The sequence below is a fragment of the Bos javanicus genome, chromosome 9, assembly GCF_032452875.1.
Source record: "Bos javanicus breed banteng chromosome 9, ARS-OSU_banteng_1.0, whole genome shotgun sequence".
Taxonomy (NCBI): domain Eukaryota; kingdom Metazoa; phylum Chordata; class Mammalia; order Artiodactyla; family Bovidae; genus Bos; species Bos javanicus.
Window position 1 is genome coordinate 93,932,389 of NC_083876.1, and position 511,753 is coordinate 94,444,141.

General features: G+C 45.9%; 3 protein-coding genes across 6 annotated transcripts; 1 reads left to right on the forward strand and 2 right to left on the reverse strand.

Moving 5' to 3' along the window:
- Positions 1 to 14,345: 14,345 nt before the first annotated feature.
- TMEM242 (transmembrane protein 242) lies at positions 14,346 to 54,862 on the reverse strand. The gene is made up of 4 exons (XM_061428412.1): positions 54,729 to 54,862; positions 54,137 to 54,237; positions 46,464 to 46,601; positions 14,346 to 15,409 (listed from the first exon to the last, which is right to left on the reverse strand). Exons 1-4 carry the CDS (start codon positions 54,814 to 54,816, stop codon positions 15,311 to 15,313), a joined length of 426 nt encoding a protein of 141 aa, XP_061284396.1. The 5' UTR covers positions 54,817 to 54,862; the 3' UTR covers positions 14,346 to 15,310.
- Positions 26,947 to 33,683, reverse strand: LDHAL6B (lactate dehydrogenase A like 6B). The gene has a single exon (XM_061428411.1). The coding sequence runs from the start codon at positions 28,559 to 28,561 to the stop codon at positions 27,416 to 27,418; it is 1,146 nt and encodes a 381-aa protein (XP_061284395.1). The 5' UTR covers positions 28,562 to 33,683; the 3' UTR covers positions 26,947 to 27,415.
- A 45,568-nt stretch (positions 54,863 to 100,430) lies between the features above and the next one.
- On the forward strand, positions 100,431 to 392,477 carry ZDHHC14 (zinc finger DHHC-type palmitoyltransferase 14). Of its 4 annotated transcripts, none has more exons than XM_061428413.1 (9): positions 100,431 to 100,768; positions 270,354 to 270,526; positions 313,694 to 313,852; positions 349,610 to 349,747; positions 353,179 to 353,227; positions 368,928 to 369,030; positions 370,275 to 370,384; positions 376,965 to 377,067; positions 391,198 to 392,477. In XM_061428413.1, the coding sequence occupies exons 1-9, from the start codon at positions 100,524 to 100,526 to the stop codon at positions 391,594 to 391,596; spliced, it is 1,479 nt and encodes a 492-aa protein (XP_061284397.1). In that variant the 5' UTR covers positions 100,431 to 100,523; the 3' UTR covers positions 391,597 to 392,477. The 4 variants fall into 4 exon arrangements, with proteins under 4 accessions (XP_061284397.1, XP_061284399.1, XP_061284398.1 ...); XM_061428415.1 differs by having other exon boundaries at positions 391,243 to 392,477; XM_061428414.1 differs by having other exon boundaries at positions 270,354 to 270,514.
- Positions 392,478 to 511,753: the final 119,276 nt, after the last annotated feature.

Below are 511,753 nucleotides of genomic sequence, written 5' to 3' on the forward strand. Positions count from 1 at the left end.
CCCCAGCAGCTCAGGAAACATCTGAATCCCTGACTGAGAAAAACGGGGCCTGCCAGCTACCAAGTTAGCCCCCGCAGCCCACCCCACCCCCGCCTCTGCCCCATCACTCAGCAGACTTGCCGTTCAGCCTTTCTTTGTCACCAGCCCTTTCATGTCCTGGCTGAACAGACAGGCCGAGCAGTGACCAGTCACGGCCATGGCCTCTCAGGTGGGACTTCAGGCCAATCAAGGCCGCCAGGCTCTTGGGCCCCGAGGAGGGTGTTGAGGACCACCTGGAGCAGGAGTCCAGGGCTTAGTCCTGTTGGCCTTTGGGTGGCTAAGCCTCCACGCCTCGGTCTGTCCTGCGCATGCGGGCTGTTCAGTAGCATCTCTGGCCTCTGTCCACTAGGTGCCAGTAGCAGCCCCCGAGTCAGGATAGAGGTGTCTGCAGACATCGCAAAAGGTCCCTGGGGCCAGAATCGCCTCCGCCCACCCCTCCCCAAGTGGAGAACCACTGTTGTAGAGGCCCATCCTTCCAGACTGGATGCAGAAAGGAGAATGGTGTTTTTTTCGTGTGTGGATACCAATTCATTTTGTTTCTCAAACTTAGTCACAGGAGAGAGAAGGGCAGAAGTGTTTCTACCCAAAGATAGGCAGGGCCAAAGAAAAGGGGGCAGGCATGGGAGGTCCTTCAAAAGGTGGAATCAAACCCTAGGCAGCTGCAGCCTAGTAGAAACTTTACCCACCTAGGGCATGGGCTGTGCCAGCCTGGGGGATAGGTGCCCTGGGCCACTCCTGCTCCCCGGAGGTTCCCGGAAGGAGCCCTCGCTGGCCTGGGGGCTCCCGGCTGCGTTTTCAGCTGCAGCCTCGGTGGTGAGATGCTATGAAGGTCATCGAGTGGAAGAGCAGGTTATAGTGGTCCCAAGAGGGTGTGATCCGTTTGGGAAAAAGAATACGTGTACACACACAGGGCACAGTGGCGGCACCAAACCGAGATGTTAACACTGACGGAGGCTGGGATTTCAGGCGTTCACTTACTTGCTTCTCTCTTTTCTGCCTTGAACATTGTAGTTACTGGCAGCAAGGGGGAAAAAAGTCGCTCAAAAAAGTAGAGAAAAGCCAAACACTTGGGCAAAGTTACATCAAACCCAAACTGCCAGACACACTGCTGGGATCTCAAAGAGGCAGTGGCTGGGCAGGTGTGCCCACCTCCAGCTGTGACTCCGACGATGGGGTGGGGAGGGCAGTTGTTGTCCAGTCACTCAGTTGTGTCTGACTCTTTGCGACCCCGTGGACTGAAACACACCAAGCTTCCCTGTCCTTCACTATCTCCCGGAGTTTGCTCTAACTCACATTCATTGAGTCAGTGATGTCATCCAACCTTGTCCCCTTCTCCTCCTGCCCTCAATCCTTCCAAGCATCAGGGTCTTTTCCAGTGAGTCAGTTCTTTGCATCAGGTGGCCAAAGTATTGGAGTTTCAGTTTCAGCATCAGTCCTTCCAATGAACATTCAGGAATAGTCCTTCCAATCCTTTAAAATTGACTGGTTTGATCTCCTTGCTGTCCAAGGGACTCAGAAGAGTCTTCTCAAGCACCACAGTTCTAAAGCATCAGTTCTTCAGTGCTCAGCCTTCTTTACGGTCCAACTCTCACAACCATACACAAATACGGGAAAAACCATAGCTTTGATTAGAAGGACCTTTGTCAGCAAAGTGATGTCTCTGCTTTTTAATATGCCATCTAGGTTTGTCATAGTTTTTCTTTCAAAGAGCAGGTGTCTTAATTTCATGGCTGCAGTCATCACCCACAGTGATTTTGGAGCCCAAGAAAATAAAATCCGTCACTGTTTCCATTTTTTCCCCATCTATTTGCCATGAAGTGATGGGACCGGATGCCATGATCTTCATTTTTGAATGCTGAGTTTTAAATGGACTTTTTCACTCTCCTCTTTCACTTTCATCAAGAGGCTGTTTAGTTCCTCTTCACCTTCTGCCATAGGGGTGGTGTCATCTGCATATCTGAGGTTATTGATATTTCTCCCAGCAATCTTGATTTCAGCTTGTGCTTCATCCAGCCTGGCGTTTCTCATGATGTACTCTGCATATAAGTTAAATAAGCAGGGTGACAATATACAGCCTTGATGTATTCCTTTCCCAGTTTTGTTCCATGTCAGGTTCTAACTATTGCTTCTTGACCTGCATACAGGTTTTGCAGGAGGCAGGTAAGGTGGTCTGGTATTCCCATCTCTTTAAGAATTTTCCATTGTTTGTCGTGATCCACATAATCAAAGACTTTAATGTAGTCAGTGAAGCAGAAGTATATGTTTTTCTGGAATTCCCTTGCTTTTTCTATGATCCAACAGATGTTGGTGATTTGATCCGTGGTTCCTCTGCCTTTTCTAAATTCAGCTTGTACAACTGGAATTTCTTGGTTCATGTGCTGTTGAAGCCTAGCTTGAAGGGTTTTGAGCATTACCTTACTAGCATGTGAAACGAGCTCAATTGTGCAGTAGTTTGAACATTCTTTGGCATTACGTTTCTTTGGGATTGGAATGAAAATTGACATTTTCCAGTCCTGTGGCCACTGCTGAGTTTTCTGAATTTGCTGGCATACTGAGTGCTGCACTTTCACAAGATCATCTTTTAAGATTTGAAATAGCTCAGCTGGAATTCCATCACCTCCACTAGCTTTGTTCATAGTGATGCTTCCTAAGGCCCACTTGACTTCACACCCCAGGATGTCTGGTTCTAGGAGAGTGATCACAGCATCATGGTTATCCGGGTCATTAAGACTTTTTTTTGAGGGGGGAGGGTAGGGGCACCCACAGTGGGGATGAGGGGGTGCCCTGGGGGCTTGGGGGGCAGAGGGAGCCTGCAGATAAGGAATGGGAGCACGCCGGGGTGCACGGGTTCTAGATGCAGCTGGAGGCCTGGTCCTGGGGACGAAGACCCTACCCGACTTTGAGGACCATGCCTTCGGGGACTGTCAGCCGCCTGGGATGGGGTGGGGGTGGGGGCGCGCGTGTGACCATGTGGCTCTGGCCACGCGTCTAGGACGCGGGTCTGAGCCGGGCCGCCTGGGTCCCGGAGCCCCAGTGGCCCAGGGTCAGGGAGTGGACGCAGAAGGGGAGGAGGAAGCAGCAGTCGGGGACCGAGCAAGCGAGGGAGGCCCGGGGACACGAGGTGGGCTGGTGCCCGTCCTCCAGGTAGAACGAGCCCGAGTCCTGGTCACCGTGTCCCGAGATGAGAGTCTCAGCTCCGCCGCCCCACCCTGCGCGGGCCGGGCCCCCCGACAGCTCCGGGGTGTCCCCGCGGCGGGTCCCGGCGCCCGCAGACCTCGACGCGCGCGGCGGCGGCGGCGGGGCCGGAGCTCGGCCGCCCTCTGCTGGGAGAAGTGTGAAGTACAGCCTCAGGTCGGGAGGGCCCCTCCCCACGGTGCCATCCAGCCTGCAATCTGCGTTCCGCGGAGTCACTGAAAACGCAAACGCGGCAAGACTGGGAAAGGGGGTGTAGGCGGGTCTTCGGAGGAATGGCCCTCGTGGGAGAGCGGGAGAGGCTGAGATATCCTGAGACGGGGACGTTTGTCCAGTATGTGCAGCGTGCTGGGTGCAGGGAGGGCGTGGGAGGCAGAGGAGCAGACGTGGGCCCGGCTCCCCTGGGAGCCGACGCATCCTGAGATGCCACCAGGGAGGCCGCAAGCCTGGGGTGGGAGCAGCCCGGTGGGATGGGGACGGTAGCGCATGGGGCTTCAGGCTATGGGACGCATGTCAGTGCGGAGCATACAGGCCTTGTATCCGTTTCCGGCGTCAGCTTCGAATGAAAGAAATTTATTCTCTCAGAGGAAATTTATTCTGGAGGCCAGAAGTTCAAAATCCAGGTGTCCGGAGTGTCACTAGGCTCCCTCTGAAGGCTTCGGGGGAGAATCTGCCTCCTAGGCTCTGGGGTTCCCTGAAATCTTTGGCGTCTTGACTTGCAGAGGCATGGCTCCAATCTCTGCCCCCACCCCCCACCCCCCGCAAATCTGGTCACATGGCCATCTTCCCCACATCTGTGTCCCTTCTCCTAGTCTTATAAGGACACAAGTCATATTTGATTATATCTACAAAGTTGCTGTTTCCAAATAAAGTCACCTTCATGGGTACTGGGGTTAGGACTGGATTTACCTTGGGGGCAGGGGTTGTACCTGATTCATCCACATGGGGCATACCAGGCAGGCAGGAGGGAGCCTGGGCTGCACTGCAGAGGCAGAGAGGATGTGGGGAGATCTAATCTAATCTTAGAGGTGCCGGGCAGGCAGGAGCCAGGCTTGAAGACAGGCTTTGGGAGGTGGGGGCTCTGATTCTAGAAAGGGCATCAGGGCATTTCTGCTTCCCCTCCTGGGAACTGGACTGGAGAACTTTCGGGGGGTTTGATCAACCTATTTATTTTTAATTGATTGATTGCTTTACAATATTCATTTCTGCCAGACATCAACATGAATTAGCCGTAGGTGTATATATGTCCCCTCCCTCCCACCTCCCGCCCGTTCCCACGCCTCTGGGTTGTTGCAGAGCCCTGGTTTAAGTTCCCAGAGTCATACAGCAAATCCCCACTGGCTGTCTGTTTTCCGTGTGGTAGTGTACATGCTTCCACGCTCCTTCTCCATTCATCTCACCGCCTCCTTCCTCGCCCCCACCCTAGTCTGTTCTCTGGGTCTGCGTCTCCAGTGCTGCCCTGCGAATAGGTTCACAGGGCAACGTTTTTTTATTCTCAGTACTTTTTTTTTTTTTTAAAGCTCCACTTTTGATCTAGTTAGAAGAGTAATTCACGGTCACTGGGGAAAAAAAAAATCAGTGCTGTATAGGGTAAAAAAGATTTTCAAAATCACAGGAACCTCAGCACCCAGTAAGAACTGCACGTAAATAGATGCATATGTTTGTATGTAAATACTTGTGATGACGTTGTTTATGGTGAGACTCATGCCACATAGCCGACCTTTCTGCAGCTGAGACTTCTGCCAGCACTTTATAAATTTTAGTGCTATAGATTCTTTTTAAGAAGGCTATTCCTAGCTCAAACTTTGATCCACAGTTAGGATCAGTGTTGCCCCTGCAAGTGGCAGGTGCTTTGCTTACGTGCCCCCGAAGATGAGGAAGGTCCCATCTCACCAGGGGAGCCCAGGTGGGTGTTGGGGGAGGCCACAGAGAGGAGACCCAACGAGGCCAAATAAGGAGAACCATTCCTGGAAGGAACCTGTGGCTCAGGGAGGGGGTGATATTAATACTTCAAGTGCAATGTGCCTAGAGAAGACAGGGATATTCAGGCTAGCTAAGAATAATCCCCCAATTTCAGATTTGGGTGAGGTGCTGCACGCAGTCAATACAGGAAGTAATGATGCTTACAAACCAGTTTCTCTTGAAAAGTTCCCAGTTGTGAGTCCAGGATTATAGCAGCCCAGGGTCTTTCACAGAAATAGAAATTTTAGAACTTGTCGGTGCACCAGACATCTTGCGTTGAATTTATCACAGACTCCAAGTCAGGCCTTCAGATAGTCCAGAAATAAGAAAGCAACAATGGGAAGATTTCAGCAGTGTTAATTTTTACAACTTACACCCTATCGGCTTCTGAAAAGGGTTTGAGGCTGCTCCCAATAAAAGACATGGAAGCACAATAAGGTCGCTAAGATGGAAATAGAAAGCTGGAAACTCATGCAGGAGGAAGAAGGTGATAACATTGCTATGACTCAAGGTTGAACTTGGTGCCAAGCATCCGGGCAGCTAAAGCAAAGATGGAAACACACAGCCTGGCGGAAGTTTCATTGTCTGGGTGGAGAAAATAAAGTCGCAGTCGGTATATTAGTTCTCAAAGGGACACAAGAGCACCTCCAGTCCTGTGTTCATTTGGTGACAGCGACAAGGGCCTCTGCAGCCTGAGGGCAGAGGGTGACTTCAGCGCTCGGCTCCAGGAGGGCCTGGCTTGGAGGGGGGCCCACCTGGCCCTGGGTCTTTCTCTGGGTCTTCCCAGAGAAGCCTGCCCCACAGGTATTCATGCCCCTGGGGCTAGTAGGGTGCCGGGTGTCGTCTGGTTGTCCACACACGTGTGCAAGCAAGGCCCTGGCAGTGCAAGGTGAGGCCAGGGCTGAGTGGAGAGCAGGAGCCGCCCTGGGTCAGGCCAAGGTCTCTTCCTCCGTCCATCCTCCATGGTCGAAAGAGCCATCTCCTCCACCACCACCCGCCCCCCAAGTAAACCGGCGGTACTCAAAGGCGGGGCTCTTTATTTAATCACCATCGTGTCCCCCGGGACCTACCAGGCACTTAGTGATTGTGCTTCATGTGAACGAACGATTGAAAGGAAATGCCAGTTTCAGAACGTCCCAAACTCCGAAAACCCCACAGACACCCCATTGCTTAGAGGTGGTATCCCAGCTTCTCAGGGGTCAGCCAAGGCCTTTTATAAGCAGACTCACTTCCCTCTCGGCCAGGCCTTCCCCAAGTCCGCCTTCCTGGGTCCTCCTTACCCAGCTTACAGCACCCCCCACCCCTTCCAGGCTGTTCTCCCAGGTCTGTGGGGGAAGGAGTCAGGTCAGGCTGACATTACTGTGACCTTGTCTCCCTCCCCAGGAAACAGCTTGGGGGCTGAGATGGGTCAGACATGTCCAGGTGCCCACTGTCCACTTCTGAAGGACTCCCTTGCATTTGTGGGGGTCTGTGTCCCCCAGGGGCAGGGAGCGGAGGTGCCCGTCCCACGCCTGCTGCCTGGGCGAGAGCCAAGGTCCTGCCTGGGAAGTGAATCGGTGGTGACGAGAGAGGCGGGGAGACACAGGGTGGGCCTCGGATGGTGACTGCCCAGGTGACGGGTTTTTCTCAGTTGGGTGAAAGCTGAGTCAGGGGTGCCCGAGAAGGTTGTTTAGCAAAGATGCTCTCCTGTGACAGACACCTTTTGTCCCCAGAGCCATCCTCAGAGGTAGACACTAACAGGGCCATGGTTCTCAGGTGGTGGTCCCCGAACCAGTGGGGTCAGCGACCCCGGGAACTTGTTAGAAAAGGCAGATTCTCGGCCCACCCCGCACCAGCCATGGACACCCAACCTGTGGTTTCTCAGTGATCGGGTGCTTCTCGTGCGGGGCTGATGGAGGTTTGAGAACCAGGGTGCCCGCAGAGCTCTGAGGGGCAGGAGCCCTCCTTTCCGCAGGGTCCCTGGGGTGAACCTGGGGTGTCGCGTCTCCTCTGTCCCCCGCTTAGAGGCCTGGTGGTCTGAGCGCTCAGGGATGCGCCGGGGTGAAGGGGACCATCCCCTGCAGTGTCTGGCTCACCAGCAGGTGTGGCCTCCAAAGGCCAGGCCCGAGGGGCCCCACGAGGTGCGAAGGGTCAGGAGGCCCAGGGCTCGGGAGCAGCCTGCATATGGTGGGGTGCAGAGGGGTGCGTGGGGAGCGGGGAGGCGGAGCTCACGACTGACACAGATCTTCTGGCTGCCTCCACAGCATGGGTGGGGTGCTCCGGGCCGGATCGCCGCCTCAAGCATTTAACCCTCCCAACATGGACGGGGGAGTTTCTCTACCCGCTTTAGAGGTGGAGACAGCGGGCTCGGCATGTCATTTGCTTACAGTCATCCCAGCTGTCAGTGGAGGGCCTGGGTTTGGGGTTAAGGCCAGGGAGGCTAGGGGAGCCTGGGAGGGTGAGGAGGAGAAGGAAGGGACTCAGACCTCCCCTTCCCGCTCCGAGTGCGATGTGAAGACATCTATAAAGGTTTATAATGAGGTTTGCTGCAGAGATGTTCGCTGGCCCGTCACGGTACTGCAGACACGCTCCCTAACTGACCCTGCACAGGGACTCGGGTTGGGAACTGATCCCCCAGGCCAGGAAGGCCGCTCGCAGCTGGGGAAAGAGCGCTGGGCTGAGCTCATGGCCTTGCCAGGGTCAAGGGCACAGGCCTTAGGAGAGCAGGCCGCTGAGGACAAATCAAGCCCTCTTCAGACAGAAGAGAAGGTGCTGGCAGACTGTTACAGGCGCCACTTGAGAAGAGGTGACAACCGAGCAGATCCCTGGGCCACAGGTCCTTGTTCAGGGAGAGGAAAGGGCTAGGGCTGGGGCTGGCGTGAGGCGCCTGGGAAGCTCGCCGAGTCTCCCCGAGAGAACCTGGCTGCTCCCGGGCTGAAGCACCCAGAGAAACTTCCTCGGAACCCCCAGAACTAGGGACACCCACCCCCAGCCTTGACCTTCTGCCAGCCACGAGGTCAGGAGGACTCCCCCGGTTGGAGTGAGTGCTCCTCCAGTTTTGGGGAGGAGGACCTGGAAGGCCAGGAGCTGGAGAAGGTGTTGGGGCATCAGAAGACGGAGGCCAAGAGGGACTGGGGGAGGAGAAGGGCGGCTTGGGTGCTGCTGCGGAGCTGGAGGCGCTTCGTCTTTATCGGGAGCACCTCACATTACCAGGTGCTGTTTAGGAACGTCTCCCTCGGCAGACCACACACACGGGCGCTCAGAGCTCCCTGCCTCCTCCTCCTGTTTGTTCGCTTTCGGCTGCACTGGGCCTGCGTTGCTTGGCTCAGGCTTTCTCTAGTGGTATATTTGAACAAATGAATATATGACCAAGATGTGCTGGTCATATATTGTGCTGGTGAATGCTTTTCTCTCGTGAAAAAGTGCCCTGTTCTGTAGTGCTGACTGATACTTGTGATATTAATACTCTCAGCATGGCTGATTTCAGCTACCAGTCTGATGGTAATTAAACTTTGGAGTTAGAGAGACATACCCACCAGCCTCACTTTGCAGGCCAGCTCCAGCAGAGCACTGATGGGTAATTTCACAACCCAGTTCGTTAAATTTATTGGTTATTAGGTGATTGTATGCAGTATTTGAAGAGCCTTTGTGTTGTTAACTTAGCATTTGAACACTAGTTTACTTAGGGCTTCCCTGGTGGCTCAGACAGTAAAGAAGCCACCTGCAATGCGGGAGACCTGGGTTCAATCCCTGGGTGGGGAAGATCCCCTGGAGAAGGGCATGGCAACCCACTCCAGCACTCTTGCCTAGAGAATCCCGTAGCCAGGGGAACCTGGCCATCTACAGTCCATGGGGTCACAAAGAGTCGGACACGACTGAACGACTAAACGTAATCTCTAGTTGCAGGGAGCGGGAGCTGCTCTCTAGTTCCTGCGTGCGGGCTTTTCACTGCAGTGACTTCTTTTGTTTCGGGGCATGAGCTCTGGGTGAGTGGGCTCAGTAGTTGTGGCACACAGGCTTAGTTACTCCGAGGCATGTGGGATCTTCCCGGACCAGGGATCGAACCTATGTTGCCGGCGTTGGCAGGCGGGTTCTTAACCACTGGACCACCAGGGAAACCTTGCCTCCACTTAGCTCAGGGATGCTGCCACCCAGCCCTGGGCCTGCCCTGTCACTGATCACCACTGGATGTGACCGATGACCAAAGCGGGTGGCATAGTTCCTGGGGTACTAAGAGCAGGTGATTTAGAAGTTTGGAACCACAGAGAATAATGTCATTGCATGCGGCCAGAACAGTTCAGGGCCCGTAATACTGTCAGCCTGTGGTGGATTTGAGAGAATGGTTTTTAATCTCAGTCCTTAAAGCCCAGGCACGGAGTGCGGCATGACACGCTGATGCCGGAAGGGCTGATATTAACCTGCCAGCCTGAACCTGTCTAACACGCCCCGCACCTCTGTCACACACAACCCAGGGAAACCAGCTGACCCGCGGGCTTGTCATGCTGGCTAATTAGCGTGTGATGGCCCACGGCTCAGAACGATTTAGCGACAAGTGTAAAAGTCAGGTGAACTGCCGAAGCTTACATCAGAGGCGCAAGTTGGGTGGATTAGGGAGAATTACTGGACCCCTTTCCAGGGCACACCAGGCTCACAGGGAGATGGGCGGTGGGCTGGTTTCTGCCCAACTGCTTCAGTGGGCAAAGCTGCGCTTGTGTCCAAGCCCACGTTGCTCTGTGCCCTTCCTGCTCTCAGGACTCTCAGAACTTGCCCTCGGGCTCTGGCTGCAAAATAAAATTCTCTGCCCCAGACAGGAGGAAGGCGCCTTGTCTCTAGATGACGTTGCCAGCGAACGGGAAGAGTGAGGCTTCTAAAGTGAAGTGAGAAGTCGCAGGGATCTTTTTGCTTTTGAGATGGTTTGTCTTCAGGGAGAATGCTCCCCAGTCACACCTCTGGGAGCCTAACCAGGTGCTACCCAGCCAGACTGGACATGAGGTCACCCCGAGTGACACTTGGGCTTCCAGGCCTTTCTTCCTCTGTCCCTTCCTGCAATTCAGAGCTGGTGAAGACATTAGTATCTTGCTTTTTAATTTTTCATCTCTGGACTGTCTCGTCCTAGGACTGGGAGTTGGAAACCCCAGCAAGGGCCCAGGATCTGCTTCAGAAACTGGTTGGTTGTCAGTTTCTGAGGTGCTCGTCTTTTCTCATGTTGGTGGCTGAGTAAATGTGGATGAGAAGGCAGGTGTCCGCTACTTCGGGAGCTGGACGTGTAGGCCCTGGACTCGTGGGCCCCCTTCCGGGCGAGGAAGGCCTCCTCCTCCCCGCCTCTCTCTCTGCTTCATCCCGGCCTCCGTCTTTCCCCTACTTCCTTCCTCTTTGCTTCCTGCCTTTGCTTCCTTTCTCCCACTTCCTCCTTCCCTCACATCCTATATTCACTAAGGGCTTAAGAAACTCCACAAGGATGAATACATGCCTTGCTGTCAGGGATATAAATGTCTCTCCAGCGTCCCCTGACCCTGTGTTTTTTAACTAGCCTTTCCCTCCCTGCTCCTTCGGTCATAACCTGGACCGTTGAGAAGTTGAAGCAGATGCTCCCCTGCAAAGATTCTGGACGCTACCCACAACTCATTATCAGTAGACGTATCAGAGACATCACACCTGGACAGGTCCCATTCTCTGCACAAGGTATGTGTGGAGGCACAGGGGAACCTGGGCTCTGTTGAGTTAGAGCCCGACCTGCAGGGCGACGTGCCACCCGCCTCCAACTCGAGATGAGCCCGGATAAAACTTGTGGGGTGCTTCCTTCTAGATTCACAAAAACATGGCCTTTGGTAATTAATCCTGGTGACGCCAACACAGGGATCCCACCTGCCCTGCATTCTTAGCCCCCACGGTGGAGCCTGTCTCATCCTTTAGTGTCGAAGAAAAGTCTCCCTTTAAACAGGGAGTTGGAAGACTTGCTAAAGTGCTGTTTCTACAGATATTTTACTACCATCATGCATAGTGAGACTATGAAAAAGAGAATCACGGCTGGCGTAAGAGAAGCTCAGAGTGCAGGGTTTCCTCACTTATTTTTTGACAAGGTCTGATTTTACCTTTGTATGAGATTTACTACTAGAATTTGGGCTTCCCTAGTGGCTCAGATGGCAGAGAATCTGCTTGCAAGGCAGGAGGTCCGGGTTTGACCCCTGATCAGGAAGATCCCCTGGAGAAGGAAATGGCAACCCACTCCAGTATTCTTACCTGGAGAATTCCATGGATAGAGGAGCCTGGTGGACTACAGTCCATAGGGTTATAATTCTTATTTTTGTGACAAGGTCTTATTTTTCCCTTTGCATGAGATTTACTACTAGAATTTAGTTTTTTAACCTCTATCCCAGCCGAAGGATCTCTAATTAGCTGTGGCCACTGCGACTGAAGGGCAATGAAAGGATACAGGCAAAGGTGGTGGCGGTGATGGCGGCGGTGATGGCCTGTCACTGCTCAGTAGTGTCCCGGTGGTCCAAGTGAGGCTGTCCACCCTTCGGGTTTCCCTCAGCGTAGCAAGCAGAGGCAAACAGACCCGACAAGGACAGCTGGAGAAGGCAACGGTAGGAATAGAAGGAAACACCTCCCATCACCCAGGTTGGCAGAGCCAAGGGGACTCTGCAGAGTTTGGCAGAGCACGTTAAACCCAAGCTTTCACTCTAGCTTTGTCCACTTGTTCTTCTCACGCGGTGGGCCCTCGTGCCGGAGCTCCCGGCAGCGCCCCGGCTGTGTCCTCTGGCGTTGTGTTCTCTGTCAGGCTGCAGACCTATATTCCCCCTCAGCCCCAGTGTCGGGCGGCGTGAAGGTGAATTTGGAGGGTTTTCAGGTAAGCGGGTAGAAGGTGTTCTACAAACATGTTAAGCTTCCTCAGTCTGCCTGATGTAGGTTCTTAGAGGAGTCTTATTGAAAATGGCTTTTACCCTTCTGTCAAAGAACATTTATATAGAATTTTTTTTTTTTTTTTACTATGGTTTTCTTTTTTAGTGAAGTGATCTTGCCTCACCAAAGGCAAAAGGTGTCACCTAGCTTATGTAAAAATAGAAATTAAGGTCCTGAATCACTCCGATACTTGGGCAGAAAAGTTGAACTCTGTGTGCGTCCTGGTAACTGTACTATTATAATTTTCTCCAAAACTGAGTTATCTGCCCGCAGATGAAATCTGCCATCAGCCTCACTCGCTGTTACAGATTAATGTCACTGCTTGTGGGAGACGCTGCCTTCCCTTCCAGACTCACAGAAGCACAGCTTTGATAATTAATCCTGATAACACCAACACAGAGACCGACATACCTGACATCGTACTCAAGTGACTCGCAGAAAGGAAAAACGTCTCACTTGAACATGGTAAAATACTATGAAAATGTATATTTTGCTAGCTTTCATGGGAGAAAATTTGTATTTTCCCTGGCTGATTTTCATTTGGACTTAAGTGTTTGTTTTGAAGGCCATACAGAAGTGAACCTGGGAGAGATTAAATTTTGCCCCCAGTGAAGTCACTAAATTCAGTGGATTTTAATTACTTCTGTCCCCCTGGGCTTTCCCCACCCCACTTCATTTCTCAGACGTTCCCTGTAGGTTGCAAGGATTAATTTGCAAGCCGGGTCCCACACTATCCATGAGACGAAGCAGAATGTACGACAGGCGAGGTGATCGGGGGCCGCCCTTTGAGCGGCTGAGGTAGGTTTTTCCCCGTGCCAGCCTGTGTCGGCGCAGATGGAGTGGGGTCACCCGCGGCCACGCCTCAGCTCCGCGGGGCCCAGGCGGCGGCGGCTCACTCGCTCTGCTGTTTCTTATAGGACCCAGCCGCTGGGCAGCCTGTGAGGCAGGGCCTGTGACCCATTTTTCATTCCCAGTTTGTTCACAAACCACATTTTCTTGACTCTGAAAACAACCCATGGATATGTCTTTACAAGGCAGCTAGAACTTACCAGAATACGTGTTTTTTTTATCCTGGCACGAATCCCGAGGTCTTGGAAGCCGCCCCTCCCTGCCCGTCGCGTTTTCCTCTGTATGTTCTGCACTGCTTTCTCTAATAGCTCTTTTGGCGCGCAGGGTCTAAATGTAAAGCTTAACGCTCAAGCAGGGTGCGCAGCACTCTTAACGGGAGCCGCCTTAACGCTGGCTTGCACGTGAAATGGAAATGGCTGGTGTTACCCACCCTTTACAGAGTTTCTAGTGCTCAGCCTCCATGAAATGGATTGCTTATGGGGAGATAATGTCTGTTCTATTCCTTTTTAAGTCTGTGAAAAATGTCATCCTGGTTAATAGGGTGATTAAAACTCTTTATGCTCTGGGAGATAAATGTGATTATGTTTGTCATACTCTACCCGAGACACAGACAGCAGAGGAGGCACACTTGAAATTCCATAACATTTCCTCTCTTCCATATCCAGGAACATTCAGAACTCAGTACACAGATGGTACTTCACATAAAGAATAACATTATCTGTTAAACATTTTTCCTTTCCATTAACCAATTTAACAATATGCCTCTGGTATAAATGGAATAGACAAATGACTACATCTTCTGATATCTGAGTTCTGACTGCAGGAGAAAACCACTTTACTCATACTGCTTCCTTTTAACTTTCGTCTCTGTTACTTTATTTTTGCTTTGAAGATGCAGCTGGAGCCTCTTGGTGCCTGTCCCCATCAGCCTCTCTGCAGCAGGTGATTCACCATCACCTATGCGAGTCCCCCGATACCCCTCAAGGACAAGAGACGCGTATGGGAAGGGCTTTGTAAACGCAGGCATGTAAATGTTGGTTCTTTTAGGCCTCCGCGCGCGCCCACCAGCCACCCAGGCTGAGACTCTCAAAAGGGACAAAACCTGCTCAGTTTTCCTCCCGTCTTTGCTTCCTTCATTTCATTCAAAGACTAGAGGTATTTTGTTGCAGAGATTTAGTTAAAAATGGAAGGTGGGTGAAGAGTTTTTGCTACTTTACATACCCTGATAAATTTCACAATCCTTTTTAAAAAAGTCTTGGATTTTAAACAGGTTACATATGAATCCCAGACGCTGATTACACCTGTTTAATTAACAATACCGCAATTTTAACAGGGTAAGATAGTCCAGAGAAAAATGTTAATTATGTACTTGACATTTCATTTAAACTTTTTCTTAAAACTAAAGGTTTCATTATAAGAGATAAATTTCAAATGTACTTTATTAAACTGATTGCTAATTAGAGCCTAAGCAATTATAAAGAAAATACACAATGATATTCAACCAGAGGTTATTTTTCTGGACATACTGACATAGTAAACGTTTCTTTAAAAAATTTTAATTCACCTGGAGACTCAATACTCAGGCAGGTACATTTCTGGTTAAAAATAGTTGTTAAGATAGGTGATAATTGGTCTATTTTAATATTGACAACTGAGATAAAACTACAAACTGCCAGGCAGTGTTTAGGGGCCCAGAATCAACTTGTCAAAAAAGGACATTTTATACGCAGAGTATCATTGTTTTTGCATGATTATCCTTTCAGGTTATCACAATCTGTTACTGGCAGCTTATCTAAGAAGGTACAGGTTTACAGGGCCTTAAAGTGATACCTAGCGCACACACCACAGCGCGCGTTCAGGGCAGCAGCGCCACGCCACTGCCTGAAGGGCGGGACTCTTCCAGGAGCGAGTCCTCCGCGCTCTGACAGCCACATGCTGACAAGCAAGGCTGCTAAAACTTATTTAACTAGACACACTGAGGTACCACTTTCTGTTTATAAAGATTTTCCATCATACATAATTATTTTCTTCAGGTAGAAAACGTGGCTTTCAACTTTTACAGGCATGGAAGTATTTCCCCTGGGATTTCCTTCACCTAGAGAAGGTACCCATGTGTTTATTTTTAAAGAGTCTTCCTAACTTTTCAAACTTTGCTAACCCTAACCCCCTCCCCCTCCTGTGAACATAACCAGATCAGCTGTAAAGAAGCAGCACCCAGTCATGACGGCAGGCTTCTGTGAGGATGCTGAACGCCGTCCATCCCAGAGGCTCAGTCAGCAACTGCGTGTTCCTGAGGAGAGCTGACTCGAGTCCCTTCGGGGCTGCGGCAGCTCCAAAGCCAGCCTTCCCCGCAGCACTCGTCCAGACTTCATCCACCATGCTCCTCTCATTTGGATCTCAGTGCTTCCTCCCACTCAACGGCCGACTCAGAGTTCTTGGGAATTGCTGGAAATATCGACTGCATTTTATTTCGAAAGTCTTTCATCTGAAAGATGAAAAAAAATCAGTCATCAAATGTTAAAAGATGGGGAAAAGAGCAAAAATTAGAGATGGACCCCGTTGCTGACTGACTGATACGCCGTTGCTGTGGGTACCAAGCAAAAGAAGACCAACAAAAGGAAAGACTGTCCTTGCTACCTTGGAAGACAGCGAGACAGACCTCATTTCTTCCTAGTATAAGTCTGCTGCTGCTGCTAAGTCACTTCAGTCGTGTCTGACTCTGTGTGACCCCATCCAGGCTCCCCCGTCCCTGGGATTCTCCAGGCAAGAACACTGGAGCGGGTTGCCATTTCCTCCTCCAGTGCATGAAAGTGAAAACTCAAAGTGAAGGCACTCAGTCGTGTCGGACTCTTAGCGACCCCATGGACTGCAGCCTACCAGGCTCCTCCATCCACGGGATTTTCCAGGTGAGAGTACTGGAGTGGGGTGCCAAGTCTACTGGGACTTAAATAACAAAACTCTAAGTCTGAAAGGTAACATGCTCTCTATCATCAACCCTCAATGACATTTACTTCCTACCAGAAGACAGCCTATGTTGTTGACCTTCATATGTAAAGATGCACTTGAGAATGGGATGTCCATCTAAATACATGAATCTACTGAGGCTATGCAAACCTAGAAGAATTTGGGGGTCAGAAGGAAGGAGTGGGGAGAAGAAACTTCAGTCGCTCAGTCATTTCTGACTTTGCAACCCCATGAATCGCAGCATGCCAGGCCTCCCTGTCCATCACCAACTCCCGGAGTTCACCCAAACTCACGTCTGTCGAGTCAGTGATGCCATCCAGCCATCTCATCCTCTGTCGTCTCCTTCTCCTCCTGCCCCCAATCCCTCCCAGCATCAGGGTCTTTTCCAATGAATCAACGCTTCGCATGAGGTGGCCAAAGTATAGGAGTTTCAGCTTTAGCATCAGTCCTTCCAGTGAACACCCAGGACTGATCTCCTTTAGGATGGACTGGTTGGATCTCCTTGCAGTCCAAGGGACTCTCAAGAGTCTTCTCCAATACCACAGTTCAAAAGCATCAATTCTTCGGTGCTCAGCTTTCTTCACAGTCGAACTCTCACATCCATACATGACCACTGGAAAAAGCATAGCCTTGACTAGACTTGACTAGATGGACCTTTGTTGGCAAAGTAACGTCTCTGCTTTTGAATATGCTATCTAGGTTGGTCATAACTTTCCTTCCAAGGAGTAAGCGTCTTTTAATTTCATGGCTGCAGTCACCATTTGCAGTGATTTTGGAGCCCCCCAAAATAAAGTCTGACACTGTTTCCACTGTTTCCCCATCTATTTCCCATGAAGTGGTGGGACCAGATGCCATGATCTTAGTTTTCTGAATGTTGAGCTTTAAGCCTTTTTCACTCTTTCTTCAAGAGGCTCCTTAGTTCCTCTTCATTTTCTGCCATAAGGGTTAAGGAGGAATCAATGAATGGCAGATACAGTAGAATGTTCTTATGCACCGACAGTGTTGAGGAATCTACGTAAAGGTGTTCCCGGCAGACAGTAACCTGGAATCGCGCACCTGGAGCAGGAGTTTGGGGGATCCTGACATGCAGGGTCAAGTCCACCTCTGCACACAGCCCGAGGGCAGGGACACTAATTTACAGGAGGTGGGTAGTCTTTACCATAGGTGACGCTAGCTCCACACCTATTCATTCTTCACACCTAGCTGGTTCTGTTCTGAAGACACTACTCCAGAAGCACGGGAGCACAGAGCTGCAGTCTTCCTGTCAGCCACACCCCAACTGGGCTTCCCCAGTGGCTAGGCGGCAAAGATCCTGTTTGCAATGCAAGAGACTCTAGTTCGATCCCTGGGTCAGGAAGATCCCCTGGAGAAGAAAACGGCTATCCACTCCAGTATTCTTGCCTGGAGGACCCCATGGACAGAGGAGCCTGGCGTGCTACAGTCCATGGGGTCACAAAGAGTCAGACACGGCTGAGCAACTGAACAACAACTCAACCATTATTTCTCGAGGATACAGATCTCCTCAAACTGAAGCAGCCTGGATTCACAGCAACATGTGAGTCATTTCTTGGAGTGACTGTTTGAGAGTCAGCTAGTATTTTTTTCCGTTAATGTTGATGCTTACTTAATTTCAATCAGAAGCTGAACCCTTGTGCTGTTTCCCAATTCAGGAGGTGCATCCCCTTCGGGACTTGTCAATTCCAAGGCATTTACTCCAGTCATGGTAGCACCGCCATTAGCACAGACCCTGGTATCAAGTAGACCTCTCTGTTCAAAGCCCAACTCACCTGCTTGGGGAGCCTGCTTACTCTTGCTAAGGGGCAGATTTCATGTGTGCAGGATGGAGATACTCGCCGGCTTACAGAGTTGAGAGGACTGAGGTAACGCACAGAAAGGCACAGCTGGTGGTGCTCAGTGTACCTTAGCTGTTGTCACTGCAGCAGCTTCAAAATACGGTGTTCCAGGAACAGAGCTCATGTGGATGTAAGTATTATGGTATGTTTGTCAAAAGCATTAATTTACAGTCACATCATTTTGGTTTAAGTATTCTGATACCTGAAGACACATAAGGTTATCTATCATAAGAGGTCTGTAGGTCCAGGACCGCCCTCTCCACGTCTGGGTCCCAGACACCAGTCTTGACACACACACCCCATGGTATTTATGTCTCCCCCCAACCCCCTCTTCCATGCAGCTCTCTAGTTTGTACTGTGATGAACCCTGCATGAAAGGTTTCCAGCTAAAGGCAGTACTCTGTCCCTGGGCGTCGGGGGGACGACTGGAAGAAGTTCTCTAAATAGACAGTCCTGACAGTCGGGCCGTCAGAGTCACAGGGGATCACCGTTGGGCTGGGGGCAGGGATGCTAAATGTCTAGGGTGGCCCACAAAAAGAGCTGCTTTGTCCAAAATGCCCAAGAGTGCCCCCTTGAAGGGCCTTGCAGACTTTCTCGGTGGAAAGGCGCCTCTGGCCAGGGTTTGCAATGTGCTGCTTGGTTCTTTCCTGTCGCCTCTCTCGTGGAACATCTGTTACAGCCAAGCCTAATGACAGGGTTTTCTGGTGGGGTATCAGCCACCAAGACATGAACAGAATCATCTACCGTCCCGCCTTCTCGGGGAGATGGAAGGAGGTCAGTCGCTGCGAAGGCGGAGGCAGGAATGTGGTTAGGGTTAGGTTGTGCTCCCATTTCCTCTTCTTGGCCCATTCTTTTTTCTTTGATCTGATTTCCCAAGGATGATTTACTTGTTCCCAGGATCGTGAGTGAGTAACTGAACCATTAGAAGGAATCATATCTGAAAAACAGCCAACTAGGAACAGACAGGCTTCTGAGCCCAGTGAAGGGAGGGAGACAAGTGGGATACAGAGCACCATGTGGCCCTGTATTTACAGCCGTGGAGGAGTCCAGCCAACACAGCGGAGCAGAAAGACCTGAGCACACCTCCCAGGAGCACACCAGCGTCACAACTACCTGCAGAACCACCACCGATGAAAAGACTAGAACTGCCAGAGAAGACCTGTTACCACAAACGACGTGAAGAAGGGCCCACAACAGGACGCGGGGCAATGGTGGACCGGTAATACGGTTAAGCCTCACATCCCCAGGTGGGTGACCCACAGAACCAATACTCTGCACAGGCTCTCCCAGAGAAGCGGGAGTTCTGGCCCCATGCCAGGTTCTGTAGCCTGGGGGTCCTTCACCAGAAGGCAAGTCCCCAGGGAATCTGGCTTTGAAGGCCAGTGGGGCTTCATTTCAGGCATCCCAGAGGACTGGGGAAATAGAGACTTCATTCCTAAAGGATGTACACAGCATCTCACAGACTCCAGGATCCAGGACAAAAGCAGTCATTTGACAGGAGCCTGGTCAGCCTAGCTGCTGGTCTTGGAGCATCCCCTGGAGAGCTAGGAGGCCACTGCGGCTCACAGTGGGGCACAGACATGGGGCAGCCGTTCTTGGGAGCTCCCTCTACCACTAGACACTGGTGCTGGTGGCGCCAGCGTGGGACCCTCCCTGTAGCTCCTCAGCGCCAAGACCTGACCCACTGCTGGGATACCTCAGGCCAGGCGAGCCCCAACCCCCGGCAGGCAGGCTGCCTTAAGACCTCCGGAGCCCAGTCGCCTCATTTAGACACAGCCCTGTCCACCAGAGGGTCCAGGACCCCGCTCCACCCATCAGTGGGCAGGCACCGGCCCCTGAGTCCCCTGGACCCGGCCCTGCCGTCCAGGAAGCCTGATCTCGCCTCCAGACCAGCCGCCTCCACCAGGGGCAGGCACCAGATGCAGGAACACTACAGTCGCGCAGCCTGTGGAGCCCGTCTCCCCAGCACTAGGCCAGCCCAACTGAGTCAGGAACCGTCTCCCCTGCCTCCCCAACCCGCCCAGGGACCCAACAGCAGCCCTGAGACGCATAATCAGACCTGGGGCCAGTTCTGCCTGCCAGCAGAGCAAGCACTGAGTCAGGAACCGTCTCCCCTGCCTCCCCCACCCCACCAGGGGTCTGACAGCAGCCCTGAGACCCTCGGCCCTGTAACCAGACTCCAGGGCCGGCTCCGCCTGCCAGCAGAGCGAGCACTGAGTCAGGAACCGTCTCCCCTGCCTCCCCAACCCCACCAGGGGTCTGACAGCAGCCCTGAGACCCCCGCCTGCCGGCAGAGCAAGCACTGAGTCCAGGACCTGGTTTCACCCTGCAATGGGCAGACAGCAGCCCCAGAATCTTCTAGACTCTGACTCCACACGCCAGTACTAGCCCCAGGGCCCCCTGAGGTTCTGCAGTCAGCTGCCTCGTGACCCGGCCCAGCAGCTGGCAGCTTCCACACAAGGGTCTGGCAACCAACTGGACCGGAGGCCAACCAAAACAGTACAGTACTGACACAAAAACAGACACGCAGATACTGGGACAGAAGAGCCTAGAGAGACACCCATGCAACGGTCACTCAATCTGCAACACAGGAGGCGAAAACAGAATGGAGAAAAGACAGCCTCTTCAGTAAGTGCTGCTGGGAAAAACCGGACAAGTGAAAGAATGAAATTAGAACATTCTCTAACACCATACACAAAAACTTAAAAATGGGTTAAAGACCTAAATGTAAGATTGGAAACTATAAAACTCCTAGAGGAAAACATAAGCAGAACATTCTTTGACATAAATCACAGCAATACATTTTTAAACCTGTCTCCTAAAGCAAAGGAAATGAAAGCAAAAATAAATGAGACCTAATTAAACTTAAAAGGTTTTGTACAACAAAGGAAACAATCAACAAATAAAAAGACAACCTACTGAATGGGAGAAATGATATGACTGACGCAGGGTTAATATCCAACAAATACAAACAGCTCATACAGCTCATAATTTACAAAATCAAACAACCCAATTAAACATGGGCAGACGACATGAATAGACATTTTTTCAGAGAGGACATGCAGATAGCCAACAGGCTCATGAAAAGACGCTCAAGACCCCTGATCATCAGGGAAATGCAGATCAAAACTACACTGAGGTAACAACTCAGACCTGTCAGAATGGCTGTCTTCAAAAAGAACAGACATAACCAATGTTGGCGAGAATGTGGAGGAAAGGGAACAGCTGTACACTGCTGGTGTAATCCGGCAAACTGGGGTAGGCACTGGGGTAGGCACTGTGGGACACAGTATGGAGGCTTCTCAGAAAACTGAGAACAGAACTACTGTCGACCCAGCAACTCCACTCCTGGGAATGTATCCAAAAAGCACTAATTCAAACATACAGACAGCCCAGTGCTCGTTTAGCAGCATTATTTAACGATTGCCAAGATACGGAAGCAACCTAAGTCTCCATCAACAGATGATCGGATGAAGACAATGTGGTATGTATACACTGTGATCAGCCGTAAAAAGGAATGAAAGTTTGCCACTTGCAACAACGTGGACGGACTTGGGGGGTCTTATGCTAAGTGAAATAAATCCAACGGGGAAAGACAAATACTGTACAATCTCACTTACATGTGGAATCTAAAAATATACAACAGACTAGTGAATATAACAACAACAAAAGAAAACAGACCCAAAGATACAGAGAACAAACCAGCGGTTACCACTGGGATAAGGGAAGGGGGAGGGGCAATATAAGGGGGAGGGGCAATATAAGGGTAAGGGATTAAGACATACAAACTACTGGTGTAAAATAAGCTACAAGGATATACTGTACAACACAGTATTTGGTCAGTATTTTATAACTATAAATGGAGTATAACCTTTCAAATTATGAACCACTATTTTGTATTCCTGTTACTTATATAATATGGTGTATCACCTACACTTCACTGAAAAAGCCTTTTAAATTTTAACAGCTGTGGAAATGGAAACCCAGCATCTCCTTATAATCAGGGCCTCAAGTCACTTTCAGCTGAAAGGCTCACAGAAAGTTTCTAAGCTTGTACTATTCATAGTACATGGATAGTTAAATGAAGACCTTTAGTTTTTTCCGCCTGTTTCAATTTCTGATATGCAGATCAGAGGTGTCGGTCCTCTCTGTGATACTCTATCACAGGTCAACAGAACATTCCTCTGCTTAAAAATGTGCTTGACAAAAGACTTAGGGACTGAGTACATTTAAGCAAATTATAAAGTAAATATACTGAGTTCCAAGATAATAATTACAGCTATTGCCACAAAACCATCTCCTACCCTAACACCAGAGAAGTCTGGCGAAGACAGGGCATGTTGGGGACCTGCGTGTCCATCCAGCAACTCAGTCTCACTCTGAAGCATTTTCTAGACTCGGATTCTTCCTGCAGTCCTCCTTATCCCTCTTCCTCTCTGACCAAGAATAATTTCTCTCTGGTTACAGACCACAAGCCTACCCTTCTAAACAGGGCCACACTGCATACTGCCCAACTCCAGGATGCTCTCCTCAAAGACTGGGACACGAACGGCACTGCTGGGCAGTGAGCCCACTCCTCCAAGAACCTCATCCTTGAATCCCAGTGTTTGTGTCCAACAGTGCTAGGCTGTAATATCATCAGAAAGTAGCAATCTCTTCAACAGTACGTGAACTGTGAACTTCTAGATGTTCAAGCTAGATTTAGAAAAGGCAGAGGAACCAGAGATCAAATTGCCAACACTGACTCAATGGACATGAGTTTAAGTAAACTCCAGAAGTTGGTGATGGACAGGGAGGCCTGGCGTGCTGCAGTCCATGGGGTTGCAAAGACTCGGACATGACTAAGCGACTGAACTGAGTAGTCTCTAAGGCAGCAGTTCTCAGAGTATTATGACAATAGGAAAATGATTACAAGGAATTTGTCACTAATATGGATTTTCTGATTGATATTCTAGGTTTAGAATAGATTCAAGATTATGCCTCCAATAATGTTACTACTCACACTCACACACTGCAACAGCTTTTTGGAAGGGCGATGTAGCCAGTATGCCAGGAGTGAACCATGGGATATTACTACACATTCACCGTGTCTGTCTTGGCAAGGAAAAGAACAACATGAAAACTTTTGGTGTTACATATAGTGTGCTGAAAAATTACTTAAAAGCTGAGGCTATGTCCCCAATTTAATGAATCTGAGAAAACCCTTACAGCATCTAATAAATAGACAGCTAGTGGAATTAAGCGCTCCAAGTTCTAAAATGTCTTTGCCATTGTATAGCTCATTTAGCTTCAATTTTCTCACTTGCAGGTACAGGATGGCTGCCAGCCTCGGTGCTAAGGTTAGAATAATGAAGCTTTATAGGACCAACTGATGAGAAAGCCTTTGGATATATCAATAATTACAGTGCCAACAGGAATTCTGAAGAACCTGGAAATTCAGCTTCTTCATAAAACCGAGTAAGACTATAAATGTTGCCTGAACAACAATAATGTCTGCCATTCAAGATCACCTATGTGCCAGACTCACCAAGCAGGAGGCTTTTATGTAGCCTTCACAATTCTGGCAGAAATGAAGACCACCACTTTATATATGAGAAACCAGAGGTCAAAGAGGTTAACCCACCCATGGTGATCTGATTTGTAAGTACAACTGCCTCACTGACATCCAGGCTCTTTCCCCATACCACTCTAGTTCTGCGACCTGGAAAGACCTCTACAACTTCTACTCATGTGCCCGCTTTCCCTAAAAATGACTTAGCTTGAAATATGTACTTCTTGCAGTGGTGACCATGTTATACAGAATGCTAAGATGATGCTGTGAAAGTGCTGCACTCGATATGCCAGCAAATTGGGAAAACTCAGCACTGGTCACAGGACTGGAAAAGGTCAGTTTTTATTCCAATCCCAAAGAAGGGCAATACCAAAGAATGCTCAAACTACCACACAATTGCATTCATTTTACATGCTAGCAAGGTAATGCTCAAAATCCGTCAAACTAGGCTTCAGCAGTACATGGACTAAGAACTTCAAGATGTACAAGCTGGATTTAAAAGTGCAGAGAACTGGATGGGAGGGGAGTATGGGGGAAACTGGATACATGTGTATGTATGGCTAAGTCCCTTCACTGTTCACCTGAAATTATCACAACATTGTTAATTGGCTATACCCCAATACATAATGTTTTTGGTGTTAATAAAAATTCCCGTGGCATTTTTCAAAAAAGAAAAAAAGAGCAGAGGAACCAGAGATCAAATTGCCAACATCCGCTGGATCATAGAAAAAACAAAGGAATTCCAGAAAAACATTTACTTCTGCTTCATTGATTACACTAAAGCCTTTGACTCTGTTGGATCACAACAAACTGTGGAAAATTCTTAAAGAGATGGGAATACCAGATCGCCTTACCTACCTCGTGAAAAACCTGTATGCAGGTCAAGAACCAACAGTCAGAACCAGACATGAACAATGGACTGGTTCAAAATTGGGAAAGGAGTATATCAAGGCTGTATATTGTCACCCTGCTTGTTTAACTTACACGTAGAGTACATCATTCGAAATGCTGGGATGGATGAATCACAAGCTGAAAGGAATCAAGATTGCTGGGAGAAATATTAGTAACCTCAGATATGCAGATGATATCACCCTAATGACAGAATATGAAGAGGAACTAAAGAGCCTCATGATGGAAGTGAAGGAGGAGAGTGAAAAAGCTGGCTTAAAACTCAACATTCAAAACACTAAGATCATGCGTGGCATCTGGTCCCATCACTTCATGGCAAATAGGTGAGGAAACGGTGGCAGACTTTTTTTGGGGGAGGCTCCAACATCCCTGCAGGTGGTCACTGCAGCCGTGAAATTAAAAGACGCTTGCTCCTTGGAAAAAAAGGCTATGATAAACCTAGACACCATATTAAAAAGCAGAGACATCACTTTGCTGACAAAGGTCTGTCGCCAAAGCTATGGTTTTTCCAGTAGTCATGTATGGATGTGAGAGTAGGGCCATAAAGAAAGCTGAGCACTGAAGAATTGATGCTTTTGAACTGTGGTGCTGCAGAAGACTCTTGAGAGTCCCTTGGACAGCAAGGAGATCAAACCAGTCAATCCTAAAGGAAATCAATCCTGAATATTCATTGGAAGGACTGAAGCTGAAGCTCCAATACTGTGACCACTTGATGTGAAGAGCCAACTCACTGGAAAAGACCCTGATGCTGGGAAAGGTTGAGGGCAGGAAAAGAGGTCAACAGAGGATGAGAATGGCTAGACGGCATCACCAACTCAATGGACATAAGTTTGAGCAAATTTTGGGAGATAGTGAAGGACAGGGAAGCCTGGCGTGCTGCAGTCTCTGCAGTCTCAAAGAGTCAGACATGACTGAGTGAGTGAATAATACTTCTCTACCCTCTTGAAGTTAGGCAACTATGTGACTCATTCTGGCTAATGAAATATGAGTAAAAGAAATCTGTGCCACTTCCAAGGTGAAGCATATTATTTCAAGTGTTCCAGCCTCCCGGCCTCTCTTCCTTTTCCATAGCAATCAGGGAACCTGTGTGCTGCAGTGGTGCCTCAAGATGAAAGAAACTTGAGGTATGAAGCCATCCTGTGGAGGACAGGTTCCCTAGAGAGTTGCATAAACCCAGTGAATTTTAGGAAAGAAATAAACCTTGAAGCCACACAGTTGGGGATTATTCTTTTACTGTAGTATAACCCAGCCTATCCTGACTGACATAGCTGGTGAAGAGAAATCACAGAACAGACCTAAGGCAGGCTCTGATATCCTTCACTATTATGTTAAATTTGGCTTAAACATGGGAGAATAAAAACTTAAGGGTTGGACAAAGGGAAAGAGAAACCTGGTGTTAATTAAGCTTAAATAGGTTTTACAATCACCTGGAAAAACCAAACCACCACTCTTCCCTTCAGAGAGCTCAGCACATTGGTTAATCCCATTATATGACACAGCTTCTGAGGAAATCAGAACATTTTGATATTTTCAATGAACTAGTGTGGGAGTTCTGATCAGCTTGGTTAAGTGAAGAGTTAGTTTTTTTGGGGTGGATTATAGTCCTATGTCTACTTAATAAAACTGGACTAAGCAGGACTAGGCTTAATTTAGAGAGTAGCTGCTGGTATATTTCAATTTTTGATTAGGCCTGTTGATACCCATATAAATCTGAGAATGTCTGAACATACCATGTAAAATTACATGGTATGTTCAATATTCAAAATGAATTCAATATTCATTTGCATTAGGAAGGCTAAGATTCTCGTTTTCTAAGTTATTAGTCCCATTATTTAGGTAAAGGTCAGACAAGCATCTTTCTCCTAAACCTTCACCGTATCACATCCATATAGTCTAAAATTTGTAGTAAAGTCAATTGATTTAGGAATAAAAAGTGAACATGTAACTTTCTGAGCAATACAATCCCTGAAGTACTCATTAAAAAATGGTCAATTATTATGACAATGATTAACAACAGGGCACAATTCAAAAGCAAAAGCTTTCTGTTAATGTGCAGTAAACTGAGCAACAGGGATGACCCTAGAGTGTCTTAGGGCCAGGGCATACTCTGCAGCTAAGACTCAGCCCAATAAGAACAATTTATAACATGCTTGATTTAAGGTGCTAACAGGTCAGGTTCTCAGCAGCAGTTCTAAAACTATTTCAATCAGGCTTTATTTTTAGTAACTGAACCACCTTTGACTGTCAGGCCTCTTCCTAAAAGCTTTATATTTTACTGCACTAAATAATAAAGAAATTATGACATTTTGACTCCACTTGTTTGACTTCATATGACTAGAATGCTAGATTTCTAATTTTAAAAGATATGCAGCAAGCAACAAAGATTTATTGTATAGTACAGGGAACTATAGTATCTTGTAATAACCTATAACAGAAAATCTGAAAAATAACATATATATATATATATAAAAAACTGAATGACCTTGCTGTATACCTGAAACACTGTCAACTATACTTCAATTATATATATATATATATTAAGAAATAGTTTATAATAGTTACCAACCAAATCACTATCATTTTCACATTTTACCTAATGATCCTGCTTCACTGGCACACATAGATGAGCATGCACAAACACAGAACACATAGGACCTGCTTGCACTCCCACTTTATGATGCTTTTTTTTAAAGCCTGGGTGATAGATTGTCACAGGGGAATGAAGATACTGATGGCTCAATAACAGAGCTTCCATGTATACGTTTATTTTCACACTGCATAGGAAGTTACTTATAAGTGAACATAGGTATAAGGCACTCAGAACAAAAGAATGAACATGTACTTAATGAAAAGAATCAGAATTTCTGTAACACAACAAACACCTGCATCCCACATTTTTTTTTTTTTTAACAATTGGCAACTCTACATGCACACACACACATAAAGCAAGGACTGGTAAATCACTGGTATAATGACTGGTACAGTTGGTACAATCATTGGCACCTTATTTGATGCTGTCACTTAGGAACTGTTAAGTATAACCTAGCATCTGGATGCTAAATAAAAGTGGGGGCGGGGGGAGGCTAAATAGGGGAGTCACTCTACCCGTTTCCAAATTTTAGGAATTCAAGTTTATTCAAAAACTAGAATACACAAGACCATAACCACTATCTTTCTTCAGTAACTTCAGAATGGTAGGTAGTTTTAAACAACTTTAAAACTTAAGCTCCTTTTGAATATCCCAAAGTGTTTTTGCACTCTTCTGCAGACGAGCCTCTTCTTCAGGGGCCAACTTTACTTTTATAAGGTCAGTAATACCACTCTCCCCCAGGATACAAGGAACACTGAGGAATACTTCTTCATTTATTCCATAGAGACCCTTAATTCTGGTGGAAACTGGATGCACTCTCCTAAGATTCTTCAAAATACTTTCTGTTAGGTCAGCTACAGACAGGCCAATGGCCCAAGAAGTATAACCTTTCATTTTAATAATCTCATAGGCACTAGCAACCACATCTTTGTGAACATTTTTCCACTGCTCCGGATCTTTATCAGTTCCTATATCTAAGTTCAGTTCCTTCAGAGGGACACCTGCGATGTTCACTCCACTCCACACAGGAACACTCGAGTCTCCGTGCTCTCCAAGGATCCACCCATGACAGCTTTCAGAATGGATACTAAGCCTTTGCCCAATCAAGAAACGGAAACGGGCAGTGTCCAGATTACAACCACTTCCAATAACACGGTTTTGGGGAAAGGCACTCAACTTCCAGGCTACGTACGTCAAGATATCCACCGGATTGGAAACCACAATCAGTTTGCAGCGCGGACTGTACTGAACAATACTGGACATCATTAATTTAAAGATGGCCACATTTCGCTGGACTAAATTAAGGCGTGTTTCTCCTTTTTCCTGGCGTGCACCTGCCGTGATAATCACGAGGTTGGAGTTTGCAGTGACAACGTAATCTCTGCTGGAAACAATGTTTGGCATTTTCACGAAAAGGCTGCCATGCTGAAGATCCATTGTCTCACCCTTCAGTCGGCCTTCATCAACATCCACCAGGGCGAGTTCATCGCTCAAGCCTTTTAACAGGATGCTGATGGCACAGGCCATGCCAACCGATCCGGTTCCTACGATAGAGATCTTACTGTTGCGAACAGGCTCCTCTGAGGTGAAATTCTTCATCAGCTCACACTTGACCGTCGCCATCTTGGACGCGGGGGCCACGGCCCAGGCGCCCCCGAGGGGGGTGGCTGCCGGCGGGCAGGGGCTTGGGGCCATTCCCAGGCACAGGAAATTCGCCCTCACAGTGCCCGCTCTCTGGCTGGCCCGCAGGATTCCCACAGTCCAGCTCATGGCTATTCACTTGAGAAGTGAAGGCAGAAAGCAGCAGGCGCCCTTAGAAGCTCCAAAGGAGAGAGCTGTGACCGTTGGCCAGTTCTCAGCCCGCTATGCGGCTGCGCAAAGCCGAGGCCTCGCGACAGCCCCTCCAGCTCGCTACTGCGGCTGCGCAAGGCGGGCTCAGCGCGCGTGGCCTCTAAAGGGCCTCTATAAAATATCAAGAGGGGAGGCTACTTCTAGCAAATGAATTCTGGAGTTAGAAGTTTTAGAAACCCATCAATTCTCTAATGCATTGGAGATAGAATTACACATACTTAGTATGTGTAATGAGCCAACCCAGATCCTTGGGATTACTTTTCTGTTTTTACGACATATTCCAATAAAAATATTTCCATTAAATACACATGAAAATACAGTTAAATGTTCTTAACGATATTCCTGCCAAGGATCAACCAGGTGCGAATCCTTTGTCTCCCAATGGCCTCCTGCACCATTTTCCTGCATCTGCGGGAAAAGCAGGCCTTCTGTTTCCCGTTGTACCCATTTCAAGAACCTTCTACTTGGAAAGACTTCCGCTGCCCTTATGCCTATTAGGACCATAACTGTGGGGGAGTCACAAGATCCTGACGACAGAGGGAAGGAGCCCACTGTGAGCCAAACAGTAAGAACTCGGAGGGTTACTTATCTCTCATGAAAAGGAAAGCTCCTGGTCAAGAGTCCTGATGACAAATGACTTCTCAAGTAAAAAGATGATGCTGCAGCTGCTAAGTCGCTTCAGTCATGTCTGACTCTGTGTGACCCCATAGATGGCAGCCCACCAGGCTCCCCTGTCCCTGGGCTTCTCCAGGCAAGAACACTGGAGTGGGTTGCCATTTCCTTCTCCAATGCATGAAAGTGAAAAGTGAAAGTGAAGTCGCCCAGTCGTGTCAGACTCTTAGCGACCCCATGGACTGCAGCCTACCAGGCTCCTCCACCCATGGGATTTTCCAGGCAAGAGTACTGGAGTGGGGTGCCAAAGATGATGATAATATATCTTAAATGTCTTTAAAATGGCAAATTTTGACCCAGGCACAAATCAAATTGTGGATTAAAGTAGTTAGTGCAACATGGCATCAGTATATCTTACATTCCTCTGCATATCTCTGGTCAGTCTTATGAACTTCCTTTCAAATTTCTAACAAAATAAAAAATTTACATTTGATGAAACAGTGTACATATATTTGTATACATATACACACACACACACCCTTAAGCCCAATAAACTATGTAAATCCAAACAAAAATAATGGTACTTTCTCCTCACTTATATAAACAAAAGTCTGACCATGTAATGATTTCTCAAAGCTTTCCTGTCATATAAGAAAGTGGTATGCTCTCCCCTAATGGAGCTCTTGGGCTTCCCTGGTAGCTCAGTGGTAAAGAATCCACCTGCCAAGCAGGAGATGTGGGTTCAGTCCCTAGGTCGGGAAGACTCTCTCTCGAGGAAATGGCAACCCCCTCAAGTATTCTTTGCCTGGGAAATCCCATGGACAGAGGAGCCTGGCGGGTTGCTGTCCACGGGGTCACAGAAGAGTTGGACACATGGAGCAACTAAAGAGCAACGACAAATGGAGCTCTTGGATATGCAGGCTCCTCACAGGGGAGAAAAACCACCTGTGTATATGTACAGAAAAATACCGTGTTTGATGACATGGCTCGATGGCATCACCGACTCGATGGACATGAGTTTGAGTGAACTCCGGGAGTTGGTGATGGACAGGGAGGCCTGGCGTGCTGCGATTCATGGGGTTGCAAAGAGTCGGACACGACTGAACAACTGAACTAAACTGATACATACATACATTCCATTTTAGAATACTAAATCTTGAAAAAATGAGTATTTTATATTCAGACTTGAAAACCTATTCTCACTCTTCCTGCCACTGAGCTGCAGTCCAGGAAGAGAGGAACAACAAGCAAAGGAGTTGCTGCTGCTGCTGCTAAGTCGCTTCAGTCACGTCCGACTCTGCGCGACCCCACAGACGGCAGCCCACCAGGCTCCCCCGGCCCTGGGAGTTGGTGAGGGGTGAGAAAAGTGTGGTAATTAGCAGAGCTCCTGCATCATATTTCAGGATGACTTGCTGGCACCCTGTTTAGACAGTACAGCATAAGCTTCATGATACACAAAATGGTAACAGCACCACATATATGAATTCTCTTCACCCTGGTGGTCAGATATATGGTAACCATTTGTCAAATTAAAAAGCGGAATCCTTTAAATGATCTTCATTTAACGGTGGCTGACATCTTAAAGGAATCCTCTTAAAACACCAACTTCTGATACCTACTGTTTCTTTTATCTGAGTCATAGCTTAAAATGTTTTAATCTGATGCCTGCTCCCACCTTCTCCCTACAATGACTCCTTTCACCAGTCATTTTCCTTATAAGTGTTCTTGAGGATGAAATTCAAGGACATAAAGACTTAGTTAGATGGCTTCTTCTATATTAATTTTCTTCCTAGAATTTGAACCTGTGTAGAAATACAATCACTATGACAGCTGCCTCTTCAGTTTTTCCCCTTAGCCACAACTAAATCAATTTTGAAAAAAAATAACACTCTATAAAAGTATCTCAAATGCAGCCATTTATAATAAGTCTTGAGATAAGAAGGAAAGAACTAAAAAAGATGAGATGACTTCAGTTCAGTCACTCAGTCGTGTCCGACTCTTTGCAACCCCATGAATTGCAGCATGCCAGGCCTCCCTGTCCACCACCAACTCCCGGAGTTCACTCAAACTCATGTCCATCAAGTTGGTGATGCCATCCAGCCATCTCATCCTCTGTCGTCCCCTTCTCCTCCGGCCCCCAATCCCTCCCAGCATCAGAGTCTTTTCCAATGAGTCAACTCTTAGCATGAGGTGGCCGAAGTATTGGAGTTTCAGCTTTAGCATCAGTCCTTCCAATGAACACCCAGGACTGATTTCCTTTAGAATGGACTGGCTGGATCTCCTTGCAGTCCAAGGGACGGACTCCCCAAAAATGGAGAAAGTCAGCTACAGTTAACCAGCTCCCTAATGACCTTCTATCTTAGGTGGCTCATTATTCCTTTTGAATGGAAAATCTAACTCAAATTATCTATTCCAAATTCACTTTAATATTACAGCTGATGGCAGGATTATGCCATAATACTATTGGTTACAGCACTTAGGAGGGAGGAAGCAGGAAATAAAGATGACCAGCGAGCAGCTGAACCAAGAATGGTTGTAAACTAAGTCACCTGGACTTTCATCCCTAGCTCTCGATGCCCTTTTTCTCTCTAGGAATCCAGTTCAAATATTCTACCCTCTCCTAAGTCTTTTACAGTCTCCCAGGAAGTAACTTTTTAAAAATCTGCCACCACTGTGTACCTCTCTCCATTACAGGATTTATCACACACAAACGTAATTACTTATGAAATTGTCACTCGTCAAAGGGAACACCTTTTATTTAACAGCATATCTTTATCCTCTAGCACAGAGCTTGGTACATGAACAGGGATTCAGTCACTGTTCATGGTAGAAAAGAATGAGGAAATAACTACAGAACTGAGGCAAGTAAGGCTCTGGGGGCTAACAGGTGAGAATAAGATGGAAAGGCAGGGCTGGAGAATCCACCTGGTGTGGAGTTTTGAATAAAGGGGTAAGGAAAATGGTGCCTATTTGGGGTTTTTTAGCAAGGTTGATACAATAAGTTTCAGATAAAGCTATGAGTAAACTAAAAGATTTCTTAATCCCTTTCAAAACTAGTATCTACCTTTACCAAATTAGAACATAAAATTAAAAAAGAGTCTACAGTGCTAGAAACACAGTAAAATAAATATGCAATGGCAGAAGGAATATTTTTATCCTTTGAAGTTATTTAAAATATTCTGTTCTGTGGAAAGTTTTAAAAAAATAATCCATGTGCAAATGGATTTGAAAAAGAAAAAAAAGATGCAACGAGGGTTGTGTTAATTTTACAAGCTACAAACTCACCAGCATGCAAGCGGAGCGTTATATAAACACAATTATTTTTTAAAATCTTGTGATTTAAAAATCCTAACAGGCAAATTGTAGTTTTTAAAAAATTAGTGGGCTGTGATTCTATTGCTCATAAATAACTTTGTAATCCTCATGTGGGGGTCTTTACAAACCACAGAACCTGAAAGTGTTTTCTTTCATCAGCAATAGTGGGACGGCTCGGGGAAGGACAAAAGCAGGGCCACAAAGCTCTGTCCCATGAATAGAACAAAGGTAGAATGTCAATTCAAAAAAACCCAGGGACCAACTTCCTACTTATGGTATTCAAATACCGTAATATCAACTGGCAAGCTGCTCGTATTAATCATTAAAAAGGACAACATGAAAACATGGCACAAAGAAACTAAAATTCATTAATGTGTGTTTAAACACACTAAATCATATCTAAAAAGTGAGAAAGAGCCCATGGTCAAAAAATTAAACTGCATAGGTGCTGTTTACTAAGTCAGCTCATTTATTCTCTGCAATTGGACTAACAATACACATAATACTGTAGTCCTCAGTAACAATAGCTTTACCCATCCAAAAAAAAAAAAAAGACAGACACAAGAATGTTTGTGTATGGAAGTTACTTTCAATTTGAGGTAGAAACTTAAGTTATCTTTATAAAAAAACTCCAAACTGCCAAAACAAATTTAATTTCATGTTGTAAAGGTTAAAGCTTAATTTGCCTCCATCAAGGCCATGAACAGGGTCAAAAGCACCTGGGAACAGTAAAGAGGGGAAGGGGTGTTCCAGGTGGGCAATTAGCAAGGACAAGGCTCAAGGAAAGAACATGACCTTTCAGCAGGCGTAGACCTCTGACCATGACAAAGGATAAGAGGAACAGCTAGACTCTCAACTGTGGCACTCCTGACATTTCGGACTAGACTATTCTTTGTGGCCTGTCCTATGCACTGTGGGATGTTTAGCAGCAGCCTGCAACGCAGGAAATGGGGGTTCGATCCCCGGGTCGGGGAGATCCCCTGGAAGAGGAAATGGCACCCCACTCCGGTATTCTTGTCTGAGAAATCCCATGGACAGAGGAGCCTGGCAGGTACAGTCCATGGGGTCCCAAGAGTCGGACAGGACTTGCAACTAAACCACCACTGACCTCCATCCATTAGATGCTCCCCTGCAGTTATGATGGCCGAAAGGACCTCCAGACACTGCCAGCTCTCTCTCATGGCTGGGGGGTGGGACCCAGCAAAACTGCCACCCACACCTCCCCCACCCCAGCTGAGACTCAACGGGTTAAAGCATAAGCTGGGGCCGGGTCAGGGAGGGACTCATAAACCATATCAGGGAACCTGGAACGTACTCTCAAGGGAAGAGGGAGCCACTGAAACAACACGGCGGCGTGGTCAGATTACCCCCCGCGGGGCACCTCCTCCACGAGAGGCTCTGGTGGGTGCCGAGGACACAGCAGGGAACAAGGGAAATGAGGGTGCCACCCTCTTAGAATTTAGGGGTTTTTTTGCAAAGACAGAAACAGTTTTTAAGTGGTTAGTGTTACTTCATTTTGCAACAAGCATTATGAGGAAAAGAAAATCGGGCAACACCAGAGAGGAACTGAGTGGAGGGAGTGAAGAGGCTCTTGCATTTGGACAATTAATTAGATAGTCTGGGGAAGCATCTCTGAGGAGGGGAAATAAATCTGGGTTGAAACCCTGGATGGCCACGTGGAACCAGCCGTGCAGACCCAGGGAAGGAGTGTCCTGGGCAAAGCTAGAAAGGCTCTGTGCAGAAATAGGCTGCTGTGCTGAAGGAACAAGAAGGTCCAGGGCCAGGTGAGTGTAGGGGATGGGAGGGGTCCTTGTGGGGGCTCAGGTGAGGTCAGCGAGGTTGGTGGGGCTACATCCTATAAGATTTCCTCAACAGGAGATGCTGAAGGGTTTCTAGATAAACGAGTGACATGATTCAACTTACATGCGGGAAAAATTCTAGGGAAAGTGAAGCTGAGATACGAGATAAGAAACCATTTCAATATACCAGGCAAAAATGGAGGTGGAGAGAGATGAAAGAGCTGGGCTATGTTTAGCAGCAGAGCTAACAAACACTCATGGTTTAGATGAAGGGAAAAGATGGGAAATGAGAAAATCTAAGATGATTCTCTGCTGGGTTTTTGGCTTGAACTACTGGGGAGATGGGAGTGGCACTCACTGAAATGGAAGAGACTGAGGGAGGAGCAAGTTGGGGAGAAGGTGAGGAAACCCAAGAGTTCTGGTTAGGACCTGGGGCTTTGACATGCCGTGAGACACAAGAGATGGACCACGTGTGGTTTCAAGGCAAATCTGAAGGTCAGGCTGAACTGTATACGTGGACACTGTCAGACTGTAGATTGCTTTTAATCACCAGCACCAAGGGCTGAGTTCAGATGGAGAACAGGGGCCCAAGTACGAAGCCACCGGACACGCCAACACTTCAGGGTCTGCAGGGGAGGAGCCGGCAAAGGAGACACACACAGGGCGAAGTGAAAGGCGCAGAAGCCGAGAGACAGCGTCCACGGAGGGGAGAAGGCTCACTTGTGTCAAATGTTGCTGAGAGATCAAGTAACAGAAGAGTAAAGACAAGACCTGGACCCGGCAACACGCAGGGCACCAGAGCCCTGACACCAGCAGTTTCAGGGGTGCCAGGAAGGAAACTGGACTGAGGATAAACGGGGCAGGAAGTGGAGACAGGGATCACAGGCAACTCTTTCAGGAAATCTCTTCTATGACAGGAAGCAGGCAAATGGGCTGGTAGCCAGAGAAGAGAAGAGTTTTAGATGGGAGAGACTAGAACACGTCTCTACACACTGCAGCAGAGAGAAAGCCGTTGATCAGCAAAGGCTGGGGATAATTACGGGAGCGAGATCCTTGGGCAGAGGCAGGTGGGAGGAGGTCGAATGCCCTCGTGGGGGTGGGGCTTTGCAGCAGCATCTCTTGGGTCTCACAGGCATGTCAAAAGGCCCACCACACCCATGGAGAGAGATGAAAGAGCTGGGCTATGTTTAGCAGCAGAGCTAACAAGCACTCATGGTTTAGATGAAGGGCAAGATGGGAAATGAGAGAATCTAAAATGATTCTCTGCTGGGTTTACATCCAGGTCTTGTCTTTACTCTTCTGTCACTTGATCTCTCAGCAACATTTGACACAAGTGAGCCTTCTCCCCTCCGTGGACGCTGTCTCGGCTTCTGTGCCTTTCATGGTACGGCTATAGGCGGAGGTGACTGGTGCAGCCTACCTCAGCTGCAGGCAGGTGTGGGGAAGATGAAGCCCAGCATGTCCTAGCCGCGTGTGGAGAAACACCATGGCAGGGCCAGTTGGGAGGCAGGCAGAACCACCGTTAGCTATAAGACGTGTAGGGCAGGAAGGTGCCCCCAACCCCAGGGCTGTGGGGGTGGAGTAGCAGCAAGACTTGGTGACACATCAGACTGAGGGGGGAGAAAGAGTGTGGTCATGAATGAAATCCAGCTTTTCAGTCTAGGCAGCACTGCTGGATGATGGACGCTGCTGCCATTCACCAGGAGTGATGCTGGGAGTAGGCTGGAGGGTGAAATGGGAAGTAAAGGACAGTTCGAGGGGAACCACACCTGACCCCAGCGGACGTCCAAGATCAGTGTCCAGTCAAATGCGCCCACAAGCTAGGAGTTCAGGGCTCTGGCTGGAGATGCGGTCCTGGCAGCTGTCTGCATGTGGAGGAAGCCACTGGGATGAACAGAACCATGGAGAAAATACAAGGGCAAAGGAGGAAACAACAGTAAACAGGATGGTGGGAAGTGGAAAACAACAGCCCAAGCAGGACCATGAACAAGTACAAAAAGAACAAGAGCTTTGAAAGCCCCAAGAGTCTTGTCACAGCTAACACTGGTTAAAATTGTTAGAAGTATTTCAGTCAGGAAAACTAGAGAGAATATTTCATATTCTGATCGATGAACTGAAAGTCAAAGTGTTAGTTGCTCAGTCGTGTCCAACTCTTTGTGACCCCATGGACGACAGCCCGCCAGCCTCCTCTATCCATGGCATTTTCCAGGCAAGGATACTGGAGCAGGTTGCCATTTCCTTCTCCAGGGGATCTCCCCAACCCAGGGATCAAACTCGGGTCTCCTGCATTGCAGGCAGATTCTTTACTGTCCGAGTCACCAGTGAAGCCCAATTGATATATTTTTTTTCATAGTTTTAGATATTTGTAAGTGACTAACCAATAATAGGTTGGAGTAGGAAACGGCAACCCACTCCAGTATTCCTGCCTGGAGAATCCCATGGACAGAGCAGCCTGGTGGGCTACAGCCCATGGGGTCGCCGAGAGTCAAAGGTGACTGAACACAGCACAGCAGTCAGGAGTAGGTACCTCTGAAAAGAAAGCTTAAGGGGCAAGCGTGCGCTCTCAGGTCTTCACTCCACAGGCTCTGGCTAGAGACCAGCTCACGTGAGCCCAGTTTTCCACGCTCAGTGTAAGAAGTAAGGACAAAGGAAAAGACAACATGTGACATCAAGGCTGCCAGACCTCCAGTGGCATTAAGACTGAGAATGTTCTTGAGATAATTAGGCCTGATTTGTGTCAGGCGTGGAACAAGAAGGCTTCTAAGGCAGGGCTTATCTTCCCTGGTAACTGTTGCACATTCTTACTGTATAAAATGCTGGGGGCCCTATTTTACTTATAAAAGGAAACTGATGGGTTTTTAAAAGAAGAATCTTGGCAATATGCCAAAACAGCTGAATCCCTTCTTCCCTCCTCCCTTGGTTTTAAAAAAGAAAAAGAAAAAAGAAAGTACATCAGTCATTATCTCCCATTTTAAGCTGAGCAAGCCCCTTTGACTCGGTCTCCCTGTCACCAAACTGCTTCTCCACGTTCACAGAGTGCTTCTCACCACCAGGAGGCCAAGCCCATTAGAGCTGCACTGGGGATGGAAAGTAAGGTGTACAGAGATGTTCTTGTCACCTCAGACCGGAGCTTAACCCGTGCCAGTGCCACTTCCAATTAATTTAAAAATGATTCCAGGAAAAACATTCCTCAATACTTAAGCTGTTTGAAGGCCCGAGAGCGTGACAGATGGAGTCATTTCTGCAAGGTCATGATGACGTGTTCTGAGTGGTCAAGGAGGTACCATCAGGAAGAGGAAGCCATGATGGGGCTGCTGACAGGTGGTAAGCAGAATAAGAAACTGAAGCTCTCTTCCTGGAGGCAGAAGCTGGTAGAAATCTCTGGAAGCACTGAAACTAGATCAGGCGAGGACGTAGAAAAATGTTTTAGCCTCTTTTCAGACTTCCGCTGCAGACCACTCAGAAGTGGCTACCAAGAAACCATTTGCCAGAAGACTCCGATTTGTTTTTAATCTTTGACCTAAACCAATGAATAGTATAGAGCATGAAGGCTGCTTCCTTCTTAGATATCTTAGAAGTGGAAAACCCTAAAGCTTTCCCTTAGTTTTATTTTACGTATGGCAGTGGAGCATTCACCCTACAATGCTGCTTTCATCTGAAATGAGTGAACATAGTGCAAGAACAAATGCGCTTAATACGAGATACACCAGAATGCTGGTAAAAACTGAAATTACCAGAGTCGAGAGATTTGACTGTAATTAGCAAAAGCCCTCAAGTTGGTCATAAGGTAATTAAGAAGTGGGCCTAAATATTAATATAAAAGTATTCCTAGCAACAGCTACCAAAAAGAGACTGGAGAAAATAAGTTTTATTTGCGTACACCCAATATTGTCCCAGAGATGAGGTGTTGTAGTCCTTCCTGTAAAAGATCTTTCTTAGAATACATTCAGATGGCCAACAGGCACATGAAAAGATGCTCACCACCACTCATTACTAAAGAAATACAAATTAAAACTACAATGAGGTACTACCTCACACCAGTCAGAAAGGCCATCATCAAAAAGTCTACAAATAACAAATGCTGGAAAGGGTGTGGAGAAAAGGGAACTCTCCCACAATGCTGGTGGCAATGTAAATTGGTCCAGCCACTATGGAGAACAGTATGGAGGGTCCTCAGAAAAGTAAAAAACAGAGTTGCCATTACAATCCAGTAATCCCACTCCTGGGAATATATTAACAGAAAACTGTAGTTCAGAAAGAGACACGCACCCCTGTATTCACAACAGCACTATTTACAACAACCAAGACATGGAGACAACCTAAACACCCAGCAACAGATGAGTGCATAAAGATACGGTACACACGTACACAACAGAATATTACTCAGCCAGAAAAAAGGACAAAACAGTGCCACTGGCAGCAACACGGACAGACCTCAGGTCAGTTCAGTCGCTCAGTCGTGTCCGACTCTTTGCAACCCCATGAATCGCAGCACGCCAGGCCTCCCTGTCCATCACCAACTCCCGGAGTTCACCCAAACTCACGTCCATCGAGTCGGTGATGCCATTCAGCCATCTCATCCTCTGTCGTCCCCTTCTCCTCCTGCCCCCAATCCCTCCCAGCATCAGAGTCTTTTCCAATGAGTCAACTCTTCATATCAGGTGGCCAAAGTACTGGAGTTTCAGCTTTAGCATCATTCCTTCCAAAGAAATCCCAGGGCTGATCTCCTACAGAATGGACTGGTTGGATCTCCTTGCAGTCCAAGGGACTCTCAAGAGTCTTCTCCAACACCACAGCTCAAAAGCATCAATTCTTCGGCGCTCAGCTTTCTTCATAGTCTAACTTTCACATCCATATGTGATCACTGGAAAAACCATAGCCTTGACTAGATGGACCTTTGTTGGCAAAGTAATGTCTCTGCTTTTGAATATGCTATCTACGTTGGTCATAACTTTCCTTCCAAGGAGTAAGCATTTTAGACATAGAGGTTATCATATTAATACTAAGTGAAGGAAGTCAGAAAGACAAATACCAAAGGATATCGCTTATATGTGGAATCTAAACTATGACACACATGAACTTATCTACAAATTAGACAAAGGGAGCCGACTTGCAGTTGCAGGGGGCAGGGAGGGCTGGCTTGGGAATCTGGGACTAGCAGGTGCAAACTAATATACAGAGAATGGATAGACAAGGTCCTACTGTAGAGCACAGGGAACTACATTCAATATCCTGTAATAAGCCATAATGGAAAAGAACTTTTAAATAAGATCTTCCTTAGAACAGGAAAGGGCTGCCCTGATAGCTCAGTTGGTAAAGAATCCGTCTGCAATGCAGGAGACCCTGGTTCGATTCCTGGGTCGGGAAGATCCCCTGGAGAAGAGATAGGCTACCCACTCCAGTATTCCTGGGCTTTCCTGGTGGCTCAGCTGATAAAGAACCCACCCGCAATGCGGGAGACCTGGGTTCAATCCCTGGATTGGAAAGATCCCCTGCCGAAGAGAAAGGCAACCCTCTCCAGTATTCTGGCCTGGAGAATCCTATGGACTATAATAATCCATGGGATCGCAAAGAGTTGGACACGACTGAGCGATTTTCACTTTCACTTAGAACAGGAAAAATCAAATGACAACTTTTAGAGAGATGTTTAAAATATGTTTGTTTTAACATGTTTAACTTTTAGTTTTTTACAGAAAAAGAGGTCTGGGCTTTTGAGAAAAAAGCAACCTATATTAAATGAGGAGGAAGACTGGGGCTGTAGAGTATGCACGACCCCAATCACAGATTATTCCCATAAAGGCCTGTACAGCAGCAGGGTCTTCAGAGAGACAGGTAAAGGAAGACATTTTCCATATGTCAGACTGGCAAAAATTTCAGAGTAACAAAAGCTACTAATGGCAAGGATGCTAGGAAACTTGTATACATTGTTGATATCTTCTAAATTTTATATATTTTCCTGGGGGGACATTTAACAACAGATATCAAAAGCATTTTTAAAAAAATACACTTCGATTCAACAATAACATCTTGTCTTTAGAACACATTTCTTGACGAAACACAGTACAAAAAGATGTATGCCTACAGAGGTTTACCATGGTGTCTGACAGTAAAAAATTACAGTCTAAATGCTGCTGCTGATTAAGTAAATTATAACTTACAATTGAGCCCCACATAGCCATTAAAGTAATGGAGAGTCACATACTCTACTACGCAAAGATGTTCCTATGACTATTCAGTGAAAAAAAGTTCTAGAGTAGTACAACAGAAAAATATTTTACAATTATATGAACATGCCTATACAAGGTCTAAATGGATGTTTCTACTATAACAAGTGATTACAACTCAGAGATTTCTGGTGATTTTTTTTTTTTAACTTTTCTACAATGACTTTTTAAGCAATGTGTACATATTTTTTTTACAAAACACAAAACCATCTTTGTTTAAAAAAAGATAGGTCCTAAATATTTTTCTTTAAAAATAAATACCAATATATATAAATAAAAACAAATACTTCTTATTCCATGGTTAATAAAAAACTCCATTTATAAGTTGATTTTTAAAATAAAATCTTGGGACAACTTAAAGTATTTCACAATAAATGAAAATGTTTCCATTCATGGTTTTATTACTATCAAGGTTTTAGCTCCTGTGAAGACAACTGCAATTGACTTGTAAATTTTAACTATACCAAGTACCATGAATATATTCTATACAAACTACAATAAATGTTAGCAGTGGGCGATTCTGACCAGTATTTTGAGATAACCTCACCTCAAATAAATGTAGAACACAGGTCCATTAGGCATGAAAAGCTATAACGATTTCGATCATATTAATCTGGAATTTTTTATACACCTAATGCTTTTCCTTCAAAGGGAAGAAAAAAAAAAACCAAGACAGTCTAACCACAAATATGCTCAACATCTCAGTCTATACCGACTATAAACAATAAAGGTAAAAAAGTTAACATTTAAATAACTGCAGGTGGCATGGTTTTTCTTTTGACAATTGAGGGGTCACCAGTTAGTATCACTAATGCCCTTATTTACTGCCTGAAAAGCATTTAATCTCCACAAGTCTCTAAACTTAACATGAACCCATACTAAATGTTCATTCTTTTCACAGTTCAGATGCTGTGATAAAATAATCACATGATAAAATACCATAATTCAAAGTAAATGATGAGCCCATTCTGAGCAATGAGGCCATGCCCACAGCTGGTGAGCAGGGTGGAATTGGTGTGGTGATGCCAGGCTGGACCTGCACTGATTCTGACTTGAAGGTAGGCAGGGGCCCCACTTTAAACCCTGGACACCCTGATCTGCTTCAGCTGGCTGACAAGATAGCTTCCACTAGCTCTCTCCTTTTTTAGAATCTCTTCTTAAATGATCTACCACTGTGTAAATTAAAATTTTTTCTTTATATCTGATACATTAAACATGTTCCTCGTGAAATGAACTTCTACACTAACTCTGAATAAACAACGAGTAAATCCAAAATATTTCTAAGAAACTGAAGAGCTTTGCTTTAGGGCTTCCCTGGCCACTCAGTGGTAAAGAATCACATGCCAATGCAGGAGACACCGGGTTCGACCCCAGACCCAGGAAGATCCCACAGGCCGTGGAGTAATTAAGCCCGTGGGCCACAACTATTGAGCCCACCTGCCCAAACCACCGAGTCCATGTGCCGCAACTACTGAGGTTTTCATGTCCTAGAGGCCGAGCTCCCCACTAGAGAAGCCACCACAATGAGAAGCCTCTGTGCCGGGAAGGCAGTGCACCACAGAGAGTAGCACCCGCTCACCGAAACCAGAGAAAGGCCCACGCAGCAACCAAGACCAGCACAGCCAAAAATAAAAATCAGTAAATAAAAATTTTTAAAAAGCTTTACTTTAAGCATTTTCAACATGGTCCCTTTAAGGCCAGCAGATGGAGCTGTGAATTAAAACAGGGAACGCGAGCTGCTCTAGGTCAGCCACTAGAGGGCACCCTTTTTTATGGAACTGGTTTATACCAGAGATTTATTTACAATTTAACTATCTGAAGCAGGAATTGATTCTGATTTATATGTGTTTATCTAGAATGACCATCTCAATACTAAGTAAAATGCAAAGGCTGGGACCATTTTTGCTCAACATTTTTTGACTAAAACTTTTCCTTCCTCACAGAAGAATGATATTTCCTAGTTCAGTTCAATCACTCAGTCGTGTCCAACTCTTTGTGACCCCATGAATTGCAACACCCCAGGCCTCCCTGTCCATAACCAACTCCTGGAGTTCACCCAAACTCATGTCCATCAAGTCGGTGATGCCATCCAGCCATCTCATCCTCTGTCGTCCCCTTCTCCTCTTGCCCCCAATCCCTCCCAGCATCAGGGTCTTTTCCAATGAGTCAACTCTTCACATCAGGTGGCCAAAGTACTGGAGTTTCAGCCTCAGCATCATTCCTTCCAAAGAAATCCCAGGGCTGATCTCCTTTAGAATGGACTGGTTGAATCTCCTTGCAGTCCGAGGGACTCTCAAGAGTCTTCTCCAACACCACAGTTCAAAAGCATTGATTCTTCGGTGCTCAGCTTTCTTCACAGTCCAACTCTCACATCCATACATGACCACTGGAAAAGCCATAGCCTTGACTAGACGGACCTTTGTTGGCAAAGTAATGTCTCTGCTTTTTAATATGCTATCTAGGTTGGTCATAATTTCCTAGTAAGAGGCAGTAAATAGTAATAAAAGTTCATCCCTGGAATCAGGGCAACCTCACAGTTATCATCAAAACTCTCTAAATGCAGAACTGAAATATACCATACTGCTCTCCGTAAGCCTCAGAGCAGAGCCATCCAACAAGAATTTCCTTGGAAAATCACCCATACTGTCTACAGGGGAGCTCTGTCTTAGCTCAGTGCCAGGCTGAGGGAAGGCCCACATTTGTCTTTTGAATAAACAAATTAATAAACACCGTGGCTTTTAAGAGATGTATCCTAAAAAATTACCAGTGGGTTCACTTTTCTGTGAGACTTCTCAGACACGGCAAAAGTGCCCATCTAAAGAATCAATAGTGCCAATCAGAAAAGAATTCTGCCCCTCAGATATTTTATTTGGGTAATAATCTCTCATCAGTGCCATAAAACAAAGTTCACATTCTAGACACTAAATAGCACAGCTGGGGGACACGTGTGCCCCTGCGGCTGAGTCATGTCAATGTATGGCAAAGCAACACAATACTGTAATTAGCCTCCAATTAAAATAAGTAAATAAATTTTTAAAAATAGCACAGTCTAGCCCATAAAGCCCAAGTTCTCAAGCATATAATGTAGAGCCTAATTTTGTTGGTCTATGAAAATCTGGATTGATTCTTTATGACTCTTCTAAACCAGACTGTTCATATTTTTAAATACCTTAAAACTTCACTACTTGATTTATGACCTACGCTGCACTCTAGAAACATTATCAGTTCCATGCACTCAATGTGATGGCTAACAGACTGCCATTTTCGTAGAAATCAAAAACTTAATAACGACTCTTATTTGCATCCCCCCCGCCACACACACAGAGTTCATGTGTGGTCAAGGAGGCTTTGTGAACTCCCCAGCAGTTGTGCTTTATAGTCAGCATAAATTAATAAAAATAAAACCTAGGACTATTTTTTAAAAGCAGTATTACTGTTAAAGCAATACATATTTAAGAGTTACAAAGAAAAGTAAAATAAGAAATTGACCCACACACCCATAATTCATTCACATATTATCACCAGACATATTTCCTCCCAATCTTTTCCATTTGTTTTCAAATAACGGCTCTCATATTATAGGAGGAAAGAACGGCCCGTCCTATACCAGACTGAGGTCAATTATAATGTTAGGAGATGAGGTTCACATTGAAGATACCCAGTAAAATCTGTCAAGTTATCAAGACTGTGGATCACGCCACAATCAAAAACCAAATTCACTCCCTCCGTCCCCTGCCCTGGCCCCTCTGACCTCCTCCTTTATTGTCCATCTTAGCTAAGGGAGGTAAAACTGGAAATGGGCTAGGTTCTGCAGACCATCGGATATGCCTTCAAATCTTGACTCTGCCAATTACAAGCTGTGTAATCTTGGGCAAGTGACTGACCTGAGTCCTCATTTCCTAATTTATAACATGGGAGATATTAATACCTGCTTCATAGTTACTGAGAGGATTAAATAATCTGCTATGTCTGAAATGTCTGGTACAATGCCTGAAATGAAGAGATTTTATATTGATCAAAAGGAAAACTGAGGTGTCTACAAATCATCAAAAAATCTTCCATCACAAGTTCTCTAACTTTTTCAATCAATCCCTATTTTATTGGTATAATGACTACTGATTGGGCAGTTACTTTAAATATAAAGATTAGCCTAGGAAAAAAGCAACGTCTATTTGCTAACGTCTATTTGTCTATCAGTATATTTTAAGTCAAAAGTACACTAATGCCTATGTAGTTATGATTAAACCAAATGTGAACAATTTAACAATAACACCTGTTACTCCAACAACTCCCCCACAACCCTTGCATTAATTTCTCCATGCCTATCAGCACACACTATTGTCAACCCGCAATCCGGGAGACCTGGGTTCGATCCCTGGGTCGGAAAGATCCCCTGGAGAAGGAAATGGCAACCCACTCCAGTACTCTTGCCTAGAAAATTCCATGGATGGAGGAGCCTGGTAGGCTACAGTCCATGGGGTCACAGAGAGTCAGACACGACTGAGTGACTTCACTTTATCAGCACACACACATGCTGTTAATTCAACCAATTTAAAAAACAAACACTCTCTTGATCCCATCCCCCCTTATAGCTACGACTCCATTTCTTCCTTTCCCTTTAGAGCCAAACTCAAGACTTGCCCATACTTGGCCTCCACTCTCTCTCCTCCATTCTCCTTCACATCCACTCCACTCAGGTTTATCCACCAACGACGCCACATCGCCAACTCAGCAAATGATCAGTTCTCATCTAATGTGATGTGTAACCGGCATCCACCTTTTTTCACCTGGATCCAGGTCGCCATTCTCCTGGGTTTCTCTACCTCTTTGGTAGGGAAACCTCCTCAATATTCCTCAACCGCTAAACCTTAGAAACGCCCAGGAGCTCCTTCCTCAGACCTTTTCTCTTTCTGCTCTGCATTCACTGCCTTTGTGAGCTTATCTGATCTCTTGTTACAGAAAAATCCCAACGGACTTTTTGGCCAACTCAATACTAGCCACATACTGATGAGTCTTTAATTTATACCTTCACCTTGACCTCTCCCCTGAATTCCACCCTTCTATATCTAACTGCTTACTTGACTCTCCACCTGGCTCCTGGCTATCTAAAAGCTCTCCCAAACTCACAAGCTCCAGACTGGGCTCCTCACATGATCCTCTAGCATCTGTTCCACTCACACTGGTCCCGTCCATTTCCTAGTTGCTCAGACCAAACCTGGAGACATCCTTGACTTGACTTTCACCTCCAACATTCAATTTATAACAAATCCTTATTGCCCCTGCCTTTGAAACACTGATATATCTGGAACTTCTTTTCATTAACTCTGCTGCAGGCACCCATTCTAAACCACAACCAACTCTCATCTGTCACAAAGAGCCTGGTCCATAGAACTTCCCATTATTCTGAATGTACAGCTCTTTAGCTTGGAGTATAAATCACACACACACAGGCACTAAGTCTTTTTCCAATAATGTGTAAACACATTAATAATTGAAATAACAATTTTAAAATGCTTTAACTATTCTACAATGATGTTTATAAATATGGATGTCAAACAGCATAGAAAGTTATTCCAAATTAAATAATTTTCCTGAACAAGTAGCTCTCGCCAATTTATACAGAACGACCATTTGCTATGAATTAGTCATTACTTTAATTATATTTGAAGCTTTACCACCTTCAAATATTTAAATTATTTATATGATTTACTAGTAATGACAAGCTGCCTAGTTATTAGCAAGAATTGAGGCAATTCTGTCATCACTTCCCAAGACAGTAAATAAACTATAAATTTGAAAATCTGGATGATTTAGGCAGGACAAAATAGAATCAACATTCCAGATACCAACTATAAGATTGTAGTTACTTACACTGTGCACTCCTAAAGCCTTCCAGACTGCGAAGCTGATCACACCGACCCCACACCAGGCATAAAGTGAGCCCCATCCCAGGGCTCGCAAGGCCAGGGAAGACCCGCTCTCTGGTAAGGCAGCTGTGGCCATACTTCCCTGCAATGAAGACAGAAAGGTTGAGGTAAAAATCATCACTTTGAAAGAATAAATATTTGGAGTGTGTTTGAAATTAATGACTCTCTGGTAAGCACCATGATCACTGGGACATTGGACCAATCCAAGTTCAAATTCCAGCTCTGCTACTTAATAACTGCATAACTTAAATCACAATTTCTCTGACAAACATCTGAGTGTGCAAGGCACTGTGCCAGAAGTCAAGCTAGGTACACAGAGCAACTTCTCTCTGACGAAACACTTCGGTCCCGGGTGGGGCTGGGGGAGCAGCCACCTAGAAGTTATGACCGAAACGGAGAGGGCAACAGCAGCACTGCGTGTACGAGCAGGGCGCTACGGATCCAGAGGCGGCGGCCACCAATCCACCTGTGGGAAAGGGAAGTCCTACTGAGTGTGGTTAGCTACTCCCAGATCTCCTGTCTTATGAATAAGCTGCACAAGTGGTATTCATACACTAAACGTTTCTTTTCACTACTGATACCAATGATTAAATCAGACTGATCAGAAGGACCAAAGCCACATTTTTCCTTATAGCATTAAATGACCGTGAATCCTATTTCTAAATGAGATTAATTTTTTATAAGATTGCAGGACTGCAATCTCCCAGGGATCCTGTATTTCCAAATACTACATAACAGTTAACAATTATATATGAAAAGAAAAGTGAAAAGTGTTAGTTGCTCAGTTGTCTCTGACTCTTTGCAACTTCATGGACTATAGCCCGCCACAGTCCTGTCCATGGAATTCTCCAGGCAAGAATGTTGGAATGGGTTGCCATTCCCTTCTCCAGGGGATCTTGCTGACTCAGGGATCGAACCCAGGTCTCTTGCACTGCATCAGATTCTTTGCCATCTGAGCCACCAGGAAAGCCCCAACAATTATATATAGCTTTATATATATATATATAGACAGGTAGATATATGTATATATGGCTTATATTGCTCTCTTACTATATGACAAGCACTGTTTAAAGCATTTTGCATGTATTAATTCACTCAGCCTCACTTACTATGATCCTCATTTCACTAAAGACCAAACTAAGGCAGAGAGAGATTACATAACTTGTTCAAGGTTTCACAGCTTATAAAAGCTAGAGCACTTCAGCAGTCTGGCTTTATAGACTAACAGGAATTTGCCATTCAGTCATTTCTCACTTCTGATTCTAAATACAACACAACACAAAATGTAAATGAAAGTATCTTTTTAAGTGGAAACAAATCCACAGTGTAAATTAGAATAAAAACTATCATTACTTAGGGTAATTTAAATATTCACACTGCTGAAATAGACAAAGATGTGATGATACTTATGGGTCTACTTGAAACCAACTATGGGACATTCCCACAGTTTGAACTGAAGATGAAATACAATTTATCCTTTGAAAAAATCTTAAAGGAAACGGTAGAATTTAGGAAATATTAAGAATTTATTATTTTTCTCCATGCGCCTGTCTGCTAAAACACATTAAACGTCAACAAACAAAAATAAAAATTTTAACTTCCTCAAAAGCTGAATCTTACTTTTTTCTGATTGTATAATCACTGAGGAAAATTTGGTATGTATAAAAAATAGGATGAATAAAAAAAACTTCCATCTTATTATCCAGTAAACTATGGTAAATATTTTGACATTTTAAAAACAACTTAACACCACTAAAATGTTTTTAATCTTCAACTTTCATCTTCTCATAGTGTCAAGAACTCAAATATTTTTAAAGATTACACCGCACTGACACCATAATTTACTTAGCCATCAATTATTAATATATACTAGTTTCAGGTTTTTATATTAATTTTTTTGTATTAAAAACTTCCTTGTGCCTAAACACTTATCTACATTTCTGATAAAGTCCTTGGGGAAAATTCCTCAAAACAGAATTACTAAGTGGGGGAAGCATGAATATTTTATAAGCTGATAGACATACAAAGTATTTTTCAAAAGGTTGTACTAAGTTACAATGCTGTTTCACGAGGACCATTTCAAGCTAGCCAGCATCAGATGGTCTCAGGAAGACTAAAAACACAAAAAAGAAAGACTATTTATATTTCTATTGTTACTGAGAATGAGTATTTGTCCAAGTTATGAGCCAACGTTTATGCCTTATGAATTGTATATTCATGTTATATACTTAAAGTCTTCTAATTTGTATATCCTTTCTATATTAATGTACTCAGAAGCCCTATCATATGTGCTGTAATATTTCCCTAGTTTGTTTTTTTTAATGATGGGCTCTTACTTTTTTGACCAAGGATGGAACCCACACCCCCTGCAGTGGAAGCGCAGTCTTAACCACTGGACTATCAGGGAAGTCCCGGGTTAGTTTAATCTTTTTATTTTGCTTGTTTGTTTTTGGTCAAAGATGCATTCTAAAGATTTTAAGCTAACTGGCCTCATCCAAGTCACAGTCATTTCTCTTTCCTTCTAGCTATACTTTTGTTTAAAAAACTTCTTTACCCCCAGCTTTTTCGTTCATCTGATATTTACTTTAGTCCTGTTGGAAGCTGGTAACTAAAGGGAGTTCACTTCCCCAACAGTTTAGCAACTACCCCAGCACCATTCTATGAATTAATCCTTCTCCTCTTAAACTTTTTTGAGAAAATTACATACAGAGGTTTGTTTCTAAGCTATTTTCATACTATGAATTTTATACCAGAATCACACAGATGTAATTACAGAATCAGAAAAAGTCTGAATATTCAGAAAGTGTTTACATCATGCACATTACTTTTTGTCAAGTATTTCTTAAGTTTTTACCTATTCATTCTTCCAGAAAAACCCTAGAACATTTTGTCAAGAGTCCTTCCAACTCCCACTCACCTCATTCACTGACATTTTCATTAGAATGACATCAAACATTAGCTAACTGGTAAGAGAAAATCTGTAACATCCTTTCATCTGGAAATATATTTTCATTTATTCAAGTCTTTTTTTTTTTTAGAAAATTGTCTTTATATTGCTCAACCCATTTATTTTTTATTCAATCCATTCTTAAAGGTTTTGTATTTTTTTTAGGCATCTATTTATGATTGAGAATGCTATTCACAGTACATAGAAACATTTTGTTTATCTGTATCCCTATGCCTAAAACCTAACAGATTCTATCTAAAGACATACTTTTTGCAGAAATAGCCTTGTCCCAACCAGATTCTCAAGAGATTTTCCTTAGCCATTTTCTATGATGAAAACAATATACTCTCTTATCTTATTCCTTTTCTCAGGCTGCTATAATTTCAGTGGTTCCCTAGACACTACAGACCTCACATAAATACACCAACTTCTAACTGGCTTATTTCCATCCAGAAGCAATATCATTAACCAAATATTATTACACCAGGCTCAGTTTAGGTGCTCTGGCTTAAGTTTTATTTTTGAAACTTAAATTAAAAATTTTGTATTTCCCTGAGGACAAAAACTATATATGTTATAGATATACATAAATCTTTTTTAAAGTCTACATAAATCCACATGTTTTGCTAAGTATAAAAGGTAACGATGGGTTATAAACACAACCCTTAATAACACAGCAATACTTCCAACAAAATCTTAGGTTTGCTAAACTTTCAGATTTTTTAAAAGGTACATGCTCTATTTGTCTGTCAGTCTCAGAAACTGACTGTGAGGGAAGTGAATTATTATCAGCTACTGTCTATATACTCTAAAACTAATTTTAGTCGAAGTGATGTTAAAAATTGATTTGTTCTTAAGTTTTTAAAGCTCTAGTCACCAAGCTTTACCCACTGGAGTTACATGTCACATGGCCTTCATACAGCCTGCTCAGAGTTTTAAAAATGATCACTGACTGGCAGCAGCAAAGACTGACTTGCCAAAAAATAATGTTGCTCTTTAGATATAACTACATGCGCTAGTCACATATGTATAAATCAAAGCTGTATTTTTCTTCAGTGCCACATTGTTTATTCTTTTCATTTAAATTAAAATGAAGGCGTGTGCGCATGGAAGTTGATTTTAGCAAATCACAATGCAGTTATGATCCTTAAAACCTAAAATAGAAGAACTGTTTTCTATTATTTTGTATATTTATAATACCTCTTATGCTTAAATGCACGGTGCCTTTTATATTCTATGTATTCTTAGGAAGATTTAATCTATTATTCACAGGTACAGAAACTATCAAGAACAAATCGTTCAGTTGGTCAGAAAGTCAACTGCTTCCCTAAGAATAAGGTTCATGTTTTTGGTTTTTTTCTTTTTCAGTTTAATCTTGGGATGAATCTGATATAAATCAAATTCTGATATTTAAAAAGAATGTTCAATCTAGCTATTTCTCCCCCAGAGCATTCTTAGCTGATATATTTTGCTATATTCTTTACATCATAGAAAGAGCTGTGTTGCATTATACCAAAGTAAACATTTGTTCTTACAATTTCTCAGAAGTTATAGCTGTATCAGAAAGATGATGACTCACCCTTTCTGTCTGTTCATTACCTAAATGGGTCTTGAAATAACTCAGTTATTTGAAGAATATTTAACTTCCAAAAGAGGATGTGCTCAAATTTCCTGATCTCAGGATCCATTTATACTTGGATTCCAAAGATTTCTGATTATGTGAATTAAAATAACCATCCTACAAAACATTTAGCACAAAAAGAGGCAATGTTTGACATTTTTGCTAATCTTTTAAATGTCTGGTTTAACAAAAGAGCTTTATTTTCACACATGCATCTATCTATATTCAATCTGTTGAAATGTTTTTTGGTTGAAGTACACAAATACTCAAGATGGTAAAGAATCCGCCTGCAATCTAGGAGACCCAGGTTCAATCCTCAGGTTGGGAAGATTCCCTGGAGAAGGGAATGGCTACCCCCTCCAATCTTCTTGCCTGGAGAATTCCACGGACAGAGGAGCTTGGTTGGGTACAGTCCATGGGGTCACAAAGAGTTGGACACAACTGAGCGACTAACACTTTCACTTTTTTTTTATACAAATAAAATCTATCCTCACACAAGTATGTGGTCGGAAAAAGGAGTATCTTAATAGCCTTTCTTTGATATATACCCAAACTTGACAAATAGTTTCTTAAAAATGATCTGCAATATGGAATAAAAAATCGTATCAATAAATTGTTGTACTTTGTTACATTAAAATCCATTGGTCTATTTTGCATTTTGAATGGAACTTTCATTCACGCATCATGATCACTGAGAAAATAACTGACTTGCCAGAAGAAGTTATCTTTCAAACTCCTGACATCATTTATTAAATATTAAAATCACATCATTAATATCACTACCAATCTCAGAAAAAAGCTTCAAGTGTTTAAGCAGCTGGCAAGTTCACAATGGCAGATATAAGTTTTCTAAATACAATTTTTACCTATAAAGGGTAGAATTTTATTAGTGGTGATACATACTAACAATTGCTCGCCTGAAGAGAAGGTTCATCTTGAAAAATTTCTACCTACTTCTGAATAACTACAGTTTGTCAGTTGCTCTTTCAAGTGAAAACAATGTATCATGAAAAAAAGTGGCTAGTTCAGACTGTAACTCAATCACACAAGTGCTTTATCTTGAGAAAAACATATTACTTTGGTATAATGCAAAGTGCTTTATGTGTACTTCCCATTTCTTCACACAGACCTTACAAAGAGGTTATGTTCAAGGGTCAAGATAGTAAAAATAATTTTACTGCTTCAACAAGGATATTCTTCTGCAAAGATGGCATTAACCACAGGTGCGAAAAAGGAAGACCACACTGCCTGCCAGTACACCTGGGGCCACTGCCTCAACTACAGCACGGCACAGCACTTCTATCCTTTACTGCTTCTGTACCATTGGCGCAAGTGTCTTAACAGGACCACAACAGTAACTGACTTTACAGACCCCCCAAAGGGTCTCAAGAATCCCCAGGGTGCTGTGGGCCTCAGTTTGAAAATCACTGTGTTAGATCATAAAGGCCATATCAAGATATTTGATATCAAAGGTATTAAATCTTAGAACTGCAAAACAGAATGCAAAGTTGTGAACATGTGTTGTTTTTTTTGGTTTTTTTTTTTGAGAGAGAGAATTGCTAGCTTTCATCAGATTCTCAAAAGATCTGTGAACCAAAGGTTATCATGTTAACTTGGATTTAGAAATCAACCAAAACTCCACTATTAAAGCATCATTATGACTCAGGTTTCACTGATTTCTGCCTCAAGATACATATTTCTGCTCGGAAAATATTCTGTAACATAGGGAGGAAATGACCATGAAGTTCCTAACAGTGATTTGGAAAACTCCCTATGAACCCTGAGAATATTCAGAGGAGAAACCAAATGCACTTATAATGTGGTCTCCCACCATTCTTAGGGCTTAAATATAAGATTATTAAAGATAAATACAAGTCAAAAAGGAATTCAACTGGTTTATGATTTTTCACATAGCACTTTTTCCAAAGAAAATATCAAATTGTAATTATATTGTTACTTGTGTGATTATTTATATAACATCTGTCTCCCACACCAGACCTAGCTTCCTGAGGGGTACATGTTCTGTTCATTTTTGAATCTCTTATACCTAGCTAGCACAGTGCCTGCACATAAAAGATCCCAAATAAACATTTATTTTATTTATTAAACATTTAAATTTATTGAAGAAATAAGTTAATGGATAAATAAACCATAAGATGTAGGTAGGGTAGAGACAGGACAATGCAGAAAAACAACCACAATGGGAAGAAGATTACTCAACTTGTCCATGACAGGTGACTGCTCAAATTCGCTCATGGAATTAGGGTCTTCTGCCCTCAGTTGGTTATACTCATTCAACCAAAATTTATTGAACACATACTACGGGCTAAGGGCTTCCCTGGTGGCTCAGTGGTAAAGAATCCACCTGCCAACGCAGAAGTGGGTTCGATCCCTGGGCGGGGCAGATCTGTGAAGGAAGAAATGGCAATGCACTCTAGTATTCTTGCCTGGGAAATCCAATGGATAGAGGAGCCTGATGGGCTACAGTCCACGGGGTGGCAAAAGAGCTGCACACAACTTAAGTGACTAAGCAACAACTACACAACAGACAACTTTCTAGGGAGCGGGGCTGCTGTACTGCACAAACGTGCATGGTGTCCAGGTTCAAAGAGCCAGCCTGTTTCTCACCTATACCAAGATGCACTGTATTCCAACATTTTAACATCTCTGAGCCAGAAATGGCTACTGTAGTGCTGTCTCAAGAATAATATTGGCGCTTTTTTGGGTGTGTGTGCTACATACAATATGGGGCCTCTTACAACCGAGAACAATTTACCTAGATTTAGCTTTAAGGTCATGTTGTGAATAGGAAATGTATTGGACGAGCTTTCAAAGTCTTGTTCTGCTAACAGTTTAAAAAGCACATAATTACTTCTTTTAAATGAAAATAAAGACAGTTGATTAATCTGTACCCTTCTTGAATCTACGAAGTCCACACTGGTTTACTTCTTAGAGTAATACGAAAGGCCATCAACACTTTCTATTCAAAACAGCTGCCACTGATTTGTAAACAGTAATTGTGCTACCAACGGATTTTTATGTCACAAACCTTATTGAACCACTCAGGACTTTTCTTTTTAGCCAAAGACAATGTTGTGGCAAATCCAGCTAGCATTCCTGCTGCAGCAACAGAACCAAGGAAAATTCCACCTGTCAAGAGTTTTGGCGGCAGGAAGAAAAAACAAAAAACCTGAAGTTAAAAAGATGGACACAAATAAGTTTCAGATACTATTTAAAAATCAATTTCGAAATTCGAGAAACGATAGCTAAGAAACTCCTGGCAAAGGTAAATGATAGCGGCTGTGAAACCTGCGTGGCCGCACGACCCCTGGTTCCTGAGGTCATTCTAGTGTAAGTGTCCCAAGAGTACAGAATAGGCACAGGGTCTCTTACCCTCTTTCTCCCGAGGACGAAAAAAGAGACATTGGGAGTTAGAAAGGGGAGGTGCTGTGGGCGGGGGGGAGACATGAGAGAAACTACAGAGGGAACGGGGTAAATGCAGCCTATACAGAACAGCCACTAAACTCAGGGCACTCAAACCAAGGTCTCCCCCGGCAGCGTGTGCGTGGGAACGCCCGCTCCAGCGCAGGCTAGCGCCCCGGGTGAGCCTGACCTGACACCCGCACCTCGCCACACCACACCTTTAACCAGGAAAAGCCGGTCATCTGCAGACACCGAGGCCTCCGGCTGAGAGGACGGTTCAGCCGGCCCCGCGTCCCCCGCCTCCATGTCTCTGAGCTTTCGCTACTGCGTCCGCCGCCAACTGGACCCGGGTAGAAACGAGCGCGAGATCGAAAAGAAAGGTTCCGCTGCCACCTCCCTCTGTGCAACCCGAATACCGGTCCGGAGAACGACCTCTGCACGCAAACCTTCTCTGCTGCCCTCGGGGCCCGGGCGAAGATGCTGTAGCTTGCACCCTGGGGGGCAGTGTCTTCCACGACTGTCTAACCCGGGAGGATCATTTGCCCGCTCCAAGGTGATGATCGCTGCGCTTCAATACCGTACCTACTTGAAACACTGCTCGGCTCTGACTCTAGGAGGCAGTGAGGGGTCGCAGATTGCGCCAGGAGCCTAGTCTCAGCCTGGTTAGAGACCCCGCAGCTCGGTTTCCCGATCGGCTTCACACTGTATCCAGGGAGTTGGCTCAGTCTTTCCTCCGTACTTTGCTGGGAAATTTCATAACCGTAAAGCTGTCACTTTAGATGTAAGTGACAGGGTGAATATATGCTTTCATTTCTTTGGGGGAAATACCTAGAGGTGGAATTGCTGAGTCAGAGAACAGACATATACTTAGTTTTATAAGAACCGACTCATTTGAAAAGACCCTGATGCTGGGAAAGGTTGAGGGCAGAAGGAGAAGGGGACGACAGAGGATGAGATGGCTGGATGGCATCAACGACTCAATGGACATGAGTTTGAATAAACTCCGGAAGTTGGTGATGGACAGGGAGGCCTGGCGTGCTGCAGTCCATGGGGTCGCAAAGAGTCGGACATGGCTGAGCAACTGAACTGATAGGTTTTATGCTTGTAAGACTGCCAGCCAGCCCGGTAGAGATGCGCTTCCTACCCCCAAGGTTTGATTGATCGGCCATCCGAGGGGATTGGATGCTAACTGAAGTGAATGGCATAACCCCCGCGGGGAGAGCAAAGGACCACCCTAAGGAGTTGCTAACTCGGAACTTCAAGGCAGCCCTAGAACGCTCACCATCTGCGGCCAGCAGACAGACCTGATCTTCAGACTCCGGGGCTCGTTTGCAGACACTGGTGGATTCATTAAATGGCCACTGAGAGGAGGAAGCTGGTAGCCATGGAAAATCTTTTCAACCTCTCAAACACAGACACCTGACGTCATCCTTGGAAAATGAGGCAATCTGTCATTCTTGTTAGTTCTGAGCAACAACAAAAGCCATGAACTTCTTGAGGATGGGAATGGAGATCTCTGTTCATTTTTACATGCCCCGGGTCTTAGGGTATTACCTGGTCACGTAAAATAAATTTGGGGTGAATGAGTAAGGGAATGCATCAGTTAAAATGCAACTAATAGCCCAAACCTGGGTTTAGGTCCTCAATTGCTTCTAAGCTCTGTGAACTTGATTGAGTCTCAGGTACCTCAGTTTCCCCACCTGCAAAATACAGAAACCGATAGTACCCACCTCACAGTATTGCTGTAAGAATTAGATGAAGCAAGGTAAGTAAAGTGCCTGGCCCAGACACTCAGCATAACTCAGGTCTAATTATTATCCCCCTCAATTCCAGTAGCTGTTTGCAGCATTGATGCCCAAGTCCTATCACTGAAGATGGCAGCTCTGAAGGTCCAAGCAGGACAGATTACAAGCTCAACAGGGCTTCTGACAATGAGCCAGGTTGAGCACTCCTGCTCTGTTTAAGTTTCTGACTGGGAGAAATCTCAAAGAATTTAAACTTTGGATTCTTTGGAAGCACAGCGTCAGCATCTGAAAGAGCTCTTTAAGTTGGCAAATGCTAAGCTAATTTGTTTAAGGTCAAAAACTCTGGGATTGGGGACTAGCAATTGGCTGTCAACAAACCCACACAGAAGAAGGGCTTCCCCTTATACACAGTGACCATAGCAGCTACTAATAACATTTATTTAGTGTTTTCTGTGCCTCTGACATTGCCCTAAGTGCCTCAAATGAATTATCTCATTTGATCTTCTCCATTGTGGACCCCCCAAAAAATATTGCCTGGTGTTTCAGTAAACAAAGAATATTGCCCTCCATCCAGCCATCAGCCACTGCAACTGCCCCAACGGTGCACCCTGAGGTGAATTCGGATGGAGAAAAACAGGATACTAGCCAGAGATAGTTAAGGTGCATATCAAAGGAATGATTTCAATGAGCCAGTCTCTTGTGTCTTCTCATACAAAGAAAAGCACTAAAATCAACTTGAGATGTCTTGTTTTTTTGTGATTACCAGTAATCTTTTGATGTTCCACTACTTATTTGTTTTTCAGCAAAAGCTCCTCAATATCCTGGCTCCTCCCTTACTTCTTTTGTAACAGTTCCTCAGAGCTATCTAAAAGGCTGACTTCCAGGCTATTTAGTCCTTAGTAAGGTCCTTAAGAGAAGGCAATGGCAACCCACTCCAGTACTCTTGCCTGGAAAATCCAATGGACAGAGGAGCCTGGTAGGCTGCAGTCCATGTGGTCACTAAGAGTCGGACACGACTGAGCGACTTCACTTTCACTTTTCACTTTAATGCATTGGAGGAGGAAATGGCAACCCACTCCAGTGTTCTTGCCTGGAGAATCCCAGGGACAGCGGGGCCTGGTGGGCTGCCGTCTATGGGGTCGCACAGAGTCGAACACGACTGAAGCGACTTAGTAGCAGCAGTAGCAGCAAGGTCCTTAAGACATAATTCAACTTTTCAGTTATGTGTTTTCAGTCAACACCATAAACTTTGAAAAACTAACTTGCTCAACACATAGCTGTTAAGCAGCAGAGCCAGGATTTTAAAGCAGCCCCATCAAGTCTTTATCCACTGCCGAGGGGCCCTCAAGCTTGGGGTTGATAACTGGAAGCACCTGGAAGGGCTTGCTGGGCTGTACTCAGTCGCTCAGTTGCATTGGACTCTTTGCGACCCCATGGAATGTAGCCCACCAGGTTCCTCTGTCCATGGAATTTTCCAGGCAAGAATACTGGAATAGGCTGTCATTTCCTGCATTAGGGGATCTTCCTAATCTAGGGATTTTCAAACCTGCGTCTCTTTCATCTCTTGCATTGGCAGGTGGATTCTTCACCACTGGCCTCACCTAGGAAGCCCTATCTCTGCCTTACTTACAGTTCACATCTTTAAAATCCATATGAACAGACCATTGAACAGTACTGAAATTGATTCAGAAATTTTAAAACTCCCAACAAACAAAAATGCAGGACTGCTTTAACACTTGAAATTCTCTTCTCGCAAGACTAGAGAGGAAAAATGCTGGTTCCTCAACTCTCCCCATTCTTTGATGTCCCCTGACCAAAAGCATAGACATTTTTTTATTTTAAGGATTATATTACTATTTACCATAAGAAACAGAAGAGAGGTAAAACATCTTTAAAAGTTACAGTGTCCGGGGCTCTGGAGCCTGTGTCTATTTTGAGATGGCAACCTCAGACCCTGTGGGCATCTGTCTGTCCTGATTCCTAAGGACGAGGTTCACAAACTCCTCCCTTCTTTCTAACTCCTAAACGTAAAGGACAACTTTCCTCCTTCCTACATGAAAGCTCGTTTTCCTGGTAAAGAGAAGGCGGAGGGGCAATTCAAGCAAACAGCCAGATACTCTGCCTTAGAGAGCAATTTGCATTTTGAGGATTCTTGTCAGACACACGCTTTGGAGAGGAGGGACCGAGACCTACTTGGACAAGGCGAGCTTTCGAGGAATTACAACCCCATTCCTCACTGGCCCCAGCTTCCTGTGCCTTGTTCTCTCCCAGGCCTGGCAAACATGCCTGATACAAGGGTGAAGAGTCCCTGGCCCGGAGATTAGGCATCCCAGGCACCACAAGTTAGAAAGCTTAAAGACTGTTACCCAAGGTCTCATATTTCTACAGGGCCCACAATTGGGTATTTCAGGTGCAATCTGAATAATTGAATCAGTTCTGAATCTGTTCTAGGATCCCTGAAATCTCATCTAGACTGGTTTCTATGGAAATGCTGGATACAAGCTCCAAACAGGAGACTTGCAAACATCTGGAGCATAGTGTGTTTATAAGACAGGGACTCTAGTTCTAAAAGAGCCAGACAGAGCATTTCCAAGTGGAAACCAGTGATCAGAAAGTTCCTAAATGGTGCACCATGCAATTCAAGCGGGGCTGCCTTTTCAACGGAAGTATGAGTCCCTTTCAGAAAAATGTAATAGAATGGTCTGGCAAGCAAAAGAGGCTGCTGGGAAAACAAGTTCATCCAAGACAGACTCTGTTGCTATTTTGGTGTTAGTTTTTAGTCAGCTCAGAGTCCATACCAGTGATGCCTCTCATCACATTCTTATTTCAAACCTCTTGGCCCCTGTAGGTTCTATTTCAAATTTTGACATCTAGGAACCTGTTAGCATTGCAGTTCCCAGAATTTGGGTAGCCCTAGCTCCAGCTAGTTCCAAACACTGATGGGCTTTCCCCTCCAGCTATTTTAAAAAAATATTTCTTGAGAACTTCAGTTTCGCCCTATTTAAAGTATGAGGTTGAATTCTTTTTAAAATCTGATAAGGATCACATATTGGCCATGCTTCTTGCTGCTTCTTGATTTAAGGTAGCTGTCAAAAATGTAGTGCAGAGATCTTTAAAAATTATTGCCTAAGTAAGTGTCTGCATTCCCAGGTGGCACAGTGGTAAAGAACCTGCCTGCCAATGCAGAAGATACAAGAGATGCAGGTTTAATTCCTGCATGGGGAAGATCCCCTGAAGTAGGAAATGGCCATCTACTCCAGTATTCTTGCCTGGAAAATTTCATGGTCAGAGCAGTCTGGTAGACTACAGTCTATGGGGTCACAAAGTCACTCAGGCACAACTGAGTGACTGAACACAGCACACAGAAGAAAAGATCCATTGGATCTTACACAAATCTATTAATGGAGGTCACCTTGAGGAAAGGGCGGGGTGAAAATTTTTTAATTGTATGTCTTTTACTTTCTACCTTAATAAGTAAAATGATTAAAGTAAAAGTGAAAGTCGCTCAGTCATGTTCGATTCTTTGCAACCCCAAGCACTATAGCCTGCCAGGCTTTTCTATCCATGGAATTCTCTGGGCAAGAATGCTGGAGTAGGAAGCCATTCTCTTCTCCAGGGGATCTTCCCAACCCAGGGATTGAACCCAGGTCTCCCGCCTTGCAGGCGGATTCTTTACCGTCTGAGCCACCAGGGAAGCCCCAGGGAATCAACATTTTTACGTATTTCTATAATGTTAAATCATTTTCAACAAGGGACTTGTTACTTTTATGTAAAGGGGGAAAAAGGAAAGAAAACAGTAAAAATGTTTTAAAACAGATCACCTATTTAAAAGACGAATTTTCTATTTAAGTAGAAATATTATGTAGGTTTCCAGAATAACTCACCAGACTCTGCAGTGGGCTATCAAGTGACAACTCTTGGAAATCATGGAAGCAAGAGTGAGAAGCATGTGTCAGAAGGAGACTCTAGGCTAGTTGGGAACCCTGCCTAGAATCTGCATCCTACAATAAACTACCAGGGCCTCTTAAACTCTTCCCAGTACCTGCTCTGGATTCCCAAAGTTACAGCTATTTGGAAGGGCACGGCAATCAATATCATGCAATCTAAATGATAAGTATGGTAATAATTCCTCTTCAGTGAGCTGAAACTAGACTTCCAAAGTTTGAGTCTCATTACTCACTTTGGGCATCTCATTCCTTCGTCTCAGAATTGTAGTCTATAACCACAGTTCGTAACTGTTGAATAATATGTCTGTCTTCATCAGGATAAATGAAAGTTGCCATTATAGGTTCTTTCCTTTCATTGTTTCTTTATTACAGAGAGTATCCTATCTATCTTTTCTCTATGCTATCAGTTGAGTTGTTATTGTTAATGATAGACCAGAAATCTTTTTGAAAGCTCTTATATTTCACTCTCCACTAGATATTTTCCTATGAAAGAGTCATGCGCATGATGTCTTTAACTATGTTCCTCGACTTCCTTGTGAGGATCAAATATGATCACATTTGTTCAAGCATTTTGTAAATTGTCAAGTAGTCTGGCAACATGAAGCAGGATTATTTTTAGTCCCGTGTGTGTATCCCAGTCATAGAAAACCCTCTAACATTGCCAAAAGTAAAATAGCTTTCCATTTATGCCAGCATTATTCACTGCTTCACAACCCATTTTGAACTAGAATAAGAAAAACGCTCAAATTTGCTTTTTGTCTAACATCATTTCCATAGTTGAAGACAAATGTAAACAGCAAGTAACATCATTAGCAAAAAAATAAATAAATAAAGTGAGAAATGTGCAGCAGAATGTGTTCCAGTATCAAACGCAAAGTTCAGCAATGCCAAACGGCAATTACTTTTGCACCAACCTAATATTTCACATACGGCCCCATGTTTCCTTCATGTTTACTAAGATCCATGATATCAACCACTGGTGTCATTGTAAGGTCCTCAAATAAGACAGAATTCAACTTTTAGGTTAGGCGTTTTTTCAGTTGACACCATAAACACTGAGAAACTAAGTTTCTCAACGCACACAGCTGTTAAGTGACAGAGCCAGGATTTTAAAGCAGCTTCATCAAGTCCTTATCCACTGCAGAGGGATCCTCAAGCTTGAGGCTGATAACTGGAATCACCTGGAAGGGCTTGTTGACAACCAATTGCTGTGCTGTGCTCAGTCCCTGCAGAGAAGGCGATGGCACCCCACTCCAGTACTCTTGCCTGGAAAATCCCACGCACGGAGGAGCCTGGTGGGCTGCAGTCCATGGGGTCCTTAAGAGTCAGACACAACTGAGTGACTTCACTTTCACTTTTCACTTTCATACATTGGAGAAGGAAATGGCAACCCACTCCAGTATTCTTGCCTGGAGAATCCCAGGGATGGGGGAGCCTGGTAGGCTGCTGTCTATGGGGTCGCACAGAGTTGGACATGACTGAAGCGACTTAGCAGCAGCAGCAGCTCAGTCACTCAGTGGTCTCTGACTCTTTGCAACCCCATGGACTATAGCCCCCCAGGCTCCTATGTCCATGGAATTTTCCAGGCAAGAATACTGGAGTGGGTTTCCACTTCCTCCTCCAGGGGAACTTTGTGACCCAAGGATCCGACCTGCGTTTCCTGCATTGGTAGATGGATTCTTTACCACGGAGCCACCTGGGCAGCCCAACTAGTATCATTTGTGCTTATTATGTGTATTGTGTTTATTTTTATTAACTATTCCTCTTATTCTGATGTATTAAAGATAATTAACTACAAAATGACTGAAAAACAAGTTCTTACATGTATGATAAAAGAGTGACTATATGAACTAGAACAAGAAAACTTTCTGGACTAAGTGAGATGTTTAGATTGATTTTAGTTTTCACTCATTCAGCAAGTATTAACTGAGCACCTATTATGGTCTTGGCCCTGGCTTTACTGTGGTGGAGTCAAAAGGCACAACCTTTGGTTCATTGGAGCTTGTAGTTCCCTGGCCCTCACTTTTCTAAGTGAGAATTTCATCAAAGCACTTTTTTGCTTCAACCTTTGTGATTGATTTTCTTTCTAGCTGTATTTTTTCTATGTTATGCCTCAAAAAGTAAAATATGGACTGAAGGGAAATTTTTATTTCTTGCTTTTGAAATCCACACTGCTCGAAATCACCCCTCTAAATAGTAACTATCATTGCACACGTGGTTATAGAGAGCCTAGAAGATCGGTCACCATCTGTCCTGGACTGTGCGAGCGTGCATCCTAAGTCACTTCAGTCGTGTCCAGCTCTTTGTGACCCTGTGAACTGTAGCCCGCCAGGCTCCTCTGTCCATGGGATTCTCCAGGCAAGAATACTGGATTAAATACTGGTTGCATGCTCTCCTCCAGGGTATCTTCCCTACTCAGGGACTGAACCTGTGTCTCTTATGTCTTCCGCATTGGCAGGCAGGTTTTGCTACTAAGCCTGTGCTGGGATCTTGGAATTCAGAGCAGGGCTTGTGGAGAATGGGCTGCCTCCTAGAAATATGCTCAGCAACTAAGACCCCAACAAATGATTCAGTAGCAAGCAGGCTTGTTCTGGGGGACAAAGCACATGCCTAAGGAGTCATAGGAAGAAAGGCCTTCACTCCAGGTGGTCTAGTTGTGACATGAAGCAGGAGGAATTCTAAGTCATTAGTATGGCATCATGAGATGCAGGGCAGGGGAGAGAGTCAGAAGTTCAGACAGCAAGGTTGGCATCAACAAGACACCTGCTCATGGAGAAGTCCTGACCTTGGGCAGAACGAAAGACCCAGAGATGGTGACTGATCATTGCAAGGCACAGATCCAGTTAAAAGAGCAAGGGCATTTTTAAAAAGAGCCCGTGGTCAGGAGCCCTGTTGTCAGATCCTGAGCCCTGAGCATCAGCAGGACTCTGTAAGTCACAGGATGAGTTGAGAGGCCCATAGTGTGTAGACAGAACCTGATCAGGTCAGGGTGAAGGCCTGGGTGGTCAGGTCAGGTCAGATCAGGCGTGGAGGGCTGGAGGAGAGGAAGGGAAGCAGAAAAGACCTTTGCTTTGCTCAACTTGTTCATTTTCAGGAGGGCCTCCATCCAGGGGTCAGGTGAGACTGGAGTTCAGTCTGCAGTTCACTCACCAAGACTGGTGCCCTCGTGCAGGGGCACAGTTGCTCTAGGGAATGGGCGCTTTCTCTGGTTCATGAAACAGTATCACAGGAGTCAGGACTGGCTTTGGAAACATATTTGAAAACTTGATTTTCAGAAGCTAGGAACCAATTTAAAATATCCCTCCTGATTGGGGTATATCCCTTACCTGAAGTGTGTGTGTGCGAGGTAAGTCATTTCAGTCGTGTCAGACTCTTTGCAACCCCATGCACTGTAGCCTTCCAGGCTTCTCTGTCCATGGGATTTCCCAAACAAGAATACTGGAGTGGGTTGCCATTTACTTCTCTAGTGGATCTTCCTGACCCAGGGATGGAATCTGTGTCTCTGCATTGGCAGGTGTGTTCTTTACCACTAGTGCCACTTGGGAAGCTCTACCTTAAGTGTCAGTTCAGTCGCTCAGTCGTGTCTGACTCTTTTGACCCCATGGACTGCAGCACGCCAGGCCTCCCTGTCCATCACCAACTCCCAGAGCTTACTCAAACTCACGTCCATCGAGTCGGTAATGCCATCCAACCATCTCATCCTCTGTCATCCCCTTCTGCCTTCAATCTTTCCCAGCATCAGGGTCTTTTCCAATGAGTCAGTTCTTTGCATCAGGTGGCCAAAGTATTGGAGTTTCAGCTTTAGCATCAGCCCTTTCAATGAATATTCAGGACTGATCTCCTTTAGAATGGACTGGTTGGATCTCCTTGCAGTCCAAGGGACTCTCAAGAGTCTTCTCCAACACTACAGTTCAAAAGTATCAGTTCTTCGGTGCTCAGCTTTCTTTATAGTCCAGCTCTCACATCCATACATGACTACTGGAAAAACCATAGCTTTGACTAGATCGACTTTTGTTGGTAAAGAAGAGAAGCCTGGTGGGCTACACTCCATGGGGTCCCAAAGAGTTGGACATGACTAAGTGACTAACATGCATGCCAGAAATGACAAATGCCTTAAATGTATTTAGGCAGAATAAAAAAAAAAATCTTAAGAAAGATTTCAAAGTATCTAGAACTAGATCGCATAAATAATTGCATGACTCGAGAATTGCTAAAATGCATATAGATTCACAAAATGTCCAGAGGTGAAGTCTGGGGGGGGTGTTGTTCTTGTTTTTCAAAACTTCCCAGATAACTCTGATCAACCTGGTTTGGAGACCATTGCTGGAGAATGAGGTGAAGATGCAGAGACCCATTCCTTCCCTATGAAACAATTCTGGGCTTCTGTCATCTCTGTTAGTTCTCCAGATGATTTTGACAAACACCAAACTTTGAAAACCACTGTCTTAAGAGAGATCAGAAGCCAAATATCAGAACCTTCAGTGGGTTGTTTGATTTTAATGAGGATTGCTATCGATTTTGCACGATCTTTTGAGACCTTCGAGTTCTCTTTTGTATTACTCTTGCCAGGTAAGGTTTTCATCACAATGATTCTGAAAATAATAGTAGAATATCAAGTTCTCTGTGAAAAGAAAACTGATTTTTATTCACTGGTTTGAACCCCTGCAAAAATCACAAATAAATAGGAAATAAGTATTGTAAAAAAAAATGCATATAAATTCAAAATGCATTTTCAGAAAGTAAGTCAGAAAAATGTTGCTTCCAAAGAATGCTCAAACTACTTGAATTTGCACAATTTGAAAAAATATACATGTGACCTTTGGACAACTTTTTATAATTTTGGTTCACCAACTATTGCACTCTGTATTTAAAAGAACAGTCTATGATTACTTCTCACTGGGCCATATGTTTTCATTTTCGTGACATATTTTATTGAGATGTCTTTCTGATTTACTCTTTTATTTAAATTAATAACCTTCTAGAATGGGATTATATAGCATGATAAAATATTTCACTATATAGTAAATTATATGCAATTTAAAAGAGAATGTTTTATCCAGGTCAGCTGTACAAGGCCCAATGCCCTTTTAGAAACATTCAGCACATTTGATGGATTCATTGCTGAGTGCACTATAAATAAATACCGCCTCAAATTCCAGACAATGAAAATGTACTAGGGGATACAGCAAAGCTACCACCATTAATGACACCTCTTTCAAGGTGAGAGAAAGAGCCTGGACTAGTTGTCTGGAAGCCAGGTCAATTTCCCATCCCTGCCAGGCATGGGGGATGACTGTCTCTATGTCTCTTCATTCGGGCCTCATTGTCCTCTGTAAAATGAGGAAAGGAGTGAATAGATCAGCACTATTTAAAGTGTGTTCCATGTCATGTCAGTTCCCAAAGCTGTTACTTTCTATCTAGACAAAAAGGGGGAATGTGTTCAGATAAGACTGGCAAACAAAATGTAACCGATTGCTTTGCTTTAGGGATTCCCAGAGTCTCCAAGTCTTCAAGAATTGATGCTTTTGAACTGTGGTGTTGGTACTCTTGCCTGGAAAATCCACGGACGGGGGAACCTGGTAGGCTGCAGTCCATGGGGTTGCTAAGAGTCGGACACGACTGAGCGACTTCACTTTCACTTTTTACTTTCATGCATTGGAGAAGGAAATGGCAACCCACTCCAGTGTTCTTGCCTGGAGAATCCCAGGGACAGAGGAGCCTAATGGGCTGCTGTCTATGGGGTCTAACAGAGTCGGACACGACTGGAGCGACTTAGCAGCAGCAGCAGCAACTGTGGTGTTGGAGAAGACTCTTGAGAGTCCCTTGGACTGCAAGGAGATCCAACCAGTCCATTCTAAAGGAAATCAGTCCTGGGTGTTCATTGGAAGCACTGATGCTAAAGCTGCAACTCCAATACTTTGGCCACCTCATGCGAAGAGTTGGCTCATTGGAAAAGACTCTGATGCTGGGAGGGATTGGGGGCTGGAGGAGAAAGGGATGACAGAGGATGAGATGGCTGGATGGTATCACTGACTCGATGGACATGAGTCTGAATGAACTCTGGGAGTTGGTGATGGACAGGAAGGCCTGGCATGCTGCAATTCATGGGATCGCAAAGAGTCAGATACAACTGAGCGACTGATCTGATCTGAACTGAGAGTCTCCAAGTAGAGAAGGCAGTAGGCAGACATTGTGTAGGGAGCCTGACCACAGAACCCTTTGTTTGGGAGCATCATGTACACTATAGTTTGAGAAACTGTGAACTAATTGATCACTAGGATTGTTTCTGCTGTCTCCCTCCGAACTTTATGATTGTAGTAAGGTTTGGAGACATGAGGCTATTCCATTTAGGGAGCAGAGAGCAATGCTTCCCCTTCTTACAGCTCAAGGTCAGATCTAAAATGTAATGTGTCCACCCTTCAATTAGTCTGAACCCAAAGGGTGGTTGGGTTAGTAAAGACCAGATTTCACTCAGGAGTGGAAGTTTTAATTCTACTTGAGCCAAAAATAATATCTCACTTTCCCATGTCAAGTTTAGAGCTATGCTTCACATTCTAAGAGAGAAGAAATAGAACTGTTTGTTGGAGGGGTCAGGGGAAGGGGAAATCCAAAAAGGTCATGAATAATCTATCATTCCAATCAATTAGGAAGAAAAATGCAGTCCCCAAAGCACATTCTGAATTCGTACAGTTGAGAAACCAAAATAGACTGACTTACAGTAGAATTAGATTTACTATTTCAAGCCCTGCTATATATTTATCCTTATTTGGTTGCATTTCATGGAGTTTCATGACTATGAAAATAAGAGTGACCTTATGAGATCATGGGGTGGACTATCTTATATCCAGGAAGGATTTTACTGAAATTCTCCTAATTACAGCTGCAGGTCCATCTTGACTCCTGGTTGTAGAGCAACCAGTTGGCTCAGACCCATTCTACATTCTACATAATTTCTCTTAAAGGATTACCATGTGCTGCAGTTATAGGAGTGGCACATACTGGAAAAATCCAATGGTGTGTTGTTATAGGCTGATCACAGCCTCAGCTTCTGGGGGACACTTGCAGAGGTTTATAGGTTTCCTGTCGCACAATCATGTGACCCAGTTGCCCTGGCCAAAGCAAACTGGGCCAGGATCACCACCAGACCCAAAGACCACGTCATCTGTAGGCCAGCAACTCTGCCCCACAGGAGCCCCGTTTATTGCATGGTTCCCTGGATCTGCAACACATACGAAAGCCGTGATCCGACTACTCCCCACTCCTGAGACCCTGCGGGTCTCTGTCCTCAAGTCCTGAAGCTGTCCCCCAAGGTCTCCTATTCAGCTCCTCTTCCTCTGGCATCCACCATGTGCTGGCATGCTTATGTGTGATGCTGTCCCTAGCCCTTATGGCCTCGTGGCTAAAATTGGGAAAACTAACTCCTCTCTAACATAAAATTCTTTTGCATCAGTAGATCATTGAAGAGCTGCACACCTGTGCCCCACACTTCCCCACTCAACACACCCTCTGGAAGCCAGGGCCCACACAGCTGCCAGGAGCTGAGCGGCTTGCTGTGTTTCCGATTATTACCAGCAGTGGGTTCTCGTACCCCACACTCCACCTTCAGTCCATCATGCGTGTCCCTCCAGGAGTCACATCTTATTCCAGGCGCTGGCTTTCTCCTCGTGTGCTGTGTTCCACTGAAGCACATCACGGATGGGTCAAAGGGGATCATTAATCACTGTGGATTACTAGTATACTGTTTTATTTCTGTAGACTTTTGACAAAGTCCTTTCTTTCATAACTCTATCAATAAGATGGCTTGTATTTTTAAATTTTTTTGTGTTTGTATTTTACTTGGCTGCGTTGATCTCAATTATGCCACTTAGGACCTTCGGGCTTCGTTGCAGCATGTGGGATCTTCAGTTGCGGCAGGTGGGATCTAGTTCCCTGACCAGGGGTCGAACCTGGGGCCCCCTGCATTGGGAGCATGGAGTCTTAGCCACTGACCACTAGGGAAGTCCCAGTCAGGTTGATCATATTTGAAGCTGGTGAGCACCGATTCCCAGAGAGTACTGATTTATGTCCCACTTGGAAGGAAACAGGGCTTCCCTAGTAGCTCAGTTGGTAAAGAATCTGCCTACAATGCAGGAGACCTGGGTTTGTTTCCTGGGTCAGGAAGATCCCCTGGAGAAGGGAATGGCAACCCACTGCAGTACTCTTGCTTGGAGAATTCCATGGACAGAGGACTTGGTGTGCTACAGTCCATGGGATCACAAAGAGTCAGACACTATGCGACTAACTTTCCTTTCCTTTCCTTTTCCTGGAAGGAAACACCTGAAGCCATGCTGTGGATCTCTCTCCTCAGCTCTGGCTGTTTCAATGTATTTGTAGATAACTTGAGCCTAGACCTAAAGGGCATGCTTGTTACATTTTACAGAAGGCACACAACAGGGGTGCACCTGCTTGCGAGGGGTCTGCCAGCCAGCTCTGGCATCTCTGATCCATCTCTATGGGAACATCCTCAGAGAGTAGGGCAGATGCAGGGGATGTAACTGGGATGAGGGAAAGCTTAACCATGTCATCTAAGAAAAGAGTTCAGGGAAAGTGCTAAAGGAGGAAGGGGACTATCCCAGAAAACACGGGGAAAAGGGTGAGCACGTAGATTAGGTTTCATCACTGTAAGTAAGAACCTTCTGAAAATGTGAAACGTCCCCTAAATGGATTTAAGAGCCTTGAATTATACTGTTTCCTTGTCCCTAGGGCTTTCTGAGCAGAAGTAGGATTAATATCTGATGGCAACGAGCTAGAAGAAATTCTTGCCCTCGTGACAGGTTAGAATATCCCAGAAGGCTTATGTCACAGGACACGGGCCAGCTCAGCTCTGCTCGTCTCTGCAACTTGGTTTTGTCAGCAGAGCAAGAACAGATTTGTCTCTCAGGGAAGAATCACATTAATCAGGCTCATGAGTCCAAATGCCAACTTAATACTGTATAATGAGAAATATAGTAAGAACCATAACAGGAAGGCAGATAACAATCAGAAGCTTGTGTTGACACCGCCGCCCGCCCCCCGCCACCCCGCCGACTTTTTCAGGCTGTGGCAGATCAAGGAGCCAAAAAACAAGGTAAGGAAAACTTTTAGAAAGAAATGAGGGTTCAGTAAGGTGGACGGCTGTAAAACCAATCTTAGAAAAATCTTTCATCTTTCCTATATATTAGGTACAGCTGATTAAAATACAAGCCAGAGAAAAAAGATCCCACTCTGTGTTGATCACAAAACTTTACTAACACACGAGAAACTTGGAATATACCATAGCTCTGGTTCAAAAAACTTAACCTGTAATGAGCTGTCAATTCTTAAAACTTGACAAAATGATTCAAAATTCATCTCAATAATAAACATTCAAGAAGGGCCAAGAAATTTTTGAAAAAGCAATATCACCAGGGAACTTTCCCTGAAATGTTAGAATGCATGGTAATAAATTTAAACTACCAAAAATACAGGGGTGACTAACTAGATCTGTGGAACTAAATAGAGTGTATTAATAGCTTACTAAACAATGAAGATATTTCACATCAGTGGAGAAAGTCCAAAAAATGGTTTTGGGACAACTGTCTGATTATCTGGGGGAAAAAAAAAGTTTAATTTCTATTGCATGTTACAATGAAACTATAAAAGTAAGGAAAGAAAATATAGATGACTTATCTACTGGAATGCAGCTTTGAGTTGGAGAAGAACTTTCTAAGTGTGAAACCAAAGAAATAGATATAGACCAATTTGACTATTTGTGTCTTAAAACTGCTCTATAGTAGAGAGTGCAAACGTGCCTGCTTAATCCCATCTCCCCTTTGTTTTTGCTGCTGGCAGTACCCATGGGACCACTTCTGTCCAACGGGCATAAGTAAGAGTCAGCTGGTATTGTCTCTTCCTCTACTCTTTTTCCTCTGCTTGAAACAGAAACTTGACGACAATGACACCCCACTCCAGTACTCTTGCCTGGAAAATCCCATGCACGGAGGAGCCTGGAAGGCTGCAGTCCATGGGGTCGCTAAGAGTCAGACAGGACTGAGCAACTTCACTTTCACTTTTCACTTTCATGCATAGGAGAAGGAAATGGCAACCCACTCCAGTGTTCTTGCCTGGAGAATCCCAGGGACAGGGGAGCCTGGTGGGCTGCTGTCTATGGTATCGCACAGAGTCGGACACAACTGAAGCAACTCAGCAGCAGCAGCAGCAGCTGCAGCAGCCATTTAGTGACCATAAGATGACAAGCAGGAGGAGGCCAAAAGAGGGCAAAGATGTGAGCCGTCACATTGTCAACCCTTTGAACCAGTTCCAACAGCTTGCTGTCTATACGGTGCTTGTTGTGTGAGAGAATAAGTCTTTGTTTAAGCCAGTGGAGTTGGTTTCTTTGCTACTTAAAATTCATTCCTGAGTCTGAGCTTAAGGCAAAATATCATATTTCAGTAAAAGTCAAATAACAAACTGGGAAAAGTATCTGTAATATATGTCTAAAAGTTAATATTCCTATTGCTATAAAGAGCTCTATAATAAATGAGATAAATGAAAAATGGGAAAGAATATGAAAAGGGGCATTAAAAAGTTCAAATGTCTAATAAATGAATGAAAAATTCAACTTCGCTAGTAATCAGAAAAATATGTTAAAATAGTAACCTAATCTATAAAAATTGGTGAACACTGGAACAATTATAATATTTTTTGGAAAGCAATCTGGCAAAATATATCAAATGTCTTGGAGTGTCCATGCCCTTTGGGAAACTGCAGAGAAATGGCTCAAGAGGCCCAAAGATGTGCTGTGTTTGCTGCGGTTCTGTTGCTAATTGCAAAATGATGGAAATGGCAAAACTGTGCAATAACACAGCTCTGGATAAGTAAATTATAGAATTGCCCATCTTAAAAATTATGTATCCATATAATCTGCTGTATTAGAGGTATATTTGTTGACACACAAAAATGTTCACTATTCATTATTAAGTGAAGAGCAAGATGAAAACCACCTCAATAAGGATGAAAGATTTCTAAGTTTATCAATATGTATGTTTGTGTATTTATGTGTGTGAAAACGGCATGGAGGAAAATGTATTGAGACATTAACATTATCCCTGGGCTTGGCCCACATTTTCAGATTATTTCCCTAATAAACATGTATTGCTTTTGAAATAAGAAAATCATTACTGTAAGAATATTTCTTGGTGAGTGCAGAGTTGAAACACAGGGAATTAGGATTGATTATTTAATGGTATCTGGCTGAGATTAACTGGGGTGTTTGTCTCATTATAAGGCTGTCAGAACATTTTGAGTTATTCAAGCTTTTTCCCCTGCAAAGTAATTCGTTGGACACAGCTGAAGCTTTTGAACTGTGGTGTTGGAGAAGACTCTTGAAAGTCCCTTGAACTGTAAGGAGATCCAACTAGTCCATCCTAAAGGAGATCAGTCCTGGGTGTTCATTGGAAAGACTGATGTTGAGGCTGAAACTCCAATACTTTGGCCACCTGATGCGAAGAGCTGACTCAATGGAAAAGATCCTGATGCTGGGGAAGATTGAGGGCAGGAGGAGAAGGGGACGACAGAGGATGAGATGGTTGGATGGCATCACCAACTCGATGCACGAGTTTAGATAAACTCCGGGAGTTGGTGATGGACAGGGAGGCCTGAAAAGCTGCGATTCATGGGGTCGCAAAGAGTCGAACACGACTGAGTGACTGAACTGAACTGATGTTTGTTTCTGTGATTCTCCTTTGACCATATGCTGGCTTTAGATCGTTTAATGTTTCCAGGCCAGCTAAGCTAAGCCGTATAGGTCTAAGGGTCCTTCTGCTTTTATTTTTTTATTTTTTATTTTTCTCTCATTATCACTCTGCACCAGGATGTTTCTCCCTACTCTGGGGACCCCTCACCTTTAGTGTGGGAGTTATATTTAATTGCTATTAAAGCAGCTACCTATATATCTTAGTAGCTAATATGTTGTTCACCATGTCACATAAGCAAAATGAATTTGTGGGGCTTCTCTGGTGGCTCAGTGGAGAAAGAATCTGCCTGCCAATGCAGGAGACTTGGGTTTGATCCCTGGTCCAGGCAGATCCCACAGGCCACAGAACAACTAAGCCCATGCACCATAACTATTGGAGCCACAATTACTGAGCCCACGTGCTGTAACTACTGAAGCCCGTGGACACTACAGCCTGTGCTCCTCAACAGCAGAAGCCACTGCGATGAGAAGCCCACGCACCACAACTAGAGAGGAGCTCCCCGCTCACCGCAATAGAGAGGAGCTCCTGCTCACCACAATAGAGAGGAGCTCCCGCTCACCGAAATAGAGAGGAGCTCCTGCTCACCACAATAGAGAGGAGCTCCCGCTCACCGCAAAAGAGAGGAGCTCCTGCTCACCGTAATAGAGAAAAGCCCGTGCATCAGCGAAGACCCAGAGCAGCCAAAAGCAAATAACTGAAAAAAAAAGTATTTGTGAAAGAAGAGCCTAAGGGTCTTTCTGCTTTTAAAGGAACTTCATTTCTCTGTTCTGACCCAATCCAAGGGAGTTAAAGTTGAATTCTTTGATATGCAGAGTCTAAAAAGAAATGATACAAATGAACTTATTTACAAAACAGAAACAGACTTAGAGAGTGAACTTGTGGTTGTCTTGGGGGAAGGTTGGAGGTTAGATAGGGAGTTTTGTATCAACACGTACACACTGCTATATTTAAAATGGATAACCAACAAGGACCTACTGTGTAGCACACGGAACTCTGCTCAGTGTTATGTGGCAGCCTGGACGGGAGGGTGGATACATGTATGTTTATGACTGAGTCCCTTTGTTCTCCATCTGAAACTATCACCACATTGTTAATCAGCTGTACCCCAATATAAAATTAAACTTTTTTTTTTTTAATTGAACTCTCTGAAAGTAATCTTATTTCCCTGGTTTTCAAGATTTGGGGGAAGGGAAATGAGGGTAAGCTTCATGGGGTAGCCCCTAAATATTATCTGAGGGGCAGATATTGGAATCCTATACAAAGATAATTAGTACTTTGCCTTAAAGTGGGAACGCAAATAAGAAATGATCAAATGATCTTTTGATAACTCAATTCTGTGAATTCCTGTTCCGACATCTAATTTCCCATTTATCACATTTCTTAAGACATCAAGCCATGAGCATAGATGGTATTTCCTTGACTGTATTTCTCAATCTCGTTTCCAAGCAATACTAAAAATGACTATTTCCCTTAAGGCAATTATTATTATGACCTTGCAAAAGCTGCATGTGCCAGTTGGAGATTCTCCAGAATTTCTTTTTTAATGATGGAAAATATTTTATTAAACTAAGAGCATGACTGATAGGGAAGTAGGTTGCATGGGAAAATATTGAAATGTATTATAATTGCATATATCAACCAGGGTCCCAGAGGAGATAGAAAACTTCTCAGGTGGTTCAACAGAAGATTCCTTAACGAAGGGACTGGACAGTGGAGTGGGCAGGGTAAGAGAGTTCGGAGCACCAGAAATGAAAACAGCGGGAAGCTGTGATAGACGCTGGCCTGGTAGGAAGTGGGGGGCCCGGTGAGAGCTGGACTCAGACAGGAGGTGCTCGCGCTGGCAGAAGGTGTGTCACGGGGACACGTTGCCACTTGCTGAGCCAGACAATGAAGCGTGAAGGGAACAGGGGAACACTGCCTGCTTCCTGCCTCCATTGCCCTCTGCTGCCAGATCCTATCAGTTCAGTTCAGTTCAGTCGATCACTCGTGTCCGAATCTTTGCAACCCCATGAACCACAGCACGCCAGGCCTCCCTGTCCATCACTAACTCCCGGAGTCTACCCAAATTCATGTCCATCGAGTCGGTGAAGCCATCCTGTCAGAAACCCACCAAAAGGGATCCCATGAGAGCTCCTCGGAGCATGGAGAAAGGCAGGGAGGGTGAGGAAGGGATCAGAGGGCACAAGTAGAGAAGGACCCTCTCCCACCTTAAAGGACATTCTGTTCTTTGCAGGAGATAACGCTTCAAGGACAACTTTGGCCATGCTCAGCTATGCTTCCTCAAGTTTTATCTAGGTATGTTTTAAAAAATGTGTCATTTGCAAGAGATTCTTAAAAAATAATCCAGCCCACCAGAGTCTCAGACAAATACACTGTTATGGACTGTAAGTTTGTATCCCCCTTCCCTCCCCACCGCTCAAATTCATAGCTTGGAATCCTAACCTCCTGCGTGAGGCTACTTAGAGGTGAAGCTTCTGGGAGGTCATTAGGTTTGGAAGAGATCATGAGAACGGGACTCATGGGACTAATGTCCTTGTAAGAAGAGGTGGAGACCTAAACTCACTCTCTCTCTCTCTCCACGTGGGGAGAGGGTGGCTGTCTGCAAGCCAGGGAGAGAGTCCACATCAGAACCCAACCAGGCTGGCACTTTGATCTGAGACCTCCAGATCCCCAGAACCATGAGAGTTAAGTTTCTGATGTTAAACCATGGCATTCTATCATAGCAACCTGAGCTAAGGAAGACACATATCTAAAATGAAAAACACAACTATTGAAGATGGTGGTTGCTTGTTCAATCGTGTTGAACTCTTTTGTGACCCCATGGACTGCCCCCACCAGACAAACTCCTCTGTCCTTGGGGTTTCCTAGCAAGAATACCAGAGTGAGTTGCCATTTCCTCCTCCACGGGATCTTCCCAACCCGGGGACTGAACCCACGTCTCTTACATTGGCAGGCAGATTCTTTACTGCTGAGCCACCAGGCAAGCACTGAAGATAGTGATAGCTATCGTTTATCAAGCACATGCTCAGTGCCAGGCACTGCCAAGTGCTTTGCCTGAATGAGCTCCTTTAATCCCCATTTGACATAGGAGGAAACTGTTGTCTAAGGAATTTCTCCTCTCTTGCTCCAGATCACGCAGCTAGCCAGAGTGGAAGCTTCTATCACTGGAGGGCAGACTTGTTGGAACCAGAGCAGGTGCTGCCAAAAAACAGCAGACAGGAGGTGCCAAAGTGCCCAGGGTGCAGGGATGGGTGTAGTGGTTCTCAGCCACAGGAAGCTGTGTGCGTCTGAGGGACCACTGGGGAGTTCTGGTAGGGTCGGTCCATCACCAGCTGCACGCTCCCCAGCACACCGTGGTGGGTGGTTTAGTCGCTCAGTGGTGTCCGACTCCTTTCGACCCCATGGACTGTAGCCCACCAGACTCCTCTGCCCATGGGATTTCCCAAGCAAGAATACTGGAGTGGGTTGGCATTTCCGTCTCCAGGGGATCTTCCTGACCCAGGGAATGAACCTGGGTCTCCTTCCTTACAGACAGATTCTTTACCGACTGAGCCACCAGGGAAGCCCTCGAGCACACAATAGCTGCTCTAATGAATTTAATACATGACCAGCACCTGAATGAATCGTGACATTCTTTCACTCAGTCACCTCGTGGTCCCTTTAATCAACAGGAAGTCTACCTAAATGTTTTTAGATCAGTGGTTTGGAGGTGTGTCTGAACACAGAGAAAGGTTGCCACTTTGGGTCTGGATTACTCAGGTCAGTAGCCCACTAGATGGCCCCACCAAAACAAGGTGCAGCTGGGCCAGTATCGTTAGCCTGATAACAGAGTCAGGTGACGGCAGGACTTCAGCAAAACCAACCAGACGTAATTTCAATGTCTGGAAGAGGTGTGGCCTGGCCACAGCGGGGAATCAAAAGAATTCAAATTCCAACAGGCAGTGAGGAGTTAGAGAAGGTTAACTGAAACTTTAACGCAGACGCAGGTTTCCATCACCCCATCAGGCAGTCGTGCTGAACGAAGATTTGGAAGATTAGGTCATGCTACCCCTCAAGCCCAGGCTGGCCAGATCTTCAAGATCAACATCCCCTGTGAATAAAGGACTTGAAGTCCCTCAGTGTCTGACTACAAAAGCTCACAGGTCCACCATGGCTGCAGGTATGATTGTCTCGGGCAAATGCAGGTTCTGACAAATGTAGGCTCCTCTGGGACTCGCTGACAGGACAATAGCTGCTGTGTAGTTACTTGCTCAGTCGTATCTGACTCTTTGTGACCCTATGGACTGTAGCCCAACAGGCTCCTCTGTTCATGGAATTCTCCAGGCAAGAGTACTGGAATGAGTTGCCGTTTCCTTCTCCAGTGGATCTTCCTGACCCAGGGATTGAACCCACGTCTCCTGCATTGGCAGGTGAATTTTTTTTTTTTTTTTTTTTTACTGCTGAGCCACCAGGAAAGAGAATAAGTGATTTCAACACCTTGAGAAGACAACCCAGGTTTTGAGGAATGATGAAATTGTTCCCTCAATGGGTAAACTGTATTTCTAGTCCTAGGAAAGTTTAGAATTAAGCATGGAGTTGTTAAAGTCAATCAAAACATCATATTCATACTTTTTTTGTAGTTTAGGAATACATTTAAAATCCCTGAGGAACTCTCCTTGTGCCTGGCTTTGACTGTAATGAGGGGATTGGATGTGTGAGCACAAAGACAGGCTAGCCTTGTGACTTCAATTTTAAATGTGTAATTAAGTAATTGACTTTAGACTTGTGATTTAAATTAAGTACAAAAATTTGATTAAATTTATAAACAGTATTGGAATGTTTAAGTGAACTGAGAATCACACTATTTATAGGTTTAATTTATTAGATTTATTACAGTTGCTTTAAGTACTTGGAAAGGCTTTGCTGTTTAGGATAGGCATTTGAAGCAGTTCAAAAGAAAATGGAATACATTAAATTTATAACTGCAGTTTTACATATTTGAAGGAATTTAATTAACCAAGATGTAGATGAGAGTGATTTCTAAAAGTTTAGTCTCTTTAACTTAATATAATTGGTCGTCAGTGAAAGAAAAAGTGAAATTAATTATTCTTGTTTTACCAGATGTATAAATAGCCCAAGAGTTGTAATTTGAACTTGGAGGTGCAAGGAAAACTCAGTGTGAAATTCGGGCATGGCTTCCTCCTTTCCAAGCCCCTTACATCTTTGTCCAAGAGGCTCGGGGTCCCTGTGGCTTTATGAGGCTTTATGAGATTAGTGGAGAGGCTGCCCAGGCAGGGAGATGTGCAGTCACCTCTCCTGAAGGGACCGGGGACTTAAACTGCTTACAACGTCAGAAGGAGATCTGGCTTTTTCTCTGGGGAAAGCCCAGTTACTGTTCCTAAAAGAAATCTCAGAGACAGGGGCCAGCACGGGATACAGCCAGACTACCCCTGAGAGAGCTCAGGACACCTCACCCACCCAACACGTACCCACTTTACACTTTTAAAAAATATATATTTATTTGACTGTGGCGGGTCTTAGCTGCAGCATGTGGGATCTAGTTCCCTAACCAGGGATCGAACCCAGGCTCCCTGCATTGGGAGCCTGGAGCCTTAGTCACTGGTCCACCAGGGAAGTCCATACTTTACACTTTTGCCTAGATGAGAACTCTAGTCCTCGAGAAATATTAGCTACTACTATTTGTCCAGACACTGTCGCCGCTTACCTCTGCCTCAAGTTCATTTGGTAGCTGGTCTAAAGGAATTATAATTTGTATTTTAAAAACAATGAATACTACTCAGCTTTTAATAAGGCATGGATCTGTGGCCTGACACGATATAGCAGAAGGTACACTCATCTAACTGGCGCTAATTAGAAATGGAGTGACGTATTTTGAGCCAAGAAATTAAACAGCCCCCAAAGGAAAGAGTTGGTACTGTAAGACTGACACACCAGTTATATCTGAGTCATTCACTGGAATCTCCAGCTAACACTCACACCTGGGTGCATAAATATACAGCATCATCCCCAAATATACACCATGAGTCACAGAAGGACAAGGATGACGTCAATGTGACGGGTACCAGATAAACACCTATTGACAAGGCTGGACACACAGGGGTTACATCTAGGGTCTCATAGCTGGTTATGATAAAGCAAGTTTCAGTTAAGATAAAATCTAAATTATGTGGATTCCAGTTAAATGGGACAGGGACTTAGTAAAAGATATGTTTCTCCACCAACAGTAAAGGTACTTTTCTCCTCCAACACTGACAGTTTATTTTAGACCCAAAATTGAAGTGGTATAATTGATATGCATCTGCATAGACTTACTAAGACATGCTAACATCCTTTAGAAGCACCACCTTGCTGTAATTGATACAGAACATATCTGTAATTTTCCAAGGCAATCAAAGGATTTCCAGTTGTTAGCTTACTTTCTTAAAAATGTACTGACAGTAAAAAAAAAAAAAAAGAATCTATTGGTAAGACCAGCTTTTCCATCTATCAGTTAGATGCATTTTCCTTGATCAGAAAGTGAAATGGGGGCCATCTCTTCCATGTTGGCTGTTGCTGCTGGCAAACAAAGTTATGCATAGATTTAGTTTATTCTGAAATGTCCAGTCACTAGTGTTACAAGTTTTGAGTGTTTTTGTGAGATGGCTGGCTGGCTTCCGGATATCTGGATTGCCACTGTGATGGGATATTTCTGAACTCAGCACTTTCTTGATGGCCTCCTGCAGCCTACTTGCCTGATCGTGGCTGAAGTAGAACTCTCTAGGAGACCCACTTTGTTGGTCTTGCTGTGGGGAGGGTCATTCCTGGAGGTCAGCCTGAAGAAAGCTCCTCCATCCTTTCAATAATTCTTTTGTTTTTTAAAATTATTTGGCCACACCGTGGGGCATGTGGGATCTTAGTTCCCTGACCAGGGATCGAACCCATATCTCCTGCATTGAAAGTGTAGAGTTTTAAGCACTGCACCACCAAGGAAGCCTTACCTCTCAACAACTCTTTAAGTCTGAGTTCCTTGTATCGCATCCTTTTCTGCCGAAGATAACTGGAGTGGTTTCTGTCTCCTGGCTCTGAACTCCGACACAGTGGAAAGGAGAAAAGGAGACAATTGGAGGAAAATCCAAAGAAATTATTGATGGGACTTGACGAGAAGTGGAGACAAGGCAAAGAGAGGTGCCTGAGAAGGTACTTGGAAATGAGGAGCACTGTGAACCCACATATATGGGGGAGGTGAGGCTCGTTCCATCTTAGACTCTGCATTTGTCACGTTAATGGACCAGGAAGGACAGATGGCTACAGAAGGACTGGAGAGTGACAGGCCCTGGGGACAGAGATTTAAGTTATCAGCAAAAATCCAGTAACTGAAAGTGTGTAACGAAACTCTTTGCAGAAAACATTGTAGAGAAAAGAACCAAGAATAATTCTTTATAGTTTTATATTTTCATACTTTTAAAATAGGGCATCCCCTGGTGGTCTAGTGAGCAGGACTTGACGCTTTCACTGCTACAGCACAGGTTCGATCCTTAGTTCAATCTTTGGTCAGGGAACTAAGACCCTGCACGGTGTGTGGCATTGTCAAAAAAAAAAGTTTGCTTAACACAGAAGTATAACAAAAAAGCACACATCTTGGGTACTCAATTCAAGGAATTTTCACAGAGTAAACAAAATTGAGCAAATAAAGATATAAACCATTACTGTCACCCAGAAACCTCCCTTGTGCTTCCTGCCAGCCCAAAATCCTTCCAAAGGTAATCGTTATTCTGATTGCTATCACTGCATATTTTTTCCTAGCTTCTGAGTTTTATAAATGAAATCATGCAGTATGTAGCTTCCCTGGTGGCTCAGGCAGTAAAGAATCTTCCTGCAAACCAGGAGACCGGATTCGATCTCTGGGTTGGGAAGATCCCTTGGAGAAGGAAATAGCAACCCACTTCAGTATTCTTGCCTGGAAAAATCCCAAGGAGATGGAGGAGCCTGGTGGACTACAGTCCATGGGGTCGATTGCAAGGAGTCGAACATGACTGTGACTAACACTTTCATATAGTGTGTATTCTCTTGTATCTGCATTTGGTTTTGTTTTTTTTTTTAACTCAACATAATACTTGTGGGATTCATCCATGCTGAACATTTACCAATAGTCTGTTAATTTTTGTTGCCATGTTGTATTCCATTGCATGCCTATCCCATAATATAGTTATGCATTCTACTCTTGCTGGATGTTTGTGTTATTTTCAGTTTGGGCTATTGTGAATAGTGTTACAAAAAACATTCTTCTTGTACACGTCTTTTGATGCATTTCTGTTGGGTATGTAACTAGGAGTGGAAATGTTGAGGAGCAGGGTATTCTGCCAAACGATTTTCCAATATGGCTTTTTTAGTTAACTTTTGCTGCATCACAGACCACCTGGAAATGTAATGACTTAATAGCTCATTGTTCTTTTGCATCAGTGTAATGGAATGAACTCATCCGAGATGGCTTGTTCTGTGTGTGTCTTCTGGACACGGTACTGCATTAGCAGTCAGCTGGTGGCCTCAGACCCCTCTCTGGCAGTTGGCTGGTTGTCTGTGGGAGGGGCGGAGCTAACTGGACAGCGAGTCACCCGTCATACAGCAAGCCACCCTGGGCTCATTCATTGGCGGGTGGTAGCAGAGTTGCCGGAGAAGGCAATGGCACCCCACTCCAGTACTCCTGCCTGGAAAATCCCATGGACGGAGGAGCCTAGTAGGCTGTAGTCCATGGGGTTGCTGCGAGTCGGATACGACTGAGCAACTTCACTTTCACTTTTCACTTTCCTGCATTGGAGAAGGAAATGGCAACCCACTCTAGTGTTCTTGCCTGGAGAATCCCAGGGACGGGGGAGCCTGGTGGGCTGCCGTCTATGGGGTCACACAGAGTCGGACACGACTGAAGTGACTTAGCAGCAGCAGCAGCAGTAGCAGAGTTGCCAAGCGCAGCAGAAGAGAGCAAACTCCAACACACTAGCTCTTTTCAAGCCTCTCCAGGTATCACATTTGGTAATGTCCCATCAGCCAAAGCATGTCCCACAGCCAGGCCCCATTTCAAGGAACCTTCATAGACCTTTTGGAGGCATAAACAGCAAAGTCAGTTGCAAATTGTATGTGTCGATTGCAAATGCACACACAGATGGGAAGGATTTGTGGCCATTTAAAAATCTGTGAAAGGATTTGTTCCAATTTACACCCCTAACCAGCAGTGATGAGAGGTCAATTACCCATGTCCTCACCAATCCTGGGTTTTACCAATCTTTTTCATTTTAGCCATTCTGCTGGGTGGGTGGTAGCACCTTATTGTGTTTTTAATTTCCACTTTCCTGGTGACAAAGGCTATCAAACACTTTTCATGTGCTGATTATCTACTTGAATATACTTTTTTGGGAAGAGCCTATTCAAGTCTTTGGTCCATTTTTAATGGAATTATCTGTCTTCTCAACTATTTATAGGACTCACACATATACAGACATATATATTCATGATTTATGTATTCTCACAGCTTGTTGCTTGCCTTTTCATTATTTTAATGGTACTTCTGATAAATAGTTCTTTCCAATTTTCATCTCCTACTTTACATTTAGTGTTTGGGATTCCTATTTAAGAACTCTTTGCCTAACCAAGCGATGAGGATATTGTTATTTTCTAGAAGCTGTATTGTTTTGCCTTTCCCAGTTAGATCTATGATCCATCTGGAATTGATTTGGGGGTACATGCAGAGGATTAGGGTTAATCTTTTTCCATATTGATCCACCACCATTTGTTGAAAAGACTACCTTATTTTTTTCTGAGCTCTCTGGTTTATTCCAGTGACCTATTTTATTTCCTTTCACCAATACCACAGTTATTGAATTCAGCTTTCTAATAAATCTTGATGTCTGGTAGTGGAAGGCTTCCAAGTTTTCTTTCTTCATCAACATTGTTTCCACTTTTCTTGGTCCTTTGAATTTCCACATAAATTTTAAAATCAGTTTGTCAATTTCCAACTTCTCAGTCACCTACAGGCATTTTTTTGGGTGGGGCGGGGAGGGGGTTGCAATGATTGATTGCAATACTGATTGCTTTGGATAGAATTAACCCTTAAAAATGAGTCTTCTAATCTTTGAATTTGGTATATTCTTTCATTTATTTAGGTCTATTTACAATTCTCTTAGGAATGTTTTGTAGTGTTCAGTGAAGAAACCTTGTGCATTTGATTTATTTCTATCAATTTGATGATTTTGCTGTTAAAAGGGCATTGTTTGTTAAAGTCCTTTTTTTTTTCTGTCATAAAGAAATAGTGTTTCCTCAAAGCTGTTTTATTGCTGCTTCTTTGTATTTTTTCCCTCTATTTTCTCTATTTAGGATTTTTTCTCTTTCAACTCCAGCAATCTTACTATGACATGCCTAAGTGTGGTTTGCTTTTGTATTTTCTGGCTTAGAGGTCACAGAACTTCTTGAATCTGTGGCTTGATGTCTTTTGTCGGTTAAGGGAAATAGTTTCTGCCCCATTCCTTCCCCTCTCCTGGAATTTTAATTACATGTATGTCAGAATTTTCCACCATGTCCCATGCATCTCTCACACTCTATTCACTATTTTCCTGTCTTTTTTTCCCTTCTCTGTGCTTCAGTCTGGATTTTTGAACTGACCTATCTGCCAGTTTGTGAATTCTTTCTTCTGCTTTTAATCTATAATTAAATCTAATTTTTGAATTCTCAATTAAGTTACTGTATTTTTCAATTCTAGAACTGCCATTTAATACTTTTTTAATAGACTCCAGTTCTTGGTGAAACTCTGTATTTTTAATAGGTTTCCATGACTATTTCAATCATAGTTATTTTCAAGCCTGGGTCTGAGAACCTCAATGTCTGGATCACACGTGATTCTCTATCGTTTTTTTCTTTTTTCTCTTGAATTTTGCTTATTCATCATATTTTCTGGCATGCCTGGTCATTTGGATTGAATGATGAACATTTTGTATAAACAACATAGAGACTCAAGATGCGGATTACCTTCCCACAGAGAAGATTTACTTTAAGTTGACAAGCACATCACCTTGGTCTGGTCTGAGCTGACCAGAGGTGAGTTTTAGGTTTTGTAAGAGCTGTTTTTATCTCTGAGTTACCATACCCTTCCTCTCCGGGTAGGACTCTTCAGGGGTCTGAACTGAAAGTTTATAGAGTATGTGCCTTCATTTTTGGAAGGTTCTGAACTGCAAGTCTTGTCTTCCTAGCACCAGCAAACCACTTAGACCATGATGATTCTTTTAGCCTGAGAAGCTGCCTGTTGGGTGGTTGCTTGGGTTTTTCTTCTTGGACTGTGCCTGCTTTGTTTGGGAATAGGGAATAGGGAATAGCCTGAGGGAAAATGCAAAGGGAAGGAGGAGAGCATTTCTCTAGAATGCTGTCTCCTCAGATCCTTTCAGTTTGATAGCCCTGACTTTCACTTTTTGTCTCCCCAGCCCAGTGAGGCTCCTGCAGCACGAGATTATCTATCTATTCTCTGCTGCTGCTGCTGCTAAGTCACTTCAGTTGTGTCCGACTCTGTGCGACCCCATAGACGGCAGCCCACCAGGCTCCCCCGTCCCTGGGATTCTCCAGGCAAGAACACTGGAGTGGGTTGCCATTTCCTTCTCCAGTGCATGAAAGTGAAAAGTGAAAGTGAAGTCGCTCGGTCGTGTCCGACTCTTAGCGACCCCATGGACTGCAGCCTACCAGGCTCCTCCATCCATGGGATTTTCCAGGCAAGAGTACTGGAGTGGTGTGCCATTGCCTTTTCCACACCTCAGCAAATTCCCTGAGGAAAAGCATAGTGACAACCATCTGACTCACCACAATGTTCTTTTTTTTTCTCTCTCCAAGATGACGCTTATTCCTTGGAAGGAACGTTATGACCAACCTAGACAGCATATTAAAAAGCAGAGACATTACTTTGCCAACAAAGGTCCGTCTAGTCAAAGCTATGGTTTTTCCAGTGGTCATGTATGGATGTGAGAGTTGGACCATAAAGAAAGCTGCTGCTGCCGCTGCTAAGTCACTTGATGCTTTTGAACTGTGGGGTTGGAGAAGACTCTAGAGAGTCCCTTGGACTGCAAGGAGATCAAACCAGTCAATCCGAAAGGAGTCAATCCTGAATATTTATTGGAAGGACTGATGCTGAAGCTGAAGCTCCAATGCTTTGGCTACCTGATGGGAAGAGCTGACTCACTGGAAAAGACCCTGATGCTGGGAAAGATTGAGGGCAGGAGAAGGGGATGACAGAGGATGAGATGGTTGGATGGCATCACTGATTCAATGAAAATGAGTTTGAGTAGGCTCCAGGAGTTGGTGATGGACAGAGAGGGCTGGCATGCTGTGGTCCATGGGATTGGGAAGAGTTGGACACGACTGAGCGACTGAACTGAACTGAAGATATTGACCTCTTCAGTTCTGGCAAGCTTTGGTTATTCTCTGTTGTTTTAAGTTTGTTTTTATTTGGAGGGTGTGTTTTTTATAGCTGCTTTAATGAGAGAGTTGGACTTTCCAGGGGGCACAGTGGTAAAGAATCTACCTGCCAGTGCAGAAGACGTGGGTTCGATTTCTGGACTAGGAAGATCCCCTGCAGAAGGAAATGGCAATCCACTCCAGTATTCTTGTTGGAAGATCCCATGCACAGAGAGCCTATCGGGCTACAGGCCATGGGGTCGCAAGAGTTGGATAGGACTGAGCTACTGAGCAAGCGTGTGTGCGTACACACACACACACACACACACACACACACACAATGGAGAGCTAGCTTGTTACAAGCTACTCGTTTATAGATGTGATAAGCTTCTCATTTCTTAATGTTTAAAAAAGAGTATTATGCAAAGGGAAACTTATGTTGCCCTTGTGCAAACATCACTCAGTTCTTTCGCTCCCGTGTGAGCCTTCTTGAGATGCTTCTGTGTCTTCTGAGCCTGATTGCATTATTTGACATTTGGCCTCAAGCAGATCTGGAAGAGTTCTGACAATTTGGTCACAGCTTTTGTAAATTTCCATTAGCCGCTGGGGACCTGAAGTTCCCCAAACTGATCTCCAGGGAACAGACTGGCTTCCGTGGCTGGGAGAGTGACTCTGGAGAGTTAGACGTTTCTTCAAGAGTGGGTAGGGGTGGTCCTTGCAAAATCTATGGGGATAAAATATGGGTTCATGTCACCCAAAATTTAACAAGGGCAACTGGCTTAAATAAATAATTCCCTATTAAGATATGGCTGTTGCTGTGTTGAGGGAAACGGTTTCCATAGGAAACAATAATAAAAATAGCATTATTTTTAAACTGAGAAGAAATGACACTTTGGCATTCAGATTTTAAAATAACACAGAAAAACAGAGGAAATGTTTGAAGATTAAGCTATTTTGGTTTTACAGCATCCTTGCTGTACTCTTTAGATTACATTACCTGGAACCACAAATTGGATGGTAATCCAGGATTCATGTAATGAATTCTGGGGATGCTGGAAATGAGGGTTGTGAGGGGGTGGTGGTCTACCCCACTCTTAGGGACAATTAAAGTTGCAATCATTTTAATGTCTTATTTTATAATCATAATTTAGAAATAAGGATTTTTTTCAAATTATGTAATCTTCACTGTTTTCAAAATTAAATTCCTCTGAAGAGATGGAGAAGAGGTCATCCTTATAACAAGGAATATGCTTGAAAGAGGTATTGAAACATCTTCAGCCTTTCCTGCAGGTCAAAAATATAAAACTGACCCTAGAATTAAGGGGTCAGGGAACTAAGATCCTGCACGCCCTGCAGCTTGGCCAGAAAAAAAAGAAATCTTCGTGCACTCTTTGAGACTTCCTTGATAGTCCAGCGGCTAAGACTCTGTGCTCCTAGTACATGGAGCTCGGGTTCAGTTCCTGATTGGGGAACTAGATCCCACATGCCGCCACTAAGAGTTAGCATGCAACTGAAGAAAGATCCTGTATGCTGCAACTGGGATGTGGTGCAGCCAAATAAAATTTAATTAAATTAAAAAAAAAAATAAATGAGCTCACTTTGTGCCCTTTGGAGATCCAGAAATGACCTTAAATCAAGTAATCTGTGTAATCTCAAGCAAATAACATAGCTTTTCTTCATCTCAGTTTTCTCTGATATTAGTTATCCCTAATAAAAAGGGAAATTAAGTACTCACCCGACTGAAATTTGGGGATTGCATAAAAATTAAATAAAAAATTAAGTAATGTGTGTAATATGCTTCTTGGTGCATGATTCTCAGATACATGTATTGTTTTATATGTATTATGTTATATATGTAATCAAACATATATGGTTGCCATGCATTGATGATATGCCATTCCAGGGCCATCTGGAATGAAAGGAGAAAGAGCCGTGCCTCGCACACTTTCTAAACACATACCCTCTCCCTCTATCTCTCTCTTTCTCTTTTAGTCTATTTAGCTATTTTTTTAATTAATAAGCTTTACTTTAAAAAATAATTTTATTTCTATATTTATTAGTTTTGGCTGTGCTGGGCCTTCACCGCCGTAAGGATTTTTCTCTAGTTGCAGCGAGCAGGGGCCTCTCTCGAGCTGTGGTGCTCGGGCTTCTCATTGTAGTGGCTTCTCTTGTTGCAGAGCATGGGCTCTAGGACTTCAGCAGTTGCGGTATGTGGGCTCCAGGCACAGGCCCAATAGTTGTGGTTCAAGGGCTTAGTGGCTCCAGGGCATGTAGGATCTTCCCAGAACACGGATCAAACCTGTGTCTCCTGCACCGGCAGGTGGATTCTTCACCACTGAGCCATCAGGGAAACCCCGGTCTATTGAGTTTAATTGTGTCTTCATCCCAAGGGAACCGGGCTAATAGGTAGGGAAACTAGACAAGAAAGCATGTCCCTTGGTGGTCACGTAAGCTTGTAAACACTTTCCTGTGACATCATGGAGCCTTTCTAATAACAGACCTTGCTGCTTGCTGTCAGCCCCTGTGCCGTTCTAGAGAGGCTACAAAGTGATCTCATTGTCAAGGCCTTTGGGTTATAGAAACACCTTTCCCATTCATCAGAGAGTACAGGCTACCTGACAATACACACGAGAATGGGTCCCTAAACATCTCAGGTGCCATGCAGGAGAGAGAGGTTTGGTACATGTTGCTAAGGTACTCTTCTCTGGGTTTCTAGGGTAACAGGCATCTCAACATCCCCAGGTTTGGATTCAGGCTGTTCCTAGTATGATGATGACGACAGTCTGCTGCAGTACCTGAAGATCTGTCATTTTTAATACCTCTTCACGACTTTGCTGTGTTCCTTCCTCACTGCCCATTCTTTCCACAAACTGGCCCCACCACTTCTTCAAAGCGTTCTCAGAAGCCAGAGTGACGTCCTAATTTCCACGTGCAACATCCTCCTGCTAGACTGGGCATCCTTTCTCTGTGACATTTCACACGGGGTAGTGCCCTGTTCCTTCTAGAAGTCTGCCCTTCATTGGCTTCTTCAGAATTATCCTCCAAGACTTTTTCCTCTCTGGACAAGCCTTCTTTGTTGCCTTGCTCGCTCTCATCTTCTGTCCCTTAAATATCAGCATTCCCCAAGGTTCTGCCCTGTGCTACATTCTCTCCTTGCTCTATATATTTATTCCCACATGAATCCATCACTCACATGCTTATTAAAATAATGAACCAGTGCAGAAAAGCCTAATGGAGAAAGTAAAAAAAAAAAAAATCACACAAAACTTTAGAGACAACATTTGTCACCTGTCAAACTATATTTAAGCATTATAGTGCAGTATTTTTATCAGAATTGGATCACTCTATGCATGTGTTCCATAGCCTGCTTTTTCAAACTAGATACTGTGGTTTGATATCATTGGTCAACACAGGATTTTTGCCATAATTTTAAGTGTACCATATTGTATCAGTTGTTTGGTAGGGCGGACATGACAAAGTATCACAGACCAGGGGACTTAAACAATAGACATTTACTTCCCCACAAACCTGGAAGCTAGAAGCCTGAGGTCAAGGTGTCAGCAGGGTTGGTTTCTTAGAAGCCTGAGGTCAAGGTGTCAGCAGGGTTGGTTTCTTCTGAGGGCTCTCTCCTTGGCTTGCAGATGCATCTTCTCTCTGTGCCATCCCGTGATCCTCCTCTGTGTGTGTTTCTGAAGAAGGATCAGGGTCCAGCATCTTTAAAGTCTGCATCTCCAAATACAGTCATGTTTTGAGGAACTGCTGAGGAGGGTTTCAACTATGAATTTGGGTGGGAGGGGACACACTTCAGACCAGAGCACATAACAGTTTTTTGAAAATAATTCTTCATTCATACCATTTTTTTCCCCAAGTATTTAAACAATGAGAGTTGTCTCTTTTTTGTCATTGCTATTCAGTTGCTAAGTATGTTGACTCTTTGCAACCCCACGGGCTGCAGCACGGCAGGCTCCTTTGTCCACCCCTACTCCAAGAGTTTGCTCAAATTTGTGTCATTTGGCTGAGCTGGTGAATCTATCTAACCATCTTATCCTCTGCTGCCCACTTCTCCTCTTGCCTTCAATTTTTGCCAGCATCAGGGTCTTTTCCAATGAGCTGGCTCTTCGCATCAGGTGGCCAAAATATTGGATCTTCAGCTTCAACATCAGTCCTTCCAATGAATATTCAGGGTTGGTTTCCTTTAGGATTGACTGGTTGAAACTCCTTGCAGTCCAAGGGACTCTCAAGAGTCTTCCCCAGCACCGAAGTTCAAGAACATCAATTCTTTGGCGCTCAGTCTTCCTTATGGTTCACATCCATACATGACCACTGGAAAAACCATAGCTTTGACTATATGCACCTTTGTCAGCAAAGTGATATCCCTGCTTTTTAATACACTGTCTAGTTTCTTCATATTAATAGCTTTCCTTCCATGGAGCAAGTGTCTTGGAATTCTGTGGCTACAGCCACTGTCTGCAGTGATCTTGAAGCACAAGAAAGTGAAATATGTCACTGCTTCCACTTTTTTATTTTATTGATAAATAAAATTGCATATATTTAAAGTGAACAATGTGATGATTTGATAAATGTATACACTGTAAGATGATTACCAAAACCAACCTAATTAAACCATCCATGACTTCATATACTTGCCATTTTAGGGTTGATAATGATCTCTGAGTAAATTTCAATTAACACAGTATTGTTAGCTTATAGTATAATCATAGTGGTGTGGAAGAGATCTCCAGAATTTACATCTTAATTGAAGATGTACACCTGATACCTCTTCACAAACAGGAAATGCTGGTTTTAATCTCAGAGCCAGTCCTTTTCCCCAGCCAGGAAGGGAAGAGTCCTGGATTCTGGGTCCCCCTGCCCAACTTCAGTACCTCCCGAGCTCCCTGTGACTGAGCTCTTTCTGCAAGTGGTGCAGCTGTGCCTTTCCTGTGCCCTTCACAGCATTAATTTAAGGGCACCTGAGGTCACGCAGGAGAAGGTGGGTTTGTGGTGACGGCACGTGTAGCGCAAGGAGAGTTGTCTTTCTTCCTTGATTTTGGAATTTTCTTTTCTTGCCTTTGATTCAGGGTGAGTACAGGTCCAGATCGAATGTCAGATCCCGTGTGAGTCACGGTATCCACCTGTGGCCCCTCGCTCCATTGTGTGCACCATCACTGTTGAGAGTGTCCTGAGTTGCCTTCCGGATGCGACATTTAATGCCAGAAACTTGTTCTCACCTGTCTCTGCAGTCCCATAGTCTGCAGCACATGCTTGGGACTCTGATGGGTAAGACACAGTTCAACAACATCACTCAAATTTATCTTGGGAACCCAAAGTTTTTAAAGTTCAGGCCTTAAATTGTTCATATCAGTTAGACTCCTCTTGTCTCCTTTTTCTTCTCCATTCTCCTCTTCTATAGTCTTTTTTTCTTTTTTTAGCCTACAAGAGATTTTTCAAAGCATTGCTATAAGCTCACTGAACATCTGCGAGATATCAAAGCTTAACAAAATGGAACTTTTGTTACCTACTTTCCCATTTGCCAGAAGGATGATAAATGTTTATCAGACAAAAGCTTGTTGAGATCATGGTAAGCTTTTCTTGTGCTGATGGATTTACACGTGGACAGAGTTATCATGGGGGCTTGACAATATTCACGTTCAACTTAGCACTTTAACCTATTTCCATTTTTCTACTAAACTAAACATATCTGGAAAAGACTCTGATGCTGGGAGGGATTGGGGGCAAGAGGAGAAGGGGACAACAGAGGATGAGATGGCTGGATGGCATCACTGACTCGATGGACGTGAGTCTCAGTGAACTCCGGGAGTTGGTGATGGACAGAGAGGCCTGGCGTGCTGCGATTCATGGGGTCGCAAAGAGTCGGACACGACTGAGTGACTGATCTGATCTGAAACATATCTTTCTTCTGTTTCAGGTATTCCTTCTTACAAAACGCCCATATTTTGCCTAAACATCAACAATCAACCTTGCTAATAAAGCGTTGCTCTGTATCTGAGTATCTGGATGTCCCTCATCAGTAGAGGACAAAGCCAGAAAGAGACTCACTAATAACAGAATAGGAAATGTCAAAAGAGAAAGTCCCTTACCTTTGGTGGTTTCTGGAGGATAGATTTTTAACTGAAAAACATATTGTTTGCAAATTCTTGTATTCATTGCAAAACAAATTGGGGTATAGAAATACAAAGGTAATCTCTGTTCTTCCAAAAAATATTAAGAAATAGTGCAGGAACACAAAAAGGTTAGATAATAATATATTAAAGATATAAAAACTCCCTCTTATAATCATACAGGTTTCCTAGGTGGCTCAGTGGAAAAGAATCCACATACAATGCAGGAGACGTGGGTTCTATCGATGCGTTGGGAAGATTCCCTGAAGGAGGAAATGGCAACCCTTTCCGGTATTCTTGCCGGGGAAATTCCATGGACAGAGGAGCCTGGGGGGCTACAGTCCATGGGGTTGCAAGGAGTCAGACAGGACTGAGCAACGAACACTTTGACTTTCCACTAGTGGACATACAGTTCTTCTAAGTTTTAATTTTTTTTTTACTATTAACAGCAACAACAACGTTTCAGTGAAACAGGACAATGCTGGTGAGGAAATAAAAGGTGAAAAACAATCCTAGTTTATTAAAACACACACACACACAAACACAAAAACCTTGGAACCTATGTCATTCCAGAGAGGATGTAAGATAAACTTAACAGTTTGAAATAATTTTAAACCCAGAAATAAGCCTGTACTAGAATAAATTAAACTGTTTCTGAAGGTGAAATATAACTATAGGAACAATATAAAGTTATAAAAATGAAAACTTCCTGAAAATATATTAGAACAGCTATAAGTAAGAATTGGAGAAGGAAATGGCAACCCACTCCAGTGTTCTTGCCTGGAGAATCCCAGGGACTGGGGAGCCTGGTGGGCTGCCGTCTCTGGGGTCACACAGAGTCGGACACGACTGAAGCGACTTAGCATAAGTAAGAATATTCTGGATATTTTATACCCAAAGCAGGTATAACCTTTAGATTTCATTAGTGTACAGTTATGCACGTGTCTGTAGAAGAATAAGGACCCACTGGTTTTCTGAATTAGCAATCAGGTTAATGACCCCCCAAAGAAATCCTTCCGAGTGAGCGGACATGTGTATATAATTCTCAACTTCCTTTTGAAAGAAAATGATAGACATAGTGAAAACTAATGAGAGAAGGAAAAATAATAAGAATACAAGTAATACCTGCTTGTGAACTCACTATTGATGAGCACTTTCACATGTTTGTTTGATCTCACAACCAACACTTGAGGTGGGCTGAATTCAGTTATTCATTCCGATGAGGTTTTTATTTCCCACAAATGCCAAGGATGCCAAGAAAAGTTTGTTCTTGGACTTGGTTTCCATGTATTCAGAAAATAAATAGAAGTCAAACAAGCCGTTTTACTGACTAGCTTTAGTTCAGAAATAGCATTAAACATTTCTCAAAAGCCATTCTTTACAGAGGAGACAAGACATTTTTGAAATCCACTTTGGATTCTTTTGAAATTCTTTCTAAGTAGCATTTCTAGTTAAGAGAGTGTTTCTTTGTTCTGCTCACATCCTTTGAGGAGCAAATGGGTATCGACTGTCCAGATGTAGGTGTTTTGAAAACCAGGCTGTGCTCTCACCATTGTAACCAGAGTTGCAGAACTCAAGAGCTTTAGTCATCCGTGTCTTCCTGCGAGGGTTAAATCTGAGGCGTGGTAGAACTGTTTCTCATTGCCCTGAGGAAGCTTCTTTTTTCCCCATTTTATTACTGGTTACTGTTCTTTTGCATATTTTATAAGTAACCAACAAACTTGTTTTGGAACCTTTGTACTTCATAATTTTTTGCTTCTTTAAAATGCTGAGTCCATACATTTTTGCTTCTCAGTTCATAAGTGCCTGTACTTTGGGGTGTCAGTTTAGCCTTGGGCTGGAGGCACATCTGGCTTTATCCTGCACCTGCAGCTGAAAGCAGCATGAACATATTTCTTTGAAATTCTGTGAGGAACTGCAGGCCCAGAAGCAGCAGCAGGTGTCACCCAGACAGATATCTTGTAGTTTCTGCAACATCACCTTCATGCCCATGGCTGAAATCTGATGAGAGCCCCGACGTGGATTATACTGTGAAGAAACACCAGACAAACCCCAAATGGACTGACATCGTACAAAATTAGTGGTCTGGTTGTGGTTTAGTTGCTAAGTCATGTCTGACTCTTTTCGATCCTATGGACTGTAGCCCACCAGGCTCCTACGTCCATGGTATTTCTCAGGCAAGAATACTGGAGTGGGTTGCCATTTACTTCTCCAGGGGAGCTTCCCGACCCAGGAATTGAACCCAGGTCTGCCTACATTGCAGGCAAATTCTTTACCGACTGAGCTACGAGGGAATCCCAAAACGTCAAGATCAAGAAATTAAAAGGAGGTGAAATTGTTTCATATTGAAGGAGTAACTGCTAGATATGAACCTGGGCTGGATCTCGAACTAGGTAGATCAACTATAAAGAGCATCATTCAGACATTTGATGAAATTGGATTATGGTCTGCATATACATGTGCATGCACGTGTGCATGCTATGTCGCTTCGGTCGTGTCCAACTCTGTGAGACTCTATGGACTGCAGCCCGCCAGGCTCCTCTGTCCGTGGGATTCTCCAGGCAAGATTACAGGAGTGGGTTGCCATGCCCTCCTCCAGATCTTCCTGACCCAGGGATTGAACCCACATCTCTTAACGCCTACCTGCATTGGCAGGCAGGTTCTTTACCACTAGAGCCACCTGGGAAGCCCCATATATGTTTGCCTATAATTATATGAACCTCAGGAAAGATATATACTAAGTTGTTAACATTGGTTACTTGGGAAAGAGTGGGGATTGAGGATGAAAGGGAAAAATACCACACTTCAAAAAAGCAGAAAGGATGAATAGCATGCGTGACTTGATTCCATTTTTGTTAAGTAATAGATATATGTATGTGTGTGCATAAAATGAATTTCATGAGGATGGTCAACAAAGCCTTAATGACTGTTATCTTAAGGTGATCAGAATTTGAGCAACTTTTACATTTTTCATATTTATGTGTAAGATAATGTTTTTTAACACAATGGTTTCCAATGCATGTTTATTGCTTTTATTAAAATCCGAAAAAGTAATTTTTTTAGCATTCGAAGAGCCAAGAAACAGTCACTGGGGAAATTATAAGAACATTTTGGATTAAATTTTTTCTGCCTCATCCAATTTTCTCTTGCAGTGCTGAGTTTATTACTTTAAACATCTTACATGTTTTGACATAAGATGTTCCCAGATGTGTGGAGTACATGTAAAAATCCGAGCAAACTCTCTGGCTTGGAAGGACATAGGTTGCCTGATTGATGTTCTGAGGAGTTTTGTTTGGTACAGGAGCTTCAGCAATCACTTCCTAAGCTAAATACCAGTTGCTCAGTTGTGTCTGACTCTTTGGGACCCCATGGACTGTAGCCTGCCAGGCTCCTCTGTCCATGGGATTCTCCAGGCAAGAATGTTGGAATGGGTTGCTATTTTCTTCTCCAGGGGATCTTCCTGACCCAGGGGAGAGATCTTCTCGAACCCAGATCTCCTGCACTGCAGGCAGATTCTTTACCATCTGAGCCACCAATTACTTCCTGCCATCCCTGAACTCTCGGAAGAAATCCTCTGGCATTCTCAAAGTTCTTCAAGGACCTGGTCCCTTTGACTTGGGCACTTTCACCACCCAGGTGCACTCCTCCTGTCCTCCAAAGGTATACAAATCATTGCTGGGGGATCCCAATGTCCTCCCTCTTCACTGTGGAGACCACACCTTCTCCTGACTGGAGGGATTCTAAGAATGACTGACGTGGGTTTGTGGACTGCTTTGAGCAGGACTGGCCACCCACTCCAGTATGCTTGCCTGGAAAGTTCCACGAATAGAGGAGCTGGGCAGGCTACAGTGCATGGGGTTGCCAAGAGCCGGACACGACTGAGCAACTAACACACTTTGAGCTGCTCAGATGAAAGTAACAAAGCTCTAATTTTGTGAGTAACATAACCTGTGTTGTCAGTAGACTCACTGAGGCAGATGAGACAAGGGAAAGACCTGCCGGAATTAAAGATGCACCAGCATTCCAGGGAGGGCCAGCTTGGAGCTCTCGGGGCTCAGGGTGGTGATGGCCATGGTAGCTCTAGGAGGGCGGTCCCGTGTAACCAAGATGAAGAGTGAATGTCCCCGGGAGTTCTCAGCTAATAACAAAGCTCAGCTTCCTCTCCCCTCAGGAGGGGAAACAGGGAGGCAGGTTCTGTGCCACTTCCCACAGTGGCTTGGAGGGTCTGAGCTCCAGCTGCCCACAGTGGGAGCTTCTCGGGGCGAGCCTCACAGGCTCCTCCTTCCCTAGCTCACTTCCCGATTATCTCAGCAGTGTTATCTGGAATCTTCTCCCAAGAAAACTACTTGCCCTTGAATCCTTGTCGATTTCACTCTAATTGGAAACATCCTGTGTTTTCCCACCCTTTCCATTTCCTTGAGAGCCTAACCCCTTTCAGATCAGACTCTTTGTGACCCCATGAATCGCAGCACACCAGGCTTCCCTGTCCATCACCAACTCCCGGAGTTCACTGAGACTCACGTCCATCAAGTCAGTGATGCCATCCAGCCATCTCATCCTTTGTCGTCCCCTTTTCCTCTTGCCCCCAATCCCTCCCAGCATCAGAGTCTTTTCCAATGAGTCAACTCTTCGAATGAGGTGGCCAAAGTACTGGAGTTTCAGCTTCAGCATCATTCCTTCCAAAGAAATCCCAGGGCTGATCTCCTTCAGAATGGACTGGTTGGATCTCCTTGCAGTCCAAGGGACTGTCAAGAGTCTTCTCCAACACCACAGTTCAAAAGCATCAATTCTTCGGTGCTCAGCCTTCTTCACAGTCCAACTCTCACATCCATACATGACCACAGGAAAAACCATAGCCTTGACTGGACGAAACTTTGTTGGCAAAGTAATGTCTCTGCTTTTGAATATGCTCTCTAGGTTGGTCATAACTTTCCTTCCAAGGAGTAAGCGTCTTTTAATTTCATGGCTGCAGTCACCATCTGCAGTGATTTTGGAGCCCAGAAAAATAAAGTCTGACACTGTTTCCCCATCTATTTCTCCTAACCCCTTTAGTCCTATCAAATTCTGAGTCCCGGAGTCCCACTTTGCTACAGTCTAGGTCTCAGAGATCTCTCTTTTGGCTGAAATCAAGATATTCTTCCCTCCTCAGTTGGCAGTCAGCCACGTATACTCTTCCATTGTGCAGTGGAATCAGACATGCAAACCTAGCCACCAATCCTGACTCTGTTACTTACCAGCTGTGAAACCTTGGACCAATGACCTAACTTCTCTGATCTTTGGTATTATCCTCCGGGAAAGAAGATAATAATCCTTACCTCATCAGGTTGAAAGTGAAACTCGCTCAGTCGTGTCCGACTCTTTGCGACCCTATGGATTATACTTTCCATGGAATTATCCAGGCCAGAATACTGGAGAGGGTAGCCTTTCCCTTCTCCAGAGGATCTTCCCAATCCAGGGATCGAACCCAGGTCTGCCACATTGTGGGCAGATTCTTTACCAGCTGAACCACCAGGGAAGCCCAAGAACCCTGGAGTGGGTAGCCTATCCCTTCTCCAGCAGGTCTTCCTGACCCAGAAATCAAACCGGGGTCTCCTGCATTGCAGGCGGATTCTTTACCAACTGAGCTGAGGGAATTGCCTCTTGATTTGATAAGCTAAATGTATAGCGAACCAGGACACTGCCTAATACAAGAAGGTATTCCAGAAATAATAGTGATTTTATTATGTAATTTTCTTTCATTATTTACTTTCTCATGTGTCTCCATCTTGTTTTCCCAACCAGACTATAGCTTCTCTGCCCTATTCAGCTTCTTTTATCATACTGCTTGCAAGTGACAGGCACTAAATAATCACTAGTTATCAGTTTTCTAAAGCTTTAAATCAAATAACGCACTCTTTCAATTCAAGGTTCGTTTATAAATTGCTATTCTGAGGCATTTTCAAGGAATTTTTTGCAGGTAACACCTTTTCTGGACCTCAATCTTCTCACACACAAAACAAATGTTTGGTCTCTAATTCCAGACGTACTGGGTCTTTATAGCATTAAAATATGGAATCTATATTTTTTAAAATTTATTATATTGAAGCATAGTTGATTTAGCCTTCAGAACCGTAAGATGTTACATTTGTGTGTGGGTGCTAAGCAGCTTCAGTCATGTTGGACTCTTTCTGACCCTATGGACTGTAGCTCATCAGGCTCCTTTGTCCATGGGATTCTCCAGGCAAGAGTATTGGAAGGGGTTGCCATGCCCTTCTCCAGGGAATCTTCCTGACCCAGGGATGGAACCCTCTTTTCTGTGTCTCCTGCATTGGCAGGAGTTCTTTACCACTAGCGCCACCTGGGAAGATAATTGATATACAATGCTGTAGTAATTTCTACTGTACAGCAAAGTGATTCAGTTATACATTCTTTTTCATATTTTTTATTTATTAATTGGGGGAAAACTGCTTTACAATGTTGTGTTGGTTTCTGCCATACAACAATGCAAATTAACCATAATTATACATACATCACCTACTTTTTGAGCCTCCCTCCCCTTCCCCAAACCCACCTTAGTAGCTAGGCTCCTGGACAGGGGCCTCTCCACGTGCCTGCCTACCTCCCTGCCCCACCCTCAGCCCCGACCCTGACCTGGCTTTGCAGCAAAGGTGGGGAATTTGGGGTCCCCCATCACGTGAAAGGAAAGGGTGTGCTGTGAGTGTTAGGTTGCTTCAGTCATGTCCAATTCTTTGTGACCCCACAGACTGTATGCAGCCTGCCAGGCTCTTCTGTCCATGGGATTCTCCAGGCAAGACTACTGGAGTGGACTGTCATGCCCTCCTCCAGGGATGGAACCCAAGGCTCCTGTCACCTGCATTGGCAGGAGGGTTCGTTAGCACCAATGCCACCTGGGAAGACCAGTTAATAGCCATGGTGGTGGTTTAGCCGCCATTGTTGTTATTCAGTCACTCAGTTGTGTCTGATTCTTTGCGACCCCATGGACTGCAGCACACAAGGCTTCTCTATCCTTTACTGTCTCCTGGAGTTTGCTCAAACTCATGTCCATTGAAACCCTGATACCATCCAACCATCTCATCCTCTGGGTCCCCTTCTTTTCCTGCCTTCAATCTATCCCGTAAGTTTGAGCAAATATGGAATAGGAAGAAGCAAGGAATTCCTAGGAAGACAACTGCAAACAATCATATCAACTTATCTAGAAACTTGCTTGCAATGGGAAATTTAGAGATAATTTTTAAAGAGAGAGTTTGTTATCCTCCAACTAAAAAATAACTAAAATAAAAAATAAAAGTATAACCAAGACTCCAAAAAAAATTAGATCTTAATTGAGAACAAGAATAGTCATCTTTTTTTAAAGCCACAAAGTCAATGGATTTAGTATATTAACTGGACACCTGGAGAAAATGTGTTTGCAATAAGTCAAATAACATCCCATTGATCCCATGAGCTAAAGGAAAGGAAAGCATGGGAGAGTTTTCATTTGAAATGTCTGAGGCTTGCCATGTTTCTCTAAAATAGTACAGCCACAGAGTACTTCTCTCTTTAATGTGCTCATTGGTCAAACCAGTCGAACCTATTTCTAACCAAGATCCTACCCATCCTCCAATATGCTTCAGAATGGACCCTTGTAAATATTTTTTATTCATGACTCCTAATTTCATTTCATATTCTAATTGCCATTCCCGCCACTTTTTCCCCATTACAGGAAGCTCTTCCAACTGGCCCCAGTTCTTTTTCTCTCTTGATTAAACCAAATCTCATCTCCCTTTGAAAACTGCTCACCTAGGCAGTGTTTAAGGGAAATTCTCTGGGCTCTGGGTTCGATCCCATCTCTGCCACCCGGCGCTTCGAGACTTCTGGCAAGTAGCTGCGCGTTCTCTTAAGCCGGATACAACAGTGTCTCGCAGGGTTGTCGTGAAGATTAGATAAAGAACGTGTGTCATGCGGAAAGCGCCCCAGCACAGGAAAGGGGCAGCCATCCACACCGTTCCCTTTGTTGGTTTCCATCTCCAACGGAGAGCACCGGCACGCTCTGTACCGCGCCTCTCCCGCCCTCGTTGCGGAGCATGCAGGGATTTGTAGTTTTTTGGTCCCCTAGTTGCGGTTTCTCTCGGAGCAGCGGCGCGAGAGGAAGAACTACACATCCCACTGGGCCGTGAAAGCAAAGTGGGGCGCGGAAAACCGAGCGTCCCCGCCCGGCAGGCTTCGCTCCTGCGGCCCACCGGCTGTGCCTGCGGCGGGAGGGCTCAGACCCCGCGGCAAACCTGGGGCCGAGCGCCGGCGCCGATCCACGGGGACCGCCCGGCTGGGGCGGGAGACCAGAACTGGCCCTGCCACCGTGGGAGCGCGCGGGGGTCAGGGGGAGAGAAATAAAGCGAGCAAATTGTGGGCGCCCATGGGGGAGAAGAAGTGAGAAAGGGCAGGGGAGGCAGCAACCCACGCAGAACCGGCTGCCACCGGGGGCTCGTCCTCCGGAAGGGAGTCGAGGGCCGGAGGGGGACCGAGACCGATTTCGCTGCCCCCTCCTCCCCGTGGAAACCTGGAAACCCGGCTTGGAAGCCGGCGGGGAGGCGGAGATCCCCCCGCCCTCAGCTCCCATCCTGGATTCTGGCCCGCCTTGGCACGCCCCTACCCACCCTGTCGCCCGGGCGCCCCCATCGCCTTCCCGGGCAGCATTAGAGACCCCCCCCCGCTTCCCAACACCGCGACCGGACCACGCGCCCCGCCGGGGAGGGTCACGCCTCCGCGCCGGTTCCTCGGGCCCCCGGGACTCGCAAGAATGGGTTTGCGTGTTGCTGCGTAAATGTGTGTCCCCGAGGCGGCTGCGACCGCGGGAATAAACCGGGAGGAGAAGCGGGGAAGCGGACAGAAATCTGTGGGAGAGCGATCAGCGGGTATCCGGCTGGAGCGGCCCTGGGGCGATGGTGGAGGGAGCCCAGTGCCCACCCCTGCCCCGACACTGGCCTCGCCGGGCCCGCTGGTGGGGACCGGGGCGGGGGCGCGGCAGTGCCCGTGCGGACTTCGCGGGGCGAGAAGGAGGGGCCGGAGGAGGAGCCCGGCGGGCGAGGCGCGGGCCACCGCCCACCGGGCGGGGAGGAGAAGGCGGACCCGTTCGGAGCTCGGCGCGCGCGCCGGGGCTCAGCCTTGCAAACAAGTGTCTGTGGCGCTCGCCCCGCGGCCCGGACACAAGCGCTTCGCCGCCCCCCGGCGGCCCTCCTTGTGCCGGGCCTGGCTCCTATGGGGCAGGACCGATCCAGCCAGCCCCTGGGCGCGCAGTCCTCCACCCGCCGCCGCCGCCGCGACCCTCGGGCCGGGCGGCCCCGGCAGCTTCAAGCGGGGGCCGCGGACTCCGCTCGGCTGCCAGGCGCGCCGGCGCGGGGTCGCCGCGCGATCAGCGGCGCCCAGGCTGTCGCCGAGCCCGCTCCCGACAGAATAACGTGCTTGGTTTCCCCACCCACCCCTGGGAGGGGTTGCTGGGGCCGCGAGCGGCCTCCCAGTTTCCATCGCTCTCTCCTGGGGAGGATCCGCCGCCGGGAGGAAGGATTAGAATAAACCTGAACCGCGGCGCAGAAGTGGCTCCCGGGGAAGCCGGCGCCGGGGCCGCCGCCTCGTGTCCCCTCGGGGCGCAGCGCTCGGGGGTCGGCGGGCCGGAGCCCAGGCGCGGCCCGCGGGCCGGGGGCAGCGGGACCGAGCGAGCGGCCGCGCGAGGGGGCGGGCGCGCGGCCCACCGGGGGCGGCCGGGCAGCCCCCTGCACCCCGCGGGGGCCCCGAGCCCCGGCACGCGGGCTGGACGCGAGCGAGGACCGCCGCCGCGGGCTGCGGGCGAGCCCCGTCCCTCTCGGCAGGGGATCGGGCTATGACAGCTGGGCGCCCCAAAGGGTTAACCTGGGTGTCCTCGGCAAAGTTGTCGCCGAGCCGGGAGCCCGCGTAGGGGCCGCGGCACCAAGGCTCGGGGGGCGGCCGGGCGGCCGGCGGCGGTCGTGGCTCGGCGGGGCCCGCGCGGCCGGGGGGCTGCTGGGGGTGTGCGCCCCCAGCCGGCTGCCCTCGTGGATGCCTCCCGGCGGCGGCGGGCCCATGAAAGACTGCGAGTACAGTCAGATCAGCACCCACAGCTCCTCCCCCATGGAGTCGCCCCACAAGAAGAAGAAAATCGCGGCCCGGAGGAAATGGGAGGTTTTCCCGGGAAGAAACAAGTTCTTCTGCAACGGGAGGATCATGATGGCCCGGCAGACGGGCGTCTTCTACCTGACCCTCGTCCTCATCCTGGTCACTAGCGGACTCTTCTTCGCCTTCGAGTAAGTGGCAGCGAACGCTTCCCCGACGCCTGCACCCCCTCGATCCCTGACCCTCCCCTCGATACTTTCGTTTTCTAGAAGCCTTATCTGTTGTATATCGTTATATAATACAGACAACCCCCCCCCACCACCTTTTTTTTTTTTTTTCTTTTCTTTCAAAGGTCTGTTTGCTGGTCCGTCCCCAGAGATAATGTAGCTCTGGCTCGGGCTCTAGAAGTGGAGGACAGGGCAGAGGGGGACACTTGGAAGGTGTATCTGCCTTGTTGCTCCCGAGGGTTGAGTGGCACTTTGGCAGGTGGCTGATTCTTGGCGCTAGCCCGATTCCTGGAGTTTGGGGAATAGCAGTCCAGCCCAGATGTAGCCTTCTGTAGGAAGCGGGAAGGAGGTAGATCCATAGAGGGGATCCACAGAGTTGGCTTCCGTTCCTATTCAAGAGCTGTAAGGGCATCATGTTAAACTCGGCTTCCTAAATCTTCTAAACGTCTTTGCTGAATATCGAGAAATCTTGGTTGGTTGAGGTCTCAGAGTGTAGGCCACCCCATGTTTCATTTTTCATTCCCCTTTAGATGTTCACTCTTGGTCAACAGTTTCTGATTTACTATCAGGTTTCTAAACGCTTCACTGTTTTTAAAAAAGTTTCAATAAAAAAATGTTCCAAGCAAACACTTTTCCCACCCCTTCCTGATATTTGCAAACAGGTTAAAAAGGAGACTGTAGGCCTGTTTTCAGGAAGAGTATGACACTGCATGGTAACTTCTGACTCCAGAAACAATACTTGGGGACTTTAGAGCTTTAACTGGAAAAAAAAAAAAAAAAAGTACATGCATGTCTTCTCTGTTTTCAGGAAAATCAGATTGGCTGGTAGCAACTATCCTCCTGCCAACTAATGAGGGATCTTCTTACTTATTAATAGTATTAGATAAAGTAGTTTAACCACATTCCAGAATCAATTTCAGTTGCTCTTATTGGGTCCAACATTTGCAATGCAACTTCTTATGTAATTCTTGGTATCTGATGTTCAATGAAACTTGTAGCTACTACTCCCCACCACCATTTAAAAAAAAGCAATATATTTATTGGGGGTTCTTTGCTTTTGCTGTATCCTGGTTATTATGGGGCATGATAATGCTTCCTGCTTCTGTTGGGTAGGGTTCATTAAAACTTTCTGTGTGTATTTACTTTTGTCTCTGATAAGTATTAATAGGCTCTGATTTTTTGCCTGATGTTTGATATTCCAAATGCTGTCTCAGTCAGAAATGGATGACAGTGTAATACTATTCACTTAAAGCCCTCTGACTCTGAGGGGAAGCATTTTGCATCTGAACATTGAGCCACGATGAACAATTTTAACAGGATTGAGTTAGAACAGGTGAGGAGAGAGAGCTCAGATGTAAGCCTCCGCCTCCCCCAGCCTTTCTTTCAGACAGCCCCTCCATTTCTGACTATGCAAAATGCTTAGGTCTCTCCCAGAGGTTTTAACTTTGGTGCACCTTTGAGACTAGCTGGTGGAGTCTGTCGAGGGGACAGAGGGCTGGAGGGTCAGGGTGTGGAGAGGCTTTCCGAATGACCCGAGAATTGCCCTGTTGTTGCTGCTTCTGTTCTCCTTGCCTTCATCCAGAGTCATCCTCTGGTCCTTACAGACCTGGGCAACTGGAGCGAGGGGCCATAGTTTGCAGCAGAGTCGTAACACATTTCGGCACTGACTTGATGATTCCATATGGCTGAACAGAAACGCCATTCTTCTAATGGCGGCTTTCATTACAGGGGGTCCCCTAGACAGTGTTCACTGTGTTCCTAATGTTAACAAAGTTTTCAGTGGATCTGTATTGCCATCTTTGCTCTTTTTAGTAAGGTTAAGAGTGGAGAAAGTGGATGAACTTTGTGATTGCATTGCACAGCTTCAGCCACAAGTGTGTTACATGTAGAATCATGAATATTTCATCTTCTCTAACACAAATCCCCACAGGATGGTTAGGGGTCCCCTCCAGTTATTACTCACCATCTTTTATTTTCTTCTTTTCACACACTGCTTTTTACTAAACCATCATAAATTCATTTCTACTTCTTCATCTCTCTGTGTGTTTCTTCCAAGAGTTCCCCAAAGTCCTCACTAGCAGGTTGTTGGGGATTTTTTTTTCTGCGTCAGTGTTAATGGATGGCTGTAGGAATAAACATGTGCACTGGGATTTTGTTAGCTACTGTCAGCAGCTTCATTTTTAGATCGGCTCTACGTGTATGTGTATCTTTGGTGTCCATGAGCGTCACTTCAATTAGGTGATTTCAGATTTCAAGGAAAGAAGGCTCATCGCAGCGCGAAACCTCGGTTGCGAAAAATCATAGGGCCATTCAAACTATAGAATATTATGCTTTGGCAAGAATATTTGTCCCTGTATTGCTTTTAAGTTCATTACCGTTGGTAATGCCAGAGTGAAATTAATTTGACAGAGTCTCAGAGAACCAATTAGTCACATGCTTGGGAAATGAAATGCCAGTAGACTAACAGAGATCAAGACAGAATGCCAGTTTTGTTTTGCTCATTGTCTGCCCTCCTTCTGCCGTTCCTCAGTTATTTATTGAGCATATACTATGTGGTTGCCTGTTTTGGTGAATTTCATGTCTGGATAACTTTAATATTAGCAGAGTTCCATTTTTAAACATTAGACTCTGTGCTTCTCCATTCTGTCACACGAAGGCAAATATGAAATTTGAAAATAAGACATATAACTTCTAAACTCAGTTTTAGACCTCCTTTTCCTGCAACTCTTCTCCACCCCACCTCTCCTTTCTAACCGTTAGCAGATGGACAGGGAAGTGGACTTCCTGGAATGCAGCAATAGGTATTGATACTGTCTTCAACCCTGGAAGAAAGGCCGGGTAGAATGTTATTCCCAACTTGAAGATGAAGTGACAGAGGCTTGGAAAGCAACTGCCTAAGGTCACACACTAATTAGTGGTGGGGCTTCAGGCAGCAAAGCCTGTGACCCTTCTGATGGTCTGGGCTGCTCCTCTTCCATGTGTAGAATAGTGGTTACAGGTGTGTGTGCATATTGGCCAGACAGATCCCAAGATTCTGCCCAGAAGTATGACCCTAGACACATAATTTGACTCTCCTAAGCCTTAGTTTCCCAGTCTGTTAAATGGGATTAATAATATCGACCGTTAAATGTTGTGAAGATTAAAAGAAGTATATTTAGTACAGCATCTGATATGTACCATCTACTCATTAGATGGTACCTATTATTAGAGAAGGGCTTCCCAGGTGACATTAGTGGTAAAGAACCCACCTGCCAATTCAGGAGACGTAAGAGATGTTGGTTTGATCCCTGGGGAAGATCCCCTGGAGGAAGACATGGCAATCCACTCCAGTATTCTTGCCTGGAGAATCCCATGGACAGAGGATCCTGGTGGGCTATAGTCCATAGATTCAGAAAGAGTCTGACATGACTGAAGCAACTTAGCATGCATTATTAGAGCAATAGCCTCCCAGGGACACTGGTCCCCCTTTCTGAGAACCTGTGAAGGAAGAAGTATGGGGGTTATGAAGCAAGCATGACAGGGATAGCATATTAGGGCTGAAAAAATGTGGAACCATGCAGCCTGCGGTTGAAACAGAGGAGCAGCTTTGCCCCCGCCCCTTTTATCCAGACCCTGAGCAAGAACAGGGGAAACCTCCAAGAAGCAGGGACCGGATTTCATTTCCATTTTTGGAGCTACCATCTCAGAATGGAGAAGACAGAAAGAAAGCAACTAGAAGTCCACCTAAAGCAGCTCTCCAGTCTTTGCCAGTTAGGGCAGGGCTGTTTACCTTTGGGCATCTTTTATCTGACTTATAGAGGGCTGGTCCAAAGTGACAGCATTCCATGGGTGTTTAAGAGGGAAGGGAGGAGGTTGGTTGCAGTGCTATTGAGATGTCTCTCTATTCCTTGCACTTATTGAGGGCTGGCTCATCAGAGACTCTCTGCAGCGTCCTCAGACTCACACCCCCAGAATAGTCATTTGAAAAGATCAGTGAACATTATCAATTTCTTTCTCTCTGACATACACACACACAGCCCACTTTAGAGTTGAAAATTTGAAGGGAAAAAAAGCAAAAGTCTTTGGTCCTAAAGTATTGACCTTTCATAGTCTCTTGATCACCAGGGCAGAAAGGAGGAGATGAACTGGGGTGCACATGATGTTCTTGTTTCCAGGAGCACCCCTTGAGGCCAGGGGAGCAATGCTCAGATCTTGGAGTTGACCGTCCCCTGCTCCTGTGCTGTCACCACGGACAGTTTGGAGATGTTACTAGAGCTGAAGCTGAGATTGCGTTAGCGTTCTTAAATTTCTCCTCACTGAGAAGTCCGTTGGTGATTCTTTAAAAAAAAGTCATGTTTTCTTCTCTCTTGTCGTCCCCTTGCCTTCCTTCCCTTCGTTACTTCCTCTTCCTCCTTCTCCTCCTTTTTTTCCTTTCTTTGGCTCCTCCCCTCTGAAATAACTGGTAAATAATTGGTAGTCACTGGAACTGGAGTCCTGTTTGCCTTGAAGATGGAACAAGAGACTGTCCCCCATAAACAAAAGTGTGATTTCCAATAATAATGTCTCCCTTTTAGATTGGAAATCCTTTATTATCTAGTAGAGGGTACTGCCTTATAATATCTAAAGATAACCCATTCATTATGCGTGATTAACACGTGGAGAAGGAAATGGCAACGCGCTCCAGTACTGTTGCCTGGAGAATCCCATGGACGGAGGAGCCTGGCGGGCCATGGTCCGTGGGGTCGCAGAGAGTCGGACACGACTGAAGTGACTGAGCACGCACGAGACACATAAATTCCGTGGGGATAGGGACTCTGTCTTGTTCACTCGTACTCCCCCAGAATTTATAGTAGCACCTTGTGCATAGCAGGCTCTCAGTAAATATTTATCATTTAATGAAATAATGGTAAAATTGAAACACACTGAAAAACAACTTCTGTGTGCTTTGGTTTTTCATTTTGTAAAGTTGGGAACTTTAATAAAATGTAGAATTAATAATATCTTATAGAACATTTGCCTCAGAAACATTGATTATAATGTAATTCAGAATCAAATATCATCCTTTTTCAAATGCATCAGTTGAAACAGAAGAAATCAAAGATTTTCTTGGTTACTTAGAAACTAATGACAGAGTTGGGATGTTCTCTTCACTAACCAAGATTTCTATTTTTTTTTTCTGTAGGTTTTAACTAAACGCTTTAAACAAACAAAGCACTCTGTGATATATATGAAGGTTACCCAACAACCAGCAGCACCTAGAATAATTTTACGTTTTACAGGGTCTTGACTTTGGATACTTGAATTTATATAATAGGATTCTTAAGAATTCTATCACCTCTTATATTTCACTGTTTTCTCTTAGCTAGTGACACCACGTTATGCAAAAAGGACTCCTGTAGGTTCCTATGATAGGGTGATGATCGTCAGTTATTTAATGGGCTGTATCTACATGCATGCTTGCTTGCTCAGTTGTGAACGATTCCTGTGACCCCGTGGATGGTAGCCCACCAGGCTCCTCTGTCCATGGGATTCTCCAGGCAAGAATACTGGAGTGGGTTGTTGTTTTCCTCCTTCAGGAGATCTTCCCAACCCAGGGATCAAACCCACGGCATCTCCTGTGTCTCCTGCATTGCAAGTGGATCCTTTACTCCGCTGAGTCATCAGGGAAGCCTGTGTCTACATAACCTGGAGACTTTTCTTTTGCAGTACAATGCTGCTCATAATTTATTCAAAGCAGAGTTATTATTTCTTAGCAAGGGAACTTAAATTCAGGGTTTCAAGGAAATGTGCTCCTTGTTTTGTAGATGAGGTTGTTAGGAAAGGGAAAATGGTGGTGGTCAATAGATGCTTATGGTCTTCCCAGTGACTCAGTGGTAAAGAATCCACCTGGCAATGCAGGAGACACAGGAGGTTCGGGTTCGATCCCTGGGTCAGGAAGATGCACTGGAGGAAGAAATGGCAACCCATTCCAGAATTCTTGCCTGGAAAATCCTATGGACAGAGGAGCCTCGTGGGTTATAGTTCATCGCATTACAAAGGGTTGGACATGACTGAGCCCCAAATCAATAGATGCTTTAATTAGATACACCCAGAAATTTGAATCTGATAAAATGTCAGTTGGTTCAAGTAAGAGCTGGGGACCTTCTTAATGCTTTTATTTAGTTCTTCACTAAATATAAAAGTTGGTCCCAATTCAAACTAATTTTTATAAACTGGATGATCTTTCTTCTGTTTACCCCCTGTTTAAAAAATGTAGTATTAGATTGATACAGAAGATTGTATGTAACACACCTGCAAATTTGAAATAAAATATTATAAAGAGCACCCATGAAACTGCCACTCACTCAAGAACCACATTAATATCAGGGCTTCTGAGTATTACATCCTCTGGGTTTCAGCCCAGGGCCATAAATTCCCTGAGGTCATCAGTACCTGAGCTAGTCATTATTAATGCCTTGCCTTTTTACCCTCAAGCTTGTTGAATGTATGCATTCCCCAATAATAGATTGTTTCAGTTCAGTTCAGTTCAGTTCAGTCGCTCAGTCGTGTCCGACTCTTTGTGACCCCATGAATTGCAGCACGCCAGGCCTCCCTGTCCATCACCAACTCCCGGAGTTCACCCAGACCCACGTCCATCGAGTCAGTGATGCCATCCAGCCATCTCATCCTCTGTCGTCCCCTTCTCCTCCTGCCCCCAATCCCTCCCAGCATCAGAGTCTTTTCCAATGAGTCAACTCTTTACATGAAGTGGCCAAAGTACTGGAGTTTCAGCTTTAGCATCATTCCTTCCAAATAACACTGAGGACTGATTTCCTTTAGGATGGACTGGTTGGATCTCCTTGCAGTCCAAGGGACTCTCAAGAGTCTTCTCCAACACCACAGGTCAAAAGCATCAATTCTTCGGTGCTCAGCTTTCTTCACAGTCCAACTCTCACATCCATACATGACTACTGGAAAAACCATAGCCTTGACTAGACGGACCTTTGTTGGCAAAGTAATGTCTCTGCTTTTGAATATGCTCTCTAGGTTGGTCATAACTTTCCTTCCAAGGAGTAAGCGTCTTTTAATTTCATGGCTGCAGTCACCATCTGCAGTGATTTTGGAGCCCCCCAAAATAAAGTCTGACTGTTTCCACTGTTTCCCCATTTATTTCCCATGAAGTGATGGGACCAGATGCCATGATCTTCATTTTCTGAATGTTGAGCTTTAAGCCATCTTTTTCACTCTCCTCTTTCACCTTCATCAAGAGGCTTTTTAGTTCCTCTTCACTTTCTGCCATAAGGGTGGTGTCATCTGCATATCTGAGGTTATTGATATTTCTCCCGGCAATCTTGATTCCAGCTTGTGCTTCTTCCAGCCCAGCATTTCTCATGATGTACTCTGCATATAAGTTAAATAAGCAGGGTGACAATATACAGTCATGACGTACTCCTTTTCCTATTTGGAACCAGTCTGTTGTTGCATGTCCAGTTCTAACTGTTGCTTCCTGACCTGCATTTAGTTTGGCTTATTTTTCTATATAAAAATTTTGAAGGGACTCCCCTGGTGGTCTGGTGGCTAAGGCTCCATGGTCCCAATGCAGGGGGCTCAGGTTCAGTCTCTGAATAGGGAACTAGATTTGCATGTTGCAACTTAGAGTTAGCCTGCTACAACTAAAGATCCTGAATGCTGCAACTAAGACCTGGCACAGCCAAATAAATAAACATAAATATTTAAAAAATGCATATAAATAAAATTTTCTTATATATAGAAAAGTAATGAAAATCTTTTATTTAAAAAAACTCTCCCTCCCTCCTCTCTCCTTCCCTTTTCTGACCTGTTGAAGAGTAAGTTTCAGATGTCATGCTCTTTATATCCATATTTTTCTGCATGTAATTCTTACAAGAAAGGATATTCTCTTATACACACACAGTATTAGTATCCATTTCAGGAAATTTAATATGGGTACGATAGTCTACATTCAAACTTTGCCTCTATCCTAGAACCAGTGGTTAAAGTTTATCATCGTGATATTTGTTTTCTGTTTATCTGTTTTTTTCTCTTTTCTTCCTTCTTGCCTCCTTTTAGATGAATTGCCTATTTTTAGCATTCTATTTTATTTCCTTTAAAAAATGTGGGCTATATTTCTTTGTATTTTTTTTTAGTCGTTGTTTGAGAAATTAGAATATGCATCTTTACTCTTTAATAGTCTGCCTCCAAATAGTAATGTTGAACTTCAAAACTAATATGAGAAACTTATTATAGTTCCACTTCTTTCACCCTTTGACTCTTATTCTCATATAGTTTATATCTGTGTATGATACAAACCCAATAATGTGATTATTTAAAAGCGGTCAGTAGTATTTAAAAGAAACATAAATGTAAATAAATATATATATATAAAATGAATAGACCTTAAAACAAAACCTGTACACGTATATAAAATCTAAAAGACACATACACTTGTACATATATGAAAAAGCGATAACTTTAAGTAGAATTTTGTATTTATTCTCACATATGTACCATTTCTGGTACTGTTTATTTCTTTAAATGCATTATTTCTCTTGGGCCAAAGCGCGTTTTAGCAGTTCTTGTGTGCAGGTCTGCTGGTGACAAGTTCTCTTAGTTTTTGTTTTGACGGTGGTTCTGCCTTCATTTTGAAAGGATGTTTTCACTGTATATAGAATTCTAGTTTGACAGTTTCTTTTTTTCCTACCAGGACTTTGAAGATGTTAGCCCATTGTCTTCTGGCCTCTTTAATTTCTAAGATAAGTTAGTTTTTATATTTTCTATTTCCCCCTGTATGTAATGGGTGATTTTTTTTTTTCCAGCTGACTTTCTTTTTTCTTTTTTCAACAGTTGAATGAAGACATACTGAGGTGTGGTTTTTCTTATAGGGATCCTGCTTTAGATTTACTAAAGTTTCTTGGATCTGTAGATTGATATCTTGAAGTTTTGGTAACTTTCCGTCCACTGTTTCTTCAAAAATTTTTTGTCCTATTCTCTCTCCTTGCCTGGATCTTCGTTAATTTATGCATGATACCATATTATATAGTCCCATACATCTTGGATTTTTATAATTGTTTTACTTTTTTTTTCTCTTTGTGTTTCAGTTTGAATAATTCCTGCTGGTCTGTCTTCAAGTTTACTGATGTTTTTCTCTGCTGTGTCCTGTCTATGATGAGCCCTCTTTGATACCTTACTTTTTGTTCTGAGCATTCCTGTGTTTGAAAAACTAGTTTTTAAACACGAGTTAAGAAGAACAGTTTCCATTCTTCTGCTAAAAATTTCTGTTTGTGTCCATAATTTCTACTGGATCCTTTAACACATTTTTTGTTTTTTGGTAGTTATTTTAGAGTCCTTGCCTTACGATGCAGTATATCATCTCTGGATCCACTTCTTTTGGCTGTTTCTTCTCTTGACTGGGGCTTACAGTTTCTCCCTTCTTTGTGTTCCTCATAATTTTTGATTGCATGCTAGATATTGTGTGTAAAAGAATTGCAGAGGCTTCAGTAACTTAAAAGGGCATGGACTTCTTTCAGGCCAGCAGTGTGTGGGCTGAGTCAGTCTCATTTGTAATTGAAATGGGTGTGACCTTTGGTGAAGCTTTAGTTACATTCATGTAATCACTGACTTCAGATATTTTGAGGGAAGAATAAGAACTTTCCCTTTAGCAGGGACTGGGATCTGAATCCTGATAAAAACTCTTAATGCTCCACAGCTCAGCACCAGCTTACTGAGCTGTGGGAGATTTGTTTTTCAGGCAAAATGCCAGCTTTTTGGGTTACTGGAGAGCTTTCTTTGTAGTCCTGTCCCTGCGTCTGTACCTAGGACATCTCTTTCTGCCCAGCTGTTTGCTCTCAGCTTTTGAGTGGCTGCTACAGTGCCCTGGGTAAAGGCGTGAAGTGCCTGAGAGAAATTCTTCTCATTTTTCTACGCTCTGACCCCTGCCCTATCCTTGGGAAAGGTCCCATAAGTGTCAGGGCAGATCTTTCTTAAGTGTCCTGCCCCATCCCAAGCTTTTGGTGTAGTCTTGCCTGTATTCGGTGATGATCCACAGGGAAGAGTTGGCTGGTGGTACAGACCTACTCTGTGGCTGAGTCTCCTTGGAATTCGAATCCATATAGCAGTCCACATGTGGCCATTAGCCTGGTTAAAATTTTGCTGGTTTTTCCTTAACTCCTGTTTATGGTGGATTCGTGTTCTCCCTGCCATTTGGTAGGAATGAAAGCTACTCTTGGCCTTTTTTTTCTTTGGGGATGGGCTTGACACATTTATACTTCTTTGCATCCTCAGCTCCCTGATATATTTTAAAAACTGTGCTTTTGTAGCTAATCTGGCTTACTCTCATTGACAGAGTGGGAGTGATTGCTCTTACAACTTTCAACTTGTGATTTTTTTTTTAACGTAATGTTGTGTTTCTCAGATTCATTTATGTTGTTGTACATCTATGTAATTAGTTTTTATTGCTTAAATATTTGGTTTGTATACATATGCTCAATTTATTCATCATACTCTTTCTAATATTTCTTTGACTTCTCACTGGTTCTTGGCATTTACTTTCACTTTATAGAATATGCAAGACTGCCTCCGCATAGGCTTTGATTTCTTCTGAAGGGTGTCCTGGCACTGCCTGTGATATCTAGACCCAAATGTTTAGGTCTGGGTAACAGAGAGTTTAGCATGGGATGCATTCTGTTATGCTTCTACATGATGATATTAATAAAATATTTATAAAAGTGATAAATCATGACTATCAATTAACCATTGAAGTTGTATACAATTAAGAGCAAGGTTTAAAGAAATAGACATCCTTACTATTTGACCTAAGTAGTGCAGTGGTAAAGAATCTGCCTGCTAATGCAGGAGACATGAAAGAGGTGGGTTCAATCCCTGGGCTGGGAAGATCCCCTATTGTAGGAGATGGCTACCCAGTATTTTTGCCTGGAAAATTCCATGGACAGAGGAGCCTGGTGGGCTGCAGTCCATGGGGTTGCAAAGAGTCAGATATGATTGAGTATACAGGTATATGATGAGTGAGGTACTTTATCACAGATTTTATCTTCATCATCATAGTTTGATGCTAGTTTTTAATAGATTTCAAGAGAAAGCTTTAGGTTTTCCCCCCTCATTTACAACACTCTAGGTTTGGAAGCTCTTCCCTGATCTCATGCCTGACTTAGACACAGCCCCTCAGAGGACTTGTAGTTAAGATTCTGTTATTGACCTCTTCTCATGTAGCTGCTTTTCTTTGACAGTCCTGATAGAAGGATTTCTGACTGAACCTGCCAGCCCTCCCTGCTCTTATAGACTCTTTGGTCTCCCTGCTCTACTTGAAAGAGAAAAGTCTTTTCCCCTTTCGTGATCGGCCCAGAATGAAGGGAAACGTGATGGCTGTGTGTGTGTGTGTGTGTGTGTCTCCTTTTCTCTGGACTCCATTTCTCCAGGCGGTAGAGGTTGTCCTCTCCTTCATTTAGGCTTGTTTTGATCCCTTCCTCCTTTACCCTTCCTCTGAGAGCTGTCCTGCCATTCAAATGGACTTCCCCGTGGCCCCTAGAGAGTTTGGAAGTCCACTTGCTTTCAAGGGAGACTGTTTTATTTTAGAACATTTTAAACATGTTTGACCAGAACCAACTATTAAGAAATGTGAATTTCCATACATCTTCAAACTGGGCTTTCAGAACTTCTGACTTCAGAGGCCAACTGCCTGGTCTTTCTTCTGAGAACCATCAGAAGGTGACCAGGCTGGGCAGGGTGGCTGATAGAGGAGGGTGTAGCCAACGGTCTCGGGGGCTGGATGTGGTCTGCCTGGAGATAGTCTTATCAGTGGGGGAGTGGCTGGCTGTCCCTCTCATTTGGGAAAGAGCTTAAGCTTTAGAGTCTGCTCTCTTTTGGTAGCTTTCAGGTGCTTCTGATGAAAACAGAGGAATAGCTTATTTTAACACAAAACACTGGAGTCTGTGAGAGGCGTTAGTTCCACTTGCTGTGATGGAAAATTACTGCGTCTCCTTGTACAGATAGCAGAAATAGGTTGGGTCCCCACAGTGTGTGTTCCTGGCTATTTCCTTGACAAAATCCAGTGTCCTTCCTCCCCACGCCACCCTCCCCCCTCCCCCGCTGGCCAGTTTTTCTTTTTCTCTCAGTGATATAAGAGTGTGTGACTATTTTTTTTTTCTCTCTCTCCTTTTTTTTTAAAAAAAACTTTTATTTATTTATTTTTGGCTGGGCTGGGTCTGCATGCTGCGTGGGCTTTGCTCTAACTGCGGTACGTGGGTTTCCCATCGCAGCAGTTCTCTTACTGTGAAGCACAGGCGTGTCTCGGGCGTGCAGGCTTCAGCAGTTGCAGCTCCTGGACTCTGGAGAACAGCCTCAATAGTTATGGCGTGAGGGCTCCGTTGGCATGTGGCATCTTCCCGGATCAGGTATTGAATCCGTGTCTCCCGCATTGGCAGGCGAATTCTTTACCACTGAGCCACCAGGGAAGCCCAGTGATCTGATCTTTCAGCTTATATAATCAATGGCACTTGTTGTCTTGAATGGTACTGTTTTGGGGTTTTTAATGCTGTGAATTTCCCATCCATCCCTTCTTGATGGCAGATAAGGGCATACTTGAACATATAAGCCAAAGTGAGGTTACATTCTGCAGCTCTATATAGTCTGTTGGTCTTTCTACCCAGGGAGAAGAATTCTGTACTCAGGTTGTCTCACACCTATCAACTTGATATAAATTTCCCTGCTCCTTTTTAAGATAGTGAGCCATGCAAATTAAACTCCAGAATGGTCCCAACACACACATTCAAATGATGATTTCTACTCTGTTCAGGAGAGCTGCTGAGTTCATGTTTATGTACCTATTCCATTAGCTTTAAGCATATTTTGCATAGAATATTTCAAAAGGTATGCTCTTGTCTTTTAAAAAATAAATAGATACTGAAAGACAACTCTGTCACAAAATTATTATTTAGTCAGGATTAACACTGAATAACATTGTGTAACAAGAACCTCTTTGGCTCAAAATAAAAAATGGTAAAAACTATTACTTAGAATTATTAATTATGCCTTTATGGAAATAGGAAGCTATTATATTATATATTTATATATATATTTTTTAATGTGGGCCATTTTTAAAGTTTTTATTGAATTTGTCACAATATTGCTTCTGTTGTTTATGTTCTGGTTTTTTGACCTTGAAGCATGTGGGACCTTACCTCCTCCACCAAGCGACTGAAAACACCCCCCCTGCATTCTATTTTCATTTAGAAGTTGAAGTGACAGCCAAACAGAGTCCCACTCATTTATAACTAAACTCTTCCGCCTCTTGGCTGTGGATAGTTAGGATTGATCGATCGGGCTAATGTCGTCTCCTAGAACGTGAGAATAATATTCTCCTTTCTAAAGAAGGTGTGAAGTTGTTGATTTTAGACTGTTGTATGGGTTTGTTCCTGCCACCCAGTGTTGACCCTAGTTATTTTCAAGAAAAATACGAAACGTTCCTGAGTGGGAGCCTGAATCAGCACACAGGGGAGAGCTGCAGCTTGGAAACAAGTGAAGACGCCTTTTCCTTTCTCCTGAGTCTCTCTTTCTCCCGTATGAGTTTTCTCTTGCTGTCGCAGCAAATCACCAGACACTCAGTGGCTTAAAATGACCCAGATTTATTATCCAACAATTTTGTAGGTTAGAAGTCCAACACGGGTCCCCCTGGACTTAAGCCTAAGTGTCCGCAGGGCATTCTCTTCTGGAAGTCCTTGGGTGGTGTCCACGCTGGCGCCTTTTCCAGCTTCTGAAGCTAATGTGCAAGCCCCTCTCTGCCTGTAGAGCCATCAGTGTCCCCTCTCTGGCTGCTTTCCTTCTGTAATCACACCTGCCTCTGACCACAGCCAGGAAAGGCCCTCCACTCTTACGAGCAGACTTCCCTGGTGGTCCGGTGGCTGAGTCTCCGTGCGCCCAATGCAGGAGACCTGGCTTTGATCCCTGGTCCGGTAACTAGATCTCACGTGCTGCAACTAAAAGATCCCCCATACCACAGTAAAGATCTGATACAGCCAATTAATTAATTAATTAATAATAAAAAGAAGAACTCATGTGATTAGGTTGGGCCCATACCCAGTATAATGCCCCAACTCAAAGCCTTTAATCACAGCAGCAGTCTCTTTGGTGATGTTAGGTAACACATTCACAAGTACCAGGGTTAAGACTTGAAGGTCTTTGCTGATGCTGCTGCCAGGTCGCTTCAGTCGTGTCCGACTCTGTGTGACCCCACGGACTGCAGCCTACCAGGCTTCTCCGTCCATGGGATTCTCTAGGCAAGGTCTTTGGGTGGCTGTAATTCTGTCTGCTACACCCCCAACCCTTATCATTTCCATATTAAACTGGGCTTGAAATGCTGAAGACTTTTATACAGCCTCAAAGAAGGGCTTGTTAATTAGACATCATAAAATGGGTACACAAAGTGGGCCCCTTGATTATTTGCAGAATTCCACAGAATTCCAAATGAGATGAGGCAGAGTATCTCAGGGACGGACTGAAATTGACTCACCTGGTTAACATCACAGGTAGGGTCCCCAGGGAAGCCGACTCTAGGACAGATTTGCCTGTAGAGCATTTAGCAGGGAGCACTCTCGGATCAGCACCTGTAAGGGGGCAAAGGGAGCTGCACCGGGTAGACAAAGTCACTGTCAAGTCTGTGGCCCATCTTTCTGGCCGAGGGAACAGACTTTTATACCCCTGCATTGAAGGCAGGAGGAGAAGGGGACGGCAGAGGATGAGATGGTGGGATGGCATCACTGACTCAATGGACATGAGTTTGAGCAAACTATGGGAGATAGTGAAGGACAGGGAAGCCTGGCCTGCTGCAGTCCATGGGGTCTCAAAGAGTTGGACACGACTGAGTGACTGAACGACAACAATTAACCAGTGTTAGATGTTGACTGCCCCAGGAAGGGGACACGACCTCTGGGGGTTTCTGAGATAGACTGTCTTGAAGCTGGCATATGCCAACATCCCCAGCAGCTGGGGGCATGTGTGCTTCTTTCCTGAAAGAATAGGTGGTGGGGTGGGAGCGGGAGGGGAGGACGATTATCTGTCTGCCTGATGACAGCATCCACTACAGTTAGGCACAACTGAGTCCTGCAGGTAGCTCAGCCGCCCGGAGGGATGACCCAGGCTTTGTGGACAAACCAGCCGCAGGGAGAAAGAGGGAATCCAGCCTAACAGGCGGAGAAGGCGATGGCAACCCGCTCCAGTACTCTTGCCTGGAAAATCCCATGGACAGAGGAGCCTGGTAGGCTGCAGTCCATGGGGTCACTAAGAGTTGGACACAACTGAGCGACTTCACTTTCGCTTTTCACTTTCATGCACTGGGGAAGGAAATGGCAATCCACTCCAGTGTTCTTGCCTGGAGAATCCCAGGGACGGGGAGCCTGGTGGGCTGCCGTCTATTGGGTTGCACAGAGTCGGACAGAACTGAAGCGACTTAGCAGCAGCAGCAGCCCAACAGGCAGCAGGCAGGATCAGGGTGGCCCAGAGATTCAATCTTGTTTGGAGACAGAGAGATGTGTCAGTGGAGGGCAGGGTCTTAGGCTCAAAGGCTGAGGTTCAGTGAGAAGTTTGATGCCCGGGGGGCTGGATGGGGCTCTAAGTGCCAGGAGAGGCTCTTGTTCTTGAGGATTCGAGAACAGAGAACCTGACAAGACCAAGGTGGGGATGTGTTTCCAGGACTGGACATGGTGTCAGAGTAGAGTCGCAGCCTCCTGGCAGAGGGAAGCGCCCCCAAAGGCGGGGCTTCTCTGGGTTTGCGTCTAAGGGCCAGCCTGGGTTTGGGGATAGAAAAGAGTAATGATGCTAGAAACCAGGCTGAACTTATAACTCAGTTTCTTTCTGAGTGCATCAAAGACCTGTCTCCCCCAAAGAAGATTTTTAAATATTCCATTGTTTTCCTCCCCTCGATCTACCTAAGACAGGATAATGGAAGTAATTAGTGATGCTCTAGAAAAAGACTGGGAAGTACTGTCTGTTCTGAGTCAGGAAGACTGGAATTATTTTATAGGAACACAGTACATTGTATCCAGTGAAACTATTTCTTCTTTAGAACAAATATCGCCATTCTTACTTATTTTCCATTTTTTTTCTATTTGTTTAGAGAAAGGCATTTTGTAGTTAGAGTGATTCCATTGTCAATAAGGCCGCTGTTTGCATCTCCATGGACCAGCACAAGGGAAGAGAGGCAGAGCTTTGCCTGTGTATCTGTGTGATTAACATAAAGTTTGACAAATAGCCTGCTCACTTTCTCAGGATCCACAGGTTAATTCAGGCTCCAGAGAAAAAAATGGCTTTACTTGAAGTGTCTGGTCTAATACACTGATCAACATAATGACACTTAAGGAACCTGTATGATTTTCTGGAGAGAGCCTTGTCCTGGAGAGTGGTGGGGCGGAGCCCGACACAGCACAGCCCTGCAGGCCTCCCTGGGCTCCCCAGCTCCTTGTCTTCTGTTCTGCTGCCCCCCGCCGTGCGCCCACCCACCGCGGTGGTGGGGGTGGGGGCCTGAGTGTTCCCTCTGCACCCAACATTCCAAACTGCGGCTTTTTCAGTCTTTAGGAGGGTGACCTACACCGAACACTACATCCCTGATATCCAGGACACAGTCCCAAGAAGAGATGAAAATTGTACAAAGCTGCCCTTCTCTAACCGTGCGCAGGGAGCCTTATTCTATTCTACCCTATTGTTTTATTCTAGGATATTTCACATAAAAATGCCTCTTGACCCACTGAATAGATTTCATGACCCATAGCCTAGCACCCTCCACATGCTGTCCCCAGGCCTCCTGTCTTCACCCCCCACTGTACTCTCCATCTGACCTCCTCCCACTTGCAACCTTGCCCGGGTGAGGCCACCCGCAACCCATCTTTCCTGCTCTTACTCCTGCCCACGTGCCTCCCCAGGCCTTCCCGACGCCCCGGATGGTGATTCTTCCCACGTGTCTGGCAGGCAAGGTGCTCCCTTCCTCTCCGAGGACCGTGGGCTGGATGAGCACTCAACCTGGCCCGATGGCAGTCCCTCTGTTCCCGTGCCTCTGGACTGCTGGGAGGCACAGGCAGGCACCAAGTCAGTGCCTCCGGAGCTGCATGAAAACGATAATGTCCTTGGGTGACGGGCCAGCTGAAACCTGCCTTTCCAAGGTTCTGACATCTGTTTCCAGGTTCCCATCCAGGCGTGGAGTGTTGGCGTCAACCGCCTTCATTATTGATGTGTCAGACGCTGAAGACTTTCTGCAAGAGGCACTGCAGGAACACCAATAACCCAGCATTTAGACGTAGAGGTCAAAGATAGAAAGCTGATGTTTCAAGTAATGGACTTCTAAAAACTATTTTTAGAAGCACAGAAATATGTAAACACAAGTAGTTATCAAAATAATGCTTTTCCCATGATTCATGTTGACTCTGGTCAATCTCTTGGCAAACCGTGTTCTAGAATTTTACTCGCTGCATCTGGGAATCCTTTTCTTTTACTTCTGATTTTGTAATAGTAGAACTGTTTTTTTTTTTTTTTTTTAACCTCCCCATTTTGCAGATGAGAAAACTAAGGCCTGGGAGACTAGATGACTCATTCAAGGTAACACAGAGGCCTAACAGCAGAGGCAGGGTGAGAATGTATGTCTTCTGATTGCCAACCTAGGCCTCCCCTGCCCATCATCCCTTCTTGAGGTAAGGGAGGTAGTGAGAGGAAGTGTGATTTTTCTCCATCCTTGTAACTGTCAACAGATCTTGTCTTCAAGATGAAATCCTTTTGAAAATTAAAAAAAACAATTTTTTTCATGTGGACCATTTTTTAAAGTCTTTATTTAATTTATTACAATATCGCTGGTGTTTTTGGCTATGAGGCATGTGGGAATCTTAGCTCCCTGACTGGGGTGCGAACCCGCACTCCCTGCATTGGAAGGAGAAGTCTTAACCACTGGATCGCCAGTGAAGTCCTGAAAATTTCTTGCTTTAAGCTTGTATTTCTTCCTTGGGAAAAGTGATGAGTGAGCCGCTATTTCATCCCTCATTCTCAGACCGGTACATACTATTGCATTCTGAACTGTATCTGTTGCATTTCACGATAAAGAATTACGTTCATCTTCACCTGAGTTCATAGAGTTGGCTGTATTTTATAGCACCTGCTTTCATTAAAGTCTAAGCACATGCAAGAAAATGCAAATACAGTTCCTAATAAGCGCTCTTGGATGGGAGAGGGGTTTTTAACAAAATTTCTTTGTCTTGTCCCTTCCAGCAAATACCATTTTGCTGTTTCACCATCTATGATGAAAGTAAATAACCTTCTAGGTAATGAACAAAAGACTACATTTTGTGAAACTTGTGGTCATTTAATTGGATTAGAATGAAATAGTCACCGGTGTTCCTTTATTTTTTTCTCCCATTTTTTAAAACCTTATCAGCCTGTGAAGGAAATGGCAACCCACTCCAGTATTCTTGCCTGGAGAATCCTGTGGACAGAGGAACTGTAGGGTCGCACAGAGTCGGACACGACTGAGCGACTTCACTTTCACTTTTCACTTTCATGCACTGGAGAAAGAAATGGCAACCCACTCCAGTATTCTTGCCTGGAGAATCCCAGGGACAGAGGAGCCTGGTGGGCTGCCATCTGTGGGGTCGCACAGAGTCAGACACCACTGAAGCGACTTAGCAGCAGCAGCCTATGAAGGGGCCTTCCCAGGTGGCACTAGTGGTAAAGAACCCGCCTGCCAGTGCAGGAGACCCAGGAAACGTGGGTGCGATCCCTGGGTCAGGAAGATCCCCTGGAGCAGGGCATGGCAGCCCACTCCAGTATTCTTGCCTGGAGAATTCCCATGGACAGAGGAGCCTGGCGAGCTACACTCTAGGGTCTCAAAGAGTCGGACGTGACTGAAGCCATGTGGCACACACGCAGCCTGTGAAGAAGCCAGTTTCTTTCTTCCCTGACCCACGGACTCAAGGCTTCTAGGACCCAAAACTCCTGCACTATTGCTCCCTTAAGCATTCCAAAGGGCTGGCCCGAGAACCCTGCCTTCATTTATCATGTTATTTCTCTGGGAGAACACATTCCCACTTTCAAACTCCCGACGTAGGAATTAGCTTTGGGTGCTGCCTATTCACCAGAAAAGAAAGCTCATTTCTCAGGAGCTGATTAGCTAAGCAGAGCTCATTAGCTTAGCTTAGTTTAGCAAGTATGATCTCATTAGCTAACGTGATATCATAACACACATGCTCGCAGTGGGTCGGGGAGAAGGCGAGGCGGCCAAGGGAGGCAGCTGGCCCGCTGCGGGGCTGTGGGCCCCGGGGCTCCTGCTAGACCAGTGGCAACCTGCGCCCAGACGGTGCCTGGTGCAGGGGGCACTGCCAGGTGCACAGCCCGAGACTGGTACCCAGTGTGGCACGGGGGCGCTGCCTGTCAGTGCCAGGTGCCTGTGAAGGGCTTTCGTGCTTTATCTTGCTTGATCCTCACACGACCCGGACGCTCGCTGCTGTTATCAGTCCTATTTTACAGATGAGAAAACAGATTGAGTCACCGGTCATTGGAGCCTGTTGTCCATAAAACAGCGTTTGCTAAAAGTGGCAGATGCCTGTTTTGGGCCGAGGTGTAGGGCCGGGGAGTTTGTGTCCTACTCTGCTTTAGTCCAGCAATGATTCAATATTCTTTGCTCTCTAGAGACATCCTGCTACTGACAGAAGTAGACTGTGAGTAGATACTGTGAGTTGCTTTATGGAGAGTCTCTCTCTGCATTTCTCTCCAAAGTGCAGCTATGTGGGACTTCCCTGGTGGTTCAGTGGTTAAGACTCTGCACTGTCAGCACAGGGGATGAGGGTTCAATCCCTGGTGGTGGAACTAAGATCCCACAGGTGCTGCCCAACGATGAAAAAAAAAAGGCACAGCTGTCTGAAACCTCAGGTTTTTCCTCTAAACGTGATATAGTAATAGCCTCTGGCGGTGATTGGCGGAGAAAACATTTCTGGAGCTTTTAAGCACTGTGCTTAACTCACTGCCACAGATGACTTGTTTTAAAATAAACTTTTAATTTTAGTGTGTTTTTAGACCTACAGAAAAATTGTGAAAATAGGTAGCTTTTTAATTTGCTTGTTCATATTTCGCCTCTTCCTCGTATGCTCTTTAGCCATTGATAGATTTTTTCTCCTTGGGTGTTAAGAGCTCATGAGTAAATTCTTTATGCACTACTGGCATCTCAGGAAAAAAGATATACACAAGTACATTAGAAACAGTGGGTGAAAAAAACAATTCTCCCAAGTCAGCCTGTGCTGTACATTCTTCCCCGCATGCCTTCAGAGGTGGTGGAGTTCAACTTTGGTGTGTGAAGAGCAGCAAAGCTTTCTCTCCTCTGTTTCCTTTATTTTCCTGGTTAATTAAAAAAATATATATATATTCCAAGTAGCTCAGGAACATTTTATCTCAAGGTCTGACTCCAGAAATGTGAAACAAGGAGAGACACCCATCTGGGAACATTTTTGTATCTCCAAGATCCTGTGCGACACCTAAGTAGGTTCAAAAAAGGTTTTTAGTATTCTTTCCTCATCAGTTCAGTTCAGTTCAATCGCTCAGTCGTGTCCGACTCTTTGCGACCCCATGAATCACAGCATGCCAGGCCTCCCTGTCCATCACCAACTCCCGGAGTTCACTCGGACTCATGTCCATCAAGTCGGTGATGCCATCCAGCCATCTCATCCTCTGTCATCCCCTTCTCCTCCTGCCCCCAGTCCTTCCCAGCATCAGACTCTTTTCCAAGGAGTCAACTCTTCACATGAGGTGGCCAAAGTACTGGAGTTTAAGCTTCATCATCAGTCCTTCCAAAGAAATCCCAGGGCTGATCTCCTTCAGAATGGACTGATTGGATCTCCTTGCAGTCCAAGGGACTCTCAAGAGTCTTCTCCAACACCACACTTCAAAAGCATCAATTCTTCGGTGCTCAGCTTTCTTCACAGTCCAACTCTCACATCCATACATGACCACAGGAAAAACCATAGCCTTGACTAGACGGACCTTTGTTGGCAAAGTAATGTTTCTGCTTTTGAATATGCTATCTAGGTTGGTCATAACTTTCCTTCCAAGGAGTAAGCGTCTTTTAATTTCATGGCAGCAGTCACCATCTGCAGTGATTTTGGAGCCTAAAAAAATAAAGTCTGACTGTTTCCACTGTTTCCCCATCTATTTCCCATGAAGTGATGGGACCAGATGCCATGATCTTCGTTTTCTGAGTGTTGAGCTTTAAGCCATCTTTTTCACTCTCCACTTCCACTTTCATCAAGAGGCTTTTTAGTTCCTCTTCACTTTCTGCCATAAGGGTGGTGTCATCTGCATATCTGAGGTTATTGATATTTCTCCCGGCAATCTTGATTCCAGCTTGTGCTTCTTCCAGCCCAATAAATTTGACCAATAAACCTGACCAAGTGTATGTATGATGATGATTTAGAAAGTATGTTGTGTTTCTAATAACTCCACTACATATTTGCATAAGTAACTGAATTTGGAGCAACGATTTACTCAAATAGAAATATTTTTTTTTATCATAACAGCCTAGCAATGGTTTCACTTTACAAGTGAGGCTGTGGTTCAGTGTTTAGACATACTGATTGATCTGAAAAAAAAATAAAGCATTATTAAAAGAAACTTTGTCATGATTTTGTAATAATTCAGTATGGGGTATCAGCTGAGAATTCTGGGTAATTATTCCCCAGCCCCACCCCGCTGTGACCTGTCTTTTCCTCTTTGTTCCCTTTTCTATTTGGAATATGCCACCCTTGGCATCATTTGTTGAATTAAGTCTTGTCCTTTTGAAGGAACACTCTTTTAAATATTAATTCCCAAGGGGAGAGGTAATACGTTAAGTTTGTATTATGCCACCTCCAGAGTGTGTGTTCACTTGTCTCTTTCTTACCAGGCCTGGGGCTGTGAATAGGAAGCTACTTTGGGGGATGGTAGGGATGGTGTGGTTTGACTCAGAAGGGAGGGGCCCTGAGAAGCACAAAGGAAGAGGAAGTAGGTTGAAAGGATTCCAGCCAGAGTCACAGGGTCCCGTGTGTCTGGCCATTCTGACCCTGTGATGGGTTCACAGGTTTTGCTGTAAGTGGGGTCATGATTATTATGTTGAGTTTATGATGCTGATAGACCAGGACATTGAATTGATATGCCTTTGGTTGAGTATGATTTCAGAAAAGTTTAGCTCCAGAAATTGGATGGAATTTGGCTTGTTGAGTTAGTAGAGGACATAGTCCTAGACTCAGAAGGAATATCTGTTTAAGCCAGAGGTTTCCCAAAGAGCATCCTGATTGCTCCGTCACTTATATGGTACCTTTGTGTAAATTGGAGAAAGTCATTCCTTCAAGGTGGTTTGTTTCCACCTGTCAGTAAATTATCACTATGTAAATATTTTTTATTAAAACAAAGACATTTCTATGCTGGAAAATTATTAAAGCTATAACTCTGTGATGTCTACAGTGTGAATGCTGCTGCTGCTGCTAAGTTGCTTCAGTCGTGTCTGACTCTGTGCGACCCCATGGACTGCAGCCTACCAGGCTTCTCTGTCCATGGGATTCTCCAGGCAAGAACATTGGAGTGGGTTGCCATTTCCTTCTCCAATGCATGAAAGTGGAAAGTGAAAGTGGAAAGTGAAAGTGAAGTTGCTCAGTCGTGTCTGCCTCTTAGCAACCCCATGGACTGCAGCCTACCAGGCTCCTCCATCCATGGGATTTTCCGGGCAACAGTATTGGAGTGGGGTGCCATTGCCTTCTCCACAGTGTAAATAGTGCCCCTTAATTGTAATGCTTTTGTTTAGTGCCCAAGCTGTACAACTGAACAGGCAGCCCTCCTTCTTTTTCTCTAGTCTTCCTCTTCTTCCATTTCTTCGGCAATGATGAGTCCTCACTGACCTACCAGCCTGAAGTGCAGAAAAGCCTGTGCCTATCTGCAGGTCAGAAAAGGAGGCAGGGAAAAGGAAGATAGAGTCCTGCTTGTCGAACATCCAGGTATCCGCCATTAGTGTATGCATTGGCTTTTCATTTAAGCAGCACCATTTTCAAACCTTGGATTGGGAATGCCCTGGATATATAATAATATTTCCATAAATATAAGGGGTACCCATGATGGGCCAGGAATTTGGATGTGTGCACGCTCAGTCGCTAAGTCGAGTACAAGCAGCATCCCAGAGGTGACGTCTGGATGGGGAGCCCTCCACCCCACGGTACGGTTGTCATTTGGGTGAAGGTCCTAGGCATGTCATATTCTCCCAAGGTTTTGCTGGCCTGATTTCCCTTTGTTCAGCAAAAATTTATTGGCTGCAAGAAAACTTCCCATCTATCCCTTAGAAGGAAAACACACTCTTAATGTTCTTCCCATTATGAAATTAAATTCTCCAAATAATTGTCTTAGACTGCTTAGACCAAGCTATTTTTCACTGGAGAGGACACAGAAGCTATCTCAGGCTCAAAGTAAAAGCAAAAAAAAAAAAAAAAAATGAACTCGGGTGCTTTGGCCACATGATTATAATAAAATTGGTGTACTTTCAAAAAGGGCAGACCTGGGTGCCTATGTGTTCATTTAATTAGTCTGATGGGACAAGCACTTCTTGTTTGCCTGGCTCCATGTTCTGTATTTATTTCGAGTTGATTAGGATGGCATGTGAACTTGGAAGTAAATAAATTTTGATTGGGTGGATTGCTTGGCTAAGTAAACTCACCATCTACTTCTCAGAAATCAAATAATCAGGAAGCAGGTTGTTTTTCTGTGAGTGCTCTGTGCTCTTGTAAGTACTGTTGTCATGTGGCTAGGAAATATGAGAGTCTTTCCTCAAGAAATGATAAAGGTCAAAGGTAGAACTGGGCCCAAGAAGGAGCCAGATATATTAATGATGATAAATCTTTAAGGGGTCATTTTGTTGGCTGGATCTGATATGAAGGGGATATGTCTGTTTTATACATCCATTTTCAGCTAGGATTAGGCTTGTTGTGGATAATAAAAAAAAACACCCCCCAAGTAACTGACTTGAGATAAACGTTTATTTTTCTCCCATATAAAATGTTAGAGGTCAGCAGTGCAGGCCAGGCAGCTCTGTCCCACAAGGTCTGCGGAGACCCAGGCTCCTCCCTCTTATCCTTTCCTTATTTCCTGGGATGTCACCTTTGTTCCTGTGATCAAGATGGCAGCCAGGGCTCCAGCAATTGCATCTGAGTTCCAAGCACCAGGATGGAAAAGAGAAGCAGAAGAAGGGGCCAAGAGGGACCCCAACTGACTCCTTTAGAGCTGCTGCATGGCCTCCCCCCTTGCATTCCATCTGCCATGTCTTGATCATCAGGTCCTACCTACCTGCAAAGGCGATTGGGAAATGAGTCAGATCTGAGCTTCTGAGTGCCTGCTTGACCTTCTATGACAGAGGAAGAAGGGGCAAACTGTTCTTCCTGCCTCTGTGTCTGGGGAAGTGGCTGTGTTGAATTCACAGGGTGGCAGTGGATGGCACCTTCTGAGGCCAGACTGGGTGGGACAGGAGGCGGGCCTTCCGGGGCACTGATGCCGGGGCTCCTCATCCTTCTGGTTTTGGAAGCTCTGATTGGATGCTGCCTCCTGGGAGCCAGGTCACCCTCCCCTGTGGCTGCCCTCCGCTCTTCCCAGCATGGACAGTGCAGGTCCTGTGCTCCCAGGTGACCTTCTCTCTTCCGTCGAGGAGTTCGTGGGGGGCCCGGCCACTCTTTTAGTAAATGCCTTCCTCCATGGATGCTAATGGAGCAGCTACACAAGCCCAGCGCTAGAACATAGCAGGTGACAGAAAACACCATGCCTCTGGCTAGTGGGGAGACTCCAGAATCCACGGAAGTGGTCAAACAAGTGAATTACCCTCAGCCTGCTTGTTTCTTCTTTCTCTTCACTGCCACCATCATCCTAGGAGAGTGTTCTGTGGTTCCTGATGCCTCCACGGGTGTGGTGGCCTCCCGGTGGACAGGTTTTCTCCTCCTTGCTTGGCCGCTGTCCTAAGAGGTGGCCAGTGCCTCCTGGGAGCAGGCCTGGTTTGTCAGCATGTCCCCAGCGGCTTCTGTTTGTGGCTGGGAGCCTGCCCAGCCCTATGGCATCTGGTTTTCATTTCTAGTTTGGGATCCTCTGGGTCCCAAAGGTCAGCCAAGCTGCAGTCAGGAAATATGTTGTGCTTACGATGTAATCACTTCCCACTGAAGGTGGGAAAACTCTAAGGGTAGAGTGTACCACGTCATTTTAGTGTTATTCGGGCGTGGGGAATACTTGTCTAGGGAAACCGGCTGGTTTTGTTACAGCGTATTAAAAAAAAAATGATTTCTGAGTAAAAAAGTAAGAATTTATGTATTAAAGTTTGCAGACTTTGGAGCTAAAAATAATTTAAAAAATCTCATCGCAAACTCAATTATGAGACACCTTAGAAAGGCTTCCCTGGTGGCTCAGATGGTAAAGAATCTGCCTTCAGTGTGGAAGACCCAGGTTCGATGCCTGTGTCAGGACGATCCCCTGGAGAAGGAAATGGCAACCCACTCCAGTATTCTAGCCTGGAGAATTCCGTGGACAGAGGAGCCTGGCGGGCAACAGTCCATGGGGTCGAAGAGTCAGACACTTTCACTTTCAACAGTCCATGGGGTCGAAGAGTCAGACACTTTCACTTTCACTTCACTTTACAAAGAACAGGCTCTGAAGAAACAGTTAAGGAAGTAGTCCATCAGACGAGTCCAGTTCTCTTGGAAGCGCTGTGTGGTGTGACAGGTGAAGGAAGCCATAGTGAAGGAAGCGATGGATGAAATGTTACCTGCCTTAGCAGGATACTTGACTCCTTCTTTAACACTATGAGCAGCGAGAAATAGCCCAGGCCTGTGGCTCATGGAACCACAGTTGATAAAAATTCCTGGGAAACTTTTTTTTCTTCTGTATTTTCCACTTATATTTTTGACCACGCCTTTTCAGCTTTCTTCAGAGATAGTCTTTATCCAGGAGAAACTTAAATGTTTATTTTCTCTTAGATTTTGACTTGGCAATCCTGGTGAATTTCATTTTTATCTACTAAAAATCTGTTTTCCCTCCTGGGAGAGGATTGTATTTTGTGACACCTCCGAAGTCAGAACTTAAGACTTGTTTTGACCATGGGAATGTGAGCAGTGTTTGTTCTTTTTTAGAAATTAATTTTTATTGGAGTATAGTTGATTTACAGTGTTATGTTAGTTTCAGGCGTACAACAAAGTGATTTAGTTATATGTAGGAGAGAGGAGACTGGTGGGCTACAGTCCACAGAGTCAAACTCGATTGAAGTGACTTAGGACGCATGCTCATACATAGATATGCTCTTTTTTAGATTCTTTTCCCATGTAGATCATTACAGAGTATTGAATGGAGTTCCCTGTGCCATACAGCAGGTCTTTATTAGTTGTCTATTTTATATTTGTGTGTTAGTTACTCAGGCGTGTCCAACTCTTTGTGACCCCATGGACTGTGGCCCACTAGGCTCTTCTGTCCATGGGATTCTCCAGGCAAGACTACTGGAGTGGGTTGCCATTTCCTCCTCTAATTTTATATGTAGTATTGTGTATATGGGAAGCTTTTAAAATGCCAACTTTTGCCTCTTGTCTTAGACCTAGTGAATCAGTGTCCTAGGGCTTGGGTTGATGTAGTGAGAGCAGTGATAAAACTCGGGAGATGTTATTTATTCAAAGCTATCAGTAGGTAGAAGAATTATTTCCAAAGTCTCAAGAGGTTGTTTATAGTGTAAGATGCCATTTCCATAACATTCTTGAAATGACAGCATGTAGAGATGGGGGTTAGGGACGGGGTGGGAGGCAGTGACTGAGACAGGCCATAGCAGGGGTTTCCTTGTGTTGCCAGGACACTTCTGTATCTTGGTATATTATACATGTGATAAAATGTCATAAAATTATATGCAAAGACACACCAAATAAATGAGTACATGCAAAAATGGTGCAGTCTGAGTAGAGCTTGTACTCCAGTTCACGGTGCTGTGCCCACCACCCTCCTTCAGCCCTGTAAGATGTCACTAACGGGGCAGGTGGGGTGATGGGTACTTTCTTACATAGAAAACATGATCTGAGAGAAGCAGCTTAGGAGAACAAGAAGAGGAAGGAGAGAAATGAAGAGGTTGAGTACTCTGCACTATTTTTACAACCTCTTGTGAGTCTATAACTATTTCAAAATCAGAAGTTAAGAACTTTCCAGGTGCCTCTGATGTGCAACCGCTGGTTGAGGGCCCACAGTCATTGGATGTGCATGCCCTTGTTGGCTGTGGGTGGATTCGGGTGAAAGTGACGGGGGCAGGAAGATCAGCCTTGGAGCTGAAGTTTGTTGACTGTGTTGTCAATGGCTGCTTGATGGGATACACTTTGCAGTGGGAATTGTCTTAGCTTGAAGTGATCATTGCGTTCGAAATTCAGGTGAAAGTGATGATACAACTAAGTGATTTTGGTCAACTAGAGAATGAAGGGTCATAAGAACAAGATCACCTGTGAGGGGAAAGAGTCCAGTGCATAACACAGGTTGGAATCTAAACAGAATCATGAAGCTCTAGGAGTCAGTTTGAAGGAGAGCAGCAGTGAGCATAAAGACTTGGAAAGGAAGGTCTTGGAAAAAAGGTACCAAAATGAGATTTTTTTTTTTTTTTTTTTTGCCCCAGAGGTTACAGATACGACAGCTTCTAGATCTATGTGCTTTAGAGCGCCAGCGGGTTAGCTGTTTGGGATTGTCAGTAAAGTGAAAAGGTTAGTTGACACTTCTGAGCGGCAGATTGAAGTGTGGCTTCAGGAATAAAGTCTTGGAAGTGAGGGAGAGAGTGCGTGAGGGAGGGAGAGAACCCCCTTCTGTGAAAACGTTTAAATGCCAAGGGTGGCATCCAGCATAGAGTGAGACTCAGTAAGGCTTTGTAGAAGTGATGGCTATGGGATCCCACTGGGAGGGGAGAGGCAGCCAGGTAACTGCCCGTCAGGTCAGGACTTTGTCCTCACGACATCTAACACCTGGGAGACACCTCTCTAAAATACAGAGATGAGAAGCTGCCAAAGATGTATGTGCAGAGAGAGCATGGATGGACACCCTTCCCTTCATATCCCATCACCTGTGTCTCATGGGTGCTTTGTTGCTATTGTTAAGTCGCTCAGTCGTGTCTGACTCTTTGCAACCCCGTGGACTGCAGCACGCCAGGCTTCCCTGTCCTTCACTGTCTCCTGGAGCTTGCTCACAGTCATGTCCATTGAGTCAGTGATGCCAGCCAACCATCTCAACCTCTGTCACTCCCTTCTCCTGCCCTCAGTCTTTCCCAGCATTAGGGTCTTTTCCAGTGAGTCAGCTCTTCACATAAGGTGGCCAAATTATTGGAGCTCCAGCTTCAGCATCAGTCCTTTCAATTAATATTCAAGTTCCTTTAGGATTGACGTGGGTGCTTGCAGTTACAGTTTCTCTAATTCAATGTTATCAGTAACGGCACCCCACTCCAGTACTTTTGCCTGGAAAATCCCATGGTTGGAGGAGCTTGGTAGGCTGCAGTCCATGGGGTCGCTAAGAGTCGGACATGACTGAGCGACTTCACTTTCACTTTTCACGCTCATGCATTGGAGAAGGAAATGGCAACCCACTCCAGTGTTCTTGCCAGGAGAATCCCAGGGACGGGGGAGCCTGGTAGGCTGCCGTCTATGGGGTCGCACAGAGTCGGACACGACTGAAGTGACTTAGCAGCAGCAGCAGTACTCACTGGTGTGAAGTCACTGCCTTAGACACTTGGCCTGAGGAGGGAGAGTTCTTATTTCATAGCTTTAAAATTACCTGAAATGGGCAATGTTCTTTCAGAATGATGTTTTTAAAAAAATTCTTCTTAAGGTATCTCTCTTTTGGAGCATTTCTTTAAAGTCAGAAGACAGCCAAAAAACTTCTCACATTCAGATACTTAGTGGGAAGGATGTGTGGGTGATGGAGCGCCTTCTACACCACATTTTCTAAAATGTCCTTTTCTGGCTAAAGCACGTCTCCATGGAACCTCAGAACTCTTCTCTACCCAGAAATCATTCTTTTCTTTCTCCAGAAATGTGCCTGAATCCTGGGTGCCACCAGTGGTGGCTTCTTATGGACAGTCCACTCACTCTGGGTTATAAGTTTTCTGTCTATTAGATGCCATTGTATGCCTTGCCCTCAGGAAAGGCAAAGGGGTGCCAGAGCGTGGAAGACACTGTGGAGGTTTCCCAATGCATTTCTTTCTGCGCTTCTCTACTGTTGGTAGAGATTCATGCACCACTCCCATTGCCATGAGACAGATGGACTGGGTTCCATTCCAGGTGATGTGGGAACTTGCCCTGCCCCAGTGACTGCCTTGCAGATTTATTCAGTGTTTTATGTAGATACATGTGGCACTAAGTCAAGGGAATACAGTCAACAAGTGGTTTTGGATGCTTGTGTTCTAGGAACCCCCACATATATGTGTTTTACGCATGCAGTATGTATTATGGCATGTGTTAGTTGCTCAGTCGTGTCCGACTCTTTGCAACCCCACGGACTCCTCTGTCCACAGGATTCTCAAGGCAAGAACGCTGGAGTGGGTTGCCGTTTCCTTCTCCAGTTATTACATGAGGCATTGGAAATTAACTAGCAACTGAGACAGGCAAGGTTCTTATACTCGTGGGGCTTGCAGTTCGATATTGTGTTAGTCTGCGTCCTTGGAGAAGTGGAGGCAAAGGGATCACCGGTGCCTGATTTTATTAGGAGAAATGCCCTAATTGGGGGCAGGGGCGGGAAACAGGGAAGAAGCCAGAAATGTGGGAGAGTCTTTGGACCTGCAGGTCTGACCCCAGTGAAGGCGACAAGGAGAGAAACTTGTGTAGAAGCATCCTGTGTGGTCTAGAGAGCTTTGGCAAAGCTGCTGGAGAGTCTTTGAGTCAAAATCAGAAGACAGGGGATCTCAGGTCTCCCAGGAAATGGTGTGTCTTAGTATTTCCTCTGCTGTCAGTCACTGATTGGGGCGGTCCCTGGGAGCCGTGGCCCCAGCATGCGCACCCCGCAATGGATGTCCAAGGGCAGCAGCTGAGGCTCTCCTTAGTCCATGACACTCCTTCTCAAGGCTGCCGTGGAAAGGGCAAAGATATTAGCAAAAACACACAAAAAAATGTAACATTAGAGCCGTAATGAACTCTGACAAAAGCCAAGCATACAGTGTCAGGAGAGTGTCATGGGGCTGTCTAACCTGTTGGGAAGGGGGGCTAGGGAAAGGGAACCAGGCCAGGGCAGGCTTCCTCAGGGAGCTGAGGTCTGAAGAATCTGGAGGAGTTAACTAGGAAAGTTGGGGAGGAGGCAGCTCTTCTTGGGGCACTTTGCAATGATGGCTCTGGTCTAAGTGTGGGAGTTGCTGAGAGGAGCAGGGGTGGGCGAGGGAGAGTGTTAGAAGGCTGTCAAGGAAAACCTGGTGGGGCGTGAACCAGGTGGGGCAGAGAAGATGGCAAGGGGTGAGGACCCCTTGGAGAAGGGAGAGTGGGCTGTGCTTAGATTGGATGTGGGGGTGGGGGTCATGAATGATTCCCAGGTTCCTGCTTTGCAGCATTGGGTGCATAGGGAGGGGTCGGGGGGCCGGGCGAGAGATGGAGAGGGAGTGTTTGGACTTGTTGAGCTTGGGATGCTCTTCTCTAACCTGTGAGTCACCTGTGTCTCTCAGGTAGTGATGTATCTAGGGAGAAAGTTTAAAATGAGGGCGAGGCCCCCTAGGATTTGAGAGGTCGAGCTGGGGAGGATGTCACAGTTACTGAGAAGTGGCAGAGAGGGAGGCGGAGGATGGGAGGGGCTGGCGTGGGACAGGAGTCGGGGAGGAGAGTGTTTTGAAGAAGGGGTGGTCAGCAGAATTGAATGCCGTGCTGAGAAGGATCGCCACCTTGGGTAGTACGGAGGTGACCTTCACAAGGACTGCTGTGATGGACAGATGGTCCAGACTGGAGTGGGCTGAGGAATTAGTAGGAGGCAGGGAGCAACCATCTCTTTAAAAGTTTGGCCATGAAGGGAAGACCAGCAGTAGATCGGCAGCTTCCTTGGGAAATGGGCTTCCCTGGTGGCTCAGTGGTAGAGAACCCACCTGCCAATGCAGGAGACAGAGGTTCCATCCCTGGGTCGGGAAGATCCCCTGGAGAAGGAAGTGGCCACCCACACCAATATTCTTGCCAGAGAAACCCCACGTTCAGAAGAACCTGGCAAGCTACAGTCCACGAGGTTGCAATAAGAGTTGGATGCGACTGAGCAACTAAACAACAAAAACAAGAGCAGCTGAAAGAGGGATGAGGCTGAGAGGCTTTTTCTCCTTTTTTAAACAGTAGAGACTGAAGTTCATTTACAAGAACCCAATTAAGTCTCAGAGGAAGGGTCGGTTTACTTGGCAGTGCGGGGTTTCCCGAGAGGGCAGGACAGGCGGGGTCAAAGCCCAGGTGGAGGGCTTGGTCTTGGGAAGAGGGACACTTCTCTCTGTAGTCAGAGAGAGGAGACTCGGAGGAAGACAGATTCTAAATATGGAGCTGGCAGTGGCCAAAGGTTTACTTTAAAAACCCCATGATGTTCTCATGTGCGTCCCTGACCCGGCACATTTGCCTTGGACTTTAGCCTGAATGATGATAACAGTGTTTCATATTTAGTACCTAGACCCAACTACATATGAGGAAGTTGTCCTGCGCTTTTTGCGGCAGTATTTCCTGTAGCTTTTAACATTGGCGATGATGTGGTGGACAAAATTAAACTCTACAGCTATACCTTTAGTACTAAATGCTAATAGTGCTTACCAAGGAAGGGGCGGGGGGGTAAGAAAAAAAAAGAATGTGGTGGACCATTTCAGACTGAGCAGAGCAGAGAGCAGAAACATGCTAAACACGTCCGTTTTCACTCAATGGATTTTTTAACTCAGTTGCCCACCAGCCCGGTTTAGGTGGTAGGGGTCGGGGTGAGGGTCACTTTAAATGAACCTGGGGCCGTAGCTGAATGGCCCTCACACCTGCTGGAAGCTTCTGTGGTGACTGAATTCCCTGCAGGTTCTGCAGAGAGGCAGCTAGCCAACCCTAAATGCTTTGGGCAAGGGTCTTCTTAGTGGAACCTGAGCCAATTCTCTTGTTTGCATGGGCTGACTTGGCCAGGTAAGGAAAAGTCATCACCTGGGATAGAAACTTCCAGCCGCCTTGATCAGCCCATCCATTTCCAGGAACCGAGGACCTGGGCTCCTTAACGTGACGGAAGTTCGAGCTGTGCTTCTTGTTCTTCTTTCAAAAGGGAGGGTGATCATCTCTAGTTGCACCCGTGTTGCTGCAGAAACAGACTCAGGCGCAAAACAGACTTGTGGGTGCCAGGAGTGGGGAGGGAAGGGAGGGATGGAGCCGGAGTTGGGGGTTAGTAGATGCAGACTATTCCATTTAGAAAGGATAAGCACAAGGTCCTACTGAAGAGCACAGGGAACCATATTCAGTCTTCCGAGATGAACCATAACGGGAAGGAATATGAAAAAGAATATACATGTAGGTGTGTAACTGAGTCACTGCCGTACAGCAGAAAATTAGCATGACGTTGTAAATCAACTATACTTTAATAAGAAGATAAAGGAAAAGGCCTAGAGATTGCTTCATAAGTTGGGATGTCAGGTGCTGGCAGGGAACGTTGTGTTGAGCTTGTTTCTCTAAGAATACAATCTAAAGCGACCTTAGACACTCGATGGTATGAAACCATAAGAGGTTCACAGAGACAGTGCTGGGTTCCAGCTGTGTGCCCATGGCCAGCTCCCTTCCCCTCTCTGGGCTTTGCCTTCTTCCTCTGGAAAAATGACTGAATGGCCTCCACTGTTGTCTAGACAAATTATTGATATTGTCTTTATTGCCAGTTTATCAAAGAACCTTGCAAGAGATAGGAAAGTATTAAAAAAAACCACCACTCAGATGAATTTATAGAGGCGGGAAGGGAAGGAGAGTGGTAAATAAAGAATGAACAGATTCCTGCAATGAATACCGGAGTGGGTAGCCTATCCCTTCTCCAGGGGATCATCCTGACCCAAGAATCGAACCAGGGTCTCCTGCATTGCAGGCGGATTCTTTACCAACTGAGCTATCAGGAAAGCCCTGCTTATGGAATAAAGAGTGGTAACTGGGTCATATTAGGGCTTTTATAGAACAGGTAGGATGGGCTTCATGGGAGAAAAGCTTATCAGAAAAGAACTTGTCAGAAATCTGACATCCATTTTGTAAAATCCTGAAAGACTTTAGAAAGATGGATTAGAGGTTGGTGGTCAAAAGACCTCCACGGGAGGTATAATTTTCTAACCTGAAAAAATACCAAAGACAACATGTCAGTCCCTTGGTGATTCTGATGATGAGCCAGGACAGTTGGCAGCCCTGGGTCTCAGGAGATGGAGCCTTGAGTGCAGGGCTCCTAAAAGCAGATGACATGAAGTTTTAAAAAAACTACATTTTGCTATTTCTTTTCACTCTGCAATTCCTCTTCCCGTCTGAAACATTCAAACGAGGCTTGTTTCCTTGGGAGATTTTTTTTTTTTCCTTTGCATATAATCAGGCACACATTTTCAGTGTTTCCAAACTGTTTATTTTTCTTGGATCCTTCAAAGGTACAGCAAGGAGGCAGGTCAGCTCTTTGTACGGTGAACCTATATAAAGCCGTAAAGTAGGTCACACTTGCATATCGGGTATGGCTCTGCCTGCCTCTTCTCCTCTGTGGGAATAATTGATCTGGAAGCACCCGGGTGGAGTTCTCAAGGACTGTTTCTTCTATTCCTAAGATCCTATGTAACATGTGCGCTTCAGTCGCTTCAGTATGTCTGACTCTTTGGGACCCTATGGACTGTAGCCCTCCAGGCTCCTCTGTCCATGAGATTCTCTAGGCAAGAATACTGGAGTGGATTGCCATGCCCTCCTCCAGGGGATCTTCCCAACCCAGGGATGGAACCTGCGTCTCCTGTGTCTCCTGCATTGCAGGAGGACATTAAATAATTTCACTTGGGTGGAAGGTGATGTGATAGGAAAAGGGAGGGGTTCGCGGGAAAGATGTCCTTCAGCTTTTGAATGAGTTTCTTCAAGGCTGGAGCACAATTCTTCGATGAAGGCTAGAGAAAAGTTCTTGCCAGCCAGGATTTTAAGTGTAAAACTGATGAAAGAGAAGCCAAACACTGTTGAAAACACACTGCTCTAGTCTGCTGAGACTAGAGCTCTGCACACATCCACGTGTTTGGCATTCAGTGCGGATGGACAGTGAGTCCGAGTTACCTTCACGTGGCCAGGACTGTCTAAGAAATCTTCAGCCTGAACTTCGAGTTGATGTGATGGAACCGCTGGCTGAGGTGGGATAGTTGAGCCCAGCTGTGCAAGATAACAAGGCCCTTCAGACCAGTTTATTCGCTGGGCAGCTGTTTTTATCTTCGTGATTGCCTTTAGCACTGCTGCCACCACCCTGGGGACCAACTGTGAATAATACATAATGACTTCCCTTTGGCATGTAGGCCACCCTAGCTCAGAGTCACCAAGGAGCTCCTGCAAAGTCATCTGGGGGGCTTCCCTGGCAGCTCAGTGGTAAATAAGTAGATAAAATTATCTTTAAAAAAAAACACTTGGTTTTGTGGGGGCTGGGCTCAGAATCTCATCACGGATTTGTGTCTGCAAAATGCCGGGCTCAAGTGGGGTTCTGGGGACACCCCAGGGAACAGAAGGAGGCCCGGCCCCCAGTGGAGCGGTGTTGGGGGGTAGGGTGGGTGGGGGCGGGGGCACAGTGGAGGAGGGGTGTGGCGGTGAAGACACAGGAACAGTGAGAGCTCAGCTGGGGGTGGGTGGGGGAGGGGCTCCTGGGAGACGGTAAGGCCCCAGGAAAGGCATCAGAGAGAGTCAGAGGAGAGAGGGGAATTCTCCTGGGGTTGATGAGAAAGCTCCCTGCAAAGTGGGGACCACAGCCCTCCTGAATGTTACTATGTGTTGGGACAGGGCCAGTCTTTTTGGTGGGGAGGTAAACCTCTGTGTTTCTTTTTAATAACCCCACTGGAGCATGATTCAAAATTGGTATCTGTGCCGAGTGAAGGTAGTTTATAAATGCCCAGTAGATAAGCTGGGCCCTAAGAATGAATCTTTTTTTTTTTTGAAGGGGGGTGTTAGTTCTAAAAGGTCTTGTAGGTCTTCACAGAACCGTTCAACTTCAGCTTCTTCAGCATTACTGGTCAGGGCATAGACTTGGATTCCCGTGATATTGAATGGTTTGCTTTGGAAATGAACAGAGATCATGTCACCCTGCTTAGTTAACTTATATGCAGAGTACATCATGAGAAACGCTGGGCTGGAGGAAGCACAAGCTAGAATCAAGATTGCCAGAAGAAATATCAGTAACCTCAGATATGCAGATGACACCACCCTTATGGCAGAAAGTGAAGAAGAACTAAAGAGCCTCTTGATGAAAGTGAAGGAGTAGAGTGAAAAAGTTGGCTTAAAGCTCAACATTCAGAAAACGAAGATCCCGTCCCATCACTTCATGGGAAATAGATGGGGAAACATGGAAACAGTGTCAGACTTTATTTTTTGGGCTCCAAAATCACTGCAGATGGTGACTGCAGCCATGAAATTAAAAGATGCTTACTCCTTGGAAAGAAAGTTATAACCAACCTAGATAGCATATTCAAAAGCAGAGACATTACTTTGCCAACAAAGGCCCGTCTAGTCAAAGCTATGGTTTTTCCAGTAGTCATGCATGGATGTGAGAGTTGGACTGTGAAGAAAGCTGAGCGCCGAAGAATTGATGCTTTTGAAGTGTGGTGTTGGAGAAGACTCTTGAGAGTCCCTTGGACTGCAAGGAGATACAACCAGTCCATCCTAAAAGAGAGCAGTCCTGGGTGTTCACTGGAAGGACTGATTCAATAATTTGGCCACCTGATGTGAAGAGCTGACTTATTGGAAAAGACCCTGATGCTGGGAAAGATTGAGGGCAGGAGGAGAAGGGGACAACAGAGGATGAGATGGTTGGATGCCATCACCGACTCAATGGACATGAGTTTGGGTAAACTCCGGGAGTTGGTGATGGACAGGGAGGCCTAGTGTGCTGCGGTTCATGGGTCGCAAAGAGACACAACTGAGCAACTGAACTGAAGAGTGAATCTGGAAAACTACATAAAACCTGGATTATCTTAAAATTATTCTTAAAGTATTATTGGCAGCTCTAGTTTCTCAGAGGGTAACAGTGGTGTGGATCATTGGTAAAAGTTTTGTTTGATTTTGGACTTTGTGTGCATTTGGACTGTGTCTTTTAAGTTTTGTTCTGGGTAGGCAAGGTGAAAATTAGCTTGTTCCCCGATTCACACTGACAGCAGGTAGCTAGAAAGATGATAAGGTATTTGAGGACAGGGAGTGAAAAGAACTAAAAAAAAATGAACACTTTCTTGTGGCTAACCTTAGAACGTGTACATAAAGTCTCACGTGGATGAACTTCTAGGCACTGTTTTTTTGTATGTATATTTTCCATGTGAGTTTCTGTGGATTGCTGAAATCCTTTGGCCTTAATGAAGGCACTTTTCATCTTGATTTAAGAAATTGTTATAAGTACTTCCTACATTAAAAAAGTCAGATAGTCCAGAGGCTATCAAATGAAAGCTAGTTCACCTCCTCTTTGGTGCTTCTCCTCTATTTGTAACTCCTAGCAGTTTTATAGTGTCCTTCCAGAAATGCACATGGAAGTGTGTGTATGTGTGTGCATGTGTATAAAAGCATATATGTGTATGTGTATATATGTATGGGGATTTCCCTGGTGGCTCAGATGGTAAAGAATCTGCCTGCAATGCGGGAGACCTGGATTTGATCCCTAGCTCAGGAAGATCCCCTGGAGAAGGGAATGACTACCCACTCCAGTATTCTTGCCTGGAATAGTCTATGGACAGAGTATATGCATATACTATGCAAATGGTTTTTGTCAGCTAATCACATATCTTGGGTATCTTTCCCTATCACCATATATAGAGCCTCTATCTCTTTTTAGGGTCTGCATAGCATCCTATAGTAGAGATGGACCACAATTTACTTAGCCAGAAAGGATTTCTAGGTTTTCAAGTTTTTAAGGCTATTGTTAAGTAGGCTGCAGTAAACATTCCTGTACATACACAATGGCACATACATGTGACTTTATCTATGGGACTGAATAAAAGGATGTTAACTGTTACAGAAAATGATGACTTGAACTGATGTAAAGTGGTGAGACCACTGCTTCCAGTGTGTCCTTCCCAGGATGAGGAAGCCTTTCCTAGAAGACCACTCAGTCATGTCTGACTCTTTGCAACCCCATGGATTGTAGCCTGGCAGACTCCTCTGTCCTTGGAATTTCCCAGGCAAGACTACTGGAGCCGGTATTGCCATTTCCTACTCCAGGGGGTCTTCTGAACCCAGGGATCGAACCTGCCTCTCTTGCATCTCCTCCTGTGGCAAGCGGATTCTTTACCACTGCACCCCCTGGGAAGCCCCAGCTGGTCCCATTATCCAATCTTATACCTCTCACCAACTTCTGAGGGAAATGCATGTTGAGAAGTCAACTTTTATTCTCGTTAAAAAGATAAAGTCCCACAAGTGGGATTACCGGGTTAGCAATTTTAATGCTAAATTTAAACATTTCCTAGACTGCTTTAGGAAGATGTGGCCCCAATTTATACTTCTGTAGGCATAAATCAGGGCTAGGCAGTTGTGCAGGAAGCGATCTATGGAGCTGAGATTGTTGAACTTTGCTTTTGGAGCCTGTCTAGGAAACGTGACATGTTTTTATTTAACTGTTCATTGTCAGGTGTGCGCCCTTTAGAAAGGATGGCAAAAGCATGGGGGAAAATGACGCGTTAAAAACTGTAGGATTGGACACGCGGGTGGACAAGACCTGTTCGTACTTCAAGGCCAGAAAGAGGCCTTTAAATTATTGATAGATGAAATACCCCACGGCTTTGAGTCCCTTTGTAATGCACAATGAAAAACAGACTCCTCCACCCGTCCTGCTCTCCTCCCCTCGATCCAACTCCACTCAGTATTCCAGAAACACAGTAGTGGGGTCTTCAAAGATAGACGTTTTGAATAATTCATCAAGCGTTTGTTGCCCTGTCAATCGGAGCCCCACATGTGTGCTCTGAGATAAGAGCACTGAATTGAGTAGGGAGTGTGGTGGGGGGGCGGTGCGGAGGGGCTAGTGAGGGCACTTTAGTGATTAGATCACTGCACTGGACTGTTGAAGAGTCAGAGTGATTGAACTCTGAAATTCTAGAATGCCATCCTTGTACTCAATTTAAAATGCTCTCAAGGGCTGGGAGCCCATCTTGTGGGACTTGAAATAGGGCTGGCAGTTCATGAGGCGTGGGCTCCACAGATGGGCAAAAATGAGCTTAAATTTTCTGGCTTCTTCCTCTTGGGTTGTCCCTCCAGTCTGGTCTATGACGATGATAGTGCAGTACATTTATTACGATGAATCACCTGATCAACCTATACTGATACATTAACTGAAGTCCATAGTTTATATTAGGGTTCTTCTTTGTGTTGAAGTGTGGTATGGGTTTTGATAAATGTATAATGTTCAAGCACCTTCAGTTCTAGTATCAATCTATTATCAGTGTTGCTGGTATTGTGGAGCCTGGAAGAGAAGTTAAGAAGACTTTTTATAAAGAACTTGGAGTCTAGAAGTTTTCTATAAACCAAGGTACCAGCACATTGCCTGCTCAGTAGATTGTGGATTATTGGAATATTATGAGCTTTGAGAGCTTGATAGAAAAGTGTTAAAAAAGAAAAATGACAACTCACATTTGGGTTGTATTTTGCATAATTATCTCACCCGAAAACTCATGCATTCATGCAGCATTTCCTGAAGCCCTTCTAGGTTTCAGGAGAGCCTTTTAGCAGCTCCCCAGATGGGGGGTAATTTATTTCCACTGTGCAGGTGAGAAAATGGATGAGGTGGAGGAGTAACTTGAACCCAGGCATCTGGTTCTCAGTACAGAGCCCTTTTCACCGGGCCACACTGCAGCCTGGTGGGAAAAGCCGTTTTTCAGGCAGCTGGAGACATTTCTCAGGATGCTCTTAGCTCAGCGATCTTAATTAAGGGGATCGAAGTAGCAGAGGAGAGTGGGTTGAGGGCAGAATGTCAGAAAACTCCCCATGTCGTTAAGATGAACATGGACATCTGTCCAAGTGTTACTGTTGGAGAAGCAACGCCAACTCTTTTTTCTTTAGACATTTCCCATACCTGTCTAGTGCATGTTCCAGGATTTATTTAAAAAAAAGAAAAAAACAAACCTGCATCTCCACTTCTGGATTTTGCACCTCCATCCCACCCTTCCCAGATTTAAGTGAATAGCAGGAGACCAGTTCACTCCTGTGAACTCAGCCTCTGGCGTGGTGTTACCAAGGGAAGCAATTAGCTCTGATTATATGGTGGGAAGGTGTTCAGTGGAAGGTTACTAGTCTTAATAAAACCCAACTTAATTAAAAGCTTCTCATGGGTCATTATTATTTGAGCATACTGTGTGGTCTATTTTTATTTAATGATTTGTAGAGGGGTCTCATGTTTTTAAGCACTACTCCCCCCGCCCCCTTTATCAGAGCAGGTACGGTAAACCGTGATGACCAGGAGGAAGAAGAGCTAGTATGTGTGAGGCATTTGCATAGACCTATTCTGTGCTTTTTTTTGAGTTTGGATTTTTATATTTTGTACCTTTTTATTCTTTTGCACATTTCTTTGTGAAATAGAGTGACTCTTTCATAATCTGACTACCCTGGTGGCCTTTTGTCTGCAGGAGTAAGGATCTGTGTAGTTTTCAGAAAAAAGCAAAACAGCTTAAATGTATGCATTTCAGTTACTTCACTTCCCTCTTTTTAAAAAGCAGTTGATTTACTTTCTTAGGCATTCCCCTTTTCGGTTGATAAGGAAATGTTTCTGTTTCTCAAGGCCAGACAACTAGACTGTGAGATTGTTTGTCAAGAGACACACATACCTTCCCTCAAGACAGCTGGTACTTGAGTGGGTAGAATTTAATGCCATTGGCATTTGTTAGCTTAATAAGGTCCTGAAAATAGTATTGACCTTGGATTCTAGTCATCTCTCCTGTGACAATAGGCCTTAGTTTTTCCACCTCAAAAACGGGTAAAATGAAGCCAATGGACAGGTTTCTAATGAAGGAACTGACACTGATATTTATGTGTTAGAGTCTTTTTATTTATATGCAGGAGCACTTTTGAAATTCTATTTCCTTTTATTTAGAATTTGTGATAATTCATGCAACACCTGGAAAGGCTATTTTACTTTTTTGTAGATTGTAAATGAAATAGGACAAACATCCAGAGGGAGATATATGAAATATTTAAAAGAGCAAACTGTTTTTCCAACTCCTGAAATTTGTTTACCCCTTGAAATTGAAAGTAAGAAGTCTGACTGTATTTTTAAAATACTAAATTGAAGCCTCTCTTTAATTCAAGTGGGTGAGGCTTTGCTGAGTATTGCAGGATTTCCTGAATATGATTCTTTTTAGCAAATATAACATCTAGGTTAGATTGGGATTGAGTATTCTGACTTGTAGATATTGGTGGAAGTCTGAAGAGACTTTAAAGTATTCACTTGTTATATCTGAGGTTCTTTGACATAGGAGAGTGGTAAAGTCTCCATTATGTAAATTGGGAGAATGACTTCCAATCAGCAGGTTAACTTTTTTTCCTTACAGTTAAAAAAAAAAAATTTTTTTTTTGGCCTCACAGCATTTGGGATCCTAGTTCTCTGACCAAGGATCTAACCTGCGCCCCCTGTGTTATAAGCTCGGAATCTTAACCACTGACTGCCAGGGGAGTCCTCGAGGTTAACTTTTGAGAAATACAGCTTCTAAGTTGCTGAATTGGGTTTCAGAGTGCTGGCCTAGACACCCCATCAGTGCCCTATGTCTACTCGGAAGCAAGCTGACCTGCTGACCTTCGAGGTCAGCTGGGTTTAAACTTGTCTTTTCCAAGGCACAAGCTGCTTTCACCTGCATTTTAACAGACACATGCCTTGTGCTGAAAACAAATACAATCCTCCTTCCTATCAAGCAACACATTCACTGAAATGATTTCCGTAGGTGCCTGAGAGGCAACCACTGTGTGATATATTTAAACTCACTTTGTTCTGTTTGAAAATGTGTTGGAGAGTTATGAACAGGGGGAAAAAGCAAACCTTCAAGGCAGACTGCTGCTGACAGAATGACAGACAGTGGAAATGAGGACTTTTGTTGAAGATTAAGGATTTATTGTTTATTAAGCAGAAAGAGTAGAGATCTCGTGGTGATGGTGTACAGCCCCAGCAAAAGTAAACATTGAGTCTGATGAGGTCAAACTCGAGCATAATCACTGCCCTATTTTTTTTTTTTTTCCTAGCACAATTTTGAATTACAAGGGGAAAAAGGCAGACAGAGAACAAACAAGATCAGCAGGTTTTCTGAGGCTGAAACCATTCTGTCCACTCATGATCGACGCCGAATGCCTAATTAACAGAGTCAGAAAACAAAATTAGTGCTTCACTTTACTGTGGACAAACAACCAGTTACAAAGCCTTTCTTCGGGGCCTTGTTAAGTCTGTTCTAGGCCCGAGGCCCAGAAATACTGCCACAGTGATTTTAGTGAAGAGGTGGCACATTTGTGAGAGATTTGGTTAATTATTAAATATACAAACCCCAAATCAGGAGTCATCATTGGCCATCTCTCTTGTACCTCCCATGTCTAATCGATCACCATGTCCTGTGAATTTCACCAAGTACTGATAAATATCTCCCAGATACATGCCTTCTTTGCATTCCGTGGGCCCAGGCCCAGCTCTCTGCAGCTCTCACTGGGACCACTACAAGGTCGAGCTCACCCCCATCCACCCCACCCACACCCTCCACCCCACTCTTTAAGGTCCAGCCATGCTAGCCAGAAGCTTCCCAGGTGGTGCAGTGGTAAAGAATCTGCCTGAGATTCTCCTGCACGAGATGCAGGAGACGTGGGTTTGATCCCTGGGTTGGGAAGATCCCCTGGAGGAGGAAATGGCAACCCACTCCAGTATTCTTGCCTGGAGAATCCCATGGACAGAGGAGCCTAGTGGGCTACAGTCCAACGGATCATAAAGACTTGGATACAAGTGAGCAACTGAGCACATGTGCACACACACTAGCCAGAGGGATCTTTTCATATAAACTCCAAAATCACATTGTTCTAATTTTAAAAAAAGAAAGCATTATTTTTATTGGGATTGCATTTTACATTTCTAGATTAATTTAGGAAGAATCAACATAGCTATGTTACTGAATCTTTCGGTCTAGGAATAGACTTTTTGTCTTCTTTTGTGTCTTCCAGGTTAATTTAAATTTATAGATCTTGTCCAATCTTGTTACATTTATTCTTAAGAATTTCCCTCTTTTGTTCCTATTATAAACGGAGGCCTGTGATTTCAATACCTCTTCAAACTGGTCATTGTTTGTATACAAAGTTTTGCTCTTTCTGAACTCTCTCGTGGTTAGCATAGTTACTTGGTGGATTCTTTTGGGGTTTTTAGCTATACCAGAATATCACACGCACATAGTGATAATCTTAGCTCTTTTTTCTCAATCTTTAAATCTCTGATTTCTTTCACTCAGGTGTGTTGGCCAGCTCCTCAGAGACCAATGATAGAGGACATTCTGCCTTATTCCTGAGTAGTGAAATGCTGTTAGTGTTCCCATGCTAGCTGCTGACTTTCAGACCAAGATAGCTGAATTTTATCATGTTAGGGAATTAGCCATCATTTCTTCATTACCGATGCTGGGAAAGACTGAAGGCAGGAGGAGAAGGGAACGACAGAGGATGAGATGGTCGGATGGCATCACTGACTCAATGGACATGCTGCTGCTGCTGCTGCTGCTAAGTCGCTTCAGTCGTGTCCGACTCTGTGCAACCCCATAGACAGCAGCCCACCAGGCTCCACCGTCCCTGGGATTCTCCAGGCAAAAATACTGGAGTGGGTTGCCATTTCCTTCTCCAATGCATGAAAGTGAAAAGTGAAAGTGAAGTCGCTCGGTCGTGTCCGACTCCTAGCAACCCCATGGACTGCAGCCTACCAGGCTCCTCCGACCATGGGATTTTCCAGGCAAGAGTACTGGAGTGGGGTGCCATTGCCTTCTCCGAAATGGACATGAGTTTGAGTAAACTCCAGGAGTTGGTGATGGACAGGGAGGCCTGGCATGCTGCAGTCCATGGGGTTGCAAAGAGTTGAAAGTGACCGAGCTACTGAACTGAACCTTCTTTACTGAAGCATTTTTACTGAGCGATTTAAAAACTTCTGACCTGATTGCCTCACTCTGGTGCCTTTCGTGGCTCTGCAGAGGAAGCTTTCTCACCTGTGTTCAGCGCCTGGTCCTCCCGAGCCTCATCCGATGCTTCTAGGGAATGCTGGGCCTCTTCTAAAGTTAGGACCCTTGGACACCTGTTTCCTCTGCTGTAAGGGTTACCACTCTGCCTCCCACCCCAGGGTCTTTGCTTGAACAGCTCCCACCATCTTTCTGAGCTTGTCTCAGACTGGATTCCCACCTAGTAGAGAGCCAGAGTCAGGTCACGAGGGGCCTGGTGCGGTGAGTCCCAGGTGGCCAGACCAGGGGCTGGGAGGTCGGGAGAAGGCCCTCAAGCTGGTTCAAGTTCTGATGACGAGAGCGGAGCATCAAGCAGTGGTCCTGGGCTGGGAAGGAGGGACCGACATGGGAGGTATTTTGGAGATAAATCCTCTACAGCTTGTCCACTGAATTCAGGCAGAGATGGGGGACAGGAAAGGGACATCTAGGGTGCCCTGAGGTCACCTCTCATGTGATTTGATGATGCCATGCGCTGAGATGGGGATTTCACAAAGAGGAGCAGGTTTGAGAGAAAAGGGGGTGAATTCGGTTTGGACAGTCATCCAGCGATCATGGACGGTCTGGCTTTGGTGTGCTGGGCGCTGCACCAGGCTCTCTGTTTTCTAAGTGTGACGTGACCCACAGACACAGAGCTGTGGGCCTGCTGGGTTGGAGGGGCCTGGAGGGCACCCAAGGGGAGGAGAACGCCGGGTCCCGGGATCTGTGGGTCTGGAGCTGAGGGAGGGGCAGGACTGGGGACTCGTCTGCGGTGGATTAGGATGGGGACTGCTCCCACTCTCTGCAGTGCAGGGCCTGGCCAGTTCTTCTGTTATGGGAATCTACCCAGGAGAGAGGGCTGGCTTTGCAGAGCAGGGTAGTGTTTTCTAAACCAATGATCTGTGAACTGGTATCCATCTAAAATTAGCCTGCGAAAAGATAAGCTTTAGCATGTGTCATTAGGTGAAATGACAAGTAATTGAGGGTGAAATTTTCCACTAAAAAAAAAAAAAAATCTCTATGCATATCAGGCCCGCTTACGTAAAAGAAGAGTGGGGGGACTTTCCCAGCTGCTCTTTCCAGCAGGCGCCCTGAAGCTGCAGGCTGGCGGGCACCCAGTGGGGGAGCACCAGGGAGGGGGCCCTTGTTTCTCCTGCCACCTTCAGCTCAGGCCTGGGAGGATGTGGACGGAGAGTGGACCTGTGGCGTGTTCATTGGTGCCTTCCCGCCAGTGCTGGGAGCTTCCAGAAGTTAACCATAGCACGCCTTTCGTCATTCGGGGTTCTGGCAAACATGCCATGTTTCTCCCTGCATCACGTCCCATCCCCTGGCCTTGATGGGCCTTGATGGGCCTTGGCACCCTTGGGTCGCGGCAGCCTGAGGTCTCCATGCCCAGCGCTGGCGCTGTTTGTCATTGTTCCTGCCCCTCGCTTCGATCGCGCTTGAGTGATGTTCATGGTCGTGTCCCTGGGTGACAGGAACAGTGAGTCACGGTTTCCCACACCCAGTACCTTTACTTCCTCCCCTTCAGGGGTGACGAGATTGTGTGTGCGGGCGGGGAGAGGTGGGTGACGGCCCCAGTCCAGTGACTGGGATCCAGGCGGGGGTCTGAGTCATCCCGCCCAGGGTGGGCGGTGGTGGGCAGGGAGGGGAGTGGGCTGGGGTGGAGGCCTGGAGGAGCTTTCTGAGGCTGCCTTGCCTGCGTCTGGATACAGGGCACCTGGATACTGGTATCAAGACTTCTGGGTCACGCTCTTCCAGCTGAGAGGTGGAATCCCAAACTGGGTCATGAAATCAATTTAATAGGTTGCTGGTCAGAATTAAGAGTGGAATAGAACAGAACAGAAGATGGTACAGATGACCCTATTCGCAGGGCAGGAATAGAGATGCAGACGTAGAGAAGAGATGTGCGGACACGGGTGTGAAGAGGGGGTGGGGTGAACTGGGAGATTGGGATTGTCATATATACACGACCGTATGTAAAAAAGATACCTAGTGGGAAGCTACTGGATAGCACAGGGAGCTTAGCTCGGTGCTCTGTGATGACCTAGAGGGGTGGGATGGGGAGTGGGGGGGAGGCTCAAGAGGGAGGGGATGTATTTATGCATATAGCTGATCCACTGGAGAAGGCGATGGCAGCCCACTCCAGTACTCTTACCTGGAAAATCCCATGGACGGAGGAGCCTGGTAGGCTGCAGTCTTTGGGGTCGCTAGGAGTCAGACATGACTGAACGACTTCACTTTCACTTTTCACTTTCATGCATTAGAGAAGGAAATGGCAACCCACTCCAGTGTTCTTGCCTGGAGAATCCCAGGGACGGGGGAGCCTGGTGGGCTGCCGTCTATGGGGTCGCACAGAGTTGGACACGACTGAAGCGACTTAGCAGAAGCAGCAGCAGCAGCAGCAGCAGCTGATCCACTTCGTTGTATGCCAGAAGCTAACACAACACTGTAAAGCAGCTATATCCCAATTTTTGTTTAAAAAAGAATAGAAAATAGATTACATCTCCTTTGGTAAGGGTAAGAATTATTTCGTAAAATTTTATTTCAGTTTGTATGTGTATGTGTTTTAGACTATGATATAAAAATGCGTTTATTGCTATGGGTAATGGGCCCTAAAGTGTAAAAGGCACTGCTCTGGATGGATGGTTGTCTTTAATGAGCTCTTTGGATAAGGATTGAGGATTATTTCTTCATTTTTGTATTCCCTTGCCTCTAGCTACATGTAGCATATATTAGGTACATCTGTAGATAGCTACTTGTGAGTGAAAGAAAGGGAGGAAAGAAGGGAAGAGAAGAAAAAGGAAGAAAGGAAGACAGGAAGAACAATGAGGAGAGGAGAGAAAGCTCTGACTTCATAGCCCCGAAGGGCTGGAATAAGGGGTGGGCCTGTGGGTCAGACTTTCATTCTTCAAGCTTCTACCGGGATCTCAGCAACCAGCTCTTTTCCTTTTTCAAAACAACTTCCTGGGTGATCTGAAAGGTGACTCAGGGAAGGCTCTCATAAGGATGGGTAGGGAGAACCAGCTCCAAACCAAACAGCCGAAGGTCAGGATCATCAGGGACCAAGGAAATGTCTCAGAAAAAGTTCCTGGAGTTCGTGTAATCTCTGCTCAAGGGACCTTGATTGGGTAAACGGTCCTTTAAGTTTCTATTGCTGCTGGAACAAACTTCCACAAATTTAGTGACTTAAAACAGCACACATTTATCATCTTATAGTTCTAGAGGTTGGAAGTCCATAGAGGTCGGAAGTCCAAAGTGGGTCTTACTGGGCTACAGTCAAGGTGTCAGCAGACTGCGTGCCTCCTGAATGTCTGAGACAGAATCGCTGTTTCTCTGCTTTTTCCAGGGTCTGCAGGCCACCACATTCCTTGGCTCGTGGCTCCTGCCTCTCAGACTGAATTCTTCTCATGCTGCCTCCTCTGCTGTGTTCTGTCCCAATTTTCTCTTCCACTTTTAAAGACCCCGAGTTTATATCTACAATGGAACTAGACACGCTTATCTCCCTATCTTAATATCAGCTGATTGGCAGCCTTCATTCCACCTGCAGCCTTAATTGCGCTATGCCTTGTAATCTAATATATTCACACGTTTCTGGCATTAGCACGGAGACATCTTGTAGGGGCCATCATTGTGCCTGCTGCGTGTGGTCCATTCTAAGATTGCCAATCAGTGGTGGCCCCTGCCAAAGCCTTTGTGTTTATGTGGCGCACAGTCAGGCTGGGCATATGTGCCATGAGCATGTCATGAACGTGATAAATAGCTCCATTCATACAGAGCAGGGTAGCTGTCCCAGAGGAAAGGCTGATCTGACAGCTGGCTGTGTTAATCGTACAGCCAGGTTTTGGGATGCTCTCGTGTGGTACTTTTACAGAGCTGTTGTATTGCTGATCCACTTGGTGAGGCTGACTGTAAATAGCAACCGTGTTCATCTGGCTCACCTACTCCCATCTGCCAGATTGTGTGTGGAACACATGGTGAAAGGGGTGTGAGTACGGGTAGTAGTGGCTGAGTGCCCATGACAGGCTCTGGGCAGTGTTACTTGACTTCAGAACAGCTGTCTTGGGGTTGGTGCATTACTCTGCCTATCTAGACAAGAGGCAGGCAGGGCTCAGGAGGATGAGTAGTTCATCCAGTAGGTGACTCAGCTGGTTTAAGTGGCAGGGCTGGATTCCAACTCTAACATTCTCCTCTTGGGAACCATCAAGAGGGCAGATGAGTGCCTGGCTCCTGGCCCTGGACAGGAATGTTTCTTTGTTGGGTCAGCTGTGTACGGAGGTCTCCCCCTCTAGAGAGAGCATGACAGTACCAGCATCCATATCCAGTACAAGGTGATGTCAATGATGGGAAAGCTGCTGTGGATGAGAATTCTGCTTCGATGACTAAGGATTAGTGACCTTAGTATATCTGATGAGGGTTAAGGAGCAAGTTTCTACATCAGTACTAGTATGGCTGATGTTGAAATCTCTTAACTGTTGAGAGTATCCAGGGTTACTTCACCTCCTTAGGAAATTTAATCTGAACTGGGGGTCACAACAAACCAAACAAGTTACCTGACATTCCCCTTTGGCTTTTTAAAGAAATGGTCCTTTAGGGACTTCTCTAGCAGCATTTAAAGCTCCATGCTTACAATGCAGGGAGTGCAGGTTCGATCCCTGGTTGGGGAACTAAGATCTGGCATGCTGCACGGTGTGACCAAAACAGAAGGGGGAAAAATGAAACGTTCCTTTAGTTTTCCCCCCTTGAAAATGCCCAGCCAATCACAGTCTACCGAAGGGGCTCACTGGTTGGCCTCGCAGGAAGCCACGGGAAGAAGCAGAGTTCACTTGCAGTTTCTGTTTGTGGCGAAATTTGTGTTAAGGTGCAGTTTGAGACTTCTTGTGCTTGTATATATTTGATTTTTTTAAATAAACAAAAAACAGTTCAGGCAAACAAAAGAACTTTGGCTTACTCATCTCTGTACCTCCAGTACTTGTCAGAATGGATGCTTGATAACTGTGTTGAATGAATGGTCATATTATTCATTGCTTTCTTGATAAAATATCATGTGAATAAGAGGCTGTGGGGGACAAAGGAGAACAGGGTGGAGGCCTCACTTCAAGGTGCTTCCTGTCTCACAGATGCGTGTGCCCAGTGCTTTTTCTAGGGACCTTAGTTGTATAGAAGGTGGAAAGCTTATGATGGCAGAGTTCATAAGTCAACTGAGTTTGTATGCACTGCTGCTTTCCTGAACAATTTATTTTCTTTGTTGGGTAGCCTTCCAAAAGGAGGTGGTTTCTTGGATAATTTCCATTATAATTTAACTTAAAATTTGACTTTCTTTGCGATAGAATAAATGGGTTTCCCAGGTGGCGCAGTGGTAAAAAATCCAGGAGACCCAAGAGATGTGGGTTCGATCCCTGGGTCTGGAAGATCCCCTGGAGGAGGGCAACCCACTCCAGTATTCTTGCCTGGAAAATCCCATGAACAGAGAGGAGCCCGATGGGCTACTGTCCATGGGGTCACAAAGAGTCGGACATGACTGAGCACGCACATCATGTCATGTCATGTCAAATCACAAGGTAGGAAAAAAAAAGGTTTAAAATTGCATGGAGGCAGACCTGTTTTGTACTAGAAATCTAACTAAAGCTGTTTCTGCATAATTTGTGAGTGGCAAAATGGCTTTCATGCCACTTAAGCCACTGACATGAGCCAAGTGTTTCCATCTATGGTGGCTGCTAAATTAATGTAGAAAATGTAATAGGAAAAGCATCTTTTCCATGCTTCTTAATGTTGCCACATACTCTTGACATTTAAGCATGTGCAATTTTCTGGGACCATTTTTGTGTTTCTGAATCCAGATGGTTGTTCCAAAAGGAGCACTGTCCCTGCTGATCAAGTGGGAAGCAAAGAAAAAAGTTTCCTTGTGCATGAAAATCTACTTGGAGGGCAGTCCTGCTGTTGTCAAGGGACTGCAGCGCCTCACCTCCCAACATGCAGTGGGTCTGTTTCTAATGAAGATTTTCAATGGCCTACGGTCACTTTTCTTTGAAAACCTTGTCCTGTGCCTCAGCAGATGGCAAGTTTGCATTCGGGCTTGAAATCAAGCACATTGCTGGCACGGTCGCTCTATTTCTTGAGACTTATTTGGGTAATAAGAATTTAGAATTGAATTAAGTTGGCCCTTATACCTAATTATTTTAATTTCATGTGGGCACACGTTTGCAAGCTAAATGCCAAATGCCACTGTGTGGCTTTCCTGATCATGAAAAGAGGGTACTTTCCTTTGAGTAATTATAGCCTCTTCTTGAATAATGATTTTTATTTGCCTGAATGTAGAAACTCATAAATATTCTCTAAATAATGGAAGAAAAAAATTGCAAAAGTCGTGACTAAGACAAAACCAGAGACTTAGGGCACTCTGAGGCTGGCCTGGGGGGAGATATTCAAGAACAGGTGTCTAACTACAGCTAACTTCCTTTTAAAAAAAAAAATTGTTTATTTTTAATTGGAGGATAAATGCTTTACAATGTGTTGGTTTCTGCCATGCATCAACATGAATCAGCCATAGGTTTATACGTGTCCCCTCCCTGTGAACCTCCCCCTCACCTCCCACTGTATCCCACCCCTCTAGTTGTCACAGAGTACCAGGTTGAGCTCCCCATGTTGAACAGCAACTTCCCATCACCTTTCTCTTTTACATATGGTAATATGTATATTTCAATGCTACTCTCTCAATTCATCCCACCCTCTCCTGCCCCTGCTGTGTGCATAAGTCTGTTCTCTGCGTCTGAGTCTCAATTCCTGCCCTGCAAACAGGTTCATCAGCACCACTTTGCTGGACAAACCACTTAGCCTCCATGGCACTGTTTTGCCCGGCTTAACAGTGGCGGTGGGGTAGACACAGGGTCTCTTATGGTTCTGATGACTCTCAGGTTGTATAACTGGGCTGCTGCGAAGGGTGGCTTTTGGTACCAACAGCAGGACGGAGTGGCATGTGCAAACACGTGCACAGATGCACCCGCTCGTGATTCAGTGGCCTTGACCAGTGTCCTTTTGGATGGAGACATTAATGAGCCGTGACATGACATGTGCCATAAAAATGGAGGATGCTTTGATGTCTTCCAGTTGGCTGGCTTGCATCTTTCCTGAGGGAACACTGGACTTGTGGGGAAAGGAAATAGCAGCGACCAGGAGGGGAAAAAAACAGAAAAGAAGAAGTCCATTCCCTCCACACTCTTACTCGGTTCCCGGTTATCCTATCAGTGTGTGACTGCACCAGGTGAACACATCATCAACAGTGTCAAGCCCGCGTGATGCCGGAGACGGAGCCTCAGGATAGGATTTTTGACACTGTCTAGAGATGTGCTAAAGGATTTTGGAAAAATCCACCTCCAAGATTAGAGAACCTCCAACAACAAAAAGAAGCTAAGAAAGGAAAGCATAATTGCATGCCGATCATTTCAATGTTAAGAGAAGCTAGCTTTTAAAATGTATGCTTATATCTGATAGCTCTGTTATATTTTGAGTTCAGGTCATGAACTATTCCAATGCTCTGAAAAGACTGATGTTGGGGGAGTACAGAGTCTTTTTCCTACCCACCCAGGTGAGGACCCCGCCGGAAGCTGAGGCCCACTTACACTGGGCCAGTTCTAATCAGCCCAAACCATGGCCAGAGGAGAAGAAAGTATTCTTCTTTCTTCTGCTCCGTAAGTCCGCAAGAGGACTCTACCTGATTAAATGATTTCAGCTTGGTGGCCACTTCCCGTCCACTCATCTGGTGATGACCCATCATACGTGGGTCTCTGAAAGTACACTTCTGTGAATCATCCAGGCCACCACAATAGCTGCCACAGGGCCTTCTTTTCCTATCCCCTGGGTACTTTCCAGTGGATCTTTCACCAAGCTTTATTCAGTTCCTCAAATTTTGGTCCCTGTGGGTCAAGCCTCATGAAGATGCATGTTCAACAAGCTTACCAAAAAAAAAAAAAAATGAAAGAAAAAAAAGGCAGATCTGGCCTTTTCCCTTCATTTATAGTCCCGTGGAGCCATTTGCTTAATGAAACTGGACCCGTTCCACAACGGAGAGAACCCTTGTGCCACGCAGGGCTGGCTGCAGTCTCGGGAGAGGGCGCCTGCTCGGGGTTTCCATTCCTGTCTGCCCGCAGAGCTCTCAGAGCGTGAGCTGCCTGGGTCTCTCCTGTGGCTTATTTGTACTGACCTTGGCTCAAGGACATGATGCAGTTGTTCTGCCATCACTGAACCAAGGCTGTCTGCCCTGGTGCTTGTAGAAGTTGGTGCATTGCCCTGTTAGGTCCTCCAGGTGGTACATACGTTCATCCCTCTTCATTCTCATACCAACGGTAAGAGCCTCACAGATGGGGAAACTGAGGATCCATGATGGCGCCAGGTGGTAAGGTCTAGCGTGTGACCTGGTCTCCAGGGAGATTATGTACATATGTAAATCGATGAAAAAAATGCTAGCACGTGTGAAGATGTGAGAGAGTGTGAGAGGGGGTGTTCTGGAAAGCTCTCACGGTGTCGGTGACATTGGGATGAAACATGAGGAAAGGCAGGCATGTAGACAGGTCTGTGCTTTCTTGGCCAGCGTGTGTGTCTCTGGCATTAGACTATGAGCTCAGTAGGGACCTCCCCCCCAATTCTTTTTTTTCTCTGTGTTGTATCTCAAGGCCTGGCAGAGTTGGGGAGAGCCCAGCACACGGGGGTGTGTGTGGTCCATGTGCAACTGAGCAGTTGGAATGGATGTGAATGTGGAGGGTGTCTTGGGGAGAAGAGCATGGGTGTGAAGAACTGGACACGGTCTGGTTTGTTTTTCTTGATCTTCTGGGCAAGGAGAGGGTGCGAGGAGTTGCTGATGAGATAGGCCAAGTGGGTGGACGTCACACTGGGGGAGGCCTTTGGAAGTCTGGTTAAGGGCTCTTTCGAGGCTGGTCCCCAGAGTCCTGCCAGGGGTCAGCTGTGAAAGAAGTCCTCTGCTTCTTCCTTAGTCGTAAAATGGAGACACTGAAGGTGGAACCTCTTGAGATTGAAAGATTAGTCATGTAAGTTCTGGCAAGTGTTTAGCACATACTGACCCATGATAAGTACCTGCTTGACAGCAGTGGGCTATGACTGCTATTCTTCACTCACAAGCCATCAGGGAAGTGTTGCTTTCTTGGAGGAAGAGATGTGATTGGGCTTTTGCTGCTGCTGCTGTTGCTGCTAAGTCGCTTCAGTCATGTCCAACTCTGTGCGACCCAATGGACGGCAGCCCACCAGGCTCCCCCGTCCCTGGGATTCTCCAGGCAAGAACACTGGAGTGGGTTGCCATTTCCTTCTCCAGTGCATGAAAGTGAAAAGTGAAAGTGAAGTCGCTCAGTCGTGTCCGACTCTTCGCGACCCCACGGACTACAGCCTACCAGGCTCCTCTGTCCATGGGATTTTCTAGGCAAGAGTACTGGAGTGGGGTGCCATTGCCTTCTCCGGATTGGGCTTTTAGGTAGATTAATCTGGCAGCAATCGAGGTAGGAGACACGGGTTTGATCCCTGGGTTGGAGAGATCCCATGAGAAGGAAATGGCAACCCACTCCAGTATTCTTGCCTGGAAAATCCCATGAACCTAGGAGCCTGGCAGGCTACAGTCCACAGGGTCACAAAGACTCGGATGCCACTGAGTGACTGAGCACGAGCGCGCCATCTGGCAGCAGCAGTAGGAAGGTCTGGAGTGGAGGCAGAGACCTCACAGGAGTCAAAGATGAGTAGTAGGCGTTTGAGTAGCAGGTCCCTGTGAGGAGTCACAAGAACTTGAATTGGAGGTTCTGGGAAGAATGTAGTGGTGGGTGCAGGGGCCAGAGATCTCACGGAGGCTGAGTCTGTAGGACCTGGTGACTCACTCAAAGGAAGGTGAAGGTTGGACCCTGAGTCCCCAGGGGAGTAACGATCCTGTTCATGACAAGAAGAGCTCCAAGCGGGTGCACTTTGGAAAGCTGATGTGCTGTTTGGGTTGTGTTGGCTCCATGGTACCCATGGGATTCCCAGATCTAGAGGTTCTGGTGAGTTAAGAGATCCTTTCTAGAACTCTGGAGCAAGGTCGGGTAAGTGAGTCCATGGGGAGGTCATCTGTACAGACCACCGGATAGAGGAGCTGAGGACAGGCCTGAGCTACTGAGAAGGGGCTGGAGAGGCAGATGGCAGGGTATCCGAAGAAGCTGAAAAGGGGTGGAGGGGTGTGGTCCTGTGTGTGACATGATGACAACAATGAGCCCTGCTTACCTGGCCCTAACCTATGTCCACCAGTCTCTGCAACACACCTCAGGCCTCTCCCATAATCCATGTGGCCTAAACGAGGGCTGGGGGCCTGGGGTGCTGCATCGGGGACCCCCCAGTTGCCTTTTGCCGCAAGGTCATTATTTTCTGGTCATATGAGGCTTCACACTGGACAGCACATTTTCACATTCGCATGGCACCCACATCGGCCATGCGGGACACCAAACTAGGTTAATGGATGTGTCCTTCTTCCTTAAGGAGGCCGTGTCCCCCAAGAGGATACCCAGATTCCCTTTATAGAGGCGTTGCGTGTACTGAGCAACGCTCGTGGGCCTCCTTACCCCAGGCTGGAATGGGTTTGTTTTGCAGTGAGATTCAGGTTCTTAATATTTTTTAAAAGGAAGTAATGAGCCCCCTCCTGCCCTGAAAAATTCCTGTTTGTGCCTCTGTACAGCACTTGGGTCAATCCAGGGTCTCACGGATCCCCTGGAGACCCCAGTTTAAGAATCGTTCCCCGGGCTTCCCTGGTGACTCAGGGATAAAAAATCTGTCTGCCAGTGCAAGAGACACAGGTTCAATCCCTGGTCCAGAAAGATCCCACATGTCATGGAGCAGCTAAGTCCATGTGCTGCAACTACTGGGCTTGTGCTCTAGAGCCCAGGAGCTGAAACTACCGAAGCCCAACGCTCTAGAGCCTGTGTTCTGCAACAAGAGAAGCCATCACGAGAAGCCTGAACACTGCATCCAGAGAGTAGCCCTGCTCTCTGCACCTAGAGAAAAGTCCATGCATCAGTGAAGACCCAGCACAGCCAAATAAATAAATTTAAAAAAAAAATCTTTCCCTTAAAGACCCCGTCTCAGCATTTCCTTGTTGCTACTAAAGACCTTCTATGTCAGGACATGTGTCTGTGTGCTTTGTCCCTCAGTCGTGTCCGACTCTTTGAGCCCGCCAGGCTCCTCTGTCCATGGGATTCTCCAGCAAGAGTACTGGAGTGGGTTGCCAAGCCCTCCTTCAGAGGATCTTCCCAACCCAGGGATCCAACCCAGGTCTCCCACATTGCAGGGAGATTCTTTATCAGCTGATCCACCAGGGAAGCCCAAGAATACTGGAGTGGGTAGCCTGTCCCTTCTCCAGTGGATCTTCCCAACCCAGGGATCCAACCCAGGTCTCCCACATTGCAGGGAGATTCTTTATCAGCTGATCCACCAGGGAAGCCCAAGAATACTGGAGTGGGTAGCCTGTCCCTTCTCCAGTGGATCTTCCCAACCCAGGGATCCAACCCAGGTCTCCCACATTGCAGGGGGATTCTTTATCAGCTGATCCACCAGGGAAGCCTGAGAATACTGGAGTGGGTAGCCTATCCCTTCTCCAGCGGATCTTCCCGACCCAGGAATTGAACCGGGGTCTCCTGCATTGCAGACGGATCCTTTACCAGCTGAGCCATCAGGGAAGCCCGTGATAGGTTAAGATGCACTCAGATATGCATTATTGAAGGCTACTGGCTCTTCCAGACATCTGTATTGTTGACTTGTGCTCGGTTGTGCCCCACTCTGCGTCTCCATGGACTGCACCCCAGTAGGCTGTGCTCTCCATGGAATTTCTCAGGCAAGAATAGGGGAGTGGGTTGCTATTGCCTTCTCTAAGGGATCTTCCTGACCCAGGAATCTAACCCCAGTCTCCTGCGTCCCCTGCTTTGGCAGGCGGATTCTTTACCAGTGAATCCCACCTGGGAATCCCATATTGTTGACTATAGTAGGATAATAAATTTGCATATTGAAAACTGGGAAAAATAGTCCTGTGAATGCTATGATTCATCCTTCCTCATGTGAAATTATGGGGTCGTGAAGGCCAGATTTCTGCAGAACAAAGAAAGAGCAAGTTGGCCAAATTAATAGACCTCAGTGTTTCTATGGAATGGTGGGGTAAAAAATACAGCCAGGTTGACTTTCTCTTTATTTTATAAATTATTTGATTTTCTGAATATGGATTAAGCTACTTAGAAGTTATATGTACTGAACTATTGTGTAATTTTTTATTGAAGTAGAATATATATAACATAAAATTGACCATTTTAGCCATTTTAAAGTATACAGTTCAGAAGGGTCATGTACAATTATAATTAATTTCTAAATCTCTGAAAAGGTATGAAAAAGTGGAAAAGAGTGTAGGAAAATATTTGCCCAGAAAAATATATTTTTTCCTGTTAAATGTATTTGGCTGCACCGGGTCTCAGTAGCAGTATACAAGATCTAGTTCCCTGAGCAGGGTTTGAACCCCCAGGTCCCCTGCACTGGGAGCACGGAGTCTTAACCACTGCACCACCAGGGAAGTCTTGGAAAAATATGCTTCCTGAACTGAATGCTAAGGTGTCACAAGTTTAGGCTTCCCTGAGCAAAAAGAAAGCAAACAATTAAGATAAAAAAATGCTTAATGAGACTTCTCAGATTCCTGAGGTTGGATTTTTTTATATGTAATGATTATTTTTATTTTGCAAGTGGAGTAAGGAAATCTCTAAGGTGTCCAAATGAAGAGAATTTTAGAGATTATAAAATTAAAGTCTGGACTTTGAGTTGCTTTTGGAAGTATGGAAGATCAGTGAGACTCTTGAAAACAAATGTCAACTATAGAGAAATATCTGTATTTTTCATCAGCTGAAGTTAACAAGTTATCTTCACATTTTTCCACAGTACAGCACAATGCTAAAATCCCATGTAGATTTGCAAATGTGAGGATCACCATAGTAACATCTATATTAAACTTTACATTTTAACGTTGTTAGTAAAAGATGCTGTGCCTTTATGAAAGGGCTTTCTCAGGGAATAAAATAATATTTTCCCTTTGACCCTACCTCAGGATAGTTTCCCTTCTCCCAGGCTTGGTTTTTGAAATCCCAAAGTCTGAATGTCATGTTAGAAGCAACCAAAAGATTGGTGTTGGTATCCAGAAGCTGGGATCTTATTTCCAATAGCAGTTCGAGCCAAAATTATGGAATTTGTGGATGTGTTTGGCCAAGGCGGAGAGTAGGGAAAGCTTTGGACAAATGTGTTTTCTGTGATAAATTCAAGATATTGTCCAGTCTGTGGTGAGTTCCAGGAGCTGAATTCATCTAGAACTGGGCATTCATGCTGAGTAAGCTGCTTTACCGCTCAAAGAATTGTATTGCCAACAGAGAGTCTTCATTGCAGTAAATTGTGAGGGTCATGGAATGACTTTTCCTTAACACCCTGTCGCGTTGGGTTGGCACAGTTCCCCATCTAAAGAAATTGTCATTTCCCCCCATTTTAGTGTAGGCATTTACATTCTTAGTTTCCTATTTTTCCTTTCTTCATTCAAAAAACATCTTAGAGCTCTTAAGAAAATGGCAACTACAGTCGCAGAGTACTAGAAATTATTTTTAAGAAATTGTAGGAGATACGTGAAGTTTTGTAAAGATTGGAGAAGGACAGATTCTAAGTATCTCTTTCTAACAAGAAAAGAACTCTTCATGGGGCTTGATTTATGGTTTAACTTTACTGGTTGTTGCTGTTGTTGTTTAGTCACTAAATCATGTCCAATACTGTGACCCTATGGACCGTAGCCCTCCAGGATCCTCTGTCCATGGGATTTTCCAGGCAAGAATACTAGAGTGGGATGCCATTTGCTTCTCCAGGGGAACTTCCTGACCCAGGGATGGAACCTGGGTCTCCTGTATTGGCAGGCAGGTTATTTACCACTGAGCCACCTGGGAAGCCCCTAACTTTACATACGTGTACAAATTAGATGTGTAAGCCATCTGCAAACAGGTGCTGAGAAGTCCCAGGGTCCTGAGACTCACCACCTGGACTCCAGGAAGAGGAGAGGGTGCCAGCCTAACCCACTGTCTCTGTAGGAGAGACATGGGGAGGTTCCCCACTCTGAAAGTGCTCCTCACTGGACTAAGACCTGTGGAAGGGACAGGGAAAGCAGGAGACTTTCCTAGTCCACACATAGAGAAGTTTTAGAAGACAAGGTAATTGTGCATGAACAATAGAATTATTGTTGTAGTTCAGTCGATCATTCAGTTCAGTTCAGTTGCTCAGTCGTGTCCGACTCTTTGCGACCCATGAATCGCAGCACGCCAGGCCTCCCTGTCCATCACCAACTCCCGGAGTTCACCCAGACTCACGTCCATCGAGTCAGTGATGCCATCCAGCCATCTCATCCTCTGTCGTCCCCTTCTCCTCCTGCCCCCAATCCCTCCCAGCATCAGAGTCTTTTCCAATGAGTCAACACTTCGCATGAGGTGGCCAAAGTACTGGAGTTTCAGCTTCAGCATCATTCCCTCCAAAGAAATCCCAGGGCTGATCTCCTTCAAAATGGACTGCTTGGATCTCCTTGCAGTCCAAGGGACTCTCAAGAGTCTTCTCCAACACCACAGTTCAAAAGCATCAATTCTTTGGCGCTCAGCCTTCTTCACAGTCCAACTCTTACATCCATACATGACCACAGGAAAAACCATAGCCTTGACTAGACGGACCTTTGTTGGCAAAGTAATGTCTCTGCTTTTGAATATGCTATCTAGGTTAGTCAGCAAGAGAGTTCCAGAAAAACATCTATTTCTGCTTTATTGACTATGCCAAAGCCTTTGACTGTGTGGATCACAATAAACTATGGAAAATTCTTCAAGAGATGGGAATACCAGACCACCTGATCTGCCTCTTGAGAAATCTGTATGCAGGTCAGGAAGCAACAGTTAGAACTAGACATGGAACAACAGACTGGTTCCAAATGGAAAAAAGGAGTTCCTCAAGGCTATATATTGTCACCCTGTTTATTTAACTTATATGCAGAGTACATCATGAGAAATGCTGGACTGGAAGAAGCACAAGCTGGAATCAAGATTGCTGGGAGAAATATCAAGAACCTCAGATATGCAGATGACACCACCCTTATGGCAGAAAGTGAAGAGGAACTCAAAAGCCTCTTGATGAAAGTGAAAGTGGAGAGTGAAAAAGTTGGCTTAAAGCTCAACATTCAGAAAACGAAGATCATGGCATCCGGTCCCACCACTACATGGGAAATAGATGGGGAAACAGTGGAAACAGTGTCAGACTTTATTTTTCTGGGCTCCAAAATCACTACAGATGGTGACTGCAGCCATGAAATTAAAAGACGCTTACTCCTTGGAAGGAAAGTTATGACCAACCTAGATAGCATATTCAAAAGCAGAAACATTACTTTGCCAACAAAGGCCCATCTAGTCAAGGCTATGGTTTTTCCTGTGGTCATGTATGGATGTAAGAGTTGGACTGTGAAGAAGGCTAAGCGCCAAAGAATTGATGCTTTTGAAGTGTGGTGTTGGAGAAGACTCTTGAGAGTCCCTTGGACTGCAAGGAAATCCAACCAGTTGTGCTGCAATTCATGGGGTCGCAAAGAGTCAGACACGACTGAGCGACTGATCTGATCTGATCTAGGTTAGTCATAACTTTCCTTCCAAGGAGTAAGCGTCTTTTAATTTCATGGCTGCAGTCACCATCTGCAGTGATTTTGGAGCCCAGAAAAATAAAGTCTGACACTGTTTCCACTGTTTCCCCATCTATTTCCCATGAAGTGGTGGGACCGGATGCCATGATCTTCGTTTTCTGGATGTTGAGCTTTAAGCCAACTTTTTCACTCTCTTCTTTCACTTTCATCAAGAGGCTTTTGAGTTCCTCTTCACTTTCTGCCATAAGGGTGGTGTCATCTGCATATCTGAGGTTATTGATATTTCTCCCAGCAATCTTGATTCCAGCTTGTGCTTCTTCCAGTCCAGCGTTTCTCATGATGTACTCTGCATATAAGTTAAATAAACAGGGTGACAATATACAGCCTTGACGAACTCCTTTTCCTGTTTGGAACCAGTCTGTTGTTCCATGTCCAGTTCTAACTGTTGCTTCCTGACCTGCATACAGATTTCTCAAGAGGCAGATCAGGTGGTCTGGTATTCCCATCTCTTGAAGAATTTTCCATAGTTTATTGTGATCCACACAGTCAAAGGCTTTGGCATAGTCAATAAAGCAGAAATAGATGTTTTTCTGGAACTCTCTTGTTTTTTTGATGATCCAGCGGATGTTGGCAATTTGATCTCTGGTTCCTCTGCCTTTTCTAAAACCAGCTTGAACATCAGCAAGTTCACGGTTCACGTATTGCTGAAGCCTGGCTTGTAGAATTTAGCATTACTTTACTAGCATGTGAGATGAGTACAATTGTGCGGTAGTTTGAGCATTCTTTGGCATTGCCTTTCTTTGGGATTGGAATGAAAACTGACCTTTTCCAGTCCTGTGGCCACTGCTGAGTTTTCCAAATTTGCTGGCATATTGAGTGCAGCGCTTTCACAGCATCATCTTTCAGGATTTGGAATAGCTCAACTGGAATTCCATCAATTCCACTAGCTTTGTTCATGGTGATGCTTTCTAAGGCCCACTTGACTTCACATTCCAGGATGTCTGGCTCTAGGTCAGTGATCACACCATCGTGATTATCTGGGTCGTGAAGATCTTTTTTGTACAGTTCTTCTGTGTATTTTTGCCACCTCTTATTAATATCTTCTGCTTCTGTTAGGTCCATACCATTTCTGTCCTTTATTGAGCCCATCTTTACATGAAATGTTCCCTTGGTATCTCTAATTTTTTGAAAAGATCTCTAGTCTTTCCCATTCTGTTGTTTTCCTCTATTTCTTTGCATTGATCGCCGAGGAAGGCTTTCTTATCTCGTCTTGCTGTTCTTTGGAACTCTGCATTCAGATGCTTATATCTTCCCTTTTCTCCTTTGCTTTTCGCTTCTCTTCTTTTCACACCTATTTGTAAAGCCTCCCCAGACAGCCATTTTGCTTTTTTGCATTTCTTTTCCATGGGGATGGTCTTGATCCCTGTCTCCTGTACAATGTCATGAACCTCATTCCATAGTTCATCAGGTACTCTATCTATCAGATCTAGGCTCTTAAATCTATTTCTCACTTCCACTGTATAATCATAAGGGATTTGATTTAGGTCATACCTGAACGGTAGTGGTTTTCCCTACTTTCTTCAATTTAAGTCTGAATTTGGCAATAAGGAGTTCATGATCTGAGCCACAGTCAGCTCCTGGTCTTGTTTTTGTTGACTGTATAGAGCTTCTCCATCTTTGGCTGCAAAGAATATAATCAATCTGATTTTGGTGTTGACCATCTGGTGATGTCCATGTGTAGAGTCTTCTCGTGTGTTGTTGGAAGAAGGTGTTTGCTATGACCAGTGCATTTTCTTGGCAAAACTCTGTTAATCTTTTCCCTGCTTCATTCTGTATTCCAAGGCCAAATTTGCCCATTACTCCAGGTGTTTCTTGACTTCCTACTTTTGCATTCCAGTCCCCTATAATGAAAAGGACATCTTTTTTGGGTGTTAGTTCTAAAAGGTCTTGTAGGTCTTCATAGAACCGTTCAACTTCAGCTTCTTTAGTGTTACTGGTTGGGGCGTAGACTTGGATTACTGTGATATTGAATGGTTTGCCTTGGAAACAGAGATCATTTTGTCGTTTTTGAGATTGCATCCAAGTACTGCATTTCGGACTCTTTTGTTGACCATGATGGTTACTCCATTTCTTCTGAGGGATTCCTGCCCGCAGTAGTAGATATAATGGTCATCTGAGTTTAATTCACCCATTCCAGTCCATTTCAGTTCACTGTTTCTTAGAATGTCGACATTCACTCTTGCCATCTCTTGTTTGACCACTTCCAATTTGCCTTGATTCTTGGACCTGACATTCCAGGTTCCTATGCAATATTGCTCTTTACAGCGTCGGACCTTGCTTCTATCACCAGTCACATCCACAGCTGGGTATTGTTTTTGCTTTGGCTCCATCCCTTCATTCTTTCTGGAGTTATTTCTCCACTGATCTCCAGTAGCATATTGGGCACCTAGTGACCTGGGGAGTTCCTCTTTCAGTATCCTATCATTTTGCCTTTTCATACTGTTCATGGGGTTCTCAAGGCAAGAATACTGAAGTGGTTTGCCATTCCCTTCTCCGTGGACCACATTCTGTCAGATCTCTCCACCATGACCCGCCCATCTTGGGTTGCCCCACGGCCATGGCTTAGTTTCATTGAGTTAGACAAGGCTGTGGTCTTAGTGTGATTAGATTGACTAATTTTCTGTGAGTATGGTTTCAGTGTGTCTGCCCTCTGATGCCCAATTGCAAGACCTACCATCTTACTTGAGTTTCTCTTACCTTGGGCGTGGGGTATCTCTTCATGGCTGCTCCAGCAAGCGCAGCCGCTGCTCCTTACCTTGGAGGGTAAATGTAAAGTGTCTGGTTTACAGAATGTGGTATGTAAATATTTGCTATGTTATAGTTACTCTGTAACCTCATTGTGTTCTTCATGAAAGCCTGATCCTGCCTAGGGCCCCTATTGCTAGGGGTGGGTTTAGCTTGATCTGTGGCGTGTGGGTGCTTCTCCCAAGGAACCTCTGCAAAGCTTGTGCCAAGTAGAACGAAGGGCCCTAAGAGAATGGTGACCGCTCTGAGGGTTCTGAAATTTCAACATGAGTATTTACAGAGGATTCACCCTCCTCAAATGGTGCATTTGCCAAATCTTGATTATTTTATTTCCTGAGGGATAGCTCCCCATGCCTCATATTTGCACGAAGGAGGAGCTTGTCTGAGCAGTTAGTCAGGGAGACGGGCTCCATCCCTTCCTCACCCACAGGCCATGTGATGTGCTGCGTGGGTCAGCCTTGTTTCTAGCATTTTCCTGATTAACAGCTGTGTGACCCAGGGCACGTTATCTGACTTCCCTAAGCCTTGGTTTCCTTATCTGCGAAGGGGGCTGATAATGATGTTTACCTCATAAAAGTTGAGAAAACCTTCCGTAAGATGTTACCTTTGGGGGAAGCTGGGTAAAGAGGACCTGGGACCTCGGTGGACTGTTTGTGCAACTTCCTAGGAATCTGTTTCGAAATAAAAACAAAAAATAGAAAAGCATGCGAAGCATCGCTCTTGGTCCACAAGTGCAAAGAAATTTATTGCATATACATATTAATTTACTGAGCTCAGATGTACTCTGCTAAATATTCTGTATGTATTCACTTATTTCATCCTCTGATCACCCCAATATGTAGGTCCTGGGGTTACCCCCATTTTGCACAGAGGGAATCTGAGTCAAGGGAAGAGTGGGTCACTTCCCTTGGACCACTTCCTAGGTCCCCTTGAAATGAGTGGCAGAGCTGGTGGTTGGCTGGGAGCCTGGCTTATGCTCCCATGCTGCATGCCTCTCCCGTCTTCTGTTGGTGGTGGAGCCCTGGGAGCCCTCTGTCTCAGAAGCTATGGGCACCTCTTTTGTCTGTGATTCATGCAAGGGAAGAGAGTCCTCGGATTTGAAAGTGCACTCATGGCTAGTGTTACTTAATATATTTTTGGTAACCTGGATAAAGTGAAGGTGAACATGTTTATGGATTAGTCACTCAGTCATGTCGCCTCTTTTGTGACCCCATTGACCATAGCCCACCAGGCTCCTCTGTCTGTGGGATTCTCCAGGCAAGAGTACTGGAGTGGGTTGCCATTTCCTTCTCCAGGGGATCTTCCCAACTCAGGGATCGAACCTGGCTCTCATGCATTGCAGGCAGATTCTTTACCAACCGAGCCATCAGGGAAGCTTGAGCAAGTTTATAACACTTACATATACCACCATGGTGGATTTGTTAGCATCATGAAAGATGAGAATAGAGTTCACAGCAGCCTTGAAAACAATGTATTAGGAAATAGCCATCAAAATAGCAGAGGCTTGACCGAGACCAGTTGAAATACAATTGCTCCATGGGAAGAGAGAGACTGGCACGGTCATAGATACGCTCCAAGAGGGTTGGCCATCTCCCTGGATGCCACTGGGGCGCTGCGGGGTTTCCTTGAAACAAACGTCCTCAGTATATTAACAGCAGCACGACAAGGCCAGCTCTGGGAGTTATCTTCCCTCCGGCATTAACAGTCTCTTATCAGAATACGATGTTCAGTTTCGTTGCTCAGTTTCAAGGGTAGCATGAAATTGTCTGGAGAAGAGCAGTAAAAGCCACTGGGGTCGCCATGGCAACGGGGAAACTAAGAGACAGTGACCCAGGGGCCTGCTCCTATTCAGGGTGTGTGAGGGTGTCTTCTTTTCAGGTTAGCGGCTCCAGCTTTACTTTAAAGAGCATCTTACTGCTGAGTCACAATCACCTTGAAGTTTGTACTAGAAAGAGCCCGCTCGATTCTCAGCTGTTCAGCAGGCTTCCCTGTGTGTGGGCTACGTGGGTCGTCTTAGGGAGTCTTCTCTAGTGGCCTCCCTGGTGTTCATCACTGTCTACAGTCATCATCGGATCTGATCACTGTTGTTCTGCCCATGTTCTATATTATAAATGTGGATACGGGATCTCAGGCACTCTCCAGGCAGACTCCCCTTCTCCACGCAGTAATTAAACACTGAGACACCCCCCATTCCCGACCCAGGGCATGATGACCCTCGGCAGTCCCCCCATGGCTTTCATGCTCCTTCATCCTGTGTTGGAGAAGGTGCAGGTGACGCAACTGTGCGTCATCACCGCCTCCACTGCTGCCTTGCACCCAGCACCGCCCACCCCCGCGCCCCCACCCCACATCCTTACGTCCTGAAGGTCTCCCCAATCTCTCAACATCAACTCCAACCCTGTTCTCAACACAGCGACAGGAGTGGTCTTAAACAGAAGTCTGATCCTGCCTCGCCTCTGCTCAGAACTGCCAGAGCCCTTCCGTGGCCGGGAAGTCTCCGCGAGCTTGCCTGTTTGAATTGCCCTGGGCAGCCTCACCCCCACGGGCTCCAGCCACCTGGCTTCCAGGCTGCCCCCCGCCTCCCCCGCCCCCATCACCCCTCCCCTGTCTCTCCGGGTCCACAGCCTTGCTATTTCTTCCTTTGGGAAGTCTTTCCCCTCAGATGCACACATGGCTTACTCCCTGTCTTCCTTCAGGGGTTCAGTCAACCTCCTCTTGCCTACCTGCTTTTACTTCAATTTTTTTTCCCAAAGAGATCAGATAGGGTGCACCTCCTATTGCACCCCCCACCCCTTAGCTGCCCTACCTGGAGTGGGAAACCCCCCTATACTTCTTAGCTCCCTTCCTTACTTATTTTGATTCCTTTGTTCTGATTGCTAATATAATATATGCCTTACTTTTTTTTTTAATCTTGTTTATGACCTCTTCCATTAAAATGTATGCTTCTCGAGGGCAGTTTTAAAAATCTCTTTTAGTCTCTACTGAATTTTCAGTATCAAGAATAGGGCCCCGATACTGTAGATGCTCAATAGATATTTGTTGAAGAAATAGTGAGTAATATGGTTCATAATCAGTGTAAGTCCCCTGAAAGCAGCTTCATGGGTAATTAATGATATGCACCCATTTTTGTATCCCCTTCAGGACTTGACATGATTCCTGGCACGTGGTATGCCCTCAGTAAGTATTAGGTACCTTCAACCTGCCTGGTGGGGTACAGTCCATGGGGTCACAAAGAGTCAGACACGACTGAGCAACTAACACTTTCCCCTTCAACCTGCAAACAGGGCAGAGAGTCTCCAGGTTGGAAAGCTGACCTGTTTGCAGGGAGAGAATTGGGCCATCGACTTATGGGAGTCTTATCTTGTTCCAGGGTCTTTGACCATTTCAGTGCCAGCCCAGAGTGAACCTATCAGCCCCCTGTTTCTGGCCCTTTTTTGTGTCTGTAATAATTCTGTGTCTTTAAATAAGTTTTTAGGGGAAGCTGGAAAGAGGGGTCTAGTGACCTTTTAGGAGATGGAGACCATGGCAGAGGTGGAAAAATAGATGTAACGTTTTGTCTGAAAAGATCGCTTGTGGCTCGAATCTTTCTGGGCTTTGCAAATCCCGTATTCAGTCCCAGCAGGTTTCTGATCTTTGAGAAGAGAGCTCTTCAGCTGGAAGTTTCCAGGCAGATACCAAATACTTGTTCTTATTTCCAAATCTCGGTTAATTTGGTTATTATTTGTTCTCTGAGGCTGTAGCCTCCCCATCGCTTACTGCTTCTTGCAAGTGTTAGATTGGCAGATGTGCCGTGTGGGAGGAAGGAAGGAAAATTTCCTATGTTAATTTCTCTTCGACAAACACGTGTGCAAATCTAGACACAGCCTCTGGTATAAAAAAGTAAAGAAGAAAAGAAGAAAAAAAGAGAAAAGTTTCCAGTCTTGTATCTGTTATTTCCATACAGAAAAGATCCCATATTTTATGGAAACCTATGTTCAAAACATGTATGCACTTCTTTCTCATATGCAGGATTTAACCAGGAGAAAAAGTCCCTCAATATCTCAGCTACAGTGGTTTATTAATGGAGAACACTGGGAGAAGTAAAATTGTTAAGCGAAAAATAATAAGAAAAAGCAGCTCTACTTGAGGACCATTGGTACAGAATTAGTCAGTATTATGTGTTGAATTCTTATTCAGTGCCAGGATCCCTGCCTGGCAATTTATATGCTTTTCTTATTTATTCCTCGCAAAAAGCCAGTGAGGTAGATGCTCTTACAAATGTGGAAAGTGAGGCTTGGAGAGGTTTTTGTTCAAGATCATTCAGCCCCTGAGTAGCAGCCCCACAAGTTCAAAGCTGGTCTCTGACTTCAGAGCCTGTGTTTGTACTTCTTGCCCTACTCTGCTTCCCTGGAACCCAGGGAAAGGGACATGGTGATGTGAAAAGTATTCTGCACTTAACACCTCTGGCATACAATGGTGCCTAGTAAATACTTACGGGATGAATCTTGGCATGAACAAGCTTCAGTAATGGTGAACACCAGAAGGTCGAGATTGAACAAGAAAGGCAGTTTAGATAATTCAGTTCTCCTTAGTGCAAACTGGCCCAAGCAGTCCAGCATCGCACCTGTAAGGAATTTTTCAAATCTAGCTGTTTAATACTCAGTGCCATCAGTTACTGATGATCATTTGTTCTGGTGACCATGCAGTTTTCTGTGTGACTGAAGATAGTTCAAGCATATCACTGTTGGTTCCCCGGGCTCTTCTAGTGAGCCAAAGCAGGATACGAGCGAGGTAGATGAAGATCAAACTCACGAGTCGTGTGGCTCTGATGACTTAGGCCAACGTATGTATGTATGTATGTATGTTTTATTTTGGCTGTGCTGGGTATTTGTTGCTGCACGTGGGCTTTCTCTAGTTGCAGTATGCAGGCTTTTCATTGCGGTGGCTTCTCTTGTTTCGGCACAAGCTCTAGAGTGTGGGGACTTTCCTTGTAGCTCAGTTGGTGAAGACTCTGCCTGCAGTGCAGGAGACCTGGGTTCGGTTCTTGGGTCAGGAACATCCCCTGGAGTAGGAAATGGCAACCCACTCCAGTATTCTTGCCTGGCGAATCCCATGGACAGAGGAGCCTGGAGGGCTGCAGTCCATGGGGTTGCAAGAGTTGGACACAACTTAGCAACTAGCCACGCCTCCCCACAACCAGAGTGTGGACTCTGTATTAACTGTTGTGCACACGGGCTTACTTGCTTGCACGGCATGTGGAATCTTCCCGGACCAGGGATCATACCTGCGTCCCCTTCACTGGCAGGCGGATTCCCAACCATTGGACCACCAGGAAGTCTGGGCCAATGTATTAGTCAGCTTTGCTACTGTAACACACGGTTCCAAAAGGTCACTGACTTTCAGGAGCGAATGTTTATTTCTTGTTCATGTCACACATGGCTGCCCTTCAGACTGCAGGTTCCTGCATGGGTTTTCTCATTCCAGGAGCAGCATTTGTCTGGATAGACTGTTTTTATGGCCTAGGCAGAAGCAGGGTGCTGCAAGGACCCCTGGCATTGACTTTAAAGCTTTTCCTCTAAGGTGGCTGGTGTCACGTTTGCATTCAGTCTGCTGCAACAAGTTCCATGGCTAGTCTGGAGAGTGGAGCTGGAGGTATAGTCTGGCAATGAGGATGCATTGCAGGTCATGTGACACAGGCTTGTGGTGTGCAGTCTTCTTGGGGATGGAGACAGTGGGAGACATGGTCTATGCTGGAGAAGCTGGCAGTCGGCACCTTGTCTCTGCCCGTGTCAGGGGGAAGTCTGTGTGCCGTCACCATTGTGGTTTAGGTAATCAATCTTGATTTATAAATATGCTCAGGGCAACTAAGTTCACAGTTCATTGCTCTCACTTCCAGTATCTGAACTCTTTTTGGGAACTGCTTTGGGAATGGTATGAAAGAGCAGGGTGATGGATTCTCCAGTCTCTGGTATAAGAAGCTCGGTCTTGAGACGTGTGACCATGGCTTTCAGAATACTTGCGGCCCAAGCTTCGGTTTTGTTTTTTGTTTGTTTGTTTTTTGGCTGCTCGACACAGCATGCAGGATCTGAGCTCCCTGCCTAGGGATTGAACCCGCGCCCCCTGGCAGTGGAAGCACAGAGTCTTAACTGCTGTACTGCCATGGAAGTCCCAGGATCCAAGTGTTTGGATAAGTGTGTGCTCACAAAATGCTGAGGCATCACGTGGCCCTGGACTAAGAGAGCCAGTGCCTGGGAAAGGAGGCGGCGGTGGGTCAGTGGGACTCTGGGTGCTGGCCTGGAGGGCGGCTGGTGGCTGCAGAGCCCGTGACAGGTCACAGTCAGGGTACTGGGGTTAATAAGGTTAATAAGGTCAAGTAGTAGCCTGAGGGTTCAGTAGGGAGGGTGGAAAGTGAACTCGTGCTGGAAATTGCAGCTTTGGTGTATGGATCTGGGATGCAGACTTCTTTGGGAATAAAGCCATAAAGCACATTCCTGTTTAACCTCAGATAAATTTTTCAGAGCTTTCTGGAGTCAACTTCTTATTTTAAAAAATAAATAGCATTATTAATTCATTTATTCACAATGTTCAGAAATCAAAAATGGACAAAAGAATTTTCCTTGTAAAGTCTCTCCCTGTCTCCCAACTTCCTTCAGTTCCACTCATTCGTGAAGCCATTATTGGTTTCTTATGTATCTGTCCTTCCCAGAGGCCCTTTGTGTGTGTACATAAGACATATTCTTTGTTGCGAAGAAAACTTCCTACAGAACAAAAATTACATTAGAAATGAATTGTGCTACATATATGATGTTGGATCTTTCAACAGGTGTTACCTCTGAACCTGATTGTTTCTCAGTATAAAGATTTTATTACTCAATATACTATAGGAAGGCCTTCCCAGGTGGCACTAGTGGTAAGAAACCTGCCTGCCAGTGCAGGAGACATAAGAGACTTGAGTTTGATCTCTGGGTCAGGAAGATCCCCTGGAGGAGGACATGGCAACCCACTCTGGTATTCTTGCCTGGGGAATCCCATGGACAGAGGAGCCTGGCGGGCTGCAGTCCATGGGGTCACAAAGAGTCGGAGACGACGGAAGTGACTTAGCATGCACGCACGCACTATAGGAAAAGTATTTTGTGCCAATATAAGCCTTTGCTCTCCAGTTAAATAATGTAAGAAAACAACGTTTATAAAAAGAGATAACACCTGTCCCAGCCCCGAGGATGCTTGAGTTTAGCATCAGCATTACAGTTAACTCGGGACACAAATCCTTTATCCTCTGGGTGCCTTGGCTTTGATTGTTATCGTTCAGTTTCCCAGTCATGTCCGACTCTCTGCGACCCCATGGACTGCAGTGCCCTAGGCCTCCCTGTCCCTTACCATCTCCTGGAGTTCACCCAAGTTCATGTCCATTGAGTCGGGGATGCCATTCAACCTAAAGCCTCAGCTTTAGTAACTACAGAATTGATGGAGTAATACTTTTTATCCAGCCTCAGAAGACTAGAAGCCATGCTGTGTTGAAGGCACACATAATATGCATGAAGTTACTGGAAAAACGTCCCCATGCTACATTCATTACTGTAGGAACTATGGCTGTTATCAGAGAATTCGTTTGGTAGAAGGAAGATGAGTAGATAGAAATGGAACATAACAGCCCTCTTTCCCCTGCCTTCAAAGCTCTTCACAGGACCCTAAGCCTATTTCTCCAGCTTGCCTGTTTGTCGATGGCCAAGTAAATATTATTTCCATTAACTAAAAAGAAAACAAAGAATGTTTGCAATACATCATTTCCCTGGCATTTTGCCCAGGGCTCTTTTATGCAGATGTAGAAAGCGTTCCCTGACAGGCACCAAGTAATACACCTTTGCTGCCCCTGCAGAGACGCCTGCAGTCGCCCAGCCCCAGCTCTCTGGTCAGGTGCAGTCGGGGGGGAGACCTTCGCTCCCCCTCTGGCTGGTCCTCAGCAGCTGCTCTCTTAGAGGCATCCACCGCCCCTGGCAAGGCTTGTTGGTTTTTTTTTTTTAAAGCAACAATTCTAAGACTTTTTCAAGGAGGATTGACCCAGAACTTGGTCAAAAAACATCATTGGGCAAACGTGAAGGAGTCATTTACCCTATTACTAGTTTGAGGCCAACTTAGGTAACTGTCTACAGGTCAGATGGGTTAGGGTACCCCTGCGGAGTGAGGGGGAGCCCTGTGGAGCCTGTGCCTCACCCCCCACCGCTCCCCGGCTCCTCTCCTGCCCCTCCAGTCTCAACCTCGGCATTTATGTGAGGGAGAGGGACACGGACTTAAAAGAAACCAGGCTGTGGGACTTCCCTGGTAGTCCAGTGGCTAAGACTCCACACTCCTGATACGGGGGGGTCCCGGGGTTCCATCCCTGGTCAGGGAACTAGATCCCACACACTGCAATGAAGACCCAGCGCAGCCCAATAAATAAATATTTAAACAAAAAGAAATCAGGTTGTGGACTTTGAGCAAGATCAGAACAGCAGCAAGGGAACCTCTGGGACTGTTAACTGACCCGCAATGGCTGCTCCCAGTGATGGTGAAACCATCCATGTGGAGAGGAGCCACCCACACCCAGCTTTTCCATGAATGATTGACTTTTCCAGCCCAACCAGGCAGGTGAATGAGCTGCTTGTGGTTATTTATGGCTCCTGATGATCTCATAACACTCTGCCCAGATGGCTAGTGTTAGAAACCAAGTTCTCTTCTTACTGGCTATGTGACTGACTGGGTAACACCCTGACCTTTCTGGGTCTCAAGTTTTTCTTCTAATCAATATAAAGTGCAGATATCTGCCTTTTTGGGTTATGTTAGAAATTAAATGTCTTAACACAGGTAAAACTTTCAGAACAGTGCCTGGCATATTAGACACACCGAGTGAACCCATGCATGCATGAATAAATAAATATTATTTTATTATGTTTTGGAGTCAGCTAACATTGATGAACGTCTTCTGTGTGCCAGGCTTTGTGCAGTCTTTACATATTACGTTATTCCTCCCAATGATCTCATGAACTTAATTTTTTTATATAAGTGAAGAAAATGAGAATCAGGAGATCAAGGAACTGGCCCAAAGTCAAACAGTGAATAAGTGGCAGAGGGAAAGTTTTAATTTGTCTTTCTGACTCCACATTCCATGCTGGAATTCCAGAATATGATTTTATGGGCAGTCTCTACATCCACAGTGAAACGCTTAGCGAGCACGACCTGGCTGCCAGCAGCGTCTCAGGATGTGAGTCTCCATATCCATATTTGTAATGGGATGGGCTTCCCAGGTACCACGAGTGGTAAAGAAGCCACCTGCCAGTTCAGGAGATGTAAGAGACACAGGTTCGATCTCTGGGTCGGGAAGATGCCCTGGTGGAGGAAATGGAAACCCACTCCAGTATTCTTGCCTGGAGAATCCCATGGACAGGGAAGCCTGGTGGGCTACGGTCCGTGGGGTTGCACACGAGTCAGACACAACTGAAACGACTTAGCACACACGCACACAATGGGATGGGAGATTTGGTATGGCCACTGGGAACCAGTGTCGAGTCGAGCAGTTCTGAGGATGAAAAAGGCTCTGAGATAAATAACACTACAGTTAGAGGACATGCTGCTTGCCAAATCCAGGAGAGTCAGTGAGTATTTTCCCACCTCAATTGCAGAAGACATTTTGGGGGCAGCCTTTGGTAAAAAGGCCTTCGTGGGCCAGCATTTCCCCACTGAGGGTTTTCCTCCAGCATCTGGAAGGTCCTACAAGGATGGGACCAAACAGGTGGAGGAGGGGCCGGTGGTCAGGGATGGGCCGGTGGTCAGGGATGGGCCGGGCAGGAGGACCAGTGCAACGACCTAGGCAAATATGAAGGGAACAGGGAGCCGGAAGTCGGAGTCAACACTTGTCAGGAGCAAGGAGCCCAGTGGGAAGGGTCCCTGTGGAAGCGGGAGTTGGGGGCAGTGATTCTGAGCAGATTGACAGAGGTTGGGCCTGGGGCAGGGACCAGGGAATACCCCCAGCGACTCCTAGCAAAGGGAGCACACGTGTGCATACACACAGAGCTTATATATATATAGTTTGTGTGTGTTAGTCACTCAGTCGTGTCCAGCTCTTTGCAATCACATGGACCATAGCCCTCCAGGCTACTCTGCCCATGGGATTTTCCGGGCAAGAATTCTGGAGTGGGTTGCGATTTCCTTCTCCAGCAGATCTTCCCAACCCAGGGATGGAACCCAGGTCTCCTGCACTATAGGCAGATTCTTTACTGTCTGAGCCACCAGGAAAGCCCCTATGTATCATTTATATACACCTAAAACCATTGAAAACAATGGCTCTGAATTACTGGAGAGAAATTGCCCAGAGGGATGAGAGATTCTGAGTTACTTTAGCCTCTGCCAGCTTCTTGCAGCATTTTTGATTAGACAAGGCCATCACAGTTTATTAAAAATAAACAAAATCAAGTTGGGCTAGAAATAGACAAAACCTTGGTTCCTTCATCTTGCCCCGTCTTCTTCCTGTGACATCTCCACTTCATGCGGTTGTCTGGCCAGAACAGTTTCTATTTTTAAAGCAGCAGAGGATGCTTTGGGGCTTGGGTTGGAGAGGCCAGCGTGGCTGTGCTTGGGGTACAGCGTCTGGCTTTGGGCCAGTGTCCTTTCTCAGATTCTGCCACCTTGGGGTAAACAGGCCACACGAGCGCAAGGCACCAGGTGTGGGGTGGAGGCGAGTTCTTTTAAGCCTGACGTCCTAGAGAAATTATTTGGGAAGTCTATTAAAAAGAGTCTGGTCTGAAAGTGAAACATCCCTCTTCTACTTTTTGATCCCAACCCTTTAATTTTTTTTTTAAACTGTATTTAGATGCAGAAAAAACAATTAACTGAGGCAAGATGGTTTTAGTTTGGAAAAAGCCTGGTTAAGAGGGGTTGGGGGTGGGGTTAGGGTGTAAGACTAAAAGCTTCCAAATGCCTAGAGTTAAGTAGTTATGAAAGTAAGACGTCAAACTTAATCTCCTTCTCCCAGCAATTACTCCAGCACGAAGCCATCTGCGGGGCCCATGCCCCTTCCCCAGCTCCACTGGCTCCATATACAGTGCTGACCCAAAAAGACTGAGTCAGTGGGTGGCGTGGAATTCATGAGGACCATTGCATGTCTTAGCGATTACCTTTCAACTTGATCATACATCTCTGTTTATAACCTTACTCCAAAAACAATTTGGAGTGGCCATACTTCTTCCCTTTGATTTCCTGAAACCAAGTCTGAATGTGGTCATATCCATCATGTTAGGAATACTTGGCACCCATCTGAGCCCTTATCAGGATCCAGGTACTGGGTCATCTAGATTCCAACTCCAGAAAGCTATCCTTTATTCCCTAATGCACACGCTGTGTTCACACTCAGCTTTGCAGTTACCACTGACACACTCCAGCCTGTCCACAGCCACATTCTCTCCATTCCTAAAACTCAGTTCAGGCCCTCTGCTATGCTACGCTGAGTCACTTCTGTTGTGTCCAACTCTTTATGGCTATGGACTGCAGCCTTCCAGGTTCCTCTGTCCGTGGGATTCTCTAGGCAAGAATACTGGAGTGGGTTGCCGTGCCCTCCTCCAGGGGATCTTCCCAACCCAGGGATCGAACCCGCAGCTCCTGTACCTCCTGCATTTTAGGGAGATTCTTTACCACTGAGCCACCTGGGCAGAGAAGGCAATGGCACCCCACTCCAGTACTCTTGCCTGGAAAATCCCATGGATGGAGGAGCCTGGTAGGCTGCAGTCCATGGGGTCGTTAAGAGTCAGATGCGACTGAGCGACTTCACTTTCACTTTTCACTTTCATGCATTGGAGAAGGAAATGGCAACCCACTCCAATGTTCTTGCCTGGAGAATCTCAGGGATGGAGGAGCCTGGTGGGCTGCTGTCTATGGGGTTGCACAGAGTTGGACACTACTGAAGTGACTTAGTGGCTTAGCAGAGCCACCTGGGAAGCCAGTTCAATCCCTCAGCTCAGCTCAGTTCAGTTCAATCACTTAGTCGTGTCCAACTCTTTGCGACCCCATGAGCTGCATCACGCCAGGCCTCCCTGTCCAACGCTAACTCCCGGAGTCCACCCAAACTCATGTCCATTGAATCAATGATGCCATCCAACTATCTCATCCTCTGTCGTCCCCTTCTCCTCCTGCCCTCAATCTTTCAGCATCAGGGTCTTTTCCAATGAGTCAGCTCTTCTCATGAAGTGGCCAAAGTATTGGAGTTTCAGCTTCAACATCAGACGTTTCAATGAACACCCAAGACTGATCTCCTTTATAATGGACTGGTTGGATCTCCTTGCAGTCCAAGGGACTCTCAAGAGTCTTCTCCAACACCACAGTTCAAAAGCATCAATTCTTCGGCTCTCAGCTTTCTTTATAGTCCAACTCTCACATCCATACATGACCACAGGAAAAACCATCACCTTGACTAGATGGACCTTTGTTGGCAAAGTAATGTCTCTGCTTTTTAATATGCTGTCTAGGTTGGTCATAACTTTCCTTCCAAGGAGTAAGCGTCTTTTAATTTCATGGCTGCAATCACTATCTGCAGTGATTTTGGAGGCCAAAAATAAAATCTCTCACTGTTTCCACTGTTTCCCTATCTCATCCCAAATGTTTTTCTTGACCCTTCAGTTGACACACAGCTCTTCCTTTTCTAACTCCCTGATGTATTGTCTGCATCACGTGACTTGCTTTATCAGAATTATATACTGATATAATTATGTGTGTGTAGGCTTCCCTGGTGGCTCAGTGGTAAAGAATCTACCTGTCAAGTAGGAGACATGGGTTTGATCTCAGTTGTAAAGATCCCCTGGAGGAGGAAATGGCAACTTGATACAGTGTCTTTGCCTGCGAAATCCCATGAACAAAAGAGCCTGGTATGCTACAGTCCATGGGGTCATAAAGAGTCAGACACAGCAACTAAACAACAACAATATATTAATAATACACACATATAGAGCATATAGATACATAGATATAGACATATATAAATATATAGTCTGAATTAATACTGTTTTATCTGCTGAAGGTTTTATTTGTGTATTAAGTCTCCAGAAGCCTCTGTTCTGGGATGAGGGGGTCTCCACTCAGGTCTTTCTGTTGCTGTGTGTCTCTCCATGGGGTCAGGAGCCCCAGGGCCAGATGGATACCCCTCCCGCTACTTATAGACCATGCTCTGGGTACTCAGGACCTGGAATTCCTTATCCAAGTGACCTTGAACCCACTTTCAGAGGCCAAGCAGGCTCTTCTCCATGCTCAGGACTGTCACTGTGGAACCAGGGGGTGCAGGGTAGCTCTGGGGGAGGGTGGGAGGGTCAGTGGCGCTTGGACATGTAGGTGGGCTGTCGCCATGCAAGGGACAGGGAACGGGGGCATGGGGTGGGCTGGGGTAGGAAGGCCAGGCTGGGAGCTGGGCCAGGAACGCTCAGGAGTCGAAGCATCGTGAACCAGAACTCGGCCTTCCGGGTTCACGTGGAGGATGTTTGTCACGAAAGGAGGATGCTCCCATTTCATTCGTGTTTTTACCTTGATTCGTAACGTTTGCATATTAGGTACAGGGCGAATGGGTCCCGTGTACTTATCTCTGACACCACAGATGTTGGGGCTTTCCTCCACTAAGCCACACTTAGAAGCTCCTTCCAGCAATGCTGAAAAATATTTTTATCTTATTTTTTTTAATTGTGGTGCTTAGTTCTGACTTGAAGTATCTGGAAGGCAATATTTGGGATAATTGCAGAGGGAAACTTTGACCTACCATGAAGCTTATCTTTCTACCAACTGAGGGTTCTTTCCTGTCTGGAGTAAATGTGGTGAGGAGATAAAATTTACTGTCTATTCAAATGACTGTGTTGAATATAGCAACTTCACAAATAATCATAAAAAATCATTTTGCTCAATATATAATATATCTATACTTCAACAAACACTGTTTTTTCCATCTCTGTTGCATTCACCTCTACTGACATATACTGATCCTATCCTTCCCCCTCCTATTATCATCCTTTATTGTTAATTGCACAGGAAATGATGAAGCTGAAACTCCAGTACTTTGGCTACCTCATGCGAAGAGTTGACTCATTGGAAAAGACTCTGATGGTGGGAGGGATTGGGGGCAGGAGGGGAAGGGAACGCCAGAGGATGAGATGGCTGGATGGCATCACTGACTTGATGGACGTTGAGTCTGAGTGAACTCCAGGAGTTGATGATGGACAGGGAGGCCTGGCGTGCTGTGATTCATGGGGTCGCAAAGAGTCGGACACGACTGAGTGACTGAACTGAACTGAATACAGGAATTGTGACCTGAATACAGGCTAGTGAACAATACACAGGGTCCCTCTCAGATTCTAGTCCTGTGCTTGGAACAGTGAAAGATAAGAAATTTAATAAAACTTTAGATTTTTGTGGCTTCCAACTGTTGGCACTGTCGTGGAGTGTCAGTTTCTTAAAGAGATTACCTTCCTATTTTTTTTAATGTAAGAACTGATTTACATATTAAAATAGTAAAAATGAAAGGGCTTTTATTTATAATTAGCTGATTGCATTCTCATAAACCCTTAAAGGGAGACACTGTTACCTCCATTTTATAAAAGAGAAAATTTAGGCACCGAGAAGTTGGGTGACTTGACCAAGGTCACACAGCTATGAGTCAAGAGTGAAAGTCATCTGACTTTGAGTGCAGGCTTCTTTGCAAGTACTTGGCATCTCCCAGGCACCCAGGATTGCAATCTTATAAACAAGCACAAACGTGTCAGAGAAAGATAAATTTCCTGTGGGGTGGTTAGGTTCATAAAGAAATGGAAGCTTCAAACCCTGAAAGACTTCAGTTCTTCAAATGTATTCAAGACTTTCCTACCAAACGTAGGTTTAATTGAAGATTAGATTTAAAAGGGATAATATATATATATAGTATATTATGTGAATATTATTCAATTTCCTTTTAGGCCTGCTTTAAAATAATCAGATTTGAGGTATCATTTACATAAAATAAAATTCACACATTTAAGTGTACTGTTAGATGAGTTGGACAAATAGGTTCAGTCGTGAAAGCATCCCACATAATAATGGAGGTTCATCCATCTGGCGTCTCCGGTGCTGTTTTGAAGTCAGTCCCTCCCCTGGCCCCTGGCAACCACAGATTCACTACAGCTTTCCTTTTCTAGAATGTCCTGTAAATGGAATCATACCAGATGTAGTCTTTTGCGTCTGGCTTCTTTTACTTTCTTTGGGCCCACTTTTCATTGTTTATACTTTTACTCTTCATCCTTGGGGCACATGACCTATGCTTTACTCTCCTGAGGAATCGAAAAGCCCCTAGATGCCTTCTGATTTCTTATTGATGGGAAAATTAATTCTGAAGCTTCAGGGACCCCGGGCAAACCTCTGCTCTGAATTTTCTCATGTACACTGACGGACTTTGTCGTCAGGCAGATTTATGGTTCGAACTGCAGCTTTTCCACTTTGTAACCATGGTATCTTGAGCAGGTTTAATTTCTCTGGGCCGTGGTGTTTTCACCTCTAAAGTGGGGATAATAACAGTATATACTGCAGAGGATTGTTTTGAGAACACAATGAGATTCCATGTGTAAAACACTTAGCAGAATGTGGCACATCATAAGAATTAACACATAACAATGAGCATTTGGACAGAGCCTTTACATCTGCTTTTTGTCTCATCAGAGGCCTCTGATGAGGTGAGGTTAAGGAAATGACCCGTTTACAGTATTTCTCAAGCCAAACGAATTTGCAGACTTTTCCATAACTGATCGTGAGCCTTATCTGATGATGTTTTCAAGATACATGGTAACAACTTCAATAAATATTTATAAATGTTAGCAAATAAAATCATTTGAAGAGTAATAGTTCTGAGTCCATGAAGTGCACTGAGTTCAGAACGAAAGGAAGAAGTAAATCACCAACTTGTTTCATGAACTTCAGGAATTCCTGAACTCTCCATAGTCTCCTCCTTTCATTTTTTTGTAGACAGTTTTCTTTGTAAACTGAAGGGCCTGAAACTAACCAGCCCATGAATGGACCAACTTTATTACTTCAAGAGATAAATTAAAAAACCAAACCAGTTTCTTAAGAAGTCATATATTTACTGCAAATCTGTTTGTGCCTCTTGATCAATTGGATTTCAACACCCCCTCCTCGCGTCTGACTCAGGTCAGCTAATGCAGGTGTGCAGATAGCAATATAGTAGAAGGCAGCTGTGCTCCCATAAATATTATCCATGAAGATTCTTGAGTCACGTTTCCTCAAGGCACGTGTCTGTGATCAGCACTTAATTTTACCCAGATTTTGACTTCTTACAATATTATGGATCTCTACATGCCCAAACCTGCTAGTGTTTTTATTTCATAATTATTGTCAACTGTAGGAGGGACTTTGATGTCAAAAATCTTGTCTTCCATTTTGCGTGTCTCCGGAAGCTGATCCTGCCCTTCTTTCCCGTGTGATCTGACCTCCCATCAGGATGGAATTTTGAGATGATGAACTGCAATGCCTACGCTTATGATTTCCAAAGAAACCAATTAACCTTTGCTGTGATCTTGACCTTCATCAGAGCTTGCAAATGCTAATCCTTGGAGCATCTTCCTTTGATAAATTTAGCACAAATCAATATCAGAAATAACAATTTCTGAGGTATTTGGAGAAGTAGCCAATGGAAGAACAATGACCTTGTCCATTTCCCCTGTCACGTGTTGTCTGGATGAAGAAAGCTGAAGTTCACACCTGCTCCTGAGCAGAAAGCAGAGTCATTCTATAAGCTGGACTGTGAGTGCCACAAGGGCAGTGTATCTGTAAGTCCCCACACCATGCCTGGCACATAGTAGGCTCTCTATTCCATAAACATTGTTCTGATAAATATGTCTTCCTTCGGTGAGCATTTACTAATAAAGGAATGCATGGAACAGTGAACTAATAAATTTATCTATTGCTGTACTGGGCTTCTCCGCTCAGCAGCATGGAATCTGCCTGCCATGCAGGAGACACAGGTTCAATCCCTGGGTAGGTAAGATAACCTGGAGAAGGAAATGGCAACCTACTCCAGTGTTCTTACCTGAAGAATCCCATGGACAGAGGAGCCTGGAGGGCTACAGTCCATGGGGTTGTAAGAGTCAGACAGGACTTAGCGACTAAACCACCACCACCATGTTGCTGGACTACAGTTAAAAAAAATATGTAAGAGAGCATTTGGTTCAGGTTAAACCAAGATCATTTCTTTATTGTAATGGAAGAAGCATTTCAGAGAAATTAAACAAAGAATTCTGATACTCAGATTATTTTCTGGAAGCCTTGGTTCTTGGCTCTATGTTATTGAAGATGGCATATACTTTTGAAGAGAAGTGAGAAAGCAGAATAAGGGAACAGAAGGTGTCTGCTGGAGTCCCCAGGGGTGAATGGGGTCTCCAGAACCATGGGGGCCACAGAGGATCTGACGGTTCTTGGGTCCTGGGAACTCTTGTAAGTGGTCCAGAAAGTTGGATGCCCTTGGTGGTGCTGGCTAAGTCAGCGCTATAATGATCCCTGGTCATTGTGTTGTGAGGCTGCGGTCATGGCCCTCCATGAGCCCCTCCCTGCACCCGCATCTGACCTTGGACTGGACAGATTACCAGCCTCTGACTTATGTTTTACTGATATTTCTAAACTGCCTACCTACCACCTGTGCTACTAATTTCCTAATGCTCTTAGTATTTTCCTATAAATGGACTCACTGGAAAGGACTTAAGTTTGTCCAAGAATCACTTAAACCATCTGCTTTATGAGTCACCCTTTGGGAAACACTGGCTTACTCAGCCTCAACCTGAAATACACCACCTTTGCTGAAACTCCTTTGTCTCTAAGCAATATCTCTGATGTAGGATTCTTTTGTGTGTGTGTATGTTGCATATGCTCTCATATGCTGCTGCTGCTGCTAAGTTGCTTCAGTCGTGTCCATCTCTGCGACCCCATAAATGGCAGCCCACCAAGCTCCTCCATCCATGGGATTCTCCAGGCAAGAGTACTGGAGTCGCTTGCCATTTCCTTCTCCAATGATCTCCTATGGAACTTGCCTAACACAATTATGGATTTTATTTTTTTAAGATTCAGGGTCTTATGCTCATTTTAAAATACAGTACCCCCATGCTCTAAACGCTATAATTTCAGTCTTTGCTTTTCATAGAGCTTATGATTTCTTAATTTTATGTACTGTCAAGGAAATAGACTTAGATTTTATAACCTAAGTTAGAAAGATGTTTAACAAATCTCGTGAAAAATTGCTAAAACATAGGAAGTGTTCTTTTGAATACAGAAATTGCAGTTGATCCTTAGAGGAGGGTAAGAAACTCAGTATCCTTGTTCTCCTTGCCCCTGCCCTGTTACCTATTATAATTAGCTTTTTTATGGGATAGAAATCTTCCGTTCTATGGAGTTTCTCGTATAAGCTGGCTTTATTTAGGATAACAGCAGATGTTGTTGATCTTGGTTATCTCCAGCTTCTGAGGGGCATTTTCTTGAGGCAAGAATTCCAAAGGGATCTGTGCTTCTCATCTGTGTTCTTGAGATTCAGACAGACACTGTCTGAGTGTTGATCCTTTATTTCTAAGCTTTATGAAAACAGAATCACAGTGTATCCATACACAGAAACCCTGACGATTCTGGATTTACTATTCTCAGATCCCTCAGAATAAAGCTGTAAATTCTTACTACCTGTTAACTTTATTTTCTCTTGACACTCTGTGGTGACTCTTGAACCATTGAAGGGCTTTGATTCTAAGGCACATTTTTACACAAAATTGAGAGTTTGATGTTTTATTATTTTGTTCTGTACTGAAAGGGATATTCTAACAATTGGCCCCCTGAGCTTAGATTTTGGATCGACTAACTATCCTTGGTTTCAGCTTCATTCTTTCAGTAGGTATTTATCGAGCACCTACTGTGTCCCAGACATAGTGTTAGATTGTAGAGGTGCAGCGTCTTTCCTTCAAAGATCAGATGGGAGACTGGCCAGCCCACCTGAACTTCTACTAGATTTCATTCAAAGGCCTCTGTGTTTTTCCGTTTGTTTGCTTTATTTTGGTTTCGAACAGTTGTTGATCCACATATTTGCCATTTACTTCTGGTGGCCAATGTGTTCTTTTCAATTCTGGCTCAGGAAATAACCTTCCTTATTAGTTGACAGTTGTTGTTCCAAACTTTATGCTTATCTCAAGGGTTTTAAGTATGGGATGTATAACTTAGGTTGAGAGTTGTGAACAGTAGGAAAAATGTCATTTGCTTTGCAAAGTCCTCAAGGCCACAGATTCCTTGTTGCTAGCTGTATCTGGCTTTCATTTCCAAGATTCCCTCCTAGTGCAAGATAGTTACTTCAGCTCCAGTCAATACGTCTGCATTTTAGCCACCCAAAAGGTGAAGAGTCAAAGAAATAAGGTTAAAATGTATGCATCAGCCATATTCCCTGCCACATTCTCAATCTTTGCTACTTGTGAATGTACTTTTCTTCTAATATCAAAGTCATCTCTCTAAATCCTGTAACAGGTCACACTCTTTAACACCAGAAGATCCTTGGATATGAGATATGTTTATCCAAAGAAGAAAGAAAAATGCAACATAATATTATTAATTTTTAAATGTTTCTAATGTATCTTTAAACAGGAGCTAACAAAACTGAAAGTAAATACTAGAAATGACTGCTCCCATTTTTCTTCCAGCATATTAAAATGTCTCCAAAAGTTTTGATAGTTTTCTCCATATTATTCAAAGAGTTATTTGATGGCAACTGCAGGCCAAGCTGGTGTTTTCTTTTGCTAATGCTGTATTTGATACTGACATCAGGTTTAAATGCTCTCTAAACCACAGCATAAGCACAGTATTGATTTCAGTCGGATCAGAAAGCATCCTTTCGTGAGTGTCTTTGACAGCCCTGGAAACAAGGCCGTCGGGCTGAAAACAACCCTCAGTTTCGGTGTCACCCATCTCAACAGTCTCATTTATCGCAAATTGAAGAGCTTTGCCCAGGCCGTCTTTCTTACTACACCTCTGTTGCCTAATGTTTCCTGGGAGACGATGCCAGGCCACTCTGAAAGGCAGCGGAAAGCTTTTAGAAGCGAAGTGAGCTGGGTATTCACCACAGTATCACTTTCTTCCGAAGTTCTCGAAGGCTTTCACAGTCTGAGCTGGCAGGTTGCAGGAGGGCTGCAGGAGTTCTGATGCCCCTTGATGCAGACGCTGTGGATCTATTTGAAGATGCACCATCTACGCGGGCAGCGGAGGCGTGCCGGAGACATTGTAGACAGGGCAGGGTGACCCGTGCCTATGTCTAAGGGGAGGATCACTCAGGAACAAAAAGGAACGAAGGCAAGGAAGCAGGCATCTGGGCCTTGGGGGGTTGTGGGGGCAAGAGAGGTTCATGTTGAGCTGTCGTCCCTTTTTATCACCGCCCTGCACCCCTAAATGAAGCAGAAGAATCACGTGGAATCCCTACGAAGCTTCTTGTAGAGACTGGTTTTCCTCAAAGGCTGCTTCTCAATCCAGAGGCCCCCGTGATTCTGGCTTTTGTTTGTTTTGGGTTTGTTTTTTCAGCAGGTAGGATGGTGGCGTCCTGGGCAGGGGACCCTGCCCCTGGCTGCCCCGCTGGCCGGCTGTGCTCATCTTCAGGACTTGGGCCACCACGTACCGACCATTGTGATTTTCTTCGTGAGGAACAGAATGTAATCTTTCTTATAGTCAGCTGGGGATACAAGCAGCTCTTGTTAGAAGGAAAATGACTGTGGAACACAGCCTTTTCGCTCAGATAAAGCAGTTAGTTTTAGACGGGGAATCAGAGAAACATGCTGGCCCGTTATGCGTCTGAGCGGAGCTCTCCCCGGCGCTTAGCTCAGTGTCAGATGACATTCTTTGATAGCTACTGGGTACCAGTCCCCATCCCCTTAATCTGACTCTGCGAGGAGGGTGGGGGAGGGCTGAGAAGAGAATTAACTGCAGGCCTGAGAGAAGAAACAGAGGAAATGGGAGTTTTGCTGTCTTGGCGATGCCTGGGTTTCACGAGGGCTCATTGATGTTTGCAGATTGCTGCCGCTGTTGTGAAATCACATTCTCTTCTGCTTCAGGAGGGGGCCTGCTGCTGCTGGCGGGCAGCTTTTCCTGCTTTCTGCGTCCCGAGGAAGCCTCGCAGGCCTGTAGCCCTAGATTCTGAATGGAGGTGCCAGGTTAGGGCTCGAGCAAAGACCGGTCCAGTCATGTGCTGATGCTGGTAGACTTTTGAGTTTGCAATCTATCTCGAGGGCCTAAAAGTACTCTATTGATGTTCTCAGCTGATTCGCTTTAATGCAGGTGCCGTGTTTGCAGTTTGTGGTCCAGGCGGCCCCTCTGCTCGCTCATTGTTGTAGTTGAAAGCACTGGGTGGGGCAGTGAGACCTGGCCAGAGGCCTGGGCTCTCTGAGTTGGGGCCGGGTAACTGTGGGTGAGTCCCCTAACCCATGGAAGTTGGTTTCTGCAAAGTGGGAAGGATGACGGGTGCCTAGTGCAGCACCTGGTGTTGCTGGGGGCATGACGTAACTTGTCTGAGAGAACTTTTGAAATCGTCAAGAATTAAAGAGAGGGAAAGCATGGTCATCCCCACCTCGACCATGTGCGCTTCTTTGGAGTGCAGGCGTGGAGAGAGGAAGGAACGCGTCCAGTCCTCCTGCTCTTTAATCACTTGCAGAAATTTATTTAGTTTTGATGTGGACCATTTTTAAAGACTTCATTGAATTTGTTAAAATATAGCCTCTATGTTTTTGTTTTTTTGGCCACAAGGCATGTGGGAGTCTTAGGTCCCCAACCAGGGATTGAACCCAGGACATCCTGCATTGGAAGGTGAGATCTTAACAACTGGACTGCCAGGGAAGCCCCTCACTTTTTTTTTAAGTTTGAAAATGTGCCAAGGAAGAAGGAGGGTTAGGAAGAGTTGCTTTTTTTTTTTTTTTTTACCATTATTTGGAGAATTCATTTAACCCTTTTGGTTCTGTCCACCTCTGCTTAAAGTTACTGTGAAATGTTGTGACATTGTTGTGAGTAATCTGTTACACATGCTGGTAAAAAAACAAAAAACAAAACCAACTGAGTTGTCATCGTGGTTTGGTTGGCAGCTGAGTTGGCCACCTGAGTGGTCACGGTGTCCAGTGGTGGAGGGGCTAGCCCCAGGCTTCTTGGACCACATGGAACATAAAGGGAATTCAGGCCGTTCTTGGAGCTCAGAGCAGGAATATTAGTTGGTGTCATAAAATCTGTTTTGTAGTTTGGGTTGGTCAAGGTCATTTGGGAAGGATATTTCTATAATCAGAATATGACCTTAGCAATTTGCTTTAAGATTCTAGAGGAGAACTTTGTCCTATAATGTTTTAAACCAGAAATAAAATTTGCACTGTTCTCTCTTTAGCCTTTGCCTTTGTCAGCAGGCAAGAATACGAGGAATCAAGTAAAGATAGCACAGTATTCAGCCGGAATCCTTACCAATCCTTGACATGCTATGTCTTGCTTTTTTAAAAAATAAACCTGAAATTATAGAAATGCGATTTTTCTAGAAACTGCTAGTAGGTGATAGTCACATCAAGGATTGTCCTGGAAATGAATCACCCATGGCCCTGGGATCCCTTTGGGGTCTGATCCATGTAGGTTCTGTGCTCTCCATTTTAGTTGCTTTGAGGGGGTCTCATCCAGGGTCCCCGCTACCTGGCCCCACCTGCACCCTCCCAGCCAAATGCACCATTGAGGAAGGGACCCAGTGACAGAGCTTGAACCTCCATGTGGAGGTTTTACAGTTGGGGACTTGGGGTTGTCTCTGTCATGCAGACAGAGAAGGGCAAATTTGAACACGTTAAAACACAAGACCAAAGAAACCAAGTCACAGAACACTCACGAGCACATCTGCTTAGACTGGCTCTGCAGGAAGGATGAAGAAACAGCTGGTGTCTGTCTCCCCGCCGCCCCCCATCACCTGGGGCTGTTTCTCCTCTTTCCATAGTCAGTGTGTATGAGAGTCTGGTTATTGACATTTATTTATGTTTAAGCCTAGGAGTGTTTTTGTAGGGGATAGAAGGAAGGAGTGATATTCAGGGTAATTCTGTGAGATTGCTAACAAAAGTCTTTTTTCCTCATAGTTCCCATGGTGATTTTTTTTGTTCAGTGCAGCATTGATCTTCTGGGTTTTAATTAGATTTTAATAGTCCCTAGGAGCAGAGTGTTGTGATTCGTTAGTATCTTATTTTATTTAATATTTGTTGGCAGTTACATAAAATGGTAGGAAATCTATTCTGTTGATATCTGTTATGTTGCTTAATATCATAACAAAAATAGGAGGGTGCCATGAAAGGGAAAAAAATTAATAGTAAATGATTTTGCTTCTTTTCCTCTTGAAAATGTCAATCCAGAATTCCTTTAGGATCAGCTAGTAAAATTCTGGGTTTTGGAATTCATAAAAATAGATAGGTCACAGAGGTTCTCAGTCTATAGCTCTTAGCTGGGCGAGGCTTGGAACAGTGGGGTTACTGCAAGGAGAAAAGATCCCGTGTTGGCTGTAAGCAATACTTAGATACCATATGTATGGATGTGTGCTATTATATATTTTCAAGTGCATGTAGAGCCTATTGTGACTAAGAAAGCAAATTCAAGTTAAAAGCATTAATAGATTGAAGACAGCCCTCTATAATCATGTATTTTCTTAATAATAAAAAAATATAAAATACAACTGCTACCATATGGAGGTACATAATTTTTTAACATTAAAAAACAGTCCCTATCCTTGAAATGGTCAGGAACCCCTATTCTGAGCTATTTACCAGAGTAGCATAAATCCATATGTGAACTTAGAGATATATAGGATAAAGATATTTCTCCAAAAGTGTCTATGGAAAGAACTTTCTGGAAAATAAATAGTTGCCATTCATTATAATGTAGAAAGAGGAGGGCATGGTAACCCAGTCCAGTATTCTTGCCTGGAGAATCCCATGGACCGAGGAGCCTCCTGGTGGGCTGCAGTCCAAAAGGTGGAAGAGACTCGGACACGACTGAAGCAGCTTAGCACCCACGCACGCTTAATGCAGAGAAGGTGCTGTACAGCCCCTGCCATTCTGGCAGCACTCTGCGTTAGCGCCTGATGGCGGCCCGAGCCTTAGAAACAGATTGAGTTGGTCCCTCCTTGGCTTCTCCCTGTTTCCCCTTCCCTACAGGCTTTAAGGTTTTCCCAAGTGTTAGGAGGGAGACAGGTCTTCGTTTCCACTTCACTGAAGGGGCAGTGGGGATTACAGGAGAATAAGAAGCATGGACTATGTTTACATACAGATCCAGTTTAAGTCACGTTATTTTCTGCCTCTGTGTGACTCACGTGTGCGAGTAACAACTGGCACTGTTGATTCCAGTTGATCTACAGCTCAAGATTCCAGAGCTCTAGGAAGGTTCCAGGCTTCTAGGAAGCAACTTAGCACCCATGCTTGACCAGGCTTCCGCCATGTCTGGGAGTCACTTGCTAAGGAACACTGCCCATGATATGGGAGGGGTTGACGTTTGTGGGGAGACTGAGGCAGAGGTAACTGGAGGGAAGCTTGGTGTGGGAATCTCCAGAATGAGCACACCTGAGAGTCTTGCAGGGAGGGTGGCCCGTGTGCCCCTAAATGCGGTGCCCCTAAATGGTGGCCAGGAGTGGGGTACAGTTAATGGGCGAGGCCCCCACTTCGTCATTCCTCTGCGTCAATCCGTCAACGCAGAGCTGTGATGTCTTTTAAAAAGACATCTTCTGGTGTCTGCTTCTCCAAAGGTCACTGTCAACACCCACGCAGCTATTCGCAAATTCCTATGATGAAGCTTGCTGCTTGAGGAATAGAAAAAAAAACTCTGAATCGGGAAGGCATCAACATCATTCGATCTAATTTCCCTCCCTGTGCAGAAATGCTTCTATACCAAGGCTTCCTAGAAGCCTGGAACCTTCCTAGAGGTCTGGAATCTTGAGTTCTGGATCAACTGGAATCAAGAGTGCCAGTTGTTACTTGCACATTTGAGTCACACAAAGGCAGAAAAAAACGTGACTTACACTGGATCTGTATGTAAACATATTCCACTTGCTTATGACTGGAGAGGCGTCAGAAAAGCTGAGTGGGCAAGGGTTTTAAAGAAGAGTGACCCGTGTACACGGTATCGCAGAAAAGTGGCCATGTGCCTTCAGACCATGGTTTTCTGCTCAGTTTTGTTTCTGTGTTAGCCAGAGATTGGTAACAACAGGAGGTAGGCGAGTATTTCCTGTATCTATTTTTTCCTGTTTGGACAATGAATAAAATGTGCATGTGCTCAAGAAAGCTACTTTTCCTGATTACCAGCCACAGCGATTGGCTTAGCAAGGAGCCAAGTTAAGGGCCAGCTAAAAGGCACATGCAGTTTGAAGTGGAGAATGTGATGTCATGGCTGTGCACTTTTGTTTTTGGAGTCTGAAATAACACACTCATTCCAGGGCCTGGGAAATTCCCAGGTGGCCACCGCCCTAAACACTCTCCCATTGAATCTCATTAGGCTGTGGTAGTGGGTCCAGCTTCTCACCTACATGGGGACTATCTGGGGAAAGATGCCAGCAGTGGACAGAGTCTTCTGGGCCTCTGTGAATACATTTGATATGAATTTCTCTTCCTCCTTGTTGAATAATGACTGTTACTAAAAATATCCTTAAAAGTGACCTCAGGGTACATCAGCAAAACGGGAATCAGGTAGATCACTGCAGGTCTTGAAACTTTGCTTCCCTGAACTCAAGGTACATACATTTTATTACCAGCCGCCAGTCTCATGGCTCACAGCATCCCCAAAGGCAGAGGCATTTGAATTGATAAAAACATGTTCCCTAGTCATGCTTCCTGCGTGCGTGCTAAGTCACTTCAGTCATGTCTGACTCTGTGATGCTACGGTCGCCAGGCTCCTCTGTCCATGGGATTCTCCAGGCAAGAATACTGGAGTGGGTTGCCATTCCCTTTTCCAGGGGATCTTCCCAAATCAGGGATCTTTTTACATCTCCTGCAAGTGGATTCTTTACTGTTAGCACCACCTGGGAAGCCCCAGTCATGCCTCCTGATTTCCAGTTATTAAGCAGCTATATTTTGGCTAAGGATCTTCAAATCAGAAGCCCCCTTCCTCACCCTTACAGAGACATTTTCCTTCTGTATGAAATAAGAATACAGAGTTATCTGTTGTAGTTTGGGAATGTGAGTACCGATGGCCATGCTTTCCCAAGATCTGACAGCAGAGCATGGAGATACTGACCACAGCTGGACACCTCCCTGGTGGATAAGGAGAGAAGAGGGAGAAGAATAATTTGGGGTAATTTAGGATAATTAGGATAATTTTCATGCTTTAGAAAAAAATTTAAAAGCCCTGTTGTGTTAGATCCTGGTCTAGCAGATGACATGGCACCAAGGGCAGTTTTGGGGGTGGGGTGGCCCGTGGGCGGCCCACTTTCCCTTGGTATAACACCCACCTTCATCACAGCACTGCTTACAGTTGCTGAGACCTGGACACAACCTAAATGCACACCGATGGATGAAGGAATTTTTAAATGTGGTATATACACACGATGGAATATTATTCAGCCTTAAAGAAGGAACTCCTGCCACATGCAACACCATGGATGAACCTGGAAGACATTTATGCTAAGTGAAATAAGCCAGACACAGAAGGAGAAACATCGCAGGATTCCAACTATATGAGAAATAACTTATAGAAGCAGTGGTTGCCAGGAGCTGGGAGGAGGTGGAAATGGGCATAAAACTTTATATGCATTGCTGTGAAGTTTCAGTTACGTAAGATGAATAAATTGTGGAGCTCTACTGGACAACATTGTGCTGTATTATACTCTGAATCATACATTTAAAATGTGTTAAGAGAATAGGTCTCATGTTAGTGTTCTTGCCACAATTTAAAAAAAATAACAAAAGCAAAAACACAAACCAGTTAAAAAGATACAACTTATTGTAAACCCATGGATTTTTTTTTTTTTTTTTTGGTTGTACTAGACAGCTTGTATGGTCTTAGTTTTCTGACCAGGGGTTTAAACTGTGCCATGACCGTGAAAGTGCCAAGTCCCGACCACTGGGTCACCCGGGAATTCCTGATCCATGATTTTAAATCTTCTCTGAGCAAAGAGTTGACTCATTGGAAAAGACTGATGCTGGGAGGGATTGGGGGCAAGAGGAGAAGGGGATGACAGAGGATGAGATGGCTGGATGGCATCACCGACTCCATGGACATGAGTCTGAGTGAACTCTGGGAGTTGGTGATGGACAGGGAGGCCTGGCGTGCTGGGATTCATGGGGTCGCAAAGAGTCAGACACGACTGAGAGAGTAACACTTTGACTTTCAGCCACTGTGAGATGCCAGATGTGTGCTGTGCATTACAGATTTGGTTGTTTAATTGTGACCCTCACACAATTACTAAGAAGAAAAGGTTCAATTTCCTTCCTAATAAAATTTCCTGAAATCCTGTGACAACAGTTGGTGCCAAGTAGCAGTGTCTTTTTCAGAGCAAGTCATGTGGAAGCTAAGTTCTAGTAGTTGGATGCACACAACACAGAGAACATCATTGTATTAGTCATTAGATATGCAGACACACAGGAGCATGTGGAATCGCTGGAAACTAGGTCCTTCGGTGGGAAATGCTCAATTTGGCATTGGATACCTGAGATGAGAATAAAATAGAAAATGTCACAGTATTTTGTTGTCTCTTTGGTGTTTGGAATATGGCGTTAAGTAGGAATGTCAACCACTGAAAATTGTTTGTCAAGCCCACAACCTTGATCTTATACTGCTAAATGTTAGTAGTGTGTATATGTGTGTGTGTTAGTCACTCAATTGTGTTCAACTCTTTGTGACCCTTTGGACTGTAGCCCACCAGGCTCCTCTGTCCATGGAAATCTCAGGCACGAATTGGGTTGGAGTGCCATTCCCTTCTCCAGGGGATCTTCCCGACCCAGGGATTGAACCCAGACTTCCTGCATTGTGGGCAGATTCTTTACGTCTGAGGCACCAGGGGATACTGATAGTGATGTTTTACTAAATTGTCCTCCTAACTCCTACCTAACATCTCACCAGGAGACATAGTTATTGAACCTAGAGGGAGAATCATTCAAAAAGAAAATAACCCAATGGATCCATCAGTCTTCCAGCTCTAGATTCTTCCAGATGAAGACAGCTATTTGGATCGATAGACTCTTAGATGTAAAATAATTCTCAAGCCGAGCAGACATTGCTGGAGCTTTGTCTTCTCCCCCAACTCACTATTGATCGGATCAAAAAAAAAAATTACACTGAAGATAAAATGTTAAAAATCACAGTAAACAAAGATTTTTTTTCAAAGCAGTAATAGAAATTCAGTCCATGCTTAAATATTTCATCATTACAGCCACACACATATGTTGAAAATCTTTCCTTCTTCTGGAAGTTCTGAACTTTTTAGAGGTTGATTGGAATCATTCCCAGCTCTTGAGAAGACTGTACAGGCATGCATGCTCAGTCGTGTCTGACTCTTTTGTGACCCCATGGTCTGCAGCCCGCCAGGCTACTCTGTCCTTGGGATTTTCCAGGCAAGAATACTGTGGTTGCCATTTCCACCTCCAGGGGATCTTCCCAACCCAGGGACTGAACCGAGGTCTCCTGTGTTGCAGGCAGATCGTTTACTATCTGAGCCACCAGGGAATTCACTTATAGGTGTATACATATTTTCAAACTTACCAAATTGTTTATGCTAAATATGTACAGCTTTGTGTATGTCAATCATACCTCAATAAATTGATTTTTTTTTTTTAAAGAAAAAAGTAACATACTGAGATATTCTATCCCCGAGGGCAGGCCAGCTTCTGTTCCTCAGTATTTCTCCAAAAGTCTGAGTTGGGCACGCAGGCTTGTTCTGCCCTAACGTGGTCCATAGCCACCTCTGAGCCCACTCACAGCTCTCTGAGGGAGATCTGGGAAGGGCCTTCTGCAGCCTCTGGGCTGCCGGCTCCCGTCTACCTACGGGAACGTGTCTGCCAGCGATTGTTGTTTAGTTGCTCAGTCTTTGCGGACATGTGTCCGACTTCGTGTCCAACTCTTTCCCATCCGCCTACAGGAATGTGTCTACCAGTGATACTGGTTCTCATGACAACCCAGGGCCTCAGTTTGCCAGGCATCTGTTCCATGGTAGCATTGTCCCCATACACAGAGAACCCATTCCTTAAGGTCCCAGCCCGGGTACATTCCTGGCCCTGTGCCTGGCACACGTTAGCCATCCAGGCAGCATTTGCTTAATAAGCAGCAAAAGGCAGAAGTCACATCTGTGGCTTTTAAAAATATTGAATTAGTTACAAAAATCAAAATACAAAAAATTTCAACTAAAACTCAAGATTGGCTTTTTCTGAAAAAAACCTGAAAACCTGGCCACACTGGGCCTGTTGGGCAATAATTGGTGAGAGCGGTGCAGTGGCTATTACAGACAGAAAAACTTTGGGAAAGCATCCTAAATACATTTATTGAGCCACTGGGAAATTATTAAGAGAATTTAAATTGAAAGTAAGATACGCTGATACCACAAGTAGACTGGTGCTACATAGGTCATCACCTGTTAATGAGCCCAGGGAAGAAAGTAGGCCAGAAATAAAAGAAAATGCTTCGGGAAGCAAAAACAACAGAGCTCTGTGTGTGCACAGATTATGATGGCTTCCAAATGTGAGTAGGGCTAGTGAAGTCTTGCTACCTGAAACATTCTTTAGGAGGAAAGCTTTTCAGACCTTGCCTGGGGAGCTGGGTTAGCAGGCATCACTCAGTTCAGTTCAGTTCAGTTGCTCAGTCGTGTCCAGCTCTTTGCGACCCCATGGACTGCAGCACGCCAGGCCTCCCTGTCTATCACCAACTCCTGGACTTCACTCAAACTCATGTCCATTGAGTCTGTGATGCCATCCAGCCATCTCATCCTCCGTTGTCCCCTTCTCTTCCTGCCTTCAATCTTTTCCAGCATCAGAGTTTTTTTCATATGAGTCAGCTCTTCGCATCAGGTGGCCAAAGTATTGGAGTCTCAGCTTCAACATCAGTCCTTCCAATGAATATTCAGGACTGATTTCCTTTAGGATGGACTGGTTGGATCTCCTTGCAGTCCAAGGGACTCTCAAGAGTCTTCTCCAACACCACAGTTCAAAAGCATCAATTCTTCAGTGCTCAGCTTTCTTTATATTCCAACTCTCACATCCATACATGATTGCTGGAAAAACCATAGTCTTGACTAGACAACCAAAGGCATCACTCGCCTTTGGTAATTATCATTGAGTCATCATGTGGGTCTCCCCCAGAGACATGAAAGCCTCATGTGTGTGAGAAATGTGTCCTTTTCATTTCTGTGCTTCTCGGGTCTGTTCTGGCCCCTGCCACAGGCTAGCTCTATAGTCCTCACAGGCTCCCAGGATCTAATTTAAAGCTTAGATCTGTGTGTCCCCACACCCAGAATTCTGACTTGGAAAGTCTGCAGTGGGGTCTGGGAACCTGATTCTGTGCTTTCTGTAGCTTATATACAGCAGGAAGTCCTCTATGATGTGTTGCTAAGATGAGCAAACTAATAAGACTTGTGAGGAATTTAGCTTTTTTTTTTCTGGGTTGCACTGAGTCTTCCTTGCAGGGTACAGTCTTGTCTTGTAGTAGCTCGTGGGCTTTCTCTAGTAGCAGCTCATGGGCTTAGCTGCTCCATGGCATGTAGGGATCTTAGTTCCCCGACCAGGGATCGAACCCAAGTCCCCTGCTCTGGAAGGCGGATGCTTAACCTCGACCACCAGGGAAGTCCCAGGAATTTAGCTTTTAAATACAGTCTGCGGGTCTATGGTTCTTGCATTTTCCTGGTGATTTCTGTGTCTGCTGGGCCACTGGCCTCCAAGCCCCCTCCTCCTGCGGAAGCCCCTCCAAGCACACCTGCTTCTCCCCTGGGGATCCCAGGGGACACAGGGTTTATTTACACTGTGCAACCGGCCCCCACAGAGGGATTCCAGCAGATGCACAGAGGTGGGTTTGTGCTGGTTAAAACCGTCTCATATGAGAAGGGAGAGATTATCCCAGGAGGGAGCTATTCAAAATTAAGAGTTTGAGGACTTGAAATAGCTGGGAAAATGGCTGCTTTTGTGCAGGAAGCTGAACCTGTTTTGTTGAGCCCAGTGGTTATAAAGCACCTGGGGGGAGCCGATGGTCTTGGAAGTCGTAGGACAGGGAAGGAAACAAAAGTTTAACCATTTCAGCCTTGGAAACTAGCCCTCAGAGCCAGCGCCATGCCCATTTGCTGGTCAGACACAGAAGAGCTATCTCAGAGGTGCTCAGAGGTCATGTGTGTCTGTTTCCTCATCTGTAAAATGGACCTTGGGCTTCCCAGGTGGCTCAGTGGCAAAGAATCCACCTGTAGTGCAGGATACATTGGGTCAGGAAGATCCCCTGCAGAAGGAATGGCAGCCCACCCCAGTCTTCTTGCCTGGAGAATCCCATGGACAGAGGAGCCTGGTGGGCTACAGTCTATGGGGACACAAAGAGTTGGACATGACTGAGCGACTAAACAACAACAAAACAAAAATGGGCCTTTCTGGGGCCTTCCTCCTGGGTCAATGAAAGGCTATGGCACCACCATGCTATTTCACCACCGTTTCCTGGTGACGAAGGCCACCACGCTGCTGTTATTTTTCTGATTGGAGGACACAAGTGGGATTCCTGCAGGTGCAGACCGTCTGGTGAAGGGGCTAATGGGAGAGGCACTTCCGTGGTCCTTACAGGTGTATAAAAGGGCAGCTTTGCTCCTAGGGACTGCTCAAGTTTTCCAGCATTTATTGAACCAGGTGCAGACAAACAAGTGCCAGGTTTACAGTAGCGTTGATCAGAGGCGCTGTGCTGGACCGTGGCATATGGAGTTGCTTTTCTGAATTAAAATGAACATTTTGTGCTTTGAAAAGCAAAGACAATGAGACCATTCGTGGCTTTTGAAAATCTGTGGCTCATCTTAAGGTTTGTATTCATTTTTGATTTCTCAATATATCTCAAGAACTCATAAATAGAGGCACTCCCCCAGGCTATGTGTTTTCTTTTCTTTGGCCTCCACTGGGGAAATTTCTTATAGTTTTTCAATACAAATGTTTTTTTCTTTCGAATTTGTAAGAAAACACTCGTTTGGCTCACTGGTCCATGTTAGGCAGATGCTGGCAAAGATGGATTAGAGTCAAGATAAAATTCCAAATAATTTGTTTGACTTTTTTCCCTCTATTTTTAGCCCGTCTGAACCATGGCATAGCTCTGGATCGCAAAGCCGCATTGTTTATTTACTTTTAGAAAGTTGTGACACTGTCTTGCGGCTCTGGGATCTTTGTCATTTCTTTATGTTGCTCTTACAAAATGAGAAGAAGAAGGGCTTTTCCCACTCTCTTCATTAATGTGTTAGGGGTTTTATTAAATTGTTCTACAAATGATGTTAAATTTCCTTTGACACAGGGAAAATAATTAGCAGTTCCTATTGTGTTTTAATGCTGTGACTTTTATCCTCCTAGACTTTAATTAAATACCCTTTGCTGTTCAGTTAATATATCTGTCTATTTACATCAATTTGACTGTAACACAGAGCACCTAGGTAATTAAATCAGTTCAGTGCCACATCCTGGATTAATGAAAGGGTCCTAGTTTAGGAGCACATCATCGGACTTTGGATAGAATTTGGAGAACTTTGCTTCAGATCAGATCAGATCAGATCAGTTGCTCAGTTGTGTCCGACTCTTTGCGACCCCATGAATCGCAGCACGCCAGGCCTCCCTGTCCCTCACCAACTCCCAGAGTTCACTCAGATTCACGTCCATCGAGTCAGTGATGCCATCCAGCCATCTCATCCTCTGTCGTCCCCTTCTCCTCTTGCCCCCAATCCCTCCCAGCATCAGAGTCTTTTCCAATGAGTCAACTCTTCACATGAGGTGGCCAAAGTACTGGAGTTTCAGCTTTAGCATCATTCCTTCCAAAGAAATCCCAGGGCTGGTCTCCTTCAGAATGGACTGGTTGGATCTCCTTGCAGTCCAAGGGACTCTCAAGAGTCTTCTCCAACACCACACTTCAAAAGCATCAATTCTTCGGCACTCAGCCTTCTTCACAGTCCAACTCTCACATCCATACATGACCACAGGAAAAACCATAGCCTTGACTAGACGAACGTTTGTTGGCAAAGTAATGTCTCTGCTTTTGAATATGCTATCTAGGTTGGTCATAACTTTCCTTCCAAGGAGTAAGCGTCTTTTAATTTCATGGCTGCAGTCACCATCTGCAGTGATTTTGGAGCCCAGAAAAATAAAGTCTGACACTGTTTCCACTGTTTCCCCATCTATTTCCCATGAAGTGGTGGGACCAGATGCCATGATCTTCGTTTTCTGAATGTTGAGCTTTAAGCCAACTTTTTCACTCTCCACTTTCACTTTCATCAAGAGGTTTTTGAGTTCCTCTTCACTTTCTGCTATAAGGGTGGTGTCATCTGCTTGCAATATATTAAGTCTTTGTAGCAAGCATGATTCAAATCACAGAGGTTTTTTAAAATTATTATTATGTATCATTTGATAGCATATATGTAAGTTATGAAGCCAAGAAATAAAATGAACACTCACAAGTCCATCATCTGGTCTACCACCATGCTGTGCTTCTCTTAAAACAATCTCACAACCTTAGATTCTTAACTTTGCCCAGAGGTTAACACAAGGCTAATTTTATCTTATTTTTTTAAAAGAAGGAAATTGTAGATTCAAATTTGAGACCTGTTTTCACTTCTCCTTCTGAATCATTTTACTGAAGGTGACTTTCCATGAAGTGGATGATACACACCTTGATCATGGGTTTTTACTATCCTTGTACACACATGAGATGGACAAAGAATGGTACCCTAACTATTTCTAGAGAGTTTCCATGAAGCACACTATTTGTCCAGATTGGAGTGAAGTTCCTATTTCTTAAATCTGCTGTTAGTAACTCTCTGAGTATCAGAAGCACTAGAAAATTTATCTTTGTATCCCTAACACTTAGAATAGTGTCTGGGACTTAGTAAAGACTCAGCAAATGTCCATTGTATTTGATAATTTAATAAATGGTCATAGAAAAAATTTAGGTAGAAGACTGTTTCAATACCATTTCATGTAAGATCAGTTTGGGCATGTGAAGTCAAATGCATATAACTGTTGTCACTGCTGTTAGTCGCTGAGTTATGTCTGACTCTTTGCAATCTCATGGACCATAGCCCACCAAGCTCCTCTGTCCATAGGATTTCCCAGGCAAGAATACTGGAGTGGGTTGCCGTTTCCTTCTCCAAGGGATCTTCCTGACCCAGGGATGGAACCTGTATCTCCTGATTGGCAGGTGGATTCTTTACCACTGAGCCACCAAGGAAGCCCATATATACTGTATATATGTGTTGTTTTTTTTTTAAACGGGCTTCCCTGTGGCTCAGCTGATAAAGAATCCGCCTGCAATGCAGGAGACCTGGGTTCGATCCCTGGGTTGGGAAGATCCCCTGGAGAAGGGAAAGGCTGCCCACTCCAGTATTCTGGCCTGGAGAATTCCATGGACTATGCAGTCCACGGAGTCACAAAGAGTCCGACAGGACTGAGCGCCTTGCACTTTCACGCGTTTTTATAAACTGTGGATTGTGAAGGGTCCACAAGTGAGTCAAGCCCATCCCTCTTTAACCCAGTGGCACCAGGGAGTGGTCCGTGGCAAGACTGCCTTGAGGTGACGGGATTAGAACCCTGGAGTCCAGATTCCTGAGTTCAGGGTCCTAGCTCAGTCGCTCATCAGCTGTGACCGTGGGTAAGTTACTTAACTTCTCTGTGCCTCCATTTTCCTCTATGGGAGACGGGGCTATAGTACTGACCTCATAGGGATGTTTGGGGATTAAATGAGTACAGTTTCATACAGCTCTTAGAACTGCGATGGATACATCATAAGTGCAGTGTAAGGATTTGCTATTACTTTCTGGGCCTAAAGATGTCTATGGTGTTCAAAGTGTTCGCTGGCCATCACCTGTCTTTGGGAAGTTGGTTCCTCACAGCAGGGGGAGTGGAGGGGTTCTTCCTCTTGGGTACCCCTAGTGGCCTTGCTCAGGGACCCAGGAGGGCCCTCCCGCTGGACTCCAGGCCTTGGCATTTGCCTGTCTCTTCCCCTGCCCTTTCAAAGTGTCCCTCAGGCCCTTTCACAGAAGAGTCTCTCAGAGCTTAAATAGATTTTTAGCCACTGCCTTTGCCTGAGGCTTCTGAGATCACAGGAGTTTGGTTTTCTTTCTTGAAGGTGTAAACAGAAGTGGCTGGGAGATGTTTACCTTTGAACCTGAGCATGTTATTATGAGGACAGATACGTCTAGGAGAGACCACTCAGTCCCAAACGTGTGTTAAGTGGGGTTACACTCGTGTGTTCTTGCTCGTGCTCAGTCGCTCAGTCGTGTCCGACTCTTTGCGACCCCCTGGACTGCAGGCCACCAGCCTCCTCTGTCCATGGGATCTTCCAGGCAAGAATACTGGAGTGAGTTGCCGTGTTCCCAACCCAGGGATTAAACCTGCATCTCTTGCGTTGCAGATGGTTTCTTTACCCACTGCATCGGGGTTGCACTGGGCAGCCTCATGAGACACTTTCCTGTCCCCTCCCTATCACAGAGGGGCCCTGCAATCTCAAGGAGTAGTTTCTGTGATTTCAACATGAATCTGATAAAGCACAGGCTTTCTACCTCTAGGAGTCGAAGTAGACAGACCCTTATCAAGTTAGACGGTGCTCACAAAAGGAGAAGCAGCCAGTATATTCTCCAGGGGCCGAGGAGGGGGCTTGGTTCGCTGACAGCTGCAGAGGGCCAGGTGCACAGGAGCAGCGTGAATCCTGGGGGCAGGGAGCAGTGGCAGGGGGAAGGCCGCCCAGAGTGGGCACTGACTCTGCTGGTCCCCTTGCTCCTGGGAGCATGGCTGCACTTGACCTCAGAAAGGTCAAGTGCACTTTCAGCACCGAGGCGTGAAAAGTCAGGGCAGGAGCCTCCTACACTCACTTTGGAATCTGGAGGAAGCATTCTGTAGCTGATGCTTCCCAGGTGGCGCAGTGGTAAAAAAAAAAAGTCTGCCTGCCAATGCAGGAAGACTCAAGAAATGCAGGTTGGATTCCTGGGTTGGCAAGATCCCCTGGAGGAGGAAATGGCAACCCACTCCAGTATTCTTGCCTGGAGGATCCCATGGACAGAGGAGCCTGGCGGTCTACGGTCCATGCGACTGCACGGAGTCGGACTCGACTGAGCATGCATGCAGGCCCAGACAGAGACAGACGCTTCATCAACAGGAGGTTCATCTGATGATTCCTTTTCTGCCTCTGGCACAGGCGCTGCTGGAATAGCAGATGAACTATTTTAAGAGCAATGGGCTGTTGGGTTCCGTGTGTCGCAGCTGTGGGCTTGGAGCGGTCCTGAGGCTGGGGAGAATTTTGTCACTGATGCTCTTTCAAATCATCTGCCTGTGGCGGCGCCAGGCAGCAGAGATTGACCTTGGATTCCTCGTTGATGGTGAGCCTGCTAAGGCTACGCCAGGCTCACTGCTTCTACTCTGCTACCCGAAGTTTCTCTGGATCAGATGCTCTTGAAGGGCAGACTCAGATGGTAAAGAATCTGCCTGCGGTAGAGGAGACCCGAGTTGGATCCCTAGATCAGGAAGATCCCCTGGAGAAGGGATTGGCTACTCACTCCAGAATTCTTGCCTGGAGTATTCCATGGACAGAGGAGTCTGGCAACCCACTGATCATGGGGTCGCAAAGAGTCAGACCCAACTGAGCAACTAATACTGCAACTTCCTGAGGAAAATGGTTTTAAGAAAAACCCTCTCTGGGGCTTCCCTTATAGCTCAGTTGGTAAAGAATCTGCCTGCAATGCAAGAGACCTGGGTTCGATTCCTGGGTCAGGACGATCCCCTGGAGAAGGAAATGGCAACCCACTCCAGTATTCTTGCCTGGAGAATCCCATGGGCAGAGGAGCCTGGCAGGCTACAGTCTGTGGGGTCACAAGAGTTGGACACGATTTAGCGGCTGCACCACCACCACCCTCTCGGAGGGTAGTTGTACTGTCACTGGGCACATTAGACCTCTTCACTGTGTTGTAGTTGTTCAGTAGCCAAGTCCTGTCCGTCTCTTTGCGACCCCATGGACTGCAGCACACTAGGCTTCCCTGTCCTTTACCATCTCCCTGAGTTTGCTCAAATTCATGTCCATTGAGTCAGCGATGCCATCCAGCCATCTCATCCTCTGTTGCCCCCTTCTTCTCTTGCCGTAAATCTTTCTGAGCATCAGGATCTTTCCCAATGAGTTGGCTCTTTGCAGCAGGTGGCCAAAGAATTGAGCTTCAGCTTCAGCATCAGTCTTTCCAATGAATATTTGGGGTTGATTTCCTTTAGGATTGACTAGTTTGATCTCCTTGCAGACCAAGGGACTCTCAAAAGTCTTCTCCAGTACCGCACTTCAAAAGCACCAATTCTTCAGCGCTCAGCCTCTTCAGCCTTCTTCAGAGTGTAAATAGCACTCGCTTGCTGTTCCTAACTCTATGTTAGATGCTCAGGTGCAGATGTCACATGTTTGAACAGGCTTCCATCGTTTTTATATGATAAAATAGACAATTTTCATATTACAAGCAGAAAGGTGTAAGTATTATTACATACTCCTTATTCTCCAACCTTGAAATAATTTTATAGGAGTTTGAAATAAAATTTGCTTTGCAGTGTTTATTTTTATGTTATTTTGTTATGAGGGAGTCATAAGATTGTCTATGTAGGCTGAAACAGGCTGGTGAAAACCTCTGACAGCTGACTATTCAATTGAAAGCTTGGTTTTCTGTTCTAGCCTGGAGCTAACCTCTGTCAGCTACAGAGTCCTCTCAGCGCTAAGATTTTGTGTATACGTTTCAACACTCCCACCAATTTTTCCCATGTGAAATGCGGAATGGAGAGAGAGTTGATGTTTTATTGTATTTCATCTCAATAATCTCTAGAAATGTGAGGTAATACTTTCTGTAGATGAGCAACTTGGTAGTGTTTTTATCTTATTCTTTTCTTCCTTTTCTCTAAAAGTCTACACAGAAAATGGACAACTAACTAAGGAGAGGTTGAGGAGTCATGAGAATGCAGATTGCTGCCACATGCAGGAACCAGCTGTACAGTGAAGTGCTGTCAACAGCAGGTCTCCTGCCCATCATCCTGGCCTCGCCTCCCACACCCCACAGACCCTCTGCTTGGAGGAGCTGCTCTAGTCACCAAGCAGTGGACACTGGCACCTTCCCTCGTAGTTAGCATTGTTCCTGTACCTAGAATCATTTCCCCTTTCAATTTCCTTTCCTCTTCTGCCCAAACCCCACCACAGGCACTTGTAGAAATTTCCCTCTAGTAATTATACCTAACACAAAAATGTCACTTCCTCCACGAAGTCTTCCCTTCTTACTCCAAAGGGAATTGAGTATTAATTCTCGATACTCCTTCATTACCTGTTTTTGGCACCATTCCTAGTGTTGATGGTACCCATGCTTGGAATTGCTGTAATCAATCTATCGTCTGTCTACATCTATCAATTAGCTATCTATCGATCAAACCTCAACTATCTATCATTTATCTAACATACTATCTATCTATCTATCTATCATTACTCTCTTTCTTGTTAGATCTTAAGCAACTCAAGGTACACAGCGTGGTCCTAAAGACAGATGTCCTTGATTCAAGAGTAGAGCTGAGGTCAGAAGGTGGGGCTGAGACTGGGCTGTGGCCAGAGGTAGGCGTGCAGTCTGGATGTCTGGAGGCAGTTGCTTTGGCTTATAGTCCTCGGTAAAAGCATCGGAGTCTGTAGCTACCCTGGAGACAGGCAGGCAGAGCCCACAGTCCACAGGGAGGGGGGCTAGCCGGGCTGTGTTGGGAGCTGCACTCAGGGGGAGGAAGGAGCCAGGTTGAGTGGTGTGTTCCCAGCCACTATCACCCTCAGTAGCTTTTCAGCTGGGGCAGGTCAGGTTGCAGATTCCTCTGCACGCCAGCCAGGGCCCTCCTCCACCCACAGGCCTGTCTCTCAGCTACCAGGGGGCTGCTTCTGCTGTGGGCAAGGGGATGGGCTCCTGGCCTTGGCCTCCAGCTCTTTGCTCTCCAGAGTGGCTGGGCTTTCCAGAGCTCAGGAGCATGGTTCCTGGTGACTGCCAGGATCCCAGCTGGTCTCAGCTCCACTGTTACATGTGTTCAGCTGGACAGGCATGTTCATTTCTGAGATATGTCTTAGGTTCCCATGACTATGACTCATCATCACCAGGATACCTGACTAGTCCTCAGGTTGTAGATACAGCCCTGAGTCACCTTGTCAAGGAAGAAACAGATTTTTTTTTTTTAGTTTCTAATGATTTTTATTTTTTCAGCTTTATTTTAGGCATATATCAACATATCCATATATGCATTTATAGATGAGTCAGTCAGTCAGTTCAGTCTCTCAGTTGTGTCTGACTCTTTGCGACCCCATGGACTGCAGCATGCCAGGCCTCCCTGTCCATCACAATTCCCAGAGCTTGCTCAAACTCATGTTCATTGAGTCAGTGATGCCATCCAACCATCTCATCCTCTGTCGTCCCCTTCTCCTCCTGCCTTCAATCTTTCCCAGCATCAGGGTCTTTTCAAATGAGTTAGTTCATTGTATCAGGTGGCCAAAGTATTGGAGTTTCAGCTTCAGCATCAGTCCTTCGAATGAATATTCAGGACTGATTTCCTTTAGCATTGACTGGTTTGATCTTGCAGTCCAAGGGACTCTCAAGAGTCTTCTCCAATACCACAGTTCAAAAGGATCAGTTCTTCGGTGCTCAGCTTTCTTTATGGTCCAACTCTCACATCCATACATGACTACTGGAAAAACCATAGCTATGACTAGATGGGCCTTTGTTGGCAGAGTAATGTCTCTGCTTTTTAATATGCTGTCTAGGTTGGTCATAGCTTTTCTTCCAAGGAGCAAGCATCTTTTAATCTCATGGCTGCAGTCACCATCTGCAGTGATTTTGGGCACAAGGAAATAGTCTGTTACTATTTCCATTGTTTCCTTACCTATTTGCCATAAAGTGACAGGACTGAATACCATGATCTTAGTTTTTTTGAATGTTGAGGTTTAAGCCAACTTTTGCACTCTCCTCTTTCACTTTCATCAAGAGGCTCTTTAGTTCTTCTTCATTTTCTGCCACAAGGGTGGTGTCATCAGCACATCTGAGGTTGTTGATATTTCTCCCAGCAATCTTGATTCCAGCTTATGTTTCATCCAGCCCAACATTTTGCATGATGTACTCTGCATATAAGTTAAATAAACAAGGTGATGATATACAGTCTTGACGTACTCCTTTCCCAATTTGGAACCAGTCCATTGTTTTATGTCCGGCTCTAACTGTTGCTTCTTGACCTGCATACACATTTCTCAGGAGGCAGGTAAGGTGGTCTGGTATTCCCAACTCTTTAAGAATGTTCCACAATTTGTTGTGATCCACACAGTCAAAGGCTTTGGCATAGTCCATGAAGCAGAAGTAGATGTTTTTCTGGAATTCCCTTGCTTTTTCTATGATCCAACAGATGTTGGCAATTTGACCTCTGGTTCCTCTGCCTTTTCTAAATCCAGCTTGAACATTTGGAAATTCCCGGTTCACGTACTGTTGAAGCCTAGCTTGAAGAATTTTGAGCATTACTTTGCTGGCGTGTGAGATGACTGCAATTGTGTGGTAGTCTGAACATTCTTTGGCATTGCCCTTCTTTGGGATTGGGATGAAAACGGACCTTTTTCAGCCCTGTGGACCTTTTTCAGTCCACTGCTGAGTTTTCCAAATTTGCTGGCATATTGAGTGCAGCACTTTCACAGAATCATCTTTTAGGATTTGAAATAGCTCAACTGGAATCCCATCACCTCCACTAGCTTTGTTCATAGTGATGCTTCCTAAGGCCCACTTGACTTCACATTCCAGGATGTCTGGCTCTAGGTGAGTGATCACACCATCGTAGTTATCTGGGTCATGAATATCTTTTGTATAGTTCTTCTGTGTATTTTTGCCACCTCTTCTTGATATTTTCTGCTTCTGTTAAGTCCATACCGTTTCTGTCCTTTATTGTGCCCATCTTTGCATGAAATGTTCCCTTGGTATCTCTAATTTTCTTGAAGAGATCTCTAGTCTTTCCCATTCTATTGTTTTCCTCTATTTCTTTGCATTGATCACTGGGGAAGGCTATCTTATCTCTCCTTGCTATTTGTTGGAATCTGCATTCATATAGGTTTATCTTTCCTTTTCTCTTTTGCCTTTAGCTTCTGTTCTTTTCTCAGCTATTTGTAAGGCCTCCTCAGACACACATTTTGATTTTTTGCATTTCTTTTTCTTGAGGATGGTTTTGATCGTGGCCTCCTGTACACTGTCACAAACCTCCATCCATAGTTCTCATAAAAGTCACCACGGGGATTTCCCTGGTGGTCCAGTGGTTAAGACTCCACTTTCCCAATGCAGGGAGCTCAAGTTCGATCTCGGGTCCAAGAACTAAGATCCCGAATGTCAAGTGGAGTGGCCAAGAGAAGAAGAAGAAATAGTCACTGAGAAGTGTAATAAGATGCTATAAGAGAATGTCTTGGGTGACAGGGCCCTACAGTCTCTGAAGCCCTCCTGGAGAGGTGACGTCCTTTAACCTGGGCTGTGAAGGAGGAGAGGAGCTGAGAGTGTGGAGGCAGGGGGTGTTTCAGGCAAGGGGTGGCTGCACGTGCCCTGGACAGGCGGGGATGAGAGGGACCGTGGCTGGAGCACAGAGCCCTGGGGTGGCCCCGGGAGAAGGTGCCCACAGGGAAGGCCTCGTGGGCTGTGCTGGGGAGCGTGGATTTTATCTTAAGAAGGATGAAAAGCCACCTGATGTTCTGAGAGGACCATTATGGCTCCTGTGGGGAACAAATCCACAGGCGGGTGTGCTGGCCATTTTCTGTCTGTCTCTCCAGAGTTGCACTGACTCTGGTCCACTGTGCTGGCCTCTGTGACTATGTCACCAGGCCTATCAGTCCTTTTAGGGGAGGATGGGCTGTGGGAAGCACCGCTAGTCCACTGGACACGGGAAGAAAGAGAACCCGGGGCCGTTATTTCTGTGTCCCGTCCTGTGGGCAGCAGCTGGGTGGTGGTTGAGCATCTGCCACGGTCCCAGCCTGACAGGTGGCCCTTCGTGGGTCTGCTTTCCTTCCAGCCCAGGGCTGGGAATGACTGCTTCTTATTGTCAGCCCTGGGACCCCTCACCTTCTCTAGCTGGTTCCCTAATTCTGCCGACACGCTGGTTAAGAGCCCCTTTGTTAAACTGTCCCCAGAACCCCTTTCTGAGTGCCAGATGCTTCCTCTTGGGACCCTGAGCCATGGACAAGGACAGGAGAGGTGGAAAGGAAATCAGGTTTCGAAATCCCAGGTGGGAGATGTTGGCAGTTTGGGGCAGGGTAGGGACAGTGGAGATGCAGTGAGAGAAGCTGGGTTTGGGGTACATTCTGAAGCCTGATTGTGACTTGTTGTGGAATGACAGTGGCCACCAGCACAGAGGTGACTGTGTCTCCAGGACAGGCAGTGGGACTTTGGGACTTTGTATAGTTTCCTGATCTTGAGTTCCAGCCGAGCCACCTCCTTTTATGCTGTATCACGGCACATGTCTCTCCATTTTGGGAGTTCTCTGCCCTTGAGCTTGGTGCCAGGGTTCCCTAGAGGACCACACACCTCTGAAGGCCCCGAAGCTCTTTGTTATGTTGATGTGTCTTTCAGCATGGTATTGTCTTGATGGAGCCATTCAAGCTGCTTTAAATTTATCTCATTGTTTAGGAATCAGAGGGAAAAGAATTATGTTTATGGTTCTGCCTCAGGTATGTGTGACTTGTACAAGTTAGAATGGCCATGTCAAGGTGCTGTCTTCCTGCTTTTAAATTTCACCTTGCAGACATTAGTTATCCTCAATAATTCCCATCTTTATAATTGAAATAATCCAATGACTCTAGGTTCATTGCTTATTTCTCAGAGCCTGTGAGGGCAAAGACCTTTTCTGTCATTGCTTCAATGCCAGCTCTTAGAACTGTGCCCGACACGTTGTTGGGGCTCAATCAACACTAACAGATTAAATGTACACGTGTTGGCTGCGAGCATTTTCCTAATGGGAGTCTGTCTTCTTTCCTGTCATGCTCGCACCGTCAGACTGTGGTGAAGGTTTCGTCCGGTGGGGGTGCTGGCCGTGGAGGGCATCAGGGAAACTGCATTTGGTAGTGACTCCTACATTTCCACCACACCGTCACCAGTGCCCCTTGATCAGGTATTAGGATGTGTATGGGCAGAGAAGATGAGTTCAGAGAATGAACTGATGAAGCGAGGCCTTTTGTGTTTCGTAGCTTAATCAGTTCTTGGCAGGTGACCTTCCCACGGATACTATTTCACATAGAGAACACTCACCCAAAAAAGTAATTTCACCATCTTTGTATTCTGGGAGTTGAAGCTTTCTGGGAAATAATGCCAAAATATAAACTTGGCTTCTGATTGTGGCTGGTTGGAAATGTTTGGCTCGAACGCCTGAAGCAGGGTGAGGGCACTTCACAAGCCTGTAGAACATTCTAATGTCCACGTTTCACGTGCTGTTTACCCTCTCCCCCCAGATACTCTACCTGCGTTCAAGCTAATCAACGCTCTCTTCACAGCCCATCGGCACCCGGACTTAATTGGCCTGAATTGTTGCTCTCAGTGTGAATGGTGTGCTCCATTCTCAAGTCTGGATTTGATGACATCTAATGGTCCTCAAAGCTCATCCAGGCAGGATGGAGCAGAGTGTGAGTGAACGGCTGCTGTCAGCGTGCTGATTGCATTTGCAGTCACATTCTTTGCTCCAGCAGCCCTTCCAGCCGCATCCTCTCGCAGGGCATCCAGACTGTCCCGAAACTGTGTTTTTTGCACAGAAGCAAAGGCAAACCCCACCATCCCAGCCCTTCCTTAATCAACTCCATTTTAGAAATTTGGGTTTCCTACCTGCTGACGCTCGGTAAGCATTTCAGTACTAGCCTTGTTCTTTGCAGGGGGTTATGCCTAACAAAACAGCAGTTCTGGTACAAGGAGTCTGACTGGGAGCCTTGAGCGGTGCATTATTTGTCTGTGAAGTTCATCTTTGTAAGAGAACAGCCGTTAATATTGGATGAATTGGCGAGTGAATTTCTTTTATACAAAATCACAGCGGGAAGACGTCCAAGTGATGTGGGCTCACAGGAATAATATTAATAGTAATGACTAGCCTCGACTGAGATGTAATACCGTCCCTTAACCGTTTCATGATCATCAGCAACTAATTCCTAGAATCCCTACTGTGGGAGGGTGGTGATTACTATTCCTGCTTGAAGTATAGGAGGAGCAGGTCAGGGAGGCGGGCTGTGGATGGGGCTCCGTGCACCCAGCTTCGCTTCCCCAAGGTGTGTGTGTGGACACACTCACTCCACAGAGGAGGGCATGTGTGCGAGCTCACTCAGTCGTGTCCGACTCTTTGTGACCCCATGGACTGTAGCCCATCAGACTCCTCTATCTAGGGAATTCTCCAGACAAGAATACTGGAGTGGGTTTGCCATTTCCTCCCTCTAGGAGATTGTCCCAACCCAGGGATTGAACCTGCGTCTCCTCCTGCATTGGCAGGCAGGTTCTTTACTACTGAGCCACCTGGGAAGCCAGAGGAGGGCAGGCTGCGTTATTTGGAGACCTTTGAGATACTGTCTTCGCGTGCATGCTAAATCTGCTTCAGTCATGTCCGACTCTTTGCCCACCAGGCTCCTCTGTCCATGGGGATTCTCCAGTCAAGAATACTAGAGTGGGTTGCCATGCCTCAGTGTCCTCTTTATTATTTGCTAAAAATCTTCCTGTGTGATGAAAAATGCAAAGGTATCTAAGGATTTGGGGGGCACAGACACAGCTGAACAAAACTGCGGCCAGGAATCCTCCCTTTGAAAATTCCTCACGGTGTTATAATCAGAGATAGTGAAGTTGATAGAAATGGAAAGATTTGCTCCTTAAAAAATAATACTGATGTTAGAGTATAGACCCTCAGACCTAGAAATGAACTTGAGCCTACCCCCAACCCCACCCTCCCTGTTAGGACTCCTTTGGCAGGTGGGGAGGTTTGGACCTGGGGCAGAGTGTGGTGCTGGAGTATTGCTGCAGCAAGATCTGCTTTCTTCGGGGCGGGGGCTGGGGGCTTCACTTACTGGTAAAACTCCCCAGACCCACCCGAGGGAGGCAGTTTTGTTTGTAGAAAGGTTTCTACGAGAAAGTATAGAAGCAAGAAAGTTTATAACATCATTTCCCTTGTCCTACCGGTATCTGTTCTTGTATTTAAAATGTTCCTTCCTGAGCCTTAGCCAAAATGTTATTTTTTAGACTATTCCCATTTGTTTATGTGGTTGGGCTTTGTTTTTGTTTTTTGTTCTGCTTTTCTGGCTCTCCCTGGGTTGTTCTGGGCCGAAAGACATAATTTTCCCACACCGATTTTGTGCGTCTTGTCTGTGATGTGCAGAGTTCCAGTGGCTAAATCTTAAAAAAGCTAAACCTGTAATTTAAAATCCATATCTGTATCTCCTCAATTTTTTTTTTTTCTGTCTTGACACTTAGGAAATGAGGTGATTGCACTTGTTTTCCAGCCGGTGGTATTTATCGTTTGACGCTGTCAGTTACGTAACTTCATGACTGTCCCTCAACGTGTCCTGGGGGCTCCTCTCTTGTGTAGGAGCCATTGTGTCATCACAGCCAGTGATGTCAGTAAGTGTATCCTCCTAAGCCTGTCACGGGGTGATACTCAGCTGGTACTGGAGTACTCTTGCGGGGTCGAGCACCTCCTACCTTTATTATCTTGCGAAGCTGGCAAACTAGTTGACCAAGCTTCCCATAAAATGAAAATCCTGGACAGGATGAATGTGTGTATTCCTTCCAGCTGTGAGATTCGACCATCCTGATTCTTGCTTCTCTTTCTGTGCATTTAGTTCTCCAAGTAAGATCTTGAACCGTTTATATAAATTTTCCATCTCATTTCAACAAGCACATAAAGAGTGCCCACGAAATGCTAGGAAAACTGGGGTCCAAGGGCAGGAGATGCCATTGTGCTCTCAAGGAACACAGTCCAGTGGAGGAGACAGGAACAAAACCAGCCTCTGGGCCTGGAAGGAAACCCTTTCCAGAGGATGTGGTTCTGCTGGGGAATCTTGAAAAAGAAATACGATTGAACCAGGTAGAGAAGTAGGGCCGGATGGAATGGATGGATGAGGCTCGGGAAAGAGGATGTGGACTGGGGTGCTGCCCTTCCACGTCAGGATGAGGTGACCTTGGGAGCATAGCAGGAGTAGGGCTGGGCATCAGCGTGACGGTGTGCTGGTTACTGTGTGCCTCGGCTCAGTTAAACAGGCCAGGTGAACATCATTTTGCAAATGAAGATGCTGAGACTTAGAAAGGTTGAGGAACTTCCAGAAGGACACATACATTGTGGTTAAAAGAGCAGAATCTGAATTTGGGTCTTTGTAAGACCAAACCTCAACCCCTTTCCTGCAGGTGGGCATCTCTCTGTCCCCCACCCCACCCCTCTGTCTCTGATGGGGGAAATCATCAGAGATGATGATAACCCCTCTTTGCCCCTGGCCCTGACTGCCCTGCTGGGAAGGTGGGTTTCACCCTGGATCTCAGAAGGACGTCAGGAAGGAGGACGGGGACACAACAGAGTAGAAAGGTTGGTGGGAAAGTGGCGGGTGATCTGGGTCAGCTGGCCCTTCCTGCCAGAGTGGACTCCGTTCCAGCAATACTCTAATGCTCTGGAGAGAGCGTGAGTGGTGTTTAGGGTTCCACAGATCTGGTCTTCTGTCTCCCGCCCACCATCAGCCTTTCTCGTGACCTCGGACCTCAGTTTCTTTGCGAACCTGTGAGGGTGAACAAAAATCTAAAGGAAAGAAAAAATATTAATAATATCAACTGTTAATTATTGAGCCTTTGCTGAGAATTATGCCAATTAGTCCTCATAACAGCCCTATGAGATAGAAATGATGAGCGTCCCCAGCATATAGACACTGACTTGCCCAAGACCACACAGTGTGTAAATGGTGGAGCTGGGATTAAACCTAGATGAGAACCTAGACAGCATATTAAAAAGCAGAGACATTACTTTGCCAACAAAGGTCCATCTAGTCAAGGCTATGGTTTTTCCAGTGGTCATGTATGGATGTGAGAGTTGGACTATAAAGAAAGCTGAGTACAGAAGAATTGATGCTTTTGAACTGTGGTGTTAGAGAAGACTCTTGAGAGTCCCTTGGACAGCAAGGAGATCCAACCAGTCCTTCTGAAAGGAAATCAGTCCTGAGTGTTCATTGGAAGGACTGATGCTGAAGCTTAAACTCCAATACTTTGGGCACCTGATGTGAAGAGCTGACTCATTTGAAAGGACCCTGATGCTGGGAAAGATTGAGGGCAGGAGGAGAAGGGGATGACAGAGGATGAGGTGGTCAGATGGCATCACCGATTCAATGGACATGAGTTTTGGTAAACTCCAGGAGTTGGTGATGGACAGGGAGGCCTGGTGTGCTGCAGTCCATGGGGTCACAAAGAGTCGGACATGACTGAGTGACTGAACTGAACTGAACTAGACTGAGAGCCTTTAACCTCCATGCCTACTGCCTTCTAAAAGGATGGGGTCTGGTGCATGGTTGAGAGTTAGAGCTTCTATCAGTATGATCCGAGTTGTTTATTATGATTCATTATTATTAGACAGAGATGGAGAACCAGGCAAGAGCTGAAGGGAGAGGGTGGAACCCAGGCTGGCAGCCTCATCATGGCCGGCCAGGGGCTTTCTCTTCCCCTGGGTCCCTCTCCCACCCCAGATGGGCATGCCGGGGCAGCTTTCTCCCCCTCGCATCCAGGCCTCAGAGGCTCCCTCAGCCTTTCCTCTGTCCTTGCAGCTACAAGACGCCCTGGGGGCTGGGGGCTGCGTGCTGGAGAAGCGTCCCCCAGCCTCCTGCCGGAAGTGGATGTATCAGGAGCGGGCTGTCCCCACTCACAGCCCTCGTGGGGTCCGAGGCCCACACCACCCCTTCCCGGGGGACCACCACCAGCCCCCCTGCAATGCTCCCCTGCCCTCCCCTCCACCACCTCCTGGGCGTCCTCAACACACGGTTCCTTCTTCCTGGTCAGCCCTCACCTGGCCTTTGGCAGCTGACTTGCATCTTCATTTCTGAGGAGAGGAGTGTGAAGGAGGGTTTGGTTTGGAGAAAGTGTTTGCTGTTCTTTCCTCCTCTGTGACCGGGGTTCAGGCCCGGGGAAATCTCTCCCTTGGAGCCCAGGGAGCCAGGCCGCTCCTTGACGGGCTCAGGCATTTCAGGGTGTTCTCTCTGTTGGGGGGAGGGTGTCTTGGCATCTTAAGTCCACTTCCCCTGTGCCCCCCACCCCAGCTCTGAATTGGGGGTAGGTTCTAGGAGATGTTGTGGAACTCATGTTTATTTAATAGGTGCAGTCATCTCGTAGAGAACGTCGGAAACTTGAACCTGCAACTCATACCTGTTTTGGGGGTATTTACGACATGGGTTTGGGTGGACTCCGGCAGTTGGTGATGGACAGGGAGGCCTGGTGTGCTGCGGTTCATGGGGTCGCAAAGAGTTGGACACTACTGAGCGACTGAACTAAACTGAACGAGCTTACGTGTCACATCCCAAGCAGTCACTTCTTCCATTGCAGAGTGTAGCCTGGCTTTGCAGGGGAGAACCAAGTCTTCCCGGGCCCTCCCCCTGTGAAGGGCCCCGGGGTCACGCCATGTCAGTGCAGCATTCGCTGCTGTGTAGTAGTTATCCGTCTTCGGGTCGGTAGAGCATAGCTGTCCGCAAGGCTGAAGACCTGGTAAAACGTCTTGGCGTTTCTTTCCTTACGTGGGTTGTGCTTTAAGAACAGCACAGGCATTGGGCTGGACAGACATGGCTGCCAGGCCCAGGGCAGCCTCTCCCCTCCCAGGAGTTTGCATTCTGAGCAGTGGTCATGCCACCTATTTAATTTCCATAAATGAGTGGAGCATGTGTGTCTCGTGAGCTTGAGAAAGAGTTGTTACTCATTTTAATGGATTTGCAGGCTAACCTGACACTGTGCTGTGTTTGTTTACAATCGTCACTTGATGGTGTTCGGTACAAGTCCATGGGCGGGGGGTGGTGGGGGCTGGCCGTCAGCTGAAGTCCGTCTCCTGAAGAGTAAAAGCAGCCTGCCTCATCTGGTTCACAGCTAATTCTGAAAACGGAGAGGGACTCTCAGGTTGCTCATTTTAGTTTTATTATTGCTTTTCTCAAGGAAGACTGTTTAGAGTTGAAATTTTTTAGCAAACGAAAACATCGCTGGAGACTTAAATTGTCATGTTAACCTGATATACAGGCAAACTCACGTGTAGCTGCTTTCTTCATGAAAGTTGTAATACCTTAAAGGGAAAGTGTTAGTCGCTTAGTCATGTCCGACTCTTTGTGACCCCATGGACTGTAGCCTTCTAGGCTCCTCTGTCCCTGGGGATTCTCCAGGCAAGAATACTGGAGTGGGTTGCCATGCCCTCCTCCAGGGGCTTCCTGACCCAGGGATTGATCCCGGGTCTCCTGCATTGCAGGCGGATTCTTTACAATCTGAGCTACCAGGGAATCTGCTGTAATACCCTAAAGTGGCACCAAAGAAAATCCCCTGATGGGGAATGTTAATTTCTAAAATTTTCAAGAAAAGAATGGACAGGTGTTTTTAAACACATTTTTTTTCAATTGTTGTCATTGAATGCTATAATAATGTTGGAACATTATTTTCATTGCTTAGACATCTTAAATTTTATTTTAGTTGGTTGCATTGGGTCTTCGTTGGGGCACGTGGGATCTAGTTCCCTGACCAAGGATCGAACCTGTGTCCCTTCATTGGAAGGCAGATTCTTAACCATTGGACCACCAGGGAGGTCCCTAGATGTTTTAAATGTTAAAAGCGTGTTGAGGGTAGAATGTAAATCTTGCCAAGATATTCTGATGTTGGTGGCACCTAAATTTGGACATGGGGGTGGCGGTTATTCTTGGGGAAGGGGCTGGATTTGGTAGAACTAGAACCCAAAGCCCCGCCTGAACTGCACTAGACCCAGGCCGGCACACGGGGGCAAGTCTGAAAATGCCCAGGATCAGGACAGAACATCCTGCCTTTTTAAGGCCACATGTATTTGAAAACAGTTTTTGCTCAGTCCTACGACATCCTTGGGAGGTGGTCAGAGTAGGTCCTCTGTTTCTGTGTGTGAATCTGCAGCTCCAAGTGGCCAGCTGGTTTTCTCAAGCCTCCGAATCCCATCAGTCACGGGGCTTGCATGGGCCTGTGCTCTTACATTCATTCCACAAAGGTTCGTTGAGCATTTTATGCTCCGGGACCTATGCCTGGAAAGAAAGTGGGCCTGAGGAGCCTGGCTGTCTCAATGTCTTGCGAGTTTCCCTGATCCGTGAGAAGGAGCTTTCACAACTTGGGCGTCTTCATACACACAACTGAGATTTACTGACTGCTTCCTGGGGGGTTAATAGGAACAAGACCCCCGTGACCCAATCCCCCATGGAGCTCACAGTCCAAAGAGAAACAGATGGAAGCAAGACAACACTTACTTGTTGTGAGGCTGTGAGAGAAGGAAGCCCACGTGGCTCTGAGATGAAGACAAATATTTCAGGGTGGGATGCAGAGTGACCTCAAGTAATCGATAGGAAAGGCCTGCAGGAGGAGCTGGGGCCAGCAAGGTGGTGACTGGGGCGGCAACGTGGTTGGGGCTGGGGCCGGCGTGCAGAGCTCAGGATGTGGGATTTCCTCCTAGGGGATGGGAAGCCACTGTTTCTATGAGTGATAAGGTCGGTGGTGTTGCTTTGAAAGCTCGTTCTGGCTGTTGGGTGAGGAGCAGGTTGGGTGGGAAGAGGGGCCAGAAGGGGATGTTACCAAGTTGCTGTAATCGTCAAGGGAGGGCTGACACAGACCTAAACCTGAACGGGATGCTGGCAGGGAAGTGAGTGAATAGAAGAGGACAGATTGAACCTGTCTTCAGACTTCAGTGGGATGGATGGCAGTGAAAGAAAAGCAGGGATCAAGCGTGTCTCGTAGGTTTCAAAATAGAGGAACAGAGCGGGTAGTTGTGCCATTTACTGAAATGAGGAAGTCGGTGGAGGAACAAAAAGAGATCATTTATGGGTGGAGTGGCGGGGGGAGATGAAGGCTTATGAGGGTCTCATAAATTACTTTCCGTGTCTATACGGACAGAGGTCATTGTGTACTCATGGTTTTCCAATTCTGCTTTACATGCTTGAATTTGAATTAGGAAGATTACTTAGGTCCTTTTATCCACTTAATAAATGTAAAAAGTAATTAAACTTTTGTGTCTTCTCATCTGGATGCACAGCCCTGTTCAAGGCCCAGGGTCTATGAGCAGTCAAGAAGCAGCAGATGTGATCCTTGGCCTTAGAAAGCTTTTAATCTAATTAGAAAGGATACATGAAAACCAACAGGTAATTACCACTTGTAATTACCTAGAAAGTTCTAAAGATAGCATGTGATCAAGTGCATGGTGTAGGACGGATTGGATATGATGTTGAGAGAACACACACACACAGATTCTGGGACACGTTTATTAAGTCAACAAGGGGCTCTTGGAGCAGTTGAGTCATGAGCTGGACTTCAAAGGTCATGTTGGCTGTTGTCTTGTATGGTGGACAAGGAAGTTAAGACTCTTGGTGAGGTGTGTGGAGGGTGGGGGGAAGTGCCTGAATAAAGCCACAGAGGAGGGGAACAGCAATGAGAATGATAGTAATAACTATCAGTTAGTTCAGTTCAGTCATGCCTGACTCTTTGCAACCCCATGGACTGCAGCACGCCAGACCTCCCTGTCCATCACCAAATCCCGGAATTTACTCAAATTCATGTCCATTGAGTTGGTGATGCCATCCAACCATCTCATCCTCTGTCGTCCCCTTCTCCTCCTGCCCTCAATCTTTCCCAGCATCAGGGTCTTTTCAAATGGGTCAGCTCTTTGCATCAGATGGCCAAAGTATTGGAGTTTCAGCTTCAGCATCCGTCCTTCCAATGAATATTCAGGACTGATTTCCTTTAGGATGGACTGGTTGAATCTCCTTGCTGTCCAAGGGACTTTCAAGAGTCTTCTCCAACACCACAGTTCAAAAGCATCAATTCTTCAGGGCTCAGCTTTCTTTATAGTCCAACTCTCACATCCATACACGACTACTAGAAAAACCATAGCCTTGACTAGTTAGTGAGTACCCTCAAATACCAAGCATTTTGGTGGGAGCTATAGAATGATCTCATTTAAATCTTAAAGTAATACTGCAACATATGTCCCTCTTTTACACGTAAGAAAAACAAGGCTTCAAGATATAAATTGCATGGGGTTGTGTAATTGGTGATTTGTACAGCGAGGATTCTAGCCTTACTCCTTTGGGATTTCATTCCTTCCTGATGAGAAGTGGGGCCATGGTGGATGTGCAAGGAGGAGATTAATGTGGTACCCTTGCACGAGGATGGGGCAACAGGCCCATCAACAGGCTCCCTAAGAGCCAGTTGGAGGAGATTTGAGTTTGAAGTCAATTCATCGAGTAGTTCAAGTACTCCGGTTTCTAAATCAGCACAATAAACCAAATAATCCCATGGCCAATACCATCCATATAGATAAAAGTGGTAAAAATACAGGCTGGATGATCACACTGGTCATCATAGAATGTCGAAACACTCTCAGGGAAGTTAAGGGTAAGACAAGGATGTTCCCTCGAGTGCTGTCATTTAACGCTGTTCTGGAAGAGATTGCCAATTCGATTAGATAAAGAAATAAAAGGTATAACGTAGGGGAAAGAAAGAGCAAAATTATCATTATTTGCCAAAGATGATCTTTTTTGCCAGGAAGAGAATGAAAACTCAAGAGAACCAAAGCTGTTAGAAATGATATAAGAGATACCTCAGATGGCTAGTTACAGACTTTTAAAAAATGCTCCCTTAATACATGACCAATGAAAAATATAAAAATCTTTCAAAAATTTAACCCAATTTCTACCTAGGAAAAACATTAGTTCAGTACTTCTAGGGAAAAAAAAAGTATAAAACCTACTGAGGGATATAAATGCATATTTAAATAAATGAAGAATTATTTTAAGTATCTAGATAGAACGTTGAATATGGCAAAGATGTCAATTCTCCCCCCAAATTAATTTATGCATTTTAAAGAATTCTAGTTGAATTAGAGCATGATTTTGACTGCTCAGATGCTCAGTGGTATCCAGCTCTTTGCGACCCCATGGACTATAGCCCTCCAGGGTCCGCTGTCCATGGGACTGATTCTTCTGGCAATAATACTGGAGTGAGTTGCCCTTTCCTCCTCCAGGGGATCTTCCTGACCCTGGGATCGAGCCTCTTATGTCTCCTGCATTGACAAGCAGATTCTTTAACCTAGCGCAAGTGGATTCTAGTGCCACCAATGGTTGGGGGAGAATTTAAAAAGTAATTCTTGAGTTCATCTGAAAGAAAGAAAAACTGAGCATATATGGAATGATTCTGAAAAGTAAATAATGATGGATGGAGAATGTGGGCATTTTTTGTTTTAAAATAATTAAATTATTAATTTAATTCTAATTAAAGCTGTATGTATCTGCTTTCAGGAGCGTCAGAAAAGTAGCACAGAATAAGACCTAAGAATATGTAAGAATTTAATTTGTTATAAACTCAGATAGGTTTATGATAAACTTTACATCAATTTGAGACAGATTAAAATTTTTTTAAAGAAATGAGACCATATATAAATGCAGTAGAAAATAGCAATGACTATTTATATAATATTGGGTCCAGGTAGTACAGTGGTAAAGAACTCACCTGCCAATGCAGGAGACATAGGAGATGCAGGTTCGATCCCTAAGCTGGGAAGATCCCCGGGAGAAGGAAATGGCAATCTCCTCCAGTACTCTTGCCTGGGAAATCTCATGGACAGAGGAGCCTGGCAGGCTATAGTCCATAGGGTTGCAAAGAGTCAGACTCGACTTAGCGACCAAGCACGCAGGGATGTGAAGAAGGCAAGTATTCCATGAAAGCCAGAAAAGTTCGGTAAATTTTACTACAGGAAGTTTAAAATTTCTGTAAAAACAAACCCTCTTAAGTTTAAGGACAACAAAGCTGGAAAAGTATTTGCAAGATATTCGTTACACAAAATACTAATATCCTGAGACCAATAAGACAAAAGCATTCACTTAGTAAGACCTGGGTTCGATCCCTGAGTTGGGAAGGTCGCCTGGAGGAGGGCATGGCAACCCACTCCAGTGTTCTTGCCTGTAGAATCGCATCGACAGAGGAGCCTGGCAGGCTACAGTCGACTCATGGGGTCTTAAAGAGTCAGACGCGAGTGAGCGAGTAAGCACAGCACAGCAGTAAGAAAATAGGTATGCATGACTATGCACAGGCCAGTGCACACACAAAAGAGGCACAAATGACTAATAAACATGAGAGAAACGGATTAACCTCTTTAGTAATAAAAAACATGAAAAGCAGAGTCCATCTTTCACAGGTGGCCCTTTAATGGCAACCACAGTGGACGGGGAGTGGGGGGGCGGGGGGTGGGACATGGGTGCTGGTCCTGGGTAGATTCATTGTGCAGCTGTTTTGGTGAGCATGCAGCAATGTCTATCAACAGGTCAAAGAAAGAGACGGATATCCTTGACCCTGATGTCCCATTCTAGGGATTTATCCCAAGAAAATTCTGTATTTCAGGTAAGCATGAGATATGGATGAGGCTTTTCACGGAAGTATTATTTATACCCCTATTGTTTATAATAGTGAAAGTGAAAGTCGCTCAGTCATATCTGACTCTTTGCAACCCCATGTACTATACAGTCCATGGAATTCTCCAGGCCAGAATACTGGAGTGGGTAGCCTTTCCCTTCTCTTGGGGATCTTCCCAACCCAGGGATGGAACCCAGGTCTCCTGCATTGCAGGCAGATTCTTTACCGGCTGAGCCACAAGGGAAGCATTGTTTGTAATAGAAATGCCCAAACATTCTGAATGCCTGGCCAGCATTGAAAGCATCAGTTCCTTAGCAGCACAGACAGCGTGGACCCCTTCTTGGTCTCATCCACTGTTCTTACCGTGTCTGCCGGGTGCCTACAGGGCTATGCCCGCCTGCCCTCCTGTCCTCAGCCTCCAGCACGGATCCTGCATGCGGCAGTGCTCTGTAATGTCACCCCGCTTTTGCCAGATCCTTCAGGGCCCACAAAGTGTAGCCTACTTCCCTGAAGCCATGTCCATGCTGCTGGCCTGCAAGGGCTGCTTCTCCTCTCTCCCACCTGAACCCCCTCCCTGCCATCCACCTCCCTAGAACCTGCCCTGAACCTGGGAAAGGGGGGCCCATGCCCTACTTCCCTAAGGTCTTTCACCACTTCCTGCCTGAACCTGCCTTGTGAAAAGATGGATGGGGTGGCAGAAGCCAGGGATGTGTGAGGTCAGTAGGTCCCTGAGTGGTCAAAGCTGGGGGCAGCGCGTGCGGAAGGAGGAGCAGAGTAATGGGGAGCCGGGGAGGGGGCAGAGCCCCCCAAGGGCGTGTCCTGAGGGTCCAGGGGCCGTGGCCACAGCTGTGGTCCTGATGAGGGGCCGCCTCCCTCTCTGCACGTCATCAGCAGGCCACACCCCCACCTGCCACCTCAGGCTACACGGCCACCCTCAGGGGTGTGTGCCCGCCTGCAGCGGGGGTGGGGGGTGGGGGCAGATATGAGGAGGTCCCATCACTTTCTCTTCTGGTTGGGGTTTTACCTGTTGGTGGAGCTAGAGCCCACACTTGGAGCTTTTTTCTGTGTTTTCTCAGTCAGGGCAGGAGCCACGTTTGCTCTTCGCTTCTGTCGCCCCAGCACCTGGCGCACCACCTTGCGAGCTGTGTGTGCTAAGTCTTGCCTGGCTCTTTGCGGCCCCACGGACTGTAGCCCGCCAAGCGCCTCTGTCTATGGGATTCTCCAGGCAAGGATACTGGGGTGGGTTGCCATTTCCTCCTCCAGGGGATCTTCCCCACCCAGGGATTGAACCCGCGTCTCTTATGTCTCCTGCAGTGGCAGGTGGGTTCTATACCACTACCGCCAAAGGGGAGCCCTTGCAGCTAGTGGGTACTCAATAAATATTTATGGAGTGATTGATCAGACTAGGTCAGTGTCCCTGGAAATGGAAAGAAAGGAGAGGATGGTAAGGCTTTATAAATGGAAAAACCGTGGGACTTGATGACTGCATTTACTTTTTTAAACTGACTTCTGTGAATGAGCGGGATGTGAATTTCTGTATTATAATATAATCTGCTTAACTCAGAAATCGAAGGCACAAATCAGCCATTTGGGTGGGGAGTCCTCAGGCCTTGGGTCCCTCCGTCTGGCTCAAGTCTAAAACCAGGCAGGCGCTTTATTGACAGGTGGCCTTGGCTGTCACCCCTCCTGAGAGCTCTGGCTCCACAAACCCGCAAATGAAAGGGGATTGGAATGGACGTGGGCTCGGAAGAGAGCGACTGTAATGATTGCATCTGTAAGTGGCAAGCGCCTCCATTGTAATCCTGTAATCATTATTTTGATTATCACATTAGCCCTCGGGCTGATTTGCCGTTTTCAGAAGCGCTCAGAGCTCACCCACTTCACCAACTGCACGGGCTCTCCAGTTTCTATCACAGGGGTTGGCTCACAGAAGCCAAGCCACCCCTCCCTGCCAGCACCATCTTCCCCTTAACTGTAATAGCAACCGCCGGCTGTAACAGCTCTGCAGTGAGTGTCTCCTCATTTATTCCAGGCAGCAGCCTTCCAGGCAGGCTCCACTTCACAGGGGAAGAAAGCCAGCCCCTCGATTATCTCTTCTCCCAGCACCGTAGTCTAAAACCACCAGCACCTCCTTACATACAGGTCTCCCCACCTCCACTCTGGAGCCAGGTGAGTCCTTCCATAGTCACACCCCCTCTGTCACCTCCCTGCTCAGAACTAGTGCAAGTGGCTCCTTCATGGCAAGTACTGGGTCCCATCTGGATGGCTCCTCTGCTTCATCCTGCCTCCCACTGCCCTCCCTCTTGAGTTCCAGCCATGCTTGTTGTTCAATTGCTCAGTTGTATCCAACTCTTGGCGACCCCATGGACTGCAGCATACCGGGCTCCCCTGTCCTTCACTATCTCCCAGAGTTTGCTCAAATTCGTGTCTACTGAGTCGGTGACACCATCCAACCATCTCATCCTCTGTTACTCCCTTCTCCTCTTGCCCTCAATCTTTCCCAGAATCAGGCGCTTTTCCAATGAGTCATCTCTTCGCATCAGGTTGCCAAAGATTTGGAGCTTCAGCTTCAGCATCAGTCCTTCCAGTGAATATTCACAGTTGATTTCCTGTAGGATGGACTGGTTTGATCTCCTTGCAGTCCAAAGGACTCTCAAGAGTCTTCTCCAACACTGCAGTTCTAAAGCAATAATTCTTCAGCGCTCAGCTTTCTTTATGGTCCAGCTCTCACACCCGTACATGACTACTGGAAAACCATAGCTTGAACTATACAGACGTTTGTCAGCAAAGTGATATCTCTGCTTTTTAATATGCTGTCTAGGTTTGTCATAGCTTTTCTCCCCAGGAGGAAGCATTTTTTAATTTCGTGGCTGAAGTCACAGTCTGCAGTGCTTTTGGAGTCACCAAAAATCAAGTCTGTCACTGTTGCCATTTTTTCACCATCTATTTGCCATGAGGTGATGGGACCAGATGCCGTGATCTTAGTTTTTTGAATGTTGAGTTTTAAGCCAGCTTTTTCACTGTGCAGCCACCCTGCCTGTCTCTTATTCCAGAAACCTTGGTGCTGCTCCCCACCCTGGGGTTCCGACTGCCTGTACACCTGTTACCTGCCCTGTCCCCGGCCCACCCTTCCCGAGGAGGCACAGCCAGTTCTAGAATGGGTGGTGGTGGTGGGGTAGCCTTGAGGGCAGACTCTGCCCTTGTGTGTCTTGGGCTGATGCATGGAGGGAAGTGCTGTTCTTCGCCCGTTTAAGTCCTGTGCTGACTGTGACATGTCAGTCCCTGCTCTAGCTGCTGGGAATGTCACCGTGAACCCAGCGAAGACCTTCTCATGCACCTTACAGCCTAGGACAACTGAGAAATAAATTCAGGACAGGACAGGCAGGTTCCGAGAGCGAGAGAACATTAAGCAGGTGAGGTGCGTTTGAGCAGGGGGTCAGGAGAGGGGCATTTTTGCCAAGATGGCCTTGAGAAGACCTGGAGGAGGCCTTGCATAGGGGCCCCTGTGGAATGAGGGGGGCAAGGCAAACAGCCAAGGCCGGCCGTGCTCTTGGAGCAGTGAGAAGGTAGAAGGGGGCAGTGAAAGGACACAGGACATGATGACAGGATAGTGTCCTGGGGGTCAGAGTTGGTTTTATTCTGGGTAGGATGGGAAGCCAATGGAGGGTTTTAAGCAGAGGAGTTGCCTTGTAGGTTTTCAAGTTTCCCCTGGCCCTTGCAAGCGCAGAGGCAGGCAGGTGCTACTGCAATGGTCCAGGCAAAGATGGCGGAGCTCGGACAAGGCCCCTTTGGGGGACACTGTTCCATGTGAGATGTGGCTTGAGGTCGAGCCACAGGCTTTGCTGAGGGATTGGATGTGGGTGTGAAAGGAGTCAAGGACGAGAGTGACTCGAGATCACTGATGATTCGATGGGACATTTACTCGGGGCCTTTCCTTGTGATCTTTCACCTGTGAAACGTGCCTCCGTAGAGAAGATGCTCAGCCGTGTACCTTTAGTCTGGGTCCCTCCCTTGGTTTCACACTGAAACACCCCTTTCCTCAGGCCCTTAGCTCATCTGCTAATTAGTGTGACAGCTCTGCCAAGTCTCTGCAAAGCCAGCCGAGCTGCTGCCTGCCGCCCCCTGCCCATCCCATTCTGTCCCTTCCCCCTCTTCTCCGCACTGCTCCCCCCACATCCTCTCCCCCTTCCTCCCTTCCCCCTCCTCCCCTCTTCCTCCTTTTTTCAATATTTATTTTTTAAATTGATTGATGATTACTTTCCAATATTGGCTTGACTTCTGACACACATCAGCGTGAATTAACCATAAATGTACATGTCCCCTCCCTCTTGAATCTCCTTTCCACCTCCTACTCTTTCCCACCCCTCTAAGTTGTTACAGAGCCCCAGTTTGAGTTCCCTGCGTCATAGAACAAATTCCCATTGGCAATATATTTACATCCATTCAATCAGTTCAGTCGCTCAGTCGTGTCCGACTCTTTGCGACCCCATGGACTGCAGCACGCCAGGCTTCCCTGTCCATCACCAACTCTTGAAGTTTACTCAGACTCTTGTCCATCGAGTCAGTGATGCCATCCAACCATGTCATCTCTGTCATCTCCTTCTCCTCCCACCTTCAATCTTTCCCAGCATCACGGGCTTTTCCAATGGATCAGCTCTTTGTATCAGGTGGCCAAAGTACTGAAGCTTCAGCTTCAGCATCAGTCCTTCCAATGAATATTCAGGACTGATTTCCTTTAGGATAGACTGGTTGGATCTCCTTGCAGTCCAAGGGACTCTCAAGAGTCTTCTCCAACATTACAGTTCAAACGCATCAATTCTTTGGTGCTCAGCTTTCTTTATGGTCCAACTCTCGCATCAGTACATGACTACTGGAAAAATCAAAACTTAAACTATACGGACCTTTGTTGGCAAAGTAATGTCTCTGCTTTTTAGTATACTGTTGGTCATAGCTTTTCTTCCAAGGAGGAAGCATCTTTTAATCTCATGGCTGCAGTCACCATCTGCAGTGATTTTGGAGCCCAAGAAAATAAAGTCTGTCACTGTTTTCATTGTTTCCCTATATACTTGCCATGAAGTGATGGGACCAGATGCCAAGATCTTAATTTTTTGAATGTTGAATTTTAAGCCAGCTTTTTCAGTCTCCTCTTTCACTTTCATCAAGAGGCTCTTTAGTTCCTCTTCACGTTCTGCCATAAGGATGGTGTCATCTGCATATCTGAGGTTATTGATATTTCTCCCGGAAGTCTTGATTCCAGCTTGTGCTTCATCCGGCCCAGCATGTCGCATGATGCACTCTGCATAGAAGTTAAATAAGCAGGTGTATGAACCCACGCTAGCCTATCCTTTCATCCCACCCCTCCCTCTTCTCCCTGCCCGGGTCCATAGGTCTGCCCTCTGTGTCTGCGTCTCCACTGCCGCCCTGCAAACAGACTCGTCAGTGCCATCCTTCTAGATTCTGTGTATATGGTTAACATGCTCTCTTCCTCCTCCTCCTCCCCCTCCTCCTCCTCCCCCTCCTCCTCCTCCCCCTCCTCCCCTTTCACCCCTCCTCTCTCCCTCCAACTCCCCCATCCCCTTCCTCCACCCCACCTCATCCCTCCTCCTTGTCCCCCTTCCCCCTCAGTGCCCGGCTTTATATCTCTGGAGCCTGGCACAGGGTTTGGTACATAGTAGGCTTGCAACAAATGCTTGACTGAATGAATAGATGAAAGGGGCTTAGAGAGGTTCAGAAACTTGCCCACATCACGTCGGTGGTGAGCGTCCTTTGACACCACTGTTCTCCCCAAAGACCTCTTGTCCCTGACTTCACGCGCCCTCCATGGCTTCAGGGGCAGCATGGCAGTGAGATTTCCAAATGCGCGGGTGTGAGTTGGCCTCTGCTGCTTGCTGTGGATCCTCTCGCCAGCGTGAGCACCTGTTCTCTGTCCCCCTCCCCTCTCTTCTCCCTCTCTCCTTCCCTTCTGGCTCCCCCCACCCTCAAGTGTTACTTTCTGGAGCACCTAGTGACTCCTCTGACGGGTCTGTTTGTTGTCATATGTCACCCTGTGACGTGTGACTGTTCCCTTGGTTGAGGAAATATGCCGAATGCGCCCTGTGTCCCTTCGGGGCTGCAGCCTGAATTAGACCCTCCAGCTGTGTTTGGGTTTCGGACACACTCCCGGAAACTTCTGTCCCCTTTACTCTGTTCTCTCCGAGCAGCCACCAGGTCAAGGACAGAAGGTGGTCTTCCTGAGGCCTCGGTGCAGTTGCGTCTCCTCTTTCTCCTCCTCCAGTGACCCCTTGGTGGAAATAGACGCCGCTGTCCATGAGGGTCCCATGGAAGGTGGTCGGCAGGCAGGGGGCTCAGGGTGAGATTACAGCCCCACAGGGGAGGTCACCCCACGAGAGACAGGGAGACGGGCAGGCGGGTACCCGGCCCTGGGGTGAGGACCAGTGCGATGCCAAGTAACTATGTCCACCTCCAACCGGGGGACCTGGGGCCCCGAGGGGCCTGCTCAGGTCAAGAGAGAAAGGAAGTCGGGCCCGAGAGCCTGGAATGCAGTCCTGCAGCGGCCACCGGGACACACAGAAGAGGGAGCTTTGTTCCCTTGCATTAGTGACTCCTCCCTCTCCTGCAGCTGATGGATTCAGAACTCCCTGCAGTGTGCCGATCAAACGTGTTTTCTGGGGAGAATAAGGAAAAAGGAAAGTGAAGTTGCTCAGTCATGTCTGACTCTTTGCGACCCCATGGACTGTAGCCTACCAGGCTCCTCTGTCCATGGGATTTTCCAGGCAAGAGTACTGGAGGGGTTGCCATTTCCTTCTCCAGGGGATCTTCCTGACCCAGGGATCAAACCCGGGCAGACGCTTTACCATCTGAGCCACCAGGGAAGCCCCCCTGGGGAGAACAGTCACCCATATAAAAGCCCTTCCTGCATGGACCGGCTGCTGTAAGAGAAAGGTTGAGCTTGGATGTGACCCTGGGGCCCGGGGCACCCCCAGGAGGAGTTCTGAGCTGGCACAACTGTGGAGACTTGTGGGGTTCTGCCGGGGAGCTGCCTGTCCTGTTCAGTGATGCTGTGCCAGGGGTCCTGGAAGTTTGGGGTGCAGAAGCCTCTCCTGAGAGGTGTCCCCTTGATGTCTGGAGGTCTGGGCGACGGGCTGGCCACGGTAAGATGCCTAGACCTGAGCTTTGGAAGCTGTCCCGCCCCCGGGCGACTTCCGCGGCTGCTCCTATTCAAGCGCAGCCCCCTGTTCTGATCTTCAAACTGTGGCAGCAGCACGCTTAGGTTTCAAACCATCAGTGCCTGAGAAAGAGCAGTGTGTTTTCACCTGGTCCTGCGTGCTCTTGTTTGTAAAGCTGTGTGGTCTCCACCAGAACCCGGCGGGTGCTGCCTCTTCAGAGGCTGTGGACATTCCCCAGTTGCTCAGCTGTAACACAAGTCTCTTGGGCCTCATCATTTCTAAGGTACCTTTGTGTGTGTGTGCTAAGTTGTTTCAGTCATGTCCGGCTTATTGGGACTCCATGGACTGTAGCCCACCAGGCTCCTCTGTCCCCAGGACTCTCCAGGCAAGAATACTGGAGTGGGTTGCTGTGCCCTCCTCCAGGGGATCTTCCCGACCCAGGGATCGAACCTGCGTTGACAGGCAAATTCTTTACCATAGTGGTCCCTGGGAAGGAAGTTTATAAAGTCCCTTAATTTTGAAGGGCCAGAGACCGAGAGGTCACCATCATGCTCTCTGTGAAGTGCTGGGCTCTGCCTACCAACTGTTGCCCAGAAGGCGGGAGACACAAGGTCCCAGGATGTCTGTCCCTTCCCTGGGCTCTCCTGAGCCCTCTCCCCCCGCCACCCTCTGGCCCCACCCCCCTTGGAGGCTCTGCAGGCCTCCGTGCAGACATCCGATGGCAGTGACGACAATAATATCCATCCTCTATGAATCTTTCAATCCAGAGGGACAGGCAGGGCATTTGTTATTATTTCCATTTGAAAGATGATGACGTGAAGTTGAGAGAGGGCAGCCAGGAAACAACACGTGGACTTTAATCCCGGGCTTCTGAAGTTCTTCCCAAATCCATGCAAGAGGTCTGCTACTGGAGGCAAATCTTTGTAAAGAGGAACATAACTTATTTTCCTTGTAGATCTCAGCCCCTTTGGGAACACTGATTCCCGTAAAATCTCTCATTGCAATGCAGTTTGCTTTGTTTCATTAAGGAAGTTCAAAAGGAAATAACTTTTTTTAAAAATCCAATAAATTTGAAGAGAGAGAATGTCGAATTGCATTCTGTCAGCTCTAGGGCCTCAAATATATTTCATTTCCTGAATGCACAATCTCAAATGTGTTTTATATTCTGACTACATATCCTGCTTTTAAATAATAACCAGGGACAGCCAAACCAATAGGCAAGTGGTAATATGCTCGTTGACAACTTGAAAGGTTCTTCCTGCCCACAAAAAGACTGTGTTTTCCTATTTCATGTTTCCCTAGAAATAACATAAGTTGAAACTGGTATCTCAGCTTTTCTCTCTAGTTGTATTACATGATTAAATAAGGCTAGGGCCTCGTAGAAGGCCTCTTCGGGTTTGTTTTTCTTTCCTTTGAAAAATGGATGTGGGAGGGATTCCCCTGGTGGTCCAGTGGCTAAGACTGCCTGCCAATTTAGGGTGCCTGGGTTCGACCCCTGGTCAGGGAACTAGATCCCACATGCTGCAACTAAAATGAGTTTGCTTGCTGCAACTAGGACTTAGTCCAGCCAAATAAACTAATTTTAAAAAATGCCTGTGGGAAAAGTGTACCCCACAGAGACTGAAAGTTTTTGCAACCCCACCACCACCACCCTGTGCAAACTTGCATTTGTAGATTTCTTGCCAAACACCAAAGAGATGCAGTCTTATATATTTTGCAGTATTAAAATAGCTCTAATTTTGTTGTCATAGGTAACTATGATTTTTTTTTTCTAAAATTGGAATACAATAGAAGTTTTCTCCTGTTTCATTTGCTTAACAGATATGTGTGATGCACTGAGGTGTTTGGAGAAGGAGTTGTAGTGGAGGTGCCCTTTGGGGGATGCAGGATTTTATCAGGAGAAAGAGGCAGGAAAGAATGGCATTAATAAAGGCATAGGAGGACAGTGCAGGCATTTGGGGGAAGTGTTGAAGAGTCTAGGTTAATGATTGTAGCTTAGTTATGGGGGATAATCCTGGAAAGCAGGTTGGGGTATAAGGGAAGCCAAGGTGTCTGTGCTTTACCTGACAGCAGGGAGCAGTTGGAGGTTTTAGAATAATATTTGCGTGCACACTCAGTTTTGTCGACTCTTTGCAGCCCCATGGACTGTAGCCTGCCATGCTCCTCTGTCCATGGAATTTTCCAGGCAAGAACATTGGAGTCGGTTGCCATGCCCTCCTCCAGAGGATCTGCCCAACTCAGGAATCAAACCTGAGTGTCCTACGTCTCCTGCATTGGCTGGTGGTTTCTTTACGACCGAGCCACCTGGGAATCCCAATAGGGGAATAACATCCAGCGTGCATGTTGCTCTGAAGCCTGAACTTTGCCCAGGCCATGAGTTCTCTGCTGCCTGGAGCAGCCCCGAGGGAGAGGGAGAGGGGCTGTGGGACTCGGCTGACCCAGCTAGCAGGGGCTGCTGAGCTTCGGCAACGAGGAGTGTGGTTGAGAAGAGATGAGATGAGGGAGGGGAAATGTGGACAAGGAGGGGATGCGAGGGTTGGTGAGCAGCAGGGCTGCAAGGTCGGGGGAGCAGGGAGGACACTGCAAGGCACAAGCCTGGTCCAGCATGCAGACTCGAGGCTGTAGATGTCAACAGTGTGTTCACTAACCCGCGGGCCTCCTAGGATAGGGGCCGCCTTCGGGCCGCTGGGCCCTGCTCCCACACTTGCCCACGGGGGCACTGGGCTCCCAGCGTTGCATCCAGCTTGCTTCTGATTCAATGCTTGGTGCATCTGCAGAGGGGGCGTGCAGGCAGTGTGGAGGCTCCGGTGGGGGTGGGTGGACAGGGAGCACCTCCCAAGGTGTTAGCCTCTAGCACCATCCTCCTTAAGTTGTGTCTCAGTCTGATCAGGCTGCTATAACAAAAATATCGTTGAATGTGTTAGTCGCTCAATCGTGTCCGACCCTTCGCAACCCCATGGACTATAGCCTGCCAGGTTCCTCTGTCTGTGGAATTCTCCAGGCAAGAATACTGGAGTAGGTTGCCTTTCCCTTCCCCAGGGGATCTTCCTGACCCAGGGGTGGATCCTGGGTCTCCCGCATTGCAGGCAGATTCTTTACCGTCTGAGCCGTACCATAGAATGGGAACTTAGAAACAACAGAAATCTATTGCTTACAGTTCTGAAGGCTAAGTAACGCAAGATCAAGGCTCCAGCAGATTTGGTGTCTGGCCAGCATCCGCTTCCTGGTTCTTTTTGCTCTGACCTCACACAGCAAAAGAGGTGAGAGCTGTCTGGATTCTCTTTTATAAAGGCACTGATCCCATTTGTGAGGGCTCCATCCTCATGACTTAATCACCTCCCAAAGGCTCCAGATACCATCACACTGGGGGTTAGGTTTCAACACATTTACTTTGAAGGCAGATAGACATGCAGTCTACAGCATGTTCGGTGGTGGATGGGCTTATGGATTGCTAAACTAGATAAGCTTTTCTGAAAACAGCATTCTATAATTTTAAAGCAGTGTTTTCACTAGGGGGAAAAACAAAAACAAAGGCAGTTTCAACACAAAACACAAACAAAAAGAGAAGCCTGAATCCTTCCTATTCATTATGCACCATGTACTCAAAAATGCATCTAATGATGATGAGTTAGACTTCTACATTTTCTCATCCTAAAGCTCAAAATACATCTTGAATTAAATTTAAAATGCTCAAGTTCTCCATAGTCATTTTTGTAGACATGCTTGCAGGGAGTCAACATTTTGTGTGTCGCTGCTGTGTGTGTGTAACTCTGAAATGTCCTCAGACAAGTATAAGCTAATGTTTCTTTCCACTGTTATTCTTAAAGGAGGGATCAGAGAACCTTTAAAAATGTTTTTCTCAGGGTGAGCTCTAAGTTTGCATTATTGTTATAAACATTCTGTAGTAACCCACTAGTGTTTACATGGTTTCATTTTTATTTGAGTGTGACAGGTGGGTGTGCAATAGATGTTTACTGAACATCTTAATATGAGATTTGCTTTAAGAACAAATTGCATTTATCAACATTATTCAGCAAACTTGTGTGAACTCAGAAAATAACACTAACATTCTTTTTATTTAACATCTATAACATTTATTTAACATCTATAACATTCTTATGCCAGTAAAGGTTGTCCTTTGAGAAGACAAAACAAGTTTGGGCTTTCATCTTGCCTTCTTTTTTTCTCTCTCTTCACTCTCTCAGTACAAGATAAAAGAATGAAATGCCTGATGGCTTCTCACCAGTCAGGCAGTGTGTGGGTGGAGGGTGTTTTAAACATTCCCACTCACGACAGAGAGCGCCTGTGAGAGGGAAGAAAGTGCACGGATCACCGTAATGCTTACTGAATTGGAGCTGGTGTAGTCAGGAGGGGCTGCGACAAACACTTCTACCAGCCCAAAGACAAGGCCACATCAAAAAGTGTCTGTAGTCTTCTTGCTCCCAAAGCACCTCTCTGTGTCTCCATTCTATCAAGTCTATACCTTTCATGGGGCTTCCCTGGTGGCTTAGTGGTAGAGAATCCACCTACCAATGCAGGAGATGTGGGTTCAATGCCTGGAGAAGGAAATGGCTTCCCATTCCAGTATTCTTGTCTGGGAAATTGCATGGACAGAGGAACCTGGCGGGCTACAGTCCATGAGGCTGCAAAAGAGTCAGACACAACTTAGTGACTTAACGACAGTAGCTGCTTCACAAACTTGTGTTAGTTTCTACTGCACAGCAAAATGGATCAGCATAAACATACGCACATCCCCTCCCTTTTGGACTGTTTCCTGTGCGATACAGCATGTTCTCATTAGTTATCTATTTTGCATATAGTATCAGTAGTATTTATCTATGTGTCAGTCCCAATCTCCCAACTCCTCCCACCCCAGATAATACATTTCTGATGTTTTAAGTCACCTGGGTTGTTGTACTTCCTTATGGAAACCCTAGGAAATGAATACACCTGCCAACTTGCACAAGCCTTCAAAGGGCTTCTTTGACACAGATCACAGACACCAGACGCATTATCGTCTTTATCTGCCCTTGTGAACACAGTGACATAAAACGTTTTGTGGGTATAGAAGTAGGGCGGTCTAGCCAAGCAGAAACCCATGGTTATTCTCCCTGCTGTGGGTAGGCTGGGCTACGGTAAGTGGAGAAGAGTCGCTGGGAGCCTGCCGCCATAACAGAGACCAGGCACCGGGGGCCTTGGAGGGTCAGGGTCAGGCCAAGTAGGCATGGAAAGAAGCCAGAGTCTGCTCAGAATAGACTTGGAGAGAGAAGGAGTTATTGTTTAGTCACTAAGTCGTGTCCGACTCTTTGTCATCTTATGGACTGTAGCCCGCCAGGCTCCTCTGTCTATGGGATTTCCCAGGCAAGAATACTGGAGTGGGTTGCCATTTCCTTCTCTAGGAAATCTTCCCGGCCCAGGGATCTAACCCGTGTTTCCTGCCTTGCAGGCGGTTTCTTTACTGCTGAGTCATCACGGAAGCCCATTAAGAAAGAGACTGAGGGCAAAATACAGAATAACTTCATGACTTTGAACTTCAAGACTCTCTGGCTTTGAAAAATGATTCCTGGCTCTGGAGAGGGAGTATGATGACAGTAATGAGAAAAGTGGGAAGGAATTTCCATTTTAGGAACAATTGTGAGTTCTGTTGCCAACGTCATTAACTTCAGGAATTGGAAAGGGCGGAGTTCTTAGGTCTCGGGAAGTTCAGTAGTTGTAGAGAGCCTGAAAGGTGTGGATTTGAGAAGATGATGGGATTTAGGCATTCATAGATTATGAATGAGTTTTTACCACCCTGTGAGGATTCCCCAAAAAATATCTATTAATAGACTAACTGGTGATGGGTCTGTTACCACTCCCTCACGTGTGGTATGGTCAGTATTATGGGCGTAATTCACGTTGTGCACGTGAATCCCAGGAGGGAGAAGTCGGAGGATTAGGTTCCAGTGGGCCCAGGGAAGCCTCCATCACATTTACAGGAGTTCTTGAATTTGGGGATTTGACCATTTGAGATTTGTGAGGCTCTCCTGATAGCACTGCCAGAAGGCCTCAGCCAAAGACAAGCAGAGTCTGTGAGCATGTGGCTCATGAATTATGGGATCAGAGAGTCAGTGCCAGCTTTCAGCATTCCCCCTCATTTGGGCAGATGAGGAATCTGTGTCTTGGTATCTTGCCACCAGTTATACTGGTGATAGTGAGTCAGAATCAGAATCCAGTTTTCATGGCTCTTTCCACCATCCCAGTCAACAAACGTTTTAAAGTAATTGCCATGTGGCCAGCACTGGGAGACATACTTTCTTCTTTTCCTAGCCTAGAACCTCATCAAAGGAACAAAGCCAGTCTTCCAGAGTTTGTGTGGTGAAGACAAACTCAAGAGCAGCGCAATAGAAGGCAAGTGACCCCTTACATCAGAAAACTCAGGAAGCTTGCCTATTTCCTATCTATATCCTGGAATCATAATATTTGTCTTGTGTCCCGAGCTAGTGATATGAGAAAGCTTTGAGAGCTATAAAATGCACTGTTATTGGAGAAGTATTATTAGCAATGAGTGTTCAGAGAAGTGAGGAACTGGTGTAGACTTGAAGAGGCAGACTGAATGCAGCATTTGTAATGGGTATTGTTTTGACTGAAGACATCTGTGACTGAGGAGGGTGCCGAGGATGAAGGACCACGAGCAGAGTTTGAAAAGTGTGAACTGGGGAGTATTTGGATCGTTCATCAGTCTGACTGGGATAGGGAGTCACCATGCCCCTTCCAGCCAGTAGTTGAGGTCAAGTTTAAGTCAAAGCCACTTGAGGGACTTGAGGTGGAAAAGCACCATTATAGATATCACCATTGCATAGATGATTATTTTTTATTTCTGCTAGGTCTTTAAGGCACATTATCTCTGGAATCTCTTAACAAATGTCTGCCCCACTGAGCATGGAGAAAAAACATGTTACTGAAACAGATGTTAGCGCTTTATCCATCCTCCTTCTTGTCCTCCTTTGTTTATCTCTTTTGCATGTATAAAACATCAAAATAAAAAGTAGAAGATTCAAATAAAGGTGGTAGTATATGCAAAAAATAGTGCCAGAACATCTGTTAATTTAAACCTAGGATTTTATTAATAGATTAAAGGTACCCATCGTTTTTATCTGTGTTTACTTTGAGTTGACTTCAAGGCTCTTAGGCAGGGACAGCTGGCCGGGCAGGTTTTGACCCCATCCGCTCAATGTTAATTCGATTTGCGGGGGGTCTTAACTGCTTTGCTAAAATGGAACGGTGTGTGACTCTGTTTTTGTCTGTGGCTAGAGGATGTATTCAGTTCTGAAAACTTGAAGAAAAAAAAACAAAACAAAACAGAAAATGCTGACAACCCGCCCAGTTTTAATCCCGTTTGCCCTCCTGCTCCTCATTGAAAGAAAAAAAAAAGCTCTTGCAGCTAAACTTTCCCTGGGGATCAAAAACATGGTGTGCGGGCACTGCTACGGGATCCTTGGCCAAAGAGCATTTAGTCACTAAATGCTTTCCCTGGGGATCAAAAACATGGTGTGCAGGCACTGCTACGGGATCCTTGGCCAAAGAGCATTTAGTCACTAAATGCTTTCCCTGGGGATCAAAAACATGGTGTGTGGGCACTGCTACGGGATCCTTGGCCAAAGAGTATTTAGTCAGTCAGGGCTGAGCTCACCAGACGCTTGGGTTACTGATGTTCCTTATGGGGGTCTTGAGGGAGGCTCAGGGGATAAGAGCGGCATAAAATGCTGTGTGCCATGTTGCATGATGGACTGGCTTTTCCTCACAGATCATCCTAAGCATACAAGTGACCACCTGCTTATGATGTTGGTATGATATAATATTGAAGAAATACAGATTTATTTGAATTTTGCAACTCTTAAGTCTGCGGTTTTTAGGACACCAGTAGCTTCATTTACGGGCTTTCCAGGTGGCTCAGTGGTAAAGAATCCACTTGCCAATACAGGAGACATTGGAAACACAGGTTCAACCCTTGGATTGGGAAGCTTCCATGGAGAAGGAAATGGCAACTCACTCCAGTATTCTTGCCTAGAAATCCCATGGACGGAGGAGCCTGGTGGGTTAGAGTCCATGGGGTTGCCGAGTTGGGTGCAACTGAGCACACGCACGCATGCACGCACACACACAGATTCATTTATTCCTTCGACAAGTATTCAGTGAGGACTGGGCTTTGTTCTAGGACCACGTGCTAGCAATGAAGATGACACAGTCTCTGCTTTCAGTGGACTTAAGGTCTAGTAGGGGTCACAGCGGAAAAGGCGATGGCACCCCACTCCAGTACTCTTGCCTGGAAAATCCCATGGATGGAGGAGCCTGTTGGGCTGCAGTCCATGGGGTCGTTACGAGTCAGACGCGATTGAGCGACTTCCTTTTCACTTTTCACTTTCATGCATTGGAGAAGGAAATGGTAACCCACTCCAGTGTTCTTGCCTGGAGAATCCCAGGGACAGGGGAGCCTGGTGGGCTGCTGTCTATGGGGCCGCATAGAGTCGGACACGACTGAAGCGACTTAGCAGCAGCAGCAGCAGCAGCAGCAGCAGCAGCAGGGGTCACAGACCGCACGTCCACAAATAGAGGTGTAATGCAATATCACGACTGTTGGGAGAAAATTCCAGAGGGGAAGACAACAGACCATGACTTGGGGCAGATTAGGCTGTTTTGGAGAAATAGTTGGGGAAAGCATCTTTGAAGAGGTGACACTGAGCAGAAATAGGGAAGTGCGGGATTCAGACTTGAGTATGTGGGGGAAGGGCATCCTAGGGAGAGGGGACAGGGAGAACAAAGACCCTGAGTGGGATGAACTTGGCCTGTTTGGGGAATAGAAGAAGGTCATTGTGATCAGAGTGCTTTGAATGAAAGGGAAAGTGATAAAGATGAGGCCGGAGTGATAACCAGAGGCCAGATCAGGGAGAGCCTTATGGACCGTGGTGAGGATATTAGGTTTTGTTCTGAGTATAATGGGAAGTCATTAAAAAGAAATCACCCTAGCAGCTGCATGGAGAGTGGAGTGTAGGGGAGCAGGAGGGGAAACAGGGAAATGCAGAAGCTATTGCAAGATTCCGGAGGACAGAGGAGGGTGGACTTGACGGGGGCTGGCAATGGAGGAGATGAGGGGTAGTTGGGATGAGGAGTATTTCGATGGTTGACAAGATTTATTGGTGGAGGAATGTGGGGTGCGGTTACCTGGGAAACGGCTTTACTGGTATTCTCCAATTAGTGATACCCACAGGCCACAGTCACTAGCCCCCACCCCAGCCGCCCCCGCCATCACCCTAGAGTGACTATGATCCCTGGTAGCTGAGCCCATGGCCCCTACATGAAGCTGAAGAATGATCAAGCCTTAAATGGCTTTTGAAATTTTAAATAAAAGTTTACATTTTAAATATGTTTTCGGTGAAGAATAGAATAAAAACTTTGCTTGCTTTGTATCACCTTTTTAAAAAACCTTTCCTTAGCAACCTTTCAAAACCACAGCAGATGTTTCTTAGAAAAATAAAGTAAATTGCAGTTTCCAGGAAGAAGAGACCCATTATGGTGGGCTCATTAAGAAGTTCATTATTTAGTGTATTGGGAAGGCTGAGTTTAATTTACAGTTTCTTCTGCTGGGTAAGAATCCTAGACAGAATCAGGACAGCTAATGGTGAAAAGAAAGCAAATAATGAAAATTCAGATTTTTCTTTCCTCAATTCTGGCATTTGAAATTTTAAATCTCAACTCAGTGTTGGGTGGATTCATTTTGGATTTCCTGTTTCCTTTTGTTCTGTTGTTATTCCTTCCTTCCTCCAAGGCTGATTATCAGATGTTTTTTCCCACTGCGAAAAATAATTCAACATATATTATATGCTTTCCAAATATTTCTAAGATAACTATGTTATTGCTTTAGGATACTTTTGTAAAAAAAAAAATGTGTAAAATTGAAATAATGTGATTTGGGAGGTATTAACCATTTCTTGACCTTTTTCTGAATAAATAATCATCCTGGGAATCTATTCTACTCTAAATTAGCTGTATCCTTGAATATTTTTTGTTCTTTAAGATTTCATTGATAGCCTGTAATTAGATACACTTCATTGCACTAATGAAATGCAATATTTATATATATATTTTTTATTTTTTTAAGATTTTTTTGATGTGGACTGTTTTTAAAGTCTCTATTGAGTTTGTTATAGTATTGCTTCTTTGATGTGTTTTGTTTGGCTAGAGGCATGTGTAAGGATTGAAACTGTACCCCTTGCTTTGGAGGGTGAAGTCTTAACCACTGGACTGCCAGTGAAATGCAGTCTTTAAGTGCTGATATTAAACCTGTGTAAGCTCTTGTTCTGGATCCACAAACACATGAAGTTAGAAAGAGTGTGTTCATGTTCAGAGTGCTCCTCGGTGCCCAAAGCCAATATTGTTTTACCTGGAGATGCACAGTCAAGACCACCTCTGTGACTGGTTTCCTCATCTGTAGATCATGGAACAGCTATGAACCAGCTGTTCACTGGTTCGTGGCACTGGTCGCAGTCTATCAGTGGTTGGTTTTATGATGAATCTGATTTGATAACAAGATTGTTGTGGTTCTTTGGCTTACATATGTTGCTCAGAGTCTCCTCGGTTGATGAGAATATCATTTAATGAGGCTTTACTTTTCTCAAAGAGGAAAAGTATTTCCAGACTCCTTAGGGACACAGGACTCTATTCTGGACTGGAAGGAATTCTGAGACTAAGACTCAGCTGTCGACCACACATGTTCATGAACATGGGCACTTATCAGTATCAGTCATTAATAACAGTGGCTCTCGTTCATTGACCATTTAGTATGTGATGCTGTAAATCCACCCAACAGTCTTACAATATTCTTCTGGTGGCAGGAAGAGAAACTGAGACTCCCAGAGAATGAATGGCTCTCTCAGGGCCCATGGGAATTGTCAGCAGGACCAGAGTCCACACTGGGTGGAAAGGAGACTGCAGAGTTGAAGCCAGCGTAATGCTTTCCTTTAGGAGATATATACCCTGGAAGGGAAGACCAAGAAGGGAATTGTGTGAAGCTTCAAGAAGACAAGCCTATGTAAGCCAGGGCCCCATGACTGTGAGTTGCCCACTTCACCTGAGTGCTGAGAGAGGATAAGGGAGCCATCAGACTTTGTTGACACTAGTCAGCTCTTCCAGGAGATACCTCGAGTGGAGTTTAGTTGATAACAACTATTCTGAATGGTCCTTTTTCGGAGGTTTCAAAGCTTGTGCTCTGCAATCGCAGGTTGCTGACTATAATCCCTGCACCTGGTCCCCCCCTCCCATCAGTCACCAGTCCACTAATGTGGTGACAGTCGGGGGTACCAGTTCATCCACACGACTCCACCTTGGCCTGCTCGCTAAAAGTGCCAGAAATGCCATTCGTGGCTCATCGAGTTTTGTTGGTTTTGTTTGTTCGTTTTAAACCACGTAACTCGTATCGGGGTTCTTTTAGTTAAGGTAGTAGAAAGCCAGGTTTGAATTGGCTTAAGCAGCAGGGAAGCGCATTGGCTCCTAAAGATAGAGTGATTCAGTGTTGATTCATCTGGCAGTTTCAGCAATGCTATCAAAGACCCAGGTTTTTTCCGTCTGTCTGCTCTGCTTCCACACAGACAACTTTATTCTTGATTGGTTCTCCTTGTGAGCGCAGGATGGCTGCTGGAAGCAGGTGGGTTTTCCCAGAAGTCTCCAGTAGTCCTTTCTTTGTGTCTCCTTAGACAGACTAGTTTCTTGTCTCCATTCCTGAACCGATCAGTTCAAGAGGGGTGGGAGTCCCATAGATGATGCGTGGCTACCTTTTGAGCTGAGCTTAAATCTCGAAGACACAGACTGCTGCTAACCAAGCAGCAGTAAGTTGACTGACTGCCGCGTCAGCAACAGGGTCCATTACACAAAGACTCCGAGCCTCCAGAGCTTTCTGATGTGTCCTATTTCCCATCCTTCCAGGCAAGACTTGGGGATGATGAATAGTTTGATAGGCACTGCTACAAAATGCATTGCCTCAAATTATTAGGAGCCAGGTGGTAGACAAAAACATCAAAACTTGCTCAGCCTCATTAGCAATCCAGGAAATGTAAATTAGGATCACAGTGACATACTCCTTTACTCCCATGAGAACGTGGAGTGTTGGCGGTGATGTGTGTGTGGGAACAGGGCCCCTCATGTCCTCCTGGTGAAGTGTCATCTGGTACCATCATCACTCTGGGAGAGGAGATTGTACTGTCTTGTAAAGTGGAACACGCATATACCCTTTAACTTAACAAAGGTAAATACACATTTATAGGTGTATATACCAGGAAAAAATGTGCAATTCCTCCAAGAGACACGTTTGAGAATGTTCATTAGAATACTGGCTGTAATAGAAAAAACAAAAACAAACTTGAAACCAATCTCAGTGTCCCAGAACAGAACAACAAAATGCAACTGTGGCATGTTCACACAAAGGACGATTACACAGCAGTGGAAAATGAAGAAACTCCAGCTGCGTTTAGCAACATGGATATATCTTAAAAACTTAATATTTAATTTAAAAAAGCAAGTTGCCAAAGATTACCTACAGTGAAATACCATGCTTATAAAGCTCAAAAGCAAGTAGATTTAAGCAGTACATTGTTAGGACACATCCATATGTGGTGAAACTATGTTTAAAAGCAAGGGTTGCTCTCTAAGGAGGGGTAGTTGTGAAGGTGAGATGCAGGCGGAACACAAAGTTAACCTCCAGCAGCATTGACGATGAGATCTGATCTTTAGTCTATTGATAGAAACTGGGGTGTTTTATTTGTGGCTTCATAACTTAAAATTATTTTTTATTGAGATATAGCTGATTTACAATGTTGTTAGCTTCAGGTGTATAGGAAAGTGATTCGTTTTTAGATATCTATTCTTTTTTAGATTCTTTTCCATTATAGGTTATTACAAGATATTACATATAGTTCCCTGGGCTATATAGTTAGGTCTTTGTTGGTTATCTCATAACTTTCTTTCTATCCATCTCTCTATATTTCTACATGTCAACTACTACATAATAATTTTAAACATGCAGGCTCCTGAGCGCTTAAGCAAATGTGATTGGTTGCAGAAGGGTGACAAAGTAACATGGTTCTTGCAAAAGGAGGCCACATCTGATGAGTCAATCAATGTTCCATGAAGGAACAAGCCGTCGTGTGGCTGGGGAAACCAGCAGCTGTCATCTATTTGGAAAAGCCTTTGGTTAAAGACTATCATAAGTCAAGGTATATAAAGACCGTCTATCTTGAGTTATTGAAACCCTACATCGTTTTAGGTTGGGGAAATATTTACTCACGGTTAGGGAGGCAGGGGTCAGAAGTGAAAAATAAGTAAAGACATTTTTTTAAAAAGGAGGATTAAACGAGCCTTCCTCTAAAAGTGTAAGCTTTTCATTTCTGTGGTGGCCAGTCAACCTTTGCCATATAAGACTTTTTTTTGGCCGTGCCAGATGGTATGTGGGATCTTGGTTTCCTGACCTGAGATCGAACCTGCATCCCTTGCATAAGAAGCTGGGAACCTTGACCACCGGACAGCCAGGGAAGTCCCGCTTTGTGAGATATTTTTAACGAATGATTTGAAGGAGTGATGCACAGGCAGGAGAATCCTTTGGATAGAGCAGGTACTGAGTGCAGCCTGGGAAAACCCTGAGTGCGAAATTTAAACTCAAGACTAGGGCCTGTGTGGCTCCAAAATAGAGCAGGTGAGCTTTCGTGCGCACAGCTCATTTCCGCTCCTTGTTCAGTTCTCCCCGGGGTGTCAATGTTTGGTGAGAAGACACTGTCGCTCTTGTGGTGAATTGCTTTTGCCAACTTAGCCTCTCAGAGAATATCCTGTCCTAGACTCTCTCAATGGTTAAATAACAGGTTCTGTTTCTCACGAGGGTGGGCCTTTTGATGTCATTCCCTTGATTCAGTGCAATCTTTCCATCTCCCTCTAGAAACTGTCTTCGTCTCCCTCAACACAAAGTCTAGCCACGAGTGTCTCCATTGGACAAGTGTGTTTTTTTTCAACCTTTCTCTCGATGTCCCCATGAGTAAAAGGAAAAGGTTGAACTAGATGTCTTTTTTTCTTAGGAGAAAAAAATTGAAGTTTAATAACGTGTAAATGGAGAGACCAAGAAAAACTGAGAAACTCCTGAACTAGATGAGTTCTGAGGTCACTTGGAAATTCAAGCTTCTGTGACTCTGGGAATCTCTGTGTCAAGGGCCACATGTCCCCAATGCTCCGCCTCTCCCAGAGTCAACACTAGGCTGATGTCACTCGTTCTGCCCCTGCCGCTTGTGCTTCTGATAATGCAGACCTCTGTCACTCCCTGCAAGCATTATTTCTCATTCGTTTTAGTTAATATTCCAGGTCCCTCTCCCTGAACCACGCGATGATAGTAAACTCAGCAACGACAAGACGGACCTTTGCAAAATCTTTTCCAGATTTATATTAGATATAGAACTTAGATGGAGGCGTGAGCAAGCCCATCAAGTTGAGGGAGCCTTCATCTGCTCCCTTATGCTGAACTTATCAGTGGATGAGTTCTCTTGGGGTCCAGGGGAAATGTTAGTTTGAGCCACTGTGGGCAGCAAAGGAAAACAACCTGTCTAGGTATCGGGTAGTAGACACCACTGTGCTTCCACAAGGGCCCCCAGACAGCTGTCTGTCCACCAGAGGGAATGAGGCAGAGGGCAGCAGAGGGCTGGCTTGTCCTGAGCTTCCTGTCCTCGGTGTCCAAAGTCCCCCAGACTCAAGGCGTGGATAGCCACACCAGCTCGTGTCAGCTCGCTGGTGAGCTCGCTTCCTTCACCCACGTGTAACTTGGCCCCTCAGTGCTTGACAATCTCACCTCTTCCGGAACTTTCTCCTCTAGGCTTTCCACTACTGCTGTTCTCTCGGATTCTTCTTTTATTTTCTGAACGCTCTTTCATAGTCACTGTTCCTTTTCTGGCCTGTCTTCCAAAGTTCGCTGTTTCCAGGGCTCTGCCACTGGCCTGCTCTGCAGTCTGCCGAAGAAGAAGCACATGTGGACAGATGGGTATAGCAGGAAGCAGAGGGTCACAGGGACAATGGGCTTGTGCAGACCGCAGCGGGCACGGCCGCTGTATGACCCAGTGCCCTGCCGGGCAACCACATACGGCCCTCGGGCCCCAGTTTCCAGCAGCGTCCCTCCTCCTCGGAAACCACGAGCCCTTCATTGGCTTTAGCTTTACGTGTGCCGCCTATGATTCTGCCATTTCCCTTTTGATTTTTTCCCCCTCTTTTTAGGATTAAAAAATTAATGATATAAATGATTTAAAAAATGTAATCAGAGCTTATCTTTGTGATTTAGAAATCAAGTCGTGGAAAGTAACTGGCTGCAACTCCACCCTTGCCAACCCCAGTCTTCATCTCAGAGCCGAGGCCTCAGTGTCATCTAAATCTACTTGTAACATTCAGATCTTTTTTGTGAGTGAGTCCTAGAGTCACACTGTGGGGACAAAACAGCCTTGATTGCTCACCTCACATTTCTATCTGGATGGTGGTTCCCTTTACTGCTGAGGTCGGATGGAATTTTAAGGTATAAAGTAAAAAAGACAAATCACTCTGGGCCAGGTATTTCTCTCTTAATATATTTGCTTCCTGGTGTCATTTTCTATGATACAGAGCGAATCATTCTGCTTGGAATGGAGTGGTGGGGTAGAGCAAAATAAATGGTTAGTGAGTAGAAAGCAAAAGTTGCTCAGTCTTGTCTGATTCTTTTTTATCCCACATACTAACACAGTCCATGGAATTCTCCAGGCCAGAATACTGGAGTGGGTAGCCTATCCCTTCTCCAATGGATCTTCCCAACCCAGGAATCAAACTGGGGTCTCCTGCATTGCAGGTGGATTCTTTACCAACCGAGCTATCAGGGAAGCCCTAGTGAGTAGAGGAGAAGAGAAATTTCATGTGACAGGACATCCACTAGCAAGTACGGTAAATGTCCGTACAGGATTTAGCACAGTTACCCTGCTGGCTCAGTGGTAAAGAACCCGCCTGCCAATGCAGAAGACACAGGTTTGATCCCTGAGTTGGGAAGATCCCCTGGAGAAGGAAATGGAAACCCACTCCGGTATTCTCAGGTGGGAAATCCCATGGACAGAGGAGCCTGGCGGGCTGTGGTCCATGGGGTTGCAAAGAGTCGGGCGTGACTGAGTGACTAAACACCACCACCCCAAACCAGGGTCCACACCCCTGGCCACCCGGCCGCCAGGGGGCTCCCTGCCAGGCTGACTTGCCCACCCAAGAGCTCCTCCTTAGCCTGTGGCCGCCTGGACCTGTGGAGCCTCGCAGTTCTGCTCTGGGTTTTGGCCGTTTCCTCAGGATTTTTACAGTTCATCCTGGCACGACATTTCTGTACCACGTAGAAGACAGTCTGTGGCTTCAAACACATTCAGACACACATCGTGGGCTGCTTTCGAGAAAGAGCAGTAATAAATACATCACTTATTTTGATGTGGGTGAACTTGTTGGGACAGATCAAAAATACATCTGTCTTTCAGCATGTGTATTTTCTAATTTCTGCAATCATCAGAATACAGGGTTCGGGAATTCCCTGGGAGTCCAGTAGTTAGGACTCTGTGCTTCCACTGCAGGGGACACAGTTTCAATGTCATGGAATTAAGATCCTGCAAGCCTAGAGGCAAAAAAAACAAAACAGAGAATAGAGGATTCAACAACGCTAAATATTCTTCAAGCCATATTGTCGTCATTATTGAGGAGTTACGTATTTTACATATTACAGTTAAATACTTGTCCTAACCCCAGGAAATGCCTGTGTTTCTGCCTTTATATACAGTTAGTATTTCACCGTCAAGACAAAAAGCTCAAAAGAACCCAGAAGAGAGACAAAATCCTAGTATTCGGCACACTGAACAAGGCATGTGTGTAACTGTCATAACACTGATGTTTTATTTTCTGAAATAAAGCTTATACAGCCCGTCATTAAATAATGTATCCGCTTCTAAATCAGGCATAGTTGATGCTGTTATTCTTAAGGAGATTCTTTAGTGGAGGACACCAGGGGAGCTGGCCCCCCTTGTCTGTTACATCTTGCTGTTAAGCACAGATTGCTCTTAATAGCTTACTGCTCTCTGTAAGATGAAAACAAAATTGACTATTCAGCACCATTCGCCTTCTCTTAGTCACTGCCATTAGCTTCTGTGAAAGTGCACTAAAATCTCAGGAACTGCCTATAGAAAAGATGTTTCACAGCTGCCAGTAAAGCCAGCGTCGGTCATTTAAAGAGTCAGGGTCAGATCTGATGGTAATTCAGCCCTTTCTGAACGTTCACACCATTACCTTAGCTGTTATTGCTCCCAATTACAATCTGTGTCCCATTTGAGATTCTGTCAGTGAAGCACTCGCGGCCCGTTTTGCCTTTTGCTATTTATTATTTAGTGGCTTCCCAGGTGGCGCTGCTGGTTAAGAACCCATCTATCTGCCAGTGCAGGAGACGTAAGAGATTGCAGGTTTTATCCCTGGGTCAGGAAGACCCCCTGGAGAAGGGCATGGCAACCCACTCCAGTATTCTTGCCTGGAGAATCCCATAGACAGAGGAGCCTGGCGGGCTACAATCCACAGTGTCGCAGAGACTTGGACACAACTGAAGTGACTTAGCAGGCACGTTTATTATTTACACTGTGCTGGGTATCTCACTAAACGCCATACATATTGACTTCATCCAGTCTTCATTATTACTATTGTAGCATTATAGTATTTGTACATTATGTACTGTGTTATCATTATATATAATCCCTATTGCTTTTGTTTTACAAATTAAGAAACTGAGGTTCAGAGAGGTTAGGCAACTTGCATGAGTCACACAGCTAGTGATGGAATCAGAGCTCAGAATCTAGGCCTCCTCTGATCTGAAATTGGCTCCTTACCCATCCATCATGCATCTGGAAGAGAACTCAGAAGCATCAGGTTCCAGCCCCTCATTTTATGGACGAGCACTCATGGCTCAGAGAAAAGTGATGTGCCCAGGGTCTTGCTCGTGTAAGTGTTCTAAGACCCCACGCCCTTCCCACTGTGTCACTTGGTGTCACAGTCCTTGCCCCTGGCTGATGACTCCCATCAGTCTTCCTGACTGAGTTTGCTTCCCCAGAACTGGCTGTGTCTGTAGGAACAAAAGGAGTTGAGTTTTCATTGGGAAGTGCAGAAAATATAGTTTCAGAGATTAAAAGAAAAACAACAACAACAACAACTGGGATGTGGCCTATTGAAGGCAAGCGAGTGTAAGTGGATTCTGGGCTCTTCCTCTGGGAGCCCATGGCTGTTACGCTGGCACTGGCTGTGGCTGCCCTCCCCTCTCGGGGTCCAGCGGGGAGTCACTGCCCCTGTGCAAGGAGGTCCCCCTGCTCCCTCTATGGGGGTTTCCATCTCCATGGTCAGAATGCTGGCATCACGTGACTTTCCTCTTTCCACACCCATGGTCACTTTCACCTGTACTTACAGTGAGCTGTGCAAACAGCAGACCCTGGATTCTCTGCTGTGGCTGCTGTGGCTGCTATGGCTTTGGTCTTCATGGAGGGGGAGGCAGGGATGGAAGGGCTTTGTTTTACGGGACAGGGCAGCTCTGTATAATCAAAGTTATGGTTTTTCCAGTAATCATGTACAGATGTGAGAGTTGGATCATAAAGTATTGATGCTTTCAAACTGTGATGCTGGAGAAGACTGTTGAGAGTCCCTTGGACTGCAAGGAGGTCAATCCTAAAGGAAATCAACCCTGAATATTCATTGGAAGAACTTGTTGCTGAAACTGAAGCTCCAATACTTTGGCCACCTGATCCAAAGAGCCAACTCATTGTTGATGCTGGGAAAGATTGAAGGCAGGAAGAGAAGGGGACAACAGAGGATGAGATGGTTGGATGGCATTACTTACTCAATAGACGTAAATTTGAGCAAGCTCCAGGAGATAGTGGAGGACAGAGGAGCCTGGCATGCTGCCGTCCACGGGGTTGCAAAGAGTTGGACACAACTTAGTGACCAAACAACAATGACAACACAGCAGAAATATCCTTGGATGAGCCTGTTGTTTAATATTCATATCTCACTGAGAGGTTGGACTGGAAAGGATGCCAGGACCCCAGTGTGATACTTAGTTTCTCTGTGTGTTAGCGGATAGGGGAACCAAGGAGTGATCTATGACAACTGTTACACTACTCAAAGGAACCCCTGAGGCAAGGGACAGACCTCTGACTCTGGCTGTTTGAGTCCTGAAGCCTCTTGACCACTGAAAAGTCTCACTGGACCTGACCTTGGGAAGGCTGACCAGCCTCTGCTCCCGAGGGGCAGTGGGGAGTGGCCACCTAGGATACAAGCACCGGAAACACGCCGTGAGTCACCAGTTCCAGGAGGATGGAAGTGTCTGGGGCGGGGGCTCTGTGCTCTGGTGACGTCTCCACTGTCCAGGGTCTGGTTCTTGAGCCCCGCAGGTCCAGGAGCTCCCGTTTGTCACTGTTTTCAGCAGTGTTTGCATCCGGGGCCTCTCAGTTGTCTGTGGTATCAGAAAGATGCCTGTCGATTTAGTGTGACCGTTTTATAGGGACAGAATGTCCTTCTCACCTCTCCAGTGTGTCCCAGGCTAGGGACACTGAACGGATGGTTGGAAGGCAGTTGGGCAAGTGGGCAGTGAGAGCGAAGGAAGAGATGACCTTACTTGACACGTCATCCGAGAATGGCGAGGCCCGATGACCCCCTCCTTTGCACACAGCTCTGCTGACCAGATATATTGCCGGCCTCCTGATGGACCCAGAGGCGCAAACACTGCAAACTTCCTCTCCGCATCTCTTTCACTGTTTTTTTGCGCCAAGCACTGAGTGTACTCTGGCTGGCATGATTATAATCTCAGTTAGGCTTTCTTTTCTGAGCTCAGGCCAAATCACACACAGTGAACGGAGAGCACCCCAAGCTTCTTAGCTGTCCTTTTTCAGACGGTCTCTCGTGTGACTTCCAGAGCTGCTTGCTAGCACCAACTGCGTGTACGAATAGATGTGCATATGAAGTAAACATCTGATCAAAATACAGGCAGGAAAGTGTACAAAATTATAAGCACAGCTCAATAAAAGTTATGGGTCATAGAGCAGCACTCAGAGCAAGAAGAATACTGTCGGCATCCCAAAAGCCCCCTTCCTGTCCCCCTAAGCCACTGTGTTCTCAAGAGGGACTGCTGTTCTGCGGGTGCGCTGTGTCGCTTCAGTCTTGTCTGACTCTTTGCGACCCCATGGACTGCAGCCCACCAGGCTCCTCTGTCCATGAGATTCTCCAGGCAAGAGTACTGGAGTGGGTAGCCATTTCCTTCTCCAACAACTGTCCTGCCCTCTAATAAATCATAGGTTTAATTTTGCTTGTTTTGAGCTTCATATAAAGGAAACTCCCAGTGTATTCTTTTTGCTCAACATCATATTGTAATTATGTCTCTGTGTTGCAGTGGGTACATTGAATCCTTACTGTACAGTGATATATAACTTATGAATACATCCTGCTATCGATATGCTTGTAGTGTTGCTGTGAACATTTTGTGCAGGCTTTTGGCATAGATCAACGGTATTTTGAATCTATCTAAGTTTGCTCTTAAAATAATTTTGTCCGAGTTCTGGGAGCATGTTCCCATCACCCCCGTGGACAGGCGACAGTACCCTGAGTGCCCTTCTCTGCCATACCATGGTGCCAAATGTGGGCCTGGCCTCTCTTCTCCTCCCAGACTATTAATCCGTGTACTAAGTAATTTGTAATTATTAAAAAAATTTTTTTGTTTTATGATGTGAAAAGGCAGAGGAACCAGAGACCAAATTGCCAACATCCGCTGGATCATGGAAAAAGCAAGAGAGTTCCAGAAAAACATCTATTTCTGCTTTATTGACTATGCCAAAGCCTTTGACTGTGTGGATCACAATAAACTGTGGAAAATTCTGAAAGAGATGGGAGTACCAGACCACCTGATCTGCCTCTTGAGAAATTCGTATGCAGGTCAGGAAGCAACAGTTAGAACTAGACGTGGAACAACAGACTGGTTCCAAATAGGAAAAGGAGTAAGTCAAGGCTGTATATTGTCACCCTGTTTATTTAACTTATATGCAGAGTACATAATGAGAAACGCTGGACTGGAAGAAGCACAAGCTGGAATCAAGATTGCTGGGAGAAATATCAAGAACCTCAGATATGCAGATGACACCACCCTTATGGCAGAAAGTGAAGAGGAACTAAAAAGCCTCCTGATGAAAGTGAAAGTGGAGAGTGAAAAAGTTGGCTTAAAGCTCAACATTCAGAAAACGAAGATCATGGCATCCGGTCCCACCACTTCATGGGAAATAGATGGGGAAACAGTGGAAACAGTGGCTGACTTTATTTTTCTGGGCTCCAAAATCACTACAGATGGTGACTGCAGCCATGAAATTAAAAGACGCTTACTCCTTGGAAGGAAAGTTATGACCAACCTAGATAGCATATTCAAAAGCAGAGACATTGCTTTGCCAACAAAAGTTCGTCTAGTCAAGGCTATGGTTTTTCCAGTGGTCATGTATGGATGTGAGAGTTGGACTGTGAAGAAGGCTGAGCACCGAAGAATTGATGCTTTTGAAGTGTGGTGTTGGAGAAGACTCTTGAGAGTCCCTTGGACTGCAAGGAGATCCAACCAGTCCATTCTGAAGGAGATCAGCCCTGGGATTTCTTTGGAAGGAATGATGCTAAAGCTGAAACTCCAGTACTTTGGCCACCTCATGTGAAGAGTTGACTCATTGGAAAAGACTCTGATGCTGGGAGGGATTGGGGGCAGGAGGAGAAGGGGACGACAGAGGATGAGATGGCTGGATGGCATGACTGACTCGATGGATGTGAGTCTGAGTGAACTCCGGGAGTTGGTGATGGACTGGGAGGCCTGGCATGCTGCGATTCATGGGGTCGCAAAGAGTTGGACACGACTGAGAGACTGATCTGATCTGATGTGATTTTGTTTGTTTTAATTGCTTTTTTGGCTGTGTTGTGTGACATGCAGGATCTTAGTTCCCCAACCAGGGATGGAACCCTTACCGTCTGCATTGGAAGGTAGAGAGAGTCTTAACCACTGGACCGCCAGGGAAGCCCCAATCCATAATTATTAGTTAAATGAATGTTTTGATGAGAGAATGGGACCTAAAATATTGGGCTGCCATAAAAAATGAAAATGAAGGCTTTGGCCTTCCCTGGTGGCTCAGACGGCAAAGAATCCGCCTGCAATGCAGGAAACCTGGGTTTGATCCCTGAGTTCAATCCCTGGATCGGAAAGATCCCCTGGAGGAAGGCATGGCAACCCACTCCAGTATTCTTGCCTGGAGAATCCCATGGACAGAGGAGCCCGGCAGGCTACAGTCCATGGGGCCGCAAAGAGTCGGACATGACTGAGCGATCAACACGTTTGTGTTTGGCCACTGCCACATTCCACCAGCAACAGGAATGGTGTAAGAAAGGCCGAATCAGAGAGAAAGAAGGTCAGGTCTGAAGTGCAATAGAGCAAGAGGACTGAGAGGCTAGCAGATGCAGGGGCACTATGGGCCATCCTGGGAGCGTGTGAGTCACCAGACACAGGGAGATGCGTGGAGCTGATAAATGTCTCAAGCCCTGCAGGTGCAACATCATCTTCTAGAAGAAACCTGCACCCCACGCCCACCCCATCTGCCCAACACAGACCACAAGATGGTGGTGCTGGGCAGGAGAGGGGGTGGCAGGGCTTCCTTTGCTTTCCTTTCTGAAAGCTCCAGCAACGTTGTGAGACTGCACACCCACAGACCCGTGTGGAGGGCACAGGGGTCATTTGCAGCCAGGAAGCAGTGGTCCCCAATCACCTGGCCATGGCACCGTGACCGTGGGGCCCAGGTCACGAGTGAGATCCCTCACTCATCACAGGGATCTTCGTCGCCTTGAACACCATGTCACTGAGCCCTTCCTCAGGAAACCGTGAGCCAAGAACCGTTACCCCAAAGCCAGGAACTGGTGGCTTTCCAGCCAATGTGATAGGGGAGGGTTGTGCCCCAAAGGCCCATCTCCCCCTAAAGGACCCCCAGAGCAGTCAGTCGTATGGTGCATCTTGAAACTTGGCCAGATACGCCAAAGCAGTGACCTCCGACCCTAAGGACATCAGCCCGGCTCAGACCTGAACCAAGAGTCCATTCGAGGGTGGGGGGACACCTGTGGTGCCTCACCCCACATCGTTCAGCCACAGAGCCGCCTACGGCCTCAGCACTTAGTATATTTCAGAAGCAGTGCTGGCATTTGCTTTTCCTTTTTTATTTTCCAAGAAGATAATGTCATCACCTCGAGAGGAGAGAATTTTTTTTTAAGGGCTTCTGTGAGCAATGCCTGTGTTTGTCATCAAAGACCCCACACTGGCCACAGCGTGAGCTGACAGCTGAGCACCAGCGGGTCAGTACGAAAAGCCGTCGCCTGTGACGACTTGGAAAGGTGTCCGTGTCCGTGTGTGTGTGCACACATGCATGTGCGTGTGTGCGCGTGTATATGCATGTGTAGCACACCCGAGCACTCATGGTTGTGGACACACGTCTGCAGGAAGCTGTAGGGTGGGCGGGGGTCAGTGACCTTGCTGGCTTCCGCACACACAGCAGGCTGCTTGCAGCTTTGTTTATTTTCCTGGAATTTGAGGTTCCCTTGCCAGGTGGGAGGCCTGCTAGAACAAAGACCACCCACCTGCCATTGCTTTTCTTTCCTTTTTCATCTCCACCGCGGCCCTGAGTCTAGTCCTGCTTGGGTGAAAGAATTGGCTCCTGCTTGACCTTCCTCAAGCCAAGGCATAGGTTTCCACGAGCATGTGGGATTCCAGCAAGTGGTACCTAACTGCAGTCACTTATGGGCACCAGAGGGACTCTGTGTATGGCCGGCCAGCTCCTCCTGTTCCCAGACCTCCCTTCTGTCCCTCCCACTCAGTCTTTTTGCAGCTTCGGTTTTTCAGAAGCCATCTCAAAATGCGTCTTCTGGAACCTGGATTTAAGCCAAGAGCCCTTGTGTTTGTAGACCTCTCCCTACCTCCGCGTCCTGGTCCAGGGGATGATTTGCACACTGAATTGTTCACAGGGCTGGAGATCAGCGTAGTGTTGGCACTGTGTGATTTGTGGTTTGGGGGAGACACAGAGCAGGAGGAGGGCTACACGCCGCCCAACAGCCGGTGTGAGCACGTCTGCATGTGACAGAAGCTACGTGAGCATCACCCCGTCATTGTTCCCTGCTGAGCCCCAGTGCCCAGCACCTCCCCTGAGTTAACCAGTGTTCTGTGGGCTGACTCATGATGAACCGGCTCTGCTAGGCGACAGGAGCCCCAGCAGCTCAGGCACGTGGGCGGAGGTGGAGTTCTCTCCTTTTCCCTGAAGTTTGTGGGCAAATGAGCAACTAAGCTTCAGCCCTATTTTCTATGTTGTGTTTTTCCATTCCTGATATTAAAACCATGGTAATGTCTCTACCTCTAATTAGAAGCAGAGAGACAAATTTTGCTTTGAAACAATCATAGGAAACAATGTCTGATTTTAAGAAACACCAAGACAAGTAGGACAGTGCAAGGAAAAAAGAGACTGAGTCCTTACGTTAAGTGCTAAGTAAGCGTGTGTCAAGGAGTTTTTATCTGCTTGGCCAGAGGGATGGGCTCTTTGAGAAGAGAGAATTTTCTCCAAGGCCCTATCTTGGTTGCTCTAGAGAGATTAATTGCCTTTGCATCAGTTCTGGAGGTGCCTTAAACTGATGAAGTGAAGGTTCAGAACCATCACGCCCCAGGTGACCAGCAGGTGAAGGTCTTGGAGCCAGGAGATTTGGGATCAGTCTCAGCTCCCATCTTTGGCAACCATGTGGTCCAGGAACGGCCCTCTCCTCTCAAATCTTCCTCTGTAAATGGAAAGGATTCTGCTCTTTGATTGATCAGACATCTACAGGACACCCACCCGAGCCTGTCTCTTTGCTAGACCGTGGGGATGAAAAGCTAACCAACTGGTCCCTACCTCCAGGGAACTCAGGGGCTCTGATGAGAAAGGAAATAAGAAAATCAGCACTTAGGGCGCACTGGGGATGTTGATGGTCCGGGGTGGACACTGGGGAGCTGAGAGTGTCGCTCAGAAAAGACTTCTTCGAGTGGGCAACTCTTCAGCTGATTTGAAGGGAAGGGCATTCAGGACAAGGTGATTTCCAATCTGAAATGTTGAGTCTGACTGAGGTGTTGGGTCTCCAGGGTTCCATCCCAGCCCTCTCCTGGTCTGGTTAGTTCAAGCACTTAAACAGGTTTGGGGCAGGAGTGGAACAGCTGACAGTTCACTTCCTGCCAACCTTGCAATGATACAGCTCTTATCTGCTTATCTGGCTGTGCTGGGTGTTCATTGCATCCCGTGGGCTCTTGTTCCCCGACAGGGATCAAACCAGGCCTCCTGCGTTGGGAGCATGGCATTGTCACCACTGGCCTGCCAGGGAAGTCCCCCAAATGATATGGCTTTTGACAATTTTGTTTTAATTTAGAGGAATTTGGATTTTCACACATAAAATGAAACTTTATTATAAACCCCTTTACAATCATACACCTATCAAATTCACGTCAATTTTAAAACCTCATAAAATGTACTGTTTGCCAGTAGGTAACTGAACTGGGGAAGAAGGGAAAGACAAAATGTACATGCAGATATATATTTGCAGCCGTAGAATGTTGAGACTCAAGGGCTCACGGCGGGGGCAGTCTGTCCAACTCCATTCACAGATGAGCCGGGGGGACCCACACGGTGAGTCAGTTCTTTCTCATTTTGCTTCACGGTGTGGAGTCAGGCATGTTAGCAAAGTTTGAAGATCTAGTAATCCAGCAGCATTCCTGTTACAGAGTATGGGCTCAGGAAATTCTGCAGAGCAGCCTTGAGTAAGGGGTTCCTATGGTTTCCACTCTGAACCTTAAGCTTTAGGGCAGGAGAGGTCTTGGCTGTGGGGACAGTCTCCTCTGTTTCCTGGAATGAAGAGGAAGGAGGCGCTGACCGTGAATCCCTGGTTGGACCATTGGCCACACATCTCCCCTACTGGGAGCACAGAGAGAGACTGTGATTCCTCCACTGACAGTTGACTGATTGAGGCTTCCCCTCTATATCGAGGAATGCTTGGTTTAGAAACTAAGGTCACATCATAAAGGGAAACCATTTGTGATGGTTGCATTAACCTAATTACCTGAAAATTGCTGGAGTGTGTGTTGATAATACATTGTATTTTTTTTTTTTTTGAAGTCACAAAGTGGGGCTTCACCAGCTTTGGCATGAGGTGGCCCTGGAGTTGCCCTTTTCACCTCTACCTGGGTGGCCTTTGACAGTGTGCTTAGGTACTGTTTAGTCATCAACACAACGCCCACTCATAGGATGCTGTGAAAATTAAATGCCGTCTTTGTTTCAGGTCCCTAGGCCTATTCGTTAAAAATGTGTTCCTGCCTTTATAAACACAAATATTATGTCAAATGCCAAACAGATAAAATGGCTTTGACAACTAACATTGAGGAATTCTACCATCAGATAATTAGAGTTTAGACTTGATGCCCAATTTCCAATTAAATTCAGATGTCGGTGAGAAGCTGATAAATCTGTTCATGAACAGGAATGGACTTGACACCGTGTCGCTGGTTTTCATATCAGCTCTTTCATTAAGTATGGGGCACACAATCTTGTTTGGGGCCCTCTTGTGTTGTTTTTTACCATTTTCTGCTTCTGTGATCTTAGAGAAATAACTAATTTAGGAAATATAGGCTTAGAAAAGGAAATTCAGTATTATTTTTAATGCTATGGATTTTAAGAAAATTATTTCTTTTCTGATCTCAAAAAGCTACCAAGACCATTTTTAATATTTTTTTCTTATATAAAAAGTAATTTTTAAGTAATTTAAAAATGATTTATAGGAGTCTACGCTCTGTAATTTTTCTCTTCTCTTTCTCTCCACCACCCTCCCATCCCGCTTCCTTCTTTCCACAAAGAAAGGGTTTAAAAAAGATGAGGCCTTAAACGGTCGGGTTCTGGGCTCTTATTTCCAGACCGCCCTCTAAGAAGTCAGCCTCGCTGTCCACACTGCCACACACTCTCTTTGTCTGCCACCAGCTTCCTCCTTTTCTGAAGCCTTAGGGGCATTTGTCAATGGGAGTCTACAAATATTATTTCTAATTTCCATTTCTTGGATTACTAGGGAGGTTGATGGCCATTTTAATTTCTCCTTCTGAGTTAAGGTCCTTTCCTGCCCTTGGGTCGGGGGTGGAGTGGGGGGGCATCTGCTTTGTCCTATTTTATAGCTTCTGGACTTTGAGACGTGTGATCCAAACACGCCTTTCTCAGCTTCCTGCACATCCTCCCCCACCACCACCACATCAACCGTGTATTAACGGAAACCCCCTGGACTTTGGCCTGTGGTGTACTCTTATCTTCGGCCTTCCTTGCTATTGACATTTTTTTCTTTCTGTGTCATCATGAGGGTTCTAATGGGAGGCTGGGAAGAAAATATCAGACTTGTTTAGCCCACTCCTATGCAAGGCCCACCATGAAGACTCAACTTTTTAATGCCACTCACGACAACTTCAAACCCCGGGGCACAAAAGTTGGCATTGCCTGATTCCAGAAAGACTGTTCAGTTAAGTCATTAAAAGACAAAGGCTCACTGGATGTTTCTTTCTTAGTATTTTGTATAAAAGATGGAAATATTTTCTTGGGAAATTAAGAGGGGAGGAAATTACATGTTTGGTGGTATCTAGCACAGGATTAAAGAACTACTGTGGGGAAATAAAGAGATTTAAGACTATCTTTAGGAAATGCCAGAATGATTTACTGATGTTCACTTCATTATTAACCTCACTTCTATTTGCACTGTTTTAATAGGCAGTGTTTTCTAGCTCCCCAGTTTAATTTTAACGGCTCTTCTGTGGCTTATGGTTGTACATAAACTGTTTTCTTTTTCCATATTAGTTCCTTATATGTATGTATCTTTTTTTACACGTGAAGAAATTGCATTTTCTGGTCATTGTTTCTGTATGATTCTCACGTCTCCTTGAGCACAGTCTTTAGACCATGGAGAAGTAACTGAAGTTTCAGTTAAGTAGTAACAGAACCCAAACAAATAATTCATAAGTTTTCCTTTCAGCCAGAAGAATCTCTGTATACCACTTTTTTAGTTGGGGGAAGTCACAGGTAGAAAGAATGTTCAGGATTTATTTCATTCATTGTTCTTCTCTGTGACTGTAGAAAGAAGAATATTCCATTTTATTTGGCATAGGTAACTTCCAAATCTAGTTTGTGCCTGACAGACCCATGTGTGTTCGTGAGCTAGTGCTGTGTAACAAACGACCCCAGAATTTAGTAGCTTAAAACAACAGACATTTATTATCTTATGGTTTCTGAGTCGGAAATCCAGTGCAGCTTAGCTGTATCCTCTGGGGCAGGACTGGAGCTGCCTTTGTCTCCACGCTGCCTGGGGGGAGTGTCTGCTCCCAGACTCACTGTGTGCTTCTTGGCCAACGGCCACCCTCATGACCTTGACCCCATGAGCCTCTCCATGGAACGGCTCATAGCATGACTCCAGGCCTCCCTCAGAGAGAGTCAGCAAGAGAGTCAGTGAGCAAGCAGGGGAGTTGCTGTCTGTTTTGTAACTTCGTCTTGAAAGTGATACGCCACCACTTGTTATTTTCCAGAAGCCACTGTGGCCACCCCCAAGTCAAGGGGAGCGTGAATACGAGAGGCAGGGATCTCCGGAGCCCTCCCAGGGGCTACCTCCGTGCCGTGTAAGGACTTCTTTCTGTGGAGTTTCAATTACGATTCTGGGCATCAGAAGGCATGAAAATATTGCCCCCTCTAGTCGCACTGCTGTTGCTGGATGTGGAGGAAGGGACTTTCCTGCCAGTTAAAGCCACAGGGTCGGTGACTGCTTTCAGGCTGTCCCCACACACATCTCTGTCTCACAGACTCCTCAGGAACTGGCCAACTGACCCACTCACCCACACTTGCAATGGTCACCAGTCACTTCTCTGTTTGAATTCCTCTCTGAGCTTGGAAGGCCCAACCTTCTTCTTCCCAGCCCCACCGGCCTCTGAAGCAAATGGACAGCTGTCAGGGGCTTTTACTGTAAACTGTGTGGAAGCCAGCTGGACTAAACCAAAATGAGGAACAGCGGAAAAGTGCGGAAAATTACAGAAATCCACACAAGGGCAAGGCTAGCTCTCCTAGGAAGAAGGGGGTAATATTGAGGGAGAGGTCAAGAATCTGCCTGCCATGCGGGAGACTCAAGAGACGCCGGTTTGATGCCTAGGTTGGGAAGATCCCCTGGAGGAGGAAATGGCAACCTACTCCAGTATTCTTACCTGGAAAAATTCCATGGACAGCGGAGCCAGCCTGGTGGGATATAGTCATTGGGGTCGCAGAGTTGGACACAACTGAAGTGACTTAGCATGCATACACGCACAGTATTAACCCGGAGGCTCTGCTAAGGGCCTTCCACACAGTGACTGCTCCTCTTTCAAACAAGCGCCACCTTGGGCTGTCATCCCCTGTCGTTTTCATTATTCCAGTTTAACCCCTAAGGAAACTGAGACCCCAGAGAAGAAGTCCCTCACTCAGGTTGACACAGTAACTGCCAGACTTAGGAGCAGAAGCCAGTCGGTCCAATTCCAGGCCCAAGGCCTTCCCACAACCCCACGGGACTTTTCCTGGCGGCCCTCTGGACCTGACTCCTGGTTCTGAGGTGGAAGTGAGTGGGTCACAGTCTTGTCTGAACTGTCAGTCTGCTCGGTCTCACCAAGGTGAAGTTCTCAGACTCCAGGCAAGGCTGTGGGGAGGGGATGGTGCCCTCCTCAGTTTCTTCCAGAACCTTCTTCGCTCTTTCAGGTTCACCTCAGGGCTCTTTTCCTTCTTCATACACAGGAGGCCTTTCAACATCCAGGCGTCTTGCCCACCATCAGGCTCAGCATGGATGAGGAAGGGGCTTCATGCCTGCCCCTCCCTCAGGATTCTGTGAGCCCAGCCTGGGGCTGGACCCATGTGTGTGCACAGGGCTCCACTGAGGAGGCTGGTTCCATTTCCTAAGACCTGTGGGCAGAGCTCACGGCCAACAACCGCTGGAGGCCCCAGCCTGGCAGGCGTTCGCTTTGTTTACTGGCTGGGGTGTGCACTCCTGTGTAAGATGGGTGCACGCGTACCTCCCTCCTGAAGAGGAGCAGAGCCATTCATAAGACTTTGGGGTCATGAATCCTTTGAAGAATCTATGGCCCGAGTAAAGGCTCAGCCTCTTCTTCTGCTGCTGGGCACCTGGGCTGAGCGTCAGTCCCCATCACCAGGGCAGCTGCCTGGGGCCCCCACCTCCTCCCTGACCCCCACGCTGCTCCCCCCACCCAGGAGGGGCTGACCTATCAGCTCGTTGGCAGAACAGCCTCAACGGAGATTCCTTTGCTCACTTTACCTGTTTGCCTAGTTTCATCCCAGACATCTATTCAAGAACACAGCATCTTGGCAAAGCCTGCTATTGCATTTAGACCACATTAAGATCCTTCCGTGTTGCTCAGTGCAGCCACTCACATCCCACTCAGGGAAGAAGAGGAGGCAAACGCCATATTGACGGAAACTTCTCTTTAAAAAAATCCTTCAAGAAACGGGCCAGAATAAGCCGACTGCTGGGAGATTTTTTGTCCCTGGACACGCAGGCACAGCCAGAGCGTCTAGGCTCCTCTTTTCCGTGTCCCTGCTCAGGGAGCTCTGCTGTTCGACGTCATAAAGTCTCAGGGGAGCTTAAGGTGTGAAGCGATGGCTTTCTTTTTGGCAGTCACATACAGACAGCCCTGTCAGGAGGGTGTCTCTGGAAATCTAGAAGACCATCCCCAGAACCTGACACTTCTTTTGGGCTCCGCTAATTCTACTGACAAGTTTAACCCCCCTGGACGATGTAGGGCCCAAAGTCTGTAGGATGAGGACCTGGTCCAGTGGGAGATGTTGGCTTCTGATCTTTTCCCCTCCCCGTGTCTCACTCTCCAGCTCCCCGGTTGACCCTCCAGCTTTGCCATCTGCTGGGCAAAAAAAAACTCAAGGAATGCAGCCGCCGTCACTTAATTTATTGTACCGTTCATGACAGTAAACATCTTCCAAAAATTCCATCAGGAGAGCCAGGCATGGTTTCCTTTGCCTGAATTCCTGTTAGGGACTCTTTTATTAAACACTGTTTTCCCAGATGTGTCTCCGCCGTCTCCCTTAAGGTTGTTTCCAAGATTTTCCCCAGAACTAATGAACTTCTGCCTTTTGACCCCCTCTTTTAAAAAATTATCTAATAGTCATGTTTGCCCCTGGGCAGTCCTCAGGAACCTGTTCTATTTTAAAATGAACTGAAAAGATTTTTATCTCAGAAGTGCATGGCTTAAAAGAAAACAAGAGACAACATGAAAGTCTAACCCCAAAAGAGTGTCATTGGAAAGGCACAGTTAGATGAATGGGGTGGCGGTTAAGGCATTAGCTGGCCAACAGCAACATGGTATTTTTCTGTTTGGGTTTTTTTTTCCCCCCAGTGAGTTCAAAGAGTTTCAGAAAAAGTGCATCATGGGACTTAGTAGTAGGCAGACTTCCAGGTGTTACCTGGCACCTGCATCTTCTGAGGTCCTCTGTCTCACTGTCTTGACAGGAGTGTGTGTCACAGTATGTTCACTTCCACACTGGGCTTCTTGTAAGTGGGGGGCTTTGGGCTTTCTGCACCCCACCCTCTTCTCATAGGAAGCAAGTTACTTCTTGAGCATAACCTGGCACTTTTAGGAAGATTCTTTTTTTCATAAATGAAAATTTAGCTTTAGCATTATATCTGTCAGAATCCATCCCCTGCCATGATATATAATGGATATATCCATTATATCCATGCAAAATCCACAATTTTACACAATATTGAAGCAAAACTAACTAGTACTATCTCTGTGTGGCATAAGGGTATTTTGAAATAGCCAGAACAGTCTTAAGGATTTGCTGTCAAAGCTTGGTTAACAGAAACTCTGGGAACACAAGCTCTGGTCTGTGTAGAAACTATGGAGCTGGCTATTTAGTAACTGGAATCGGGAAGCAGAGCCTGGGTTCTTGACCTTGGGGCGCTAAGGTATTAGTCCCCCATTGGTTTCACTGAAGCTCAGGGAGTGTCTTGAGCCGTGTAGGGCCCTGTGAGTGCCTGGAGGCGCAGAAACCAAAAGGTGGGCTGTGGCCCCTGGCCTTGTGTCCTGCACATTCGTGAACCTGGCCCCACGCCCCTCTCAGCCACCCACACCTCTCCTTGGATAGAGTGGCTGCTTCCCACTGCTCACGCCCTACGTGTTGGGGCTCCATCCTCTGCTCACAGCAGTCAGGATCCTGTGCTTAGCTATCTTTTTGGCAGGACAGCGAATCATTTCCGTTCCTGACAATCCATCAAGGACAGGTGCCGTTGCCCATGACTCCTGAGCCTCCATTCACCCCAAACTGGGCAGAGCACCTTCCAGCTGAATCAAGTTTCAGGTTTTCTAGGCATCTTAATTTTACAGAATGAGGGTAACTGAGATCATTATAAAAAGGTTGGAATCCTTTAAAAACTGTATTCCCTTATGGCTTAGATGGTAAAGAATCCACCTGCAATGCAGGAGACCTGAGTTCAGTCCCTGGGTTAGGAAGATCCCCTGGCGAAGGGAATGGCAACCCACTCCAGTGTTCTTGGCTGGAGAATCCCATGGACAGAGGAGCCTGGTAGTTTACAGTCCATGAGATTGCAGAGTCGGACGTGACTGAGTGACTAACACTTTCACTACCAAGAAAATGTGGAGGGTACAAATCAGAGATACAGACTTCATTGGGGGTTAATTGAGATGATGGGCTGTCATGCACAGGATTTAAAGACAGCGACATCTGATTTGAATGCTGGTTCTGAAACTTCAGTTGCGTGTATATGTGTGTGTGTGCACGCTCAGTAGTATCCAGCTATTTTGCAACCCCACAAACTGTAGCCTGCCAGGATCCTCTGACCATGGAATTCTCCAGGCAAGAATATTGGAGTGGGTTGCTATTCCCTTCTCCAGGGGATCTTCCTGACCCAGGGATCGAACCTGTGTCTCCTCCATTGGCAGGCGGACTCTTTACCACTGCACCACTTGGGATGCTCCTAGCTGGGTGGCCTGGGTAAAATTAGTGATGCTTTTAGGGCTTAGTTTCCTCATCTGTAAAATGGTCTCAGTAATACCAAGGTCAGAGTCTTTTTTCAGAGTGTACACGAAATTTAAAGTGAAGCTTTTTGAAGTGTAGATACTTGATCAAAAAAGGTAAATTTTCATCCTCTCCCTGCAGTCTCCTTGTCCGGCTGCTTGTTACTGTAAAAGCTGTGCAACCACGTCTGTGTTTCTAGCAAGAGCGGACCTTCCGACTTTATCAGTCTGTTCTGACCTTGTCTTCTGATGGGCAGGATAATTACATGGTGGGAGTCCTCTCCACCACTGGGGAAGAGACATGCATTTTTTTTTTCTTTTAGTGCAAAAGCATTTTCTTTACAAAGGAGCATAGTCAATACTGCAGGCAGCATTTTGGTGGCGGAAACAGGCGTTGTCTGTCAATGAACATGAAGTGCTGTCCCTTTAGACCAGGGGAAGATTAAATCCGCAGCCCCCAATAGCAACCCCATATCCAAAAACTCCCAGTGAATGCCACATTGCTCTCTTTCCTACTAAACATGCACACCTAAAGCTGTCTCTGCCTGATAGCCCCCAGCTTGGTGTCAAAAGGTTCATGGGCTTGTTAGTATGTTCACCTTATTTTGTGTTCATTTCTCTTCTTCGGTTGGGGGTAACTTTTTTTCTTAAACACATATGCCGCATTTTGCTTCTCCAGTCAAAAGAACCGTATTTCCATTTTATAGAAGTATTATGTACTATTTTTCAAATTATGGTTTCTCTACCATTGAAAATGGCATTATTTTTTGAGTTTATGAGTGAAATAGCTTAACCATCCAAACTCACACGCATCTCTCTCTAAATGGTTGGCTGCTTCTAACCTGTATTTATCCTCTATTATCTGCTTCTAAGAGGTTTGTGATGATGGGTATGTTAAAAACCACTCTTTGGTTCCTCTGCAACCTTAGGAAAATATTAAAAAGGAAGATTTACTTGGTAATTCATCTTCCTTTGCAAAAGGAGGAAGGTACCCTCTTTCTGTTCTGGTGATGGGGGGAAATTAACCATGACATCTGGGTGAAGAGAGCTTTAGCAGAGGAGGAGTGGGAGCATGCGGAAATGAGTGCCTGCTCGGCTCCATGTAAGATTTCTTTAACTTTTCAACCGCACAGCAATCTGCTACAGATTGCCTTGCAGTTCACCACCCACAGCATGGATCCAGGTCTCTCAGGTCTGCTCTGATGACTATATCAAGTTCAACTCAGCAAATGTTTGCAGAGTGGCTGCTCTGCAGCAACAAGTGTCTGGAGGCTGGGGATACAGCAGTGGCTAAACAACCTGCAAAGACCCCTCCTGCAGGGTTGCCCCTGTAATGGGGTCCAGTCTGGGCAGATCTGAGAAGGCTTCATCTCACCCCTTGTCAGTGAGCCATTTTCAATTTAGTTGCTTCGTGCTTGGTCATGTCTGACTCTTTGCGACCCCATGGACAGCAGGCTCCTCTGTGCATGGAATTTTTCAGGCTCGAGTGGGTTGCCATTTCCTGTTCCTGGGAATCCTACCAACCGGGAGATCAAACCTGTGTCTCTTGTACCTCCTGTATTGTGGATTCTTTACAGCTGAGCCACTAGGGAAGCCCATGAAAGGCCTGGAAACTATAAATACAGTGAAGGGTTTGGGGGCTCCATGTCCTTGTTGATGTCCTTCCTATTTGGCAATCTAACTCCTACTTAGCCATCAACACCCCATCCAGAAAACCTTCTCCGAGTCTATCCAGGCCCACTGCACTGGTCCCCTTCACTTTCCCTTGTGTGCTCTGTTTATCTCTCACCTAACTTGCTGTTTTGTTTGTAGTTAACTCACTTGGGGTCTGTCTCTCTTACTGGAGAGTGAGCAGCTTGAGATCAGGCCTCTTGTCTTGATCTGTATCCATTCCAGGCATTTGGTCCAGAGTGTTGGCGTGTAGTGGGTCCTCAATAAAAATGTGTGAAGTGACTGAGTGAAGGAATGAATAATGCTCAGAGACGTGGGATACCCACAGTATCCATGGTACTTGCTTTCTATCTTTTTTTAAATTAATTTGTTTTTTAATTGAAGGATAATTGCTTTACAGAATTGTGTTGGTTTCTGCCAAACATCAACATTTCTGCCAAACATCAGTACTCTCTTTCTTTGTAGATAGCTTCCCCAGTGGCGCTAGTGGTAAAGAATCTGTCTGCTAATGCAGGAGGCATAAGAGACATGGGTTCAATCCCTGGGTCAGGAAGATCCCCTGGAGGAGGGCATGGTAACCCACTCTAGAATTCTTACCTGGAAAATCCTTTGGACAGAGGAGCCGCAGGGCTACCATCCATGGAGTCACCAAGAGTCGGGCACGACTGAAGCAACATAGCACACACACACATCTTTGTAGAAACTTTCCAAAACTCACACAAAGGCCAAGGTATTCTGAGTTAGTACTTCTTTATAACACCCAAGACCATTTTCCACAACAGTAACTTCTGGACACTGGAGGGAGAGGACTTGGCCCAGCGTGACGGTCATGGCAGAGGCCTCAGGAATGTATAAAACCTTGTTCTCTGCTTTACCAAACCTGGGAGGGCAACCGATGCCCTAGGGGTGGAGCTACTCAGAGCTGAAGCCCTGGGAATAGCAGGGCTATTCCCTGCTAGTAGGAGGGAGGAGAAAACAGGCTGCACAAACAGCAATGATATGCCGAGTGGTACCCGCAGCGTCACACCCGAGGCATCCCTGGCCCACATCCCAGGAGAGTGCCTGATGCCCCGAGGGTCTCAGGACAGGAGGAAAAGGCTCTCTAATGTTCACCGTGCAGTCTCAAAAAAGGACAGGGCTTCTTCATCCCACATAGGTTTCCTTGAACACATGATGATTAAACTACTTTGAATTTAGTTGAAAATGTTCCTATGTTGAATTATCCGTTCCCCAATAATGCTTATAACTGAGATATCCAGCCTTTGGATGCAACTCCAAGAATATTGCCAGTGTTTGGGGACTGAATTTTCATAGCTTTTCAACCCTTCTCCTTCCCGAAGACCCCCTTCCCCTTCCTGCTCCCCTTGGACCCACCCCCGACCCAAGGAAAGAGAAAGGGAAAAGCCTTCGCTGAGTCTGAAGCTCTGGATCTGCAGAGGGTTTGCTGGGGGCCTGTGTTCCTGCCTCTCAGGCTTCTCTCAACTGCCTCTCTGAGGTCGTTTTTCTTCTTGTTCCTGTGACATAGGAACACCAGGGTGCAGTGTCTCTTCCTTTCATCTGTAAATGCGCAGTGTAAGGTAGAAATCTACAAGGATGGTGGAAGAACTTCGCAGTCACACTCCTGTGAGAAACAGCCTACAGACTAGGGCTGAGTCGGGAGGTAACTTGAGTTTCATATTCTTGAATGTACGATACCCCATACCTCACAACACACCGATCTGACGAGAGGCAACCTGCAGAAATCAAGGACTTTAGCCTTTTGAGGCTTTGATCTAACCTAGACCATGCCTTATTGTTGAGCATCTTTTCTATTGATCATTGGTTTTCTTAAAATCACAGATAGATTTTAATATTTTGTTAAACCTCCCATTCTTTTTCAGTTCCATGAGTATTTATACACTTACATTTTTTAAAAACAATTTTTTGGTTGCCCTGGGTCTTCACTGCTACAAGAACTTTTCTCTAGTTGCGGTGAGCGGGGACCACTCTTGGTTGCAATGCTCAGGCTTCCGATTGCAGTGGCTTCTCTTGTGGGGCACAGGCTCCCAGGGCCACGGGCTTCGGTAGTTGCAGCACATGGGCTCAGTAGTTGTGGCTCCCGGGCTCTAGAGCACAGGCTCAATAGTTGTGATACACACGGCTTAGTTGCTTCACAGCATGTGGGATCTTCTCGGATCAGGGATCGAACCTGTGTCTCCGCATTGGCAGGTAGATTTTTTTTTTAACCACTGAGCCACTAGGGAAGCCCTATCCACTTGCTTTGAATCATACATTTTTCCACTGCAAAAACAAGCCATGTTTGATTAAGAAATTTAAATTTCTTGGTCACAAGAGAAGCCACTGCATTGAGGAGCCTGCACACCACAGCTAGAGAGTAGCCCCTGCTCACCGCAACTAGAGAAAGCCCAAAGATGTAACCTATGGTTTCCTGGAGTTGGGTCCAGCACATAGTCTCTGAATAAATATCTGTTGAATGAACTGAAAGCACAGGATAATAGGAAGTAGACTCGGGATGATCCTATTTTTGTTTCAAGCATACATTTATATTCATAATTAGAAGAATATACCCTAAAGTATGACCTTGTTTTCCACGGGGAAAAGTATGAGGGTGTTGAACCTGTGTCCCCTGAATCGGCAAGCAGATTCCTAACCACTGGCCCACCAGGGAAGTTCCTGACCTGCTGATTTCTTATGGGTTCTGGGAAGCACCGAAAACAAGATGATGGCGTTACTGTGGACATACTCCCTCTGAAAATGACACAAACAACCACATGAGTGAGGACTGTAGTGGATGTATGGCTGCCGTGCCTAGGTGATCCCGTTAGGTCATTAAAGAACCAGTTTGGGGAAAGAGATACTGACTTTCCTCCCCGTGATCCACACGGAAGCCTTTGGCTTCCCAGAATTTTGAATCAAATGCAAAATCATTTAACTGAAAAAGTTTGAAACACCACGATTTTCCCTAACCATCTCTTGTACATTCTCCATAGTAGATGGGGAAAGGGGGCTGTTCACACACTGGGATTCGAAGCCTGTATTTTTAAACTAGGGCTCCCCCAGGGTTCTGTGTCTATAAATGGACCTGTCTGGGTGGTCTGCGAGGCCCTGAATTAAGAATAATGACACTGCTTTTGTCACATGGGCACTCCACAGGCTTCAGGCGAGACTGTGCTGTACAGAACCTTGCCTGTTGGAACCACATATGGCCGGGAGGCCTGGGGAGAAAGCAGAGTCCTTAGTGACTGTCCTCTCCTCGGGAGAGAGAGCTTTACCACCTCTTCCCTTAATGAGCCTGGAAACCACTGCTCCTGATGAGAAGGCAGACGCAGCCTAATATAGAGATGATCCACGAGTCTCTGATGACACCGGGAGTCGTCCTCGCATTTCTACCTGGAGTTCTCCTCTCCCCATTCTTCCTCTCTGGGTTTAAGCTTTCCCTTCCAATCTCTTTGGTTTCTATTTTTTCCCTTTGGTCCCGCGTCCATTTATTTCAACCCCCTCTTTCGTATAGCATTGGTAGATTCAGCACTACATGCAGTAGGTAAGAAGGGGCCTTCAAACAATGGGTGCAGCTGTGGGGTGTCTTGAAGGGGGTTGTTGTTGTTTTTCAGTCTCGACCGACTCTTTCGACCCCAGGGACTGCAGCACGCCAGGCTCCTCTGTCCTCCACTATCTCCTGGAGTTTGCTCAAACTCCCGTCCTTTGAGTCAGGGATGCTATCTAACCATCTCATCCTTGGCCTTCCCCTTCTCCTTTTGACTTCAATCTTTCCCAGCATCAGGATCTTTTGCACTGTATAAAATCATCTCTTTTTTTCCATTCTAGGCTTGTGAATGGATGTTATTTCTGAGTCTACTTCTTTTCTCTGTTTCCAACTAATGCGCTTATCTTTGCCCTGTAGTGCTACATTTATTTCTAAATACATGATTAAGGAACAAATCATAAAAGTAATGGTGTTTATGTCCCTGCCTATAAATGAAAAATAACATTTATTTTAGAATGACTCATATGAAAAGGAAAAAGATCGTTTTTATTACTACCCTCATAATGCTACTCTGTTATTATTTCAGACATCTGAGTCATTGGCTCAGATTATTTCATTTTATGATCATTTGCCTTAGCTATTTATTACTGAAATGCATTGCAATCAAAAGTCTGACATTTAAAATAATAGCTGAACTTTGTGATTCCTAAAATATGGAGACTCCCTTCATTAGAATGCAACATCAATAAAGCAAGGCCACATCCTCCTTGGTATCAGTTTTAATTGTGTGCCTCATTTCTGTGTATCAGTTCAGTTCAGTTCAGTTTCAGTCGCTCAGTCCTGTCCGACTCTTTGCAACCCCATGAATCGCAGCACGCCAGGCCTCCCTGTCCATCACCAACTCCCAGAGTTCACTCAGACTCACATCCATCGAGACGATGATGCCATCCAGCCATCTCATCCTCTGTCGTCCCCTTCTCCTCCTGCCCCCAATCTCTCCCAGCATCAGAGTATTTTCCAATGAGTCAACTCTTCGCATGAGGTGGCCAAAGTATTGGAGTTTCAGCTTCAGCATCAGTCCTTCCAATGAATGTTCAGGACTGATTTCCTTTAGGATGGACTGATTGGATCTCCTTGCAGTCCAAGGGACTCTCAAGAGTCTTCTCCAGCACCACAGTTCAAAAGCATCAATTCTTCGGTGCTCAGCTTTCTTCACAGTCCAACTCTGACATCCATACATGACCACAGGAAAAACCATAGCCTTGACTAGATGGACCTTTGTTGGCAAAGTAATGTCTCTGCTTTTCAAAGTGCTATCTAGATTGGTCATAACTTTCCTTCCAAGGAGTAAGCATCTTTTAATTTCATGACTGCAATCTCCATCTGCAGTGATTTTGGAGCCCAGAAAAATAAAGTCTGACACTGTTTCCACTGTTTCCCCATCTATTTCCCATGAAGTGATAGGACCAGATACCCTCATCTTAGTTTTCTAAATGTTGAGCTTTAAGCCAACTTTTTCACTCTCCTCTTTCACTTTCATCAAGAGGCTCTTTAGTTCCTCTTCACTTTCTGCCATAAGGGTGGTGTCATCTGCATATCTGAAGTTATTGATATTTTTCCCGGCAATCTTGATTCCAGCTTGTGCTTCTTCCAGCCCAGCGTTTCTCATGATGTACTCTGCATATAAGTTAAATAAGCAGGGTGACAATATACAGCCTTGACATACTTCTTTTCCTATTTGGAACCAGTCTGTTGTTCCATGTCCAGTTCTAACTGTTGCTTCCTGATCTGCATATAGGTTTCTCAAGAGGCAAGAATAGTTATTCTTGTGTTTATGCTTTCATATGTACAGGACAGAACAAAAATGTCAAACGTAGGTCGTGTTGTAGTCAGGGGGTCATGAGCTACAGTAATGGGAATTTTTTTTTGTATGCGTATCCATTTGCCAGCAAAATATTAAAAGATGACTCAAATTGTTTTGCTATGGGAAAAGATTCTCTACTTTTTTGTTGTTATTGTTATGTAACATTATTAATATTATATGTTTATTGTGTCTTTCTGCTCACCTTCCCATATTTCAAAGGGCCATTCACATTGACAGGTAGGTTCTACATCTATTATCAATTGCAAAAGATTTTCTTTGTTCCAAAGGCCACATGATCTTAATGTCTCTGTTACATCTTGTTAATATTGTTTCACTTTGTTTTATTTTTGTTTTCAAGTAAAGCTAATCTCCCAAAGAATGTCCTATGAGGAAACAGAGAGCCCTAAACACCCAATAATGAACTCCAGATTTCTTATGTGAAATGTTTAAGACATTAGTTTAGTTCCAGGATTTTAACACAAAGTATCAATTTTAACCACCAGTAAATTCTAACCTGAGAGCCATTCTCTAAATAGAAATATAGAATTAATGAGACTATTGATTCTGGAAAGGTCAGTATCTGTTTGATGGTAAAATAATTTTGTCATGTGTGCTAAGTCGCTTCAGTCATGTTGAACTCTCCACGACCTCTATGGGATTCTCCAAGCAAGAATACTGGAGTGGCTTGCCATGCCCTTCTCTAGGGCATCTTCCCTACCCAGAGATCAAACCCAGGTCTCCTGCATTGCAGGCAGATTCTTTACCATCTGAGCCAGTAGAGAATACATTAATTGCATAGTCCCAGATAATATAGCACCTAGAAAATGGCTGTATCCTTCATGTATAGACATCAAATACAAATAATTCTTTTTCTTAAAGATTTGAGAAGATTGCTATTAGAACTGAAAAAATTCCCTGTAATCTTTTTTCAGTGCTATATGGTCTAATTATTACCTGGAAGGACCTTTCTTTACCTCTGATGTAGAGTGAGTTGACAGTTTGTAGTAGATATTTAATCATCATGTCTAAAGGCAAACAGCTCACTGATGTATATCATAGGAGCGAGATTATTATACAAACTTTTCATCATGATAGCCTTTGTTTTGTCTGGTGCTAAATTAACTCATTTCTTTTATGTTATGAAAATGCATGCTTTCAGATTCTTTTTTTTCCCCTCCTGCCACTTTCTCATTGAGCTTTATGAAGACAAAGATGTTTGTAGCCGGTACCCACCCAGCTCTGGGTTGTATGTAGGTCACAATTCTTCAGACCGAGAGAGAGGACTCCATTTGGTGTTTGTATCTTTGGCAGCTGCACCCTCGTCTTGTATCCGATCCAGGCCCTCGGGGGAAGGCGTCTTCCTCATCACAGATGGCTCTCAGAATTGGAGAGCCCAGCCACGGTTGCTCAGAAATGTGAAGAGCCGTTTTCAAGTTGTCTGAGCTCGAGCTAAGGATTTTCTTTGCCTCTCACAGTGCTTCAGCTATTAGGTCGCGCCAGCAGCTATGGGTTGACTGAGATTTTCCCATCGGTCTTAGCTCCTCCTGGGGGTTTGGTGATCACCGTCCTGAGCTGGGTCTGCTTATTCCTGAGTCTTCACCAGCAGGACTGCAGATGCTCTCGGCTTTTTCTGAACAGCAGCTTGAAGGTGTCAGTGTAGCCCTGATCTCCTTGTTTGCTTGGGGATCTGAATTCTTTTATACAAAGCCATGCCCAAGACTTCAGTGAGTAACCGAACGTTGTCCTTTGAAATACAGAGAGCGCCTGCTACCAACATATGGTGCTTCATCTGCTAGAACTTTAGAGAGTGTTGCACAGACTCAGCTCAGGTGCAGTCCTGCCTTTTCTTATGGGCAGAAGCATCCTAGACAGGACAGATCCTTAGCACCCGTTTGAAGGAGGTTCTAACAAGCTTAGAAGAGAGAGAAGCAAGTTCTGGACACAGAGTACATTGTGATCTTGATGGTATGGCTGACTTGACTTCCCTGCAATTTTCTCTATAACTATAAAATTCAGTGAATAGGTCCCATTCATTCAACTACTCAACAAATACTTGTCAAATACCTACCCTATGTGAGGCATCATGCCCGGTGCTATGAAGGACACACGCTGACCAGGGCCCAGTCCACCCTCGGGAATTCCAGTCCAGTGAGGTTCATGACGCATGTCCACAAACAGCCACAAGTACCCCATCGCGAGAAACAAAGATACTAGGGAAGTTTACAAAAAGAAACCAGTTCTTTGGCTTGGGGGTAAGCCAAGAAAATCTTGTCACCAGGTCTTTATGGAAACTTGAAAGTTGGGGAGGCTTTAACACGGTGAGATGGGGGTGGGGGTGCTCCAGACACCAGGGCTGGGTCACAGGCCCGTCTGGGAAGGTGGAGACGACAGGAGGCCTCCAGAGTCATCAACCTGGAGACATGGCTGGGTGGCCCTGCATACAGTGCCCTTGGGAAAAGAAACCATTTAGGACATGGCTTACTCACTAACAGGGCTTCCCTGGTGGCTCAGCGGTAAAACTACCTGCAGTGCAGGACACCCAGATTCGATCCTGGGTTGGGAAGAGCCTCTGGAGGAGGAAATGGCAACCCACTCCAGTATTCTGGCCTGGAAAATCCCATGGACAGAGGAGCCTGGCGGGCTACAGTCCATGGGATCACAAAGAGTTGGACACGACTCAGTGACTAACGTGTTGACTTTGACTTGACTTACTCGTTAATGATATCTTGCTCTGGGAAGGCATACCTTTACAACTATGAACAGGCAACCTCTGAGGTCAACCAAGTTACATTTCAGAACCAAAAGGGAAAAACAAAAATACTGAAGATCCACTAAATCTCCTTCACGGGAGGGTTCCGACAGCACTCAAGTCTCCATCCTTGGAGAGGCCAATGGAGCCAAATAAACTCCATCCCTAAAAGCTCAAGGTGGGTCCCATCCTGTGGACTGGTCATCCAGGTCACATTGCCCAGCTATGACCCGGGTGCAGCTGCTGAACAACTGTTCCAGTTGCTTCTTATTCAAACTCATCAATAATGAGAAAGAGGAGAAAGTTGGGCTGTTGTATTCTCTGCCCTTATTCAAACAGCCATTCATTTGTTGAATTCTGAATTTAAATTCTAGAAAAATCCTCTCAACACAATTGATCATTTTTATAACCATTTTATTAAGAAAAAAAAGAGGTATACCTAGAGTAGGTTCTTTTAGACTAAAAATATTTTTGACTAATCTATATAAACCAAAATGTATTAGTATCAGGGGTCAGTTTTATGCCTTCAGTAACGGACTGTGTTTATTTCTTTTCTTAAAAAAATCCTTTTATTCTATATTGCTGGATAGCCAGCAATTAATAATAATTAATAATCTTGTGATAGTTTCAGGTGAACAGCAAAGGGACTCAGCCACGCATATACATGTCTCCATTCTCCCCCAAACTCCCCTCCCTGAACTGTGTTGATTTCTGATTGTGGTACACTAGCCTGGTGGGCTGCCGTCTATGGGGTCGCACAGAGTTGGACACGACTGAAGCAACTTAGCAGCAGCAGCAGCAGCAGCACATTTTCAAGGCTTAACACAACTTCAGGTGGCTTTTTATATGACAATAAGAGGAACAAAGATAAAGCCATATTTATGACACAAATGCTTTTTAATGATCTTTAGAGCCTGAGTTCCTTGCTATTAACTTGATTGACATCACAGTCAGAGATTTAATCAATAGCCTTGCAGCAATTGATATTTATCACCAGCTCTTCACAGACGCTCCATGTCAGAGTCTGCACATGCTCCATTTACCGTAATGGACATGCCCTGAGAAGGTGTTTATTTCTGTAGCCCACGGCACTGCACCATATCCCAGAGCTGGGCCACAGTCCCGTGTGAAGATTTCAGTGCAGTATTAAATAATTGTCACTTTATATTTAATCTCTGAAGGGGAGATGGTCATTTCATGACAGTCCCCTGGGACTGAGACCCATGCTCCTCTCTTAAGCAAAGCTTTCCAACCCTTTCTCTTCTAGCTCCCTCTCTTTGTTTGGGGTTGAGTGTCTGAAGAGCCTCCCCTGGTGAGGCAGACCATCTAGGAGGCACTTTGCACTCTGGGTGTTACGACTCTGTGAGTCCATGAGGTGTTCCTTGATGCCACGGTGTTCCTAAATGTGGTGAGAACAGACTGACCGTGGTCCCTGCGGGGCTCATCCTTCACTGGGCTCCAGGCACAAGGCTGGTCTTCACTCTGCTCAACACCTCCGTGGAGTCAAGGGTCAATGACGGTGGGTCAGGGCAGTGCTTAAAGCTGCCTTGGCTCCTGGGTCCCTGGAGCTGGCTGGCATAGATGTCCGTCTGTCGCAAGGGCACCTCTCCCCGACTCATCAAGACCCTGCTGCGTGTCAGTGCATTCACTGGGGACAGTGAAGGGGGTTTGAGAGTCAACTTGGGCCCTGTTTATCCATTGGTAGCTCATCTTCTTCTGGAAGGGCATGTTCAGTTCAGTTCATTTGCTCAGTCGTGTCCAACTCTGTGACCCTATGGACTGCAGTTCACCAGGCCTCCTTGTCCATCACCAGCTCCTGGAGTTTACCCAAAGTCATGTCCATTGAGTTGGTGATGCCATCCAACCATCTCATCCTCTGTCATCCCCTTCTCCTCCTATTTTCAATCTTTCCCAGCATCAGGGTCTTTTCTAGTGAGTCAGTTCTTCGAATCACATGGCCAAAGTATTGGGGTTTCAGCTTCAGCATCAGTCCTTCCAATGAACACCCAGAACTGATCTCCTTTAGGATGGACTGGTTGGATCTCCTTCCAGTCCAAGGGACTCTCAAGAGTCTTCTCCAACACCACAGTTCAAAAGCATCAATTCTTCGGTGCTCAGCATTCTTTATGGTCCAACTTTCACATCCATACATGACTACTGAAAAAACCATAGCTTTGACTAGATGGACCTTTGTTGGCAAAGTAATGTCTCTGCTTTGTAATATGCTCTCTAGGTTGGTCATAGCTTTCTGCCCGCCTACATGCTTTTAGTCCTTTTGGGAAACTGGTCCACCAGTACGTTTCCATATCTCATTAACGTCTTTTGGATAGATTAGGTCCAAAATGTTGAAAAAATACTTTCTTGCCTTTTGAGGGTGGCTTGCAGTTCTCTGTGTTCTGTGCCCTAAGCTGTCTGACCCAGAGAGGAAAGACCGGGTCTGATGAAAATTGGTTCTAAGCCAGTGTCTCCTGTGTTAACACGATTCCAGGACTGGGTGGAGAATCATGTAATTCATGTGCCATGTTTCCAACACAAAGGGTGCAAGCTCTGTGCATCTTACATCGATTATACAAGCAGGATTCTTTTCATTTTTCTGCCAGTGTTTTTCGAGCAGCCAAGGGTTATCTTAGCTGAGAAGGGAGGGTTAAACTGTCCACGAGAGAGAACTGCAGACCTCCCCAAATGTAGATATTTAACACAGATGAATTTTTAATGGAAATCAATTTTGCTTCTCAAAAAAAAAAAAAAAGCCTATAGGTTCTTGGAAAACACAGACTGCTTACTGTTGATTACTGACATTGTATTTCCTCTCTTTCTCCCCTCCCTTTCTGCTTCCCCCACCTGTTGGCAGCTGCCCGTACCTAGCAGTGAAAATCACTCCCGCCATCCCGGTGGTCGGTGGCATCTTGTTCTTCTTTGTGATGGGGACCCTGCTGCGCACCAGCTTCAGTGACCCTGGCGTCCTTCCACGAGCCACGCCTGATGAAGCCGCCGACCTGGAAAGGCAAATAGGTAACCCTGAAGGTCCGCCCTTAGCCTGTCTGTGGTCACTGCCCACCTGTGCTCAGCCCCAGTGCGGGAGGGAGGATGGGTGAGGAGCCCTTGCAGGAGGGGCTGAGTCCCTGGGGAGGAGTCCCAATGTCTTCATTCACTTGGCCCGAGGATGACCTGAGTAGGAGGTGGGATGGAAAGTGGTTGGAGGTAAGGCCGAGGGACTGGTGCGCTGGAGGTGGGCTGGTGGTACCGGCAGGCAGGCCGCCACCAGCCAGGCTCTCTGAAATCCGAGTGTCTGAGTCCGCTCTGAGAAGGCGCCTGCAGAAGGCACTGCTGTGAAAGCTGTGGTTCTTGGTGGCTGCTCTTTCCTCTGCTTTCTAGAATATCAAGCGGGAAAGGTTACACCTTAGACTCTGTCCTATTTATCCAGCCTGGGCTCCAGGATTTCTTTATTAAGGTTTGACAAAGATAATATATTTCTGATATATATTGAGATGAATGGCTTTATTTTTCCTTAGATATTGGAAAGCCCGGGATTAAAAACTTACAGCAATCCATTTTAAAGATATTAAAAAACCAATCCCTATCCCTCATACAAAGAACCCTTAAAATCTCTTTTTTAATTAAAAAGAGAGCTCCCGCTTGCTCTTAAAAGTTTGCCTTTGTGAATGTGTAGCTTTGCCGTGGTGCAGCAATCATTTGGCAAGCGTGGCAGGGGCAGTGTGGTGTCTCAGTGTGAATGTGAAGGTTAGGTGTGAAAAATCACTGGACAGAAATAGTTCTCTCCCAGTGGGCGTCCCTTCCCAGCCCACTTGGCTGAAAGACCCTCACTTTCCATCGTGTAAAGTGGTACAATTAGGGTCTTGAAAAACAGTGCCTCTCTGGTTCACTTCCCCAAATGCTGAAGCACAGTCATGGCCTTCTCTGAGCATCTGCCTTCATCCTTCATCCTTGGGAGTGGAGCAGTAGAGGGGTCAATAATGGGAGTGTGTGTGAGTTTTCTGCTGGGCTGCAGACAGCTTCTTCTGTCCTGGGGTAGTAAAGTAGGGAGACAATCTCTTTCTTAGCCACCACGTATTGAGATTTGAATACAGGGCAATAATCTATAGTGTAAAGCCTTTGGAGCCCAAGAAGATAAAATCTGTCACTGCTTCCACTTTTTCCACTTCTATTAATATTTGCCATGACATGATGGGAGTGGGTGCCATGATCTTAGTTTTTGTAATGTTGAATTTCAGGCCAGCTTTTTCACTCTCCTTTTTCACCCTCATCAAGAGGCTGCATTTATATAGCTCATCAATAATTTGTAAAGGCCACCCATGATGATCATTGAATTTGATCACATCCCAGAAATTTTGTGAGGAAGACTTTATTATTACACCCATTTTACAAATAAGAAAACAAAACCCCAAGGAGTTAGATGGAAGAAGATAGCAGAGCCAGACCCTTCAACCCAGGTCCCTTGGATCTCAATCCTAGTTCTTTAGTTCATGTCATAAGGAAGAGAGAGAGGCCAGGGCCCAGTTTCCTGCAGGGACTAGGCTGGAGCCTGTAGACAGTGCTTAGTCTATGCCTGTGTCACTTCTGCATGAGCTTAAAACTGCTACTGATGCAGTAGGCAGAGAGCCCAGCTCCCACACTGGCCGTTAAGCATTTTCCTGCTGTGATCCTGTTTTCTCTCCCACCTCCCCATTAGTGCTGGGAGCATCTGAAGAAGCAGCAAGATCAGGATTTTTTTTTTTTTTTGTCTTTCTTACAAAGCAGATAATAAAGAGTGCCATCAAAATTCTCTATTATAAATGCAGATTCTAAGAGACATTGAGTTTCCATTATTAATACTGAAGAAGTTGAATGATTCATTAAAATGCAATTTTCTTGTTGTTTCGTTTTCTTAAAGTTGATAACCTCAGAGCAGTATTTTTCAACATACTTTTCCATATAAGCCATTTTTAAAACCCAGCTCTGGCCGCATGCCCCTTCCCCCCAGAAACACAGATTGTGTGAGAGATGAAACCAGATTTCGTTCCCTGTGAAGGAGAGAAAAGGAGCTTTAGAGACAAGCTTTGGAGTGGCAGAAATCAGTAGCCCGATACGTCCTTCCCCAAAGGCAATTAGATGAAACATTATAGATAAGATGAGACAAAGTAGTCAGAAATAGTCATTTCATGGCTCTGGAATCCAGCTGTATTAAGGAGCAGTTATTCATGAAAAACTGATGAACTTCGGGGCAGAACAGTGGGAGTCTGTGACAGTCCCTCTGGGACCACTGTCATCCCCAGCCTGCGTTCCGAAGGTGAGGAAGCTCCATGTGGATACCACGCACCCTGCCGTGTCCTTATCTGAGGGGCTGACTCGTGTGAATTTCCAGGTGGCGCTAGTGGTAAAGAACCCGCCTGCCGGAGCAGGAGATGTAAGAGACTTGGGTTCAATCCCTGGGTCGGAAAGATCCCACGGAAGAGGAAATGACAACCCACTCCAGTATTCTCTCCTGGAGAATCCCATGGACAGAGGAGCTTAGCAGGTTACAGTCAATGGGGTCACAAAGAGTTGGACACACTGAGGCGACTTAGCACAACGCATGCATGGAAAAAACCTAGAAACTGAAACTTTCACTTTAAGAACTAGAAAAGGCAGAGCAAACTGAACTCAAAGCAATTAGTAGGAAGGAAATGGTAACGTTGAGAGTGGAAATCAGTGAAATAGAACAGGCAAAACAACAGAGGAAATCAGTGAGCCCCAAAATTAGTCCTTTGAGAAGATCAACAAAATTGACAAAACTTCAGCTACTCCCCTGACTCCCCCTCCAAAAAGAAGACAAGGAGAAAGAGAGAAGATACAAATTACCAAAATTAGCAATAAAAAGCAGAGGTGTCACCATTAAACCTAGAAAAATTAAGAGGATTTTGATTTTATGCTACAAATTTAGACAATTTAGATGAATGGACAAATTCTTAGAAAGCCACCGTTACCAAAAAAAAAAAAAATGCTCAAGAAATAAAAAATCTGAAAAAAACACCACATAGCAAGTAAAGAAACTGGTTGTCCATATTTGGATTCATTTGAATCCAAGGATTAATTTGAATCCTTCCTTTACGCCATACACAAAATTTTAATTTAAAATGGATCATAGACCTAAATATAAGAGCTAAAATGATAAAACTTCTGAAGGAAATGCAGAGAAAATTTTCCTGACCTTGTATTAGGCAGAGTGCTTAGATAGGACACCAAAAGCAGGATCTGTAATTTTTAAAAGGTGATAAATTGAATTTCATCAAATTTAAAAGTTTTGTGTTTCAAAAGATACCATTAAGAAAATGAAAAGACAAGCTACAGATTGGGAGAAAATAGTCATGAATCCTATATCTGATAAAATATCTTATACTGTATCTAGAACATATTAAGATCTCTTACAACACAATAAGCAGACAAACAACCCATATACAAATGGGTAAAGAATCCAACAGACATTTTTCCAAAGAAGATGTATGAATGACCAATAAGTACATGAAAAGATCCTCAGCATCTTTAATTATTCAGTTCAGTTCAGTTCAGTCGCTCAGTCATGTCGGACTCTTTGCGACCCCATGAATCACAGCACGCCAGGCCTCCCTGTCCATCACCAACTCCCAGAGTTCACTCAGACTCACATCCATCGAGTCAGTGATGCCATCCAGCCATCTCATCCTCTGTCGTCCCCTTCTCCTCCTGCCCCCAATCCCTCCCAGCATCAGAGTCTTTTCCAATGAGTCAGCTCTTCGCGTGAGGTGGCCAAAGTACTGGAGTTTCAGCTTTAATTATTAGGGAAATGCAAATCAAAGCCATAAAGACATACCACTTGGCACCCGCTAAAATGGTTCCAACCAAAAGAGACTGACAATGTTGGTGAGGATATGGAGAAATTGGAACCCTCATGCATTACAGGTTGGGGTGTGAAATGGTGCCACCACTTTGGAAAATACTTCCTCAAAATTCCTCAAGAAGTTAAAGTCACCATATGACCCAGCAGTTCTATCCTACGTATATATCCAAGAGAAATGAAACACGTGTCCTTGTATGTGCCTTATATCTAGTAGCCTAAACCTGGAAATAACCCAAATGTCCGTTGGCAGGTAAACTCATGAGCAATATGAGGTCAGTCCACATAATAGAATGTTATTAAGTGGTGAAATAGAGCAAAGTGTCGACACAGGCTCCGACTTGGATAAACCTTAAAAAGACTATGACAGTAAGGGAAAGAAACCAAATCCGAAGACTGTAGATTGTGTGATTCCAGTTAGATGAAGTGTCCAGAAAGGGCAAACTTTTAGAGACAGCAGATCAGGGATTGCCCAGGCTGGGGATAGGACTGAGGGCTGACCACACACGGACTTGAGAGAATTTGTCGGGGGAGGATGAAAATGGTCCAAAACTGGATTGTGGTTATGGTTGCATAATCTAATAAACTGACTAATGATTATTGTATTGTACACTTACAATGGGTAACTGTAACGTAAGCTAGCTTATACCGCAATAAGGCTGTCTAAAATAAAAGGGAAGAAGAGAGGAAAGGAGAGAGGAGGAGGGTGGAGGGAAAGAAAGAAGGCTCTCCCATCCTCTGGGTGTGTGACTTTAGGCTAGTTGTACACTTTTTAAATCTCATCCTACCATATTCTTAACTTTAACATGGAAATGTTAAATGTTAGTTGCTCAGTCGAGTCCAACTCTTTGCTACCCCATGAACTGTAGCCCACCAGGCTCCTCTGTCCATGGAATTCTCCATACAAGAATACTGGAGTGGGTTGCCATTCCCTTCTCCAGCGAATCTTTCTGACCCAGGGATCAAACCTGTGTCTCTTATGTCTCCTGCATTGGCAGGCAGGTTCTTTACCACTTAGTGCCACCTGGGAAGCCCCTTAAGATGGGAATAAGAACCCATAGCCTGTGAGGTTCTTGTCAGGATTGGCTCATGAAATGCTAGAGTCTTTCAAGAAAAATTGTCCTCTTTCCCCACTCGGATCTCTCGTCACCTTCTACAAACATAGATTCTCATAAAAAACGAGCTGCTTTGTGATGGAAATAAACAGCAGAGCTAGTCTAATGCTTTATAAGAATTCCTCCCATATATCACATGGCTGTGGAAAATAAGATGATGTTTCAGTGAAATCTTAGCACATTTATTTCATGCTCTCTAAAGAAGCAAAACACGAGATTTGGAAACTTTTTATTATTAGAGCTATTGATTCCAATTATCCATTGTATTCCTCTGAGTGTAGAAGCCCAGAATAGACCCTTGAAACCAGCCGTCTGAGGAACTGATTGAAGACTTGCCAAAAATCTGAACAACGTTCCCCGTCCTCAGATTTCTGGAGGGGAGTGGGTGGCGAGGCAGAGGCTGTGTGTTTCAGTCTGTTCCAAGTCTGAGGAAATGCCTTACGCTTCTTTCTTCTGAAAGAGCTTTCCCAATAACTCATGCTGCCACTGAAAAGACAGTGAAGAATGGCATTGGGGTCCAAGCAGTGGGGTCATTGAAGTCCTGCTTGGCAGCTTTACAGTTTGGGAAACTCTGTTCTTTGATTCCACTCAGGATTGACCATATACTAAGCAACTGATTTGGGGGCTAGAAAAAAATTATGATACCACATGCACAGGCTCCAAGCCTTTCATTTCAATTACCTTTCCAGGGATTAAAAATAGGGGGAAGGGGCTGCTCTCCGTCCTGTCTTCCGTTCCACGTGCATCTCGCCCCATCCCCTCCAGCATCCTGAGGATCAGGGGAGGCAGTCATGAACTCAAACGTGCAGTCCTCCCGTTGGGCTCCAAAAACAAGGCTAGTTATTGAGGTAACTCTCGCCCTGTGTCATGGTAACCCTGACATCAGTAAGTGATATCATGGCGGCTTGCTGAGGGTGGAATGAGATCAAAGGAAGCTGGCTGGCCCTTAAAATCACCTGGGCTGCGGTAGAATCTTAAGATTTATTGCCTCCACTCTGAACCTTTGACTGGGAGGCTAGAATGTCCGCTGGGCAGCACCCATCTGCGTGCCTCCCTTCTGTCTGCTCTGACTCCCCGAGTTTCTTTCCCTCCCCTCCTTCCCTCTCTCTTCCTCCTCCCTCTTCCTCCCTCCTCCCTTCCCTCCTCCCCCTCCTCCTCCCTCTTCCTCCTCCCTTCCCTCATCCTCCCCTCCTCCTCTTCCCCTCCCCTTCCTCCTCCCCTCTCTCTCCTCCTCCTCCCCCTCTCCTCCTCCCACCTCCCCTTTCTATCCTCCTTCTCCCCCTCCCCTCCTTCCTCCTCCCCTCCTTCCTCACCCTCTCTCCTCCTCCCCCTCCTCCCCCCTCCACCCTCCTCCCTCCTCCCCCCTCCTCCCCTCTCTTCCCTCTTCCCCTTTCTTCCCTCCCCCTCTCCTCCTCTCCTCCCTCCTCTTCCCTCCTCCTTCCCCTCCTTCTTTCCTCTTCTTTCTCTCTCTCTCTCTTCCACACTCTTGGTCAAATTCTCATCATCCAAGAGTTTTCCTTGTAGTACACAGAACCAGTCACCTTTTCCAAGACAGGAGTCTGTCTTTCATTTCCTCCTAAAGTACCCTTGGGCCAGGAATCGTCTAGAGGAGCCATCTAGGAAGCAGGCAGGCAGCATCTTGCCCCTGTGGAGGCACTGGCCTTGTCAGCAGCCTGGGTCTACACCATCCCAGGGAGTGCGATTCCTGGGAAGTGTTCTATGGAAACAAGATATGTTCACCATCTATTTGACTTGCTAGTTGTTTTTTTTTTTTTCCCCAAAGACATCTTAATTCTTTGCAACTCCATGGACTGTAGCCCACCAGGCTCCTCTGTCCATGGGATTCTCCAGGCAAGAATACTGGAATGGGTTGCCATGCCCTCCTCCAGGGGATCTTCCCCACCCTGGGATTGAACTCAGGTCTCCTGCTTTGCAGGTGGAATCTTTACCATCTGAGCCACCAGGGAAGCCCTGTGTTTAAGTGTAGAAACATTTTATTTAGTTCTTCAGAAAGTTCATTTGGGTTTCCATTACCTCTTACAGAAAAACCTGAACAAACTTTGGGGCCAACCCAATAACTGGAATTTAAATAACACTGGTGGATTTTCACTGAACAAAATACTTTCTGAGGAGGACATTCTTAAGCCAGTTTAAGACCTTAATCAATATTCTCTATTGTAAAGCTACACTATTTCCAATTTTTCCCATTTCCATTTTTATTCTGCCAAAATTATTTTTATTGGAGTGATTTCTGCATAAAATTTATAACTAGGATTTTTTATTGATTGGTTTCTATATTATGAAAGTTGCCATTATGAATTTTATTATAGAACTATTATTCCAACATGACAGATTTTCCCTGTGATTTAATGTTTTACCATGTGAAATTTTTAAGCCACGATTGGCTTATTTTCGTGTTAGTTATTTCTACTGGTAATATTCACCATAAAATTGCTTTTTAAGGTGATAGTTTCTTTTTTTGCTCTATAATTAATGAGTCTCCTAGCTGTGACTAGTCTGTGACGGCCTCTCACACAGACTTTGCAGTCGCTTTGTGTGCTCCATACTAGACAGCCACCCTTGAAAACGCAAGAAAAAACGGCATCAAAACGGGTTGATTTGACTGGTTTTGCCAGTTTTCTTTTCAGAAGGTGACATTTTCTGATTGTTTCTCCAGTTCCTTCAATTTGTTTCTTTTTAACTGGAGGATAAATGTTTTACAGTGTTGTGTTGGTTTCTGCCATACGTCAACGTGAATCGGCCATAGGTTGTATGTATGTCCCCTCCCTCTTGAACTTCCTTCCCACCTCCCACCCTATCCCAGCCCTCTAGGTTACTTGCATCTCCCTCCTCACGTCTAAGGCTTCCCTGGTGGCTCCGTGGTAAAGAATCTGCCTGCTGATGCAGGAGACATGGATTTGATCCCTGGGTCAGGAAGATCCCCTGGAGGAGGAAATGGTGACCCACTCTAGTATCCTTGCCTGGGAAATCCCGTGGACAGAGGAGCCTGGTGGGCTACCGTCCATGGGGTAGCAGACAGTCTCACCTCCAAAATCACCACAGTTTATCCTCTGTGTAACTCTTATTTAGTGTGGTCATTTCAGGACCTCAGGAGCATTCTGCTAGACCAAGAACTCTGTCCAGAATTGAACCGCACCCGCCTCTGTGGGGGTCCTTCCTGCCTTTACTGTTCCCTGCCCCCTGCCTTCTGCCCTGTTTGTGCCAGGGTTATGATACGACTTCAGTACACCTGCTTTCTGCCCTGTTTGTGCCAGGGTTATGATACGACTTCAGTAGCTGTCGGACTCTCTTTTAAGTACCAACTTCAGCATTTACCTGTGTCCACTGAAATAAAACAGTCTCTGCCCTGTCCTGTGAAGTAATTGGCTTATTGGTCTGAGATGACAGGCAGGACAGTACTAATAGCTATTTTCATTAAGTGCTTCTCTTGTGCCAGGCATTATGCTGAGCTCTTTCTATGTATGATCTCATTTAAGACTCACAACTCCGTAACGTTTAGATGCTATTCTTGTTCCTATTTTATGTCGGAGAAAGCCAGTACTCAGAAAAGAAGATGATTTGCTGAAGATCGTTTGACCATGCCTTAAGTGTTAGTCGCTCAGTCATGTCCAACTCTTTGTGACCCCATGGACTGTAACCTATCAGGCTCCTCTGTCCATGGGATTTCCCAGGCAAGAATACTGGAGTGGGTTGCCATTCCCTTCTCCAGGGGATCTTTCCGACCCAGGGATTGAACCCAGGGCTCTTGCATTGCAGGCAGATTCTTTACTGTGTGAGCCATCAGAGCTGGGAGTCAAATGCAGGTTCATCTGCCATGACACCCTATGCTCTTAACCCCTGCTTGCTACTGTCCACCTGCTGGCCCGAGGGGAGATTTCTGGGACCCCTGGAGTGGGTAGCACATCCCTTCTCTGTAAGTTACATTCTCTCTCCAGATTGTCAGCATCATCTGGCCCTCCAACTTCCCCGTCCCATTGGCTGGGTCTCCCCATCATTGCCCTGGCTCAGAAATAGAGAGCCGTGTCCAGCCCACTGTGGCTAGTGGGCCCAGGTCTCACATCCTAAGCCCAAGTGGGAGGAGAAGAAGGACTACAGGGAAACACCAGACAATCGGACAGCCTGTTGTAGCTGCCTCACTGAAGTCTAGATGTTTCCTGCTGCTAGTGGAGGACTTATGTGAAGAGAGGGCAGGGTGCCCTACTGCATCTGAAATAACTTTCAAAAGAGGAAGAGATGAAGGCTTGTGAAGAAAACGACATCCTAGTAATAAAAAAAGCAGATTCCTTGTTTGGGGGAAAGTACCAGAATCATCAAGTGTGTGGTCATGCCAGGGGAAGGGAAGGCAGTAAGAAACTCAGGGTGGGTGCTTACGATGCCAGAATTCCTGACTGTCTCTTTAAAAGCAAGTCCCAGCCTGGGAGAGCTGGGAACCAGATGTCACAATTCAGAATCTTGGTATTTGAGGAAATACCACAAGGTTCTGAAGGCTCTGGGTCTGAGGGAAGGAAGGAGCTGGAGATTTTGTTTGTCCCAAGGTTTTGGAAGGATGGCTGTGTTTCATCCAGGATGTTCAGTGAGGCCTAGGTTATTTCTTCTTCCTGTAGAAATCCAAACTTCGGGGAATGTACTATGCTGGAACTGAGGCCGGTTTCTGATGCAAACCTGTTTCCTTGTTTGTGAGTTAGGACATTTTACTGTGTGATGGTTGTTGTGAAGAATTATCATCCCCTCTTCTGGTGGAGACCCTGTACAGAATTGTCTTCAATGTCCTCCCAATATTGTGTGTGGAAAGTGGGGTTTTTTTTCTTCTTATAGGAAAAGAAATTGAGGCAAGGCTAGGGGGGCTGCTGTTTAATTTGTTGAGATCACACTCTCATGCCCCCACCGCACTCAGTCTACATTCCTAAATCTACATAGGTATTTTAGTGACCTCCCTCTGTATTCCCTATCCTGAATCTAGAGGGTGTCTCTTAATACAGTGAAGATTCGGCTTATATATATGTACATATGTTGGGCTTCTCTGGTGGCTCAACTGGTAAAGAATCCACCTGCAACATGGGACGCCTGAGTTCTATCCCTGGGTTAGGACGATCCCCTGGAGAAGGGAACGGCTACCCAGTCCAGTATTCTGGCCTGGAGAATTCCATGGACTGAACAGTTCGTGGGGTCGCAAAGAGTTGGACAGGACTGAGCAACTAACACTTTCACTTTACCTTCACGTTCGCATATGTAGATTGGAAGCTGTTCTGTAGAATTGATGAGCGCCCTAAAAGCAGTGCTATCACTTCATTTCAGATAAGGGTAAATCTCTCTCTCTCCCTGTCTCTCACTGTGTCACAGTCTTTAAAGAGTTTGTGTTAAATCAGCAAAATGGGGACATCTCTGGTGGTCCAGTGGTTAAAACTTTTCCTTCCAATGCCTGGGGTGCAGGTTCGATCCCTGGTCAGGGAGCTATGATCCCACATGCCTCATGACCAACGTAAAACAGAAACAGTATTGTAACAAATTCAGTAAAGACTTTAAAAATGGTCCACATTAAAAAAAAAAAAAAGAATCTTTTTAAATCAGCAAAGTGATGGCATAGGGCAAATATTGACACACTTTACTTAAAAAAAAAAAAAGAAAGTACTGTAATTGTAATCATTTCTCATATGCTGCTGCTGCTAAGTCGCTTCAGTCGTGTCCGACTCTGTGCAACCCCAGAGATGGCAGCCCACCAGGCTCCTCCGTCCATGGGATCTCCAGGCAAGTACACTGGAGTGGGTTGCCATTTCCTTCTCCAATGCATGAAAGTGAAAAGTGAAAGTGAAGTCGCTCAGTCGTGTCCGACTCCTAGCGACCCCGTGGACTGCAGCCCACCAGGCTCCCCTGTCCATGGGATTTTCCAGGCAAGAGTACTGGAGTGGGGTGCCATTTCCTTCTCCGCATTCCTCATATAGAAGGCCACAAAAGGGGAAAGGATGATGAAAGAACCAGGGCGAGGAAAAAGTCATCTTCAAGGGAGCAGAGGAAGCCAGATGCTGCAAGGAGGGGAAGTGAAGGATCAAGTGGCATGAAAGGGATGGGAAAATTGGGACCACGTGGTTCAAGACTATAGCCGAAGGAAAGACCAGGGGTCTGGAGCGTGCTAAAGGGAATTAGAGACCCCCTCTCCTCCAGCCGAGGGCACTAAGGAAACTGCTGACTCATGGATCTCGGGCTCTAATACAAGAGCTTCTGAACCCACCTCCCTGACTACAGGTAGGCTGGCGTGCTGCAATGCTCTGAGTCATAGGACACCCCCTCTGAAAGGGACCTCAGCAGTCGTGGAAACCATCCAGAACAACTGCCCTGGTTTACCAAGATGAGTAAACCCAAGCCCAGAGAGAGACAGGTACAACTCCGCCCATGCTCGCACAGCGCAGCAGACCCGGGACTCCAGCCCTGGGGTCCTGGCGCCACGGCCAGATACTATATCTCCTCTTTGACATTTTTGCTTCTGCAACTACATCCCTAAATCCTTGCTACTCAAAGTAGGTCCGTGGAAGAGCAACATCAACATCACCTAGGAGCTGCATAGACCCTAGGACCTCAGCCCCGAGCTCACCCACTGAAGCAGAATCTGGTTTAAGGCAGACACAGGTGATTTACACGGAAGCGCAATAGCACCACCCTAAAGCCTTCCACCGCCCACCCTGTGACCAGTGCCCAATCCCATAACCATCTCTCCAGCAGTCAGCATTTGCTTCCTCTCCTGATAAGCTCTCCAAGCCATCGTATTTTCAGGCGTTTGGCTCACTCAGCTTCATTTACCTTGAGTGTTCATTGTGATCACCCTGCTCTGTAGCCTTTCTGAGTAGGTGGCTTCACATTCTTTAATATTACTTGTTAATAACAACTAGTACACCCATGGCTGATTCATGTGAATGTATGGCAAAACCACCACAATATTGTAATTAGCCTCCAATTAAAATTTTTAAAAAGGTATTAAAAAAATATTACTTGTTAATAACAACTATATCAATGGCTCAGAAAGTCAAGAATCTGCCTGCAATGCAGGAGACCTGGGTTCAATCCTTGGGTCAGGAAGATCCCCTGGGGGAGGAAATGGCAACCCACTCCAGTGTTCTTGCCTGAAAAATCCCATGGGCAGAGGAGCCTGGCAGGCTACAGTCTATAGGGTCACAAAAAGTCAGACACGACTGAGCAACTAACACACATATCAATAAATACTTTCTCTTTAGATAGTGCTTTGCAGAGTTCAAAGTCCCTCAATGTTTTCATCATCAATAAACCATTATGAGCCCCGGGCTCTGTCACTAAGTTGACTGAGCCCCTAACCCAGCTGTTCCACTTGACGTATAACCCTGAGAAGTGTTTTAACTTCTCTGGGTCTTCATTTTGATCCGTATAAAATAGATACACTACGTGCAAAGTTCCATTCTAGTGTTGTTATTCCGTGGTTCTTAAAATAAACCCTTCCTCCTCCTTCGTTTGACCATGAAAATCTGGGGACCTAGATGCTTTAGAAGGTTATGAAGCTTATTCAATGACTTAAACAGGAGTTGACATATTCTGTTAATAATTTTAGAATCCAAAGCTACACGCACACCCATGTAAATCCAGCAAGTAAACTGTAGTTGCTGCGAAGTGAGATATTTATGTGACTCACTGGAATATTACTATCATTATTACTTTAACTGGTATGCTTGGGGGAGGATAAAGCAAGATGATGAAACAGTAGCTCTTGAGAGTGAAGGAATGAGTCAGCCAGTCACTAGGTTTTAGTGGGAAATCAAAGCTAAGGCTGGAGGAGGAAATGGCAACCCACTCCGGTATTCTTGCCTAGAGAAGCCTGTGGACGGAGGAGCCTGGTGGGCTGCTGTCCATGGGGTTGTACAGAGTCGGACATGACTGAATCGACTTAGCATGCATGCATGCATTGGAGAAGGAAATGGTGACCCACTCCAGTGTTCTTGCGTGGAGAATCCCAGTGACAGAGGAGCCTGGTGGGCTGCCGTCTATGGGGTTGCACAGAGTCGGACATGACTGAAGCGATTAGCAGCAGCAGCAGCAAAGCTAAGGCACTTCTGCAGGCAGGGCCTTTTGGGCAGAATGGGCTCTGAAGCAGGGGTCTGGCCGCACCAGTGCGTGTGCTGAGCAGGAGGAGGAGGAAGGTAAGAACAGCCTTTCAGGAGAGAGATTCCCCCGCCAAAGGAGGAGGTTAATCAGAAGAGTGGGCAGGCTCTTTGTGCTGGGGAGTGGGAGGCATTTTCTTATTACAAGTGTAGAGCAGCATGAAAGGCAGTGAGGAATAAAAGGAAACAAAAGCCCCGGCAGAAGAGAGGAAATGGATGGGCGAGGAGCCGGGGCAGGGGCTTAGCTAGGAGGAGACCGAGAGGCCAAACAGGTGCAGGTCCCGGAAGGATTACCCGCCACGCTGAGCAGCGGAGATAATTTAGGGGAACAAGCGCTGTGGTCAGAAAAGCAAGAGGTCTGCCTTGAAGTTTTCTTGGGAGGAGCTTTTTTATTTCTTCTTTTAAAAACCCAGGGAATCAGCCCACATGTTGCTTAGTAACATCTGCACGTTTTGTGGCTGGAGTCTAAACTTAGTATGAAAGTCACTCAGTCGTGTCCGAGTCTTTATGACCCCATGGACTGTAGTCCGCCAGGCTCCTCTGTCCATGGGGATTCTTCAGGCCAGGATACTGGCGTGGGTAGCCATTTCCTTCTCCAGGGGATCTTCCCAACTCAGGGATCAAACCCAGATCTCCTGCATTGCAGGCAGATTCTTTACCATCTGAGCCACCAGGGAAGCCCTAAACTTAGGGATCCAGCTTAACTGAGGGCCACTTGTCAGGCAGCCACTTCTTTAATGTCTATGCTTATCCCTCACCTGCCAGATGCCTGTGCGTCATTTATGCTCTCCCATGGACTTTCCTGGTGGCTCAGATAGTGAAGGATCCGCCTGCTATGCTGGATACCCAGGTATGATCCCTGGGTTGGGAAGATCCCCTGGAAAAGGGAATGGCTACCCACTCCAGTATTCTTGCCTGGAAAATCCCATGGACAGAGGAGCCTGTCAGGCTACAGTCCATGGGGTTGCAAAGAATCGACATGACTGAGTGACTAACACTTTCACTTTATACTCTGGGAAAGTTGAACTTTGTTGACATGTTACCTTGGCAGGGGCCAGGGGTGGGGAGAGGTCAATGAAACTATGTCACAGTCATCACACTCTGAAATTTTGATATAACCCACCCAACTCACTGTTGTTTTCCAAGTGAAATTTCTTCCTCCTTCTTTGGAATTTAAAACTGCAATGTAGGGATTTACAGCTGGTTTGAGGAGGGGAAGTAATATCTCTCTTCCTTCCTGTGTTCTCGAAAACTCAAATCTAAGTTATGAGAGATAGATCAACTGTTGGGTTTCTTGTTGTTGAGTTCTGAGGCTAAGATCTGTTGCCTAGGAGTATGAGTAGACTCCTGGCTGCTCTGTAGTCCAGATTTGTGATGGACATTAGCACTCAGAGGCTGCACGGCATGTGAAAGAGGGCAGAGAAGGTGTGAGATGGTTCTGTCCGGAAGAACAGTGGGGTCCTTCGGTGCGGGCTCTTCCTGCCACCATGGTAGGAGGTAAGGAGAAAATCCCTCACATTTTTCATGTATCTGAATTTATCTTTCAAGGCTCCTGTAGGAAAAAAAAAATTTTAGCTTACGTAGGTGGTCAGAAATGAAGACCATTTATTTGGACACTGTAGATTAACACTTGCTAAGAAAAAAACAGAAACCCGAGTGGATGAATGCCATCAGAACCTGGAGTGTGTGCTTGACAAGATCTCTTTATTTTCCTTTAAGAGTGGAAACTTGAAGTCCAAGGGTCCTTAAGTGAGTGAATGGATTGGGTTACTCCTTGCACTCTATAGAAATCAACAGGACAGAAATAGGCTAAAACCTCCTGTGGCCCTCACGAAGCTAAATGTAACACACTTGGAGTGATAGCAGTAGAGAGATCCTGGCCCTCTGTTCTCTGGTCATCACTTTGCAGGGTACTAAGAGTAATGTAAGAACGCCTGCCTGTGGTTGTTCCAGCTGTCCTCAGCGTCTTCACCTTGCGCGGGAGTGGGCTTAAGGGCTTGCTGACTTGTGCTCTCTGCAAGCCCTCATCCAGTTATGGTGCTGCCACCAGGGGAGCAAGTGATGGTCTCTTCTGCTCCATTATCATCTCTGTGGCAAACCAGGAGACAGTGACCGGGTGTTTAATTTCCCTGCGTGCCGTTCACCTGTGCCTTAATCCGCTCGACATCAGATTTAGCTGGAGACATCTTCCCCCATCACCTCCGCTGCTCTGCAAAAAAGAAAGACACATCTTCTCTTAGATGCAGATGAGGTTTTGCTGTCGTATATGATATTTATTGCAGGAATGCCAACAAAAAAGGTCAAATTCTAAATGAAGAACTCAGAAATGAAAGTGGTCGAGAACAGGTCATGTGTGTGACTATGGCCGGGGGTTGAGAAGCTGTTTGTCGTTGGACAGACTTCCGCAAGGTGATGACAGAGACGACTGCATTTTTCTCTCCATGGGCACAGGATGCTTCAAACATTTATGTGACTATTTTTTATATTGTGATGACACACCCCAGACACTTAATGAAAAATATTCCTGCTTGGCTGTTTAGTTAGAAAATGAATCATTATCAGTTCATCTATTTTAAGCACATCAGTATCTTAAGTACTATGGAAGAATCAAAAGAAGTCTAGCTGAAAACACTGAAAAGTGAAAGTGAAGTCACTCAGTCGTGACCGACTCTTTGCGACCCCATGGCATACCAGACTCCTCTGTCCATGGGATTTTCCAGGCAAGAAGATTGGTGGGTTGCCATTTCCTTCTCCAGGAGATCTTCCCGACTCAGGGATTGAACATTGTAGGCAGACGCTTTACCGTCTGAGCCACCAGGGAAGTTCACTGAAAACACTGAAAAGCTTTAAAAAAAAAATGCATTTTTTTCACAGTTCCAGAGACTAGAAGTCTCAGATCAAGGTGTTGGCAGGTTTGGTTTCTCCTGAGGCATCTCTCCTGGGCTGAGAAGGCTTTTTAAAACAAGCAAACAAAAAGAACGTCATCAAGGGCAGGTGGTCATAATGCAGGGTCTACAGTCCGCGCTGTGGACCACTCGAGGCAGAGACTCTTTGTGGTGGGGGCCACTCTGTGCAGCAGCGACCTCCCCTCTACCCCCCAGATGCGTACCCCACCCCCAGCCATGACAAGAGAAGTGTCTTTTGACAGTGCCCACTATCCCCTGGGTGGTAGAATCACCCTGGACTGAGAAATTAAATTTGTGGGACCCGAGGGAACCACGAACCAAGAGAAGTTAATGGGCGGGGGGAGGAGGGGTGGGGGGATTGTTGGAAGAAAGCAGATCCAAGCTGGCTCTCAAAAGACAAGGGGATGAGAATTGCCCAAGGCGGTGTTCCTGGGGGTGGAGGGGGGCAGAGAACAGGAGAAAGGGGACACTTTTAGAAAGCAGGGACTGAAAAGGGCGGTCTAGGCACCCAAACGACGTTTCTCTGCTAGCACGGGTGGCATGTAAGAGTAAGGGGTAACAGCTCACGGATCTGGCTGGCATGTGAGGTGGATCACAGCCACTCGGTGCAGATTTCAACAGGCAAGAAAACAGAACCAGGCACGGATGCGAAAGACTCATGGCTGACAGCAAAACAGAACCAGGCACGGATGCGGAAGACTCACGATCTGACAGCACACGCTGCAGGCTGGGCTCTGTCTTCCTGTGTCAAGGATGTTCACCTCATCCTCTCAGCCCCTCGAGGAGGCAGGTGCTGCTGTTATTCCTGCTTTACAGCTGGAGAAACTGAGGCATGGAAAGGATGAGTCACCTCCAAAAGCCTCAACCAGTACACGGCAGAGCCCTGGACTTACCCCACCATCCGGACGCTAACCAGGGGTTAGGACGTCAAGGCAGGGGTTAGTCCAGGCGGTTTCCCAGGTTCTGGCATTATCAACAAGAGGCAGGATGGAACCCAGACGGACAAGCAGGGGTTGAAAGGAATAAAAAAAACTCTACCTTAGTTTACAAAAACATCAGGAATGTGTTAGAAGAGTCAAATAGACGCTCAGACTGTAGAGGAAAGCGAGGGAAGAGGAGTCGAATGGACAGCTCAGATCTGTCAGCCTAGGAATCAGGAGGAGGGTGGAAGGCGAACCCTGGAGCTGGGGCTTTGAGCAGGAAAGACGGGAGGCCTGGGCTTGGGAGAGGGTGGTGGGCAGGCCACAAATGGGCACAGGTGGGTCTCAGCTGAGCTGAGGCAGAGTTTGGACTCTGCTGCTGAAGCAAACCTGGAGAAGGCAATGGCACCCCACTCCAGTACTCCTGCCTGGAAAATCCCATGGATGGAGGAGCCTGGTAGGCTGCAGTCCATGGGGTCACTAGGAGTCGGGCAGGACTGAGCAACTTCACTTTCACTTTTCACTTTCATGCATTGGAGAAGGAAATGGCAACCCACTCCAGTGTTCTTGCCTGGAGAATCCTAGGGACGGGGGAGCCTGGTGGGCTGCCGTCTATGGGGTTGCACAGAGTCAGACATGACTGAAGCGACTTAGCAGCAGCAGCAGCTGAAGCAAGCCAGAGGTGGGGGTAACCAGAAGGGAAGGTTGGGGCAGACGGAGGTGGGCCTGGAGCTGAGGCTGGGCCTGCTGGGAGGAACACAGGTGCAGAGGGACGCTCCGTGAGACAGGCCACATGGTGGAAAGGCCGCAGGTGGAAGGAGGCAGCTTGGACCCTAGTGGCTCTGTTCGTGGCTGTGATCTGGGCCCTTTGCTCAGCCCTCCAACCTGGGGGCCCGGTGTAGGGGGTGCTGTCCTCTTGAACCTGTCTCTTAGGTCATTGGAACAGTTGAATGAGGTGCTGTACACGTGAGGCCTAGTACAGATCCACATGGGCATGTGTGTTAAGTCACATCAGTCGTGTCTGATTCTTTGTCACCCCATGGACTGTAGCGAACCAGGCTCCTCTGTCCACGGGGATTCTCCAGGCAGGATTACTGGCGTGGGTTGCCATGCCCTCCAGGGGATTTCCCCAACCCAGGGATTGAGCCCACTTGTCTTGTATCTCCAGCCTTGACAGGAGGGTTCTTTTTTTTTTTAAAAAAAAAAAAGAAAAAAGATTTAATTGAAGAAGACTCTTGAGAGTCCCTTGGACTGAAAGGAGATCCAACCAGTCCATTTAAAGGAAATCAGCCCTGAATATTCATTGGAAGGACTGATGCTGAAGCCGAAACTCCAGTACTTTGGCCACCTGATGCGAAGAACTGACTGATGCTGGGAAAGATTGAGGGCAGGAGGAGAAGGGGACAACAGAGGACGAGATGGTTGGATGGCATCACCAACTTGATGGACATGAGTTTGAGCAAGCTCCGGGGGTTGGTGATGGACAGGGAGGCCTGGTGCGCTGCAGTCCATGGGTTCGCTAAAAGTCGGACACAACTGAGTGAACTGAACTGAATTGCTTTACAGAATTTTGTGGTTTTCTGTCGTACATCAACAAGAATCAGCCATAGGTACAGGGTGATTCTTTACGGCTGAGCCACCAGGGAAGCCCACATACAACCAGCAGAGGGAGGTGCCCTAAGGATGATGTCAGCTGGAGGGGGAAAAGCCCGAGGGCGCCATCAAGTGGCAATAATGGGGAGAGGCTCTGATGGGGGCAGCGGCTCTGGGGGAGAAATGTGGGGCTGTTGGAGTTTGCAGGTGCCGTTCTGATAGGAGAGGAAAAACTTGGCTTCCACCGCGTTGGGTTTCTTTTCTCCCATGGCTCATCCAGTCCGTAATGGTCTTTATCTAAATAGACAGAAACTGAGCCTCAGTGAAGGGCTGATGTTCACGCTTGGTGGAGGCACCTGGTTGGGTGGTTCTGTGCAGTGTTGTGTTAGGTTGAAGAATGAGATCAAAGCGGATTTTTATTCCAGGGGCAGGACTTCGGTTGTTCTCATTTGTGAATTTAGTTCTAAAAAGAACTTCAGCCTGCAGACCCTTCAAAGGGCTTGTGGTGCCTCTTGTGAGCCGGGCACATCCCCGTCTGCAGACTTCCCAATTTCATTCCCTCACCACTGAGAAAACAGCGTGAACAGCAGATGACTCCGCGGGCTGACAGGAGAAGAGCTGAAAGCTGTGCCCCAGCATGAGGCCTCGTGCCATTTCGTGCAGACCTGGGCAGAGTATCACCGAATGCCCTCCCCATTGACACCTAAAAATAAATATAAATAGAGATTTTTCACTGATTTCCAAAGAATTTTTTTAAAAAAACTTTTTTGCCACACCACATAGCCTGTGGGATCTTAGTTGCCCAACCAGGGATCGAACCCACACCCCCTACGTTGGCAGCATGAAGTCTTAGCTACTGGACCTCCAAGGAAGTCCCTCCAGTGAATGTTTAAACTGCCTCTAAACCAGCACTGTCCAATGGAACTATACTGTGAGCTGCAAATGCAAGCCCACAGGTGTCATTTAAAATTCTCTGGTAGCCACTTTATAAAGTGGTAAAAAGAAACAGGTGAGATTAATTTTAGCAATATATTCTATTTCAGTCAATTCTTCACCGTATTATCATATGAACTGGGAATCAACATTTAGAGAGCATTGAGATATTCTTTCACCCTAAATCTTCCAAATCGAGGATGTGTTTTACACATCTCAGTGAGACGAGCCACACTTTTAGTGCCCAACGGCCAGCGCGCTGGAGAGCGAGGCCCACACTCCCCAGCTGCACGCTGCCTTTCCAGAAACAGGCTGGTGATCAACTCTGAGCTTGGTGACATCAGCGTCACCCTGGCTCCCATTTGACTGGTGCCTGTGTACAGGAGTGCAGGTTTGTGGTTCATTTCCCACCTCATCTAGTTTGCATTGCCAGAGGGAAACGGTGTCAGAGCCATCCACCCCCTCCGAGCGCCCCAGATGGGCCGTTTAGTGACACGGGCGGCCCATCCAGGCCATTACCAACTCCAGAGAAAAACAAAACTAGTAACTTCGGTGCCAAAATGGAACGCAAGCTTGTGAGAAGGAGGAATTCCTAGTGTAAGAAAGGCAACAGCCCATCAATAAAGAAAGGTTGCTTTCAGCCCAAGGCAGTGGAATTGTGTCTCTGGTTTCCTTTGTCCTGCCTGAGATCCTCCTTCCAGATCCTTGTGATTCCATTTTTCCGCTCTACGGTACACAGGGCAGTTCTAGGGAAGTCAATACTAAAATAATAATTACTGGTTTGACATTTCACAAAAATCACCAAGAGAACTTTGGGGGTATAAAACAAGATAACAGCGCAAAGCATGTGGAATGGGGATTTCTCTTCCCCACGGGAGGCTCGTTTTTCTTTCCTGGCACAGAGAGGAGGGAGGAGGAGCTGGCTGCAAGAGAAAACATCTGGAAATGTGACCTGCGGAGAGGGAGAGGGCGGCCCAGCCGGAGAGGGAGAGGGCGGCCCAGCCTCCCGCCCTCCGGAGCCCGGGTTCCCCTCCAGCTCTCAGCAAGAAAGCAGAGGGAGCCCTTCTGACTGGACTGTACTTCAGTCACTGCCGCTCAAAACACACAGTGTGACGAGTGAGCACTTCCCAGGGCTTCCTATAAAGCGCTCTTGAGATAAAAGCTGTGAACAACTGCTCTTCCGGGCTGATAAACGGCTGTTGGTTTTCTCTCATCAATATTTGAATACCTATTTGCACAGTTGGGCAATTACAGACTCAGGCTGATGGTGATCACAGAAGCAGATCTCGGAGGTGATTCACTGAACACACTTGGCCGTCAGAAGCGACAAGCAGGGTTCAGCCCCGGCTCCTGGCTGCCTGGCCACCGCCTGGAGCCGCAGTGCCCATGGCGTCGGCGCAGAGCGGTTAGCCGGCCTCCTCCCCGCTCGGATGCTGTCTGCTCTTGGAAGAAAAGTGCTGTGGTCGTCCACGAATGCTTCTCATTTCTCAGTGTGTGTGCTCAGGCGCTCGGTCCCGTCCAGCTCTTTACGACTCCATGGACTGTAGCCCACCAGGCTTTGTCCGTGGGATTTTCCAGGCAGGAATACTGGCGTGGGTTGCCTGTCCTCCTCCAGGGGATCTTCCCAACCCAGGGATCGAACCTGTGTCTCCTGTGTCTCCTCCCTTGGCAGGCGGATTCTTTATCACTAGCACCACCTGGGAAGCCCCTCTCAATCCTCAAAGTAATATTCAGATCACTAATTTCACTGTTCTCTGTTCCCTCATTTCAAGCCGCAGGTCCTCCTCACATGAGTACTATTTTGCAGGCTACCAGTTATACAAGTTTTACCCAAAAAGGAGTCTGGAAGAAAGGTTTTCAAAGGCCTGGAATTCATAGAAGCATTCGGAGGTGTCTTTCCTCATTGTTAAAGGTTTTAGAGATGAATGTGAGAACCAAAATAACAAGATGATAGAAGGGATACAATCTGAAAGGAAATTGAAATACAGCCCACTTCATGGAACTTCAGGGAGCAAAATTTAAACCTTACATGAAAAATAAATCTGAGGATACTCACTGTAGAGTTATTTATAACAGTGTAAAGAATTAGGCTTCCCTGGTGGCTCAGTGGTGAGGAATCCACCTGCCAATGCAGGAAACTTGGGTTCGATCCCTGGGTTGGGAAGATCCCCTGGAGAAGGAAATGGCAACCCACTCCAGTATTCTTGCCTGGGAAATCCCAAGGACAGAGGAACCTGTCGGGCTACAGTCCATGGGGTCACAAAGAGCTGGACAGGACTGAGCGACTAAACAACAAAAAGCATTGGGAGCTTAAATGTGCACCAGTAACAAAATGGATAAATGAATTACTGTATGCTTCTGTGATGACTGTTACGAAGTCATTAAAACACTAATTTCAAAAGTATATAATGACTATGGAAAAGATCCCAATACAATGTAAAATTAAGATACACAAAGTATAAAATTGTATGTCCTGTGTAATGTTAATATGTACATAAGCATAGCAAAATGACTGGTAAGAAATATAAACAGGAGTTTTTGCAGTTGGATTGACCTCTATTTTTTTAAAAAAAGATACTTATCTTTACCTTGGATTAGACTATTTTATTTTTTCTATTTTTTTATTTTTGGCCTTTCTGTGTGGCGTGCAAGATCTTTGTTCTCCAACCAGGGATTGAACCCAGGCCCCCTGCATTGGGAGCTCAGAGTCTTAATCATAAACCAAGAAAGTCCCCCTTTTTCTTTTCTTGGCCACATTGAGCAACTTGTGGGATCTTAGTTCCTGACCAGGGATTGAACCCAGGCCCTTGGCAATGATAGCACAGAGTCCTAATCAATGGACAGCCCGGGAATCCCAAATTCCCCAAAATTATCTTAAATTAAGTTTTCATTTTTTTTTCTTCATGTATTTCTGATATTCCAAATTCTCTATGATGAGCATATACTACTTTCATAATCAGGGAAAAAAAGTAAACATCATTACATAAACTCTAGCTGGTGTCATTGCAACCAATATTTACTAGACTCGTTGCCTGACCTTGGCACATCACACACAGTGGGAGAGGGGAGTCTGAGCTGTTGTCTGTCACCCTGAGTCTGGACAACCCCCTGTGTGTCTCACCTAAACTGCTCATTAGAATGCAGATTCCCAGGCCTCCTCCTGAGCCCACAGATCAGAGCATCTAGGAGATTATGGCCTGGGGGTCTGCTGCTAGCACATCCCCCAGGCGAGCCTTTTACGAAGTAATGCTTGAGGCCCATGCCTTTGCGTGCTTGCGTGCCAAGTCACTTTCAGTTCAGTTCAGTTCAGTTCAGTTGCTCAGTCGTGTCTGACTCTTTGCGACCCCATGAATCGCAGCACGCCAGGCCTCCCTGTCCATCACCAACTCCCGGAGTTCACTCAGACTCATGTCCATCGAGTCGGTGATGCCATCCAGCCATCTCATCCTCTGTCGTCCCCTTCTCTTCCTGCCCCCAATCCCTCCCAGCATCAGAGTCTTTTCCAGTGAGTCAGCTCTTCCCATGAGGTGGCCAAAGTACTGGAGTTTCAGCTTTAGCATCATTCCTTCCAAAGTCACTTTAGTCATGTCCAATTCTTTGTGACTCTATGGACTGTAGCCCTCCAGGGTCCTCTGTCCATGGGATTCTCCAGGCAAGAATACTGGAGTGGGTTGCCATGCCCTCCTCCAGGGGAATCTTCCCAAGCCAGGGATCGAACCTGCGTCTCTTAACGTCTCCTGTACTAGCAGGCGGGTTATTTACAGCTAGTGCCACCAGGGTGTCCAGTGTCACTGCTTTTAAGTATCATCAGTGTGTATGGAGCATCTCACACGTGTGAGGCTCAGACAGCACTGGGGGACGTGATGCTGATCTCAGAGGATGGAGGACACATAAGCCAGGAAGCCATTGAGTGAGGACCCCATTCATCGTCCCCTCACCACCTCCTACCTCCCCCTACACTCCACACCTCTCAAGTCAGGGAAGAGACCAGGACCCCTCAGAAACTGCTCCGTTCCTGGCAGGTGGCTGCCCAGAAGGTGAAAGAGAGAGAGGCAGGCTGGCTGATGCCTGGACCACTCAGACATGGGCATCTGTCATCTCAGGACCCACAGAGTGTCTGCCAGATACCAGGTACTGGAGCACACCCTGGGATTTCTAGGAGAGTAGGATAGAGTGCTTGCCCCAGATATAAGTCTGGAGTCTGGAAGGGAAGGAGAGAGCTGACCCAAGGCCTGGACAGAGGAACGCCTGACCCGCAGAGAACGACATGGCAGCATCCGGGAGTAGTTTCTGGAAAGACCTTACCCCGGCTCAGCTGGGCTGGGAAGGAACCTGCCTCTTCCCCCAGCTCCACGCTGGAAGAGGAGTCAGGGCAGGTCTGGGTGAGAGCACCCACAAGTGGTGGGCTCTTCCATTGCCGTGCTCTGACCACACTGCCCTGCTCAGTGTCCTCGCCACCCCCGACCCCCAGCAGAATTTCTTCTGCATAAAGGGAGAACGTGTGCTCTTGCCTTATTTCCAGTTCCTGGTTCTTGAGAAATGCCTAGTAGACAGACACCCTGTGAGGAATTGTACAGGCCAGGCAGCTCCATTTATTAACATTGTTCGTGTGTGCGTGCTGAGTCACTTCAGTCAGGTCTGACTCTTTGTGACCCTATGGGCTCTAGCCCTCCAGGCTCCTCTGTCCTTGGGATGCTCCAGACGAGAATACTGGAGTGGGTTGCCACGCCCTCCTCCAGGGGATCTTTGCGACCCAGGGATCAAACCTGCGTCTCTTATGTCTCCTATATTAGCAGGTGGGTTATTTATCACTGGCGCCACCTGGGTGTCCAGAATGAATTTGGCCATTTCTTTTCATTGGATGCAAAAAAGATGGAAGCGGGCAGGGACCGCCTGGCTGGCCTGTCCAGGACTGAGTGCTGGGGGCGCCAGAGACTCAGCCTGGTGTTTCTGTGGTCCAGCTGTGCAGGAACTGGTATGGGCAGCAAATGGGGGGTGGGGACCCCCTCTGTTTCAAAGACAAGCAGCTGAGGGCCTCTGAAAGCCAAACTTCTGAGCTCTTCCAGTTTGTGGGGCTGTACTGCAATTCTGGGACTTTTCTAGAAGCCTGATTACAATTGAAACACAAGGCACTCTGGTCAGCTAAGGGGCTCCAGGTGTGCAGTCACCCTGAGGGGCCCTTCTGAGCATCTCTGTCCCAGGGAGGAGTCCTTAGTATCCAGGCCAGCTCGAGGGCACAGAACAGACCGGGCCATACTTCCCTCTGGGACCGTCACGGCCCCCGCAGAAATGAAATTGGGCTGAACCTCGAAGAATTTCTCTGTCCTATTTTTTTTCCAGTTGACAAAAGAATTAAGAAATTCCTACCCTGCTCACCAGATAATTTAAAAAAATATATCAAGCATCACATTCTTCAGAGTTAAAACTTGTTTGGCGGTGGTCTCGCTGGTGTCTGCTTACTATTGGGAAATGGGGACAGGGCTTCCCTTGGATAATCAGAGGCAAAAGGCATTACGTGTCAGATTCTAACTCACTCTTCATGCCAGCCAAGCTGGGGACCTGAGCGAGTCACATGATATGCCAGAGGGAGGGAAAAACCATCATCACATTCAGAGGCGTTGATATGTCTGTGTGGCTGGAAAATTGTAGGCCTCTAGAAACTTTTATAGGGTGCATGTGTATTTTTAAAATAATATATATTTTATTATTGACTGACTGCTGCTACTGCTAAGTCACTTCAGTCATGTCTGACTCTGTGCTACCCCATAGATGGCAGCCCACCAGGCTCCCTAGTCCCTGGGATTCTCCAGGCAAGGACACTGGAGTGGGTTGCCATTTCCTGACTGACTAGTACATGCTAATCTTTAGAACTGTATGCTGAATTCCCTTCTTGTCCAAAAGATGTTCAGTGAGCTGCTGACTTTGACTGCAAGTCACGTTGTGAACTTCGGAAAGAAAACAAAGAAAAATGACATCGCTGGTTTTCTTTTTGTCAAAGTCTAGACTATGCTGCCATCGACTGCAAAGTGCTTACTCATAAATAAATTACCTGAATTCTGTTCCACTCACACATTTTTATTTCACGGTGCTTATAGTCCTTTGTTGGCTTCCCCAGTGGCTCAGCGGTAAAGAAACTGCCTGCCATGCAGGAGACACAGGTTGGATCCCTGGGTCAGGAAGATCCCCTGGAGGAGGGCGTGGAAACTCACTCCAGTATTCTTGCCTGGATAATCCCACGGACAGAGAAACCTGGTGGGCTACATAGTCCATAGGGTCACAGAGAGTCGGACACGACTGCAGTGGCTTAGCACGCACACGTGCATAGTTCTTTATTGAAGTCACGTTGAGCACCAGTAAGGGCAGACAAAGTCACTACTGCTAATCTTAGGGGCAAAGGTAGATGCAGCTCTTGCCTGATTTCCCACGGCCTTGATCATTTTTCAGACCTGACCCTGGAGAACTCAGAGGTTTGGGCCTTTGAGGACTGCTGTGGGCCCATCCTGGTGAGCGTGAGAGGCTAGAGATAGGTGGGCAAGCTCTTGGTGCTGCTATTTTTAGTAAAGGAATCACATCGCGTCCTCAGGGACACAACCCAGAGTAAGAAGATTTGAATAATTTTATTTTAATCGCGGTAAGTGGAAAGGTGGTGATTTGAGGTTATTGGCTTAATAGTGATCCAGATGAACACGCATTTATTAAGTGCTTACCTATGGTGCGCCTTCAACCCATTTACCATCTGCTTGTGGGACTAAAGCAGGAATACGAGAAGTGAGTCCACGGAGAACACAGGCAAGTTATTTAGCGTTATTCAAACTTCAGATCAGATCAGATCAGATCAGTTGCTCAGTCCAGATCAGTCGCTCAGTCGTGTCTGACTCTTTGCGACCCCATGAATCGCAGCACGCCAGGCCTCCCTGTCCATCACCAACTCCCAGAGTTCACTCAGACTCACGTCCATCGAGTCAGTGATGCCATCCAGCCATCTCATCCTCTGTCGTCCCCTTCTCCTCCTGCCCCCAATCCCTCCCAGCATCAGAGTCTTTTCCAATGAGTCAACTCTTCCCATGAGGTGGCCAAAGTACTGGAGTTTCAGCTTTAGCATCATTCCTTCCAAAGAAATCCCAGGACTGATCTCCTTCAGAATGGACTTGTTGGATCTCCTTCTAGTCCAAGGGACTCTCAAGAGTCTTCTCCAACACCACAGTTCAAAAGCATCAATTCTTCGGCACTCAGCCTTCTTCACAGTCCAACTCTCACATCCATACATGACCACTGGAAAAACCATAGCCTTGACTAGACGAACCTTTGTTGGCAAAGTAATGTCTCTGCTTTTGAATATGCTATCTAGGTTGGTCATAACTTTCCTTCCAAGGAGTAAGTGTCTTTTAATTTCATGGCTGCAGTCACCATCTGTAGTGATTTTGGAGCTCAGAAAAACAAAGTCTGACACTGTTAGTCACATGCGTATGGAAAAGCACAAAGCAAAGTAGAATCAGAAAGTTGGGGACTGTGAGCCCTATACCTCAAAACAGTTAGGAAACTCACTGGTCATCTCTCCAGTCCCCTGTTATACAGACCGGAGTAACCCAGGAGAGTTAAGTCACTCGGTGATGGCAGGCGTGGAAAGTGTAACTTGGTCTCTCAACTCCCAGGAAAAAGCACTTTTCCCCCTTGCTTCCTCATGGCGCAAATCTGGACAGTTATTTTGGCATCTGAAAGAATGCTCTGCCCAGTAGCATGAGATAAATGTTATGCTGAGATAATCTATGTTAAGTAAGTGAGCTAATTTTGTGGCTTGGCCCCATGTCGCAGTCTGTGGCTGCCAGAAGATCAGAAGGAGAATTAAAATTCTATGAGCTACACATGGCCCCCCATGAGTCAAACAACCTCCTTCTACAGAGTTTCAGGAATGAGGAAAAAAATCTAAAAAATATCTCACAACCCATCTTTAGAAGAGGTAGAGAGGACATCTTTTTTAAATTACTGAATAAATTTATGAATTCATAATGGTTTTTCAAAGCAGCATATACATCCATTGACATCTCATTTTATGACACATAGGGAGCCAAAGTCTTCTCAACCTCCTCACAAATATTCTATGCCTCTTTCCAAACTCTGTTTTAAAAGTAAAATTTTTTTTCTTCACAAAGTAATAATATATGTTGATTGTGGAAACCTTGATAAGCACAAAAGGAAAAAGAGATTTTAACTTACATAGATTTAAATGTATTTCATTCATCCTATGAATTGAGTATACCCATGGTTAAGATCTGATGTTTCCTAGTTTTGTTTCTTGGAGTAATGTATTTTTACACAAACACGGGCTCACATTGTGCATTACTATTTAGAAACAGATCTTTTTCTCCCTCTTAATGTGCTGTGAACCATTCGCCTCCATCTATAATGGGGGTATAGTTGTCCACTGTGTGATCCTATGTCGTAATTCTTTTAACCAATGTCCTCTATTGACATTTAAGTTGTTCTCAGTTTTTAATAATAAAAAGCAGTGATGCAATCAATATTCCTAAAAGTTTCCCTTAGGTCAAAAGGCCTAAGACTGCTGGGCCAAAGAATATATTACATTGTTAAGGTTTTGAGATATGTAGCCAACTTATTCCTCAGGAGGTAATATTAATTTATATTCACACAAAAAGTAATGAGATGTCTGTTCTCCTTTCTCTCACTGATGCTAAATGTTATCATTTAAAACTAACTTCTGGGTACTTGTCTGGTTGTTTGGTGGTTAAGACTCTGTACCTCTAGTCCAGGGGACCAGGTTCAATTCCTGGTCAGGGAGCTAAATCTCTCATGTCTCGACTAAAGAGCCCACACAAGGCAGAGAAGATCAGTAAGACCCCGGTGCAGACAAATTAAAATACATGAAACTAAACTTCAACTTCGTTTGAAACTGGGAGGAGCAAACCACGAACTTCTTAAATGTATTTACTGCCCCTTTTCCTTCTTTGTGTGTGTGTGTTGCCTGTTCATTCTTTTTGCCAATTTTTTTAAGTGGAATATTTGCCTTTTTCCTAATCATTTGCAAGAGCTCTTTAAAGATACTACCCTTTGTTACATATGAAAACAAATATATTTGTAATTTATAATTTGCACTTTATGGAGTTTTTTGACATACAGATTTTAAAACTTTAATCACAACATCTTTTCCTTATGTATGCTACCTTGTCATATATTTAGACAGGGTTTCCCCAACCCCCAAATCTTAAGTGTATGTATATTTTTCTAGTTCTTGTATCTTTTTATTTTTTACATTTAAATCCTCGGTATAAGATTGGAGGTATGGCTCCAACTTTAGAGTTTTTCCCCCCCTAAAAGATTGTTTATCCTGATTCCATTTATTGGCTAATCCATGCTTACCCTACTGATTTGAAATTCTGTATCAGATACGGAATCTCATAGAATCTGCATCTATTTGGGAATGCTCTGTTTCAGTGTTTTCATTCCCGCCCGCCCCCAGGACAATTATTTCCCCTCATTATTTTACTTCTGCAAATACTGTCACCTGTGTATTCTTGCAGATGGAACTTAGAATCATTTTTTTCCAGGTTGTCAAAATTTCCCCAAATTATATTGAGACTTTGCTTGGCAGTGTAATAGATACATGAAGTAAACTAGGCAGAGAATGTCTCTCCATGTTTTTAAAAATCTCCTTCAAGTCTCTATATTTGTTTTATAGTTCTCTTTATGAGATCTCCCTCCTATTTTGGGGAGTTAGGTTTATTCCTAGAATTTTGTGACTGTTTTTTTCTGTTGTAAATAGGATTATATCCCCCTTATAGTTTCCAAATGGTTGTTGCTAATATGATATATTCTGAATCTTCTGAAATGTGTTGATAGATAGGTTTATAATTGTCAGCTTACTCAAGATTCTTATTCATTTTAACCATCCTGTGTTGACTAAAAGAAAAGAGTATATGATCATAGTGGATGAGCATTTTTTATTAACGTATAGTATATTTGTAAGTAGTATCCACTAGTTCTGTACTTCCATCCTTAATTTTCTTTTCCTCAGTGCTAAAGATAGAATCTTATTATTGTACAGAATGAGATATAAGCTGCTTCTTGCATCCTTGCTACTGCCCTTGAATTAATGCCATTCAAATTTCAATAAGAGCTGATCAGATTTTCCTGGTGATAATGGTGACGCCCTGCCCTCGCATGATTTCTAGTGCCCTGGTTTTACCTTTGTTTTCATCTCCTTGTCTTATGATATTGCAAACCCTGACAACCCAAATCGATCTCTATCATTGTACAATATTTAGTAGCTTCTGACAATGCAGAAACTGCGCCCCATGGAGTAGAAACACACACAAATATTTCTCGCTCTGGCCTTCAGTAGAAGAATTGATTTTCATTTATGCAGCACAGCAGTTTTCTGTGTGTGTTCAGAGAACTTTGACCAAATTTGAGGGAAATTAAAACTTTGCAAGGACAAAGTCATCTTTATTTTGTTTTTGTTTAAGGGTAAGTCTTTGCCATCCATGCAGGAAAAGAAACAGTGTGGCAAAAAAAAAAAAAAGATAGTCATTAATTTTCATTTTGCTTTGAGCATGTTTTGAATTAACTCAGTTTAAAAAGATCATAGCTACTAAGCACTTTCTTTTTCTCCTTTCTTTAATTGTGCTAATTAGTGATGTGTGTGTGTGTACATATAGATAGATAGATACATAGATTAGGTAGAGATAATTTTGCCCTATAGGATTTGGACAGACCCTCCAAAAAGAAATTTTGATAATTATCAACATCATAGCATTTGACAGTTCAGGGTCTTTCCATGAACTACAATGCCTTTGAACTACAGGCACCCAAATTGTCATAGTTTCAATGTGGAGAAACTAAGGCCTATTTTCTCCATTGGATCCAAAAAAAAAAAAAGACTCTCTTCATCGGTGCCATTCAATGTTCCTATTTTCAGGAATGTATGCTTTCAGAACTATCTTTAAGGATATTGGATTTATACGCATGGAATTATTTTTGCAATAGAACAAAGGCTGATGTTTGCCACTCACAGTCACGAGGCTCATCCTCATAGGCATCTCCTGTATGAGAGCACACACGGGACCAAGCCTCCCCTTTAATGAAGTTTAATTTAATGGGCCTTCCTTACCTGAACTTGGCTTCCACTGCAGACCACAGCTATTATCTCTCATGGTATTTTTCTACCTGTGCTTCCTGGAACCACAACACAAGACAAGTAGGTTGAGAATCGCTGCTCTAGGTGATCGTGATCATCAGCCAAGTTTAAGATCTATTATTAAAAGTTATTTGTTTTTTGTTTGGTTGATCTTTTTTAAAATATTTATTTATCTGGCTGTCCTGGGTCTTAGTTGCAGTACACAGGATCTTGGATCATCGCTGTGGCATGCTGGATCTTAATTGCGGCATAGGGAATCTAGTTCCCTGACCAGGGATCAAATAGGAAAAGGAGTACGTCAAGGCTGTGTATTGTCACCCTGCTTATTTAACTTCTATACAGAGTACATCATGAGAAATGCTGGGCTGGACGAAGCACAAGCTGGAATCAAGATTGCCAGGAGAAATATCAATAACCTCAGATGTGCAGATGACCCACCCTTATGGCAGAAAGTGAAGAAGAACTAAAAAGCCTCTTGATGAAAGTTAAAGAGGAGAGTGAAAAAGATGGCTTAAAGCTCAACATTCAGAAAACTAAGATCATGGCATCCAGTCCCATCACTTCATGGCAAATAGATGGGGAAACAGTGGCTGACTTTATTTTTCTGGGCTCCAAAATCACTGCAGATGGTGATTGCAGCCATGCAATTAAAAGACACTTACTCCTTGGAAGGAAAGTTATGACCAACCTAGACAGCATATTCAAAAGCAGAGACATTACTTTGTCAACAAAGGTCTGTCTAGTCAAGGCTATGGTTTTTCCTGTGGTCATGTATGGATGTGAAAGTTGGACCATAAAGAATGCTGAGCACCGAAGAATTGATGCTTTTGAACTGTGGTGTTGGAGAAGACTCTTGAGAGTCCCTTGGTCTGCAAGGAGATCCAACCAGTCCATCCTAAAGGAGATCAGTCCTGGGTGTTCATTGGAAGGACTGATGTTGAAGCTGAAACTCCAATACTTTGGCCACCTGATGCAAAGAGCTGACTCATTTGATAAGACCCTGATGCTGGGAAAGATTGAAGGCAGGAGGAGAAGGGGACGACAGAGAATGAGATGGTTGGATGGCATCACCTACTGAATGGACATGGGTTTGGGTGGAGTCCAGGAGTTGGTGATGGACAGGGAGGCCTGGCGTGCTGTGATTCACGGGATTGCAAAGAGTCGGACACGACTGAGCAACTGAACTGAACTGAACTGAACTGAAGTACCTAATACATATTCAAATGAGTGAATAAATGAACCAGCACTGAGTAGCACCTTGAGATCATTCTTTGAGGCTACCTTTTCTGTTTTCTATGAAGTAGACAGAAAAAGGTTGCTTTGCCCTGCTGCTGCTGCTGCTAAGTCGCTTCAGTCGTGTCCAACTCTGTGCGACCCCAGAGACGGCAGCCCACCAGGCTCCCCTGTCCCTGGGATTCTCCAGCCAATTCTCTACAAATACTTCTATTGTGTTTTTCTCAATCTCTTGTTAAAGTCCTAAGTAGTCAAGTCCTCATGGGGCTAAGAAATGCCTATTAAAATTCTCATCTGACAAATGTTCTTTTCTTGGCAAAGTTCTCCCCGAAAGGAGATCCAGCCCACAAGCCTTCTGATGACCAGGTCTAGAAGAAGCCCCACTCCTCGGCGGTTTCTAAGTGCAATTACCTCCTGCAACTCAAAACCGCGTGCAGGGGAGGCAAGGTCAAGCCCGAGCCTCTTTATGAAATGTGGATTTGCCCTTTATGCTCATCATTTCACCCTTCTTTGCCTGTCGGAGCTCACAATGTAAGCATTCCCACAACTCCTGACTTCTCAATTTATGCAGGTGAGGGGCTTGGCATCCCTCCCTCTCAGAGCCAGAGAGCATGGTTCCTGCCCTGTTCAGTCCTGATCGCTGAGGACTTCCTAGGCAGCCACCGTCCCCACAGCCAGCTTTGCTGGCCCTGCTGTGCTCCTGAAGGTGGACCACCAGAACAGGTTTGAGCCTCAGTGGAATAAAGTTGGTACCCAGCACCACCATCACCCGTGCCTCCAGCAGGCAGGCCAGTCTCTTTTATGGAAGATGCTGGGTCCCCTTGCAGCTCCCCATCCCCAGGAATTTGTTGTAGATACCTTCATCCCTGCTTGGGAATTCCTCTCTAGATCTCTGCATCTTTAGATGACTCTTCTCCATTTGAGGGCAAGTCTATGGTCTCTTATGGTGGCCAGCCCCAGGCTCTTGCCATCTCCATGCACGTGGGCATGATGGTTAATCCCCTCTCACCAGCCGGCAGTCTGGTTTGTTTCCAGGGCTCTCGGTCCAGCCCCAAGGGGGTGCAGTTGCTTCCCGCTCCACCCTGGCATCCACTTGTCTCTCACAACCTCTCCCTCTGTTTCCTAAGGTCCCCACCAGCTCCCATCTCTTGCATTTCATTTCCTCTGCTGGTGTGCCACACGACACATCGGCTCCCTGCCCCGCACTGCAGAACAGGGGTGTCCTCGGATGGCAGGAGAGCTAAGAACGCTGGGGAAAGCCTGGGCTTCCTCTCCAGCGTCTTTGCTGTGCTGATGCTCAGTCAGTCTCCCGAAGGGAACCCAGTATTCAGGTTTTCCTGAGAGCGGATGGCTCACGCTAAGGGACGTAGCCACACTGTGCCCTCCTTCCATCCGCTGGGCACTCCTTGCTTTCAAACATAGGTGTGGGAACCTCAAGGCTCAGCCCTCAGCCCTCTCGCCTTCCCACACCTTCTGCCGTCACCTTCTCCCCTGTGTCACTGTCGGACATGTATCTCCAGCCTTGGCCCTTCCTCTGAGGTCCCGGTCTGTACACATACCTGCCCGTATGGTGATTCCTCCCGCTTAATACCGGGAGGTGATCTCCCATCCTCACTGTACATTCCCGCAAGCCCTGAAGCTCATCCTGGTCACTTGTTACATCAGGTCAGTCGCTCAGTCGTGTCCGACTCTGTGACCCCATGGACTGCAGCACACTAGGCTTCTCTGTCCATCACCAACTCCTGGAGCTTGCTCAAACTCATGTCCATTGAGTCAGTGATGCCATCCAACCATCTCATCCTCTGTTGTCCCCTTCTCCTGTCTTCAATCTTTCCCAGCATTAGGGTCTTTTCTAATGAGTCAGTTCTTCGCATCAGGTGGCCAAAGTATTGGAGTTTCAGCTTCAGCATCAGTCCTTCCAGTGAATATTCAGGACTGATTTCTTGTAGGATTGACTGCTTTGATCTCCTTGCAAGGAGATAACTGATGTTACCATTTCAGTATTTCTTTAATCCATTTATTTCTCTCCATCGTCACAGCACCACCGTGTTGCAGACTGATTTCATCTCTAGCTTGTATTTCAAATCCCTTCTAACTGGTCCTAAATCCATCTTGCTTCTCCCTCCCTCTCACCCAATCCATCTTTGAAACTGCATTCAGTGTGATATTTTTAATTCCTACACAGCATAGAACTCTTCTTGGCTTCTATGTTAGGATTCTCTGTCTGGAGAAAAAGAACCAACAGGAGCTATAGATAACAGGAGTTATAGAAAAATAAATCCATAGATTTATTTTTAAGGAATTGGCTCATGCACTTGTGGGGGCTGGCAAGTGAAATTTGTTGGGTAAGCTGAAAAGTCGGGCAAGAGTTGTTGTAGTCTTCAGTCCAAATTACTCCGGGCAGCAGGCTGGAGACCCAGAGGGGGTTTCTTACTTTGTCGTCTCGAGGAGAATTTCTTCTGCCTTAGGGAACCTCCATCTTCGTTCTTAAGGCCTGCAACTGATTGGCTGAGGCCCACAATCCACTTTACTTGAAGTCTACCAATTTAAATGCTCATCTCACCTAAAATTACCTGCAAAGTGACACCTAGACTGGTGTTTGATGAACATCTGGGCACAGAGCTTAGCCAAGCTGACATGAAACTAACAATCAAGCTTCCTTTTGCATTTAGGCTGAAGGCCAACACCCCAAACCTGACTACAGGGCTCTGGGCCATCTAGCCCCAGCCTCCTCCCCCACAGCTGTTCCCTGTTCATTCTGATCCTGGTCACACTGGCCTCCCTTGGGTTCCAGATGTACCACCTGCCTCCAGTCTCAGGACTAGGAACAAGTTACTTACTCTCTCACCCAGAACGCCCTGCTCCCACTCCCAGTGTGCATGCACACTCATACACACATGCATACACACACAACCAAGTAGCCCCCCACCCCACGACACACACACGCATGCACACTCATACACATATACACACACAACCAAGTAGCCCCCCACCCCACCACGACACACACACGTTGCCTAGGGAAGCCCAACTCAGTGGTCCTTCAGATCCTGGTTCCAATGCCACCTCTTATGGGAAGAGGCCCCACACCAGGCAGCCTTCCCTGCTACTCTGACTCATCTGTGCATGACGAGCATTCAGTCGTGTGATTATAATTCATATCTGTCTCCTCCACTAGACTGCAAACTCTTTGAAGGCAGGGACCAGGTCTCCTTGACGGTCTGTGTTGCCCGCCAGGGTGCCTCCAACTCTCGTGGGTGTTGAGAGAGTGAGTGAACTCTCTGGAAAGCGTACCTGGCCTTGGATGTCACATGTCTTCCCTTCCTTGCAGCACTCATTCCGGCGACGCAGGGCCTGCCCTTGCCTCTGGCCCCCCACATCGGCTTCCCTTGTTCTCTCGGTCTGGCTTTGCAGACACTGTTTGCCTCTCCTTGGGATGAGCCCCCCTAAGGAGAGGACACCCTTACTGCTGACTGCCCGACATGTGGTTCAGCTTTGAAACTCTGCCTGCCTGAGCCTTAACTCAGCCATCAGCTTCAGTCCTTGAAGGCAAACATTTAAGACAAAGTGACTTACAAAGCTTTTATTTTTTTAAAACTTTTATTTCGTATTGGGGTATAACCGATTAACAAACCATGTTGTGGTGGCTTTAAGCAAACAGCGAAGGGACTCAGCCATACATTCATGTATCCATTCTCCCCCAAACCCCCCACCCATCCAGGCTGGACTTGCCAAAGCTTTTAACTGGAGGAAGAGGACTGTCACCCTCCATGAACCCTCGTATGCATTTTTGTATTTAAATATTTGTAGAAGCAAAGATGCTGCCACCCAAAATACTTGTGAGAAAAAGTCCACATTTTTACTCTCTCGAGTGGAAACCTAACCAACTATCTGTAGACAGAGCAGCATTTCTCCCGCCTTTTCTCCCAAGCACTTAAAATAATAGAGGTTGGCTTGTCTGACATCGTCATTGTTAATATTTTTCTGTAAACTTGGAAGTTTCCAAACTGTTAGCTAAGAGATTGCTTTAAATGGCTCCAAAAATAGCCATCTTGTGATAGATCAACCACTCCAAGGTTGGGTGGTTTGTGTCCCAGACGCTTCAGAGCGTCAATGAAATGAGCCTTATGGAAACTGCAGGTTCGTTAGATCCAACAGCTGTCCTCCAGCACGTGCAGTTGGTGTAGTCATGGAGGCTTGGGTGGGAAGCAGATCATACGGTTCCTGTGACTGTGCCCTAATGCAGAGATGCTTTACCTTCATTCTTCCCGGTCTGGCAGACAGGTTGTCAGCTAGTGAATGGTCTATAAAACACCCGTACATCAGGGTGTGAGGCTGTTCTGCATCTTTTTGATAAAGGAAAAGAATCTTAATCTACATTTTTTTGCAAACTGGGATTTCTTTTCCCCATATGCATTTTTAAAAAGTGGAGTTTCAGGGACTGCCCTGGTGGTCCAGTGGTTAAGATTCCATGCTTCCGTTGTAGGGGGCATGGATTCAATCCCTAGTCAGGGAACTAGATGCCACATGCTGCCCAGTGTGGGCCCCCCAAAAAACTGGAGTTGCATTACTTTTCATGGTGGATTTCAGCAACTTTTAAAGCTCATCCATTTTCCCCCTGAATTTGGGGCGGGATTAAATCAGATGGCAGACAAATGGGTCTCTCAGCATGTTAGCACTCTGATTCCTCCCAAGAAAAGATGGCTTGCTTTTTGGAGAGTGGCTTTGAAATAGGCATATATTAACAAACAACTTACTTAAGACCTCTGGAAGCCCAGGATTTCTCTGTGAGTGAAAAGCTTAGTGAGCAGGCCATTTTGTGTCCCTGAACACACCAGCCTCCCATCCCCTCTCCCCAGCTCTCCTAATTCTTTGCCTGTAAGCTGCCTGCGAGGTTAATACTAGACAGAAATTCTGTGACTGTTTCTGCCCCTGTGCCAACAACTCCGAGCCATTTGGAGGGGTGGTGGGGGCAAGGACAATGAAGCAGAAGACCATTTCAACCTTTTAAATTTTTTTTCAAAATGCTAGTGTATAAAAACATCCTTGAAAAATACTGACTCGTATAAACTTGCAGAACTGTTAGAGGTCCCCCCCCCCAAATTCTAGTGTTCTTTACCCATTAGCTATTGCAGACTTTGACGATTCTTTTTCAACAGCTGCATTGTAAACCACAAAGAGCAGGTCTAAGAAGCAGAGGCACCACTGTGGTCAACAGCAAAAGCCAAAACCCAAACCACAGAGTAACTGAGGATTAGATTGGGAACTCCCCCACTGGGCCCTGAGATGCAGCCCCGGGTGTTTGTCATCCTTCCCGCTGAGGAGCAGGTCATGACCGGCCACTGCTGCCAGTCTGAATGTCGAAGGGGCATGGGTTTTGTCCTAAGGTGGGTGTTTGAAGCCTTGGGTTTCAAGGCTCCATTATCCCATCTGCCCTTTATTTGGGCATGCTAGGAAGCCATTGGTCTGGGGCAACAGTTGAATGTATTATGTGAAAGAAACAACAATTTGGAGGTACCCTGAAATACAATGAGAAGAAGAACTAAAGAGACTCTTGATGAAAGTGAAAGAGAAGAGTGAAAAAATTGGCTTAAAGCTCAACATTCAGAAAAGTAAGATCACGGCATTCAGTCCCATCACTTCATGGCAAATAGATGGGGAAAGAATGGAAACAGTGACAGACTTTATTTTGGGGGGCTCCAAAATCACTGCAGATGGTGACTGCAGCCATGAAATTAAAAGATGCTTACTCCTTGGAAGGAAAGCTGTGACCAACCTAGATAGCATATTAAAAAGCAGAGATGTCATTTTGCCAACAAAGGTCCGTCTAGTCAAAGCTATGGTTTTTCCAGTAGTCATGTAGGGATATGAGAGTTGGACTATAAAGAAAGCTGAGCACCGAAGAATTAATGCTTTTGAACTGTGGTATTGGAGAAAACTCTTGCGAGTCCCTTGGACAGCAAGGAGATCCAACCAGTCCATCCTAAATGAAATCAGTCCTGAATCTTCATTGGAAGGACTGATGCTGAAGCAGAAGCTCCAGTACTTTGTCCACTTGATGCAAAGAACGGACTCACTGGAAAAGACCCTGATGCTGGGAAAGATTGAAGGCAGGAGGAGAAGGGGATGACAGAGGATGAGATGGTTGGATGGCATCACCGACTCGGTGGACATGAGTTTGAGTGAACTCCGGGAGTTGGTGATGGATGGGGAAGCCTGGTGTGCTGCAGTCCATGGGGTCTCGAAGAGTTGGACATGAGAGACTGAACTGAACTGAGACACACAGCTACCCATGTTGCCCGCACCTTCCAGGTGGCGATGGCTAAATGGGTCTCTGGACCAGCAAAAGATGTAAGGAGGACATGTAAAGGGACCTCCCTGGTGTCCAGTTGTTAAGAATCTGCCTTGCAATGCAGGGAATGTAGGTTCAATCCCCGGCTGGGGAACTATGATCCCACATGCCTCGGAGAAACTAGAGAGATCCTGCATGCCACAGTTAAGACCTGAAGCAGTCAAATGTTTTCAGAAAGAGAGAGAGAGGACCAGTAAAAAGGAGCAACAGCCTCAAAAGGCCTTGAGAGAGGAGCTCCTGGGGCGGGACAAGTCCCCGAGCTGTGTGACTCTGACTGGTGGGCGTGCAGGACCAGGGACACGGACCCTGTGCTTCCTGCATCCTTCCTCCAGACTGGCCAGGACAACCGACCTTCCATTTGGCAGGCAGTTCCTGGGGCCCTACTGTGTGCTGGACCCTCTGCAGGACAGCGGGAACAAGAAATCGGTCAGGCCTCGTCCCCCTCCCGGCCTGACATCTGGGGGAAGACTCGGAGATAAACCCTTATGGTCACTTCCCTGGTAGAGGGTCTCCCCTCGGGCCTGTGAGCCTCTCCAGCTGTTAAGTTCCTGCAACATCCCCAGCTCCCAGCACCCGGCTGGCACCTACGAGCACGACACAGATCTGTTGGCTGGATAAACACGCAGTCAAGTGCAGTGAGAGTCCAAGGAAGCAAGTGCCCTCAGCGCGTTTGCACAGGAGAGGCTTGAAGTGGAATTTCTAGGACGAGGCACATCCAGAGGACAGGACGGCCGGAGCAGAGAAGAGATGCTGGGAGCCTGAACAGCGGGGCCTGCCTGTTCTGGAGCCCAAGGAGCCACAGCCCCCGACTCGGGTGAGATTGTGCGGCAGGAAGAGAAGGACCAGCCCGCACAGACGACCTTGGTGCCTCACCAGAGGCTGTGGGGTCTCCATAGCCAGATGTGCACTTAGGAAGTAGGCTCTGAAGGCTGGGAGGACAGCAGATCAAGGGTGGCTGGGGACTCACGGCTCATCAAACAGTCCAGCAGGACCCCTCGCTCACTGCTGCTCACGCAACATCTCTGTTGTTTATGGGTCCTCCATTGCCTCTGGTGCGGTATTTTGCATATATTAAATAGGGAATCATTTATAAAGGTAAACCATTCAGCTTCCCAGGTGGCGCCAGTGGTAAAGAACCCACCTGCCAGTGCAGCAGACTTGTGAAATGCAGGTTCCATCCCTGGGTAGGGAAAACCCCCTGGAGAAGGGAATGGCAACCCACTTCAGTGTTCTTTCCTGGAGAATCCCATGGACAGAGGAGCCTGGAGGGCTGCACTCCATGGGCTAGCAAAGATTCAGACACAACTGAAGAGATTTAGCACACTCGCTACTTAAAACTGGGTTTTTTTAGGAGTCATTGTAGTGTGAATAAGTTTGTCATCCCTGCTTCTTAAAATATTTTTCTTGGCAAAGCAGTTTTTAAACTTTTCTGGGTAAAGTAACACAAGTGTTATTGACTGGGTTATTGTTACTTTTAAACCTCTATCTGACTCTCTGGTTTTCCTAGTTTTCATGTTTGTAAGAGCTAAAGCGATACAGTAGATTTCACAGCTGACACAAGGCTAGTGAGGCAAAGTCATAATTAATTTAGACCTCAGTGGCATTCCGTTGGCACTGGAAGAGCTCTGACCTTATCTTCGATGTGTTCAAAGCCAGTTATTTTTACCCTGATGCTCCAGGAAATACACAGCCACGTTGCCTCTTTGTTTTCTCATCACAGAATCAGTTGGGATGCCACCCTCTTCCCAGTATACATGCTTTGGAAGCTGGTGCTTCTCTGGTGCCTGCTGAACTCTGTCGTTTCATGGGGCAGCCATCTGGGGTGCCAGGCAGGTGGCGGATATGCCAAGAGAGGGTGTCCTGCCTGGCAAGGCCACCCAGAGTCCTTGGTTTATAATAACAGTCCCACTGTTTCATTATTCCAAGTAGAATGACTGTTCTCAGTGGAGAGGTAAAGTAGAAGGGCTGTTCCTCGCTCTCTCCCTGTCCCTGCTCCGTGCCATTTACCCATTCACTATACGAATTAAAAAAAAAAAATTTTTTTAAGAATTGTCTAAGATTCAAAGAGATCAAGGAGATCAAGCCAGGCAGTCCTAAAGGAAATCAGTCCTGAGTATTCATTGGAAGTATTGATGCTGAAGCTCCAATACTTTGGCCACCTGATGCAAAGCAGTGACTCATTGGAAAAGACCCTGATGCTGGGAAAGATTGAAGGCGGGAGGAGAAGGGGACGACAGAGGATGAGATGGTTGGATGGCATCACCAACTCAATGGACATGAGTTTGGGTAACTCTGGGAGTTGGTGATGGACAGGGAGGCCTGGCGTGCTGCAGTTCGTGGGGTCTCAAAGAATTGGACATGACTGAGCAACTGAACTAAACTGAAGATGCAAAGAGCACGATAAGGTCTTGGATAGTTAGGAGGGGGGATAAAAAAAAGATTGCGGTAAATGGGCACCTCCTGAAATCATGACTTGTGAATTCTGTGAGTGAGAGCAGCTGGAGGCACCGAGGGTGCCGCTCTGCAGAGACCATTGGCTGTTCCCGTCACCAGGTTCTCCGTGTGAAAATGCTCGGGGGGCTGACTGTGCTGTGTGAAGCGGCCCCCTCCCGCCCACAAAGTTTTTCTAGGTTTCTGTGTCCTGTAAGTTTAGCTCTCTACCATGTACATGAGTGTATAGGGGTACAAAACAGAGGCACATGAGGTTAAGAGGCGCACGTGATGTGTGGATGGGCAGTGTTTTCAGGCATCCAGGAGCTAGGTTCTCAAACTTCCAGATGTGTGACACCCTCCCCCCGGTGGGCAGGGGGCACAGTGACCTCGATAGCTATGGGCGGGACTGAGAGAGAGCTCACATCTCTGACAAACTCTCAGTCAGTGTGAATTCTGCATGGACCGCAGTGACCAGGCCCTGCAATGGTGGTTCTCAGCTTTGGCTGAAAATTTCCATACATGAGGAGCTCTTGAAACCTCTGATGACAGGCTGCACCCCTCCAAGGACATCAGAATATACATATATATGTGTGTGTGTATATATATATACATATATATAAGGGTGGGTCAGTAGCATCAGTAGCTTTGAAAGCTCTCCATTCAATTCCTGCCCAGGTTGAGTTTGTGGAGTGAGGGGTAGGGGAGAGCTGAGTGGATCGTGGGACTCTTTCCTATCACTTTGGAAATTTACCAAAAGTATATTGCAGCTGTCACTGTCTGACAGTTTCTGAGTTAAATGAACAGCTACCTTTAGTGTTTCCATCTCTGTTTTTGAAGAACACCATGAAGTTTCCCAAGATTCCCTCCACCCACCAGGCTCTGCTCCACCTGTTTATCAGCTGCGGAGTCTCAGCTGAAGCCCTCACGGATATTCTCACTCTTCTCCATTGACCCGTGGCCTCCTGTTTCCACTGCTAGCTGCCCTCAATTCTTTACGGCTGTGAGGGGTCTAGATGAAAAGAGTGTTTTATCTTCCTGTGGAGCAGGGCCTCTCAGCCCTACAGCACATTACAGTCACCAGGGGCGATTCTGGTTTATTGGATCTGGGGCAGGTCTCTGTGCTAGGGGAGTTTGAGAAGCTTCCTGGGTGAGTCTCATGTGAACTCAGGGAGGTTATAAGATTATAAGTTTACAAGATTAAAAGAAACTTTAAAAAACAGTATTTTCTTCAACATTTTGAAAACTGGTTCTAAAAAAATTAAAGATGCTGGTCAGCCAATAAACTACAGAAATTATTTTTTTTTAAATGTACATTGAACGATTTAGTTGGGGCTTTCCAGGTGGCGCTAAGTAGTAAAGAACCTGCCTGCCAATGCAGGTGGAGAAGGAAATGGCAACCCACTCCAGTACTCTTGCCTGGAATATCCCATGGATGGAGGAGCCTGGTAGGCTACAATCCATGGGGTCACAAAGAGTCGGACACAACTGAGCGACTTCACTTTCACTTTTCACTTTCATGCACTGGAGAAGGAAATGGCAACCCACTCCAGTACTCTTGCCTGGAATATCCCATGGATGGAGGAGCCTGGTAGGCTACAATCCATGGGGTCACAAAGAGTCGGACACAACTGAGCGACTTCACTTTCACTTTTCACTTTCATGCACTGGAGAAGGAAATGGCAACCCACTCCAGTGTCCTTGCCTGGAGAATCCCAGGGATGGGGAAGCCTGGTGGGCTGCTGTCTATGGGGTCGCACAGAGTCGGACACGACTGAAGCGACTTAGCAGCAGCAGCAGCAGCCAGTGCAGGAGATGTATGAGATGCAAGTTCAGTCCCTAGGTCAGGAAGATCCCGGGGAGGAGGACATGGCAACTCACTCCAGTATTCTTCCCTAGAGAATCCCATGGACAGAGGAGCCTGGTGGGCTATAGTCCATGGGGGTCTCAAAGAGTTGGAGACTTAGGGACTGAAAGTGTGTTAGTCACTCAGTCATGTCCAACTCTTTGCGACCCCATGCATTGTAGACCACCAGGCACCTCTGTCCATGGAATTCTCCAAGCAAGAATACTGGAGTGGGTTGCCATTTCCTTCTCCAGGGAAGGGACTGAGCAACAACGTTAATTAGGACAACGCTAACTGGGGAAGGATTTTGGTGCACAAGTAACAGTATGATCCAGTGAGGCAGTCACAGGGGCATAGTCATTCAGGGCCCCCAGGTTGTATCTCCAAGGTGACCTGGGATGGGTGGGGGAAGAGTGGGTGTGGCTCAGGGGAGGCGCCCATTGGCTGGGCGGGGGCCACATGTGCAGCACCCCATTGGCCAGAGCTCAGTCACGTGGTCTCTCCCACGTGCCTGGTTTCCTAAATGCGGTCCCAGGCTCAAAAGGAGCGTAAAGGCTCTGGGACGGCCGGCGCTCTGTGTCTTCCCGCATTTCTGTGTCAGGGGTCAGGTGCCTGTGGGCCTTGCACTTGGAAATGCAGACTCCAGGCCGCCTGGGGGCAGGATCCTTCAGAGTTCACGTGCTGTGTTAAGCGCCTGTGCTCTTTTTTTTCTTTTCTCCACAGATATCGCAAATGGCACCAGTTCAGGGGGGTACCGCCCACCTCCCAGAACCAAAGAAGTCATCATCAATGGCCAGACTGTGAAACTTAAATATTGTTTCACCTGCAAGATTTTCCGGCCCCCTCGTGCCTCTCACTGTAGCCTTTGCGATAACTGCGTAGGTGAGTCAAAGCCAGAATTGCCTCTGTTCCAACTTTAAGGCTGTGCTAAAATGTCTGCAGCTGATGGAGTAGCCTGATTTCATTTGACCAGAGACCTTGTGCTTAAAGAGAGCCAGCATGTGTGTCTCTTTAATCCTTCAAAACTAAGCAACTGGGTAATAGTTATTTCAGTTCTGTTGCCTCTGATCTGGTCAACGGTCTGCCGCTGATCCCGTTCACCAAGCCTAGCATCGCCAGATCTCTTTTTCCTTCTTACATCCTGCAGCACATCCCTAGGGCAGCACAATGCCCCAGGTCTTCTCCTCCCAGGGACCACACATGCCAGAGTGGGGGTTCTTGTTCCCTGGAGGTTCCAGATCAGCAGACACTTGAAATAAAACCATGACACCTGTAGACCCTCCATTGCCAGAGGAGCTGGCCACATGTGTAGCCAGATTCTCCCAGCTCTTCAGAAGGCATTCTGCTTGGGGAGCTGGAGGCCATGGAAGCCCAAGGAGAAGAAAAGGGGCAAAGGCTCAGAGACTGCTGGGCCCACAGTTATGTTGTTAGGTGGCCCCAGAGACCACCAAGACCTGCCCTCGCTGTCAGCTTGCCTCCAGGACAGGCTAGGAAACGGGCAGAGGAAACACGGTGGAGCACAGAGGGCCTCGGCTGTAAGGCTTAGCCCTGCTGCTCGGTCGCCAGCACCGCAGCACAGTGTTTCTGCCTCTCTGTGGGTCCCAGCCCCTGGGGATTGCTTGGCAAGCTCATCCCATCACACCGAGAGATGTTACCCACACTTGCAGACCATTACTCTGCCCCAGGATGGAGCGTGTCAGACATGAGGTCGGCAAGGAGACGGTGGAAGCCCCAAGTGACAGGAAGGGTAATGAGAAAGGGACCACAGCTTTGCCACGTGGGGGAAGACCCACATTTGTTCAGTCCCATAGTCTGCCTCTAACAGAAATAACCAGGGACTTCCCTGGGAAAACAAGCATGGAAAGCCTGTTAACCTCACACCTGAAAAGACAGAACACCTCAGAACACACCTTGTTCCCCTTAGTAACACATAGCCAACTGCTAACATTTTCCGAGCCTATTAGAATTTGTGGTCTTGATTCTTCTTCAGAAAAAAAAAATTATATCATGTGTTTCCTGCTGTGCAAAGCTTTTTTGTTTATTGGCCTGACTTTTACTGTAACTTTAATGTTAATCTACAATTTGGTAGGGAGTCCATGTTTTCCCTCTCAGACCTTTTCTTTGTTTTACTCACTTGGAAAAATTACTGTTAGCCTTTGCCTCCCCAGCAAAACATCATGGAATTTTGTTGTCTTTCTTGTGTAGTAAGAACCAGTTAAAAGCCTGAAATCTGGCACCCGATGACCTGGGTACAAATACTAGGTTCATGATTTAGGCATGCAACCTCAACTCTGTATGCCTTGGTTTTCTCATCTTTATAATGAGGTCAGTAGCGGTGCCTACCTCACACGATGATTGAGAGAGCAGAGTTAAAGTGTGCAAAGCACTCAGCCTCGTGCCTGGCTTTTGGTAAATTCTCTGTGGTTGTTAGCTGTTCCTCTGTTATTACTACTGCTCCCTTGACACTTCTGATTGGCTTTCTCTGACCAATGTCTTGGTCTACTGTGGCCCTCTGCAGGTATGATGACCAAACCTGTCCCTGGTCCTCTATGTGAGGACACACACCAGGGTTTACAAGGTCATGAGACAGCCTTTGTGTGATTTCTGATACCCTTCCGAGTGACTCCAACCCCAGTGACCATCCCATGCCCATCTTGAGGACACGCAAGCCAAAGTGGCCCAGTGGCTTAAATATCTTCAGGAAAACAATCCATAGGGATTCACAGGATCCTTTCTTGGGTTGTAATTTTGGGATTACATGATGGAATATTATATGATGGGATAATATGTAACTTACATTCTTTCACCTAAAAATCTTCTGTTATTTTGCGTATCTTCTCCTGGAGGTCTAATGACTTGTTCCAGTTGGCATTTACAGGGAGGGAGTGGTTACCTGCAGACCTGAAGAGTTTACGGGACACCTCTTTTTTTTTTTAATCATTTATAAATGTATTTACCCATTGCTAGATAGCTGACTGTTTCTATTTGTTCATTTATATTCCATCTGTAGGGTGGATTCCTAATCATGATAAAACGTTCCTTTCTGTCTCATAGTGTTTTAAAATTCTCTTCGGTTATATCGTAAAACACTTTCTGAAAGTTCATCAGATTCTCTCGTTTATTCCCTCCACCATAGGTTTAATAACCCTTAAAGAACCCTGGAGAAGGAAATGGTAACCCACTCCAGTATTCTTGCCTGGAGAATCCCATGGACGGAGAAGCCTGGTAGGCTACAGTCCACGGGGTTGCAAAGAGTCGGACACGACTGAGCAACTTCACCTTTCTTCCTTCAAAGAACCCTGATGTATTAAATGTAAAATCCTCTTACCAGAATTACTCATCTAGTTAATGGTATACTTCTGTGGTGGTTTAGTTGCTAAATCATGTCCGACTCTTGAGACCCCATGGACAATAGCCTGACAAATCCATGGGATTCTTCAGGGAAGAATACTGGAGTGGGTTGCCATTTCCTTTTCCAGCGAATCTTCCCAATCCAGGAATCGAACCCGGGTCTCCAGCATTGCAGGCAGATTCTTTACCACTTGAGTTGCTAGAAACTCCCAGTGAGACAATAAGAGCCATCAGTCTGTAGTGTCCAGGAGCCCTTCTGATAGGCTCTGAGCAACCTTTTTGGTAACTCCAAGTCACCATGGTAACCCAGAACTCCACAAGCAAGCCTGATGCTGTCCTGTAATGGGAGGATGAAGAGCTGCAAACGGAAAGGAGCAGAAGGGGGAAGGTTAGGGGTGGGCTGCAGTCCATGGGGTCGCCAGGAGTCGGACACGACTGAGCGACTTCACTTCCACTTTTCACTTTCATGTACTGGAGAAGGAAATGTAACCCACTCCAGTGTTCTCGCCTGGAGAATTCCAGGGACGGCGGAGCCTGGTGGGCTGCGGTCTATGGGGTCGCACAGGGTCGGACACAACTGAAGCGACTTAGCAGCAGCAGCAGCAGAGGAGGGAACTAGACAAGGAGCACATTGCCAGTAGCTGCCTCTAAGCTTCATTTGATGGTCCTTGGGCTGAAAGTGGGCAAACGGTAATCAGGGCCCCGCTCTGTGGGGGACAGGTGAGAGGAATAGCACACAGCTGATGGAAAGTAAATGTACTTGCTGCACTCGGGGAACAACCACACAGCAACTCAGACCTACATCATTTTGGCTTTCGAGTTCATTACACTACATTTGGGCCTTGGGTGTGACCCATTAGCTGACCAACAAATTGGACCTTGTCCATTTTGGAAAATAGAGTGGAAAGCAGTTGTCTCCAATGGAGAAGTATAATTGCAGAGTTTGCCACTACTTTATTTTTAGATGGCAAGTTTTTATTGAAAGAATTCTACTTTCTGCAGCCAGGGGAAAAAAGTACAATGATGTGCTGAAAGCCAGTGTTCGAACATGTGGCTTCCCTTCCATGGTAATGAATGGGCTCAGGTTGGTCCTTCCTAGGCATGCAAATCAATGTCACTTTGCACTGGGAGAGGAGAGAGGAAAATGCAGCTTCCTAAAGCGTATTTTTCTTTGTTAAGTAAGTAATGAGAGCAAAGTTGTAGGGGCTCTGTAGCTGAAGTCGAGGGCTGAGGGAAAAGCTTTTTGGGGAGCACACTCTGTTGCTAACGTAGAACAGGTTAGCAGAGCCAGGGGGTTGGGACACGGCTCTAAGGACAGATGCCCAGGACTGGGTCCTGGTCCTGCCCTTGGATAATATTGGAACCTGGGCAGGTTACCCTCACTGTTTCTACATCTGTAAGATGGGATGATCCCAGTACTGCCTTGTAGGTTTATCCTGAGGATGAAGCGAGACAGTGCCCAGCACTGTGCACCTGGTACACGCCGAGGACTCACAAAGAATCTGCCAGTGAAGTGTTGTGACCGTGCGTGATGGGGGCAGGCCTGCCACAGTGCTCCCAGGGAGCTGTAGAATGAGACTGTCATCACAGAGCGATGGGAGCCCCCTTGTCTTCCTGTGATCTGGGAGGCTTTCCATGAGCCGCAACTGCAGGAATAAATACATTCTCTCTCTCTCTCTGACTTTGTCTCCTTTTATCTCTGTTTCTCTCCCATTGTCTCTTTGTGTTGCCATCAAATTGCTTCTGCACATTTGAAACAGAGTGTTTGGGGTTGTTTGTTCATCCAGGCAATTTTTGATGTTATAAAACATTTTTATTCAACTGACAGCTGGGGCTAAGGGGTCATCTCTGTTTGCTCAGACCCCTAGGAGCCCTCAGGTCATTTAAAGAATAACAGAAGGAGTTGGAAAGCAAAAACTGCCCTGGGGAGGTCTTCTCAGACTCACTCTGTACGTTCCAGCCCCAAGTGAGCCCCCTCCACCTCCCTGCCACCCCCCTGTCGGCCAGGGTGGACCCTTTCAGGGAAGTCTGCCCTTTGGTGGACTCTGGGCCAGTGTCGGAGTAGCCAGCAGCTTCCCCTGGAATTGGGTATTTTTTTCTTAACACAACCTAAACCTGTAATAAAAAAAAGGACTTACTTGAAAGTAATTTATTCATACACTGTGAACTAAATTCAGAGAAGGCAATGGCAACCCACTCCAGTACTCTTGCCTGGAAATTCCATGGACGGAGGAACCTGGTAGGCTTCAGTCCATGGGGTCGCTAAGAGTCGGACATGACTGAGCGACTTCACTTTCACTTTTCACTTTCATGCATTGGAGGAGGAAATGGCAACCCACTCCAGTGTTCTTGCCTGGAGAATCCCAGGGATGGGGGAGCCTGGTGGGCTGCCATCTATGGGGTCGCACAGAGTCGGACACGACTGAAGTGACTTAGCAGCAGCAGCAGCAGAACTAAATTAAGTTTGCCAAACACCGGGAAGGAGCATTGCAAGCGTTTGCAAGCCTCTACTAGAGCCTGTCTGATTTTGACCAGCTCAGCATGAAAGCAGCAGAACCTGGATCCCCAACTTTCGCCTCCTCTGGACAGATGGGAGCCCATCTTTCTCCAAGACGCCACATCTGGAGGTGCCATGAGGCCAGAGGAGGTGGTGCGGGAAGCCCTCGCGTCGTCAGCCCTGCAGGCCTCTTCCCTCGCACACCAAATGCCCTGGCCCCTTTTTCTCCCGTCCCCTCCTGTCCCTTCTGGTGTGGATAGCACAGAGAGCCTCCAGACATCCTCTGCTGGGGCTCCTGTCCAGCAATTTTTGTTTTGGAAGGGTTTAATTGTTCTCGCTTTTTTTTTTTTAAGGTGTTTTTTTGGTGTGGACCATTTTTAAAGTCTTTATTGAGTTTGTTACAATATTTCTTCTGTTTGGTTTTTTTTTTTTTTTGCTTTTGCCTTTTGACCAAGAGGCAGATAGAATCCCATCTTCCAGGCCAAACATGGAACCCGCACCCCCTACATTGGAAGGCAGTCTTAACCAGTGGACCGCCAGGGAAGCGCCTTAATGGCCGTCTTTAAATGCTCGCTCTTTCTCCCGTGGGCTCTTTACTCTGCTCTCCCTTCTGCCCTGCAGTGTCCCCTCCCGTCCGTCCAGATGCTTCCTCTGTGATGAGGTCTCTGAGCCGGAACTGCAGATGTCTTGTCTGCTCTGCACACTCTGCTGAGCCCAGTCACTGCTTCACAGCTGTACTCAATGTTAGAGGTCTGGTATATTTGAGATCTAGAATCCTAGCTACCTTCTGGTGTAGGGCAGCACTCTGGAACTTCTTTTTAACTATTTGGGTATGCTGAGAGGGTATTCTTTTTCCGTAGGAAAGCAGATCATTTGAAGAGAATGCAGCAAGCTAGCATTTTTATCTTCTTAGGGACCAAAAGAACCCAGGGATTTATGGTGCCCTTCCTGGCTTCCAGTATCCTCGCTGTTTACTGACATGTAATGAGCTTCTATGCATCAGGCGCTGTACTAGTATCCAGAGGCTTCAAAATAAAATACAGTCCCCAAGACTCACTATTAAGAACAAAGAGAATTCAGCACAGAAGGTATTGTGTTTATCATATTACATAGATCAAAAGGAGTAATTTTACACTCGTGAAGAGTTTCTTTAAAAATTCAGTCATCAGCGTATATATGTCAAAAAATATTGCATCAACATACCTAAGGTAAACATTGTTAGAAAATGCAAGGAAAGTTTGGTATAAACATCATGCTAGTGAGAAACAATACCTCTGATTTTGTTGGCTCAGGTAAGCAAAATAAAAAAATAAAAGGTATCAATATACAGTTAATAAATACATGTTGAACTGTTTTGGCAAAGTATGCTGCTGTTTTTTAACTGATTGTGGAACGTTAGCAAAATTAATTAGAGTAGCTGCACAGAGGTTCCTAACCTCCTGAAAGCGACTAGGTACTTCCCAGTGTGTCGTCTAATGACACAACAGTAGAAACCAACCACAAAAGATATGAGTACACAAACCTGACCAATTGCAATGGCTTTTTCAGGAGTGATTTTTATCTGTTTATCTGACTGCATTGAGTCTTGGTCGTGGCAAGTGGGATCTTTTGTTGTAGTTTTGTTGCGGGTTCTGTAGTTTAGGCACATGGGATCGGTTGCCCCCACAACACGTGGGATCTTAGTTCCCCAGCCAGGAATTGAACCCACATTCCCTGCATTGCAAGGCAGGTTCCGAACCACTGGACCGCCAGGGAAGTCCCGAATTGCAGTGTTTTTGTTTTTTTTTTAAGGACCTTTTCGTTAGCTCGTGGGTGACAGAGATTCCAAAATGGCAATGGTGGAATAGTTGGAAAGCGACAATAAGAACAATGCAAAATAGAACTCCATGAGAAGGAATGGTTTGGAAAGCTATCAGGTAGCTTGTTGAAGTTGGAGGCTGCAGAACCAGGCGTGGCAGCCCGGAGGAGCTGGGGAGGCTGGGTGGCTGAGCGCAGCGAGTCACACCTGAGGTAGGATGTCCCAGGAAGCGCAGGCACTACAAGCAGGATGTCTGCGGAGCCACCACTGAGTCTGACTCTGCTGCTGCCATCTACTTGGAGCCGCGACACTTGTCTGCAGCGAGCGTGGGCTCTGGAGGCAGAGATCGGGGTGGGAGGGAGCGCCTGGACCTGATTCATTTCCACACCCGGGTGATCACCTGTTTCATTTCCACACTCAGGTGGCCAGTGAGGGGAGGAGGTAGCTGCTCCACCCCACCAGGGGTGGGGCCCACCTCCCATCTATTCTGGGATTCTCTACAAACAGGAAGTTTACTTGGATGTTGGATAGCCAATGAAATGAAAAGTTTAGAAAAGTCTAGTACAAAAAACAAAAACAAAACTGGATTTAGAAGCCAGTAAAGGAACAAAGCGGCCATCAAAACAAACTTTAGAAAAACAGGAAGGAAACCATTAATGACCTAGAGAACAGAAAAATAAAAACGGTACCAGATCTACTTCTTTGGCAAATAAACAGCCAAAAGATAGACTTCTGGTATGATTGAAAGAGGGAAAGCAATGAAGTGGAAAAAACAGATTCAAATGAGACATTCTTTCCACAAACTTAGGTATAAATTAAATGCAGTTTGAGGCAGGAGACAAGATAAAACATGTCCAATTTGATTACCAATACCATTTTGGAAAAAGTTGTTTAGTCAGTCAGTCGTGTCTGACTCTTTGCAATCCCATGAACTGCAGCACACCAGGCTTCCCTGTCCTTCACCATCTCCTGGAGTTTGCTCAGACGCATGTCCATTGAGTCGATGATGCCATCCAACCATCTCATCTCCTCCTCCTGCCTGATTATTGGAAACTGTGTAATCTTTACAGTTCACGTGGGGGCTGCCCCTAAGCTTTCTTTAGTGGCACATGGGTTATGTTCTGTTCCTGAGGGTTTCCTGTCCCTTTGTGTTAACCTTTATTTCAGTATCTTTTTTCCTAGGGTCTAGAGTTTTATCCTTTTTGGTTTAAGCAACAGGTCCTGTAACTAAAAAGTATATCAAGCAACCTAATTAGTGCTTTCTTTAAAAAATTGGGGGATAATTGTTTTACAATGTTGTGTTGATTTCTGCTGTACAACAGTGTGAATCAATCATAATTGTATATGTATATACATATCCCCTCCCTTTTGAGCCCACTTCCCTCCTCCATCCCACCCCTCTGTGTCATTCACAGAGTGTGAGGCTGGGCTCCCTATGTTATATAGCAGCTTCCCACTAGCTGTCTATTTTACACATGATAGTGTTTATATGTTAATGCTACTTTCTCAATTCGGCCTACCCTCTTCTTCCCCCACAAGTCCGTTCTCTGCGTCTGCATCTCTATTCCTGCCCTGCAAATAGATTCATCAGTACCATTTTTCTAGATTCCATATATATGCATTAATGATATTTATTTTTCTTTCTGACTTACTTCACTCTGTATAACAGGCTCTAAGTTCGTCCACCTTAATTAGTACTTTTGGATTCAAGTCATTAATCATGTTTTCACCCTCTCCCATCCACTGACCTCTCTGGAGAGCTTCATTTGCCACTAATCGTGTCTCCAACTCTTAACTTGAAATGAGTAAACTTGATGTGAGAGTAACTTGATGAGAGATCTTTTAGCTGAAAACAAGCTAGGAGGTTTTTCTTTTCACGGATAATCTATTGCAGTGTACTAAGGGCTTAATGAAACTTGCAAGGTGACAGATAACTTCAAGGCACATTACCATCATTGTCATGTAACTCACACTGGGTAAGAGTGTAGCGAAACCGGAATTCATTTCATGGCTGTGGGGAAGACTGCCATTTGTTCATAAAAGGTCTTATTCGTTGGTAGACGGAAATGCAGAGCCAGATGTAGCCAGCTCTGAACAATGTAAATGAAACTTTGGGGTGTGTATTTTGGGTATTAACTTATTCCTGGTTTTCTTATGAGCAACTCAAGTCCTTCTCAGAAAGTGAGGAGCTTTAATTAAGTCATTTATTATCAGTGATTCATTGTTATAGCTCAAGTAACAGATGGCAGAATTCCAAGTAACCTTCCTAACTCACTTGCCCATAAGATGACATTCTTTCCTGGAAGACTTTTCATCTCCTCTTATGTCAGATTAAGACTGTTCCTGGTTGTCAGTATGTTGGGGTTTTCCTGTCTCTTCTGACCAGTTCACATTTCCTGTATTTCCCTGTTGGTTCCCATCTCGTGGGAGCCAGTAGCTCTTCTGTTGGCTCCTCCGTAACCTCTTCCCAGCCATCCCCCCAGTTCTTCTCTTGGCTCCCCTCATCCTCCATGGAGTCTTCCTACTGTAGCTGGAGACGCTCTTTCGTTGCATCCAGACAAGCTGGTCCCTTCTCTGGCCATCTCGTTCTTGACATGCCTTTCCTACAATAGGATCCACTGTATTCTGCCACCAAGAGTTTCTTCCAAAAAAATTAAAATTGAGAAAGCATGGAGGTATATTTGAAGCAATAACCAAAATAAAATAAAATTCTACAAAGTCTCTTAGCTTTCAGAAGTTCCTTCATAACATGTTTGTTAAGGATGTAAGAATATGTAAGTAGATGTAAATTCCTCAAGATGGAGTACCCAGGCCTGGGGAGTAGAAGGAGGTGGGGAAAGTACGCACGGGCAAGGTTGAAAGCCATGGGAACAGACTCTCGCTGACTCTCCCTGGGTTCTACCACTGAGGTTAGGCCACCTGAGTGTTCTGGGAATTGCTTGTCTCTTGCAAGATCAGCGGCCAACAGTGAGGCCTCCCATGGGAGGCGTGGCTGACTTGCAACCTTGAAAAACCAGTGTTAGTAAAATATCTACCATCTTTTGAGGCCTATTGGAAGCCATGCTTTGTAAGTATAATTTTACAGATGAAAATTCATCAGTGTTAGTATTTCTTCTCTAATTCACCTTGGGGCCATAGTCCTCGGGGTGTCTGAGGTGGACACTGACATGGTCTGACAGCATGGGCGGAAGTCCACCAAGCTCAGTGGCCGGAGCAGGGCCCAGGGGTGGATGCTGAGAGTCAAGAGGCGGAATCAGGCCATGTCTGCAGAAGGCTTTGTAAAGTAAGCATTTGCAACTAATCCAAAAGGATTTCTTCATTGGCTGCTATGTGTAAGTAGAATGCAAATAAGTGTATGGTGGGCTTCCTGCCATTGATGAGTTTTCTACCGACTCACAACAAGTGAACTAACACCATAAAGAAATATTTGAAGGAATTCCCTGGTGGCCTCGTGGTTAGGATTCCAGGCTTTCACTTTCATGGCCCAGGTTCAATCCCAGCTCAGAAACTGAGATCCCACACAATGTGGCCAAAAAAAAAAAAAAAAGAAAGAAAAAATTGACCAGTTTCTAGCGCTCGGAATATCTAATCTGACTTTAGGAGGGAGAAATGGGAGGAAAGGCTGGAAGAATTCAGAGGCAGACACTCTGAAGCCCTTGGACACCTGTGGAGAAAGAGGGTCTAGACCAAGCTCCTGTGTGCCAGGCTTGGGCATGACCCTGAGACAGTCTGATCTCACACATCAGTGTAAAGGGGATTGCAGAGATGTCTTAGTTGACTCTTGGCCAGTGATGCAGTATAACAAACACCCTCCAGAATCCCAGTGGCTTTGAACCAGCAGCGTTTCTTTTCCTCACGTGTCTGTAGGTCAGTTCTGGGTTTAGCTCTGGGCATTGCTCAGGTTCATCTTCTCACATTTGATTCCGGGACCCTGGTGGAAGGGACTGTAGCTGCCAGGCATGTTCTCCTCATGGGGAATCACTGGACTACATGATGGGGGAGAAAATAAGCAGTATCTCTTACAGCTTCTGCTTGCAGTACATCTGCCAAGCCTCTGTTAGCCTAACAAGGCACATGACCATGACCGTGCCCATGACCATCAATGGGGCAGGGAAGGATACGCCCCCTCAGGAAGGGGAGCAGTGCGTATTTGCTGAAATAACCCAGTCTGTCACATGCAGGGAGACTTGAAGGTCAAAGATCAATTGCCTTCTAAGCAGCAGTTGTGTGTCTTAATTCATCGCTTTAAAGCAGATGGTGCCTTCCAATAGATGCCCAACAATCAGCTGTTTACTTGAGTTGCCTGGACTTGAAACTGGCCTCCAGCAACAGATTTGGGAGTTAGGAAGGTTAAGGATGAAGTATACTTTACCAGCCCTGAAGTTTCTTCTTCCAAGATATTTGTGGAAGCAGCTGATCCAGCTGCTCTCTGTTGGGTGTTAAACAATAAACGTTTCACCAAATTCCACCCACTGTGTGTGGGAGTTGGGCAGGACTGAACTGTTAAAAGGCTGGAGGATGAATAGCGAAAAATAACCTGTGTGCCTTAGTTTTGAAAGCTTAATACATGTTTGGACATTGTTTTTAAAAAGCTATAAAAATAATTTGGTTTGTTGGAACAGATTAAGTTTTATTTTTTTAAAGGTTGAAAATATTTTAAATAAAGGACTAATTTAAATTGGAATAAAGGGAGAAGAATCATTTACTTCCTAGTACCTTATTGTTCAGTCAGTAAGTCATGCCTGACTCTTTGCGACCCCATGGACTACAGCACGCCAGGCTCCTCTGTCCTCCACTATCTCCCAGAGTTTGCTCAAGTTCATGTCTATTTAGATGATGCTATCTAACCATCTCATCCTCTGCCACCACCTTCTCCTTTTGCCTTCAATCTTTCCCAGCACCAGGGTCTTTTCCAATGAGTCGGCTCTTTGCATCAGGTGGCCAAAGTATTGGGGCTTCAGCTTCAGCATCAGTCCTTCCAGTGAATATTTAGGGTTGGTTTGCTTTAGGGTTGACTGGTTTCATCTCCTTGCAGTCCAAGGGACTCTCAAGAGTCTTCTCCAGCACCACAGTTCAAAAGCATCAATTCTTCAGCACTCAGCCTTCTTTATGGTACAACTCTCACATCCATACATGACTTCTGGAAAAATCATAGCTTTGACTATATGAACTTGGTCAGCAAAGTGGTATCTCTGTTTTTTAATATGCTGTCAAGATTTGTAATAGCTTATCTTCCAAGGAGTGAGTGTCTTTTAATTTCGTGGCTGCAGTTACCATCTGCAGTGATTTTAGAGCCCAAGAAAATAGAATCTATCACTGCTTCCACTTTTCCGCTTCTATTTGCTATGAAGTGATGGCAAAGTGATGGGACTGGGTGCTATGATCTTGGTTTTTTGAATGTTGAGTTTTAATCTAGCTTTTTTTCACTCTCCTCTTTCACCCTCATCAAGAGGCTCTTTAGTTTCTCTTCACTTTCTGGCATTAGAGTGGTATCAATCTAGTACCTATGAAAACGTAATTATCTTTTTTGATTAAAGAAGTGAATGGACCCATAGAAACAATTATACTAAAATAACTTGCATTTTATGATGCCATGATGTATTTATGTTGGGTTTTTGACTTTTGGAGGAAGTTCTATGTGTACTACGTTATCTCACTCTCTGCTCACAACCAGCCTAGGCCTCCGTCAAGTGAGAAAATATCACCCCCATTTGCGACAGAACTCAAATTCACAGAGGGCAGGAACTGTCCACGATCACACAGCAAGACTCTAGCAGCTGGAACCAGAAGGCAGCCTCCCGACCCTTGTGTGAAAGTTCATAAACCAGACGTAGAGCAGAGAGAAACCCAGCTGGGCCTGAAAGTCCACAGCAAGTGGACAAGTAAGACCTAAACAGGTGAGAAAAGGTAATCATTTCTGCGCCAGCCTGGGAGCAACGCTGATCATCCAACAGTTCATGTCGACCAGGAGTGAGGCTCTGTGGATCCAGGGCTGGGGCCTCTTGCAGGGTGAAGGGAAGGCAAGCGTCTGGCACAACCTCATTGGGCCTGAGCAAAATCATAAGTAAGCTCCGCATGCCAGTTGCTTCCTGGTATTATCGGGTTATCAGGACAAGATACGTGCAGAAGTACTATAGATTTTTAAAAACCTCTCAGGTGTATATGAAGATTATACTCTCTTCCCACAATTTTACCACCTGAGTATCCTAGTTTTTATATGACAGAGGCTCTCTGTGCCTCCAGTTGGGCCTTCTCCCCAGGGTTCCTGTGAGTCCTTTAGGATCCAGGGGGAGAGTTTAATAGATCATCAGATAAAGCAAAGCTGATGGGAACACAACAACTTGAGCGGAAGCAGTGAGCCCCAAACCTGAGGAGAGTGCACTGATCTACCCCGGGGCCTGGACAGAACAGGTTCCCCGAAAGGCCCCGAGTGGGGCCCCAAGTGAGATGCCCTAAGGACAGACAGCGAGACTGTGGCCTTATGCAGAAGTGCAGCCACTTGCTGGACCCGACTCCTTCCAAGGACGGACCTGAGCAGTGGCTGAGACCCTTGATTCTCCAGGTACTTAGAGCAGAGATCCCAGCTCTGGGCACTATGGACGGGACTCCGGGGGTCCACGAGCTTGGATGGAGAAACACTGACATCTTCCATTTCACTGAGCTCTAAAGGAGCTCTACCGTTTCCTCCTGTTACGAACACAGGCATAACCAACCACACTAGTCGTGTTAGTCACCTCTAGAAGCCACAGACATTTTCACATGACACTACAGACCCTGAAGACAGATCATTCACATTTGCTCCTACTTTGAAACCACAGTCGTTGATAAACTGTAGCTCTTGTTATTTGATATCAGAATAAACAAGCATGTATTCTACTATGTCACAACTTTTAAACTATTTTGAAAATGCTGTTTATTACTGGTTTCTTTTGTTACCCTATGTATTCCATCAACATTCTGAGACGGGCCCATGGCTTCATGAGATGCTGACAGGGTTCATGGTGCACAAACTAAGTTAAGAATCTAGGTTAAATCTTGTTTAGATTCTGCAGTTGTTAGAAAACAGACTCCTTCAGGTGGCAGGTAGTATCTCCCCACCCGAGAGGATTGCTGTTGATTTTTCTCAAGTAATAGGCAGCAACATTTATTTCAAGAATGCTGTGTTTCCCCCAATATTTATTTATTCATTTGACTGGACCCGGTCTTAGATGCGGCATGTGGAATCTTTAGTTGCCACACATGGGGTCTAGCTCCCTGACCAGGGATAGAACCCAGGATCCCTGCGTTGGGAGCGTGGAGTCCCAGCCACCGGACCACCAGGGAAGTCCAGTGAATGCCATTCTGGAAGTCCCACCATTTTTAAAAGCTGCTTTTTTAAAAAAAAAAAAAAGAAAAAGAAAAACTATACTGGGCTTGTTCTTCCTTCCTCTCTTTCTTCCTCTTTCGCTCTCAACCCAAACCCAGGTGTGTAGCACACACACACGCACGCACACACACACACGCACACACACACAGAGCTTCCTGCACTGTGCAGGCAGGCCTGGGCCACCCACCCAGGGTTCCTGCCAGCCCTGGTGTCCTGCCTGCTCTAGAATCTTGGTTGTTTTTTGAGGACATCTATGTCACCCTTTTGTTACAAAGTGGAGAACGGAGAGGTCGGGCAGGACAAGGGCTGTGCCACTGACCCCCGCCCCCCTGGACCCTTCCTGCCCATCTCTGTGCTCTCAGGCCAATAGATCCCTTCCTTAAAATTGTTGAGAATTTATTCCTTCCATTGTTCGTGCCTCAAGCCTTTTATGCTACTGAGAAATACTGGGAAGATAAGAACCCTTGGTATAGTTAAAGATATTTAAATTTTCCCACAAAAGATAATATAATATTGTCTTAAAACTTGAAGCCAAGATTGTTTCTAAGTCCCACAAGGGTTTTGTCATGGTTTGGATCGCATGTCTTTTCATTGAAAGTTAGCAAAAATAAGATAAGTGTTACAGAGTTGACTCTTGGCTCTTACACACTGAATTCGCAACATCACAGTAGCAGGGCATGCCCTTGTGCCCTTTATCCTGTGATAGAAGTAACCAGTTTTCTAACCAAGCTGTTTGTGCCTAAAAAACTATCGGCTATTACTAACTGATTTATGGGTTTGTTTTTAAGTCCGATGAATTGAACCAAAAATGCATTTTTCCATCTTTAATCATGCTGAATATTTGCTGGAGGACAGGAAATCACCAGCATGTGTGTCTGGAATTACTATAATGCTGTGCTTGGGGAAGCAGGGAACTTCTAGGCTAATGGTCCTTCAGGGCTGTACACATGCCATGCCAGCACTTCCTTCACTCTCCTGTGTAAGGAACATCTTTTGACTGTTGCTGGCGTGCCAGGCTTTGTCTAGGCAGGCTCTGGGGAGACGATGGTGACAGTGATCAGCCCAGTCCTGCCTGCAGAGCTTCCCTACCGGGGAACCCGGGCAGATTCACAAACACCTGTGGTACACGGTCATGCCTGCACACCTGTGGGAGCATCAGAGGCTCCTCCCATCTGATGGACATGTCAGAAGAGGACGACCTATGTGGAGATCCAGAGCGGCAGGAGGCAGGCAGACTAGAGGGACTGGAGAAGGTGGAGACTGCAGGCGGAGGGGCAGGACGTGAGCACTTGCCTTCCAAGTCATGCTGAGGAATTCAATCTTATCCCAAGGGCAGGGGACAGTGGAGTGGGTGTATCAACCGCGTGTCTCAGAAAGTGCCTTCTGTCTGCATTGCAGGGAGTGAACTGGTTGGTGATAACTCGAGGCCAAGGACAGGTGTGAGGGCTGCTGCTACCCTATCACGAGGGTCATAGTCGTGGATGGATTCCAGGAATATTGGAAAAAGCCACGGGACTCAGTGCTTCATTAAATTCATGGAGTTGGGGCAAAGAAGAGTGTTTGATCCTCTGTCTCCTGAGTACATTATTATTTCCCCATGTTAGAAAATTAATGCTTTGAAAGAAAAATCGAGTTCACGTATTTTCAGGGAATCATGACACAGTGACCTGAGTCTATAAAGAACTTTGTTACTGTTGCTGCTGCTGCTGTTTAGTCGCTAAGTTGTGTCCAACTCTTTGTGACCCCATGGACTCCAAGTTTCCGTGTCTTTCACCAATTTGGTCAAGCTCATGTCCATTGAGTCGGTGATGCCATCTAACCATCTCATCCTCTGTCACCCCCTTCTCCTCCCACCTTCAATCTTTCCCAGCATCAAGGGCTTTTCCAGTGAATTGGCTCTTCACGTCAGACGGCCAAATTATTGGAGCTTCAGCTTCAGCATCAGTTCTTCCAGTGAATATTCAGGGTTGATTTCCTTTTGGATTGACTGATTTGATCTCCTTGCAGACCAAGGGACTCTCAGGAGTCTTCTCCAACACCACAGTTCAAAAGCATCAGTTCTTCAGTGCTCAACCTTCTTTATGATCCAACTCATACATCTGTACATGACTACTGGAAAAGCCATAGCTTCGACTATACAGACCTTTGTCGGCAAAGCGATGTCTCTGCCTTTTAATATGCTTTCTAGGTTTGTCATAGCTTTTCTTTCAAGGAGTGCATAACTCACTTTAAGCACCAGAACCCTCTGGCTCTCGATCCAGAATGGGATCTGCAGAAACTTAAACACAAGGGCCCAGAGTCAGCAGTGTTGGCCTCAGGGAACTGGGCACCGTGTGTGTCCAGGTGTGAATGGTTGGCTGGTGTCTGAAGTCAGACACAGAGAAGTAAAAAAAGGGGGGTGGGGAGAAGGAGAAAAAGAAGTGCTAGAAAGTAGTAGGAAGAGAAATACAAAAGGGAGGGGGCAAGAGAGGCAAACATGGAGAGGAAGTGAAACCTCAAGAGATGGATGTGGCGATGAAGGTGCTGAATCAGAGCCGTCCATCTGGGGCGGAGATGCAGGAGGGAGATGTCCCTCACCTCTCACAGGGCTGCCCCAGAGCTGCCAGGGCTGCCCGCTGTGCCCACAGGGCAGACTCAGCCCTGTCATCTATAATGCCCCCCGCTGCCACAGTGACCACTCCTCCCTTCTGTCCAGCTGTCTACACAGTGATGTCGTGAAGAGCAGCGCGAGCTTTGTGGTGTGTGAGGTTTGATCTCCTGCTCATAAGTCCATTGTCAATCCTGCTCTAAGCAGAAAGTGTCTCCTCCCCTATCCTGGGGCCTCAGGACAGAGAACAGAGGGGTGGAAGCAGTGTTGAGAAGAAGCAGCAAGCCCTGCAAGAGCCCACAGATAACAAAACAAGGGACATCCGTGGACAAACTGGGCTTGGGGCGAGTGCTTTAGCAAACCTGGAGGAAGGAGAGCCTCATCTCAAGGTGTCAGGGAACGAGCAAGGGGACCCCAGAGGTGCATCCAGGCTGGGCTGGTCCAGTCTTCTCCAGTGGCTGGCTGAAAGTTTTCAGCATTTCCTTGGAGAGAAAGATTCACAGATAACATCCTAACAGGCGTGTGTAGGAGTCTTGCCCATGACCTGGTAGGGTGAGTCCTCAAGTGCTCATACCAGAGGAGGCTTCAGACATTCCCCACAGAGTCCTTCCCTGGCGTCACAGAGGCCCAAGGCAGTACCCCGCCCGCCTCCGCAGTGCTGTTGTTCGAAGGCAGCTGACCTGGGTAGATCCTGCCTGCGTCAAGAATCCAGACCTCGAGTGGACGCCGTCAAGTAAACTGCCTACCCCGTGAGGTTCTCAGAGCCTCGTTTTGTTCACGCCCGTCACCATGGGAACCTCATAACCAGCCCCAGGAGGCAGGGATGGGGAGAAGGTTCGCAGACACAAAGGAGGAAAAGTGGGCAAGGATTGCTCACACCCTGGCAAGCAGGGACTGCCCCCAGAGCCGTCGCAGAGCAGCCCTGCTCTTTGCAGGCTTGGGTCCTGGCTTGCTGGCCCCTCAGGTTCAGAGCCACCCTTTGGGAAAGGCCCCATTAGCCAAGCTCTCACTCTGAACCTGCGAAGCGAGGCTGCCCACGTGTTCATCTTCGGCACATGACTCTGTGACTGGTCAGACGACAGAGGCAGCCAGGTCATAGTCAGAGGCTAATTTATACCTGTAGGATGAGAAATATAACCCTCATGGGAAGTAGAACCTGCAGGGCCAGTCCTGGGGGTGCTTTCTGGGTATTTGGGTCAGGTTCTCTCCAGTAAGTCCATGTGTACTTTAGAAAAACGCTTTGCTAGAAGACTCTAATAATGTTAAATAACGCTGCTGCTGCTGCTAAGTTGCTTCAGTTGTGTCTGACTCTCTGCGACCCCATAGACAGCAGCCCACCAGGTTCCCCCGTCCCTGGGATTCTCCAGGCAAGAACACTGGAGTGGGTTGCCATTTCCTTCTCCGATGCATGAAAGTGAAAAGTGAAAGTGAAGTCGCTCAGTCATGTCCGGCTCTTAGCGACCCCATGGACTGCAGCCTACCAGGCTCCACCGTCCATGGGATTTTCCAGGCAAGAGTACTGGAGTGGGGTGCCATTGCCTTCTCCGATTAAATAATGCATTTAAAAGTAAATCTTAAAACATGTCTTTTCTTATTCGGTGCATTTATTTATATGTATTTAAAAACTGTTTTCAACAAAAGAAAGAGACTCTATGTCCGGTGCCATGTTTTGGAAAATGTGTCCTTCACCAACAGGCAGGTCTCAGCAGCAGGCCCTCTGGGGCGCCCCGGCGTATTTTTAGCCTGTCCTGGGTCCCTGCCATGGAATTCAACCACAGGGCCTGTGAGCAGCACCCAGGTCTACTTCTAATGCAAAGGTAAACTGGACCTAACCCAGAGGAGAGGATCTTGGGCCATGTTTTATTTTTATCTGACTAAGAATGCTCACCTCATTTCTGCCCGTAATGTCAAACTGCAACTCGGCTTTAAAAATACTTTCCTTCGATACCCGGAAAAGCCACAAGCAGTTACTCAGGGCAAGTCTGTTCCTGTTGGTCTTGCTCTCCCCATACGTGTGCCTACGAGCCCGTTTGTGTGCGGCTCCCGGCTTCGTGTCTCTGGGGGTCCGTGTGCTCATCTCTGACCTCGCTTTCGCTGCCTTTTGCCTTCCTGAAGTCTGTGTCTTGCTCTCAGGTCCCCAGCTCAGACTTCTCTTCAGAGCCTCAGACTTGCAGATGCATCTCTTTTCCAGGCACTTGGGGAGCTTAGAGACACCCCAGAAGAGCATCCCCCAGGACCCCCACCTCGCTGAGTCCCTACACTGCCGTTGGTTGTACAAGGCAAACACACCCTATGTTTCTTCCTAGGTGGATGCATCTCCACTGGTGGGGCCAACCGCAAGGTACCATCAGCTCTCACCTTGCTCGGACAGGGGTCTCCTAGTGGACCCCCACCATCCATTCCTCTCACTATCCAATCCACCTGCTCCCGTCCCCAACAGAATCTGATCACACCACCTCTCTCCTTAAAAGAGCCACTGCTGGTGGCTCATAGGCAGGAAGCCAACATCCCTTTTATCTGGTCCACAGATCCGAGCCTGCCCGCCTCATGCCTCGCGGCCTGGTCTCCAGCCCAAGGGCCTTCTCTCAGTTCCTGGAAAAAGCCACATCCTCTCTGTGGACTCCTGGCCACCCTTCTCGGTGGGCTTGGGGTGGTTCCCAGGGAGGCACACTCCTCCCTGGGCTTTCTGTGCTCCTTCACAGCACTCATCAGTTATTTATGATGGTCTCTGCCCCCAGGAGAAGGAAATGGGAACCCACTCCAGTATTCTTGCTTGGAAAATCCCATGGATGGAGGAGCCTGGTAGACTACAGTCCATGGGGTTGCAAAGAGTTGGACCCAACTGAGCGACTTCACTTCTTCACTTCTGCCCCCAGGGGATGAGTAAGCTCCCTAAGGGCAACTCTTGTCTGTTCCCCACCAAGAGTTCTCAGCGACCCGTGTCTCCCTGGCCTGCGGCTGCTCAGTTAACATTTGCTGGAGGAAGGAGTTCTCAAGACAAGAATATTAAAGTGGGTTGCCATTCCCTTCTCCAATTTTACATAGGAACAATATTGCATAGGAACCTGGAATGTTAGGTCCATGAATCAAGGTAAAATGAAGTGGTCAAACAGCCAATGGCAAGAATGAACATTGACATTTTAGGAATCAGTGAACTAAAATGGATCGGTGATTAATTAATTAATCCATTAATTACTTGATTAATCCTTTAATTAATGGGTGAATTTAATTCAAATGACCATTATATCTGCTACTGTGGGCAAGAATCCTTAGAAGAAATGGAGTAGCTCTCATAATCAACAAAAAAGTCCAAAATGCAGTATTTGAATGCAATCTCAAAAACGACAGCATGATCTCTGTTTATTTCCAAGGCAGACCATTCAATATCACAGTAATTGAAGTCTACGCCCCAACCACTAATGCCAAAGAAGCTGAAGTTGAACAGTTCTATAAAGACCTAACTAACACCAAAAAATATGTCCTTTTCATCATAGGGGACTGGAATGCTAAAGTAGGAAGTCAGGAGATACTTGGAGTAACAGGCAAGTTTGGCCTTGGAGTACAAAATAAAGCAGGTCAAAGGCTAAGAGTTTTGTCAAGAGAACACACTGGTCATAGCAAACACCCTCTTCCAATAACACAAGAGATGACTGCACATGGACGTCACCAGATGGTCAACACCGAAATCAGATTGATTATATTCTTTGCAGCCAAAGATGGAGAAGCTCTATATAGTCAGCAAAAATAAGACCAGGAGCTGACTGTGGCTCAGATCATAAACTCCTTATTGCCAAATTCAGACGGAAATTGAAGAAAGTAGGGAAAACCACTAGACCATTCAAAGAAAGCGAAAGTGAAGTCGCTCAGTCGTGTCCCACTCTTTGCAACCCCATAGACTGTAGCCTACCAGGCTCCTCATGCCTTGCGGCCTGAGGCTCCTCTGTCCATGGGATTTTCCAGGCAATAGTACTGGAGTGGGTTGCCATTTCCGTCTCCAGGGGATCTTCCCAACCCAGGGCTAGAACCCGGGTGTCCCGCATTGTAGACAGACGCTTTACCGTCTGAGCCACCAGGGAAGTCTGCAGACCATTCAGGTATGACCTAAATCAAATCCCTTACAATGGATGTGACAAATAGGTTCAAGGGATTAGATCTGATAGACAGAGTGCCTGAAGAACTATGGATGGAGGTTTGTGATATTGTATAGAAGGTGGTGATTAAAACTATCTCCAAGAAAAAGAAATGCAAAAAGGCAAAATGGTTGTCTGAAGAGGCCTTACAAATAGCTGTGAAAAGAAGAGAGGCAAAAGGCAAAGGAGAAAAGGAAAGATAAATCCATCTGAATGCAGAGTTCCAAAGAATAGCAAGGAGAGATAAGAAAGCCTTCCTCAGTGATCAATGCAAAGAAATAGAGGAAAACAATAGAATGGGAAAGATCTCTTCAAGAAAATTAGAGATACCAAGGGAACTTTTCATGCAAAGATGGATACAATAAAGGACAGAAATGATATGGACCTAAGAGAAGCAGAAGATATTAAGAAGAGGTGGCAAGAATACACAGAAGAACTGTACAAAAAAGATCTTCATGACCCAGATAATCATGATGGTGTGCTCACTCACCTAGAGCCAGATCTCCTGGAATGTGAAGTCAAGTGGGCCTTAGAAAGCATCACTATGAACAAAGCTAGTGGAGGTGATGGAATTCCAGCTGAGCTATTTCAAATCCTAAAAGATGATGCTGTGAAAGTGCTGCACTCAATATGCCAGCAAATTTGGAAAACTCAGCAGTGGCCACAAGATTGGAAAAGGTCAGTTTTTATTCCAACCCCAAAGAAAGGCAGTGACAAAGAATGTTCAAACTACCACACAATTGCACTCATCTCACATGCCAGCAAAGTAATGCTCAAAATTCTCTAAGCTAGGCTTCAACAGTACATGAACCCAGAACTTCTCGATGTTCAATATGGATTTAGAAAAGGCAGAGGAACCAGAGATCAAATTGCCAGCATCTATTAGATCATAGAAAGAGCAAGAGAGTTCCAGAAAAACACCTACTTCTGCTTTATTGACTAGGCCAAAGCCTTTTACTGTTTGAATCACAACAAACTGTGGAACATTCTTAAAGAGATGGGAATACCAGACCACCTTACCTGCCTCCTTTGAAACCTGTGTGCAGATCAAGAAGCAACAGTTAGAACCAAACATGGAACAAGGACTGGTTCCAAATTGGGAAAGGAGTACATCAAGGCTGTATATTGTCACCCTGCTTATTTAACTTATATGCAGAGTACATCATGAGAAACGCTGGGCTGGATAAAGCACAAGCTGGAATCAAGATTGCTGGGAGGAATATCAATAACCTTAGATATGCAAATGACACCACCCTTATGGCAGAAAGTGAAGAAGAACTAAAGAGCCTCTTGATGAAGCTGAAAGAGGAGAGTGAAAAAGCTGGCTTCAAACTCAACATTCAAAAAATGAAGATCATGGAATCCAGTCCTGTCACTTCATGGCAAATAGATGGGGAAACAGTGTAAACAGTGTCAGACTTTATTTTCTTGGGCTCCAAAATCACTGCAGATGGTAACTGCAGCCATGAAATTAAAAGACACATGTTCCTTGGAAGAAAAGCTATGACCAACCTAGATAGCATATTAACAAGCAGAGACATTACTTTGCCAACAAAGTCAACTATAGTTTTTCCACTAGTCATGTATGGATGTGAGAGTTGGACCATAAAGAAAGCTGAGCACCGAAGAATTGATGCTTTTGAACTGGTGTTGAAGAAAACTCTTCAGAATCCCTTGGACTGCAAGGAGATCCAACCAGTCCATCCTAGAGGAAATCAGTCCTGAATGTTCATTGGAAGGACTGATGCTCAAGCTGAAGCTCCAATCCTTTGCCACCTGATGCAAATAACTGACTCATTTGAAAACACCCTGATGCTGGGAAAGATTGAAGGCAGGAGAAGGGGACAACAGAGGATGAGATGGTTGGATGGCATCACCAACTTGATGGACATGAATGTGAGCAAGCTCTGAGAGTTGGTGATAGACAGAGAAGCCTGGTGTGCTGCAGTCCATGGGGTCACAAAGAGTCACTCATGACTGAGGGACTGAACTGAGTTGAACCGAACTGAAGGAAGGAGGGAAGGATAAAAGGGATGGAGTAAGGAGAAAAGGAAAGCTGGATACTCCCCTGCCTGTATCTGCTTCACCTCTCCACAGTACCGTTATCCCTTTAAAAAGAGAAAAGCCTGTCACTTTTTTAGCTCAATGACTAGGCTACTGTTCTCCACTAAAATAAGAAAGTTTCCTTCGCCAAGTCTAAGATAAACAAAACTCACTTCTTATACCCTCAGACCTCCCAGCAGTACAAATGAAAATTTTTAATTGCCAAGAAGAAAGAGATTTAAGTGTGATCAGGGACCTTGATACAGCTCTGGGAGGGTGGAAATGACAGTTTTAAATGACTCATGATGTATTGAGGCTCTGTTATAGGTATATGAAGTGAAGTGAAAGGCATCCAGTCATGTCTGACTCTCTGCGACCCCATGGACTCTACAGTCCATAGAATTCTCCAGGCCAGAATTCTCCATATTTCCCAACTCAGGAATCAAACTCAGGTCTCCCACATTGCAACTGAGCCACAAAGGGAAGTGGTATAATATATATATATATGTGTTTATTTACTCAACAAATGTTTGAGGGCCTGTTATGTGCCAGCTACAAATTTGAATAAATCAATAGCTTTCAAACTTGTTACCCCCCTGCAACTCACAGTAAGGAATGAATTTTACATGGGAACTCAATGTACACAAATACTCAGATAGTTTAATGAAACAGAACTTGAGTATATGAAATGCCTTGGTATTTTCTGTTTTATTCTTTTTTCAATGCCAAAAAAGTTAATTTAGACCAACTGCATTAATGTTATGACCCACTACTTGATCACAGACCTTAGCTTGGAAAACCCCGAATAAACATAGGCCCTTCCTGTATGTAAAGCAGCTCTTGACCTGTGCCTGATGACCTGTGGTGGTTATCTGGGGCGAGCTGAGTGCCATCCCCAAGCGGGCTGGGGTTTGGGGTGTGTCCCTTCAGGGCCTGAGAATGACACTTTTAGCAAAGCCAGTCAAAGGTAGGCACCTGCCTGTCCACCTTCTTAGAACAACTGAACTTGGAAAATCGATTGTCGAAATGAGTCACTTCAGTTTCAGCAAACTAAACCAACAGGTCCACTATTAACTAAGAATAGGCTGCAGGAAGTTGTATGTAAAAGGCTGGGTGTGAGTGCATGAGGGTAGCAGGGACCCTGGTTTTCATTAGATTTTTCAAAGCTTTAGGAAATTAAAAAAAGAAGAATTGGTGCTCTCGAGGTTAAAAACAGAGCTCCTGATATTTGTGAAAGACAGCACATGTGAGGATGGGCAGGGTTAACATTTGCTGCTCTGCATCACGTGTTCTCCTTCACATGGTCCCCCTTCATCAAACTTATCACACCTCCCCTGGGCTGGCAGAACCCTGTGAGCCCCCTCCCCGCCCCACCAGGGGACGGGAGCTTGGTAGCTCTAGCAAGTATCAGCCAGGAGGCTTTTGCTACTTGCCCCCACGTTTCTCTATGTGAAACAGAGATATTCGCCTATTGTTAAGCTTGAGTCCTAATTTAAAAAAATTTTTTATTTTATTTTTGCCTGTGCTGCATCTTCATTTATGCACACAGGTTTTCTCTAGTTGCAGGAAGTAGGGGCTGCTCTTCCAGTTGTGGTGCTTGGGCTTCTCATTGCGGTGGCTGCTCTTGTTGGGCTTCCCTGGTAGCTCAGACGGTAAGGTGTCTGCCTGCAGTGCAGGAGACCTGGGTCCGATCCCTGGGTTGGGAAGAGCCCCTGGAGAAGGACATGGCAACCCACTCCAGTACTCTTGCCTGGAAAATCACATGGATGGAGGAGCCTGGTAAGGCTACAGTCCGTGGGGTCGCAGAGTCAGACACGACTGAGCGACTTCACTTCCTCAATTTCTTTCTTGCTCTTCTCTCTTGTTGGGGAGCACAGGCTCTGTGTGTGCAGGCTCAGTGGTTGTGGCACATGGGCCCACGTGGGAGCTTCCTGGAGCAGGGATGGAACCTGTGTCCCCTGCACTGGCAGGCGGATTCTTAACCAGTGGACCACCAGGGAAGTCCATTAACTCCTCATTAATCACAACTTCCTCCCTGAACTTTGCTCTTAGCAGCCCTCTGTAAGTCCTTTCAGGCAACCCAGTGGAATCTCTAGACAGTCATCTGTCACAAATTAGAGAAACCACATTTCCAAGCCATAAATATTAATAGTTAACAGGTTGGTATGGGGATCCAAAGCGGATTTCATGTTCTGCTCTTGCCATCTTGAAATTCTGAGTAATTTTTCAACAAAATGCCTTATAGTTCCTATCGCAGTGGACCCCCACGCCGGTCCTGACAGTTAGACTCTGACCTGTTCTTTTGCGTGCCTGTATTTAGAAAGGTAGTTAAGGACCCGCTTACTAGGCCATGGTGACTCAGTAGAGTGCTGGCATGGTTTGTACAAACAACTGCAACAAACAAGAAAACAGCACACTATATTTAGAGTCTAAGAAGTCTGCTGACCCAGTTCTAGTGGTGGGAGTGTTTATGTGGTACTCCAAAGTCTCGGAGTGCTTTAGGGTCACGGGTCAGCCATGGGCCTAAGCTGGGTCTATAAGAGGGCCAGTTCTTATGAATTACGTGTAGAGTTTCTATTGCAGAGGCCTGCCAGCGTGTCCTAATTTTGTGTAGAGTGGGCACAACTGACTTCAGTTCTTGACAGGTTTTATTTAGCCACACAACCCTAATATTTGAGTGGAAAAGAACCTTTAATGGCATATCCAATGGCAGAGGCCCAGAAACCTGCCTGGGTTGCATCACTCGATAGGCAGTTAGTATCAGGATTTCAGATCCATTAGCTTAAGAATCCCATGTCCTTTCCACAGCACACCACCAACAGCGCAATACCATGACGATTGGAATACAATATCAGGAATGTTGGAAACTTAATTGGGACTGCTTAGAACAACTCAGTAACCATTTGCTAGCTGATTGCTAGCTGATTGTTACTTTTTTTTTTTTTTTAGTGGTTGTAAATAGTGGATCATTTTAGAAAATGGAGGACTTCCCTGGGGGTCTTGTGGCTCCCAATACAGGGTGCCCAGGTTCAATCCCTGGTCAGGGAACTAAGATCTCACATGCCGCAACTAAGACCCAGTGCAGCCAAATAAATAAATAATAAATAAACATTTTAACAGGGCACTCAAAGCCAGTGCACTGGCACAACCCAGAGGGATGGGATGGGGAGGGAGGTGGGAGGGGGTTCAGGATGGGAGACACATGTACACCCATGGCTGATTCATGTCAATATATGGCAGAAACCACCACAATAAAGTAATCGGCCTCCAATTAAAATAAATAAATAAATTTTAAAAAGGAGAATAGAATATAATGAGGAAACCAATACAAAAAGCAGATACGATACAGGTCTGTCTGCTCTAGTTGAAGGGGAAGGAAAGGTGGACCTCCCAGCACCCAGGCGCTGAATTAGGAGATGCGTCAGCCCCGCAGACATCATGGCTGGGGCTGCAGGAGCCGCCCGGGCACACAGGCACGGGGCTGCCCTGGTCTTATTTGCTTGGCGGTCCCTCCAGCAGCAGCGTGGAGGACAGACACACGGGGTGACCAGGAAGGCTTCACAGTGGCTCAAGAAAGAGGCGACGGGGCCTACGGCTGCAGTGGCCTTCAGAGTCAGGGAGCAGAAGCACAGAAAACATGGCAGGAGTAACGCGATAAAATGAACTATCTCGTTGACCAGCCAGACGCGAGGGAAGCGAGCCAAGGGCGGAAATGAATGCATTGTCTATCTTGGGCGGCTGGATGCACGGGGGCGCCGTTTACTAAGAAAAGGCGGGTTAGCGAGGAGCAGGGAGGCTTAATGAACACAGCTGAGGGCCCGCTGAGTGAGAGGTGCCTACGGACGGTTAGGTGGAAACATCCAGCAGGCAGCTGGAAAGAGGGCGTGAACTGACCCACGGAAAATATGTCAGTGAGAAGCGTAAAGGCCCCAGGGAGCACCCTCAGCTAGTGCCCATGTGCTCGAGGGGAAGGACTGGGGTTTATCCACTCCCAGCGGCGTCCTGCCACACTTGGATGTTTGCAGCGGACCACCAAAACTTGAACCGAAGGGACACTGGGATTGTGGAATCCCAGAAACATGTCCCGAATTGCCACCCAGGCAGCTGGAGAAGCAGGTATTCCAGAGGGTGGAAGGCCTGGGCAGAGTCAGCATGCTCCGAGGGGTTGGGTAAGCCCTACGGATGACTTCTGAGTGTCACACTCCCCTTCTGCCCGTCTGCATCTAGCTCTGCTTCTGTTCTGTATCCTCAGTGGAGAAGCCAGAGCTTGTCCACAGAAAGCCAGCCTGAGCCGCAGGAATCCCTGACTCTGGGAGGTCTGGGCACCTGAGGGTCTTCTGATCAGCAGATCTATCTCAGGGTGTAAGTTGCTTCAAAATGCATCTCCCATGCCTGCTTGTCTCTCCTCCTAGAAGCCCAGAATTTCCTCAACACTGGAAGCAGGAGTTGAAAACACATGTTAAACAAACCTAGACATTTTGAGGAAACAAATGTATAAAGTTGCCCTTTTGAGGCATTGTCTGTTGGTCAAGCCCCCTCTTTTGATGCCCAAGGATGCTCAGCACTGTGCCAGGTTGTGGCAAAGCCAGGGCGGAGGCAAATGAAACCATGTGGGTGGGGGTGGGGTGGGGGTACAGTCCAAGGTTATGTTAAATTGTAATGTAAAGGTTACAACAATTCTGCATTTACTAACTGGTTTTACACTGAAAAGTTAGAGTTTTTTTTTTTTTTTAACAAATGGAGCTAAAAGCTGCAGAATCTTAATTTGTGGGACATTGGTAAGGACTCAGGACCGAAGAATCCATATAGATACAGATAAAACACAGTCCCTTTACATTTAATTTTACATCTCAAAGGGGTCTTGAAGCTTATTTCATCCAACTTTTTACATGTAAAGAAACTTAAGTCCTCATGCACAAGAGATGTGTTAATACATTCAGCCCACAGAGTTAGTTAATAAAATTTTTTTTCATTTGCTTGTTTTTTAGTTTTTACAATGTCGTGTTGCTTTCTGCTGTACGACAGCTCAAATCAGCCATAATTATACTTATATCCCCTCCCTCATGAGGCTCCCTTCATCCACCTCTCTAGGCCATCACAGAGGCCAGGGAAGGCACGGAGATGCAGGTGTAGAGAGTGGACTTGCGGACACAGTGGGAGAGGGAAAGAGCGGGACAGATGGAGGCAGTCGCACCCGCACGTGCACACTACCTCGTGTAAGATGGGTGGGGCTTCCTGGGGGTGCTAGTGGGAGAGAATCCGCATGCCAAAGCAGGAGCCCAAAGAGACTCGGGTTAGATCCCTGGGTTGGGACGATCCCCTGAGGAGGGCACTCCAGCATTCATGCCTGGAGAATCCCATAGACAGAGGAGCCTGGTGGGCTGCACTCCATAGGGTTGCCAAGAGTTGAACAGAACTGAAGTGACTGAGCGTGCGTGTGTATAATGGATAGCTGGTGAGAAGGTGCAGCTAGTATGATTCCTTGGTTTTATTCCTCTATAAAGTTAAACACATAGAACTCGTTTTCAGGAAAGGGACTGAGAAGCAGTGAGAGGGAAGGAGGTAAGAAACCCTCCCTGATATATCCCTTTGCCCCAGATAGCACCCAAGTGCTGCTGCTATTGCTAAGTCACTTCAGTCATGTCCAACTCTGTGCAACCCCATAGATGGCAGCTCACCGGGCTCCCCCGTCCCCCATCTCAATAAACAGTGTTTGCCAAGTAGGTGTGTCAAATCTGGACATCTCCATAAGAAGTTCAGTTCTTCTGATGTTCAATTTGCTGAGAATGAGGTCTTTTTTCACACGTTAGAGCATTTCTCGTTTGAGGTTGGGCCCCCCCAGATATGAGCTAGGTCTTCTCCATGTCCCACAAAGTGTAGATGCCCTGAACCAGAAGAAGCCCACGGGGCCACTGGCACAACTACCAGCCCTGGCATGGCCGCGCTCCACTCGTGTTCCCATTCCTGCCGATGTGCGGAGCCTGGAGCTGCAGGGGCCCAAGTGGGCTGCCCCAGGAGGAAGGGGCCGGGTCCTCAGGGCCCACCTGGCACAGTGACCCGCAAGGAACTGGCATGGGAGGCAGGAACAGGTGGTTAAGTGTTCACCTGGGTTCCCAGGCCAGCTCCTCCGTCTGCACGTTCCTCTTCTGTACCACGGGCACAATAGTACTGACCTAACCAGGTTTTGTGAGAATTAAGTGATGCTATTCATGAGAAATACTTAACACAGTGCCTGGCAGGTAGCAAGGACTCAAGAAAGTTTGGATAAAAGTGAGAGGAGGAGGAGGAGATGGGGTAAGCAGGTGAGGTTGCTTTCCAGAAATCTCACCAGTCATTAAACACAGTGGCGAGGTATTATTACTTAGATTTTACCAAAAGATTTAGAACAGCGTGAATTACTTAGTGTCTAAGAATATATTCCTCTAATACTTTGGCTAGCTTCATATTTAAGTGTTTCTATTATATAATTCTTTGAATTACCTGGGAACCATAAAGGCCTGGTAATAATATGTACCACTAGATCTCAGCATTCATCATGCTAAAAGAGCAAAAAGATACCTCATGAGACAACATTTTTCTAATTTTGGAGGGAAAAGAGAAATCCTAGGTTTCAAGGAAAAGTAATTTTCCACTTCATACTTTTAAAAAGATTTAACTTAATTTAAATGTAATTAACATTTACATGCGGAGAAGGCAATAGCAACCCACTCCAGTACTCTTGCCTGGAGAATCCCAAGGATGGAGGAGCCTGTAGGCTGCAGTCCATGGGGTCGCTAAGAGTCTGTAGGACTGAGCAACTTTACTTTCACTTTTCAGTTTCACGCATTGGAGAAGGAAGTGGCAACCCACTCCAGTGTTCTTGCCTGGAGGATCCCAGGGACAGGGGAGCCTAGTGGCTGCCGTCTATGGGGGTCGCACAGAGTTGGACATGACTGAAGTGACTTAGCAGCTTAGCAGCAACATTTAAATGAGAAGTTTTACATCGCAGTTTTCACATGATTCTCAAGACATCCTCAGAGAGAGAAGTTGGGAGGACTATTCTCGAGATGCAGTCCATGGAGCCCAGGACCACTACTATGGAAAACTCAGAATTGCTTGGCCTGAGGATATGACTTTATTTATCTCTTGGGGGCCTGACTTCTGGGAGATTTCAAGTTCTTAACATTTTCAAACACTTTTATTCCCTTTACTGGCAACCTTCAAACACAGCTTTTACAAATATGCTTCCTTAATGCTTTCCTTAATACTTCAGTGCATTTTTCTACCTCTGTCCAGTTTTAATATGTCTTCATTTTTCCTTCTTTTTAAGGCCTCTTTTCCATATTCCATCTCTTTGGAAAATCAAATCTTCCTTTAGTCTGAGTGGCCTAGTCCCTCAGCTCAGCCTCTGCTGGTCCTCCGTTGGCTCAATAGCGCCCTCCTCTGAAAAATGTGGGGATAGCACCTACCTCGTGGGGCTGGATAAGTGAATGGCCCTCAGTGAATGGTAGGGTTAATCATCATTGATAATGTCCTGTTCATTAGTTTTTAGAGTTTGGGGTTCCCAAGATAATTCCACCTGAGCTATGTTCCCACTGGCCATTTTAATGGAATCTCCTTTCTCCACTTAGGATCTGGTGACTCTGAAGTTGCCTGGAATTCCTCCTGATTTAGAATTCTAGCTGAAGCCTTGGGGTCTCCCAATAGCCCCAAGCACCCTACAGAGGTTTTTAATAAACTCACCTCTGCTTCCCACCATTGCCAGACTGGACAGAGCCTGCTTCTCTGAGAGCTGATTCACACTAATAACCGTCCCCTCAGCTCTTTTCTACTTCTATCAACATCTTCCAACTCTCAGCCTTCTCTGAACATCTTCAGATTTCCTAGTCCCCTGCCCTTTCCTGTGCCTGTGTGCATGTATGCTCAGCCGTGTCCAACTCTTTGCGACCCCATGGACTGTAGCCCTGCAGGCTCTCTGTCCATGGGATTCTCCAGGCAAGAATACTGGAGAGGGTTGCCATTCCCTTCTCCAGGGGATCTTTCCCACCCAGGGATCGAACTTTGGTCTCCTGAGGCTCCTGCATTGGCAGGTGGATTCTCACCACCTGGAAATCTCATCTTTCATCAGAATATTCCAGTCTCTCCACCTGGCGGGCAGAAATAGCAATCACAGAGGAAACTGCCAAAGGCAGTTAAAGGCATTTCTTCCTGTGCTCAGTGCGTATCTGTCGGGCGTGTGCTTCATGCCAGGCACTGGGGCTGTTAGGGGACTCAACGTGGCTTCTCACCTCAAGGCCTCACCTGGGGAAGGAGAAGAAAGAAGACCACAAACCACAACAGGGAGCATGATGCCCACCAAGGTGTGCACAGGGTGCTCCAGCTGGCTGACTCCAACTTCACATTATTTTAGAGAAATTTCTGGGTTGATCGCCCCCTGCCACCCTGTGCTCCATGTTCCATTCCTCTCGCCCTCAGGCTCTGTCCCTCCATTCAGCACAGCTGAGCACAGAACCCCCCCTCAAAGAGCCTGGCTTCGGGAAGGGCTCCTCATTCGATTAAAGGAACCCTCCAGAGAGGCTGCAAGGGCAGAAACCACACCCTTCTGGCAGGATTCAGATCTCAGAGTAACAAGTCTAAAGCGGTTTTTTTTTTTTTTTTTTAAAGAGCCTTCATCTCATCCACGGAGCTGCCCTGGTGGCTCGTGGGTAAAGAATCCACCTGCCAGTGTTGTTGACGAAGGAGATGCGAGTTCAATCCCTGGGTGGGGAAGATCCCCTGGAGAAGGGCATGGCAACCCACTCCCCTATTCTTACCTGGGAAATCCCATGGACAGAGGAGCCTGGCGGGCCACAGTCCATGGGGTCGCAAAGAGTCAGACACGATGGGTTAGGACATCACACACACCCACCTCACCGCTAGGGCATGGGACACCAGTCAGTCTTCCCACACGGAAAATGGCAGACTGCCCTCTAATGATGGTTGCTTGAAGGGTCTCAGATGCTGTGGCTGCACGCCACCACATTGCCAGCAGTGCCCCTTCCGCAGGTGTTCTCGCCCGGCCAGCCCCTGCCTCACTCAGTCCCTGGGAGGCACGCGTGTGTCGGCTCACCCAGGCTGAGCTCCTGCCGCTCCATTTCTCGCCTTCAACCCTCCAGGAAGGATGCTGTGTGCGGCCGTCGTCGCAAGCAGACAGAAATCACTGTTTTCGATGTCCCTCTGTTAGACGCTCGTTCTTGGTGTCTGGATGCTGAAGTGTCCTCACCAATGAGACAAGGAACCCCTGGAAGCCAGGGGGTGTTGGATACACTGTTGTAGGTTGTCTCAGTGGTCCCGGCGCCTGATGTAGTGCGGGGCTCGCGGGGACACTTCCCCCTGGCAGTGGGGGCTGGTGGGCGAGGCTTCTGGAGGCAGCTAGAGCCAGCCAGCCTGGCTGCCGGTAGCCCTGCCACTCTGGGCAATGTGCTTGCTCATGGGGACGTCCTTGGGGTAGCATGAGGGCTTAGTCCTCGACAAACATTTATTAAAGGCTTGGAGTAGAGTCAGCAGACAAAAGCAAGTAAAAATAAATAAGGTGATTTTTAGATAAGGTGGGGGAAGGCGGCAGCGGCTGTTCTGACATCATCAGTGTAGAGCTGACATTTGAACCTGGGTCCCCCAGGTTCAATAATAATAATAATAATAAAGAGATTATTGGGTGAGACAGAGAGTCTGCAAGAAAAGAGGCACAGGCATAGCCTGGGGTGAGCGAGGCTATGACACACCCTGACACCCTAGAAATCAAGAGGAGAGAGGAGGGCACCAGAGTTCGGGGTTAGAGGAGACTGGGAGGTGGCCCTGGGCTCTGAGCATCCTTCTTCCACAGAGATGCACACCCAGCTCTCAGGCTCATTTGTGTGTGTGTGTGTGTGTGTGTTAGTCACTCAGTCGTGTCTGACTCTTTGTGACCCCATGCACTGTAGCCCACCAGGCTCCTCTGTCCGTGGAATTCTCCAGGCAAGAACACTGGAGTGGGTTGCCATTTCCTCCTCCAGAGGATCTTCCCGACCCAGGGATGGAAACCGCGTCTCCCGCTTTGCAGGCAGACGCTTTACTGACTGACCCACCAGGCTCGTTTACCACCAAGTATCCAACAGTCACAAAGGAGACCATGAAAACCGTTAAGTCAAAGTCTTTCTCAGGAAGCCTACACTGTTAGCGGGATTTTGTCAGCCAAGAAAAGGGTTTTCAATAAGGCAAATTTCCAAATGGAAATTGCTTCCACTCAGGGCTGCCGGAGAGCCAGGCGTTCACCCCCACCCTGAGAGACTGCTCGTCTCCAAAGCCCCCAGACCCTGTGCCCAGGGGTTTCGTGTGCATCATCTGTTGCTTTCCTTCCCTAGAAGCTCTGCCTCCCTCAGGAAAGTGCATTAGCTTAGCTCACGGTGAGCTTTCTAAGCTAAGAATACACCTACCCCCTGATCCCATAGAAATGATCACGGTGCCCCATTAAGACCTTGGTACTTAGAGTGGGGGCATCCATCGTGTTAATTCTGCCTCCCCAGCTCTGATGTCTCCTTTGCTGGTGGGCAACTCTCGCTATAGTGGGCAGGCTCACCCGCCACGCACTTGGCATCTGGAGATCAGCTTTCACAGCTGGAACCAGAGGTCCCACCCTGACCTGGCCTTCTGTGTCCCCAGCCTCCATGTCTCATTTTCATCTTCCATAGGCGTGTGTTAAGCAGAAAAGAGGTTTCTCAAATAACAGCCTCAGACTCTTAGGAAAATTCGGTTGATCCCAATTTCTTTTCTCTTTGTACATGTTCCATATAGACTTGTCCAGTGCACCCCCATGCAGATCACTGACTTGGGGAAATGAGGTTGTTTTACGCCAGGATTAATGTGTTAGGGCTTCCCTTGTGGTTCAGCTGGTAAAGAATCCACCTTCAATGCGGAAGACCTGGGTTTGATCCCTGGGTTGGGAAGATCCCCTGGAGAAGGGAAAGGCTGCCCATTCCTGTTTTCTGTCCTGGAGAATTCCATGGACCATATATACTTCATGGGGTTGCAAAGAGTCGGACATGATTGAGCGACTTTCACTTTTCACTATAACTTTTCCAGCTGTGTGGCGTTGGTAACATGTTGAACTGTAACTCACACAGACACACCATAGGAGTTGCTTTCCTTTCAGTGTCAGCATCTTACAGGCCATTGAGTTGTCACCAGGCTGGTGAGCTCTGAGATTTCTCTAGGGGTGACCAGCTGCTGCTTGCTTTTGTCGCTCGCAGACAACGATGACTCTTACAGTTCCTCTGCCACCATGGTCTCCAGGCATCTTCATGACCTTTTCAAGAAATAAGCTTGCACTGGGCTTCCCACAGGTGGCGCAGCGGTAAAGAATCTGCCTGCAGTGCAGGAGACCCAGGATTGATCCCTCTGTTGGGAAGATCCCCTGGAGAAGGGAACGGCAACCCACTCCACTATTCTTGCCTGGGAAATCCTACGGACAGACAGTCCGTGGGGTTGCAAAGAGTCAGACAGGACTGAGTGACTAACATACACACAGGCTTGCACTGAATATAAAATATGAGATGAGTGATTTATGATAGGTGACCGGAAAGGAAGGAAACACTGCCTCGCATAACTTTATAATGTTAATTTACATAGTCCCACCTCACAGCCTTCTCTGTATCTTTTCAAAGCACACAGAGAGAGATGTGAGATTTGGGTAAAAGCTAAGCTTGGATAAGAGTCCCAAGTGCAAAGCTTAGCATTTTTCCCGTGGCAGGTGGTCTGCTGTGAGTGGCTGCATCAGACACCTCGGATAGGCCTTTTGAGTAGAAGGTCAGCTGAAAAGTAGAGCAGCACTTAGCCATTATTCAGAAGAGGAAGAGCGAATCACAAACGCCTTACAGACTCTGGTGAAATCCCCAGGGTGGGAGGACAGAGTTTGGGATAACAGGATAAAAACGCCCCAAGCCAGCGCTCTGTCTTTTCCAAATGCTCGAGGCAGCCTGTGCATGGGCAAGACAGACGAGTCCTGAGAAAGACCTGACCTCAACCCCAGTTCCACTGCCTCTGAGCCGTATGGGCCCTGCAGGCAGCTTCCCTCCTGAACCACAGTTCACTCATCTGTAAAATAGGGTAGCAGCATCATTATCCTCATGAGAATGTTTCAAGGTCAAATGGATGGGCGTATGTGACATCTCTTCACAAGCTATAAAGCACCACATGCTGGTTTTTTAAAAAAACGCTTTCCCAGAGAGTATTTGGCCCCACGGGACTCTATATGGTATCCTTGTTTGACAGGTAAGGAAGCTGAGAGTTGTGGACTACAAGATCAGGTGTATTACATTATTTGAAGATCAGAGATCACTAAAAAATGATATAAATTCTTTTATGACTACTGAAATGGCAGGGACATTTCTTGGAAAACAGCAGTAACTGGAATGGGAGAACCGGGATTGTCCCTGTGTCCTGTCCTAGGCTCCTAGAGACCTCTCTCTCGGCCACTTACCATGAGAGACGGTCGCTCAGCACCACACACCCGTGAATGGCAGAGCCCCAGCCCCGCCCAGCCCGGCAGTTACCATCAGAAGTGTTGTTACCATCTTAAGGGAAGATTATTCTATGAACCAAAGAGCTTTCTTGTACAAAAGAGGGAAATCTTTGAGTTTCTATTGTAATAAGAATAGAATGCACATCCTTTGTTTTTTCAAAACAGCTAAGTTCTGTCGAATTATTGCATTCTTCATGTGTCTTAATGTTGCGCGTTTCTCTGAGTGGTGCATTTGGAAATACAAACAGAATGTTTTATTATGTTATCAGAGAATGGGAGGGGGAGCTCCCTCAAGTAAAAAAGCATTTTATTAATTGATTTTCCTTTTTTTTTCTTTCTACCTCTCATTTCAGAACGATTTGATCACCACTGTCCCTGGGTAGGCAACTGTGTGGGGAAACGAAACTACAGATTTTTTTATATGTTTATTTTATCTCTGTCTTTTCTGACAGTCTTTATATTTGCATTCGTTATCACCCACGTCATCCTTCGTAAGTATGCTGGCGAAATCAGATTACGTATGTAACCATTTGCCTGACTTCAGTTTTCTGATTTAATTTTGATTTAAGATTTTGGTCATTCTGGGCTCTCTTCTCTTTCTTCTTCTCCCTGCCCCCTCCTCACTTCCAGCTGCCCCCGCTTTCTGTTTCTCCCCTCCCTCCCCTTCCCTTCCACCCCCATCTTCCGATAGCAGCTGCCAGGGGTGCCCCTGGATCAGACTCTTTCACTTACAAGACTTTCTCCTTGACACGTGGTCCCTGTTCCAACCTTGTGACTTCACTTTCTCTTCCGCTTAAGGGATCCCCAGGAGGAATCATCCCTACATTTTCCCAGAGGATAATGTGTTGTCATGATACCCATTGAAAAACAGAAAATTTTTAAAAATGTGAATCTACTTAAGCAGGAATTGTCACCCTCCCTAAAAAAAAAAAAAAAATGGGGATAAAGACTGAGCTTTCTTACACACAAATCTATAAATGTGAGATACACATTTGATAAGATGTTTAATTATCTGCCAGGACATTGGCAAGCTATGAAGGAGGCAACTTTATTAAAAATGAAATTGGGATATAAGTGATTTTAATATATATTTGCCTAAACGGCATTTTTCACTCCCCTTTCGAAAGTCATAACTTTGAACTCACTTTCCTATAATAGTGATGTGATGAGAAGGAAGCCACTTGGCTTTGACCTGTAAAAGTGAGCCTTTAAACTTCCTTTACAGCTCCATTAGCAACATTAAAGACCAGCATCACCTCTGTCCATATTCCTGAAGTACAATCATCTATTAGCAAGTCCAGAGCCTCTCTCTGGAATGTTTCTAGAAGTATCTAGACACACACCTCACTTTCTTCCCTGAAGCAGGGATTAGACCGCAGCGTGCTAAGACCGAATTTAGACACGCACATTCTCTACTTGCTGTCTTGGTGGGGTTTGAATGGGGCTGGGGAAGCGGGTGGTATTGGAAGTTTCATGTTAGTTCTTTTTACTTTGGACCTTCGTGGACTATTCCAAATTTTCACAGGCATTTTAAATCCTAGTTTCCATTCATTCTTTCCCAATCTTTTCATCTAAATGTAACACAAATTTGTAATATATGCATGAGAGCCATAACTTGCTGGGACAGCAGGAAGAGGATTATCACAGGTCAGAGATCCCCTTACCCTTCCACACCACCTGGGAAGGATGGCCCAAGGGCTCTCCGGGGCATCTGTTCTATTTTAAGAGTCTCAAAGTGGCAACAATTAACTAGGGTCCTCAGTTCAGTTCAGTTCAGTTGCTCAGTCATGTCCAACTCTTTGCAACCCATGGACTGCAGCATGCCAGGCCTCCTTGTCCATCAGCAACTCCCAGAGCTTGCTCAAACTCATGTCCATCGAGTCGGTGATGCCATCCAACCATCTCATCCTCTGTTGTCCCCTTCTCCTCCTGCCTTCAATCTTTCCCAGCATCAGGGTCTTTTCCAGTGAGTCCGTTCTTCACATCAGGTGGCCAAAGTATTGGAGTTTCAGCTTCAGCATCAGTCCTTCCAAAGAATATGTATGTATTAATAGACAGAAGAAGCAGTTGTTTACACAACTAGAGAAGAAAGAAGTACTGAAATTCCAACATATTTATGACACTGAAAAATAGTCTTTAAACATTACCTCTTATATCGTCTTTAGCAACTTCAAAATGCCTACACATATATATGATCACACTGTATTTATGGCCTTGCCCCTACATTCTGGGTATCAGGCAGTTTTTACCCCACACATTAACTCTGGTAATACACACGCACTCTTTCACACACTGTGAAGCCTGTCACTTGCCAGCACAGTGGCATTTTCATCTCTGCTGCAGTCCATGGGGTCACAAAAGAGTCATACACGACTAAACAACAAAGTTTTGCTCATTCTGGTTTCAGCAAAATGGAGTTTGCTCTAGCTTATTCTGATATATTGTTAACCCAATCTTCCACCACCCCCTCACCCCGCCAAAAAAAAAAGCCTGCAAGTTACTGCAATGTTTTGGACAAAAGCAAATAGAGGTTTTCCTCTCCCGGTTCTGCACCCCCCACCACAACCCCCACTAAACAACCCCACCCCAACCCCTGATTTGTGCTCAAGAAGGGCAGAGGCTTTACATGACTCCATGATCCCCACTACGATTCTGGAAGCCATAGCAAAGGCATAGAGCTGTTTGAGAGCAGCTGGGGACCATGTCCCGAGTCCTCCCTGCCAGGAAGTGGGCTCTGAGAGGGGACACCGGATAGCCAGGGGTGGCCGGGGAGGAAGCCTGTCATCCAGAGATCACCAGGAAGGTGACGTCTGGATTTCCTCTTAGAGGAAGCAGAGCTTGAGAAAGCGATATGGTCTGGGTCCACCGGGGAAAGAGAAATTGTCTCTTCTTGTCCATCCGTGTGCCTCAGGATTGCGTTTGCTCTGAGATCTGCAGCACGTCCACGCCCCCCTGGCCTAGCAGGGAGGACGGGAACACCTCAAGCTTTCCTCATCAGTTCTTCAATCAGTTGGCATCCTTAGAGCACATGGCACATTCTTGGGCCTCCAAGGTGGCCAGTGGGCAAGAGGGGGTGGGAACTTGGGGAAGCACTGGAGCCATCTCACTGTTAGCCTCCCCCCAGCCAGCCTGGCTTCCGGTTCCACCGAGGGTCTGGAACAGACAACGCCACGGAGATGCGCTAGAACCAGTCCGTGGGGTCTGTCCTGTTCGCTCATTTCACTGCCATGCCAAGGCCAGTTTATGTCCCCAGAAGATGGGGACCCAGCCTTGCCAACCCAAGGTAGGGCCACTAAAAGCTCCTCCATATGGGCTTTTCTTTCTCAAAAGCCTCTAACGCCAATACACAAAATAAAACCCGCTTTTTGTCAGATGCATTGTCACTCCGGCCCCTGAAGAAATGTTTTCTTGCATAGACAGTCTGTATTCACATGTCTCAAACCCCAAAGCAGTCAGCAATATAGACTTCAGGTTTATGAGTCTGTTTCCTCTGGGTGCAGAGAAAGGCGTCTTTGATACTTAGTCTAGCTTACAGGATGCCCAGGGTCAAACGTTAACCAACTTCGGGGAAATAGTCTTTTGTAAAAGAAGAGAGAAAATAGCAGGTAGTATTCTATTTTCCTATTAAGATTAGGAAAACAAAGGAGTAATCAGAACTGTAACTTATGGGAAAGTGTGCAGACACCCATCTGCTTTCACTGGACAGATATCCTCCAATGTTGGGTCTACTTATGAATCTGCCATTTTCTTGTTGAATAACTTTGGTGGAATCTCACTGTCCAATCAGTATCGGAGCTCTTCCAAATGTAATTTTATTGATCTCGAGACACCGATTATTTTTCTGTAGATGAGAGAGCTTTCAGCATGAAGGCTGTTTCTTGGAAGTGACGTCTGATTACTAAATTCTGTTTCATTCCCCCAGGTTCACAGCAGGCGGGATTCCTCAACGCTCTTAAGGACAGTCCTGCAAGATATCCTTTCCAGGCTGTAGTTTTTCCCCACGTTAACGTGTGAAGTATTGGACTGGCCTTCTCCTCAGTTACTTCATCTTGGGCCTTGGTTTCCTTCTTATAAATCATATTCCTTCTCCTTCTGTGAAGCATCCAGAGAGCTTCTTGATATTCACCTGCATGAGTAACAGCCTGTGAATTGCTTAAACCTCAAAGTGACTCATTTAGCCTCATTGAAACTGCAGTGCTCTTTCGCTGGAAAACTAAGTGTGAATTCTTGCCCACCTCCAGAAACCCACACTGATTTGCATTAAGTCCGATTGGTTTATGGAGAAGCCAGGCTGAGTTCCAGCTGACTTCAATTTGATCAGCAGGTAGTCCCTACAAAATATTTATGGGCGCCCCTGTGTGGGACCCTTCTTGTTGCAGTCACATGGGGATTCTCTGACCCTCTGTGTAGGTTCCGTCTAGGGGTTCAGTTTGGTGTCTGGGCAGTATGGATAACCTGATTATTTCTCAAAACTGAACATCTGCGTGTAGCCCTGAGTAGAGATGGTCAGTCTCAAGTCATTCGGATTCATCCCATCCTCCCAGACAGTGTACATAGGCATGTAGCATAGTAGTTTGAACTTCTTGAAAGAAAAATGTTCACCCATGAAGTGCTTGAATGGTCTCCCGCACCCTCCCCTGCCCTCCTGGGTTTGACACTAATTGGTGTAGAGTCAGCCAGCTGGACACACTGACCTGGCTCCATCTGAGACCCAGATGTCTGTCTTTTTCATATAACCAGTTAGACTGCATTTGGGCCTCCCTGGCGGCTCAGATGGTGAAGGATCTGCCTGCAATATGGGAGACCTGTACAATCCCTGGGTTGGGAAAGTCCTCTGGAGAAGAGAATGGCAACCCACTCCAGTATTCTTGCTGGGATAATCTCCTGGACAGAGGAGCCTGGCAGGCTATAGTCATGGGGTCGCAAAGAGTCGGACGGGACTGAGAAGCTACCCCTGGGAGTAAGCTTCATCTTGTGGCAGAGAATTCTTAAAGAATGAAGAATTCTGCTAAAATGTACATGTCAGGACCATCATTTAGCTGTTAAGGTGAACCAGCTTGTGTGCCTAGAAGCTGGTTGTGTGCCTGTGTGTGTGTAGTAATAGTAGTGGTGGTGGTGGTGGTATTTAGTAAGATCTATGTGTCCTCTGTGTGTGTGTGTGTGTGTGTACTAAGATGGTACAAAGTGTCTCCTTTCTGGCACCTCTGTGTTTATGGGCAGCACAGAATGTTGGCAGTGAGCGCAGATTCTATAGTCAGTTGCTAATCTTTTAGAAAGGAGACAGGGACATATGAAGATATATGAAGGCTCTTGGCGAGTACGTCTCACAGGTTTGTCCTGTCTTCTGCTAATGATCTGAGAAGCTAGAGTTAGCTAGAAGTTGGCCAGAAGTCAAGGTTTTGCTTAGAATGAAATTCTCAGCCTCTGTGGCTGCTAAAAGCATGTCCTTTGGGAAATGCCATCTTTGTCGGGGAAGCATCCTCCTCCATCATCACCTCTCTGTGTCCTTTGTTTTCAAGGCACATTGCTTTGGCATATCTCATAGCCAGGCCTTGACTTTTCTTTCCTGAAGAAAAAAGGCTTGTCTCAGTCTTTCAGGAAATCAGTTCCATTATGAAAATGTGCTGCTCTTGTTAAGTTTAATAAATGCAACTCAGAACCGGCCTTGAGGTCTTAGGCTGCCAGCTGGAATGCTTCCTGAAGCCTCAGGAGTGTGGCAGCCTCAGCCACCTCCCCTCCCCTGTCCCCGGGCACCTGCGTCTCTCCTGAGACCGTGGGTCTGTGCTGGATGCCCAGGAAACATTTCAGACCATGGCAGCGGTCAGTGAAGGGACTCCTCTCCGCGGGGTTTCCCTCATGGCTCAGATGGTAAAGAATCTGCCTGCAATGCAGGAGACCTGGGTTCGATCCCTGGGTCAGGAAGATTCCCTGGAGAAGGAAATGGCCACACACTCCAGTATTCTTGTCTGGAAAATCCCATGGACAGAGGAGCCTGGTGGGCTACGGTCCATGCGGGGTTGCAAAGAGTCGGACAAGACTGAGTGACTAACACTTTCCCTTTCTCAGCGGGGAGGGTGGAGAAGGGCTGACCTGAGCCTGGGGCATTTCAGCTGTTCGTTCTCCTTTGGGTCCCGCAATTCCCCTTGGAGCAGAGAGGAGCTGGGTGATTGGGTTTGTTGTTGCTGGGTCTTCCTGGTATCTGCTCCAGACCTCCTCACTCGAATCATAATCCCAGAGAAGGCGTCACAAAGAAGGACAGGCAGCGAGTCCTCATCTAGAGTAAGAGCCTTTTAATTTCCGCCACGATTAATAAGGTCTGGGGTCCTTTCTTTTAACTCTTCTCTACCGCAATTGTTTGACCTGTAATTGTGAACTGCCCCGAACTTGACAATGCTAAGCTGACAAATTCAAGGACATGGAACATAAGGGAGAATGCTGGACGCCAGAGCAGTGCTTCTGTGCAAGGCAGGAGTGATTTCAGAGAGGCTTCTTTTTGTGGCACTATCTGCAATGGGCAGGCTCTGCCAGAACGTCCTCCTCGAGCACACACGTCTGCTTGTTCTCATGGTTGACTGTGCCTGTCGTCTATGTCATCAAAAGCACCATGTTCCCCAGCAAGGGGAGCAGACAAATGGTGCTGGGAGAAGGAGCGACAGTGTATCTGAGTGGCATGCTGTTCATATGGAAAGGGGAGGAAGGAGAGAAATGCGCTCATTTGGTTTAGATCAAGTTTTAGCTGATTTTCCTTTGAAATATCATTCTCAGGTAGAGGTAAAGAGTTTCTCCTGTGGCCCAGTTCTTGAAAACTCATGAAACTCTCAACCACTGACTTTCCAAACAGCATTGCCATATCCAGGGCTGACCCTCTCCAGCAACAACCTGGCGTTTTCCCCTTTTGTGGGTGCTCCCCAGGCGTGTCCTCCACATTCGGGAGCTTGGCAGTCACAGCTGTGATAGCACAAGGGCTCCGAGTGCATGACTGGCCCCTTCCGGCCTCCAGACACACCTCCAAGGCTCCCTGGCACATCCAAGCCGGGGCCTGCTCTCGGAGTGCCAGCTGTATCAGCTCCCAGCTACTGTGTAGCAAATAGCCACAAATGTAGCGACTTAAAGCAAATGGATATTTACCATCGCCCAGTTCTGCAGACCAGAAGTCCAGTAGGCTTGGCTGATTGCTACCCTAGATCCAAGGCTGAAACCACAGTGAGTCCCGCAGGAGAGCATCCTCTTCTGGCTCGTTTAGGTACTTGACTAAAATCATGGGGTGTAGGACTGAGGTTCCTTTCCTGGCTCTGTCCCCTGATTCCAGACTCCCTCTGTCTTCAAGCCCAGTACCGTGGGAGCTCACACTCTGCGTCTCTCCTGCCTCGTCTGCTCACGTCTCTGACCTCAGCCAGAAAGACACTCTGCTTTTAAGGAGAGGACTCACCTAGATCATTCAGGAAAATCTCCCTGTCTCTAGGGTCAGGACCTTCAGTCTACAAACTCCCCTTTGCCATGTGCATAAAGTATTCACAGATACCAGGGATTAGGGCATCTTTTGGGAGGCCACTATCCTGTCTACCCCACAAGCCCTCAGGTAAGGGGTACCCCAGGAATCAGGCACTCATGTGCAGGTGGGTTTGAGAGGACTTTTCTCTGAACCTATTTGGGAAGCTCACTAGAAGTCACCGGGTCACGTTTTTTTTTTTAATATTTGTTTATTTAATTGCTCCAAGTCTTAGTTGCAGCATGTGGAATCTTTAGATGTGGCATGCAAACTCTTAGCTGTGGCAGGTGGGACCTTGGTTCCCCAACCAGGGATTGAACCTGGGCACCCTGCATTGGTCCAGAGTCCTCGCCACTGGACTACCAGGCAAGTCCCCACCAGGTCACTTCTGTGTCTTCCTTCCCTACCTTTTCTGTCCTTCTGTTAATCTAGGAGAGAGGGGATGGGAGACAAAAAATGGATGGGCTTTTGAAAATGTATATATATATATAAAATACATATATAAATATACATACATTTATACATATGTATATCTGTACTCACTATATGCACATATGTGTACATATGTGTATATGTGAGGGAAGCCAGGTGGCGCTAGAGGTAAAGAACCCATCTGCCAATGCAGGAGACATAAGAGATTCGGGTTCCATCCCTGGGTCAGGAAGATCCCCTGTAAGAGGGCATGGCAACCCACTCCAGTACTCTTGCCTGGAGAATCCTGGCGAGGATCCTGGCAGGCTCTGGTCCATGGGGTCGCAGAGTCAGACAAGACTGAAATGACTTAACACACATATACACACCTGTGTATATATGTGCATGTGTATGTGTCTACACACACATAGAAGAATACACACACACACACACACACACATGTATCTCCACCCTGAGTTCAGGTTGAAAATGTTAGTAGAATGCCTCAGGAGGTCCTTGTTGAATTAGCCAGCCCTTCACAGGGTGTGGGGACCATTATTATCTAACTTGACTCCTGCTGACTTGGTCCCCACTTGGTTTTGTGGGACCTCCTGGTCTACTGTCGCTCTGGGCTCCTACCTGGAGAAAGATGCCCTAAAGCTGAAGCCTGAATATCCCAGGGAGCTGCCCAGCCAAGCTACAGACCCTCCGATCAAACCACTCCATTTCTCTCTCGGGGAAAAGCAGAACCAAGAGCAAGGTTGAGGAGGAAAGCAACGCAAAGCTGCCTGTAGGAGGTGAGGAGCAGGGAGGGGACGTGGGGGCCTGGGCAACGCTCCCAGCCCGGATCTTCTTTATTTTTTTCAGAAGTAGTGGAGCATTTGGGGAATGTCAGACATATCCATACATCAAAGTGAGGTGTTTCTTCTTTACAAAGCACAGACACTTTTTAGGTGTGCCTTTCACACTCCTCCCCAAGCAATGCTCTGTCCTGACCAGGTACTTGCTGTTTGAAATACATGTTTTGGTGGACAGTTCCTCTAATTGAGTGAGTCTCTTAAGAAGTGCTGAGTTCTGATGTTTTATCATAAATTCATATTCCAGAAGAAAAAGTATGCTTTGGGTCCTACTGGGTTATGATGTATTTTTGAAAAACAAAACAAAACATTAACTTCTGGTTATAAGGGATAACTGTCTTCCCTGGTGGCTCAGCAGTAAAGAATCCACCTGCCAATGCAGGAGATGTGAATCAATCCCTGGGTCAGGAAGATCCCCTGGAGGAGGGCATGGCAATCCACTCCAGTAATCTGGCCTGGAGAATCCCATGGACAGAGGAGCCTGGCGGGCTATAGTCCATGGGGTCACAAAGAGTCAGACACAACTTAGCAACTGAACAACATGAGTAATAAGTAAGGCTGGAGCCCCTCAGGTTGCTTGTTCAGTATTTCTGGCTCCTGCCATTCCTCCAGACACCTGTATGACTTTGGAAGTGGCCTGGAGGTGGCTGGGTGGAAGCTTGTAAGGGCAGCTTTTAGTGCAGAGAAAGGTGCGTGAACCACCAGGGCTGCTTAGGAATGGCAGGCCTGGGGAGGACAGGTCACAGGGACAGAGGTCCTCAAAAAGAGGATTCATCCTGCTGATCAGGGTGCTTGGAGATTCCAGCATCAGATAGCTGTTAAACTCCGTCGCTCTAGCTCCCTCCCTCTGCCGAGGCGCTGGAAGTTTGGGAGTCTCTTTTGAGGTGGTTGATTTATGATGGATGAGACTGATGTGTGAAGTTTAACACTCATAGAAGCTGTCTTCTGATGACAGCAGCACAGCCCACGGCGTGTCCTCACCAGACCTGCAGTCTGTGTGCGAACAAGAATTTGCAAAGCACCGAGTTCTTAAACAAGAGGAGGTTTTCTGGCTAAATTGCCCGAACCCAGGAGTGTCCAGGGCAGCCTTTGCAAGTGACCCCTGCAGAAGTGATCTCAGGCAAGAATTTAAAACATTTCAGTAGCCTCCGGTCTGATCTCCTGACCATGATACAAACCAGGCAAATGTTTCTCACTGCGGATGTCATCTGCAAAATATCCAACTCAAAACAGCGTCATTGATGAGAGAGAGAGATTAGAAACCAAAACGGCGAAGTAGCCGGGACTCAAAAAATACTGCTATGAATAACGGGAACGTGGATAAACTACAAGCTTGTCATCGGGCCCACGTGGAGCCAGCCAGGCCTTTGGGAGAAGAGCATCAGCCAGCTTGTTCAGGAAGTGTCCGGAGGGTGGGGTCTGGTTCCAGTGCAGGTGAGGAGGCGGGCAGGGGATGCAGGTGGGAAACAGGGGCAAGGAGAGAGGGAGCGTCATCAGTGGCTGGGGTGAGAATGCCTGGCTCTGACTCGTTGGCCAGCACTGCACAGGCCCTTCCCCGGCTGCACTTTGCCCTGCCAGTGTGGAGGGAGGAACCACCAGAATCACCCTTGATTCTGGTGCACAGGAGCACACCCAGCCTGGAGCATTCCCTTTCCTCCTCGTCCTCCCTCTCCACCTCCCATTGCCTGTCCTTGCTCCCTGTGACCGCTTTCTCCCTTTGGTCTCTGCATCAGAGAAGCACAGGCATGTGGCGGCTTCCCGGACTTTCAGCGCCCCCTTCCCCGCCTCCCCTGGGGGAAGAGATGGAAGGAGAATCCCCTCCAGGGCAGCAGTCTTCAGTCCCCCCAGCCAGGTGGGTCCGGCAAAGGAGGCCCTCCCTGTATCTGCTTCCTTCCCAGTCATTGTACTGAACACCCACCACGTGCAACACCTGCCAGGGTGATAAAGCCTAGAACAATCCGACAGCCCTGAGCTTCGAAGCACATCGACCAGAGGCCAGAGCAGCCACGGGCGACAGGGTGACTCATTCTTCTCAATGAACGTCTGCGGATGCCAAGATCTGAGCTCTGACTCTGGTTTCTGAAAAGCAGAGTAAGTCTTCAGTGGCATAAAAATGCCACAGTGTGCCCAGAGGAGGGGGCAGTTCCAGAAGGAGCCTGCACCTCCTGCAAGGAAGTCAAGAGGCTTCGGCAGATGGCATGTGCACAGGGCTGCAGTTCTAACCGGGACGAGTGTGGGGTGAGTAGGGGAGGCAGGAGGCTGTCTGCAGGGCTGGAGCCGGGCTTGGGTTCACTCCTTCACTTGGCACGGTTAGCAAAGCGAGCACTGGGAGCCCTAATAGTGTCAGCACCCAGATGCTGTTACAAATGCACACACACACACACACACACACGGTGCAGGGCTGGGAGAGGGCACCGTGATGGCTGAGCCCTGCCTGGGGGCCCAGATTGCACTTATTTCACAGCACTGTCTGACAGGCACCCATGGCCTGATGGGCACCATTCAATTTTAGTGGAATTTGGTGGAAGGCTTGGAGTTGGCCCAGGGGCTGTCAGAAAGGGGGCACCTGGGGCCAATGGAAAATTCGTGAAGACAGGACAGTTCAGTTCAGTCGCTGTCGTGTCTGACTCTTTGCGACCCCATGGACTGCAGCATGCCAGGCTTCCCTGACCATCACCAACTCCCGGAGCTTACTCAAAGTCATGTCCATTGAGTTGGTGATGCCATCCAACCATCTCATCCTCTGTTGTCCCCTTTTCCTCCTGCCTTCAATCTTTCCCAGCTTCAGGATCTTTTCCAATAAGGCAGTTCTTTGCATCAGGTGGCCAAAGTATTGGAGTTTCAGCTTCAGCATCAGTCCTTCCAATGAATGTTCAGGACTGATTTCCTTTAGGATGGACTGGTTGGATCTCCTTGCAGTCCAAGGGACTCTCAAGAGTCTTCTCCAACACCACAGTTCAAAAGCATCAATTCTTCAGTGCTCAGCTTTCTTTATGATCCAGCTCTCACATCCCTACATGACTACTGGAAAAACCATAGCTTTGACTAGATGGACCTTTGAAGGCAGGACAGGTCTTCACTCACCCAGCTCTCAGGGCCCATCCATCCTAGGGTCTGATGATGCTCAGGGGGCCCAGGAAAAGATAGGACAGGTGCCTGAGGTCTCCCAGCAGGATCTCACAGGGAGGTTAATGACCTCCATTTAAGCTCAGCGGCATTTCCAGAACTAGAGCTCAGCCCCCTCCACCCAGGAAACTGAGACTCTCCCCTGCTGCCCTGACCAGGCAGATGAAGAAGCAGATTATGTCTCAGAAGATTGCAGAGGGGGCATGAAGTTTGGGGTTTTTTAAATCACCCAACTGATACAGGAACATATTCTCACAGAATGAGTTTTAGTCATCAGGATAAAAAGGAAGTTTTGCCCTTATCATTCTGTAGACTCCTTGTGGGATTTTGTGAGTCTTCCCATACAATCTTCTCAGAGTTCAAATGCGTATACCGTATGTGTGTATTCATACACAGCAGATGGGGGGACTGCTTTACCTAAAGGGAATCATACATACCCTTTGAATTGTTCTACAATTTGATTTTCAAATATTTTCTGAAGGTGTGTCAACACATAGATGTCATTCTTCTTTCAACTGTTTAGTAGAATTCCAGAGTATAGATGAACCATAATGTATTCTTCTATAAATGGCTGTTTAGACTTTTTTTTTTTTTTACTACTCAGAAAATGAGGTAGTGGGTTTTCTTGTATGTATCTCTTTGTGCACAAGCGTTAGTGTTTCTCTAGGGTTGACAACTAGATGTAGAGTCACTGAGTTAGAACTAACATAGTTTAAATACTGATTGTGGTGGTGGCTTAGTCGCTCAGTCATGGCCAACTCTTTGTGACTCCATGGACTGTGGCCCGCCAGGCTCCTCAGTCCATGGGATTTTTCCAGGCAAGAATACTGGAGTGGGTTGCCATTTCCCTCTCCAGGGGATTTTTCTGACCCAGGGATCAAACCTGGGTCTGCTGCACTGCAGGCAGATTCTTTACCGACTGAGCCACCAGGGAATATTGTCCCCTGAATCGAGTGTGCCAGCCCATGCTCCATTTCTCCCCACCTTCACCCATGTCAGTGACAATCTCGTCAGGACCGTGATTTTGCCAATTTGATGGGGAGGGAAAAAAAATAGTTGTTTTAATTTCCATTTTCTGGATAATAATCAGCTTGCACATATTTCCATGACTGTTGACCCTTTTTCTCACCTCAGTGCCAGTTCAAACTCTTTGAACGTTTTTCCGTTGGGTTGTTTGTTCTTTTCCTATTAACATGTTTTTTGTATATTCTCAGTAATAATTTTATAACTAGCTTTTTCCAGTATTTTTTTCCCAACCTGTCACTTGCCTTTTAACTTAACTTTTTAACCAAAAAGTGAAATTTATTAACAAGTTCTATCTATAAATCTCACCCTACATGGCTCCTGCGCTTCCCTGGTGACTCAGTGGCAAAGAACCCATCTGCCAGTGCAGGGACTTGAGCTCGATCCCTGGGTTGGGAAGACCCCCTGGAGGAGGGCATGGCGACCCACTCCAGTACTCTTGCCTGGAAAATTCCATGAACAGAGGAGCCTGGTGGGCTGCAGTCCATGGGGTCAGAAGGAGTCAGACACGACTGAGTGACTTCACTTTCACTTTTACATACCTCTATATAAAAAGGTGAAAGGGGAGAGTGAAAAAGTTGGCTTAAAGCTCAACATTCAGAAAACGAAGATCATGGCATCCAGTCCCATCACTTCATGGGAAATAGATGGGGAAACAGTGGAAACAGTGTCAGACTTTATTTTTCTGGGCTCCAAAATCACTGCAGATGGTGACTGCAGCCATGAAATTGAACGACGCTTGCTCCTTGGAAGGAAAGTTATGACCAACTTAGATAGCATATTCAAAAGCAGAGACATTACTTTGCCAACAGAAGTTCATCTAGTCAAGGCTATGGTTTTTCCTGTGGTCATGTATGGATGTGAGAGTTGGACTGTGAAGAAGGCTGAGCGCCGAAGAACTGATGCCTTTGAACTGTGGTGTTGGAGAAGACTCTTGAGAGTCCCTTGGACTGCAAGGAGATCCAACCAGTCCATTCTAAAGGAGATCAGCCCTGGGATTTCTTTGGAAGGAATGATGCTAAAGCTGAAACTCCAGTACTTTGGCCACCTCATGCAAAGAGTTGACTCATTGGAAAAGACTCTGATGCTGGGAGGGATTGGGGGCAAGAGGAGAAGGGGACGCCAGAGGATGAGATGGCTGGATGGCATCACTGACTCGATGGACGTGAGTCTCAGTGAACTCCGGGAGTTGGTGATGGACAGGGAGGCCTGGCGTGCTGCGATTCATGGGGTCGCAAAGAGTCAGACACGACTGAGCGACTGATCTGATCTGATCTGATATAAGCATTTCAGAGAAGGCAATGGCACCCCACTCCAGTACTCTTGCCTGGGGAATCCCAGGGATGGGGGAGCCTGGTGGGCTGCTGTCTATGGGGTTGCACAGAGTCGGACACAACTGACGAGACTTAGCAGTGGCAGCAGCAGCAGCATATAAGCATTTAAGAGAAAGGATTGGAAAGATTGAAAGACGATGGCCCAGTGATCCAGTCTGAAGGTTCCTGGTAACTTGATCTTCAATGTGTCTGTCGTGTAAATCATCAGAAAGTTGACACCCCCAACCCCAGACTCAGTGAGAGGCCCTCAAGTGACAGGAACACAAGCTATAGTTTCTTATCTCTGTCTAAGGATTAGAGAGTCACCAAATTGATGAGAAAAATAGGCTGACAAGTTCCTGAACCTAAATATCTAAGAGTATTAAAGGCTGATGTAGACATTCCACGTGGAGAACAAAGGGGTCTGTTGTTGACATCTGCTCATCCATCAGAGCCCTTCCTGTAAGTGAGCATGGCCTATCTTACCATCATTTTTAGAAAAACTAAAGGACAAAAAGATTACCCATATCATCTGTTCCTTGTATTTTAAGTATCAGAACCTCAGACAGAGACCTGAAGCAGAAAAAGATGCAGGAAGACCCAGGGGTGGGTGGCCGGTGCCCACCGAGAAAGGCCACCTGGCACCAAGTCGCACCCCAGTCACGTACGGAAAGGGTGCTCAGAGCGGAAAGGGTGCAAGGCAAGCGTTTCCTGGCCATTCTAGAATCTGGGGATTTTGGTCAATGAGGAAATTCACATGAAATTCAGACTTTTCAAAATAAACCGTTATCTGGATTTGGCACTTGGCAAAAAAATATCCTGTGGCCAGCCTGGTGGCTGGAATGTGGGGAGCTGGGCCATGACATGTCAGCAGAGACAAGTTCTTCCCCCGGGGCAGTGCTGAGGCTGTGGGACTGGTGAACGGGGTGTGATGTCGTGGGCAGTCTCAGCCGTGCTGTCGGAGCTCTGAGGCCTCAGAGTTAGGGCCTGTCTTGGGACGCTCCATGGCCTGGGGCCTCGGGAAGCTCTTTCTCTCCTGCAAGTCTGGAGACCATGTTCTGTTCTGCCGTGAATTGCTGTCTGAGTTTTTATAAGTGGCTTGACTTCTCTGGGCCTTAGCTCTTCATTTTACAAATAAGTATTTTGTCAAATGAAAGGATTAGGATAAATCAGGACATCTTTAGTTAGAGTTCATGACTATCCACGGAGAGGCATCAGGGGCGTTTTTAAGCCTCCTGAAATTTTAAGAAAAAGAAATGTCTGTGTGAATGTTGTTTTACTTTGCCAACAAAGATCTGTCTAGTCAAAGCTAGGGTTTTTCCAGTAGTCATGTATGGATGTGAGAGTCGGACCATAAAGAAAGCTGAGTGCCAAAGAACTGATACTTCTGAACTGTGGTGTTGGAGAAGACTCTTGAGAGTCCCTTGGACTGCAAGGAGATCCAACCAGTCCATGCTAAAGGAGATAAGTCCTGAATATTCATTGGAAGGACTGATGCTGAAGCTGAAACTCCAACACTCTGGCCACCAGATGTAAAGAACGACTCATTTGAAAAGACCCTGATGCTGGGAAACGGTGAAGGCAGGAGGAGAAGGGGATGACAGAGGATGAGATGGTTGGATGGCATCACCAACTCAATGGACATGAGATTGAGTAAGTTCCGGGAGTTGGAGATGGACAGGGAGGCCTGGTGTGCTGCAGTCCATGGGGTCTCAAAGAGTTGGACATGACTGAGTGACTGAACTGAACTGAAATGAAGGTTAAAAATCTTTGGTTCCATGACCTCTCACCTTTTACAATTCCCCAAATACTGAGGTGCTCTCATCATTGTGCCCGGCAATATTTCTGCATCTTTGCCAGGCCATCTCTTCTTGCTTACTTTCCCATGGGCAATCCTGAGGGTGGGGAGCTTACCTTCCCCCACTGTCCTGAGTGCAGGGCTGGGTGCCCCAAAAGGCACAGAGCAGGCATTTCTGGGATCGTGTGGAAGCCCGAGGAGGGACACCCACCCACCGGCACTTTTAGTCTTTTTCAATTCCCTAGCCATCTAGCGAGCACCTCGGCGTGTAGCAGGTTGAGCTGGGGTCTAGGGGCATTTGAAGCCATACTCTTGGCCACGGAGGAGGCTCTTGTCTTCTTGGGGGCTGGGGAAGACACATGGAGGCTGGCAGAGGTCACTGCTGTGCTTTGAAACATCTTTGAGGCAGTAAACATCCAGCTGCTTATTAAATTGGCTCCTGCTGCTGTTGGCCTATTTCCACTCATGTCTTTTTTTTTTTTTTTAATCAGTAAATGGGTTTTGATACATTAAAGCAGAATTTATGTTTCTTAATCTTATTATGGTGTAGATGTTTTCAGCATGAAGCTGTCGGGTCAGTGAGAGGATGCATTCTTCAAATATTCAGTCTGAGTGAATTTGAGGGGGGTGCAGTCTTTAAGGTGCCATGGGTTTGAGAATCCCTGATAAAAAGGGTCCCCATCTCCCCCAGCTGAGGTTGGGAACAGCCTAGAGCTGCCTGTCCCTCAGCAAGAATCAGGAAAGGACCCGGCCTTCCACACTTTCAAGGTTCAAATCCCTGCTCTGCTGTTTCCTATGCAAATCACGTAACTGCTTCCTGCCTTGGTTTCCCTACGGGTCCAGTAGGAATCAGACTTCTCACTGCGTTGCTCTCAGGATTGAGTGAGTTATTGCACATGAAGCCTTTGGAGCAGGGCCTGACACACAGCCAGTGATGCCAGCATTGTTAGGAATGGCGATGACTGTTCCTCCAGACGTCCTGTGGGCAATGGGGCAGCTGTGGGCAGGGAGTCGGAGGGGGCTGCATCTCACATCCTACCTGGAATCCATGTCGTTTTGACCCAGCTGTGAGCTAACAGTGGAGCTGCATTCTGTTATTTATAAAATGTTTCCAAAGCACATGAGATACTAATATAGAACACTGCATATTTGTGGGGGGAGGGGTGGCTATAAACCCTTAAAATGCCACATCTGCTGGTAACAATGCCTCCTTTTGGAGGTAATCCCGTCAGTGGCATTGCAAAAGGAACAGCAGGTGCGAGGCGAGCTGTAGCCACGCTAGATGCTATGACCCCCCTCCACCTTCACATGCTAGCTCTCATATGTTCACGGATGGATATTACATATGTTTGACAGGCCCATCGTTCTGCCTGGATTGTAAACTGTTCGTGACACATAAGTATCTCTGAGACTGTAGATGGGCTCTTCGTGTGTGTGTGTGTGTGTGTGTGTTAGTCGTTCAGTAGTTTCCGACTCTGCGATCCCATGGACTGCAGCTCACGAGGCTCCTCTGTCCGTGCAATACTCCAGGCAAGAAGACTGGAGTGGGGCGCCAGTCCGGGCTCTTCGTGTGTGATTCAGTAAATAAATCTTTTGGTTCTTTCTTCATTCTCTTTCCTAGCCTGTTTCCATTCCGTTTGTCACTTCCTCTTTGACCTCTCTGCCCTCTTGATTTTCCCTTCTGGCCTGCACAAGCTCCTTGCCAGCGTCAGCTTTTCTCACACCACCCAGTTCTCCAGACTCAGGCTTCCTTGTCAGTTGCCCTGGGCTGCACTTCGCCTCTGCTTCCCAGCCGGTGCGGGCAGGGCTCCCGTGTCGCCGCCTCCCCCCATCTGTGCCCTTTTGGGTGGGGAGATGAGGCTGGGAGGAGGGGCGTCTGTGAGCCCTGACCTGCGGGCAGGCAGTTGAGGACAGGATCATCTGCTATCTGAGCCACCGTCCCCGTGTCCCATGTGCAGCGAGACCTCCGCCGTAACCGTTTGTCTCCCTGGGTAACCCTGGCAGAAATCAAAGGGTTGCCCAGGCTGGTGGCAGGGCTCTGCTTCTCTCCATCTCTCTCTTCCCCCTCCAATCCTCCCTACCGCTCTGTCCTTACCCACTTTTCCAGAATCCACCATAGACCCTCTTCTTGGGATGTGCGGCTCCTCCTCCATCCCATTCCCCTCCCTCCTCCGTGAGGACCGGGTGGACGCCCGGAGCACTGCCTGTTGGATCTGTAAGACCCCCACTGCTCAGGCTGTTGGCATCTTGGCCAGCTGGGCATCATTCTCTTGAAATGTGCTTTTAATTTCTGAGTATGGCTCTTCGGAGACCTTGCAATTTCTAGAAATTTAAACCTTAGAAAGAAAGGCAAAGCACGTCTCCACTTTTCCAAGAGCAGACCCAGTGGTTTATTCTGACGTTGAAAGTCAGTCAGCAGGCGGGAGCCCATTCATGCCCCTGTTTTGCATGCAGCCGGACAGTGGCATTTGTTAATCGTGACGTGGCAGATGGTGGCATTGCCCCAGCTGATATATTCGTTTCTCTGGTCCAAAGAAATTATATCCAAACCTGAAAAAAATAAATGGGGATATATTACAGCATGATCTATAGCTTCCATCCTTGGAAGCATGAGGCAAGCACAAGTATTTTCCTTTCTCTGGCCTGTCATTTATCAATGGCAAATACGTGATGTATATTTAAACTCCCAGACCTCTGACAGTTGTTGGGTTTTTTTCCCCTGAGATCCATCTGTATCTTGTAAATAGAATCTTATCAATATTTGTGGGACAGAAAACTTCTCTAGTCTTTTCAAATGGCCACACTCTTGGTTGATTTATCTCATCTGTTGAAGAATGCAAAGCTTTTTTTCCCCTTTGGTTTTAGCATATCTTGTGGAACTCACAGCTCCCCATCACTCAATGTCTGGTGTGGATCCAAGTTTCCTAGTTGCCTGTCAAATAGCTGAGGACAGCCCTATGTGTCAGGGTTGGCTGAGGGGCTGGGATAAGGTCCCCTAAGAAAAAACCCCACTCACCCTGATGCCACGCTGAGAAATGCCCCTGCAGGGTCAGAAGCCCATCCGCAATGGAAGTGGGCATCCCATGTGGGGAAGGGCCATCCAGGGAGGGAGACAGCCAGGAAGATAAACTCTGCCCGGGTTCCAGTCACCCGCGGTCAGCCCTGCAAGTGGCTGTCACAGCCTCAAATCAGGTCAGCAGAGAAACTTAGTGCTCCAGCCCAGCTTTCAGAAGCCAAGCGTAGAGGTCGAGATTGAAGTGAGATTCAATATTGAGTCCATTCAGCAAAGACCCGGGCTGCTGCCCATGCCAACCAGCATGCTCCCTGGTTTTGCTGCCACTGCCTGTGGCTGCACAGTGGGTCACGAGGAAGGTGCCAAGGTCAGGCGGGGAGGACAGTCAGGAACTGCCGACCGTGAGAAAGGAACGAGGCCTGTTCAGCGAGCCCACCAGTCCCCTGCTGGGCATAAACGCTGCACCATGAAGGAGGATGTGGTCTTGTTCCTGCCCCGGAGGGTCTTCCCTGGCTGGGAGACCACCGATGCCAGGCTGAGTGAGGGCCTGTGGGTGGCTCCTGTCCAAATCTCATTCACCTGCTCCCCCGGGGCCCTGAGAACGTCACGTCCTGCCAGTTCACCTCCTTGACTCCAGATACCGTGCTGGAGGCCGTGGTCTGCTTCTTCTCTGTCTGGTCCATCGTGGGGCTCTCGGGTTTCCACACGTACCTGATAAGCTCCAACCAGACCACGAATGAAGACGTAAGTTCCTGTGGGGTGGGGCATGGGCATGTTCTTTGGTGGGAAATAGAGAAAGAAGAGGTGGGGGCCGCCAGGTCTTCCGAGTTCCCTTTCCAGATGTGAGCCTCTGGAAGCAAAGAGCCTGCGGGAGAAGTATTTTCTGACACCCATCTCCAATTTCTCTATCGCAAATCATCACATTGTCCTGACCACACCACTTAGCTACTCAGATCGGCTGGCTGCCCCCTAATTACGAGGCCTGAGGTGGGCTTCTGCTCTGTTCCTTTGTAATGTTTTGGGAGCAACTTGCCACCCTACCCCACTGAAGAGACAGTGCAGGCTGGCTTCTCGCAGATAATGATTCCATCATATTTGGGGAGGCAACTGCCCTGACCCAAAATTTAAACTTTTGTCTAGGATTATCTGCCTGTATTTAATGATGACAGAGAGGAGATATAAAACCAGAAAACCTAATGTTGGAAAATGTTTTGTCATGACCCTGGTCCCTTCTGCTCTGAATATTTGGATTCTGAGAGAAGTTTCTGCCAGTACATGAACTAAATGTCTCAGAATTAGTCAGATTGCCTTAAAGACTTGAAAAATTAGTGCTGATGAGATGCATGAGTTCAGAGACTGTTAAGACAATTACATGTGGTTGGTAACTAAGAACATCAGAAATGCTCTGCAGGAGTATTTAGGAGCTGAATCCAGGCTATCAATGAGCAATTGGAGGAGGCACGTTCCCCCATTATTTCCATTACTATTTATCACACTAAATGTAACATGAAAACAGCCTCCACTGGTGGGACATCCCTGGTGGTCCAGTGGCTAGGACTCCACCTTCCAAAGCAAGGGATGCGGGTTCAAACCCTGCTCAGGGAGCTGAGATCCCACAAGCCTCATGGCCAAAAAAAGCAAAACATAAAACAGAAGCACTATTGTAAAGACTTTAAAAATGGTGTTTAAAAAAAAAAAAAAGATCTCCACTGGCTTATGTGAACTGGCCTTTAAGTACCAGGTTGTGGAAATAAGAGATTATTCTCCCCAGAGAATGCTACTTCTCCCCCTGGTCTGACCTGCTGTTTGGGGACATTTCCAAGTTTAGAGTAAATGCCAGTTGTCCTTGAGAAAAGTACCTCGGTTTCTCCTGCTGAAGAAACGAGTAAAGACCATCGCATTTTTTACGGACTTCTCATGGTCCGATTGACCCAACCTGGGGCATTGGTGCGAGGCAGACTGTGTCACTGACTGTCCTTTTCTTTCAGATTAAAGGATCTTGGTCAAATAAAAGAGGTAAAGAAAATTACAACCCCTACAGCTACGGAAACATCTTTACAAACTGCTGCGTTGCGCTATGTGGACCAATCTCTCCAAGGTAAGATTCAGACAGCTTTTGTTGTTGTTCAGTCACTCAGTCGTGTCCGACTCTTTGCAACCCCCGTGGACTTCAGCACTCCGGGCTTCCCTGTCCTTCACCATCTCCCAGAGCTTGCTCAAACTTATGTGCTTCCCTGATGGCTCAGCTGGTAAAGAATCCACCTGCAATGTGGGAGATCTGGGTTCAGTCCCTGGGTTGGGAAGATTCCCCTGGAGAAGGGAATGACTACCCACTCCAGTATTCTGTCCTGGAGAATCCCATGGACTGTATAATCCATGGGGTCACAAAGAGTCAGACACGACTAAGCGACTTTCACTTCCACTGTGTCCACTGTGTCTGTGATGCCATCCAGCCATCTCATCCTCTGTCATCCCCTTGTCCTCCTGCCTTCAGTCTTTCCCAGCATCAGGGTTGACCCAGGGAAGTGCACAAACTTGTGTGTTAGCAGAGGCCTCAGGTGGCCACTGTGGAGACCGCCGGCCAGGTCAGCTCTCTGCTCATGCTTCAGAGACACAGCCTTAAAGAAATAGAGATGTGACTTGTGTTATGCTTGGCATAACATTCCACTGAATTTGTGTCAAGTTTGGGGAAAATCCCCTGAGGATCAAAATAGGGAAACTGAGGCACAGGACCCCCCCCCACCCCCGCCATGAATTACTAGAAGATGCTGAATGTCTGTGATGCGTAGGGGGCTGTAGAGCGGGACCTGGGACACAGTGGAGGAAGTGATTAGAAAGCCTGTAGAGGTAAGTGGTGAGAGCTGAGTCGTACAGAAGAGAACATGCGAGAAGAGTTCAGAGGGAGCGATCCGCGCGGCCTGAGGGAGCTGAGACTGGTGATGGTGAGACGGCAGTCTATTAATAACGGCTGTGGCTGATGTTTGTAGGACAGCATTACGCTCTGTTCCAAGTGCTCTACGTGGATGAACTTTTAAAACCTCACCCTGTACTTGTGTGCTAAGTCGCTTCAGTTGTGTCTGACTCTTTGCAACCCCGTAGCCCCCCAGGCTCCTCTGTCCAAGGGATTCTCCAGGCTAGAATACTAGAGTTGGTTGCCATTTCCCTCTCCAGGGGATCTTCCCAACCCAGGGATGGAAGCGGTGTCTCCTGCATTGGCAGGCAAGTTCTTTATCCTCCCTCGGAAGCCCTTCTGTACTTATGAGGTACTATTACATCCCATTATATGTATTACATCCCATTATATGTAACATGCCCAAGATCACACAGCTAGTAAGTGCTGCCTTGTCAGGACCCAGACCTCGGCATCTGACATCAGAATCCGTCTGTGTTAGCTAGTACCTGCTGCCTCCAAGTCAGGACTATGCAGAACACAGTCAGCTCTAGACTTTTTGTGAGTTACGCTCATGTATATAGACTATTTCCAACTGATTAGCCAAACAATCATCAACAGTATTAACTGAGCATGTTTTCCAGGTTTCTAGGGTGAGTTTCCAAGCCTTCCTCTCTTTTGACTTCTAACTGTGTAAATGGAGAGACACCACAAAGCCGCTGGTTTGTCTCAACTTTGGGCTTCCCTGATAGCTCAGTTGGTAAAGAATGCGCCTGCAATGCAGGAGACCCTGGTTCGATTCCTGGGTCAGGAAGATCTGCTGGAGAAGGGATAGGCTACCTACTCCAGTATTCTTGGGGTTCCCTTGTGGCTCAGCTGGTAAAGAATCTGCCTGCAATATGGGAGACCTGGGTTGGAAAGATTCCCTGGAGAAGGGAAAGGCTACCGACTCCAGTATTCTGGCCTGGAGAAGTCCATGACTGTATGGCCCACGGGATTGCAGAGTCAGACACAACTGAGCGACTTTCACTTTCACTTTTCTCTATAGCTCCATGGCCAGTCATCACTGACACGTGCTCATGGATTGCAAACTGGGTTTGATTGTCAGGGAAACTTCATTGGGGAAGGAAGAATGATCCTCACCCCACCCCACCCCCCAAAGAATATCAAGCATATATTCCAAGGCCACTTGGTAACTGACAGTACCTTATGTTCCCGGTGTCATTGGGTAATTGGAAACTGACCATTTTCCAGTTTGTGTCTAGAAAGCTGAGAGCCCAGTTTGCCACACTTGTCCTGAATTTGGGGATGTTAGGGGGCCCCCCAACCTGTCCCTCCGAGGCCTCCTCTGGGGAGTGACAGCACAAGGAACAGCCAAGGGCTCAGATGGAAGGGCCGCCCCAGGCCAGAGAGTCAGGCATGCCCGGAGGGCACCCTCTCCAAGGAAACACTAGACTCACCCAGGAATCCCTCTTGGGGCTCTCCAGGCCAGAAAAACCCTCCGGAGATGCTTGGATTTTCACAGTTAAACTATGTTTCCTCCTGGTGTGTGTTTATTTGTGGACACTGGGGATAGGCCTTGAAACACAGGGTAGAAGAGACGAAAGAGACCTGGACAAGCATCTTTGTCGTCTCTAAAGCAGACATCCGAATCTAGGGAAAGAACTCAAGTCTCACGTTTCATCCAGATCTCTTCTTGTTCCCGAGTCTTTGATTTGCACTTGGCAGGCACTGCTTTTGTCGTCTCTAAAGCAGACATCCGAATCTAGGAAAAGAACTCAAGTCTCACGTTTCATCCAGATCTCCTTTCTGGTTCCCGAGTCTTTGATTTGCACTTGGCAGGCACTGCTTTGTATTGTTTACAGACCAAATCTTGTCGTAGCTGAAATTATTACTCCCACAACTGGATTAAATTTGCTGGTTTGGCCGAGTTGGGACTGTATTCTTTCCACAATCCAAGTCCCTCTGGAGCGGGGAACTTCTCAGCACTGGCCCTCCACTCAGAAGAGCTTGGCCGCTCCAGGGTCTATGCAGAAAGCTGGGTGCTGCCCTCTGTCCCAGGTCCCTGGGCTCCCAGAGCTGGCACTGATGAAAGGAGGGGGTGCTGCTTGTCTTCACTGCTCCCTCCAGTGGTCCTTGCTTCTCTCTGCCCTGCCTCACCCAAGCCTGGGCCCCAAAGAGTGCCAGGGCATCTCACTGGTGTCTCAGAGAAGCCTGTAGAATGAGCAGTATCCCTCATCCCAGACAGGGGCCAAGGACCCCCCCGTGTGCCCAGCATCCTTCCCTTAGACAGGGGCCAAGGACCCCCGTGTGCCCAGCATCCTCGCCTCAGACAGGGGCTCAGGACCCCCCGTGTGCCCAGCATCCTCGCCCCAGACAGGGGCCAAGGACCCCCCATGTGCCCAGCATCCTTCCCTCAGACAGGAGCCAAGGACCCCTGTGTGCCCAGCATCCTCGCCTCAGACAGGGGCCAAGGACCCCCCATGTGCCCAGCATCCTTCCCTCAGACAGGAGCCAAGGACCCCTGTGTGCCCAGCATCCTCGCCTCAGACAGGGGCTCAGGACCCCCCGTGTGCCCAGCATCCTCGCCCCAGACAGGGGCTCAGGACCCCCCGTGTGCCCAGCATCCTCGCCTCAGACAGGGGCTCAGGACCCCCCATGTGCCCAGCATCCTCGCCTCAGACAGGGGCTCAGGACCCCCGTCTGCCCAGCATCCTCGTCTCAGACAGGGGCTCGGGACCACCCGTGTGCCCAGCATCGTGTGCCCCAGACGGACGTCTCTAAAGCGTTCTCAGCGCAACAGTGTGCTCACAAGGGAGAAAGAGAGTGTCTTCAAGTTTCCCCACAAGAGCCAGAGACCACGAGGGCAAAGACCCACCATCTGCTCCTTGCAGAGCCTCCAGGGGGGTGGGGGCAGCAGGATGGAGGCAGCCAGGTCTGGGGGAGGGGATTCTCATAACAGCAGGAAGAATGGAAGATTGGAAAAGCAGAAAGTCCCAAGATGTGGTCAGGGTGAGGCCCTACGGGCTGGTGCTGTGGGTCAGTTGGTCTTAAGAATTCTCTTGGCCACTGTTTCTGGGCTGGGGATGCCGTCTAGAGAATGTCAACATAAAGTCCATCAGGGACAAGTCTGAGCAGCGGGAGGGGCTGTGATGGGGTCGGGGTGCAGGCCTCATGGGACATCTGGGAGGGCTTCCCAGAGGAGGGGGTGTAAGGTGCGAACCAAAGGAGCAGGAGGAGCTGGGGGAAAGGAATCACGCGAGAAGAGTGGGGACGGCATGTGCAAAGGCCCACAGGTGAGGGGAGAGCCCGGCTTGTCAGAGGAGGAACTGGGGGAGTGATGGGGCGTGGGGGGCAGTCCCAGGAGGCAAGCAAGGCCAGAGATGAGATGAGGGACTTCCCTGGTGGTCCAGTGGTTAAGAGTCCACCTGCCAATGCAGGGAGCATAAGTTCCATCTCTGGTCCTGGTCTGGGAAGATTCGCACATTCCAGGAGCAGCTAAGCCCGAGCACGGCGCCTACTACTGAAGCCCCTGCTGCTGCTGCTGCTAAGTCACTTCAGTCGTGTCTGATTCTGTGCACACTACCCAAAGAGTAGCCCCCGCTTGCCTCAACTAGAGGACACCCCCCACGGCAACGAAGACCCAGCACAGCCAAAAATAAATAAATAAAATAAACTTTTAGAAAAGAGAGAGATGAGATGAGCTTAGGAAAGCTCTCAGGGCTTTCTGAGGCCCAGGAGGAGACTTGCGGGGTGGGGGCGGACAGTGTCAGAGTCCTGGGGGCATGGCTGGCCCTTGAAACAGGCTGAACACACAGGAGGGGGGCCCAGAACCACTTTTTCTATAATCCCTCCCGTCCCTTCTGACTCTCTTGGTAACCTAGTTCTTTTTCTTCTCCTGGATGAAATCTCCTGCATGTCCTTTAATTTCTCCTGTCAGTTGGGGGAAAAAAAAAAGGACTCAGGGCACTTTCATTTCCTCCAAAATAGTGTCATTTCAGTGAATCAGAACTTCAAAGTTCCCTGAGAGTTAACACTTTCCACCCCTTCCTCCCTACCAGAGCTAGCTAGATTCCAACATATCTTTTGGGGGGCAGACAATTTGACCCCCGACACGCCCCTTCCAGCCGCCTCCCACCAGCTCTCCCCCAGGGGCTGTGCCCAGCCCCCGCCCTCACCTCGCCAGCCTCTGCCCTGGATCTCATCACTGGCAGGAGCTGGGGACCCCTCTCCCCAAGATGCCTTTCTGTGCCCTTTCACCTTTGATCTTTGATACCCTTGAAGGCGGCTGCACACTTGCTAAGAGCCCCCTCTGACGGTCCTGCGAGGGATCCAGCACCTCTCTTTTGGCAGATGGAGGTTCTTGTCTCTCTTGTTTTTTTTCCTAAACCTTCCAGGGATTTGACCGAAACTGAGTCAGAGTCCCACTTGAGATCCTATCACAAGTGTCTTTTAAGGGCTCATTAGTCTGTCACTTGAAGACCTGAGGTGGTGGCTGTGACAATAACCCCTGTCTTCTGAGAGTGGACCTGACACCTGGAGCAGCTTTCAGCCGCCCAGCCCCTACCCCACGAAGGGGAGTAGGTGGGCACCTGGGTGTGCTCGGGACGTCTCTCAGAGGCTGCCGGGAGTGTGCCCCTCCCACGGTGGGCGGCCTCGGCGGGAGCCCCACTTACTGGCCAAACTGCCTGTCGCCCTTGGCAGTTCTGCTCTTAGACCCAAGGTCATCTTGGAGTCTTCAGTCAGGGAGGGAAACAGGCAACCCTTTTGATGGCAAAGTAACCTTCACCCTTACCTCCCACCTGGGCAACTGGGCCGTAGCGTAAAGACAGAGATTGCCCAGGAAACTTGTCTGCGGGAGACTGAGGACCTGGTGTGATTTGTTCAATCAGCAAGTGTCTGCTCGGTACTGGTGGCAGAGCCACCACTCCATGACAGGCGCACGTGGACACAGGCAGACCCAGCATGCGGTGATATGATGCCCAGGGTGCCCGAGGCTGTGGGAGAGGGGCCGATGCTCCAGGGCGGGCGCCCTGGGGCAGACGAGATGAAGCCTGCCCTCCCTCAGGAGTTGCGGGCTGCTCGATGGAGAAGACGTGGGTTGAGATCACTGTGACCCCAGCCAACAGTGACATGGGCCATCGGGAGGGTCACAGGCAGGATTGAGAGGAGCCGAGGAGGGAAGAAAGCAGATGAAGCGTCAGGAGCAGAGGCTGGGGGCCTCTAAAGACCAACAGCAGATGGGCAGGGCAGTGGAGGGTCTGGGCAGTTAAAAGCCAGAGGCTACACAAAAAAATACAGAGACAGAGAAGCAGACAGCGCACAGCGGATGTGTGGTTTCCGGGCCACGCGGGCACAGCCGGTGCTCAGACGCACTGCTGATGGAATGATGCTGGGAATGCGGCAAGCGATAAGATCTGGGTTTGAGCCTGGGGAGGAAGGCTGGGGACAGGTTGTGGGCGGCTCTGCTGGCAGGTGATGGAGGCCACGCAGCGAGGAGGGGTGATGAGATCAGGATGGGACTGGACAGTGGGAAGGGGACGGGATTGGGGGGGTCATAGCAGGTGGCAGGGAGGGGTCAGATGCTCCAGGCGTTTTTAAGGACAGAAGTCTCGACTCTGGAGGCTGACCATACGTGAAGGCGAGCAGAGGTATTTTCTGAGCTGCTCAGGGTTGGGGGGGCATCACAGAAAGGGGGACCCCCTGGGGATGGAAATTAGAAGAGTTTTGTTGGTGTTTTCAGCTTTTGATTCACTCGTCTCCTGCGTTGTTCTGTGTTCTCTTGTAGCCTCATCGACCGAAGAGGGTACATTCAGCCCGACACCCCGCAGCCAGCCGCGCCCTCCAACGGGATGGCCACATACGGGGCCACACAGTCCCAGAGTGACATGGTAGGACCCGGGGTGCCCCACAAGGGCTCCTCTCCCGCATCGGTGTTCACTGACCCGTAACAACCGATCACCTAGCTTCCTAGGACACGCATGGCTCAGGGAGGAAAGGAAGCTTGAAGTGAAGGCGATGCCCATTGAAGGGTTAGCCCACCTGCAACAGGGGTGGGTGGTGGGTCGGTTTGTTCAGGGCTGTGTGGGAGAAGTACTCACACAACATTGCCTCCAGAAACATCTTGGACTGGAAAGCCCCCTCACCCAGAACCAGGCTGCTGTCCAGAGCGAGACAGAGCTGCCCAAGCAGGATGGGCCTCTGGAGAGTCCCCGAGTCCCCTGCTCTCCCCTTGCCACAGTCTGTACCCACTCCCCCACCCCCTTTTTAAGTGTGCAGCTGGCGGGGGGAACTCGGCCACCAGTTCTCCCCACTTGCAGCCCAAATCTTAATCAGCCCTGCACGCCTTAGTGCAGAGAATCAGACAAGCTGTTCGGGCATTGACAGCGAAAAACGGACTGGGCTGGTCTCCGGAGAGGTCCCCGTGTCACGCATCTGTGAAGGCGGGGACGGGTGCTTTGTTTTCACTCTGTACCTGGGAGGTGGGGCCACGGCAGGTCTTTCCACGGGCACCTGAACTCACAGCCTGCTGGCCTGGACCCTCAGGGCCTTCACACTCCTCCGTGGTCTGGCAGGCACGGCCCCGCCATCAGGAGCAAATCTCTCTAAAGAAGTCTTTCTGGAAGCGACCCAGTGTGGCCCCAGCGCTGTCTGTAGACCTGAATCACCCACAACAGAGGCCATGACAAACAGACTGGGACACAGATACGTGTTCAGAAAAGAGGCAGTGACCCTGCAGGACTTGGGCGTGGAGTCCATGCGGAGGCCCGGGAGCAGGGAGCCAGGAATGTCCCCTGCCTGTCAGCTTGGGGACAAGATGACCACACAAATCACCAGTGGGAAATATCAAAGGAGGTGCCAGTTAGGGAAAATCTGATGTCAGTATGTGGACTTGGGGTCCCCTTGGATGCTTGGGGGTGGGGGGCTGTCCCGCAGGCATCTGTATAGAAAGCTCGGGGGAGGTCTGCTCACCCATACTTATGAAGACATGACGTGGTTTGTAGAAATTCACTTTGAAGTAGTGGAAATGTGAATCAACTTTATTTATTTTATTTTATTTATCCTAGAAGTACTCCATCTGACATTTAAAAAGAAAAAAAAATTATAATGTGTCCATGTTTATCATCGGGCTATTAATCTGATTTCATCTCACAGACTGGAAGATTATTTTTTTAAATCAACATTTATTATCCTTTGCTAACTTTCTCTCTATCTGCCCCTGCCAATTCTGCCCCCACCAGATCAAATCAAGTTTCTTGATCTAATAGAGCAAGGGAATAGTTTCCCAGAAACCAACACAATATTGCAAAAACAGTTATCCTTCAATTAAAAAATAAATAAATTTAATTATAAAAAATAACCACTGAGGGGGAAAAAGATAATAGAACAGGGTGATTCTGAAAGACAGTGGAAGGAAAAACTTTGCAAACAGGCAGATTTAAGTAATACTGGACACAGCGGGGAAAGGCAAGAGGGTGGGGTGTAGGATCAGAGAGCCCGGGGGTCACAGTGACTGACTCAGGGCTGCGTGATGTCAGCAAGTCGATTTGTACAGAGAGCCTTAAGTTAGTAAACCATACAATGAAGAAGGGGTTAACCATGTTCACCTCCCTCCTATCACCACTTTATAACAAAGGGCCTGGCACGCAGTAGGTTGGGGCTGGTTAAACATTCCCCTGCAGGGGCCTGCTTAAGGGAAGTTCTAAACAAATATTTAGTTTCTTCCTGTCTTCTTTTCCTCATTCCTTCCTTCCCCCGATTCCATCATATCTAGAAAAGGCTCCACCCAGAATGTGGAAGCAGGAACTAACAGAAAAGGAGTTCTCTTTGGTGCCGTGACATGGCAACACGGCTTCATGCAGTGATGGCCTCAGTAGGCTCAAATTAACCCACAGGGCCAAGAGACAGGACACGTGCATTTTGCCCACTAGACACTGAGGACTATGAAAAGTTTTAAGACCTGAAGAAAGAACTTATAAGCTCCGAAACACAAAAACAGCAAAATCAAAATTAATAAATGTTTAATGTCTGCGAGACCCATGAATATGTCAACTTCATTAATTGTTAAATCTAGCTTTCATTAAAATTTCATTACCGCTTAGAAATGATTTGTAGGTTGGGTTTTTCTCACTTCATAAGAATTCCCCAGCACACATGTAATTACAGAGAAATCATTACCAATTATAAAGCGAGTTGCTCATAGACAGATACATTTAAATATTAACTGCCTTGGGGCCCCCTGCACTTCCTGTCTCGCCATGGTGCCTGTGTTCGGAGAAACCCAGGGTTCCACTGGGCTTAAGGCTGGGAGGTCTTTGTGGCCCTTAAGGCTCCTACCCATTGCAGGGAGTGCCCCCAATATGTCAGAACATGTTCAGGGGGAGGCTGGATCTGAAAGGTCTTTAGGGGACTAAGATGAGACATGCTGTTCACGGCCCCACAGGTCGGAAACCGGGACCGGAAGGTGGGCCAGGAGGCAACCTGTGCTCAGCCCAAGAGGGAAATGCCCAACACCCAGAGCTCCCGGCGGGTGGGAGCCCCCACCCCAGAGGCGCTCAGGCGGGGGGAGACAGCACCCCCGCGATGGGAGACAGAGGACTCAGCGTTGGCGGAAGGGCTCAGGGTTCCTTCTGGTGCAGAGCCTGTCACCAGGCTGCGGCGACGTCACTGTGCCAGATAACCTTCCATTCCTCTGTGCATTTATAGGCCATTCAGGCACTACAGCATGAGTCTTTTTATTATTTCTGTTGTTCTTTACGGCTTCTGTGGTGTGTAGACCGTTTTAACGGGAGTAAGGGGAGAGGAGACAGCTCTGAATGGGCAAGGCTGGCACCAAGCAGAACACGAAGGCTGACGTGTCTCTGCCCCACCCTCCTCCCTCCAGTTCCTTCTTCACACAGCATAGTGTGTACTGAACCCCACACCTCAGCAGCAGGGAGCATTACCATGCGCCCTTCCAAGGCTTTCACATAACTCACACCGGCCCTCTGAGCCTACTACTGATTTTATCCCCATTTTACAGACTAATGAACAGAGGCACAGAGGACTTCGGTAGACTTGCCCAATTCAGATGCCACACTTTGACCCCAACAGTTCATACTCTCAAGCCTACACTTGGCTACGCTGTGGCCGTCAGTCCTGACTGTGTGCAGGGTGACTTTCTCCCATATGCTTACCGTCTCCACATCCCATCACCCTCAACCTGTCTCCTCTGTCAATATCTACTCCTAGGAAAAGATCTGTTTTCAATCATCTATGCATCGAAGGGAATTTAAGTCAAATTTCAGGAATATATGAATTTTAATTGTGGATGAAAGATTTTGTCCTCTATTAAAAGCATTTTAATAGACTTCCCTGGTGGCTCAGACAGTAAAGAATCTGCCTGCAGGAGACCCAGCTTTGATCCCTGGGTCAAGAAGATCCCCTGGAGAAGGAAATGGCAACCCACTCCAGTATTCTTGCCTGGAGAATTCCACGGACAGAGGAACCTGGCAGGCTACCATTCATGGGATCGCAAAAAGTCAGACACGACTGAGCAACAAACACTAAAAGCATTTCAAGCAATAATAATAATAACTGAGTAGTAACTGTTTGTTCAGTGCTATATCCCCATTGTCTAGACTAGTTCCTGTGGTAGTTGAATTCAGAAGTGTTGGTTAAATGAGAGAAGGAAAGAGAGAGAGCGATGGATTGCTATGTGCCAGGCACCGGGTCAAGTGCTTCGCATGCATTATCGTCTCATTGAATCCTTATAGAACCACCTGATGTGAGTGTTCTAATCACCCCTTTGAAGAGACTGAGATTCAGGGATGCTAAGTTCGTGAAATAGCTAACCAGTGGCTAAGCTACTATTTCGTCCTTAGAAGTCCGACTCTAAGGAAAGTACTCTTCTTAACTATGCTCCAAAGTATCCCAGGTGCATGGTCTTCTTATGGGACAGAGTGACATGAAGTCTTCTCCCAGGGCAGGGAAACCACTCCTCCCAGGCCTTCCATTGCAGAAGGATGATAAATCTGCTGTGGTCGGTCACAAAACCAGCGGGGGACTGAAGGCAGCCTCTCCACAATCTAACCTGCAACTTGACTAAGCAAAAATCTATGAAGCTGCAGCCTCTCCTCTGTTACAAATGACAGTCTTAACCAATGACACGTTAGCTATTTTTTCCCTCTTCACCTGCTCCCCTAAGCACGAACCATTTTACAGCACTTTAGTCTAAGTGTTGACGGTTCATCCAGGTAGAAGCATCAGTACCAAATGAGTTATTGACCTAGTCCAAGGGTGATCTCCACTGTTAAACTGCTCAGAGTTCATTCAGTTTCTTGGGTCTGAAAGTTACCATTTTTCATCAAACCGGGACATTTTGCCTATTATGTCTTCAACTTATTAATTTATTTATTTTTCCTTATCTCATTTTCTCTCCTCCTGGGACGCCAATTACTCATATGTTAAACCATTTGATGACATTGCCCCAAAGGATAAGTCCCTGAGGCTCTGTGCATTTTTCTTCAAACTTTCTCAGTTCTTCAAATTAGATAACTTCTTTTGATCTATCTTCATGTTCACTGATTCTTTCTCCTGCCCCCTCCAACTACTGTTAAGTGAATGCAGAGAATTATTCACTTTGGTTATTATACTTTTTAGTTCTAGAATTTTCTTTTGGTTCTTTTAATTTCTCTGTTGGACTTTATTTCTGTACTGAGATTCCTTATCTGTTTATTCATTGAAGCCATATTTTTGTATAGTATTTGAACATTATTATACTGCTTGAAGTCTGTATCTGCTAAACATATCTGGGCTACCTTGGGTTTGGTGTCCACTTTTTCCCTTAACTCTGGATTACATTTTTCTATTTATTTATATGTGTATTGGTATTTTATTGACTACATTTTGGATAGTATATTTGTAGAGACTAGATTTTGTTATCTTCTAAAGAGTGTTGATCCTTGTTTTAGCAGGCAGTTCAATTAGTGGCTAATCATCTTGAACTTGTACAGGTGTGATTTATATTTTGTTAATGCAGATTTATGGGCAGTCCAAGATGTTTCTCAGGCCCTCTAGTTTGAGGGAGCTCAGCCTCCAAATTCTGTCTCTTCCAAATACCTGACCAAATACCTGGTCAGGGTTTGACTTCTCCATCATTAGGGGTGGTTCTGGGTCTCCGTTTAGGGCATGAGTCTTTCTCCTAAGGTTCAGCCTTCTGAATGCCCTAGCTGGATGCCAGGCATGTTAACAAGGTTTGGGGGATGTTAATGTGATCAGTGGTCCCTGACATTCTTTTTCTCAACTTCCACTGTCTGTGGGCCTCTCTCAGCCTTATTACAGCTGCCGTTTCACTGGCTTCAGGGGAAAGGGGACAGGAGAGGGGACTCATGCTGCACATGGGCAGCACAGCTGTTGGCTACAGACTTGGGGGGTGGCCCTCACTGGCATCTCTGGCCCCCTTCTCTGCACAGCATCCTCTTCAGCGATGCCCTGCCCTACAGATCCAGCCGCTTAAGCTTCTGACCCTCTGATCTCTGCTTTCTCTGTATTCTGTTCAGCCTATACCATGGTGGGGAAATTCTCCCCAAGGAAAGGGCTGCTTGACTGTGGGGCTCGCCTGTGAGTTTCTTCCCTTTCAGGGATCGCGGCCTTGCACTGTCTGTTGTGCCCTATTGAAAAATGTTTGCCTCACATATTTTGGCCAGTTTTATATACGTCCTGTACACAGAGGGAATACTAGCCCAGTAGAGGTTACCATTCCTGGGAATAGAAGCCTTATCTCTGTGATCAGAGGACACTTTGCAACCAGCACTGCCATATTCCCCAGACACACAGTTTTGCTGCCTACTCCATCAACAGTAAACACCGATTTAGCTGTGGGACATGATTCCTCTGACCAGAAGTATTTCTAGTGCTCACCTAGAAAGGAGGAACATTTGGAGACTTTATATTTAGCACCAGACTTGGCATGTTCCTTTGCAGAGAGATTCTAGGTATCTCAGGCCAAATTTTTGCCAGCTGTTTTATTATTAAAGTCTAGATCAGAAAGGCATTTCGCAAATGATAGGAAAAGTGCTCCTAGGGAAATTGCACTATTTCAGAAGGTGAAGGTAAAGGCTCTATCTAAGTCTTAGAAAAACATACTGATATTGCAGGGCCGGAGAATCAGGTAAATATTGATAGATAGCTGTCATCAAAGTGCCCACTGAGGTCTTACTTAGCATCTCAAAAATGGGACAATTCACTGTTAACTTACCATCTCACATAATTGTGGAATGGAACTTCCCTCTACTACAGATTCCCAAGGAAGAAAACATTACAGAAGTAATAAAGTGACATCAAAAGTATTAAAATGATGTGTGACCCAAGTATAGCCCTTGTCATGTGAATACCTATGAATTTCTCAGGAGCACACACTAGAATTTCGTGCACATAACCCCAGGGCCAACTGAAGATCGTATTTTCATTATTCCTACTTTCCTTATTATTGGCATTTGTTATTACCTTATTTTACTATGCATACCTCATTTGATTGTCAAATGATTTAAGTTCTGTGTTACATCAGGGTCATAGCTTGTTTAAAGCTGGCACTTGTAGCTACAAAGATCCTTTCAGATCATGTGCTAAACACAAAGATAGTAACAGTATATAACTGTTGGGCTATTTTTTTTTAATCATTTGCTATATTTACTTAAACTCATTTTTATTTTTTTATAAATTTATTTTTTAATTGAAGGATAATTTCTTTACAGAATTTTGTGTTTTTCTGTCAAACCTCAACATGAATCAGCCATAATTAACCCCATTGTTAAATCCCCTCCATCCAATATCAAAACAAATTAAAGCTGGCAGTTGCAAGATTTATTAAACTGGTCTCACAGGAGTCCTCTCCACGCATAGTCTGAAAGTTCAAATATGATAGAGAAAAATAACTTGAGCGAACTTAAATGATAATGTTTTAAAAGAGAATAAAAACGAAGAACTCCTTCTAACCTACATTTTAGGTGAATTTTAGAAACTGATAGTGTTTTTATTAAAGTAAATGAGCATTCATAAGACCCCAGAACACAGTGTCACAGCCAAGCAGAGATAACCAGTGCCTGATGCTAATACTTTTGACAGAATTGGAGCAAAAGAAGTAAATATTTCCTTTATTCTTAATTTGTATAGGAAACCATCTAGAAAACTTCTAGCTTTGGGTTTGGCAGCATTTAATCTGTTTGCTAGGTTTATTTCAGACAAGAAGTCAGCCAGAGTAAAATAATATGTATGCCAGCAAGAGCAATTTTATTTGAAAATCTGCAGAAACAAAAATAACTTATCTCTATGGTATTTTAAACTGTAACATTAAGTGATAATGTGTGTGACATCCGAACATCTGAAATGATACCGTTCTTTGCAAGTTAAATGCCAGCGCTTCGTTTAGACAGTAAATCAGCCAGCTGTCGGGGACTTCCTGCAACCACAGCAAATGTTCCAGCACTCCAGACAGGATTAGTTTTATGCTGTGGACAGAGAGGTCTGCCCATAGACATTCTCACAAGCAGTCAGGTTTCTATTCTATTAGTAGTCAGCGTTTGGATGATTTTTGGCCTAAAATAAAAAGGCAATTTCATAGGGTTCAACCTAGTATTTCACAAACGTTGTTTTGGAATGAAAGCAGGAGTTTCTCAATTTTCTCTTCTTGGTGATGGATGGTCACTGTCCGATCTCTGGCTGCTTGGTTGTTTTTCCTTAAGATTATATAACTGGTTAGATACATTGAAGTATACCTCATGGCTTCTCACTTCTCCAAGGAGTGAGAGAAAAAAGTGAGCAGGGATGGCTCCCTCTACTGGTTGAGGATAAGAGTCCTCAGATAAACAGCCAGCAAGGCGGGTTGGTGGCTTAAAAAGGTCAGAGAAGAGTTGTTGAGTTCAGTCGCTCAGTCGTGTCTGACTCTTTGCAACCCCATGGACTGCAGCACACCAGGCCTCCCTGTCCATCGCCAACTCCCGGAGTTTACTCAAACTCATGTCCAGTGAGTTGGTGATGCCGGAGGGAGGGGAAGAAAAACAGAAGAAAGAGAGAAGAGGGGGAATAAAGTGGGAGGGAAGTCAACAAAGGAAAAGATGGAGAAGGAAAGAGGAGGAAGAGAGTTGGTGAAATCAGAGAGAAAGAAAATTAAATAGAAAAATCAACAAGAAATGGGCCAATAAGGATTAGAAACAAAGGTAAAAAAAAGGCAGAGGTGTAAGGACATTTTTTCATGGGTCATCTTCACAGTAACCCTAAAAATATTGGCCATTTTCTCCCTGGAAGTTCTCACACAGGAATTATAGCCAGGAAGGTTTACCAGCCCACTCTCCTTGGAATTCTGGCAGTGTGCAAAATGAGGAAAAGGCTGGACTTTTTCTTTTTTAAATCAGATATCTCCTAGTCATCGAGTTTCTTCTAAGAAGATGCTCGAAACATGCAAAGTTAATATCATGAGAATTATGAATTCCACTGTGGAGAGGCATCACGCTCTCCTTGGTTGGAACCCACATTAGTATCCTGTTCCATGCCGGTAGGAAATTTATACAGACAATATCCTGTGGAAGAAAGCCTGGTCCCTGGGCACCCCCAGATGGGAACTGGTCTTCTAAACAGAAATCAGTTTGAATGTGGCAAACGGTTTTCAAAGTCATGGGTTACAGCAGGATTTAGACACTGAGGTTCAAGCTGGTCCCAGCAATGAGTGTGTGTGCTCACTGATAGAAGCTGGCCGCAAGGGAAACTGGGGGAGGGGCGAGAGGGTAAGTTCATCATTAACATGAAAGCAGTCCCCAAAGCAAGGGAAATAGCCACAACCAGGCTCCGAGAGACAGTCATATTTTAAAATAGTTAAACAAATCCCTGTAGAAGAGGTGATCATGTCAGATAATATGTCAGCATTCAAAATAGTCATTTTGAAAAGACTTGTGACATTTCGATTTTTGAAAAAACTTAAATGGTTTAGGCTACATGTTTTCTTTCACATATTTAAGTCCTTAAGCTTCACCCCTGGAAAATCAGAGAGCACTTTCAGCAGGAGGTTGAGCACAGATTGGCTACAGTTCGAGCATGTTGTGGGTTTGGCCACAGGAAAGCATCAATAGACATATGCAGGAAGGACCCAGGTTTGGAGGTACCTGAGTCATTCAATCTGAAGCTCTTTTGAAGAAAAAGAAACCAACTTGCAAAAGAAAACAAGTAAGGCCTTGGAAAACAAGCAAACAAGAGGCCCTGAACTTAAGCTCATAGCTTCAGAGAAAACCACCTCCAGGCGTTGCCTAGCAAGGGATTGCTGCCCAAGGTACAAAAGAAGCCAAGACTGTGGCACCGGTTTTTGAAGAGAGAAAGAACTTTATTGAAAGGTTGACCCTCAAGGAGACAGGACTCAGCTGTTGCCTCCATCCAGTTTTGGGGCGAAAATGAAAGGGGTTGGGGGAATTTCAAACTTGGAAGCTGGTCGACTGGTCTTAAGTCAGCCCATACAAGCCACAAGTGCTGCCAGAAACCAGGTTTTTCTTACTGAAGGACTTCTCGATTCCTACAGGGCTCCAGTGGCAACACTTCTGTGGGTTCCATAAACTGAAGATTCCTGGTTCCAGGGTCACTCTGGAGACATGGATACCTATCTTGCATATGCACAGTGCTGTCTCTCTAAATATTTTCTTTGATTAAATCAACAATCTATTTAAGCAGGCAAAACCAGTTTAAGTTGGTGTTTCACAGGTGTCTCGTCTAAGTCAGCACAGGGTGCTTTAGGTGAACTCTCAGAGGACCCCTCAAACTTCACATCAACTTCCCAGTGAATATGAACTCTCCAGAACTTAACAGACCACGGTTGGCCCCCTTTCATCCCAGGGTTTTCTGATGGATGTCCATGAGCTCTGCTGCACAGCATGCTGGAAAGGCATGACCAGGAAAGGGAAAAGGCGCCTGACAGGAGAGACAGGAAGGAAGAGAGAAAGAGACTGGGGGGCCCGCCTCTCCCCTTGTGCCGCTTGACCTTGGGAATTTCCTCCAGCTTAGACCTCTGACATATTTTCCTGTGAGTCTGGAAGAGGTAGTCACAAGTACTTGGGCTGATCCCTAAAACAGAATTTGCCTATCAGTTTTCAATGTTTTAACAAAAGGCTTTCTTCAGGTCTGCAGAGACAAGCAAATCTAGTCGGAATTTCATCTTTCTCAAGATCTGGGGATGTTGTGGAGACAGAGATTTTAGGATGAATGAGGGCTTTCCAGAAAGAAAAGTTGAGAACCAGATTCCATCATCCAGAAAGTGGCCTGACTCGAGCAGCATCTCAGCCCTGGGGTCGCAGGCCAGCTCAGAGGCTGAGTTTGAGCTCTAGGAAACGGAGGCGGCACGAAAGTTGAGCCATCACCATCAGCCAGGACACTAATGGGATTTTCATAACATGTTCTTTGCAAAGCACAATATATCCAGAACCCTGGCATAGTTTCCAGGAGATGAACATTTAATCAGGAAGGTTGCCCTTCCCCACCTCTGTTCTGTCAAGATTGAGCCCATGTGCTGAACAGAACTGACAGCGTTGGAGACCGTGAGGGGCCCTGAGCTGCCTGCCTCCCCCAACAGCCCCACGGCTCAGCACCCCCCAGTGGCCAGGGTCCCTGCCCCGAGCTGCAGCTCCCTGCAGGAGCAGAGAAAGCTGCACGCCCGGCTTAAGCACTGCTGTGGCAAAATGTTCAGGAGATGACTGGGGAAATGCAGACACCAAAGGACTCAAAGCCTGATAGCCCCTTTCTAGCACTTTTTAGTGGCATTTCTGTCTCATCCGAGTGGCCCCTCCACCCCTCTTCTTGAAGTTCCCTTGGCTGGGATGAAGCCGTGATAGAAAAGCCAGGATCTTCCCTGAGATTTGCTTTCCCTTCTTAAAGCTCCATTGTGAGCCCTATTCTTGTCTGGAAGCGAGGTCTTTGAACTTCTGAAACCTGAAAATTCTATAGTGATTGCGTCTCTTCTATCCCCCTCACGGAGGGTGGGGGGCCGGCTCAGGGATGGCCCACTACTCGTGATTTTAGAAAGAATCCCATTTGGCTAGGAAGGACACACACACCCCGGAGCAAAAGAATAAAAGAACTGTGACTTCGGGAGAAACTGTTTTTCCCCCTGAAGCCTGTGTTTTGCCTGATCTGAGTGGCTTCTGTGCACGGAGGCTGAGTGAGTGACGGCAGTTCTAGTCGTGTCTCTGGGCAGGAAGAAAGGGAAGCTCCTCTTTCACAAAGCTGCGAGTATGTGGTTCGACAGTAACTCTGGAGTTCAAACGAAGGGAATGGGGATGATAGACAAGCAATATTTATTAAGCACCTGCTAGCTGTCAAGTGTGCAGTGGTGAAAAGGGGCTTGCAGTCAGACAATGCCGGTCCCAAATCCCGACCCATTGCCTACTTTTATCTGTAAAGTTTTGAAGAAGGCACCCACTCACACCAGATGTATATGTAAAGAGGAGAAATGTGTTTGTTTTAAGAGCTTCCTCAGAAACAGAGCGCCTAGCTTCTTACTTGAAACGTTATCAGGATATGCTCCCCTAATAGCCACACTTGCTCCTGAAACTCACTGAATCACCACACAGATTCAAGTTCAAGAACTCCAGTCATGAGAAGTCTCTTCTAGTTACTCTGAAATTTGCCCACAGCTCAAGGGAAGGGGTATCAGAGACCCACGTTTCCCTTGCTAGAAATGTGTTCCCACTATTTCCTTTGCTCAACAAGATTAAGATTTAAGAACACTTAAAAGAAAAGGAAATAATTTTGTAAAATGCTGGCATTCTCTTTCAGAGTTAAGAAAACAAAAACCACAGCTCAGTTAATGGTTCTTGAAGCTGATAAAAACTTAGCAATGAGGAATTTTCAGGCTTTTACAAATAGTGTGATCAGGCCCTCAGGCACTTCTGTTGCCCCTGTGTTTTTCTTTTTGTGTGTGTGGCACAATATACATACATAAAATGTACCATTTTAACCATGTTTAAGTGTGCAATTCAATGGCATTAAGCACATTCACATTGTTATCCAACCCTCTGCTGCTGCTGCTGCTGCTAAGTTGCGTCAGTTGTGTCTGACTCTGTGCGACCCCATAGACAGCAGCCCACCAGGCTCCCCCGTCCCTGGGATTCTCCAGGCAAGAACACTGGAGTGGGTTGCCATTTCCTTTTCCAATGCATGAAAGTGAACAGTGAAAGTGAAGTCGCTCAGTTGTGTCCAACTCTTAGCGACCCCATGGACTGCAGCCTACCAGGCTCCTCCCACTATTGGAAAATCCATGGGTTTTTCCAGGCGAGTACTGGAGTAGGGTGCCATTGCCTTCTCCGTATCCAACCCTCACTACCATTCATCTCCAGAACGCTTTTCTTCTTGCAAAGCAATACTCCATACATCAAAGGGTAACTCCCCAACCCTTTCCCTTTCCCAGAAGCCCGCATCCTACTAGACTCCTCGAGGTGCCTCCTATAAGTGGATTCATACAGTAGTTTTCCTTTGTGTCTGGCTTATGTCACTGAGCATGATGTCTTCAAGGTTCATCCATGTCACAGCATGTGTCAGGATGTCCTTCCTTTTTACAGATAAATGTCTCAGTCGGTCAGTCAGTTCAGTCGCTCAGTCATGTCCAACTCTGCGACCCCAAGGACTGCAGCACACCAGGCTTCCCTGTCCATCACCAATTCCCAGAGCTTACTCAAACTCATGTCCATCTAGTCGGTGATGCCATTCAACCATCTCATCCTCTGTCATCCCCTTCTCCTGCCTTCAGTCTTTCCCAGCATCAGGGTCTTTTCCAATGAGTCAGTTCTTTGCATCAGGTGACCAAAGGATTGGAGTTTCAGCTTCAGCATCAGTCTTTCCAATGAATGTTCAGGACTGATTTCCTTTAGGATGGACTGATTGGATCTCCTTGCAGTCCAAGGGACTCTCAAGAGTCTTCTCCAACACCACAGTTCAAAAGCATCAATTCTTCAGTGCTCAGCTTTCTTTATAGTCCAACTCTCACATTCATACATGACTACTGGAAAAACTATAGCTCTGACTAGATGGACCTTTGTTGGCAAAGTAATGTCTCTGCTTTTTATATGCTGTCTAGGTTGGTTATAGCTTTTCTTCCAAGGAGCAAGCATCTTTTCATTTCATGGCTGCAGTCACCATCTGCAGTGATTTTGGAGCCTCCCAAAATAAAGTCTCTCGCTGTTTCCCCATCTATTTGCCATGAAGTGATGGGACCGGATGCCATGATCTTAATTTTCTGAATGTTGAGCTTTAAGCCAACTTTTTCACTCTCCCCTTTCACTTTCATCATGTCTGCATAGACCACATCTTGTTTATCCATGGATGCTTACTTCCACCTTTTGGCTACTGTGAATAATGCTGCTGGGAACACGGGTGTACAGGCCCCAGGGGAAGGTGGGGTTGTTGTTTGTTTGGTTTTCTGTTTTTGTTTTTTTAACTGTTGTGCTTTGGTGTTTTATTTATTTTTTTATTTTTTTTGCTGTGCTGGGGTTTAGTTGCAGCATGTGGGATCTAGTTACCTGACCAGGGATAGAACCTAGGCCCACCTACACTGTGAGCGAACACAGAGTCTTAACCACTGGACCACGAGGGAAGTCCCAGGTGCCTGTATTTGTAAAAGAATGTGGGTAAACGTGGTTTTCAGCATAGGAGCCACATCGACCTCAGCCCAGGGCAGGTGCCAAAGCCTGTGCCTCTTTCCCCAGGGTTGTTTTTAAGTTAAGGCCTGTCTGCAAACAGGGGCCGGAGCATCCAGCCTACTGCAGCTGGGACCCTCCACCCCAGGTCCCCATGGGTGACTGTTAGTTTGAGCAGCTATTCAGACTCCAGGTGTCTCCAAGTGGAGCTGGGCTACAGCGCATGCTCTCCGCCCTGTCTGACCCAGATGTCACTAACTGGTTTCTCTCTCTCTCGCATCCCGCCCCCTCCTGCCCTCTATGTCCCCTTTCCTACCCACCCCCCACCCCCCTTGCCATCTCTCGTCTCCTCTTTGCTGGCTCCCTGCCGCTCTCCAGTGCGACCAAGACCAGTGCATTCAGAGCACCAAATTCGTTTTGCAGGCCGCGGCCACGCCCCTGCTGCAGAGCGAGCCCAGCCTCACCAGCGACGAGCTGCACCTGCCCGGGAAGCCGGGCCTGGGCACGCCCTGCGCCAGCCTGACGCTCGGGCCGCCCACGCCGCCCTCCTCCATGCCCAACCTCGCCGCCGAGGCCGCGCTCACGGACATCCTGCCCCTGAAAGACGAGCACGTGGGCCACCAGTTCCTGACCCCGGACGAGGCGCCCTCGCCGCCCACAATGCTGGCGGGCAGCCCGCTGGCTCACAGCCGCACCATGCACGTGCTGGGCCTCGCCAGCCAGGACTCCCTGCACGAGGACTCGGTGCGCGGCCTGGTGAAGCTCAGCTCCGTGTGATCGCGTGGCCCCGGCCCGCCCAGGGGATGCTGCCCACCGTGGGAGCGGCAGGCGCGGCGCCCTCACCGCGATCCCCCACCGTGTGACCCAGTGCGCGGGTGGCCAGCACAGCTCTAAGCCCTGGGGTAGGAAGACCCCTTCTTGGGAGAGAAATCGGAGGGCCCAGACGGGCAGGACCTCAAAGGCTGACAGCTTGGTTTCATTTGAATTTTCTGCCCCACCCTGACCGGCTTCGCTAACAATGAAAATAGAGACCTATTTTCAGGTGTTTGGAATATGAAGGGTGGGCCTTGGGGGAGGGAGACAGCCGCGGGAGGCGCCCCCCCAGCAGAGTCTGGGAGGAAAGGGGGCCACCTGGGGGGCTCCTCTTGCTGCTCTGGACCAGGTAACAGAAGGTTTAGGACCCTTGTGGCCGGACTGAGGTTGCACTTAAGTGTTATGCTACTAATATTTGAAATAGACATGCCATTCCATTTGTTAATTTAAAAAAGGGAAAAAAAAACCCGACCAGATGTGGACTGCATGCCACGCTCCAGTCTGTGCACGATGGTGACGGTATTGGAAAGGAACTGCTGCTGCTTTTCTTTCTTCTTTTTTTTTTTTTAATTTCGTGAATTCTCAAGTGCTGTTTTATGGGAAGACGGTGCAACAGACCAAGGCTAATGGACCTTGCCATCCTCGCCAGCTTCTTCAGCTTAATTCTACACAAGTAGGTGGCGCCTGGGCTGCGGAGGGGCGGGTTTTATCCTATCCAGTATCAGTTAACCTTCTGTTTAGTAGTTAACCTGAGGTGTTGTGTTGCACACACACAGCACTGCAATCTTCACCTCCTTGTGTGACCAAATTCCTGTGGACAGCCAATAAAATGACGTCCTCTGTTATTTCGGATCTGTGTACAGTTATCCTTCTCAGCTGACATGACACCACCACCACCCAGATGGCCTGCAGAGAGTTCGGTTTTATTGAAGCAGCTCTAGTGAGGAATGGTCCCCAGTCAAAAAACCAGCTCTTTGAATTGTGGGGGATTCATGGGATGATGGGGCTTCCCTGGTGGCTCAGACAGTAAAGAATCTGCCTGCAATGTGGGAGACCTGGGTTTGATCCCTGGGTTGAGAAGATCCCCTGGAGGAGGAAATGACAACCCACTCCAGTATTCTTGCCTGGAGAATTCCATGGACAGAGGAGCCTGGTGGGCTACAGTTGTTGGGGTCACAAAGAGTTGGACACGACTGAGTGACTATGGCTGTAGTGGAATTTGTTCCCTTTTTACAGATTGGGCCATGATTACCGATCTATGGCCAGTTGTGGGGAGAGGGCTCAGGGAGAAGCTGGGCTGGGGGCGTCTGCTCTGCTTTGGGCTGTGTTTGAGTGTTGCCAGAGCTCAAGGGTAACTTGAGATCCTGGTAAAAGTGTCAACAGAGAGGAGGAGAAACTGGCTTATTTTAGGCGGGGATCATGTCGATTGTCATTCTTATCCAGACACTAATCAGAATGGAATTAAGAAAATTACCACTTCACTCAGGTTTATGTATCATCTAGAAGGGAACCCACCAGCTCTGCATTTAGGAGGGAAGCCACTTTGAAGGCAGCTGCAGGGACTAAACCGCCTTCTGTCCTTTCCAGACGATAAACCCAGCAAGCAAACCCACTCAAGTTCAAAGTTGGGCGCTTGCTCCTCACAACCACATGAAAGCAAGGTGCACTGATCGGTGACACCAGAAGCCCTGGATGATTTGCACTGATGGAAAAGGGCTGTTTCTCCTGAGGAAGAGTTCCCCTCATATAGAAGAAAAGCAGAAAAGAGGAAAGAAATAGAGAAGCACAGTTCAAGTCTTCTTTGGAATAAGGTCATTTGTTCATAGGTAAAAAAATAATCTGTGCTGAAAATAGCTGCAGTCAGTGAGTTCCCTTCTAGATGATACATGAGCCCGAATGAAGCAGTAATTTTCTGCAGCAAATCTTTGAACCATCCTTATGTTTCATACTCTGTACATGAATAGAAAGTGGGAAAGGTAAATTATGTGGCCATTTTTTATTTTCTGGGCTGCTTCACAACTTGTGGATTTATACTTCACACTTGGAATTTATACTCACAGGGACAGAGTCCTTCCTTACGCAGCCACACACACCCACTGTCATATACACACACACAATTCTCCTTGCAGACGCTGCTTATGAGCAAAAAGTGACAGCCCCTCAGTGTGTCTTCCTTGACCTCCCAAATTCTCTCTGTTCTTTGCCTCCTTCCGTCTGCTCCCCAGAGACCCGGGAGAGAGTTGGACCTGGTGAGAAGAGAAAGGTGGCTCAGTTCTCACTGCTCCCTGTGTGGACAAGTCCATTCCTGACTTCTTCACCTGGAGGAAAAGACAACGGCCTCTCCATCTCTAACATCCTCTGATTCAGTGATTGCAATTTCCCATGACCAGTCCTCTTCCCACCTCACTGGGAAAAAGTCCACGGAGCAAGGATCGTTACTCACTTTTCTCTACATGAGGCATGTTTGCTTAATATTTAATGTCAGTCCTCCATCCCACCTCTAAGTCCGTCCCCTGTATACACTTGATACTGCTTATCAAAGAGGGGATTGGGGGTATTGGTGACACCCAGCTAGGATCTTCAGGGTCCAAGAGGAAGATGAACTTGAGTGGGCTGATTTGCTAAGACAATTAACCTCTTAAAACCCCCAAACCAGAGGGATCCCCGTAGTCCTTCGCTCTGTGGCTTGGAAAAGAATGCAGTGTCTGTAGGTTGACCAGTTGTGCTCCCAGGAGCTGCCTTCTTCCCTGTGGGTGAAGGGTTGATCTTTAGCAGACTGATTTCCCCGGTTATGGGTCTGCATTTCCCATCACCTGATTGCATATAAATCTATTTAATATTGAGTAGTTCCATCTAGTTGTGGCTGAATAGACCTTGATCTTTCTACATTCTGTCAGTGGGTTATGGATTGATTGCATACTAGCTATAAAATATAGGATAAATATTTTACCATGCTATTAAAGCTTGGACCGTTCTCAAACACAGTCACGTACACACTCATTTTGTTGTTTAAAAATTCATCTGCCTCCATCCTTCCAGGAGGGCTCGGGTGCTTCAGGCTTCTCAGGCACGTGAAGGCTGTATTTAGCCTGAACGCCCAGGTTCCCAGGAAGGCCGTGGATGGAATACCAGAGCAGCTGACAGCCTGCCACTGAAAGGGCATGGCGACCTGTCGCTCTGCGCCTGGGGAGAGTCAGCCCAGCGCTTGTGCTGTGCTTGCTCAAAAATGCTCATTCCAGCTTTCAGATGTAATCATTTCAGCCTATGAGAAGGACGGCACCTTCTCACCCTGAGCCAGCAAAAAAGCCAGATACCTGTTCTGGTCCGGAATAGCACCAAGGAAGGATGTTCTCGGAGCTCTTCCCCGCTCCTCCGAGTGCACTGCCATCTTCCCCTGCTGCGTTTAGGATGCTGACTGGGGTTCAAAACGAGAAGCAAACCCCATGTCAGGAGGCCTGAGTGGGTCAAGCGCTTTCTGTGGCTTTGAAAGCCCCTTCACTCTTCATGCCCTGATTCAACCCCAAGAAAGATGGGATTGCCAACACCGGCAGTGGTGCCCTTGATGCCGAGGTGTGTGACGGCATCTCCAGGGAAGTACTGGAACTCAAGCTACTTGGGGTCCCTGGAGCAGCCTTTTGAGGGTACAGAGCCAGTGACCAGCCCCTCTGTGGGTCTCAGAGCCTCCCAGCCCTGCACCCCACAAATGATTCTCTGTAACATCACTGCCCCGTTCCAGAGCTCTGCCCACAAACCACCCTCTTCACCTGGAACCCCGTGTTTCTCTGCCTTGGCTTACAGTTTTTGAAGTTAGCTGAAAGGCATCAGGGGTTTCGGCTAATAGTATACAGAATATTTCCAAAGTTAGTTGCCTTTCATTTATCCACACTGGTTAGCCCACTTAATTCTTGACAGGTAAGAGATAGAGGATAAAGGGAATAAATGTTAAAAATACTTTTCTGATTAATGCCTTACCACTGTTTTGAAGCTGAGCCTAAATCAAATCAATGTTTACATTTTTTATTAAGTACCTATGTGTCTTGCATGTGTCAAATGAGAGAGCCTTTCAAATGAATTCTTAATCCTTCTGGTCCCTGCACCTGCCCTGGAGACGTGCATGTGTCACTGAATATTGTTTTCCATGTTACCTCGTTAAAAAAAAAAAAAAAACTGCCTCTCATTTGTTCTCTTGAAATGTGTCTTGCTCTGTCTTACAAGATTAAGTTATCATTGAAATATTAAATAAGCTGAAGCGCCATTTTCTTGCAAATAAATGTCAAAGATGCTAACAGTTTCATAAATCAGTAAATCCTGTCTACTTGCCCTTTGTATGTGGTCTTGATAATAGAGCCAAGATGGATTTTCAAATACAAGTAGTTAGTACATTAATCCAGACATTCAAAATAATAGGGAGGTCAGAGATTGGATTGTTTCTGGAGCAACCAAATTTGCAGCTGCCACAAAACTAGATAAACAGCCTCCACTGAAATTATTTTTTCAATCTCATAAACCCCAGGAATTACATACAGAATGGATTGGAAATGAGCATCTTGTGCTAATACAAAGACTTTTCCTCCATCAATTGCTGATTTTTTAAAAAGATAACTTGGTATTGCTTCTGAAGATGTAAATGAAAAACTCTAATTGCCCTTGGTCTTTTAAGGTGGATTGTTGAACCAAGAGGCTGTATGGCATATCCAGAGATCTATTTTCTAGGTTTAAATGAATGGAGGTAGTTTTTGCCTGCAGCTAAAAAAAAAAGAGAAAAATGTTGAAGCCTTGCTGACTGTTTGTCCAGGGCATCCTGGGTTAGTATTTCACAATAGTCAAACATTTTGGCATAGAAGGGGAAAAAAGCATTTTAAACTTAAGTGGATTCAAAGCCCTAAATCTGAACCATGGTGATCAAAGAACACATAACATGGCATGTTTTCAGAGAAATTATGCTTATTTATATGCCTTTCATGTTTTAATCAATGTTTGCAGAATTGATCTTAAATCTGAAATGAATTAAGAAAGTATTTTTTCCTTCTTTAATAAAAAATGCTAATGGTATCAAATATAAACCTCAGTCTTCATAGGCTAGACACTGGGTAATTCAAAAGGTGTACAGGGGCTTTCCTAGTGGCTCAGTGATAAAGAATCCAATTCAGGAGACACGGGTTTGATCCCTGATCCAGGAAGATCACACACGCCATGGAGCAACTAAGCACGTGCACCACAACTCAGCCTGTGTTCCAGAGCCCGGGAGCTGCGACTACGGAAGCCTGTGGGCCCTAGAGACCATGTTCTGCAACAAAAGAAGCCGCTGCAATGAGAAGCCCGAGCACCATAACTAGAGAAAAGCCCGAGCAGCAGCAAAGACCCAGCATTGTCAAAAATAAATAAATAGAATGATATTCTTTAAAAAGTGTACAGGAGAAGAGAAGTGACTTGCAGTACTGAATTTGCACTGTGGAGATACCCATCTGGATAATAATGGGGTTTTCCGATCATGGGTAGCCTGACTGGTTCCTTGCTGCTTTGATTCTTAACTTTTTATGTTTACTAATGACTTTAGAGCTTCCTTGGTGGCTCAGATGGTAAAGAAGTGGGAAGGAGAAGTATTAGTCACTCAGTCATGTCCGATTCTATGTGACCCCCATGGAACACAGCCTGCCAGGCTCCTCTGTCCATGGAATTCTCCAGGCAAGAATACTGGAGTGGGTTGCCACGCCCTCCTCCAGGGGATCTTCCTGACCCAGGGATCGATCCCTAGCACTGACAGGCAGACTCTTTACCATTAGCGCCACCTGGGAAGCCCTGCCTGCGATGTGGGAGACTTTAGAACAACGCAGAACTTCAAACCCCTCTAATCCACTTGTTCTGTGTTCCACTTTCTAACACACACACACACCAGCTTGAAATCTCACCATATAGGAATCGTGTTTGGCTACTAGGACCAACACTCCCCACCCTCCGCCGCCCCCAAAAAAGTGGCTTAGACCAAAGGATGTCTTTGCTGTCATGCAAAGTAAGTCCAGAGACAGGCAATCCAGAGTCCACAAGGTCATCAGTGTCCAGACTTCTTTCTCTTTCTGTATTGCCATTCCTAGCACCGGCTTTCATCCTCAAGGTCACCTCACGGTCAGAATTTCTGCTGCAGCTCCAGTCATCAATGCTGGAAAGGAGAGAGCGGGAGGAGTAAAATGGACACAGGAGACTTTAGATGGCTCCTTTTAGAGAACTTTACTAGAAACTCACTCTGATTTCTTCATGGCCAAAGTTGAGTCAAATGACCATCCCTGGGTGCAAAAGAGGCTGGGGAATGCAGTGTTTCAGCGGGGCGCATTGCTGCCCCAAATAATATCAGGGTTCTGTTGGTATGGAAGAAGGTGAAATGAGTATTTGCTAAATAACCACAATAGATAACTTCACCTCCTTCTTATGAGCTCTCTCAACCCTTCTCTTCTCCACCCCCGCCCTCCCCCCAAAAAAAAACCAAAGCTCTGTCTTTATCCACTTTGCTCTCCCTTTAGAAAGTTCCTATTTCCTAAAGTAGGCTTGACCCCTCTCTCCCATGACCTCTAGGATCCAGGCCCTTCTGTCTTGCATCTTCAATTTTTCTCTTTCCATTAGTTCCTCTTTCTATGCCATCAAATAATCTCCTTAAAAAAAAAAAACCATCTCCTTTTTAAAACAAACAATAACACCCAAGAAGCTCTTCCTTGTCCCTCATCCCCAGGTTCCCTGCCTGGCACATTTCTGGGATGGTCTCTCCAGGGTCTCCAGTGGTCAAACCCAGTGACCTCAGTTTGCGTTCTTCTCTAACACCTCAGAGGCCCCTGAACTGTGGTGCGGCCATCAGTGGGATGAACTGCAGGAGAAAGGCAGGCACACGGGGTGGGGGGGTGGGTGCAGTCCTGAGGGTCCTTCTCTTACAAGCTCTCTGTGCTTTTTCAAGGGGCTCCCACCCTTTGGCTTGAGACAGCCAAGCCAAAGCCAGCAGGACTGTCTTTATTTCAGTTGGCATCTCCTTGCTCTCTGCTTTCTTCGCGTGTCCCCTATGTGAGGACACGTGGCAAGGCTCGGTCCTTGCCCTCTGCCCTTTGCTCTTCTCTTGTCATCCCCCTGCAAAACCTTCCCTACTCCCACGTCTTCCGTTCTCACCTCTCCTGTGGATTCGAACTCCTTGTCTCTGCTCACCTCCCCAAGCACTAGCCCTACATCTGACAGCTGCCTGGTAGGAGGAAGAGTTTCAGAACCCAAGATTCTGGCTCTAGCTTGTCTACAGCATGCTCTGTAACCTCAGGCAAGGGTGAGAGTCTCTGCACCCAGTTTCTGTACCTGTAAATGAGCTGCTTCTGGGGTCATCACGTCACTACTGGCTCAGTGTCCTCTTAACATCCCATCATCACCCCTAACCCAGCATGCCTAAGGTTGAATTCAACATCCTTCCCCCAAACCAGTGCTTACTTTAGTTGCTGCTCTCATAGTGGGGTCCTAAGCTGAAGACTCTAGAGTGGCCTTTGAGCCTTCTTCTCCATCCAGTCAGGTATCAAGTCCTGTTGGCTCTTCCTTTACAGTATCCATCAGATCTTTTTTTTTTTCCCCCACTGCATTGCTACCTTTGCTGACTACCTCCAGAATGTTGTGATGGCTGTCAAGTTCTCCTCCTCTTAAATTTTTTCCTATGCTTGTCCATCCCATACAACCCAGGGAAATTAATCTTCCCAAGCCATTGCTAGGCATGTGTCAGATCCCCCTTGTGTAAGATTACCAAGGCTTTTCTGGTCCATATGCTGCTTGAACTCTGTAATCTAGCCCCAACTGGTATTCCTGCCTCCTCTCCCTCCCTTCCTGGGCGTCCCTCTCTGACCACCTGGCCTCGTCCTCTTCTAGCAGGACCCATGTGCTTCCACCCACCCCACCTTCATTCTGCTCCTCCTGAATCTCTCCTCTTCCCTCACTCCTTCCTAACTTTCAAGGCTGCGCTCAGGGGCCAACACCTCCATGAGATAGCTGGCCGCTGGAGGGACCCCCTGCTTTCCTAAATCCCTCTGTATTCCTCAAATCCTAGGTCTGTCACATATTTTCTTTAACTGAGATGCAACTCACATACCCTGAATTTATCCTTTGATGAATTCATGTGGGGGTCTCAAGTATACTTGGAAGTACATTTGCTACCAACACCATGAATTCCACATTTCCATCACTTATTCGATCCTCCTTCCGGACCTCCTGGTATTTCTACTTTCACGTGAATGTCCTCTCTCCCAGCAAAACATGAGGGCCTTTCCAGGCAGGATACCCCAGCCCGAGGTGACACTCAAAGGCTCGGGAAGGCAGAGGCGGAAACGATGAGGACACGTGACAACCGTTCAAGAAATGAAGAGCAAACTCATAAGGGGACCCCTAACCCGAGACGTGAGGGCCTCAGAGAAAAGCCCTTTCGCCTTTTTACCCTCTTATGTGTCCCACTGGTAAGGAAATGAATTGTTGGAAAATCCAAGTCCTGCTGGGTGCTCAGAAGACCACTAGCTCCCCTCCACAAGTCCACCCAAGGCCCCTACTTCACATCTTGTGGCAAGGCATTCATTCTAATTCGGGATAAAATTGGTGCCTTAAGTCAATTGTCTCAAATAATTCCAACAGAAAAAAATTTAAAAACTTTGAAAATATAAAATCTGTGATCAATAGGAAAATAATTTGGATTATTTGTGGATTGCATGATTTCTAAAAAATGTTTTAAAATAAAAATCCATGAACCAGTTCTATTGACAAACACTTGCTGGACACAAAACACAGTATAAGGCATTGAATAGTGCTCATCACTTTCTGTGCCGTGATGTTCAGTGGCTGCTCATCACTTTCTGTCCCATGATGTTCGGTGGCTGCTCATCACTTTCTGTGCCGTGATGGTCAGTGGCTCAGTTGTGTCTGACTCTGCCACTCTGTGGACTGCAGCCCGCCTCCCCTGTCCTCCACTATCTCCCAGAGGTTGCTCAAACTCATATCCATTGAGTTGGTGATGCCATCCAACTATCAATACCCGCTTCTCCTCCTGCCCTCAGTCTTTCCAGCATCAGGGTCTTTTCCAGTGAATTGGCTCTTCACATCAGGTGGCCAAAGTATTGAAGTTTCAGTTTCAGCATCAGTCCTTCCAATGAATAATCATGGTTGATTTCCTTTAGGATTCACTGGTTTGATCTTCTTGATGTCCAAGGGACTCTCAAGAGTCTTCTCCAGCACCACAGTTCAAAAGCATCAATTCTTCAGTGCTCAGCCTCATTTATGCTTTCACATACGTACATGACTACTGGAAAAGTCATAGCTTTGACTAGATGGACCTTTGTTGGCCAAGTGATGTCTCTGCTTTTAAATACACTGTCTAAGCTACTGCATTTTGGTGTATACTACTTTTCTTATAATACATATCATATACACTTTTTACAATAGAGTAAAAAGTCATTCCATAAGTTGGCTTGAAACTCCGAATATATTTTCTCATGGAAACAAAATTTTAAAAGAGTATTTAAAAAAATTAAAAAAAAAAAAGAGTATTTAGGCCCCTAGTCAGTCCACAAAACACTCCATAATTGATCTGAAGTCATACCAATGACTATCCTTGAGTCTAATCGCCCCGAGGCACTCATGAACCCCAAACTTCTCTAAGTTCTGGCCCCTGAGCCTGGCTCCACAACCCTGGGAACCCTGCCTGCCCTTGGAGAGTGGACTCCCCCTCTGCTGCTCTTTCTACCTCACCACCAAGTAGATCCAAGTCCATTTTAAGAAACACACAGAACTCGCTGGATTTCTTTAAAATTACAACTCAAACCTAAAAAACTGGAAGAAATCCTTAAGTTTTCTATTTCCAGAGATTCAAAAAAGTTAAATTCACCTTCTCAAATTATGCATCAAGGTATCTTTTGAAAATAAGCTTTTTCTTTTTCTTCAAAGCCTTCAGGAATTTCAGCTGAGATGATTTTCTGGCAAAAATTCTAGCTAAATCCAACTTGACCAAACATGGACAACTCACAGAGATTGAGAATTTGTTTTTTTTTGCTGATACCCTGAATCAAAACATACAATGTTCTTTGAGGAATCTCTAGCTGACACTGAAATCATGTTTAAAAAGACATTATTTTGTAAAGCCTTTTAAAAAGGTTTCCTTGACCTGATCAACACACTCTGGAAAGGTACAAAGGAGATGTAACAGTTCTTCCTAACGTCCTTTTTGGAGAAATCTGGCCAGAAAACATATCTGTTGGCAGCATCTGTGTTTTCTGATTGATATCTAGTCTGAAGATTAAATGTAATTAATTTGTTAGGTCAGTCTGGAAAGCTTCACTGGAAAACACAATTTCTGGGGATAATGAAAACAGATGGCTTCAGAGCCCAAACCCACTGTTCTCATGGAAATGCCAAAAGGGGTTCTCCATGTCCCTAAATACAGCCTTGGATCAGCTGAATTGAGGCCACAGCAAGGGCCTGTGCCCTGCTGCTCTGTTATTTCCTGAAATCCTGGATGTCTTGCCTGAGGCAAGTCAGCTTTCTAAGACCTCAGTAAAAATTAACTTCCTACTGTAAAACCTAAATTCGAACCTGATAGAAGGTAACTAGAAATCTAAGATCCTTCCATCTCACTCTTTGTCTAAATTGTTTTTGTTTTAATTTTTTATTATTATTATTTTTTGCCACATGGCATGTGGGATCTTAGTTCCCTGATCTGGGATGGAATCTGTACCCCCTGCAGTGGAAGCTCAGAATCTTAACTGCTGGACCACCAAGAAAGTCCCATCCCACTCTTGGGGTCAGTGTTATGGACGCCAATGACCTTCTGAAAGTTTAGTTTTGTAGTTTCTTTCATGATCAAGCTACAGGCTAGGCATACACTGGTCTCCAATTTTACCACTCTCAGTTTGTCTAGGCTGGAGATTTGAAGTTGAAAAGACACTCAAGGGAGAGCCCATTTATGAAACCCAGAACCACTGCAACTTTACCTGTTGCAGGTAAAGTTACCTGGTTGAAGCTCCCCACATGCCCCATCCTCTTCACAAGGACACCCACTTGAATCTGTCACGTATAGGATATAAACTAGGGGCCTCATAAAACGGACCTGGTCACCTCTGGACACACCAGCTCCCTGTGATTTGGCCCCTCCTTGTGGCCAGTGGACCTCTATCATTTTCAGGAATTCACCTGTAAACTTCTATCTTCTGTAACTGATCATTTTTAGGTTCCATATCATCAAAGGAAGGGGCTGGTATTTGTTTCTGCCAAACATGCCCTTATCTGTTCGGTATCAGGTGGTACCTGTTGCTGAGAAAAATTCCTTAAACCCTTTTCTGAGCACCATTTCCCTGCCCGGAAAGAGACCCAAGCACTTCGAGCTGAGTAGAAGAGCAGTGCTTTATTCTAAAAGGAGAGCAGATCTGTTTCTTTTCTAAAACTTAAAAAAAAGACAAGACCCACAGAGTCTATGTTTTTGTAACCCACAGTAACCAGATGAACTACATTCAATTCTCAGTGTTTTATAGAAAATCCATTGAGCATACAGACAATCCACAGGAAGACATCAGAAGCCATTTGACAGTAGACTCGATTCTGATCCGCAGTGGTAAGAAAGGAAGAAAACGCATTGGAGGGGACTGGGTTACCCACGAAGCAAGGACTGGGCCTCAAGTCATCCCAAGCTGAAAACCCTTTTCTAAGTGAGACTCAGGTGCACACTTGGAGAGAATCAAGTGTTGACAGTTCCTCTCGATTCACAGAACTGGGACGTCCCTGACATGCATACCATGGTGATAAGCAGTGAAACTCTTATGTGAATATCTTGGGTTTTTAACTTTTTGTTCTAATGTAAGGCATAAAGGAAAAAGATGCCCAAGCAGTGTGGTCATAGAGTGCTTGTAATTGGCTATGAGCATCTTAGTCCTCAGAACTTCCCAGCCGCGCCCCAGGAAGCCCCTTCTTGCTTCTCGGCTCACTCGGTCCCAGGCTCAGACTCAGGGGAATCTTGTTCAAGGGTCCTGTGGTGGCAGGAAGTCACTTTAAAGGCCACCTAACACAGTGTTTCTCACCGCAGGTTGGGGTCCACGAGCAGGTCATGGAATAAGTTTAGTGGACCTGAAACTGTGGGTAAGCCTCAGGAAAATCCATTCTAACTGTATCCTGCCTGCACTGATCAAGGTCACTTTAATTGTTGCTACAAAAGATGTGCTTGCATGTTCTTCAAGTAGCACGTGGCCCCAAACAACATAATGTTTGCCTGAGGCCTTTCCCAGTTTCTTGGTGTCAGCTGCATCTCGTTTGAGCTGAGCTGGTTAGGATTGGTTAGGACCACCCAGCCTCCAACTGGGCATGCGCGAGTGACTCCTTGATAACCTTGTGATGTCAGAGGTCCCGTAGCTTGGTTACACCTGCACAGGATGACAATTACTGCATGTTTTTCCAATCACCTTTCCCCATGCTCCCCACCTTCCCCACGCCTCAGACCACCCTGCTGCTTTATGCTCCATCGCATAAATATCCCCATCCCTTTGCCTTCAGAGACATTCATCTGAGGTCTGTTCCCTGTCTCTGCACTTGGCTGCCTTTTGAATAAACCCTCTTTGTCGCAAACCTTGGCATCTCAGGGGTTTAGCTTGCTGTGGGTGGGGCAAAACAAACCTGGTTCCATAAGAGATCCAGACTCAGATTCTTTTTAGGTGAAACAGACGAGTCTAGAAGGGTAGACTAGGAAGTGTCAAATTGCTTTGCCTGTAACAGGAATAGATGCTGTACGGGATCTGGGTCTATACATTGATACAAATATTTTCTTACCATTGGCTCCATAAAGACTCCACAAACCTACCACGTCTCCCACTTGCAGGTCACATCACCTAAAAGTCTGTGTTGCCGACACTGAAGGCCTTTCTCATGGAGCAAACGTATTAAAATTATGACCATGATAGGGATCACAAACATTTTAGCAAACCTTTTATTAAATTATGTTAACTGGCAAAGAACAAGATGCTGAGGGCAAGTAAGTTTTAGTCAGAAAAACCTGGCAGGATAAGCTGTTTGGGGACGTTTAGGGATTTGGGAGTTTTCAGAAGGAAAACATTTAAAAAATAAATCTGGAGCAAATGTAAATAACATAATGCTGACTCTACAAGCCTTTATACAGCTAGGCTAATTTGTTAGCTTAAAAAACATGCACAAAAACATTACATATACCTTGGTTTGCTCTTAATAACTGTCAAGCTTAACATATTTAGAAATAAAAAAGATAAGGGGAGATAAAGGCAGTAATTTGGGGTTTTTTTCCTCCCAGTTTACTAAAGTAAATGATAAAAATCCTCTTTTAAAAAATTGTTGCTTAAAATATCAAGAGGTGTTGCAGGCCTTGGTGTTTTAAGATGTCAGCCGAGACGAAGAAGCAGAAGGGCCTGGATCCGGGCAGACCCCGAGCTTGGGCAGAGGGAGGTGTCTCTGCAGCCGTGAGCCGAGGGCCCCATGTCGATTCCCTTGATGCCGTGTTTTGAGAATCACATCTGTCTTCCTCCTGTTGCTGAAACATGGCGGCTTGCTTGGCTGTAAACTGATGGCTGGGCTGCACTCAGTAGATGACGACTCAGAACCTCGCAGGGCGCACGTGGAGAAGTCCTACATGTCACCTGTGCAGTCTGCTCATATAGGGGACTGCTCTAATTTTGTAGATCGCCTTTGAGAACTGAAAACTGTCATAAAGATGGCACTGCCAACAACAAGGAACAGGAGACACACAGAGTGTAAAGGCAGGTGAGGCAGGAATGCACCGGGCATTTTCAGAACTCCCCACGAAGAAGAGGAAGTGGCTTCCTTCCGCTTGGTTCAGTATAACCACCTCCCGTCATCCCTCTGCCCAATGCTAATGGCAGCCAGCCGAGCCGGAGGTGCTGCTGCTGTTGCTCAGTCGCTCAGCTGTGTCCAACTCCCTGCAACTCCATGGACTGCAGCACACCAGGTTTCCCTGCCCTTCACTATCTTCCAGAATTTGCTCAAACTCGTGTCCACTGAGTCAGTGATGCCATCCAACCATCTCATCCTCTATCATCCCCTTCTCCTCCTGGCCTCAATCTTTCCCAGCATCAGGGTCTTTTCCAATGAGTCGGCTTTTCACATCAGGTGGCCAAAGTATTGGAGCTTCAGCATCAGTCCTGCCAATGAATATTCAGGGTTGATTTCCTTTAGGATTGACTGGTTTGATGTCCTTGCTGTCCAAGGGACTCTCAAGAATCTTCTCCGGCACCACAGTTCAAAAACATCAATTCTTTGGCGCTCAGACTTCTTCATGGTCTAGGTGCTCGAGCCCTTTTAAAGAGGCACGTCTCAAATTTCAGGGAGCACTAGAGTCACCTGGAGGGCTGGGCAGAACACAGCTTGCTGGGCTCAACCGCAGAGTTTCCGACTCACTGGGTCTGGTGTGGGGCCGGAGGCTGTGCATTTCCAGTAAATTTCCAGGTGATGCTGATGCCCTGACTCAGGATCACACTTTTAGAACCATGATGGAAAAGTCTGGCTGGCTGGTCTGTTTCTGGGGAAGGGGAGAGGGATGCCAGGAATCAGAGTGATGGAGAGTCCACAGGAGAGAAGGAACCAAAGACGCTGGGCTCCTACGGCACTCACAGCCACCACCAATGCAATTTCCAGCAAGGTGCCACTTTGCTGAGATGGTGTCTTCACGGATCAGGCATCAACAGGTGCTGGGTGAGCAGGACTTACACTTCGCAGTCATGTCTTTGTGCCCCAGTCATTCCGGAAAGAATTCATAGCCACATCAAAGATGATCTACAGGGTGGAAAACAAAGTGGTTTCCTGCTGATTCTTTGTTGTGCCAGCGCCCTCCAAACCTTGAGTCCGTGGCCCCTTGAGGGGGTCCTGGAAGAGCCCAGAAGACAGAAGTCAGTCCTTACCCTGGAGCTTCTACACAGACTTTGGTAAGGCCATGCAGAGACAATCACTTGAAAAAAAAGACCCTTTGAGTCTGGGTGTAAACAAAGTTTTGGGAGGATAGCAACTGGCTATTTTCCTCCACAATGAAAAGAGTTTAGAATTCTGTCTGGACTGAAGGCAGGAGATTTTTGAGCAGTGGAGCACAACCCTTGTGGGGTCTCAGCATGGAAAGCTTGCCTCCGCCCGTGGCTTTTGGGGGAAATCTGAGGGCAGAGGTGACCGAGACCTTGCTCCTTGGGTCATATCTAAGGGGAGAGTTGGTCTCTGCCAGCCGGCATTAGAGCAGCGAGCAGAAATCCCAGTTCATTTCAATCACTCAGGTGTGTCTGACTCTTTGCGACCCCATGGACTGCAGCACGCCAGGCCTCCCTGTCCATCACCAACTTCCAGAGCTTGCTCAGACTCATGTCCATCGCATTGGTGATGCCATCTGACCATCTCATCCTCTGTCATCCCCTTCTCCTCCCACCTTCAATCTTTCCCAGCATCATGGTCTTTTTCTAATGAGTTGGTTTTTCGCATCAGGCGGCCAAAGTATTGGAGTTTCAGCTTCAGCAGTGGGTCTGTAAAAGCAGCAAGATAGAGAGATGCCCATCCCCTCACCCCACAGGCCCACAGGAGCAGACTGGATTGGCCAGGTGTGTCCAGCGCTCCCAGCCAGGTGGAACACCTGTGCATGGATGAGCGAAAGGACCTCAAGACCCATGACTTCCATCTGTTGGGGAAATTCCTGAGAACCTGGGTATCATAGGAAGACAGTGCTTTACCACCATAAGCCACAGATTTTTCTAAGCAAACACACAGATCTGTCACGTTTATGGTGTCACTCCACTAGGCAGGAGTGGTGCTCCATGGAGTCAGGTGGATGGCCGTGAGTGGATGCAGCTGGACGCCAGAGCTGCAGCCTTACTGCTGCTGATGGAGACCCAGAAGACGCGTCAAGAGTGGGTCACATCTCCTCAGAGGCATGATCCGGGACCAGAAGCTTGGTCCCAAAGGACACCTCGACTGAAACCAGCAGGCTGTAGAGAAGACCCAGGTGCTTTTAGTTTTGTAGCTGGTGGCGGGGCTCAAAGTCAGAAATTCACTCTTTCACACCCTGGTGTGTGACTGTGGCTTTTGTACCACCACAGACAGGTGCTTGGGTTCCCACCCATGTGGAGTGTCTGCCTCACTGGTCTCCAGGACAACCCAGGGAGGAACTGTCTGCCTATCTGCACCCCCTGCCTCCTGGTCATTTTCTGTGACTCCAGTCTCTCGCCTTCACACACGCTGTCTCCCAAGCTTGGTCCCTGGGCTCCAATAGCTCGAATCACTGTCTCTAAAACACTCACCCCCTCCATCCACCTCCAGCCCCTTAGCCTACTATTTAAATTTTTCATTGCTGCTTTTGCTTCCTGAAATTGCATTATATGTGATGTTGAAGTTGTTTATATCCTGTTTCCCTCAATAGAACATAAATTCCATAAAAACAGGCTTCCCAGGTGGCTCAGTGGTAAAGAACCTGCTTGCAAGGCAGAAGACACAGGAGACACAGGTTTGATCCCTGAGTTGGGAAGATCCCTTGGAAGAGGAAATGGCAACCCACTCCAGTATCCTTGCCTGGAAAATCGCATGGGCAGAGGAGCCTGGTGGGCTACAGTCCATGGGGTCGCAAGGAGTCGGACACGACTGAGCAACTGAGCGTGCACTGTCTTGCCCATTACTGTGTACCTACTGCCTGGAGTACTGCCTAATGCATAGTAGGCACTCGGTGTTTTTAAATGGATGAAGGGTCTTCACACACAGGAAATTTCACGTCACAGCCACAGGAGCACACCCCACTCCCAAAAGCCTGTCCTTCAGAGGCTGCAATCGCTGTGTTTGTCCTGCAGGCCTTTGCTCTGACTTCAGAAGGTGTGTAATTCCCCTACTGACTTCAGGTGAGTTCAAGAAATACCAATATCCTGCATTTGTGGAAAAGATTTTACATTTCTCTCCTTTATGGATTTTTAGCACAGTTGTCCTAATTGGTGGGATTAATGGTGTGTGAGTGCTGCTGGTTTGAGTTTAAAAGACAAAAACAAGGAGGCTGTGGGGGCCATCTCCCACCCTATAGCAGGACGAAGCTTCCCCCATCGTCCCTGCCTCCCAGTCGGTGACCCTTGCACAGACACTCACGGAGATGCTGAGTTGGGAGATGCTCTGCGGTTAGGGCGGGCAGGGGAGGGAGCCGGGGGTGATAACAGCTGTCTTCAAGGGACTCAAGGGCAGTGGCAGCACGTGTGGGTCCCTCCTGACGTCTGCTTATGGCCATTTCATGACTCATTGAGCCTCCACCTGAGCATGAGTCAAGGAGAGGGGAATCAATAACCTGAACCCAGCCTCTTCAAAATAGCTTGTCAGCAGCTCTGGGCCCCGTTCTGAGGAGTAGAGGAGAGATCTAAACTCTCCCTAAAGCCAGGGTTTGGATAGTTTGCCGCTAGACCGGAGGCCCTGCCAGGGCAGGGACCACTGCTTCATAAGCATTTGGAGCAGGAACACTGGCCAGGAGGGATCTGCAGACCCCACCTCCACATCGGCAGTTCCCTGCCTGATGTCCCGGGAAAAGCAGACCCCGTCGCGTCCCTTGCCTGTTTGCTTCCTCATCCTCGAAGCGGAAACTCCAACAGCCCTGAAATAGCAAACTGCAACCTCTAGCCTCTAACCCCCACCCTCTGATGAGGCTCTGGGTCTCCTTCTGGGCTGGCATGCCCGTCCCCTCCCCATCTTGGCTTGCAGCCCCTTTTTGAGGCTTCCCTCCAGCACAGTACCCTCTGCCACATACCCCTCAAGTGCTAATTGTCACTCCATTCTGGTCTTTCTACCCCACTGGGCTGTGAGCTCCTTGAGGACCCAGAAAGGATCCTTTATTTGAGGATTCCCATGCCGAAAACAGGCAGACACTCAGAGAACAAACATATGGACACCAAGGGGAGAAGGGGACGCTGGGATGAACTGGGATCTGGAGATTGACATACATGCACTTCTATGTATAAAAAAGATGAGCTCTATAAAATAAGAGAACCTGCTCGATAGCACAGGGAACTCAGGACTCTGCGGTGACCTAAATGGGAAGAAAACCCAAAAAAGAGGGAATATATGTATATGTGTAGCTGATTCGCTTTGATGTACAGCCAAAAATAGCATTATAAAGCAACTATACTCCAATAAAAAAATTTTTTTAAAGAATGATTTTAGTAACATCTGTACAGTAAAAATTGTGGTGCTGAAGAAGACCCTTGAGAATCCCTTGGACAGCAAGGAGATCAAACCAGTCAATCCTAAAGGAAATCAGACCTGAATATTCACTGCAAAGACTGAGGCTGAAGCTGAATCTCCAATACTTTGCCACATAAAGTGAAGAGCTGACTCTTTGGAAAAGGCCCTGATGCTGGGAAAGATTGAAAGCAAAAGGAGAAGGGACGCCAGAGGATGAGTTGGTTGGATGGCCTCACTGATTCAATGGACATGAATCTGAGCAAACTTAGGGAGATAGTGAAGGACAGGCAAGCCTGGCGTGCTGCACTGCATGGGGTCACAAAGAGTCGGACAAGACTTAGGGTCTGAAAAGCAACAACACCTATGGTGAAAAACAAACAGAAAAAAACCAACATCAACAAAAAACTCCCACATTTGAGTAGTAAGTGAATGAAGAATGTCTGAGTTGGTTCTCTTACACTTTTACTCAAGAGGATCTAACTACAGCCTCCAAAGTCAGAACTTGAAATATCGCCCAAAATGTATCTAAGAGGAAACACTGGCTTCCCCTTCATACCTATTAAGATGGCCAATATCCAAAACACTGAGAACAACAAGGGCTGGAAAGGGTGTGGAACAATAGGAACTCTTGCTCATCGCTGATAGAAAGCAAAATGGTACAGCCACTCTGGGAGACAGTCTGGTGATTTCTTACAAAACTAAACATACTTTTACCATGGGATTTCAGCAACTATGCTCCTCGGGATTTATCCAAATGAATTTAAAACTTACGTCCACAGAAAAACCTGTACACATACATTGATAGCATCTTTATCCACAATTGCCAAATTATTATTTGGCACTAAAAACACACAAGCTCTCAAGCCATGAAAAGACAAAAAGGAAATTTCAGTGCACATTAAGCCAAAGAAGCTAACCTGAAAAGGCTGTATGACTTCAACTACATGATGTTCTGGAAAAGGCAAAACTATGGAGACAAAAAAAGAATCGGTGATTGTCAAGGGTCTGAGAGAGGAAGGGATAAACAGGTAGAACACAGAGGATTTTTTTTTTTTAATTTTTCTGAATTTTTATGTGTTTATCATTGGCTGTGCTGAGTTTTCGCTGCTGTGTGCAGGCTTTCTTTAGTTGCAATAGGCAGGGGCTACTCTCCAATTGTGGGGTGCAGGGTTCTCATTATGCTGTCTTCTTTTGTTGGGGAACACAGCCTCTAGAGCGCAGGTTTCAGGAGTTGTGGTACATGGGCTTAGTTATACCCAGACATGTGGGATCTTCCCAGGCCAGGGATTGAACTTGTGTGGCAGGTGGATTCTTAACCCCTGGACAACCAAGGAAGTCCCCACAGAGGATTCCTAGGACAGTGAAAATACTCTGTACAATATTATAATGATGGATTCGTGACATTATACATTTGTACAAACCCACAGGATACAACACAAAGAATGAACCCTAAGGTAACTTATGGATTTTGGATGTTATTAATTACTGGGTGGCAGAGAGGTAAAGAACCCGCCCGCCAAAGCAGGAGATGCAGGAGATGAGGGTTTGATCTCTGGGTCAGGAACATCCCCTGGAGAAGGAAATGGCAGCTCACTCCAGTATTCTTGCCTGGAGAATTCCATGGATAGAGGAGTCTGGCGGGATACAGTCCATGGGGTCGCAAAGAGTCAGACTTGACTGAGCTCTCAGGCACACAATGTGTTGGCGAGGTTCATCTGCTGTAACAGAGGTACCACGTGGTGCCAGCTGTTGGTAGTGGGGAGGGGAGGGGGAGGGATGCAAGAACTCTTGGTATTTTCTGCTCGGTTGGGCTATGAATTGAAAAGCCCTCTAAAAATTAGTCTAGCAATTAAAAACAAACATACACACGCAAAGGATAAACACTGACCACATCTTCAAGGAAATGATAGAATCCTAATGATCAAAGAAAATATACGCATAGTGGATAAATCATGAAATCAACAGGACATTCCCAAGTGTCCCTCCAGACAAGGTCACAGCAGGTACGAGGGTCCCATGAGATGCCCTTGGTGCCAGTACCACCAGGCTCTCTTTTGCATGGATTAGCCCCTCCTCCCCGGCCGGGATGCTGGATGGGATGTTGAAGTCCATCTGTCTCTCTGGGAAGCTGGGCGTGTTCTCAGTAAAAGCGGCAGTCAGGAGAATCAGCTCAGGATTTCCCTGGTTAAGGCTATTTTAGGCTCCCTCTCTGGCACTTGGTTTCCTTTGCAGAGTAAAAGCTCTGTTCAGCCCTGCGCACGTCCACCTGCCTGATCTTAAGGGCATCCCAAGAGGAAATGTGTGAAAAAACAGAACGATTCTACTGATGCGAGAGGAAGAAGGAACTTAGCCGAGGCTTCAGCCATGTGTGTGCTGACCTCCAAAGACTTCGAGGAAATGAGGGCCTTCCTGCCCCTTTGCTATTTTCACCTCCTTACGAGAGTCTTTCTAGAACCTGTGTAGTTATCAACATGCATTCTCTTCTACAAACGACTGGATTTTCCCAAGACCCTGGCGAGGGAGAAAGACTTCCTAGGGTGCTCTGGGGTCCCCACATCATGGCCTAAAAGTCCCTGCTTCTGAGAGGCAGAGGCAGGGTGAAAAGACCATGCTCGGAGCGGGGCTCGGGCACCGGGTTCCGGCCCTGCGTTCACCACCACCCACAGGTGTGGAAAGATGTTCATTCTGTGTGCCTCAATTTCCAATTCAGTGTCTCTGACTTCAAAAGAAGATTAAATGATTGTGCAGAGTAACAGAAAAATTATGAGGAAGAAACAAGGCCTCAACAAGGTGAACTGTCATTCCAGCAAATTCCTTCAGGTGGACCCTTCCTTCCCCAGGGCTGGGCAGGAGACAACCAGAGGGATGGGAAAGAACCTGAAAGAGCATTCTGGAGCCCCATGTCTCCAGAATGTTCATTTCCTTCCTCCAGTTATGAGTCCAAGTACCCAGCAAGGTAGCCCATTAACCAAGACGTTAAAACTCATTAGTTGCAAATGACAGAAACCCAAGTCAAAGTTTCTTAAGCAAAATGAAAAGCTTTACTGCCTCACAAGGATTATTTAGCATCACCCCAGCTTGATCTGAGGGCCCTGTTTACATCATGTGTGGTTCAGTCGGTCAGTCATCTCTGACTCTTTGTGACCCCATGGACTGCAGCACGCCAGGCTTCCCTGTCCTTCACTATCTCCCAGAGTTTGCTCAGACTCATGTCCATTGAGTCAGTGATGCCATCAAACCATCTCATCCTCTGCTGCCCTTTTCTCCTTTTGCCTTTGATCTTTCCCAGCATCAGAGTCTTTTCCAATGAGACAGCTCTTCCCATCAGGTGGCCAAAGTATTGGAGCTTCAGCATCAGTCCTTCTAATGAAAACTCAGGGTTGATTTCCTTTAGGATTGACAGGTTTGACCTCCTTGCAGTCCAAGGGACTCTCAAGAGTCTTCTCCAGCACCACAGTTTGAAACCATCAATTCTTCAGCACTCAGCTTTGAAGGGCAGAGTCAGTACTTGGAGAGTGAGAGGTGGTGTCTACACCAGACCTTGAGCCCAGATGTGACTGACTGCCCATGGCAGGCATGAGGACTGTGTGCAGGGCTCACATGGGTTCTTTACATGCCTTGGGTTTAGATCAATCTGAACAGTGTAGCAACAGAATATTATATATTTAAATCATATTTAATAACTAAAGAGCAAACGTGCCCTCAGTCCAGCAGTACAATATTGCTAGCAAATGTCTGGGGAAAGGCACACAAAACTACTGAGCAGTTTCAGCAAGGGTTCCTCACCTGTTCACCCACTAAGACTGCTTTTCTTAATTTTCTCTCCAGGGATCCTATGGGGATCCATAATGAGATAATAATTATTTCATGTTCCTATTATAAATCAAGGACGTGTATATCTACAGATCTCACTTCCAGAATTAAGCAGTGTTTCCACAGTGAGTTTGTTTAATTCCAGCCAAAAACAAAACACATGTTAACATGTGTGCGTCATTGTGAGCAAGTGGGTAATTTCCCACAAACTTTGTGATATGTTGAAAATAAGCCATGGCCTCCTGCGGATTTACACACATGATGCCCTAGAGTCAAGAAATACGTACTTGGGAACCAATGGACTACGCTGGAAAGACCCAGAGCAATTCAACCCAAACATCCCTTGACCAATAAAAAAATACCACCCTCTTAAGGACAATATCATATCCTTACGTGTTCCATCCATCATGATAAGCATTTTCTGTGCATTTTTCTCAGTGAAATATCATAGCCATCATATGAAACAGGCTCATGGAAGTACAGTGAAACCCAGGTCCCTGCTAAATAGGAAGCCCAGGTGAAGCTTAGACACCCTGACTTCAGAGCCTGTGCTCTATCCCCAGCACTGTGTTGGAATGTAGGTTTTGAGGGGCTCTAAAGAAAACTGCCAGAGAAGGAAATGGCAACCCACTCGAGTGTTCTTGCCCGGAGCATCCCAGGGACGGGGAGCCTGGCGGGCTGCTGTCTATGGGGTCGCACAGAGTCGGACACGACTGAAGCGACTTAGCATAGCATAGCATAAAGAAAACTGCATTAGTCTGCTCAGGCTGCCGTGCCAACATGCTACAGGCTGGGCAGCCTGAACAGATACTTCTTTTCTCAGAGTTCTGGAGGCTAGAAGTCTAAGATCAAGGCGGCACTTGGGTTGGTTTCTGGTAAGGTCTCTTTGCCTGGCTTGTAGATGGCTGCTTTCTTGCTGTGTCTTCACATGGCCTCTTCTGTGTGTGTGCAAAGTTGTGAAAGACAGACAGACAGGAACTAGCTGGTATCTTTCTCTCTTCTTCTAAGGACACCAGTCCTACAGGTTTAAGACCCACCGTGATGACCTCATTTAACCTTGATTACCTCCTTCAAGTTTCTTTCTCCAAATGTTATCATATTGGGGTTTGGGGCTTCAACATATGAATCTGAAGAACACAATTAAGTTCATAGCAAAAATCATTGCACTTTTCGTGCATTCTCTTGAAAGCTACCACCTGGGGGCAGGTGAAGCATCCAGGCTTTATGTGTCTCCTTCTAGGTAGAATCACACTTACCTGAGCAGTCCAGGCATTTGATGTTCACGCTTATCAGTAGAGAAAGGTGATTTCATAAGGAGGTGGACTGCCAGGTGTGGAAGGAACTAAAGCCTGGTCCCAGGGAATGCTGTAGGGTTTCAGGCTAGAGAGGAGGCCCAGCACGCCTGGTCCACAGCCACTCTGAGCTGGCATCTCCTAGCCCCTGTGGATGGTGTCCTCTCCAACAGAGGACCCTCATCCTGAGATTCCTGATCACAGACTCAGAACAGGTCAACAAGACTACTCACTGACTTTCCCTTTCATGGTAAGTTTTCCCTTTTGTGAATAGTATGTTTCCCTCGGTGGGAAGATGGAAATTTCCAGCATCGTAATGTCCCTTTGCTGATTCCTCACCAGAGAACAAGCAGTGCATGAGGTGTAACCCAAGTAAGGAGGTGTTTCTCTTACTCGGTCCTTCTCGACCTCTGCTGGGCTCCACAATTTCTCCTTAATGCCTTTAGATTTAAAAAACTCTAAAGAAACCTCTGGAGAAGGCAATGGCACCCCACTCCAGTACTCTTGCCTGGAAAATCCCATGGACAGAGGAGCCTGGTAGGCTGCAGTCCATGGGGTCGCTAAGAGTCAGACACGACTGAGCGACTTCCCTTTCACTTTCATGCATTGGAGAAGGAAATGGCAACCCACTCCAGTGTTCTTGCCTGGAGAATCCCAAGGATGGGGGAGCCTGATGGGCTGCCGTCTATGGGGCTGCACAGAGTTGGACACGACTGAAGCGACTTAGCAGTAGCAGCAAAGAAACCTCTGGGGTTTCCCAGGTGGTGCTAATGGTAAAGAACCCGTCTGCCAATGTGGGAGACATGAGATGCAGGTTTGATCCCTGGATCAGGAAGATCCCCTGGAGGGAAGACATGACAACCCACTCCAGTATTCTTGCCTGGAGAATCCCACCAGAGGAGTCTGGTGGGCTATAGTCCATCGGGTCCCAAAGAGTTGGACACGACTGAAGCAACTTAGCACGCGCACATGCAAAGGAGCTTCTGAGACCTTGAGACTAGGTTAGAGCATGAGAGGGTAACAGGCAGGAAGGCCAGGGGTCTCCAAAAGGAGGAAATAGCCCGCAAGTGTCAGACATTTTTATCTCTTAAGGAAACAAACTAGCGATATTTTTTTCTTCTCTATACAAATTTAAAAGGAGGTTTCTCTTAAAATACTGTGTTGCCATAATGACACCTGGTTTCACCTGAAGTTAACTATTCTCAAACCTTGAGATAACCAATGCCTTTTTCTTATGGAAATGTTTGTCTTAAGCTATGCTAATATGCTATGCATTTACCCCAAACTCTGTCTTCAAGTCGGTTCCACCTAATGGCTCAGAACCTACTTGACAAACCAGTATGTTATACTCAGATATTGTTTCCCTAATCTATGTAAACAAAACTATTTGTATGGTAATCTGTCCTTCTAAAAGATTCAAGTTAATCATTTTATGGCCCAGGATGAATCGTCTGGTGCCAAGATTATCCCAAAATGCATCTTATGTGTGAGGGGCCTGGTACCATTCTGAGTTTTAAGACATTCCTTTCTTTCATTAACAGACTGTTAGTGACTATATAACATCTAACTGAAGGCTAGCAGGGGGGTACTCTTTCTGCTCCCTTCTGATGCCTATGTCAGAAGCTTTCTCTATCTCCTTTATGCTTTAATAAAACTTTATTACACAAAAGCTTTGAGAGATCAAGCCTCGTCTCTGGCCCTGGATTGAATTCTCCTCTGGAGGCCAAGAATCCCAGCGTCTTTTCGTTCAGCAACAACCATTCAAGCAGGGGTTGCCCATACCAAGGCAACCAGAAAGAGATTGTCTAGTGGCCATTTCTTGCTCATCGATGGAGAGGGAAAGAAAGACAAAGCAAGTATGAAGCATATTGGGGAAAACGCGCTCAAAATAGCTCACCCCAAATTCCAAAAAATCATCTGCTTTATTGACTATGCCAAAGCTTTTGACTGTGTGGATCGCCACAAACTGTGGAAAATTCAAGAGATGGGTATACCAGACCACCTTACCTGCTTCCTGAGAAATCTGTATGCAGGTCAGGAAGCAGAAGTTTGAGCTTGACATGGAACAAGACTGGTTTCAAATTGGAAAAGGAGTACATCAAGGCTGTATATTTTCACCCTGCTTATTTAACTTCTATGCAGAGTACATGATGAGAAACACTGGGCTGGATGAAGCACAGGCTGGAATCAAGATTGCCAGGAGAAATATCAATAACCTCAGATATGCAGATGATACCATCTGCAGAAAGCAAAGAGGAGAGTAAAAATTTGGCTTAAAACTCAACATTCAAAAAACTAAGATCATGGCATCCAGTACTGTCACTTCATGGCAAATAGATGGGGAGACAATGGAAACAGTGACAGACTTTATTTTCTTGGGCTCCAAAATTGCTGCAGATGGTGACTGCAGCCAAGAAATTAAAAGATGCTTCCTCCTTGGAAGAAAAGCTCTGACCAACCTAGCCAGCATATTAAAAAGCAGAGACATTACTTTGCCAGCAAAGGTCCATCTAGTCAAAGCTATGGCTTTTCTGGTAGTGATGAATAGATGTGAGAGTTGGACGATGAAGAAAGCTGTGTGCCGAAGAATTGATGTTTTTGAACTAAAGTGTTAGAGAAGACTCTTGAGAGTCCCTTGGACTGGAAGGAGACCAAACCAGTCAATCCTAGAGGATATCAGTCCTGAATGTTCATGAGAAGAACTGATGCCCAAGCTCCAATATTTTGGGCAACTGATCTGAAAAACTGACTCATTGGAAAAGACCCTGATGCTGGGGAAGATTGAAGGCAGGAGGAAAAGGGGCTGAAAGAGAATAAGATGGCTGGATGGCATCACCAACTCAATGGAAATGAGTCTGAGCAAGCTTTGGGAGTTGGTAATGGACAGGAAAGCCTGGCATGCTGCAGTTGATGGGATTGGACATGGCTGAGCAACTGAACTGAACTGAAACCATCCCTTCCCTAGAGGAGCATCAGACTGGATGGTGCACCCTGATTGGCTTAATGGATTGATAAAACCAATCACTGACAAGCAGCTGGAGTTACCATGATTGGTTAGGCCTATCAAAATCCTCCTCTAAGGCAGGATTCTGTTAAGAAGGAGGGCGGGATCCTGGCTGCTGGGCAGGTTAAATGACAGTGTCTGTCACCCAATCAAGGAAGCCGCTTCAAAGCTGAAGGGAGTTGCCTGCCACGGGCAGGGGTTTGTAGTGTCCAGAAGAGACCCCTTGTGCTAGGGTGGTCTGTATGCAGGAGAAGTGCAATCAGGTCCGGGTTATTTGTACTCATGTTGGAGAATGCAATGTCAAGGTCAGGAACTGGTTTGACAGGCTCTTGGGACTAAGCCCATTGTCACCTGCACTGTGCAGAATCCTTACTGTGCTGGGAGGAGCAGAGAATCAGATGTGCCCTGCACCTGCTCACCTCTCCCTGTCTCTCATCCTTGAGGCCCCCTTCAACCTCCTCTTTACCTCTTACTGCTTTCGATAGCTCAGCCCTAGAAGAAAACTTCTGCCTGCCAAGGGCTCCATCAGATCACACTCAATCTGAAAAAAGGTGCCAGGGGACAGAGGTGTCCAAATGTGGGGGCCCTAAACTACCATCATCCCAAATGACAGCAGATGCCTGCTTCCTACCTGAACGAACCTTGCTTTGATCACATTATCTTTGGAATTATAGTGGCCTAACTAATTGGGAATACATAACTTCAGAAAACAATTCCATTGACTCATCTCTCTCAAATGGTTTTCTGGGTCAACTGCTATGTGAGAAGCAGCCGATGGTTTATGTTTTGGAAGAGAATAGGTCATTGTCTACCCTAAGGTAGCTGAAACATCTCATCAATCCAGACTCACATGATGGTCTGACCTTCAGGATGGTGACTAAAACTCACCCCTGATGTCTACATGTAAAGATTGTTGATGACAGTCCAGAGCATTGGGTTGAGAAGGATGCTGAGGCTGCACAAGAAAGAGGGCTTCGTGCCACGAGCAAAGCAGAAGAACAATGCATTTATCACGAACCTGATGTGCCTGGTCTAGCCTGCCACCTTCAGTGGGCGTCCACCGTGCATTTTAAGGGAAAGGAAATAGGTGATCCTGTCATAGCTGGATGGAAGCTTCCACTGAAACCTCTCTGGCCCCAGCTGAAGGAACTGGGACAGTGGAGAGAACTTTTCTCATACTTTGCTATGCTTTTCTCATGCTCAGTGTCTGCGTCGAGTGCTTTTCTGCATTAAACCTCTTTCTAAGCCCTAAGGTACGACTGCCATATAAAACAACCCTGTCTCTGTCTGTTTTTATTATCCTCCTTTGTCAAGATTATGGGATAAATGACCCACAAACAGGAAAAAAAAAAAAAAAAGATAGTCTGAAAAACAAGCCTCCTGGCTGGTTTTGGTCAACTCTTTTGTGTTCTAGCCATGTGACTCATCTGGGAGAAAAACTCCAATTACATTAAATTTATGAGCAACTTGATGGTGTGCGACCAAGGAATGAAGAAATTTGGCAACATAGCTTTGTTTTCCAGAGTTGAGTTTCCAAACTGTGAATTAGAACCACCCTCATGACCAAACTGGCCCAGGCCCTGGAATCCTGGCTGACCTGCCCCCAGGCACTTGGGGGAGAACGCTGGGCTCCAGGCAGCAAAGGGCTGACCTCTGCTGTCTCAGCCCCGACCCGTAGCCCCACCCAGCAGGGGGAACAGGCAGCTATTCCCAAAAAAGGAGGCTGGACTGCTAGGAACCCATCCCCTGTCCAAAGCTTAACTGAAACCAGAGCTGGGTGGACCCCACCCACCAGGAATATCTCCTCAAATGACAGGAAGTCATCATGTGTCTTGTTATTTAATGAAGCAGAGACATTCCCTCGTGGGTTTTGCCCCTCTCACAGAAAGGAGGGAAGGCTAGGTGAGAAGAAGACAGCATGTCCACCCCGTTATCTCAGCCAGATCAGGGAAGCAGCAGGTAAGGAAACAGGGAAACTAAATGTAAAAACAACTCTTGGGGCTGCCCTGGCGGCTCAGTGGTAAAGAATCCTCTCGCCAATGCGGGAGACACAGGCTTGATCCCTGGTGCGGAAAGATCCCACGTGCGGAGGCACAACTAAGCCTCTGTAGCACAACTACTGAGCCTGTGCTCTAGAGCCCAGGAACTGCAACGACTGAGCCCACGCGCCACATACTGAAGACTGTGTGCCCTAGAGCCTGCGCTCCACAGCGGGATCAACCACTGCAATGAGAAGCCCGCACACTGAACCTAGAGAAAGCCCACGCACAGTAACGAAGATCCCAGCACAGCCAAAAATAAATACATAAAATTACGAAAATTACAAAAATTTAAAACAACCATCATGGCAGGGAAGGAGGAGATAACCATCAGAAAATATTCAGAAACTCCCCCGGAAGAGAAAAAATAAGCTTGGTGCTTTGACGAAATTGATCAAATCAACAAATTTCCAAACAGCTGGTCAGTAATCACATTATTGCCCTAAAATGTTATTTTTCTCCTTGACACCTATACATCTTTTGATCTCAAGGCAAAAACAAGTACTACATGTAAAAACTGGGAAAAAAACAAACTGGCTTCTAAACTCCTGAATTTTGCCTAAAGAACAGCATAGTAGTACTTTGCTTTTTTCTAGAGTTCATTATTGCAAAAGAAAACACATAAGCTGTAGAAGTATTGTTTGTTCGTTTCCTACTAAATGTACTTTCAAGAGTAAATTGTTCACAGGCAAAGGTAAGAGTAAACAGGTTATTTACTATCCAAAAAAACACCCCACAACCATCATGCTTGTAGGGTAAAGGAGTTAGCGAGGATTGGAAAAAGAACGAGACCAGCACTTTAGAGGAACAGGTCACTTTTAATGAGGTGAGAAGGGGAAGCAGTCAGATTAGTGAGCTGCTGCTCTAACCCAAGAAAAGAGGAAGTATATATAGGCATATATGTGGAAATCTACTGTATTAAGGGGGCCTGTTCTCCAAGATCGGAGTAGTTATCTCTTAAACGGCTGGGGCAAGGAATTCTGGAGATCAGCCAGAGGCTGGACCAGCTGGGAGCTGGGTGTAATCAACCTTAAAGTCCATTTTTTTTCTTTGGGTGAGAGAGTTCATTGTTTTGCATAGAATGGTGGGGAGGACCTGGAAGGGAGTTTTAACTCCAGGCTATTTTGCACCTTGTAACTTTCCTTCAATGCTGGCTGTCAAGTTTTCAGGCAAGGGCTGTCTTAAATCCTTTGTAAAGTTTTCTCATTTATAATCACAATTGCCCTGTACTTGTCCATTGAACAGATGAGAAAACTGAGGCTCCATGATTGGTATTATTTGCCTGAGGTCCCACAGCCAGGGGGACAGAGCTGGGTCCAAGTGTGTCCTTTCCGCCACACTTGGAAGTGAGCTCTGCATCTGGTGGAGAGGCCAGCCAGCCTCTCAAGGCTCCCTGACAAGAAGGAAGGAGAGCTTTCACCTTGGAGCATTTTGCTTCAAAAATGTTCAAGCTTGTGCACTTTGCAGGAGGGATTTCCCTGGCTGATGTATTACCTTTTCAACTCAATGCCCTAGAAGATCCTGCAGAGACAGGACGAAATCCATTAGGCTTGTTGATTTATAGCTTTTCAGCATTTAGAAGGAGCGGCTTTCAATGTGAAATTGGTTGTGTGCTGCAGCCCATTTTAGAAATTTGTCTCGTTTTGCCCGTAAGTGATTTATGCCATGCTTCCATTATTGCCTCTTTGTGGAAGGAGAGAAGAAAAGAACATCAACACAAAGCTCATTCACTGTCCACTATCTTTGTGATTTTGCTTAGCACTCCCATGGCCCATCTGTGTGTTTTTATTGACTGAACAGTAATAGCCATGGCATCGGGTACACGGTCAACCACCTGCTTTTTTGCCAGCAATGACAAGGCCCTCGCTTCAGAGATTCTAGGTGAGGATGGGCAGGGCTGACTCTCTCCCCATCCTGCCTGCCTTGCCCGTCTTCTTCCAATGTGCTGTGAAGGGAAGGAAGCAGAGGTGCCATCGTGCCCCCCCAACCCGCCTTAACTGGCGGTGCCACTGGGTGACACTGCTCCCTCTGTCCTCAGGGCCTCCTCACCCGCAGCCCCGTGGGGGGGGGGGCACTCAGACCCCACCCCCAGGGCACATCCTGGAGCCTCCAGCTTTGGGGAGCAACAGCAAAAGGGCTCATGTCTGGCTGCCTCTCCCCTGGTATCCTCTGACCCAACAAAAATGCTCACCTACTGGCTAGAGAGCAGTGACCCCATTGCTGACCTCTCCTCCAGCCATTCATGTCAGGTGGGCATGGCTGGAAGGATAAGACCTGACTTTCCAGAAGTGGCTCCAGGATCAAGAAAAAAAGATCAACTTCACTCTTCTCCAAGCTCAGGGTAAAATCATCTAATTCTTCCCCCAGATTATGAGGTTAGCTACTGTATCAATGCACAAGGCCAAAAGTCAGAAAATACAAAATAATGGTCAGTTTTAAAGTGCTTACATTTTAATTTAAAGATTTGAATTAAGGATTCCAAGTCAGAGGTAAACACATTCAGATGCTGATTCCAGTTTGTCTTTTCCTGACCCAGTCTCAGTGTCTCCTGGGACTCAGAAAAAGTAATTCGTGGAAGATAAAGTTGTGAAGGCTGAGTCAGTACTAGGGACACAGTATATAATATACCATGTCAGGAGCTCAGTGACCCCAAAACAAATAGGAAAACCCAGAAGTGAATTTCAGCTTCCAAAATGAGTCTGAAAGAGTCAGTTCTTAAGTCTCCTGGTTCTTGGATGTTCTTGAATTCTCTTGAGTGTGTCTGGTCGCAGATTTGCTAATGAGGTATGTCGTGAGGAATTTTGTCCCTTAAAGGCAAAGGGCTCTCCCCTTCCAAAAGGCTACAGTGGTTGGAGGGTGATCTGACCACATCTGCTACCCTGTTGGTCACCAGGCTTGGGTCCCCTGAACTGGCTGGTTAGCAGATCCCCTCCCCCACTGCTCCAGGTGCTTCCTCCTGAGGCTGAGCGCTCAGTCGAAGAAGACAATCTTCCCCCAAAGAGGGGGACCATCCTTTAGTCCAGGGTATATGCTAGAGCTGCCAAACAGCTCCCCCAAACCCCTCACAACAGAAGGATCCTCCTGTCCTCACATCCTGTATGGTCCACCCTCATTGACCGCATCTGGAATCCATCCTCCCTTGTTGCTTTCCCAAAGGAATTCAGATTTTCGCCTAAGTCCCCTCCCCTACCTCATGCAGCCCATGGACTTTGGGGGGAGGTGGACCCCCAGATCAGGAGGGCCTGGACCAGTCTAAGAAAAGGGGTGAATTCTGTCTCGTGCCCTGCAGTTGTGGTTCAGGCGCAGAATGGCATTCAGCCAACCATGGTGTCAGGTCAGTGGTGGCCTGTGACCCAGTCTGGGCAAATGAGACATGAGCAGAGACTTGCTGGAAGAGAACATCTCTCTGCATGGTGTGAAGCCAGGCTGTGGACGGGGCAGACACCCTGGGAGGCCGAGTAGAGAACAAGACTGGTGAAGATACCGTGGACCAGATAAGCAGCCAACCCTGAGGCTGCCCTCACTCTGGCCTCTCTCAGAAGGACAGTCAGGAATCACCCTTGCCCGCAAGCCAGTCTGTTGGGTGTTCTGTAACAGAGAGTAAAGAGCAAGAACAAGCATATAATTTGTTGCCCAAACTCAGCCACTTTAGAGTGTGAATGGGCACTATTAATAATCATATCAGGACCATAGATCTAAATGATGGCTGCTCCAGGCAAACTGGGATGCAGCGTCATTGTAACCTTAACTAATCCAAGCTGTAGCATTATCCACATAAATCACCTAAGCTTGAAGAAGTAAAATAAGAGTTATTCAAAGGAATAAAGCAACTTGACTCAGGCTCTTCTCTAATTCATCCTCCAAGTTAATCACTCAGTCGTGTCCGACTGTGACCCCATGGACTGTACCCAGCCAGATTCCTCTGTCCATGGAATTCTCCAGGCAAGAATACTGAAGTGGGTTGCCATTCCCTCCTCCAAGGGATCTTCCCGACCCAGGGATCGAACCCAGGTCTCCTGCACTGCAGGCAGATTTGTTACCATCTGAGCCACCAGACCTTAGCCAAAGTGATCATTTCAATGCTCTTCCCGACTTACAACATAATTACAGTGTCCCATTCCTCTTGGGATGAAGCCTTAGAGCCTTGTGGGGCCTCTTTCAGCTCCATCCTCTGCTCTGCAGGAAGTGCCATCCCTCCCTCCCTCACCTGCCCTTGACTTACCAGCCACCCTCCTGCTCCAGCGCCTCATCCCTGGGGCAGTCTGCCCATCACCCTCCAGCCTCCGCCCCAGCCCAGCCAGTTCAGGTTCCTCTGTTGTAGACCCTGGCGGACACCGTTCTTGCCCTTTCTAGTGACTCTCTTGGCTCTTCGCTTCATTACAGAGAGCAGGGATGTGTCTGTTCTTGTTCTTGGTGTGATTCGAGCCCCTTGAGCGATGGCTGGCCTCAGAGAGCTACTCAAAACACACATGTTGATTGAATTAAGGAGTCCTACGAATGCAAAGCAGAGAAGGCGATGGCACCCCACTCCAGTACTCTTGCCTGGAAAATCCCATGAACGGAGGAGCCTGTTGGGCTGCAGTCCACAGGGTCTCGAAGAGTAGGACATGACTGAGCGACTTCACTCTCACTTTTCACTTTCATGCATTGGAGAAGGAAATGGCAACCCACTCCAGTGTTCTTGCCTGGAGAATCCCAGGGATGGGGGAGCCTGGTGGGCTGCCATCTATGGGGTCACACAGAGTTGGACACGACTGAAGCGACTTAGCAGCAGCAGCAGCAGCAACAGGAATGCAAAGACTGAGGCACTGGCAGAAATCCTGAAAGACTCACCTTCAGAGTTCAGAGTGGTCCCTGCCCTGGTCAGCGGAGCCCTTCTGAGTTCTCCAGGAGGACAGACCAGCTCTCCCCGATCACGGCTGTGACTCTGGGCAGTAAGATTTGCAGGCTGTCTCCCAGGAAGCAGTGCCCACAAGCGCACACTTTCAAAGCCTCACCTGCAATGAACAGGGTGCTGGTGGAAATCCTTTACAACCTTCCAAACTGAGGCGATGCTTGAGGCTCAAGAGTTAAAGTATCGTGATGTTTTCTTCCTATAACCTAAGCTGAAAAGAGGCAATTTTTTCTTCTACCTTTTGTTATCCAAAGGTCAAATCTCTTTCTCCAATAATTACCTCTATTTTTGGCTGGTGTAACTGAAGGTAAAATCATTTCTTTTGTTACCTCCGTTGGCTAATGAGCTCCCTAACCAGGATTCCTTTAGAGAAATCAGCGTTGGTGCTCTAGACAAAAGACTCTGAAGCCTTGCCTGAGTCTGGGGTCGCCATTTTAAATCAGTATTCTTTGAGTAACAGGGTTTCACATCCTCTATAATTATTTTTGTTGCAAATTCACTATTCTCTTCTTCTTCTCTTAACTCCAGTGGTTACCGGCAGCTCCTCCTATGGCCCCCTTTTTTCTCTTTTTGCTCTCATCCAGCAATTTTAGCAAAGGCTTTCTCTTTGCCTTTAGTTACCTAGTGAGATTGGCAGGCAGGGGGAGTGCATAAAACCTCAGAGAAGGCAAGAATCTGGTCATCCTGCAAATGAATACCAAGGCTTACTCAAGTTTTCTTAGTCTTTTCTTTTTATTGTTGCTTTTATACTGCTGCTGCTGCTGCTCAGTCGCTCAGTCGTGTCCGACTCTGTGCAACTCCATGGACTGCAGCCCGCCAGGCTCCTCTGTCCATGGGATTCTCTAGGCAAGAATACTGGAGTGGGTTGTAATGCCCTCCTCCAGGGGATCTTCCCAACCCAGGGACCAAACCCAGGTCTCCTGCCTTGCAGGCAGATTCTTTACTGCTGAGCCACCAGGGAAGCCCTGTTGGTTTTATACCTTTTACCAAATCACTGCAAAGGGATTATTCAAGTTAACTCTCCAGTGCCCCTCCTATGAGGAATAATGGGCTTCCCAGGTGGTGCTGGTGGTAAAGAACCCGCCTTCCAATGCAGGAGATGTAAGAGATGCCAGTTCGATCCCTGGTTCTGGAAGATCCCCTGGAGGAGGAAATGGCACCCTACTCCCCGTTCTTGACTGGGAAACCCCATGGACAGAGGAGTGTGGTGGGCTACAGTCTATGGGGTCACAAAGAGTCAGATGCGACCCAAGTGATTTAGCACACACACGCACATATGTGAAGAAAACCTCAGAAAAATTCAGTACCTGGAAAAATACCCATCTCTCTAGAAGGTTTTCTCTAACCAGGCTACATAAACTGCACAACCTGTCATGACCACCTTTATGTCCTAAATTAGAAGCTTCTAGAACAAGCACTAAATTTATCCACGTCGCCCTTAGCCCCTGGTTTCTGAGCTGCTTCTTATCTCTACTTCCACTGCCCTACTTTACACTGGCTTTAATATTTTAAGCCACCTCAAAAAACCCTTTTTAAAGTCGACAGGGCATAAATGATAAAAATTCTTTTTTCCCTTAATATTAAAAGTTTCCTTAATCTTACGAAACCACATTCTCTTAAAAGAGTGGTTCAGAATCACATTTTCACAAAATCCCCAGGAGAGTGAAACTCTCCCTGTGAGCTCCTAACTTCAGGTCCCTGTGCAGCAAACCTGGTTTCTTGTCATTTCATTTCCTCACACTCTGGATTCCCACTCCCGAGCCTCATCTTTCATTCAGTTCAGCCTGGGAGGTGTCCTCCAGGAACCGAGAAAACCAGCCTCTCAGAGGCTGCCGGGAGCCAGGCAGGCTTTTCCTGTTTGGGTTTGAATGAATATTTCATACAAAACCTCTGAGCATCTTATATACGCTGATCCCAAGAACTCAAAGTCAACAGAGAAAGGAGATTTAACTCCCAATACAACCCAATAGCAAGGACTTCTGTGGCCTTCAGGAGGCTCAGACTTCATTAGGGACAAGTGCCCGTTGGACATCTCCCTTGGGGACAGGGTCCAGGTCCCTGACAGGCTGATCAGAGCCCCGAGGGGGTTGGGGTGAAGCCTGCCAGGATGCTGACAGTCTCCAGCTGGTCTTAATGCCATACTCATTGCGTCCCATCAATTCTCAGCAGCCCTGCCTCAAATTTTTTAATCAGTAATTGGATAATCATGCAACAGGGGCAGAAGAAGTTAGGGCACATGCAGCCAGAGCTTGTTATCATCCAACTTTAAACTGATGATACAGTACTGCGATGTATAATGATTGTTACGCTTCTGGTCCCCCTGGACTGTAAGCTTTATGAAGACAAGTTTCATCTCTTATTATTCACAGCGACATGCTATTCCTGGCCTCACTGTTTAACTACCATATTTAAAAAAATATAACACAGGAGGTAAGTAAAATTCAGAAATACCATGAAGTTGCTCTCACCAGGAATTGTCCATGTATCCAAAATAAAACAATATTTACCCACTAACACCAGAGTTCTGCTCAGAAAAACAGGAACTGCCTTTGTTTTAAAAAATACTTTGATAGGTTTCTCTAGTTGGGAAGTGAGGTTTCAGTTGTTTGTCTGGAAGAGGCAGTGTAAAGAAACAGCCAAATGCTGTGTATAAGAGGTTAGGGAAAATTTGGGTAAAGTGGAGAGTGGAGACGCTTTACCGTCTGAGCCACCAGGGAAGTCCGGAGAGAACTGAATTGAGCACAGAGATAAGGTCAGGGAGGGCTTCCCAGGTAGCTCAGTGGTAAAGAACCCACCTTCAATGCAGGAGACACCGGAGATGTGGGTTTGATCCCTGGGTCGGGAAGATCCTCTGGAGGAGGAAATGGGAACCCAGTGCAGTGTTCTTGCCTGGGAAATCCCATGGGCAGAGGAGCCTGGCGGCCCATGGGGTTGCAAAAGAGTCAGACACGACTTCGTGACTAAGCAACAACAGAAGGTCAGAAAGGGATGAGGGCGCAGAAGTGGGGAGAAACATGGGTGGTAAGACAGCCCGTAGAGCTCCTGATGAAACAAACAAAATACAAGCACTGGGATGTCCAATATTTAGTTCTAGATTTAATTCAGATTTGACTTCAGACTTAGATTCAGATGCTGATATAAAACCCTCAAGGCTGATATAAACCTCTCAATGACCTCAAACTGTCAGCAAAAGTCAGCTACACACACAGCCTTGATCAATGGCATTTTGGAAAACAAAATTGCCCAAATCATGGCCAGTTAAGGCAGTGAGGTGCAAGTTGGAATGAAGAGATGTTTCATAAACTGAATTGATTTTGTGGAATTGAGATTTCAAAGTTGGAGGGTGACCAGGGAAAATGTAATACTTACAGCCCTCACCCTCTGAATTCCTCAAAAAAGCCTGAAAGGATTACTAGGTCTCCAAGGACATGTGAGATGGAACCAAGTCAATTTCACGCAAATCCTTAAGGACAAAGTCATTTCCAGTTGACCTGTAAGTTAAACATAATTAATTCTCAAATTACTGGCATCAACAAGGAGTGGTCAGAGCTCAAAGCAGAGTCTGTCACGGTGACATAGTCTGGCTGCCTGAATCTCTATCTGAACTACATTCTTTGCCTTTGCTTCTGCCCTGAGAATAACTGTTTTTCAGCATTCACAGTATATAAATTCATGATGTTATCTGTTCTGCACAGCAAATATGATATCTGCTCAGCAATATTACCTTTTCCCCCTCAAGGTCAGATTGTTCCTGTGATTCCTCACTCCAATCCGACTCTCGGATTTGCTGAGAATGTTGCATGGCTGTTTATAGAAGGCAGAATGGTTTCTTCTAAAAGGGATCTATCTTCCTTATCTTCCTCACAGCCCCTTGCTCTAAGGAAGACAGCTGATACGGGGCTTCAGGCAGGTTTTAAGGACCTTCCTGCCTGTTACTCAGTGATCTTGGGAACACACTTTCAACTGTGCCCTTGGTTATTTTCCCTGGTAAAGATGAAGGGTGTTGAGGCTGTCTCCTCTTGCCTACTAATCTTCACACCTCTTCTGAAGGTGATTTCTTTAAAAGGCTCTATAAGAGGCCTGAGGTTAAAATGTTCAGTTACCCCAGTGTTCACTGAGCCTTGAGAAATCTACAAAGTCAAGGGCAGCTGTACCTCTCCCCACCTTAATGCTGAAGTAGGACATAGTTTCCAATCCCAGCACAGAAGACACAATGCAAAATCCTCCCCTGCTTCTAAGTGTAAGGTTTTACTCCATCTATTATTAAATTCTAGAAAGGATATCCTTCGCTCACAGAGATTATTTGCTTCCTTTCCCCACTGTTTACCTGGGCCCTTCTGGCTGGGAGGCCAACTAGGTTTCCTAGTGGAAACCTCGGTCCTGTGGGTGGAAATCTAATCAGCTGTGATCCTTATCCTCACGGAACTCACGGTGTGGTGAAGACAGCAGGTTAGGGAGGCAGGAACCCAATCACTAAAAACCGCAATCGCCAAAGGGAACATGTGGACGTCATTCTTTGTCAACCAGACTATAAGGGCCCGGCCAAAGGGCCTCAGGCAGAGACATCCTGTTTATGTTTGAAAAGACCTCCTTGACTCCTGAGTAGAGAGTTGGATTGGTGTCAGGTGAGCCTGGAGGCAAGGGAGGGCAGGGAGAGAGGGAGGTCACTTAGAAGTTCCAGCACTGAGGTCACATTGCTATGAAAACAACACATTCTCACCAGCTGAAGGTCGCCAGTTCCTTTCTGCAGCAATTTTAGCACCTTCCAAGATTCTGTGTGTGTGTGTGTGCTCAGTCGCTTCAGTCGTGTCTTGACTCTTTGCGACCCCATGGACTGTAGCCCACCAGGCTCCTCTGTCCACGGGATTCTCCAGGAAAGAATGCAGGATTGGGTTGCCATGCCTTCTTCCGAGGGATCTTTCCGATGCAGGGATTGAACTGGCGTCTCCTGAGTCTCCTGCACTTCATGCAGACTCTTTACCACCGAGCCACCTGGGAAGCCCCCAAGATTCTATACTGGACTGTCTTTACAGCACTCTCCATGGCTGAGGACTGCGCCACCTGCTTTCCTGAGGCTCTCACTTCCTAGAGGAGGGGGTCAGGGCCTTGCTGCCCAAATGGGGTGCTGACGACCTAGAGGGGTGGGGTGCAGGGGGAGGTGGGAGGGAGGTTTAGGAGGGACGGGACATGATTCATGTTTATGTATGGCAGAAATCATCACAATATTGGAAAGCAATTATCCTCCAATTAAAAAACAAAAATTTTTTAAATTCCAGGACTTAAAAAATTCTGAGGTTGGGCAAGTGGGCAATGCCCTCTCTCTGCCTTGTTCAGCTCCAGCCCTGTGTGGCCCCCTGAGGGGACTTAGGAAGTTTCCAAAGACAAAGTTGTCTTCAGACAGCCTCCGTGCACCTTTGCGGGCAATGGCTGCTCCCAGGCTTCTAAGTTGACTTGGAAAAATATTTGAAGGCTCTGCCAAAGGGTAATATTCCTTATGCCATGCTTATTTAGTAAAAAATAAACATGCTCAGGGCACCCCCTCCAAAGCTTCGGCAGCAGGTCCACTGCATTTAGGAAATTTGTGTTGGGAAGATCTGTTCCAAGTTCAGTTCAGTTCAGTTGCTCAGTCATGTCCGACTTTTGTGACCCCATGAACCACAGCACGCCAGGCCTCCCTGTCCATCACCAACTCCCAGAGTCCACCCAAACCCATGTCTATTGAGTTGATGATGCCATCCAGCCATCTCATCCTCTGTCATCCCCTTCTCCTCCTGCCCTCAATCTTTCCCAGCATCAGGGTTTTTTCAAATGAGTCAGCTCTTCGCATCAGGTGGCCAAAGTATTGGAGTTTCAGCTTCAACATCAGTCCTACCAATGAACACCCAGGACTGATCTCCTTTAGGATGGACTGGTTGGGTCTCCTTGCAGTCCAAGGGACTCTCAAGAGTCTTCTCCAACACCACAGTTCAAAAGCATCAGTTCTTCGGTGCTCAGCTTTCTTTACAGTCCAACTCTCACATCCATACATGACCACAGGAAAAACCATAGCCTTGACTAGATGGATCTTTGTTGACAAAGTAATGTCTCTGCATTTTAGAGGCCCTCACTTTGGCTTGTAGGCCTGCATATTCTCTTTTATAATTTTATTTATCTATTTCTGGCTTCACTGGGTCTTCACCGTTGCACACAGGCTTTCTCTAGTTGCAACGAGCGGCCCTCTCAGTGTGGTGGCTTCTCTTGTTGTGGAGCACCGGCTCTAGGGTGCTTGGGCTTCTGTAGTTGCGGCCCGTGGGCTCAGGAGTTGCAGTTCCTGGCTCAAGAGCACAGGCTCAATAGCTGCGGTATATGGGCCTGGTTGCTCCGCAGCGTGTGGGATCTTTTCGGACCAGGGATGGAACCTGTGTCTCCTGCATTGGCAGGTGGATTCTTTACCACTGAGCCACGAGGGAGGCCCTGCGTATTCTGTTAAATTAAAAAAAAAAAAAAAAAAAATTCAACTGAGTAAAATTGAAGCTCTAATTGGCTTTATTAGGGTGATTCATGAATCGATTGGGCATCATTCCATCTAGCAACTAGAAGGCTCTCCAAGGGATTGTACGAAATGGAAGGTTTTTATGGGAAGAAGGGAGGAGCAGGGGAGCTGTTAGCGAAAGAAAAGGATTGTTTTTAGCTCAGGATGGCGGGGAGCGGAGGGGATTGGTGGGAACACAGAGGATTTTACCATATACCTACCTCTTCTCCCTCTATCGGTGCTGACCAGAAAATTCCAGACCAGTTGATTAAAATGACAGTTCTGGTGACGGTCAAAACTGCAGTTGGGTTAGATATTAAATCTAGGTTTGGTTTCGTGGGTTTTAGCACAGGTGATACCATTTGGGGCCTGTTTTCTGTTGTTGTTTGACAATACAGTAGCTAGGATCATGAAGAAAGTTGGGGGGCGCTTCTAAATTTTGTTCATAGGTTCAGGAAGAGACAGAGCATCCACCAATTCTCTTCTGCAAGCACAAGATAGTCCCTGTCTCCAGAGGGACCTGGAATATTTGAGGCATCTCAGCCTTCAAAGAGACACCAGCCAGTACAGCGACATGTAGCTACATCTTAGGTGAACCCTCCTAGTCATCTTCGTTAAATCAGATACCAATTTGGCACAGAGAAACTGCCTAATGTGGCATAACAACAACTTTACAACAAGAACAACAATAATAAAAATAATGATGAATAACAGCAATAATAGTCATATGATCATCATGACGTAGGTGGTAACAGTTTTAACGGTGATAAAATATTAAACTGAGGAGATGGAAAATAAATGAACACTCAGCCGCCCTCCCCTCTGGGTGTCAAGATTACTTCGGTTGGGGATTTGCTTTGCAGTGTGTGACCTCTTTGATGATCTGCTTGTTCTCTGCACTGAGCGTGTGTAATTGCACTCATGGGAGAGGAAGTCTGTATTTTTAAAAACCACTGAAACATGTTTGCTCCATTGTACAATGTTCAAGGAAAACAACCAGCATCTTGCAGAAGAATTTCTACCATGGATTCAAGCTGAGCAGTTTGGCAGAGGCCTGCCAGGAAGTGGAGGGTCAGGGATCAGGGAAGGTTCTCGAAGTGGAGGGACAGAGACTAGCAGAACTCCGGTCAGACCAGGAAGTTTCTAGACAGACAAGCATCCTGAGGAAGCGGACAATTAAAGGCCCAGGGGAAATGAAAGTGCAGAGCTGTGGCTTTGCAAGACCGGGGTGGGGGTGGGGATGGGAGTGGGGTGGGGGGTGGGACTGGGGGCTGGCGGGAGCCGAGTTCGCTGCCAGCAGGGGCTCGGTTACCTGGGCCCCGCCCCTCCCTTGGGGCCTTGCAGCTGCAACTGCTCCACTCTGGGCAGCCAAGGTCCCTCCTGATCAATCCTCCCGAAGATTCCAAACCTACGAGGTTTATCCTCTCAGGAGAGCTTCAGGGTAAATAAACTTCAATTCAGTTCAGCCCCTCAGTCCTGTCCAACTCTTTGCGACCCCATGGACTGCAGCATGCCAGGCTTCCCTGTCTATCACCAGCTCCAGGAGCTTGCTCAGACTCATGTCCATCGCATCAGTGACGCCATCCAACCATTTCATCCTCTGTCGTCCCCTTCTCCTCCTGCCTTCAATCTTTCCCAGCATCAGGGTCTTTTCCAATGAGTCGGTTCTTCACATCAGGTGGCCAAAGTATTGGAGTTTCAGCTTCAGCATCAGTCCTTCCAATGAACATTCAGGACTGATCTCCTTTAGGATGAACTGGTTGGACTAACCAGGACTAAACTAACTACAGGAGGCTCCAGAATCGGGCTTTTGTTAAATAAAGAGAGCAGCAGAGTTTCACCAGAAAGCCTGTTGACTGTGCCTACGCAGTTCAGCGTTTCCAAATCTGTTTTCGGTTGGTGCTAACAAGTAAACCTGGGGCTGGCAGTACCAGGCGGTGCCCTGGTCCAGGAAAACCCACTCTCCGTGCACAGCCAAGCCGCCCGACTCCGGGGGTGGGGTGAGGGGCGCCCTTCCCTGCCTTTCAGCCTCAACAGTAGTAGCCTTCCCACCTTCCCGAGGGGCTCTGTCCACCTAGAAGCCTGTGTGCTGGCACCCCCTAGCATTGTGCAACAGCCCAGCCTCTTCCAATGGAGCTGCTGGGACTGCTTTTGGCAAGGGAACCCCCAGAAACCCCTCTCAGGAACCTGCCGGGGGCGTTTCTCTCTCTCATCAACAAGAGCTGGGTCACTTGCCCATGGCTGAATCGCTGACAAGTAGGATGGCATTCCCAGTATAATTGAGCTAATTAGGAGTCACACACCCGGAGGGTAGCAGGACCCAGTGCCTCTGGCCGGCACACAGTCCCCCGGCCCTGGGAGGGGAGCAGATGGGGATTGGGTGGTTCCCAACCGCCTCTCACACCATTGCTTCTCATCAGAATTTTCTAAAAGATGGGTGCCGGGGTCAGCTAAAGTGTCCTGTTCAGTAGGGAGGATGGACTCCCCAGAAGTGCAAGACCCTCCCCCATAGTTAAAAGGAGGATAAATACAAAATAATATAAGGGAGAGGTCACAATTGCCATCCACCTCCCACAAAGGTAGGAGGCTCTCCTGCCCCTATTCCCTACTGTCTCCATGATGACATATGGGCATCTTCCCAGGTCTGGCCGCCCTGAGACCTCTGTCAGAATGTGGGGGCAATTTGCAAAGGGGACAGAAATTTAGAATTAGGTGGACCTGGATTTGAATCCTGGCCTTGCCATTTACTAGCTATGTGATCTTAGAGATGTTATTCAATTTTCCAAGCTTTGGTTTTGTCAACTACAAATTGGCACTTGCCAAGATGGTTGCCGCCGACTGAACAACAAGGGCATTTGTCATCTGCCTCTGCGGAGACTAAACCCTTCACTGTGGAAGCTGTTGACCTTCAACACCCGCTGAGGGATTTCAGGGTGGAGTAAGGCACTCTGTGCTTCAGGCAATCTGGTGAGACAGGTCTTTAGATAGATGTGTTCAGTTCAGTTCAGTCGCTCAGTCGTGTCCGACTCTTTGTGACCCCATGAATCACAGCACATCAGGCCTCCCTGTCCATCACCAACTCCCGGAGTTCACTCAAACTCATGTCCATTGAGTCAGTGATGCCATCCAGCCATCTCATCCTCTGTCATCCCCTTGTCCTCCGGCCCCCAATCCCTCCCAGCATCAGAGTCTTTTCCAATGAGTCAACTCTTCACATGAGGTGGCCAAAGTATTGGAGTTTCAGCTTTAGCATCATTCCTTCCAATGAACACCCAGGACTAATCTCCTTTAGGATGGACTGGTTGGATCTCCTTGCAGTCCAAGGGACTCTCAAGAGTCTTCTCCAACACCACAGTTCAAAGGTATCAATTCTTCGGCGCTCAGCCTTCTTCACAGTCAACTCTCACATCCATACATGACCACAGGAAAAACCATAGCTTTGACTAGACGGACCTTTGTTGACAAAGTAATGTCTCTGCTTTTGAATATGCTATCTAGGTTGGTCATAACTTTCCTTCCGAGGAGTAAGCATCTTTTAGTTTCATGGCTGCGGTCACCATCTGCAGTGATTTTGGAGCCAAAAAAAATAAAGTCTGACACTGTTTCCACCGTTTCCCCATCTATTTCCCAAGAAGTGATGTTGATAGGTGTTTTAGGAACAGATTTTATGATCCCAGTCCTTGCATCTCCTCATATCTAGAAAAGCACTAAATCCCTTCATGGTGACATCAGGTCCTGTGACTAGCAACAAACTTTTTGTAAAATGAATGCTTAATGGCATTGAACTCCTCTTTCACCAAAACCTTATATACTGACTCTCCCCCACTGCCACTTTGGAGCAGTGTCTCAGAGCTATCTGAGATGCTGCCTCCCAGGCTGCAGTCCTCATTTTGCCCCAAATAAAACTTAACTCATAACTCTCAAGTTGTACATCTTTTTTTAGTCGACAGTTTAAAAGCAGAAACTATAATATCTACCTTATAAGGCTATGGTTTTTCCTGTGATCATATATGGATGTGAGAATTGGACTATAAAAAAAGCTGAGCGCTGAAGGATTGATGCTTTTGAACTGTGGTGTTGGAGAAGACTCTTGAGAGTCCCTTGGACTGCAAGGAGATCCAACCATTCCATCCTAACGAAGATCAGTCCTGGGTGTTCATTGGTAGGACTGATGTTGAAGCTGAAACTCCAATACTTTGGCCACCTGATGCGAAGAGCTGACTCATTTGAAAAAACCCTGATGCTGGGAAAGATTGAAGGCAGGAGGAGAAGGGGACAACAGAGGATGAGATGGTTGGATGGCATCACCGACTCAGTGGACGTGGGTTTGGGTGGACTCTGGGAGTTGGTGATGGACAGGGAGGCCTGGCGTGCTGCAGTTCATGGGGTCGCAAAGAGTCGGACACAACTGAGCGACTGAACTGAACTGAGCCTTATAAGATGGTTGAGAAAATTTTTTTCTAGTAAGATAATGTCTCCAGCCCATAATAGATACTCATTAAAGGCCTCTTTGGAATTCTTTTTTTTTTTCCCAAGATTTTCTTTTTTATGTGGACTGTTTTTAAAGTTTTTATTGAATCTGTTACAACACTGCTTTGATTTTTAGGCCATGCAGCAAGTGGGATCTTAGCTGCCAGACCAGGGATCAAACCCACACCTCCTGCATTGGAAGGTGAAGTCTTAATCACTGGACTGCCAGAGAAGTCCCTGCAATTCTTAAGGGTCACCTGAAAATCTATCTCATCATGCAGATTCCTGGGCCTCACACCCCAGATATTCGTACTTCAGGCACCTGGGCCCAGGAATCTGCATTTTCAGCAACCCACCGCCCCCTCCCCCGAGGTGGAGGGGATTCTGATGTAAATGAATCACTGGCACACAGCAGTTGCTAGTGGTGTTATTTGCACAGATATAAGGCAAAATCTGAGCGTGCGGAGGAGCTCATGCAATAAGAAAATTTATCTTAATTTTAATTATCTATCTATACCTCCATTAATTAGCTGCATCCCATTAAAAATAATTAAATCTGCAGTTTTTGAGGTATGCCCTGGGGCTGTAGGTAAATGCTGAATAATTCCGGTGGTGTTCTTGCACAAATCAACCTTTAGCAAGGACCTGAAGGGCGGAAGGCCTCTCCCAGGGGAGAAGGGCAACCACCTGGACCTTTGCAGCCAAAATAAAACTCTTACTAAAATTACCAAGCATCACATTTCCAGCAGACAACCTCCTTCCAAACTCCGGTCTGGATTAGTAGAGTCAGGCCCCACCCGGCTCTAAAATTCTGTTGTCCTATTCACTTCCTGCCCCAGGAAGGGGAAAATCCTGGTAAGGGCGAAGGTCAACCTCTCCCTCCCTCTCTTCCCAACCCCACACCCCCAGCAACTCTGGCTCTGCTGACCTCTCAGGATACACCACTGCTTCTTTCCTATTTCCACTCTCTTGACCTCCAGCAATAATAGAGCTCTTACCCTGGAGTCCCTGCTTCTACTGCCCATTATTGCAAAATGAGAATAGAAAACATATTGCAGGGAAGAATAGAGACAGGCCAGCCAGCATCTGGAGTAGAGGAGGAAATTTAAGGACAGTGCACAGGATGAGATTTGGAGGGGGAAGGGCAAGTAGGGAAGTAAGTGCTTAGGGACTAGGAGGGCTTGAGATGAAAAAGGGCTGGAGACAAAGCCGTGTTTCACTGGGTCAAGAACGGCACTGGGCTCATCCTGCCTGGCTGAGAAAGACTTGGCAGCAGTCAAGTTCATGAAGAAATGTGGCCTAGATGAGAGCAATCAGCTGTTTTTTTCCAAAAGGGCAAACCTAGGACAAAACGAAATGAACTGAGATGGGGGAGGAACTCTGGTTAAAGTCCAGTCGTTCCCAAATCTGGTCTGTTAGAATTATCTGGAGTGCTGGTTAAAATGCCCATTCCCAGGCATCTCCCGGACTCCCTTCCAGTTTTGAATAATCGGGTAGATTTGAGAACCACCGGGTTAATGGCTCCCAGAGGTTCCTGGCTGGTGGACTTTGGGAGCAATGACATTTCTTCCGTAGATCTTTCCAGGTGGTAAATGCAGATGGTAAATGTGTGGTGAATGCAGATGGTAAATGTGTGCATGCTGAGTCGTGTGCAAGTTTTTGTGACCCTATGGACTGTACCCGCTCCCCCCACACCCCCACCCCCTAGGATCCTCTGTCCATGGGATTTTCCAGGCAAGAATATTGGAGTGGATTGCCATTTCCTGTTCCAGGGGATCTTCCCTACCCAGGGATCAAACTCATGTCTCTTGTATTTCCTAAATTGGCAGACGATTCTTGATCACTGAGCCACCTAGGAACCCTGTTCACTAAACACGTGTGTAAAGCCCTTAAACCTCACAACTCACATTATTTGAAGATCACCCTGGGTCCTCAGACTGAGTTTTGGAGCTTCCCGCATCATAGCAAACATACTGAAATGTACCCATAACTCACTTTAAATAGAATTTTATCATAGTAATTTAAAATCGCTCGCTTTGCTCAAGTTATATAATTTAGGGTCAGCAATCATTCCTTGGAGATCATCTAGATTCTCAGGAACTTTTGCAAAGTAAAAAAAAAAAAATTAACCCACAACTAATTTTCTAATGTAGTGAGAGCTTCAAAAACACTAAACTACTAAAAAAGTGGATCTAATGTTATGTCTTTTTAGGTGTTTAGTTGTTTTCTTATTAAATTTGATTTTGAAGCTTTATTTTTATTATTTGGATCTAATTATCTGGGCCAGACAATTACTTTTGAGGGCCTCTGTATGAGTCCTAGGCCCTGTGCCAGTGGTGTCTAGTGAGCCAAACACAGCCAACAAAAACTCCGAGAGGTAGTACTGCTTTAGAGATGAGATAAACCACACAGTGACTTCTCTACAATCACCTGGCCACTAAGCTAGGTCTTGTGATTCCGAACTCCGTACTCTTTCCATTGCCCGAGGAGGATACACTAGATGGCTTCTGAGCACACACACCTCCTTGGACAGCTATTACTTTCTATATTGCACAAGACTGCTTTCCTTATTGCACAAGACTCGGGGGAGTTGGTATCAGAGGCCTACAGCCTGGGCAAAAGATAGGCCTGAAAATGGAGAGAAGTCAAGACTCAGTGAAAGCAGCAACAGATGGAGCTCGCTGATCAAGTGGTTTTGGCCAGCATCTATTGATTCATTATATTTTCAAAGTGTGTCATACAGTGTTCACAACAGGAATTGATTTCACGGGATCAGTAACTATTAGCATGTATGATTGAAGGTTTGTTAGAAATGGGAAACTTACTATCTAACCAAGACACACAGAAAGAATAAAATGAAAAATAAGGAAGAAAAAAACACGACTTGAGAGATATATTGTTCCTTTCTTGGATAGGGATAAGATGCGGGTGGTAGGACTCTGGATGGGGGACAGTGTGAGGGCATTGTCAAATTCTCTGTAAGGGGGTCAGAAGAGACGTCAGACTCTACCTGGGCTGAGTCCTCCTGGGGGAAAGGGCATCCCCAGGCAGAAGGCAGCATGAGTTCTGAATATGTGACCTACTCATTAGCAGAACTGATGGTGAAACTGAAGCTTTGATATTTTGGCCACCTGATGCAAAGAACTCATTGGAAAAGACCCTGATGCTGGGAAAGATTGAGGGCAGGAAGAGAAGGGGATGACAGAGGATGAGATGGTTGGCTGGCATCACTGACTCAATGGACATGAGTTTGAGCAAGCTCCGGGAGATGGTGAAGGACAGGGAAGCCTGGTGTGCTGCAGTCCATGGGATCACAAAGAGTCAGAGTCAGACACGACTGAACGACTAAACGACTTAGGTCCCAAGAGACAGCCTTGGAGAGATGTCCAGTAGACAGCAGGCTATTAGTACTGATCTCTTCTCTCCAGGGTCACGGACTCCATGCTCTTCTGGGTGGTGTCACAGAGAAAGCTGCATCCTAGCCTACCCTCTTAGAGTTTCTTTACTACCTGGTACCGATGGCACTCTCTGGGCACCATCTGGGCTCTGTCTCTGCAATAAGCAAATATGGAGCAGAAAATAGAAAGAGAACAAGTTTTGAGTCAAGCAGAGCTAAGGTCAAAGCCCAATTTCACTATTTACTGGGTATGTGACTTAGACAATTTTCAAGCTTCTCCGACCCTCTGTCTCCTTCATCTATGAAATAAGGATAAGATTACCTTTCTTGCTGGGCTTCCCTTGTGGCTCAGCTGGTAAAGAATCCACCTGCAATGTGGGAGACTTGGGTTGGATCCCTGGGTTGGGAAGATAGATCCCCTGGAGAAGGTAAAGGCTACCCACTCCAGTATTCTGGCCTGGAGAATTTCATGGGGGCACAAAGAGTCGGACACGACTGAGCGACTTTCACTTTACCTTTTTTGCTGGGTTATTGTGAGGAGTCGAAATTATGTATGTCAAAAGCCTGGCATACAGGTAGTGCTCAGCTAATAGCAGCAGTTATTATAGCACAGCCAGATGAACGCTGTGGCACTAGAGGTAAAAAGGCCATTTTTGGCTAACCTGAAAATCCTGGATTTTTATATTTGGCTTTAGAAACTTTTCTTCCTTTTCTTCTCTCTCATGCAAACCTAGTAAACTCTGCAGGCAGAGACCCCTTGCCATTAAGTGGCATTGATGTTAATCCCTCTAGGATTTGCTGAGCCGAGAAAAGAGGACTTAATCCTTCACAGCCCCTTGATTTTAACTCTGGAAAAGTTACTTGCAAGTTTGGCATTTCCATTCTGCCTGTGGTGGTTTTAGCTGACGTTTTGCTTGCCTGAGCTGAGGAAGGGCAAGTCCTGAGAGAGCACGTGTTTTTCTTCTTTTAAACAAGAATATGAAAGATTTACTTATAAGGAAGAGAGAGTAGGGGCAGCAAGTGTGTGAGAGAGAGCGTATCCCAGGTCGGATGCTTATCCCAGGTCAGATGCATATTTGGGGTGGATCGTAAGTAAGGCTTTTTACATTTTTTTTAAATTTTATTTTATTTTTAAACTTTACAATATTGTATTAGTTTTGCCAAATATCAAAATGAATCCGCCACAGGTATACCTGTGTTCCCCATCCTGAACCCTCCTCCCTCCTCCCTCCCCATACCCTCCCTCTGAACCATTACAACCTAACCAGTTTCTCAGCAGCAGTTACTGCTGCTGCTGCTGCTGCTCAGTCGCTTCAGTCATGTCCGACTCTGTGAGAGCCCATAGATGGAAGCCTACCAGGCTCCCTGTCCCTGGGATTCTCCAGGCAAGAATACTGGAGTGGGTTGCCATTTCCTTCTTCAGTGCATGAAAGTGAAAAGTGAAAGTGAAGTCGCTCAGTCATATCCAACTCCTAGCGACCCCATGGACTTCAGCCTACCAGGCTCCTCCATCCATGGGATTTTCCAGGCAAGAGCACTGGAGTGGGCTGCCATTTGCATCCAAAATTACCTTTTCTTTCTTCAACTATGCCTTTGAAAGCATAGAAACAGAAATCAATTTAGAGAAGAATTTTCAATCTTGCTGCTTAAATATACCACTACATGAATACTTTGTTATTCTTTGTGAAAACCCACTAGCCCTGGAATATTGGTTTTCCTGTACACATGAGCACAAAAACATAGATACAGAATTCCAAACAGGAGTCAATAAAAAATACACCAAATATCAGAATTAACAGATGGGATCCAGAAATTCAGTGTACCAGGAGTTACTTTTTAATTTGCAATTACTTGTGGGTTTGTTTGTTTGTTTGTTTCTGCATAAGCCTGTAAAACTCTGAAAGCTGTGAGGAGCATTTCACCTCAAATTGAAGTATTCTAAGATTGAACTTGTATGTATTTATGGCACAGGTTGTTTCTCTTTCTACAAGAAAGTATTAAAGATGCTAGTATATAAAACAGGTGATTTGTGGTAGTTGAGTTGCCTGCGTACAGATTTCCGGCATAAACTAGTTAACAGTCACCCTTCTGGGCTTCTGTCTCCAGGCAGAATATTGTCCTCAAATATTGAATATCCAGGGGCTGTGTTTCTGCCCACTGGGGTAACCTGTTTTCAGGAAGCTGCTCTTCCCGCCAAACGGAGAACAGCAAAACACCCTGCCATCCCGGTCCCAGAGGGAAACTCAAGAGTGAGACAAGGGAGCCTTGCCAGGTAGACCCCTAACAGTGGCAGACGTTTCTACAGAGCTTCTAGAGGGAACCAGAGCCTTCTTGGAGATCAGATAAAGACTGTCACTTGACATGTGAACTCTGAGAAAGCACATTCTCCAAAACACAAAATAAAGACCAACCTACAAGAAAGTGATGTCCCAGCACAGAACAGAAAATATCTGAGGGGACTGGACAAAACGCACACACGTATACACACATATGTTTACCTAACAAAAGCGGTCTATTTCTTAGCCATACCTAACCAAATACTGCGTTTTAGAAATAGTTCACATTTTTTAAAAAAGTGGTCAACAAATTGCACCTTCATAAGCACAGGGTAGAATTCAGTGGTCGGTGCTCCTAACCTTGAAAGTAGCCAAGGGGTTTTTTTCATTCCACCTTCTTTTATCAGCTTGTGCTAAGTTCAAGAGTAATTAGCTAATAAAAAGTTTTTCATTCATTCATTTCAGCAATAATTATATTAACTACTCAGGTAAGGCAAATTTTAATACCGTCTGAGCCACCAGGGAAGCCCAACACAGCAGCAACTTTAGCTTATTTTCAAGTGACAAGGCTGTTTTATATTGTTATTGAGTGACACCTCATTAGCACTTGGAGAAGGCGATGGCACCCCACTCCAGTACTCTTGCATGGAAAATCCCATGGACGGAGGAGCCTGGTGGGCTGCAGTCCATGGGGTCCCGAAGAGTCGGACACAACTGAGCGACTTCACTCTCACTTTTCACTTTCATGCATTGGAGAAGGAAATGGCAGCCCACTCCAGTGTTCTTGCCTGGAGAATCCCAGGGACGGGGGAGCCCGCTGGGCTGCCATCTATGGGGTCGCACAGAATCGGACACAACTGAAGCGACTTAGCAGCAGCATTAGCACTTGCATCCAAGCGTCATTTGCTAACAAAGCTTGCTTGAATATCAGAGCTGATTATCTTGAATTTGAAAATAGTCTCAAAGTTATTAACTCTATACAAAGCACTCTTATGGAAAATAGGAACCTCCTTAACTCGCATTAATGAAGTAAAACAAGTAACATTAGTAATAATAACAGCTAACATTTACTGAGCCCCTATTATTTACTAGGCACTGTGCTAAGTAATTGATTTACTGTTAGGGCCCAGTGCAGGCAGCCCCAAAATATGCCTCAATAGCATGTATTTGTCCCATGTGAAAGATGCCCTCCCTGTACCAGGAGGTAGAAAGACACCCTAATTAACAGATAGGGAATTTAAAGCCAAGAATGCTGTATAAACAAAACCTTGTTGCTTCTTTACTAATTTTCTACCCAAACCCAAACTTTTCTTAAATTCTTTACTAATTAAGCACCCAAACTCAGCTTCTTTGTCTGGTCAGATCCTCTCAAACTTATTGTTTCTGTGTCTAAAAATTATAAAAGCTGCCTGCTTTGGTCACTCCTGCAGTTCCATTCTGTGAGACCTCTGTGTGAGTAAATCCATTTGTTTCTTTTTCTCCTGTTATCTGTCTGACGTCTATTTTATTCTTAGTCTAACCACAAAACTCAAGAAGGATAGAGAGAGAAATTTCCCCTCCCCAACATTATCATCTCTCCTCTTCACTAGACCTTTCTTCAGTTCAGTTCAGTTCAGTCGCTGAGTCACCTCCGACTCTTTGCGACCCCATGGACTGCAGCACGCCAGGCCTCCCTGTCCATTACCAACTCCCGGAGTTTACTCAGACTCATGTCCACTGAGTCGGTGATGCCATCCAACCATCTCATCCTCTGTCATCCTCATGCCATCTTCTGTCGTCCCCTTCTCCTTTTGCCTTCAATCTTTCCCAATATCAGGGTCTTTTCCAATGAGTCAGTTCTTCACATCAGGTGGCCAAAGTATTGGAGTTTCAGCTTCAGCATCAGTCCTTTCAATGAATATTCAGGACTGATTTCCTTTAGGATGGACTGGTTGGATCTCCTTGTAGTCCAAGGGACTCTCAAGAGTCTTCTCCAACACCATAGTTCAAAAGCATCAATTCTTCAGCGCTCAGCTTTCTTTATAGTCCAACTCTCACATCCATACATGACTACTGGAAAAAACACAACTTTGACTAGATGGACCTTTGCTGGCAAAGTAATGTCTCTGTTTTTTAATAAGCTGTCTAGGTTGGTCATAACTTTTCTTCCAAGGAGCAAGTGTTTTTTAATTTCATGGCTGCAGTCACCATCTGTAGTGATTTTGGAGCCCCCCAAAATAAAGTCTGTCACTGTTTTCACTGTTTCTCCATCTATTTGCCATAAAGTGATGGGACCAGATGCCATGATCTTAGTTTTCTGAATGTTGAGCTTTAAACCAACTTTTTCACTCTCCTCTTTCACTTTCATTAAGAGGCTCTTTACTTCTTCTTCACTTTCTGACATAAGGGTGGTGTCATCTGCATATCTGAGGTTATTGATATTTCTCCTGGCAATCTTAATTCTATCTTCTGCTTCATCCAGCCCAGCGTTTTTCATGATGTACTCTGCATATAAGTTAAATAAGCAGGGTGACAATATACAGCTGCGACATACTCCTTTCCCGATTTGGAACCAGTCTGTTGTTGTTCCAGGCCCAGTTCTAACTGTTGCTTCATGACCTGCATACAGATTTCTCAGGAGGCAGGTCAGGTGGTCTGGTATTCCCATCTCTTTCAGAATTTCCCACAGTTTATTGTGATCCACACAGTCAAAGGCTTTGGCATAGTCAATAAAGTAGATGTTTTTCTGGAACTATCTTACTTTTTTAATGATCCAATTGATGTTGGCAATTTGATCTCTGGTTCCTCTGCCTTTTCTAAATCCATCTTGACTATCTGGAAGTTCATAGTTCACGTACTGTTGAAGCCTGGCTTGGAGAATTTTGAGCATACTTTGCTGGTATGTGAGATGAGTGCAATTGTGCGGTAGTTTGAGCATTCTTTGGCATTGCCTTTCTTTGGGATTGGAATGAAAACTGACCTTTTCCAGGCCTGTGGCCATTGCTGAGTTTTCCAAATTTGCTGACATATTGAGTGTAGCACTTTCACAGCATCATCTTTTAGGATTTGAAATAGCTCAACTGGAATTCCATCACCTCCACTAGCTTTGTTCATAGTGATGCTTCCTAAGGCCCACTTGACTTTACATTCCAGGATGTCTGGCTCTAGGTGAGTGATCACAGCATCATGATTATCTGGGTCATAGAGATCTTTTTTGTATAGTTATTCTATGTATTTTTGCCACCTCTTCTTGATAGCTTCTGCTTCTGTTAGGTCCATACCATTTCTGTCCTTTATTGAGCCCATCTATGCATGAAATGTTCCCTTGGTATCTCTAATTTTCTTGAAGAGATCTCTAGTCTTTCCCATGCTATTATTTTCCTCTATTTATTTGCACTGATCTCTGAAGAAGGCTTTCTTATCTCTTCTTGCTTTTCTTTGGAACTCTGCATTCATGTGGGTATATCTTTCCTTTTCTCCTTTCCTGTTCACTCCTCTTCTTTTCATAGCTCTTTGTAAGGCCTGCTCAGACAACCATTTCGCCTTTTTGCATTTCTTTTTCTTGGGGATGGTCTTGATCACTGCCTCCTGTACAATGTAATGAACCCCCAATCCGTAGTTCGTCAGGCACTCTCTCTATCAGATCTAATCCCTTTAATCTATTTCTCACTTTCTCTGTATAATCATGAGGGATTTGATTTAGGTCATACCTGAATGGTCTAGTGGTTTTCCCTACTTTCTTCAATTTAAGTCTGAATTGGCAATAAGGAGTTCAGGATCTGAGCCACAGTCAACTCCCAGTCTTGTTTTGGTTGACCGTATAGAGTTTCTCCATCTTTGGCTGCAAAGAATAGGATTTCTTTGGAAGGAATGATGCTAAAGCTGAAACTCCAGTACTTTGGCCACCTCATGCGAAGAGTGGACTCATTGGAAAAGACTCTGATGCTGGGAGGGATTGGGGGCAGGAGGAGAAGGGGACGACAGAGGATGAGATGGCTGGATGGCATCACTGACTCGATGGACGTGAGTCTGAGTGAACTCTGGGAGTTGGTGATGCACAGGGAGGCCTGGTGTGCTGCGATTCATGGGGTCGCCAAGAGTCGGACACGACTGAGCAACTGAACTGAACTGAACTGAATATAATCAATATGATTTCGGTATTGACCATCTGGTGATGTCCATGTGTAGAGTCTTCTCTCATGTTGTTGGAAAAGGGTGTTTGCTATTAACAGTGTGTTCTCTTGGCAAAACCCTGTTAGCCTTTGCCCTGCTTCATTCTGTACTCCAAGGCCAAATTTGGCTGTTATTCCAGGTATTTCTTGACTTCCTATTTTTGCATTCCAGTCCCCTATAATGAAAAGGACATCTTTTTGGGGTGTTAGTTCTAGAAGGTCTTATAGGTCTTCATAGAACCATTCAACTTCAGCTTCTTCAGCATTACTGGTTGGGGCATAGACTTGGATTACTGTAATATGAATAGTTTACCTTGGAAACGAACAGAGATCATTCTGTCGTTTTTGAGACTGTATCCAAGAGCTGCATTTCAAACTCTTTTGTTGACTATGATGGCTACTCCATTTCTTCTAAGGGATTCTTGCCCACAGTAGTAGATATAATGGTCACCTAAGTTAAATTCACCCATTCCAGTCCATTTTAGTTCGCTGATTCCTAAAATGTCGATGTTCACTCTTGCTTTCTCCTGTTTGACCACTTCCAATTTGCTTTGATTCATGGACTTAACATTCCAGGTTCCTATGCAATATTGCTCTTTACAGCATCGGACTTTACTTCTATCACCAGTCACATCCACAACTGGGTGTTGTTTTTGCTCTTCATTCTTTCTGGAGTTATTTCTCCACTGTTCTCCAGTAGCATATTGGGCACCTACCTACCTGGGGAGCTCATCTTTCAGTGTTCTATCTTTTTGCCTTTTCATACTGTTCATGGGGTTCTCAAGGCAAGAATACTGAAGTGGCTTGCCATTCTCTTCTCTAGTGGACCATGTTTTGTCAGAACTCTCCACTATGACCCATCTGTCTTGGTGTGGCCCTACATGGCATGGCTCAAAATTTCATTGAATTAGACAAGGCTGTTGTCCATGTGATCAGATTGGTTAGTTTTCTGTGAGTGTGGTTTTCAGTCTGTCTGCCCTCTGATGGAGAAGGATAAGAGGCTTATGGAAGCTTCCTGATGGGAGAGACTGACTTGGGGGGAAACTGGGTCTTTCTTAGATGACTGCTATTATCTCCATTTTTCTGTTAAGGGACAGAGTCCGAAGAGATTAAATAATTTGCCCAGAGTCACACAGCTGGTAAGAAGCAAAGTTGGGATTTTAACCCAGTCTGAGTCTAGAACCAGAACTCTGAAACTTCTAGAATCAAACAGGAGTTTTCCTTTGTCAAATCCAACTTCTTTTATTTCAACAAAACAACACTGTCTGACTATTAAATGAATGTTATTAGTCTAAGTTTTTTGGTTTGGCCATTTTGTTTTTATCTAATTTGTAAATTTATCTGTTTTATAATTATATTAGATCTTCCAGTATAAGGACTCTGTACCTAGGTTTACTTTGCTCATATTTAAGTAACTTAATAAAAAATAATTTGTTGCCTGGAAAATCCCATGGACGGAGGAGCCTGGTAGGCTGCAGTCCATGGGGTTGCTAAGAGTCAGACGTGACTGAGCGACTTCACTTTCATCTTTCATTTTCATACATTGGAGAAGGAAATGGCAACCCACTCCAGTTTTCTTGCCTGGAGAATCCCAGGGACAGGGGAGCCTGGTGGGCTGCCGTCTATGGGGTCGCACAGAGTCGGACACGACTGAAGCAACTTAGCAGCAGTAGCAGCAGCAGGATATCTGAAAGAACTACTTCCTCTAAGAAAGGGTCCATCCTTTGCCTGTTTTACACACACCTCTGTACAATAGGAACAATGGCCCCTTCACAAAAACTCATCTTCTGTCCAGTGCAAAATCTTATACATTAAAGAATATTTGAGCAGTAGCTGAAAATACATCTGCTTTCTCATTTTCATTTTCACAGAGCCTTTTCTCTTGAGAGTTTAAGGAGCCATATGGAAAATTTTCAACAAATTAAGATGTTCCATTACATTATGAATAGCCTAAGAGTTGGGAGGAGCTATTAAAATCCCATTAACAGTGGCCTGACTTTCCATAGTACTTTTCCTTTCAATATCACAAAATGATTTTAGATAAAATGTTATCACACTAATCTTCTCATATCCTGAGGAATAGGCAGTGGAAAGTCTCTGTCACAACCTCACAAATAGAGGCTCTAAATTACAGACAGGTTAAATAAAACTCACAAGAGAATGTGTGTCGAACAGTGAAGTTTACTCAGTTACCTTTAGAGTCTAATTAGATTTCATATCTCTTGGGGAACTTGTGTATTGATCTTAAGAAACCATTAGGTGCAGAGGTCCCTGCCCTAAGCAAGTCTGCTGTCCCCACAATTAGTGAGTGGGGAAGAGTTCAGAGTGATGGACTAGGATGTGGCCAGTCTGGTTTGACCCTTAACTTTGTTACTTACTAGCTTTGAGACCTTGAGAAAACTACTTAGCTTTGTGACCTTCAGTTTTCAATCACATGAGAACAATTATAGTCCCTACCATGTTCCTACCCTACAGTTACTAACATGGAGCCCTTTCAATAATTATGATGGTGTGTATACACCCATGGCTGATTCATGTCAATGTATGGCAAAAACCACTACGATACTGAAAATAATTAGCCTCCAGTTAAAATTAATTAATTAATTTTAAAAAAAGATAGTGTGTACAAAGGGCTTGGCGCTGGCCTCACACCAAGAATATACTAAAGAAATGGGGATAGTTACCATCAGTGGCGATAACTGTGCCCGTGTGTATTTCTGTTCTTCAGGGTGGGCTTCAGACATTGAGACCCTCCACATCTTAGATGAACTCCTGCTGAGATGGAGGGTGGAAGAACTGAGATGGGGCAGAGGGACACAGCAACCCGTGAGTAGAGACGAGACCAAGTTATGGATATTACATTAAGATGCTTTCAGATTTAGCTCAATTTTGGTCTCAGCAAGGAGATACAGTCTCATATGACAAGAGGTTCAGAGGCAGAACTGCTTGGTTAATTCAGCAACTCAAAATTCTCAAGGATCCAAGTGACTTATATTTGAATATAAATTCATATCCAAATATAAATTTCATAGGTTCTGCCCTCAGGCTGGGTCCCTTTATCTTCACCAGATGATTACCGCATCCTAAGATTACAAAGAACCGATATGTGACAAAATTCAGAGGAGGATGAGAAGCCATCTCTTTCTATGACTGTTTTTTAAGAAACAAAGAAACATTTCCCAGAAGCCTCCAGATTTTCCCCCATGTCTCACTGGCCAGAAGTGGTCATAGAGTCACTCTAACCCAGTCACTGGGATCACTGCAGTTGTCCCAGAGTCATCAAGATTCTGCTTCTAGGGCTGGAAATGGGAAAAAAGGACAGAGACCTGGACACATCAGAGTTCTGTTGGCAAGGAGGAAGTCGGGTTGGCAGTTGGGTAGGATACTTAATAACAACGTCTGCACTTACTGGACGCCTTCTAAGACTTGAAGCCTAAAAATGCTTTCTTCTTCTTCTTGTTGTTCAGTGGCTCAGTTGTGTCCAATTTTTTGCAACTCCATGGACTGCAGCATGCCAAGCCTCCCTGTCCTTAACCATCTCCTGGAGCCTGCTCAAAGTCATGTCCATTGAGTCGGTGAAGCCATCCAACCATCTCATCCTCTGTCATCCCCTTCTCCTCCTGGCTTGAATCTTTCCTAGCATCAGGGTCCTTTCAAATGAGTCGGCTCTTCACATCAGTTGGCCAGAGTATTAGTGCTTCAACTTCAGCTTCAGGCCTTCCAGTGAATATTCAGGATTGATTTCCTTTAGGCTGGACTGACTTGATCTCCTTGCAATCCAAGGGACTCTCAAGAGTCTTCTTCAACACCACAGTTCAAAAGCATTAAACCTTTGGTGCTCAGCATTCTTTATGGTCCAACTCTCACATTCATACATGACTACTGGGAAAACCATAGCTTTGACTATATGGACCTTTGTTGACAAAATAATGTCTCTGCTTTTTAGTATTCTGTCTATGTTGGTCATAGCTTTTCTTTTAATTTCATGGCTACAGTCACCATCTGCAATGATTTTGGAGCCCAAGAAAATAAAGTCTGTCACTATTTCCATTGTTTCCCCATTTATTTGCCATGAAGTGAGGGGATCAGATGCCATGATCTTCATTTTTTGAATGCTGAGTTTTAAGCCAACTTTTTCACTCTCCTCTTTCACTTTCATCAAGAGGCTCTTTAGTTCTTCTTTGCTTTCTGCCATAAGGATGGTGTCATCTGCATATCTGAGGTTATTGATATTTCTCCCAGCAATCTTGATTCCAGTTTGTGCTTCATCCAGCCTGCCATTTCACATGATGTACTCTGCATATAAGATAAATAAGCAGGATGACAATATACAGCCTTGACGTACTCCTTTCCCAGTCTGTTATTCCATGTCCAGTTCTAACTGTTGCTTCTTGACCTACACACAGGTTTTGAAGGAGGCAGGTAAGGTGGTCTGGTATTCCCATCTCTTTTAAGAATTTTCCACAGTTTGTTGTGCTCCACACAGTCAAAGGCTTTAGCATAATCAATGAAGCAGAAGTAGATGTTTTTCTGGAATGCTTTCTTGAAACAGGGCCTACATATACATAGCATTGTGTGAAATGGACATGCAAACACCTAGACATTAGCACATTGTAACTCTGCTCTATGCCTTTGAATTTCTGTAGCAAAATTTCGAAATGAGAACTCTGCCATCAGAACCTCAAAATTTCAAACGATATAGTCAGAACAAGAGTGCAAGGGGACAAACAGAGATACAGCCAACAGAGAGGGTAGACATACTGCTAGAGCCCTGTCTTAAAGGCTCGTCCCTTGATAGACTGAAACCCAAGACCAGCAGAACTGAAAGGATCAAGAGGCAAGACCCAGGGGGGTCTCTTCCCCATTTCCCAACTAGACTCCCGACAAGCCTCACTTTGACCCCCCACTGGTCTGACTGTTCTTTAGTTACAACTTCTGGAAAACTATTTCAGGAAGCTAAGGCATTTCCAGAAAGAGGAAAACTCTCAGGGAAAGGAAATGCTGTCCTAGGTCTGATTCTTCTGAATCACCACTGGGACCCCGCTGGTCTCACGAGACAAATGGATCCTGGAGAAAACAAACTCCAATTGTCCTGCATTCGGTGGCTGCCCCTTGGAAAGTAAGGTCAAAAGGTTCGTTTTATCTATAAGGTGCTTCTGGTCCCACGTCAGAGGACTTTTATTTTGGCTAAAAGTAAATTGAAATCTGAGTTGAAGAAGTTATTTAGACAATGTCATTATTAATCCCAGGGGCCGCTCAGAAATCCAAAGAGGATCTTTCCCCTTCTCCAGGGGATTTTTTGGCCCAGGGACTGAACCTGGGTCTCCTGCACGGCAGGCAGACTCTTTTACCATCTGAGTCACCAGGGAGACCCCCAACCAAGACACGGCACAGCCTAAATAAATTTTTTTTTTTTTCAGAATCCTGGCATTGAAGATTTTAGCCATGAGACCATGAATTGTCCACAAGTACATAACAGATGTGCCCTGCTCTTCAAATTTGGAGTACAAATGTAATCACGTCTCTTTTTTTGCTTTCACTTAATCACCAAAGACCTTCAAGCCCTCTGATCTGCCTAAAAACAAAAAACATCTGGTCTGGCTACCACTGTTTCCACACACAGTATCCAAAATGGTGGTTAACTTTCCAATATCCATTCTACCGCAAAAGAATTGTCCAAACTGCTCATGGTAAGCCATTTCCCCAGGCTACTGGGTGGCTTAGCAATAGACATGAGATAGACATATGACCCAGCCCTAACCACCGAGAGGTAAGGGAAGCTGGGAGTTCCAGGGAAAAAACTATTTCACAATATCCAAGGAAACATTCTATTTTCTCTCTTTCCTAGGGGCCTTTCTTGGCACCATATTCCTGAATGTTAGTCACTCCTGGTAGGGAAGAGAGTGCATTTGAGATAGAAAAACACCAGCTCAGAGTTTGTAGAGCTTTCTCTTTGAATGTGTGGGGCACTAGAGACTACAGATAGACTGGCATAATTTTGGAGTTAGCCCTTTCTCATCCAAGATTAAAGGAAGAAACGGACCCTTTCCCATTATTCAATTTAACTCACTTAAATAGATAATAATGTGACAAACATCACTGTGATTTAAGCTTGAATGTGAAGAATTTAAAAGCACTTGCTTGAAAAAATTTGTGTCACATCTTAAAAAAAAAAACAAAACACTTCAGGATGATCTTAATTTTTCATTCCTAGGGAAAAACAAAGTTAAATGCTATTCATCCTGAAAAAGCCCTTTTCATAACTTCTAGGATCTTGGTTGCAAAGCAGAAATTGAACACCACCCCCAGGAAACCTTTCCAGTAATTGCATCTGTCTATCCCACGCTTTGATCTTCTCAGAGTTTATTGGTAGAGCTGGGATAGAAAGATCAGGTGCTACTGAAAGATAACGCTGGTGAGTTATACTCATGGGATTTTTTTTTCCCTCTGAAACTAGACTTTGTTTCATGTGTGACCTTTGGGATGAGATATAACATCAGCTGACTGACAAGACAGTGGTCAATAGCCATATCTGATGCCAACATGTCAGTCTACGATATTTTATCAATATCATCCTCATTGGTGTGGGTTGATGTGGGTTGACAGGTTTAAATGAGAAAATATATGCTGCAGTTCTTGTGATTCAGCTGGTAAAGAATCTGCCTGCAATGTGGGAGACCTGGGTTCAATCCCTGGATTGGGAAGATGCCCTGGAGAAGGGAACAGCTACCCACTCCAGTGTTCTGGCCTGGAGAATTCCATGGACTGTATAGGCCATCGGGTCGCAAAGATTTGGACACGACTGAGAGACTCATTTTCACTTTGTTTTCTTTCACTTTTTCTGTTAATTACAAAGTTATACATAAATATGATTCCTTGTGTGGTTCATGCTATCTCTGACTTGGTACAATAACTTAATTGTATGGTAGGTTCTTTCAGTTTTCAGTCCTGATTTATGCTTTTCCAACGTTATCAGTTTCTAGCTCTCTGAACATGGACATCGTTCCTTAAAGACAGGATGGAATCCCCACAGGTTCTAACAGCGCACAGGTAGGAGATACTCCAGCCAGTGAGGAAATATTTATGGAAACTTTGACCTGATTCCTCCTGGCAATATAGTCAAATGCATTGAGAAGGTCTGGCTGCAGACAGCAGAGGGCAGTGGCAGCGAAGCTGAGCATCTCAGCGAGTGGGGAACTGGTGCCAATATGCAAATGAGGCCAGGCTTCTAGCCCTAAAGCTTGGGAACAATCGGATCATTCAGGTGGTTTGACAGGATTTCCCTCGGATTTTAGCTATTGTGTGTGTTGGGGGTTGGGGCAGGGTGGGTGTGCAAGTGTGCTACGTTACCCCACACAAGATCCACAATCTTGCATCTTTTATACCCAATCACCCCTACACACACACACATCCCCACACCGCCATCCCATCCACATCCTGAGAGCCAGCATTTAGAAATACCTATACTACCATCCATGCTTAGTCGGTTCCGACTCTCTGTGACCGTGTGAACTGTAGTCAGCCAGGCTCCTCTGTCCATGGGATTTTTTAGACAAGAACACTGGAGATGGTTGCCCTTTCCTCCTCCAGGAGATCTTCCTGACCCAGGGATTGAAACTGCATCTCCTGCATTGTCAGGCAGATTCTTTATCACTGAGCCACCTGGGAAGCCCCCCAAGTACCTATACCATCAGAATTATGCCCCTTCCTAGTGACAATCAGGAAGATTAAGATAATAATAATCATGTTAACGAAGGGAGTTCAGAAAAGTAAACTGTGAAGCACAGCACAGAAACTACTTTAAGTGCCTAAAAATATTCAGTCGTTATCGTAGTTACCACTTATTACCCATGTGTGGAGAGCTTGGCCACTTCAGTCTTTAAGTCATGCACTCATGGTCCAAAGGAGCGACTTTGTGCAGCATGGGTGCCCCACGACTCTACATGGAGCCCCAGGGTTCACTTGGGGTCTGGTGCTCTTGGCCACCTCAGCCGGTCGCCACTGACATGATGGTTCATTCAATAAGAGTTTATTGACTGCTTTCTGGGGCCCTGCACACTCCTTGTGGTCAGGGATAAAAGACACAGTCTCCTCCTACAAGCTCATTTTCCAAAGAAGCATGATTAATGCATACTTGTCAGTCGTGTCCAACTCTTTGTGACCCCACAGACTGTAGATAACCAGGCTCCTCTGTCCATGGGATTCTCCAGGCAAGAATACTGGAGTGGGTTGCCATTTCCTACGCCAGGGGATCTTCCTGAACCAGGAATCGAACCCATGTTTCTTGAGTCTCCTGCTTTGGCAGGCGGATTCTCTCTCAACTGTGCCACCTGGCTTGGAGACCGATAAACAGATGATTACTGTATCGCATGACACAGCTTTGACAGCGAGACAAGTCACCAAGCGCAGCCTGGGAGGGCCAGTGACCGCCTCCGGGAGGACGCGACAGGGACAGCCCTATGGCACAGCCACAGTGGCAGACTTGCGTCAGCACGAGATTTTTTGGTTTGTTTTAAAGATGTTTTCATGTGGACCATTTTAAAAGCCTTCATTGAATTTGTTACAACGTTGCTTCTAGTTTATGCTTTGATTTTCGGCCCTGAAGCATGTGGGGTCTTAGTTCCCCAACCAGGGGATCAGACCTGCACCCCCTCCACTGGAAGGCAGGGTCTTAACCCCTGGACCACCAGGGAAGCCTCCGCATCAGGACAAGTTTTGAAGGATGAGTGGGAGGAGCAGACAGGCAAAGAAGGGAATGGGGATGGGGTAGTGCGGGCCAGTAGAGGGATTCTAGACAGAAGGAATCGCCTGAGAATACTCCCAAGACGAATGAGGACAAGCAGACCAAGAGGTGGACAGGGCCCAGATCACATAGAAGGTCTTTCCATGAAACCAAGGAGCATATGTTTTGTTCTGTAGACTAAGAGGGTGTCAGGGAGGATGTTATACAGGGCAATGGCTGTATCATAAATGTGGTTCCAGAAATATTGTTAGACCAGCATTGTAGAGAAAGGATTCCAATGCAGCGAGTCTCTGGATGGAAAGAGTGGAGGGCTTCCTGCATAATCCAGGAGAAAAATGATAAGGACCTGAGAAGACAGACATGGTGGGGGTGGAAGAGGAAGATAGGTTCCAGGCTTGTTTAGGAAGTAGAGGAGGACAAGTTTACTGACCAAATGATTATAAATAAGTCATGTGGGAGAGGCAGGGCTCAAAGATGACTCCAGGGTTCTGGCCTAGGTCACTGGGTTGATGGTGATGCCATTTCCTGTGAGTCAGTTCCACGAGGACTGTGGCTTAATTAGCACATGGCACGGTGACTAGGATGTCGTAGGTGTTCAGTAAATATTTATGGAACGAACGATGGCACGAATGCCTGGGTGAGGAATATAAAGGAAGAACAAGAGGTTGAGAGCAGGGTTGGAATGATGGTACATGTTGAGTGTGAGATGCTTATGAAATGGTCAGATAAAGATGTGCTAAAGACGGTCACACCTGTAGGTCTGGAGGTCAAAACAGAGATCTGAGCCAAAGTGGCTTTCCTGGTGGCTCAGACAGTAAAGAGTCTGCCTGCAATGTGGGAGACTTGGGTTTGATCCCTGGGTCAGGAAGATCCCCTGGAGAAGGAAATGGCTACCCACTCCGGTATTCTCGCCTGGACAATCCCATGGACAAAGGAGTCTGACAGGCTATATAGTCCATGAGGTCACCAAAGGTATGGATGTGGGAAACATTCACGTTCAAAAGAAGGAGATGGAAGACCAAAGAAACCATGGTCAGATCCTGGGGTGCATCCACAGTTAAAGGGCCAGCAGAGGAACAGGAGCCCTCAGAAAAGGTTAAAAAATAAAGGCAGGGGACTTCCCTGGTGATCCAATGGCTAAGACTCCGAGCTCCCAATGCAGAGGGCCTGGGTTTTATTCCTGGTCAGGGAATTAGATCCCATATGCTGCAACGAAGAGTTCCCATGCCGAAACTAAAAATTTATTAAAAAAAAAAATAATAATGGCAGAAGGGACTTTCCTGGTGGTCCCGTGGTTAAAACTCAGCTGTTCTACTGCAGGGGGCCTAGGTTCAATCCCTGGCTGCGGGACTGGGATCCCACATTGCACAGCCAAAAAGTAAAATAAAATAATGGCTAGAAAGGAAGGAATGGTGTTGCAGAGTTTCAAGATGGATGGGGTGTCATAAGCCCCTGGAAGGCAAGGAGAATAAAGGCTGGAATTTATGCACTGAATTTAGCAACCAAGGGAACAGAAATCATACGGCCCTGGCTAGAAGGAGCACTGAGATCCTGCAGGCCACTGGCGGGGTGAAATGAAACACAGCTGAAGCCGTAGGAGGGTGGGGGCTGAGAGGTGTGCCAGGCAGGGCTGTGCCAGAGCCGGCCCCGGGGAGGAGCAGGTGAACCAACTGTTACACTTTCAGGAATTCTGAGAGCTGGTGTTAAACATAGCCATTATTAAACAATAAATTATTATATAAATGTGAAAATTTGAATAAATTATACAAAGAACAATAGTTATAAACACCTACAACTCATCACTTCCTAATTATGTACTTTTCAGCGTATCCTCATCTGTTAAGGTTGTTAACGTCTATTATCTCTCTGTGTGCAGAAATATTGTATAACCCTGTGCTACTGGGAATCTCTTCCCACCCCCACATCCAGGGCCATCGGGGTGATGGACTGAAACTGGCCACAGTGGGAATATTTATACCAGGTGCAAATGTTACATGTCAGGGCTCTTGTTTAGTCCCTAAGTCGAGTCCGGCTCTTGTGACCCCATGGACTGCAGCACGCCAGGCCTCCCTGTCCTTCACCAACTCCCGGAGTTTACTCAAACTCATGTCCATTGAGTCAGTGATGCCAGCCAACCATCTCATCCTCTGTCGTCCCCTTCTCCTCCTGCCCCCAATCCCTCCCAGCATCAGGGTCTTTTCAAATGAGCCAGCTCTTCCTATAGGTGGCCAAAGTATTGGAATTTCAGCTTCAACATCAGTCCTTCCATTGAACACCCAGGACTGATTTCCTTTAGGATGGACTGGTTGGATCTCCTTGCAGACCAAGGGACTCTCAAGAGTCTTCTCCAACACCATAGTTCAAAAGCATCAATTCTTTGGCGCTCAGCTTTCTTTATAGTCCAACACTTACATCCATACATGACCACTGGAAAAATCATAGCCTTCACTAGACAGACCTTTGTTGCCAAAGTAATGTCTCTGCTTTTGAATATACTGTCTAGATTGGTTATAACTTTTCTTCCAAGGAGTAAGGGTCTTTTACTTTCATGGCTGCAATCACCAACTGTAGTGATTTTGGAGCCCAAATAAATAAAGTCTGACACTGTTTCCACTGTTTCCCCATCTATTTGCCATGAAGTGATGGGACCAGATGCCATAATCTTCGTTTTCTGAATGTTGAACTTTAAGCCAACTTTTTCACTCTCCTCTTTCACTTTCATCAAGAGGCTTTTGAGTTCCTCTTCACTTTCTGACATAAGGGTGGTGTCATCTGCATATCTGAGGTTATTGATATTTCTCCCAGCAATCTTGATTCCAGCTTGTGCTTCCTCCAGCCCAGTGTTTCTCATGATGTACTCTGCATAGAAGTTAAATAAGCAGGGTGACAATATACAGCCTTGACGTACTCCTTTTCCTGTTTGGAACCAGTCTGTTGTTCCATGTCCAGTTCTAACTGTTGCTTCCTGACCTGCATACAGATTTCTCAGGAGGCAGGTCAGGTGGTCTGGTATTCCCATCTCTTGAAGAATCTTCCACAGTTTATTGTGATCCACAGTCAAAGCCTTTGGCATGGTCAATAAAGCAGAAATAGATGTTTTTCTGGAATTCTCTTGCTTTTTGGATGATCCAGCAGATGTTGGCAATTTGGTCTCTGGTTCCTCTGCCTTTTCTAAAACCAGCTTGAACATCTGGAAGTTCATGGTTCACGTATGGCTGAAGCCTGGCTTGGAGAATTTTGAGCATTACTTTACTAGTGTGTGAGATGAGTGCAATTGTACGTTAGTTTGAGCATTCTTTGGCATTACCTTTCTTTGGGATTGGAATGAAAACTGACCTTTTCCAGTCCTGTGGCCACTGCTGAGTTTTCCAAATCTGCTGACATATTGAGTGCAGCACTTTTGCAGCATCATCTTTTAGGATTTGAAATAGCTCAACTGGAATTCCATTGCTCCACTAGCTTTGTTCGTAGTGATACTTCCTAAGGCCCACTTGACTTCACATTCCAGGATGTCTGGCTCTAGGTGAGTGATCACACCATCACGATTATTTGGGTCATAAAGATCTTTTTTGTACAATTCTTCTGTGTATTCTTGCCACCTCTTCTTAGTATCTTCTGCTTCTGTTAGGTCCATACCATTTCTGTCATTTATTGAGCCCATCTTTGCATGAAATGTTCCCTTGGTATCTCTCATTTTCTTGAAGAGCTCTCTAGTCTTTCCTATGTTATTATTTTCCTCTATTTCTTTGCACTGATCACTGAGGAAGGCTTTCTTAACTCTCCTTGCTATTCTTTGGAACTCTGCCTTCAAATGGGTATATCTTTCCTTTTCTCCTTTGCTTTTCGCTTCTCTTCTTTTCACAACTATTTGTAAGGCCTCCTCAGACAGCCATTTTGCCTTTTTGCATTTCTTTTTCTTGAGGATAGTCTTGATCCCTGTCTCCTGTACAGTGTCATGAACCCCCGTCCATAGTTCATCAGGCACTCTGTTTATCAGATCTAGTCCCTTAAATCTATTTGTCACTTCCACTGTATAGTTGTAAGGGATTTGATTTAGGTCATAACTGAATGGTCTAGTGGTTTTCCCTACTTTCTTCAATTTAAGTCTGAATTTGGCAATAAGGAGATCATGATCTGAGCCACAGTCAGCTCCTGGTCTTGTTTTTCTGTATAGAGCTTCTCCATCTTTGGCTGCAAAGAATATAATCAATATGATTTTGGTGTTGGCTATCTAGTGATGTCCATGTGTAGAGTCTTCTCTTGTGTTGTTGGAAGAGTGTGTTTGCTATGACCAGTGCATTCTCTTGGCAAAATTCTGTTAGCCTTTGCCCTGCTTCATTCCGTATTCCAAGGCCAAATTTGCCTGTTACTCCAGGTGTTTCTTAACTTCCTACTTTTGCATTCCAGTCCCCTATAATGAAAAGGGCATCTTTTTTGGGTGTTAGTTCTAGAAGGTCTTGTAGGTCTTCATAGAACCATTCAACTTCAGCTTCTTCAGCATTACTGGTTGGGGCATAGACTTGGATTACCGTGATATAGAATGATTTGACTTGGAAACGAACAAGATCATTCTGTAGTTTTTGAAACTGCATCCAAGTATTGCATTTCGGACTCTCTTGTTGACTATGATAGCTACTCCATTTCTTCTAAGGAATTCCTGCCCACAGTAGTAGATGTAATAGTCATCTGAGTTAAATCCACCCATTCCAGTTCATTTTAGTTCACTGATTCCTAGAATGTCAATGTTCACTCTTGCCATCTCCTGTTTGACCACTTCCAATTTGCCTTGACTCATAGACCTAACATTCCAGGTTCCTATACAATATTGCTCTTTACAGCATCGGACCTTGCTTCTATCACCAGTCACATCCACAACTAGGTATTGTTTTTGCTTTAGCTCCATCCCTTCATTCTTTTTGGAGTTATTTCTCCACTGATCTCCAGTAGCATATTGGGCACCTACCGTCCTGGGGAGTCCATCTTTCAGTGTCGTATCTTTTTGCCTTTTCATACTGTTCATGGGTTTCTCAAGGCAAAAATACTGAAGTGGTTTGCCATTCTCTTCTCCAGTGGACCACATTCTGTCGGAACTCTCCACCATGACCCGTCTGTCTTGGGTGGCCCCACTTGGCATGGCTTAGTTTCATTGAGTTAGACAAGGCTGTGGTCCATGTGATCATATTGGCTAGTTTTCTGTGATTGTGGTTTCAGTCTGTCTGCCCTCTGATGCCCTCTCTCAGCACCTACCGTCTTAGTGGGGTTTTTCTTACCTTGGATGTGGGGTATCTCCTCACGGCCACTGCTCCTGATCTTGGATGTGGGGTATCTCTTCATGGCTGCTCCAGCAAAGCACAGCCGCTGCTCCTGACCTTGGATGGGAGGTAGCTCCTCTCAGCCGCTGCTCCTGACCTTGGATGTGGGGTATCTGCTCTTGGCCTCTGGCTGCTCCAGCGCCGCACAGCCGCTGTGATCCAAGTGATCCAAGCACTGTGGTGTAGCAGAGGGGCTGACTGCGGAAGGATTAGACAAGGATAATTCTTCGCTTCAGGGGGATGCTCAGGTCACTTTTCTAAAAAGCTCTCTCTAGGTTGATGATGTTGCTGTTTAGTCGCTCAGTCATGTCCAACTCTTTGCAACCCTTTGGACTGTAGCCCACCAGGCTGCTCTGCCCATGGGATTTCCCAGGCAAGAATACTGGAGTGGGTCACCATTTCCTCCTCCAGGGGATCTTCCCGACCCAGAGATCAAACCCATGTCTCCTGCATTGACAGATTCTTTACTGCTGAGCCACCAGGGAAGCCCCCAGGTTGATATCAGGGCCAGCCAGTGAGGATTCAGAGGATCTGGGGACAGGAAGGAAGTAGGTGGCAGGAACAGGGACTGGGGTACCAGTGGCCTGGCTCGACACTCAGAGCTGGATTTCAGGGCAGAGGTCGACGTGGTCAACTGGTCACCACACTGTGGTCAAGTGCAGATGACCCCAGCCGCTAATCCGTAACTGGGGGGAAGGGGGTCATTGCCTCAGGCCTGGCTGACAAAAACCTGCAGGCAGCTGGGGTAAACCAGACCACGGAGGGCAGGATCTGTCCACCTAGCAGGGGGAAATGAGATTTATTTATTTAACAGAAAAAAAAAAAAAAAAAAGACCAATTAAAATAATTCCAAAACAATCTGATCTGATGGGTACAATGAATCACTGGTTACAGTTGGTGGTGTACTGGAAGATGGGGGCGTTGGAGCTGGGGTGCCCCGTCTGTAGAGAATTAACAAATAAAAGGGAAATAAGCTAATGAGCCCGCTTTTTATTATCACCGGATGTGGCATTTCTAAACCACAGCAGTGATAAAATACATCTCCTTCGGGGCAGACTCCTCTCACGGCCACCCTCCAGCACATGTGTATTTTTGAGAACATTCTAGGTAATCAGTTGATTGTATTAGAACAGCTGACACACACATATTTAGTTCCTTTTTGCGCTGTTTGTTTCATAGAATCACTTATTTTTAGAGTACTGGGGGCATGTCTTGTTTTTCCATTCCTGTATCAAGGGTCCCTGAGGTGCTATCAGCTACAGTTGGAGTTTAAGAGCATCTGTAAAGATGTAATACATTCTTTGGAAGAATTGGTATACAAAACAAAAGCCTTGTATGTGCAATAAAATAAGTCAGAAGTTGGTTATGAATCACCACTTTCCTATTATTCTAGCACTGTGCTCTGTGGAGCAGAAAGAGGTTTTAAGCATCAGAAAGTTGTTTTTTTTTTTTTTTAAAAGACTTAAGCACACAGGATGTGGAAGGTTTGGCCTAGAAGCAAGTTCTGTTGCATTTCAGTTGTGTGACCTTAGACGTATTCTACTCAATTGCCCTGAGTCTCAGTTTCCCCAACTGTAAAGATGATGGGGCTAACCACTTTCAACCAGCTTCTTCCTGGGACCAGTTCCTCAGAATCCAGGAAGAGGGGGGCACAGAGCTCAGAGCAAGGGAATTTGAGGAGGCGAAATGACATTTACACCCAGAACTTTGATTTCCACCGCAGACAGCGGTGTGCTCTGACATGTTTGGGGACATCAAAGTGAAAACTGGAACTCGGAAACTGGGAAAACAGCTCAGTGGGGCAAGAAGCCAGGTCGGGGCTCTGCCAGAGTGGGGCTCACCTCAGGAAGCAAAGTGAAAAGGATCTGAGACAGCTGTGATCACGTGGCAGGTCAGCTCCCTCACCCGCTCCGAGCTGTGATGTCCATTCTGGAAGGAAAAGCTGGTTCCAGAGGCGGCTCTGGCAGCAGTGCCATCACCATTTGCCAACTGGCAGGTCCAGCGTGAGCCAGAAGCCTCTTCTCTTCTCGTTGTCTTGGCTGCATTTTTGAAGAGTGAATGTTTCTTGTATAAAGGAGGATTATAGAAATCCTATGAACCCCACTGAATCACCCAAATCAAATGGAAAAGAAAACAAACAAAATGCCCATGGCCTCTTTTCAGCTCCTTCTACACAGATTCTGTGCTGCAAAGTAAACCACGGACTTTTTCTTTCCTGCCTGAAAACGGGTGGACAGTTACTTCCAGAGGGCGCTGATGTTGGCACGCCGATGACGGACGATGTACGGCCACTCCTCTCGGGTGCGATCCATCTGCCTTCTTTGATGCTGAGCAGGGACGGGGTCTTTAGTCACAGGGCAGGGAAGGAAGAGGGCTGGGGAAGCTGCCCAGGCTCCCAGATCAGACCGTCCCAACGTGAAAGAACTTTTCCACATGTAGCTCCAATACTTTCCCGTGGAATTTAAATAAGCAAAGGGAAAGATGGAAAAGGGCCTTCTCCCCCTTCTCATGCTCATGTTACGTGGTGTCTGACTCTTTCCAACTCCACGGACTATAGCCCGCCAGGCTTCTTTGTCCATGGAATTTTCCAGGCAAGGATACTGGAGTGGGTTCCTATTTCCTCCTCCAGGGGATCTTCCCGACTCAGGAATCGAACCCACATCTCCTGTGACTTCTGCATTGGCAGTCAGAGTCTTTACCACTGAGCCATCTGGGAAGCCCCTTGCTCCTTCCTAAGGAGTGCTTAATAAACAGGGTGAGAAGGGAAGAGGACGAATCAGATTTGAAGAAACTAGCCTTTGAGATGGTCCTGAGGTTCAGATGGCTAACCCAGGAGCAAGGCAGGCAGGGAGCCATGAATCTAGTGTTGGGGTCCAGGGCAGGCAGCCCCAAAATGTGCCTCTGTGGCATATTGATTACTTAGAATTAAAGTTACTTAAGATGTGGCCAACCAAGAGGGGTGCTCTGGCTGTCCTTTCCTGTCGCCCTGAAAGCAGGAAATAAATCTCTCATGCAAAACGTGCTCTCCTTGCCTCTGGAGGTAGAGGACATCTTTCTCACCAAAGACCAGGAATCCAGCCAAGAAGCCTGTAGAGATAAGCCTGTTACTTCTTTAATTTACTACCCCAAACCCAAACTCTGTTTAGATCCTTGATTGAGCACCCCAAGCCCAAATTTCTTTGTCGTGTCAATTACTCACAAATTTATTGTTTGAAAAGTATGAGAGCTGCACACTGCCTGCTCCGGCTACTTCCTAGGCCCCGCTTCTTCTCTCTCCCTCACCCCAGCCCCGCCTTTTTGTGTGTTTGCTTGTTTTGCCTCGCTGCGTAGCTTGCAGGATCTTAGTTCCCTGACCAGGGATCGAACCCAGGCCCAGCAGTGAGAGCACCCAGTCTTAACCACCGGACTGCCAGGGAGTTCCCTTAGGTCTCGTTTCTCTGAGACCTCCTTGTATGTGATTTAAATTATCTCCTTTTTCTCCTGTTAATCCTGCTTGTGTCAATTTTATTATTAGTCCAGCCACAAGAATTCAAGAGGGAAGAAGGGGCATTCCTCTCCCCGACACTAGTGACTCATTTTTCCTACCTTGAGAGACACTAGGTAAGCTTCCCTCCCCTGGGGAAGCTGCCTTCTCCATGAGTCACCCCCTCTTTCTGTACACCTGCCTGATGCCAGTGGCCCAACTCCCCATGCCAATTAACAGCTTACATTCCCCACAGGCCTGACAATCTGTCTTACTGGCAATTCCTCAAAACACTGGGGTGAGTAGTATGAAATTTTATCCTGGGAAACTTAGACTAAGAAACATGATCAAGTATCCCAATTAATTACTAGCGAATCCAGATGAGCAGATGAGCAAATGCAAACCACCCAGCCATGCTGCTTCTTGTTCTCCAAATACAGTATCTGTGCAGCATGCCAGAATCTCACCAGGCAGGCTTTTTACAGCAGAGGATGAAGGCAAAGTAGATGTCAAGGGTCATTAACCTCACCCTAGTCCCTTGCTAAACACCGACACACTGGCGTGTCCGGAATGCCTTTTAAAGCTCCGTGTGTGCATGATGCAAATTTACACTTGCTTTGTGTGTCCGTCTTGGGGTCTATTTCAGAGTCAGTTGCTTCACTGAATCAAGCTAGTTTTAATTCTGATATCCTGGATCAAACGTGGTCTGCGATGGTATTTCCCATCACTGGGTCCTCTTTGAATCAATTTCCTAACCATTATTTTGCTCACGCTCATTGGCTTTCAACATTGGGATGGCCGGTGGATGGCAGAGAAACACAGCCTTCACATTTAACTGAGGCGAAGAAGGCCTTTTCCTGGGTAGTACCAAGGGGAAAGTATAAATTCCAGGAGCAGGAACCAGAAAACAGACCTTCTATCAGAGCCTGCTTCTCTCCCCCAGCCAGGTCCGAAAACCTTCTCTATGAATGTGTAGAGGAAGGAAGCCTTAACCACACTAAGGCTAAAAAAAACATGACACTGGTTTCTGTGTGCGGCTTTTGTAAATCAGTTTAATTACATCACATTTCCACCTCAAATGTGTGATAATAAGGTCAGGGTTCCCCAGCATCGGGGCAGAAAAAACCCCGATGTATCACCACATGGCACTTTCCTACACAGTCTGTTTTTCCCTTCGAGCTGACAGTGAATCATTTGTTGGCACTGGTGGGGCCATCGCGCGGCAGACACACAATGTGAATAAATGTGCCTGCAGAGCAGCGATGTTGCTGGAGTGGAGTGGCCCTGGCACCTCCTTGTGGAGGCCAAACGTGACCAAGGCTCTCTCTCTGTACTGTATGGAGTTAAATAACCATGTGTCCAAAAGCTACAGCTCCTGCCTTGCAACACTAAACTGTACAATGTGCTGGCAGGGCCTAATACCTCTTGCAAAATATAATTACAGATACCAATGCTTTCAGAGTTTGCATGGACGTGATCCAACTCAACTCAAAATAGTAACAAAGGCTGACTCTAAACCTGTGACAGAGATTCTCTGAAAGGGACCAAGAGTCAAGCCAAGAGCTAATAAGCCTTTTCAGATCTGAAGGAGACTGCCTGACTCCGACCCTGCTGTCCACAAAGGATTAGATCTGAAATCCTTAAGGGCAAGTATTTTTGCTCATATTCCTAGCCGCATCATTGCAGAAATGAACTGAGGTGCACAGCTACAATGAGGGGGAGGGTGACTTTGAGGTGTTTGTTTTTTTAATTTATTTGTTTTATCATTTGAATGTAGTTTGGTAATTTTCTGGAGGGAAAAGATCTGAGGTAGATAGTTCATAATCCACCATTAGAAGCCAAAAATTTCACATCTGTTAATCTTCCATCCTGATTCTCTTGCAAAAAGACCATAATATTTATTCACAAGGGAGATCTGGAAACAAGTCAGATATTATCAAGGGAGGTCTATGGTGCCAGATGCCTTTGTGCCCAGAAACGTACAAAGGTCCTGGGCCGTCATCGTAGTCAGCTGCCAGTACTTTCGCACATTTGCCCACTATGTTATCAATACACAAATGTTTGGAATTTTAAAAACAGCTCACAGCAACAATAAAGACGATATTTACGTTACATACATATTTTTAATATTTTCTGGAAGATTTGCATGAAATAAATAGTTGGTTAAGTATCTTTTCTCTAATTCAGGCACTGTTCAAGTGTGCCATGGTAATTATTTAGATGTCATTATAACGCTTCATCCTAACTTAGCTTGGATTCTGATACCTGGACACATACTGGATCACCCACCCAGCTTACAACGATGCCCGTTTCTCGTCCCCATCTTCCAAGGGGTTGGGCTGGCCCTGTTTGTCCTGTGTTCCCTGCCTCCTGTCCACAGCAGTGTGAGCAGGGGTACCCTCCCCACACAGGCTTACACACTCACTGGCCCTTCTGGAAAATGAAACAAAGAAATCTTTCCCATTAGCTGTACTTGAAAATGTACAGCTATATTAACTGTACTTTAGAATGTATTAAACAGATTTGCATATAAAACCTTGCAGCATCTCACAGGCACTGGTACTGAGTTCTCTATGGAGAGGCTTCTAGCAACTTGGGTGTGAGGTCTGATCCTGTTCCCTCTAAGGATGTGAACTCAGCAAGTCTTTTAGCCTCAATGCATCTTAGTTTCGTCAACTGTAAAATGAGAGAACCCAACTAAAGATTGATATTGTGATAAAACACAAAAACCCTGAACTTTGGGGTTGTTGCTGTTGAGTTGCTAAGTCATGTCCAACTCCTTTGCAACCCCATGGACTGTAGCCCACCAGGATCCTCTGACAATGGGATTCCCCAGGCAAGAATACTGGAGTGTGTTGCCATTTCCTTTCCAAGGGGATCTTCCCAACCCAGGGATTGAACCCACATCTCCTGAACTGGCATGTGGGATTCTTTACCACTGAGTCACCACGGAAGCCTCAAAATTTGGGGTTACTCTTGGATTAAAGTCCCAGATCGGTCACTTCTTGGAGCCTCGGTGTCCTCATTGGATTGTTTTAAAAGTTAGAAAAAAATTATGGTAAATGCACCCGACGCGTTACAAGCCCTATGAAACAGGCACTTTTATTATTATCGCTATTACTGTTATTAGTGCTCCTGTTCTTCTTCCTCTTCCCAACAAATGTGAAAGTTCTCTGTAATCTACAAAAAACAATTCTCCAAAGAATGGATATACTTAGACAATCTTTCTTGAGAAATAAAAAGCAGTTCTTGACACGCTTTCATACTCAGCCAGTGGTGTTTAGCTGTCTGGCAACATAACTTCCGAGCTCTGATTGGTTGATCTAGCACGAGAACTAGAAAACAGGAAGAAAACATGCTTTCCCCTCTCAGGAAGAGGAGCTTTGGCCTGGCAATAGTGGGAATACTGCTGACTCTGGATATAACCAAGCCTGGACACCTGTCCTTGGGCCGCTTAAGCCTGAGATTTTTCTCACTAGAGCCAGGATGACAATGTCGTCTACTCTTGGGACCCTGGAAACACTGGGAGGTAGTAGGTATGAAATGTTCCTTCACAAAAAAAAAAAGAAAAGAAATGTTGCTTCACACAAATTATTTTTGGACAGTCCTCACTTAGAACTTACCCAAACTTTCCTGTCTTCCACTCCCTGCAACAGATGTGGAAGACAGGAGTATGACAATCTGACAGCCAATATGGCTCCATGTTGGGCAGGAACCCCCAAAGTGTTTTTCAGCAATTTTCCTACTGGGTCATCATTTTAGGAAAAGAGATGAATCAAACCTCCTTCCTTAAGATGTGTTGATTATTCGGATGTTTTAGGAACTGAAATTTGCATTCAGTGCAACTTAAAGGAAATGATTTTGACAGTTCAAATGTATCAGAATCCCAGTTCAGACCAGGATCCTGTTTTCTCTTTAATCACAAAACATTTTGAAACAAAGTTAAAGGGGTTTCATTCTAGAAAATAAAGAGTAAATGGCATGCTGCAGATCAAATTATGGTCTGGGTTGCCCACTTCCGGCCAGAGTTGATTCTCAAAAAGGCCCTGGGAAATGGCCATGCTCAGGTGGAGACTGGGGAGAAATGCTGAGCCGTGTGGCTTCGTAGTGGGAACGTCATGCTGGGGACTGGGCCTAAGAGAGACCCTGCTGGAACCACAGACCATCAGATGGCAGGCTGGGTGATCAACTCTGCTGTGTCCAGACCACCTCAGTTTTAATGCCAGGGCCAGATAACTCCTTAGTCCTGGGTAAGCCCATCAGGTGCTGCTCTGACCTGCCCCACATGCACCTAATCCTTAACCGTTCCTAGACTTTCTGATCCCTGCCTAATCGGCTCCTTAGACTTTTTAAAATACATGTTCCTTTATCTACAGAGCAGAAGACAAACATAACAGGCTGGGGGGAAGTGTTTGAGGACAACTATCAGCGAGGCTATTAACCATTGCTTATACATCCATGACCTTGGACTGGAAGGAAACTGCCCTCAATTTTCTCTCAGTTTAGGACCTCAGAAGCAGTAAGCACCATCCCTGGGGATCAGCACCACTCATGGTCCAGCTTTATGGCTGTGTTTGCTTTCTTCCTTCTAGATAACTTTGTTAAAAGAATATTGGGCTTCCCAGGTAAAGAACCCACCTGCCAATGCAGGAGACATAAGAGACATGCATTCAATCCCTGGGTCGGGAAGATCCCCTGGAGAAGGGCACAGCAACACACTCCTGTATTCTTGCCTGGAGAATCCCATGGACAGAGGAGCCTGGCGGGCTACAGTCCATAGGGTCACAAAGAGTCAGACACGACTGAAATGACTTAGCATGCATGCACGTGTTAAAACATTATTACTTGGCAGCATTGACACGAGCTAACTTCCTCTTCAGATTCTTTCTTTGGTGGTGTGTGGAGCAGAAGAGGAAGGATGTTTCCCCTTTCCAGCCAGAGGAAACATATTTGCAAAGAAAATGAACCCCCAAAGGAAATTCCTCTTGCCTGGTACTTTTTTTTTTTTTAAGCAAAATTTGCTAGGGAGGGTCTCCACCCCACTGCTTTTACACAGTAGCAGCAATCACAAGCCCATTTCCCTCATGACGAAATGACAGTACACTGTCTTTCTCCTCCAGGATACTGAATCTGTGAGAGCCTTGAATCAACCAACCCATCCACCAACAAACACCTGTAAAGTTTCCACCACAGTGCAGGTACCCTGGGAACAAGGCCGGGGAGGACCCCTCCTTCATGGACAGAAAATGCACTCAGCAGGTGTAATGGGTTACACCACCTGGCAGAGAGCGTGCTGGGTGAGTGGGTCGCCAGGGGGTCTATGCTTATCTGAGAGGCAGGGAAAGCCTCCTAAGGAAGCTATGTGCAACCATGCTGTCACTTCAGTCGTGTCTGACTCTTTGCGACCCCGTGGACTGTAGCCCGCCAGGCTCCTCCGTCCATGGGATTCTCCAGGCAAGAATCCTGGAGTGGGGAGGATGTGATACCTAAGCCAAAACCTGCTGATGGCTACAAGTGAGGCAGGTGCAGACACAGGAAGGAAGCAGAAGCTGCGTCCCAGGGGAAGGCCTGGAGGTGGGAGCATCCTCTTTGAAGGGCAGCAGAGAGAGGGTCAGGTGATGAAAATAGCCGGGGTCAGGGAGAGCGAGGCAGGAGCCAAGGATGCTGGGGAGGGTGCGGGGCACAGAAAGGGTATGGTCTGGAGGTCCCTGTTCTGGTCTGGGGGCTTCCACCAAGAGCCTTGAGAAGCTGCCCCAGGCTGGTCCATGGGCGCAGGACAAGACCCCTGCCATGAGCTGGGAGGGCGGCAGAGAGTAGGTCGGGGGTGGCGGGGGGGCGGTGGGGGAGGGCACTGCGGAAGGGAGGAACTGGAGGGAAGAGGGAGATGGGAACATGGGTGTGTTTGCAAGGATCTAGGAGACAGGACCAGTGGAACTTGGTGACTGAATGAATGGTGGTGAGGGCCCCAGAGTGGTTGCAGAAGGAGGAGTCTGAAAGCTGGAAGGATGACCCCCAGGGCAGGGCCAGCTTCTAGGCATGGGGTCTGTGCAGTGGCACAAGCCTGTGCTTGGAAGGGTCCAGGGCTTGGTTGAAGGCTCTGCTGTCACTGTCTTGAAATACTTAACCATTTTTGACCATGGGCCCCTGATTTTCCATCTTGAAAACTGTGAAAATCACTCAGTCCTGTCCAGCTCTTTGCGACCCCGTGGACTATACAGTCCATGGAATTCTCCAGGCCAGAATACTGGAGTGGGTAGCCTTGCCCTTCTCCAGGGGATCTTCCCAACCCAGGGATGGAACCCAGGTCTCCCGCATGGCAGGCGGATTCTTTACCAGCGGAACCGCAAGAGAAGCCCAAATTACATCCCCAGTAACATGCAACCGTCTGCTACATGTTTATGCAGAGACTTCGCTCAGTTAGTGATACTTGGACTCTATCCTGGGCCTTGTGATCCTCGATTTACCCTGTCAGGCAGGATGCGAGTCTAAAGAAGGCTGAGTGGGCTCTGGTCAGTGCAGTTTGTCTGTGAGTGCATCAAGGAAGGTCTGTGATTTAAGTTCCCAAGAGCAAGAAGAAGACATAAGATTTACGGTGTACGAGCCTTGGAGGCAGTCAGTAGATTGAGGGCATCTTAATAACATTAGCTCTAAGTTTGTTACTTGAGTAAAACAGGAATTCCCCCCACCCAAGTTTCGTTTAGTTTAGTAATTGGGTATCCCAGGTGGCGCTAGTGGTAAAGAACCCACCTGCCAATGCAAGTTTAAACCTAAGAGATGTGGGTTCGATCCCTGGGTCAGAAGATTCCCTGGAGGAGGGCATGGTAACCCACTCCAGTATTCTTGCTGGAGAATCCCATGGACACAGGAGCCTGGCGGGCTACAGTCCATAGGGTTGCACAGAGTTGGACACGACTGAAGTAACAGCACAGCACACAAATGGGCATACCATTTGGCAGAAAATATATATTTTTTAATCAGTGGTTTATTATTTCATTTGGCTAAAAAAAATCTCAGGTTACACAAAATTTTCACTTGAAAGTAAATCATTATTGTAAGGATTTAAAAGAAAATTTGTGAAAACTCCTATGCTTGAACTTCAGGAAAAAGGAAAAGACTGCCCTTTACAAAAGCTAAGGTATAACAACACCTTTAACTGATTATTCAAGGAACCATCAACAAATAGAATTGTTAACGCGGGTTTATAGGCTCAGGACAAAATAATAATTATTACTTTCACTATTAAATGAGAAAATAAACTATTAAGAATAACTGAGCTGCAGATCACCGTTATGAGCTTCTTATATCCGCTTACAGCAGCAAGCTTCTATAAAATACTAATATTGCAGGAAGAATAGGGAAAATTTGGCAAGCCCCTCCAAATGTTTACAAGGCTACATCTGTTGAAACCAAATTAGTTATGCGCTTAAAAGGAAGGGCTGGGAAGTCATATTATTGTTGTTGTGTTCAGTTGCTCAGCTGTGTCCAACCCTTTGTGACCCTATGGACCGTAGCCCGTCAGATAGTTTTGGTTTAAACCTCAGATCCATCTTGGGCAAGTTGTTTGAGCTTCTAGAGCCTCAGTTTCCCCAAATGTAAATGAAACTAATTCCTACTTGCTGTTTGTAATTTACATGTTGTAATCATTCAACAACATGTATTTTTTTAAGCAACTGCTAACAGAGGATTATCTGTGTGAGTCTTCATGTATTTCCTTAAAAACAGCCTTTATTTTTCTGATAAGTCACTCAAGTAACTCTGAGGACTGGGGGCTAAGGAGAGTTGGCTACACCGCCCTGCCTATGACCAAGATGAAAAGAAAGTGAAAGTGAAGTCGCTCAGTCGTGTCCGACTCTTCGAGACCCCATGGACTGTAACCTACCAGGCTCCTCTGTCCATGGGCTTTTCCAGGCAAGAATACTGGAGTGGGTTGCCATTTCCATCTCCAGGAGATCTTCCCAACCCAGGGATCGAACCCGGGTCTCCCGCATTGTAGGCAGATGCTTTACCATCTGAGCCACCAGGGAAGTAAGATGAAGGAACTGGTGTTTGCCCCTTGGAAGAAAAGAAGTTTAGAGAGGGACGGAGGTGGGGTGAGTGGGAAAGAGAGAGGAGTCAGTGAGCTGGGTCACGCTGAGGGGTTCACGTGGAGGAAGGAGCCCAGGACACATCCAGAGAAGCAGACTGCCCGTGGGTCTCTAGGGACCACTCTTTGATGTCAGCCAGCTTTTCCCTAAGTGTGCCCCCACAGATAAAGTGATACTATTGGTGTATGCTGCTCAGTTATATCTGACTCTTTGTGACCCATAGACAGTAGCCCACCAGGCTCCTCTGTCTACGGGATTCTCTAGGCAAGAATGCTGGAATGGGTTGCCATTCCCTTCTCCAGGGGATCTTCCAGGTTGAGGGGATCAAACTCCTGTTTCTGGCGTCTCCTGTATTGGTAGGTGGATTCTTCACCCCTGGGCCGCCCGGGAAGCCCAGTACAGCATCTGTATTGGTGCCTTGGAGTTTCTGCAGCACAGGACCACAAACTACAGGCTTTACAGCAGCAGCAATGGATTTTTGCATGGTTCTGGAGGCCGGAAGGCTGAAGCCGGGGTAGCGGCAGAGTTGGATCTCTCTAGAGGCCCATGTCGCTCTCCCAGCTTCTGGTGCTTCTTGTGCTATAGATATACCCCTCCCATCCCGGCCTTCCTTGTCACACAGTCTTTCCCGGGGTGGGCCTTTCTCTCTGTGTCCTTGTGCAGCACCTTGGACAGTTTTAAAACTCAGGACCCAGAGCAGGCTTTCCCTGGCCCTGTTCTTCCTCCTTCCAGGCCAGGCCGATGTCCTGAGGCTTGGGCCTGCTCCACTCTGAGTCTACACTCCGGGGGCCGATGCCCCATCTCTTTCAGAAGTAGGGGCTCCCAAGGCAGGCTCAAGGGTGGTTAGGAGCCGAGGAGGTGCTGATGGACCCAGCCATCAGGATCATACTCATGTTTCACCCCCAGTTCGGAGGTCTATTAATTAGAATTAGAAAATGGACTTTCCAGATGTAGTGTCTTTCCCAAAGTCACACGGTTGGGCAGTGGTAAATAAAGTTGGAATCCAGGTTCAAGCGATACAAAAGCAATCTGGCTTGGCCGGATCCACTGCCCTGTGCTGGCACCTGGGAGGAACCAGCGGGGTGGAAGTGTGTGAAGGAAGGTTACAAGCGTTCCAAATAGCCTGGAGTTAAAACTCCCCTCTAGGTCCTCCCCACCATTCTATGCAAAACAAAGAACTCTCTCACCCAAAGGAAAAAAAAATGGACTTTAAGGTTGATTATGCCCAGCTCCCAGCCTCTGGCCGATCTCCAGAAAATCTTGCCCCAGCTGTTTAAGAGATAACTAACCAGAACAACCTTGGAGAAGAACAGGCCCCCTTAAGACAGTAGATTTCCACATGTATGCCTATATATACTTACTCTTTTCTTGGGTAAGTGCAGCAGCTCACTGGTCTGACTGCTGCCCCTTCTCACCTCATTAAAGGTGATCTGTTCCGGTAAAGTGCCGGTCTCGTTCTTTTTCCGAACATCGCCTTCTCTAACTCCCTTACCCTACAGTGGGGAGGTGGTCAGGTGGGCATCCTGTGGGGCGGGAACACCACCTGTCTGGCCTGAATGGGCAGGTTCCTAAAGGGAAGGGAGGAAGGAGGCTTGGTGGGAGGGTCAGAGGAGAGTGGTGGGGGGATTCCACATCACACCCAGAGTCTCTAGAACAAGAGAGCCCTTAAAAGGGAATTTGCAGGGAGTCTTTTCCCCGACTGTCGTGGGACAGAGCATAGAAAACATATAAAGAAAAATGGGCATTAATCAAGTTGCAGATTAGGGATGATTGGTGTCATTTTCTCAGCCTTTTGCAAGGACATGGCAAGAGTTGAAAGACATGTTCTAGTCCCACCTCTGGTCCTTATGATATCAGGAAAATCCCTTACTTCTGTTTGCTGATTTTGTGGGGAGACCTGCCAGGATAGTGTTTGGGGGAGCATTATTACAGAGCCTGGAGCCTTGGAACAACTCTCTGGGTGGCTGTGCCTGGCCCTTGTCCTGAAATTGCTTTAGAATTTGTGAGACAAACAGGCAAAATGTAATTTAAACAGTATTAGAAAAGACAATTTAATTAGATTTTGGGTGGGTCAGAAAAAAATGCTGATTTTTTCCCCCATATCTGGGTGGAAAGATCTACCCAGAAAATGGTACATGCACTCCAGTCAGGCAAGACCTAGGCTTGAATCTCAGCCCCTCTACTTCACAGCAGTGTATGTCTCTAAAGGCTCTTGGGCCCTCTGAACCTAAACCTTCCCATCCATAAAGTGGGCTTCCCTGGTGGCTCAGATGGTAAAGAATCTGCCTGCAATGCAAGAGACCTGGTTTTGATCCCTCGGTCCAGAAGATCCCCTGGAGAAAGGAATGGCTCCCCACTCCAGTATTCTTGCCTGGACAATTTCATGGATAGAGGAGTCTGGTGGGCTGCTGTCCATGGGATTGCAAAGAGGTGGACATGATTGAGCGAATAACACATCCATAAAGTGGGGACCAGAGAAGGCAATGGCACCCCACTCCAGTACTCTTGCCTGGAAAATCCCATGGATAGAGGAGCCTGGTAGGCTGCAGTCCATGGGGTCGCTAAGAGTCTGACACGACTGAGTGACTTCCCTTTCACTTTTCACTTTCATGCATTGGAGAAGGAAATGGCAACCCACTCCAGTGTTCTTGCCTGGAGAATCTCAGGGACAGGGGAGCCTGGTGGGCTGCCGTCTATGGGGTCGCACAGAGTCGGACACGACTGAAGTGACTTAGCAGCAGCAGCAGCAAAATGGGGACATGCAGACTTGTTGCAAAGATTAAATTCGGTCAAATATGAAACTGCCCAATATAGGAGGTACTCAGTTAATGCCCATAGGTTTTACAGGTGGGACAATTTTGCTTCTCTTATGGTCTTTTTTCCAGGCACTGACAAGAGAATTCACAGTTGCTTGGGGAGAAACAAAGGGTCAGCAGACTATTCCTCCTCTAGGGGGAAAAAAATTCTGCCTTGGACAGTTCTCTTTATATATTTTTTTTGTTCTGGTCTGTTTTATTTAACAACAATAGGACTGTTTAGAATGTGGCATTTTCCTGGGTTTCAGAGCATCTACTTTATTCCTCTTCTCTGATTTTTTGGGGGCTTTCCTGTCGCTAGGGCCGGCCCTGGGCGAGCCTGTCTGAGAACCCACAGCTCGGGACTCCAGGCCCCCGCCTGAGCCTCTCCCGGCTGGCTGGGCTACCCTGTGAGTCAGCCACCTCTTCCTCTACCCCTGCTGACTTCATCGCAAAATGAGGACAGTAGCATTATCTACCAACTACAACAGGATGTTGTGGCAATTAACAAATGAATAATTATAGAGTGCACTCCTATATAAAGCTTCTGATAAAGCTAAATATTGTTTTCATAGGAGCTCTCAAAAGGAATATTTTCTTTACTAGTGTCCAGCTGGTGACTCTCTGGGTGGCTCATGAACTTGGCCTCCCAGCTGGGTGTGCTTCTTCCTCCCAGGAACAGGACTGTGAACATCCAACTGGACACCAGTTTCCCAGAATTCTGTCCTCCTTGGCAGCACTGAATGAGGACCGCGGAGCTGGCAGTTAAATTTGCCAGGACTCCAGGTAGATTTAAATTTCAGGTCAATGGCAAATAACTTTCTTAGTATAAGTATGCTTCATGCAATAGTTGTGAGAGAAGCAAAACACTTATACTAAAAAAAAAAAGTATGTTTATTTGAAATTCAAATTTGACTGGGCATCTTATTTTAATTAATTTGTTTGTTTGTTTGTTTTGACTAAATATAGCTATAGACCCTAGGGTTCAGAGTGTTTTGGTAGCAACATCTCAGGACCATAATATTTAGACGTCATAGTCATCAACTCCTGCCTTCAAGGGATCACAAATATCTGTTATTGGGGTTCATGTTCATGTATAACATTATACAGATAGAAACATAGATATAGATAGATATGATCTTATGGGAAAACCTGAATAAACTGGCCAACCCAATAGATATCAGCAATAGAACAAAGTGTGTGTGTGTGTGTGTGTGTGTGCATGGTGTGCGTGTCTGTGTTCTAATTAATAAGTATATTTATAATGAGACATCAGGCTGGATTTGACCGCAGGCTGAAGTTCACCAACTTCTGTTGTAGAAAATGAGATTGAACATGCTTGCGAGTCATACTGCCTGGGTTCAAGTTCTAACATTGCCATTCGCTAGCTGTGTGACCTAGAGCAAGTAACTTAGCCTCAGAGTGTTCTCTCATCCTAAGATGAGAATAATAATAGTACTTGTATTGTTGGGCTGTCGCTCAGTTGTGTCTGACTCTTTGCAACCCCATGGACTGCAGCACACCAGGCTTCCCTGTCCTTCACCATCTCCTGGAGCTTGCTTCAAACTCATGTCCGTTGAGTCAGTGATGCCATCCAATAATAGTACTTCTTACAGGGTTGTTGTATTAAATGAGTTAATAAACCTAAAACTCTTAAAACCCTACCTGGAACAGACTAAGTATTCAAACAACGTAATCTGCTATTTTAACTTAAATCCAGTTACACCGCATATATCAGTTAGGCTTAGGTCTGAGTAACAGAAAACCCAAATTGGCAAAGGCTGGAATAAGAGAGACCTTATTTGGCCCTCAGGTCAGTTACGGTAGAGTCGCTAGAGGAGCTCCATTACTGGCAGGACCCCAGGCTCTTTTAATCTTATTGCTTCACCAGCATCAACATCCGGTCCCAGCTGGTGCTTGAGTTCTAGCATCTTGCCCATATTCCACATTCCCACCAGCAGAAGCATGAGGGCAGGGAGGAAGGGATGCTTTCTCCCGTTGAGATCCTCCTAAAAGTTGCTGCACAAACCTGCCATTTATTTCCCATTGACCAGGACTTAGTCACAGGGCCACAGGGAGCTGCAAGGGGTGCTGGGAAGTGTAGTCGTGACTCTGGGTTTCCCCTAGGAGTTCTATTACCAAGGAGAAAAAAACAGGTATGGGGAAAACCAGCGGTCTCTAAGACAGCAGTGCTTTCCAAAACCTGCTAAATTAAAATCAAAACACCTAATTTAGCAAAGTCTCCTAATAGCCATTGTAAAAGGGTGGCTGATAGAGAAAGATAGGGAAATTTGAAACAAGCAGAGCACGACCAATAAAGGAAGAATCAGAGTAAGGTCGCCCAGGTGGTTTCTTGGATTTCATTCATGTAAGTCTGCTCATTGTGCGGTTGACCCGGAAGGTCAGGGCCCAGGAGTCACGTCCAACAGCCTTCCTCCTCTGTTGCCATTTACTCAGGAGTGTGAAACACTGGCTTCTCCCCTGATCCCGGTTCTCTCTTCCCAACCTAAGCAGGGCAACAGAAGAAAAGCAGGGGTGAGTGTGGTCACAGGAGGAGACTCCGGGGACACACTGGAATCTCAGAGGACCAGGCTCACATTGCTTCCAATCTCTGCATCCATCGTGCACTTGGGGCTTGTCTCTGCAACCACACCCCACCCCCAGTCAATTATGCTACCTATCCCAGACGCCTTGCCCTCCCGCTCGTCCCTTTCCGCCAGCTTTTGGGGTGGGGCCTGGGGAGGAACCACAGCTTTTCTGACTCTCTCCCTACTCTCTAAGGGGCAGGCGCAGCAGCAGATTGCAGAGTCAGGTGCTTCAGAGGGTTGGATCGGTTTAAATTCTGCTGTATCTAGCTCCTAATCCTTTTGATCAGAGAAGGCAATGGCAATCCACTCCAGTACTCTTGCCTGGAAAATCCTATGGGCGGAGGAGCCTGGTGGGCTACAGTCCATGGGGTCCGTAGGAGTTGGGCACGACTGAGTGACTTCACTTTCACTTTTCACTTTCATACATTGGAGAAGGAAATGGCAACCCACTCCAGTGTTCTTGCCTGGAGAATCCCAGGGACGGGGAGCCTGGTGGGCTGCCATCTATGGGGTCGCACAGAGTCGGACACAACTGAAGCGACTTAGCAGCAGCAGCAGCAGCAGCAACCCTTTTGATAATCATTGTCGGATGCCTTTGGGAAACCATAAGTTGAAAATACACTTTATTTTACATTTTAGGCCTGTGATTATGGGGGTTTTAGTAAGATTTTTTTTTTGCTGTTTCATTTTGTTTTGTTTATAAAACTATTCGAGAGTGTTTAAGTGGGCATCTATCGGTTCTCGCTTATGCTGTTAAATTACTTTGACATCATCTGTAATTCTTCACCTACCCAAGCTGCATATGCAGGTTTATTCAATTAATTAATTAATTCAGTGAATTAAACTACTGGTGATAATCTTCTTTTCCTAGTGTCTGTTCTACAGAAAAGAAATGAGTCTTAATGCATACAATGGTAATTAGTTTCCCCGGTCGTGAAGCAGAGAATAAATTTAGCCTCTGTCTTTGAATGTCAGCTGGTCCACTCTGGGACTGTGCAGTCCGTCTCCTGTTTGGATTGACTGAGAACGCCTGAAATAACCATAAATTGTAGCCCTTAGGCCTGGTCCCTGGTAGGTTTTCAATAACTTTTTGAGGAAATAAATGAGAATGATTATGCTTACTAATGCTTTTGAAAAGCTGTGCCTGTCTTCCTCAAAAAATATTTCTCCAACACTTGGCAACTTAACACCTCTCCTCTAGGCACAAACTGTGGTGATACCTCATACCTCAGTAAGGTGACAAGCTCCTGCATTGCATAGGTGGTGATGGCTTTTCTCTTACTCGTTTCTTAGTTTGGAGTCAGCACCAAGTAAAATCAATAAGTAACTACTTACTGAAATTTCCAGTCAACATAAGAGATATTTATTGAGATGACTGTGAAGGAGTCATTTAACAGATGGTTTAGGAAAAAACAATCCAGCAAAAATCTAGCACCACCGAAAAAACCGAAACTAGGATATTTCATTTGGGTTAAATATTAACCCTTCAATGTCCCTGATTCGTAAAAGAGCATTTACTAATTTTTAAAAAAATTAATACTGACACACGACCCAGGTAATCATGATGGTGTGATCACTCACCTAGAGCCAGACATCCTGGAATGTGAAGTCAAATGGGCCTTAGAAAGCATCACTACGAACAAAGCTAGTGGAGGTGATGGAATTCCAGTTGAGCTATTTCAAATCCTAAAAGATAATGCTGTGAAAGTGCTGCACTCAATATGCCAGCAAATTGGGAAAACTCAGCAGTGGCCACAGGACTGGAAAAAGTCAGTTTTCATTCCAATCCCAAAGAAAGGCAATGCCAAAGAATGCTCAAACTACCACACAATTGCACTCATCTCACACGCTAGTAAAGTAATGCTCAAAATTCTCCAAGCCAGGCTTCAGCAATATGTGAACTGTGAACTTCCTGATGTTTAAGCTAGTTTTAGAAAAGGCAGAGGAACCAGAAATCAAATTGCCAACATCCGCTGGATCATCAAAAACAGAAGAGAGTTCCAGAAAAACATCTATTTCTGCTTTATTGACTATGCCAAAGCCTTTGACTATGTGGATCACAATAAACTGTGGAAAATTCTTCAAGAGATGGAATACCAGACCACCTGACCTGCCTCTTGAGAAACCTGTATGCAGGTTAGGAAGCAACAGTTAGAACTGGACATGGAACAACAGACTGGTTTCAAATAGGGAAAGGAGTACGTCAAGGCTGTATATTGTCACCCTGCTTATTTAACTTCTATGCTGAGTACATCATGAGAAACGCTGGGCTGGAAGAAGCACAAGCTGGAATCAAGATTGCCGGGAGAAATGTCAATAACCTCAGATATGCAGATGACACCACCCTTATGGCAGAAAGTGGAGAAGAACTAAAGAGCCTCTTGATGAAAGTGAAAGAGGAGAGTGAAAATGTTGGCTTAAAGCTCAACATTCAGAAAACTAAGATCATGGCACCTAGTCCCATTACTTCTTGGCAAATAGATGGGGAAACAGTGGAAACAGTGGCTGACTTTATTTTTCTGGGCTCCAAAATCACTGCAGATGGTGATTGCAGCCATGAAATTAAAAGACGCTTACTCCTTAGAAGGGAAGTTATGACCAACCTAGACAGCATATTCAAAAGCAGAGACATTACTTTGTCAACAAAGGTCTGTCTAGTCAAAGCTATCGTTTTTCCAGTGATCATGTATGGATGTGAGAGTTGGACTACAAAGAAAGCTGAGGGCTGAAGAATTGATGCTTTTGAACTGTGGTGTTGGAGAAGACTCTTGAGAGTCCCTTGGACTGCAAGGAGATCCAACCAGTCCATCCTAAAGGAAATCAGTCTTGAATATTCATTGGAAGGACTGATGCTGAAGCTAAAACTCCAATACTTTGGCCACCTGAAGTGAAGAGCTGACTCATTTGAAAATACCCTGATGTTGGAAAAGAGTGAGGGCAAGAGGAGAAGGGGATGACAGAGGATGAGATGGTTGGATGGCATCACCGACTCAATGGATATGAGTCTGAGCAAACTCCGGGTGATGGTGAAGGACAGGGAGCCTGGCGTGCTGCAGTCCATGGGGTGGCAAAGAGTCGGACTCAGCACCTGAACAACAACAGTTGAGTGTGAAATGTGTTTGTTTTGGTTTCAACCTTGCCAAAATGATGCTCTGAAGTTTTCAACTTCCAGCTGTTGTTCATGTCTCCACGCAGTGCTAAACTGATGACACTGGAATCACTTTTGATTAATATCAAAGAGTTACTATATCAGTCTCAAAATATAAGTGGTCTCCATACACCAAAGAGGTCTATTTCTCAAACCCACGGATCTTGGCTTTGGGGATATTAATGCTGTTATGGAGATAATTCCATTCCCCAAAGTTTTCATTTACTCCCTTCGATCGTTTTGTGCTTGCGTCTCCCCCAGCCCTCAAACCAGACGGCTGGTTACTTAACAGGCAGGAACTTTTATTCACCTTAGTCCCCACGCATCCTTGGCAACTCCAGCACCCAGGTGAGCTCTTTGTGTAAGCAGCAAATCTGCAATAAATGTTCACTAAATAAAAAAGAAAATACAGCCATTAGGTTTTTGCTGTCATTCAGTCACTAAGTCATATCCAACTCTTTGCAACCCCATGGACTGCAGCACACCAGGCTCCCTGTCCTTCACTATCTCCTGAAGTTTGCTCAAATTCATGTCCATTGAGTTGGTGATGCCATCCAACCATCTCATCCTCTGCCGCCCACAATCTTTCCCAGCATCAGTATCTTTTCCAGTGAGCCAGCTCTTCGCATCAGGTGGCCAAAGTATTAGAGCTTCAGCTTCAGCATCAGTCCCTTCAATGAGTATTCAGTGTTGATTTCCTTTAGGATTGACTAGTTTGATCTCCTTGCTGACCAAGGACTCTCAGGAATCTTCTCCAGAACCACAATTTAAAAGCATCAATTCTTTGGTGCTCAGCCTCCTCTATGGTCCAACTCACATCCATACATGACTGTTGGAAAAACCATATCTTTGACTAGATTGACCTTTGTCAGCAAGGTAATGTCTCTGCTTTGTAATATGCTATCTAGGTTCATCATAGCTTTTCTTCCAAGGAGCTTCTTTTTCTGACTCCAATGAATTTTGCAAACATGAAAAATGTTAATTATAAAATCGAAATGACAGTTTTATGAGAATTTGTTATTCTCTCTACTTTTACACATAAAATTGTTATAATAAGTTTTTATATGAATAATGTTTAAAAGCACATTAGATGAAGAAAATAGCCTTCCTAATTCAGCCTTAAATACTATTTCAGTGTTGGGACAACTTTTGGTATTAGCATAACTGGAAAAATATCTTTGATGTGGGAGTCCTAAGCTACCTGGTTGCTGGACAAAAGTTGTACTTCTTACCTTCCTTTCAGTGGAAGAGACGTTAGAACTTAAAACAGCAACAACAAAAATAAAGCTATGAACAAAATCAGTATTTTCTTTAAAGAGGACATGTGATGCAGAGAATGGGTATTGTAGGAATAAAGGAAATTAGATCTGAAGTCACTCAGAAATGATTCACAGGAGATTCAAGGCAAGTAGCTTGTTGGTACACCTTGAATTTCAAGAATTTGGGTGCTCTTTTTTTTAGCCAACGTTTCTGTGTTCCTCAATGCTTCCTTTTTATTTGAATATCCTCATAACAGTGTCTCTACTACTATATCTCACAACTGACATTTGCTTACACTGATACCTCAATTGTGTTTGAACTATTTGTTGGGGATACAATATTTTTTTCTATTTAAATTGTATCTCTGCAGGGGCTGTGAGAGGGAGGCTCCAGATGGAGGAAATGTACGTACAATTATGGCTGAATCACATTGTTACATGGCAGAAACCAACACACTGTTGGAAAGCAATTATCCTCCAATTAAAAATAGATTTAAAAAATTTTGTTTAATTTGTAACTCTGAGACTAGGAAAGAGAGTTATAAGTCAGGATAGGCAAGGTTATGCTGCAGAAAAATTTCAGTGGCTTCAAAGCTTCATTTCTCACAAAAGATCTCCTGTGGGTCAGCAAAGCAGTTGGGGGGCAAAGGGGAGAGAGACTGGGAACCTGAACCTTTCCCACCTGGAAGCTGCGCCATCTGGAACTTGGCCTCTGCAAGATGAGAGTGACCAGTCACTTCTGCTCACATTGCTTTAACCAGAACTGGTCACGAGATTCCAAGGAGGCAGGAAAGGGTGGCTTTCTAGAGGTCCTCAAAGGAAAAGAGGCCATGTTTTGGTGAGCACTGTTTCTGCCTCATTATCACTGAGTGCTTCGTAGACATAAATATAGTTCATCCACCCAGGTAAAAACTACTGCTTGAATACTTGGTATGTTCAGGCACCATGCTAGGCATTGGTGATTTCCAGAGACTTCATTAAATGACTGCACTCCAAAAGGAGCTCTGTTATCTTGAGAAGATCGTAAGCTCTGCTTTTTTTTTTTTTTTTTTATTGATACAAGAATATAAACTCAAAGAACAGAAATTTTTAAAAAATGTGTTTCATGACATACCTAGAAGGTGTTATATATTGAAAATCCTTAACTTTTCACACATTAATATTGACGATGATCTTTGGAATACTGCACACCAGGTTCTCTCCTAGCAGTGCCGCCCACCATGAAACTCTCCAAGCCTCCAACATCTCCTTTGTAAAATGAATAAAAGAGTAATATCATGTACGCCAAAGAATGGTTGCAAGGATTAGATGAGCTGCTGCCTCTAAAGTACACACAGTATCTGGCACACAGCAGGTGCTCGGTAGTGTGAAGCACATAAGTAATTGCTAATTAAAGTGAAATAAGTTAAAATAATCAAAAGAATGGAATTTAAATTGTGAAGAAGCCTTCTTTCTGTTTGCTTCATTCCAGCTTTCCTTCCTGGGTGACTTGGTTTGAAAGTCACTAAGTGGAGGTCCAGCAACACAGCGCCCCCCACGTCCGGGACTGTGGGTGCAGGGTGTCGGAGCCCAGGAAAGACGAGGGCAGCAAGTGGGTCACTTACAGAGAACATGTGATAAGTAAACATCTTGAAGAAAATGGGAGCCAGGCTTCACACTGTCAGAGAAGGAAGTTACGAATATAGAAAATAAACTAGAATGAATTCTGGGTGTTGGATCTGGAATTGGAAGTATTCGTATGAACTCATGATTTATATTGTATTTTTGTTGTTGTTGTTCAGTTGCCAAATCACATCCAACTCTTCTCAACCCCATGGCCTGCAGCATGCCAGGCTTCCGTGTCCCTTACCATCTCCCAGCTTTTGCCCAAGTTCACGTCCATAGAGTCGATGATGCCATCCAGCCATCTCATTCTCTGTTACCTCTTCTCCTTCTGCCCTCAATCTTTCGCAGCATCGGGGTCTTTTCCAATGAGTGGGCTCTTTGAATCAGGTGGCCAAAGTATTGGAGCTTCTGCTTCAGCATCAGTCCTTCAAAAGAGTATTCAGAGTTGAGTTCCTGTAAGATTGACTGGTTTGATCTCCTTGCTCTCAAGGAGACTCTCAAGAGTCTTCTCCAGCACCACAGTTGGAAAGCATAAATTCTTCAGTGCTCTGCCTTCTTTATTGTCCAGCTCTCACATCCATACGTGATTATTGGAAAGACCATAGCCTTGACTACACGGACCTTTGTCAGTAAAGTGATGTCTTTGCTTTTTAACATACTGTCTAGGTTTGTCATAGTTTTCCTACAAAGAACCAATTGTCTTCTAATTTCATGGCTGCAGTCACCATCCACAGTGTTTTTAGAGCCCAAGAAGAGGCAATCTGTGACTGCTTCCACCCTTTCCCCTTCTATTTGCCTTTTGTATTATCTAGGGACAAAGAAATTATCTCTAGGGGACGACAGAGGATGAGATGTTTGGATGGCATCAGTGACTCGATGGACGTGAGTCTGAGCGAACTCCAGGAGTTGGTGATGGATAGGGAGGCCTGGCGTGCTGTGATTCATGGGGTCGCAAAGAGTCGGACACGACTGAGCAACTGAACTGAACTGAAATTTCATTGTGAGGCAACCCCAGACAAACAAATTGAGGAACATTTTAGAAAGTAACTGGCTTGTAATCTGTGAAAATGTCAAGATCCCAGAAGTCAAAGATAAACTGAGAAACTGGATTGAGCAAGATTAAACAGACAGATGAGAAAGTTGCCCTTTCCTATGTTCTGGCACTATGTCCCAGGTCCATCTTGCACTTTCCCTGCCCAACTAACCACAGTGACTCATGCTAGACTGAACCTTTTCCTTTAAAGGACATTATTGAAACCATTGGTGAAACCCGTGTGGGGTCCAAGGACTAGATGGTGGTACATTGTCAGTGTCAGTCTCCTGATTTTGATGGCTCTCCTTGGGCTATTTAGGAGAATGTCCTTGTTCTTTGGAATTTCATACCAAAATATTCAAGGGTAAGATATTATAGCAGCAACTTACTTAACTTACTCTTAAATGGTTCTGGAGAAAAAGTTCTTTGTGCTATTTTTACAACCTTTCTCTAAATTTAAATAAATTCCAAATATAAAAAGGCTAGAAGCCAAGTGGTGGTGATGGTTGCATAATGTGAATGTCCTTAATGCCACTGAACTGTACACTCAAAACTGGTAAGTTTTCCAATATTTATTTATCATATTTATTTATTTGGCTGTGTCTGGTCTTCCTTGCAACACACAGGATCTTTAGTTGTGGCACATGGAATCTAGTTCCCCGACCAGGGACGGAATGTGGGCCCCCCTGCTTTGGGAGTGTCTTGGCCACTGGACCACCAGAGAAGTCCCCAAACTGGGGATTTTATGATACACTTTATGATACGTGTATTTTATGACATTTTTTTAAAAACTAGGAAAATGGAAAATAAAGAATAGAGAACGAAATGACTGCTCGGAACACACATTGGAAACTAGTTTGTCCTGCACACCAAAATTGCACCTGTGTGTGGAGAAGGCTTTGATCAGGCTGGCACTTCCTGTGTCCTGCAAAAGGAAATTAAATCAATTGCCCTACACAGTGGGCATCCTTGGGGCAGCATCAGCCTTGAGGGTCATCTGGAATTTTGTGGGAACGTTTTTCTTCTATTATCACTATTTCTGGGGAAGGGGCACACGACCAGAATTCAGGAGATGCATTCAGCTGCAGATGGTGGACTTCCTGCGTGTGGGGGCTGTACCTGGAGATAAAGAATTGCCCCCGTGTTGCCGTGTATCTCAGGTGTCTCACCGGATGTTCGCAAGGTGAAAAAAGCTTTTTATAACTCTCTCAGCCTACTCCATTTGCACATAAATGCAAAGTACTTTTTCCCCACAGTTTCCGTAGTCACTGAATTTTCCAAGAATGCAACTACCGTGTAAATTGAGAAGACTCTACTTTGTTTTATTTGAAACTTTACCAAGAAGCTGCTAACTATTTGGGGAAAATGAGGTCACCTATGGCAAAGCCGCCTGCCTGTGGAACTGGAGTAGCCAATATACACACCTCCGTCACTCCACTTTTGCAATTTTCATATATTACACAACTATGTCACTGAGCTGGTGGAAGTCTTCTTTTAACTGCTTTACAACCCCCAAATTATCAAATTAGTGGAGAGATATGAATACAAAGATCTAGTTTAATTTCTTTAAAATGATTCCTTTAAAATATTTCATGCGGGTGGAGGGGGGAAGGAGGCTCAAGAAGGAAGGGATATCTGTATACTTACAGCTGATTCACACTGTAGCAGAGCAGAAACCAACACAACATTGTAAAGCAAGTATTCTCCAATTAAAAATAAATTTTAAGAACAAAATATTTCATATGATTGTTATCACATGTATACTGAATTTTTCACTCAGTGTTAAGAAACACATTGTGAATTTGCATGTTGAGATTATTTATTCTTTGTATCATGCTCAGTCACTCAGTGGTGCCAACTCCTTATGACCCCATGGACTGTAGCCCATCAGGCTCCTCTGTCCGTGGGATTTCACAGGCAAGACTATTGGAGTGAGTGGCCATTTTCTGCTCCAGGGGATCTTCCTGACCCAGGGATCGAACCTGGGTCTCCTGCATTGGCAGGCAGATGCTTTACCACTGTGCCACCTGGGAAGCCTGTTATTTCTCAGTCTCCATCCCCAGCTGTCCCCAGAGGTCTCCTGCAGATCCTCTCTGCACCCTTCTGCTTCTCTTTCCAACCCAGTGTCCCCACCCATTCTCTACTGAAGCCCGAGTTCGCCAAGGTTCAGTTATGAAACAGTGAATTTTTATTGGAGTGGAGTTGATTTATAGCGTTGGGTTAGTTTCAGGCGTACAGCAAAGTGATTCAGTTACATCTATATATACATTCTTCATCAAGTTCTTCTCCATTATAGGTGATTACAAGATAGTGACTATTGTTCCCTGGGCTATACAGTAGGACCTTGTTGTTTATCTAATTTTTATAAAGAAGTAGGTATCTGTTAATCCCAAGCTCCGAATTATCCCTCCCCCACTCCTTTCCCCTTTAGTAACTATGGTTTTCTTTCCTGTGTTCTCCAGAGTGAACTTAAGGAGATCAAAATAGGAGATATGTTTTCGGCAATTCACTGTCCCATGTCAAAAGGCAGCGAATTATTTTGAGAGTACCCCATATAGGCGAATTCACAGTTTGCCTGTGAGAATATCATACTTCCTCATTTTCATCCATTTATAATTTGAGGAACCAGAGATCAAATTGCCAACATCCGCTGGATCATGGAAAAAGCAAGAGAATTCCAGAAAAACATCTATTTCTGCTTTATTGACTATGCCAAAGCCTTTGACTGTGTGGATCACAATAAACTGGAAAATTCTTCAAGAGATGGGAATACCAGACCACCTGACCTACCTCTTGAGAAACCTGTATACAGGTCAGGAAGCAACAGTTAGAACTGGACATGGAACAACAGACTGGCTCCAAATAGGAAAAGGGTACATCAAGGCTGTATATTGTCACCCTGCTTATTTAACTTATATGCAGAGTACATCATGAGAAACGCTTGGCTGGAAAAATCACAAGCTGGAATCAAGCCAAGTAATTCTGGAGCCCCCCCAAAATAAAGTCTGTCTCTGTTTCCCTTGTTTCCCCATCTATTTGCCATGAAGTGATGGGACTAACCAGTCCATTCTAAAGGAGATCAGCCCTGGGTGTTCTTTGGAAGGAATGATGCTAAAGCTGAAACTCCAGTACTTTGGCCACCTCATGCGAAGAGTTGACTCATTGGAAAAGACTCTGATGCTGGGAGGGATTGGGGGCAGGAGGAGAAGGGGATGACAGAGAATGAGATGGCTGGATGGCATCACCGACTTGATGGGCATGAGTTTGAGTGAACTCTGGGAGATGGTGATGGACAGGGAGCCCTGGCATGCTGCGATTCATGGGGTCGCAGAGATATGGACATGACTGAGCGACTGTCTCCGTGCAATCTTGATTCCATCTTGTGCTTCAGTCCAGTCTGGCATGGATTTTTCATGATATACTCTGCATGTAAGATAAACAGGATGACAATATACAGCCTTGACGGACTCCTTTCCCAATTTGGAACCAGTTCCATTGTTCCATGTCTGGTTCTAACAGCTGCTTCTTGACCTGCATACAGATTTCTCAGGAAGCAAATAAGGTGGTCTGGTATTCCCATCTCAAAGAATTTTCCACAGTTTGTTGTGATCCACACAGTCAAAGGCTTTGGCTAGTCAATAAAGCAGAAATAGATGTTTTTCTGGAATTTTCTTGCTTTTTCTATGATTCAACAGATGTTGGCAATTTGATCTCTGGTTCCTCTGCCATTTCTAAATCTAGCTTGAACATCTGGAAGTTCTCGGTTCACATACTGTTGAAGCCTAGCTTGGAGAATTTTGAGCATTACTTTGCTGGCATGTGAGATGAGTGCAGTTGTGCAGTAGTTTGAACATTCTTTGGCAGTTTTTTCTTTTGGTAGATCTAGTGCAGATGATTTTTTAAAAATATCTTTCTCCAAGAGCTTTCATAGCATAGACTAAATAATCAGCAGACATCAATGAATTCTATTAATCTTTATGAATCACTGCATCAAGAAATAGACTTCCCCGCTGGCTCAGGTGGTAAAGAATCCTCCTACCATGCAGGAGACCTGGGTTTGACCCCTGGGTTGGGAAGTTCCCCTGGAGGAGGGCATGGCAACCCAGTCCAGTATTCTTGCCTGGAGAATCCCCATGGACAGAGGAGCCTGGTGGGCTGCAGTCCATGGGGTCAAAAGAGTCGGACACAAACTGAGCAACTAAGAATCGCACAGCACAGCATCAAGAAACAGAGGTGAGAAATGCTGAGTCCTAAGAGCTCTTCACTTCCCTATTAAAGCCCACTTTCCCTTTTACTCTTGGGTTCCACGAAACTTTGCTGTATTCTGTGATAGTTACTTTTTCTATTAATGCTGTAATTTAGTTTCAGTTATCTGCAGCCAAAGAAGCTTGACTAATACAGATGAAGAAAGTCTAAGAACCTAAAATAGCCTCTGAAAATATGGCTAAGAAATTCAGAAGAGCTGACTAACACCCGGCCAGCACTGAGGGGCAATACAGAGGCAGATCCCAGTTCTCACTTGTGAGACCCCCTCTGAACTTCCCACTAGAACATTTATGAATAAGTAAGTACTCAAAAATATGTGAACTGACAACACCACTGGACACTGTGAGAGAAATCCAAGGCCAGAACGTAGGGGACTTTCCACTATCTTCCAAGTGAATGAGGTTGGGTTGAAAATTATCCTCTTGATCATACCTCTGTGTTCTCTAAACTAGCACAGTAATGAATGGCTGGGGAAAAGTTGAGAGGTCTGACTCAGCTCCATTAGGAGTTACCATTAAGTAGCTTGAGAACACCTCTCTGAGAAAGCCAGCTTTGCCATTCATCTGTGAAAATGACAAAGATGTTCTCAAGGCAAGGGCTCAGAAAACACACCATCGTATAGCTTCCTGTAAATGTCATTCAAAGACTAAGAACACCGTGCAGTAAGTATGGAAACTAAGGTGTGCGTGTGTGCTAAGTTGCTTCAGTCGTGTCTGGCTTTGTGACCCTATGAACCCTAAAGTAGCCCCCCAGGCTCCTCTGTCCATGGGATTCTCCAGGCAAGAATACTGGAATGGGTTGCCACTTCCTCCTCCAGGGGACCTTCCAAACCCAAGGATGGAACCCACATATCTTATGTCTCCTGCATTGGTAGGCTGGTTCTTTACCACTAGCACCATCTGGGAAACGCTTGAAACTAATTGAATGTACACTTAGTTTTTTGGAGCTGGTGGGGGATATGGTTTCAAAATTGACTAAGCAAAAAACAATTCTTTAAAAATTCTTAAAAAATGAGCAAATGCTTAACATATGTTATACTATAACACAAAAAAACAAGGAGGGGGGGCTGAAGAAAGGAGATCTGTACATAATAGCAAATGTTGTTCTTAACTTTAATAGCCATAGAAATTGATTTTAACCATGTGGCTCTTAAACCTATAACCTCAAACAGCTTTAAATGGGTTGTCTACTTCCAAATCACTTTAAGATATGAAAGCAAATAAAATACAGCATAGGTCCCAGATGACAAGATTTGCAAACAAAGAACATAGGGGAGCATAAGGAACAGAAAGCATACATCAAGAGGACTGAAATAGCACAAAGAATATTGTTAATGTTGTTAATATCGTTAATATTAATATTGTTAAGATATCATTTAATGACATGTCAAAATGTTTTATAATAGAATGTTAAGGGAACAAACAGGCTAAAACACCACACACAAATAGATGCAACTGTGTAAAACATGTATAGAAAAATCTAGAAGGAAAATGAAAGAATATTTAAATTAGTTGCATCAGGGTATTTTTGAATTTCTTCCATTTCTCTCTTCTTTTCTGGTGTTTGAGTTTGGGAACAACGGAAATGTATTACTATATTAGGCAAGGCTCATTATTGCAAGCAATAGAAATTGACTTTGGCTTTCTTTAATTTGGAGGGCAGGTAGGCAGCCTGGAAACCCAGGGAAATCTTGACATTGCAGCCAACAGAATTCTCTCTGCTTCAGAGGGACATCAATATTTTTTTTTTCCTCTCAAGGCTTTCAACTGATTACATGAGGCCCATCAACATTATGGAGATTAATCTGCTGTACACGAAGTCTGCTGATTTAAATGTTAATCTAACCTAAAAATACCTTCACAGCAACATCTAGACTAGTGTTTAACCAAATATCTGGGTACTGTGGCCTAGCCAAGTTGTTGTGGTTTAATTGCTAAGTCTTCTCCAACTCTTGGCAACCCCATGAACTATAGCCCACCAGGCTCCTCTGTCCATGGAATTCCCCAGGCAAGAATATTGGAGTGGGTTGCCGTGTCCTTCTCCAGGGGATCTTCCTGACCCAGGGATCAAACCCACGTCTCCTGCTTTGGCAAGTGGATTCTTTACTGCTGAGCCACCAGGGAGGCCCCTAGCCAAGCTGACGTGTACAATTGACCATCATGGCATCCAACTGGTTGAACCCAGGCCGTGTACCAGAGTCCTGGCAGCCAGAGTGTGGGGAAGGAGGGAACTCAGGTTCACTGCTACAGTGAGAAGCAGTGCTCTGCGCCCCGCCAAAACGATCTATGGTGGGGGGTATCCCAGAAACAGGACAGGGAGCTAGGTGTTGCAAAGCACTTTTTTAAAAAGACAAACATTTGACGTAGTTATATTTATAAACGACAAATTTTTTTTTCCTTATGAACAAATTGCAAGTTCATCAGCAAATCCTTGGTGAGATTTAGAGACCATGAGTCATAGTAGTTGACTTCATTCAGTTGCCTGCGAGCTCTGCCCCAATTTCCCCACCCACCTCCCTCATGCTTTTCATTGCCTGCCTCGTCTATATTGGGGAGCCCACCTAATCACCCACACCAGGAAACTGGGCTTCATCCTTGACCATCCCTCCATCTCACTCCATAGAACCAATCAGTCACCAAGTTCTACCATCTCAAATGTCCCTTCCCTCTGTCCCACTGGCTCCCATCCTGATGCAGGTGTTTATTGTCTCTCACTGGGACTGTTTCCTGATTCTCCCAGTGTGATCTGAATATTCACTGAAAGGACTAACGCTAAAGCTGAAGCTCCAATACTTCGGCCACTTGATGTGAAGAGCCGACTCATTGGAAAAGATCCTGATGCTGGGAAAGACTGAAGACAGGAGGAGAAGGGGACGACAGAGGAGGAGATGGTTGGATGGCATCACCGACTCAATGGACATGGAGCAAACTCCGGGAGATGATGAAGGACAGGAACGCCTGGCGTGCTGCTGTCCATAAGGTCGCAGAGTCAGACGTGACTTAGCTACTGAACAACAACAACCAATTGGTCTTGTCTCTCTTATTTTCTTTTCTACCCTCTCTAACCATGTTCACTGTGCCTTCAGAGTTGAGTTTCTAAAAACCAATATACACCTGCTGTTCTGAGCCTTGCCTCTCTTCCTGCCTTCATGTGGGTTCCCAGAGTGTGGAGACAGGAAGCACCTACTTCAACCTGGCAGACATATAAGGAGACTCTATTTTTGTAATAATATTTATTTATTTGTTTGTCTGCGTCGGGTCTTGGTTGCACATGGGATCTTTATTTGCATTAGGTAGGAGCTTTAGTTGCAGCATGTGGGATCTAGTTCCCTGACCAGGGATTGAACTCAGGCCCTCTGTACTGGGAGCGTGGAGTCTTAACCCCTGACCACCGAGGAAGTCCTAGATGTGGGGGACTCTTCATACAATTTTTCTCATGGTTTATGAGAGATAGAGGTGCTAGAATACATTGTCTCCGACTACTCACAACAGAAGTTATGATACCAGTTGAAAGATGGAAACTACAGAATTTTCAATAAATCGGATTTTCTAACCTGATGAGGTAAGTAAAGCTTAGTTCACTCCACTTTACTCAAAGTGTTTCTCTGAATAAAATTTTTATTCAATTTACAGCCTCTGTAGTAGAGCTTATTATCTAAATATATGTTCATGGGATCCTAGCTTACCTTTTCATGCACTCATTTATATATGCATTCAGTGGTTCAGCAAAGCCTTATTGAGTGTCTGCCTTCCACCAGGCTCCATGGCAGGTATGTAAGAAAAGTCCTATTTGTCCCATTGTAGCACCTACATCAGTTCTTCCTGGCTGTAGGCCTGGTATTGGGGTAATCCTATCAAGTGTCTGCAGTAAGAGACAGTCATTTCACTGGCGGCCTGTGAGTTGAAATTTGTGATTTGGACACTTTATTGGAACTCTACACACAGAAAACTAATAAAAAGGCATGTTTATGTCTTTCATCAGATTATGAAGACAGATAAGCAGCCAAAACAGTATTGGCCTAAAACTGAGCTACTCTATAACTATTCATCATTTTCCAAAGACAAAAAAACAAATGTCTCTTTCTCTTGGCTTCCTTTTCTGCTCAGTGTGGTAAATCCATCATCTAGAGATTTTTCTGTCTCTTTATTTTCATTTCTCCATTTCTGCATATGCCCTAGGTTACTGAGTCACTTATCTTCAACAGATGTAGCAGTTACTCAAACTCTCCAAAATATTTCATAATTGTGGCATGAAATGCAATTGTGAAACATTATTCCACGGGTATAATCTTGGCTATGTGACTCTTAGTGGGAAAAATAAAGAAAAACATCCTAAAGTTTCTGTCTAAACACCCACCAATCTCCCTTTTTGAACTATAAAGCGAATGAAACCACCAATCCTACGAAATAATCTTAAAATCAAGTGAAAAATGGTAGCTGGCAGCAACCACACCAACACATTGTTTTGAGGTGATCGGAAGTAGATGATTTGAATTATTACCAAACATTTATTTTCTTTCCGAAATTTAAACTTGGAATTGTCATGGCAACAGAACATTTGGATGATCTGAAAACTGGGACAGCTACATTTTTGGACCCAATTGCCTTCATATGTTAATCTAAACAAAACATCCTCTTTGGCTTCTGCACTGGCAAAGCCCAGTACAGTGTTTGCAAAAATGCTGTTAATAATCACCTACACATGAGAATATCTTTAGGGATTAAACAGCCTTTTCAATCGGGTTCCTTTACAGTTGTTCCAACTATGTTCCACTGTCCCACTTGCCTCCTTGTATGGTCAAGCCACTATGGAGAGCTGTTTTCTTGTTTTCTGTTCATCCCCCTGCTCGACCGGTGCCTGCTTCACTTACAGCCTACTCACATGACTAAACTTCTTACAAACTTGCTCCAGGCCCCAGCTAATGATTGTTCTAGCTTTGGATCAGAATATCTCCACTATGATAGCTTATCGAAGGTGAGAGGGGGGATAAGGGACTGGTTTCCCTGGTAAATAATGAGCCAGTGTGTCAGACTCTCAGTTGTGTCTGACTCTTTGTGACTCCATGGACTGTAGCCGGCCAGGCTCCTCTGTTCATGGAATTCTCCAGGCAAGAAACACTAGAGTGGATTGCCATTTCCTTCTCCTGGGGATCTTCCCAACCCAAGGATCCAACCCGGGTCTCCTGCATTATAGGCAGATTCTTTACCATCTGAGCCACCGGGGAAGCCACTAATGAGCCAACTTGATGTCTATTTCCCCTGTAACTGGTAACTTCCCCTCCTCCCATTCCCACCCCTCTTCAAAGACTGCTCACAGCCATGTCCTGCCTGCTGTGAGCTGCACACATTGGGATGTCACTCCAGGACTTTACTTCAAACACCTAAGATCCCCCATCCATTAGACCACTGACGTCTCTGTTGCTGACTCTGTGCTCTTTCTTTGGTCTTGAAGCTGGGCAATCTTGATTCCAGCTTGTGCTTCATCCAGTCTGGCATTTTGCGTGATGTACTCTGCATATAAGTTAAATAAGCAGGGTGCAGCCTTGACATACTCCTTTCCCAATTTGGAACCAGTCTGTTGTTCCATGTCCAGTTCTTACTGTTGCTTCTTGACCTGCCTACGGAGTTCTCAGGAGGCAGGTAAGGTGTTCTGGTATTCCCATCTCTTTAAGAATTTTCCACAGATTTTTGTGATCCACATAATCAAAGGCTTTAGTGTAGTCAATAAAGCAGAAGTAGACATTTTTCTGGAACTCTCTTGCTTTTTCTATGATTAAGCAGATGTTTCAATTTGATATGTGGTTCCTCTGCCTTTTCTAAATCCAGCTTGAACATCTGGAAATTCACAGGTCACGTGCTGTTGAAGCCTGACTTGGAGAATTTTGAGCATTACTTTTCTGGCGTGTGAGATGAGTGTAATTGTGCAGTAGTTTGAACATTCTTGGCATTGCCTTTCTTTGGGACTGGAATAAAGACTGACCTTTTCCAGATTTGCTGGCATATTGAGTGCAGCACTTTAGCAACATCATCTTTTAATATTTGAAATAGCTCAAATGGAATTCCATCACCTCCACTAGCTTGTTTGTAGTGATGCTTTCTAAGGCCCACTTGACTTCATGTTCCAGGATGTCTGGCTCTAGGTGGGTTTTTAGATAGATATTTTCAGGAACTGATTTCATGATCCCAATCCTTGCATCTCTTCACATCTAGAAAGGGGCTAAATCCCTTCATGGTGACATCAGCTCCTCATGACTAGCAGAAAACGTTTTGTAAAGTCCGTGCTTGATTGCACTGAACTCCTTTTTCACCAAAATCTTCTATATTGACCTTCTCCCACTGCCTCTTTGGAGCATTCTCTCAGCGCTCTCTGAGGTGCTGTCTCCTGGGCTGCAGCCCTCGTTTTACCCCAAATAAAACTCAACTCACGACTCTCATGTTGTGCATCTTTTTAGTCGCCGATGTAAAAGCAGTCTGGGTTCCTGAGTCACACTTTGAGCAGATAAGCCTTAGAGAGCTGCTCAGTCAGAAGCTTCACACTGGGTTTTGTGTGAGCAATATATAAAGTTTTATTGCGGTAAATGCCTAAAATATTGGTGCTTATTTGTTATTAGAGCAGACCACAGGCTACCCTGGCAGATATAAATGTGAAAGGCAAAACTTTAAAACTGAGGTCATACAAATTATGACCTCAGAATAAGAAAGAATTCCTCAAACAAGACACAAAAATCATAAACTGTAAGTGAATAAAACAGTAATTGAAGCACATTAAAATTGAGAAATTTTATTCATCCATAGGTATGATAGAGAGAGACAAGCCCACCTTGGGAAGATATCTGTAACGTGTGTGGTTCAAAAAGAGATGATTCCCAGGATAAAAAAATTCTCCTTTGAATCAGTCAGAAAAAAGCAAATATCCAAGCAGAAAAATGGGCAAAAGATATAAACAAGAATTTCACAGAAAAGAAAATATGAATGGCCCCAAAACAAAACAAAACAAAAATGTTTATCCTGATTGGAACTAGGAAAAAATTAAAAGCATGGTGATATATTATGTTATATCCTAAAGGAAATCAGTCCTGAGTATTCATTGGAAGGACTGATGCTGAAGCTGAAACTCCAATACTCTGACCACCTGATGTGAAGAACTGACTCTTGGAAAAGACCCTGATGCTGGGAAAGATTGAGGGCAGGAGGAGAAGGGGATGACAGAGGATGAGATGGTTGGATGGCATCACTGACTCAACGGACATGAGTTTGAGCAAGCTCTGGGAGTTGATGATGGACAGGGAAGCCTGGTGTGCTGCAGTCCATGGGGTTGCAGAGTCGGACCTGAACGAGTGACTGAACTGATACTGTATTATACCTATCAGACTGACAAAAATCAAGTAACTGGACAATACTAAGTGTCAGAAACAATAAGAACTCTTAATTCTTTGGGGGAAAAATTGATAGTTTCTGGTAAAATTGAAATATGAATATTCTGTGACCCAATAGTACCAGGCCTAAGCCTATACATATACAACTTCAAAATAGTACTGCTTATTATCGCAAAAACTAGAGACAAACCTCATCCATTCACAGTAGAGTTAACAAGTACATTGCGGTGGATATTCCATGGAATACCACATAGTCGTGAAAATGAATAAGGTATAGCTATGACCGAATCTCCAAAACATGTTAAAAAACAAAGTCACATTAGAAAACATGTATTTCACTCATTTAAAATATAAAATCAGGCAAAACTAAACAATATATTGCTTAGAGATATCTACATAGGGTAAGACAGAAAAAGTACACCCGTGTTTACAAAATTGAGGAGAGTGATCACCCCAGAAACAGAAAGCAGAGGACATACTTGGGATGAAGCATGTAGCTTCAGAGGAGCTGCAAACCCTCTGTTCTTAAGCTGCATGGTGCCAGCTTTTAAACATTTTTAAATTTTCTTTTTTTTAATTGTGGTAAAATACACAAAACATAGGATTAGCTCTCTTAACCATTTTTTAAATATTTCTTTATTTGGCTGCACCAGGTCTTGGTTGCAGCACTGGGGATCTGTGTTGCTACGTGTGGGATTTTCATTGCTACATGTGGGATCTTAGTTCCCTGACCTAACCCAGGCCCCCTGGATTGGGAGCATGGAGTTTTAACCACTGAACCACCAGGGAAGTCTCTGTCTTAACCATTTTTAATTGTACAGTTCAGTGCTATTAAATGCATTTACGTTGTACAACCACCACCATCATCCTCCATTTCCATAACTCTTTAAGTTTTTAAAATATTTTAATTTAAAATGTGCATACATATTATATGCATTGTTTTGCATGCTGACACAGTTCGTGTTTTTAAAAGCCAAAAAAAAAAAAATCCTTGTAGAACTATATTTATTGTTCTGCAACTGCATCCATTGTATATTCTAAATATAAAGTGGAATGATACGGTGGTATATACATACAATAAAATGTTATCCAATCATACAAAAGAATGAAATTCTGATACATACTATAACCTGGGAAGACATTTAAAATATTATGATGAGTAAAACAAGCCAATCACAAAAGGACAAATATTGTATAACTGCACTTATATAAAATATCTAGAAGAGCCAAATTTATAGAGACAGAAAGTAGATAAGCATTTACAAGGGACTGAAGGGAGAGGAAAATGTGGAGAGATTGCTTAATGGGTACAAAATTTCTATCTGGGCTTATGAAAGAGTTTTTTAAACAGAGGTGATTGTGGTACAGCATTGTGAATGTAATTGATGACACTGAATCGTACAAGTAAAAATAGTTAAAATGGAATTATTATAAGTATTGCTGCTGGGTACTGAATTCTCTTTAAACAGAAGCTTTCTTTACCACTCTAAAAATGGCACTCCACTGATACCTATCTTGTTTATACTGAGAACTTAGCTATCAGCCATTTTCTTGCTTACTCGCCCTCTGTAGTCTCTAAAGTCTTTCTTGTTATCTTTGGGTTTTAGACCATAATGTAGCTCATCACTGTTTCCAGTGTATTTACTTTGCTCAGGGGATGCTGAGTTACTTGAATCTGTGGATTGATGGCTTTATCAATTTGGACCATGCTTGTGATTTTCACTTCTAATATCAATTGCTCTCCACGTTCTCTACTCTCTTTTTGATCACATCCCATTTATCTTTTAAATCTGTCCTGAATTTTCTGACATTATTCACCCTGTGCTTTTTTGAGATATCTACTCTCTTTTCAGCTTTATTTTTAAATTAAAAATATTATCCAGCTTTCAGTTCTGTTCAGTCGCTCAGTCATGTCCGACTCTTTGCAACCCCATGAATCGCAGCATGCCAAGCCTCCCTGTCCATCACCAACTCCCGGAGTTCACCCAGACTCATGTCCATCGAGTTGTTGATGCCATCCAGCCATCTCATCCTCTGGCGTCCCCTTCTCCTCCTGCCCCCAATCCCTCCCAGAATCAGAGTCTTTTCCAATGAGTCAACTCTTCGCATGAGGTGGCCAAAGTACTGGAGTTTCAGCTTTAGCATCATTCCTTCCAAAGAAATCCCAGGGCTGATCTCCTTCAGAATGGACTGGTTGGATCTCCTTGCAGTCTGAGGTGTAATTGACAAATAGAAATTATTTACATTTAGGATGTACAACATAATGATTTAGTATATGTACACATTGTGTATTAACACTGTAAGTTAATTAACACATGACCCCACATAGTTGCCATTTTTGTGTGTGTAATCAGAATACTTATGATCTACTCTATTAGCAAATTTCAAATAAACAAAACAGTATCATTAACTATAGTCACCATGCTGTACATTAGACCACCAGAACATATTCATCTTATAACTAAAACAGTTCCCAATTCTTCACCCTGCTGTCTCCTCAGCCCCCGGCAGCCACCATTCTACTCTCTACCATTCTATGAGCTCAGCTTTGTTAGATCCCACATGTGGTGAGATCACACAATATTTGTCTTTCTGTATCTGACATATTTTACATAGTATTGGATTTTACATAGTATTCATTCAGGTTTTTCTGTAACATCTTACAGTATCTTCCAAGTTCATCTGCACCGTTGCAAATGTCGGGGTTTCCTTCTTTTTATGGTTGAATAATATGCTATCTGGAGAAGGTAATGGCAACCCACTTCGGTATGCTTGCCTGGAGAATCCTGTGGACAGAGGAGCCTGGCGGGCTATAGTCCATGGGGTTGCAAGAGTCGGACACAACTTAGCAACTAAACCACCACCACCAATATGCCATCAGATAACATTTCACCTGTCAAAGAACTTTTAGCTTGTTTTCATATCTTGGCTATTTCAAAATGCCACAATGAACGTGGAAGTGCAGGTATTTCTTTGAGGTCATGATTTAATTTTCTTTGAATATATATTCAGAAGTGGGGCTGGGATCATGGCCCCCAAAATTTTAATTTTTTGAAGAGCTTCCATATTCAAAAAGTTTCATAATGAACTAATTTGTTCTCATCGACAGTGTACAAGAGTTCCATTTCTTCACACCTTCACCAAGGATTGTTATCTCTTATTTTTTTTATAATAGCTGCCCTGAAAATTGTGTGGTGACATCTCATTGTGGTTTTGATTTGAATTTCCCTGATGGTGACCAATGTTGAATATCTTTTCGTATACCTGTTGACCATTTGAATGTGTTCTTTGGAAAAATGTCTATCTACATCCCCATCCATTTTAAAATCTGGTTATTTGGGGTTTTTTTGCAATTGTGTTACATGAGCTCCTTATATATTCTGGGTGTTACTCCTTATCAGATATATATAGCTTGCAAATACCCTCTCCCATTCCATAAGCTGCCTTTTTATTTTGTAATTTTGTTGATCATTTCCTTTGCTGTACAGAGCTTTTCGTTTGATATAATCCCTGTTCTTTATGCTGCTTATGCTTTTGATGTCATATCAAAAAAAAAAAAAATCACTGCTAAGAAATGTCAAGGAGTTTTTCCCCCCCTCTGTTTTCTTCTAGAAGTTTTATGGTTTCAGGTCTTACATTTAAGTCTTTATACTCCATTTTGAGTTAATTTTTGTATATGATATAAAATAAAGGTCTAATTTCATTCTTTTGAAATTTTTAATCACTTTTTTAAAAGATCGACTTATTTTATTCTAGTTTTGCCTGTGCTGGGTCTTTGTTGCTACACAAGGGCTTTCTCTAGTTGCAAAAAGTGGGAGCTAGTTACTCTTCATTGCAGTGCATAGTTTTCTCATTGCTGTGGCTCCTTTTTCCCAGAGCACAGGGTCTAGGCACTCGAGCTTCAGAGCTGCAGCGCGTGGGCTCAATAGTTGTGGCTCTCAGGCTCTAGAGTGCTGGCTTAGTAGTTGTGGTGCACAGGGCTATGCAGCATGTGGGATCTTCCTGGACCAGGGATTGAACCTACCCACTCCAGCATTCTTGCCTGGGGAATTCCATGGACAGAGGAGTCTGGTGGGCTACAGTCCATGGGACTGCAGAGTTGGACATGACTGATGGACTAACAGATCTACATGGCAAGGCAGATTCTCAACCATTGGACTGCCAGAGAAGCCCCTTAATCATCTTTGAACATTTTCTTTTTGATCTTGGGCCTGTAAATTATTGAGAAAGAACTTGGATCCCTGTTTGAGGTGATCTAGTCCTACTCAGAGTACAGGTATCTGATTTCTAATACAGTTAGTATCTGCGTTACAAAAGTATTCACTTCCCCTTCATTTAAATGAATTCTATCTACTGAATATGTGTCAGGTTGGTTTTACACAAGTTACCAATAATTCCTTAATCCCCTCTCCTGCTGCTGCTGCTACTAAATTGCTTCAGTCATGTCCGACTCTGTGCGACCCCACAGAGGGCAGCCCACCAGGCTTCCCCGTCCCTGGGATTCTCCAGACAAGAACACTGGAGTGGGTTGCCATTTCCTTCTCCGATGCATGAAAGTGAAAAGTGAAAGGGAAGTCCCTCAGTCGTGTCTGACTCTTCTCAACCCCATGGACTACAGCCCACCAGGCTCCTCCGTCCATGGGATTCTCCAGGCAAGAACACTGGAGTGGGTTGCCATCGCCTTCTCCAAATACCCTCTCCAAAAAATTACATTTTCAAAAAATATGCTGAGTTAGTCTCATTGTCCCAGAGGGAGACAACTAAGGCAGGAGACGATTGCAGAGCACACCAGCCTGGTGTGAGTGTGTTGGGGTTTGAGGTCAGAGCAGTGTGTTTTTGACTGACTCCCCTAAATTGTTCTGCTTTTCACAACTTCTCCCCTCTTTCTACTTCTGAAACCACAGGTTCTCTAAAACACAAGCATTTCTCCTAGTAGTTCCCATGGCAATCGCATGCAAGTTTTCTTTCTAGGAAGGAGTAAAGGACTTTTGTCAAGTAAGATCGAATAGACAGTCGGGACTGTATTAGGGCCTCAGAGTATGGTAGCATTTGCAGTATTTCTTGTGATGTATCCTTGTGGTATTTCAAATTCTAGGGGAGCACCAAATGCCTCTTTTCATGACTTCGAGCTTATCTACCATAGCTCTTTGGACAAAGCTCTCAATGAATGATTTGTGAATGAAATAAAAAGCAGCTAACAGACCAAACTAGCTCTAAAAAGAGCCACTGCTTCTTGAACACCTACTGTGTGCCACGCACTTGGTCAGGTCTCTTATGAGCATTACTCTAGTCAATGACCTGACAACTGTCCTCTGAAAACCACATCATTACTTTATAGATGTCGACATGGACGGGTAACAGGCAGATAGCGAGTTTATGAGAACTACATGTGTTTCTCAATAGTTCTTTATTTAATATTTAAAAATAATTAAGTTTGGAACACCTCCATTTCTACAAAGTATAACATTAAACTGGTTATTTATTTTGAAATTAATGCAGAGCTTATCTTTATAAGAATTGTGAGTTTCTGTGCATTTATTTACTTATAGAATATTTTGCACTTTGACATTTCCTGACTTAATCGAAGCTTTAATGATCTGAATAAGCAGAAAAATTGCTGAGGTGCCTGTGAAAATTTTGAGAAACTAGGGTAAAGATGCTAGACGCATTAGGGAAGAGATTCACTATATCACGTGACTAAATGAAACACAGTGAGGATGAAGAAAAAAGATGTTGAAGAAAGAGATGAATGACTAGGAGGGGAAAGGAGACAGAAATCCCAGAGGATTTAAAAAAAAAAAGGTACTAGTTGTGAACTATAAAATAGCTATAATCATTGTGGGCCAGCATTTTAGGAAATTTGTTGTAGATCTGAGAACTGCAATAAGAAACTTACACCTAGGAATGAAACTCACCAAGTGCATAGTTATTTATAACCATTTCACAGAATCTTCTAAGTAAGTCTCAGGGCAGTATCAGTATAAACGAGAAAATTCAGAATCAAGGTTATATAATCTGCTCAAATTCACACATCTAGTGAGCAGCAGAAATAAATTTCAATCCAAGGACTGTCCAAGCCCAGGGTCATCTGCTTACCATTCAGCCCTCAGCAGCAGGCAGTCTTCCTGATCAAAACGTGTCCTTAGAGAGGACAGAACTCTAAGGGACAGAGGCTGTAATTCACAGTACCCAACTCCAGATCAGAGCAGTAGTGGCAAATGTCTTGCACTTGTGCCTCACAACCACTGTCACTAGACTTGCCTTTCACAAGGAAGGAATATAGAAGTGTGTGTGTGTGCTAGCATGTTATGTGGGACTCAGTCTTTAAAAGTAACTGCATAGTCTTCGACTTGAGCAATGACACATGAACCAGCAAAATGTCCTTTGCCACACAACTGTTTCTTTCTTTTTTTAAAAAAGTTATTTATTTATTTGTTTGACCACGCCAGGTCTCAGCTGTGGATCTTCACATCTTCATCACAGCACGCAGGATCTTCAGTTACGGCACGTGAACTCTCAGTTGTGGCATTTGTGGGATCTAGTTCCCTGACCAGGGAATGCCCCCCTGCATTGGGAGCTTGGAGTCTTAGCCACTGGACCACCAAGAAAGTCCCACCACCCAACTATTCCTACTCCCACTGCTGTCAACTTTGTGCCCGGTCACTGAGCATAAATACATGTCTGAGCATTCACATCCGAGTCTGTCCATAACAGGTCAGAAAATCAAGTGACATCCTAGGATAAAGTTTTAGGGGACACTGTGATCCTGGAGGTTGGGAACTCATTTGGGAAGCCAACTAGTTGGCCAACCTTACCATCACTACCCTGCCTTCAATCTCCTGTCCAAACCATCCTTCTGGGAGTCAGTTCAGTTCAGTTGCTCCGTCATGTCCAACTCTTTGTGACCCCATGGACCGCAGCACACCAGGCTTCCCTTCTATCACCAGCTCCCGGAGCTTACTCAAACTCATGTCCATTGAGTCGGTGAAACCATCCAACCATCTCATTCTCTGTCGTCCCCTTCTCCTGCCTTCAATCTTTCCCAGCATCAGGGTCTTTTCAAGTGAATCAGTTCTTCACATCAGGTGGCCAAAGTATTGGAGTTTCAGCTTCAGCATCAGTCCTTCCAAGGAATATTCAGGACTGAATTCCTTCAGGATGGACTGGTTGGATCTCCTTGCTGTCCAAGGGACTCTCAAGAGTCTTCTCCAACACCAAGTTCAAAAGCACCAATTCTTTGGCACTCAGCTTTCTTTATAGTCCAACTTTCACATCCAGTAGTCACATGTGACTACTGGAAAACCCATAGCTTTGACTAGCTGGACTTTTGTTGGCCAAGTAATATCTCTGCTTTTTAATATGCTGTCTAGGTTGTTCATGACTTTGCTTCCAAGGAGCAAGCATCTTTTAATTTCATGGCTGCCATCACCATCTGCAGTGATTTGGGAAACAGGGCTACCCAAACTGAGCCAACAGTCTTCTACAGGATCCAGAGCAAAGAGTCTCTGCTGTGACCCAACCCTGGTTGCTGGCGCCTCCCTTCTATCTGTGCAGCTTCACCAACCTCCAGCATCTTCCCACCTTTACCTCCCACTCCTTCCTGCCTGCTCAGATCCTAGGAATCAGATTCCTATTAAATCTTCAATTCTGGACACTATTCCTTTTATTACACATGGATTGTGTCTTCCAAACAGTGTCAAGAGAGAAATAACATAGTCACAATGAAACAAGAATTAAAACCAGCCAATTAGCCTACCAGCCAAAACAAATAAAAAACCCAAACATTTATATATATTTATTGTCAGCTATCCTAACACCAAGAGCAGGAAATGGCAATCTACTCCAGTATTATTGCCTGGAAAATCCCATGGACAGAGGAGCCTGGTAGGCTACAGTCCATGGGGTTGCAAAGAGTCGGATACGACTGAGCGACTTCACGCATTTCACTTATCCTAACACCAAAGGAAAGCCTTCTTCTATAAAATAACCTCTCCCTCCTCTCTGTATACCCTTGTCTGGCTTGATTTCCCTTCAAGGACTTGCTAAAGCACCTGACTTGTATCCTTCTCTGTAGTTTTTCATTTCTTTCCTCCCTCTGCAGGTTGTAGTTCTAAGGGAGCAGGGACTTGTATCCTCAGTGCCCGTAACAGTGCCCAGTGCTAGGCACAAGATGAAGGCTTAATACGTTTATTGTGACTGGAAAAGCACCTGTTGAACCCCATTTTGCTGTTTATTTTCAAGGCCAGCTTTGAGGTTCACTTTAACCTCATTTAACTCATACAGTGGGAAAAGGTATACCCGTGTGCTGGACCCAGGCTGACTCTGGGATCCATACTGTTCTCCACTCTTTCCATCCGCCAACATGTATGGTAGGTGACCATCATGTGTTTTTATCTTGTTCACGTTACTTTTGAGAGTTTCATATTCCCACATTAGCTTCACAGTAGTTGACTGCCAACTGAAGAAAAATGCACAACCAAAAAGTTGTGAGTTAAGTTTTATTGGGAGACCTTGCTGAGGACTATATAGCCCGGGAGACGGCCCAGATAGATAGATCCAAAGAATAGCTCCAAAGAGGTAAGGGAGGGGCCAGCATAGAACCAAACAGACCCCTGTGCTCCTCCCCCACCAAAGTACAAAGGTCCTCCATGTCCCCTACCTCTTATTTATAGAAAAGCTGAAGACTCCCATCCTTCCTTGACTCACAAAAATGCAGGCTCAAGCAGTTAATGATTAAGATGATAGAGTCACAGACTCCGTGTCTGACACTCATTCCTGAGTTGTTTTACAGATCCTATAACTGCCACCACAGAGAAAAAACCAACTGCATGATAACCAGACTGCTTCCATGACATAAACTGCTCCATATTAAGCAGAACTGAGTCTATGGCTAGCACAATTCCAAGTACTGGGCTTAAGAGAATGAGATTACCATTGTTGCTCATGATAATCTATATCTTTGTGAGCATCAAAATAATTATAGCTTGTTCTGCCCATATATGTAAGCAAGCAGGCAGCTAAAACAAAGGTCAGCAAAGAGATGCTTCAAATCTATGTCTGTATCATTCACTCTATCTAAGACCTCAATGCCTTTTCTCAGCATGAAGAAATTACAGAAGACTGACTTTCCTCCCTAATTCCATAGAAACAGAATGGTATCTGACAGGGGGGATTTGCAAGCAGCTTTTTGCAGGAAACTGCCCTCCATAGGAAGCCCTTTCCTTGTCACTTCAGCAATGCTATGAGAAATGGAGTATTTCCTGCCATATCAGTAAACAAGGATGTCACAGTCATTAGCAATTGCAAAATCACTGCAGATGGTGACTTCAGCCAAGAAATTAAAAGGTGCTTGCTCCTTGGAAGAAAAACTATGACCAACCTAGACAGCATATTAAAAAGCAGAGACATTACTTTGCCAACAAAGGTCCAGCTAGTCAAAGCTGTGTTTTTTCCAGTAGTCATGTATGGATGTGAGAGTTGGACTATAAAGAAAGCTGAGCGCTGAAGAATTGATGCTTTTGAACTGTGGTGCTGGAGAAGACTCTTGAGAGTCCCTTGGACTGCAAGGAGATCCAACCAGTCCATCCTAAAGGAAATCAGTCCTGAATATTCATTGGAAGGACTGATGCCGAAGCCACCTGATGTGAAGAACTGACTCATTGGAAAAGACCCTGATGCTGGGAAAGATTGAAGGCAGGAGGAGAAGGGGATGACAGAGGATGAGATGGTTTGATGGTATCACTGACTTGATGGACATGAGTTTGAATAAGCTCCAGATGGACAGGGAAGGCTGGCGTACTTCTGTACAAGGGGTCACAAAGAGTCGGACACGACTGAGCAACTGAACTGAACTGAACTGAACTGAACTAAATATGAGCTGGTAAGCCCTCAGGGTACTCAGGAAGGAGAATACCTGCCATTTATCAGCCAGCAGACTGTAGCCACTCCCTATAGTGAGCCTCAAGGGAGCTCAGAATGTAAAAAACACAGGATACTGGCCCCGATACCTAAGATGTATATGAAATTTCAGTGAGCCTTGGCTCTGCCATCTCCCCTTACATAGGAAAGAGCTAAATTCCTTTACTTGGGATATCTGATATTTTTAATTGACAATAATATTTTGATGTTCAGACTACCGGCCTTTGTTGTAAAACTTCTGTATAACCTGACTCCTCCCCTTACCTCCTCAGAGTAGTAATAATCTCAAAGTCACTTGAGATGCTATCACCAGGGCTTGATGTCCTAAAACTTCCCAGTGAAACATAACTCTCAATGTTTAGGTTTTGAGTATTTTTTAAGTCGACAGCTATACTGTAACTAACCTTAAGCCAGGCACCCCTGGGCTCTGCTCATCTCTAGCCTAAACACACTTTTCAAATCTTTTGATCATACAATACTTGCCTAACCTGTTGGTTCCTTCTGTAGATCAAAGAAATAGAAATAAAGAATAAGTAATTAACAGATGACCAGTTCTCTCCCCTAGCTTCCCCTTCAGTAATCTCTCAGAAAGATTGTGGTAACAAGATAGCATCTAAAGATCATAAGTCCACAAGCTTGCATGCAGTGAGAGATGAGTACAATCATTTCACTTGATCCCCTACCTCGGTGATCAAGATTACTTCCCCTTTAAAAGGGCTTAAAAAGGGTTTCTCTGGTGACTCATGCAGTTCAGGAGACCCAGGTTCAATCCCTGACTCGGGAAGATTCCCTGGAGAAGGAAATGGCAAGCCACTCGAGTATTCTTGCCTGGAGAATTCATGGACAGAGGAACCTGGTAGGCTATAGTTCACTGGGTCGCAAAGAGCCTGGCATAGCTGAGCAACTCACACCTTCACTTTCACTTCACTTTCCCCTTTAAAAACCTTCATGGCTCAGCAGAATCTTCAGAGTTGGTTTTGGGGGGATATGAGTCCGCCTTCTCCCCAGGTTGCCGGCTTTTTGATGAAAAAAAAACTTTCCTTTCTCCCAACATTTGCCTCTCAAGTATTGATTTTTGAGTGGCAAGCAACTGGGCTTGAGTTTGGTAACAAGGATATATATGAGTTTTTGCTGGAAAAAGTGTAGTTAAACATCAAAAGATTATTGGGGCGGGGGGCAGGGGCGGGGAAGATGACTGCTAATCACAAGTACCAGACATCTTAAGTTAATGAGTTTAGTGCTTTTCTATATATGGGAAAATGCATGAATCTGGTCTTGGACTTCCCTGGTGGCCCAGTGATTGAGAATCCGCCTGCCAACGCAGGGTTCATGGGTTTGATCCCTGGCCCGGGAAGATTTCACATGGCACAGAGCCACTAAGCCCAGGCACCACAACTACTGGAGTCCGAGCATCTAGAGCCCATGCTCTGCAAGAAGAGAAGCCACCGCAGTGAGAAGCCTGTACAGCACAACTAGAAAAGAGCCCACACAGCAGTGAAGACCCAGCCCAGCCATAAATAAATAAAAAACCAGTCTGAGCTCATTGAAATTATTCCTTAGATATGTGTCTTAACTATCTTGGGTCAGTGTCCAGAGCATAGAATGCTTCCTTTTGTTCCCTATCCTGAATTCCCCTCAGGGTGCACCACTGAGTGGTGGGGAACAGCAGCTGCTGGCTTGATGGTGGCAACATTCCTCGTTCAGTGGAAGGGCAGGCAACATTCTCTTGCCACATGACCTATCTCTGAGCTACTGCAACATGAAGTCGCTTCAGTGTCTGAGTCTTTGCGATCCCACGGACTGTAGCCCGCCAGGCTCCTCCGTACTTGGGATTCTGCAGGCAAGAATACCAGAGTGGGTTGTCATGCCCTTCTCCAGGGGATCTTCCTGACCCAGGGATCAAACCCAGGTGTCTCACATTGCAGACAGATTCTTTACCAACTGAGCCACCAGGGGAGCCTATTGGAACATAAGGACAACCTCATTTTGACTAAAAAATGAAACAAGAAGAATTATACTAATATTTCCTGAGTGCTTATTCTGCTAAGTCCTACAAGCTCAGTTCAGTTCAGTTCAGTCGCTCAGTCGTGTCCGACTCTTTGTGACCCCATGAATCGCAGCACACCAGGCCTCCCTGTCCATCACCAACTCCCGGAGTTCACTCAGACTCACGTCCATCGAGTCAGTGATGCCATCCAGCCATCTCATCCTCTGCCGTCCCCTTCTCCTCCTGCCCCCAATCCCTCCCAGCATCAGAGTCTTTTCCAACGAGTCAACTCTTCGCATGAGGTGGCCAAAGTACTGGAGTTTCAGCTTTAGCATTATTCCTTCCAAACAAGCTCACTAACCAGTTTAACCCACACAACAAACCCATGCAGAGGGTACTATTATTATCCCCATTTTGCAGTTCAGGAAACTGGGGATGAGAGAAGTAAGATACTTAAAGTCACACAGTATGTAAGCAACAGAATCCAGATCTGTTGACAGCAAAATCTAGGCGCATTAGGAAAAAAGAAGGAAGAGGAGAGAATGGGGACATAGGGCCGGGACTGTGTGTTTTGCTGAGTCATCATAGTTGCATCTAAGACAATTCCAAGTTTTGTAAAGACAAATTTTAAAAACAATCATTTCACTGTGAGTAAATGAGTTTGAGAGTTTCTGAACTGCAACAAGGAAGTCAATATTAACTTCTGCAGTTAAAACAAAAGTGGTTTAATATCCTGAGAGTACAGACCGTTACTAAACAAACCCAGGGCAAGCATTAACGGCCATTCTTTTCCCATTGCCACCACCTGTGTCAGGAGCACAGCCTTCCCAGGAATCTTTATCGCTGCCTCTTCCTGGACCTGAAAAAGAGAGTGCAAAGCCCAAAGGGAGCATCTCTGTTGCTCTGCCTACAGCTCTTTTTTTCTTTTGAAAGTGGAAGCTAGTTATAACCAAAAGTATCTGCAGATGCAAATCAAATTTAATTAATCAATTGCGTTCTCATCAATAGGAATAAAGGAAATAACTGAACTTGGTATGTGTTAGGCTCAATGCCAGGGCTGTGGCATCTGAGGGCCAGGATGGGAGGAACCACCTCTAAGGAAGCTTGTCTAGGAAGGAGGGGGAAGGAAGGGAGGAAAGCGGGATGAATGCGTGATCAAGGAAAGCAGAAGAGGAAACCAGCTACTTTCCAACTCTGCCCAGAGCTGTTTAGAGTGAAGTCAACTTTCTAGTTTGGGAGACGCCCCTGTTCCACTGGGCAGCTGGACTCCATGAGACGAGAGGAAAGGACGTCATGCTTCCTCTGTCCTTCTCGTGTGGGTGGGTGGCTCCTAGCACAGTTCAGCACAGAAGCCCTTGTTCTGTTTTTAGTGGTAACTGTCTTTTTCTTTGGCAGGGGGTGGGAGGTGGCATTGGGAAGTGAACATCAGGGATCCAACCCAGTGCTCCCTGCCCTGGAAGCGTGGAGTCCTAACCACTGGACCGCCAGGGAATTCCCAAAGCTATGATTGTCTTGACCATCACCAAATGCCCTCGAAACTTCTTACCTAAAATATTTTTAATTTGAAAATGACACATTTTGGAGACTGTGATAAGAGAATTAGGCTCTAGCCTCTGCTCTGTCTTAATTCATGGCCATGGATAAGTCATTTAACTATGCTGGTTTCAGTTTTAAACCCATATATGAGAGGATTGCCATTTTATCATTTCACATATATGGTAATTATATCCAAGACAAATAAAAGCCAACCAATAACTAGAAAGTACATAGGAGATGTGCACTTCAATTTTAAGTCACACTAGGGACTTCCCTGGAGGTCCAGTGGTTAAGACTTCCACTGCAGGGGGCGCGGGTTCCATCCCTGGCCGGAAACTAAGATCCTGCATGCCTCTAGTCCTGGCTAACAAAAAAAGATGTCACACTAAACAGCATCTAAAGCATATTATCGTAAACATAATTATTCATTTATTGCATTTTTATTAATAAATTGGGTACTGCATTTCCAATAAATACTGCCAAGTTGAGCATTTTCATTTTCAATTATACCAGTGAAAAATCAACATTAACTTATAAAACACTGTCATAGAGGAATAACAGTTCTGAAGGGTATTTTTGCAAAAACTAAGATATTATTGATTAATAAAACATTCAAAAACTTTGTATTGTGCAATATGTCACATTAACTTACATGATGACAGAGATGGTGGGTTTTCAAACATGGTCCACAGAATTCTTTCAAGCAAGCAAACTCAGGCAAATGCCATTGAACACTGAATATATTGCTTAATTTGTATTTCCAAAACCTCTCATCCATTCATTTTATTCATTCATTTCACAAAGTATTCAGTTCAATTCAGTTCAGTTCAGTTGCTCAGTCGTGTCCAACTCTTTGCGACCCCATGAATCGCAGCACGCCAGGCCTCCCTGTCCATCACCATTTCCCTGAGTTCACTCAAACTCATGTCCATCGAGTCGGTGATGGCACCCAGCCATCTCATCCTCTGTCGTCCCCTTCTCCTCCTGCCCCTAATCCCTCCCAGCATCAGAGTCTTTTCCAATGAGTCAACTCTTCACATGAGGTGGCCAAAGTATTGGAGTTTCAGCTTTAGCATCAGTCCTTCCAAAGAGCACCCAGGGCTGACCTCTAGAATGGACTGGTTGGATCTCCTTGCAGTCCAAGGGACTCTCAAGAGTCTTCTCCAACACCACAGTTCAAAAGCATCAATTCTTCGGTGCTCAGCTTTCTTCACAGTCCAACTCTTGCATCCATTCATGACCACTGGAAAAACCATAGGCTTGACTAGACAGACATTTGTTGGCAAAGTAATGCTTTTCAATATGCTATCTAGGTTGGTCATAACTTTTCTTCCAAGGAGTAAGCATCTTTTAATTTCATGGCTACAATCATTAGCAGGGACTTATTCTGAGCTTGGCGTGATGCTAGAGGCAGGTGCAAGACAGGGGCACAGGGCTTCCTCTCCTGAACTAACAGTCTGATGGGAAAGGCAGGCAAATGAATGACAAGCTATTGTTTCCAAAGGAAAGGAAACCAGTACATGAAATTTTGTATCAACAGAACTTGACTTAGACTGGGGACAGGGAAGATATCCCCAACTAACTCTGTCTGTTGCAAGGGTTCTAGGCAGCTCTGAAGGATGAGTGGGAGGTTAGTGGGTGTTGGCGTGGAGTAGGAGGAGGGGTGGTTGGTGGGTATTTCAAAGAAACAACATCAACAACATAACTTGAGAGTCCCAGTGCAAAATGAAAATGTGAAGCCCCTTGTTCAAAACTATTAAGAATTTAAAGATGGTGAGAACAGAACATTAAAGCAAGGATGAGGCGCTGTGAGATGACAGGTCACATGCCCCATCGCCAGTCCTGGCCCTCTCCATGGAACAGAATGTAAAGATCAGGATTCAGGAGGATGTGGGAGGCCAATGTGGTTGAAGCAGAGCCTGGGGAGGGCAGTGTGAGATGGAGCTGGACATCAGGTTCGCGTGAGGATTATGTCAGTGACTACTCTTCCAGGCTCTATAAATTAATGTCCACCTCAATAACAGGTAGTGACTTCACCTTTATTTAAACATGTATACTAATTTGCATTGGTCATTCTGAGTTTGGTGTCAACTGGTTTTCTAAAAATGAAGCCAAGCTTACAGAACTTGTCCAAGTAGGGAAAGCTTGGACTCTGATCTGCTTGCTTTCTTGGTGCCAGGTGCCCAGGATGACTGGGTATCCAGAACTTGCCAAATAAGCATACAGAAAGGCACAGTCACAGGAGGGACCCTCACTTTGCACCTTCTTATCAAAATATGCATTGCTGAACTGCTACAGGGTGCTGTAGCCAGTTTTCAAATGGAAAAGAATAAGGAAAATTCATTACTTACAGTATTATCCAAGTTCAAATCCTGACTTCTCTACATATTACTGTGTGCTTAGCCAAGGGATTTATTTAGTTGTTTGTTATAATGCAAACTTGCTTTGGGACTTCCCTGTTGGCTGAGTGGTTAAGACTCCGTGCTCCCAATGCAGGGCACTCAGGTTCAATCCCTGGTCAGGGAACTAGATCCCAAATGCTGCAACTAAGAGTTTACATGTTGCAACTAAAGATCCCACATCTCACAATACAAGTAGCCCCAGCACAGACAAATAAATAAAAATAAATATTTAAAATGTAAATTTTTTTAAAGATAAAGCAACACACATACATATTCTAAAATTCTGACAATAGCGTCTAGTGAATCTTCTCAGCAATTTCCTAGGTATATACAACCTGTTTTCATTTTTTTCTTTTACACAAATGGATTGTACTATACATAATGTTCCTTTTACTTTTATCATTACCTCTTTTTTTTTGGCCAAGCTGTGCATGGCATGTGGGGTCTTAGTTGCTTGTGTTAGTCTCTCAGTCATGTCTGACTCTTTGAGACCCCATGGACTGTAGCCCACTAGGCTCCTCTGTCCATGAAATTCTCCAGGCAAGAATACTGGGGTAGGTTGTCA

Bases quoted from the DNA above. Each gene is read 5' to 3' on its own strand.
- LDHAL6B (XM_061428411.1), bottom strand. From the start codon at position 28,561: ATGAGCTGGACTGTGGGAATCCTGCGGGCCAGCCAGAGAGCGGGCACT.
- TMEM242 (XM_061428412.1), bottom strand. From the start codon at position 54,816: ATGGAGGCGGGGGACGCGGGGCCGGCTGAACCGTCCTCTCAGCCGGAG. The intron at 54,238-54,728 runs GTGTGGTGTGGC...AACTCTTGACAG, and splicing joins CCGGCTTTTCCTGGTTAAAG to GTGGAATTTTCCTTGGTTCT. The intron at 15,410-46,463 runs GTAAGTAACTAC...TTCATCTTTCAG, and splicing joins AGGCTTTAGGAGTGCACAGT to ATGAAAGACTTTCGAAATAA.
- ZDHHC14 (XM_061428413.1), top strand. From the start codon at position 100,524: ATGCCTCCCGGCGGCGGCGGGCCCATGAAAGACTGCGAGTACAGTCAG. The intron at 100,769-270,353 runs GTAAGTGGCAGC...ACCTGTTGGCAG, and splicing joins GGACTCTTCTTCGCCTTCGA to CTGCCCGTACCTAGCAGTGA. The intron at 370,385-376,964 runs GTAAGATTCAGA...GTTCTCTTGTAG, and splicing joins TGTGGACCAATCTCTCCAAG to CCTCATCGACCGAAGAGGGT.